The 543,619-nt window shown below is 43.0% G+C and overlaps 8 protein-coding genes and 1 long non-coding RNA gene across 22 annotated transcripts; 4 read left to right on the top strand and 5 right to left on the bottom strand.

Annotated features, from left to right (window-relative positions):
* The first annotated feature begins 5,330 nt into the window (after positions 1-5,330).
* KIAA1549 (KIAA1549 ortholog) lies at positions 5,331-157,472 on the top strand. Of its 5 annotated transcripts, XR_012586362.1 has the most exons (21): positions 5,331-5,597; positions 81,806-84,547; positions 86,050-86,138; positions 91,977-92,154; positions 93,668-93,795; positions 95,223-95,406; positions 102,714-102,773; positions 105,241-105,386; positions 113,290-113,467; positions 115,694-115,878; positions 129,363-129,565; positions 133,006-133,130; positions 138,406-138,611; positions 140,342-140,565; positions 141,719-141,863; positions 143,475-143,804; positions 144,724-144,776; positions 148,617-148,762; positions 150,611-150,765; positions 151,012-151,122; positions 155,905-155,934. XR_012586362.1 is itself a non-coding variant. In XM_074582036.1 (20 exons), the coding sequence occupies exons 1-20, from the start codon at positions 5,477-5,479 to the stop codon at positions 156,157-156,159; spliced, it is 5,853 nt and encodes a 1,950-aa protein (XP_074438137.1). In that variant the 5' UTR covers positions 5,331-5,476; the 3' UTR covers positions 156,160-157,472. The 5 variants fall into 5 exon arrangements, 4 of the variants coding, with proteins under 4 accessions (XP_074438137.1, XP_074438146.1, XP_074438159.1 ...); XM_074582036.1 differs by lacking the exon at positions 151,012-151,122 and having other exon boundaries at positions 155,905-157,472; XM_074582045.1 differs by lacking the exon at positions 151,012-151,122 and having other exon boundaries at positions 143,475-143,708; positions 155,905-157,472.
* A 12,446-nt stretch (positions 157,473-169,918) lies between these two features.
* Positions 169,919-174,603, bottom strand: TMEM213 (transmembrane protein 213). Its single transcript, XM_074572738.1, has 3 exons — positions 174,522-174,603; positions 171,739-171,807; positions 169,919-170,088 (listed from the first exon to the last, which is right to left on the bottom strand). The coding sequence occupies exons 1-3, from the start codon at positions 174,601-174,603 to the stop codon at positions 169,919-169,921; spliced, it is 321 nt and encodes a 106-aa protein (XP_074428839.1).
* A 6,655-nt stretch (positions 174,604-181,258) lies between these two features.
* ATP6V0A4 (ATPase H+ transporting V0 subunit a4) lies at positions 181,259-209,590 on the top strand. The gene is made up of 21 exons (XM_074572739.1): positions 181,259-181,370; positions 183,289-183,499; positions 183,935-184,013; positions 185,011-185,105; positions 186,133-186,258; positions 187,242-187,336; positions 188,364-188,490; positions 189,090-189,172; positions 193,499-193,592; positions 195,070-195,282; positions 195,700-195,850; positions 196,623-196,762; positions 197,072-197,229; positions 197,713-197,806; positions 199,570-199,688; positions 200,521-200,737; positions 202,299-202,406; positions 204,272-204,406; positions 205,315-205,432; positions 207,372-207,543; positions 208,649-209,590. Exons 2-21 carry the CDS (start codon positions 183,383-183,385, stop codon positions 208,740-208,742), a joined length of 2,535 nt encoding a protein of 844 aa, XP_074428840.1. The 5' UTR covers positions 181,259-181,370; positions 183,289-183,382; the 3' UTR covers positions 208,743-209,590.
* A 6,067-nt stretch (positions 209,591-215,657) lies between these two features.
* SVOPL (SVOP like) lies at positions 215,658-231,747 on the top strand. The gene is made up of 14 exons (XM_074572531.1): positions 215,658-215,736; positions 216,828-216,919; positions 217,865-217,963; positions 218,414-218,485; positions 218,586-218,710; positions 220,205-220,268; positions 221,741-221,866; positions 223,305-223,433; positions 225,096-225,169; positions 226,735-226,937; positions 228,096-228,207; positions 229,435-229,516; positions 231,061-231,150; positions 231,544-231,747. The coding sequence occupies exons 1-14, from the start codon at positions 215,658-215,660 to the stop codon at positions 231,745-231,747; spliced, it is 1,551 nt and encodes a 516-aa protein (XP_074428632.1).
* A 1,631-nt stretch (positions 231,748-233,378) lies between these two features.
* Positions 233,379-298,701, bottom strand: TRIM24 (tripartite motif containing 24). Of its 2 annotated transcripts, XM_074582080.1 has the most exons (19): positions 298,153-298,700; positions 272,515-272,633; positions 263,844-263,991; positions 261,635-261,767; positions 260,205-260,321; positions 258,905-259,019; positions 258,073-258,219; positions 255,367-255,484; positions 251,861-252,126; positions 251,075-251,239; positions 248,756-248,935; positions 246,799-246,934; positions 245,573-245,645; positions 244,035-244,203; positions 243,160-243,473; positions 240,311-240,443; positions 238,856-238,930; positions 237,366-237,512; positions 233,381-236,271 (listed from the first exon to the last, which is right to left on the bottom strand). In XM_074582080.1, the coding sequence occupies exons 1-19, from the start codon at positions 298,553-298,555 to the stop codon at positions 236,062-236,064; spliced, it is 3,168 nt and encodes a 1,055-aa protein (XP_074438181.1). In that variant the 5' UTR covers positions 298,556-298,700; the 3' UTR covers positions 233,381-236,061. The 2 variants fall into 2 exon arrangements, with proteins under 2 accessions (XP_074438190.1, XP_074438181.1); XM_074582089.1 differs by lacking the exon at positions 237,366-237,512 and having other exon boundaries at positions 233,379-236,271; positions 298,153-298,701.
* A 90,330-nt stretch (positions 298,702-389,031) lies between these two features.
* Positions 389,032-399,599, bottom strand: LOC141737774 (uncharacterized). 2 transcript variants are annotated; one of them, XR_012585242.1, is made up of 5 exons: positions 399,505-399,599; positions 392,715-392,854; positions 392,307-392,531; positions 391,804-391,907; positions 389,032-390,490 (listed from the first exon to the last, which is right to left on the bottom strand). It is a non-coding gene; the product is annotated as an uncharacterized LOC141737774 (long non-coding RNA). The 2 variants fall into 2 exon arrangements; XR_012585241.1 differs by lacking the exon at positions 391,804-391,907.
* Positions 399,600-419,193: 19,594 nt separating this feature from the next.
* Positions 419,194-454,691, top strand: AKR1D1 (aldo-keto reductase family 1 member D1). Its single transcript, XM_074582099.1, has 9 exons — positions 419,194-419,511; positions 435,995-436,162; positions 440,686-440,802; positions 445,262-445,339; positions 447,633-447,755; positions 449,517-449,626; positions 450,098-450,263; positions 451,050-451,132; positions 454,520-454,691. The coding sequence occupies exons 1-9, from the start codon at positions 419,419-419,421 to the stop codon at positions 454,560-454,562; spliced, it is 981 nt and encodes a 326-aa protein (XP_074438200.1). The 5' UTR covers positions 419,194-419,418; the 3' UTR covers positions 454,563-454,691.
* A 49,033-nt stretch (positions 454,692-503,724) lies between these two features.
* On the bottom strand, positions 503,725-517,566 carry LOC141741451 (protein mono-ADP-ribosyltransferase PARP12-like). 2 transcript variants are annotated; one of them, XM_074582173.1, is made up of 9 exons: positions 517,470-517,566; positions 515,806-515,848; positions 510,466-510,601; positions 509,871-509,991; positions 508,728-508,818; positions 507,401-507,476; positions 506,510-506,640; positions 504,559-504,710; positions 503,725-504,150 (listed from the first exon to the last, which is right to left on the bottom strand). In XM_074582173.1, exons 3-9 carry the CDS (start codon positions 510,523-510,525, stop codon positions 503,870-503,872), a joined length of 912 nt encoding a protein of 303 aa, XP_074438274.1. In that variant the 5' UTR covers positions 510,526-510,601; positions 515,806-515,848; positions 517,470-517,566; the 3' UTR covers positions 503,725-503,869. The 2 variants fall into 2 exon arrangements, with proteins under 2 accessions (XP_074438274.1, XP_074438285.1); XM_074582184.1 differs by having other exon boundaries at positions 517,305-517,480.
* A 2,191-nt stretch (positions 517,567-519,757) lies between these two features.
* On the bottom strand, positions 519,758-539,047 carry LOC141741433 (cystine/glutamate transporter-like). Of its 7 annotated transcripts, XM_074582129.1 has the most exons (14): positions 538,546-539,047; positions 537,763-537,871; positions 535,548-535,815; positions 532,655-532,781; positions 531,796-531,911; positions 531,000-531,125; positions 528,464-528,563; positions 528,330-528,374; positions 528,019-528,142; positions 527,611-527,714; positions 525,692-525,788; positions 524,737-524,886; positions 522,098-522,272; positions 519,758-521,175 (listed from the first exon to the last, which is right to left on the bottom strand). In XM_074582129.1, the coding sequence occupies exons 3-14, from the start codon at positions 535,741-535,743 to the stop codon at positions 521,111-521,113; spliced, it is 1,425 nt and encodes a 474-aa protein (XP_074438230.1). In that variant the 5' UTR covers positions 535,744-535,815; positions 537,763-537,871; positions 538,546-539,047; the 3' UTR covers positions 519,758-521,110. The 7 variants fall into 7 exon arrangements, 5 of the variants coding, with proteins under 5 accessions (XP_074438230.1, XP_074438212.1, XP_074438220.1 ...); XR_012586376.1 differs by lacking the exon at positions 538,546-539,047 and adding an exon at positions 524,369-524,496 and having other exon boundaries at positions 535,548-538,452; XM_074582111.1 differs by lacking the exon at positions 538,546-539,047 and adding an exon at positions 537,973-538,452 and having other exon boundaries at positions 535,548-537,871.
* Positions 539,048-543,619: the final 4,572 nt, after the last annotated feature.

Consider the following 543,619-nt stretch of genomic DNA (forward strand, 5'->3'; position numbering starts at 1 on the left):
ACAAAGCCAAGCTAGAACCTCTCCCTTTGAACATTTTTTTCAATGAGTAGTTCAGCAAATTGGAAACATTCGCAAAAAAATCTGTTTCTTCACAAATTTCAGCAACAGCAAAAGGGCAGGAGAAAAAAACCTCTGAATTTTTTTTTTTTTTTAATGCAAATATTGTTCACTAAAGCAAAAAAATATCTTCAGCAGCTCTGGTCACTGAGTCCCAAACCAGTAATAACTGAAAGTTAAATTACTGAGCAGTTGTCTGAGTTCATTGGAAATAAAGTTGATGGTCTCCGATTCACTTCAGCCTCTCCAAAACGATGTTCTGCTGTGCAGTTCTGAGAAACAGGTTCCCAGATTTGGGTATTATGTACTTTGAGAAAAGCAAGAAGATTGGAAAGTACTTTCAGTCTAATTACACACCTCCCCTTCCAGCAAAACCTGGGCGAGAAGAAGAAATGAGCACTTCCACGAAGGGCCTTCTGAGGACGCTCTTGTTTCTGTCGTTGCAGTGCGGGAGCTCACTTCCGCTGCTGAGGTTGCAGCTTCCAAATGTCCCCCTGTGGGTGTTCACTTGTGAGGTTTCTATCCAAAATGTTGCAGATTTTTTTTTCCTCTTACACCCTTCACAAAACAAGCTCTCAGTTTCCAGGTGGAGCCTGTCATCGTTAATCTAATCCTACTTTGTGCAGCCTTTGATTTTTTTTGCATCCTCAGTCTTGCCCCAGTAATAAATCAGGGTCGCCGTCACTGTAGTGGAAAGCTCAGTAATGTCAAAAACTTCCTGGTGTATAGGCAATGGGAAGTCATTCAGCAGTAAGTAAATAACGCTTGCGAGTCACACTGTTACACAAGGTTACTCCTACTGTCCCCTTAAGTAGGGGGAGCTAGTATCTTGATGCATACTGCCAAAGATCACAGCAGAGTACCATAGCAAAGAGAATTTCTCACCTTCCAAGTCAGTTACTTCTTGCAATGAATGCATTTACAAGCTTGAGAGTAAAATGTAGTTAAAATTATAACTAGTTTCACTTTGTGAGTTTGCAAGGAAAATATAGGGAAGCCTGTGATTTCCAGCCTGTAGTAATATGCTAGCAAAATTTGCCATATTTTTTTTTCAGATTTCTGTTTTAGTGGAATCTGAAGTGTTCTATAAATCTTTGGGGTTTGGGTTTGATTTTGTTTTGTGTTGTTTGTTTTTTTAAATATTGTTATTATAAGTAACTGTCATTTTTTACTTGAGATACTTGTTAGAAGCATGTAAGGTGGCGGGGTTTTTTTGCTGTTCCAAAGGGAAAGGAAAAACACAGCTTCCACCACAAATCCCAGCATGTCGTCCCTTCAAGGGATATCTGAGTGAGGTTCTTGCTTGTTATTCTGTAGCACCTTTTATCTATGCACCTGCAACAGGTGAAAAGGACCAGAGAGAGAGAAGGTGGTGAGAATGCACTGATAGAGCCTGAAGTCGTCGCAAGGAAAGCACAAAGGGAAGTACAGGCTGAGACATACTTCAAGCTGTAACCAAAAAATCCCTGTCCTTTGTCAGTATTCCTGCTGTACTCAGGACTTTCTGGTAGATGAGGAGAAATATACTGAAGAAATAGCTGAAGGCTCTATAAAGGAAAGCTGGGGAAAAAAACCCTGTACTTGGTTGTAAAATCTTTGTGAGTCTGCTCTGGTGAGACCCCACCTGGAGTACTGCATCCAGCTTTCGAGTCCTCAGCATAAGAAGCATGTGGACCTGTCGGAGCAGGTCCAGAGGAGGGCCATGAAGATGATGAGAGGGCTGAAGCACTTCTCCTGTGAGGACGGGCTGAGAAAGTTGGGGTTGTTCAGCCTGGAGAAGACAAGGCTCCGGGGAGACCTTATTGTGGCTTTTCAATACTTAAAGGATGCCTACAGGAAAGATGGAGACAAACTTTTTAGCAGGGCTTGTTGTGATAGGGCAAGGGGTAATGGCTTTAAACTAAAAGTGGGTAGATTTAGACTAGATATAAGGAAGAAATTCTTTTACAATGAGGGTGGTGAAACGTGGGAACAGGTTGCCCAGAGAGGTGGTAGATGCCCCATCCCTGAAACATTCAAGGTCAGGTTGGACAGGGCTCTGAGCAACCTCATCTAGTTGAAGATGTCCCTGCTCATGGCAGGGGAGTTGGATTAGATGGCCCTTAAAGGTCCCTTCCAACCCAAACTATTCTATGATTCTACAATCAAGACAAATGTGTGAACTAAAGGTCAGTCAGGTTGCCACATACAATGAGGTTTTCCAAGAAAAAGGGGGACTAAGAGGACTGCAAGAAGGATTAAAGGAACTAAACAACAGTACAAAGACACTAAAGTGTCTAATTGCTACAATTGCAAAAGCATTTCCCCAAAGTATGGCTCCAGTGAAAGAGGTGGCTAAGCAGGACAGAGGATCATATGTGAGTAGTGAAATTCCTTCACACCTTCTGGGAAACAGCAGACCAAAACAGAGGGCGAACTGTAGCACAACAGGTAGCTGCCTCACGGGTCCTCTTTCAATGCCGGTTGTTATTTAACAACGGGAGTTTAATTTGGAGATGTCTGGTGGAACATGTGAAACTGCAAGGGAATAGAGAATATGCGATCAAATGTGACAGTTCTTAAATTAGCCCAGGAAGCAGGGAAATAACACAAATACCAGTTCAGTCTCGACAGACACTGAAACTGGGGAACATGAACCCAAACGCAAGATAGGAAGATTATTTTGGTGAACTGAACTCCGGGAACTGGAGCAGGAAACCGTGTTTGTTAGATGAGACAGTGAATAAGTTAGCAGTAGCGGTGGATTTCATTATGGATAACATCTCAGAAATGTGAGAGAAGTTGTCTCACGCTTTAGTCTGGGGAAGTCACCTTTGGATCTTGGTGAAACAAATTATCTACAGGCAGTCTGAAATGTACTACAGGCAGCCTTGCGTGCTCTGTTGCTGGAGGCACCGTTAGGATGACGATGTAACATGTTATCTTTCAGTGAAGGAGATGATAGGCAGAAATATGTTTTGAAATTAAGTATTCCAAGGGTCTTAACTGCCAAAGATCCCACCGAACCTGAGGCAGGGATGGATTCCTATCCACTTCCTGAGTACTTCTGAGGGCTAGCTTATTAACAGAAAAGGAAAACCACATTTTGCGAACAGGAAGAGCGGGTAACTGCACACTCCAATGCCAAACAGGGGTGCGCAGAGCTGCTTACAATGAAGGCATGTTGGAATGAAGCGGGGTTTTTTTTAAGACTTTGATGGCTATTGTTTAGCCTGCGCTGCAGACCTGCAAAAGAGGCTGGGAAGGAGAAGAGAAACAGAGAGATGGCAGCAACGAAGTACCCGACATGGCACGTATCCACAAAACGTGGGTACATCGCTATAAAAACAAGACTAAAGAGTGCTCTTTTGAGCTGAGCTGTTTTAGGGGACTGGGTATTAGCAAAAAAACCCCCGAAACTCAGCTGTTTGATTCCTCATGGGTCCTGGGAAAGAGAAATCTCATTTTTTTTAGTAAATAAAAAGGAATATCAAAGACATACTTTTCTATCAGCAATTTAATATAACAGAAACAATCTCCAGACCCTGATTATTTTTTTTTTTTGTTATTTGCTCATGTTAAAAAAAAAAAGGTGGGTGTTATGCAAGTTTTTACGCACTCAGATTTTGTCAGATGTTTTAAAAAATATGGGTTTGTTTTTTTGTCCCACTGTGGTCTTCTTTTTGCAATGTTTAACATCTTTACATGGGATGTTATAACTTAGATTTTCAGTTTCATTTTAAGATATAGGTTGTAATCACCCATGAAACTTCCTGTGAAACATCCCTCCGCTGTCCAAAACGAAGGAAAATTATATCATATGGACCGAGACTTTTAGAATGAAAGTATAGGTCTTGTGCTAGAAAGCCTGAAGTACTACTCATCATAGTGATTGTCTTTGATACCTCGCCAAAGACAGGACGTGGACTTTTTGACCCTGAAAACGTCTAGCCTAAAACCAGCAGGTTTTTCAGATTTCATGCCCTCCCCTTACCCGCCGTGTCTCTATTGAGCCACATCTTCTGCTGATATAGTTTGGTTGATTTCAGCTTTGCTTATTTACATTGCCAAGGATCTGCCATGGATTATTTTCCTTTGCTGTCAGTGTGATATGACGTGCTGTGCATTGCATGACAAAAAGCTGAAGCTTATAGGTATTGCTTTATTTCTGTATGTCAGCAGAACGGATCCTTCGCTCCTTCCATCTTTCGGGAGCGAGGTGTATCTGTGGTGACCGGCAGGCACTGAGACTGGCGTTAGGAAGTCCCCTGATGTACCGTTAACCTTTTTTATTGTGAGTACAGCCGGAAACTGGGTGACCCCAGCCCTACGTTTTTGTGGGACCTTTCCCCAACTGTGGCTGGCGCTCCTGGGCAAGTGCCGGCCCTGTCTGTGCTCCTGAGGCAAGCCAGGTTCTGGAGGAGCCCTGTGGGGAAAGGGTGCCCCTGCTCTTTTTGCCTCTGATCCCCTTGAGCGACACTCAGGCTGCCTGGATGTCCAGACGTTGCTGCCCTTTCTCCATTTCTGCTGGGACATTCATTATCGTTTCAACCCCAAAAACTCTGTGGGAAGGGAGGGCCTGTTCCCGGTCACCGCCGGGCCTGGCCAGTGGGCCGAGAGGGACGGGGCCACCAGCCTGCCGGCCCCGCTCTGCCATGGCAGGAGGGGTGCAGTCAGGATACTGCCCCACGCAAACCGGGAGCGGGCCCGATCACGGGGCCAGGTGCCGGGAGCCACCCCGGAGCCACCCGAGCCCTCAGCACTTCCCGCCGCCGCGGAGGGGGGCGGCCGTAGGGCCTCACCCCACCCCGACCCGGGTGGGCGGCGCGGGCCCTTGGCTCCTCCCCTTCCCCACCGCCCCCGCCGGGCCGAGAGGGGCGTGGCGTGCCGGGCGCGCCCCCGCGCAGACGCGGACGCGCGGGGCGCGCGCAGGTGGCGGGCGGCCCCGGCTGCGCTCGCTGCCGCGGGCCGGCCTCTGCTGGGGTTAGCGCGTCGCCGGCGGGCGGGCAGGGAGGGAGGGAAGGAAGGAGCGAGCACCGGGCCGGGGCTGCCGCCTCAGCCTCCTCCTCCCACGTGAAGGGCCGTCGCCACCCCGGCGAGCGCCGCGGCCGGCCGAGGAGCCCAGCTGCCCCGCAGCGCGGGGGCTTCCCCTCCGCCTTCCACTCTCTGGGCCCGAACCGAGCCGCTTGCGGGGCGCCGCTTCTCCGCTCCCGCCGCTTCTGGGAGGCGGCTGGCGCCGCGGCGCTGCCCTCCCCCGTGAATCCTCCTCACGGGGTGGGCGTGAGGAGCGGGGGCTGCGGCGGCCCCCCGCTCCCGGGCGTCCCAGCCCCGCCGGCGGTGGATGCGCCCGGGAGGAGCCGCCGAGCCCGCCCAGCCCTTTTCAGGGACGCGGGGAGCCGGGATGACTTGACGCCGGGCCCGCGGCGTGCCGTGCCGTGCCATGGAAGGGATGACACGCTTCGTAGTGGCCTCGGCGGCCGCGGCGCGCTGGCGGCCGGCGCTGCCCGCTCTGCTGCCGCTGCTGCTCGCCGTGCCGGCGCTGCGGGGCTCGCCCGCCGCAGGTAAGGGAACAAAGGGGGCCGTCCGGGCCGCGGCAGGTGTGCCGGGACGGGCCGTGAGGGAGGGGGACGAACGGCTGTTGGCAAGCCGTTGCGGGCGTCCGTTGGCGGGCGCGTGCGGGGGGCGGCAGCGCCGGTAACAATGCGGCGGTGCTTGCGGGCGGGGGCCGCCGCCTCCACGCGCGGCGCGGCCGGGGGAGCCCCGCCAGAAAAGGCGCGCATTGTCTGCGGCCCTGCCGGCGTGTCCGCTGTCGGCCTGGGGCCGTGGGGCAGCCCCCAGGCGCGGTGCGGGGAGGAGGGGTGTGTGTTGGTGGCAGCCCTGTCCCGGAGCTCTCGGGGCGGGGGGGACCCGGTGTTTGGGGTGTGGGGGTTGGCCTCTGCCGGCCCGGAGTTGCGGTCCTAGCCTCCCCTCCGCTCTCACCCTCGCCTACGGCTGCCGGAGTGCCCAGGGAGTTTGGGGGTGCCGGCACCTGCGGGGTGCAGGGCAGCCCGCTTCTCCTTCGCCCTTCCAGTTAGGAAGCATCAGAGCCCCGCGGAACGTGTTACTTCCCAAGCACAGCCGTGGCGTGACTCGTGCGTGGAGAGAACTGTTCGGGCTTCGGAGGGTGGTGTGTGTTCAGTAGGTATTTTAAAAGAGCCAGGAATCGGCGACCCCCCCCCCCCCCCCCCTTCTTTTCTCTAGTGGTTCCAGGCATCAGAATTAGTCTGTAGTTAAGCAGACACTTTAATCACAAAGATGTCTCATTTGGTTCTGCTCCCATAGCACCTCTTGGGTCGTCTTTAGTACTTTTTTAATAAAAAAAAACCCCAAACCTAACATTTTACAGAAAGGAACAATTTGCTGTGACTGCAGGTTTTCTTTTTGGTAACAGGTATAAAGTAATACATTTTTATGAATGTCAATAAGTTGCTGATAAGTGATAAGAACCAGCATTAACATATTCAGTGCAGTGGACCAACTAGTGTTGACTCTTTTTATTTAAACATGAGAATTGCGGTGATTATTGTTGGGTGCTTAAGAAGCCTTGATGTTATAAAACATGCTTATCTTTTTAATAATACTTTATTTCTACTTCAGAAAGTAGTTTGTGTTTTGATGGTGGCTGGTTGGCTTTTCAGGGAAATTATGCTCTGCTCCAGCTGCCTTTGTAGCCAACAAGATATGTTGCACTTCCAATCTATGTGACAGTTAATAAAATCGAGTAAGTTTCAGAGATTCTTTTTTTCTTAAATATAAAGGGCTTTGCGTACAAATAGGAGAAGGCAAAGCAGTAGGTTCATAAGTTGGAGATTTGCTTGGGATTTTTTTCCCCTCTGAGGTTAACAGAATGGCTGGTGGTTTTTTTTCTAGATTTTCATAGTAAGTCAATGAAGGCTTTTGTTTAATTGTTTGTGTAATACTTAATAGTTCTTAATTAAATAATGCTGGGGATTTCGGTAAACTTTTGTGTGATGGTGTGCATCCTTGTGTAACTTAAAAACAGCAGTAGAAATATTATGTAACTTAGCCAATGCTTAGGCTGCTGGAAGAGAGCACTTGGAGACAGCAGATCTTGCCCAAAGCCATGCTTTCCTGCTCCGTCTAGGGCAGGAGCCTTCAAGCTGTTTTGATTTGCAAGTCCTCTATGTTTTCTCTTTCCACTGGGCATGTGAATCATGTACAATGAACTTCAGCATACTAGGAGCAAACTCGCTTTTCAGAGGATGCTTTTCGTAGACATCTTAGAAATGGTCCATTGATCACAGAGATTTAAAGACTGCAGGTTACAGAGAACAAGAATATTTTGTTCCTTTTTGGTTAAGGTGAAATGCTTTATTAGAAAGCATGTCAGGAGTCTGATTTCTCTATTTTAGGCCCATAATGTTTAAAAAGTTAGGACACAGCCTTTATCCTAATCTTTTGTTTAGCCTTGAAATGTTTTGATGGTATAATGGATGGTGTGAAACAGAAGAGATGTGTACTGGTCATTTGCAGTAGGCTTGGACAACATTCACATAATTGCTCAACAGATTTACAACTCCCTGAGTATCTCTCTTGGGTGCAGTTCATTTGCTTTTCAATGCCATTTGGTCTTGCCCAGTTTAGGGAAGAGCAAGAGCAAACTCCTACAGCTTTGAGTTATGCAGAAAAGGGGCATACAGTAAGAGCAGAATGGCTGTTAGAGCCACTTGCTTGCAGTTGAAATAGCAAAGTGAACATCAGTACTTAAGAAAATTAAGTAGTAAATCAACTTGGATTCTGGAATGCTTGATCCAGCTCCCACTGAAGTCACATGTCGCTGAGTCAGGGCTTCAGCTTCCACAATTAAGCAGATGCTAAACTCTTAGGATGTGCATAGGCTGCTAGTGTGCTAAAGGTACGTATGCGTTTGAGCACCTCTGTGAACTATGGTTTTGGTCAGGCTCCATGAGTGTCATACTGCTTAGCCCAGGCTGTGTTTTCGCTTTTGTTCCATTGCACAATCTGAGTTAACTCCCGCATTGACAATCAGGAGGATTTATCTTGTCTCGCTGTGCTGTTTTCATGGGAGAGAGGAGAGCTCTGTGCCGGACTTAGAAAAGTCTGTGGTGAGTCTCCTTGGAGACTCAAGGACCAAAGACAAGTTGTGGAGGTCAGGCAAGGAATCAGATGTAGCTGCCTTATGGGACAGATGCAGGATATTGTTTATTCAACTTAATTGCATGAGTGTGTTGCAGACACTTGAGTTGGCATCATGTCTCTTGTGGCCAGTTCAGCTTGTCAAGCTTGCTTCCAGTTCATTTTCATGGAAGACCCATATGGTTGGAGGATTCCCTTTAAGGCTGCTTTCTATGCTCTGCTTGCTTTATTTATGTCAGCCTCGTGTCTACAAGCTACACTTGTAGTCTTGCCAGAGGAAACGTGTTTTTTGTTTGCATGTTCTTTCAAGAAGTTAGAATGCTGAACAAGCTAGTGGACAGTGCAGCTTTTTGTTCAATTGTGTCTGTTTTGTGAATGACATTTGTTTTCTGTGAAGCAAGGTCTTAGACTTCTCAGGCAGGGCTGGGACTTGAAATATAGCATGTCTTAAATAAAGTAGGCTTTGACCTACCTTGGGTAATAGATTTCAGGAACTGGACATATTAAAGAGCAGTGATTCTTGCTGCAGCATAAATCTTTTCCAAGAGGTCTCGGGAAGCTGATGATTGTGGTAAGTGGCAGGTTCTGACAACCCAGCTCTTATTTCTCAATTCAGAATGTGGGTGTTGAAGGGGGAGTTGCTAGGGAGAGAAGTGAAGCAGATTAGGCTTCTTAATAATGCAGTTTCACTTCAGCTGTGGGAGACATGGCTTTCCTTCATGTGAAAGTAAATCTGTTTATGGATGGTATCCTAAACTACCAGTGAGTCTCCAGCCTGGCCCATTGTGGCGTACAGTATGAATAACACTAATTGCGTAAGAGTTATTATGGATGATGTCCTTAACTACTAGTGTGTCTCTAGCCTGGCCCATTGTGGCATACAGTATGAATAACACTAATTGCATAAGAGTTATTAAATAGAGTGTGTCGTGGGAACCTATGTATAAGTAGAAAGCCATAAGGAAATGGCACAAGTTGTCTTTTAAATTTTGTCTTGGAACCCCAAAGTTAAGTCGAATGGTAGTACTAAATGAACGATGCAGACTTAATTTATTTTTTGGCTCATATATAATAATCACATTTTCACGGAGGCCTTGTCAGTACAGCCAGTTTTGCACTCTGGAGTTGCAAGATACGATGTCTCTTTTTTTTTTTATCCCTTTAGAAGTCATATATTCCTGTGCTTTTCTTTAGTGGTTGCTAAACACATATGAGCTCAATAACAAATTTGATTGACACTCCCTATATGTGCTGTGTTTTCAGCTGTTGGTGTTATTGGAGATAGCTGTTTTGGAAGACTAAGGGAAAACCTTTCATAAGAGCAATGGATTAGTGGTGTCTTCTTCCTAATGCATGAGATGGGGAAAAAGATATGACTGACCATCAGTAGTCACGTAACTGATTACATCAGTGTAACTAATTGCATGTAAAATGCACAGAATAGATACTGGAAAATTGTAGGCTGGACTGATTGTGCTAGCTCTTATTAAAGCTGTAAAATGTTATAAGATGCTTGTTAAGAAATATTACTGCTTTGCAGTGGAGTTGAGAACAAACTTAATGCAATTGAAATTTTGTAAATTGTGCATTTTGCTATGGGCTGAAGCTTTTTTTTTCTTTATGAAATGTCAGTTGAAAGAGTTCAGCTACTTCTGATGTTGCGGCAAGAGGAAAACAATGGTTTCTGCTTTGAGTTCTGCCAGCTTCTTTTCTGAACAACTTTAATACCCTTATGCTTTGGAGCATGCAGTTAAACTTTGGCAGATTGTGTCTGCTCTGAAGGGGATGTTTTCTCTGCTTCTGCTTTGAAAGTGATTTTTTTCAAAAGCTTGTAACAACTGAATTTAGGCACACATGGCTGTGGTAGAGATGATGCATTTTTTGTCTGCTAAAACTTGGATATAGCCTGTTCTCCTAGAACCTCACTTACCTATTAATACTGACCAGGGAATATGTGTGCCACCTGGGCAAACATGCTAAGCGTGCTTCCCATAGCCCAAAAAAGATTGGACTTCCCTGTGAAAGTCATTCTAAGCTATTTCAGAAGGGGGACTGGATTGACCTTTAGGACTGAGAGCTGGCGCCTGCCTGCCTTGTGTTTTTAAGGATGTGTCTGTGCTACATAATGGGGTGCTTTACTTTCTTTTAGGGGCACTTGGGCATCTACCTTATGGTGCGGTGTTGGGTGGTGGTACTTGATTGCACTAGGTGCAAGACAGAAAACAGAAGGCTTTTAGAAGGAGCCAGCATGGAACGTGCATTTAGGTAAGCAGCAGGAGTAAGAGAAGGGTTTAGGGATCTTTTCCGGTCACTGTTCATTGATGAAATGTATGCAGAAATCTAGGAATTGTAAGAGTAGCAGGGGAAGACACACACAAATTGCAAGAGAGTTTGTGAGATGAAAGAAACTGGAACTGGCAGGGCACGAAGACTGGGAGGTAAGACATTAGGTCAGGAGTGGGAAATAGGTCTGTGGATTAGGGAAACTGCAATGCAGGAATTAATCCTAGAAGAAATAAGCAGTGCAGCCTGGTAGCAGGTTGAGCACACTGGGAAACACGGATGGCCTTGGTTTAAAAAAAGGAAAATAAACCTCCAAAAAATGATGTTGAAAGGAGGAATCAGAAGTAGGGGAGATATGGGACTGGGACAAGACTGGAAGATATGTGGCTGAAAGCATCAGGCTTGGAACTTAGCAATGGAGAAGCGTGTGCCCCACTGTTCTGGGACACTTACTCCAGAATTTGGCACAGAACCCAGGGCTTCAAAGTATTAGCCCTTTCCTCTTCTGTCAGGAGCATGATAATCTGCTGCTACTCCTTGAACATTTCATGAACACACATGTTTCAGCCTTGTGGCAGAAGTGTTTTTCAGAGTTTGTTTTAAGAACTGGAAAACTTCCTCCACAGAAATTTTAGTGGCATATGGAGACTGCAAAGGCAAAAATCAGCAAGTTGGAAGTACTGACATTCAATAACCTGTGCAGTTTTAAAATACTTCTGTGCCTGTAAGTTATGGTACAGCTATACTCACACGTGATCACAAAGTGTATATCCATATCGATAATATTTATAGCTATATAGGCACCTGCACATAAATATCTGTACACATACATACCCACGTGCAGACAGGACCCGCATTGCATTCAGCATACAAAACGGATCCTGCTCTGGGGACAAATAAGTGTTGGATAGCAAATGAAGAAGTTATCTACAGGACTCTTGCTTCTTTTGTAGCAGATGTTCGAAGGTGTGAAATGAATGAGGCGAGCGACAGGGAAGTTTGAATAAAGGTTTCACTGTTAATGTAATTAAGTGCTGTCCTAGACAAATGAATTGTGTTGCTGTTGCAGAGTTTCAGTGATTTGAGTAAGTTGCTTAAACCAAGCCTCCCACAGGTGGTCACTAGCTGTGTGTTCCTCATTTACTGGATGTGAGACCTCAGGGATCTGTGTTGCAGAAATGCTGAGTGCTTGCAGCTGCCAAAGAAGTCAAGAGGAGCTGTTCTTGAATAGATGTTGTGTCTGTCATTCTAAATACTCATTAATGTTTCAAATTGGGCACATGGAATTCGATCTTGTTTCTTAGATTCACCATTTGTAAGATGTAATTTCTTAGATGTAATTGATTTTCAAAATAGCGTGCAATGTTCACATGTAGTGGGAGCACAAAAGAAAAGTTAATCAGAAAGCCAAAGACTTTTGTCTTTAGAACAGTAAAGATCCAGTGGATGATATTGGATGTCTGCTGAACTTGAATGCACAGGAAAGAAGTGTAAGAAATAAACTATGTATAAGCAAATAGAAAGTAACAGGTGGTGGTGGTGTAACAGTATGCATTTACCTATTGAGACTTTTTTAGTGAGAGTTAACTACTCTTACAGATGGGAAGAAGTACTGTGCTGTATCTAAGGGTAGTAGGGTTTTGTTTGATTAATTTTTTAAAAAAATTATTCATAAAAAGAATTCATTTATGGTTCCTGACGTTTGTTGCTCACTTTCAGTTTTAGCAGTTTCAGCCTACGTCCTCTACCTGCTTGTTCTTCACGCACAAACTTTTAGTCCTCTTCCTTTCTCCCCTCTGATTTAGAGAAACTTCTCTTCCATAAATCAGTTCCATGTATAGACTTTTCAATTGGCTTTAGCCATCTGGTGAAGACAGTGTGTCTGGTCTTGTGGTTTGAAATAGAGGTAAGAGGCTAAAATTCACCAGCAAGTAAGGGGAGGAGGAGGGAGGAATGCTGGAAAACAGTAAAAGAAGGGCCTGAAAATCCAGATGCTTTTCAGTAAGGGAAGTGCATAATAATATCTTACTGAAGGGGCTGAAAACGTGCACAGCTGTAGGATGGGGAATAGGCAATGCAACAGTGCTATATGAAGGGATCTGGTGTTTATCGCGGGTCACAAACAGAACGTGATTCAACAAGATCACAGTGGTGCTGGAACCTATGAACACATGTGTTACGGTCTTTGGTATATCCTGTGTAATAACTTGTTCCTTCTCTTCAGTGGCAGAAGAGCTCCAGCTGGAATGCTGTGTCTAATATGGGACCTTGTCCTTTAAGGAGGAGACAGGCTACTGGAGAGAGTTCAGATCACAGGAGTATTTGGGTTGGGTAATCTAGAACAAAAAAACAGGTGAATGGGACTTTATTCAAACATATAAAAGATAAATACAGAGAGAAGTCTAATAAACAGTTGTTTATGTTGAGTAAGAAAAGAAACGAAAGACGAATTGCAGTGAACAAGACAGGTTTTCTAACTGCTGATCTTTCTAATAGTGGGGATAATGAAACCCTGAAATACATGGTTTGGGGCAATAATGTAATCTGTCACCAGAGTTGTAAGAACAGCTTGTATAATGATCTAACAGAAGTGGATTGCAACAGCGATTCCACAGTGGTGTAGAAGGATGGAGTAGATGACCTCCTGAAATATTTTGCAATTTTGTTTTTGTGAGATTTTATAAATAGTGTAATTTATGTGCAGACGTGCAACATTGGGGCCAATATCTGTTCATTACTGAAAGCTTTGTTGTGCTATTCAAGTGAAGAAACAATCTGTGGTTGTATAGTTTAATACTGTGTCATAAGCTGAATTAGGATTTCGTAGGTAGCCTTAGTAATGACACTTCCTAACTTTTGAATGATTGATTTTTAGGCTTAACGGTTTTGTAAGGTTTCAAAGAATATTTTGTAATCCTTGCTATAGTGACTGTATCTTTAGTAATAACAGGCAGGAGAAACACTATTTTTTTTAAGTTAGTCTCAGTAAAAGTTCAGTTTCTTAAACATTTAATAATACAGCATAGATTATCACTGACAGGACAGGTACAAGTAAACGGTGTGGATGTGATTCTGCATGTCTTCTCTTTATTCATCAACTGAATTATTAGTATTTATATATCTAACAGGTGGGATGGAAAGAGAGGCAGTATTAGTGCTCAAAACACTTTATTAATATTTCTGTGAAACGCGTAGTTGGGCAAGGTGGAAACTTGTTCACCTTGGCACAGAATTTAGGATTTACCCTTGCCCTTAGGGAAGGGAGAGAAGGTGGAAGGAAGAGGTCCTAAGATAATTGGGAGACTGAGCAAATAAATAGTGCCAGACCAAATCTTTCAATTGCCTGTGTTGTATGTACTGCGGGCCAGTGCAGCGCATGGCTGGGGTCTAGGTTGAAGGGAGGATGCAGAGCTTCTGTTCCTCAGTAGCTGAGAGGCAGCGGGTGCCCCACCTGGTGACTGGGAAGTGGCTGAGTTTTCAAACTGTGAGAGCAGTGTGGATGTCCTGGCCAGAGCTGTGGCCTTGCTGGCCTCCACTCAGGTGTGTGCAGTGTTTCTCAGCTCTGCAGCGAGTGTGTCCTGACAAAGCTTTTCTGGACAGTCAAGGCAATGGGGAGCTGTCTCTGCACTCTTTATCTGAAATGGGTAGGTATGGCAGGGTGAGAGAGGGAGCGGGGACAGGAACTTGTATCAGGAGGATACTGAAATAAGGAACAGTAAAGATAACACTAGGGGCTGGGGCTACTGTGGGAGTGGGTGTAGGTGAGAATATGGATTAGGGTATTGATGGTGGAAGGTTTAGCTGAGAAGTGCTGTGCTAAGAGGAGGCCTGTTTGATACTGGCAAGTTGGAGGTTTTCATGGCTCCCCCATATATATCACTTGAGTGTCCTCACTTTAGAGGTTGCCCTAGGACTACGCAAAAGAAATGGGGGCATTTTCTAAAGGGGCAGCTGGGCTCAGTTTTAATAGAAAACCATCAGGTGCTTGTTAAAATGTATTTGATAACTGTTAATGCACCTGAAAATAGATGGACCCATAGGACAGGAAGACGATACAGGTGAAGATATCTTTTCTTAAGTAGTATTGATACATTTTACAATTTTTGCTTTCCACTATTTTTTTTTTAATTTGCACCATTTTGGACTGAATTTCCTATTGAGTGTTTTTATACTGAATAAGAAAATCAAACTTGTATGATTTCTTATGTGAGAAGAAGGACCTTCTCTTGTTTGCTCCCCCAGCCAATAAGGTATGGAACTAGTTTGGGGTGCTCTTGAAGTAAAAGTTCTTTCCTTATTTAAAGGCAACTTTCTGATACTGCAAGGTAGCACAGGGACTGTTTATACTCCTTCTCCTTGGGTGTGAACTAGATTAGATGTTGAGCCTGTCTCACCTTTTCCTGTGTCCCATAATTCTATTGTAAATAAATTGCACCTCATGTATGTGGATTGCAGTGAGCACTGCTCAACCACAAAGCCACAATGATTTAGTTTAGCATTATTTGGAGGCAAAGCTCCAAGCATTTGTGTAGCAGACCCCTCTGGGCTAATAGCAGGTTACTTTTTGAATAGAAGGCAGAGGGTTGTTTATCGGCTACACCGGATTCTGATTAGGTAACTTCTTTAGTGGATGTCTGTATTTAAAACTGGAGCTACTGCTGAATTGGGACTAACTTGTGTGATATATTGGGATAGAAATTGCATGTCACAGAATAAAATCCTGATCTAGAGCAGAAGTCTGGTTTGAAGATGTTTTCAATTAGAAGCTGACAGTGACCTTGCTTCCTGTCCTTATGGTGAAAGATGAAACAAATTTGGGCTTCCAGCCATTGCTATTCAATTTTTAGAAGATGTAATTTGTTCCACTCTGAAAGAACAAAAAAAAACCCCAAACTTTTCCTTTGTCGTTCCAGAGTGCGTGTGCTTTTTATGGTAACTTGGTTAAAAAAATTACATAAATGATTACTCTGTTGATAAACAAGGTTTTGTCAAGAAATATTTTATTCAGTATTAGTACAAGCAAGCAAGTTTCAAGGAAATAAGTTGTGTTAGCCTGTTTACTTTGCTTCTGTGAGTAGTTACTTTGCTGCTTCTACAGCAGTCAGGTTCTTAAAACTGTAAAAATTGTCAGTAGGATTAGGATAGCTGAGGAATGTGAAATGAATGTAAATCCATTTTGCTTCTTTTTAAATTGTCTGGGTTCCAAGTAGACAGTGTCACTTGAAAATATAATCTTCTTAAAATCTTGTGAGCATTAGAAACTTACTTAGAGACAAAACCGAACATAGTTTCTATACTGGAGTATTAGTTCTTATGATTCTTTAGTATTTACTGCCGCTATTTTCTGTGTGTAAAGTTTGTTAAGCATTGAGGTCAGGCAAAGATAGTTCTAGAAATCTTAAAGAGGTTCTTTCAGATTCACTAAAATAACACTTAAATTAGTTGTTTTGTAATGTATTTCTTGAATGAGCCAAACCTGTCATTAAAACACGCTACTGATGTGTGAGGTTGCACTGACAGTTTAGAAAGGTTGTATTATTTTATGTTTGGAAATTAAATAGACCCTTGAAGAACAGAATGCAGCCTTATGTTTTGCTGTGTGTACAGTACAAACATCCATGTCATTTAGATAAGATACTTCTGCAGTACTTTCCCTCATTCCTAGATAGATTCAACCTCAGAGATCACATCTAAAACTTGTTTGCTGTAAAGACGGTGTTAAATAGCTTTATAGATATTTTTAAAAGCAGAAAAATGTATACATTTTGCATTTTCCAACTGCAGGTGCAAGTGTTAATAATGAAAAGTATTTTGATTTGAGTGAATATTTCAAGCTCCTATTTACGTTTTTCATTCATCAGAAGTTACATTTGTAATGAACTGGTGGACTTGGGTTTCATGAAGATGTATTTTGAGATTCGTTGCTTTTAGTTTTGAGAGTTGGAAAAAAAATCCAAGAATTTTACTAGTAGAATTAAAGTAATGAATTAATTAAAATGATAGCTATTGGAATTCTTCTGCGTGTTTAATATCAATCCTTCTGGATTGAATTATTTTGAGGAGGACAGGTGAAAAGCACAGGTGCATGTTAAATATAGTTTGTCACAGGCAGTCAAAGCAACCACCCAAAACAGCAGGTGTTTGTTGAACATGCATATAAGCTCAGGCATGTAGCAGTGGTTTCTGCTTATAATACATTAATAAGTGTGTGTTTTGGGATTTTTTTTGTTTTTTCTTTTTTTTTTTTTCCTCCCCGTGGGAAAATTTTAAATGAGATTTGTTTATTTTCATGGTTGAAGAATGCCTAAAGGGTTGAAGGCTGCGCAGGTTTGTCTATATAAGCTCACTCGATTTAATTGGGACCTCTGCCTTAAGTTCTATTTCTGTTGTGCTCACCTTAAGAGCTATATCATACAGAGTAATCTGTATACATATCAGAATAATCTGATACCAGTTTACTCTGGTAATTCTACAATGCCTTTGTTAATGTTTCTTTTATTGTAATGTAAAGGAGCATGAATGTACTCTATGAGCAGGAAAGAAATACGATAGGGAGCTATGGGAAGTTTAGGAGATGGAGAACTCAAATGATCAAAGCTCTCATTAGACTAGCTATTTTTATAACCTATGGTATTTTTATTGTGCTAACTTTCGTACAATTCATCTTGCCTGGAAACTTTGTAAGGTCATGAGCTTGTTGATACTTCCTGAATTGTTGCTGCAGTGTAAGAGAAGTAGCATTACTGCATCCTTTCTAACCTCCGGGGCTGGATTCCTTGATGCTTCAAATATGTTAAAGGTAAAACTGTTGAGGCAAGAATTTCATCCTGTGTCTGCAGGTCTGAAGAATTTAGAGCTTCTAAATTGTAGCTCTATTATCTCAAGGTAGGTGGAAAAGTATTGAAATAGGAGTTTTGTTTGAAACCTACATATTTAAATAGAATGTCTGGGATTTTTTTGATGATTTACTTTCATGAAAGAATATATATGGACAAGTAAATCAAAGCTGATGAGATATTTTATTAACAATAAATGTCTTGTATGTCTCATAATTAAACTCCTGTTCATAGTCTTTTGGGGGAACAGGTTTGTTTTTTCTCTCAGAGTGCAGGCTCTTTTTTTGTATTTGAGAAGTTGAAAAGAACACGGCAAGTATAAGATTTATTTTTTTTTATTAAACACTTGTGATCATGCAGAAATTGCTCAGTGGCTGTGTAATTGAGTTAGAGTAGCATGACTTGTGATGATGTAGTCTCTGACAGTCATATCAATAGCCTGTTTTCCATCCAAAAAATCTTGCAGACCTCCTCATAGCATTCTCTGTTGGTGTTTATGGAAAATGACATGTTTCTAAATAAAAATCATGCTTTGCTAAGTGGGCTGTTCATGAAGCAATCAATTTCTATTTTAAACAAGTAAACCCACCAGATTTTCCTCTGTTTTTTACACATTACAGCAGGTGTTATGTATATTGAATCAGAAGACACAACAATAATAGTCACAGCTAGTCTTCTGAGCTCAGCCTAGTTTCATACCAATGTTTTGTGTTGTTTATCTGGACTGTTGTGTTGTCATGATATATACCTATTCAAATAGAGGCACAAGAGCAAGAGATTGCGCTTCACAAACATGGTAACATGGTTTCTTTTATCTAATGTAGTAAACTTCAAATCCCTTTTCTTTCTTTCCCCTTGAACAAATGCATCAGCATCCCCTTCTGTGCTTTCACCAATGCTCCCCTTATTTTTCCCCATGTATTCTACCCTCTTTGCTATGTCTCTGTCTTGGAGTGAAAGTCGCAAGGAGTTCCATCTTACCTCCTACTGAAAACCAGAAAAAAATGACATGATTCCAGCTTTTCTTGGCTTTGCACTGCGTATACTTCTTCCAAGCTCTTAAGGAGGAGAGTAGAACTTGTTAGACATGGGTGGGGTTTTTTCCTTGTTGTGGAAGGGAAGACTTGGAAAAAGGGGAGGAGGAAGAAAGCAGGAGTGTAGTCTCTTGCCAGACGTGAATGATTTTTCCCTCTTACGAAGCTGTGGCTCTGTGTTATTCCACACAGGGGAAAATCCAATTTGTTTCTGTTACATCTCTCTTGTAGCTTGTTGCTTCAGCTTTTCAGATGCTTTTCATATAGGCTGTGTTTTTAAAACAATACTTTATTGGGATATCTTTCCTGTTTTGGTTTTGTTTTGTGTTTTCCCCTTTAAATGGGATAGTTCTTGAAACCCTAACTTGGAGCACAGTCATGCAGACAATTGAATTGGCACCTCTGGAGCACAGAAATTAGTGTCTGGGGACGTAAGGGAGTGGCAAGAACCTTTCAAAACACAGCTGCCACGGGCAGAATGGCACCACAGCTCTATTTTACTCTGAAATTAATTTGTTAAGGAGAAGTGGATTAGAACTGCCTTGGTTTTAAATAGCCTGCTATTGAGAAGCCTTCATTTTAGTAGCAACTTCTTTCTCATATGAACTTGATTACTTACTAGTAATTTTTATATGATCGTTGCTCTTTCTGGAATTTTTATCTTCTGAAAGGAAAGTGGATCTCTGTATTTTTAAGTAGTTCAACTCTGAGAGTACACAGTAAAATCTTTGTCTTTAAGGAAATATTCATATGAATGAATTAAAATGTCTCTTTGGTCCTCAGTCATATACTTTGTATATAAAGTTTAAGCTCCATAATTTGTCTAGATAAAGAATTTTCATTTTTATAACTGACAGGTTTAGAGAACTAATGTTCTTGCTAATGCATTTTAGTAGGGCCCTACCATCCTCATTTACAGTTGGTGCCTTCTGTTTTAGAGCTGGCTTAAACGCTTGCCTTAGTATCAGAATTATTTACTGTTCAGTCCCCACATGGCTACTCCAGTTCTTTTCTTCACACTGTTTCAGCATCTGCTGGCTTCCCTGTGCCACGGCCACTGCTCCTGCTTTGTGCTGTGCAGTGCCTCAGGGCTAGTTGTGGTACTGGCTAAACTGGTGTTGCTATTGCATTTTTGGCTCTCTTCTATTTCTCTGCGCTGTATCAAATAGAAAACCACCTTGTAGTTACACCTGTATTACTGCGTGTGCAAATCAAGTCCTTACTATAAATTCGTTCCAGTTTAACAAGCCACACTTGTCTGCAGGGCAGCAATTACATCCCTGGGCATTCTGAGGTGAATGCACAAATATATGTTTAGAGGCCTTAGAGGTCTTAACTCAGCAAGCTAGATTGTCCACGACTCTGTAAAAAGCAAGAAAATTTTGGGAGTTAAAATTTGGGTGGCCCAATGTGAAATGGTAAATGTCTAGCACTTGACTGAAATCAGGTTATGAAGTGTCTATGATATGCCATCTACCCACTGAAGAGTTGCTGCTTTAGATGTTTTCTACATCATCCAAGAGAGAGCAAGATTCCAATCAATGGGCTTCTTTAGGTAAGTAGTGGAAATATTTGTTTTCTTGCCTGATTCAACATTACCACGTGAGAGACAGGATTTGAAAACACTCTGTGTCAGTGCTGGACACAAAATATTTTGTAGCAAGCACACTCATCAATTCCAGCAGACTTTTGCAAAGTTTTAGGAGTGTGAACTTGCTGGTGGTTGCTGCTGACGGCAGCTTTCCTGTGAGCAGAAGAGTTAAGTTAATGGTGTGGAGCCTGTTGTGCTGCCTTCCAGAGCAGGAGGGGCAGCAGGGACGTTGACAAGCAGCATGGTGGCATGTCAGTTCTCAGCCCCTTCTGAGGGAATGCGAACTAATGCATTTTACAACAGAAAATGCAGGAGTCTTCCCAAATGCTGTGGTATTGTGGATGGTCGGGAGCAGAAAAAATACTGAAATATTTCGAAAATAAAATACAAGCCAGCATGTTTCTTGTTATGGAGTAAATGGGTGCATTTTATTTTTGTCTTGGTCTTTTTAAAGCCAGCTGATACTGAACTCAGTTGTGTTTGTTTTTTTTCTTTGGCTTAACGATGGAACAGTGTCTTGGGGAGAGGAAACCTCATCAGGGAGAAACTAATAAAAGTGAATCATTTGAGGCTATGCGTATTGTAGGTCACTATAGAGAGACTGTGTTTTTCCAATCTTGTGTGGAGCTGGGAGTGTCACCCTTGTGGTTTCCTTAATTATGATTTAAGTATCAGATGGATGTGAAGCATTAAAAATTCTAAAGCATCTCTGGGACTGAATTAAAAAAAAAAAATAAATCAGTGTTGCAGTTCTCAGTGGTACTTAAAATGGAGGATGACTTTTTTGCCAGAATAGGCTTTCATTGAAAAACAGACTTCCTGATATGTCCCTACATAATGGTGTAAAACCTTTAGACATTTTGCTGTTATACACTTGGCTTCAGTAATAAAATTTTGCAATGCCACTAAGAACTAAAGCAGGAAAATTTTCCAGAAGTATGTATTTCAGCTTGTCATCTTAGTAATGTTTCACTTCATTCACATTGATGATGTTAATCGGTTCTGTTCAGTAATTATTTGAAGATATGTAATAGGTGGATTTTTTTATCTATCCTGTCTAGCAGTGTAATGGTCTTTGAGATACTTGGAGAAATGTGAAAATCTCTCATGATGCTGACTGTTACAGACTTAGGCTCTTATTAGGCCTGGTTTACGTAAATGAGTTTGGGAACTGACAAGTTCTCAGTTTCCTAATCCCTTGTAGAAGAAGGAGGAAAAAACCCCAAACAAACAGGAGGCTCAAGAACACCATACAAATGTCAACTTGCCAATGTTCTAAAGAAAACTACAAGTGTTGGAAATGCCAGGTTTTATTAGATTTTCTTATTAAATAGCTGTTTTGGTTTTAGATGGACTTCACTGGGACCTCCTCTGCGGGAAACACCAACATGAGTCTTTGCTGTGAATTGGTACTGTATTGAGTATTCAGGTTTTCATAGCTTCATTTTTATTTTATTTTTTTCAGTCCCCTGCATGTACCCATATTTGTGTTGTAGGAATATATGACTTGCACCTGAGGAAGATGTGAGGACTCACATGCAGGTTTACTGCTCTTCTGTAAGGAAACTGTGGCATAAGCTTGATGTGTTTTCCATCAGTCACCGAGTTCTACAGAGCAGGCATGAAACTAAAGATGCGTTGGGATTTCCCAAATATTTGATAGAAAAATGGTATCAAAAGCATGCTTTTTAATATATAGGTTTTTCTTCTTCCTAGACCAAACTCGAGTCAAATATACAGGTGTGGATTTTTCAGGTAGAGAAACGTGAATTTTTTGTCAACAGCATCACCTTATGGCACCCATGAGACCAGATGTTGGCATGTTAATGGCATTTGATAACCAGTGACTACTTTTTAGAGGCTTAATGTCTTGAGGGTGTAACTTTTGCTCAACTAAATGCAGAAGTGTCTATTTCACTTTATGTATACTTCAGTTTGTGATGAAATTAACTCTCCAAGCAATGACATTTACCTCAGAAATGCTTAAAATGAAATAATCTTCACTATTTTAGCCAATTTAAAGCCTTTGTAAACTGTTTTCTGTGCAAAGGACTAGTGTCTTCCAGTGAACTTGGTGTCAGCTGTATGTTGTTTCTTAGAAATGAAATGCTTCTTGATGACAGGAGGGAGGGGAGTGGGGCTAAAATGCTTTGGTTTGGAACCTGGAACTGAAATGGATAAGAGGGGAAGGAGAATAGAGGAAATCATTAGACTTTTTGTTGGTTGGCTTAACATACTAGAAAGTAAGTGGACCATGCTTGAATCTTGGCATTGCAATAGGATAAAAAATGATAAGTGTATTTAGTCATGATTTAGGGTATTCTAGGTCCCTAACAACAAAGGAAGAAGTGCTTTTTTTTCCCTTAAATCCTTACTTAGATAATTTTTATTCCCCAATAACAAAAAATGATAGAACAAAAATGGTGGGAAGGAATCATGTGCAGGTCTCTGTTGGCATTATCCAGCTTCATATTTGCCATGAGAAACAAGTCTTAATGTGTTTAATGAAAGATACCACAAACACTTTCCATTTACTAAAACTGAGTTTTTGGTAGTGAAAAACGTTACTGAGTACTTACTCTTTTCCTTTTCCTTCTTCAGCTGTGGGGAAAGGAACATTCAGTTTTTAAATTAATAACAACTTTTACACTTCTATTAAAGTTGTTTTAGACCAACTTTATGAACCAGCTATTTAATATTCAGAGTATAACCTCTTGTTTTATGACTATGGAAAGACCTACTATTACAGCTTCACCAGATACTATGTGTGTATTTTTCTTCTAGATTAATCCTTGGGTAGCATCTTATGGGCAGTGTTCTGTGCAGTCATTTGTCATTTAAACAGCATTATTGCAGTTCTGTCATGAATTATTACAAACTATCACACCATATACCAAACTAATGCATGATAAACATAGGGTACTACTTGGCAAACATGAGGGGGATGTTGCTGATTTGGGATGCGTTAAATGTGTCAAAGATGTTGCTTTGTCTGGCAATGGAAAGAGACATGAAGCGACTTTCTGGATTGCAGGGATGCTGTTGAAGATTGGGAGTAATGAGCCCTGTGGGAGCTGAGTCCTTAAAAGTGTACTCCACAAAGGTATCTGTTGTGTTAGGTATTAGCTTTAGATTAAAAAGCTAATTAAACCCATTTGTTTAAAGATGACATAGAACAGACACAGCACAGTGTGCTGGGCTTTGTTCACTAATATGTTGAATAAAATCTTTGTAGGAATCTTCATTTTGTTTTTTGTACAAATAGCATGTAAAGGCTAAGATAATTTGTCTAGAGATAAACAGTGAAGGCCATATTGATACCATGGCAAAAACTTCTGAAAAACAGTGATTTGGAGCTGGAGGAGAATCTATCAGGAGGAGGAGTTTCGTAGGCTGTTGAAGAGTTTACTGTACGGTGGTGTGGTTGGGAATAATCTTTAAATGTATGAATGGAAGCTGGGAAGTTTTCTTACCTGTGTATGTGGCTCTTGATAGGAAGCTACTGCTGTCAACTGTTCAGGAAGGATATGGGCTAATTGGGGATGGTTCAGAGAATATCCCTCTGAGGCTTTGGCAAGATGTTTCCTGGTGAAAATATATTTAAAAAAAACCAACCAAACCAAACAAACAAAAAACCCAGCCTGGTTAATGTGTTATAGAAACAGTGGAGGTGTGACTTGATTTCTGTGTTGTGGAAAAAATATATTTTATATATTTATATATTTTATATCTGCAGTGAAAGCGCCCATGGACCAGATAGGAAAGATTTTCAGAAGGGGAAACTGAAGCTTAAAAACGTTAGACTAGGAGTTATGTATAAGGTTTGTAACAATAAGGAATAATTAACTGTAGAGCAATTTACTGTGTTGGAAGCTTTAAAAAGCAGGAGTTAATTTAGGCAAGACTTATGAACTGTCCAGAGATGGGGCTGGAAGATCACATTGTCCTTATAAACTTCTGGCTATGTGCTATAGAAGAATGACATTATGGAGTCTAATAATTCCTTTCCTTTGGCTCCAGTCACCTTCTGTTGGAGGAAATGACAAAACCTGCTCTGACCAAGAGGATATGGTACTGCTTGTGCTTACCTCTGTTGGCTGGGATTCTAGGGGAGACTGATACAAAGTTTTAGTGGTTTAAAACCAGTCACTTCGGTATTAAAAAATGTCAAGGTTTCAAGATGATAATGAATTGCAGTAAACTTACAGAATGTGATGCTGAAAGCATAACATGCAATCTGATAAATAAAACTTTGGCTGATATATCAGTTTTGCGGTGTAATTCTGGAACACTTGATGTTCTGGAGGGTGACGGGGCACAACATGGGATGCTGGTGGTGCTGTGGTGGTCACAGCAGTGGGGAGCTGGAGGTGAGCTGAGCTCAGTCACTACCACCCAGGCTGACTGCGCTCCTCCCTTTTTTCTAGTAAGTGCTGGAGTGGAGTATAGGTGTTGCACAGCCTGTTGTGCACCTGTACCAGGAAGGGTTCTGTGGGTGTAAAAGCAGGTGGTTGTGTTTGGATAATATTCTGAATTCCTATGGAGAGGCAAGAAGAAAGAAGGGAAGGGAAAGAAGTCTCAGAGTCAACTTTTTCCACCAAATGAGAATGCGTGCCACCACAAGTAGGAGGTAACTCTAGAAATACAATCAGAAGACAACCAGAAAACAAGCTGCAGACCCTATTCGCTCCATTACACCAAAAGTTTAATTTGCTCAGAATATTGTCTAGTATTTAAACAAAGTTACTTTTTTGGGCATGGGCATTATGTCAAGGTTCAAATGGTACTGGCCAGTATTACTTAAAGTAGGGTTCCCCAGAAGCATATTTTGTGCGCTGGCAGCTGTTAGCATGCACAGAGTGAAGAAGCTGGAGTGAGTTAAACTGACACTTCTGTAGCAATGGAAACTTTTTAATAAATAATTCAATGCAGTACTATAGTAGCTTCTATCTGTGGTGACCAATATAAATCATTTTAATGGTTCTCTCGCACTCCCTTGCTATTTTAGCCATTTACCTGGAGTATTTGTTATTTTAAACTGTCATGGGAAAGGGGGACAGCAGTATCTCAGCAGTTTTGTTAGAAATATCTTAGTAGTTTTGTTTGTGTGGTTTTCAGCTGTAACCTTTAAGGCCTCTGCTGGGTAAAATGCTGGCATGGGGTTTTGTCTGTGTCATTCTGAAGAGAGATCCTATTGATCTTGTACTTGTTCTGGTGAAGATGGCATCACCTGAACTGGACCCTTCAGGCCAAAACCATTTACTGTTTGCTAGCTGAACTAGTTTGTGTTTGTTCAGTTGTTTGCTGCTGAATTACTACAATGTTTAGAAATCCTTATTGAATTTCTTGCTCTATAAGCTACATGCAGAAGAGCTGTTACTCTTTTTTAACTTGTAGACTCCTAGTAGCTAGCAAAACTTGATGGTGATAGGTTTTTCCCTTCTGAGTTTCATTTTGTGGATGTTTTAGAAATAGTATAGTGTCTTCCCAGGAAATTGGGAAGTAAAGTTTGAAAAATGTTGCTGTAATGACATTTGAGGGTTCCTGAATCCAGGTTTCCACCAGGTTTCAAATTTAGTGCAGTGGTTGACCAAGAAAAGCAATGGGTGGGGAAAAGACCAGCAGAATGGGAATGAGGCAACTATTTCATCAAAGAGATGAATGTGGTTTTTATTGATGGTGCCCTTTATTTTACTCACAGTTGACAGAAGATGTGAAAATTGTGCAAGAATCTGAGAAATGGGAGGGGAAAGCTGTCTGATGGTGTGATTGAACAGGATTGTGTTCTGAGAGGTCAGAACAGCGAAAGTCAGACTTGAAAAGGGCATGGCAAATAAAGGTGCAACTAGAACAAAAAGAGCAACAAAAGAGAGAACAGAGAATAAAAATATGCTCTTCAAAAGCAGCATATCTAGGAAACTATCCTTCTTTGAAACGGAAGTAAATGAAAGTCTCCAGTTCTGTAGGCAGTGATGCATTTCGGTAAAACTATTCAAGAGCTCCAGTCCCACCATCCAAATATATTAATGTGCAAGAGTTGACTGACAGAAAGATAACCATTTAGAAAATTTTTTGTTTTGATGTGAAAAACTGCCAGTGTGGAAGAAAGCAAGACAAGTCTGTCCCCCTTATGTTTCTCTTGAATAATAACTTAATTGTCGGGTAAAAACTGGTGTTGGGCCTTTAAAGGCATGCAATGTGTTTGTGACTTAGTGAAACTTTTGGATTTTGTTTAAAGTGAGGGGTGTAACTCTTGTTGCAATATGTTGCATACAGAACAGCATATTCTGAAGTAATGCAAATTCATGGAATGTATGTCAGACCGTATGAAGATTCGCAGTATTGAAATGACTGATGGCACTGCCATGGAAGTTGTGGGATAAATTTTCAAGGAAGTGATTAGGTGAAACACTTGAGTAAGAGTTCTCAAACCTTGCATAGCCGCATGAGGAGAATGGTGACTTTCATGAATCAACTGCAAACTTCTTAAAGGAGGATAGTGATTTCAGTTTGTTCTGGGGTTTATTTTCCTGTTACGGTAAAGTTTCACATTAATTTCAGCAATTAGGTCTTGGAGGAGATAACATTCTGATAGCAAAACCTTCATTCCCATAGCATGTAGGCAATTAAAGGATATCGTTTTAATGGACAGTTTAAAAAACACTACCTGTTTTGATAACATACCTAGCAACTTTCATGTCTGGGGTTGTGTCTGGTGTGCCTTGTCCATGTTGCAGATACTGAAATTTGGTTTTGCTTTACTCCTCTGTCTCTGCTGTTTTGAAGCAAAGGCAAAGGCCAAATTAACTCTGTGGTTACCCAGAGCTAAGGAAACAGAGCAAACTTGTAGTATTTGTTTCTCTGAGGATTTCTTCTAGTTTTCTGCATCTGAATGCAGTGTGAATACAGTATTTTTCAGGTATTTGTTTAGTTGGGTTTTTTTTGATCTGCCTATGCTCATTGGACTCTTAACATCTAATGGCAGTGAGTTCCACATTTTAGTTATGTTTGGGGGGGAAAATACTTATGTATTGTTGCTACTAAACTTATGCTAGCTGATACCTTTACTGAATTTTTTTAACCATTTATTCTGAAATGTCAGTTGATTTTTATTTCATCACATCTCTCCCACTCATGACTCTAGAAACCTCATTCTCATAGTCTCGCGTCTGTTATCTCTCCTCCAATCTGAAGAATCTTATAATGGAGCCAGTCTGTACCTACACTTTTTCCTTAATCTTCTCTGTGACATCTCAATTTCTGTATTTTTTTGTGGGGTGACAATTATAACTGTGCAGCACTTAAGATGAGATCACCATATTTGCATATAGTGTGGCATAATAACATGTTTCTTATTGTGTTCTCTATTCCTTTTCCTAGTGGTCTTTAGTATTCTGATTTGTGTACTGAGTTTACGTTTTGAATCATGGTGGATGTTATTTTCCAGTCTTTTTTTTTCCTGCGTTAATAGTAGCTGACTTAGAGCTTATTGTTGCTTCTGTAGGTAGGGTTGGTTTTCCTCCTTTCTATGCTTCGCGTTCATCAGTCTTCAATTTCACATAACATGGTGGAAACCCATGGTATTGGAACAGCCTTCTACAGCTCTTCAGTGTCAGTTTTCAGTTGGGACTTTTCTGAAACACTGTTGGCAAATGTTGTCAATTTATTCACCTCTCTGTTCCTGACCGTGTTTTGAGGATATTAAGCATTGTAGCTGCACCACTACTGGAAATCTTTTTGCATTCTGAAGCTTTTAATTGGTTCCTGCTGACATCTTGATCTTACTCCGTAGTAGTTAAATTTAAGAGTTTTGATTTGGAGCCTTGTTAAAGGCTTTGAAAATCCAGTTAAAATTGTTTCAGGTGGATTAACATTGTGTACACACTGCTTTTCACAGAACTGTCACTGACATGTGAGATATGATTTACTTCTACAAAAATTATTTGTGAACCTCTGAGATTACAACCATTGAGTCTTTCACAGGTCATTGTGCTTAGTCCATCTGTGCAAGGCAATTAGGTAGGAGGTCTAAGATAGAAATGCTGATGGATTACAGGGAGCTCAGTGTTTTGGAAAGGTACATTTATCCTCTTGAAACTGTAAGCAACCTGAACAAGAGTAGTCTTTAAGTGGTGAAAGTTTTATTCAAAATGTAGGTCTTTTTTGAGGTACTCTCAGGATAAGCTTGGGAAGGAGGTTTATGCTTTTGTCTGCTACCAGTAAACCCCAACTCCAAGAATAGGCTATATGTTGTTGTTGTTTACCTAGCGCTTCAAGGCAAACGTAAAAGCAATACATGTCATGAGATTTAGCTTTAAAGTGTTTGGCTGCTATCAGTGGAGAGAAAAGTAGAGTTTTACTTGCTATTTTGGATTTCTTGGGGTTTAGCAACCCCAAGACAACAACAAATGTGTTATTTCTTGGTTTATGCTATACCTATTTGCATTCAGTTTGTAAGCAATCTGGAGTTACTTGTACCACTAGAAAAGGTCTATGTGAATGAAAATGTTTTCGGTTCTCTTTGGCCATGCATGTGTGTGTGTGTGTGTACATCCGTGAAACAAAAGAAGTGAAGAAGCATTATGCTTAATATATGAGTTCTCGGGAGGCTGGGTGGAATCTAGTTGAAATTACTTAAAAGTGAATAGTTGTGTCTCAGGATACTGTGTATGTCTGAGCTCAGTATAGACTGGAGTTAGTTTTCTCATGTTTCTCTGATATAAATGCTTATCATTGAACTTAAGAATTACATGGTAGCGCGCAACATTTCTCAAACTGATCTTAATGCAAATATATTCATGCACACAGATTTATATATGCATACAGTTATATGTATGTATGTGATATTTATATGTACATACATGATGCATGTAAGTGGTATATTTTGCCAGTATTACTGCCTGATGCGCAGCAGGAAAAACCTGGAAAGTAAGAAATCGATACTTAGAAACCTATTTTGGGACCCATGAATTTAAGATCCCACAAAAAAAAAAAGCTGTGTCTACCCAAAATCCATACATCTTCAGCAAATCCTGGGGTTACAGCTTAAAATCAAACAGTGCTTAACTGTTTATCAGTTTTCCAGTCCACCCTTAAGCTGCTGATTTGATGTGGTTCATCAGGTTACTCGTAAGTTGTGGATGTTTGTGAGATCATTCTCTTAAAAATGTTTTTCTTTTTAAATAATTTTCTGCAGCTTTTGAGTGTGCTCTTGATCTAGGAAACCAGTTAATCTCAGATAGGCAGCATATGTGCATACATAACATCAAAATATTGGCAAGTAATGCTGAGGAGGTATCTGGAAGGAGTGAAGCCATGATTTATTGTCTGTTCCAGAATGACATGCACAACTTTGCATCAGTATTATGTACATTGTTTTTGGATATAGGTGGTTTTCCCATGCTACAGTGGGCTTGCTTATTCACATATAGCTGGAAGTTAGCAAACAAAAGTTGTGGTGTCTGAGAAGACTAGGTGCAGGAGGGAAGGCAAGTAGGCGCAAGATATCGTCTCCAAGCAGCTAGAGATGTGCCAGAGATGAAGACAGTATGCAAACCATTTTTTAAACTGTGAAAGTCATTATAAGTAGTCGTTATAAGTGTCTTAATCGTGAAGGCACCTGAATCGTGAAGGTTGCTGAAAAGACTGAATAGTTTCATTGTCAAGGCCATTCATTAATAGGGTCATGTATAATAAACTTAATTGTTACCTTCACCAATTCTTGCTTATTACCAGAAGGATGGGTAGAGTAGCATAAATGGCGGCTATCTCTTATCTTAAAATCCACGGAGGGAGGCTATGTTCAGGGGCATATAATTTCTTTACAAACCATACACAACTTCCCAACTGATGTTTACAATACTTGCAGATGACAGCAGGCTGATAAGCCATGCAGCTGGCTAAGTAAGGCATTTATTTCAGTTGAGGCTTTTAAATTATATCTGAGGATATAGTTTGTGGGTTGATACTGAGTAGTGACCTAAAACTGGGAATTTGCTGTTTTCCTTGGGAGGACTTGATGAAATACAAAACTCTCTGGAGATTCCTGTTTTTCTTGCCACATTTGCTAATCGAGAAGATTGTTGTTTTCTTTTAAGATGCCAGACGGTTGCTTTTCCTGTGAAGTCTTTTTATTTGTAACAATTTGTAACCACAAAAAGTGGTTGTCTAAGGTACTTACAGTTCAGGTTCAGAATTCAGGACTGTAAGTACCTGTCTGGACTTAGAGAAATCATCATGGCTTATCTATATCTGTATGACAAAAAGAACTAAGTGATTATTTGCCTCTAGTGTGTGCCTCCCGAGATTTCCCAGTTAAAATCTATAGAAGATTTTTTGCATTGTGGTGTTCACTATTGTTTCTCTTGTAAATAGCAGTGAGTGTTATCTCATACAGGAACAGCTGAATGTTTGTATAGCGTCAATATCTGTGCAATTCTGATCCTTAATGGTATCAGTAAGGAGATAATGAGTACATCTGTGAGACTTTTAACTAAAGATTGACAGCTTTAGTAATACAACAGAAAAGGTACTTAAACTTCTGAAAAAGGACAATTTGATTTCAAAACCTTCAGTCCTTCAACAGTGACGAGATGATCTTTTCAACAATTCATTTAAAGCTTTGTGCTTAATGCTGATATCTATGTAGGGATACTACATGCATGATAAGGTATGAAAGATTTTTCCTATTCCAGCTCATACTTGGATAATGGAGAAGACATGGAGTGGAAAACACTTGACACAGTGAGTTCATTACAAATCTTGACTTGCAATACACTGACAATTGTTTTCTGAAAATAATTTGCATATTGAACATGCTTTTGATTGCAAATTTGGATGTTTTTCAGTATCTCACCATTCATGTACAGCTTTTCAGGTGACTTGTCTGCATAAAACTCAAGTTTTAGTCTCTGGCAACTTACATAATACACAGAAGAAAGCAGAATGATCCAGACAAAATGTCCTCAAACTATCAGAGGTACCCTGTTGTTCTGTCTTCAAGGCCTTGCTCATACAGAGTTGTGAATTGTGACAAAGAATATCATCCATTTACTAGAAGCAAGATTAATTTAGTAGTACCTTTTGTCATTGTTTTTTTTCCAGTTTCCACATAGCAGTCAAATGGAGCCTTCAGATTCTGGTGTGAGAAGTTAGTACCTGAAGATATTTTTCATGTGTGTTCTGGCTGCCTGAAGTAAGAGGGATGTTAGGGCACAGTACCTATTTAAACTACGTATCTGAAATTTTAAATTGTCCAGTGGTATCTTTAATGGAACAGAGGATTCTATGGGTGGTTTGTGGGAGCAGTTGATACTGGAAGAATGGTGTACCCATCTTCAACTCTTGCAGTCTGTCACTCTGGTTCATGGGTGCGTTCATTGTCAGTGGTAAAGTCAACATATACAGTATGTGGTTAAACTGCTCTGAATGGGATTTATTTCTGGAAGTGTTATGTGTTTTGGTGTTTTTGTTGTTTTTTTTTTTTTTTTTTGAAAATAACATGACTGTATTGACCATCTTCTCTTGAGGTGAAACCAAGTCCTGTGGTTGTCAAGGGTAATAGACAATGACTGGTTTTGTAGGAGATACAAAACTTATGTGAGCATTGCCCATCAGAAACTATAACATGTCTGTATACTTGTTAGCTGTATTTACTTCCCTAGTTTTTGAAAATCTTAAGAAACTAATGTTCCTTGCCCCTCCTCCTATCTCCTCCCACCACCCCCTTACCTTCAGCCCCCGGTCTTTCTGTGGAAGTATTACATTAGGTTTATAAAGAATAAACTTGTCAAATGTGTTCATCCTAGTTGTAAAGTCCTTTTTAAAGTAATATTTTTAATTGTCTATTTGTATCTAGGATACTGAGAATTCCATTTGGCTCAGGTGGGATGACTTTTTGTAAAATAACAGCTAAGCAGGGTGCTTGCACCATATAAACGTTCCTCTGTTTCATGATGAAAATACCTACCAGCAGAAAGGTATCATGCTGGGATCTCTTTGACTATCCCTGGGTGCGTAAAAATCCTACTACGTTAGGTTAATTTTCCATTGATATTAATGAACTTTTTTGTTATTTCAGCTGTGAATGAGTTCACTGGTTCTGTAAAAGTATTGTGAGACTTACTAGGGCTATGATTATTGCTGTTTTATTGGGCAGCAAAACGTAATTTCAATGTTACCTAAAGCATTGGATTTACAATTGAGCTTCTGTAGAGGTATCATTCCACTTATTTTCCAAATTGCACTGTTGATGACAGTGACCTCAGTGAGACGGATTAGCACCCTGGTAAAATCTTTGCCTGAGAGCGGTGTTGTGGGTGGCTTGACCTCAGTTTAGTGTATCTTCACTTGAACTCTTCAGTACCACTTCCTGAGGTTGTGAGAGGCTTTGCTGTCCTAAAAAAACCAAAACAAAACTGAGTTTTGTTTCTTCAGTATTAAAACTACAGTTAAATTTCTCTAGAGCGCCTCAGCGCTTGTAGGAAAATTACTGCTATTTTATTGGGGAGGAGGGGAGCAAACAAAATGGCACTAAGGAGAAGGTTTGTGGAAAGAGTGTTGGTTCTTATATTTTACCATGTAATAAATAATATATACTATACAATAATTATCATGTTTTGTTTTTCTTTTGTAACCCCTGAGCAAAGAGAAAGGAAAGATTTCCCAGCTGTATTAAGTAATGTAAGTTCCGTATCTATATCGGTGTGTATCGTTAATATAGGAGATACGTAACTGAGAACTGTATTTAAGTAGTGTGACACTTGCTTCTCTCTCATAGCAAGTAACTTCTGTTAGAGCTGATAGGATTATTTACATAAATAATGACTGCAGAATTGGGATCAAAAATAGTTACGCGTTGATGGAAATCTGTTTCATTAGGTTGCTTGCTTAGCTTATGGAATGTAACTGAAGAAATCCCCATACATTCCAGGTTATCCGGCTTTATTGTGCTCTGCTGTAAGTTCTCTGAAAACTTTATTGTACTAGCAGTCTGGTAATATACTTCACTCACTACCTACTCTTGGAAACAAGTCATTGTATCTATATATGTAATTAACTTGGATATAGTAACCTCCTTAGGGAAGACAAGATGAAGCATGCTGCAGAAGTCTGTTGCTTGTATTCACTGATACCTACCTAATACCTATGTGTAAATAGAGGAAAATCCAGAACAGCAGTGATGATGCCAAAAGGCTGTGAGTAAAGCAGTTTTACAAGCATTGTAATGATGCTGAGAACACGCAGACCTGCAGTAGCTGGTCAAGTCTTGCAAAGTGCATAAGCGTTTGCGCTTCTCTATGCGTGCTTGGCTTTCTAAATGGCCTTTTTCTTTTGTCCATGAGTAGTAGTCACCCAGACTTTTCCAAGGTCCCAGACATTAGGTGCCTCCTTGCACTATCTCTTGGTCTCACAGGGCACACACGCGGCGGGCTGCCATAGTTAGTAGCTGTGAAGGCCGTGCATAACTCCTGCTGGCTAGGCAAAGCTGCTCCTTCCAGAATGGCCTGGGATTATAAACCACCAAATTTTGGAAGAACTGAATTGTGCTCGTATAAGGCTGTGTCTTGACTTGTGAAGGCTTAAAAATCTATCTGGTGCACTGGTCACCCAACTGTTGCTTACTGTATGCAGAGGTTCATGTATCTTTTGGCAAAGTGTCCGGTGTTGGCTGCTGTTAGAGCCTGAAAAGCATGCTGCGTTGTGTCCTTGTACAGTCGAGAGCACCAGTATCTGCATCCCCTAGAAAGTTAAATAAAGAAGATACTAATTGTAAAAAGCCTTACTGCGAGTTTATTTGCTGATTAGTAGAGCAAATAGATTAAGCGTGTCACAGATTTGTAATATGTTAATTCTGAAAGATCATATATTTTCTTTAGCAAATGTTGAGGCTGGAGGTGATGTGGGGATTCCGAACTGTTGCCTGATAGTGTTCCTGATGGCTACCTTGCTGGTATCGAAAGCTCAGCTATGACAGTCTGTACTTACACATAAAATGTTGTTGATCGATTATTATTTTTTTATAATCAGATGTTTTCTACTGTGGCTCGGAGTCAACAGATAGTTCATGTGTTTTGTAGTACTGAACCTTTCAAAGTCTTGTGGCTTCATGAGTTATCGTGTGTCGATGAACCTGGGGCAGTGTGTGGGGGTGTGTGTTGGCAAGTGCAGACTAATTTGACTTGGCTTTAATTTAGTCCTTTTTATGTGCAGACTAAATTGTATATTACATAGCTGGTGTGAACTGTTTGCACTCAGTTATGCAAATCAATGGATACTTAGTAAGACCTGGTGACTGAGTCATCAATAAAACCAGTTAATGTTTCAATCAAAATATTTTGATGTTGATACAGGTGTATTTGAAAGAACATAACGCACTGGCTCTGACTTTTGGTATAAATCAGTGTATCTGAATGATGGGATAGCATAAGCAATTTCAAGGTATCATTTCTGTGAAATACCACAGCCTCTGGAAATGTACTTTCCAGCTTGTGGAGAGGAGGAGGAAGGGGACCGTGCCTGGCTAAAAGCAATGTAAAAGAAATGACAACTGTTGTGTGTAAAGGGGTGAGTGGAATAATTTTGCTTTCAACTCTATCCTAAAGCTTTTGAAAATAGGAAGCATATATCAATTTACATGAAGTATATGATTCTCTTTTTTAATTGAGATTTACTTGTAAATTACTTAGTGACCCATGTCATTTTAGTCCAATGTTCAGAATTCTCTTTGCATTTAAGATGGAACCTAAGAACTGTTAATGGCCTCCTCATCATACATGGTCTCTCAAGGTCTCACATAAGTTCCTCAATCAGTCACTATATTTAATCTAAAATTTCCTAACTTTTAGCAGAATTATTAAAGAAATAGGTTATTCTGAATTTTGGAGAATGGTAGTTCGTGTTGCTTTGTTCAGTACATTATGCTACTGTTAGGGAAACTTCAAAAGGGACACGTATGTGTGCTGCAGAGCTAGCAGATTGTGTGAAGTACGGGATACAGCCTGCTTACAGACCTGTGCAGGTCTTGACCAGTGATGTTATTTTGGTTATCTAACATAATAAGTACTATACAAGCTGTGCTGTAAGCAAAAACCTGTTTGCATAATAGGCTGAAATGCTGTGCTGGAAAGTCAACAATTACAAATCAGATTGAACAGGAAATGTTACCAGAATGTATCAGAGAAAGTAAGAAACCCTTCTGTATTAGTATTTTGTGAAATAGATATAAATATGATGTAAAAGTGAAGACAGAAAATGCAGGACTCTTTAAATGTGTAAAAAGCTAAAACCAGAAAGGGTTATTAAAAGCCGTTCCCTCTGCGTATCCAAGCTAGGGAGTTTAAGAGATGCAAGGGACAACTGGCGTATGGTAGGGCAGTATAAACCACCAAGTTATCCTCCTTGTGGTCTAGAAAGAGAGTAGGTTTTTAATGTCACAGTGCAAAATTGAAGTATAGTTAGATTATATGCAAAATTATATATTGTGTAAAAAAAAAAAAAAAATCATGTTTGTGTACAGGGGAAGCCTTTTGAAGCTTTGCTTCCATCTACTATTTGAAAATGGTTTCCTAGGGTCCTCACAATCCCTGAGCAGTAAAAATAAGCAATAATGGATGTGGCAGAATAGGACTATTGTAGAGATCCTGAAGATTTCAACACCTGCCCTTTTTTATATATAAAAATTGCTAATAGCAGTCTTTAAACTATGTTTTTCTTTACGAAGCAGACATGGTATTATGTCACTTTAACATGAGTCATCTGCGTAAATCTGACTGATTTTTAGTCTGTAGACTGCATGTTGATACAGTAGAGTTTTCATTTTAGCGTTTCATAGACTTTTTACAAAGGAGCAATTCAAGGCTGAGTAGTGGCTGTCTGCTTTAATGGAATGCGTCAGTTAAGGCAATTTCCTGTTGTACGAAGAGAAACCTTAAGTAGATTTACTGAAGTGACAGGAGATGTACGCAAAAAGCAAATTATTTAGTAGTTTGGAACAAAACATTATGTTGCTTTGGAAGATTTGACTGAGTGACATGTTACATAACAGGTAATTCTGTAGGGTATTAAATATGTCAGTTTTGGGCAAATTATAAACACAAAAGCAGTTTTCTTGTGCCTCTTACACATTCGATGATCAGGCATATCAGACAAGACTCTTGACACTGCATTGTCCCGTTCCTGTCCAATTTCCCCTTTTGATGGGAATGGAGAAGCAAGGCACTGTGATAAAAAGTGCAGCCTTCTAGGTGGTACTTTAATATCTCTGTCTCCATTCTTCATGAGTTGGCGGCAATAACAGGCCCTTTTAATGGCAGGCCTGTTTACAGCTTCAGCTGTCACAGCACTAGGTTGCTTTTGAACTAGGCTTTTGTTACTTTTTTTACTCCTGTGAAAGGGTGTTGCGTTAACTTAATTCCAGTGCGGTAATTTCAGGGATTTGGTTTTTAAATAAAATGACTAAATGCCATGTGTATGGCTTGGCTAAACAGCAACTAGTCATTTGCAAAACTTGATGGGTTTTAAACACCGAAGTTGTGGGGAGTTTCCTTCATGTACTACGAGTCATAAGCAAGAGCGGTCCATTGAAATAGAAAGATGGGGTGGAACAGGGAAAGTATCCGTGGCTTTTGGCTGGCTTCAGGGAGTTAGTTGCAGCACAACAGTCCATTTATAAAAGTAAAATGAACAAACAAGCAGTAAAAGATGTTGTGGGGATAAAAGCATCACAGTAACCTACAGTTGAAACAGGGTACGTGTACTGGTGGAATGCACAGGATGTGAGACATCTTTTGCCACTTCTGTTTGTTTAAATCTTAGCTAGAAAGTTAAAGCTCTCGTTTGTTCTTGCATGTCCAAAGATTTGCCAAATGTTAACATTTTGAAGTGAATGGAAAACTTGAGTTTGAGAGAATTTGTCAAAAGGTGTTTTCTGTTTTTTTGGTTTTTTTTGTTTTTTTTTTTTTTTTAATAGGAAAAGATTACTTCAGGGGTAAACACTGTGCTATTTATTCCTGTTTTTTCATAAAGATCCACTGCAGTGTGACTGCTCAGAGGTAATTTTGCGGTCATCTGTTATAAATCATTTTTGTTTGAGAATTACTTCACTGTGTATGGCATGAATTTCTTTAACTGAAAAAGTGACTAGCTTCATCTTCCCCTTCCTTTTGTGTAACTTTGAGCCACTAGCATTGTATTTAGTATAGGTGTATGAAAGATGCATGCTATAGCATTGTCCTCGCACAGCTTTCCTCTTTTCAAGGAAACCTAGTATTTAAAAAAAAAAAAATTAAACACAGATATTTGTTCACTGTGAACTATTTTTTTATCATTGTATCTTTTATTATGCAAACACAAAACAGAGGATGGTGCTAGCCTTTGAGATCAAAGGCACAGAAGGTTATCAGTCTCCCAGGCTGTGTTAAGAAGGAAAGTTGCCAGCAGGTCAAGAGACGTGCTCCTTCCCTTCTACTGAGTACTTGTGAGCACACACCTGGAGTACGAGGTCTAGTTCTGGGCTCCCTAATACAAAACAGGTATGGACATACTGGACAAAGGGCTGCTAAGATCATGAAAGGACTGGAGCATCTCTCTAGCCTGAGAGTGCTGGGGACTGTTCAGTTTGGAGGGCTTAAGAAGGTTTGGGGGATCTCATCAGTGTAGATAAAAAAAACCTGGAGTGAGGGTGCAAAGAAGATGGAGCCAACCTCTTTTCCGTGGTGCCCCGTGACAGGACTGGAGGCAATGGGCACAAACCGAAACACAGAAGGTTCCCTCTGAACATCAGGAAACACCTTTTTGCTGTGAGGGTGATAAAGCACTGGCACAGATTGCCTAGGGAAATTGTGGATGTATTCAAAATCCTTGGACGTATTCTAAAGCCTATGGACCTATGCAACCTGCTTGAGCAGGAGATTTGGACAGGATGGCACCAGAGGTCACTTCCAACCTGAGCCATTCTGTGATTACAGGAGTGCATTTTGTTGTCAGTTAAAGTGAACCATTAAAAGAGGAGAGATTTGTCATTCTGTTTGTGTTTGCTGCCATAAAGCAAATGCAGGCTTGGAGGAGTGGTACTTTTCCAAGAAGATACAGAAATCGTATCTTCTTTTTATCTACTCCTATTTTTAAAAGCTTGAAATTACTTTATTTGGCTTAATCTAAGATTATGCCTTGTGAAATGACGTTCCTTTTTAAAATGTGAATCTTATTTTTAGTGTGGGGTTCCAGTATGGAAAAGATTCACAACTCTTGATCTGAGAGCACCAAAGCAGGCCAAGTAAAACCAAGAGTGGGAGTTCAGAGTATGTAATGTACAATGCATGTAACCTGCCCTGTTCCTTTAGAGCGCTGGAGGGGTTGGGGTGATTGTACAGACAGTCCTACAGGGAGTTAAGAAGGCAAAGGAGTATTTTAGTTAAAAAATTCTGGAAATGTTGAGATGTATGGTACTCCTTGATTATTTTTTGTGTGTGTCATGTTTTTCTTGTGAGATGTGCATTGTAAGGTAAAGCTGCTGCTTCGGTTAAAACTGGGGAAGGGAGCATACGAGTGCTTGTTTTTCGGTCCGATCAGCATTATTTTGACTTCAGCTCTCTGGAAGATAAGTAGTGAACTATCTGCACTATTACTTGCTCGGTTTTATGACTATATGAAGAAAAAAGAGAATTGTCATGTTAGTGGGTTTTTTTTCCCCCTTTGCTGTGACATGGAAGCTCAAGAAAGGGAAAAGGAACACAGATATTTTTGACCTGATCTAGTGCATAAAAGTGTTTTGTCTGTGTCGTCCTGTCCCCCCCTGCCCTTCTTTGCCTGCTTTTCCTCTTAATAAATTTCTCTGACAGTCTAGAAACATATTGAAACCTGAGCTACAGTGAGTTCTAGTTATTTACTATGTGTAGTCTGAATAAATGCAAACTATATTTAGCATTAATAGAGCGCAGTGAACAGCATGCTGTTAAGATCGCTAGTAGGTCATGCCTCCGTGCCTGGAGCAATGTATTTCATCGTTCCTGGTGCGAGTTTAGAACAACTTTGGGTCTCTGAATATACCTGCTGAGTATCTGTTCTGCATCAGGGTGTCACCTGCCTCTAAAAAGTAATTACTAAAACATCTTCTTATTAACAACATGGGAAAAATAAAATGGTCATGAACCCAAACCCTGGTAAAAACTTCTGTAGAAAACAGACTGAGGATCCATTCTGTAAATGGTGACTAGTAAAATGGGCTAAAATACGTATGAAGCCTTTTCTACTGTTACTATATTATGGTTGCAGGAAGACTAATGCAGTTACCCTAACATGTAGGGAAAGCTAAGGGAAACTGTCTTTTGGCTTTATATAGCAGCCGGTACTGTGAAACTGTAACTTGCTGCTGGTCTGGCTATTGCTTGAGAGGTTAATTGAGATATTGCTTAATATAACATAAATATTTCAGAGGTAGGCAGGGGATTCTTAGGGCTCTCTATTCAGCTACAATTCCCAGTAGTGCCTCTTACATTCTTGTGGCTATCTAAATGTGTCATCTCAAACTCTGCCAGAAACTTCAACTAAACAAAAATCAGTTTTGTTTCTTTTGACATACGTGTTTATATTAACTATACTATTGCTTCTGTAAATTAGTCCAAGTTGTTTTTTTAACACTAAAATTTCTCAATTAAAAAAAAAGACGATGCATTTTCTTTTTCATAATTATATCATGATTTATGGTAACTTGAATGGTGAGGAGGAAGAACGCTGCTGTTGCATGACTAAGGCTTGAATGATGTATAGGGCTCAGCCGTTAATTTTATAAATGCTTCAAGACTGTTTTAAAAATGTTCATAAACTTGGTCTTTTTCAGCCAGTTTGCTCCTCTTTAAAGATGGAGGCTTTAAAGCCTCCTCCAAAAAAGAATCTGCAATAATGAATTTATTGAAACAATTTTCCAGCATCTGTCATGGCTTTTATAATTGAAGGCATTCTTACTGTTTGGATTTTTATGTGCACTTAGTTGTGTAACTTCAGTAATGGCTAGTTTCTTCTTTAGAGGTCTCCTTCCAATGTCCATATCCTAGATGTACCATGGCTTTGCCTGTAATCTCTATAGTGGACATACAATTCTCCTGTAAATATACAGATGCCGAAGGGTTGAAGGCCTGCATTTTTATGTACCTCCAAACGATTAAGTGTCACTTTTTCAATTGTGAGTTAAAGTTTATCACAGTAATATGAATAAATGCCTTGATCCAGAAAGGCAAGTATGCTGTCTCCCTTCTTCATTCTAAGAGAGCCCCCCTCTCAAGCACTTTTTTGAGTAGGAAGATATATCAACAGGTCTCTGCAGTACAAGTTTTCTGAATGAAGAACTGCACTTGTCTATTCGTGATTTTTCTTGGAGGTGCGTTATTTAAATAGAAGCTTGCACTTGCATCATGGAACAATGAAATAAACTTTAAAACAACTACCGTATTGTTAATTGTAAAATAACATGCATTTAACTTTGGCTTTTCCATTGTTCCATAAACATTGTTATTAATATACAATTTGCTTCCTAGTTATCTGCAGTATAGTAGGGACAGAAAATGCCCTCATGCATCATATTGCTGATGGGAACTTGGCCTCATGTGATGGAAGGGAGAGAGTAGTACTGTTCAAGGCCCCTTATTTTCCATAGCTTTGATATTTAGGTTTTCAACTGGAAATGCTAATTGAAAGGACACAAAAAGATTGTGGATAGCAGTCACCAGCCCTCTAGGAACTGAACTGAGATGGTATGATGGGACATCAATGTAGTATCATAGTGTCTTTCTGTCACTCTGTTCCCTGCCTGCCTTCTGTTGCCCATCCTGAGCAATACCTGGAGGTGTGAGCCTACAAAGTTGTTGCAGTAGGAGGCTTCTGTATATGTTACACGGGAGGGTGAAATGAGCTAAAAATGTGCTGCAGTACTGCCACAAGTATGGTCCCACTTGGTCCTAAATTGCAGTAGGCTCTTCATCATGGTGGTATTCTTGAGAGCTTTTGAATGTAAACACTACTGTGTTTGAAAATGATGGTTACAGCTTGAGGGAGCACTATATCTATACCCAGTACTACTAGTTCACCAGTAACTCTTCAGAGACCTTGGATCACACCTAACTCTAGGTGATCAGTAAGCAGCCTAGTCTTCTTCAGAATCAACCTAAAGCTGCATTCAAAATTAAGCAATGCATCTTGGTACCAAATCACAAAATGGTGGGGGTTGGAAGGGACCCCTGGAGATTATCTAGTCCAACCCACCTGTCAAAGCAGGTTCACCTAGAGCAGGTTGGAGAGGAACACATCCAGGCAGGTTTTTAATATCTCCAGAGAAGGAGACTCCACAGCATCTGGGCAGCCTGTTCCAATGCTCTGTCACCCTCAAGGTAAAGAAGTTCTTCCTTATGTTGAGATGGAATTTCCTGTGTTCCAGTTTCTGCTTGTTCCCTTTTGTCCTTTTGCTGGGCACCACTGAGAAGAGCCTGGCCCCATCCTCTTGACACCCACCCTTTTAGAATTTTATAAGCTTTGATAAGATCCCCTCTCAGTCTTCTCTTCTTGTCTAAACAGACACAGGTGTCTCAGCCTTTCCTAGTAAGAGATGTGCTCTGTTCCCTTGATCATCTTTGTAGCCCTCCATTGGAACCTCTGCAGTAGTTCCTTATAGTCCCATGAGGACTCTCAGGTCCCTCTCTGCAGTGTTGCTTTCTAGCAGGTCAAACCCTAACCTGTATTGGTGCATGGGGTTATTCCTCCCTAGGTTGCCCTTGTTGAACTTCATTACGTTCCTTTCCACCCGACTCTCTAGCCTGTCCACGTCTCGCTGTATGGTGGCACAGCCTTCTGGTGCATCAGCCATTCCTCCCAGTTTTGTGTCATCAGCAGGCTTGCTGAGGGTACGCTCTATCCCCTCATCGAGGTTCTTTATGAATATGTTGAATAAGGCTGGGCCCAGTACTGACCCCTGGGGAACACTGCTAGCTACAGCCTCCAACTGCCTCTCTGCTGCTGATCACAACCCTCTGAGCTCTGCCATTCAGCCAGTTCTCAGTTCACCTCACTGTCCACTCATCTAACCTGCACTTCTTAAGCTTACCTATGAGGATGTTATGGGACACAGTGTCTCCCTGAAGTTGATAGACAATGTCCACTGCTCTCCCCTCATCCATTGCCTCTGTCGTGCCTTCATAGAAGGCTATCAGATTGGTCAAGCATGGTTTCCCCTTGGTGAATCCATGTTGATAACTCCCAATAACCTTCTCTTTCTCTGTATGCTAAGGGATGACATCTAGGATAGGATGAGCTGTTCCATCACCTTTCCAGGGACAAAGGTGAGGCTGACTGGCCTGTAGTTTACTGGGTCCTTCTTGACCTTTTTGAAGACTGGAGTGACATTGGCTTTCCTCCAGTCCTCAGGTACCTCTCCTTTTCTCTATGACTCTTGAAAGATGATGGACAGTGGCTTCGTGATAACATCTGCCAGCTCCCTCAGCACTTGTGGGTGAATCCCATCACAGCCCATGGATTTGTGGGTGTTGAGTTTGCCTAAATGATCTCTAACACGATTGTCCTCGACCAAGGGAAAGTCTTCCTTTCTCCAGACTCTCACTCTCACCCCCACAGGCTGAGACTCCTGAGGGTGGCCTTAGCAGTAGAGACTGAAGCAAAGAAGACATTCAGTAACTCTGCCTTCTCTGCGTCCTCTGTCACCAGGGCACCCACCTCATTCATCAGTGGGCCCACATTTTCTCTTGTTTTCCTTTTGCTACTGATGTACTTGAAGTCCTTCTTATTGTCCTTGACATCCTTTGCCAGATTTAATTCTAAGTGGGCCTTAGCCTTCCTCGTTGCATCCTTGCATACTCTGACGACGCTCCTATATTCCTCCTGAGTGTCCAGTCCCTTTTTCCACATTCTGTAAACTTTCTCCTTCTGTTTGAGTTTTCAAGAAGCTCCTTGCTCATCCATGCAGCTCTCCTGCCTCCTTGGCCTGATTTCTTACTCAAATCAAGTTATTAAGCTTAGTTAGAAGAGCCTAGTGCCTAAACTACTAACTGTGCAGCACATAAATGGTTTATTATCAGGCTGAAGGGCAAGTCCAAGGAAAGCCTTTATCCATTCTTGAAGGAAACATTTTGTTTCTCTGAGCTGTGACTGCAGTGCTTCCAGGCGGATCAGGCGCCTGACACGCTTTTTCCCCACAGAAGTGCTTGTGCGGGATCCTTGAGAAGTGTTTTGGCAGAACCAGCCACCTGCAGATTCCAGGCTCAAGGATAGTTAAAAATTATAGCTAGCTATAATTTCTCCATTGGGGAAGTTGGCCTTGTCCAGCCTTTTATATTAAGGGTCAGTTATTTATTCTGAGACCAGAAATTTCCTTAATTTTAAACTTTTGTGTGGTTGGTGACATGTTGATGAAATTTGGCTCAGTTTTTTTTCATTCAGTTCGTTCATACTAACTAGATAGGGAATAGTTGAGTGGATTTGTTTCAGGAGTAGTTCCCTAGATACTTCCTCTGTGCAGCCTATACTAAAGAAACTTCCAGAAAATACCCATGCTTTTTGCTTCTTCCCAATTAGACACACAGACAGAAGCATGTTCAGTGGTATTGATGTTTCTGATGTGAGTCCCACATAGGACCTGATCTCCCATGCTAACTCTTGTCGTTCGCTGGTGTGTTTTTTTTTTTTAAGTTCTCTCCATGAACCCATTTTTTTATTCCAGCCAGTTCTTATCTCTACAGCTCCCAGCATGGTGGCTGTGGAGAGTTCCTGGGGGATTTTTGTTACAACTAGGTAAGCCTATTTGTTTCAGAAAATCTTTAGCCTTGTTTATTTCAAGAGCTGGAGGGAGCTCACACAGCTTCTGAAATGACTTCAACTGAAGTGTATTATGGTAATTTGTAACAAACATAGGTAGTTTTGGTAGGACTGGATAGGTAAGTATCAGGCAAGTAAATACCCTTTCTTTAATTACACTTCTGTTAGATAGATGTCTTAACCAACTTCATTTCTTAAACATAGTGATATTTCTAATGTCATATAAAAACACAAGGTGCTAAAATATTTATCTCAGTTTAAAAACCAAACCCAGTTACTGTCTGTTTTTATATTTTGACTGAACAGCAATGAGGTAAGACTTGCAGACTTTTCCATGACAGCTTTATTTGAGCACAAGAGTATTAGATGTAGCAGAAACCTGTTACAGATATGAGCACCCAGAGGTGAATCTCTCAAAGCTTATTTAGGTTGTGTATCTCCATAACTTGCTAAAAGCCTTTATGTGAATAAGAAATACTTTCATATGCAGGAAGTCTAAAGGCTGTATGGTGCTAAAAGCATCTGCTTTGCCTGGCTGTCACTTTCTTAATTTCCCAAATAGCCTTGGCACAGTCACTTTCCATATTTTAGAGTCCTTTGGCCTTTTACTTAAGCATTGATTTGTACTTATGGCTTTGCCATCTCCTCTTTCAGTATACACTTATTTCTGAGAGAACAGTAAGAAAACCTGAAGTGTACAAGCTCTTCCTTGAAATGGTGAGGGAGGAGAGAGGATAACTTCTATTTTGTAGTTTATTTAATGTGTTTATCAGCTTTCAGTGCATCACAATGACGAATTCTGTGTGTGATATAAATTTTTTCAGCTTTCTTGTCCCACAATTCAAAAATACATCGGTACTAAGTCAGTTCATAAGTGCTTAGGGAGTTTGTTCAAGTGTTTCTGCAGGTACAGTGTTGGTTTTATAAGTGTTGGAAGTTGGGGTCCATTTTCTCTTTTCACAGCACCTCTAGCTCTGTATACAGAAGATGTCACCTTTCAGAAAAGTCTCAAAACAGTTACGTGGACTACTCAATAACAAAGATTTTAACTACTAAGGAGTTATTTACAAATGTGGGGAACTTAGGGATAACTTTCTTTTACCATATTTCCTTGACTTGTTCCGTAACTGTCAGGCAAGACTATTTACTCACGGTACTACAAATACGGTCCGTGCCAACAATGTCTCAAAAAATGGCTGGCCTCGTGCCAGAACCATTATCCTGTCATTATTCTGACAATAAAGAAATGCAGATGTGCCCTGGTTCATACTGTCTGAAACACTGAAGAATTAAGAAGGATCAAAGTACATGTGATAGGATTTTGGCACGACCGTATCTCAGGGGAATCTGGAGGGGAGGGTGGGGTTGGTTCAGCTCCCTTTTGCATCAGCTTATTGTGTTCTCAACAGTGCTGGCTCATTCGTGTTGGTAATGGAGCTAGTGGCAAAAGCGGACTTGCAGGTACTAAATTCATAATTTTATGAAAATGATGTTTTATAAAATGTCATCTTTTGTCATCCCCCAAAATGTCATCTTTTGAAAAATCTGTTTGCTTGTAACTGTACTTCTCCGTAAATGCCCCAAGTATAAATGGTAAATGGTGAGATGTTATCATCAACGCTGGGGGCTTAGACATCTTTGCACCACTAACTTTTGTTAGCTCTTTAGAGTGTCTGGAAGACTTCAGTGCTAGGACTCTTGGGTTTTTCAGGCCCTGCTTTCTACCTTCTTTCAAGTTGCTGGAGATTGCTTGTACAACTGTTTAATCTAGATAAATGTTCTTGATTTAAACTTTGAATCCTGTGAGAGATTCAGCATTGGAGTAAAAGCTGTTCCTTTGCTTATTTTAATGTTTTGAATTTCTTGCGATGAAGGCTGTGTGAGTCTGTCTCTGCTGTTGGGGCAGTGCTGTTCTAAATCGTAAGTTAACTTCACTTGATGTGACTAGTTTGCCCTGTTTGCACATAAAATCCTTTTGGGCAGTGGTGTGTTCTAGAGATGTGGCCAGCAGGGAAATTCTGGAGGACCTGAGAGGGAATGAGAATTGATGTAGACTGATAGTACTTTCCTTTAGCAAAAGTAAGGTATGTAATGTGGGTCTGATGCTGTTGGCACAAAGTATGGGCTAAACCAGCGTGTTCACAGGCAGGTAGGACTGAGGCCTTTGTATAGTACTTGACACTGGTGAGTATCCTGGCTTAGGTAAAGGAAACATTCAGTGCTCCTCAAAAAGTGCCTGTCATCTTAGTATCTGTTAGCATGTTTTGCATCTGGGAAAACACGGGCCTCTGAGAGACAGAAATGAAATAAGAAACTTGGGAGAAGAAATTGTGTTTAAGTTTTCATAGCAACGTGTCTCAGTTAGTACGCCTTGCCAGGCCTTTTGATTCCTGGAAGTTGCTTTACAGAGATGCCTTTTACAGACCTCTCCATGTACCCCCTGATTTAAATCTATTGCTTTAATCAGTAGTCAGATCTTCCCAAGGTATCTACTTAGCTGAAAATATTGAATAAATAATAATAGTATTGAAAGAAGACACTTGATGTACTAGCAAGGGAAGAAAAACTGCCCCCACAAACATTTTACCCTTTTAATAAGGCAGAAAATGGATTTTGTAGATTGGTTATTCAAAAAGGCTTTTTATTACTGCGATTGTTATTCCATTAGTAATTCGATCGAGAGAAGTTCTCTTGAGTCAGCAAAGGAGGAAGAGGATACAGATTTTAAAACGTGTGCTTTTGTGTACAGACAATTTGAGTTTAGAGTTATTTACATAGTGTTTTCTCAGTTTTTAAATGCAGTGGAGAGAACCTCTCCATTATTTACCTCTTGCTCCAGGGTGAGGCCTGTTGTATTAATTATCTTACAAAGACTTTCTAGAGCTTTGAATTAGCACTGCAAGATCTCATTTAGTTTCTTGTTCCCTATAATTTATTGGTTTCTAGCTACAGGTGTTAATTATTGAGCTCTTTGTGGAGGTGGTGACATCCTTCCTTCATTTAAGGAGATTTTTTTTTTTTTAAAGCTCATCCACAGGTCACTTTAAGTTCCTTCTGAAGATTCACTTTTGTCAAGATTGACATTTTGGTGAGAAATCGGGTGACAGAGAGGCATGCCGAAGAAAATAGTATGTCTCCCCTGTCTAATCCTGATGGATACCAAATTATGCAAAACCTGGAGAGAGAGACCATTTCTTGCTGGTTGCTTTGACTGTGCTCTTCCTATTATGGCTATTTCCCTTTATTTTTTCCTTTCTGTGAGAGGAATTCAGCAATATAACTGTGTTTAAAAACTGTTTGAGATTTTGGTTATGTCCAAGATGGCTCTGCACAAAGCAGGCTTGGATGTTAAAGGGTTTGCTAGTCCATGCAAATGCTGCAATACTGCAGTTTCCAAATGCAGCAGTTCTGTTTTCATAGCCCTGCTGCTGAGCTCATGTGTCCTGCCAGGCCTGGGGTGCCCAGAAAGGGGTTCGTGCAGGCTGCGTTCCCTCTTTCCTCCTAACTCTTTCACCTACCATAGCAACTTAGGTAGTCTGTGCATGGACAAAGAAGAGTTGAGCCTACTGACAGAGAAGCATCTATTTATTCACAAGTGATGCAATTTGTCTGCCATAGCATTTACCATTAGAGAACATACTGATTCCTAAAGGTATTTTTATATTGGTGTTTTTAATACAGTATTTTTTTATAAGTGCAAATACAAAGAACAATAACTTTACAAGGCCAGAGGTGAATTGAGCCCCTCTTAAGCATCATTTGCTTTGTTCTCTAATGTTGTTACAGTTCAGTGAAGAGGTGATTCAAGTATTGTTTCCACTGTGCCTTCAAATTCAAGCTATCATAGTAGTGAGGAAGGAAGAGATAATAAGCACTCAATTCATAGAAGTTGTCTGACATGTCTGTGGCAAGAGCTGGGGCCGCAGGAGGCAGGATGGCTTTTGTAGCAACTGAGCAGCATTCTGGCTGTCTTTGTCAGTTCACTTGCATTGGGAGCTAAATGTTTGGAAGTACATTTTACATATGCAGCAAAAAACCTAAATGTAAAATAGCAATCTTAAAGTCTTGGAGGAAAAGAGGATTACCTCATATAGAGTTTCTCAGTGCTTGTGACCTATTTTTTTTATTATTATTTTTTACCATTTAATATGCTCAAATCTGGGTTTATGCCATAATGAGCAGTTTAAGAAGAAGAAGAAGGTTAAAGACTGCTTTAAGATCATTCAGAAAACTGGTAAGTCTCGAGGCACTTGAAGTCAGCAGTGCCCCTGTTTTGAAATAAGAGACACAATATGGAGAATGAGGCAAAGCTTCTACTGGTGGGAAATTGTCAGGATTTTTGTCTTTTCCACCAAATCATTCAGTGTCAAAGGGGCTAGCACGTTAGGGAGAATATTACTACATCATCTTTTATTGATTGTTCTGATTGTCATGGCTAACTTCATATGATTTTTAGCATTATTGAACCTTAAATTCTTCGAAACTCTGGTGGTTTTGACTAACTAGGGAAATCTTGCTACCCTTCAGTGATAAAATAAGTTTTTTGAAGTCATGGTAAATGAATCAAATCACTTCCCAGTTGTGACACAACCTGGTTTTTAAATGCTGATATAAAGAGTTAAAACCCCCACGCTTTTATGAACAAAATAATTCTAGCTTTCAGAGTTCTGATTTCAAGGCAGAAAGTCCAGTCTTGTCCATTTGAACTTTAAAAACTGTCCTATTTTTTTCTTTTTTCAGTGGGTGGTAGGCCCACATACAGTAGAAAATAAATCAGGTCACCTGTATCTCAGCAGCATGCTGCACATGTCCTGTTGTAGTTCCTAGTTAGTAAATAAAACCGAAATACTATTACCAAGTATCTAATGACTTTGCCCCCAATCAAGACATTTGTAAGATGGGATCCACAAAGTATAAAGGTCACTTTTTTAAAAAAAGTTATTCAAGCCTTCATTATCAAGGAGGAAGAAACTTCTGTTCATACGTTTTATCTCTACCGGTGGCTAAATTTTTATTTGTCCACATATTTCTCTCTATATATGTATACAGATGTCTAAATATATATTTAATAAGTGTGTGTATATAGTATGTTTTCATGAATTTAAATATTAATTTCGTATCCACTTGAGAACCTGCCTTTAAAACTTATATTTACCTTGACGATGTAAAATGTAACCTTAAAAATTGAAAAGAAGTTCTAGAAGTTATCACAGGCACCCTGCTTTTTTAGTTTCACTTTTTCTGCTATTGTTTAGTCAGAATTCACTTCCCAGAGCTGCTTTTGCTGTTCCTTCTCTTCCCATGATACTCTTACCTACATCATTGCAATCTCACTATAGCTTTCTGTATAGAAGACTTCAGACTATGAAATTTATTTTTAAATCTGCAAAAAAAGAATGCATTCTCAAACTGTAAGTGTACTAGAACTTTTTAAACTGTATCTGTCAGCAATTGAGTAAGATTGGAAACAGGTGATTTAGCACTTTTGCAGTGTGATCCATTCCCATCCTCCTGCCCCCCAGGTGCAGCCCCCTCCCCCCAGAAATTAGAAGCTGTGGTTCTGCTTCGTTAACTTCATTCCTCAGAAAATGCTTCGAAATCAACTTCACTAAATTTGGTTTGAATTGCTTGCATGTCAGTGTGGATTTCTCTTTCTACTTTCTGTTGAGAGGTAATGGCTGGAATATGAAATGAATCTTGGTTAGATGTTTGGCTACTCCATTACTTACCAGACTGTTTCATGAAATGATGTGTTTAACATTATTTTTCAGTGTGATTAATGTTTCTGTAAGCTGTTACTTTGGCAGAGATTTTGGCCTTTGCTAAAAAATGTTGATGAAGACAAATATTACAGAAACTTGGTCTAAGCAATCATTAGTTCACTTGCAGTTAATGATTTGGCTCTGTGCTGCTTTGCAGATATTTAAACTGTGTCCTCCAGAGTTTGCAATAAGTAGCCAGCAGGATGTGTACCATTTTTATTTTAATAATCAACAGAGGTGCAATCTGTTTTATAAGTACTTTCTAAAGCTAATTCCCATTCAGAAAATTATGTGCCAGGGACTTGAATTACCCGATTTACATGTTCATGTCTCTTGTTCAGCAATTTAAGCATGGTCTTGCTAGGTTAGATCAAAAATCACTTAGAAACCCTTCAAGTACAGGACTTGGTCCCCTTTCAGAGAATGGTGGGTGCTGTTGGGACTGCTCTGCTTGATTGTCCTTACAATTCCTTCTCTTTATGTTGACCCTCACTGTCTTTGACCTTTTTCAGTTGTGTTCATTTCATTTGCTTCCTCTCTTTTTTGTCTTTCTCTCCCTAGGAGAGGCTCTTAGGGTGGTTAGAGAGGAATATCTATCTGTGTGGCTCTAAGGGGAAGACTAGTAGGAATAGTGGTCATTAAAAAAAAAAAAAAGGCATTATGCTTCTATTGGAAGAGGGAGGGATGTCCTGCTTCATCAGCATCACTGCCCAGTCAGCTCTGCCCACCTCCAGACCCTGCCAAACTTCAAACTTGTCCGTGGTGCAGGTAGTCTGCATGATATGCACTGTGTGTGCCCTTTTCCTGTGGCTCTAATGAACGTGTTGTTCTTTCCAGTTGACATTAGATCTTTCTTGGTATCTCTAGACTTTTACCAGGTATTGGAGGCTCGTCAACACAACAGGTGCCCCACAGCAACCAGGCTGCCTCATTGAGCCACTGCTGTACAACCCCCAGAGCCCCTAGTGTCTGGTGGGTGGTCCTGCTGCTTGTTCCCAAGTCTGCAGACCTCCTGAATCCCTGTTGATGGAGTTGAGGTGTTTTCACAGGTCATTGAGTCGACTGCCTGGATTCTTCCCTCACTGCTCCAGGGTTGGAGGGAGGCACATATTGAGTCTGCTGGGCTGCAGCACTTCCCCTCGCTCTTTCAGTGGGACCTGCTTGCAGAGGTCCTTACTGTTCCTTTTCCTTTTGTTTCTTAATTTCCATCTGTCCTCCGCTCAACAATTTCCACTCCTCGCCCTGGACAATCCATGCATCTGCAGTGCTGGAAGGAGGAAGCTCGGCCAGAGAATACTTATAGGTGTGCAGCTGAAGCATGTCCTGTGTGAGCTGCTTCCTCTTGGAGTGTTGTTATGGGAATACATTCTTCTGGTGTAGTTGAAATGTTTCCATTTTGATGTTTCTTGGACACCTGTCACTTTTGGATTTTCCTGAAAATAGCATATAAGCAGGCTTCCTTGTAAAACAGGCTATGCACATCTGTGTGACAGAAAAATGAGGTCACAAAATGTTTTATCTTGCTTATGTGTAATCTTTAAGGAGCACAACGGCATACCATGTGTCATCAGTTGAGGTTTTTCACTACTAGCTGGTTGACCAACTTGACTGAAATCTTGAGAACCTCAAACCTGACAAAGTATTGAGCTTTTGAAGTTGGAAAAAGGCTTATTCTGAAGATGTTTGAGCACATAACAGGTCTCCTCTTGCTTCCCAGAAAAGTGGAAGTAAATTTTACGAAGCGCATGTAATGTCAAGACTCGCTAGTACTTGGCAGCAAGGCTGACATAAATTGTCAATAGATACTTTCAGCATAATATTTAGGAATCATTAAAAATGAAAAGAAGACAGTAATTTGCCTTTAATATTGGCTGGACTTAGAATTTTCCGTTTTTGGCATGTTTCTTGGATTAACGAACCTTAGGTGCTTTAGGTTAGACTGCTTCCAGCTTTACATGAACTAGCAGCTAAAACCTCTGTCTTGCTCTGCATATAGAAATGCTGATGTATTTCTCTTTTTAACATTGGTATCTCTACTTCCTCAGTGTGTTGGCTTTGTATGAGGGTTGCTCTGGAGAGTGATGCTCTGTCACCATCAATGAGGACTAAGTGCGAAGTAGCTTCTGAGTGCCTATGGCGTTCTTAAAACACAGCGTGTTCCTAAGAATAGTTTTGTGTAAATTGGTGCTGTAATTGTATCTTCCAGATACATGATCAAGCTGCATTTTTTTTGGAATAGCGAGCAAAATGATGAACAGAGGATGCATTTTCATCGAGGCCCAGATGCAGTTCTGACTCTATCATGGCCTGAGATCTCCATGTAAAGTCAGCCGATGTTGTTGGAAGGAGTGGGGTTATATCCCATTCTGTGTTGGAGAAATTCATCCTGCTTTCAGCCAGAATGGGTTGCATCACTGTCTAGCTTTAGCTGAATTGCAGATTTGCATCAATAAAAAATTAATGACTTGCAGCACAGTCTATATTAAATATTTAAACTTGTCCATTGTGCCCCAACCTTATTGTTGTAAGAAGAACTCCGGTGTTTAAAGTTTGTCATTCATACTGGGCAGGACCTCTCAGAAAATGCTCGGTTTCTATGTTAAGTAGCTTAATTGCCTTATAGGTTTCTGAATTAAAAGCCTTACTCTATTAGCTATTTGTTAATTCTATAATGTGCACCAGAGCCAAGTCAACTACAGTTTTGCTAAAAATAAATAATCCTTCACAATTTCAGCTGGACAGTATTTGACAGTCCTACTTTTGAAATCGTGAGCCACACCTGTTAGAGTACTTACCTGCAACTGAACCTGAAAGGCTTTATTTTGAAGGAGAGAATATTGAATTTAGGGGTAAAAGGGAGTTGGGGTTTAAATTTTCTTTCCTGGTCATGGAAGAAAGAATGGCTAAGAGCAAAATGTTTTTGTACTAAACCATTTCTCTTGATTTAATCTTTTGCCAGTAGTAAGAAAGGGAGTTTGTGTGTGTTTCTGGGAGCACAAATTAGATCCTTTGTTAGTTGAGGATAAATGGCAGATTTGGTGGGCTTAGTAGCTGAACGTGCTTTTGCAGGTGTGTTTTACTTTTTTTTCCTCACTAAAAGATTATGTAGTGAAATGTGCAAATATTCTATTTAATATTCCTTGTAACTTTCACGGTAAGAGAGCATATGTCTGTAGTGTCACTGAACTATTAGTACTAGTATCCACTTTTTGTTCTGTAACCAAAAGAAGGAGATGGTTTGAAAAAGAAAAAGCAGGTGATATTTATTCACAGTAGTCCTCACTGTTTGGGCAACAAAACATAGGATTATTTAAAGGAAGATGTAGCTCAGTAAGATCTGAGAATAGTATTGGAGATCTAGATTTTGAGGTGTATCACTGATAACCTATTGAATTCAGTGAGTATTTAATGTATTTTTTTTCTGGCAGAAAGCATTTGGGAGCTTGTAGGAAGAAGCTCAGTCTTAACCCAAATTACCCCATATTACTTTTCTCTAAGTAAAATGTAAGTATACTTCAGGGTTTAAGAATATAGAGAGAAGCATTTGGATGCAAAATATGTTTGACATATTTTGTAATCAGGTTCATTTGGGAAAGATGTAGGTTCAGTAACTTGAAAAACTGTGGTATCGGGTTTCTAAACTACTGACTTTTTTCCTGACTTTTGCTTTGGTTTCCATAGTTATGCATATTTATTGTTCCAGTTCCATATGGGGCGGCTGTAAACTGCAGTGTATAAGAACATCTGGTTATGCAAACCCTTGTTGATGGAGGGAAAGGGATGGAAGTAAATTTAATGTACTAAGACTGCTGCCTTAAACAAAAACCTTGCATGCCAAGTTCAAGTACAGCATGAGTTTTGTTTCATTTTTTCTAACTTAAACCATTTTCTGAAATAACATGTGCTTCTTATTGTATAGTTCTCTTAATGTTTCGTTCTTTCTTCAACATACATGACTACCTAAAAAATCAAGAAACAAAATACTTCTCATCTCCTTATCCCCATTTTTAAGATTTTGGTTCTTCTAGAGAATAGAAAGGGCTTTGGGGAATGCCAGGCTGGTGAGCCTCTAAACACGTAAGGAACTGTAAATTAAACCTGTCGATGGAAAGCAAAGCCCTTTGGACTATATGAATATCAAAGTATTATTGTGGAATCATGAAATAATCATGTAGATAGAGAAAAGCAGTCAGGTTTTACCTTGATTAGCTCCTAGGGAAACACGTTTGCACTCTAGGCAGTGATTAGTATGTCTTCTGGAAGCACAGTGGCACTTGCTTCATCTCTGAACCACTAATGATTGGATCTTTTTGAGTAAAAATTGTTGCAGATTTCACAAAGCGGTAACAAGCCGTGTAAGTTATGTTCAGATGTCTCTGTCTTTCCAACTGAATGACTATAAGGAACCTTTAATTTGAAACTGGTTACCTATTGCTTAAGGGAAAGGTGCATTTGATGTATTCATTAGAAGTATGTAAATGGTTTGCTATTAATGTAATACTCAGAATGTTCTTTACTGTGGTGAGCAAGGGAGTTGGTTTTTTATTTTGGTCTGTTGCAAGACTCCTCTGGAAGCTCTTTATCAGCTTAAGGGTAACAAAATACAAGTCCTCTTAATAGATAAAAAGAGTAGATAAAATTCGTACCCTCTTGTGTTATAAAGCTAACAAGGTGTTGTAAATGATGAAGTGCTGCATCATTGAATATTTAGACGAATGCAGGTGAGTACATCTAAGCTGGGACTATCTTGGATTTAAAATAATCTATGCTTGCCCATATGGAAGAGTAAGGAGAAGAAGGAGGGGGGTGGCAGGTGGATCTCAAGATCTAAGACTTCAGAAAGCGATTTTTTTCTCTCCCCTTTTTTGTTTGAATTATAGTGAGGTTGGAGGCCATAAAGGAAAAATACGTACTGGTTTTTGAGCAGTTTTAGGGATTACATCTTAATGTATCGCCAACACAGCTGTTACATTGCAATGCTATGTCATGATTACATTTTACAGAAGGAGGAAAAAAGAATTAGATGAAGCGATCCTTTAAGCTCCCAAGGGTTTAACATACTGTTCTAACATGCATTACAGCTTTTAAAAATAAAAAAGAATAGCTGATTAATATTTACTTTATGGTTTTAATGAGTTAGGGGAATGTGAGGACCCAGAATAAAACATTCACAATTTACAGAGCATTAAATGTAGAATGTACTAAAGTTTAATCTGGAGTTACAGCAGTCTGTATAGCACTTTTGAGAAAGATTTCTCAGCCCCTCTGGGATGCTTACAACAAACTGGACAAAAAAGTCCATGTTATATTTTTTTTTTTATTGTAAGGCTCTGTCTTGTTTTCATGATGCAGTGCCATGTAGTTGCATTAAAGGAGGCTCTAGTAGGGCTAGAAATAAGGAAATGATGGTGAGGATGAGTATTTGTAGGATCTTTGCTTTAGAGAAGATAAAATAGCGCTTGCTTGGTACTTTAATGATCTGGCATCACCCAAACTAGGATATTACTCTTTTTTGAAGTTAATCTCAAATGAGATTTCCGAGTTCATAGATGAGAAAAAGGAAAGTGTTTGAAGAGAGGATGGAGGTACACAGAGAAAGGGGAAAGTGCAGGGGTGGAAAGGGTGAGGTTTCTTGGTGCTGCCAGAGGTGTGGAGTTCAGGAAACCTAGGATTAATGGGAGTTACAAGTCACAAAATGCATAGAGTTTTTATTCATTATACGTTTTGATTCTGAGGTGCTGATAAATCTACTGGTTTTAAGTGGTTTGAGTTATTCCAATGGACTTCAAACCTGTGTTCCTGAAAACACAGTCATACGTAGTGTGTTCTGAATTGGACTTGCGGAATTAGCCAAGAGTAATACCCTGAGGACTGTAGCTCAAATCTTTGCTTAGAAACCCGCAAATTGTAAATGATGTGGAGTCTTCATGCCTGACACGTGAGAGCTGCAGGAAGATACCGTGGTATAGCTGTGTTGATAACCATATCAGTACTGAAGCATGTAGCACTTCAAGGTTATATTGATCCACCAGAGTTTAGTTATGGTACAGGTAAAGTATGTCAAGCATAGAGCTTAACATGAGGAAAAAGCAAAATCAAAAGACTGCACAGTGAATCAGAGCTACCTTCTAGATAAACTGTCATCAAAGTGGACCCACCCATATTAAAAAAACAAAACTATGCGTTCTCCTGTGCAAACTCAAGTTCTAGTGTTTTGAGGCTAACTCAACTTCCCTGGTGGTTTTCCTCATTCTGAAGGCCAGACAATGTTTTATTGTGGCAATGGTCCCACTAAATGTCAGGCTGATGTCAGTGATTTGTTTTTAAACAAAATCTCTCTAAAATAAACCACACCCAGTGACTAGGATGTTTATGTTGTTAGCATATGGAAGAAAGCAAAAGGCAGAACAAATTTAATACTTAATTTACTTTTAAAGCATTCAGCACCAGCAACTCAGCTTTAGTACAGTTAAGATCAGATATTCTTATTTACATTTTTCTAGAGGTAGAGCATAAGCTAGACAGATAGTATAAGCTAGACAGATTTTGTTTGCTCAACTACTTAACCTGAAACTTGCCTCATTTAATTTATGCTTTTAAGGGTTTTGGGGGGCGTAATTGTTTTGTTTTAGTGTTAGCATTCTGTTGTCGCTTAGGATGGCGAGCTGATTGAACCGTTTGCTGCTGCTGAAACAGGGGGACATCTCACTTGACTTCCTCCTTCCAGTTCTCTGGCTGTTGCCCAGCTCCTTCAGTGGTTCTGGTGCACTTTGGACTCTTCACTGAGCCAATGCATCCCACCAATCCAGCAAAAGCATTCTGCTTTTGCCAATTCCACACCGTTTGTAGGCTGCTCACCTGCGTAGCCTACCTCTGTCCTTGGTCATGCTTACTAACTTTTAAACAGTTTTGCTGAAGTAATTGCATCGTATTTTTCTTGCGTGTCATAGATACTCTTGGAGACAGGGCATTAAAGTCTGTTTGCGGAGCGTGAAAGTCTGCAGTAGTTAAACTGACTTTGAGGGGCACTGCAGATCACAGAGCACAAGTGGAACTTGCTGTTGAATTGTACTAATCAGTGCGCGATTTTTTGACTTAAAAACTGAGCACCAGAAGATAGAAAAAATCTGTAGAACAGGAGTTAACAGCTAAATGTATCCTCATATAGATCAAAGCCCCACATTATCTCTTCTCAGTTTCTGAAATCAAAAGCAAAATAAGTTGATTTGTTGATATGAAGATGCTTTTAATCAGTAGAGCACCATTTGTGCTTGTTTCACGTTCGTAGCTGAGCTTAGCCAGGCTGAGCCTGGTGTCCTCCTGGTTACTGTCATCTGGAATGCTGTGCAGTTTCAAACGTAACATTTATTGTATTTGCAGTGCTCCAGTACTTCCGTTCTTGGCACCTCAATAAATATTTTGTGACATTTCCTCTCCATCTCATCTAGTATGTCTTTTAGGCACCTCCTTGTACAGGGAAATAAGCAAGAGGTTACATCCGACTTGTCTTTGCTTGCTGTTGTGGTTTATTGGATAAATATCAAGCCAAAAATTATACTTCTGTTTAGCTAGCTAATGAGCTACATAATTAAATAACAGTAGAGCATCTCTTCAGTCTTTTTGTCTCCTGGGATTTCATCTTAACTTGCTGCTCCGTGACACTGTAAAAATGGCATCTTTTTCTTTGACTTTTCCCTTGTACTTCGGGTCTCACTCCTCTCTTCACTCTTTGTTCTCTCTTGGGAAAGTGTTAGCGGCTTCCTTTTTGGCCACACGTGTGATTTTAAGCTGCTGCAGGTGAGATGTGTAGTGTTTTAAGCACTGTGGTCTTTTTTCTGTCCTCTTTTAAATGTCAGCATAGTGCTAGTATTAATTGGTGGTAATAACCTGCTTTACAGTAGTTTCTATCACTGCTTAAATTAAGAGTGGATGCTTCCTTCATATGTTTAAAAGAAAAACTTAATTAAATCCTAAATGGCTACTAATGCAAAATATTTTGGTTTTATTTCAAAAATTCAAACAGTAGAAAGTTAGAGGTTGTAGAATCTTTTTTTGGTCTGCTTCTTGTTGCTATAATGTTCAACATAGTTTCTTTTACTGCTACACCTAGGTGCAACAAAGTTTGACTTTCCCCTTTGTTTCAGCTTCTTATAGCTTGTTACCTCCTCTTCCTCCAACAGAAATGTTCTTGCACAGATAGGAAGAAACATAAGAAACACGCATACACTGAGAATGCGGAAATAAACTCCATGCAGCTGTTCAGTTCATTAGCCTTTCTAATTCCTTATGGGAATTGTATTACCGGTGGGATGAAGGCGATGGAAGGTTCACCACAGTAGGATTCTTGGACGCAGTGCTAATCAAAGTTCGCTTAAAGCTGGCATGCAGCTGGTGGCTCCTGAATTCTTTTTTTTTTTTTTTTGAGAGACAGAAAAGATCATCACCCTGCTTAGTTATAGTACTGCACCAGCATTGTTTTCTGAGTAATTAGATAGTATAACAGGCTGTTTCATATCCGTTTTCCTGGTAGGACCTTATTTTATATTAAAACACTTGTATTTTTTTTTTCAGCAGATGCTTAACCAGATATTTGGTGTGTTGCTTTTTCCCCCTGTCTTAGCACATTCTCTTCAAGGGTTACTTTAGTTTTGCTGCTTAGTGTATTGACAGCCCGGCTTCTGACATAACATGGATAAAATGATGGTGGTTATTATGCTCTTATATAGCTCCTAACTAAATCCTTTGCATGTACGGTGACTTGATTTGGGAAAATAACCCATAGATTTTAGACTTCTGCCCCTCAAAACCATCTCTATCAATTCCATAGTCTAACCTGTGTATGTTGGAGTTTAAGTCATCGAGCCAGAGTGTATCGTATGCAGGAAAGCTGAACGCCCTGCCTTTAGGCTGGATCTGGGTTCCTTGATGTATTTATCTAGATCACATGACAGATTGTGCAGAATTTTAGCTGACGGCTTTGAAATTGAAGTAAAATTTCTGATCCTTAGAGGCTAAGAGGACTAACTTCCAATTGTGAAACAATACAGTGCTGCTTTAAGTATCCAGAAATGACAACATTCTGATGAAGACTGCTAAGCCTAATTAGAGATTTTCAAAATCAAATCATTAAATAACTTAAATGCATGAATATACGCCTAATTTTATTGTGCACATAAATCAGGTAAAGAGGGCAAAAGAATTTGAAGAGTAATGAAGATGCGTATCCTATATCCTTTCCTCTTATCCTGAGTGGTGCTGAATACAGTGATGCTCCAACTATTGCATAGTGATGCATTCTGTTCCCAGCTGTTATTTAAATCTGACTCATGGTGTCTGTAGGAGACCTGCAGAGAACTGAGAATAATGTGTACCTTGTGCTAAACAACTCCAGCCTTTGGCCCAAGTGATAACTGTAGTTCAGTCTGCTTTACCTCTTTGGTTTATAACCTTGTATGATAAAACATAAGCATAAACTCTACTTTTCTCTCATTGATTCCTTCTTATGTCATGTCAGATAAGATGCTCGTTTTACATTTTGTATTAGTCAAATTATTTGTTTTATGAAGTGAACAAAATGTTCAATAAGAGTGAAAGAGGAAATTGATCTTCAGAGGACTTCAAGCTGCAGGCTGAACTGTAGGCAGTGCTGTACATTACCATGCCATTATTAAAGCCGGAAGGAAACCATGCTTACTGGCAAGCTTTTCCAGTATTTAGAGCTGGGAACAGGATTTAGAAGAGGACAGATTTCCTTGAAATACAGGAATTAGTTTTAGTGGAAGAGGGGACTATCAAAGGAGATCATTTTAGGATGAAAATTTTTGTTGTGACTAATGTGGAATCTGCTGTAGGGCTGCCAGCCTTGCCAGTGAAGTGGAGTTTTTCAGTAATGGGAACAGAAGTTAGCATGGAATAATGTAGCAGTTTCATAGTGTTATCATCATCGTTGTCAAGCAATTGTTTTAATCTTTTTACTTGCCTAACAAGTGAATAATCATTTGGGGGAAACATGATTGCCTCTTTTGTTGTTCCTGGGGGTAAGCGCTGTCTTCTGTTTGTGTTGGCCATTCGGCTTGTTTGACAGGCTGAGCTTTGCGTCTGAAAGTATTTTGCTGCTTGATTCATGGGCAGAAGTAACTTGAAAGAAGGATCCATTTTCTAAAGTGATTAGGTTCAGCGTTTTGTGCAGACGTTTGAAAACTGCCGTCGTGACTAGGTGGATTTTGGGATTTCTGCACAGAACAGAAGTAGGTGGGTGGATGGAGGGGCAATTTAGCCTAAAATAAATCTGATTCACGATGGCCAGAATTTATGAATTGCAGTGCCTTCACAGTAGTGTCCTGTTTCCTTCTCCTCCCTCCATCTCTGCCTAACCAGGGCAGTGGTAGGAGATCAATGTCAAAAAGATATTTGTACTGGACAAGAAGCAGTAAGTGTGGTGCTATGTCTGGAGCTGTGGATGCAAGTTTATTAGCCAGCTGCTCCCAAGAGGCATGTTAAAAGCTGGGCTCTGCCTGAGCCTCAGTCAGTGGAGAGAAGGGCAGATGAATGACTAATTTATACTTCTTTCCTCATCTCAGATGCTTATGATCATGAAATACGAGTGAAACTCATTTCTGAGTTTCTGGACTTCTGTTGAGTGTTTTTTTTAATTGGCCATTGGATTCAGAAGTTACTGGAGAGGACAGAACATAGAATAACATGCTCAACACTCAGGAAATCAGACTTAGAAGAGTGATTTTTAGGTTACAGTCTGTGCAGAACTGTGCATCATTGGCAGCTGGTAGGAGCAGATGTGCAAAGGAGGCTGCTGCAATGTGTCCTGGAGATTGGGCTGGAAATCATGCTCCTTAGGTGCCTTTTTTCACTGCTGCCTTTTACTTGACAGGAGGAGCAGCACACTTTTTTTGCACGACTGCGATCATGATTTCTGGTGTGTTTTCTTGTGGCCTTCCTTAAGGTGATGTTTTCACCTGCTATGGCCAAAGGTCCTTAGAATTTTTAAAGATGGGTTAGGATGGTAACACCTGTCTTATGAAGAAAAGGCTGAGGGATTTGGGTCTCTTCAGTCTGGAAAAAAAGACGGCTGAGGGGGGATCTTATCAACACTTATAAATACTTAAAGGGTGGGTGTCAGGAGGATGGGGACAGGCTCTTTTCAGTGGTGCTGAGGGACAGGACAAGAGATAGCGGGCACAAACTTGAGCATAGGAAGTTCCACCTAAACATGAGGAGGAACTTCTTTACTTTGAGGGTGGCAGAGCACTGGCACAGGCTGCCCAGAGAGGTGGTGGAGTCTCTGTCTCTGGAGATATTCAAAACCTGCCTGGATGCATTCATAGAATCAGAATCATTTAGGTTGGAAAAGACCCTTGGGATCATCGAGTAGTTCCTGTGCAACTTGCTCTAGGTGACCCTGCTCTGGCAGAGGGGTTGGACTAGATGGTCTCCAGAGGTCCCTTCCAACCCCTACCATTCTGTGACTCTGTGAGATCTTCATCCTGACGTTAGTTGCTGACTGAGAATTGGGGAACTGGAGGGAAAAGAGGGACAGAGGTGAGAATTTAAGTCTGCATGAAATCACAGCAGAGTTTGCATATAAGCATTATGTGATTCCCTGTATTTTGATCTGCGGTGTGAAGACAGTCTGAAGAACATATTACTGAAATAAAAGCTGAGTCTCAGGCTATGAAATTGGGAAAATAGCACAACTTTAAGCTCAGCTGTGTGGGAGGGAGGAGCCTCAGAACTGATTTAGAACATACACATGTTGATGTATTATGTACTATGTGTGTGTATATATTATATCTAATATATACATATTATAAATATGTGTATATATATGTTTAATGCTGTCTTCACTTGTTTTTTTCAGACCTATAGCTGTTTATATTTTGATGGCATGAGACACCTTCCATTTGCTTTCATTTTAAGGTGGTTTGTAGAATGTGACATTTCAGTGACCTGGCAAACATGAAGGCACATCCCATGTCTCCGGGCATGGAAACTACTAAAACTAAATCTTGTTGACCACAGGTAGTGCATTGGATTTTAGTACTTTTCTGCTATACCGTAAAAGGATAACTGGTCCTTTACCACGAAGTGTGGTTATTGGTTTGAGAGTTAGTGCTGCAAGATGTGTGAAAGTGAATTTTTAAATATTTTTTGATGACTATGTTTAGCAGTGACTTTTGAGCACGTAAGAAGACTACAGGGATAATTACAGGGATGCCTGGACCTTGAGGGTCTCAAGGAAGCTTACAGTGGGTGCTTTGGTGACTTAGCTGCCTGTGAAGATGACTGTACTCTGCCTTTGTGAATACCTCTTTTTTGTATGTTTTTTGTTTCTTTATTGAGCAGGTTGTGGTTTGGCTGAAATGCATAGCAGACTTGGCTATGTGTTTTTAAAATGAAGTTTTCATGAATGGGAGCGCTACTGCTTGCATCTCTTATCAGTTTGGTACTGACTGTTTTGGCCTTTTTTTATGTCATTCATTTGGAGAGATAATAAGCAAAAACAGTTGTGGGTTAAATGATTCAGTGATCTGATGGACCCAAACGGAAAATGCTACTGGGAATAATCTCAGTGTTATTCTCGAACCTGTAGGAAGCTTATGAGGCTATATGCTTTTAGCTTTTTCCAAATCCTAACTAATAAAGAATGAATGTGTGTATGTGTGTGAATGAATAAAATCTAAGATTGCCTCAAGCAGAAGTGGTGCCTGGTAGTTAACTTTGCAGGGAAGGAGAATAAGGAGCTAGAGAAAGAAATCTTTTGGGTCTATTTTCAGTAATTTAAATTTAATTTAGAAACTTATGACTGAGGCAAAACTCCTACGAGCACTTACTGTAATTTTTATGAAGCAGAATGTTGTGGAGCAGGTGTTGCCAAGGCCTGGAGTTTGAATCTCTGCTAGTGCTTGTACATGGTGCCACAAAACAGCAAGTAACAGCGAAATATCTTTCACCTACTGTAACTAGAAGCATCATGAAGAGTTCCCATTTTAACTATTCTGTGTCAGATGGCAATGTATAAAGAGGAGTCAAACCACGCTTTTTTGATCCTAGGATGGCAATGTTAGAACAGTTCTATCTCTAACAGCAAGTCATATACAGATTTTCTTCTAGTTTTACTTTCATAAAAAGAACCCGCCTTTCTTGCCTTCCTAACTGCAGCTGAAATATCCAGTACTGCTACAGGCACCAGAGCCTTCACCCTGCAGCCCAGAAGCGTAACTGTCTGTACCCATTTCTCAGCTGAGCTTCTTCAGGTGGAAGTATCATATAGTATGCGTTTGGGGAAAAATTTTCAGTGCAGTGTGCAATGTATGGTCACAGGTTTTCCTCACGCAATTGTTGTCAGCAGTGATAGGAATTTAAAGCATTTAAAGCAGGAACTGTCCTACTTTGCTCTTGATCTCAGTTAGCAGGGCAGCACTAGTTGATAAAAATGTGTGTAGTTTTGGAAGCCCGAGTAGGTCTTGGAAGTGCAGCTGAGGACAACCACAGCCTAGGTTGCTGAAGAAACTTCTTTGCTAGCTGTAGGAGTCCGAAGCAGCTCAGAATATGTTTTTCATTACTTTGGCTTTATCCTTGATGTAGGTATTGTGTGAAGCAGCGGGGTAGGGAAAGAGAGGGTGAAATAGCCTCATGAAGGAAAAAGTGGTATAAGTCTGTGATAGGGATGACTTCCTTGACTGTGCAATTGTACTTGCAGTGCTTTAAAAATGTATGTCATTGTAACTAAGAAACTGGTTATAATTTCTTCCTCCTTTCTCATACTAGTAGGAAGATGTGGAAACAGTTTTTGGGGAGCTGAACATTGGCTGCATTTTGCTTACAGGTGCAAATACTGATCTGTACATTTGAGGCTGTTTCAGAACATTTGACTTTATTTTTACTCCAGTTGTAATGAAGTACTGAACAGTCTGGCCTTTGAAAGGGAATGGGCAATGCTGGAAGGCAAGAGAAAAGAATTTGGAGGCTTGCCTCACTTGAGAAAAGTCCCTGACAGCATAGCTAAACAAGTTGTGCTTCTATAATGAGTTCTGTGGCTGTTTAGAGATACTGTAAATAACACGTTCACCACAGAGGATGCTCAACTGATGACAAAGTCATACACATACTGCTTTCAAACACTGGTCCTTTTTACTGCTGGGTCCTCAGTGGTGTGAAGTTGTTTGTATATGCTTTTATCCAACTGAATACAGAACATGTTGTTCTGTTGCTCTTAAAGAGAGCAGTATGCACTTTGCATACTACCCACTGGCAACTAATTGCTAGTTAGGATTAAAGAATTCCGTATAATCACCAATTTAAATCCCTGTTCAGCATACCTTTAAGTATGTTAGTTGACATATTCCTTGGCAACCTCATGTTTACGGTGACAATTCACTATATATAAGCTAACATTTTTATTTTAACAGATCCTTTCTTAAGTAGCGGGAAAGTTTGTATATCCATAAACACAGCTTATTGGTTTATTTTCTTTAAAACAGCTTTGCTGTATATGAGAAACTGTGCACAGAAGGTTTAGCCCTGGAACTTTTTTTTTAAACACATGTGACATTGATTTCTCTCTAGAGTACATCTGAACAGCCTGGATCAGAGGAAATAGGTCTGAAAGAAGTCTCAAAGCCTCAAAGAAATAATCAGCTGTAACTATCATTCCTGATGTGGTTGTTTAAACTGTTCTTAAAGATCTCCAGTGATGGAGACCCCTGGGCCGTCTGGAGCAATCTTTTCCAGTATAGAGCAACATTGACCTTTGGAAAAATCCTGGTGGCTATCAGGACTGCTGAGCTGTCCGGTACAGATGTGGAAAAGAGATTATTTCTCTTTGCTAAAACTTTACATGTGCTTAAAAACAATTGGCACATCTTATTATGTACCTTCCCTTCCCCCTGTAATCACTTTTCCTTTAGGATGATTAATCCCAACTTTATCTCAGTTGCTTCCTCGTTAGAGAACGGCTGTCCATTGTGGTGCTCTTCTTTGGATTCTTTATAATTAAACCATACTTTAAGTGCAGCATCCAAAGCAAGACACAAAGTCACACTTAAAGCTCTTTTATTTCCTTTTTTTAATATCACAACATGAGACAACCGATTTGTATTCGTACGCCTTCCTGCAGAAGCCCGTGCAGTCAGCTGGGTGAGCAGCACTCCGTTTCCTGCAGCACTCAAGGTGCTTTGCACAGGACTGCACTGTGGGGGCGGGCTAAGCTCGGTTGTACCACTGTGTTGGGTGCCCCATAATGTTGACCCAGCAGGAAAAAATCTACACAGGAAAGAAAAATCTTACTCCAAAGGTTGAATAAAGCTCAGATCATTGCAAATGGGAGCGTTTAAATATAGTGCATTTGAGAGCAAAGCTCAAACTGTCATACTCCCAGCGCGTTTTCTCTTTTCATTTTAATTAACAGGTTGTCTCTGTACCACGCTCTTTCCTGGATGAGACCAGTATTAGTTAATGGACTGAATTCTCTGTGTAGGCAGTTATTTTCTGTGTGCTGTGTGCAGACTTTACCAGGTTAGGATAACAGCACTTTACAGATGTTTGAATACCTACGTAAGGTTAAAAGCAAAGGATAGTCAAGCTCATGTACTCCAAAATCATCACTTCCTTAGACCTTTTTAAGCCTCATCTGGTCTACTTAAAAAGAAAATATAAATTTCCCTGTGTTTCCAGAATGATTTCTTATATTTATCTGGGGGTAAAAAACCCTCCCTGAAGTGCGCTTTTTCTGTCCAGGACGTGGAGAAATGATGCCTTAGGTCTATGGTAACTATACTCCTGCCAGTCTCTGTATTAGGTCAGTTTACAGCAAGAGAGTATTAGTGGGATAGTAGGAATATTGCAGTTAGAGATAATTAGGCTAGAAGTCCATTCCCAGCTGTTTGTTGGGGGGGGGGGAGGGGGGGGTTGGAACCACAGGGAGTGAAATACAGTAAACTGTAGCTTGTAACTTGTGTAAGACTGACCTGCTTTTCCTTTAGCATAAATAAAAATTTCATACTAGTTTGGCTATACATGGCAAAGTGGTACAAAGTATCTGTGTTGTGACCTGATCCAGAAATGCCGGCCCTTTTCGATCATGGGCACTTAAGCAGTGTGACTTGTGAAAGGCCAAGCTGTTGTAAGGGAAGAAAATAGCCATATGCACAATGCAGCCTCTTAAATAATTGAAATCAGCTTGATATAGAAGACTTTATCTTCTTTTACTGGGGGCTGTTTTTTTTTCCATAGGAAAGTATTTCCTCTTGAGAGATTTTTAATTTTTTTTTGATTGAACAGTTCTTGAGATAGTTGCTTACAAAATTTTAATTTGGGGTATCTCATCTTGGTACTTCCGTTGTGGTTTCTAAGGTGTGGACATATAGTTACTATGAATGATGTTATTTCCTGGGATTAGAATATCAGGAGAAGAATGCATCAACAGTCAACCAGGATCTTTAATTCAGCTCTTCCACCCAAGAAAGGGGAAGAATCCCATTGTAGAGGAGCTGGAGTCGGCTCCTAATGGTATGTCTAGTTATACCTAATGTGCTGTCCACCAGCAGCCTCTTTCCTTTAAGGCAGGAGTGAATTTTTCATCTCTGTAAGGGGCAACATTCAGCATCAAACAACATAACATGTACATTGTAAATACTCCATCTGAAGTAACTGTTAACTTAATAGAGATGGTTAGTGTATTTCTTTTCGCTTTCTTTTGAACCTGTTTCACTGCAGATAGAATTCTTCTGAACAGTAAATTTCTAAAGACTGATATATTATGGAAATTGTCATATCGGTGTTATTTCTTTATCCAATTATACTGTTTATTTTAACATTATCTGTAATGAAAGTGATAGTAGTTATTAACATGTTCAGTCATTTTCACTTCATTTATATTATTTGGAGACATTGAGATTTGCATAAACTGATTTTTTTGAGAAATCAACACGCCTACATTTATTTTAAATTGCATTAAGCATGCAATAAAGGAGAACAGTTGTGTGTGTTTGATCAGAAAGGGGAAAGGGAAGGAGATGCTTCAAATATATGGTACCTTGTGGAGAACTCTGGCAGCCCCATTCACACTGGGGAGGCCCAGTTTCAGCGCAGTGATATTTTTCAAGTAGGAAGGTTAAAGCTATTCATGACGTCAACCCCCCCAACTTCTAAATTCAGTTTCCAATCCAATGGGTAGCTGTTTCAGCTTCCAAACATAGTGTGCTGCCCTGAGGAGTACCATGTATGAAAGGAACTCGATGCTTCACCAGGTTCAACGTGGTGGTAGGTTGAAGCTATGGACAACATCATGAACGAAAAACCCTACTTCTAAGTAAATTCAGAATCTTAGGGGTAGCTGTTTCAGCTTCCAAAAATAGTGTGTACTGTCCCCGAGGAGTCTCACATAAGGAACTCATCAACACTTCAATGGGTTAAACTTCTAGGTTGTCCTAAAAGATAGATCAGATCATCTCAAAACAAATACCAAGGTCTGAATTCAAGAGAAGCTTTTATTCTTCTCATGAGACCAATGTTTACTGTTCTTGGATATATTTTTTTATTAACTGTCTTGGAGAATATGCAGCCAGAATGCCTCTCAACCCTGTTTCCCAGTTGCTTTCTCCAGTGTGCATGGGCGTCAGCATGGTTTTAACCAGATGTCAGATTCACTGGAGGAGCTTCTAATCCTGACTCAGGTTTTTTCAGTGGAGAGTACCTTTAAGAGTGCCATCTGTGATACATGGAGCAGTGCGTATAGGTCTGTGTTTAATCAGTATGTTCTGTGATTTATAACCACTCACTGACTCCTGTGTCTGTAGCTTTACTGAACAGTAATGGAGACAGGTTGGAACCTTATGCAACTTTACATGGTAGAGCATGTAGGGAAGCAAATGGATGACCCAGGGAGCTTAAGGACCAGGAAAGGTCGTAGTAAGGACTTAGAAGGACATCTCTTCAGGCTAGTGTGGCTGTGCTGTGGCTTTTCAGCTTATTTTAATGGTCAGTTGTTCGGAAACCCGTTTCACTTGCTCTCTGCTAGTAGTCTTGCTTGGGGAAGGTGCATTAGCTGAGCTGTTTCCCAACAAGTTGTTTCTGTTTCTCATTTGTCTCCTGTATGTTAAGTTTTGATGAGAGGAGATTCCTTGCGTCTTCTCTTTATTGTTGGCTGTGTAGTATATTTCCCAGTATGTTAATTAGGAAGTTTTCCATTGTGATGTTCCTGAAGAGAAGTTGTTCTTGAAAAAAATGCTGTGAGCAGACTGACCCATAAAGTAGGACTATGTAATGCTTTCTACTCCCATATATTTCTCTGTTCCTTTACAGTTGTTTTGTTACCTTTCTGGTTCTATATGTATTTCTAGTAAAAATGTTCTCCTTGAATTCTTTTTCTGGATTGTCTATATATTCATTGTTTCCTACATCAGATAATTTATGATGTATTTCTGTGTTGTTAACTCATTCTTTTATTTCTGTTGTTAACTGAGGCTATGAAGTTTCTAGGATCATGCAGAAGCTACAGTTCTTACTACAGGATGGTCTTATTACCAGGACTTGAGGGCTTTCTGTATCCACAGCTTCTTTCTCTTGAGTTTGGAGTGCCACATGCATATTGAGCAACTAAGAGTACCGAGAAATAGAAGACTCACACCTTAATATCTTGGGTGTTATTGTATGGCTGATAGCTTGTGGTCTCACAGCACCAACTTCAGCACTGGGAAAAGATGATGCAACTTTGCTGGAGCTGATAGAGATGAACTCATTTGTGTTGGTCATGAACTTTGCCCCAGGTCTGAAAGCTTAGACGGCAGTTGCTCAGGATAACCTGTTTCCAGTGGAGTGCTCTGAGAGCCGTGATAAGGCCTGTTGTAGTGCATTAGGGACAGAGAAGAAAAGGCTTTTAGGCAAGTTTAATTTCACTTAAGATGCTAGCAACTGCAGTTTCTTTACTTGTCATGTTTTGAGGATATTGTTTAGGAAGAAAGGACAAAAAGTCCAGGATTAATTGCTAAATCTTGACGTGCTCACACAAGGAAACACACTACTTGATATCATAATTATTCTTAAAACTAGTGCAGTTCCAGAATCGCTGGTAGGGATATTTGCAGTGAATTTTCAAATGTTATGCAGTGGGTGCCTAAGCCTAACAGCCTATAGGGAAGGGACAGAAAAGTTTGGTGGGTTTTTTTGTGATTGGTTTGTTTGTTCTGGTTTGGTTATTTGATTGGGTTAGTTTTTTCTTTATTTGAAATAGTGCTTGTGTTGCCTTTTTTTCTTCTTCCCTAGTAGTTTTGCCCAGGAATTGTCTTCTGGAAGTTCTATGGGTATAAATTATGGCAGAAGTTTGATCTTTGCTACTACGCAGTGGCTTTTTTCTGTTTCTTACAGGGGGACTTTTAGGAGATTTCTCTTTTTCCAGGTGAGTTCAAGGCCAATAACACTTGCACATTGTAAAGAAAAATGTTAGGTAACTTATTTCAAACTTCTACTTACAGAGAGTACTTCTTAAACTTCGGTTCTGTCTCTTTGTACTTCCCTTTTCTTTTCATGGTTTCAGCTCTTAGTGAGGGCTTAGTTTCAGCCCTGAAGGCTGGGGTAGCTGGGACTGTTGTGCACTTTCTCAGCTTTTCTGTGAAATCTCCTTTTTCTGTGAAAATGCACTGACAGGCTCTCTCTCATATGACTTGATTTGCCGAGTGATACATGCTGCGACTACCACTAAATGCCTTCCTATCCGACTGTGCAAGAACTTTTCAGTATTATTTGCTTATTCATGTACAGCTGTTTGAAAAATTAAGCATGTACAGGCATATTGTTATGATCTGGCCTTGGAGCAATGAAGTTGTTGTTTTGTGAGTTCAATACAGAGTGGTGGTATTATGCGGATTGAAAATCTCTTTTTAGATATTCCATCATGCTTTGTGTAACAAAAGTCTTGTAAATTAACTTCTCAATGGAGCTGCTTTTAGGTGTTGCAGGTTGGGACTTCCATTTACTCCTTGAAGTAATACGATTTTGGAGCAATGAGCCTGCTGACCTGAACAAGTTAAAGCTCAGTCAAGGGTATTTTTCCTTTGTCAGCACGGCACACTTAAGGATATGTGTCAATGAAGGGAGTCCCTGTGGATAACTGGGTTACTAGGATACACTGTAGGCTCTGTTTTAATTAGGCAGTTACTCTTGACTTCAGGCTCTCTGTCCTTTCATTGCTTCTAGAGATTCTGTAGTGATAATGCAATTTAAGAAATAAAAATTACTTTGTTTCAAGGATGTATCTTTTTTTTCTGAAAGTATTTGTATGCATTGGGTGCAAGACATTACTCACTGATATGCCATCTGCGCAAAAGAGAGGCTAATACAAATTTAACTGGTCTCTTCAAAAGCTTCCACGATCTGCGTTTTGGAGGACGCTGCAGTGTTGAGCATAAACAGAAAGCTTCTCAGTAGTCATTTGGTTGGACGAAAACTGACACTGGCTCTTTAGGGACTAAAAATCAAGTTGCTGTGCAGAGAGCAAGTAAAAAAAAAAAACCCAAAAAAACATGGGGGGCGGGGAGGGGGCAGCAAGCTTTTTCTTTTTAAAAATGTGACCACGTTATCATGATGAGCAAATCTGATGAGAGTTTTTCTTAGAATTAACATTCGTAAAGCCAATTCAAGTTTGTGTGTACTTTCTCCCTAACATATGGCTTCCTGCATGATGATGTCACGTGCAACTAAATGCCAAAAAAGCATGAACGCTCCCAGCAAAAGCTACACTTTGAACTACAATTTTATTTGCCGTTTTCTGTGTGTGTGCGTGCATGGACAGCCAGCCGGTCATGTTGAAGCACTGAGCTCTGCATGAAGCCATTGCTTTCCTCAACTAGTGGCTGTAGAAGGCTTCTGTATGGGAAACATCTCTCTCTCTTCCCCCTGAGATATTTGAAATAGTGTGATTTGTCGTGGCTAATTTGCTTTCTCACCTAGGCATTTGGGTATCTCTGTTCAGAGAAGTTCTAGAGAGGGATTGTCAGCTCCAGGCATCTTGATGCTGTAAGAGCTTTATGCGGTTCCATGAGTGAGGATTTCTGTATCGTTTGGGTTTGCAGGTGTTGTGTAGGCATGACAAAGTGTTCTGTGCAAAGGTTTTGTTTCTTGCCCATTTGTTAGCAAACTTGTGTTTTTTCAAAGGTAATAATACTGTTTGGGAGATGGATCTCACTGTGTGCTTGTGTTTATGGAGTGGGTGGTGGGGTGGTTTGCTCTCTCCTCATCTGTATGCTGTCCTGCCCTTACTGCCTAATGTGGTGGTGTGCTGTTATCTCCTGTGTTACAAAGCGCTTCGCTTGGGTTGCAAGGTTTTTCCTCTTTCATGCAAAACAGAATCATGGAATCATAGGGTTGGAAGGGACCTCTGGAGATCATCTAGTCCAACCCCCTGCCAGAGCAGGGTCACCTACAGCAGGTTGCACAAGAACGTGTCCAGGCAGGTTTTGAATGTCTCCAGAGATGGAGGCTCCACCACCTCTCTGGGCAGCCTGTTCCAGTGCTCTGCCACCCTCAGGGTAAAGAAGTTCCTCCTCATGTTTAGGTGGGATTTCCTGTGTTCCAGTTTGTGCCTGTTGCCCCTTGTCCTGTCCCTAGACACCACTGAAAAGAGCCTGTCCCCATCCTCCTGACACCCACCCTTTAAGTATTTATAAGTGTTGATAAGATCCCCCCTCAGCTGTCTTTTTTTCCAGACTGAAGAGACCCAAATCCCTCAGCCTTTCTTCATAAGAGAGGTGCTCCAGTCCCCTAATCATCTTGGTAGCTCTCTGCTGTACCCTCTCCAGCAGTTCCCTGTCCTTCTTGAACCCAGGAGCCCAGAACTGGACACAGTACTCCAGGTGCGGCCTCACCAAGGCAGAGTAGAGGGAGAGGATGACCATTGGCCTTCTTGGCCACGAGGGCACATTGCTGGCTCATGGTCATCCTGTTGTCCACCAGGACTCCCAGGTCTCTTTCAGCTGAGCTGCTCTCCAGCAGGTCAGCCCCCAACCTGTACTGGTGCATGGGGTTATTCCTCTCCAGGTGCAGCACCCTACACTTGCCCTTGTTGAATTTCATAAGGTTCCTCTCTGCCCAAATCTCCAACCTGTCCAGGTCCCTCTGTCTGGCAGGACAGCCTTCCAGTGTGTCAGCCATCCCCCCCCAGCTTTGTCTCATCAGCAAACTTGCTGAGGGTGCACTCTATCCCCTCATCCAGGTCATTGATGAATATATTGAAGAGGACTGGACCCAGTACTGACCCCTGGGGAACACCACTCGTCACTAACCTCCAGCTAGACTCTGTGCCCCTGATCACTACCCTCTAAGCTCTGTCTTTCAAGCAGTTATCTATCCACCTTACTATCCATTCATCTAGCCCACTCTTCCTAAGCTTCCCTATGAGGATGCTGTGGGAGACGGTGTTGAACACCTTGCTTAAGTCAAGGTAGACCATGTCTACCGCCCTCCCCTCATCTATCCATCCAGTCATGCCATCATAGAAGGCAATCAGATTAGTCAGACATGATTTCCCCTTGGTGAATCCATGTTGAGTACTTCTGATAGCTTTCTTTTCCTCCATGTGCCTTGAGGTGATACCCGGAACGAGCTGTTCCATCATCTTTCCAGGGATGGAGGTGAGGCTGACCGGCCTGTAGTTCCCCTGCTCCTCCTTCTTGCCTTTTTTGAAGACTGGAGTGACATTGGCTTTCCTCCAGTCCTCAGGCACCTCGCCTGTTCTCCAGGACCTTTCAAAGATGATGGAGAGCGGCCCAGCAATGACTTCCGCCGGCTCCCTCAGCACTCTCGGGTGCATCCCATGGGGGCCCATGGACTTGTGAATATCTAATTGACCTAACTGATCCCCGACCTGATCTTCCTCAACCCAGGGGAAGTCTTCTTCTTTCCCTGTTAGTTTCTCCGAAGCCTGGGACTCCTGAGGTCTGGGCTGAGCAGTAAAGGCCGAAGCAAAGAAGGCATTCAGTAACTCCGCCTTCTCTGCATCCACTGTCACCATGGCTCCTGTCTCATTCAACAGTGGGCCCACAACTTCTCTGGTCTTCCTTTTTCTTCCAGGATACTTGTAGAAGCCCTTCCTGTTGAGCTTGACATCCCTTGCCAGGTTTAATTCCAAGGTAGCCTTGGCTTTCCTTGTTTCATCCCTGCATGCTCTGGCGTCATTCCTGTAATCCTCCCAAGGGGTCAGTCCATTCTTCCACTTACTGTAAACGTCCTTCTTCCACTTGAGCTTTTTCAGAAGCTCCCTGCTCAACCATGCAGGTCTCCTGTGTCCCTTGGCTGATTTCTTGCTCTTAGGGCTGCACTGATCCTGAGTTTGGAGAAAGTGGTCTTTGAATACCAACCAGCTCTTTTGAGCCCCTTTGCCTTCCAGAGCCCTAGCCCATGGGATCTCTCCAAGCAGTTTCTTGAAGAGGTCAAAGTTAGCCCTCCTGAAATCCAAGGTTGTAATTTTACATCTTGTTGTTTTGTGCTTAGTACCCATGGTCCTGAACTCTATCATTTCATGATCACTACAACCTAGGGTGCCCCCTACCTTAATGTCCTCCACCAGTCCCTCTGTGTTTGGCAGTATCAGGTCCAGGAGTGCTCCTCTCCTTGTTGGCTCCTGCACCACCTGTGCCAAAAAGTTATCATCAATACACTGGAGGAGCCTCCTGGACTGTGCATGCCTGGCTGTGTGGCCTTCCCAGCAGATATCAGGGTGATTGAAGTCCCCCATGAGAACCAAGGCCTGTGATTGCGAGGCTACCTTCAGCTGTCTGTAGAAAGCCTCATCAGCTTCCCCATCCTGATCAGGTGGCCTGTAATAAACACCCACAGCAGTGTCCCTCATATTTGCCTGACCCTTAATCCTTACCCATAAGCTCTCAAGCCTCTCTTCATCTGCCCCTAGTGGGAGCTTGATGCATTCCAGTTGCTCTCTCACATAGAGTGCAACTCCACCACCATGCCTCGCTGGCCTGTCTTTCCTGAAAAGGACATAGCCATCCATGACAGCATTCCAGTCATGTGAGCTGTCCCACCATGTCTCAGTAATTGCAACGAGATTGTGGCCCTGCAACTGCACACAGATCGCCAGCTCTTCCTGCTTATTCCCCATGCTGTGTGCATTGGTATATAAGCATTTCAGAGAGGGAGTTGTGTGTATAGTTTTGACCCTTGAGATGTGGTATGCCTTCTGGCTCTCAGAAATACTGGCACACTGGCCCACGAGCACTGAGCAACTACACCCTGGCACCTCACCAGCAAGCCCAGTACTGTTCCTACCCTCCTTCAAATCTAGTTTAAAGCCCTACAAATGAGCCCTGGTAACTCTTGTCCTAGAACCCTTTTCCCCCGGAAGTCAAGGTATTCCCGCCTGTTACCAGCAGGCCTGGTGTTTTGTAGATCAGGCCATGAACAAAGAACTCAAAGTCCTGCCAGCAGCACCAGGCTCGAAGGCAGGTGGCTCCTCCTATTTACCCCCTCATCATTCCCCACAACTGGGGGGATAGACGAGAACACAACTTGCGCTCCTGATCCCTTGGTGAGCCATCACAGGGTCTTGAAATCTTCTTCATTGCCCTTGGACTTCTTTTTGTTACCTTGTTGCTGCCTACCTGAAAAAGCGAAAGTGGGTAATAGTCTGAGGGCCATACTAGGGAAGGAAGCATCCTCTTCACGTCCTTGACCCGGGCCCCAGGGAGGCAGCAGACCTCCCTATGTACCGTGTCCGGCCTGCATATTGGGCCTTCCGCTCCCTTCAGTAGGGGGTCACCTATGACAAGGACATGTCTTTTCTTCTTTGCCGCAGAGGTTTTGACGCAGGGGGAGGTCTGACTAGACCTTGCTGACACCTCCAAGGTAGGAGAACTATCGTGCTTGTCATCATCCAGGTTCCTTTGCAGAGCACTGTACCTGTTCCATAATAGCACCTGGGAAGATGGGGTAGTCGGCGGGCAGTCTTGAGTGCGGCGCCTGTTGTGCTGTGCAGGAGCTTCCTGCCATTGTCCCCTGTCCTCCAGGTTACCACCTTCAGCTGAGGTGACAGAGGATAGGGAGTTCTCTGTTGCAGGGGTTCTGTCTGCCTGATGGGTTTCTGTCGTGGGATGCAGGATTCTACTCCAACTATCTATCTCCCTCTCACATTCCCTGATGCTCCTCAACCTACTTACCTCCTCCCTGAGCTCCATCACTAATTGGAGGAGATCCTCTACCTGGGCACATCTCCCACAGGCGTGCCCATCACTGCCATCCGACACCGGCACAAGAGCAGGGCACACCCTACAGCCTGATGTCTGTGTTGGTAACATGTTCCCACAGGAGCTCTGTCTGAGAGGCTGCATCAGACCTGGTGGTTGTAGAGCTCATGGTTGCCACGGTCTTCTTGCGAGTAGTTACCATTGCTACCTGGCTGGGTTGACAGTCTTTCAGCGCTATCCCACGCAAACCACCATGACTGGACTGGTGTGTCACTCCCTGTTTGGCCGCCCTCTTCTCCAGCCCAGGAAGGTACACCCTTGCCGTGGTGCTCCCGGGTGGTTCTGCGGGTGACACCCAGGCAACGCCCACTCGCTGCTTGTTTGCTCCGTGTGCAGCTTCAGTTGCTGCGCTGCCGAGGGGCTTCTTTTAGGAGGGGGGAGAGTGGTCCCGCCCCCTGCTCCTTCACACCTGCTGCCGGGGGTGGTGGCTTTGCCCCCCGGAAGTGCCGGGCACTGGCTCGGGCTGGTATGTGTTACAATGGTATAAATAAAGAGAAGCTGTGGGGTTTTTTTCTTTTAATCTGCCATTTACTGTGAATTACTACGGGGTCCTGTTACGTCTCAGCAGTGGATGTGTTAGTAAGAACAAGTTTTCTGATGTTCCATTGGCTGTGCAGTGGAAGTTGGGATCCCAGACTGCCTACAGCTCTTTAACATGATAGTTACAAGCAAAAGTGTCCCAAAGGAAGTTGTGAGAGGCTTGTTTTTTTTTTACTGTTGGATAAGGAATAAAATGTAAATGCTAGTACTTGGTATTATAGGTTCATTGGTATTGGTTTTCAAATGCAATACTTGATGAGAAGTGCCATAATGTGTTTTTTGACTCAGGTATGAAATACAGTTAGACTGCCTTCTCCTAAACATCTTTACAGTCTTCATCAGCTCTGCTGGCAAGCAGGCAAGGGTTTATCTTTGCCCCTTCCCTTGGTGCATCTTCTCTCCTCGTGCGGAGGTGGAAGCCTGTGCTCATTTGCTGTGCAGGAGGGGGAGTTTCTTGAATACTTGCACCTGGGCAGCAGCTGAGCCACATCTGTTTGCATGTACATGAAGAATGACTTCAAGATGTTCCTCTTCTTTCCTGGCTATGTATTGAAACCTGAAGTGTGCAAAAGTGAGTGTGCATGTACATAACTACTCGCTTTGCGTGCTTCCTATTAACACTGTTGTTTTTCTCTTAATACAACTTCTTCTATGTGCTACGAAATTTTGTCTTCAACTGCAGTGTGAAAGAGTGCCTAGACACAGCATAATTTTTTTTATTTCTTTACGCTCTCTTTTAGCCTTTCAAGTGGTACAAGCAGCTTAATTAGTTAAAATTCGTAAGTGCATGCGGTAAATGAGAGATATTTTTGATCTTTTACAATAAGAAAATTAACATCTTTGAGAAGCAGCTGTTAGGACTCCAGATGATTTGTGTCCCTTGCATAGCCTAGGTGTGCACTGCCGCGATGGAGCGTTGGGCAGGGGTGCAGCATATGCTCCGGGGAAACAGAACCTTCCAAAAGCTGCCCAGAGCCCCACAGAGGAGCTGCAGCTCAAGAAGAGAGGAACAGCTCAGGCTCCCATCCCCTCCTCTCCCTGGCTTTTGTGTGCCAGGGGTGATCACTGTCACTGTTCAATCCGTGCTTAATGCCTCTCAGAGAAGAAAGCAGACAGCTTTTCAGCTCCACACGCTTCTGTGACTCGTATTTTCCTACAAGCCAGACACCTAAGAAATTTAGTTAGAGGCTTACACCAGAGAACTGTGTAAATTTTTTGTAATGAGCTAACGCATGCAAGCTCTTTTTGACGAAGCTGAACTAAATGCTGTTAAAGAAATTAGAAAGTTATTAACTGTTAAGCCATATGAGGAAGAGTTATGATTTTTTTTTTTAGCTATGTTTGCATCTATCATTCTCTCTACTCTTGGGTGGTCTTTTCCTACGCTACATTTGGTTATTTTGATTTCTTTCTGTTTCTCAAAGAAAAAGTTAAATAGTGTTGAATTGCAAAAATGTTGTTAAATGATGAAATGTGATGTGCTACTCTACCTCATAGTCAGGGAGCCATTTCAGGTGGTGAATATTTCTAGTGAGTTCATAGCTTTAATTTTAATTATTTGGGAACTGTTATTATCCTAGATAGTTAATATGAAATTTCCCATAATACTTGGAACATATGTAGCATCAGTTGCTTCTCCACCTAAAATGCCTCTGTTTGAAACAATGGGCAGCAATAAAAGAACAATTTTTCTCCTTGCCTAAAAAATAAAGATACTAAAATCTAATGTTGTAGATCATTATGTTAGTACACAGAAGATCTTTTTTTTTTTTAAATTATGTATTTTTTGAACTGGTTTGCTGCTAGTCTGCTGGCATTTGTGATATTTACAAACTTCACTAGCCATTACTTAGTTTCTCAAAAATAATAGAACAAAAATTACTAGTTTTATTCTCAGGGTTTAATTTTATCACAAGTAAAGACTTCTGTGTTGTATTCATTGTTCTCATGCCTGTACTTATCATCTATAACATCTTCATGATATAGGAAATCACCTACATTTTAGTAGATGTTGATAGTCGTGATAGTGTACAGTTGTCACATTTTAATAGCAGAGTGCAGAAAACTTTTTTGAAGTCACATGAGAGATTAGTGTCAGAAGTGAGATTACATCTTGGATACTGCATTTAAAAATACATGAAAGTATATTTATTATAAATAAATAAAATATGTACATATGAAAGAGTATTAATGTATGCATATGTTACTGTAACTGTATATGTGAGAAATCATCCTTTTTTACTCTATTATAGAGTATAGAATAGACATTACTTTTCAGCATTGCAACTACAGGAATGCTGAAAGCTATGTTGCTTTAATTGCTTTCTGGAAAAATGACTAGTCTAGTTCCTGGTTTAAGAACACACAATTTTCTGGCAAGCTGACCCGATATAGTTTTGTTACCAAAGAAGCCTGTAGACTGCAACCATCCTTTGCTATAGTCATGGGAAAGTGCTGTGCTGCTGTTACAGCCCTTCCCAAACTCACAGAAGCCTGTGCCAGCGTTAACAGTGCACGGCTGTGCTTCTGTAAATACGGATTTGGCAGTTGAAGGGGTCGTTGTGTTCCATGACCAGTTTCTCTACTTGTGTGTTTTGTTCAGGCTCTTACCAGTTTTGGGGGGCAGCAGAAGCAGCAGCGAGTTCGTCACCCCAAGCCCATCAGTACATTTTGTATGCTGTCACTCCTCCTGTCGTTGTCTGAGCTGAGGCTTTGTACTGGTGCCATCTGTGCCTCCCGTGGCCCCTGCCACAAGTCCTCCCCTTTCCTCCCCTTTGCTGTAGCTTGGGATCACAGCTTCGCTCCCTAAGCTATCTATTCTTTTTCATAATGTTATCAGCTTGGCGGAGTTTGGCTTGTCTGATTGTCATCCTGTCACCGTTGCTTAGCTCAACGGCACTACAGTTGCTGGACGGGGAAACCGTCACCCAACAACAACAGCTGTGCAAACAAACAAGTCAGCATTGATATTCATCAATAGCTTTGTGTGGTCGTGGCATTGAGATACACCAGAACATGTGCAATCTGTCTGTTTTCTTTGTCCCAGGGTATAGCCAGATCGGCCGCTCCGCGCCGATGAGGGGGTGATTGTCATGCCATGGTGTGCCTTCACCTCCTTCCCTTTTTCCTTTGCTTTTCCTTCCTCTCTGTGGGCTGTCTGGCTGCTCCCGGGCACATCTGCCGTGTGTCCCATCTGCTCTCCGTGAGAGGCACGCGCAGTTCTGACAGGCAGTATTCAAGTAGGTAGTACACTGTTCTTCTGGAGATGACAGAAAACAGTAATTTGTATTATTAATGGCATGTCACTAATGCTTCCCGCTTCTAAAAGGATAAGCAAAAAAAAGTGTGGAATGTTGGCTTGCAAACTTGCCGGTGAGTTGTTGTTTCAAAATCCTGTATGCACAGGTGAGTTTTTCCAACTCGACTTACTTCAAGTAACAATGCTCTTACCTTGTCGTATAGTTTGTAACTTTTTCAAGACATGGTGTGTTTTCCTGAAAAAAATGAAGCATCTTTTTCAGAAGCTGTGTTCTTTCCTTCGTGGAATGAGTGGCAAGATTCTTTACACGGAGAGGCACAGGTGTATGATAGAATTGTTATTTACTGTTACTTCGTGTCTTTCAAGGAAAAAAATATTATCAAACTGACAAGAAAAAACTAATTCTAAAGTCAGAATGAACTTAAATCCAAGATTGCCCTTGACTGTCATGCATGTGTATTAGACAGCTTACGGTGGTGCAAGTAACTCTTCAGAACATCTTTCTGTGACGTGTCGTCACTTCCATCAGGATCGTGCCTTGTGACAGCTCCCCTATGGAATTGAACAAAGATAAAGGGAGCTCTGTGTGGGTGAGGGAAGATGATGATACACAGCATAGGCATGTATAGGCAGTGAAACTTGTTTGTGGAATCACCTCTAGCTTTGAGTTCAAGATTTGTGGAGATATGCAATCAAAAGTGCAGTTACTAATTAGTATGTATTCACCTTTGCCAGTTGTATTAATTGTCACATGTAGCAATTCCATGTTTACCACTCTTACTGTGTTGAAGCTAACACAGCTGTCTTGCGTTACTGCTGCAGGGATTTACAACATGAAGCCATGATGAATGAGAAGAACTTTATCTGTTAACACGTTTCCCTGCAATTTGGAATTCACTGTAAGTGAGTGCTAGGTGTCCAAAGTGTGACCAAGGTGGGCAGGATTTTACAGGGATGGCTAAAAGGAATTGTGCATGCCTATAGGGAGAGAAGTGATTCATTTTGGCAGTGTTTGCTTCATGGCCTTGTAAGTCTTTTGTTTTAATATCTTCCTGTTTGCGCAAAATGTCACAAAGAGAAAAATAAAGGCTGGAAGCCTAAATCAAAAGAAGGAGCGAGGCTATGGAGACTTTTAGTGGGGAGAAAATATTGAATGGCTTTTGGTCAGCAAACGGCTGGCTCAGGGTCTACGTTTTGGTTCCATGCTTACTAGAAACTGCTTTGTCTGTTACCTATGTTAACTGCTTGTGAAAGCATGGTGGCTGCATTGTGCTACACTGTGCTGGGTTCAAACAGCTGATTTCCATGGAAGAAGTCAAGGATGTACTTGTGTATTTGTCTTACATAGCTTTTAAAAGAATGTGACTTGTTTTTTCTTTTCTTCCACCCCTGCCCCCCAATGCCCCCCAAGAGCATTTAAGGCAGTATATTTTATCATCACACCACAACTAAGCATCATAAAGCTTGGCAATGCCTACAGTGAGTTTCAGGAGGAAAAAATTAATTGGGACTACTTGAGAGAATGGTATCTGCTATGCTGCAAATCATTGTGCATGAGATCTGTAAAATAAGGTATATAATCACAGTGCTTATATTTGATTAGGTGTGATTAGTGGTACGATGGTATTAGCTCCGTGCATTAATTCTTGCAATTGTGCTTTTCAGATCAGCAGCTTCAAAACTTATTAAGTTGGTATGTCAGCACTTTAAAAGTTGTGTCAAGGAATTTAGCAAACAGACCAGGGAAGAGGGGATGATTACAGCAGTTTATCACCTTTCGAAAGTGTCATTAGACTGATAACAGTACGTAACAGTTATGTGAGCTATTCCTGCAAGATCTACCACGGCTTACTGAGTTCAAGGCATCCTCGAAAGGGTTACAGATGTAGTTACAGTTGAGCAGTGTACGGTATCACCGTTTGGCACTTTACACTGTATACGCTTGTTTTTATTTTAAACTGATCCCTGGTGGTTTAACTGGATGGCATTCCCGTCCCTCCAGCCCTTTTAATGTGTGCTGTCAGTAGGTTCCAGCAGCACTGTGTGGACACTCCCATATGTAAACAGGATGATCAGGTGGGATACATAATTTAAGGTTGAAACCTTTGTGCGTATCCTTGAAAAATATCCTGCAGCAATTTTCTGTATAATTTCCTTTAATATTCAGTTCTGAAGGCTACTAATCTTGACATTTCAGAAAAGTACTCAAGCAATAATCAAGCTTTTCTCTGCAAAGTGCATACATGATTGGAAAAAGCTTATATACACATCTTTTCTGTAATCCAAGAACACTTCTGTGAGAGAGTAGGAATTATAGTCAAGTTATGCAAATGCTACTCATATGTGATTTTTGCAAGTATTTTGTTAAAATATTTGGTGAATTCTTAGCTTTTTCTCCTTCATGTTTGAACCCGACTAGTACTACTTGAATTCTACAAACTGGAACAGTGAAAGTTTTCTTACAGGTGGTCCACAAACAGTACTCCTGCAGGGGGTTGTGAATAAAGATAGCAATTGTGTAATGAAGCAATTTGTCACTGGCTACCAAAAGGCTAACCAAAAGGTTAAATGAATGGCTGACAATGTAAGCCTAACTACTGGGCATGTTACTTAGCAGATTCTTGTAGTTGATATCAGGTCCACATTTGCCTTACGTAAAGGGAACCCTTCTTCATCTCTCATAAGCATCACCCATTTCTGCTATGAGATGGAGGATCTGGTCCTTGAAACAGAACAGATCTGCTAGTGAGCCTAATACTGAGACGTAATAAAACTGGAGGAAATGAAGTGATACTAAAGGAAAGCAGAAGACCTGAAGTTACGCAAAATTTTGCCCTGTGTTGTTCCCTGTTACCCTTTTTGGTTTGTTTACGTTGTGAGACCGTTAGCCGCCGCGCATTGCAGCCATGCATAGGTAAGAGGGAGCTACTTTTTGCCCTTTTGTGGGGCTTGCTGGAGTGCTGCTGTAGGGAGATGAGTAGGTGCAGAGTGAGAGGAGCTCATGTTGTCCTGCTCATTTCCAGGGAAAGGGGTTTTGCAGGGAATCTTACTAATTGTTTTGACTGGCTTATGCAGATTTTCACATACTGCAAGGTTTTGTCTCGTCCCTTGAGTTCTGGACAGTTGTCTCCAGAAAGGCTGTCTGTGGGGTTTTCTCATTGTGGTCTCACTACTTGTGCTAATCTGGTGTCTTCTGGTTTTTGTTTTTCTCTCTGCCTCTTTATTTAGATGAGAGATCCTTGGAGCAGCAAAATTTTTCCTTTTTCTCAATGGACTCAAAGATGCACCAAAGCATATCAGGCAGCAGGACACAAATGGCCTTAGCAAAAAGTACTTCGGAGTCCCAAGAAGGTAATTTCCTTCAAACAGTTGTATCATCAGTTACTGCTCCCTTTGATGGGACTTTATTTAAACAAGAAGAAATGGTCAGGATTTCAGAAGGGAGAAGTACACCGTTGGTAGATGTCTCCGTAACAAGCAACGAGGCGTTCTTAAGTGACGATGAATTTATTAGCTCATTTCCAAAGGCACAGTGGACTCCTCCACTAAAGTCTTTTGCAGTTTTAACAGATCATCACTCAGTTAATACAGTAGAGCCATCAAGAGAAACGTTAGAAACTGTATTGCTAACACCTTCATTACCTGTCCTTTTTTCACCATATGATATCTCAAAAACAGCACAGCAAAAGACTCTGTTGAGTGCTGTCCCTGAAGACAGGAGCACTCTTACGGAATTGAAGCCTTTTGTACCAGATAGTGAAATGCTAACTGCTAGCAGAGACTTGCTGTTGCACCCTCCAAATACAGCTATTTATTTCACTTCCATTCCTTCAGAGGCGGGAGTTGCAGTGTGGGAAAACATAAATGCAAGTTTAACAGCTCTGCCTTTTGGGGCCGTTTCAGAAGAGTCACCTCTTCATCTCAAGCTACTGGATAAGAATAGCCGTGTGACCCCAGATACCACAGCACAGCGTGCAGACCCGTATAATGACATTTACGCCTATGCGAGTAGCAGGGCAGCAGAAACTCTCAGTCTAAGGACCTACCCCACTCCAAGCATTCCCTGGGCCACATCGGCTTCAGCAGCCAGCGCTGAGCCTGCTTTGTTTCCTATTAGTCTTCCACTTGCGTCTTTCCCACTTCACTCAGCTGCCATTTCCACGGACTCTAATACAGTTCTTAATGCCAGCCTGTTTACACGTGAACTCTCCAGTACAACACCAAATTTGCCTGCCGGGTCAGAAATATCAAGTCAATCAGAGCTTGTTAGTGAGCTCATGAGTCCAGTGCCTTTCGCCGGATCATACAGTTCTTGTCTGTATTGTGACTCAGTTTCACTTCTGCCAGAAGCAGGCTTTTCCCCGGAACATGACGTGGGCTCAGGCGATTATGTTGAAACTTTGTCCATCAAAGCCTCTGAAGTACTAGGCATAACTCCATTTACAACTATAATTACTGACGGGTATGAATTAGAGGAGCCTACACCTGAGATTTTTGATACTTCTTTTCCATCAAGACCAATTGTTTCATTTTCTTCAAGATTCACAGAAATGCCCGATTCAAGCATGTTTTTATTAAGCACTATGGATGCTGTTCTTAACAACGGAACACCTATAACAATTTCTCCTTCTGACTATCAGCTCCCTGGAGGAACATCACTGAACATCTCCGTTGCCCAGTTTTCCTACCCTGTTCTGGAAACAGTTTTGTTGACACCAAGCAGTCGTGTAGAACTTCCTGATGCCACCACCATTCTGTTTGACTCTACCTTCATGCCGAGTGAGCCGGTAGCATCGTTTGCAGTCAGTCGTACGACTTTCCTGGAGTTGCCAGAATTAACGCCATCAGAATCTGTGGTTTTGCTTGACAAAACATCTACAAAGGAAGAACCGTCTTTAAATGTTTCAGATTTTCCATCCAAGCTTTTATCAACGCCATTTCTTATTGAATCTAGCTACTTGTCTTCATCATCGGCCATGCTAAATTCTTACTCTGTCGTGCAAGGTGATATATCAACACTCTTACCTCTGACCTTATTGACTGGGACATCAGTACCTTCCGGGGATGTTTCCAGCTGGGAGTTAGCTACCACTGTCAGCTCTGCCATTGATGCCGAGGTTTCTCAGTTCCCTCTCGGCCAGACATCATACTTTTATTCAGATGCATTCTCTGTTCCAGGTGCACAAGTTCCTGAAATAACGCTGTCAACAGATTTTCATTCAGAGTCATCTGTGTTTCTGGAAGCACCCTCAGTATTGCCAGCGGGCTCTGAAGTTGTGTTTACCTCAGCTGTTACAGGAGCTACCTCTCAGTTGGAGCCGTCACTCTCCGCCTCTCACTCCGTGGTTCCTACCCTGGTGCTGCCCACTTCCGACGCCCAGTCTGTTACCAGCAGCGTCTTGCTCAATGAAACAAATCTGATCTCTTTGTTTACTACCTTTCCGGTGACTCCTGTCTTAAATATATCTTCATCTCTGCTCTCAACTGCTCTGGCTTCTGATGAGGATATTGGTGCTACAGTTAACCCCACGCTGCTTCTGACGTCTCGCAGCGAGGGCAGTGCCCACACAACCCTTCCTCCCGCAGACCCTGACAACCTGGTGTCACATGCTGACACCAGCAGCGTGATGCCCTCTCCTACAGCATCTCTGTCTGTGACCACATCGTTTGCTCCCACGCAGTTTCCTCCGACTTCCATCCCTCCCACTGGATATGAAGTTCCAGCAGGAAGCGGTGTAACTGCTGGTACTGATGCACCGGCTGCTCCCACCACTGTCCCCACGACCACTGCCGCAACTGCCATGGGCAGCCACGGCACGACTGCTGCAGGCAGCCTGGGGACATTCTCCTCCACCCTTCCAGCAACCATGACTCCATCTGAACCTGTGGTTGTAACCTCTGCCATCACCACTACTAGGCAACCCTACGTCTGCGACATCACGGTTCCCGATGCTTACTTAGTCACTGCGGGTAAGATATTCCAAACATTTTTATTTTGTTTTTCGGAAGCCACTGTAATGTGACCCCTAGCTAAATTGCAGGTGTTGAATTAGCTAAGCAAACCTTTCCAAAAAATACAGTGTCAATTTAGAAAAACAGCTGTAAAAGCATTGATTTATCATTTACTCTTGAAAATAATAGAATTCACTTGAGCGAAGTCTGTTGTGATAGTGAGTTACATACACATTACACTGCACAGAGAATGAAATTGTCTTCTAAAATTGCTGATGCGTATATTCAAGTATACTGAATCAGAGGCTGCTTTATCATTTCATGGGCTGTAAATGAATGTTACTGTCATGGTACTGTTCTGCCAAACTATTAAATGTTCTGACTGAGTAAGTTTCTCCTTTCAGTTGTTGCTGCTGTTTCTAAAAAAAACCTGCATGTGAGGTAATGTTATAGTATGAAAGAGGAGAGTTGGTTTAAAGAATGTTTGGGTTTTGTTACCATTTTTATAATTTTACCATACTAGCTCATGTTTATATTTTCCCTCCTCCCATACTTACTTCAATTGGATTTGGTGTGTTTGTAACCAGAAAAAGTGATGTTAGTGTGTTGCAAAATTAATTGTCTCAGCATCTGTGTTTGCTTTTTTGGTGTTTTCCTACCTCTTTCTAGCTTGTTAACAAAACAATGCCAGCGACCTAATCTAGGGCAGCTGCAGAAGTGCTGCATGTTCTGTGGTAAGCAACACGTTTTGCCCTTAAGATTTACTTGTAACATGTAAAGCAGAATGAGCATAACCTCATCCTCCAGATATGAAGGTGAGCTGGCTATGCTGGTGATGAGGAAGATGTTTATTTTTTTTTTAGCCTGTGATTTGAGTAGTTTTGTAGGCCAATTACTGATGGAAAGTGAATGCAGGATGACAACACGACACTTTTCAGTTGTTTCCTTGACCGTAGTCACAGTCTCAAGTGTGACTGTAACAGACATGATATCCATAGGGATGTGGTGTTTTTAAAGCAGTTTCTTACTCAATGGATATCCCTTTCAGTGATCAGTCACACTTGTTTACATTTTATTTAAGAGAAAAGTAGATGCATATTTTCTGTGGCTTTTTTCTGACCTCATCTGCATTCCATGCGTTGCCTACAAAACTTGAACTGCGTTATGACAGCAGGCTCATTGTGCACAGGTCAGACTGAATGTGCTGCGACTTTCAGATCCAATTTGAATGCCTCAGTGGCTCTTTAGAAGGTTCCTTTACTAGAATGCTAAAGACATTAGATATGGAAAAACAAAACAGGAGAGAGAAAGTAAACCTGGAGTTCCTTAAGCTGTATGTACAGTCACTTTTTAGGATACAGTCACACCGCTACCTGTTTCCTTGTCCATTGTCTTATCCGTTTGAGGCAGTTGATCTCATTGCTTGCTTTTTCATGCATTGCATAATTGAAAATGCAGCTTTGAACCAAAGCCCAGAAGATAAAGCTAAAATGTATTTAATGACTAACATTAATTTTCAGTGCTGGCCCGAAGAGCTGTTCTACAAAATGTCAGTGAATCCATCAAAGAAGTGCTCAGAGTTCAGTTCAGACGATCAGTAGAGCTAGAGGTAAGTGGTATGGAGTGTGTACAAGTACTCTTTGATCAATGTAATAAAATAGTGAGTTTAGTTCACAGGCTAAAATGGTGATTTAAAAACAACTCATGTGGCACTGTATCAGAGAGAGGTTTATTCTAACTTAAATGTTAGTCATGTTGTTAGGTTTTTTTAACATTTTTACTTTTAGAATGTCATTGTTTTCTAGGACAGACCTTTCTTGGTTTTGCCAGAGGTGAGCAAGCAGTGCCCAGCCTCTACTGCTCACCTCCTTTGGCTTCTGAATTGAAACTGAACTGAAAAGCTTTTACCCTTCGAAATACCTGTTAAAAAGTTTTGTTTCTTCTGCTAGCTGTTTATGTACTTAGCACCTTAAACAAAACAAAACCTTCTGCACAGCCTTGTGCTATTTTATGTTGGAAGTGAGGCCATCAACACTTGCAAGGAAAGTGGTGGAATCCCAAAGGCAGGATTTGGCAGACGAAAAAGAAAAAGGCAGGGGAATAAAGATCAGGTGTGCAGTGCTAAGATGTTATTTTTAAGCCTTTAAATAGGTGTGACTCCTGTTATTCCCTCCCTCATAGGGCTAGGAATTGCTGCACTCTTGGTTTTTTTTGAAAGTTTCCTCTGCTTTGATGTTCAAGGAATCATCTTTGAACAACATTTCCGTGTTGTTTCCTAACCTCAAAGTGAGTGTCTGGTTGAGATGAGGTTTAAAGGGTCTGTTCCCCTCTGTCTCAAACCCTCTGTCTGAGAGGAAAATACTGTAGAGGTAGTTTGGGGCTACCTTTGTTGTATAATCAGATACTTCAACACTGGGGACAAAATGAAATGTTTTAATGGAATTACTGGTGTAGGTGCAGGTTCAGATGCACTTTCAGTTTTTCATGTCTGCTTTCATCCAGTTGTGATAGTCAAGCACTATTTTATCTTACTTTTTTTGAGTCTATGATCTCATTTTCATTATGAAGTTTGCTCAAGCAGCATCTTGAATTTTGAAAATAACGTGAGTTTCTCCATGCATAGAATCCCGTAGTGCCTCTAACTTCTGCTTGCTGATCTGTGTGGGGAAATGGTGTTTTGACAGCTCCTGCCATAATCACTGCACTCAGTAATTAAACAACCCCTGTCCGCTGTTTGAGAATATACCTCTCTACTGCTCAGTCGAGACGGGAGTGTTAAGAATTTCTGCCAAACTTCAGCCACAGTGAGCTGCCACTATAAATTATATTTAGTTTAGGTCCTTTTAGCAATACTTGCCCGTAAGCTTTTTAGGTTGGTTTTTTTTTTCTGTAAATAAGAGATTTTTCTTCTGGTTTGTGAATTATAGCTTCAGATTGTGCAAACTGGTATAGTCAAGGAGAAGTCAAAAGTTCATGATGGTAGAACTACACTAATTTTCAATGACCTTATACGCCTCAATAATATGGAAGCGCATATCCTCTTATTAGTAACAGCAGTAAGACAAAATATATTGCTAAATATTTGAAGGTTGATTGGAGCCAACATTTGATATCTTGCTGCTTTCTGTTTTTGCCCTTTAAATTCCTTCCTTTCATGCCCTCTATTGCCTTGTAAAGCTCTCAATAGGATATTTTGGCCCTAAGGCTGCTCAGAAGCAACTGTCTTTATAAATAATGCAGTTAGTCCGGCTTCATTCTTTGCAAAGTCTTTTTTATCAAAAGGAGAAAACATCTCTGTGGAATCAGTTATGCTTATTTTATGCTAGAATGCTGCTATCGTGTGTTTTCTTTGTGTGATGCCTTGGGTATGGGTTTTGCACTAAAAACAATCACTAGCAAATGTCTTCACCTCTAATGGTGAAGTACTAGCAAAACTGTTATCTTAAATAAAGAGCTGTTTGTAGTATCGGCATGTTTAATGGTGATGCAATGCAAAATTTTAAACAGAATGCATCTATATTGCTAAATGTAATTAACCAAGCAGAGCTGACTTTTGTTAGTCTAGAGTACCCAGGAACCATGTGTAGAGTTGTAAGTTATGGTAAAGCAGTGCACTTCTCTAAGCTGTTTTTTACTGTCTCTCCTATTACAGCTCACAGATGTTGTTCCCTTGCTGTGATGTAATGCACAGTAAATCAGGAGACAGTCTTGTTAAATTTAACTCGGTAGTAATGTACGCTTTAAAAATAAAATCCATGGCAACAATGGATATAACTGCTGCTCACTTTAAGTACAAACCAAGTTTAACACTGAAAGGAGAATTAAAACTATTTTTTTTTTTCCCCCAACATTTTCAGTTAAAACTTTGGTCTCTGCTTCTTTATTATTTCAAGCATTCTGAGTTGTTCAAGTGGAAATAAAAAAAGGAGGGAAACATGAATCTTGCCTAATAAAAAAAACTTTTGTCAATTTTTTCCTAGCAAAAGTCCTTAAAGTAAAGTGAGAATAACCTAAAATTTTGAAGTTCATTGCAGTCGATCTCAGTGCATTGCATCTGCAAAAGAATAAGACCCTATTGTTTGAATAAGAGCAATTTTTGTCAGCTTTCTCTAATGTAAACCTTATGACACTTGAGTAAGATCTGTTATACAATGTTCCCTTGACTTCGCTTTGTTGCAGTGGGGTGTGAAATAAAACAGCATTGGCAGTGACTTGCTGCCAGGACCCCTGGTGCCGTTAAGTTCATGCCAACAGGAAAAAGCTTTTTGCCAGCCTCATTTGTGCTTGGAAATTTTATCATGCGGTATAACGTATACCTCAGCCACTTTGTTGCTGTATTTAGTGTGGGTTTTGGGGCCTGTCCATAGCCTGTTGGTTTCTATAATCCAAAATTAGCGAACCTCTGCCTTCAAAGTAAGATCAGTTCACTGTCAGGCAGTTAAATACTTCTTTCAAAGATGCCACCTTGTGGACTTGGGCTGGCTTCGTTGCTACTCACTGCTGCTGAAATTCTGGCTGGTACCATTTAGGTGCATAAATATGGAGAGAGAATTGTTGCTTTAGGATCCTAATGTGCATAGATGCAGAGGCTTTGTTTCATTTTTAAGACCTGTGGGCCTTTGTAGCCCATCTTCAGGAAGTTAAATGCTCTCTGCAGGCTCTGTACAGGATGCTTAATAAGGTGGTGGTGAGGAAATCAGTTGTTTGTGCTTTCTGCCAGATGTTTATGCAGCATAATACAGTGGAGTGTAGGCATGGATTAGACTGCAGCAAAGGGTGCATCTAATCAAATATTGTAGCAGACAATGATCAATAGCAAATGCTTAGGGAACATCATAAGGAACAGAGTAAGCATACAGTGATGTTTCGCCCAAATACTCTCCTAGCTTCTGGTAAATGGAGGCTTCAAAACTTCCTGTACTAGAAGTGCTCTCTCATGTGAGGGTAGCTCTGAATGAGACAGATTGTGTCCAGGAAACAGCAGATTTGGATTAGCCGTCACGTTTTGGAGAAGGGATAGTTTAACTTGAGGTGGTGTAAGGGTTTTCTACTCCTAGTGAAGGTTTCTGCTTTTGCTGTGGGAATGGCTCCAAAGTCCACATGGAGTTTTGCATGCTTCTCTGGCTTTATGGCCCAAAGAGTTAAGATAAGAAATTTGTACTTGTTTAATATAAGAAATTTGTGCTTGTGTACTTTAGTAGGTGGCATTGTAAAATGTGGTGGTTCATTTGTTTAGCATCTAACTGCCCTGGCAGTAGAGGTGAAACCTTCAAGAGAGGGTTGGGTGGATGGATGGGTTTGTGAACAATTAGAGCTGTGCCAAGAGGAGCTATTCTCATTCATGAACCAAGACTGTAATGGGCTGTGCTCATCAATCCTAGCCAACTTTGCAAACTTCTGTGTGAAATAGCTTGTAGACAGCATCATGTTGGCACGGCTATATTATTCCTGTCACCCGAGTTAAGTTGTAGAGAGCTAACTTTGGGCACCCCTGGCAGTATCTCAAGCAGAAATAGCTATTGTTTTGGCCCATGGTGGTTCTCATCTACCCACCTCAAAATTGCACTTAAAAGTTGTTTGTTTTTTTTTTTAATTTCCACTCCTCTGGAGTTGCTGTCTCTCTTCTGCGGTAGTGAAGCACAAAAGGGAAACAGTATTAGCTGTTAAGACGAAAAAGTTGATGCAAAATTCTAGGGGATGTTCAGGGTAGGCGGCTTTCACTGCATCTGTGGCACACTGCAACGGGTCAGAGATGAAGACAGCTGAGTTAGTTATCAGAGGCTTGTTTCTTGTCTGAAATACTTAACTCTAGTGCATAAGTGTGTGCTGGCTACACTAGGCCTCTCTTCCTCAGCATATATTGCTTTAGAAATCACCAGCAAACCGTCACTGAGATTTGTAATTCTAATTCCTCTTTTTCTTGCCTTTTAAGTAGTCTCCTTTGCAAGTAATGGGCAACTTTCTTTTGGCACGTTTTACCCATTATAACTGCTGTTTCCATTTGACAAACTGAAGCTGCAGAGATCATTTCATCCTGAGATAAAAGGACAAAATTTCAGATAAGAGGAACTGAAAAGAGCGGTTGCATATTATTCATATCAAACAAATTTGAGTTCTATGGATCTAAATCCATTTAAAATAAAAGCTGGATCCTGCATATATTTGTGGACTAAGAAGGAAGAAAGGAATAATGAGCAGCATAGATTTGTATTTTTTTTTAAATTTCTTTCTGCTGAGGAAGTTTCTTCAAGTGAAGATGATCTCTTTGAAATGCATGTTTTTTAGAGGACAGGAAGGAGCTGCTTGCTGTCTCATCTAAACAGCAATTGCCATCGCTTTACACTGTGGCAGAAATACCAGTAAGGAACATGTGGGTCACAATTTAAGTGGCACTGTGCTTTTCTATAAGGCTGCTCCTGAAGTTGAGGATGTCTAACATATCCCTTCACCAGCAAAAGCCTGCAAGGTGCTAGCATCTCAAGAGATTTATCAGAACTTTTTGGTTTCTGGTTTAGATTATTCATTCATTTATTTGTGAGGCTATCATGTCAGACATCTCAAAATATTTTAGTGTGACTGCCTTAGGCAAATAAAGCAAACTGGGGAGTAAACCAAAGAGGAACAAAATAAGGCTGGGGAAATAGGTGTCCTCGGCATTGAGAGTTTCTTTGAAGGAGAGAAGACACTGAAATATATTTAAATAAATAAAAGCCTCCGGTTTGTTTCTACTTAAGTGATGGAGAAATGGTGGATAAAAGTGTCTGCATGGAAACATTCACCTAGGTTTATATTTAACTTACAATCTCATTCCTTTTACATGATGACTAAGGCTCCTTAAGATTTTTAAGAAGACTCAAAGTCAGGAGATTAATTGGAAGAGGAAAATTGTAATTGGTAACTTTGCTGAAATAAGCAGATAGAAGTGTTCTCTGGAAGAAAGCATTCTTGAGTGTGAAAATTATATCCATAAAACACAGGTTATGTGTATTTTGCTTTGTGCATATCATGTGTGAATAGTATAGGATGCATTCACTAAACAGTATATGACTGAAATGCAGAAGCTGATGCAAGTGGTTCAGTAAGTAAACAGCAATTTTGGATGGGAACTCTTATGTACTCCAGGGGGATGCAGGTGAGGGGGAGTGCTACTATGCTGGGATGTGATAAATCAAGAAGTGTTGAGATTGGTGTGTTGTACTGAAAAGATTCTGGTAGATGCACCTGGCACAGGGGAGTTGCCCCTCTCATGCACTGGAGCAGAGGCCGCAAGGCTCAGCACTATCAGAGTGTTTGTGCTTCTACGCCCTCTTTGGAAAACAAAGATTGCATTTTCCTACCTCTTGATGATGTGGCTTTGAAATGCGTGGGACTATGTAGATCTAAAGTGTTGCCAAATTTCACATTGAAGATTTTTTTTTTAAATTTATGTCTTTTTCTGTTTTTGTAGGTTTATAAAATTTCCCCCAAATTTGCTTTCTTGGTGACATCAGGTCCTTTTGTTTACACGGCAGTAGCTGTCATAAACGTGCTTGTGAACAGCAGTCTTCTTCGTGGCGAGGCCCCCATGATCCTCTCACTGCATCCTTCTTTCACTGTGCCAGATAACAGATTCCAAGTTCAGACAGGTGGGTTCTTCCTGACACGAAGAGGAGGAGATGTAGCTTCGTATTGATTCATACTTCTTCACTTGTGATTAAGTATGCAAGGTCAAGTCAAAACCCTGCATTCTACTGCTGTGAGTCTTAATTCTTGCTTTTTAGTGAAATACTTGCCAGATCCGTGGTTGAGAGATGATAAATTGTATACGGTTAACCCCATAATTTAATGTTTTTTTCAGGAAAATATTTTGTCACGTTGCAAAATAGATGTGCTCTTTTTCTTGCTTCAAAAGGTGAGACAAGAAAAATATTTCTGTGAAACATTTCTCATAAAATCATGGTGCAGCTACTTTATAATGCTTGAGTCAAATTTCAAATTATGTTTACCTTAAATGCTACTTTTTAGAATTCCCCTAATGTAGGAGAATTGGCGAGCAGGAGAATTGATTGCTTATGTATAAAGTGAGCAGGAGGATTGCTCATGTAGTATTCAGCTTTCCATGGCTGCTGTATGGCAGCAGTTCATGTGAAGTCCATGACTACTAATAATCTAAAGCAAAATATTACTCATGTAATACACTTTGTCATTAGTATAATTTAAAATCATCTTCAGGCATTATTTGCATAACAAAACCACCTGCCTTGTTGGTTGACTGCATAATGAGGTAGTGGCAGGGATTGAGTATATAGGCAGAGAGTTAATGAATGTTAAACATAGTGCTCTTGTTCAGGTATGTTTCATGTGTTGTTTCTGCTCTGTTAATAACTGCATGGTAAGACATCACTTCTTTAATTGTGCAGGTGTGAAGTCTTTTTCCACTGCTTAATGTGGTTATATAGATAGATAATAGACGTATTTTCTGTTCTTGAACCTTCTATAACATTGCTGTTAGGGTCTGTAACCTAATCAGAGCATTTCTTTGGGTAAGACTATATCAGGAAATCCACAGATGTACATGTAGTTAAGGTCTGTGCGCCTGCTCACATTCCTCTGTGCTCACTCTCTCTCCTGTGCACTCTCTTTTTCTCCTGTGAAAGACTTTAAGGTGAATGTATCTAGAATTAAAAAGACTGTTTGCTAATTAAGTATTTGATGTGTATTAACGGACCCAATATGTGGTCTTTTAGGCAAGCTAAATACTATATTTCAGTCTACAAGAAAAAGGGATTTGTTGCGTTTTTCCTCAAGATTTTCATTGATCTGTGGGTACTAAGGATTTCAGTGTGGCTGATTCAGTGTTCAAGTCGTGTAAAATTAGCCACATGTATGTGGCGAAGGTCTTTCAGTATGCAAGAGGAAAGAGTGGGTATTTTGTCACTAATATCTTTCAGTAATCTAATTAATGCTGCTACATATTAATGAGTAGAGAATTTACTGCATCAACACAAAATGTATTTCTGCTGTGTTTTTACCCAGTGTTTCACTGAATATGTCCTGAATCCCCTGAAGAAGTGATGGCCCTGTGGATTCTCTTGCTCATTTTGTTCTCTCTCATGGAAGTATTTGTCTGTAGGAATAACGTGTAACCTTTGCCTTCAGTGCTTCAGTTTGTGCCTCGAAACGTGGACGTTGGGTTCTGCAACTTTAGCCAGCGCATTGAGAAAGGACTGACAATGGCATTCATGGAGGTGAGCAAACACCAGGAGTTCTACAACTTCACTGTGCAGGTAAGAAGATTAGCATATTTTGTCTGTCCCTTTTTCTCCTCACCTTTGGTTGTCCTGTGTTTCATGCAGCCGGTAAAATGAGTTAGGTATTCAATGGCTACAACTTGCCGTCTGGATCATGAAGAACTATGAAGCTTTGTTATGAAGTCAGGATTTTTTTTCCCCTACAAAATAATATGGCACCACATATCCCTCTGGTTTCAAGCTTTTTGAAAAAATGATCCAAGATGATAATTCATATCCAGAAGCATTATTGAATATAATAGGGTTTATAGTTTTTCATATAAAGGCTGCCCCAACCCTTACCAAATTCATTCCCATCAGATTTTACTATTACAGACTAGGGTGTGGTTAGAATGTTTTTGTTGTAAGACAACTTTCAGGTCTCACTGCCACTCAGGGGATCCTGTTAAGGGATATAGGAGTTATATGCCCTCTGTCGTTATGTGAGCAAACATGGTAGTTGCTTCTGAGGTCTAGAAATACTTACAGCACTATATGATGTCCGTGGCAGTTCTACTGGAACTTCACATATGTAACGTATTGCATATGTGCTGGGTACTGAGTCACACAGCAGAGCTTAAAACTTCCTGGAAAGTCAGTAATTCAACTTAATAAGACCAACTCCCTCTTCTCTCTGAATTCCTAAATTTAATCTAGCTTTGTTGTAATACCAAAATTAGTAAAAATTTTATTGTGTTATTTAACTGGCACCATAAACGCCCGTCTGTGGTACCCTAAAATAAAATCATAGCAGGAAAGTGATATAAACTTTTTAGTACCTGAAGTACTACATAGTAAAGTGCTCAGAACTGTGCAACTGCATGACACAGTGTGACTGGATAGACTGAAGACAGAACTAGCAAAGCAATTTCTAGGACTATCAGTTTAACAGACTTCTAGTTTAAATAATTCCCTACTGTCTGGAACAGGTGTGTCTACATGAACAGTTGATGTGTATATTGGTGCCAAAATAAGGCTTCTAACCAGTGGTAGTGTCTGGGCGTGCATGGTGCAGGAGGTTTTGACCAAGAGAACATCCATTTTCAGCATGTTTCTTTATTATGGTCTCTTCCTGTCTATTCTACCCAGTTTGGTATTTGGCTAAGATTTCTTTATTGGTACATTTATTTTGCTGACTATCTCTCTATGTGTTTTTTTCGTCATTTTCTAGACTGTAGCTTTCTGATCATTCTGCATTATTATTGACCTTAAAGGAGAACTCTTAGAAGAGGAATTCACATGTAACTTTATCTCTTCCGAGACTCAGCAGGCTGAAACAACCTGGAATAGATGTTCCTCTGTTTTGATGTGAACTGTTCTCCCCCCTCTTCATATTAAGGGGAAGAAAAAAAAGACTGTCATGGAAGGAATGGAAATGGCAGTGATTTGATTTTGCTGACTATCCTTCAATCTTGTCTTTTCAGATACTGAATATAACTCTGAGTAGGCATGGGGGAGCGTTTCGGCAAGGCCCCGTGAGCATTGTTTTTGCTGTCCGAGGTAGATACGGTTTTCTAAATGGGTCTGAAGTCAGTGAGCAGCTAAGAAACTTGTCTGTGGTGGAATTCAGCTTCTACCTGGGCTTTCCTGTGCAGCAAATTGCTGAACGTGAGTACTTGCTGTTTGCCAAGACTACAAAATACCTTCCTTAGTATTTTTTCCTTAAGGTAATTTTGTGCATAAGTGATAATGCAGTTTCAAGTACCTAACGTGTATCATGACTTCCATACCGCTCTCTGCTCACATATTGTGTATCAGTGTTACAGAAACTCGGTGCTTTTGTCATCATCCTTTCCTTCTGCACTGGGCCGGTTGTGCTTAACCTGGCTTCATTAGTCCATTGGTCTTAGTCAGGATTAAAAAAAAATTAAATCACTTCCATCAGTATTGCTGTGAAGTGTGCTCCAAGGTGTGCATCTGCGGATATGTCTACAGTGGCCTTGGCTGCTTCTCAGCTGGGTTTACTACCTTGGACTTCATGTTGCACTTAACTGCGGCTCTGACTTCTAGAAAGTCTGGGACATTGGCAACATAAGCTTATATTTGCCCATATAATCTGTCTGGGCTATCAGCAGCAGTATTTTTTTGAGTAGTCTATTACCTTTTAAGGTATTATCTTTTAAGCATATGTCTTGCTTCCTATGTACAACTTGCAGCGCAAGTCACTTTTTCCAGACCATGTCCACTTAAATTAATGGGAACTGCCTGCACAGCAGAGTTTGCTTGACACTTGGACTTGACAACTTATGTTTGGTTAGATTTTTCAGATGACCTCAGTCTCACAAATAAGCCACATTTCTAAACTCAACACTTATCCTTGTACACAAATGGATTGTTCATGACAAATGTCTCATGAACATAAGCAAGATCACGAGAGAACAGTACTTGCCTTTCCTGATGGCAGGTGTTACTGTTAACCCAGTCTGTTAATTCCCAGTTTCTCCTATGTCACTGTGCTTTCCCATGCAGTTTGTTTAATTATCAGAGTTATTTTTGTGAGGTATATAGGTGTGTAGCACCTGACATCGTGATTCTCTCTATACAGTTGAATGTTTAATGGAAAATCAGGCCTAATGGCAGCTGCTGTTCAGCATGCAGCTGTACAGTAGTATGTCAACAAAGATATTATAGGAGAGTGTTTGTCAACAGAAGAAGTTGTTCTCTGTAGCACCTTTAAATCTATATAAGATGACTGCACTTTCCCAATGACTAGAAGTAGTGTAAATGTACTAATTTTTTTGAAACTTTTTTTTTCATTTTTCATCATTTTGAATCCTCTGCTCCCATAATTGATTAAAAAATGTAGCAGATTGTTGTCTAATTTCCTTTAAACATTTCTGCTCTCATGGTCTCATACAGACTGTACCCGTGCAGTGGTAGCTGCATTTAATTGAGCCAGGACCAAAAGCCTTGAGAATCCTTGTCCGTAGATGAATGTCATTTCTTCTGTTCCTTGGGAGATCACAGAATTTCTCAGATTGCAGGCTGTGGTCTTTATCTCTCACTGAATTCAAATTAAATGTTGCTCTTGCCTTGATTGCTTGAAAGACATTTGTCTTTACCCTGCATTGGCTCTTTTTCACCTTCGCCTTAAGTTTTATTACTTTGGGTCTCTTGGGTATTATTTTCAGTGTCATGGGGGTTTTGTTTTTTTCCTGTGATGTACACACATTGGGTCCTGCAGTTTTTACTTTTGTCCACATATTCTGGAGTGATATTTCTAGTGAATTTGCAGGTTGCCCCTTGCTGAGAATCCATCTTCTGGATTGTCCAATGGAGCTACAGTGCAATTAAATGATAACAGAATTTCTGCCAAGGCTGATGTATCTTAAAAGACAGGCTGGGCATAGGGGAAAAACATTCCTATTAAACATGCATGTACACCGTTGTCCGTGTTTTCCTTTCCTGATGGTACTTAGGAAATTTGAAGGCAATTTCTTTAGTGCTCATAGCAGGAGCTCTCCCTGTGTTATCTGCATGCTTATAGTGCCAGTGGAGCTCTGTGGTAGCTCACATGTTAATGAGAAAGCCATGCAAAGTAGAATGAGTGAAGAGGTCAGGCAGTGCCTTTAGAAAAAGGTCCCATTCGTATTTCTCCTCCTTTCTTGACAACTCTGAGGATTTGCAATGAAGTGATGTAGATGTTGGCTGTTATGACCTGGCAAATCTTGCCTCTGTTAGTACAGTGGCATGTCCAAGCCTGTGGGTGAGTTATTTCTATAACTTTCTGAAGCTTCAGGAAGTGTTTGTTTATTCCTGCTGGCAATTTTAAACAAGTATGCCGTGAGCGTGGTAATTTCATTCCTGCAAATTCCGCCACAAGCCTCCAGACTCTTTAAACACAAAATTCTTCTTCCCTCAAATCCACCAAATCTCCCAAACAATACCGAACCTCAAATCCTCAAGCAGACCCTTAGTGTAGGAAGGCAGAGTTACTCATCAGTGGTGACTAAATCCATCATGATACACACTTTATTCCCACATTCGCCTGTGCGGAGCTCTTGAAATACGCTGTTTCTTTGGTGCACATCCCCAGTAGCAGGGACCATGACAGCTGAATAAGCTATGTAGTGTATACATACCTTATTGCTTGTAGCCTTGCCTTCAATGACCCCACCTAACTGATGCCATAGCCAATTGAATGAATGTTGCCAACAGAGGATAGCACTTGCCTTGGAGATCTTAGCCAGAGGGTGGTGGTGGTGGTGGTGTCTCTTTGTTTGTTTGATAGAGAAATGTTGAAGATGACCATCAGATTTGTCTAGAATGCAGTTTCAAAATATTTAATGTTGTATTAAAGTAAATAAAATAAAATACATGTAATAAATTGATATAAATATAAAATAAATATATTAAATTTCAACTTAGTAAATCAGAATTTTTAGGAACTATAAGATCTTCCCAAAGTTCACAGTGTAGAAAACATGAGGATGTGGTACGTATGGTGCCCTAACTCAAGGGGCATCTTGTCAGCATTTGAATTTCTTGTTGCTAGAGGAACCTGTATTTACTGTTTTGAGCCCGCTTCAGGACAACTCATTTTGATTTGAACTTGTCTAGTCTGGTCTCAATAGTGCGTCGGTAGTCACTGTTTTGGAACACCAGATATGGTGTGATTTGGTAAGTCAGCAAAGTGGGAACAGAGTTTCTCAGCTTCTTAGAGCTATGGGTCTGTCTGTCAGCAAGCGCAACAATGAATGTAGCTCATATGCTTTTATAAGCGAGGCAACCACATTCAGTTATTTTTAACCATTTCTGCATTTTTTTGTATTGTTGCTGTGACTGTATTTTAAGCCAAGGGATTTTAGGTCTTCAGAGCCAGAAATCATGTCCAAAGGCAAAGCAGCATTGGGCAGATCCTTCTTGAGACATCTTATTCAGCAGTCTGTTGGGGATGACCAACAGCCAGATCCTCAAAGCTACTTTGGCAGGAAGATGCGTAAATGGTTTTGTTCTCTAGACCCTGAACTCTCTGTTTTCATTCTGTCCCTTGGTCTGTAGAGGAGTCGTAGCAGGGAAGGTGTTGTACGGGTCTTCCTTAGATAGGTTGCTGCTTTGCTCTGCGCAAATTGATATGCAACCCTCTACTTTTCAATGAGAATTTTGGGGGGATTTTTGGATATTTATGTATTTACATATAAACAATTTACGTATGTTATTGTTTATATGTAAATGTGAAATGTTCCTTGCCATACTGTTCTATGCCATTTATACCTTAGTTGTCAGGCTTGGTAACAGTTAATACTCTCCGTGGTGACTCCCCCCACCCCGAGGGCTCTGTATATTATTTTGTAGGTTTTATAGTCTGCATCTGAAGAAAAAGAACTGATTTGTAGGTGAGCTGAGCTGTCAGGGGGTACACGTTGATTCATACTAAGGAAAAGCTACTTGTGTAATATCACTGTGTCTCAGCATTGTTACATGAAGTGAGACCTTGTCTTTGATACCCCGAATATAAGCCTTGTTTGAAGGAATGTGTTTGCTCCCTGATGCTTGTTCACTTCACATTGCCTTTCACACATAGTCCTTTCACTGGTTTTTGGGTGTTGTTTTTTTTTTTTTCACATAAGTAATATGTACTGTTTATACTTTTAACTGTGTGGGTTGTGCCTGTGCAGCACATCATTAACAACAGGACTTTTTTGTCAGCTTTTTTCCACTCATTTAGAGTCAGCCTCAGTAGTGAAAATTGTTATTTTGACAGAATGGCCTGTTCTGTGCAAGAATAGAGATGTTGGAGTGGCCAAGCCTGGAAACTTCCAGATTTTTTTCTTTCCCCCACAGACTTCTAGGTGACTTCAGCAACATGCTTATATTCAAATATTCAGTTTGTACCTTCCTGCATTGTTTGTACCTTGCATCTTACATTTTAGGTTGTAAACTGGTTAGGTGGTTATGAACTACATGTCAGCAGAAAGAAAAACCAAGTCTAGTCGTGGTTTTTGGGGGCTAGTTCATTAAAAACAATAGGAAAGAATCTCTTTATGGCTGTAAGATTTCTCTCAGGACAGGCAAAGGCTAGCTGTGGACTATTATGAGGAATATTGGCCTTCATTAATTTATTCCGAATAAAGCTTTTTGGTTTTATTATGACTTAAAATAGAGTTGCCTTGGGACTTGCCATTTTTTCAGTACTATAAGCAGCACTTTGATGGGTGGCATCTATTTCAGGTATCTTGGAGATATTGCAAGGGCAATAGGATAATATAAAATTGTATGACACAGTCTGAAGACTGCAGAAACATTTAGCAATTTTTTTCTGGGTGGACTTTGGATCAGGCTTTGCACAGATACACTGTGTTACTATTGTGTGCACCCCGATATTTGTATGGAATCTTATTTTTCAGCTGATACCTTCTCATTCCAAATGTTGCATTCTTTCCATGCTTTCTGTTACTGTTCCTCTATTTATCACAAGTAAGAAGGATCAATATAGTACCAGTTGTATCTCGCATGGTCCCACACATCTCTATATAAGAGGAGCAGAGAGGTCCTTGTTGGAGAATCTAGCGAATGCCACGCTGCCCAAGTGGTGTGCTTCCAGACAGCTCTCAAGAGGTTTCTGGGTGACTAGGTGACCCTTTGCCTTTTCAGTCAGCATTGAATTGATGCTGTTATGCTGTATGGCGCTTCAGGGATGCGTGTTAGAATCTTCTAATGATGCTAGCATCTACTTCATTAATGCATCTATAGTCATTAGCAGACCAGCCACAATCTAACTAATAATTGCATTTTGTCTATCCAGCTTCCTCCTCAGAATAACAATCAGTCCGTGCTGGTTTTAATCGTTAGTCCCAGGGCGCATTAGGAATCTTGCAAATATGATCTTGCTGCAGCGCTGAGACTCCAGCTGAGCTCAGGATCTGGTCACATGTGTGTTGGTGAGACACTTGAGTGACCTATGGAATAGGAATTGGAGCCTGGATTTTCTGACTTCTGAGCATGGTCTCAGTTGCAGAAGTGTCCATCATTTCATGCATTCTTCGTCAAGTTTTAGAACCCAGCCTTAGTTGCCAATGATCACGGCACATCTTCCTTTGCAATTTCAAGATTTTCTGCTCAAGTTGTTTTATTTTTAAATTTCATTAATTCTGTGAAAAGTTTAAGTGAATAGTCATCCAGCAATTTGCATGAATTAAATCATTTTCAAGCACTAATTAGAAAAAGTGTGAAGAGCACATTAAGTATTGAGGCAAAACACGATTTTGGTTTAAAAGAAGAAAAAACTCTGAACTGCTAGCAGTTCAGTTTTATGGTCATTGGAAGGTTTTTGATTTTCTTATCTTGGTCTTTCCATGCTTTGGAAAAACAACAGTTGTGGTTTAGTTTATGCTTTTTTGTTCAGGTTGTATTTCTAATTTGAAATAAACAATTGCATGACCAGAGTAAATAGAATTCCAATCTAAAAGCTACAATCAGAAGAATCATGTAGCAGGATGCCAAAATTAAATGTGTTTATTTAAATGGACTGTGAGGTGCTTTTTGTATGTTTGAAATTTTTGGAAATTAGATGCATTCTGGTCAGCGTATAGAGGGCTGTTCAGAATAAAGGACCATATTTTGATGTGCTTCTGAATAGTAAGTCACAAAGTACCTCCCACATGGTTCTCTTGAAGCTAGTAGTGCTATTATTGAAATAAAGGTGGATTAACAAAATTTTCATTTTTTTCCATGGGACTAGTTATAAACCTATGAAAGTAAAAGGTACAATGTAACTATAATTCTTTTGCTCTTGCTTTAACAAAAAATTCATAGGTTTTTTTAAGAGGCAGAAGAATCAGTTATTAGCTACATTGACAGAGGTCAGCTACTCTATAAATTATTGCATAATTAAATTATAAAAATGGTAATTTTCTGTTTCTCTGAAACATGTAATAGTGGCAAGCTGTTCTACAACTGAAGACAGGACATCTTTCCTCTTAATTCACCTAGCATGGACCAGGTCATTTAATTGTTATGTGCTGCAGTCTTTCTATTCATGAAATGGTTTAAAAAGTCACCTTTGTATAATGCTTAGCAAACTGCATCTGGATTAAATATTTTGAGAAAGTTAAGACCATTCCTTTTTCTTATTGCCATAGTGAAGCATAAGACTTCCTGTGAGGAAACTGTTGTCCCAGCCCCCATCTTCACTTCTTTCCCAACATCTCTTTACTGCACTCCAGTGGAAACCTTGGGAAAAATCTTATCCCTATTGAAGTCAGTGGAAATAGACTTTATTTACTTCACTGGGGCAAGGATTTCACTCTGGAGCAGAGCCTTTTTGTAAGATCTGAGAAATTAGGAAGGCTTGGAGCCACGGAGCCAAATGCAAAAGCCATAAGATTTGTCCACAGCAATACTTGCACATGAATTTATTTGTGATTTTTGTAAAAAAAAAAAAAAAAAAAACCCAAAAAACATTATCAATGTGGTGTTTTTTAAATGCTTTCCCCTGCACAAGTCTGGAACACAAATCAGATATATTTCGTTTTCGGCCTTACATTTACTGTTTTCATGTAGTTACTGCCTCAAAGAAGGTCTTATTTTCATTCTGAGACATTCATGAGTTGCCTCATTGCCCTTTGAGCAAAAGTATGATCTGGCAGCTAGCTCAGTAAGAGTCACAATTCAGACAGGGAGCTTTTACTTTCAAGTTTCTAGGAGCAATGACCTCAGTACAGCAGCTTGAAATCTTTCAGGTAATAAATCTGACTGCTTCAGTTAGCTTCGTTTTGTTCAGAGACGAACTGGGAAATGTATGTTTGGAGCACTTTCCTTGCTGTTGTGTCTGCATAGCCTCAGGAGTAGTAATACATCTGTGTAAATAAGATGCTTACTGACAGTATAAATTATGAAGTGGCTTCTTTTTTTGTGTATGTTGTTGAGAATACTGTTCTTATGGATGTTTTTCCTCCATTCTGTTTTTCCCTCAGCCTTTCATTATCCTAAGCTTAATGTGTCTCAGTTGATGAAATCTTCCTGGGTGAGAACAGGTACGTACAGTCTCTGTGAGTAAGTAAGAGTGCAACTATTTTTGTTATCAGGATAACTAGCCTATGTTAATACTGATAGCTTAAGGATGCTGCATTTTTATGAGGTAATAATGTGCCTGAGCTAAACAAATTCTAAAAGCAAAGGTCTAGTGACCTGGAATATCTGGGAGATGTAATTCCCGGGTCTAGAATGAACTACTGCAATTCCTTGATAATGCACACAAAGTAGTTTCTGGCTATAAAGCAGTTAATTCTTAGTGAGAATACTTACACTGTCAAGCATAAAGTGTCTACTCTGCATGCTGTCAATATACCACATTGATTTTTAGGTTTTTATTTTATTTTAAGTGAAAATTATTTTTTTTTTTGTGTGGCACTTTTCTAACAAAACATTTCAGGAATAAAGTAGAATGAAAATAGATACGAGCACATGATAGCGTTTCATCACATTTCATTGATCTCTTCTGATTCCTTCACAGCAGATCCCTCCCACCCAAATCTCCTGGTTGTTTTATTCTATAATTCACAATACGGTTGGGCTCTCACATTTACATGCTCAAAGGCAGTTCAGGTTGCCTGCGTGCTGTAGGTCCTACCTGCTTCTTTTAAGCAGAAAGCCTGAATGTGACCAGGCTATGTCTAGCAAACTCGCTGTTAGGGTGCAAATGCCCCACTGGATGCAATTCTGTCATCCCACAACTTTTCCACCTGTAGTTCACCAGTAGTATCGCCTTACTCTTTCTTCAGGTATCCTGTCTCCTCTCACCAGTGACCCGGTTTACTTTTAAGCAGGAAACCAAGTTGCAACTTAATATCTGAAGCCCACGCAGTTTGTTTTGGAAAAGAAAAAATTAATTTCAGGCCCATGTTCAGTAATGTGAGAGAAGCTACATGTGTATCCCACATCTGATGTCATCCTTCCTTAGACATTTGTGCTCGCTTTTTTGGTCAAACCCCCACCCTGTCTTGCTCAACCTTAGAATTGCTTTGTCCGTTGTTGCTGGAAGTTCCTTTAGATCCTGCAGTAAGAAGAGGGTTCTTCCAGCTCAGAAATCCTGTCCCTGTGGGTTTTTCCAAACTTCCTGACTGTAAGATTTTGAAAGCCAATTACAGCACCTTTTTTGCTGTAGAGGAATTTTTTGTAATCCCAGTTCTTGCAGGCAGCCTGGGAAGAGCTAGTAGACTTTGGCTGGGTCAGTCCTTTCAGTCTGTATATTGTATTGTAAAGGTAATGACTCATGATGTAGGAAAATGATAGAATTTATGCACGTAAAGATGAGGTTTTAAATATTAGATTGCCCAGATATATGTGCATGTATCCCAATAGTCATAATATGTTGGGATATGCAGTGTTCTCTGTCGCCGTCCCTCTCAGTTGTAGAATACAGTTCATGCTTTTAAGCCTAATTCATTGATACTGAAATTCAATACACAGGCAAGAACCATCTTCTACTTGCTGTATATGATAGCCTTAGGCCACTGTTTATTTATTTTGCTATTTAATTGAGATACTTAGTCTGTGATTGAATTTAGAAAGCAGATGCTGTCGATCTCTGTGAGAAATCATGAAAATGAACTTGTTCTGACATCTGCAGTGAAAATTTTTAAATTGAAAAAGTGAGTTTAATATTTTGTTTTAAAAATTAAGAAAATTAAAATTATACTTAATTGATTTAATCTAAGTGGATGGCTTTTTATTAAGGACCATTTTTTTTATTAGGTCATTTGAATGACTATTGCTCCCTCACTCCACTTTGCTTTTACTGGATGCCATCTTATTAGTAAAAGTCCACACTGTTTTCATGTTTCCTATGTGTTGTTCCTCAGGGATTCCTCTCAGCATTAGCTGCCCCAGTGACCTGGAGTACCTGGGGTAGGGAAGTGAAGAGGGCAGGACTACTAACCAGGTTTTTTTGTGCTATGATTGCCATACTTGTTAATTTTGTCTTATCTAGGGAAGATATGCTTGGAATACACAGCTTTATTTATTTGCTGCTGGTCTATTTTTTTCCCCTTGATTCTGAACCCTTGCCCTGTGCATCTTCACCTCTGTGTGACTTGTGAACACAACATTTAGACTGAAAGTAGTTGCAGCAGACAACTTAGAGTGAATTTTCTCTTTCATTTGTTTTTAAATAATTCATTGGATGTTCATAAGTTTGTTTTTTTAGAATTGAAAGAGTTTCTTCAGTATCCTGGATGTGTCTAGACTGGTTGAGATTTAAAAAATACCCTCTGTCCTAATTTTTTTTTATTTATTTCTTTTAACCTTTTCCCACCTTGTCCTCCTTTCCAACGTGTAACCTCTGTCTGCACTGTGCAGTATTCCCACATGAATACAGCTGCCCTTGAATTGTCCGTGAGATGTCACAGGGTGACTCAAAGCTTGTAATTGAAGTTGCAAAGAAGAAACTGAAAAGTTTTACTAATTCATTTGTGTTCTTGGGTTACTTTCTCTGCAATGTAGTTCTCTTGGGTGTCGTCGACCAGCGAATTCAGGAGGAAGTGTTTCAGGCTGAGATGGAGCGGAAACTAGCTCACCTGTTAAACGAGGCGTTGGTCAGAGGTCGGATATGGAGACGAGCCAGTTTTGCAGGCAGCAACGTTGTGCAGGTATTAAGAGCTCAAAGTCAGAGGAAGAAATAAAGGGTAATAGATTATTGAATAAGTTAATACTGTCTAGGTTTTGAGTTGAGAAAGGGAACTCAAAAGCATATATCACGTTTAGCTAGTTGATGATGCTTATGTTGTGCAGCTGCAATATGGTTCTTTTGGTTACCTTGTTGTCTGTTAAGCTAAACGTAACGAATGGAAACAACTGAGTATTTTATGTGGCTACTAAAAAATTCTGATGATTTCTTAAAAACTGTATTGAAAATTATTTTACCAACATCCTATTTTAAAAACTTGCTATCTTGTCTGACTTACATGAGATGCCTAGCAAAAGGAGCCAGGTTGCTCATCTGAGTCAAAAATGTGCTCTGCTGGAACAGCTACTTCACCGCTCTCTGTAGTGTTTTGGTGGTGGTGCAGAAATATGAAATAGAATCACATGCAGCTTGACGCAGCCATAGAGTAGTATATTCTGCCCCTTAACTGCCTATTTGTTACAGTACTCCTGGTTAAAGGAATGGCTTTCAAGTAAGAATGATTAATCGTGTCAAATCTTGCACACATGGCAGCTTCTGCTATCTGGATTTCAGTGCTGCTTTATAGTTTTGTCAGGTGGAACTATTCATGTAATGTCCAGGAAGACTTGGATATTTAATTTTAATTTTTAAATTCTCACGTGTTCTTTCTAGTCAATTCAACAAACTGAAAGCCAAAATACGCTTTAATGGCCCATCTTCTTAAAAATTACTTTTCCCAGCTAATTCATCGACAGTTGGTTTACTTCACAGATGCCCTTCTAGTAGTTCAGACCTATTATCTTTATTTAATTTAATCCTAGAGTGTTTGCAACCACTTACATTTCCAGATGTTGGGGTTTTCTTACTTTTGTTTTCCTGTCTCAGAAACATCTGTTCCAGTAATAGAGATTTTATTTTATTTTTGTTTTGTGTAGCTTTGAATTGCTGTAAATAGATGTATGCTTCAGATCTTCTATTCCCAACACTTCTTACTGCACTTTGTTCTTTATGCCTCAGTCCTCCTTTTGCATATAAATTAAATAAATATTCCTTATGTTGCTAGTAATGATACCACAGCCTATAGAATGTGTACATGTAGATTACATTTTTACTGTTTTATTGTAATAAAGCTCAGGTAGTTTATTTTTGCATGCAAAAAATTACAAGCAGGTCCTTTCTAGCTAAAGAATAGTATTTCGGGAAGTGTAAGTACAGTGTTTTTCTTGTGACTTCCTATTACGTATTGGGATATAAGATGGTCTGCAGCTTATGTTCCAAACAGCAGCGCTGCTCATTTATGCCACTTAATTAGTGCAAAGAGTCTGCAAACTGCTGTCTTTGGGCAGTGGAGGATTCTCTTAGTTACAGTCCAATACACCATACCATCCCGTGTAACACAGGGCTTCTCCAGGTGCTCACAGTCCACGCTATTAGGTAGGATTAGGCCTGTAATAAAGGAGATGTGGAAGAAAGAAGGCTGAAGGAGATACCTTGCTGCTAGGTGTCTGTGATAGGTGTCCTGCTATCCTGCACGAGAATGGTAGGTGCCATCAGGTACTATAACTTCATGGAAGCTTGCTGTGGCGGGACGTTCAGGTGTGTGGTAGGTGAGAGAGCCTTAGAGCCTATTGTGTGCAGCTGGAGTGATGCGCCTGGTAGTGGGCTTCTGAGTAGAGAACGATTTCTTTCAAGGATGCTCCCCATCAGTTGAGGATCTGGTCCATAGTCATTTGCAATAAACCTTTTAGTTTTACTGCTGCTAATTCTATTCCTCATAGCCAAGTTTATAAGCTGTGTTTGAAGTGTGTTGTATATATGCATCTATTTGTGTCTTCAGGGAGAGCTATTAATGTTCTTTGTGCTCTATATTCAAATTTTCCCCATATATATTTCTTGCACACAAACCAGTGACTGCTATGATACTAGGTCACAATGAAGTGAAAATAAGAACAGAAGCTGCCAGCAACACCAAAATGGTGGATACTTGTATTAGCAGGACATGCAAATATACACAAAAGACTAGACACATTTCATTTGTGTTGAGCCCCTATAGACCAGAGTTTTTCCTAAGGTGAAAGATATTTATAGTGTACTGAAATGTGACATTTCTAAGCTCTGTGGAAAATCAGGACTGTGGTCAGAAGGTGAAGCAATTATTTGTGAATGTTACTGCAGGCATATTAGTTTCCTTTCACATACTAAGAAAATAGAAGTGATACCTTGTGAGGTTTAGATTTTACTTCTAAAAGCACGTGTTTAGGATCTAAGAATTTTAAAAATTACTTTTTAAATCCTAGACACTTTAAAGAAGAGCTTTGAACTGCCTAGGGTGCCTACGTAACATGTTTTCCCCTCCCGTTTGCCTAGCTGTACTATTAACAGGTGGCACTCTATGATAAAAAAAGAAAAAAGCCTATAACCATTACATATAAAAACCTCTGAAGTCCCACACCTGGCTGTTATACATGAGATAGTTCCATTCGTTTTTGTGTAATGCTCACATTAATGTTTCACAGAGCAAGGCATATATATTTTTAATATCTATCTGCTGTTGCTGCAAATTGAAGGAACATGTTTAATGTGGTTTGCATTGCGTCCGCAGAGACTGGGCCCTGCGCTATATTCTGTCAATAGTTTACCATAATAACTCTTTCTCATGAATTTTTTTGAGGAATTAAATGGCTCAAAGGTAGTTTATACTGGAAGCTAATGGCACTGATGAGGCTGCACCTCGAATACTGTGTGCAGTTTTGGGTCCCTCACTACAAGAAAGACACTGAGGTGCTGGAGTGTGCCCAGAGAAGGGCAATGAAGCTGGTGAAGGGTCTGGAGAACAAGCCTTACGAGGAGCGGCTGAGGGAGCTGGGGTTGTTCAGCCTGGAGAAAAGGAGGCTGAGGAGAGACATTATCACCCTCTACAACTACCTGAAAGGAGGTTGTAGTGAGGCGGGAATTAGTCTCTTCTCCCAAGTAAAAGGTGATAGGACAAGAGGAAACGGCCTCAAGCTGTGCCATGGAAGGTTTAGCTTGAATATTAGGAAAAATTTCTTGACTGAAGGTGTTGTCAAGCGTTGGAACAGGCTGCCCGGGGAAGTGGTTGAGTCACCATCCCTGTAGGTATTTCAAAGACAGGTCGACGTGGTGCTGAGGGAGATGGTTTAGTGGTGGTTTTGTCAGTATTAGGTTAATGGTTGGACTTGATGTTCTTAAAGGTCTCTTCCAACCTAAATGATTCTATGATTCTAATGCAAAAATAATTAATTTTCCTTCATTTCAGCGTGCTTAGTCTTTTGAACCTAATAGGAAGCGAAAAGGTGATCCTACTATGGCAAAAAGAATGATGTTCTGATTTAAAGAGCATGTTAGGCGAGGCTGTAGTTGTAGTGTGTGTGAGGAAGTAGTAGCTATGAGGGGACGTAATGGCCAAATTGAGCTTTTCATTAAGGCAGAGATTCATTCTCTTGGCTTTCTGCCGACAACTTCTGTGTCTCTCCTGAATGCATAATCTGAGTAAAGGCCCAGTCTTGCTGTGATTATTTTTAGGTTTTTAAATAGAGACTTTGGGGACTGCTGCTGCTTCACCTCTTCCTTAGAGGCCCCTCCGACAGCCGCCCTGGGCAGAGACTATCCCTTCTGTCAGGTTGCCCACAGCCTGTTCCTACCTCTGTTCTGTCAAGCCAGTTTCTCGGCTGGGCAAGCCTCTGCAAGCCAGCAGAGGAAACTTCCTTAGCCTTGCCTGCGGCGCCCTGGCCCTCTCTGTTCCTTTACTGGTCTCCCCAGCTCAGCGTGAGGTGGGTCCGTCAAAGTGCTGCCCTGTCCAGCCCCAGCTGGAGCACTTGAGGAGGAAGCTGGCTGCCCGCAGGTGGCACCGCCATCTCTCATCTGGACAGGTTCCTGTGAGACCTCCCTCAGACCCAGGGCAGGTTACCTGCTGTGCCCGTTTCACATACGTTTTATGCTGCATTGTTCTGCTGAACTGTTCAGACCAGAGTACAGCTCAATTTAATTGCCTCAACACTGAAATCCTTTTAATAAGGCAGAAAGCAGAACCTTTTTTGATATTATTATTTTTTCCCCTAGGAGATGAACATAGTGAAAAAGGGAAAATAGTCCTCGTGCATGCATTGTGGAGATTCTGTGTGTGCATGTTTGCTTGTTTCTAAGTAACGCTCCTGCCTTCGAAACCCTGAACCAGTTCACACAGGGATTCCTTACTCCTTACCTGGGGTTGCTGGCTGGGACATCCCAGTGATGGACGGATACTCTGCAAAATCTTTGCAAGCTTCCATGACACCTGGAGCTCCCAGATTTAAATTAGGAACTAGATTTGGTTACCAAGGCAACTCTGTTCACTGACCTATGGTGTTCTCTTGAAAACACTTTTTAAATTAAATTTACTAACACCTGAACACAGTTAAGCCTTTACTCCATGGAGGTTAAATGCACATCTAGTATCAACAAAGATGGTATCATTAATGTACACAGAACTTGAATTAGTCTTTTCTTCCTTTTTCTTTTTTTTTTTCATTTTCTGCCTCCTGTGTATTGAAATTCTTGTATCGCTTCCCTCCCCATTCATCCCTCGCTGCCAAAGTATAAATATAAAATGCTTAAATGCATTCTTACACATGGGCTACATTGCTGGATGCCTGGAAAATATCATTTCTGCCTCTGCTTGCATTCTTAGCACTCTCAAGGATAGAGACACGTCTATAAAATATGAGACAAAACCAATCTGAAGCTGCACAGAGAGTATAATTTGGAGCAAAATGTCACAAAACTGTGTAAAAAATGGGCACAGTGGCTGTGTACCTCAATTTTATAAACAAATCCAGTGTGGCATTTTCTATGTTGCAGCAAACTCAGAGGTTAGTTTAAAGAAAAAAAAAAAGTATTTTAGTGAATCAGTGTACCGATATTGTCACAGTTGCTGTGTTTATGTACAAGCCTAGGTGTCCTGTAGTCACCTCAAGAACACCCTGCTCAGCCATCAGCTTTCACAGAATAGAAATCCATAGCCATCGCCCCTTGGATTTGAAATTTTGTCTGCAGCTTTCCTCAGTATGGTGTGAGCGCTCATAAAACACTATGTATTCAGAACGAATTATTTCATATAAAACTTACCTTGAAATAGTGAGCTTAGTTCATCAACACCAGCCTGTACCTCCCTCCACTGAATTTCTTCATGCTCATTCCCATGTTCTCTATACTGTGCTGAAATAGCTCCAGCTACTTCTTCCAATCTCTTCTGACTGTTCTCACCCGTCCCCATTCCTCAGCATAGGGAGCCATACACTGTTGGTATTAATTCTGTGTTTAAAATTATATTATTTCAGTTGGGGTAACTTGCACAGGAATCTGTCCTCCTTCCCCTCTGCCCTTTCTAAAGGTGGCTGTGGAGAAGTTCCTTTTTTAACCCATTCAGCCACCTTCTGACTGTTACCTTGTGTGTATAACGCACATATAATTACAGTACTTCTTGGATGTTCCACAATGCCATAAAATGTATGACGATTCAATTTAAGAATCCTCTAAATTTCTCTGATTCTGTAGCTTTGCTACACACAGAGAGGTTTCATAAAACTAAACAAAGAACCCAATGACTTTTGGTCCCGTGTGGCCTTTCAACTCCCTCACTCCCCATGCGAGTTAAGTGCTACTTAGGAAGGGTTCATCCATGCTGAAAACAGATACCAGTCCATACACCCTGCTGCTCTGTGCACTGAGGCCAGGCTGTAGTGAAGGCAGCCCAGCTGAAGCAGCAACAGGAACACTTGTTAACTAATGTTATATCTGGGTTCCATGAAAACAGATTCAGCCTTACAGCTGCTGAATATATGTGTTGAAAACTTATTTATTGGTATTCTTTTGTTACCTTCAGTCAGGGAGTGGTTGCCCCTTAGCTGGTAGAGGAGTGAATAGCATTCAGGATGAGAAGCGGCATTGGTTAATGGGTCCTGTTAGCACATCTTGCTGTGTTTCAGAAATTTCTGCTCTATTTATAGGTGTTGTGTTTCTCACATCACATGTGACTGATGTTGAACATTGTTCTTTGCTTTTGGTTGATTTGGCCTGGAAGATTTTAATGAAAATTGTGATTTCTCTTTTTTCCTTTCCTTCTTTTTTTTTTTTTTCTTTTTTTAATTATATGGCTTGCTGTTACCACTCCTGGGAAGAGCTTTTTTAGGACATATTGAGTTGATGTCCCCAAAGACCAGAACATCATCCCTGTTGAGCTACAACATTGCATTGCTTTCTTTCAACATGATTGCTTTGTTGGAAAGTAGGAAAAAAAATATAAAGCTTTTCTTTTGTAAGCCTCAGACATGCGAACTTTTGTGTGTTTGCTTTACTTTAGCCTATAGGCAGAGTTTGAGATTCTAATTTATTAAATACATACTTCCTTCAGTAAAGGATAATTCTGAAGGAAGCTAAACATATTGCTCTATCTGTGGCAATTCCTTCCAGAGCTCTTCAAGCTCTGTTTTACATGATAGAATACCTCCTACTATTTGTTTGGCCTAATTCTAGGTTGAGCTCACCGTTACATGTAAACGGTTAACAGCGGAGAGTTATATATATAAGATTTAATTTTACAGGAATTCAGAATTGTTATGTGATTCTCATATGCAATGTAGATGTTTGGTGGTTACAGAGTATCTACAGGGCTTCTTCATAGCATGCATTCTTTTGATTATTAATGTCTTTAGAAATAGGTAGGAACAATTGCTTCCCACAGCATCAAATACATTCCTTCTTGAAGAAAGGTGGATGCCAGGGGGAGCTGTTTGGAAGTTGAAGGTGACTGTGCGGGTGCTTTTGCTGATGAAGAGCAAATAGTTCTATTTGAAGCTAACTGAGTATTTGCCTGTGTAACTGCTTAACATTTGGAAAAAACTGGAACAAAGTAGTGTGTGTTGTGAACAGCAAAGCACAGTCAAAGTAGGTATTTAGAGAAGGAACAGTGCAATCACACTAATGTCTTCAGTAGCTCCTACTAACTGGCAAATGCTAAAGGCAATGGAGGCTTCCAGGGTGGCATGCTATTGGCTTCTTTAGAGTGAAAGCGGTTCTCTTACTTCGGTACTGGATCTGTACATTGTCATGAAAGAAATAGGGGGGAAAAAAATGGTAACTTCAGGTTTGCAAAAAAAATGTATAATACAAGGGATCACTTCCCTGGAAATGTTCCTTTCAGTTACAAAATAGATATTTCTGTAAATTTCCCAGGGTCCTGGAGCACTTGAGAAGTGCTTGTGTAATTAGACACCTATATATTTCTCCAGCAACATTGCCTTTCATTGGAAGACTTCCACTCAGAATCTTTTGCATAAGTATTAGGTGAAAACATCCTGAATTTTTGTTTGGAAGCAAATTATTATTACTGAATATTAGCTCTGTCTATGTACTCTTGTCCAACGTTGACTTAAGCTTTTCTCAGATGAGAGAACTAGCCTATTTCTATGTTGCCTTTGCTGCATACGGTATTTTGGAGCGCTACACACGGCACCTCTTCCCATTAGACTTCTCTGGATAGTGACAATTTCCAAACTGTACCAGTTCACAGCAGTTACATGGTTAGGATAATATCATATTCCTTGGTGTCACAGATAGAGGGATTTTCTTTAACAGCAATTTTATTTCTACGTCATAATACAAGGTGGAATCTTTGTTATGCACGAGACGTTGCACACAGTGACAATTAAGACAGATAACTGATACAATCTTGGCAAAGCTGTTCCAAATGTTTCTTTTTAGATAAGTGTCCTGAAGGTCTAGGCCCTGTGAAGGGAAGGGGGAGAGAGGGTAAGGACTGAAAGACCAAATGTGTGGGGGCCCCGAATAAATACAATTTAAAATGTAAAAGCTTTACAATTTCTTTTCAGATTGTGAACGTGTCACGGTTAGCTGGTGTTGATAACCCTGTGGAGCTGATCTATTTTGTGGAGGACCAAGATGGAGAGCGACTCAGTGCTCTGAAGTGTTCAGACCTGATGAACAGAGTTGACATCCAGCGGGCTGCAATCATCCTTGGATACCGCATTGAAGGCACTGTTGCACAGCGTAAGCGCTATCAAATCCACACTGATGCCAGCAAAGAGAAAGAGGAAGGGTGACATTAGCTCTGGAGATTATGGCACTGCACAGTGCCCACTGTAGCGGTGTTTTGTTTGTGGGGTGCTGCAATTTTGACACTCCTGAGGAAATAAATTTTAGCAGTCTTTCAGTGAGCTACATGGTGTTGCTTTGCTTCTTGAAGACTCTGCTGAGCTTGGAATTGCAACAGGGTCCTTAAATGCAAGCCTCACTGCATTCACTTCAGTGCTTGTGCTAGAAAAATACTGTGCTAACTAGATACTGTCTTGCCATTTTCATCTCTTTCTGCTAGTCCAATATTCTTTACAGCTTTTCTTGCCCAGGAACTTGCACAAAACACACGACTGTAGGATGGGAGGGTGTCAGCGTGGAATGGGTGTTCCCTTTGGCTGAGTAATGGCAGTGAAGTTTAACACAAGTCGCTATTTTTGTTTGTCTGAGTTATGGTTTCTGTGAGTGAAAGATGTAGGCTAATGCTAGTTGGGGCATTTTGGAGGGTATAAGCAAAAAGAAACAGTTTATTTCCTTCATTGAATATGATTGACTTTATTTTTATTTGTTTGTGCATCAGTAATATGTAAGTAGTGTGATCTTTTAATAAAGATAATATAAAAGTAATGTGATCTTTTACTAGATGCACGTCAGAATAAATATGACAGGTCATATAAAGTCATATAATTACTTTATTCAGGAAGCTTGGTATATAAATAATTTGCAGTAAGGAGTGAGACAGAAGACCTAGTCAAAATTCCATGTTATGATTAGGAAAGAAACTTCAAAGTATTTTAAAACAGTAACAGACGTGTACATGATCTACAGAATACCTCATTGATATGATTCTCTTCTCTGTGCAATATGGAGGCATGAGTTACATTTTACCACAGGGTATTTTGCCAATAGAAGCATGCATTTGGTTTTTAAAATCCTCTGCAGAAAGAAAAGAAAGAAAACAGTAATAATTAAGCCACCTGGATGGGTTTCTAAATTTTGTCCCTCATTAGAACAGTGGTTTAAAGATAGGTCAGTAGCTCATATACATCCGTGTAATATCTGTTAATGGACTGTAATATTGGTTAGGAACAAATGCAAAAAGTTGCAAGAATAAATTCCCTTTACAAAGATGGTAGGTGTTGAACAAACTTCATTAAGTGTTTGTAGCTTATTCTGCATGTTGAAACTTGTTATCTTTGGCATGTCATTAGAAGAGTTTTTTAATAGGCATAGAATCATATAAATTTTTAAAATGTTTCTTATTGGAAGAAACTAGACAAAAAAAGGTTATTTTTATAACAGAAAATGTTATGTCATAAATGAGCTGTCAGATCTATAAAATATAAGTATTATAATATGTTCCTTTTAATCTCGATCTTCATCATTAGAATGGCTATTAATAAAATGAAATATAAAAATAAGATTGCATAGAAATATTCTTTTTAACTTGAAAACATCATTTTAAGAAAGTGCATCAGTTTGACTAGAAATGTGTTACTGCTGTGGTTTTTAGTCCCACATGTAACCACTATGCAAAATAGAGCAAATGAAATTTTGTTGATTCTTCCAGTTCACTTTTTACAAGCATGACAGGCGTTTTGCAAGCATGTTTGATTACACTTTCCAGTAGTTTTGTCTGCTGTTTGGGGCCAAAGGATCTCACACACTTACAATGAAAAAGAGAAAGGAAAACCAGTAATAAAAAATGCAGAACTATACACCTTGGGGAAGAGGGTTTTACTGATTTCAAATTGACTGTAATTACTGATGGAGAAGGTAACAAAATACATAATGTATAACTAAAGAGAAGAGGCAGTTGATAATACCGCTTAAAGCAGGAAACAGGCAATAATATTGGAAAGTCCTTCTCACCTTTGTTAGTGAAGTAATTTTTCTGGACCCATTTCGCTATGTCAACTCAGTTTTGGGTTACAAAATGATGTGGCAGAAGTGTGTTTTCATTAGTTATTTAAGCACAGGTCTTCAGAAGGTAGGCCAGGACAATCGATCACCTGCCCCGTGCTTCCTGAGCATGACGTATGTTAACTTATAAGTGGTATGACATTTCCTGTGATGTGTGGCTGGTTTCTGATAAATCCCTTCACTAGCATTTACAAGAACATAAAAATACATAACCTTGAAGTGTCCTCAGTTAAAAATATATAACCACATAAAATTGCTGTCTTCCTTTTAACTTCACAGCTGTGGAGAAGCTGAAGGAGTCCACCTCAGAATCACAGAGTAGCAACCTATGGATTATTGTTGGTGTGGCAGTCCCAGTTGCTGTGGTGCTCCTGATCGTTATTATTTTATACTGGAAACTTTGTCGAACAGACAAACTGGAGTTTCAGCCAGACACGATGAGCAACATTCAGCAGCGACAGAAGGTAAAAGGGGAAGCTGGGCTGAGAGGAACTTAACTATTCTGAGCGTAAACAAATGTGAGAGTCTAGGGAACACCTAGAATCCTTAAATAGTGTGTGGAGCATTCCGGTTTAAAAAACAAAGAAAAAAAAAAAACGTCAAATGATAGTTGAACTCAAGAATCCCATAGTGTTTTATTTGTTCTCCGAGGTATATGATACCGCATTAGATAGATACATCCTTCTGAAATGTGGGCGCTGAGGCTGAAAGGAACCTTTCTTTATCACTTCATTTCAAGGCTTTCAGCTAGGACTGAATAAGAGGAAATGAACTGAGTGTTGAATCACTGACCTTGTTTTCTGCAGAGGGCTGAATTTTTCTTTGGCAAGCTTTTGCTAAACTAATTTAACAGCTAAACTGCACTATCTGTTATATTTTGTGCTGGTACTGGAATTTGCTAGAGCCTATCTTTGCTGCTCTGCGTTATGCCGGGGCTCTTGTGTTGCCATTGTGAGAGCCTGTTGCAAGACTAGAACTTTAATTAGTGGATCTGCCTGAGACTGCATGGGTGAGTATGTTGGACGGAGTGTTGGAGGACTGGGTTAGGATGGTGAGAAATTCAGTAGTCTTGTCTCTTTCCTACCCAAGATGACAAAAATTAAAAAATATGCGATCCAGGATTTTCACAAAGGATGTATTCAGTAAAAAGAGTGGAAAAGTGACTAAAGGGTTACAAATCCTACTGTTGCTTTTTACAACTGAAGGGAACCGATCTGTGTGTCGGAGATGCTTATTACTGACTATACCGTCAGAGGCATTATTAAAGGCAAAATAATCTGTCTCTGCTAATCCTGTGGTACTCTAGTCATGTTCTTGTGCTGTCACCTCATGTTCAGTCATACAGTTTTCTCTGTAACGAGTCTTGTCTATACACCATGCTCTCTTTCAAGATAATTAATGATGTGAAAGATGAGAGAAGCAGAAAGCGGTTGCACTTCCACAGCAGTCAGAACAAATCAATAGTAACTTCCACTTGTCTTGCCACTGCAGATTGAGTGTCAGAATCAAGGTCGGCAACAAGCATATGAACTTCACCCCCTGGTACCTTGTTTCACCTGTGCTGCAGTAATATGTAACGCAGATCTTGATCGAAGAAGTTCCCCACAGTAGTTTCAGCTAATTTGAGAAGGGTCATACAAAAAAGGCGAGAGGGGATCATTACCCTCAGTACACTATTTCATCGCATACTTTTTCGGTACCTCTTTGCTGTCGCAAGCTTTTTGTAAGAAAGCAGTTGGGTTGCGTTGACTGTAAGGACAGAAACATCTTTTATAGTTTTAATTTCTTTTGGAAAGTAATGGCTCAGTTGTTTTTCTCCACTACTTCCACAGTATTCTTCATCTTAATCATTCATGAGTCAGAAGCCTTGAACTTGTTTGTATGCAAGTCTCATTTCAGTTTGCCGAGGGAGCCTGTCACTTTGCCTTCTTTAGGGAAGTCACTGTAAGCAAACTAGAAAGAACCAGTAAGGACATCTAGTCCAATCTGTGTGCCAGAGGATGGCTCATACTTTAATACTAAATGCGGTAAGGCAATAAAAAGTGTCTTAAATTTTTATCACTTACCACATCAAACAACTGGCAGAATCTACTTTGAAAACCATTTTCCTCCCTTGCCCAAGACCCAGAACAAAAGTAGTACTCTGACTTCCTTAGTAGCAGGCTGTCTATGGGACTTCATGTCTTCAAACAGGGGGTTGGAATGGCAGGTCAGAATAGGGCATATTTAACAAGCACTGAAGGCCCCCAGACAGTCACAATAGCGTACAAATTAATAGGGACATCTAGTCTGGTCCAGCCCTTTAAAATTGTTTGTGTTTTTTATACTTTCCATTACAGTAAGTGCAAAGAAATGGTGAAGAGAGTGAAATCACGTGGTCGGGGATTTAGGTCTGTAAATAAACTCAATTTAAAAATGGACTCAGGCTCCCCCTTCCTCACCCCGCCCACAATTACTTCCATTCCCTCTTTACAGAGCTTGACATTGGTACCAAAGGAAAGTGAAAGCCTGCACTGCATCTGTAAACGGAAGGATATTTAGATTAAAGATCTGAGGTTTTCTCTTGAAATCAATATTTCATTGGTAAAAACCATAAAGATGCATTTGTAGTGCTAGCTCTTCTCACTTCCATTAATCTTTAAAATAAATTTCTTTTAATGTAAATATAGAAATGGAATGTATAAATATCAAAGTATTTCACTAACATATGCATGGCATATCCATACTGGAAATAGAAGACAATTCTTTTCAATCATGTAACAAGTCTACAATATGTTTTGCATTTGAAAGTGTGTGTTGGTTGAAAGATAAGAAACTGAGAAACAGTTTTCTTCAGATGAAATAGGATATCATACTGCACTGGTGGATCTCCAGAGGTATCACCAGTCTTTTTTTCTGTGTGTTTAATTAGCCATTTTAACATAACAGATCAGTGGGCAGCATAATAATCTGTTAGAATTCACAGTAGCAGCTAACAGCAAATTATGTCACCTGTGACTTAAAAGCCCAGAACAAGGTTAGGAGTGGGGTGAAGGGAAAGCCTGTTTGCTTCGTGCTGCTGGGGAAAGACTTTGCCATTAAAAGGCTGGTTCCTTGAAGCATCAACAGAGAGAACTTCTGTAAATATACATTAATGCAGATTACATAAGTAAGACCTAAGTTTTGCAGGAGCTTTTTATTCTCAGTTTAGAGTCGCTTTTACAAATTTGAGTTCTTCTCTTCAGAGAGATGCTTTAAAGATAGTACAAATTTTCCTGGATTCTGGAGCCCCATGTATCATTGTAGTACCATCTTTTCTTTCTTCCTTCCTTTCTTTCACTTAACCACTGAATTCCGTTTTTAAACTCATGCTTTTTTCTGAAATATTTTTATATGCACTCCGGCAATATAATTATTTGATTTTTAATTTTAATCTTCTATATGTAAAGGTTTACTTTTACAGAGTAGGTATGATTTCTGTGTTCTTATGACCACCTTTAAAAGTAAGTCATAAGCTGCATACCTTCACAATCTTGTCTTCTGATGAAGCAAACCAATACTGTTATCTGGTGGTAATAAGAGCTTACGTGCCTTTTGGGTGTGCCCCGAGGGCATGGCTGCCTGGATATACCTCAGTAAAGATTGCCAGGGAGTTGTGTTACATCACAATTCAGTCATATTGGCCAGCGTACCGTGCCAGCACAGCTAACCTGCTTTGGTCCCTTATCTGCTCTGTGGACACCCCTTAGGATATTTGGGTCACAGTCCCTCACTTGCGACTGTCAATAATAGCATATTTCCCGCTTCAGCAGGCATAGCTGTGTTGAAAAATATTCAGTTCCTGCGGTGACAAACCTGTAGAAGTACCCACGACTGCTTCTATATTTATGTGCCATAGCAGCCCTGAAGCTGGGCTGGAGTCCAGATTTGCTGCTTGTTCCCACCCTCAAAGCCAGGTCACTCTCAAAGATAATATGGATAATAGCAAAGATCACGTTTCTTCTGAGGTGATGACATGGGCAGGGTAGACTGTGTTCAGCGAAGGCCTGTTCTGCAAATTGGGTGGTTTTGTTCTCTCCAACTGGCCTTCTGGTTTCATCACAGGATGAGTGTCTTGCAGACAGGATGGCATAAGGAGCCTTCTTAAAAAGGCTCATGTTATCTTCTGCAAAGGATGTATAGAGAGCCTGAACTCAAACAATACTAAGGGATAGTCTCAGAAGCCTGTTAATTCAATGAATATAAACAAAAATACATAGGAAGTAAAACGTTTGTGGGAACTGCAAAAACAGATTTGAAGATAAAGTAATAAAAAATAAAAAATGGGCCTTGAAGAGACTCTGATTAGCAAATCTGTTCCTCTGCCTCAAAGCAGGATTAACAACACCTGAAAAATATTAGGTTACCTTTTTCATTCTGGAGATTAGATGGGAAAACATGCTTAGATCAAAGTTATTTGAACCCTTTTTAAACTGGGAGCTAAGGAAGCGGGTCAGAGCAGTGAATTTCTATGCAAGATTCATTGGTCTGTGCAAGGATAATTCTTTTCAGGAGATGGAACTAAGATATTTAAAGGGCACATCAAGTATTCATGAATTGTTCTGTAAGCCATAGCATCCTACTGGAAATTCACCTTGATGTGATCTGGTGGATAAAGATGTCTTTGCCTTTGGAAGTAAAAAGATGCATAAGTGGCATTTTTAAATTGCAGGATTCTCTCTCTTGCCATTGCCTATATCCATTACAACGTTGTCCCAACCTGAGCTTTTTTCTTGCAAAGAAGTTATGCCTCTTGTGGCAGTTGTTTTTTTGCCATGGGTTATTTTTCTTCTTCATGGAAAAAATGGATAAATATCTTTAATGTCCAAATCATCATTCTGCTCTCTACTGGACTACTGATGTTTTTGTGTGAAAAGTGTCAACCCCTTTCCTCTCCCCCATAGGGCAAAAAACCCATTCTGCATATTATCTGTAATGCAAGCAGAGTTGGCAATGTTATTTCTTTCTGCATGGACATCCAAAAATTGAAATGGAACCTGAATCACTAGGGTTTTCACTTTCCCTGCTGCATACAAGCATTTGGAGAAGAAAACTCAAATCCTTTGCTAGGACTTTTCAGAGATTGTTTCAGCTCCAGACAGTTATTCGTGGAAAGGCTCTGTGCCTTAGTGACAAGAATCTCACACCTGTGGACAAGCCCATTGATGGTTTATTTTAGAAGGTCTTGGATGTTCTGCTGTAAATGCTGGGCATGCTGAAGTCATTACCTTTGCAGTGCTAACTTGGACTGAGTTGCTTACTCAGCTCCTAACTTTTCCAAGGCCACATCCTAAAACCCTAGTGGGAAAAAGCCTACTTCTCCAGCCAGGAGTCTCTCCTCTCTGGGGCCCTCTGCATGCTACTATGGTTCTTAAAGGCTGAACACATCTCTCCAGCTCAGTGTCCCTCCTGTGTGTTCACATGTGGGAGAGGCCTGGTCTCCAAGAAGCCTAGGACAAAGCATACAGTACCCTACCTTCTCCTTGAGTGGTAGCACAGATAGTGTCAGAGCTGGAGGGCTGCCAATTTGCATCATGTGCCAGCAAACCTCAGCTAATGGGTAATCACCTGGGGACCGTTACCAGCCCTTGTGTGTCTGCTCTAATCTGCGCTGCTTCTGACAACCAGCCAGACCTCCTCGTGTCAATCACAGTTACAGGTAATGAGTCATGCATTCTGCAAGATGTCTGAGAGGGGCTTGGGTGGATTTTTATTTTCCCCCCCCAAGCAGGGACTCTGATATCTGAATCTCACGCGTCAGGTGTAACTTTACACCTCTGAATGGAGAGTTTTGCTTATTATTGTGTATTCAGTAGGCTACCTCTTGGATCTTTCCAGGATCAAAGAGGCCAGCCCTGCTGGAGGCTAAATACTAGGCTTCTGCTCCTGATACAGAGAATTCTTGTGATGTTTTGACATTCTGTAATGCTTTTGTTCATCTGTATAATGTCAAGGCAACAGCTCTGCATTGCAGAATAATTCCAGTCAAAAGAGACTCATGTTAAGAAAGGCAGCTGACACCAATCTTATAAAAAATACTTGAAAACTGACATGAGTTTCTGCAAGAGATTCACGTCTTTGCCTACTGTTTGCATAACAAATATATCATTCATTTCTAACAGCAATCTTAACTAACTATCCAAAATGTTGTCTTTGGAATTCGCATATAGGTTCTGCTGCTTCAGAATCAATAGCTAGATTCTAACAAGGAACACAGTATTCAACATCTTAATTACTTCTCAACAGTACATTTCTCTGATGGCAATTCCTCTGCAAGAGCTCTTTTGTGGGAACTCTTCTTCTGTAAAGAGGATTAACTATTCACAAATTGTAGAAATAAAATACCACGCTTAGCTATACTGCTTATACCTATAGATATACAAAGTAAAATGTCTCCATCTGCTCTTTTACAAACATTTGAGTACCTGTCTTAAGGTCAGACCGAAAGGTGAGCTAGCCCAGGTGCCAAAAGCAAAGGCCTATAGAAGAGGAGAAGAACAGGGCAAGTAAATGTGATGCTTTGCCTTGAGTAACTCTTCAGCCTCCAGTTATTTGTGGCTAAGGGACTTTCTCTAGAAGTGGTGATATTTAGCAACCCCTAATGCATTTCTCTTCCATGAACTTGTAAACCTTCTAAGCCCATCTGAGCTGCCGACAAGGATTTCCACAGCATGTTATATGATCTTGTTTCATCTTGCTTTTATCCTGCCATCTCCTTGTTTTCTGTGACGCCCCCTAGCCCTTGTATTGAAGGGGACAGTGAACAGCCGATTCCTAAGCACTTGCTCCTTGCCAGTCCTGATTTTGAAGATCTGTGTTATATTCCCATCTCCATCATCTCTTTTTAGACAGAGGAGTCACAGTTTTCTTATCCGTCCTTCTGAATTGGCCTTTGAACCAACTGCTAGCCTTTGAAAAGGCTAGAACATTTTCTAATTCTTTTCCATCCTTTTTGAGAGGGGGAGACTAGAACTGCATATGCCATTGAAAATCTGGGCGACCCGTGGATTTATAGAGTGACATTTATATAGCGGCTACTTTTGAAAAGGAGTTAAACAAAAAGAATCCATTTTCAAAACACGGATAAACTTTATAGCATCCTAAACGTAATACGCCACTGAGACTAGATTAATACTGGTGAAATAAATTCTGTCTTTCCTAACAAAAGATGAAAAAGAGTTTACTGTAGGATTTAGTTATTTTAGGAACAAGGCAATGGGCCACTATGAAATCACTGTTGCCTAAGGTTTTAGTGTTGCCTTTCACTTGTAGCTTCATTTCAGCAAGCAGATTATTTCTGCAATGCAGAATGCACTTTCTTTCTGTGTGCATTAAACCCTTTTTAGTTATATAAATGTGTTTGAGTCACTGAGCACAACAAAATACCAACAGAAAAATAAATGAAAATTGCTGATCTATGCTCTACTATAAAAGTCTGTTAGCACTTTTCTCATCATTTGTGGAGAGGAAGCGTTTCTGGACTGTGTGTGTGTGCTCTGTCCAGATAGTGAGAGCCATGTTATGAATGTAATCTTTTGCTTCACAAATTGAGAAAAGAGTTTCCTTGATTTACATATTTTTTTGATGTGTTGTGCTACCTCTCTTAGAGGTTGCAGTTGATGTCAGTGTTGTGTACGTGGCCTTAGAAGAGTAATTGTTTGACATAACTTTTGAACAAAAGACTGGTGGAACTGAGACACAGCAGTGACCTGTCTGTCCTATAGAGTTAGTGATCTTTCTCGAACTTACTCTTGACGCTATCATCCAACCAGCGTGCAAAGGAACCTTACCAAACCCTGATTAAGATAGTATTCCCCCTGCGGCATTTCTGTCTGAGCAGGAAGGCTGAAACTGTATGTGATTCAGATACAAAATCCTGCCTGTTACGGCAGTTATTCCAGCAGCCTGTGGGCATAGATGTACTTGGAGTTACGGGCTTTCAACAACATGATCCCTCTTGTATTTTGTGAAATTTACTGAGCTGTCATGGTAATATTAGTGTGGCAGGAAGAAATGCACAAAGGAGAAGAGGAGGGATGATGAAAATCCATGAGAAGAATCTGTCTTAAGAAAATATTTCAGAACAGGTGTCTTGAGAATTTTAGGCTTTATAAAGTTTTGTAAGTTTGGGGGTTTCTTTATTTGTTTTTAATCCTACTCCGGGAGCAAAATTCCTGAGGTGGTATTTTTTTGTGGGATTCCTGCTTTACTTACTATTTGTATGGTGGTGAGCAGTAAACCACGGTTTTGACTTTTGAGAGGAGGGAAGGAGAACCAGAGGCTGTACACTACCTTGTTCTGGTTTTCCATGCCAGCACTGGCTATAGCGTGCACTACTTTTCCCCAACTTGATGGTAGGAACCCATGCAACTATAAGCACTTTCCTTCTCTACGAGGATGCATTTTCTCAACTGTTTTATCCATTACCAGTAACGGTGATAGTTGACAGAAGTGCTGTTGTGATGACAAATATGAGACATAATTTTATGAAGCGGTACTTGGTCTGAGGTGAGAAAATGGGCATCACTTTTTTATATAACCCCTTTTTTTTAGCCCTCAGATTGCAAAATCTTGCTGCTTTTTGAGATGGCGCTTGTCGTAGAGGGTAGAGGCTGTAATACAACTGTAATGGGATCCCACCTAAGCCCAGCTTAGCTGGCATCCCACCTAAGGGGCAATATAGTGAACTGCCATTGCACATACACTTCTTCTTACATAAAAACACGGTTATCGAGTGAAGGTATTTAAATCGAACTAGAGACCTTTTTTGTTTTGGTGCTTAAGAACATTTCTGAAACGACCATCAGTGAAGGATCCCTCTGCCCATTTCTCAATGAAGCTTAGTAATTTTTTTTTTAAAGTAGGCCAGGAAAGAGTTTGTGCTTATGGCACGATTGATCTCATCACATCCAATTTCGTAGGGAACTTACGTTATTGGCACAAAAAGACCTTCAGAAATACAAATGGGTCTTTTTTCAGTATTTTACGGGAGGCTATGAAAATGGAACTCTGCTTCTATGTGATCTTCTAATACATTTTTTACATCAACAAACGTTTCTTGTGTCTTAAATCAGGTATGTATCATTGTTATCGAATTGCATGTATAATTTGTAAGCATACTTTACAAGCATCCCAGGCTATGATCCGAAACGGTTTTATGTTGAAGGAGACCAATGTAAATAAAAATACAGAGGGTACACTTACGTGCATAAGGGGTGGGAATGATATTAGAAGAATGAGCTGAATAGCAAAATGAGACTGAGAAAGGTGAACATGCTTCAGTACTTCTAAGTTCTTATTTATTGGTAGATTGGTAGGTGTTTTAAATATCTCATGGAACAGTCACTGCAAACAATATGGATGAATAATTCTTGTGGGAGGATGAAGTAGGTGACATCTTGGATGGGATAGTAGAAGCATGGTAAAAAAAATGAGTTAAAATTAAGAAGACTCTAGCAAGCATACTAGCAGCTGCAAGTAATTGTCCTTTCTGGTGCATCATGAGAGTGATGGAGTGAATTCACACTACCCTATGCTGTGGTGCCCTGGGAATACGCAGGAGGGCTTGGTGGGGTGAATCTCAGAATGTGGAAGGCAGTTTGCAGTGTTTAATAGCTTTAAGCCTTCCTAAATCAGACTGATTTAGATCTTCAACCCACGTTACTTTTAAGAACACTGATTCTTATTGCCTTGATGCGTTTAAACTAGTAGACTTGAAAACATATATTTTTTTTCTGTGAAGTTTCTTTATCCTGTAATTTTTGTAGCATTCCACATGCTAGCATGCCAGTAAAGTCATAAGTCAGCCGGACTTCTTTACAGGGATTCCTGTCCTGTTCATAGATTATGTACCAATATAAAGTATTATTTTTGAAATCATGCTTAGCTCCTTTTTTTCCTAGAAATGTATTTTAACAGCTTCTCCTCAGTGTGTCTAGCTCAACAGGGAACAAGGCAAGACTGGTATAAAATCAATAGAAAAGCACCTTAATACATTATTCCTCCTATTATGTCCAAATTCAAATGCTGCTTGTAGGAACTACAGGAAGAATACTGAGTAAGCGTATTTCTTCTGTTCTGCTTTCTGATGAAATTATTCACTGACCTATGTGTGCAGTGCTTGCATTCTTGAGAAAGCAGGTTGTTGACATTCCTGGTGTGTCTCTGCATCTAGCAAAACAATATATTGGCAACCGTGTTATATTTCTGTGACTTGAACAGTACTGAAGCTATTATCTGCTTTCATAGAGTACGTCTTGACTGAGGTGGATAGACTTTGTTTGTAGGCTTCTGCAGAAATGATTTGATTTTTCTATGAATTGAGCTTCAAATACTTGGTTTTCATTCAGTATGTAACAATAGAATTAAAGCACTGCCTTGACTCACCAATTTGAAATCATCTTCCCCTTCGATTTCATCAGGTTCTGCATTTGTATAATAATATAATGCCTTACAAATGCGTTAGTTTAGACATATTCCTTTTGGTGGTAAGCTTCAGAGTAGTTTATCTTTTCCCTTTCACAAATTTATAAAGATAAAACAAATGAAAACCTTCTCTAACAATTTTAAAACAAGAAATCTTTGCTAATGCTGTGTTTGTGCAGTTTTAGGTAAAGGCACTGGAGGCTGATAAAGAGAGGCTCAGTTTCAGCACCTGAACAGGTGGCAGTGTGAGCGCAAACGTGCTCTTAAAAAGAGATTGTATTCTTTCCTTGTGGTGATTAATTTATGAGTAGTAGATGACTGATCCACACGTGGCATTCTGACCACCTGTCCTAAGATAAGCAGAGGTCATTCAATCTGTCACACTATGTAACTTGATATAAAGAAAAGGAAGACTACAGCAGGTGGCATGCAGAAATTTACAAGAAAATGTAGGAAGCCTCTTCAGTCTGGAACAACACTATTTGTTCGTTCTATTGAGTCTCAGTGACTCAATGGTAGGGGCATCTACCACCTCTCTGGGCAGCCTTTTCCAGTGGAGGCAGAGGGAGAAACGGGCAAGAGGGCAGGATGGAAAGACTGGTTCTGCCTGGCAAGGAAGAGTAAGACCAGATAAGGAGTTTACCCAATTGCAACTTTAGGAAAATAGAGCACAGGTTCTGTGCTGCCTGGAGTGAGCGCTTCTTGAGGGCTGGGATGGTGATACCTGAGACTTGCCAGTCCTCTGTTGCCAGCAAGCGTCCATGAAATACATTGGCAAAATCTCAGCCACCCTAGCTGCAGATGTGCATAGAAGAATACATCCTTTCTCTTCTTAAATCCCCTCCTTTTACTACGTGTTTGCCAACTTCAGCATGAAATGAGATAAAATAACATTCTTACATTCTACCCAACTTTGACTAATAGCAGAATGCCCAACCTGTGCCAAGGATCCATCAGGGTGGGAGAGAGCAAGAGAGTTCCTATGGAAGAAATGAATTTATGATTTTGTAACTCAAGACTCTATTGCAATGCCTGTGCATGAGAGGATCCAGTTGTGATTGTTCAGACATTCTTAACTGTGCCATTTCTTATAGTGTGAGTGCTTGTCTTTGCAATACTAACAGTCTTTTAATTCAGCTTCTGTGTGGTCTGTCTGCAGATAAACATTTGTGCATACATATGCTGTGGTGTACGTACATGTACACATAAATATATCTGTTTCTTTAACTGTGCTTAGACTAAAGGTTATGTTAGACTGCAGCTAGGAATAAGACTACTCAAAGTTAAAAGATCAAAAATTTTTATTTTTGCATGTTGCTTTACTCCCCAGAGGGTTTACAAGCCCAGTATGCTAGAGTTAACTCTAAGGTATGTTGAAGTGCATGCTTCAGGCATGCAGCAATCTTAATAAAACCATACTAGTAATTCTAATATTACTAGAATGTTTGTTTCTTTAGTTGTCCTTGCCCACCCCACCCATCACACTACTGAAAAATTAGTAGTAACTTTGCGAGTCAAGTCAAAGGTGCTTAGGAAAGGGTAGAGCACCACCAAATTTTTCTGTGAAATAGTTGTACCCAGCACGTGGTGAATACTCTCAACATCTTTGGAGCGAAGGGGGCTGGAGGCAAGGGAGTGGAATGTAGTGAAACAGAGGAAGTGATCATCAAAGATCAGCAGCAGGGCTGTATAGGCATGAGGGTGGAGTATGAAAGGGAAGTAAGAAGGGAAACCACTGAAGAGATTCAAAGGAAGAGTGTCGCACCCAGGAATATCTTCAAAGAGAATAGACATAATGTCAAAAATGTCAGAGGTGGAGGTGGTATTTCAACTCTGAAGAGGGGGAAGTTTCAGGAAGGGTTCACTAGGTGGCTAGGACTTAAAAAATGTAGAAACAGTTACAGATGTAGAAAATGTAGAAAAAATGTAGAAACCAGCTTCACCTGGTCTGGCTGAATAGTGCCTCTTTGAACCAGTGGTTGCAGTCATTTACATAAATTCAATAACTGAATCGCCCACAATGCCGAATTGAAGGGAATGTTGTAAAGCCCAAGAAAAATGGGGTATAGTGGAAGACGTCCAGATCTGTTCAAATAATAAGCTTACTCATTTTGTGAGAAATGAACTCCAAAACCTCAACCATTCATAGCTGTTGAATTTTACAGGAGGGCTTTTATTGCCATCTACTGGTCTAAATAAGCAGTTTGCTCAGCTACAACATCCTTTCTAAGACCCATTTGGAAAATGTTTGCTTACTGAGAAAATATTTTGAAGAGATTGTTTCAGAATATTTCTTAGGCAAGCTTATCTTTGGCATGGTATCAGACGAGTCTGTTTGTAGTTAAGTATGCTGGCATGCCAAGCTTTATGAAAGGGGGTTCATTTAAACATCTGGAACCTGACGCACCCATAGACAGACTCCAACACATGCTTCACTTTGCAGGAAATCAGCTCTAGGAACACACAGAGGGTTTTGTACGTGTGCTGTGCAGTGGGTATGCATACATGCACTTTGAAAACGGGAGATGCCAACATTTCTTTCTACTTTCAACTTCCAAACCACATAAAATTGAACGAGACTTGAAAAAAAAACCTTTCTCTTAAGTAGTTCTTCAGAATTTCTCATTACTCCAGAGCCCAAAAAAATCAGCAGGAGAGCTTGAAACCTCGAAGCTTGATTAAATTAAGTTTGGATCAAATCATTGACAAGGTGAGATTAGCTTTTTTTATAAATACGGTTATGAAAATGAAAGGCCCAGTTCTGCGTCTTTCTCAAGCAAGACACCCATTGAATCCTTAATCCCTTAATAAGATCTCTAGGATAACTATCTAATTTCTCTAAACGCCAAAGCCTTTTATATATTTTTTTGTCTATTCAGTATGAAATTCCTAAAAGATAGATTTTCAGTTCTTTTCTGGAGGCATCCATGCTGGCTGAAAAGTCATTGCCAGGCTGCCGTATAACTCAGATTTGCAGAGCGTTTATCTTTTGTCAGATGAACTAGATGTTTGTACAAGCATTCCCAGACTCCTGCAGATTTGGGGAGCTCAAAACAAGGAAGATCAGCAGTGACATTATTCAAATTATTTAAACTCTCTTCACTCGTTTTGAGTGAAAGAAATGGAAAGATGACCTGGCAGTGGTAACCATTTCAGTCAGTGCACAGGTGTCTATGGCCTTGCACCCACAAGTAAACAAAAAGCTCCTCACATAATGATTAAATCTGAAGAAATAGCTGGAAAAAGATGTAGCAGCAAGAGAAGGCTATTTTTTTTTAAATAGATTTGCTGATTTAGAGTTTTGAACTGTGTGTCATATATTGAAGTAAGATGAGAGAGTCACGGGGGTTTTATTTTTCTTTCCCCTGCAGTGCTTGTGCTCATTCCTGAGACTACCATATCCTGACCGTACTCCTAGTGGCCATTGTTTGCAGATCTTAACCAAAGCTTTTGTACACATTGTCACTCATGGTTCCTGTTTTTTGTCTTTGTTCTTCTCTCACAGCTACAAGCCCCCAGTGTGAAAGGCTTTGATTTTGCTAAGCAGCATCTGGGCCAGCACAATAAAGATGATGTCCTCATTATCCATGAGCCAGCTCCTTTACCAGGACCTATTAAGGATACTACCCCATCTGAAAATGGAGATGTGCCCAGCCCCAAATCCAAGACTTCCTCAAAGCCTTCAAAGACTGTTCGACACAGAGGGAGGTCAGTTCACAGAAGAAAAACAAATTGTAGTAGGTGACAGTGTATTAATGGCTGTCGATTACTGTATTTTTAGGGCAATTTTAGTGGAAAGAACTGCTCCAGAGCCCTGGGACTTGCGTTTTCTAGTGGGCCATCAGTTACGCCTTGCTACTCATTATTACAAGATTGTGAGAACTTAGTGTCCATTTTTCTCTTAAAGGCAACATGCCCAGTTAAGAGGGGTATTTAAGACACTACTAGGGTGGCTTGGAGTCGAGTCATTGCTTGTTCAGTGGAAACACCAAGTGTATGTTTTCTGATGCATTCTCTTTGTAGTGCTCTCTAGCTACTAAGGCAACAGGTGCTTAAAACAAATGAAAACCATTGACAAAGAGCAATGTATCGCAATAATATTAATAGTGACGAATACATGTATGGTAAGTTGTAATTCTGAGAAATAAGCAGTATCTCCAAAGTTCAGGGACGATGTGTGAGTGTTTTTATTTGTGGTTATCTGTTTGCCCTCATAGCAAACCAGCTTTGGTCAGGAAAAGGAGTGATAACTTACAGCTGTGCCAGTGGAAAAGTGTCTGTCAACTTCCAGCAGTAATTTCCTAAACTTTTCCAATAATCAAATGATGTGAATGCATCTTGCTGGGAAGAATTATATTTGTAGGACAGGCACTGTAACAGAGCTATGCAGTAAAGAAGGATCTGTGCATTTAAAAAAAAAAAAGGGGGGGGTATAAGTGGGAAGGTAATAGGTGGGAATGAAAATGGAGCCCTGAGGAGGGGAGTGCTATGATGAGTCACAAACAGCTTCTCACTGCGGAGCTCCTCTGTGCTCCACTTGCCAGTAATTCTTCTTCTCCCTCCCTCTCATATTTTTGCACTCCTTTGTGTCCAGTTCTGCATCCTCTGTGCTTTTACCTATGTGCTATTGCATGGGGGGAGGAAAAAAACAACCAAGGGCAGAGTTGAATGAGCTTAGAAAGAAACTAGCGGTTGTTCTTCCCGAGCTGCAGGTCTCTGTGGCACTGCCTGCTCCTCTGCTCAACCTTCTGTGCTTCCTCTAAAGCCTCACTTGTCCTAAGATCCTTGCTTCATCTTCCCCACGTGGGCTTCATACAGCTCAGGTTCCACCTGCCCAGATGCTGAGCCTGTCTTCCTGGCTGCCTACAGGCCTTGCAAGTAGTAGACTACCAGTGGTACAGTGGAAGTTGGGCAAAATTGGAAAACAGTGGAAGAAAAAAATAGCTAACTCTTTTTGGTGTAGCTTAAATAAAGTAAAACAAATTAATATAAATCAGAAGGACAAGTGTTTCTGTGTTCCTTTTAAAAAGTTCAAAAGTGGTCTGAGAGAGAGATGGTACTTAGGGGGAGGGGAAGGTATCTATATTCACATTCACGTAAATATAAGAAAGAAATTTAAACTTGAGGCTGTTACTGTATTTCACGTAGAATAATTCAGAAAATGAAGCAGGAAAAATTTTCAGGAGCCGACATTTTAATGTTTCCCCTGAAGACAATAATGAATCATTGATCAAATTTGGAACAAAGATACTTTTTTTTTTTTTTAATAGCATGTAAATTCAAACACTTCAAAATGTTTTCAAAAGATAATTTCCCTCCTCTCCCTCATCCTCCCTTAAGAGCAAATCTCCCTTTAGGCTTAACTGTGGAGATACTACCATCATCTCCCTTACATGCTGACATGCCCATGTCAGCTTGAGATTTAAAACATTTATTCCCTGAGGCAGAAATTGAAATGTGAAATGATAGCATAGTGCGTTATGTTGGTTTTAGCTGTTTTCTGTTTTGTGAGGAAATACAGAACTCAGTTCATCACAATGCAATTCAGGACTGTATGTTGCGTGCCAGGAAGTACAGTGGTGATGTGAGTACATGTTCTGTATCTGTAAAAAAACAGCAAACAATAAAACCATCCAGGTTGAGCACAGCATCTCTAGGCTCCAGCTGAGAGTTGGCCCTGTTGTTTTGGCTTGAGAGGATGCAACTGCATATTCCTCAGCACTTATAAAGAATGACTGATGTTGATTCAGTACTATTTATGTTCCTATAATTTACTTAATGATAATTTAGATAGACTGAGGAAAGAGTATGAAGGGAAACAAAGCACAATGAGGTGAAACAGCAAGTCAGCAGCAGATCTGGAAATAGAACTTCGGCCTTGCACTCTGCTGAACCAAGACAGAGGTGATAGACACAATGGCTCTGCCCACCCTCTCCGCCTTAGAAAAGAGGAAAAGATGCAATGGTTCAGATCTGTAAGCTCATTGAGAACCATTTCTCCTTTTTTCCCTGCTATTTTTTTTTATTATTATTATTGGGATGTGACTTATTTGTATTACAGTCCCGCAGAAAGAATGAAAGATGAAGCGCAATTATCAGTGCATTGTTCAGGGAGGAGAAAAAAGGGGGGTGAATTTGGAGCATTGCCTGCTGCGAGCAGTAGGTTAACTTTCAATGAACTTGTCTGGCTGGGTGTAGTTATCTTTGTGTGTGCTCTAGGCAGGTTGATATTTAGCCAAGAGCCTCAGTAACTAGTTCAGATATCCATCTAGCCCGAGCGAATCTTGCACTCAACAAGGTTAATGCACAGGCAAGTGCACACTTTCAGCGATTAACTCCCTGCAGAAATAGAGTATGAATGTTCACAAGACAAAATGGTCACTAGAGACACTACCACAAAGGCTAATCCCATGTGAAAAGACAGGGTTTCATGTCAGCTGGGCAGTGATGTATGCCCTATATTTTTGCTATTTTTATACTATCTGAATCATTTTACATTTATTCTATACATATATTTATTTTATATATATTTATTTTCTGTTATTTACGTTTTATAATTTTACTCTTGGGGAAAATCACAGTATTTCCTTAAATTTTTCTGTAATCACCTGCTAAAATTATGGGCACTGAAATTGTAATTTGTAGGTAACAAATGTTTTTAAGAATCTCATGACTGCATAGGGTAAGTACGTAAACGTAGCATTTCTGAATTGCCCTATGTTTAACTAGTCAGGAAAATATTCACATGGACTTGTAGTGTTATCAAGAGAACACCAAGTTAGCAAGTCTGAGTATTAGACTAGTTACCTCAGTGGGTTTCTTGTTTCTAATAGAATTCTTTTGTGTCTGAAGAGTAAACTGCTACTTATAAATGCAGAGTTTTTTCTTGAAGTGTGTTTTAAAGGAAAGATTAGTTAATAATCTTGTCACATGTGAGTCCTGTTGCAGTCAGTTTTCACACACAACAACATCGTGGCAATGAATATATCTAACCATGAAAATTTATTATAAATTTATGTGTAAACAGAGGAAAATATTAGCAGTCTTCAGAAATACTTTAGCACAGGATTCTTTTGAGTGTGAGAACTGTGCCCCTTTGCAAGCTTACGTTACATTTTTATTTGTTTGTTTTTTAATGTTTGTGGCAGAGTTTCACCATCAGATGCTGAGTCCACAGCAAGTGAGCAATCCAGCGGGAGAGAGACAGGAGAAGAAACTGCAAGACCATCAACTGTTGCAAATGAGGGCAAACCACGCAGAGCAGTGAAGAAGGGTTTGTTAACTTTTCTTCTCTGCACTAGCAGTGCTTTACTCAGGTTGAAGAGTTACTCTAGTGCTGTAACTTGTCTAAACTCATCTTTGGCTGTTAATTTTTCTGGTTTGTGTCACAGAAAATTTTCTTCCTCTCTTTTTTGGTTTAGTTTCTTCTGTTGAAACTAAGATCTACACATTCCTTTCATTCCAGTAAGCTTTTAAAACTAATGGCTTAGCAGGAATGAATCTTCCCTCCTTTTCTCTCCCACACACCCCTGGCAAACCTCTTTCCATTTAGGCTTAATTGTTGTTCTCATGGTAGCAATCTTGCAGACAGTTACATGGGCAGTAGAGGTCACAGCAGGACTTGGTACGGCATGGGTATATGTCTCTAACTGTAACTTCAAACAAGTGAGATTAAGAAAAACAGGCCAGAGAGCCTTCATGATTGTGCTTTAGAAAGATGAAAATCCAGTGCTAATACGTTAATAACAGTGACTTTTTTGGTAAAGAACCATTTTCCAGTTAAAGTGCCACCATTTGTCTTGGGGGTAGCCTAAGATACACTTCTTTCCTCATTGAAAAGTTGATAAAACACTGCAAACCCACTTTCATTTTTTTAATTAAAACATTCTTTTAAATTCTTTTCCTGTTTAAAAGTGTGTGGGTAACTGTGCCTACACAAACACTAAGTGTTTTTTCTGAGAGTCTTTTGTGTTTAGATAGCTTGCTCCTTGCTCGAGGTTTTAGTTACCAGATCTTTGCTTTAAATCGCAATAGTCTTCCTAGAGAAAATGTGATACTGAATATCTGGTAAAGGAGCTTGTGATATCCCCATCTGTTCCTAATACACGTGGCTTGGTGGCAGCAGAAACTGAGAAGAAGAAAATATTGACCACATTGTGAGCAGTTTCTTCAATATATTGAATGTTTTTCCACGTACTCCATGAAATACCAGCTGAGATATAAAGATGACTATTGAGGAATGTAGTGCCGGTGAAATTCAGATCATAGCAGACAATCTTTAGGTTTTGCTTATGTTGAAGAAATGAGATTGAGGAGTATGTAAGATAGTTTATTATAAACTGCTAGCTCTTGGGTGGCTAAAGAGCAAGTTAAAATAGTGTATGATTCTTAAACTTTCATAACGTGGACTACTCCTGTAAGAGCAAGGCTGATGGAGCAGGCTTTCCTCTGTAATAAACATGTAGGGAAAGCAAGCACAGGATCTGCTAGTATGACTAGAAAGTTATACTTCCAAATAATTCAGCAGGCAATGTATGCTGTATGTACTTTACACAGTTTACGCAAAGAAGATAGTGCGTTGATGTTTATATATGTTTTCAGTTCCTTGAGTTAGCTTTAAGGACAAAAACTCGTGCCCAAATACATATAAAGGAAAGCAATTATGCTATGACAGAGCTCTTCTTGGGATAGTTTATGGGTTGCTCCAACCTATCTGACTTCAATTCTCTTGCCCTGATTTACTGCTGTCCCACTTCTTATTACACTTCTTAAAACCCTTGTGTAAAGTTTAACATGCCCTTTTGGTGTAGAAGTGTTAGGTATTGCTGCATCTGAATTATCTGGCAAAGGCAGCAAGGATATTGTGTAAGATGTGTCCTTTTTACCTATCATGCTCTTACTGGATCAAATATACTATTTTTTCAGCATTTGATGCCTCTAGTTTGGTAATCATAGGGACTGTTTTTAGCATTCAGAGTTGGAGGCAATGTCCGCAGACAGCTATGTCTTAAATGGCAGATTCAGCTCCCTTTTTGTGCAGCTGAGGGTTGGCAGTTTGATCCAAGTTCATGCATTTCAGTCAAAGTAAATGCAGTCATCTTACTGCTGTGTTTTTTCCAATTGCCATTCCAGCTGAATGATTTGTAATAATTACTGTGTTGTCTGTTCTTTTTCCTTTATGTTGTCAGGACCAAACAGAGTGGGTAAGTAACCAGAGCTGGTAGTTGAGTACAAATACGAATAGAGGTGCTGGGGTAGCTGCAATTATATCTTAAGGATGGAGGGATTTGTCTTTTGAGTCTAGAAAACCAAAATTGCTTTTGAGCTATTGAAGTATAAAAAATTGTCAGTAACACAAATTATAGTCATCCAATTTAGGCACATTTTTCTAATTTCCTCCCAATTTTTTTTTAAATTATTGAGGAAAACATCACTGTGAAACAAGAAAAACTGAGGCAGCTGTTGGTCCTGAAACAAGGGCAAGAAGCTTTTTATAAAGAAGTTATAGATTTTGTTAATGTCTTTACTGGAAGCCCAAGACTTTGCAGGCTACCTGCAAAGAAGCACAAATATTTTCTCATGAACTAGTGGTTTTAAGGTCAGGACATAGAAAAGATGGGACAGGAGCAAGCTGACACTGTCTTTGATAATGCATACCATATGTAGTGATAAATCAAGGACTGTGTCCTCTGATAGCAGTTTCCATCTTCTAATAGTAGAGAAGGATGGATATCAGGCTGTCTATGATGCTTCCCGTTGTTGTGTTTATACAAGTAACTAATGAGAGTCATCAGCTGCATCCCAGGGATATAATCAACTGGGATACAAAGAAACTGTGAAATTTATCTGAAACTGCATACTTTGGCGTGATTCAAATACCAGTGGATCAGTGGAAGACTTTACTTGATTTTGGGTTAGGCTTCACGCACATTGGTTGCTGTGTCTCTTCTTTTCAAGAGGGTGTGGGAAGCAATAGCCGCCTTCTATCTCCAGCTGTATTGGTTTTCATATGAAATCATAGCTTCCTGCCAAGCAATTCATTTTCCTGACATTTTAGTTCAGTTAGTAGTTTCAGCCCAGGGGACACTGATGAACATTGATCCTGACATGTGACCTATATGGACTGGTTGTTTAAACGTGTTCTGTCCAGTATTTCAGTATTAATTCCTCTCCATTATTTTTCAGTCTCAGCTGTCTAGTCTGAGATCAAAATTTCATTCATATAGTGCCATCTGATAGCTTTATAAGGAAGACTTTTCAACCACGGACAACCATGTAATATAAGAACTTTGAAATGAGAAACCATTCTTATTGGTTTCCACTCGGTCAAAACTTCTAAAGAAACTCGTTCATGTGTTGAGTTAGAAACCATTTCACCTTTTGCTGTTTGTGTACAGCTCTGTGCAGTTCCTGACTTTCTTATCTACTTTACTATACTTCTGTCTTGGATGGTATTTATAGACACATTCAGTGTGTGCATATAGGGAGGATTTAAAGGCAAGATGCAGCTTATAGGGGTTTTTTTGTGTGTGTGTGCATCGTTTCTGCAAAAGAGAGTAACATATGATGTTACTCTAGAGCCTTAGCAAAATTTGACAGTGGGATGTTTGGACAGTTTTACAGAATGAGTTTAAAAACCGTTTCAGCTAAGAGGCCTCTGCCAAGCACTTGTTTCTGTGTGCAAAAGGAAAGGTTATGGATGAAATTATAAAGGTTCAGAGTGAATGCTCTGAAGTAATTGCTAAGCAAGTAATATGAAAATAACCTTAAATTTCTATGTGGGAGATCAGTGAGCTTTGAGAAATTATGTTAGACTGGGAAGATTAGAAAAAATGACGATGTATGGGGAAAATGGGAAAGATCAATGCAGAAGTTCAAATTTCCATTGTGCTACAGGATTGCTCTGAGGGATTCACACTAACTACTTAGATATAGAGATCAAGAGAGGCAAAGTTTGCACGATCCTAAGAAATGCATGAAGATGACAAATGGTAAAGATCATGTAAATAGTTACAGAAGAGAGAGATGGGTTCTCTGTCTTGCAAAATATTTGGGAAGCAGAGATCTTCAGTGCAACTGTTTACCTCCTTTTTAATAGCACTTTATATAGGAAAGTCACATTTACAAATGATGCATACCATTTATAATTGTGTATATTTGACAATGCATTGATCAAGTTTGAGAAATATGAAAAACAAGAATTTTGCTTAGCTTATGGCCAGATGGCTTTCCAGCCCAAAAGTCACGTGCTGTAAAGTGCACCATTCCTTCCCTCTCCTGCTCCCGTTTTGTGCTAGAAGAGGGAAGCAAAGGAGCAAGTCACCTACTGTGGTCTTCTACAGAAAATAGCATTCACTCCTCTTCTGAACCCTATACTTCATTACCAGCACACGTTGCAAATGGATCAGAGCAGTGACTGTGTTCTTTTCCTTCTTCTCTGTTGGAGTTGGATCATATTGATCAACAGCTGATTCTGTATCAGAATTAAATCAGATTCTCCTCCTGATTTGAATCTGAGAACCACAGCCCGTTATTAGAGGTCTGTGCAAGAATGTGGAACTACATCCCTCTACTCTGTTGTGTTCCTCCATAAGAAGAGTCACAAATCTTAATCCCTTATTGCTTATATTTCATGGTGAAAAGCAGTTTGAGAATTTGTGGTGTTACCATGTGGACAAGACAAAAGATTATTTTGCAAGTCTTCAATAGTTTTTGCAAGCCACAATAACAGTTCCTGTTGTAGGCCTAGCTCTATCAAAAAAATCCTTAAATATGTGCTTAATTGCAAACCACTGGGGTGATCCTACAGATTTCAAGTCTTTTGAGGGAGATGACCTGTTTCTGTTGAAGTGATTAACTATTGGCAGGAACAGGGCCACAACTTTCATGTGTATTTGTTTCCATAGTGTCATTTGCTGATCATATTTGAGTTGATTTACCCTCTTCAGCAAATTACAACATGGCAATATTTGTGTAGCTTGTAGCTTGCTTATTACTATGTGAACTGTTTATCCTGTTACAGAGAAGAAAACAGTGCTTTTAAAAGCTTTAATCAGTAAAACGTCTGTAAAATTCTTTGTATTTTGTGTGGATTTCTAAGAGTTTTTTTCTCATATATCACTCTATCACTTAAGAACTGCACTTTGCATTGAGGCATCTTTTATTGCTCTTTGAACCTCCATTTGAGGAATTTGCATCTCCTTAAGTATTGACAAGAGGAACCATTAGCAGTACGTACTTGAACAGCTTTTTATGGCGTAAAGTAGATTGAGATTTTGGGTGTTTGCAACTGCCAAGAGCTTGATATATAGAAATAAAGAATGACAGCTCACCGTCTGGAAATATAGTGGAAAAATGTTTATAAACTGCAAACCACGGGGTAAACTTGGTGTATGCTAAATGTGAATCAGCTGGAAGGCCTATAGGGCAAATTAAACACAGATGGAAAACATGGCATAGTCTTGTAGCATAGCATCCATAGAGCTTAATATTTGACTGAGGTAACCTTAGCCCCACTACTTCACTCTGTATTTGTTCTGCTGATTTAGGACCTCCTCAGACCAGCAGTGGAAATGAGCAGCACTCTTCAGCCTCTATCTTCGAACATGTGGATAGGATGTCACGTTCCTCGGATGCCAGCAGACGTGTCCCAAGCAAGATCCAGCTGATTGCTATGCAACCAATGGCAGCACCTCCCGTTCAGAACTCGGTGCTTTCTGATCGAGTAGCAGAGACCAACAAAATTAATAAAGAGGTATTTTTAAAGTGCTTTGAATGTTTGTGGAGGACTGTATGCCCAGCCAAGAGGGAAGTGAATAGTATCCAGTTTCTTGTTATCGGGAGTTCCACGTTAGTTCCTGAGGAGTTGAATTTTGACAAGTTACAAGAATAATCTTGTTACTATCCAGAGAGATAATGTGACCTGTTTTTGAGAAATACCTAAACCAAAACTTAAACACTAAGAGGAGTGAATTTGATGGTCAGGATACCTTGTGACATACGAGAGTTGTGTTAATTAACATGTGAGAATTGGAATGTCTGGCCCACCTTGGTTTTCATTCTACACCATTCTTTTGACTTTTCAACAACTCAGGATGTGGCTTATACAAACAAGTTATCTCAAGACATTCCGGGGTGTGAATTTGCAGCACATTCATTGCTTCCAACTTCTGATGTGTTTATCTGACAGCAAACATACAGAAACTTCCTGCTTTCTCTGAGGCTCATGTTACTGTAAGCAGAATATGAGCACGCCTGGGGCATTGGGAGAGAACGTAATGCATTGTAAAACCACATTGTACGCTGCCTGACAGTACCATGTACCCGCATCCTAGTTTTGTACCGGGTGTAAGACAGCATCTTCTCATAATTAAAAGTGGAAGATTCCTGAAACCTTTAATTTAATTGTGTTAAGATACTGTGTTTCTCAGTACTTTACGGAAGAGAGGTAAATATATTAATCTAGTAAACATAGGCAAGAGGGGCCGCAAAACAGAAATCTGATTATAAGGGCAGAAGACACATAATTCTAACTATAAATGTAAAGCGTAAATCTGGCTTGTGTCCCTTTTATGCTTTTTGGGGCTTTTCGTGAGAGAATACACAAGAATCAATTTTTATTTGGTTTTTAATTCGCTGCTGCAGATGTGTTCCAGAACTAGTCCAGCACAGATGGAGCAGTTGTTGCTACCTGGTCTGGTGCCCAAGGCTTTTCCATTGATAAGAATGATTTCAGTGAGTGAGTGTTGGGCCAGAACTTAGAAGTGTGGTGCTATGATAGTTTTCCCCAGGTGAGAGGCACTCCAGGGAATTTGAAAAAAAGGCAGGAGAGAGGCATGAAAGCTCAGACTGCAAGAAGACGTACAGCTGATAACGGCATGTTCATCTAGGGACCAGAGCCCTTGTATTGCAGCTACATTTCTGCATAGGTTGTGATGTCCTCTCATGCTCGGTAGAGGCACTGAGTTATGAGCTCAATTAGCTCTTTAAGTTCTTGCTGCTTACATGATGAAGGTCATTAAAGGGAATGGGTGACAGACTTCACCACTATCGATCAAATGTATCTCTGATTGACAAGCAAAGGTAGATATAGCCTGTACTGTTTGGTCTTATTTTTTCAGAGCAGTGTCACTTCTGGCAGACAGCGGGAGTTTTTTGTGTTCCTCCTACCTTTTGCTAACAAAGTGACACCTCTCCTAATTGCACCTGCTGTGCTGGCAATCATATTGTGTATAATAGTACATCTACCTGAGGAGACAATGGTGATACTGCAAAATATCCAAGAAAGAAAGTGTGTTTACAAATTTTGTGACAGGACTTTAATCCTCCAGAGATTTGGGGGAGAGAGAGGGAGGATGGAGGTAGGGGCAGGCAGGGAGGTGAGGAGGAGAGTTTTATGGAAGAGCAGCAAAAAGTTCTATTTGCAAAAACTACAAATAAAAAATGCAGTTGACTTTTTTTTTTTCCGCCCCCTCCTTCTTTAAGATACAAACAGCCCTGAGGCATAAATCTGAGATTGAGCATCACCGCAATAAGATTCGTCTTCGTGCCAAGCGCAAAGGGCACTATGAATTTCCAGTGGTGGATGATGTGGTGGTGGTTGACTCCAAAGAACAGCACAGAATATATCGCAAGGCACAGATGCAGATTGACAAGATCTTGGACCCTGGAGGCAGTGTGCCTACTGTCTTCATAGAGCCCAGGAAGAGGTAGGGATTTCAAAGATGGGAAGAACAATTTTAATTTTTGAGTCGGCATCCAAAGTACATCAAACCTAAACTTGGGAACTTTCAGAGCTTGAAATCATTTTGATCCCAAGCTGAATTTGACTTATCGGTGTGAAAAGGTTTGGGTTATTCTAAACATTTTTATTTATTTCAGTATATGCCAGTATGTTTTGTTTTGAAATTATTCTTTTACAAGTTCTCAGGGGTGACTTCTCAATAAATAAACTGAAATATATGAAAACTGACTTAAAACAATTTAGTATTTGCTCTGCCATTTGTTTAAATAATTCTTGTGTAGTGTAGAGGGATCAAAATTGCAATATAAGCACTAAAAACGATACATGCATATATATAAACTGCAAGAAATAGTATTTTTATAAAGGGGGAAAGGTGCAAAATAAGGAAAACCTTGAACATCATAAAAAGCCTAAAGATTCTGAATTTTAAAGGCAAATTCACAAATCAACACGATAATCTTTTATACATTCCCTCTGGGTAATGAGGCACATTTGTCAGCCTCACAGATCGGCCTTCCTGGGCTTGTATTTTCAGAGGAAGTCTTCCCTGGGCTCTGTTTAGGACTTATGAATACTGGCACTTTGTTCCTGGAGCACTGGTACCCTGTGACTGGTTCCACACTGATAGAAAGTAGCTTTTCCCTAGCTACGTGGGTTCCTCACCTGGTTTGCCTGGTGGGGTTAAACCCAACATGCCAAGCGCAAAGCCTTGTTGGCAACCGTGGTCTGTTCTGCTACTGCAAACGTGTCAGGTATTGGTCTGGGAGGTCCAGAGATGCACTGGGCCGGGGCTGGAGCACGGACAACTTCGAAAGATGAATGTAGAAGGGAGGTGAAAGCTGGAGAGAGTTTGAGGGAGGGGACAGTTTGGAGAGCTGCTAATGAAAGCGTTACTAGGAGAAACTTGAGGAGAAAGATTCAAGGCTAACTAATGGCACTGGCATGAAAATCTGGGAAGGGGAAGAGAAACAGGGCTGAACAAGGTTGACTGGGAGGGAACGGGCAGAGTAGTTCAACCTTGAGTGGGATGAGAAGAAAAATTGCAAAAAGAAATGTGATTACCTTTGTCTTGTTTGGTTTTTTTCTCTCTCTCTGCTTTTTATTTTCTTCCTGTTAAGTTCTCGTGCAAAACGTTCTCCCAAGCAGCGCCGGCGACACCAGATAAATGGTAGTCCAATTGATGCAGAAAAGGACAGGTTAATCACAACTGACAGTGATGGAACATACAAGAGGCCTCCAGGAGTCAATAATTCTGCATATATTGTATGTATGTCTCTTGACAGGAGTGTTCTGATAATTGTAATGACAATTTTGACATGGGGAGGTTTTTGGCCTTCTGCCTGCCGTCTGTATGGCTAGTTTCAGTCACATGTAGTTAGCATGTAAATTAAAGTGAAACAAGGATTTCACTGTCAGTCTGTCAGTAATAAGCAGTAAAATTCTGCCAAGTATTCCTTGATATTACAGAGGCCAAGAACCAAAACCTTGTTTTCATTAATGTCACTGTATTATGCACATGAAAGTGTGCTTCTGCAATATCTTGAACATAGTTTCACTCTAGTCCAATTTGCTGGATCTTATGTATTCATATATTACAGAAGATTTCGTCCTTTGCTCTCACAGGAAGACTCGGTTCCTTTCATGAGAAATTTTCTCATCTTTAAAACGTGGGAATTAATTATTAATTAAAGAGAAGCATGTCTCTGTACTGCAGTAACTTGAAACAATCCTAGTACAATGTCTTGAAAATTAATTTTGTTTCATGTCTAAAAAAGGCAAAGACACTGGACAGTGCTTTTGTCCAAGACTATCCATGACACAAACTGTATTTAGGCATCTTTAACCACTTCTAAGCAGACTTTAGTAAGCCTAATGCTAATATTGGAAACCCCTGGATAGTTTGCATCTTGAAAGACGGTTTAATAATTTTAAGAATTGCAGCATTAGCTGCATATGCAGTCAAGTGACTACAATGTCAATTTCTGCGGTTTCCCTCTGCCTTCAAACAAGAATGTGATGATTTTAATGTCATGCTGCAGCAGAATGAATTATCATCTGGAGCTGTTTAATTAAGACGTGTCACACAGCAAGCTCAGCCCCTTTGGCATCTGTAGCGAGACGGTACTCAGAATGATAAGTTCCTGATGAAGTAGAGGCTTTTGCATCTTAACAACTGGCTTTGCAGTCTGCGTGCAGTGGTAAGAATGAGCTTTGATAATAAGTCTGCTGCTGCAAAGCTCATTTAAGTTCCTGTTACTGATGAACAATAAGCCCGTGTGGTAAGATCCCAGGTAGTAATTGCGATGCATGCCTCAGATGTTGCTGCTATGAAGTACTTATATGAATCCCGTTCAGGTGTTGCACCCAAGTTCAAGTTCCATGCAGCTAACCACTTCGTTGCTTAACAGCTCCCTTTGTGTGTTTTTCTAGGAGGTAATAATTGTTTAATGTTATTGCTGATGTGGTCAGTTGTATGCTAAAGACTTAATTAATTTCTTGGAACTGTAAATGCTGCAGAGAAGTCAAAAGATGTAGACAGAACTGATGATTTTCTTCTGGATGGAGTAAACACTCTGCACGAATTCTTTATATGCTTGCGAACCACGAGATTTCTATTATAGCTTGTGTAACTCCTGCACAAAGCTCCACTGCCTCAGAGTCTTTCAGATCACACTGAATGAAGTATTTGAATGTGCATGCGGAAGTGGGGAGGGTAAGGGCCAGGTTTTGTCTGGCACTGGCACTTGTGCCATTTATCTCATTGTGGTTCTGCCAAAGAAAGTGTTGCTTGGACTTAAGGCCCACAGGGGCTTGGAAGCTGGACGGTTAGATCGTGTCTCTGGCTGCCCTTCACCTTCTTTCCATTTCTTGCAGTCTGATCCAGACTTGCCTCCTGAACCTCAGACATCATCTTCAGCTGATGTGGGGAAGTTCTCTGGCTTGCCTTCCCACCCAGTCTCCCAGTACATCCCACCGCAGCCATCCATTGAAGAGGCTCGGCAAACCATGCACTCGCTGCTGGATGATGCTTTTGCACTGGTGGCTCCTAGCAGCCAAGCAGCCAATTCCACAGCTGTCACACCACCTGGGGTTTCTGCAGGACAGACGGTAAACAACACTCCTGCTCCAGCAGGGAGGGGATCCACATGTACCCAGTGGGGATCACCTTACGGTCCAACTCAGGCAGTAAACAACCCATTTAATGTGAGTGAAATTTAAAAGGCTTTTCTGGGCAGGTAGTTAGCACCAGTTGAGCCATGGTCACTGTTATTGTGCCTTTGCCATTAGGACTTACCACAAATATGGAACAGTGTCTAGAACCAGGAGGCTTCAGAAATGACTGTCACAAGATGGTGAACTTGCTTTTTTAGGCCATTTGGATTCTTTTCCTTTTTCCCATCCCAACCACAAAAGAAGATAGGAGGTTCTTCTCCTTTAGGATAACTTTTCTGTTTTTCTCAGTTATGATCTTTCACAGATCAGTCTTGTTATCTCCAAGAGTAAAACTTAATTTTTTAAAATCTGTGTGCTAGTTCATATTTTGACAATAAAAAAATAATATACTTGGCTTAGGTCATATTTTTCAGCAGGGTATCCAAATGCTTTCAGGAATTGAGGGATAAGGAAGCAGTATTTCTGTGTATGATTTCTTGCATTTTATGGAGCGCTGAGGCACATGGATAATCTTTTAGGACATCTTGATTTGCACAACTATTCAGCAGAAGTTTAATAAAGCCATTGGACTGGTAAGTCCAAGCCCCATGGTGTCTCCGCTGCAGTCTGATGCTGGTTGAGGTATAAGGAGATTTCCAAATACAAAGCTTAATTTGGTGAAAGTTTTAAGCTGAGTAGACATTGGAGCAGCCCTTGATGTTCTGCAAGTGAGAGAAAGTATTTCTGAAAGGTTTTTAAGTTAAGGCTCCGATCAGGCAGAAGATCACTGTAGCAGTGATTCCCAGATCTTCTTGTGCTTCTGGGTTTGTAAAACTAAGCTCTTATGGCTGCAATCAAGTCACACATACAGGCTTAGTGATCGCTGCCATTCATCACTTAAAACGCTGACAGTGGACTTCCCAGGGTATGCCTTTTGATTTTAATTTGGTTTTTTTCATTCTTCTGACAGAGATATGTGGAATTTGGAATGACTCCGCCAACAGCATCAGGTCTCCTACCAAGGTAGCTTTTCACTGATAGAATTATCATTTATTTTCCTTGCAGAGTTCTTACTGGCACTGGTATATTATTATGCAAAGTATTGTATAAATGAGAAGTAACAGGAGTCCAGATCCAGCCTGTGTAATTTATTTATGTGGCATAAATGACATATGCATATTGTATGGAATCCAATCCTCTATTTAAAAGAAATGTGTTTCTAGCCCCTTGGCTATAGAGATATCCTTCCAAATATTGCGTAAACCACTGAGTTTCGGCTTTTGGAGAGTCTGAAACAGTTAGTCAGATGCATGTAATTTTCCCAATACTCTCACTTTCATCTTGTTTCTGTAGCCTCAGGGCAACAGTCACTCACAAAAGATGACTAACAGATTCATTCTATTTTTAACCAAGTTGAGAACAAATTACAGACTGTGGTGACCCTCACAGAGAAAGACTGCCTTTAGGGCCTATTATTATAAAATCAGAGGGAAGAACAAGTTTTCCATCTTCTGGCCTTGCTGTGGGAGAATCATGTAAAGAGAAGAAAACAGTTATCCAAGTGACCATTAGTTCCACGTTTAGTGTCTGTGTTTTAACTACACATGAAGTTAGACTCTTGAGTCATGGTACCCGCTAGGTTCAAACTCGGCTCACCCTCTCCAAGCTGCTGCAGCCAAAGTGGTAAAAAGGTGGCCTTGTGCTGCTCTGTCATTACCTTCTTACAGCTCGCCGTATGAGATGAAATCCCACTGGTATCAGTGTCACTCATTAGATTTCAGCTGAAGTCTTCACTGCCTTGGAAACTTGATTGGTAAAACGGATATGAAGAACTTTCCGTTATCCATTCTTCTGCAACGTGATTTTCAAAGGACCAACTGGAAAAGGAGGAATTTCTAAGCATGTTTTCTTACTTAGGTCTTGACTGAAGGTGAAAATTTCAGTGTGAGTGGAGCATACATGAAATGGCACACAGTATGACAATGCAGTGTATTTTTTGTAATTTAGGTTACCTTGAAGATTATGAACTTTGAGACTGCCAATACAAAGCATAATCAATTGGGTTTTTTTGAGGATTTTCTCTTTGGCCTGTTATGCATGCAGGGAAAATGCGATAAATTAATCATTAAGGTGCTGTAGCATATGTTAATACACCTGAGCAAGATAGTATCTTTGCAACGTATTTTTTGTTGAAAAGTTTAACAGCCTTTGGCATAGGCACTTTGGAGTTCTGTAAGTTACAAATTAATGGCATCATTATTAATAGTTCAAGTGCTCGCTCTGGCAGTGCCAGCGGATTAAGTTAATGATCTGCAAGGTCATTGACCTTAACGGGAAGAATTCCTTTGAATTTTCATTAAAATAGAAGGTTTCCTAAAGCTTGGTCAATAGAAAACAAGAAAAGAGTTGTCATGGTTGTGAAGTGGGAGTTGTGCTCAAATTCAGAAGGTAATTCTAAATAAATTGATAGAAACAGTGCACCGATTAGAGGACGGAAAAATAACCTGAGGTCAGTATGATTAGGTGCTATGTATCAATGTGTTATAGTCCATTGGCTTAAATATCCGATGCATGGAAGAATAGTTGAGTGACCGTACTGTTCCCTTCTCTGTACAAATGCAGTCAGGATGTTTAATGGGGTGGAACCAACCTGGATAAAAAAAATTAAATGTAGAAGACCTAGGTCACATAACAGCTAGGCAAACATAAAGGCACAATGAACAGCTTTTACCAGGAAATGAATATCACATCGTGTAACAGAGATAGAGATACTTAGCCATAGTGGATTAGTGGTGTAAAATTGATTTTTAGGGTGGTATCTCCTCACTTAATTAAATTACTGGAGATTAATAATTTTTTTGAATGTTGAAAGATAAATTGAAGGCTGGGTCTCAGTCTGGAAATAGGAAGGAGCACTAGAAAGCTTGTATGATGTAGATTCAGAGCTGTATCCTGTTTTTATACACTTCTATTGATCTCTGACTTTAAAGAGTAGCTATATCTACCTATTATAAAGAAGATTGAGAAGAGAGGGGAATGGGTTATTAAATGTGCACCTTTCAAGTACAAACTCATCAGCAATAAAGGATATACTTCCTGTCCTCTGAAAAATTGGCACAAAAATAATACATTTGCGGTAACGTTGAGAAAATATTTTCTTTAGACAACATCAAAAAATTCTAGTAATTTATCGTCTACAAGATTCCAGCTCAGCATTGCATGCATAATGGGCCAGATGATCAGATCCTTTACTGGTTACAGTGTTTAACATAACAGAAGTGACAGTGTTAATCATTACCTACCCATTCAGGCATTTATTTTAACGAGCTTTTAAGCCTGGTTGGAAATGGTTTCCTCTGGATCTCCTGAGTGGACAGGTGGGATTGTATGCAAGGGAGCTGGGGAAATTCTGACACTTCCTCAATGGGGTTGTTGCAGCTTGAACCTCTTACACCTCCTACATTTAGTACTGTATGCCAAGTAGCTAGTACTTTAATTTACAATTACTCATTTGTGCTTTATTAGGCTCTTATTTGGCTTTGTTAGGCTCTTTATTATTATGTCATCTTTCTTTGCTATCTGGCTGTCATACAAAGGTGGTTAGTTTTCCAAATAAAGCACAACTCAAGAATAGTTTGAGTTAGATGCAGTCACGAAATTTTCTTGCAAAACAAAAGGGTGTAAAACTTCAGGTCTTGAGGAATGGGCTAGGTTGCAGTCCATAGTCGAGAAGGGCTTACAGGCCGTTGTGGTAAAAAGGCATACAAAACTCATCCCTAGTCCTCACTTTGTGTAATTTCACGTGCCTGACTTAGGATGTTTGTCTCACTTTGCTTCCTTTATGCTCACCTGTGAGAGGCTCCCGCAGAAAATGGTTTAGTGAACCCAATCTTTTCTTTGAATGCCTCTTGAGGAGCGTGACTCTCTTCTTCGATCATACCTGGAGTCTAAGAGAGACTAGCCAAGTAACCTAAGGACCTGAGATTTAGGCATCCACACCTCTACCATATGGATGGGAATCAATAATCCTTGCAAAGTTGGCTGCCATCAGTCTTTTAAAATATAATCTCTCCATGCCAGTGTTAAGATATGTTAATAGTAAGCGTAGGAAAAACAACATTTCCATCTCCTTCTCTACTCCCGTTCTGTGAATGAATTACAGGGTTTCTTTTACAAGTCCCATTGCCTTGGCACAATTAATAAAGTTAGATTGATGAGTTTCTGTTGTTAACTCTTTTCAGTAAATACATAACATCAATGACTACCAGCACCAGCCTGAATTATAGGAAACAGTAATATTAATATACGTTGCATCTCTTCATATGTGCTAATGACAGCTTTGAGTACTTTGATGAGTCTTAAAGAGTCCAGTGTTGAAAATTCCCTGAAAAATTGTAAGAGTGCTTGATGAAATAATAATTGTTCATGAAATATATGTGTAATGCAGTTTGTATGTGTAAAAGTGTGTGCCCAGAAACTCTTGAGTAAGAGTCAGATTTGTTGCTAAGGTAAGCAGCTATATCACTCCCAAAGTCTTACTTTTCTGTTTTTTTTTTTCCATTGAAGATGCATTTTTACCCAGGGGAAAACAAGATCTGTAGCCTTTTTTTCTCTGCATTGAGGAGACTGCAGCACGTGAAAAACACTTGTGTGAAATTCTTAGAGTTTCTAATCCCTATTCCTGTGCAATGCAGGTCATGAAGGAGGAATATATTCCTCAGATGTAATTATTTTCTTTAACATTTAAGGTTAAAATATACATGGAAAGGCATCATAAAGAGTTGTTCTATGGGGTACACCTGCATTACTGTTTCTAATTAGGCAATTCACTTATTGTAATCTCGAGTCCTTACTTTTCCACAGGCAGAACTTTGGGCCAGGTTTTCTTCAACCTGCAGAGTTAATACACCCAGACCAGCAGCCACCTGAGGTTCAGTATTCCTCCAGAGGGATATATTCAGAGGAAATGCCATCAGTTGCACGGCCACGACCAGTTGGGAGCACCGCAGGTACTCTTAACACTTAAGTTTGAATATGCACTAAAATAACTGATCCTTTTCCATATCTACTCTTACACTGGGGTCTCCATTAAGAGATCATTTTCCTTCAGCTACTACATTTGAAATGTGGTCCTTGTCTTCACTGCCAAAAAAAAAAAGTGATCACAAAGTGAGGTTAACTTCACCTCCGTAGGATCTTGCAGAAAAAGGCAGTGCTTTGCCACCTTTTTAGTATCTTACAAGCATTGGTATCACACACAGTGTATTTTCAAAAAAAGCCATTCTCTAAGAATGAAAAATTAATTGTTTTAGAGCATACAGTGTATGCTGACTTTCCACTGCCGACTGTTTCTTTTGTGCTAAATGAGCTAACTAATGCATCCCAAATCAGCCTCCTAAATATCAATTTTTTAATACTTTTCTGCATCTTTATTTCTCATTTCTCTTCCTAGAAATGTATGCGTAAAAGCAGGATCTTTTAGCTTCTGATGATATTATCTATTGCTGCTGTCCCATATGAAATCATCTTCCGTGATTTGACTGTGAGATAATTTCCATAGCACTCATCAATGCTTTCATGAATAAGGTTCTAACATCACATGGCAATTAAGCAGCAAACACTGATTCTAAGAATAAAGATTCTATTCTTATGCAAATGCCACAGTTAATTTTCTCCCAGATAAATGTTTTCTTCCTGAGGAGTTGAAAAAGACTGGAAATACGAGCACATACTCATGTCAGAGTCCTAGTTTTGATAGCTGCTATCCTCTCCCTGTAAATTTTAAATGAATGAGAATGACAGGGATGTAGTGACTGTTGCAGTTTAACGATGATTATTTTATTGTCTGATTCATACTATTCTCTAAAGCATGTGTACTCTGCTTTAAAGTTTGGAGGCAATTCAGATTATTAGTTCCTGACCTTCAGGATAGTTACATGCAAATATCAAATATTGTGGGGTTTTTGAGAGGAAAATTTCGTGACCTAATTGTTCATCACTTAAATCACACTGTTGTTTTTGTCTTTTCCTCCCTTTTTGTTACATACACAGAGACACAGTTTTCTCGTATGTATCTGTGGGTTTATTAAACGTGTTTCGTTCTAGCGAATAATAAAATATAATAATAAAATAAATTTCGTTTCTCTGTGGGAGGAAATTCAGGAAAAAGGAAAGCTGGCATGTTGTTACGTGTCTCTTGCAATCAATGGTTGTGGCTATCCTTGCATGTGTTTGAAAGCAGAGGGAGGGGAGGGGAAGCAGGAGGTTAGCTTTCAGGCTGAAAGGAGATACAGTGCGTTCTGACCTTCTTGTTAGTCAACAACAGCATCGTTTAATATTTAACTGCAAAGTAAAGCTGAAAGAACCATACTCTTATATAGTCAAGTATTTTATTCTTCTGAGAGATGGGATGGAAAGCAAAAGCAGTCTGGAGGGTTAGGGTCTTGCCAGTGTGATGCAAATAAGGTGTACCACAGGAGTAAATGTCTTCTCTTTGCTGCTAAGTAATTTACATGAAAGCATTGCCAGGGCTTTCAGTAAATGCTGTTTGGAAAGGGCTGGCATATTTTTGGAATGAAGTGTAGTCCATGTCTGTGACGCATGTATCTCAACCTCTTCTTTTAGTGCAGTGGCAATGAAAAGCATCACACTCAAATGAACCCCACAAAATTCACATAACTTTTCCTTCTTTATTCTGCGCTGACAGCCTTCTTTCTGCTGATTTTTTTATTAATTGCACAGAAACTGAGCTCCACGTCCTTCTTGTCTCCTGCTTCCAACAAAGTTTTATGTTGTCATTTGTCTGCCCTACAAACTTGACTGTGTATAAAGATGAAAAAACAATATTTGCTTTTAAGGTTCTCAGATACAGCACCTCACTCAGGTGGGAATTGCTAGCAGGATCGGAGGTCAACAAGTGGAGATCCCCTCAGGCAGAGCAGGGCATGGCCAGCCGGGGGGGCCAGGGTGGCCCCAGTACCGTGGAGAGGATGAATATGCTAGGCGAGATGCAGTGAGTACTGTGTTACACATTTGCATAGTTTCCGAAGTAGTGATATGTTCGGGTATTTTTTTTCCTGCATTACTGTTTGGAACTTTTTTCCCCTGGAATACTTTCAGTTGCTTCTCTGACATTCTTTGCTTTGCTCTTCGAACCCTCGTTAGCTCTTCTACCTTTTGCTTGCTGTTCTTTCATCTTTGCTTCTCTCTAACTGCTTTCTCTCACTTTACCCTAACCTTTTTTTTTTTCTCAATTGAGGCCTTCACCCATTAATTGCAGTTCACCCAGTTCTGCTTCTGAGCTCCAGCAGAGGTGGATACTGCTTTCCATTTTCTTCTTTGAAATATGCCTCTGTATTTTGAGATCATTGTAAGTAGAAAACGTTGAATTAAATTGTCCCAGACTACCGTCATACTTTGTATTGGTGTAGTTCTTTTGTCTTCTGTATCAGTGTGCAACAGCAGGAGTCAGGGCAACGGAATAAGGTACATACTTGCATATAACAGTAGAGGTGTTTATAAACAAGTTATTTTCCTAGCCTCAGCCAGCAGGATGTGATAAATTAATATGTATTCGTTTACCAGTGTTGCCTAGGCAGCCAGTTATTTCGTGTTCTTGGCAGTGGTGCTTCTAGAGGTTGATATTTCTGATTCAACCAGATGTATGAGGTTGAAGATAGTATATGGCCTTTCCAGGAAAGATCGGGTTGCCTGCTACTTGTCTGTGTTTGATGTACTTGCATCCTGAAGTAGACTGGCCTGTGACAGCTTTACTGTAGTACTCTTGAGAGCAACAACTTTGCGCTCCTTCTTTTGCTCCTTTGCTTAAGCTATCATTTTTCTGGTTTCTTCCTTGAGTGAGGAAGGAAAGATCTACTTCTTTTGCATACTTAGGGCAGTGTGTGTTCACACTATTTGAAGTTGCTTTGCCGTATTGCATGATCTCGAAATGGCTTTGCAGAAAGGAAATGCAACAGGATGGGCCTCATCTAGATTTTGGTGAAACTGAGCTGCCAGCACTCCAAATGAACTTCAGAGAAGCAGCGTAAAGCTTTTGAGAACTGGGCACACCAGAGACAAACTCTACTGATACTATTCAAAAACTTTAACTGTCAAAGCTGAAAGATGCATTTGCCTAATTTAACTTGCTACCTTTGCTTGGAAATATGGTGTTTGAGTGCAAGAACATCATAATTTCAATTTATGTCTAGAAGAGCACTTGCACGAGAGATCTTAGTGTCTCTCCTGTTCCGTTTTCAAAGGCATATCTAGGTGACCATTCATTGCCCCTTCTTATCATTTGTCTGTCTTTTCTAGATCTGTGGGCCTTTCCCTTCTGCCTCCCAAGTGCATGTTTGGCCATTACTTCCTTAATATTTTATTATTTGAATTGCTAACATGTTACTGAAAATTCAGGTACAGACGCATTATCTGAGATGCTGTGCAAACACTTGGTTTTGACATCAGTTACCTACACAACTTTCAAAGATTCATGGCCCAGTATGATAGGATTTGCTTGCAGTTCCCACTTTCAGTCACTGTTTCAGATGGGCACATGTCACCTCAATCCAGGTTGATTTTCTTTTAATTAATCAGAGTTTAAATACTTCCTCAGCCTTGACAGAACTTTTTGCTCACTGGTTGCTGCAGTTCATAAGTTACTGCAATGTAATTTTTTTTTCAGTTTTCTTTTTTAAAAAACAAAAAAGCAAAAGGAAGAGATCATGTACTAAAGCTATCTGAGTATGGTGTCATTTAGTGCACTAGTGCACCCACCTAGTGCCTGCACTTTCCTTTTCCTGTAAGGAATTCTTTCTTTTTTTTAAAGGATTATTCCCATTAAAAAAAAAAAAATCATTATTAGATGGGCCCTAGTCTTGTAGTTTTCTGTGGTTAAATAATTACCTTCAGAGTTAACCTTCACGAGGACATAGCTTTAAATTTGTCTTGCCTCCTTTTGGAGAGGAGGATTTACTTGATGGCAGTCACATTCTTTATGGTGCGGTATTCAATTGATCCTTTGCAAACAGTCTTACTGACTTACTGAGGGACTGCAAACAGTCTTACTGAGGGAAAAGAATTACCTCATTCTGAACAAGTTTCTCAAATTAAACTCTACATTTAGGAAGATTAGATCTAGAGCGTTCTTCTCAGCCACAAGCTTGAGAGGGACCCAGATTTGTGTTCATGCAATGGCCCTCTTCCTCTCAGTATCCTCACCTATTATTCTTGCGGTCAACACTTGATACTCTGCTGGAATATGACCTCTGACCCAAAGCCAATGTGCAGGTTACCATCAATTCACCTTAATTCTCTATCTAGAAGGCCTTGGCAACCAGGAGAATTACAGCATTTCCTTAGCTGACACAAAATACAATACTGAGGAAGTGATCATTTGAGCAGCAGAACAAATGAAGCCTGGTTTCTTACAGATATGTGTAGCGTCTTGCATATCCCTACCTCCCTACCACCACCTGGCATCACCTCCCATCCATCTACCATCCCCTATAGCTCTCCACTGTTCTCCCAAGTCTTCTCCAGGTTTACAGTGTTTCCACTAAGGCACCCTTATCCTTTTACTCTATTTTTATGCTCTGGCTGCCCTCCGTAGTGTCTCTAAAACATCTCACTGTACTTCAAGTAGTCTCTCATGTCCCCTAGCTATGCCCTGTGAGATACATGCTGGCTGACAGGTCCAGCTGAGCACAGCCTAACCTGGCCTTTCTGCCACTCAGAAGCAGATTCAATGACAGCACAAATCAGGTTATGTCTAATTAGCTACCTGTTTTTGTGAATTTTATAATATATATCTGTTCATACATATATACACGTGTGTGTGTATATTTATACACCTAATTCAGTTTAAATTGGTCACAGAGTTCAACAGTTGTTAAATGGAGATTAACAGATTCACAATGTGATCTCATGAATCTTCCTTCCTTAAGAAGGAAGATTCAGTAAAGGTGGTTTTGTCAATTATTTTGTGCTGCTGTTAATTATACAGAAGCTTCTGTACAAAATAGATAATTTATAAATACTATATAAAACTATATATTGTTACATAAATATTATATAATATGTCAATGTGTATTTCTGTTAGTAAAGATGTTAAAAAAAAAAAAACCACCAGCAAAAAATCTTCCAACTTTTTTTACTCTCCTTATGTTGCTGTTGTAGTTTAGTATAGGTTCAGTTTCTAAACCAATCTGGTTCTGACAGTTCCCAGACCTGTTTAATTCTAATGTTATATATGAGTTCACAGAAATACACACTTTCATTTTTCTGAGATATTTAAGAGAATTTTGATAGCCTTAATGTTAAAAAACAGCCACTGTGGTCATGAGATGTTCTTCCTAACTTCCCTTAAGAAACCATTCTTATGGTGCTGATTCAGTGCAGTATGAGATAGGAGCTGAATCACATAATGCATTTTAATGTGAAAGTAACCTGAACATAATTTAGGTTGCTGTTAAGACTCATGTGTCAAGGAATGTTTGCTTTTAATATTTTTTTATGTCATTTTTTTTCTATAAACCCACAGAGTACTTGTCAGGTTTGCCAACTCTAGACTGCACATATGAATTAGTTTCAGGTTTCACTGCCAAATGAATAATTCTCAACAATCAAGAGACCCATTCATTCCTTTCTGATACTAAAATCGCCTCCCTTTTATAAGAAGTAAGACAGGATGTTACTTGGAAAACCTTCTTTACCTATCATTCTTCTATTAAAGCTTCTTTTCCTCTTAATCTCTCTCCCCAGATTAACTGTGTAAATGATCAGTGCTGTACAGGAGCTGCGCAAGAGAGTTAGAACCTATGATTGGCTTAGATTTTATTCATTTATATTATGAGAGATATTAAGGAACTCTCATGCATTTTTGTGTTCCCTGCACTCTACTGCCACTGTCACTCTAGGTCCCCCACATCCTTCCCATATCCTTCCTTTGTAATCCCTTCATTCCCCTCCCCGTCGCCCCCGAATCCTCTTCTAGCCGACCTTGCTGTCCTTTCTTCCCTCATCAGATTGTTCTCTCTGCTACTACTTAAGGCTTATCCACAGAGAAGGATCGTGCTCACTAAATTGCGGCAACTGTGATCTGAACTTGCTGCAGCTAGCTGCTCCTCATCCCCAGCGCAGACCCTTGGAAAGGGGATTACGCTGCTTTGGCTCCCAGTTGTGCGTTCAATGGGGCGTGTTCAAGTCCTTTGTGTCCAGTGTTTTCTTCTGGCTGTGCCTCAGCCTTCAGCAATATGAGGCAAGAGGAAACGCTTGCTTTAGGGGATGTCAGCTGGAATTTACATTTTCGGAATGTACCTTGTTTGTGTCCATACTGGGAGTCAGTGCAGTCACCTAGTGTACTGTAAATTCATGCTTGGTTTTAGTGTAAGCAGATTTTTTTCCAGATAGACAAGCCCATAAACTCAGGCTGCTGTTTTGTCTCTCTTGTTTTGTTAGAAAATATATGTTACTGAACAAATGCAGAATTAACCCCTTTCTACCCTGAAACAACAATCATCCCTAAACTGGGAGGGTGTTTCTCAGATATATAAAACAGCTGTTGAGTATAGAAAAATCTAATCTTTCCAATTTGAATAATTTTCTCCTGCTGCTACTTCTGTTGACCGTGTCTTCATGGGCACTGGTCAGTCACAGGGTCCTCACAAAAGTGTACAGACAAGCCAGGCGGAGAAAGGACAGGTTAAAGTAGTAGTATCTCTATTCACAGATAGCATGGAGAAATGACATCTGGGAAGAGAATGGTTTGCCTGTTGTCTTTTAGGAAGTTGATGGAAAGGCAAGGACAGAGAAGCCAGTTCTGTTGACTTCCAGTTCTGTGTTTTTTCTTCCCACCTCCTTCCACTTCAGTTTCTAAACATACCGTAGATTAGAAAGGGGGTCAGACTTTTTAGTTGGATGCTCAAAGAGATTTTGAAAGTCCCTGAACTTGAGGCAGTCCAGCAATTTTGTGTACACTTGTTTTGTGCTTCATCAGAGGAATCATTCATTCATACAACAGAAGAACAGTGGCAGCAGATAGGAGCATCTCCATGCTGCTTTCTCTCTGTTCTTTGCCTTTTTGCTTTCTTGTCTTTTCTGGGATTATCATGTTTGTTCAGAAAGTACAATAATGCCTTCTACCTTTTTCCAGACGCATATGCATGGACACCAAGAATATTCCTCCTCACCAGTATTCCAGATGCCGAGGACTTCAGCCAGGCAGCCTTCGGCACCCCCTGCTCAGCTTCCACACAACAGCCTTCAGGGCCAGGGCCATTGCTACACCACCAGTTCCACTGAGGACCTCCAGCCAGGTCACTCTTCAGCCTCTCTTATCAAAGCAATTAGAGAAGAACTTCTACGACTTTCTCAGAAACAGGCAACAGTGCAGAACTTCCATAGTTGATTTAGCATTCCCTTGCAAATCTGCCAAGTATCTGCTTCCTATGGAAGCAAAGACTTAGAGGAAATCAGCAATGTTGTTCTCTCAAAAGAATGAACTTTCACAGCTCTTGTTGACAGCGCTCTGGAAAAAATGAAAAAGGCAGCAAAATGAGGATAGTAAGGAGAGATGGGGGACAAACAGGGAAAATCATCAGTGTCATCACAAGTAATATTAATTAATCTGCTAATATTACGGTGCTCCTCTTCTCTCCCTACCATCGTTCAGCCTGACAAATAAATAAAATCTTAGGTCAAGAAGTCAACGCTCCAGCAACAAAAAAATCACAGGAACAAACTCCAATATGATAGACTTCTTTATCTAAGGAAGTAGGCAAAGGTTTGAATAAACTGAGTTGACACTTTGCAAGCGATAACAAGTATTCTGATTTCTCCACTGCTTATGGAGAACTGGTTTATGTTGTTCTGCAAGATTACAAACTGTATCAGCTCAAGAGCGTTGAAGGTGTGGTCCCACGTAAGAGTCACTTTGGTTGTCAGGATCGATGGGACTACTTGGAATAAAAGTCTTTGTGAGCTACTTGTAACAAACTGGAACAATAATTGTTATAGCTCTGTGCTTCCGAATGGAGCTACCCTCTGCACTCTTCCTTGTTTTCCTTCTGGTGCTGAAGCTTCAAGTGTTCCTTCATCTTCAATGTTTGCAAAGTGAAACATTGGCCTTGTATAACTAAGAAAATATCTGTAGACTCATTCAGGCTGGAAAAACAAAGCAAAGCATCCAAACAGAAAGGGCTTGGTATTTATTTTGTTTAAAAATTATCGAAAACTAGGAGAGGAATACTCAGCCACAGTTGAATTTGGGGAAACGTGTATGTATATCTTTAAAAAATATATCTACATACTATATGCTCTTGCAAAACCAGCGGTAAAATATTGCCACTCTGTAGCTTGCTTTGTGGACAGAAACCAATCCAGCCTGACTAGTACAGGGTCACCAGCATTATGTTATAAATTGATGTTCTAAATCATTGCTTATGTTTGGATCTGAATAATTTTAGTGAAAGTCAGTGACAGTTTAGAGCATTAACATAGGCTTAGATTTGCGGTTTTGAGACAGTTTCTATATTTATACTTGTTTCCACTGTCCCTTTGGACAAAGGATAAGCGTTATCCCCATGGTAAGAATGGTACGTGCCATGGAACTGTTTGTCGCTGTTTTTTCCAGAGTTTTAATTTAATATTAGCTACGAATTTACTAATATTTGGCCATTGCATAACTGTAACTGACATAATACATGCGGAAATTTTACTTAAGTTGTGATTTGTTGGAGTGTTTTTATTTTCTGATCAGACTGAACTGAAGCTAACAGACTGGCACAGAGATACGGGGTAAGCACGTTTGTGAGGAAGCTTGGGAACCTTGCCCTAGAAAAATGAAAAGCAAAACTATTTGGTGCTACAGTGTGGGTATTTCAAACGCTAGCAGATGGTACTCATAAAAGGTCTAAGAAACAGTAGTCTGCCAAAGAGGTCTTTGGGGAATTGATCAAGGTAGGGCTCTGTTTGCCTCACTCACTGGGGTAGAAATGGCACTGGTGACATACAAGGGTGTAACACTGGCGTGGCATGGTGTGGTGGTCTTTGGCTACCACATGTGTTCCTGGCTCCAGTGCACAGGTCAGTAACTGTCACAGGACTAACTCAGACTGAAATGAGAACAGGTAGGAGGTTCATGGAAGAACATGGAAGTACCTTGTTCATGAAGTAAGTACATAATTTTCATTGCCAAAGCCAAAACTAGGAAGCAACTGGCTGCTCAGTGATGTGGAAAAGTATGTTTCCCCTCTTTATTGGGAAGCTCAGTTATTTTTCTTTTTATTGATGATCATCAAAAGGCTGTATGAAATTGTTTTGAGAGACTTACTGGAGCAAAGCAGTCTAAATTAGTTTCCAGTTCCTTGGCTGATACTTAAAGTTCTCACAGGCACTGGTTGAGGTTTGAATGGAGTCAGAACACCAGCATGCTTGTGAACAGCAGTACCAACAGGTTATTATGTTTTGAATTTTTTAAACTTTTTGTGTGATAATCACTTCTAGGATAAAAATAAAGAAACATTTATTTTCTGCCAACTTTGTAAACATGAATGTTGCCAATACCTCTGCAAAATGTCAAGTTTTGGAGAGTGAAGAGTGTACAGGGCAGTGTTCATTTGGTCTTTTTGGCGATGCTGAAGACTGACTGTTCCTAAGTGTTCCCATTAAATCTATCTCCTTCATAGCCCACAGCCTTCTCCAGCTTAATTCTGCAGTGAGGTCGGAGTCCAGTGCTTATAATATTAGCATGTTACTGTGACTTCATTTCAAGAAAATGTGGTCTTCTAAAACATAAGTTCATTGTCTGACTGCTGGTTCCAGATACTTAAGAAGGAATACAAAACTTGGTTATTATGATATTCTGTCTTTTTATGTTTGGAAGAATATCCTTTTTCTTTTCAGTCCCAAATCTTATGAAGAACATGTACAGGACAAATATGTAATGGTAAATAAAAGAGGCTTTCTGATGCAAAAATCCCTCTTTAAAACCTTACAAGTTCACGGGGAAAGAGAGTAAAATATAAGAAGTCACAAAACTGTGTTTGGAAGTTACGCTCTCAGACTGACTGGAGACCTGATCCACGCTTCACCAGAAAAAGGTATGGCATAGTCTGTATCTTCATACAGTAAGAAAAGTAACACGTAAGGCACCAGTTCCAAGGATCGTCTTAACAGGGGAGACCCACACTTTAGTTTCTGCAGCTACAGGGAAAGCCGAGTTTTCCATGTGCTACAGAAGGACTCTCTGGAATGCATGTGCCAAAATGTGTGTTTCCACTTGGGAATTCAGGGAAAAGAAATCTGTAAGTTTCTGCTTGCCAGTTTTCTTTATTGCCGTATTAAAAAGGGGATAAAAAATACCAAACCTTTTTTTTTTTTTGAAACTTAAAGTACTGAATTTAAGTATCTGTTAATAAATCTACCAGTTTCTGAAAACACTGATCAGATGAGAAGTTGGTACAGGCACAGAAAGCTGTTACCAACAGTTACATCGATTTCCATGACTAAACCATCTGGTTCATGGAATCCTCAGGCTTTTCTTTCTTCACAATTTTCCTTGACATTTGTGTTTAGTCTGTGTTTAGTTTGGCATATGGAAGAACTTGGCGCGATGAGAGCTTCGTAATTTAGCTTAGTTGGTTTGCTTTTCCTTTCCATGGCCAAAATGTTGACCTCTAGCCTGCTTTTTGATTATCTTTGGAGCTAAGTGAAATTTTACAATTATTTTTCATACACTCAATTTGAAAGGTGGGGCACACTCCAGTGCTATAAAATATTCTCTACCAGGATGTGACATGTTGGCTGTCAGTGACTGTGGGCATGTGGCTTGGGAACAAAAACCTTGCTTTTAGGAGGAGTGAGCGGCATAGGCACTGGACTCGTAATGTTAAATATGTGCACTTTGGGGCAGTGAATGGAATTTCACTGACCTTTTGCAGTGTCCTGTACTTGCAGTGGTTTGGAACAGGCTTCATATATAGTGGTTGGAGCCCAGCAGCATCAGACAAGGTCTGTATATCACCTCTGCACCCAAAGGAGTGGTTGGTGAGATGTTGGCTACCCCAACATCATCCACCTTTATACATACACATAAATATGTAAATAGATTGATCAGCCAAAAGGGCATGTTCCTACCAGGTGCTGAAGCCAATGCCTTTAAATTAGACCACTGACAACAGGGTGACGGTGTTGTCTTAGAAAGAGGTTGTTTATAGGGATCATAACTTCCCAAGAACCAAAACGGCTGACACTGTTGTGTGTTAACTCACAGCTTGAAAACACATTAGGTGGATTACACAAGGAAGCTAATATGTATTCAAGCCCAACTGAAGTCACCAGTTGTGTGATGTGGATGGCAGTAGGCAGTTGAACTAATTTTTTAACTCTTAGCCTCACTACATTCTCCCCTTTTCCAGCTTTTAACAATTTTTCAGCTCGAGGAAGAAATGGGCATTTCCCATTCCATGCCTTACCTAGTAGTTCTTTGTTAACAGGTGCCAGTCCTTGAAAAAAAACCCATATCTTGGCCAAGAGCTTTGAAGTGGCAGGTTGAAGAACATTTGTGACTTTGAGGTGGGAGCATGTGGGCCATATTTTTGCAGCAGCAAATAAATCAACAAAAAATATTAGTGTTTAAAAAAAAAACCCACCTGTTTGGTGTTTTCTGAATATGGACATAAAGCTGAAAAGGGATTAAAAGAAAAAGGATGACATCTGATTGTCAGAAGGCAAAGGACCAGCAACAAAGTCTCCGGGACCACCTGGGATGGTGCACTAAAAAGAGAGAGAGGTAAAATCTTGGGGACTCCCCCTGCCCCCACTCAAGTTGATTCCATAACACAACCCCACTTCTGTGCAGTCCTTCACCACTTGCAATGCTGGTCTGTGCGAGTGAGGAACATCTCTCATCAGTGAGACTCCCAAAAGCCAGGTCACCATGGCTGTAGAGTTTCTCCAGGACTGTTGAGATGTGCCTAGAGAAAAGTAGCAGCTTTGAAGTGCTTAAATGTGGAAATGAAAATCCAGTTCCTTTTTGTGGGGGGCGTCTTTTCTCTCTTCCTGTTATATTTTATTCAAAAATAGGGGAGGAACCCTGGGGATGTATTCTACTGTTGCCAGTCTGCCGTCACTCATGTATTCCAGTATCTCTAGGTCCTAAATACTGAGGGAGCAGAAATTGGGAATGAAAGTTTTTGGCAGTGCTGATGAAGATTCACTGTAGTTTTGCAGTATTTCGGTGTGAGTGCACTTGGCTGCTTGAAAAGTCTGGTGTCTGTCTTATGGCGAGTGTCCCTTGAAATGTAGCTTCTGTCAGAAGGAGGACAGTAAAAATTTTTCTTCTGCTGATGCTAATTCAATGAGGGCAGAACAAGCTGAGCGTGTGGCAGCTCCTACCAATAGAATTGGTAGTTCAGATCCAAGTGTTGGCCTGTGCATTGTCCCTGCTCGCATCTGCATGGCTTCCACTGAAAACCATTTAGTCGCATGTGTGCTTTGGAAGGAGAGTTGATCCTACAGATTCTTTACTACAGTTTGGGATGCACTTGGCAAGATGTGTCTGGCTTTGACGTACAAGTCCCTGGGTGAGCTTTTTCACCCTGAGAGTAAGAAACTTGGGAAGCAAAAATCCTGTGGAGTTGCACTGTCTTTTTAAAGAGACTTTTCCAGAGCAGAGCTGCAGTCCTGTGAATCCCACTGAAGACTGATAGATGAAAAAAAAAGTTACATTAGTACTAGAAAAATACACATTTTTTGCACTTGATAGTTTGTAGAGCTGGAATGTTTTGTCTTGATTTTGTGTTACTTTTTCTTGTTACTCTTTACATTTAAAGTATGTGTTTTCCTTTGTAATGGCCACTCCTGTTTACTTTTGACTAGTTTTTACTCCCTAAGTGGAAGTTTATGTTTAGGCTGTTACATCTTGCCTTAATCAGAATAAAATGTTGGCACATTTGAACAAATGCTTTGAAGGTTCTTTTGAAATGAACGCGAAGCCTCCGTGGATCCCTGACATGGTGGGATTCAGGTTCACTTACTGTAATCCTCTTACTGCCATATGTGGAGCAGACGGAGTGAAATGAGAGTTAAGAGAGTAGAAAAGAGACTGAAAGATGAAAATTATTGTTTTGCATTTCAAATTACATCCTAACGTACACAATTCTTAAGAGCTCTGTCATGTTCCCATGAAAACTTCTCTAAGATTTCCGTCCCAAGGCTTCTTGGAAGTTGGTTTTCTCATCCAGCCTGTTTGAACGTTTTAGTGCTGCGCATGATTTAGAAGCAGTAGCTGGATATTGTTTGCCTTTCAGGACAAAACTTCTTCGTGTTCAAGGAAAATTAATGCAGTGTTATATTTGGCAATGCACTGCGCTCTTTGGGTCCTGAAATGCAGATCTGACAGAAACTTGACTAAAGAAATAGGAATTAAAAAAATACTGCAATAATAAAAAAAAATCAGGAAGCTTTTATCCTTGGATTTAAAGAAACAGGAGAAAGAATTGCGGATTAGCCACTATCAGTAGTACTTCAACATAATTGCCAAATACGAAATTGTTCAAATTTGATGCGATACAGGTGATCTGGGCATCCACAAACTCATGAAGTGATTACCAGATTTGTTAGTCCATGCAATCCTGGATAACATGGTTTCAGGTAAGTCGCCTTGCAATTTGGTTGGAACACTTCTTGTCAAGAATTTCCATGGATGAGTTTGATCCTTATCATAGTTTCCGTCTTTGGGCTTCGTGAGGGCAGCTGTAAACAAGAACACTTCAAAAAATCAAGATTAAAGGTGAGGAATCTCCCAGTCGGAGGATTTGTAGACGTGCAGTCAAGTATTTACATTACAGCTACATGCGCCTATAATTCACTGCCATGTGGAAGAAAATTTGCTGGGATGCTGGAAACCACACTCTTGCTCTTGCAGAGCAGAACGGGAAAGAAGTTAAGAGAAGTTTGTCACTTCCAGTAGACAGCATCACTTACACAATATTGCCTACAATAATCTCATTCTGCCTGGGAGCAAAGAGCACTGTTTCCTGCAGCTTTGCACCTAAGAAGCACTGGACACTAGTGCCAGTGAGCTTTATTTAGTCCTCTTTGTTTAACGATGAGCTAACATCTCTTACCTAAGCTTATCATCACACAGTGAGATGTCGGTATAGCTCAGCTAAAGCATGGTGATTTCTTCATATATTTGAGCCCAGAGGGTTTCCACGGTAGAATTGAATGTTGTTGGGCTGAGCTGGTTTAAATGTACGGTATGTTGAAATGCCACGAAGGGGAAGCAGGCTAGCAGAGATTGCTTTGCAGGTATCTCCCGTCTCTTCCCCCATTTGGACAGAGCAGACAGAGCTGAAGAAGTACTGTCACTTGCTCCAGAAGGTCACACTGAAAAATGAATTTGTCTTCACGTTTAATCATGTGATCTGGAAACTACAGGCTAGGAAAGGTGGTTCTGGTCTCCCAGTGACTCACCAACAGCTGTGCTCTATGTTGGTGACACTTGTTCTGTCCTTCTGATTCAGATAAATCAAAAAGATTAGAAAAGCCACTGATAGAAAGGGTATTAATAAAAAGAAGTTAGTGAAGAGAAGTCATCAGAAAAGAGGCTGACCTTACAGAAATATCATCAGTTGGGGGTGGACTTGATTTCCAGTTCCCCACTAGAAAAGGAAGAGAAGGAAAGGAAAAGGCAGGTCTTTTGGGTTGTTGCAACCACCATTGGGCACAGCTGTGGGCATGGAATGAAGGGAGGAAACCTCATGTATCGAGTAAATAGTGGATAATAAAGGTAAAGCTGAAATGGGTAAATAGTTTGGAAGATAGGGACACCAAAGAGCACAGAGGCAGCAGAAACTTTAATAAGGACTCGGCGATCAGAGAAATGTCTTCTATATTCTTGTTTTGAAAAATAAAGCCACTCATATGAAATAGTCAAAGGGTGACACACTGAGTTTAAGTTGGTGCGCAAACTCAGAAGTGAAATTTATGGAAAAATGAGATCAATGGGAGAGAGAAGGGTGGGGGAAACCAGAGTGATTGTAATCGCAAGGGAGAAGTTGAAAAGTAACAGAACGGTATTATTGCATGAAACTGCATTCCTCAAAGGACTAATTTCAAACTGCTGGGGGGAAGAGCTGCTGCAAGAGAGCCCAGTTCTGTATCAGAAGGGTGCTGTATCTCACCTGTGAGCTGGGTGGAGGAGGGCAGGGGAAGGGAAGGGGCACGCTGTATGCCGTGTGCTTTTATCTTCTTCCTCACATACCAGACAACTGGACTAGATGGGCCTTTGATCCCACCTTGCTGTTTTAACAGCATGCGAAAGTCTCTGTGACCTGTGGCATCTTCATCTAAATTAGGTTATAAATTGCTGCAGGCTCTTTTGGTTCCCTCAAGTGGCAAACCAAATTGTGGTGGGGACCTTTGGAGACATAGAGGGATGGAGGGATTTGGGACTGACACAAGGTGAGTTCACGATGTCCCTAAAATATGCATCTGGCAGGTTTACAGATAGAAGACGTGACTTTACCACATGTAGTGGCAGATGGAGAAAATGACGACTTTTACAATGACTTTGGTTCTTCAGCTCTTGGAGCAAACGGCACCATGACAAGCAGTGTGTGGGGTTGGGAACAGAGCTTCATTTGCTGGTCACTGAGACTGGATGCTTTTCCCCTGTGAATGCGGAGAAGCTTCCTTTTTGGAAGGAGAAGTCAATCATGGGGGAGCTTTATGTCAGAAAGACATAGGGGCACGTAGATGTTATTTCTGAGAGGTGAGCAAAATGGTTAACTGAATGCGTCTCTAGACTTCATACTGTCAAAATGGACAGGAAAAGTCTCTGCGTCTCTTAGAGCTGTATTTTTTTCCCAAGCGGTTTGCGGACTTGGGAGACAATACTGCATTGTTTACCCTGTGTTTATTTCCGGAAGGTTATTATGAAATAGGAGTAGGAAATAAGCTCTTTGAAAAGTGCATGTTTGATTGTGGGAGAGAAACCTGCAGTGAGGTTTGAATTCCGCAACAGATGCTGGTACCGCTGATACCATAAAACAAGTGGGGTCTGGAGCGTGAGGATGAGAGAGGGTGGTTGCTTCCCAAGAATGCCTGTATTTCATTCTTTGGCTGTAATTAATTACAGTAATTTTCTGAAATCCTAGTTTTTACAATGGCTTTATCAAAATTCCTACAGAGTCCCAGTACAGAGCACCTTTTCGTATGAATTTAACCTCTGTCTTTTCTCTGTGTGTTTCATGCAAGTAGGAAGCTCTGATGGTTGCCAGCTTTCATCCCTCTAGTGATTTTGCAAAGTGTAATGATTGTAAAGTGCAATTGCTTAATATGTAGCTCATTCACTAAAACCCCAAGGATAAAGGCAGTGAGTAATGTGAGTCATTACCGGAGCAATGGTGTCGAAAAAGATGAAGAGTCATGCATCAAGTACTGATCCATTTAGTCTTGAATTAAGAATTTTTAAAAAAATCACTAGTCAGATGTGATTGATATTATCTCCAGGCAAATTAAAGTAGTTCCCGTGGAATGCTGTGCTGCTGCTAATGTTTTTCTCTTTTGGTATTCAAAGTGCTGATCAGTTACACGTCCCTGCTGCTCTGTTTGTCCATCTGAGACACTCGTATCCCAGCAGCTTTCCCAGGTGCCATCTGCATCTCTCTCTCCTTCCCAGGCACTGCATACCTTCATGCCTGAAATTCGGAAACTTTGTCCAGAAAATATGAAGAACGGTTCTGGCTTGATCAGCAATGTTAGGGTTCAAACTCCTGTTTTTCAGTCACACTTGTTTTATTCAGCCACCCAGATTTCAACCATTTTTTGCTTTTCTTTTTACTAAATCACAGGAGTTGGAATTGATTTCTTCTCCATCACGTTCCAGTGAGGAACTTTTTGGTCCAACAACATTGAATTTGACTGGACAGTGTACTATAAAGGACTGGAACGTTAACATTTCTATCATCGTTCTGAGAGGGTAGTTTGCAGCTTAATTGCAGCTGTCATCTTATTTTTTTACACGCTTTGAGAGGTACAAGAGCCTAAACCAGCTCAGGGCTACAGCATGACACTGTAGTAACAGTCTGAAGGGGCACCAGGGTTTAACACAGGTGAAATGATTTATCCACACTGATAAATCAGGAGTTAGTTTTTACTTCCAAGGTTTCCCCTGGGAACAAAAATGACAGGCTTTCTGAATTAGAATGAAAAATTAGAACAAAAAACCAACAAAACAAGGCATGTGCTGGATGTATGTGTCGCTCCCTTGAAGTCAACAGGACTTGGGCAGCACGACAGTAGTTGGGGATCTACTATTAGAGGTATTATAATGTCCGTGATATTATGGGGAATATGAGATAATACAAAAGAAATGAGTACACCGGTCCGTGACATTGCTCGTGCACCACATTTATGAGGCATTGTGCTAAGAGTCACCTTTAATTTGTGCACCAAAACTAGACCACAGCCTTCTACTGTGACTTGATTTGTCTTTAAATAGGGCTTATAACCCACAAGCTGTGCGACTGTGTGTTCCCTAGCTAAAAATATTCCAGGAAATGTAGCAGCAGACAACATTTAGATTATATTTACTGTAAATTAAGTATGTATAATCCATTTCTGCATACTCATAATTGTCTTTATATCAATTTCTCAAGTCTTTTGGATGCAACTTTTTTATTCTGCACTTTCTGTGGCTATTGACGAGCCCCTGAAACACTGACAGTAATGTTAGGGCTTTTCTCCTCCTTTTGCACCTTTTGCACAGTGCAGCACAGGAAGGACGTGGACCTGTCCGAGCGGGTCCAGAGGGGGGCCACAGAGATGTTGAGAGGGCTGGAGCCCATCTGCTGTGAGGACAGGCTGAGAGAGTTGGAGTTGTTCAGCCTGGAGAAGAGAAGGCTCCGGGGAGACCTTATAGCAGCCTTCCAGCACCTAAAGGGGGCCTACAGGAAAAATGGGGATGAACTTTTTAGCAGGGCTTGTTGTGATAGAGCAAGGGGTAGTGGCTTTAAACTAAAAGTGGGTAGATTTAGACTAGATATAAGGAAGATTTTTTTTTTTACAATGAAGGTGGTGAAACACGGGAACAGGTTGCCCAGGGAGGTGGTAGGTGCCCCATCCCTGGAAACATTCAAGAACAGGTTGGACGGGGTTCTGAGCAGCCTGATGTAGTTGAAGATGTCCCTGCTCATTGAAGGAGGGTTGGACCAGATGATCTTTAAAGGTCCCTTCCAACCCAAACCATTCTATGATTCTATGGTTGTACTTCTGATTGCCTGCCATGACTAGGATCAGTACAATCATAGTGTGTAACTCAGAGAGTCTCTTTAAAATAATATTTTATTGGTTTGTACTATATTGCATGGGAACAGGTAAGATGTTTAAGTTGGTAGCCTTTGAGCTTTCGGGATACTGTCACTTTGTTTAGGGATCCCAACAGGCACCGGGAGTAGGAGTATGTTCATGAAATTCGTTACAGGACTACGTTTTTCTAAGTGACCCAAACCGCTTCATAGGAAGTCAAATGACTTGAAGAGGCTACAGATCAAACCTGGCAATGTCAAATGTCAAAGCAGGTGATGCACTAAGGAAACAAAACTGTTATATTAGATCAGTGGTTTACAGGCCACTGGTCTAGAAAAAGTATACATTTAACAGCAGAAATTATCTGTAAGGTATTCCATTTATATACCTGATTTTGTTGAGACTTGGGTGTTAACCCTTGAACATCGGTATACAAAATTTTGGGGGCATTACATCATATGAAAAACTATGGTTGGTTTTTTCCTTTTTTTTCCGCAGTTCGGTTGAGCTGGGAATCCTCAACAGAATCTGCGAGAAGCAAAACTTGAGCTAAGTCTACTACATTCTTTGAAGGTAGCTACACACAAGCAGACTATTTTGGAGAGTGTGAAAAACAAACAAGCTGTGCTTTTAAAGGCAGGCTTTAGGAAGCCCCCAGAATTGCCCCGTTGTTATGAGGTTAGTTTGCAGGTGTAGCGCTGGGCTATAGGACATCTACAGCTCGTGTCACGTGCTTACGACTCTTCAGACTGGAACAGATTTAGTTCCGTGGCTGGCTGTATCCATGCACTCATAGCCTTAGCCAAGGAAATGCGAAAGCTATGAAACCTTTCCCCTCAAAGATGAAAACCAGCGCCACAGCCGCTTCTGTCTTCCCAACCAGGAGAACAATCTCCATAAGGCTGGAGAGCTGTAGGAAGAGGTCTGCGGAAGGTGGACGCTAAGGCAATACGTGGAGATTTTTTCACAGTATGTATCGCGTTGCTTTCAGGCCAATGCACATTTCCCACTATTAAAACTAATAAATCAGGGAAAAAATAATGTATGTAGCTACAAGATATGTTGTCTGTCAGTGATTGCAGTGGTTATTAACAGTATGTCAGTATATCACTGTTCTTTCAGTCAACACCAACAATAAGATGTAGGGTCCTTTCTTTCTATAAGTTCTGTACATATAAGAGTTTTTTGGGTTTTGGTTTTGTTTTCTTTTGTGGAAAGAAGTAGTTGAATGGTCCAACACGGAGATTTGTCTTGTGAGAATTTTGTTTTAATGGTTGTGTGTTGAAACGGTGAGATTTATTTCTTTCTTGAGCAATATTTTGCGATTGTTTACTACTAGTAGTGTGGCACATGTAAAAAGAAAAAAAAAAACACAAAATAAACAACCAAACAAAACACACACAGTAGAAAAAAAAAAAAAAAAGCCACAAAAGAATTAAGCCCTTCCCTTTCAAAACTTTCTAACCTGAAGCTAGCATCTCTGCTCAGCATTTAGCTCCGGAAGATTTTTTTGTGTTAAGTGATCCTAATAGTAGGGAAGGATGTCTTTTCCTCAGTGTCTAACTTGTGCCTGTTCCTGTTGATGGCGAAGAGTTGATGAGGGGCGACTGCCCATCGCTCTGAAATGGCACAGCATTGTCCTGATCCAAGTGTCTACTTGTGCCAGAATCCATTTGAAGAGTCTTAAACTGATTTGTATCTTTTCTAACCAGGAAAGTTACGCATTGATAAGCTGAAGGGAGGCTTTAATGAAGTTTAATAGAGACGAATCTCCGATAGAGCTTTTTGTGGTTGAAGAGTAACTTTTTATGTTTCATTTCAGTTGGTCTCTAGCAGGTTTGCTAATCCTGTGTATGTCTAAATGGGTTTAACACTGATTTATTGTTTTAATAATGGGTAGAAATCAAACTGGTGCAACTGCCCCAAACCAGACAGTTTGACTGCAGTGAGACACACCCTCCTGCCTAAATGTTTCTTGTCAGAATCATGTTTCTAACTATTTGGGTTGGGTAATCCCTTGCCAATATAAGCTTTATCAATATAAACCAGTCAGTGAGAACCTTTCCATCAGTAAGAGTGTTTATTATCATCTTGCATAAATAGGAGCAGTTTTGTGCATGAATTGGATGTGCTGGTTTAATCCCGCTTGCCGTGGTTCAGCTTGGCTTAGTTACGTGGGCAGGTACAAGCTGAATGAGTACAACCAACGTTCAGTTCCCACAAAACGGTTCACGTGTAGACTGCACTGAAAAAAAGTAGTTTTAATTTCAAACCGGCCCAAACAATCTTTAGGTTTCCGTAACAGAGTTTGCACTGGTGTCAGTTAATAGACTTTAAAATACCGCAGGTTAGCGAGTGGGAAGGATGGAGTGTAATCAATGAGTTACACCTGAGGTACTGATGTAACCTGGCCCGTGGCTTAGTGATGGATCTGGTAACACCGATCCTCCAGAAAATAGCTTTATTTGCCCACTCTCTGTTTCAAAGTCAAAGGTTTTGTACTGTGCTTCTTAAGGCAATATGCTCTAGACTGGTAACTGGTCCTTCAGCGTCTCATGGCTGCTGGTGCACTCACAGCGAGCATGAAATGGGGTCAGGGACAAGGATTTCTGTGCGCTGTGGGACATCATACGTGGTGGCTGGCAGGGACTTGCTTGCTCCACACCTTGCCTGGCAGCTCTTTACGTGCCATGGAGGATGAAGCCCCAGCAAGTGCCCCACTTAAACCTGGCCTTTTTTGGCTGAAGGTACATTCCCTTTCTTTTTTGTTTCTTAGGAAGTGATTGAAATGCTCTGTCAGGCTGCACCTCACTGCTCCTGGGTCCTGCTGCTGCTTGCTGACCTGCCCTGCTTCAGGCCACCAAATATTTGGGCTCGTCAGGCCGGAGTTTCATGATCTTGTCCACACAGAGTAGGATGAGGGTCAGAAACCAGAGGCTCCAGCCGACAGCCGCTGCAATCCATCCATAATCGTCCATAGCCGTCGGGCAGCACATGGCCGCTTGTGGGCAGAAGTTCACGTCTGGTGGTGAAGAAATGAAATGAGTTGATGGGAGGCCAAGTATGTAACAGATTTCCTTTGCCAGAGGGCAGATGAGACTTCACTGTCTGCCCTGTGGCCTGTCAGGCTGCCTTGGCATCTTTCTCCTAAGCCTGGCTCTTAACCTGGGGGATGACAATATCCATCTTCATCTCTATGTCTTCAAGACTCGGTGATGCCTGTCTGGCCAAACACCTGAGCTGCTCCTCTTAACCACTGTGCCCACCACTATGCAAATCTTTTAAAACACCTACTTAGCATCTGCTCAGTCAGTTTCAGGAATGGAGTTATGATAGAAGCAGCTAGTTAAAATTTAAAATAAACCGGGGTAAAGAAAGCTTCATGTAAGAGAGTGAGAGGGTGTCTAGCAGAGACACCTTCAGCAGGATGTCCAATAGTTTAGGTACCCAGTACCTCTGCTGGCAATAGCAGCAGTGGCTGCTCTTTGCTGGGCTGTTAACTGTGACTTGTGCGTAACAACTGCAAAACACACCACTATTGGAGGATCCCTGTTTTACATGTTTAAAAATTAAATAATTTTTAACAATTCCGTGTGGGGGGGTTTTTTCTTGCACCTTTTGCATCTTTTTTTTTTTGTTTAAATCAGTCCAATTTCCTAAAGTCAGTTAAGGAACATGTCATTAGTTGTTTAATTTATGTTGTTATTTAAATAATTTATGTTGTTATTTAAAGCATCTGCTGTACTTTTTCCATCACAAGGGCACAGTGAAGTGACCTAGCTCTGTGTCTGCACCCTGAGTGGTAACGTGGAAATATCAAAGGGAGCCTGAAGGACCGTAGTATCTCAACCCCTTGGGCTGGGATAGAAGCTGAGCGTGAAGCCCCAGCACCCAGGAGAGCTGAGGCAGCTAGAACCACCTTGCAGCTACATCCATTGCACGTTGACGTGCACGAAGCTTGTCAGCTGTGAAAAGTAGATGCCTCCTGAGCTTGGTGCAGGGCAGACAGCCTCTCGCACCATTCCAGGGAAAAGGCAAGTGCAGTTCCTGCTCAGCTACTCTCATTCACGTGTGTTGGGCAGGACCATGTTCCTGTGCATTGGCCTTCAGTGCACACAGTAGAATTGTCCCACGCTGTGGAGAGCAGCTCTTCCCACAACCAAAGAGAGATGTTGTGTATGTGCTTAGGGAACGGGGAGGGATGCTTGTCCCCTGTCATGCTTTGAAGTAGTGTACCGCTATTGGTACACGTACTATATCTTGGGAAGTGCAGAACTGTGGGGATGTTGGATGTTTGGGATGGAGGATGACTATGGGAGGGCTGGTGGGATCTCAGGTTGCCTGGGACTGGCTGTCTGGGGAAGTGGGTGGAGGGAAAGAGGTGTTCTTGGGAGTCCACATTGTGCCTGCAGGCAGTCAGTCTGGCAGGGAGCTTTAGGACACGCATATTGAATTAGCTATATGCTTAGTCTGTTAAAGATATGACTCCACCTGAAGGTACCTAAGATGCACAGGGCATGCCAGTGGAGGAATACTAGAAATGCATCCTAGAGTTTCGCCCACAATGGAAGCCTTGACAACAGATAAATCCTTTTCTAGGACAGCCTCTCAGTCACCTGTGCAGACTCATCACCTGGCTTTATCATGATAGTAATGATTTACGAAAACTTACTAAGACATGGTGGTTCGTACTCAGTTGTGAGCATGGAGCTTGTTGAAACATTGGAGACATCTTCAGCTGCTGCCAGAAGGAAAGCACAGGAGAAAAGGTAAGTTGAATTAGAAAAGCAATGCTGTGCATCAAGCATGAAAAACTGAAAGCCATTGGCCTCGCAGAGGTCTGTAGGATGGAAACAACTCAGAGAAAATAAGTTTCTGCCCCTAAACTTTTCTGCATCAGGGTATGCTTCCTGACCCCACCACTGTCAACACAGGCTCTAGAGAGACCTGCTGTAACGCCAGCCGTAAGGAGCAGTTGGATCACTCTGCCTCTACCTGAGTATGACTCCAGTGTGAGCCATTCGCTCAGAGCTCAAATTAACCACTGTCCTTTCCCAAGCTACCTGGGCAGAACGAGGAAGGACTGAAATGAGAGAGAGCATTCAGTGGCACGGCACGATCCATGGCCAGTGAGTTGTACATCTACCTCCTTTTGCCCTTAGAAAATTCCCGGTGGCTCTGTGGGGTGTGAAGGCAGCCTGGCCGAGCCGAGGGCTGAGCCCATCAGTGCAGAGCCTCAGCAGATCCACCGCAGCCTCAGGGGGAAACTTTGGCTTTGCTGCAGTTCAGGTGCAGCTGTGTCTGAAACCCATTAACCAGCTTGGATTGGTAAATCCAACACACAGTGATACGTGTGGCAGGGGGACAGGGGCTTCGATGAAGGTTTTGGCTCTTTGTCCTGCTTCCTACCCGTAATCAGAGCACACGTGCACTCTGGCACAGCGCTGTGACTGGCCTTCAGGCCTCCAAACCTGTGCATGGTATCACAGGCCAAACCCTCCATAGACCTCCTAATACCCTCCTTGCCCCTCAGCTTCAGCATGCACCTTGCAGCACCGCAGGATCAGATGCGAGGACAGCTGCAGGGCACCTGCCTGGGAAAAGCACAAGGCTGCCGTGGTCCCTGTGCATTAACACCAGCCTGTCGCCTGCTGCAGAATGGAAGGGAGTCAAAGAAATATCTCCTCCTGTGCTGCTATGAGCAGTACAGTTCAAGTTCAGCCAGATGAAGTATCCCATGCTGAAATGGTCCCCTGCAGAGATACATAAAAACCAGCTTGGAGAGGCTATGGGAGTAAGGGCTCCGGCTGCATGCAGATGGAGGGTCTCCAACATGCTGTGGTCTGCAGACCAGGCAGAGGCTGTGAGAAAAGTGTTTCCTGTCAAACCATCACTCAGAGCTGATAGTTTGGAGTGTGAGAGAAAGAGAAGGTCGGTTCCAGCTTGATTTTGCTGAACACTTATAGAATCATAGAATCATAGCATGGTTTGGGTTGTAAGGGACCTTAAAGTTCCAACGCCCCTGCCATGGGCAGGGACACCTCCCACTAAACCAGGTTACTCAAAGCCCCATCCAGCCTGGCCTTGAACGATTCCAGGGATGGGGCATCCACAGCTTCCCGGGACAACCTGCTCCAGTGTCTCACCACCCTCACAGTAAAGAATTTCTTTCTGATATCCAATCTAAGTCTACCCTCTTTCAGTTTGAAGCCATTACCCCTTGTCCTATCACTACACTCCCTGATAAAGAGTCCCTCCCCATCTTTCCTGTAGGCCCCCTTTAGGTACTGGAAGGCCGCTATAAGGTCTCCCTGGAACCTTCTCTTCTCCGGGCTGAACAACCCCAACTCTCTCAGCCTGTCCTCACAGGAGAGGTGCTCCAGCCCTCTCATCATCTTCGTGGCGCACTTCAAAATAATGGCTCAGGTTTAGTTTCAGCTCAGGAAAACAAAACAGAACAAGACCTTTGAGCAAACCTTTGCTTTGAGTTTTGGTATTTTCTAAGCAATTTGCCAGCAAATAAATTGAGGTTTTTGTGCAGGAGGTGTCCCCTCGGGGTCACCTGCTGTTGCCCAGCTTTGGGGCTTGAGCTGACCGACCGTCAGCAAGACCAGATCTTTCCTTATGGCTGATGCCACGCTGGGTGCGGGTTCCCTGGGCAGCCTGCTCCAGGGGAGGCTCTGACTACTCCCCATTCCTCTTTCTTACTCTGCTAGGATTTGCTGAATGACCTTGGCCAAGCCCATAATTTATTTTCTCAGTTAATAAGTACCTCACAGGAGCATTAGGAAAAATCATTAAAAACTGCGTATGATCTCTGGAAGAAAGTGCTGCAGAATACAGAGTGCTGGTTTGTGTTTATAGACTTTGCAGCCCAAAGGACAGGCTGTCAAAGCTAACCCATCTTTAAACATCTGGCAGGTCTCAACTAGCGCTGATATACAAATGCAGGCAGCAGCCTGATGGGAAAGGAGCAGCCCACAGGTCTCGTTTACATTTTGGTTTTAGGCAACTTTTACAATTAAGGGGGCACCAAAGCCAGATTTCCTGCAAAAAGCACCTAATAAGAGCTAAACCGGACTACAGTGAGCCTCTTGGGTGGCATTTCAAATGGTCCCTTGCCTCAGCAAACATGGGAAGACCAGGTAACTGTGGTACCCTATCTCCTTGCCATTCAGCGGAGCAACCTGCAGCTCAGTCACATTTACAGTGGATCTGTAAATAGCCGGCAAAAGCACATCTCTTTGGAAAGATGCTGTGATCAATCACGCCAAGTAATTCTCATTAGCATTAATCAATTCCAGCTCTTTGTGCCTTTTAGATTAGATGAGACAAGGGAGCCCACCTTGTTTTTGAAGAACAAATTACTGTCAGTGGGCGATATATTTAGGTATTGAGAGGAGTGGGGGGAAAAGGGCAGAGTATAGAAACTGGAGCATAAGAGAAGAGAAATACCTTCAGAGCAGGAATACCGGAGCGCGGTGGCGAAGAAGACCAGAGTGAAAGCTGCCCAGGGCTTGCCAGAGAAGTGCTTCATGTTGGGGGTCCAGCTCCCACCCGAGCTGCCGCACGGCGGCTCAGGTTGCCGGCACAGTTCTGTTCCAGCAAGTCCTCGATAAGCTCAGAGAGCCGGTGCGCAGGGCAGAGGGTGGAGCAAAGGAGCTTCCTGCTGCCAGGACACCTTGAACTTTCCTGCCACAACAGCGTGAGGTAACAGAAGGGCTCTCACCGAAACAGCTCCAGCAGGAGGTGGATACCAGCGCTGAGGCGGGTGAAGAGCCCCTGAAGGTCAAGCCTGAAGGTTTCTCCCCAGGATCTGATGCAGCCAGAGGGAGGAAAGGCCTCCGGAGCCAGCCCTTACCCACAGGGTCCCAGGCAGCTTCTGTGTTCTGAGCGTCCTTCTGGTCCTGCGAAGATGGTCAAATAGACTTGGAAAGAAGCAGAGGGTCAGGGTAGAGAATTTGTCTCCCTGTTTGGCTTTGATTTTGCATGTTGTTTGAACCTTCCCCCCCAGAAAAGCTGACCAGCAGTCGTAAATTTTTGGAAAGGCTCTGTGGAAGCCTAAAAAAACCCCAGTCTTTGGTCACCCTGATACAGTGTCTATTGGGTTAACATGGGCTATGGACATGTTTCCATCGAGAAATGGGATGAAACCAGTTGCTTTGTGCAGGCTACCAACAGCTATTGCACAGTAACACTGGCCTTTCCTTAAGGACCTGTGTTGGATTATGGGTTGGGGTCAGTTCAAGCTTGGGGTCTCTCCACAGGAGAAGCTGCTGCCGTTCTCGCCCCGTGAGCACAGTTGTGTCACTGCCTCCATCACCCATGTGCAATATGGTGCTGAAAGAACTTTTTTTTTTTTTTTCTCCTCTTGTAGTTAAGCCACCTCCTCCATGGCACAGGCAAAGCCAAGAGCTGCTCTCTCCCACCAGCACAGCTCTATCTGCAGACCAGGAGGGTTGCTGGCAAAACAATATTATCTGGATGGCAAGGCTTTTTTTCTACAATCCTGGCTGGAAAAGCCACACTGTTGAAGTGCTGGTGGTAGTGTCCTGGTCTGATGAGCGCTGCACGTTGCTGCTGTTCCCCAGGCTTTTGGCTCTTCTTCCTCCTATCTTTGACCCACCACGATGTCCTCGTTAGAGAAAACTTCGGGCATTGAATTGGGCAGAAAGGCAGTGGGAGAGGTAGACTCAGCAGGGAGCAGGTTGCTGGTGCTCTTCAGTGGCAGTCACTCATGGCTTTGGGTGTTCGTGTGAGAACGAAGCTGTCTGGGGCCTGTTCGGGATGTGCAGCCATCCCATGGGAGACCAGGAGGAAGGTGCCTGGAGCAGCAATCCTAGTGGGATGGCTACTATCTCTAAAAATTTTCTCTTTTTTTCCCCTTCACGCTGATGAAACCCACAGAGCGTAATAGACTTCCCACGGGAACTGCGGGGAGCAGGGTGCTGCTGTGCAAAGATGTGAGGTTGGTTCGGTCTCCCTTTGTTTAAGAGAAAGCTTGAGAGCAAAACCCACACAGGCTTAGCCCTGCCTAGTGATTCTGTGGGGTGAAGCCGCTTGTTGTCCCCGCTGTCCACGCCCCGCCACCGAAAACACTCCGCTCCCCTCCAGCTGCGAGTATTTCCACCATGCAGGAGGACACGGGCAGCCGGAGGTTTCCCCTGGAGAAAGGTCACACTGAGCTGTAGATGAAGGCAGACCAGGTGAAACAGAAGGATTTACCCGCCTCGTCTCCCTGTTTTCATGTCAACACGTTGCCAGAGCTGGCGGAGTTCGGGCTGTGCCGGCCGGTCTGCGACAGCCACCTCCTGCTGCTGAGGCCCCACTGTTTGGCAGCCACCCGAGGGGTGGCACAAGGTGAGTCGTGCTCGGTGGCAGCCGGGCTGGGGGTGTGACCCCAGCGGCCGTCACTCTTGCCCTTGGTAAACATGAGTCACAACAGGAGACATACTGTAAAAAAAGTCCTAACTGCTCAGAGTTGCTTGAAATCAACCTATAGGATAATCTTCATCTCTCCCTCATTTCAGTATCTAACTCCTTTTGTGCTAGTTGTCTTTAATTTGTGTTTTTATCTGAGCGCTCTCTTACATAAAAACTAAAACTCAACTTTTTTTCTGGGGAAAGGCCCTCCACTTTATTCCGGCCTCACCTGTCCCTCCTGAATTTCTCACCCCTGATTCCTGCTGAAAGTTGACCTGGCCATTAATTTTGCAAAAATAATGAGTACAAAAGTGTTCTGTGCAGCACAAAAAATGTTTGAGGGGAAATGAAAAGACAAAACTGCTCTGCTACTGCATGAATGATTCAATTTGTAATGAGACGTCTTTTGAATTTTAACTGGTTCCTAAACGCTCTTTGTCAGCTTGCAGGTAAATGTGCCCATTTCTAAGGGCTGCTGAAAATGTTTTGCACAATTAACGTAATGTATGTCTTTTCCTTTCCAAAATGTGTTCCCTCCGTGGTTCAGAAAGGGCCCGCTCCAAAGTCTCCTGAAGGCTGCGTTTGGCTTCAGTGATTTTTGGATCGGATTGGAAATGAAGGCTTTGCTTGATAAGTTCAGACACAATGGGAGCCCTATAAAATCATCTCCTGACGTAGATTTGGATTTGTTTCGTTTCTTCGTATTTCAGTGCTGCGACTGCCCGAAGAGCGATAAGACTCTCCAAAGCTTTCCCCCATCTTGGTTTCTGCACGTCGCGTGAGCGCCTGTCTCCAGGGGCTGCCCCACCACCTGAGCCATGACCGCAGCACCCACCAAGACGGGGGCTTCCTTTCCTCCAGCTCCCGTTTCCATGCAGCTCCCAAGGCAGGACTCCGTTTACTCTAAAATTAGGTATTTCCCCACCCTGCTCCGTGGAGACTCTTCCACAGTGTGTAGGGCGGCTGGTCAGCTTTTCCTGATGATGATGAAGGAGGCAGTACCTGCCGTTCGGTACGTTGTGTGCCACAGAGAGAGCTTCACAGCTAAAGTTCTCTGATGACCAAGGTATTACCCTTGACGCATCACCACCAGGTGTGGCTCTCAGAAAGTTATTGCCTTTATCACACACATACACACTCACTCAGTCTATATATACACACACGTTTTCTGTTTACAAAGGCAACACGTTTATATTTTTAATTCCAAATGAAAGCCAATTGCTGCTGCAATCCTGTTCTGCGCCGGCAGCGACCGGCAGGATGGTAATTGAGCCGTAGGACAGTATTTAACTCAGGGCAAAACACACAACCCATGAGAGCACAGCAGAGCAGGTACGTCATCTCCGGGCATATGAGTGATAAGAGGGCAAATCCCTTTTTTCCGTATGGCACTTGAGGTCAGTTGACCTACGCCCCTACTCTGGTTCCAGCATACCTGAGGCGCTCCTCTGCTTAGCTGCCGCAACAGGAGGGAGCTTTGGTGAAAGAGAGCTCAGGCGTTAACATCACGTGCAGCCCCGCAAAACCTCCTGCACGCTGGAGCTAAGGGTGGAGTGATTATGGCTGAGACGTTGGTCCCAGAGCCACCTACAGCTGCACGAAACTTCCCCATGCTGCTGAAAGCGATGACAGCCCAGCTGGAGGGGTTGCGTGTTTGAGATCTCCCTGCGCTCTAAGTTGGCGATTGGTTGACGATTCCCAGTTGCTATTCCCAAGGGCCCTGTGCAGCCTTTGAGGTTGTGGTCCTAAACACAAGGAGGATGCTGGGTGGTCTGTGCTATCGGTGAGACCACAGGAGCAGACCTATCATCTCCTACACTTGCTTGGTAGGTAGCAAAGTCTCCAACTGCAGCTCTAGAAGAAGTGCCTCTTGGGAGGGCAGGTCTGTCTTTGTATTGCAAGGTGAGCTCCCTCCCAGGTGGCCTTTGTAAAGCTCAAAAAAAAAAAAGCTTAAGGGCCTTTATAAATCCCTCAAAATGGCTTTAGAAAGCTCAAAACCTTAAGCCTCATGCCAATAATATGCCCACAGGGGAGGGGCCCATTTTGTTTGGTATCTTCATTGATGTGAAAACCATCCATCTAAGATAAAGCTACCTGTGATCAGGGGATTCGATTTTTAAAACTAGGCAAATGGAGGGAAAAAATCAAAACCACAAAGGCTTTACTCTTTAAATGAAAGAAGGGGAGAGGGGATCTGCTTTCTGTTGCGCAGAGGAAAGCAGCTCGAGCATTTCCGATATCTCCACAGCCATGCCCTTTGTGCTTTCCAGTCCAGGGTGGGGTTGCTATTAGACCAATGTTGAGCCTGTGGCCCTGCTGTGACCCCACGCTGTCCCTCCAGAGACCCTGGCGAGGGACTCTGAGACCAGCCGGCCGGGGGGTGCGGGGCTGCCTGCCAAGGGCTGCCTTCAGGTCACCCGGGCAGAGCTGCCAGGGCCGACAATGAGCCCACTGACGGGGCTCTTCCCAACGGCGCCTCATCATCAGCCGTCATCATCTGGTCTTTAGTAATAAGATTATTACAAAATAACGTTCTTACTTCCACATGCCAGAGGCATGAAATAGGATATGCTGTCTGCTTCTCTCCTCTGCCTGAAAAGGCTGGGGGGGAAGGGCAAGAGAGATGGCTTTATCCCTGTGTTTGCTCGCTCCTCAGCTAATGGAATGGGGTGGCCAGCACAGCACGGCTTGCTTTGGTGATGAAGTGTGCGTTGGGGACCCATTCTGCTCCCTCTCCCCCCGACAGCTCGTAGAGGAGTTGCTGAGTGTAGCCGTGGGGCTGAGTAAGAGCAGCATAGGTGCAAACCAGAAGCAAATCCTGGTATCATCGAATGAACCCAGCAGCTTTGCTGGGGGGGAAGAGGCAGATTCAGAGATGGGGGGAGTAGCCTGAGAAGCCGTTTTGTTTTGTTGTGTCAATATACCTTGGTGGAGAACTGAATGATGACTCCTGTTGTTTAGCATTCTGGCATGGTCTGGGAGGCGATGCCTTTCCTTTCCCACACCAGCTTCTTCTCAGCCCTGCGTGGGGGATGTGCTGCTTTTGCGCGTGACGGGCGGCCGAGGGCAAAGACTTCACTTCTGCCTTACCGAGAGGAGTTCCCGTTTCCCAACAGAAAGGGCTGAATTTCATCTGCCTTTGCTCTCTTTCCTTGGTAGCGCCAATGGAGAAAGCAGAGCCGGCCCATGGCTGGTGCTGGTGCGCGAGGAGCACGGAGCAGCCTGAGCGGGTGGGAGGCCGGGGAGCCCCACGGCCAGAAATGCCTTATAATTTTTAATACCTCCCTTTTGGGTTGCAACGCTTGAGGCAGCTGGATTTTGGAAAGCGGTGGGAGCCCTCTTGCACTAGCTGACATGGCAAATCACAGAATGGGAGGGACCTCTGGAGATCATCTGGCCCAACCTCCCTACCAAAGCAGGTTCACCTACAGCAGGTTGCACAGGAACACATCCAAATGGGTTTTGAATATCAACAGAGAAGGGGACTCTACAACCCCTCTGGGCAGCCTGTTTCAGTGCTCTGTCACCCTCAAAGTAAAGAAGTTTCTCCTCACATTGAGATGGAATTTCCTGTGTTCCAGTTTGTGCCCGTTGCCCCTTGTCCTGTCGCTGGCACCACTGAAAAGATACCAGGCATCATCCTCTCGACACCTGCCCTTTAGGTATTTATAAGCATTGGTGAGATCCCCTCTCAGTCTTTTCTTCTCTCGGCTGAACAGACCCAGGTCTCTCAGCCTTTCCTTATAAGCGAAGTGCTTCATTCCCTGGAAAGTGAGGCCGGTCTTGGTTGCTTTTGAATGGAAAAACTCTGCACTGGGAAACTCTCTGCTGTTACTCCCCTTCCAGCGTTGTTCCCTTGGACAGGTTATACCCTACTGGGTACCTCAGGTCCGAGAAAGCATTTCTTTAGGGGGAACTTTAAAATTTACATATAGCCATGCATTTTTATTATCTCTTCTTTTGGGATAAAACTTCCTATGGATGCTAGATTTAATAGTAACCCAGCCAGCATTATTTTCCAGGCTGAAACCCTGCCTCCTCTGACCTCAGTGGGAGCTAAGCCATTGGTTTTAGGAGGGGGCAAATTTCTCTCTGGAGCCCTTGCTTTAGCAGCCGAAGAGGGAGAAAGTCTATAAAGCCACTTTTTTGCCCCCAGCATTTGTTATTTCAGGGGGTGAGAATCAAGCGGCTCTGCATTGCCCCAGGCTCGCGCAGTGCTGCTGAGTGAGCCCTTGCCCTCCCAGCCCTCTCTTTGCTGTAGAGCTCTGCCTGTCCCCTCCCCGGCTGCAGGAAAATCATTAATCTCCCATTGTTTCCCCTGTCCTTTCCCCGGTTGCCTTCGGTGAGGAAAAACCAGTGAGAAGCAGCACAGAAGTTTTCCACCTCCCTGGCAAGTGGTCCTCCATCCAGGGCTTGCAAATGAGTTTTTATGGGTTTATAGCTCTCCGGGTACAGGAGGTTTCAAAGGTTCCTGCACGTTTTTGGGTGACCGGGGCGGTGTGAGCCGGTGTGCCCCATCTGTTATTAGTCTCAACAAGTGTGCTTCTTGTCACAGACCTGACGCCGAGGTGGTGACCGAGCCAGAAAGCGCTGGGTCCAAACCATCGGGGGGTTGTTTCGGGACAGAAAGGGTTTCCCTTCTCTGGTCCGGACCAGTTCTGACCTTAAAAGAAAAGGTTTTGCTGTGCCCGGTGTGAGACAGGACAAGCTGGCTGGGACGCTTCGGTGGCCTCCCTCCTCGCCCGGCGCTGTGCCCGCAGCCATGCCAAGGCACAGCCCCGCTGCCATCGCCTGACGGGATTCCCGGCCGGACAGCCGAGGGGAGAGCTCGGCCTGATCCCGGGGAGAGGGTCTGCTGGAAAAGAGAGCGCTGGCTGAGAGGTAAACCCCAGTAACACTTTCTCCAGAGCAACTTAACGGCACCGGGATTTATCCCACCCGAAACCTGGTGAAATTTTAACGCAGTGCGATGCTGCTGGGAAGCAGCGAGCGGGGATGGCGCGGGCGGTTTTGCAGTTAACTACTCTTTTGCCAAAGCAAAAAACTGGGGGGGGGGAAGGGGTGTTCATAGAGGCACGTCTGGCAGCAGGTGCCTTTGGGCAAAGCCTCCTGTAACTGCAGGAATGGATGAAGGGAGAACGCTCTGCTTTCCTCCCAGCGGGGCTGGGGAGGGTTTCCTGGCTGGAAAGAGGTTTCTCTTTTTGTTTTTCTTTTTTCTTTTTTTTTTTTTTCTTGTTCCAAATCACAATGAAAGCGAGCCTTGGGTGTTTTTCACTGACTGATTACCGAGGAAAAGTAGAACCCTGGGTTTGGATGGTTTGAAGCAGTTTAACTAAGATATTTCCAAATATTTCATTTGAGTTTTGTTCTTTTAATTCTAAGGTTTTAACATTTTTAATGGAAGTTAACTGCAGGTTTAGAAATAAAAAAATGCTTTAAATTACACTCTCTTCACACTTTTCAGGCTAAAGAATTTAAGACGGGACGTTCTGATGATCTTTTAAACTTCTAGAAAATCTTGTGAACTTTTAGAAAATCAGAGCTAGGGATTTTTATTTTTTTTTTACTTTCTTGCATGGGTAGTGGGGGATTCTTGCAGTTTTTGTGTCTTCTTCCTGGGAAAAATATAGTTTGCTGAAAAATGTCCAACCAACCTGGAAGATTATGTCCTTACTCAGCCCACTGGAGCTGGCACACGGTGTGTTTTATTTTAACAAGCTACTAGTTATGATATATTGTATTTTCAACATCTTAAATCATTTAGTGAATCGGTACTAAATGGGTAGAGAGTAAGACAAGGAAAACTCACAAGACAATTGAGCAAATACAAACAAGTGACTACAGTGCTCATGTTAAACATTTAATATCTTGTAAAGTATTTCTCTCACATTTAAGATAAATCTTTCATATGTTACAAGGGAAATTATTGGAAACCACATTTTAAAAAAAGTGTTGCAAGACAAGTTTCATGGACAGAGAGAGGATTAAGGACAAGTGACTTCCCATCCCGCTCAGCAAGTAGAAGTGAGGATATAAAGGGATTTTGTTATGCTACTTATAGGCTTGCTACAAAATTAAATGCATTCAAGAAGTGTATCTACTTGCATGTTTTTCTCTGGGAAATACTAATTACTGTGTTTGTGCATGCAGATCAGTTAAGTTTCTGCAAGAACAACTAAAGGCAATTTGTATGTTCAGGTTACTCACCATAAATAATAAGCAGCATATAGACAGAAGGAACTTCTATGAAATGCATGATATTTCATATATCTGGTTTCAAAAACATTCCTTTATGGGGAGAAAATGCCTTTAAATCTGAAAGTTTGCTTTGATTTAAATAAAATAGTCCTCCCCATCCCCATATAACACACTCCAGATGTGTTTGCAATGTTGTGTTCACACTGCCAATGACAGTGATAGAAACCAGTCATGCCTCTTTAACCCACTTAATTGCAAGGTGAAATTAATGATTTTTCTTCTCTGTGTTGTGTAAGACAAAGAGAAATGGAGTCCTTCACAGGCTCAGCATCCAAAACCCAAATAAGGGGTTTGAAGCATCTTTGTCCCAGCAGAGGACAGGGCAGTGTATTTGCTCATCATCCATCCTAGGGGCCCAGTGGCTCCCCTTTTTCTCTGTGTCACATACATACCTTAGCATCCATCACTGTGCTGGTGGGATACAACCTCACATGGGTCTGAGGAGGCTTTTAGGAGGTGAAGAAACCCTTTTGAAGGACATGATGGGCAGCGCTGGGTTAGCTTCTAGCACATTGACTCAGTGATCCCAATGTTCCCACAGTGCTCGGAACCTTCTGACACCTCCTTGGGCAAGGAAGACTGTGCTGCTGCCGCCAGGGCCCACACGGACACCCAGGTCAGAGAAGGGCAGGAAAATGGCCTCAGTCTTCCGGAGCGAGGAGATGAACCTGATGCAGCTCTTCCTGCAGGTGGAGGCTGCCTACTGCTGCGTGGCCGAGCTCGGGGAGCTGGGTCTGGTCCAGTTCAGAGATGTGAGTAGTGCCCAGCTGGCATGCTGAGCTGCGGGAGACGTGACCTGGGGTGTTCTTGTCCTTTCCCCAAAGCACTTGGGGAAGGTCCACCTGCAGGGTGGTCAAAAAGCCCATGGAGAGAGCAGGACTTCCCCAAAGCTGATCTGAAAGCCAGCCACCATGCTGAGGCCCAACCTGTTCCCGAGTCCCCATCTAGTGCTGGGCAGAGGGTCTCTCCATGTTGTCACAGCAAGGCTGGGTGGAAATGAACCTGGTAAAGGCCACGATGTCATTGTCCCTAAGGAAACCCACAGTCTTACCCTGCCTCTAGGAGTCTGTAAGATGCATAGGTGTTAGTCGTTTGCACCGAAGGTGTTCGTTCTCTGCTGATGCTAAAAATGAGCACGGCAGCATGCAGCCTCCAGCCCCAGGCTTGTTTTCCCTCCTGTTTTTTAGCTGAATGTGAATGTGAACAGCTTCCAGAGAAAGTTTGTGAATGAAGTGAGAAGGTGTGAATCCTTGGAGAGGATCCTGCGTAAGTAAACGCTTGTCAAATGCAATTGGCTTCCCGCCAACTGGTGGTGTGGGATTTATTTCTTTGTTAAGTGCTCTCACACTGTGGAGCAGAATTAGTGGCAAAATGGTGATGTTTTCATCTGAGCCCCTGGAAGTGTTTTGCATGCGTCAGCTAATTACTGCTTTGCGCCATACGGGCAATAAATTGTTGCTCCTGTTTTGAAAATGGTTAACTGAACTGAAAGGAGGTTAATTAGCTTATATAAAATCACAAGATAAATCTGGAGGCTAATCCAGATAGCCTGACTCTTACCCCCATGTGCCAGCCATTGGCCTATGCTTACTGTGGCCAAGAGCTTAAATCCTTAAAACCCGATCTGCAGAGTTCGTGGCGCCTCGTGTCCCATGGACATGTGTTCTGTGAGCTCTGCACTTGCCCCACCGTGACGCCAGTGCCCACCATAGCACTGTGAAAGCACTTGACATTGCTAGAGTGGAGGAGTGAAACCTGAGCTTGCTGCGTGCCTTGTTCACTGCCCCAAGCAAGGAGGTGCCATGCCACCAGTGTGAGGGCTGAGGGCTGTCCAGGGAATGGTGGTGGGAGCGGCGACCACGACTTGAAGAGAAACAGCATCCTCACTGAGAAAGGAGACTGCTAGATGTTCATTTCTTGATGGTTGTGTATGTGCACTGGCTGAGGCGCTGGAACAGGTCGCACAGAGAAGTTGTGGATGCCCCATCCCTAGAGGTACTGAAGACCAGGTTGGATGGGGCTTTGAGTAACCTGGTTGAGTAGGAGGTATCCCTGCCCATGGCAGGGGGGTTGGAACTCAATGATCTTTAAGGTCCTTTTCAACCCAAACCATTCTATGATTCTATGACAGCTCTTGTATATCATTGCCCCTTGTCACGCCTTGGTGTCAAATGTCCTGGCAGGGGTTTTACCAGCAGCTGGTGACCAGGATGATGCAACAGGGATGACCCTGTATCAAGACGTCTGTGTGCTTTCCTTGCAGGTTTTCTGGAAAATGAGATGGAAGACAATGTTGAGATAGTCAAATTAGAAAAGTACCCAGAGACCCCCCTGCCTCGGGAAATGATTGATATGGAGGTACAGAATTTGGAGAGGACCAAGGAGAGAGGGAAGGGGATGTGCACTGGGGTGTCTGGGTAACATGCTCAATAGAGCCCTCCCCTGCAAAGAAGGACCCAGTAACTGAGGCTGGCACAGCTCTCCCTGCCTGCGGAGGTGCTCCCCCAGTTGCTGTCTCAGCAGTTAGGTTAAGGCTGGTCTTGTTGAATGTTCCTAAAGGAGCCCAGTCTTTTTACCATCCCCTGTGAAAGCTCTGATCCAACATATCACTCCCACAGAACCCCCTCCTTGTCATCCTGTAGGTGAGAATAAGAAGTTTTTTGGTCATAAATCGGGAGAACTGATGTTACAACCAGCTTCACTGCATAGAAAACCCAGGTCTGTCTGTCCTGGTGGGAGTATGGTTGTGATATAGTAATATTGTGGCCTGACACCAGTATTTGTGCCTTGCTTTGTGATGTGTGGGGATTGCTTTATTTTAGCCCGGCTGGAAGCCAAGTTTACCAACTGGGTCATTTTTAAATGTTGCACATGTAGGTGACCAGGAAGGCAAATCGTGTTTCCCAAGGCCTTCAACTTCAAGACAAGGTGGTTCTGTGGTGTGTTCCTGGGCCTACATCCTCACCTAATTTTTGGCCTATGGCTAATGAACCTAAGCTGATGGCCTTGCTGTAGGCTCTTTTTGTAGTTAGTAGACTGACGGCCAGTCCACCTGGGCTCTGAGATGTCCTTTGGGGAAACACAGAAACTGAGGCACATACAGTAGGCACCCGCTTACCTGCCTGTGCTTCAGTCAGCTAAATTCTGTTTCTAATGCCAAAAGAGGACAAAGCACCCAGTAGGGATTGTGGCAATGGGAAAATGAAGTGTTAGCATTGATTAATATCTTCCTACAAACTCAGTGTTAATTGACACATTCATTGAATATTTCTATATACCCCCTTGAAAAAAACCAACCATCTATTGTTTGAGATTTGGTATCAGCTTGGTAAAGGGCCATTGGTCTGCTTCAGAGTTTTTCTGGATGTGCTTGGACCCTAAACAGACGGTGCTGGAGAAACTTGAAGCTGAGCTGCTGGAAGCCAACCAGAACCAGCAAACACTGAAGCAGAACTTCCTCGAGCTGACAGAGCTCAAACATCTGCTGAAGAAAACCCAGGACTTCTTTGAGGTGAGAGGCCTCCTTGCTCTTCCAACAGAGATGTGGAACCTTCCTAAAAATACTGATGTTTTCATTTGGTGTGTGTTGCTGTTATTGATTTTTAATCAAAACCCAGCAGTCTATATTGCAAGCCAGTAAGATATTGTCATGGTTTCAGCTGGGATAGAGTTGACTTTCTTACTAGCAGCTGGTATAGTGCTGTGTTTTGGATTTGGGATGGGGAATAGTGTCAATAGCGCACTGGTGGGTTTGGTTGTCGCTGAGCCATCAAGGCCTTTTCTGCACCTCACACTGCCCCACCAGCGAGTGGGCTGGGGGTGCACAAGAAGTTGGGAGGGGACACAGTTGGGACAGCTAACCCCAACTGACCAAAGGGATATCCCATACCATGTGACATCATGGTGTATATAAAGCTGGGGGAAGAAGAAGGAAGGGGGAGACGTTCGGAGTGATGGCGTTGGTCTTCCCAAGTAACCATTACGCGTGATGGAGCCCGGCTTTCCTGGAGATGGCTGAACACTTGCCTGACGATGGGAAGCAGTGAATGAATTCCTTGTTTTGCTTTGCTTGCGTGCACAGCTTTTGCTTTACTTATTAAACTGCCTTTATCTCAACCCATAAGTTTTTTCTCACTTTTACTGTTCGATGCTCTCCCCATCCCAACTGAGGGAAGTGGGTGAGTGGCAGCGTGGTCCTAGTTGCTGGCTGGGATTAAACCATGACAGATATGTTTGCGAAAGCACCTCAATCACTTTGGAGCCTGCATCACTCCATGAGTCAGCGGGTCTCAAGAACTAGGTTCCCAGACTTCTTTGAAAATGGCATTTAAGCTTTTCAGTTGCTAAGATATAGTTTACCTTTATTTTGTTCCTGAACTTTCAGTCTCAATGTCTTTGGAAAGCTACCTTGGGGGAAAAAATGTCAGGAGAAAAATGTGAAAATATTTTTCAAACTGGCAATGCTGAATAGTTTTTAAAACTAATGTTTTCCAGGCAGAGACCAATCTGCCAGATGATTTCTTCAGTGAAGACACATCTGGACTGCTGGAGCTGAGAAGCACTCCTGCCGCTGCAGCTGCCAAGCTGGGGTGTGTATTGGTGATGGCCTCCAACTTAGCCAGGCTTCCCGCCTGCACTGCATTGCTGTGACGCTGGCACACTTCCTTCAGCTTCTTAGCAGAGGTTTCTCACCAGCCTACTCAGCACAGCTGCATAATGAAGGCGAAAGAGTGACCATCCTCTGAAGTTATCATCAAAACCATGGTCAGGTTATGGGTCAGTGGGACAAATGGACTTTTACTTCCAGTCCACCAATATCAGTAAGCCTTTAGTAGGTATTGATTGAAAAATGTTATCTTACGACATCTTACCTGTGGCTTCTGGACTCAGGCAGCTGGCTACCAACTGGTCCTCTGGGATGGATGTCTAACCACAGCAAAAAGCCATGGGATTGCTTGCACTGGGCTTTGTCTCCAACAGAAAGGGGCACTAAAGTTGAGAGTTAGGGGGATGGAAACACCACTGAGCATAATGCTGATGGTAATTCAGCAGCCAGCATAGACTCAAACAACTTTTGTGTTTACATCAGCTAGGTGTGGTTAAACTAGCTGTTGGTGTTCTTCTAGACTGGTGGTTTTAGCTGCTCGCGCTTGTATTTCTGAAGTCCTGTTCAACTTTTGTATGAGGAAAGCACATGCCTGCAGAGGGCTTGTCTTGGTGGGTGTATACCAGCATGTCGCAGTCTGATGCTTTCTGGGAAAAGGAAAACAGGAGGGAGTAAAGATAAACTGCCACTGCAAAACCACTACCTCTGTCATTCAGGCGCAATCTGTTCGTGTGACTTTAAGCATATCTCCGTTCCACCGTTTCTAGTCAGAATTGTCTCTTATCCTTTTTCTATTGATCTTGGGAGGACTTACAATGTTTTAAAGAAAGAACAACAGGATGAAGTCAATAGATTGAGGCTTGAGCAAAAAGGTCTTTCCTAGAAGTGCCTACAGTGGCAGCAGAGCCCTTGCTATCATGGAATACAAGAGATTGTGAAATCATGTGTGTTACAGGTCCTAAAAGACTTAAAATGGGCTTGTAATTTATTTATCTTTTAACTCTGCTCAGATTCACAGCAGGGGTAATAAAAAGGGAAAGGATGATACCCTTTGAGCGTTTACTGTGGCGAGCCTGCAGGGGAAACATCTACCTGAGGTACACTGAAATGGACACCCCCATGGAGGACCCTGTGACGGTAGGTAGCGACCTGTTTTTGCTTCATTCTGCTCCTCGTGCATGTCTGTGACCTGTGGAAACCGAACTGGTGCCCTGGCTGTGCTGCAGCACCGGCTGCCTCACCAGAGCTGGGTGTCTGCAGGCAGCCTGTAGAAGAAAGATGTGAAATTCTGAGGATGGGAGAAGTTCCTTTGACATTGCTTTCCCTTTTTGCCATTATCGAGGTGGCTTCTTTGTCCTTGCTGGTTAAGGTGCCTGTGAGTCCTAGCAGGGTGACCGTGTTTCGGGGACCAGCGGGGAGGTGGACTGTGCCTGTCCTCGCCTGGGGCTGGCCATGGAGTGTTGATTCCCCTTGGTGTCTCTGGGATGAGCCCTGTGTCCCAGTGGACCTCCTGTCCCCTACTTCTCCAGTCCGTATTGCTCCTTCTGCCATAACTCAGAGCTGCCACCTGTGCCTGGTCCCTGAAGCAGCATCTAGGGAAAACATTACTGCTGGAAAACTGGGGCTGGGGGAAAAGAACAACCCAGTGAAGAGGCTGCTGAAAGAAAAACACCACCTTTTCCACACTGAACTCTTTTCCTCTGGGTGCTTTAAATTCTGCTTGAATTGTGTTGCAGAGAGAAGAGGTGAAAAAGAACGTGTTCATTATCTTCTATCAAGGGGAGCAGCTTAAACAAAAAATCAAGAAGATTTGTGACGGGTAAGGCAGGCTGGTGGGCAAGCCACAGTGACTCAGTGACTCCTGTGGAGGTGTTTACCTGTCAGCCTGGGCTGGCTGAATTTGGAGCTGGAGATTAGATCTCCATGCCTTTGCTGTCATCTCTGCCACCGAGCTCCCTTCTGCTCCTCAGCTCTGCTGCTCTTAATCATGAAAGATAATCCGTCACCTTGGCACCTGGAAATCGAGCTCCTAAATTTTCCAAAGCGACTTAAAGATCTTGGGAGCTTCAGTTGCTAGGATTTTAACTTGGGACATCTGAAAGGGGACTCATTTTTAAGAAACACTCTGCATTTCCCCTGAAAACCAGGGGCCCAAACTTGGGCACTCAGAGCAGGGTAATCCCCAAACTGCTCTCAAGCCTTCCTGCATTTCAGTGTAAAAATATGATGCTGTAGTTTATTCAGCCCTTTCCCAAGGCCTTTGGGCAATATCTGTGTAATCAGAGACAGAGCCCAGAAGAGAAATGAAAGCTTCATACAGCCTGACTTGTTTCCACCCTCTTAGGCATCTTGAAAAGATAATTCAGGTCGAATATTTTGTTACTCTTTCATAACACTGATGACCGATGGGCTTTGTTGCAGTGTAAAATCAGATTTGACGAGGGGATCTGCCTGCTGTCACCAAATCCATTTCAGGTACAGCCCCTCAGCCAAGCAGGGCCAGCCAAGCGCCTGCAGGCTACAGAAGGTCGCGGGGAGGGGGTGAGCCGTCGCTCTTACCCGACACGTGCACTCAGGGCAGGTCTTTCCTTACATCCTGCCTTTAATCAGAATAAAAGCAGGAAGGCCAGTTCATCCAGACGGGAGAACTGACTTGAGTTCCATGATGCGACAGACCCCTGGGGACAATTAGCAATTCCTGCACTCAAAATGGGGCCCTCCAAGATGCCTTCTATAGGCAGTGGAAGGCAATGCTCATCCTGAGAGCAATTCAGCCCTCCTGAGGTGGGCATCTCTCTCTATAAAGCAGCCACGGGAGGATGGACAGCTTGGGGAATACTCCCTAGCGTCAGTCACTGATTTCTGATCCTGAACCTCAGACATGGAGGGAGTTTTGCCATCGCCACTGTGCAGCATCAGTCTCCTGCTGCCAGTGGTCTTTGAGCTTTTGGCGAGTCTCCTTCTCTTTCTGGATTACAATTTCATGTTTATGTCCCATTTCTTTGCCTGCTTTTTAGATGCTGTTCCTTACCCTTCTCCTCTTCTGCACTCATGGGCAGATGCTGGTGGTGAACGCTTCCCATCATTGCATTCGCCCCTGCACCAGTGCCCTTGCAAGCTGCCAGGCCATACATTTAGAGTTGGCTGGAGCTGCCCACAGAGTGCTGCAGGCGCTTCATTTTGGAGGATTTTAAATTTTTTTTTCCTCCTGCAGCATTTTAAATTCCCTGCAATCAAAAGCCCAATAAATTTTTTTACCGGAGTGGGTGGGAGTAAAATAACAGGCAATACGATGCCTGTCAGCATTTTTGTTATTGATTGAACCCAGAATCTTCCAAACCGGAGACACAATCTTCTGCAGCAGAGTGCGGCCAGGAGTGTGCCGGGAGCCGACGCCGTCCGTGGGGCCGGCCGGGCAGCTCTGGAAGTATGAGCAGATCCTTGCAGGGTGGGCCATGAAGTGCAAAGTTGTCATGAGCTGGTGGCATGTATGTGGTGGTAGGTTCGTAGAAAGAAACTTAGACTGGTCTCGCTCAGCCTCTTGTAACTGAAGGAAAACATACCCACCTAAGACAAATCCACAGTTTATTGCCAGCTAATCAGGCTGCACTTGAAATTGTCCTTTATGCCTTTTCTTCTTCCCTTTCGAATTTTTTGCTTGTTAATATGCACATATATACGGATGTTTTGCTGAGTGGCAGTTTTTTAATGTATTAATCCCATGACTCTCCTTTAGTGCTCTGTGGACCATCAGCTATCTCTGATACGCAGGTCAAAACATTGTGGTCTGGTCCATCTTTAAGGCAGGGTTAACTATGCCTGAAGCAGATGGTGGTGTCATTCCAGCCCCAGCAGGACATTTCTGCTTAGCGCTAAGTCATCACTCATGACAAGTAAATATCCTGCAAAAATCATGGGACTGGTATAAGGCAGTCTCCTGCAAGGCAGGCTAAGATTTGTTTGCAGAGCAGTGTGCCTCAGGTTACGCTTGTAGTCCCTGCTTGACTCTAATTGGTAACATTAGTCTGCCAATTTCATGAGCATTAAGTCCATGCACAAATTTATTAGTGTAGAGGTGTAGAGGGAGCAGGGAGGAGGAAAATGTAAGAATTTTTCTTTTTCTCCTTTTCTTGCGGCTGCCTCGGTGCTAATGTGAATACTAAACTGGGTTTATCAATGTAAGGATTCCCTGCTGAATTCTCCTGGAGCTTTCAGAGATGTCTGTGCCATTAGGGCAAAGCTGATACTCAGTATGCAAAATGGCTGTTAAAAGATCAAAGCAACACTGCTGCAATAACGTTATTGGAAACGGGGGAACTGTACAGCACGGAGGAATAAGCTTTCAAGTTTGATTAAAAATCCTTATTAAAGATGAACTAAGAGCTGTGAAGAATAAGGAGATGGAAATAATTAGGCAGGGTGAATAACCTTTGGAAACGAATACCAGGTGTTGAGTGAGGAGAGATTGAATTCTGGAAAGGGAAGTTTAGCTGAGGAGCGCGTGCTGTCATTACACACAGCTCTGGGCTGATCTCTAGGAAACTGCTGCGTGTTTGGTTCAATTTGCGATTGTCCTCACTTGTGTGTGTGCTGGAACTGATTTTGGAGAGCAGGTGGTGATGTATTCTGTGCTCAGACAAAGCCAGAACATGACGCTTATCTGTACACAGAGCATGCACGGTTTTGTCTCTTAAACAGGGACAGACCCCTATGACCCTGTTACATCTTCTTTTAATTCATCTCACGTGCAGAAAGGCAGCCCTTCAGCAACCCTAACTCAACGTAATGCCACTGCAGGACGGTGGAAGTGTGCTGCCTTAGGTGGTGGTTCTGGTTGTGGAAGGTGGTGGAAGATCTCCACTCTCTGAAGACGAGTGATCTCTTCCTGCAGACCCGTTGGGGCAATACTGAAGGACAACATTTATAATGCCCTTGGAGTGGCAGGGCTGGCACAAGCACTAGACGCCACTGAACAAAACAAGTAGGGAAAAATGGAGGGATCTCTGCTATTTTAGTTGCTGCAGCACCTCAGCTCAGTTAAAGCTTGCAGGCGCTGAGCCTTGCAGAAGCGCACCTTGTGATCTGCAAGGTCCCAGTGGGAACTCCTCGTGCCTGCTCTTCGTGCATGAAGTGTACTCAGGGACTTGTTTTGCTGGCAGGACAGGCAGCTGTACACTTTTCAGAGAGGTATGCAACACATTTCTTTCTAGTTGGCTGTACTGGGTTCATATCGTGGCTTTACAACACCACAGTGGAGAAGGTCATGTCACATACTATAGATGGAGAAGTATACAACACCTACATGGAGACAAGACCTTCACTCACATATTAGAAGCCCACATTAAACAAAGCACGTGAATCTCCCAAATACAGCCTTGGGGGTAAGCTTATAAAAGCATGTATACTGGCCTGGCCACATGTAAACTGACACAACAGATGCCATTTTCAGGTATTTAAAATACTTCACCCATCCTTCCCTTGCTCCCAAGCTGTCTAGCCAAACAGGTGTACCAGGAGCTGGCTGTACGGCCATCCTCCTTTTGTTTTATCCTGGAAACACAGTCGGTTGACGTGGTTTTTGGTTTGTTTTTTTTTTTTTTTTTTACAGGGTTATTTTCTTACACAGCCTGCCCGCACGAAGGGTGTTTGCTTGCTGTGCAGCAGTAGCTCAGCTGATGCCTTCCCCCAGTGCCTGCGAGAGGGTAGTGCAGAGACAGGGACACGGTATTTTTCCAGCCTCAGTGCAAGAGGGACATCTGTCGGCTGCTGCTTTAAAGGGGCTGCCTTTGCCAGGGTGGTTTGGTTTTTTTGTGGTGCTTTGCAGTTCAAGCAGCTTGTGGGCATAAGGGAAGTGCCTACATATTAGTGCTGACCACTGTATAGTGTCATGTACCTTGTAGTACCTAAGACAGGGAGTGTTTTTTCAGCTAGAACAGGAAAAGGGATCCTTTTTCTCATTAAGAGATAAATGTACCTTTTTGGACCTTTCTGGGAGAGCAGGAGCAACTTTGTAGTGTGCAAGAAGAGTATACTACTGGGTGAGGAATAAAGTCCAGTTTCCCTGACTTTGAGCTGAGAAGAGTCCAGAGGAGGAAAAAGTCAGTCGAATAAATGGTGTTTCTCACTTTTCTCTTACTGAGGCTAGATTTCGTGCCACGGTCTATCCCTGTCCAGAGTCTGCCACCGAGCGCCGAGAAATGCTCGATGGAGTCAACACAAGGATTGAGGATTTAAACACAGTAAGTGGCAGTGTCTTTACTGGGGTCTGAACCCTGCAAGTGCGACTTGCCCAGACATTTGTCCTGTCTGAAACCCTGTGGCTATGGCCAGATCCCAGCCTTGTTTTGGGAGCTGACTGTGCAGCGCTGGCCAAGGGCTGGGGATGAAGCCACCAGCCCAGGAGCCATCCCCCTGCCGGCTGCAGAAGCCAGTGCTCATGCTCTGCCCAGTTACACCCCGCAGGAGCTGCTGGGGGACAGCCTCCCACATGAGGGGCTCAAAAACTACTTGTTGCTGTTGGCCATGCAGAGGTCAGATGTTCAGACCACCTGGGCTACTAGATCCCACCCTGTAGCCCCATACCTAGATGGGTATGGGGCTACAGGGTAGGATCTAAGGTCATGAGCAGGCTACAGCTATTGTAACCAAATGGCACATTGTCCCAAATGGTTTCATCTGGCTCTTACAGCATGGTTTTTCCCTCAGCAGCTCACAAAGTTGTTCAGTCACAACTGTAGTACAACTATACTAGGGTCGGAGAGGACTCTAAAGATTTCTTTTATATTTAAATTAGGTTTTATTTATCAAAGAAATCTTGGGGTGCTTTTCACACTAGCAATGGAAAGCCAAGACTGCTGTTGTAGAGGTACAAGTGTCCAACCTCTACTCCAACAGTTAAGTCATGACTGAAAATTACAAGTTCAGCTGCTATACATGCTCAGTGGCTTGTATATCCATATACTGTATAAGGACTTCACACCTGTTGGAGGGACTCCTGCCAGTGACCTTTGTATTGTCACACATGACAGTGTGTCCCGAGGCAGGAGGGAATGGATCCCCTGTTTGCCTGAGGTGGCCCATCTGGTGAAGGACATCCTACTGTCACCCTCTCTGTGGATGTCTGTGACTGCGAAGGCTGCACGCAAGTCCGCTTCCAAACTGACTTTCACCCCTGGGCATTGTGGGCAGCTAGACTTCTTCAGCGCCTGTAGGCCACACAGGTTCTCTTCCTAACATGTTACCTCCATCGCTCATTTATGCAGCAGCACTGTGGTGGCTACATGATGCATGGATGTCCCACCAGGGCCATGAGCTGAAGCTCTAGCAGTGCAGGCGTGCTCATGGATGTGATGTGCCCCAAGTTTGTGGCACAGAGCTGCCTACAGGAGATGGAAGGGTGGGAGTGCATAGTGAGATGTGACCAGTCTGTAAAAAACTGGGTAAGGAGCCGATTCCACAGCTCAGTAACTCCCAATGGTCTCCTCTACACTTACAGAGAGTTGTGGCCATGCAGGGAGAGTCCTTAGTGAACAGCAGCTGATGTCAAGGGCTCCTGTGTCCAGACCTGCACACGCTGCCCTCCAGGGTGTCCCACTCATTCATATGAATTGCTGCCTTTCCACAGCCCTCTTTGACCTGCCTTCCCCAAGTAACTGCTGAGTAGATCATGCCACCTACGCCTTCCTGTCTCGAGCGTTGCCTGTGCTGTGCTTACAGGTGATAACCCAAACTGAGTCCCACCGCCAGCGACTGCTGCGTGAGGCAGCAGCCAACCTGTGGTCCTGGGGGATCAAAGTGAAGAAAATCAAGGCCATCTACCACATCCTGAATTGCTGTAACATCGACGTCACTCAGCAGTGCGTCATTGCAGAGATCTGGTTCCCAGTGGCTGATGCTGGCCGGATAAAAAAAGCCCTCCATCAGGGAATGGTAAGAGACCAACATTTTGGGTCCCTGAAGCTCCCACCCAGACTGCATTGTTTATATGTTGAGCATATGTTCAGAATTCTGTCTGTTACCGTAATGCTGGGCTGCCTTTTCTGTTTTAATTAAAGTTGAGGTTGTCGCATGATCACTTGGCCTCAGGGAGTTTAAGGTCAGCATTAAATCTTAGCAGATTTGTGATCGACCCACGAGTCAGCAGTACTGGCAGCTTTCCCTGAACAAATCAATAGTACAGAAAATGGAAAAATCTGGATATTAGAAAAAGAGTTGAGATATAACACTCTTGAGCTGAGCTTTCACGTTGCTGCCTGTGCATGTTTGGATGCAAACCGTGGTGCTGTGGGACAGATTCTTCTCTGCTAGCCACCCTGACTGTGTCCATCCTTGTCGCTGGGTTTGCAGGAGCGCAGTGGCTCTACTATCTCCCCAATCCTCACTGCCATACACACCAGGATGGCACCACCCACCTTCAACAGGACCAACAAGTTCACAGCTGGATTTCAGAACATCGTGGATGCATACGGTGTGGGCAACTACAGGGAGATGAACCCAGGTGAGAAACACTCAGCTACCTGCACCTGGATTGCTAGCGCCAAAGTAAAGCCTTCGAGCTCTGTCACTATCCTAAAATATGCCCTCATTGCTGATTGAGAATCTGAACCATATTTTCTGCTGGTAAAAATTGATACTGTTTGGGGCATAAGCATGGATTTTCTCAGGCAAAGAATTTGGCCATTGGTCTTCGGTGGTTGACTGTGGCAGGAATAGTGAAGTACACAAATACAGGATGAGGAACAAATGGTGAGGTAGCAGCTCTGTGGAACAGACCTAAGCTCACAAGACACATATAAGTTGAGTTCATCTTGCTGAGGCAAAAAAAGGCCAAAAGGACCCATGAAAAGTGTGAAACGATGGTAGAGAATCTCAAAGAGACCAATGAGAATAAACCTAGAATTGGGGGCCCACGGGAAAGGATCAGATGAACTTAGATTGTTGAGGCTGAGAAGACTGAGAAACATGATAGTAAACTTCAAGCACATTATTCTGTTGTAAAACAGAATGCAATTGTCTACCCATGGTGTTTATTATGGTGACACAGGAAATTAAGGCTAAAAATGCAAGGAAGATGAAGATCATACAATTGGCCAATCTTTCTGATCATAAATCTAGTTCTGCGCTAGATCTGACTGCCTGGTGAGGCAGTCAGATTGTGGAGGCTTTTATGGGCAGCAGCTGTGAGGAATGGTCCATTGAGGTGGACTGCTTTTCTGCTGAGGCCTTTTTGTTCAGGGGCAGCTGAGCTTGTTGTCCTTTCCTTCCTGCAGCTCCGTACACCATCATTACCTTCCCTTTCTTGTTTGCGGTGATGTTTGGGGATTGTGGCCATGGCGCTGTCATGCTGGGCTTTGCACTCTGGATGGTCGTTAATGAGAAGAGCCTTCTGGCCCAGAAAAGCACGAATGAGGTAAGTACCAGAGAGCTGGTACACCCTGTCAGTATAGGAAAAGGTTCATCATCCCCATTTTATAAAGGGGGCATCCAGCCTCCCAAAGGCTGTGTGTATCCTTCAAAGATGCTCGTGAGGCAGAGATTTGGCAAGTAATTCTGCCTACTTCTACACAGAGACGTGGATGGGCCCAAGGGACCCAGAATTATTCCTTTGAATAATTGTATATACATAGATTAGTACAATCATGTCTCCTGTTGGCTGAGGCCCACCACTTGATGGGACTGCAGGTACTTTGGTCACTGGCACCGCCTTCTACCCCTGCAGATCTGGAACACCTTTTTCAGCGGGCGCTACCTGATCCTGCTCATGGGCATATTCTCCATGTACACTGGCTTCATCTACAACGACTGCTTCTCCAAATCATTCAACATCTTTGGCTCTTCCTGGCATATCATCCCCATGTTTAAAAATCACACTTGGAAGTAAGTGGCTAAATGTGGGAAACAAGTGGAAACACACTGAATGGAGCACCTAGGCTTTGAAAGAAAGACACGGTGACTGTCTGTGTGGGGAAGGGAAGAACTCCCCGCTGTGGATGCAGTCATGAATGAATCAGAGGTTTTGTCTGACACACGCAGATGAACTCACTATTGAAATGGAAATGCAGAGTCCCCGGCAACACGCCTGTTTCTTCAGGCACTGATGTGCATAAAAATCTGCAGGTGTCTGGGACTAATGTATGGAGAATTACCATTGTGATGGAGACTATCATTGTGCAAGAGCCATTTACACACACATGCACACACACGCATGCGTGTGCACACAAGCGCAGGATAACAGTTCACAGAAGGGCTGGAGTTGGTGACAGATACCATGAGGTGATCCTCAGCACCTCTCACATAAATATACTGTAGGCTTATATGGTGAGATAAAGCTGCAAAGGTAATTTCCCTTTTCTCTTGTAGTAAGGATGTGCTTCTGGACAATACGGTGCTGCAGTTGGATCCGGCAGTCCCAGGAGTCTACTCTGGAAATCCATATCCATTTGGAATAGATCCGGTAATTAAATTAAATTGCTCTAAGATAATTTGTATTTCAATCCTGTTTCTACGTACCAGGCACATCAGTAGCTCCCTGCTCTCTCTCCCGAAGCCGTGCTTTCCACTTCTTGCTCTTTGCCTGTTCTTTACATAGTCGTTGTGATGCTTTTCTTTGGCAATCAAGGATATATACTGCTGACAGTTTTGCACAGGCAGCAGCAAAATGGTAATCGCGAAGGAACTTCGATTTTGCTGGAGAGTGGCCTTGTGCTGCAGTCTCCGCTCTGTCACCAGTCTCCTGGACTCAGTTTCCTTACTTGAGCACTTAACCCATTCTAGAGCTAACTCACAAGTTTGAAGGCAAAGTCCTGATGTCCACGCAGTCTATTTATCACATGGAGTGTGAAGTAAAAGCCAGTATTAGTTAACTTACCCACATTTTCTTCTCTGTGTCCTATTTCCCTTTTCTTGCCGTTCTCTCTTTATCACATATTGAAATGTAGTTGTTAACATCAAGCTTTCCTGTTTCAATCTTCCTGTCAGCCAATTAACCTGTCCTGCTGGATGCGCTCTCATTTCAGCTCATCACACAAAGAAACGCTGGCTTCCCCTGGTTTGCAGAGAGATTGACCTTGTAGTAAGTTTTTCACAAACCCGTCTCTAAAGCTCTGCCCAGGACATAGGCAGTCCCGTTCAGCTGAATTTTCTGTACGTTGCCCCGACACGTCCCTAATTGAAGTTAACCCAAGTTAGTTCCTCTTCCACCCTGGCTGCTGCCTGCTCGAGAGGCTGGGAGCCCTGGCTGGGTGGGAGGAACGGCTGGACAAGTGCTGGCAGGGGAGGGGTGGACTGGAAAGCACCAGCCCCCACATGGCACTCTCTGTGGAAATTATCCCCGTCATCTGCCCAGAACGACGGATGGGTCTTTGCATGTTGCAAGTCCTGGCAGGATGGCTGAGGTACATCTTGGAAAAGAAAGAGTCACCCTGAGCTGAAGAGGCTAGGCAGCCTCTTCCATAGCCATAGAAGAGGCAATGCATGCCAAAGGCACAAAAGCTAATGTTTTGCTTTCCCTTCTTTCTGTTCAGGTAGTATACCTAGTGTCTGCAAAGAGGTATCTACTGACCATCTTTGGGGTCAGAAGAATTTGAGGTCTAGGAAGTTTTAGAAGAAGGGAGAAGGAACCCTGGAGCTCTGTAATGGGATAAAGGCAGGACTGAGAAAAAGCATGTGGTTACTGTCCTAACACAGATGAAAAATTACTGCAGAGAGGCAGGCAATAATCTGATCTCCATGGCCAAAGAGCTGGAATGAGCTGGGTATTTTGTTCAAACAAAATGTTTGAACATGCTCTGCCCTCAGTACTTCTCTGGTGAAGGTGGAACAAATTTCCATAGCAGCAGGAGGGATTTTCTCCTGCCTTTCCACCTCTGCTAAATGAGACAACTCAGCCTAAGGGCAAGGAATGACACTGAAAAGATCTAGGTTCTGCTACCAGCCTTTGCATCAGTTTCTGGAGGACTGAGGCAAAGTCACTACATCATTTTAGATTCTTCTTATTTCCTCTGTCAAACAAGGATAATACTTCATACCTTTTATATGAGAAGCTTGGCAGAGTGAGAAGTATGTAAAGGAACATTTAGATTTCTGTGCTTGTTTTCTTCTTACTAGAACTGGGAGGAGTAAATTGATGGCATCAAAGCAACAACTTCCACAAATCTGTTGTTGAGCAAACACCTGAAAACCTTGTTCTTCTGTCTCTCTCTGCTCCTTTCCCCAAAGATCTGGAATGTTGCATCGAACAAGCTGACTTTCCTGAACTCCTACAAAATGAAGATGTCAGTTGTCATAGGGATTGTGCACATGATTTTTGGGGTGATACTCAGTCTCTTCAACCACATGTAAGTTTGTTTCACCAAACCCGTTGCTGCAGCACACAGGTCCTCATCCCGAAACTAGTGTCCTTCATTCAGAGAAAGCCTCATATCTTGGACTGATGACTTGAATTTTGCCTTTTCCCCAGGGCGAGTAGAAATGCCTCATACACTGACTGACTCACACCACTGTTGGTAGAGAGTGCTGAGCCCAAAGGCCTGAAGGATGGCCATCGCATTGCAGATATTCTCTTGGATAAACTCTTTTTTTTTTTCTTTCTCTCTTATATTCTTGATTCTGCAGAAATACTAAAGTACGATAACTATATAGCACCTCCCACTATTGATAACTTTTGTCTTGAAAGACAAACTCTTTTGGTCTAATCCAAAGCACACTGAAATCTTGCACGGTGCCTGTGTGTGTGCATGTCTATATACCTCTGGCCCTGTATTTCGTAGCAAAAAATAAGAGATGGTGAGGGAGTGAAGGGGCTGACACTACTGTATTGAGAGACCCTCCAAAAAGGTGTGTAGTGACCTTCAAGGACAGAAAGTGTTTGCAGATGAGAAGAGCTGCCCCGACAGAACTGATTCTACGCCTGGTTCTGGCTTTCCTCAGCACATACTGATTAACTTTGTAAATTAACCCTTTTTTTTGTTTGTTTTTTGGGGTTTTTTTGGCTTTTATTTCAATGTATTAATCTTTTGAGGTGCAATTACAGACTTTCTTGGCCAGTGATAGTTGTTTCTCATGTTATTTTCCAAAAACTAAATAGTGAACAGTACTGCCATATTTGGGCACAGCATTGTATTAATACGTACTGTATTAATTGCAGTTATCTTTTCTGATTCCTTCCAGCTACTTCAAGAAATACATAAACATTATCCTTCAGTTCATTCCAGAGATGATTTTTATTCTCTCTCTTTTTGGCTACCTGGTCTTCATGATTATTTTCAAATGGTGTCATTTTGACGTCCACTCATCCCAGAGTGCACCAAGCATCCTCATCCACTTCATCAATATGTTTCTGTTCAATTACAGTGACACTTCAAATGCGCCATTATATGTGCATCAGGTATGGATCAAGCATCTTGCATCCATTCTAGCTGGTTTTGGATTTGCAGTGGGTGTTGTGAAACAGGCTCAGAAGCGCTATCACAAGTGCCAGTCACATAAGAGAAGTTCGTTCTTCTGGTAGTCATGTTGGCCTTGTAGACAGGTAGGACAGAGAAGATATCAATCAGCGATGCAGAGAAAACCTCATTCTTAGTGTCCTTACAAGAATGATGATGCAATTTAAGATACTTTGGGGGAAAAAAGGAAAGAAAGGCGATGAGAAATGCAGAACTGGGTATTGCAGATGTGCTGTCCTGAAGTCTTGGCAGAGTCTGATGCTAGAGACAAAGGAAGCCTCTCCTTTCCTTGATAATTATTGATTTCTTCTTTGGAAAACTTTATATTTTCAGCTAAAAAATAGAAGGAGCTAGGGGATTTTCTGGCAGCTTTTTGTCAGAAATATCTCCTTTGGGGAGTTCACTTTAAAAAAAAAAAAAATCTCCCCTAGAGAAAACTTCTTTCAAAGTAATCTCTATTTATTTGTTCAGAACAAGATTATTTTTTTCTTGCTTGATTTTTACATCAGCAGCATCAATGAAGAACCTGCAAGCAAATGCTGCCTCCAGCCACATGTATGCATCTACATCTATACAGTTACACACTCTGGCACTACAACATGAGCTCAGTTTTAGCAGCTTCTGGTGAGACAGAGTTAGTAGAGAGCCCTGATCAGTTCCAAGTAACTGTGTTAAGGCTGCAGGGGAGTTTGGGAAAACAGTTTTCCAAGCCTTCAAAAAGTTATTAGATAATGTTTGGCTTTGTAACAACGCAAAGCCTTTCCAAGATGACCATTTTTTCCCTCATATTGCTATCTCGCTACTTCACCAGTAATTGTCTGTGCCATCCACCTGGGTAGTCTGAATGCAAAGATTGTATGGATCAACCATAAGGTGATCAGAGATCTGAGTCAGCTTTAAAAAAATACAGAAGTTGTAGTTTGGAGTTTTCTTTGTTTGTTTGTTTGTTTTTCTAGGAGTCCAAAAGGTTATGTAAGGACAGCAATATGGGTGGCAGACTGCAACAAGAACACCTTATATTGTGGGGGCCATGTGTTATCAAACCTGAGCTATGGGGATTCAATTCCCTTCTGTAATTGCAAATGTAGACCAAATCCTGTATTCCCTGCTTTTTCAGGGGAAGACTTGGATTACTTGGCTCTTACTACAGCATTTCTACTTTGTTCAAAGCAAGGCAGACTGACTGGCTCACTCAGCAGCTAGGACATTCACTTGGGACACTGGAGATCCAGGATGAAGTCAGTAACATTGGGTTTTGCCCTTTCCAACATGAAAGTTTTTCATCTCCAGTTCTCCAACCATCTCTAGTCGGCAGTGGTTTCTGGAGCGTTAAGCAGTATACGTTTATTTTCATGTCCTTATAAGCAGAGGGGACTCAACCAATACAGGGAATATATCTGTTATATAAAAAACTACCATTTTGTAGAATCAGGTTTCTAACCATAAATGTAGTTGACTAAAGGAAGTAAAGTAACTTTTTTCTTTTCATGTTTTGTCTTTTAGAAAGAAGTGCAGAGTTTCTTGGTCATATTTGCCCTGATTGCTGTTCCCTGGATGCTCCTAATCAAACCTTTCATCCTCCGAGCCAACCACCAGAAAGCACGGCGCATGGTAAGGGATGTGGATCAGGCGAGGGAGATTCAGTACAGAAAAGGCAAAGCTGAGGCGACAGACCCACAAAACTGTTTGCAGTGATCTAATTCTGCTTTTCTCTGATCTCAGAGTTTCTCCAGTAATTTCAAGCTGTGCTTTACAGCACATGCGCCGAGAGCGTGTGTATGGACATTTGGCTGAGCCATCTGGACGGGAAGCAGGAGCTTTGCTCACAAGACCATACCCTATTTGTTGGGAGAGGAGTTAGGCTCACACTGAGTTCTTTCAAGTGTCCTATCCAAAATGAGAGAAGGTTTAGAAAGACTTAAATGCTGGTAAAATCAACAGAGGGCAAAGACCTCAGTTCGGGGTCCACAACTACCACTAACCACTGGTTGGCTGCTCTGTAGGAACGGGGCATCTGTGATACTCCCGGCCTTGGAGAGATCAACACTGCTTGGAGGAGAAGCTTGATTTAAAAGCTGTCGCCTGCTTTCAAGCGGTGCTTTCTTCCCTAAGTGATTGCCTTCACAGTAACAGAGCCCTGCTTCCCATGGGCTCTGTGGTTTGCCCAGCTCTTCAGCATGTAACAGCAGCAGCTGCAATTTCCCAGTTGTTCATTAATTCTGTCCTTTATTGCACTAACAGGACTTTACTTGTCTGTCAGGATTTACTTCTCTTTATAGTCGGAGTTAGTGCCTGGAGTACCTTTTATAGGGCACAGATGTTTCCATTTGAAGAAAGAGATGCTGGTTGCGCTGCGTGACCTTTTCCAACCCAGTCACTTCTGACCTATAACTGAAAGCCACATCCCCAGGAGACCTTTGCAGCCCTGCCTCTGTGCTGTAATTTCTTATTTTGTTATTCTTCTGGGATTTGGATGAATTCTTGACATGGCTGTCTCCATCTCCTGCTTTTATGCTAGCAACATCTGACAGCTTTTATCCACCTCCTATTATGCCCCTGTATTTCCATTCCTGATTTTCATATGTTAGCTGTCTGATGACATCTTACATTTACCCAGATTTATGTGTTTGCAACGAAGTCTGTTCTCTATGCTGACATTCAGGTAAAGCAAAGATAAAGCGGGCGTGACAATGATTACTGTTGCAATAGGAAACAATATGTTATCATGAGACCTTGCCCATGAAACCTGCTGGAAGCTATAAAGAGTGACGGGACAGAACCTGACAGAAGCTGTGAGGTCCGTATTTGGATATGCTGCATAATAGGGCTGCTGTAGGCATATAACATAGGGCTATTCTTACGCTGTGCTGTTGTTTCTGGAGTGAGGTTCAGATCACGTTGTTCAGGCCTCTAGAAAATCTCTGTAAAGAATGATTAGGGAGAGAAGATGGGTTGTCATGAGATTTTTGTCAATTTAAAATGAATCAAGAGATCAGAATTGTATTTCTGTCTGTATCTCAGGAATGGTGTGACCTTCATCAAGTCACCTGATCCTTTCAGGCTCCATTTCCCGTTCACTTGGTGCTAATTCCTTTGATTTGCACCCACCTAATTGAGATCATCAGCTTTAATGTGCCTCAGTTTTCTCATTTTCCAAAAGTGATTAATCTTCTTGTGGTGGTGGGCGTAAAGGGTGCATTGTGGGACTAGCAACTAGCTCCAAATTAGTTGGAATCACTGGGAAATGCTCTAGGATGGAAAATATTTAAGTATTATTAGCCATTTGGCAGGAGTACTTGGTTTCTGTGGTCCATGGTGACTGACCATTGTTGAAATTGTCCTCATGTTTATGATATAGTCCTTCATATGTTACCCATCAGGAGGCCGTTGATGGAGTTCTGTGCCGTGGTCTGCTTCATTTTCATATCAACCTGTAGCATGACACAAAAGATGTATTACATTTTTCTTTCTGAAAGATTCGGTCTCAAGCCATCTCAGGAAACCCTGGTGGTGAAAATGAGGTAGATGTCCCAGAGACCAATCACTCTAAGAAAGCTGCCCAGGGAGACCACAGTGGTGGCCATGGAGGACATGAGGATGATGATGAAGAGGTAAGCAAATGTGGGCAGAAAATTATTCAGACAGACACAATAGTAGAAGACACAAAGTCAAGCAGAAGGCTTTTGCAGAGTTGCCATCCCTTCTTTTTAACAAGATACCAAGACACGCTGTTACAACAGTTCGTGTTTCCAAACAGAGTAAGCTTTGAATTTTAATAGAATAAATTCCTCTAAATTTTTCCTTTACTTTTGCCTAATGAGGGTAGGCATTCTTGCGAACCTCAAGTTTTTACAAACCTCAAGCTTTCCTTTCCCCAGGGTGTGGGTTTCACTTCCACATTGCACCCAGAGAAGGTCAAGCCTTCCCCAAGAGTCAGTGAGTTTTCATTCCTTTAAATTGCAATGGAGCATTGAAAAGTTGGCAGCCTGCAGTGCTGGTTAGGAAGAAAAGTCTTCCTTTGGCAGATATTTTCAAGGCCTTCTGCACTATGCAGAAACACAGCTAAAAAAGTGACAAAGGTGTTTGTAGCAGTTGGGAATACCAACGATATTGACTGTGGATATGGCTGACTGTTCTCTGTCACAGGGAATCTTCCCAGTCTTAGAAGATACGCTTATTCAGTGATGTCTCCCAAAACGTGTATGCCAATAGGCAGATAGTCTGAAAAATATCAGAATTTCTGTCTCTACAAGAAATCACAGATTGATAGCAATTGGATTGCCATCTTATTCCAGATTGAAAATTGTAAGACTGGAATATGAGCTGGTTCCTGAACATTTGCTTTTCGCTGGAAGTGTATTTCTCTGGGGAGAATGTATGGGAAGACCATAGAGAATTGACACTTTTCAAAGCAGTCTCTTTGTGAGAAGTATGAAGAACCTGACAGAGCATTGCTCTGTTAACCATGAAGCCCTGAACCAAGAACTAATAAAGCGTGTTTGGTTTTATGTTGTTTCAGTTCAATTTTGGAGACACATTTGTCCACCAAGCTATCCATACCATTGAATACTGCCTTGGCTGCATCTCCAATACAGCATCCTACTTGCGACTCTGGGCGCTGAGCTTAGCCCACGCACGTGAGTGATTGACTACCTGTTAGTTACCAGCAATGCTCTGATGATCACTACTTCTGCCAGTGTTTGGTTATTGCTGCAAATTTCCCCATAAAATCAAAGTTCTCCTTGTGGATGTTTGTGTCTCAGAATGTTTTGCTTCAGGTCAGATCAATCTAAATGTTTCATGGTGGCCATCTCAGTTTTCAGTGGTGATTCCTGGTGGCTCCTGACTGCATTTGCTGGCTGGGGCCCCTTTCCCATGCTGCTCTGTAGCCACTCCTCTGGAATAGTCCTCATGGTGTGTGGCGTGGTGGGAGGTGCAGTCCAAAAGGGTAGTCCAGTCCACAGAGGTAAAGGCAGTATGGGAACCATAGCTTCATTTCCCAAGAGGCACTCGCTATAGCCTCAGGCTATGCAGATGAATGTCAAAATGACTTGAAACAGTTATTTTGATTTGATTCAGCAAACTGGAAAGAAAAGTTTTGGTTTGAGAACTCCTGGTATTTGTCATTTTCACTGGGATTTTTCCCCAGCAACATTTAGTGGAACCTCTCATTCCATGAGAAATGTACAGCATTTCAATGTCTTTTGTCTTGATTTAAGATAAAAACAAATGCTCAGATACTAGAAATTGCCTCAGGCTGGAACTTCAGATTTTCAAGCACTCTAATTTTCCTGAAATGTTTTTTATTAATATTGCTGTACTGCCTCTGGCTAGGAGTTGCGCCTGCCCTAAAGAATTGTGCACACAAAAAAGGAAAACAAAAGGGGGGGTGTGCCATGGATTGACAGGGGTGAGCTGTACTTCTTGGCACAGAAATTAGCTTAGCAGGAGTCGAGTAGAAGCTAATACACATTAGCTTTAGATGGAAGACAAGTATCTAAATAAAATAAAATAAACCAGCTAAAAATCTTAGCTAAGGTCAGTCCTGTGTGTTATGTCAGAATTGTGCCTTGAAAACCACCATATTCCTTTGCAGCTTTACAAACTGGTGGTAATGGGAATATTTTTCCCTAGGGCAGCAGTTTCAAAATATCCCTTGCATCTGTTGTCACCTAAAGTAACAGGTCATTGAATCTCAGTACGGCTCAAGGACCAGTGACTGGCAAAATGGAAAGCTGAACTAGTGGCTTGGAGCATCTGGAGCTGGGCTAAATCCTTGCTTTGCCTGTATCACAAGAGGAAAATTGCTGACTCCTGAATCTATCCTGTGTGACTGGGGTAGTTGAGTTAGGAATATATTGTTGAGCTGAGAGGACATGTCAGATATACCAGTGCTGTGAATGTTGATATAAAACTATGCAGGAAAAGAAATCTTTACGAGCATGCAAGCAATATGAACACTACTATGGCCTGCCTTGGGTGGGACCAAGCAGTTGTCTTTCTTTTCCCCACCACAATTTCTCCATGACACCCTAAGAGAAGTGGTTTGGAAGAACAATTGGGAATTAACATGTCTCCTGTGGGTCTTAGCTAGCATCAATCAGTACAGCTTGTAACCTAACCTACACACGTTGGCTATGTCAATCGATCGTGTTCACTGGGATTTAGCAGCAAGCAGTCCTAAAAGGCTCCACTTATCTGCCATGTTAAAGAAGTGCAAATTAAACTGATGACTGTATCATGCCAGGGTAACAGCAGTCTTGGTAGTGTGCTTGCACAGACTTGTGATGCAAAGCCAAGCCAAAACAGCACCATCCACTTCTAACAAAGTGAAAGGGAACAATGGAAAACAATGGGCATCCACTTTCCTTCCCCAGTCAGTCATCATGGAGGGGCAGGGTGGTCATACGCGGCTACTGTCACATACATTTTACCGTCATGTACGTGATTACTGTCATGTACATTTATCCTAGGCCAACTCATCTAACTGGGAAAAATGGGCGAGCTGCCAGACTGCGCGCTGTGTCTGTCCACAGCTGTTGCTCAGCACTGTTTTCCCTTTGTTTCCCTTTGCAGAGCTGTCAGAGGTCCTTTGGACCATGGTCATGCACAACGGGTTCAACAACAGCGGCTGGGCAGGCCTCATCGTCATCTTCATCATCTTCGCAGCGTTTGCAGTGCTGACAGTAGCCATCCTGCTTGTCATGGAGGGGCTGTCAGCCTTTCTGCACGCCTTGCGTCTGCACTGGTAGGTACTGTGGTCTTTGGAGCTTTTCCCAGAGCAGTCTTTGGGAGGGATCAGGGTGTGGAAACAGGTGGCCACACAAGGTGGCGTTAGACATGCTGTGCTAGTACCTATGCACTAGGATATTAGGTTATCAGTCCCCCTTGCCAAAGGAAGCAAGGGAGACTCCTCCAAAAGGGAGGTTAGAGCTCCCTGCTCTGTCTCTGAGCTGCTCGCTGGAGCAACGTGCCTGTCCTCTTGAGCCTGCGGTGGCTGTAGGCATGTGTGGCAAACGGCAACCTGCGGTTCTGCCCTGTTAAACACACAGAGACATCGAAGCCACCTTGACCTGCATGATAAGGCCTGAAGGCACCACAGCCACAACACGGGTTGTGCATCCCGCTCAGGGTTACCATCAAACAAGACAGCTGGGGACTACCTACAGCAGCACAAGTTCAGTTGGGACTGCAAAACCTGCTGAAAACCTGGTTCAGCGCTTGTGCCATCAGGCCAGCTTGAGCTCCAGGCTGTTTGTGGCAAACCAGCTTCAAATTAGTTCGTGTCTGCCTTAGCTAGATATCAGTCCAGGCAAGGACAGCAGTGTAGATGCACCAACAGGCTAGTATGTAAAGAAAGACCAAGGTAACAAACTGCCCCTCACCACCACCATAACTCGGTATCCTGCCTGAGCACCCAAGCTGTGGCCCCTTTCAGCACATAATGTCCCACCACAAACCGCAAATGCTGCCAAGGCAAACTGTGGTGCAGTTGCTTGTAATTGTGCAGGGAGGGGGGGATGTCTGTCTGCCACCAGAGTGTGCAGCCAGCAGGCGGTTAGCCCAGCTCTCAGAGCTGCTAGAAGCAGTTTAGCGGTCAGGCAAGGTGCTGCCGACTGACCTCATGAGGAGCATTTCCAGGCTGACTGATGGAAAGTCAAAGCTGACGGCTGCCAGCTCGCTCCCTGGGCCGCCTGTGTCTTGCTGCGGGTTCCAGACGGATCCTACATTCCCAGCTCAGAGGCCCACCCTCTCATGGCCTCCCTTTCCCATGGGTGCCACGTTTCAGCCTCTCAGCTGGCTGCAGGTCCTGCCCGCGGGCAGCACTGATGTCCCTCTTTGCTCCTCCCCAGGGTGGAGTTCCAGAACAAGTTCTACGTGGGAGCTGGGTACAAATTTTCTCCGTTCTCCTTCAAGCACATCATTGATGGCACCGCAGAAGAGTGAAACCAATGCATCGCTGCTTCGCTTCTCGGGACCAGGCTCTATTTTCTTGTGGTCCCTCACCAACAGGGTAGGGTATATGAGATGAAACAGAACGGGATGTGGCCTTTGAAAGAAGAGCAGCTGCAGATGAAAATGTTCTAGCTGCATTCACATATACTGCTGTATCAGCCAAGAGCTGAACTGCATCGGCCGGGGTGGCTGGACATTTGTCTGAGTAGCTCCACTGATGTCTTTGCCAAGTACCTGGTCCTCAGCGTTTGACTGGGTCAGCGCTGCCTACTGCTTGGTTGAAAAGAGGACATGCAGCTTTTGAATTAAATTAGTTATGAATAATCAACTGGCATGTGTTTTGCTCCATTTACTGCCTTGTCTTTGTGGCATATTCCTTTCCGAGGAAAATATGTTTTGGCTGTTGTTTCAAGCTGTGGTTGATCATATGACAACAATTAAGTCCCTTATAAGATTGCAGCCCTTCATTTAGCACACAATGCAAACCAGCTCAAAAGACAGATCATATTGCAGGCTTGCAATTTTCTACATGCTTTACTACAACAACCCTCTTTTTATCTGATTTGCTCCAGGGTTTGACAGCACTGGATTATAGACGTTTGCACACGTCATCACTTAACAAAAGTGTTAGTTTTGAGCTGTGTAAACAAAGGAGTGCGCCAGTTTCCACATTGGCAGCCAATTTATTTCTCTCTATTGACTTGTTTCTTACAGGGGACTTAAGATGACTCCCCCTGTGCTGTATTTTTCAAGATGGGTTGTTAAAGCAGACTGTGTAGAAATGCTAATACCTAATGAACTGAAAGAAGAGAGGAATCAAAACCGTCGAGATGAATTTGAAGTATCGATGTACTGTGATCTTTTCTAAATATTCATGAATTACAAATCTTTCAAATTGAATAGTGTTAATCATAACAGACTGTTGGTTTTTTTTAACCACGGAGGATGTAAAATGACAACACAGCACACCAATGGATTTGGAGGCAACAATGCTCCCTTCCATGGGGTGTGACCAAACAAGCCCCAGTTCCAAACCTTGCACCCTTGCTATCCAGCTCAAAGAAACCCACCTGGGGGTGTTCCCAGCAGGACACACGGTGGAACAGTCATCATGAGCCATGAGCCTGCAGTAGTCAGGCTTGAGAGCCATCTTCCTCCTGCAGTGAGCAGGAAGAAAATACAGCCCCAGGCAAAGCAGTTGTTCTGCTTTTTCCCTTGTGGTGCCAAGAAGCCATACTGGTGCTGGACACCAGTTACCAACACAGTTCGGAGACTTTTTCCCTTCTAACAACAGCTTGAGTTTGAAGCAGCAGCTGGAGCTGAGAAGACGTTGGCACAGGAGTGTGTCCATGACCCAGGAGTAGCTTCATGCCACCAGTCCTTCGGGCATGGGTAACCTACAGTACAGACAAAAAACACGTGGACATGAATGCTCAGCATACGCACATCACTTTTGTTTCTTTTATTTCATTTATTCCCACTCAGGAGAAAAGCTGTCTTGAAGCAAGAAAGCCCAAACTAGTTTGATGCATTACCAAATGCAGAGAAAACAATTTGCTTTATGAAACAGCGGGCTGATTTTCTGCACAAACACATATTTTATCTTTATTGTGCCTTTCGACGTGATTGCAATGTAACTGAGAAGGGGATTACCTGAAACGGAATATCTGTTCTTTTTAGAGCTTCTTGGGGTTTTGCTTTTATGTGTGAGGTTTACATTTTAAGCGAGAAAAACAAGTTATCCTGTGACTACTGCAGGTGACAAGGTGGTTTGTTGTTTACTGTACCAAAGAGCGGTTCAAACATTCGGCTTAATTCTGTATTCAGCTCTGCCTTGCTGTGCGCAACTGAATAACGCAGCAGGGCCTGTGGCTCACTTGTGCATTTGTGGTATGGGGACGGCACTTCCCCACTCCACACGAGGACCAGGCCCACTTACAATCAAGGAGCATTCAGATAAAATACTGCTGAGAGGCAGGGTTGTTCTTATATACTTTGAGAAGAGCCCTGGCTTTCGTCTAGGTTATTTTTAAGACTTATTTAAAAGCCCAGAAATGTTCCGGAGTGCATTGTTGTTTTTTAAAAGGTTTTCCTGCAGAAGATGAGAGCGATTTTGGAGCAGAGCAGTGACTGCCCGTTCCCCAGCACAGCTGCTGAGCTGAATGGGACCATGTTTTCTAGCTGGTGCTGTGAATGTGGTCACCAGATGTGGTCAGATCCAGCAGAGACCACTGTTACAGACTAGTAGACCTTGGTACAACACCCTGGTGTCTTTATCTAGACTTTAACCATTGCTGGAAGAGGTGTGACCTGACTGGGAACTCTTCCCAAGTCAGAGCCTCAGCGTGTACCTCCAGGGCAGACTCAGGATTGATGCCTAGGGAGAAGTGGCTGCTTCTGGATCTAAAGCTCATGCCATTGCTAGGAAGGTGTTTGTTTCTGAGAGCTGGTGACATGAGGTATATAATTTTGTGGGAAATTATTATGAAAAGGCCTCAGTGAATGAGCATGTAGGGAGGGAAAGGGATAACAAAATCAATCAAACTGGTTTCAGTCACTCACACTCATTCTCTCCTGGATTTTTTATTCTTTCCCATGATAGCCATTGCTGTGTGTTGCTAGGCCTTTCCGCCAGGATGACTTTGGTGCTGTGGAGGATGAGGAAAGCCAGGTATTGAGTTCTTCTCCAGTTTCTTAGGTCCTCCAGACTGGTGATGATGAACTGGTTTCTGGATTGAGCTTTCATAAACTTCAGGAGCCAACAGTTTCTTGGAGCCCAGCCTCTGGCTCCTGCAGCAAACAGCACTGTCCTCAGTGTTTACCCATATGATGGCTCTTCATCATGTCTTTGGCCAGCATGGAGACCTTTCTTCTCACCCTCATTCTTTTGTTTCTCCTGGAGCTTTCACACATGTAGACATTTCCATTCATGCTTCATTCTGATCAGTCTTTGCATTTATGTGTCAAATAACTAAAACATCACAAGGTGGTTAAAAAAATGTAACAGACATAGTATCCCTTTGTTCAATCCCAAACACCTGGGCCTGAACGTACGTCTCCGTGGCTGAGAATTTCACTGGTATTTTGGTTATTTTTTCCCTCCTGTGCTGGGAAGATGGAATGCTGGAACATCTGCACCCTCCTGAGATTGCACACACGCTGTCTGAATTTTTAAAGTGGAAACATAATGGTATGGATCTGGCAGCCTGGATCATGCATCTTGTTCAGCAGATGCCAATAACGGCTGTAGCTGAATATTAGATATTATTAAGAAGAAGATGTAAAATAAGACTGTGAAATAGCATATGTTGGCTGGTAGCAAATGTCTTCCTGATGCTTGGAAGCACGAGATTCATCATGGGAGTTACACGCTATTGCAGCATTGCTGCCAGCTCAGTGTACGCATTTCAGAACAGAAGGATTTTGGGAACCTTCATGAGAGAGACAAAAAACATCCCAGCATCTTTGCTGGCTTTCACCACCACCAACACACTTGAGTAGTAAAGGTTGACATATATACTTCTAGTCAAGAGCACATACCTATCGTAGCTCAGATTCACTGGCCAGAGATTTGCTGCACGGTAAGGTCAGGATCACTGCAGTGGTTGAAGCCACGAATGCTCCCTGCAGTTTGGTACTTGGTCAGGAAATTTTGAAGGATGAAGCAAATGAACAGGCCGCATTTTTTTCATGGTGCTGGCACCTGAGTTGGCTTCACCTGGCCTATGAGGGGCCTGGTGGCTGTAGTGCCCAAGCCCGGCTCATGACTTTCCATGATGGCAAAAAGCCTTCCATGGGCGCTGGTGCTGCAGGACCTGTCCCCCAAACCTGTCTGCTAAAATCTTGCTGGTGTTGCAATGGGGATGCCTCCCCAGTGCCCTCGCTCCATCTCCCTGGGGTCGTCCCCACAAGAAGGGACGGGCAAGCAGCATCACTCGTGGCGGGCAGCCCCTGTGGAGGACCTGTAGGTGCCACAGGACCAGCACAGGTCAGCGCTGTGGCACCCCACCTGCAGTACTTCCTTCTGGGGGTGGAGGCAGGTGGAGAGGGATCTGCCTGTGCCCGGAGAGGAGGAAACCTGGCTCCTGGGAGGTGGATCCCAAACCCACAGCACAACATAACAGAAGGGAATGACACAGTCAGAAGAGAGGAAAAGTCTGCTCCTCCGTGCCTGAGACACTGCAGAGGTAAGAAAGCTTCACTCAAAAAAAAAAATCTAATCGAGCCTTGGCTTAGAAGTGAGGGAGTATCTGCTCATTCCTATGTCGTGTGTGTAAGCTCTCTGACTTTACTGACAAAATTCCCAGCTGATCTCTTGGGCATCATTTCATACTGTGTGCCCATCGCTGCTTCGCAGCCCTCCAGTGTGGGGTCACAGCATCCTTCTGCCGGGTCCCAGCAGCAGTTTCACTGCGCTCTCGGTAGCTTCCTGCTCTCTCGCTATTTTCCCCGCCAGCAGCAGCTTTGTCACTGAGGTTCTTTTGTCTCATGTAATTGGTATTTAGTATTTTCAGTGGGATTTACAAGTGGCGAGAAACCCGTGACTCCCAGAAGAGACGTGATAGACACTAGCTGCTCCATCAGGGCAAACGGGGCTGCAAATATTTGGGATGAGCAAACCATGGGTTCAATAGGAACCGTTAGGAGATTTACTGAAGCGTTGCATCTAAATCTCTGTCTTTTGGACATAAATGCTAGACCAGAGCATTCAGTGCCAGAGACTTACCTGAACAGTGACTTCTTGTCTGCTTATGGATGAATGAATTTTGCTCCTGCTGCCCCCATACTCTGGAGATAGGGAGACGCAGATGCTGGCACAGATTTCTGGTGTTACTTGAGATGCTATAGCAGGTATCCCACCTGCTCACCCGCTGCTATTTGAGAGCAGTGTGGATGCTGTATAGGTGTTTTCCTCTATCCTGAGGCTTCTGGGGGTGTCTTGGCTACTGTGGGGTGTCGGAGATCGCATTTCACCCTTCTGCTTGAGCACCTGAGCCTCACCAGCGGTCCTGCACAGCAATGCCAGAAATTGGGGTTTCCTCCCCTTTTCTGGAAAAGATGCAGCGCTTCCCAGAATGGTGGCACGTGGCCCAGAGCAGCTGAAAGCCAGTGAAATGCTCCAGCACCTCTCAGCAAAACTTAGCAGAGTATCCCAGCATCAGGATGTGGGGGGCAAGAGCCCAGGGCTTGATCCTTGTCCCGGGCATGCTCCAGCCTGGCCTGCCAGCCCCTTGGACTGTGCCCATCACAGGCTTCGGAGGACAGTGGCTGTTTAACCAGACACAGGTGTGATGTGGTAGCTTAGGGCAGAATGTGTTTGCAGGTCCCTAATCGTAAAGGAACAGAAAAGGAGAAACACAGATCCCCAGATTTTGTTATTGCAAAGCCCTTCGTGATTCAGCCACACAGTAAAGCTTTACCTCTTCTCGTGGGCTCTTCCAGGCACCTTGTTTGGTTGCTCTTGAGCCAGTTCCACTTGGAAATGGTCCCTAGCTGGTGGCCAGCATGGTCAGCTGGTGGCACCGTGTGCTGCTGGCAGCTCTTGCTGCCTCCGAGGACACTGCTGAGAGAGGGTTGTAAGCAAGACCCTGCACATCCTCTTGGATGCTGGACTGTAATGATCTGTAACAACAAGGTCAGTGCTCGTGACCTGACCGACTAATCTGCCATTAGCCATTAATGACGTCCTTATAGCTGTACCTCGGTATAATGCTTTTAAGGTATCCAGCCTGGGAGTATTGTAACTCTGCACTTTCCATGTTCATGCTGCCCTCTATCTCAGCTGGGGTTTTGTATCTTTCGTTAGGTGCTCTTGGTCATTAATTCCCTCAAGCTTTCACTGTACTGCAGCCTCCCCCATCACTGCTGGGTGGCCGTGAATGCTGCCTGGGCCAAGTCCAGCACTCCCGCAGGGAGATAATCAGAGGAGAGGATGTCCCTCAGAGGAGAGGCCCCCACCCCAGTGCCTGAGCTTGCACTCAGCAGGAAATCTTGTGGGTTAAAGCAAGCAGCACGCTTAATCCCTGCCCTGGGATTAAGATGAGTTTTTCTGACCAGGAAAAGTGGCTGCTATCAGGTCAAGGGATCTGGCACCAGAAACCAGAAACACCGGTGGGGGAAGCCAGCCCTCCCCTGTTGCAATCCAGAACTCACGGCTGTGTTTCCTGCTGACCTGAGAGGATGGGGATTAGCGCGGCGGGGTGTGAGGCAGAGGATCAGGTTTGCAGTGGGAAGCACTACGCTGTCAAGGTGCAGGCCGGGTGAGGAGGAGGTTGGTGCTTGCCTCTCACTAGCCATGCCTTCCCAGGGCAGCCGGGGCTAGGGGAGCAGGCTGGGCCACCCTGCTCCTCGGCACGGCTCTTGCTACCCACTGGCTCTGCCTCAGTGGGCGCTCCCATAAGGCTGAGCAATTACAGGGTGAGACATCTCTACCACCCACTCAGCCCCAGCTTCCACGGGGTAGCAATTTCTGCCTCCAACAGGGGCAACACGCTGCTGGTCATGTCATGTCTTGGCTCTTGGAGATGCCTCTGCATTTCACTCATCTCCGGGCTGGGGAAATGGTCACACATACTCTTGTGTTAGGGGTCTCCAGTCTTCCCTAAGGCAGTCCCTGGACTTTCCATGAAAACAGCCAGTGCAATGCAATGTTTGATATCTGTCAGTTCAACTAACTTGCCTTCTGATGTTTCTATGTATTTTTCACCAAAAAACACTATGGGAAGGGACGTGTCCTAATAGCTGCCTGAAACTAACACACGTGTGAGCACATCTGAATGTTTCCACTCCAGCGCGGGAGGATGCTTTGCTGGCTTATTGCTCAGATGGCTTTGTGGCTGTCCAGAGGTTTCACAGCTAAATCCCAGCCTTGCCCAGCAGTGACGGCGGACCCCAGTAGGATCTGAGATGGCCACTGCACCAAAAGAGGCAGAAAATGCTATCAGCTTGGAGGAAATCCACATGGAGAAACAAGAACCCCCAAAAGGTGAGTTTGTATTGGCAGGACTAGAAATTTGGGTCCTCATTTAGTCAAGGTAGAGGGAGGCTCCCCAGTCCTGGCACTCCAGCTACCTAAAACCTCTGTACATGGAGCCAGAAGCATCAGCTTCACACTGCTCCTTTCCCATCACAGCTACCAGACTGGTGGCTGCTACCTACAGCGGTGGGAAGAGCTGGCTGTCTTGGTTTTTCTCAGGCCTCTGCTTTGTGTAAACGTTTTATTATACCTGTAATTCAAGGATTCTTTCATTTGGGATAGTTTATTTTTAAAAAGAAAAATGTATTTTATTTCAAAAGCATTGTAAAGTGAAAGAAAATGTAGAAAAGCATAAAAAGAAAAGTTCTGCATCTGAAAAAACAAAATAATAAAATTTTATCCTGAAATTCTGCAGTAAGTTCTGTTCCATTTTAGAGGTAATGTCTTAGTTGGGAGATAAATGGCCTGACAGAAAAATTTATGTAGCTATGACTTTACCTAAATAAGAGCTTAAAAGTGCACATATACTGAAAGCTTTCTGCAGGTCTGTTTATAAAGTCATCCCAGCCCTGGTCTGGAGATGCTTCATTTCCTCCTCAAATGGGGCAGAAAAGTCAGGAATAAAGGTTTAGGAGATAAAACTGAGCCCAGAGTCCCTGGTTGCGCTCGTCTTGCAGGGCTTGGACCTGGGGCAGCCCCCAGCTCATACCGCCCGTGCTGGGAGTGGGCCTGTACCCCAGGGGCGCAGAGGGGCTGACGCTCACAGGAGTTTGGGCAGGGGAAGGAAGTATACCATTGCCCAGATGCAGCACCAGCCATGGGTTTCTGAACCATGTGGGGCAACTCAGTACAAGGCTGTCCTTCCTCCATGCCCAGCTTGTCCTCTCCTCACCTGGCTACTCTTTCAGCAACCCCGACATGCCCGGCCACCAGCATGCCCAGGGGTTGGTCAGTGGACACACAACTGGTAGAGGTGTCCAGCTTTTTTCCTGGTGAGGTCCCACAATAGCATGAAAAATGTTCACATTTCATAGAGAGGAGGTACAATTTGACTGCTGGTGTGGTTTTTGTCTCTGTCTTTCCTTCCCTTTGGTGTTCAGGGAAGAAGACGTTTACAGTGGAAGAGGCTGTGGAAACCATTGGGTTTGGGAGGTTCCACATCATGCTTTTCCTGATCATGGGCAGCACTGGGGTAGGTGTCTGCAGCCATCTGCACTGTCCTGGAAAAACACTCTTCTCATTTTTCACACGTACCTTCTCAAGCAGGATTTCTGCTGTTGTCATCTTTGTCCAAAATCAATATTGGCTAAAATTGATATCAGACCTATTTCAGGGCAAAGCTGAGCAGGTTGGCCCAGAGCATCCTGGCCTGGCCCCTGCCTTGGTGCACTGATGGGACGTGTCTTCAATAGTGCCTGAGATTTAAGTTCAGCCTCCCAACTGCATTTTTCACACCATCCACAGGACACCCAAACCCTGTGCAATCTAGCATGGGAGGCCTGTCCTCCTCTCACCCTTGGCTATCTGAAAAATTTCCTAACTGCCAGGGTCTTGGCCTACCTTGTGTGGGAACTGAGGCAAAAGCCTGGGGCCAGGCTGCAGTAAAGATGCGATGGCAACATATCCACGAGGATCATTGCAGCTGAGGTGTAAGAGCCTGGAGCTATGTGTAAATGATAGGCTTATTTCTTAACTGAAGCCAGCTGCTGGGGCAAACAGCCAAAGGAGCAATGAAGTTTTTAATCAAAAACAGTTTTAAGAGGTCATCTTTGTGTTAGATTCAAATTCACAGCTGGGTACCTAACCAAGCAGCTTGGTTTCCAGAGGCAGTGGAAGACCTTCCACTGGCAAGCTGGTTAAGAGTCTCCTCTGCAAAGGATGAGTATTTCCAGCCTTCCTAGATACACAGTGTACCCAGATGCCCACTTTCTAGCTGCACCTTTCTCCCCTCCTCTTCTTGTTTCCAAGTGCTCACACCTTCCAGATCAGGCACAAGGTCTCAGACCACCATGGCTTCATAGGGCTGTTTTGACACGGTGGAACTGCCATGGCTCCAGGCTTGGTAGGACTGAGGGACTTTCCCCTGTGGGTTGCTTGTGGCTTCCCATCTTGCTAATGTGTACACTCATTCCTGAAGGTGGCTGAAGCCATGGAGATCATGCTAATAGCTGTTGTGTCCCCTCTCATCCGATGCGAGTGGCAGCTTCAAGACTGGCAGGTGGCTTTAGTGACAACGGTGAGTGACTTGCATTCCCTGCATACGGGTCATCCACTACATGAGCATTGTGCAGGGAACCACCACAGGTTTTGTAAAGTACATTTCCCAGTGGATCAAATAAATTCCTAGGGCCTCCTCTCAGGGACAAGAACAGTACAACTGTAGAAAACTAGAAAGCAAATTGACGAGAGCAAACGTCTGTGTCCAGAGCTATAATGCCCAAACAAGCCCCCACTTCCATATTCTTATTTTGAAGTCCTTGCCATCCAGCCCTCAGCTTTGAGGGTTGAAGCAGTGAGTGCCTACATGGAGGAAGTCAACCCCTGAAAGCCATCTCGCTCATGGTTCTGGGCACTGCAGTTCATCCTGCTGCTTGGAAACCATTCAACTCACCCACGGTTCAAAGAGCAGAGCTGCCCGGTGCTGCCCAAAGTGGGCCCTCCACAGCTGTGTTTCAATTCCCCGTAGATGGTGTTTTTTGGCTACATGGTCTTCAGCATAGTTCTTGGGCTCCTAGCCGACAGGTATGGCCGCTGGAAGGTGAGTGAATGAGTGAACATGTCCTTTTCCCAAGCCCCACGGAAGCCATGCACCCATCTGGGCCTGCAGTTTGATGACCCTAATTTTGACCCTTTTGCAGATTCTGCTGCTCTCGTTTCTCTGGGCAGCCTATTTCTCCCTGCTGACCTCGTTTGCCCCATCCTACATCTGGTTTGTGTTCCTGCGGGCCATGGTAGGAGGTGGCGTGTCGGGCCACGCACAAGGGTAAGGCTGTGCTTCGCTCCTCGTGGCACAGGCAGCCACAAGCCAACCTTCACGGTGGGGTTAGCGGAGGCGCCCACGGACCCAAGGGGGCTGAGTTCCTGGGGCTTGCAGCAAGAAAGGCCATTCAGCTCATTTTGTCTTTACCGTGGCAGAGCACCCGGTTTCCCTTGTGTTGAGCCTGATAAGCCATGGCTGTGCTGTGACCGGGAGAAGACATCAGGGAAGGGGCCTCCACGGGGGCTGGAAGTAGAAAGGGGAGCGAATTCCCACACCGCCTTAAAACAACACACCGTTCTGCAATTTCACAGAATCCTGGTTGATTGACCTAAATTGCAGTTCCCAAGGACTCCCCAAGCCCAGGAATAGAGGGGGCAGCTGGTTTACATTAAGCCAGTGACAGAGGGATTATTAAGCACATATATTATAAAAACAATTAGACAGGTAATAGATGAGCAAAGGCTGCTTCCTCATAAAAAAGTCACAACAATTCTGCTTAGGTAGCAAATTCTTCTTGAACTGATGTAAAACGTTCCCACTTAAATGAAACTTTTTGCCCTGTTGGGGAGGAAAGGGGGACGTGGAGCCAGAGAGGAGAAATTTACAATATTAACAACCACTTCACTAGGAGTGCGGCAAAATAAATTATTTCTTTCGACTCTCTCGGGGAGTCAAATGCAACATTTCAGCATCTTCCATGGTTCCTCGGAGCCTGGTTTCCTCCTGCCCACACAGGAAAGCCCCAAACTGGATGCGTTGACCCAAGAGCCCTTTGCTGAAGAGAAGGACAGGAGGGAGAGTGGTGCTGTTGGGAGGAGGAGGCACCATGTGCCTGGGTCACACAGACACCAAGCTCCAGGGGATGCCTCCCTCGCAGGAAGGCCCCTGTTCCCTGGCCATGGAAGCTACAAATCAGCCTAATGAGGATGGAGGGAAATTGAGTATTTTATAAAACACTTCAATAGCCGAGACAGAAGGAGCCAATGTGGGTCTCTCCTCACTCCCCTCTCTTTCCAGCCAAGGAAGCACAATTCACACCTGTGAGCCTGAGAGACGCCAGTGCCAGGCCCTCCCCCAAGGGCTATCCAACCATCGGATAAAAAGTGAAATGGGCCATTTTCTTTATTTAGTGAAAAAAGATTCACTAAAAATTTCCACTTCTGTGGCCTGTGCTGACACCTCAGTCACCCCACAGGACCTTCCCGTAGGTTTCCTGATGCACAGACTGCAGTGTTTACCTGCCTGTATCCTACAGCCGTGGCCTGGAAGGGTTTCACGCTGTCCATCTCCCTTACATGTAATTTGGTGCCTGCCCAAGTGAAAGGTACATTGAGCAGGGATCCCTCAGTGTCTGGGAGCTCAGTGGTGGAAGAGGGATGGTACTCTGTCTACAGGCAGCAACGTCCGGCACAGAGTGAGCTGAGCTGAACTGCTATTGATTAGTATAGAAATTCTCTTGGTTGCTGTATTTCTGCATTTTTTCCCCTTTTTCTGCAGGCTTATCATAAAAACGGAATTTTTGCCTACCAAATACCGAGGATACATGTTGCCCTTATCTCAGGTAAGACTGAGCACGTTACCGTTTTTCCTAGCCCCAAGTCCCGGGAGATTTGTCCCACTGCCATTTGGAAGCCAGGCCTCCAGCACATCAGCCTTTTTCCCAGAGCATTCACATTTGTCTTAGCCCGAGCGAATGCCTGCTGCCTCCTGTGCCCTGGAGTGTGGCGACTGCATTAGTAAACGCGTACACAGGCAGCTGCCTGCAGAAGAGAGGCAATTTCTTCTCAAAGAATTGTATGCTCCATACGTTGCGTGGGGACTTTGAGTGATGGCTGCCACCCAGCCTCTTGGTTGCCCTATCGATAACCGTGCTGCCTGCTCTAATGGGGCCAGTGCCAATGGGCTTTCTGGCAAGCCCTGAGGCTAGTGGCACCACCAGCCCCCTCCAGGACTGCACTCATCCCTCCTCTCTTTGGGCTTGTTTAATAACAATTTATTAATAGGGCGATTCCCAGATGAGGTCCTAATCTGTGCCTTTCACTGTCCCTGCTCAGGGCTTTGCGTGGGATAGGGCTACCAGAGATAGTCCCAAATTTGTCCTGAGATGTGCTGGGAGGGTTGTGACCGCTTGCTGGGCAAAGACCAGAGCAAGCGTGACTGGGGTTGTTGCTTACTTCAGATTTCTATGGTGGGCACTTGCTGCATGTGCAAATGATCTGTGGAAGCCTCATTGAGCGCACAAATTCATCTGATTGTTGAACCAAGAGTGTTTGTATACGGTCTTGGTGGCAGGGATAATTTGCTTTTCATTACTGCCAGTTTGATCCCAGGCCTTCATTACCAAAGTGTCATCAGAAACACAAAGGTTTATAAAAAAGAACACTCTTGTATTTCTCCCCAGAAATTTGTTATTTCTGCCCGCAGATTACTCATGAACTTGCTGTGGCTTTTATGTATTTGTTTGTGCTTTGTGTTGGCTGAGCTCCCTTGGGTGGACCCCTGGAAAGGGACGCATCTTCTCATGGCAACAAGTGAACTTTGGGGAGGAATGTACTTGCAGATCAGGGGCCAGATTCTCCATTGGTATAACTTGGCATTGAGTCCTCTGGAGACCCACCAACTCCCAGCAGTGGAAATCTGGCTTGCTTTTGCTGTCGATGCTTGTAAATCTGCTGCTTCCCAGCAGATATTTAGACAAGAGGAAAATTCAGGGGGATGAGTATTAGCGGAGAAGTGACTGGAAGGACAAAAAAAGGGGCTTTAAGCACAATGGTAGCCACAGCTAGTTACATGTTTTCATCTGGAGCTAATGAAGACTATCTTCATCTGTCCCTCCCCAGATTCTTGTCTGTCTTTCCCTCTTTCCTTCAATCCAAGCTCCGCTTCTCAGACAGACGCAGGATGGCTAAGGGTGAACCGCAGTGCTCCCCATAACAGATCCCCACCTATCTGTGGAATCAGACCAGAAGGGAAGAAAACAGACAAATCGTTGCCATGTGTTCATATTTTAACCCCTTCCTTTCCCTTGGAAAGGTGTTTTGGTTGGCAGGATCCTTGTTAATCATTGGGCTGGCATCGGTGGTGAACCCAACCATTGGCTGGCGGTGGCTGATCAGAATTGCCTCCATCCCTGGCATCCTTCTCATCCTGGTGTTCAAGGTAGGAAGAGCTCCACTCCCTGCCGCACCGCCACCAACCTGCCCTGTCCCCAGGCACCAACAGGCATCACCCTCTGACCCCTCACAAGCCTGGGGTTGTCCTCGTGGCCTCCTTTTGCCGCTACAGCCCTCTCACCTGAGCAGCTTGGGAAGGTCCTTATGGCCTGCGGGGGCGGAAACTGCAGACCAGCTGCTGGGGAGGTGTCACCCTGTGGGAGATGGCTTGCCTTTGCCTTGCTTTGCGAAGTCTCTGGCTTTGCTGCCCTGCTGCGGCCCTCCAGCATCCCGGGCTCCACTGTCCAGGCTGCCAGTGGTACCCAGAGACCACGGTGATGGGTCAGGCATCTAGAGGAAAACAGGCTAGCCAGGATGTGCAAAAAATCACAAGTAATATCTTCAGTCTAGTGCTGGCCACAGCACACTTTCTTAAGTCTTTACATTGGCTAGGGCTGAGGAAAGAAGCCTCAGTAAATGGTTCACAGAGCAAATGGGTGTCAGGGTCAACCGCGGCTTCCCCAGGTTTAGTCACGCTTCAGAAATATCAGCCTTGGACATGAGGACCGTCTTATTTCTGAGGAGTGATGTGGAAAATCCCTATTTATGGTGCTCGTGGGCACTGCAGCGCTAAGCTGTGGATGGTGCAAATTGTGGGGATGTGAAATCCCGTCCTGCAGCTGAACAAATGCACAAGTCCATCTGGGGTGCTACCTGGGCAGTTAAATGCAAGGTCGCTGTGAATGTCCACTCGTATAACTTTGATGTTTGGAATCCCTGATTATTTTGCAGGAAAAAAATGGTAGCACAAGTTTTTAGTCCAGAAGGAAAAAAAGACACAGTCAGCATATGTACCTTTAAAAAAGGAGTTTTTAATTCATATGTCAGTGATACACATGCAGTTGTTTATAATTTAATAGAGCCATCATTTAATGAAAAGGTATTTTATTTTGGAAAGAGGACCAGGGGCGGGTGAACATTGCAAATGCTAGCGATGAGTGAGTTTGTCCCTAAATTTCATCCATGTCATCTTTTTTTTTTAATAGTCTTGTTGAGTCTTCCAAGACTTTTGCTTAAGTGACACATGCCTCATCCCGTTTTAGAATTTCAATTAATTAAGGGTTGGTTTTTGTTAAACCTGTGTCTTTGCCTGCCACCTCTCATGAGTGCTTGCCACAGACAGCTCGGTAGCAGGCCCCTGGCAGCTGGACCAAGAAACGGGTTTGTTGGGCAGAGTGAGCCCACTAACACGGGGCATGGAGACCTGTGACATGCAGGGGTGGCCCAGGGCATGGCTGGGGAGGAGGACAGACAAAAGGCTGCTCCAGCTCAGGCAGTGCCCTGTGCTAACCTGGCCAGGCTCCTGGACACGATGGGAAGCTGTGAGTAGGGTTGCGTTAGACAGAGGGGTACAGAAAGGCTTTATGACACCGCTCTGCTTTCAGTTTATCCCGGAGTCGGCGCGGTACAACATCTCCACGGGAAATGTGGCGGCTGCCACGGCCACGCTGCGGAGGATAGCCAAGATGAACGGGGCGGTGATGCCCGAGGGGGTGCTGAGGGAGCCCACCAAGGTAAGCCAAGCCCGCGGCGTTGCCCAGCCCCTCCGTCCCGGACAGGGCTGCCGGCCTCTGGGCTTCGGGAAGGGAGCGGGACTGCCAAGCACGTCTTGCTCTGCCTCTCTCCCCCTCCTCCCCTGGTTTCTTTCCAAACAACTATTGAATGTGATGATGAAGATGTCATTTTTCTTTTGGCGACACAGTAATCTTGGACGTCAAAGAGGAATTGAGTTTTCTGCCTTTTTCTTTTTTTGGCTTTCTTTGTGTTCACTGAGAAAAAAATATCATGCTGAGAAAAGATTTGCTTCCTTTACCACAAAAACAGTTCCTGGAAAAGTGCGTTCTTCCTTATTGCCCATCCATCCCCCTGGGGTGTCCCCTGTTCCGTGAGACCCAGGAACTGCCCCTCGGGGTCCCTCTCAGGGTCTGGGCTGGTCAGGCTGCAAGGGTCCCTGCCATGAGGTCACCCACCACTCCCAGAGGCTTCTCCCAGCCCTTGGCTGGGCTTGTCCACTGGGTCTCAGCACACCAGGTCCCTGAGTGTGGAGCCACAGACCGGCAGAAGAGTGTCAAAGAAGAAGAGGTCGTTTCAGAGCTACCACCGTTTGCACCTGTGAGCAGCTGAGGAGTTGAACACTACTGGGCCAAAAAGCACGTGTGGGTGTTGCAGGCAGGGCAGGAGAGGAGCTGGGGGCCAGGTCCCCCCCCCACAGGCTGCTTCCCTTTATCCCCAGTTTGGGCCCTGCCAACTGCAGGGTGGGAGGACTTACTCAGGTGGCTCCTTTGATCCCCAAGATATAAAGATTGGACAAATTATTGTCTAGGGCCTCAAAATTATTTTCCAGCTCTTTTAAGTCCCTTTCCTGGACCTCTTTGCTGCTTATTCAATCCCACAGGCACCAAGCATTGTCCTTAGCAATTCATGCAAGATGGTGCTATTGTATTGGAATTAATTAGGATTAAAGCTTCCCTGTAGTTTAATTGAATTTATGTAATGGACCCACATTGGCTGTGGGAAGGATTTTTTTGTTAGTTGTGCACCCTCTCAGGCTTAACCAATGATGAGGAAAACGACAATAAATCCAACCCAAACCATCCCTGTGAACTGGTCTACCCTCGGTGGTGGGATGCTGGGGCAGCTGCCGGCTCGTGGGGAGCAGCGGGGCTGGCAGGGCCCCCCAGTGCTTGCTTGTCTCTCTGCTCACTGGCATTTCAGGCCTCCCAGCGAGATGTATGTGTCCGCAAACTTGCTCCACAGGCAGACACGCGGACACTGGGTCCCTTGTCCCCAGCACGTGGGGCAATGGGATCTGCCAGCAGACCTGGCAGTGCTGGCCCCCAGCAGCAATCAGGTCCCCCTCCGGCAACGTGATGCTCATGCTGGGGCCGGACTGCTGGGGGCTGGGGGATCCTGTGGGGGCCAAGAGCGCTCAGGGTGTTCTCTTCTCCTCCCCTCCATCCTTTGCAGCTTGTATTCCTGTGGGCATCCTTTGGGAAGAGGGGCTTTCTTCTGTGGAGGGCTGATGGGGTGCTGTGTTGCACCATCTGTCAGTCTGTCCATGCCATCGGCAGCCTGGGGTGAGGGCAGGGGGTCCTGGGGTGCCAGCTGCTGCCGCAGAACACTCGCCCCTCTATAAGACGCCTTTCTAAAAACTATTTCTCTCAAACAATTTGCAGGAAAGGAGAGGAAGATTCAAGGACCTCATACACCCCAAATACCTCAGAACCACTTTGCAGATATGGATCATATGGTAAAAAAAAAAATAAAAAATTAATTTATTGTCTTCTCTTGCTTATCAGCTCATTCTCTCATTTGAACATGTGCAGGGAACAGAAGCTTCCCATTGACTCTGCCATTACAAGGCACCACTTCTGCCTCAGGCAGTGGTTGCAGATCCTTTGGCAGCTGGAGGAGGGAATATGTGGGTGTGGGTCACCATAGGCTTGTCCTGATCTCAGCCCATGCCTCACAAACCCTGTGTCGGTTGGTGTTAACACAGGCAGAAAAAGGCTGGACATCCAGGATGGGGCAGGCCACCATGAGTCCTTCCTCAGGACAAGGAGGCTGAGGGAAGGTGGGGTGGGAGGCAGGCGAGAGCGGCAGGAGTGAGCCCACGCCTGCCAGCAGTGTGTCCTGACCATGTGCCTTCCCTTCTTGGTGTAAACTTGTTCTTCCCAAGAGGAGGACAAAGGCACCACCTTTGTGGGCCAGCCAGTGTATCAGTGAAATAGGGCTCCAACAGAAAGTCATTAACTGTTACCAGTGCCGCTGGCTGGGGAAAATTAAGATTGAAGAGAGATGGGTTTCATATGCAATGGTCCTGGTAGCTATATGCAAGGGTAATACATGTTTCATTGACTTTGCTGTCTGGAATGGAAACGTATAAATAATGGGTCCGTGGGAACTCATTGACCCACAATGTTGCTAAGTCAGGCCTTGAATTTTTTATGTTTTTTTTCCCCTCAACTTATATGAGTGTTATGAAACATCTTTCTTTTTGTTTTTTAATCCTCCTTTCTCTCCTAGTCCCCCCCAGGAGTCGCTGGCGTGTTCTCGGGTTTGCATTCCCACACCCCCCGTGCCCTGAGCATCCCCCGCCTCCCCAGGCAGCTCGGTTCCTAGCCCAGATTGCTGCTCGTTTCTGAAACTGCCCGGGGCGGGGGGATAAAAAAGTGAAAATTACTCCTCGGCCTGCTTATGATTAGGCGTATGCTGAATTACTTGATAATGACACAGCCAGGACGCCATCACCAACGCTGTGTTCCTGACAGCCAGCCAGGGCGCAATGTGAGCCTCTCCAGTCAGTTAATGTAAACTCCTTCCGAAAATCCCTGGGTAGAAAGGATAAGGATTAAAAAAAAAACCTGGACAGTTGCTTCATGTGAGCTGATGCTGAGACTCCCTGCTCAGCGCCTCCCCCCCACCCCAGGCAGGGAATGGTTTGGAATTCGCTTACAGCCCTGCGTGAGGAAAGGGACCAAAGGGGCATGTTCTCCCCAGCCTGATGGCAGCAGGTCACCTGCTGCAGAGCAAGAACCAGCACTAAGGGACAAGCAGAAAGATGAGCTATGAGCTGGAGTGAGGTCCTCCGAGGAAGAGAGGTGCATGGATATAGGTGGTAGCGGTGTGTGCCGTGCATGGGGTCACCAGTGACCTGGTGGGTGCCTGAGTCACTGCCAGGCTCAGGCTAGGGGGGTCCATCATGTGGAGCTGGTGTGTGCAGCGGGGGTCCCAGGGCACCCAAAACCTGCTGCATTTCAGTTTCCTCACCTTCCCCATCGTGTTCACTGCTCATTGCAGTGTTTCCCCCTCCAGGTTTGGCATAGCTTTCGCTTATTACAGCGTCATCTTGGCCAGCGCCGAGTTACTGGAGCGGGACGTTGTCTGTGGCTCCGTGGCACCACCGGTGCAGGACCCTGGCGATGACTCCGAGGAGAGCCGCAGCCCCTGCCACTGCCACTTGTTCGGACCCGCTGCCTACCAGACCATGATCATCAGCACAGTCGGAGAGATCGCACGTAACCTCTTCTCCCCCGCCTTGCCCTGCTGGTCCCTTTTCACAGCCAGACGATACTCCCCGCAAAGCTTTTAGCTGTGCATGCACCTGGGGACGTGCCAGTGGTCAAAATGTCCTCAGCATTGCCGGCAAAGTGCCAGGCACAGGCTCTTCAAATGGAAGGTCTGGGGCACAGGCCATGGGCTGGTGGCATAGGGCAAGGGAGGGCATCGCTCCCCAGGTGAATAATTCAGCTTCCGATGGCAGCACGGGTCCTTCCAACAGCAGAGCCAAAGGCCTCCTTTGCAGTTAGTACATACTGACAGCCTTGGTTGGATTCCAGGGGAAAATTGCTCCTATTTTACCAGAACCAAGCCTGGCTTCCCAAATTCCCAGACCTGTAGTTTTGTAAAGTCATAAATAAGCAAGGATTGCAAATAGTCGCATTGATGTAACCGAATGCACCATGCAAGCGCCCTGCTTTCCAAGAGCTGGTGGCCTCAGGAGCAGGTCCTGTTCTGAGCACTACAGTAAAGGACAACTACGCGCTCAGGGAACCCGCAGCAAACCAAAATGCTCCCTGGTGCAGCCTGTTGGGGAGCACTGTGGGGGTGGCTGGATGGCCCAAAGGCACCCACATGGCACCCTTGAGAGAACTTGGTGCTGTGTGCAGGTCTAGTATTGCAACACTCCTGGGAGGTGAATATTTTCCCTTGTTCATGTCTCAGCAACTGAGCTACAAAGTGACCGCGTGTTGGGTCCTGGGCTGGCACCAGTCCAGGGATGCATCCAGGTGCCAGCTTGGCTCCCAGCTCATGGAGAGGACTAAGCCGGATACACTCTGGATCCCACTGTATGGCTGGGCCATGGACAGAGGGAACGAAACCACCCAGGCCTGTGGTGCTCAGTGGTGTCCTGCCGTAGTACAGCAGGGCAATTTCAGAGGACAAGCTCCATCTGTCCTCTGTGGGGAAGGACAAATTAAAAAGGGACATGGTGGCAAGCTACAGGGTTTGGGTACAGGAAGGGAATTATAGGGTTTGTGCATTTTGTAGAGCATTTATTAAGCTCTGGGGATGCAGAGAGGTGTTTTTGAAGCACACTGCATAAGGTCTATCAAGCCAGACAATCATTGCAGTTAGGTCATCTAACATTTTACAGTTTTCTTTTTTGTCTCCAGTAAATCCTTTGAACATTCTCGGCATCAATTTCCTCGGAAGGCGCCTGAGCCTGTGTATCACCATGGGATGTACGGCGCTATTCTTTCTTCTCCTCAATATCTGCACCTCAAGGTAGTCTCTCTCAGCATGGGAGGGCTGTTGGGAGGGCGTGCAGTGCTGTGGGCAGAGGTGGTGGTCTGTGGTATCACAGAATCACAGAATGGTTCGGGTTTCAAGGGACCTTAAAGATCATCTAGTTCCAACCCCCCTCCCATGGGCAGGGACACCTCCCACTAGCCCAGGCTGCTCAAAGCATCATCCAGCCTGGCCTTGAAAGGTCACCAATTGGTCAGGCCAGTAATTCTTATATACCTGAAACCCCCTCCCGACTGGTTCCCTGCACTTCTCGGGAAAACTGTGGCAGCAGATGCTGGGGTGCACAGGGCAACTCACTCACCCACCCACGTGGCTTCCCCTAAGCGTACAACAAGCTGCTTTCTAGTGCAGTTTGGAAAATTAAAAATGATGTGAAGAACATCCACCAGAAAGAAGTAATATTTTTCTTGCATTCTCTTTCCGCCCCCCCTTTCTTTAGTTTTTGGCAATGTTACATGTGTCTCTTCTGATTTGTAGAGTCAGGCTCCTCTAACTCGTAGAGCTTCAAGGGAAGGGCTGCCATGAGTGCTGTAATTATCAGCTTGATTTGTGAGGATGTGCAAGAAAGACACCCCCCCCTCAAGCTTGCAGAGCTTAACAGTTACTGAAAATCAGGATGGCTTCAAGCTGAAGTTTCCTCTAAACTGGCTGGTAGCCTGATGGCTGCTCGCCAGCGGTGTACAGCCCTGTGGGCCACTAGCCTTGGAGGCTGGCTGAAATACTTGGGAGCTGGAGTGGGAGGCTACAAATAGTCGTTAAACTAAATGAGCCCCTGTCAGGAAGCTTACAGTCATTCACTAAGGCATTGGCCTCTGTGCTGCTATTATTGTTCTTTTCAGTTTTTCCCTGAAGCTGAGCCTGCCCATCATATCTGCTTGCAACAGTTTTACAGAGGAACCAAAAACAAGGGCTGGGCTGGAAGACTTGGCCATAAAATGCTGAAATCACCAGCCAAACTTCTACGGTCCTGTTCAGATCATTCCCTCCAGCCTTCAACACTGGCCTAAAGGAAACCTAACATGCAATAGGCCTTTGTCAAACATGCCTAAAGAAAGATTATACTTATCAGCAATCAACTTTTCCTTCTGCTTGCCCTTATATTAAGCTGGTAAAAGCCTTAGCACAGTGCCTGTATTGGGTTGCATCTCTGCTGATCACCGTCCAGTGACGCTAACTCTCCGCACCACACGGCTTTCTCTCCAGCACAGGCATGATTGGGTTCCTCTTCATGCTGCGGGCCTTGGTTTCAGCAAACTTCAACACCATCTACATTTATACAGCAGAGGTGGGTCCTCCTGAGAGTACGTTAAGCTGCTCTGGGGCATGAAAGGCCATTTGCCTGTACTGAGGAAGGCTGCCATATTTATTGAGTAGTTAAGAGTCATCTTCCTTGAACTAACTATCATCTCTTGCTTCCTGGCCACACTGTTTTCATATGCAAGATCAGGGAAGGTATCAAAACTAGCTGGAGATGACAAGAGCGGGTGGAAGAGGAATGCTCTACTGAGCCACCTGTTGGTCAGCTACTACAAAATGTTATTTTCGAGGATGTTGTGTACCATCTTCCAAAAGCCACAATCTTTCCCCTCCCCAATTCCTGCAAAGTTAGAAAATAGGCTACCACTGAATTGAACCTGTGCCGGCACTTAAGGGACTGATGTAATAGTATGAGGTAGCATTTGAGGTTATATATAAGATTTTTTTCACTTAATGGAAATTGCTGTCTTCTGTCCACAAATAGTTTTATACCTTCAGAGAGCTTGTCCTTCAGACAATTTTGGATCCATGAGTTCTGTGGGTTAAGTATGCATTGTTGAGGGTTTTTGTTGTTCTCTTTTAAACAATTGTGTGGAGTTAGATGTATTGCCTCATAGATTGAGTAAAGTGATAAAAAGCAAACAGAAGTAGCTCCCTGTGCTGGCCTGATACTTCTTTTAATAGTACACTACAGTATTTAAGCATGCGCCAGGTTTGAATAAATACCAGCATTTTAATAGTCCTGAATTGGATGCTGTTGTTGTAAAGACCGTTCCTGCAACAGCCATATCGTAAACCAATACTACTCACAATTTAATCAACGATCAAAATTAACTTGGAAATCCTCCTTCCAACCACGTGCCTGGACTCCTCCCTAATTACCTTACCTTACCTTACCTCCATTGGCTTGGCGCAGCAAAGCATTTAACCAAAGGCTTACACGAGTATCCTTGCTAAAGCTAAAGTCTATTGATATCAACAGGACTTAACTAAAGTTAAACAAAACACATGCTTAATGTTTTATTAGCGCAGGTGTTTGGGAGATGTGAAAAAGAAAATACACAAAGCACATTCTTCTAAGCCTGGAGGTTTCTTACCGGGATCTGTTTTTCTTTTTCCTCCTTCTAAACAAAAGTGCTGTTGATACAAATAAATAGGCAGTCATGAAGGCTGCAGACAGTATTCTTTCTTCCTGCTTTCCAGATACAGGGCCTGGCAATATAAATTGAATTCTTCCTTTAGCACCCAGCCTGTCCTCTGTGACTTTGATGTGAGCTGCCCAGAACAGCTGGGAGAAGGCAGTGGGAGGGAGAGGAGGGCAAGGAGCAAACAGCAGGATGATCGCATCCAGCATTGATTGATTGTCCCTAAAACTTTAGTTGGGGCAAAAAATGGCAGATTTCTAATGGCACAAACGGGAACCAAAGGAGCCTTTATTTCTTTTCACATCTTAAACCACTAGCTGCCCTTGATAATGTAAGGGGTCTCTCTGAAGAAAAACTTTAAGAAAAATAAGGACACGTATCACAGATTATCATTGCGCTAATCCGATTTCTTTCTGTCCTGCTTTAGGTTTATCCAACCACAATGCGAGCCCTGGGGATGGGAACAAGTGGGTCATTGTGCCGCGTTGGAGCTATGGTGGCCCCATTTATATCACAAGTAAGAGCCTGCTTGATAGTGGTTGGTAAACATTGTGCCAATCATTGCTATCAAATATACAGAGAGACGCCCCCCAAGTTCACAACAACATCAACAAAAAACCACTGGAGAGATGTATTCAATTCCTTTCCCCCCCAGTTCATTAGTTCTTTAGCTGATATTTATACAGAGTACTTAATGCAGCCTTTGCCAGATCCAGACCTGCAAAAATCTCTTCCCAGAGCTTAGCTTGCTGCTATTTGTTACTTTCTGAAAGGTCTTACATTCACAAGACATTGTTTTTCTATTGTTGAGTCTCTCAGGTGTTTGTGACCCTTTGTCTGCTCTTTAATTCCTAATTAACTGCCAGCCCCCCATACCACTGAGCTGATGGTTGAACCCTTCTGCCTGCAGGTTCTTATGAAGGCTTCTTTCCTTGGGGCCCTGTGTGTCTCCGCATCTGTGTGTGTTGTGTGTGCAATCTCTGCCTTCACGCTGCCCATCGAGACCAAGGGCAGGGCACTGCAGGTTTGTATGACCACCCCAGGACCTCCTGTGTGTATCTACGTGCTATTTAGAAACCAGCATTCAGCCAGCATCCAAAACAAACTCTCCTGAGAGGGTTCGTAATCCAAAATAAAGGCCTGAGAGGCAAGCACAGGAGCGTGCTTTTGCAGCAGCTTAAAGCACTGTCACCCCAGTTGCCTAAAGCTCATTTCTCATCAAAGCACAAACCAGAAGGCCTGTCCTAGCCCCAGCTCCCTCATGCCAGCATGTTAGCTTCAGCTAACCCAAACCCCTCTTTGCTTCTATCTCCAGACCTGACGAAGTTGCTGCTTCACAGGCACATATTCTGTTCCGCCTGTGCTGTAGGGAGAGAGGACGGCGGATATAAGTAATACCTTAAAACTACTAAAGCCCTTTCTTCATCAAATTCAAGTTGAAAGCCCCAGCTGCATCAGTCTGTTACCTAAGCCCTTGTGGCTAGCGCTTCCTAAAAAGCAATCAGCCAAAACACTAAGCACAAAGACTAAGGGGCGGAGGGGGAGGGAAGTTTAAATTCAGACAGCTTCCCATGCAGAAGTCTCGTTAGTTTAATTACAGGAGGTGGTGAGCAATTCTGCAATTCCTCGATTCAGTCATACCAGCACGGAAATTTCTCACGTCACGCATGCAGCATGCCCACAGCACACTGCCTGTTATTTTGCAGTCTTACCTGTGTCAACCAGAAGACCACGGGCTAAATAATCCACATTCTTCAGCAGCCTAGAGCAAGACCGATGTCTGACCAAAATGCTTTATGTGGCCTTCAGAACCAGACTTTAAAAAAAACATACATACAAACACACACATATATACACACACTTAACTTCATTGGGTCACATCTTTTAAGGTTTCCCCAAGGTGCATGGGACAATTAATCTCGGGGCTTTCAGAAAAGCAACATGTTAATCATTGCCTGCTTCGTCAAATGCTTGTCTTTAAAAAATGTTTGTCTTTCATTTCTTTTATGCCATTTAAAATACCTATATGATATTCTATAAAAGACTGGGGAAAAAATAATCAAAATTTAAGTAAGGAAGCGGTCAAAGCAACTTATTCTTCCCTTGTGGGTGAAATTCAACCCCACGCACAGAGGCCAGAGAGCCCTTTAGGCCTTCAAATGGTTGGATTTACAATAATTACTAAGCAAAACACTTCATTAAAACTGCTTTAGACATAAAAGGAAAGCTTTGATTCTGCTACAGTTGGATTAACTTTAGCTAGCAGTGGTCGAGATAAATGGGAGTGTAATGATTCCTTAATAGTATCCCCCCTTTTCCTGGGGACTTAACTCAATAGCATTATTATCTTCATTGCTACAAATAAGAGTTATAAGCTCCAGCTGCTGGCCTTTACACAAACAAGTCAAAAGGATGGAAAATTAAAAATCTGCAGAACTGGTTGTGTACTCAGAGAAGCCACCATTAGATCTTAAATTCAACTTGCTAACTCTTATCTCGTGCTCATTTCAGAGATTACGTTTGTGTAGGCCGTCATTCAGGGATTGCTGAACGTCTTGTCCAAAGGCCTCACACAGTACAGGCATCCAAGCCATGCAAAAATTTAGACACATAATGTAAAACCTCTTTTAACATAGCAATATTTAGTTCTGTGGTTCCAGGCAATAGATGTGCTCCTTAAAGATAGGTCTAAATGAACCAGCTAAATAAGAAGTATATAAGTAAATTTTTGTGAAATCTAGATAACGACATTTAAAAAGCGTATCTGCTCTTGTTTCAGTTTATTATGACAGCATCAGTCCTCTCAAAGCAGTCATGGCGATTGCCAATCAGAGGAGAGACCTTTTGGACATATCCAAATGCATATTATTTTCCCCTGTATCCGTTTCTGTTGGTTTTTCATGTGCATTTTATTAATTTTATGTCTTTTTTTTCTTTTCCCTTTTTAGCAAGTAAAATGAAAGTGAGCGTTTGATGTTGGATTGGGGAGGAAAGAAAAATAAACCTTTGGAATCTGTCATTTCCTGTGAGCTGCATTTGATGTTGATTGCTTCTCCATACCATTTCCATTATTAAAAATTGTTATTGAACAGCATAAGAGCTATGATTTGTATAGGCAAATGGCAAATTTCTCAAGGACGTTCCCTTTCTTATGATTCAAGAAATAGATGCCTTCTACCTGTCCTGTGAAGTGAGATGAAGGCTCTTTACTACTAGTGCTATTACTAGTGACATTACACACACAGAGGAAAAAAAAAAAAAAGAAAAAAATAAACCAAAAAACTAAAAAGGGAAACAGCCACCAAAAGGGGGGAAAATACATAAAGTAGATACAGTTTTTGCCACAGCAGCTTGAAAAAATATAGTACTTCCCTTTAAAGACAATTTCTGAAGATTCTTAGACATTCAAGACGACAAAATGAAAGCTGAGTCAGATTTTTCCAGTGGATTATTTAGACAGAGACATTTTCAAACAGTTTACAGCAGACAGATAAGTAACTGGACTGCAGGAGTACATCTACACTCCTCTCCCCAGAATTTTCCACTGGGAGAACACCTTGAACGTGAAGCTGTGTAGGTGTCTTAACTTCAGCTCGAAATGCACTAAGCCTCCTAATAAATCTGTGCTCACAACTTACGGTTCAGTGAAACACGCAGCATCTTCCTCTGGAAGCACCGTTAAACTTGGTGGCAGTGTCTCTAGGTGACAGGGTACTTAAGACTCCTAGGCACTGTTAGATCTTTAAGACTTCAAATGTTGCAATGGCAGTGCCTCTTATTTCTTAAGCCTGTGCTACTGTAGTGCGCACTGATCACGCCTGTTTTGTTAGAATGATTTCCCCTCACCATCCTGCTGGGCTCCTTCACCTCTCTTCCTTTTTTTTCCTGGGTGTCTGGGATGGTAAAACTCCTGCTACAGGCAACTCTCTTCAGGCAGTAAGAGCTTTACACAAAAAAACAACAAACCCAAAATAAAGCAAACACACTCCCAAAAAATAAGGAAGGGAAAAGGGAAAAATAAATGGTTACTCTGGGCAGCTTAAAAATTAACCACGTGATCATGGCAGTATCTCATCTGGTGAGAAGCAAAAAAAAGGGCCTTTTTCTGTGTGCATATGTACACAGCAAGGAGGCACAAGCAGCACTTGTGTCTCGTCTCTTCAATGATCTCTCCACAGCACCACATCAGTGCTACACAGCAAGTCAAAAGCAGGCTTGTGTACGCTCAGATGTCTTCACAATTCCACCTGCAAAATTCTGGCACAATCGGAGCTCAATTAATCCAAAAGACTGCCTGCTCTCCTGAAAACTCAGTTTTCATTTAAGACGTCATAAATGAAGAGTATAAACCAATCATTGGAGCAACCATAAACAAGTACTTCTCTACCTCTTCAAGCTCTGAGGGCAGAAAACAACCATCTATATTGTTGTCAGTGCTTCTGGAAAGTAGCAGAACAAGAAGAGGTAATTCTTCCTCACCTTCTGGTGATTTTAACAGGGAAGGTTTGAAGTTCTTTTTTCTTTGCCTCTTCAAACTTGCGTACTTCCAAGTGAATAATGATGCTGGTTGCATTCTGACAACATATTTAGAAATTTCGAAAAATAACAAGGGCCTGCGGACAGAAAGGATGCTTTTTTCCCCCCTCTCTAAACATACACAAAGACTGACTGACAGTTGCAAGCAAACATCTTTCCCTTTGAGACTTTGACATCGACTCCATTAAACAGAGGCACATCAAACTTGAGACTCCTTTAAACAAAATAGTACAGAAACACCATTGTTTCTTGCCAGTGGTGAGCAAAATAGCACAATACAAAGTACTCTGTCCTTTCCTTCCTCCATTAAAAACTCTCAAACAAATTATTTTCTTTTTTTTAAAGTTCTTTTTAATACACTCTCCCTTACATTTTAAAATTACCAGTAACTTCTTTGGGGGCAACTACACTTTTGTTGTACCAGTCAATATTGCAGGACAATAATATTACACCATCTGTTTTCATGGCTTGTGTTAAATACAGTACAAAGAAATCAAATTATGGCCAGCCACATGCCTTTGGTAAAATTAAAAGTCTGGTGAGATCACATTTTTTTCAAACTCAGAAAGCCACATGTTGAACCCATGTAATGTTTTAAAGTTCAATTCTGTACAAACTTCTTTTCATTCTCAAAGTAAAGTTAAACAGCTGTCACCCCACGAAAGTGGCAATTTCTGTGCTGCTCCAGAAGTATGATGGAAGTTTGGAACTCCAGAAAAGCTCTCCATATGCCTTGATCTCCATTAGATTTGTGTTTCAAACAAGGGGTAGAAAGTCCAGTAAATATCCACAAACCTACAAGTCAAAGCAGTTGTGGTTTTTCCCCTTTTTACAATTAACAGTGATAAATATTCTTAGTTTTTAAAAAACGTTCCGCAGTAACACATACAGCTCATTTAAGCAACTGACGGTCTTCTCCTTTGAGGCGTTTTTTCCGGGGCTGCACAAAGTCATCATCCGAGTCATCAGTAAGTTCTGGATTATCTTTTTCACTCTGGCAGCTGGGTTGTACAGGGAACTTTCTCTCAGGATAAAGGTTGCTTAGAAGTTCTTCAAAGTACGCTTCAAGTTTCATGCCGGCATCGGCCACTTCTGAATCAGGCTGTGGGGTGAATTAACAACATCAATGCATCACAAAATAGCTTTATCCACAGATCACACTAGGTATCTTAGGTGCTTTTGCAAACTACAAAAAAATAAATCGGCAGTAAGAATGGCACCTGTGGAACACATGGTCCCAAAGAGCACAAGCCTGCAAAACAGAGGGCAAGGGTAGATATTTTGGCCAACACCCTCAACAACTTTCTTCTCTGATGGATTATCACAGAAGCCTATTGCAAAAGCCATACTGCCTGGGTTCTGAAAGCTGCATAGATTCTAAAAACTCTTAAATCCTGACTTTAAAAAAAAAAAAAAAAAAAAGTTGGGTTATACTGTGAAATACATAGGTATGCCTTCGGGGTGTTAAAGTATTTAGGAACGACTGCTTGAAATGCTAGAATTTCTGTAGCCTACAGACTTTTTTTCATTGCGGTGAAAAATATTACTAGGATAGATGATCATCATGACCTGGAAGACCAGGCAGTCCTGAACTCATTCATAGCCACCATGGCTGATCAGTTTCCTGAAGCGGAGGTCACCATGGCAGGAAGTATCAAAAGTGACGGGATGAGAACCTCACTGGGGCCACTCAGAGAAGCCTTTAATTCCCACTGTAATTCTCTCTCTTTTTGTGGTCCACTCGGTACCTGCATCCCTTTTTCACCATGTGTTCCCTTATGTGCAGTGAGGGATTAATAACAATCACTCAACAATACAACTAGAAATCACAAGGGTGAGTACAGACCTCCCAGAATGAAAATCCCACTCAATTTCAGATTTGAGGCAAGGAGGATTAAAACAATTTTTAAACCAAATGCCCACCATTAACTTCTACAATAAATAATTGTCCTATTCTTAACTTGCTGTCCTGCCATTCAGCTAGCTTGTTTGTTACAATCCTCCTTCCTCCTATGGAAGGATCTCCACTGCATAGTCTTCTAACACCACAGTAGTTTCAAATGTGATCTATGGTTTCACTGCAGCCTCACAATCAAAATAAGTTTCATACAATAAGTTCTTGTGTCGTAAGTTCTACCCCCACTGCAGTTTTCCTGAAAGCAACTAAGCCTACAAAACCAGATAAAAGCATCTAACCTCATTAAATTCAGCACAGTTTTGGAAAATCAGTCTGAAATCGGCCACAAAATCTTCCAGCTTTGTGTATGAATTGGTCACTTCAAGTCTTTTCTTGATGGTTGACAAGTCCATAGGCTTTTTGATTATTTTGTAGTAATCAGGAACCTAAATGGAGAATAGATTTTTTTTTTTTTTTTTTTTTTTACCAAATGCAGTCATGTTCATTATTTATTGTTTTATAAACCTTTAGCTCTGAGGGAGAGGGCAAGATTTAGTCACATCTTCAAAGTATAATTCTAAGATGTAAGAATTGTACTTTTTATATATATGCAGACAGTTTCTGGAGTAACAGTGACATATGCTAGTTTTGCTGGCTAAAATATACTCCTTCCAAAGCCTATTTTAAAATAAAAGAAAAACAAATAAAAACCCTACCTACATTGACTATATATGATAGAGCAACCGATTTGGGCATTATTTTTGGATGTAGTCAAATGAACCATCTATTAAGTTTCACTCTAAGGACCACCATATGACAACTTTGGCAACACACTCAAATGGAGATGGTATGTGGGTTGCTTAAAATTAATTTTGGTCATGAAATACGTCCTTGGAAATGGTGGAGTATTTCAGAGATATCAATGATTTTGGCACTCAAACTGTGGTTGTAGGATTAAGATTTATTCTTTCTTTAGAAAGAATTAGAAATCAGAAAATAAGATATGAAACCCAATGATGATATTTTTATACTTTTTTCCTAGATTCACATTTTAATGTGAATAATACTAAATGTGAATATAATACAAAATTCATATGAATTTAGTAATACATGACCATCATATGAGTATTAAATTAATCCCTTGTGCCATTTCTTATTAGACTTTGTGGAATGTTCTTCAGAATAAAAATTCTTATTCAAATTAAATAATCGGGGTGCATAGGAGCATATTACTTATTGATGAATTCTTTTCCCATTGGCTTGTATTGAAGAACATAAAAGAGGTACTTTTCATCTGATCATGCTAGTAAGTCTTTGTGTATCCTTGGACTTATAACGCACCCAGCTATTGTTTACCTTTTTAAACTAACACATTTCAAGCTAATAATAAGAAATTCAATTTCATATTACTAATATGGAGTACCTTAATTTTCAAAATCAGGTAATTTAAAAAAAAAAAACAAAAACAAACAACCCAATTCACTTTTTTACTGATATCACTCAACATTGTGAAATCAGCAGACCGTGTTAGAGCTTACATTTTGTGTCTATTTTTGAAGTATTCAGTAACATCAGTTCTTGTGGAATTTTACTAGGAAAACCCTTTCCAACCCAATGTTTCAAATTTTAACTCCCCTTCAGTTAGTTCTAATAAAATTAAACATGTTTAATACACTCAATGTCTGGGAAACTTAACTTCCCAATCTGGACCGTGATAGGACATAAAAATGCCACCAGAAACTTGCCAATTATGCTACTAACATAAAATGGAAAGAAGTGAAGTACATACTGTGGGAGGAACCGGATCTTGAAAAGCAAGACTCATTTCATGACAGTAGAGGTATAGCAGCAGTCTTTCACACTTCTGTGTCAAGAAAAATAGATACCCAAGTAATTAGAGGATCCTACGTGATTTGTTCTAAAATAACAAACTACAGAGAATACAAAACAGATGCTCAGTACTCCCCAGCCCCTAAGCAGAAAAGTGAGCACAGGAACTGTGTTTGGAAGCAACATTAACTGTCATAACTAGTGGCCTACAGTATTCCTTCTCTGCAACAGATATATCATTATCAACTTTCAAATGCGTGCTATGAAACCTCATACAATTACTAACAGCGTTATTCATAATTTGCTGAGCCCAGCATACATTCCAGGGAATAAAAAAGCATGTGTGGCTCCTAGTGCTTTACAAATATTCAGAAACAGCAGTAGTATTTTTCCCGATCTGGGTATAACCGCTCTGTAACTGCAAAGCCTACAGTGCTTTCTGTTAGCAGCAGGAAGGAATATCTTTTCTTTGTGTATCCAAATATATTAAACTGGATCTTGAACCTTGAAAGAGATTCTAAAAACAGTTTCGTGTGATTTTATGCTTGCTGATCCCTTATCAGAATATTTACAGGACTTATCTTACATTTTTATAACTTACATTTAAAGCAAAATGCAAACAGGGCTAGATTTTTTCCTTTTAGACAGCAGCACATATAAATAATGGTTCTACAGGTAGACTAAGACCCCAAATAAAATGCTAATTTCAGTGTATTTAGACAAGTTGCCAACTGAAACCAAGTAAAACACTGCTGAAAGTTCCCGGTGCAGCTCAAAACTCAAAAAAGGCAAGAAACCCCCCAAAACCTCAAGAATCCAAAAGATTCTGTCAAGCAGTTCAACCGTCTGCTCAAAGGCTTTTTTTTTTTTTTTAACTCTGAAGTTTAAGGGAAAAACAAAAGTTGGAGACCCACTGCTTGCTTTGTAACTTTTCCATCAGAACATTTCAAGCTGCAAAAGGACAGCAGTTATACCCAGTGACTTGTGTTAATCTCTGCAGGATCAATATTGCATCTCTCTATATATTCATTGTGAATGAGCTACCTTAATTTTTTCAAAGGATGTTGACAAAGTGCTTTAAAGACTAAAACCATTAGTTGATAATGTCAATCTATGCCAAATTTGGAAAGCACAAACGGAGAAAAAAAAAAAATCTCAATGCAAGGGCTCTGTGTACGAGAGCTCTGTTAGAAACAGCACTCGGTAATTCCTACAACACCGTCTCAGTTTGGAGCACCAGATCACAACCGCTTCTCAGACATCCAGCGTGTGTTTTCAGCATGTTCACACGAAGGCAGCCTTGATCTCAGATATTATTTAAAAACTTAATTCTCATTTTTTACCACCACTTTTTAAAATACGCATACATTTCAGAATACAAGAAGCAGCAAGACAGTACTCATTTTATCCTTACCCTACGGTCTATTGGCGCCAAACCCACAGTGTCGTCCAATTTTCTTTTTTCAGAGCTGTGAGCGGGTTTATCACAGTCATATTCAACTTCTGGCTTGGACAAATCCCGACAGAATGTACAAATCCACTCTCCACTAAAGAGGACAAACAGACACATTGACCTCAGTGATGTAACACACTCTTGACAAAAGGCTTTCCACATATTTCTGGATAAGCTCCTCATTTGCGGGATGTTTTTTTCTGCATCGCGTGTTGTGTTGGTGGTGTCTTTTTTAAACGCTACAAAAGGCAGAGACTGCTGGTAAAGATGCTTTCTTAGAACTTTGTTTCCTTTTTAATGGCACTGGCGTCATTTAAGGTATCATAACAGAAAAATGGTTTGTCATAAAAGAAAAATGGTGTCTGCCTTTTTAAGTACTGAACTTTTTCACTTGAGCTCACAGGATTCAACCAAAGGACTATTAAGAGTTCCATTTCCTAACTACAGAGAGACTGAAGGAATCGTATAGGCCAAAGGGAAGGAAAAGCGTTATGCTACATGGTGAGAACTATATATTCTCTCCACAAGCTTGATCTACAACATATTATTAACTCCATATAGATTACCCTCGACAAGGTTTTTTTGAAAACTGGAAATTCTTCACTCCCTAAAATTTTGAACTGTTCACAATTGTATCAGTTAATTTAGGAAAACCCTATGGATTTACGTAAAAGCATAAGATTATGAGAAAATTAGTTCTGCTTACTGATTCTCTAATACGATTTGTGAACCTCAAAGTTTTGAAAAACCTATAAAGAGATTATGTTTTTAATATAGTTCTCCACAACCATAGAAACATGCATGCTTGCAGTCAACCACAAGAGGGCTGAATTGTACTTCTTACATAGCAGACAGAATTCAGCAATACCCAGTTATGAGATCTAACTGCGTGTATTTATTTACTCAGAGGTCTGTTGTAATAATAATATCTTTGCAAATGGGAAATAGTTTCCAAAGTACCTTTTAATTCATTTTGGTAGTAAGGCAGAAGACTTTCCAAGTTAACAAAAAAATCTTACTGGTTTTTATTCAGAGTAATCCAAAGATTTCCACCATCTGTTAGTCGTAGCATAGAGTACTGAATAATGGGCATCTTTCTTCAAAGAGACTTTTATCTTTTACTGTCTTAAGTTGATGGAGTTCTTTATATGACACTGTCACCTCTGTGCCTGGACTAGCATCACAGAAATGACGTGGCAGATATACAAAAACAGATACAGGCCATGATCTAAATATCATATGATACAAGAAAACAGGAAACATGAAAGACGGCGGAATGATGCATTTAAATATCCAAGAATCAGAAAGTGTGGTGCATTGGAGTGAAGGAAAAAAGATGCAGTGACGTTGTAAATATATAGGGGAAATTGATCTATCCACCTGAAGCAAGAACAAAAAGCAATCATGAAAGAAGTAGACTGACAATGCTGATACAATAATAAAGGAATTATTTTGTGCGTTTGAACAAACTAATGCTAAGAGACCAAAGTTTGTTAAGCAGAGTGTTTGTTACAGCTGAAAAAAAACCCAAAAAAACACAAAATGAGAACAAAAACCTGACACATACATCAGAAGCCAGGAGAAAAATTAAGCTAACCATGGCTCTGAAGTCCAGGAACACTTGTATTAATACGCACTTTTACAGCTCTGAGCACTTGTCAGAAAAGTTGGTTTTGGCTCCCTTGCCCCTCCCCTGGACATCATCATCTCAGTTTCCACAGAATGATCCAGTAAAAAAGAAAAATTTTAAATACTTATTCTTGGAGCTTTGCTTTTAATAGAAACAAAGGCTTGTAAATATAGTTTATACCTGCTTAAAGATTTTTTTTTTATTGTCAGAAAGGCACAAATTTTTATTAGTTTAAGTGCCTGCTGTAACTTTACTGGGTTTTGCTTATGGCACAAAGCTGTAACATAAAATCGTATTTTATTTAAAAAAAAACCCCAAATGTAATTTGAAGTTTCAAAAGGGAAAAGAGTAGATATGCTTGCAGAAGTACGCTTGTTCAGAGTACCACAGAGACGATGAATGTACTAAACTAAGTTGCTATCCAAATGTTTTACACCAGCAAACTATGCTGATATTTAATAAGAAAAACCTAATATTTACAAAAGCATTAAACAATGAACATGTTATGACAGATGTTTCTATCCTTTAATACTAATAAGCTTAATGCGTGGCATTTCCGAGTTGGAACACTGCAAAATGCCATTTATTTTAACCAAAGACACTAATTCCAGAAGCGAATGACAATTAAGACTGTATTTTGAAAATCAAGAAACTGAGTAGCTGTTTTGTAACAGCCAATCAAGAAAACCTACTGCTTATTTCAACGTTGAACAAGATGCTACCACAAGACGTCAGTCACTATATCCCATGCTTGGACTGTAGTCATGTTTAGCACTACAGAAAGTAATATATTTAATACTATATTAGCTTAGATTTTTCTTTAAAGTTGTTGTTTGTTACAATTATTATTGTTATCACTATTAAAGAAATGTAAATTTTTTCTGTCACTCTTAAAACATTTTATAACAGATTGGTAATTCTGTGGCCCAATTTCAGTAATAGATGCCCTTGATATAAGTGATCTTGCTTAACTGCCAAATAAGTGAAGAGTTTTATTGTTGTGGCTGCAAACCTCTAAATTTAAACTGGAGTTTCAATGCAAATTCCAATTTTCTGGATTCAAGACTTCAAAGAAGACACTGCTTCCTTGGAGGCTGAAACTTCTTGTACTACGTTTCACGAAACAAAGCTTATGTCTTTTAATCCAAGTTTAGATGGAATTGAAGGGGTCATTAATTACCTTGGAAAGCTCTTCAATGTAGGGACATGACAAGAAAGATGGAATACTTTGGGACACTTCTCACAGCAAAGGAGCTCCCCTCCATTTTGACATACGGCACACCAATCCTCATTGGGATCATCCTCTTTTCTGCCCTCCCCGATGTGGGGGGGGCCTATCCATCCTGTCTTCCCACTGGATGTGTTCTCCTGCAGTATCCCTGGTTGATCATCTGTGCTGTCCGGCGCATCTGTTCTTAAGACAGCTTCATCAGAAGTGGAATTATGATTGCTATCTAACAGCAATGAAGTAAGGATGCTTCTTGAAAAGGTGGCCTGTAAGAAGAAACAAAGGAAGACAGATTTTAATATTTATGTGAATTTACATGACCCTAATGACAAGTAAACTGACCAGAGTAACAAATTTATATGCAAGCAGCCATACAACTTGCAACATGCAAAAATTACTATCGTACTATAGCACCAGGCAACTAAACACTAGAAATTAGCTATGAAAGACTATTTATTGCTTATTGCTCCAGTAATAAAAAATAATGCCCCCAAAGTCTAGCAACCTTATATATGCATATTAATGCACTATGATTTGTAACACTTCCTAGCATCACATGAAAATTTGATGTTTGCAAGCTATTTCCTGCCTTCCCAGGTTTTCAATGGATAAAAGCAGTCTGATCATGCTAGTTAACTAATTGAATTGGCAGCAGAACTAGTCTGATTCTGAATTTCACCTCTTCCTTTTATGCCAGTATCTTCAGCTTTTCAGTATTCCCCTGAAAAAGTCCCCAACAGAATATCAGTAAATTACTTTATTCCCCATAAATACAAAATACCCTCCCCACCAAAGAGAAAGGAGATCTTTATAACTGTTAATATTACATTCCGAGGCCGGGATTCCTCATCTGTTTCTTGCTTCACTATAACAATTGGGAAATCAAAGTTCTCATTTGATGCACTTGACTCCTGTTTAATTCTGATCGGCTCCAACATAACAACTGGGACTTTATGCGTAGAATCAGCTCCTGGTGGCCTGCTGGAGGAGCCAGAACTGTAAATGACAGAAAAAAAGTAGGAAAAAATGAAAATTAAGAGTCAGAACGGGATGCCTTTTTACACTGATGCTTTCCGAGACCTCAGGAAGCTGATCTATTTTGCTTCTTTTGAGTCCTGAGCACTACGGTATTAATTCTATAGAACACAACATCCAAGCTTATTTCCTTTGATGTACATTGCAAAGACATTACAAAATCGGAAAATTTTAATGCTGCAGTTCCAGAACCAGAGAATTACTCATGGTTTGACTTCCCATTAGTGCAAGATTTGCAAATAATCTCCATTTCTTTTAGGTCATACACAAACAAGCACTTCCACTGAAGATCATTCCACTTTGGAAGAGATGCAGCTGGATTTTGGGGAAGGCCAATGTTTCTCCAGAGCTGAACTGATCATTGTAAACCACTCAAGCGAATAGGCCAGATAAAACACATATTTACATTATCTTGAAAGAGTTTCTTACAGTCTTGCAGCTCTATCAAAACTAGGGCCCCACTTTTAGAACTAGATCTGTCTTTTTTCATGTGTTCAGTCATAACAGGATGGACAACTAAACTCAAAAATATCAGCTTTTTTTTTAATAATAAAGAATTTTAACAAAATTAATTCAAGCAGCAGTGGATCGAATCACATTTTTATAAATGCAAGTAAAAAACTCTTCAGACAAACTTTTAAACAGTTCATAAGGGTCCTTCACAGAATTTACTGTGTAAATGGAATAGAGCAAAAGGTATTCTATATTAAAAAGCACCTGCATTTCCAATTCAAGTAGGATGAATGTCATCTGATTTTTCTCTGCATGAAAAATTAATCTCATGTCAGATGTATGCCCTAATTTATTGGAACACATTAATGGATCTGCACTCTTCAAACAACATTGTGTAAATCTATTTGTTCATTAATATTCCATCACTAAGGGATAAAAACATTTGTGTAGACTCTCAGTAGATATCTAATGCTTACTTAACTAACTGTATTATGGCAGAAGTCTTAATAACTCTCTCTGTAACATCATTTCCTTGAATCTGAAGTCATTTATAGTTCCACGAGGACTTTCAATATGCAACTTTCTCCTTTAGCCGATTTTTCTGAATTTAAAACCTAATTTAGAATTTGCATTCTTTTAATAATGCCAACCTAGCCATCATTTACAGAGTTAATATATTTTTAGATGTGCTATTAATACATTACGAATGAAATTACTACTTTTAGAACGCAAAGAGTGCTGTAATAACCATCAGGCCTGGACTGTTAGCAGAGAAGGTGAGGCAAATTGACTTCTACATGCATTAATGAGAGAAGAGACTGAGACATGTTCTATGGAGGTGGAAGTTACATTTTCTTCTCTCCCACTCTTTCCTTACCTCTCTCTGCTGCCAACACTGGAGGCACTGGGTGAACGGATTGGAGGGTGTATGTTTGTCACACTGACTCCTCCTAGGATAGAAGAATCAGATTAGAACAAAACACGGGTCTGTGCCAAGTCTGAGATGAGACTCAGAGAAGTCCATAAGTTTTGGGAAAAAATTCTGCCACAGTGGCATTTATTTAACCCATATTTCATCTAATATAAATTAATGAGGATGAAAAACATGGGATAATACTGCAAGGAGAGGACTAAAAAAGGGCCCACTGCATGTAAGCAGGCTGATGGGTCAGTACCTTCGCCTGGCTGCCCCCTCCATCTGATCACTGCAGTTTGTTTTTGTCTTACGTTGTTAAATTCTAGCAGATCTCTCAGGAAATCTGCTAGGAAACTTCAAGCCAGATGAGCTGGCGAGTAGAAAGAAGTCTGGGGGCCAGATATGAGAGAGACCAAAGGTCTGGGGACCAGAGAGTCGAAAGACTTGTGAAGGACATTTTTGCTGAGCATTAGTCCTGCGAAAGCAGAGTGGGCTGTTTGTGCTGTCTGTGAATGCATTATCTGCCTATTTCAGCTCATCTGCCCAACCATGTGAACGCCATGTGAGTGCACGAACGTTGCATGAGCGCTTATTGGGAATTCACGCTCACGTAGCCTCACCACAGGCCGGACTGGGAAAAGGGAGTAAGGAGCAGCTGCTGATTGCCACCAGGCATGGTGACAGGAATCCCCTGGGTCCTTCAAGTCCACCACATTTAGCTACCCATAATAATAACTTCTCTGGTAAATGTGTGTCAGTGCTGCAGAACCTTTCCAGTGAAAAAGATTTTCTAATAGCCAAGTTGAACTCCCCAAGGCACCACTTGTAGCCACTGTCTCCTGTTACATCCTATTTTGCTTTTTCAAATACTTGTCTCTTATCATAGCTTCTAGGTTTTAATTTGGTGTGAGTGCCATTTTTCCATGGATTTCTATACCATTTGCTAAAATCTGTTATGTTTTTCCCTCCATATTTTTAAGATCTGTCCATTTATTTTTGTTCACAGTGCTACAATATTGTCCCATCTTTACCTCCTACTAGGGTTTCCACAACTTTGCCTTCACTTTCATATTTCTCATCTTTGATATGAAATAGAAGTAATTAATTCTGATACCAGTGTTAACATTGCCACTTTGGATTTTACCATTACACCACTTAAACAGAAAATTGCACCACATTCCAATTACCTGAGAGGCCTGGCGACGGTACCGATGAATTTGGTGACTGCACAGTTCTGTTTGAAGGGGGTTTTGGCTGATTCTGCTCTGCAGTGCCATCCTTCCTTACAACATTATCCAGTGTGATGTTTCCTGAACAATCAATCTAAAAGGTGGGGAAAAGAGGGGAAACAGTTAGTATGGGGAAGGAAAAAAAAAACCCACAACAACGCCCCCCCCCAAACAACAACAAAACCCCACACTTCTGCCATACTGTTACTTTGAAGTTGAAGACCAAAATGCTATCCAAAAAGTGCAGTGATTACTTTAAAACAGGTCATCTTGTTTTTCTCTAAAAAGAAAAGAAATGGCCAAATCCAGACAGTACTTTAAGATCAGATGATTCTGTAAGTGCCAGTTTTTCTCCATCAGCTACAGAAGGCTTACATCAGACAGGTAGTTTTCACACACTGAAGCATGAGATGAATTTTTATCTCCACTCCTTCTTTTGACATGCTCACATTATATACTCTAAAAAAAGGTAATAGGAGATACACAAACTACCCCTTAATCCACTACTGTTTAACGGGACTGGAAGAACCTAAAGGACATTCAATTTCATCTGTCCCACATACCTTCTGGGCAGGGGCCATGCATATTGACTGAAAATGCAAACAGCAAACCAACACTTGTTCTTTCCACCCACAGTCCAGGCCAGACAACTGAACTCTGTTTTAGGGACTCCCAATTTACCATTCTAACTATCTGCAAAAATTACACAATCTGGTTTGATCAAGAGAAATGACCTTTTGAAATGTTAGGGTTTTTGCAATACATAAGATCATGTTTGATAAGAAAATAGGTCACTTTGGTATCAGTTTCCTTAGTTATCCAGACACCTCACAAGTCCACTGTTATCAACTGCATTGACCACTGACATTTCCATTTATAAGCTAGACTTATCCGAAGTGGATGCACAAGCCTCTGCTAGGTCAGCATATTTGCAGTGATTTGGGCCATGTATCTTAATAGCATAAACGTAACCATATACAAGCAGAAGAGTTCATAATACTCTGCTCAAAAATCAGTATGCTAAAATGTCTCACAGACTCAATAGTTCATGATCGTGTTGTGTAGTTCACCTTTTAACTCTGACAGATACTGTGATTCTGTACTCTATGTAAAAAATATAACACTTTTATCTGAGAGTTTATTGGTGAGAACGAAATGCAAGTGAGAGAAACAGGGAGTAACAGCAAATTATGACTAGAAAACCATGACATCTCAGCTACCGACAAACATTAGACCACAAAAATAGGCTCAGCAGTTAATTGAAAGAATAAAGTCAACCGACTAAAACTCAACATGGACCTCTGACAAACATGTATCAGAAGAAACTACGAAAGAGAAGTTTAGAAGCTTAAGAAAAGATGATCTTACGATGCTCCTTACGTAAATATCCCATTACGATGGGATATCACCATCCCAAAGGCATGTTCTAAATAAACGAAGAAAAGAAGTACCAAAAGGAAAAGATATATGGAATATATCCAGTATACCAACAATTAATATCTACCTAAGATAGCCCCTTCAATGAGTTAAAAATGTATTTAAAAAATGTTAAAAATTTACCATAAATACCATCAGCAAACAGTGCTATCTATGGACACTGGTAAACGAAAGCTAACTCATTTTTATTAGTATCATTATGGGAGGTGACGGAAAAATATGCAACATCCAAATAAACAAGTCAATTACAATTACAACCTGCAATGTTATTTTTCTTAGTTGTCCTAACAGCTGTCTCCCAGAACAGTTCTGAATACTAACAGCAAAATGTAGGCAATCCTCCATTGCTGTTTTCTGGAACTGTCTCCTTTTGACAAACAGAGCGAGAATTTCAGTCTAGAAGGTTTCTACTTCTCACAAACATTAAGACTTACTTCAAAATAGAACCCACAAAACATCGCTCTTATGTCACACTTACATCAGGAAGAGATGGTAGATTGTAGGAGCTACCCACTGGAGAACTCAGATCTATCACTGGGGGACCGTACGTCTTCCCATCACATCCTACAGCACTCGTGACTGTGGGGCTGGATGGAGTAGATGTTGTGCTGCTTGCAGTTGAAAGGGGAGTTGAAGTTTGTCCACTGCCGATCTGCCACTGAAAAGAAAAGAGGATAATCCACAATTCAGCACTATTTTTTTCAACAGATCACATCGACTGCACATACTGGTTCTAAATCAGCAGTTAAACAAGAAGCTTAGTTCAGGAAGCTGAATTCAAACATAAAATCCTGATTTACTCTGAAGTTACCCAATTTCAAGAACCAATCTTACAAGACAAGGGAAGATGACACCTAGTTGAAAACTATGAATAGAAGAAATGAATGTCAATTCTTAAATTCAAAGCTGTATCTCAATGTTAAGTATCTATTAATATTTCATGGTGCATTGACAGTGTTGTGGGAGAAATGTAACAGTTTCAGTGAAATAAAAGCATTACAGATAATAGGCTGAATGCACAACTGCTCCAGTGCTTTATTAAGTAAATAGCTATAGTGTCACTTGGACGCCACCAAGTATTTGATGTTGTGCTTCCCCTTAACAACTTAAAGTGATTAAGAATTTGAAATGCTGACTGGATCTCCACCCACATATACATTTAACACCATAATATGAAGTGCACAGTCAAGTTAGACTAAATTTCTTTCTCATTTAGGCATACGCAGTTTTCAATTACTTTAATGGAATTTCATGGCCACCATAAGCAAAATTTTACTCTGCTCAATTCCTTTTTAGTCAGTCATTCTGTTTACTGGTTTCTACTGTCAGAAAGACAGCAGGTCGAGGGAGGTAATTCTACCTCTACGCCGCTCTGGTGAGACCCCACCTGGAATACTGAGTCCAGCTCTGGAGCACTCAGCACAAAAAGGACATGGACCTGTTGGAGCAGGTCGAGAGGAGGGCCACAAAGATGATGAGAGGGCTGGAGCACCTCTCCTACGAGGGCAGGCTGAGAGAATTGGGGTTGTTCAGCCTGGAGAAGAGAAGGCTCCGTGGAGACCTTATAGCAGCCTTCCAGTACCTAAAGGGGGCCTACAGGAATGATGGGGAGGGACTCTTTATCAGGGAGTGTAAGGATAAGACAAGGGATAACAATTTTAAACTGAAAGATGGTAGATTTATATTAGATATTTGGAAGAAGTTCTTTGCTGTGAGGGTGGTGAGACACTGGAACAGGTTGCCCAGAGAAGTTGTGGATGCCCCATCCCTGGAAGTTATCAAGACCAGGCTCGATGGGGCTTTGAGCAGCCTGGTCTAGTGGGAAGCGTCTCTGACCACAGCAGGGGGGTTGGAACTCGATGGTCTTTAAGGTCCCTTCCAACCTGAAACATTCTGTGATTCTGTGATTACTAGATAATGAAAATACTTGAAAGAAAGGCTTGCAGACAGGCCAATCTTCTTTTCAAAGGCACAGAAATGACTTGGGTTTTGTTACTACAGGTTCTCTTAGATACGGTACAGCTTTCTTCAATTTAGTTAGAATTAGTTCTCTGACATCATAAGCATTGCAAACATGAATGGTATTACTCCACTTCTCGGGTCACAGATCAGATTCATTTGGTTCTTCCCTGCTTACCTCTAGTGACATGTTTTTCTCTTTTCTTCCACATACCTAACAACTCGTGTTAATATGCTTTTTGATAAAGATTTGCCTTCCTGAACACACAGAAAACATATGACGTGTTTGCTTCTGCCCCAGTTGCTTCTGCTGAGTATCTGTGTATTTATCAGTCTTACTCAGCAGAGGTCCCACAGTTGTGGACTTTCTTTTCTCTCCTCATGTGTAAAAGTTCAGATTTGGCATACTTTGGAGAATGGTGGCAGCTATAGCTTTTCAGTCAAGCTTTTACCTGGTTCCTAGTGAAGTCACTAATATCAAGCTAAATAGCAGGATTTTCTGTTTTGTCTCTTCACTGATTGTAGTGTGCAGACCATGGCCATGTTAAGTTTCACATAAGTGACCAGAAATCATATTAATAGCAAACAAGAAAATGAAACACCTACATACACCACGGTGGCTCACTTCTGTAATGCTTCAGTTGCTTAGAACTGTCAGAATGAAAGAAACTTGACAGTTACCTCATTAAGAAAACTGTGGGTATCTTGTCATAGAGAAAAAGGCAGTCTCTGTTCTAATTGAAAAGCACTCTAGAATCATAATATAAAAGTAAGATTATATAAAGTACATTTGATGTTTTATTTCTACACGGCAAGTGAAAAGGGAAAGAAACTCTACCTGTTTTATAGCTTGCTGTGCCAAGAATGCCATTTGCAATGGGTTGGGCTTTACTGCTTGCCTTGGTAGGTTCTGATGTTGGGGAAATCTCATCTGTTGTGCAGGGAGAGCTGAACCATTGGACTTGGGGCTATGGTTCTGAAAATGAATCAAGCGCGGAGGTGCCTGCATGAAAACAAACAAACAAATATGCAAGTGAATTGATATCTGTTGAATCTGTCATCCAGAAATGTTTACCAAGTGGCCCTTTCAAACTTCTGGAACTCGGAACAAATTAGATGAAAGAAATAGTACCACACCATTTATCTGAATGATCCCACCACAAATTGATTTTCAACGTTAAAAATAAAACCTAGTAGATACTTTTCAATTATTCTGATATAATAAATGCAGACACATCACAAGAGCCAGTGAGAGTATTTCCAACTTTGAAAGTTATATGGGAGAATCACCGAGTTTTATGCAAAACAGCTTTGGAAAAAAAATAATGACAGATTCACTTCTTAATCATTTGACAAAAAATCAAAATATGTAGCTCAGCACTATATATGGTTGGATACCACATGATTTATTTTTTTAATGAACAAAAGTAGGCCGAGAGCTACCATGCATTTTGCCAGACAAGTTTAAAATGTCCATTCAATTCTCAGTAAAGAAAACGTTCCTTAACCCTTTTACATAGCCATGTGCTAAAGATGAAGCTATCTGAAGTTTTATGTACCTAGACTTAATTTCTTTCTTTTTTCTTATCTTTCTTTACTTTCTCTGGAAATAGCCACAACTTACCTGATGAGAAGCAGGAGGTTGTTGCATGGCTCCTGGCATTCTTGGATTTGGTAAACCTACTGGACCTGCTCTGCGTTGAGCTTGCTGTCGCTGAGCCATGACCTGTTGCTGCATGTGCTGGAGTCGGAGCTGAGCTAAGCTTATCTGCGTTGGGAACTTAGATAGCTGGTTTGAAGGTAAGCTGCCTGGCGGCTGTAAGTTTGTTTCCATCACAGGGCTCTTGGGCATATGTGGTGGGGTCTCCTTATCTTCAATTACCAAAGAACCTAGTTTAAACAAAATAAATAAAATTAATACCAAAATTTTGCAGTTAGAAGAAATGCTATTTTTCACAATTAGTTCCTTTTATACCATGTGGTCATTGTTCATTATTGTACTGTAAAGAATGGATAAACACGAGATAGAGGACTCCATTTATTTTGCTTGTTTCCTTGAAAAAAAAAAAATGGTTGCATTTCATAGCAAACTGTCTTGTGCTGCAGCCTCCTCTATGTGATGGATTCTCCTAGGAAGGTGTCCTGGCCTCTCCAGAGGAGCAAGGGAGGAAAGTTTCAATGGGAAAGAGTATCCTGATCCAATCATCTGATAAAATGTTTTAACTCTATCACAAAGCTTAAAGGTATCGCAATCCTTTCTGGCCTCTGAGTCAACATCATGGAATACTCAAGTTATAGTCTCAGTTGCCACACACCACCAATTCTAGGATGTGATGGGCACCTCCAGGAGATGTTTTATCTCTCTCCACTGACTTAGAAGGAAATTTGACTAGACAGGTAACTTTCAGGGATTAATGCTGGGTGAGAGGTTTTATCTGAGGAGATATATAGTGTGATTACATGGAACTGTCATGTAAAATTCTGGCTACCTCATCCAAGAAACATGAACTGCAATTAGAACAGAGTTTGATTTGATTCAAGGGAATAGCACACTGTTTGCACCAGAAAAGACAAAGACACTTTCTTTGTTTAAAACAGAGTTAAGTAGGGAAAGTTATGGTCCAAGACCAAGAGTTAAATAATTCCAATGATCTGTGGAAGGTTGCACAACAACTTTTCAATACAACTGGGAGATGGGACACCTCATATTCCCTTCTCTCCCCAAGATTTTGGGCTGCTTTGCAGGAGCCTCTGCCACTTCTCATATCCATCGGTCTCTATGGATCTTGTGCAGTCTAGCCTGGCTCGTATTTGGGTAGATTATCTGAAGGAGGAGGAAATGTCTTGCATTTTATATTCCTCTCTTTCATCCCAAGACCTGCGAAACTATGCAAGTAGCATCATTCTAGTTCCCTATCTAGACACAGGCACAGAGGCAAGCCAACATATTGTAGTGCAGAGCAGGGCAGAAAGCCAACATCAACAATACTATTTTCATATTGAAACTTGGTAATTTTGGCGTTGCGCACATTTTAATTATGATTCTACCACATCAGACGTTAACGAAAATATTAAATATGCTAAACAAAATGGAAAAAACCTACCAACCTATTGCCTAATACCCCTTATTAAGCCTGTAACACACCTAGTCAATGTTTCCCATACAGTGGGCAGAGAAAAATGCAAATGAATAATACTGTTTCACATATACGGCTGTATGAAATATTTCACTACAGTCAAAATAGATGTTTTATTTCCTTTCTCTAAAAAAGGAATTACCTTGACAAAGAATGGTATTGACTGTACTACAATCAACTGTCAAACCTATACTGCACTTTTATTCTGTTCTCTCCACGTCTAATTACATCTTCAGAAGTCTTTCCAGACTTAACATCTGTGGTATTGCTACTGACACAAAGGTACTACAGAGAATGATTCCTTTCCATTACTCTAGAAAACCACGGGTTATCATACAATTTGTGAAATTAAACACTGTAAATGTTATATTTTTTTCTTAAATACATTCTGAAATCCGTAAACAGCTATCCTATTAGTGTACAGATGCTATCACACTGTCAGCAACATGCAGCCTGACTAGAATTCAAGCTATTCCCAAAGTAACTTGTTCCTTTACTCAGACTTTATTTTATTTTTCCTCCAGTGGTTCTTAAATTTGGCTTATCTACAGAAATTTAACATATCTGATCATAAACCTAACAGTCTAAAGGTTGTGATTTCTGAAACAGATAGATAAATGTGTCTACCACTTAAATAGATACAAGAACTCCTATGCTGATCTATCCAGCTGCCATTTCTGTTGCAGAGCTTTTCAGAATTTAAGGGAACAAACTTCAGCAGCTCATCAAATAAACAAATAAGAAGAAAAAGCCCCCTCTTGACAAGCATCATATCAGTTTAGCAGCAGTTCACAGTCATCATCACCCAGCTTGACAGTTCATTTCTGGAAACAAGAGATTCACTTTCGATTCCTTTCCCAAAGAAAATTATTTACAAAGAAAGAACTTGGAGAATTTCCCTGCTACCATCCAGCATCCTGGTGTGTGGGGAAAGAGCTTGTTCGTCTTAAAGCATTGCCATAACTCACTCCTTCTCCGCCTTTGTAGAGACACATACATTTGCACCTCTCTGTACATTTGTAGAGCTGACTGCGCTTTCTGATGAAAGGCAGAAAATGTCCCACAGGCGTTCTGCAAAGCATTCTGGCACATGACAGAAAAACAAAAATGGTCATCAAACTAACAGTGGACAGAGAAAGGAAGTATGACAGCAGTTCAAAATCCTAAAAATACCTCTAAGCTTTAATTCCTGCTCCAAAGCTAATGAGTTCCTAGGATGCGTATCTCCAACAAACTCAGGCTTTCAGGCAATCACACAAGCAGGCTACCTGCAAAGCTTCCAGGTTCTGGGATTCACTGGTATCATAAAACCCTAGTGACTTATAGCTGTAAGAAGAAACGTAAAGACCAGTTTGGAGACTAAATCAAAATCTATTAGGATAATGAAGGAGTACATTTCCAACTCTGCTAAAAACATGCTTTCTCCTTAATTCCACTCCACAACTTCAGGAAAGACAATCTAAAAGCCAGACAACTGTCAAAAAGTAGTGTTCTCTTCCCTGTTATTCTGTTCTTCTTTGGCATTCTCCTCTTCATCTCAGTTCTTCAAGGCTCATTGTTCAGCATGACAAGGAGCAAATGGGGGTTCTTGAACATATTAAGCTGCTGCTGTGGGTTTCAGCCTTGGAAGATGGAATTGAAGTAGAGGAAAGGGCTGGAAGATGCAGAATGAGACAGACTTCTGGAATCATTTCTTAGGATGTGAAGTAGGGTTATAGATTGTGTTCCTTGTTTCAGAAGCCAGAGGGCACGTTTATTGCCCAGGAAACCAAAAGCTGCCATTTTCACCATCACACGTACCATTCAAGCAAGGTAAGTTTGTTAATATTTTCTCCCATACAACACACCTTAAATGTCTTCCACGGGTAAGGAAATACATCTAACAAAGTAAACCGAGAAATGAATAGTGTGCAGGCTATTTATTTTCACAAAAAGAAAGCTGCTTTCAAAATAGGATCAGGATGCCAAAGGGCTAAAAAAAACTTCATCATACCTAGATTGAAAATATTTTGAGCCCAGAAGCTAGGATCACAGTGAAACTGGATGGTATTGTTTGTCACTGGTGAAGCATCACACCTTGCTCGGAGAAGATACCGTAGTCGATATGTAATCTAGAACAAGAACAAAACAATATTTTTTTCTCTGGGGCCAGAGCCACGTATCCAAACAGCATAAAAAGTCTTCAAAAAACCCACAAAAAAAACCTCAAACAAAAAAACCCAAACAACAACAACAAAAAAACCCCTGAACAGGCCCCTAGAGAACTGATGTCAAAAGAGAGAGAAATTTGTCCAAGCTACAGATAAGAGGTATTCTCAACATCTTTCCCTTACTGCTAAAGTAGTTTTAAAAAGCAATCAACTACAGCCTAAAGAAAATTAATTCTTCTCCCCTGTAGAAAGACATACCCTTCCACAAACTTGGTCATTACATTCAACAACTTGAACCATTTGCAAGTGAAGTACAGATTCACATAACCATTGTTGTGCGTGTGTCCCCCAACCTATGTTAGCCCATTCATTTTTCTTTCAAAGAAAAAATATCCTTTTGGCAACAAGTATCCCAGAGAGTTCTCCTTTATAATAAATTTAAGTTTTCTTCGGAGACCCAAAGAACAGCTTTTGTAAACTTTGTCTTTGAAAACTCTCAGATTCACATACGTTTTCAGACTTTTCCAGTTCCTTGGTTCCACAGGACTGGACTATGATTACGTTACACAATCAGAATACTCTAGCAAATGCTCAGTATTTATCTAGTTCCTAGAAAGAAAATATTTGTTTGCAGTTGTTTCACTAGAAAAAACTAACACAGGCACCAATTTTAGAATAACACACAGCAGATACAGAAAAACTTAAAGAGTTCAACACTTATTTTTCTTGAATAATAGATTATTTCCTAGAAACGTTCAAGAGGCTTACTTGGCAAAATCCTCTTACCTGTTTAAAATTATACTAGTTATTTTTTACATAGAAATTTTATAAGAGCTTCCAGTTTACAAGTTTTTTCTCTCAATTTTAGGCAGGTCAGTTTTAGACCACGTACAAAAAAAAACATTTCACAGGACTTAAGTTTTTTTAATGACAATGGAAAATTTTAAATGCACTATTTTGAATATTGATTTCCTAGGATTTCTTCGTGCACTACCAGAATCAAGTATACTACACTACAGAAATTCTAGTCTTTTGTCCTGTCACCAATGTTGGTTGCACACAGTTCTTATCACAGTTTGCTCCATATATTCCCCCTATTGTGCACACATGTCTATTGAAGATAAACTCACGACGAGAGTAGTTACCTCCTGTCAGTAATAGTTGTAGCTACCAGTGTTTTGTTTGTGCTAGAGGACCAGGCTGGGAAACTGATGTCTTTCTGCAAACTGTTTAGTGCGCTGTTTCCCTGATGTACAGATGTTGCCTCCTAGCCGTAACTCCGCATTTAAGTTCGGATGGGCTTTCCTCCTTCCCAGTTTCAAGTGGTTGGATATGCCAATGCAGAAGTCTCACGTGCTCCTCTATGCACCACTGTTCACAAAGCGATTTTTCAGATGTCCACAGACAGGTTATCTACTCAACTCCCAAAGAACACCAACTTTCAGCAAAAAATCAGGAGCCTAAAGCTCATCTGTTCTTTGTTCTTTTGAAAAATATTTCTCATTTGCTGAGGCTTTATGGCCTAGATGGTCTTTTTCTTCAACTGCATATTGTTTATAAGATTAAGATGCCTGCAACATAACTTGTTTTCTTACATAGCAGAAGTCTTTGTGGCAACACTAAGCAATTATAAACAACATGACTCAGTTTGATGCCTCTTTTTCTCTATTCCATTAAAAAATATGACTTGCTGAGGCAGTATAAGGCAGGACAAATGAATTTAACTACTTGAAGCAAGTTGATAAAACCAAACCAATTCTTCTATCTGGTATAGCCTGCAGCATTTTCATGAGTATCAAAAAAACCCAAGAAAACACCACCGCCAAAAAACAATAAAAAACCCAAAACCAACCAACCAACCAAAACCCACACACCCCAGTAGGTTCTATACTAAACAGTGCGAAAATCAAGAAAAAGCTTTGTGATCCAGCTATAGGAATTGGGAAAAAGGGATCTAGCATCCTTCCTCAACATTATCACCGATTTCCATTATCAGGCTATTACAATCTAGTAACCTCTGGACAAATCATGGTCAGCTTTTTGTTTGTTTCAGTCTCAATTTTTACCAATTTTTGAAGACTTTTAGTGGAAGATGAGTCTGATAGAACAAAACAATACATTAATTTTTGCATTAAAATGCTAGATATCAGGCTCTATGATATATAAACACCATATTTCTCTGAATTCAGAAGCTGTAACAAGTACTGAAAAGAACCTCAATTATTATGTAGGACATGTAACATTTTTCCCAGTGTTTCATGGCTTCACGGTTTTCTCTCCAGAGAAAAGGAGTTGTTTCTACTTCTGCAGATCTACAACAATTCTATCGTAGTGTAACAGGAGAGAAGCACGAACAGAGAGCTAAATTATTAGAAACATTCTGTATTTATGTTTAAGAGAAAACCACGAAAAATTATACACAAATATTCCAATTAGTAGAAAGTCATTAAAAAGTCTAATTCCCTAGTGTTACTGACAAGCGTGTGCGTGCGTATCTGCCTTAACTACAGTTGCTATGTAAATGGAGAGAGCTATCTTCCTACCCTTACCAAGCGTTTGCTGTACAGTAGTGCTGTGCTGCTCCCACTGGAAACTGCCCATTTGGAAAAATTCATGACGTGTTCCAGCTGTTTAGAGAGACCTGCCACTTCCTGTTGTTGCTGCAGAAGTTTCATCCGATGCTCTTTAGCCAGAGTCTGCAAGTAGAAAAGCAGTTCCAGTCAAAGGGTTCAATTTACAGTTAACAGGCATTAGCTTTCATATTTGCAATTCACAATGATCAAGTGGTTTCACTTGGCCCTTTTAAGAAGTACCCCAGCCCCCTGACCACAGCTATCAAACAGAAAAGTGAGTATACATTCATTCAAGATACCAGGACTTTCTGTGCAGATTCCCATTTTCTCTTATGACACATTTTCATATATGTATGTGCCTCTCTAGACACACACTTTTTAAAACACAGCTGGAGGTAATATTTTTCTAGGTATCCATTCTAGACAGTTCTCTCGTTTGATTTGTTATTAGATTGGTGAATTTATGAAAAATTCTGATGGAAAGACTTTTCATGCATGATGTGTAGGATTATGACTTGCAAAAGCACGGAGAAAGAAACTGGGCTCAGAGACAGCCCTGATTCCCAAAGCAGGGAACACAGATAATAATTACAAGAAAACCAACAACAATGCCCCAAAAAACAAACCCCTCTCCTCTCCCCCACCAAACCCCCGCTTGCTCAGATAGTTTGTGTGGGACATCTCTCTACCCTGGAATTTAGGACGTGCACAGGTGGCTAATGATAGAAATTTATTTTATTTTAATGTGAATCCATACAAAAAATATTAAGACTGACATTTTTGTTTCTTATGATAGAAACGAAATTACCTCCAACTGATGCAGCAGAGCTTTCCCCTTTTTGTTTATTTCTACCATCAGTGTAAATATGGCAACTTTAATATCCTGTTCCACCTGCTTTTGATTCTGATTCACTTCAAGAATTCTGTAAGTAGACAATATAGAAAATAACGTTATTTGAGTCACAAACCCACCCCCCCAAACAGTACAAAAAAAACCCTCTACACCTAAGACTACAATATTTCTTTGTCATACGCACTAATTAATAGATATACCATCAGATACTTACAGTCAGGAAAATTACTGGGAGAAATAGAAAGCGCAAGTACCAGTGACCTATGATAAAATTAATTAACTGGTGGCAAATGCTAATGCTATACTTAAATCTGCAAAATTACTGACATCTGCCAATGATAAAAATTAAATGCTCGTTGCAATTGAAATTCTTGATTTTTAATTGTCTGGCACATTCCTGGAATGGTCTGTGGCAATCAAAACTGTTTAAGTCTAATTTCCATCTAAGGTAGAACAGCACTCCAGAAACAAAAACAATAAACAGATTTTCTAATTTAGCTATTTCAACAATAGTGCTCAAACTCGTACCAGCAAAGCATAGTCTTATATTGTGAAAACCACTACTGCTAAGATGCAAGGGAGAATAACCACTTAGATGCAGCAAAAGAAGAGAAGGGTGTCTGCTGGTTTTTTTTTTCCATCTCCACCATCCTCAAAGACTGGCAAAGAGAGAGGATGAGCTCAAGTTGCACTCAGCATCCTGTACTGTGTTGACTCTTCCTGGGTACTGCCTTTGATAACTCTGCTGAAGGAGCAGTTACAAAGGCCTACTGCAGCATGCATTTTACGGATTTATTTTTCTCCCAGGTTTGTAGTACCGAGTGAATAAAGCCCCAAGCATAAAAGTGTTACATAAATCTTCAAATATGTGTCACAAGCATTACGAAAACATGAGTCATAACCTTTCACTTTCTAAGAGGGATTTCCACTAAGAAAATAAGTGTGCTGATGGTGGGGGAGAATATAAGACTGCCTTCTACAGTCTTTATTGCATAAGTTTTTTTGTTGCATAAGTTGTTTTGTTACACCAAAGCTATTGCTGCCCATTAAGTCCACAGGCTGAGCAGAGTTACCTAAGACAACCAAACACATTAAACAGGCAGCAGTCACTACGGCAAACTGAAGATTTTAGAACTTCTCTTTCTGGAAGGATAAAAGGAGAGAAGTACAAAATGCACTGATCTAAACATTTAAAGAAATTACCGTGTATACAGAATTGCCCGAGTATATAAAAACCCCAAAAACTAATACATACCTGTTTTGGATCTGCTTCCCTGTATATTTTATGTACTTAGTCTTCTCCATCAATTTGGTGATTAGAGTCTCAATGATCACTTTCTGGTTCTGAAAAGCTTCTTCTATAAACTGGTACCTGTAGTAAATAACAGTGAGTATTTACACATGCAAAAGGTGTGATATACTTGCTAAAAGGCCGAACATCTTACAAAAGACTTCTTTAATTTAAGAAAGATGCTGCTCAAGTCCAGAATTTAACTGTCATTATAATAGCATATGTCAGCAAGTACCGATATATTTTATTTATAGTATATTTGAATTTATAGTATAGTTCCTGTAATTTTTTGTTTTGGTTTGAGAATTTATGGTTTTTATAAATATGAGTGGATATTGCGTGACCATGGCCCAATTTTAGCAAAAGAAAAATTAATGTTGTGCTGTAGTCATCACTTTGTAAGTGACAGTGCATGTAAGCTATTACTCGATGCAAGATAAGGACACAGAAGCAGAAGAAAGAAGAGAGATTGCTGAGTCAGTAGAAGTCAGCAACATTTTAAATCAAGGAACTGAAATCATCAACAATTTGAGGAAAAAAAAGAGGGAGCACATTCTGAAAGGGATATAAATCCTAATAAAAGGAGAATTGAAGAGGAAGAGTACAACTCAGCAAGAGCAAGGTTTAGCCTGTTCCAAGGAGCAACAGTGGCAAACAGTTCTCCACCTATTGACCTGGTCAAACAAGCGAGTTCCTCGGGTGGTTGCATCAGGCATAGTGAGCGTATTAATATTAACCTAAGAGTACATCTGCCCCACACCACTACTGTATGCATTAGCCAGCCAGATTATTGTCCTGCACTCAGAAGTTGTACATAAACCTGATTTTCAGCTTCTGTGGCCACTAAGAGATGACCAAAGAACAGCAACCCAAAGATATGAGTGTCATAAATAGTGTTCTCAAAGCACAGTATAGCAAAACTTTAGGTTTAGTCTTTCTTTTAAAAGGCTCTTCACAGAAAAAAATGCCCATTTGCTCCGTTCTGGAAATGTTTGGTAATGTTCCGTTATATAATCATCTTGTTGAAGGACAAATGGAGAAATTACACGTAAGTGCACAGTTGCATAACACAGCCCCTGTGCTTTCTAAGGACTCTCTGAAGTGCTGCATAGCAACAAATTCTGTCCAAGTAACCTGACGGTAAAGAAAGGTCTTGTGCTTAAATCACCAGATTGAAAACTGGAAGAATTAGGTTTTATTCTGAACTATCACACACTCACCAGCCACACTCTTTTGGATGCAATCTCTCTTTATTTGTGGGCTTCATTTCTGAGCAGAAAATTGTATTTTGCACTTTTTTCACCTGACTGTATTCCATACAGCTAGAGCTACAACCCACTTCAAGCTACCTTCCTATACGGGAGCAGCATAAAATCTATACTTTTTTCTGATACCTGTGCTCTTTGTGTTCTAGTAACTGACAGTCTCGGCAGGTCAACTTGTCACAGGTTTCACAATACAACTTCAACTGCTCCTTTTTGTGGTAAGGGCAAAACACAGGTCGCTGACTGGTCACACCAACTGCCTCTGTTGAATAAAGGAAGATGTCAGTCCAGTCTCTTGAAATGATGAAAGATTTGCATTCTTCTGTTTTTCCTTACCGTATTTCTCTTCTAGATGCTAGAGGTGTGTATCAGGCCACCAAATCAAGAATTTAACAGCTGTAAACTTAAAACAGCAATGTCTCACTCTTCATCAAGCATGGAGCTAACACCCTCTCTCATGCAAAATGTCCAGAACATATTTTACCATAACATATTAAGGCCCCACAAAACTATATGCAAAAGGAGTAAGCAGCCAGTACTGTTGCAGCTGCAAAAGACATTGCACAACCTTTCTTAAATCAAGACACAGCCATTCAAAAACCTAAAACATACGGAAGAGAATAACTGAAGTTACTAACATCCCTTCAGGACACCATTCTAAATGGGTGAGAGGTCTCACTTCAGTTCGTAGTGAGCAAATACCAAAGAGCACAGGAAACACCACCAGATGATAGAAATGAAATCTGTTCTTTAAACAATTTAACCTACAAAGCCTAATTTCTTATAAGTTAGGATGGGCACTGAGTTCATGAGGATTACATAGCCTGTAATGAAAACTGGCTTCACACTGCAGCATCCTTCACTGCAGACCAGTAAGATCCCTTTTCCATACCCATTCATTTACTTATTTTCATGAAACCTGGAAAAAGTTATTTTCAGATCGGTATCCTTCAGTCAAAATTCTTTGAAACTGAAGTGAAAGCCGCATTATGTATAAAAGTGTATACCAGAAATGAAAGGCGGTATTATATATAAAGTACGCAGGAACAGATATGGTGAAATGAAAATAAATACATAACACATTTATAATAAATCCTAATAATTCATAAAAATAATTTTTATATTTACAAGATAAATCACGCAAGTCCAATGGGCTTATTAGAATCAGCAGAATGTTTGTCAGCGTCCTATTATGTTTGTAATTGTCCTACAATGTCACTAAAAGACAAGACACAATGGGCATAAACTGAAATCAAAGAGGTTCTCAATGAATAAAAGTACAACCTTTTTTTACCATGAGAATAGTCAAGATTTCTCAGAGAGGCTGTACTGTACACCACGTCCGTTGTTGTTAGTTGTCAAGGCCCAAATGGATAAAGCCCTGAGCAACTTCATCTGATTTCATAGCTCACTGCTTTAAGCAGGAGGCTGGGCTAGATGATCTCCCGAGGTCCCTTCCAACCTGAATTATCACAGATCCTACTGAGGAAAAACACCCCAATTCATAACATACTTCCCTTTATTTCTAAGTCAAAACCTTTCAAACTTAAAAAAAACTCAGCTAAATCGTGAATGCTGTCACACTTTATTGCTAACAGAGGATGCTTTATTACCAGAGTGCTGAAAAAATATAATCTATTAGTGCTCCTTTTGCTGCATTATACAACAATGAAGTTCATATAAACCATTTGCTAGACCCCTGTAAAAACTAGAGGAGCCAAATGCATAACTAAGTATTTTCTGCAGCTGATCTCTGAAGTCTAGACAATAATTTGCAATCATACCAGGTGAAAGATAAGATCTATGTGTGTTTACTGGTTTAAAACACTTTGCATAAAAATCATACGAAATACCAGTCTGTAGGGTTTCTTATGACTATGCAGCATCTGACAGAAAAACCTGACAGAAAAATGGCTATCATATTTCAAGCCATGACAAAGTCTCCCTTTCAAGTACCTACGTTCTAATGCATCTAATGCTTAAAATAAACTTTGCTGTTAGCCCGAACACTTAAGAGATCCACTTAGATGGAGAGCAGCCAAAGAAACACCAGAATTGGTTCAAATGGTTGCAGCCTTCAGCAGTGAAATTGAACTAAGTGACTGGGAGGCAGGAAACTATTAAAACATATTCATTACCAACCAGAAAAAAAACAACAGTTCCGCTAATTCATATGCGCCAAAGGGTTATATAATAACGAATCTGTCCTTTTACATGTACTAGGATTGTGGAATACATTTTTTTGAAATTTATCACTTTAAAAAGAAATGTGGTGGTCTAATACAGTTTTCCAATGCAGACCCGCATTCTTTGTGAAATTATAAATCAAGTGCCTTACCTGGAGATACTTCCTCTTTCTGTCTTACTGTATGATCCTTTGTGAATTTAACCCTCTGGTGAGCTCTGATGCAGGTCTTGCACAACCATTCTACACACTCCACACAAAACCCATTAGCTTCTGCATTGTCTTCACAGCTTGTGCAGACCTGACATGAGGAAGAAAAGGTAGCTGTTAAAATAAATACAGAATATGCACACAAGATTTTGTTCATATTCAATCAGTGCACTTTTACAGTTTTCCAAAAACTGTGAAATGAGAATGGAAAACTGCCTGAGGTACAGGAACGCTATAAATGACTGCATAAAAGTAATTGAACGTGACTATTCAAAGAAAGTAGCCATTTTATCAGTGTTACTCTAAAACCTTCACCTGACATAATAAAAGTCAAACCATTACTCTCTGCCTGATACTGCACGCTTAGAAACCATATAATGTTTACTATATTAAACACGCTCTTGTGAAATATTTACTAAATATAGAACACGATCAGCACTGCTCTGATTTTAGAAGCCTCCCTCAGTTCACACAGAAACTTTAATTTTAGTTTCTGTTCACCAGCTTAGAGTTTCAGGAAGCACACGCAGTATTGAACAGCAGGGTTTTCTCCAGAATCTCTGCATCACCACGTAAGACAGCATTCCAGTTCAGCTTATCAGTAAAGCTAACCTAGAACAGGTTTGCAAACAAAGCATAGTAATTTTCCAACTCTGGCCTGTTAATTCCTGGGGCTTTTTGTACTGTACCCAAGAGATCTAGAAAAAAAATTTAATTACAGAAAATAAATCTGGTAGCAGACCAAAACCCCTCTGCACAGAGTCAATAGACACACACATGAAAAAATTCCTACACATGCATAATTTGAACAACAGGTTGAAAAATATGAATGATGGGACCTGGACAGGCTTGAAAGGTGGGCCTGTGCGAACCTCCTGAAGTTCCCAAAAGGCCAAGTGCAAGGTCCTGCATGTGGGTTGAGGCAATCCCAAGCACAAATACAGGCTGGGTGGAGAAATGATTGAGAGCAGCCCTGAGGAGAAGGACTTGGGGACGTTGGTTGCTGAGAAGAACAACATGAGCCGGCAATGTGCACTCACAGCCCAGAAAGCCAACCACATCCTGGCCTGCACCAAAAGAAGCCTGGCCAGCAGGTCGAGGGAGGTGATTTGGCCCCTCTACTGTGCTCTGGTGAGACCCCATCTTGAGTTCTGTATCCAGCTCTGGGGCCCCCAATGTAAGAAGGACATGGACCTGTTGGAGCAGGTCCAGAGGAGAGCCACAAAGATGATCAGAGGGCTGAAGCCCCTCACCTATGAGGTCAGGCTGAGAAAGTTGGGGTTGTTCAGCCTGAGACCAGGGAGACCCTATAGCAGCCTTCCAGTACCTAAAGGGGGCCTACAGGAAAGATGGTGAGGCGTAACAGTTTTAAACTGAAAGAGGGTAGATTTAAATTGGATATTAGGAAGAAATTCTTTACTGTGAGGGTGGTGAGACACTGGAACAGGTTGCCCAGAGAAGTTGTGGATGCCACATCCCTGGAAGTGTTCAAGGCCAGGCTGGAAGGGGCTCTGAGCAACCTGGTCTAGTGGAAGGTGTCCCTGCCCATGGCAGGGGGGTTGGAACTCGACGGTCTTTAAGGTCCCTTCCAACCTGAACCATTCTGTGATTCTCTGAACATCACCACTTCACACGTTCAAGACATTACTTCATTTTTAACTCCTCCTTTACAATACCTCTGTAGTCATACCTTCTAGGGGGTTTTGGTGGTAAAAACAGCCAACATACTTATGCTGATGATACTTGTTTAGGTAACTACCATCCATTTCTATCAATGTTTAGTGCTGCTGCAAACCAGAGCCTCAAGATGTCTGAAGATTACTATATCCTACAGATCACAGTGGCAGAATTCTGCTAGCAGGAGCAACAAGGAGAAAAATTTAGATTTTATTTCAGTTTTCACAGTTTGATTTAAAAAAAAAATAAAATCCAACTTCTGCACCCACACAAGATAAATATAGATTAAGTTAAAAAGGAAGCAAATACTTATATTCTATGCAGATAGATAATACATATGTAGAACTATGTCCCAGTTTCCCCTTCAAGAAAAAGAGGAAAATTAGCACAAAACTTGCCTTAGGCCACAAAGCAAGTTACTGACAGAACTCGAATTTGAACATAGGAGTTCCAGATTCCCAATGCTGTGCTTATTCTTCTGGATCATGTTGCCTCTCAAAGCAAATATCTTCTGAGAAATGAAGTTACAACGCAAGGGTCATTGACCCCTCTTGTTGTCACTTGGAGTTTGAAGCAGTTCCTTTTCATTAAAGGTGACCTGCAAAGGAGAAAAAATTGGGCTTGTGCCCCTTTTTCTGTTTCTTTACAAAATGGAGGCCTGAAAGTTTTATTTTTAAATATCTTCTTAATTTTTCTTTTTATCTTCTGCTTGGTTTTTCTTTTTCTTCCCTCTCTTCTCTTAAAAATAAAAATTCTAGTCCTATCCAGACTAGTTGACTAGGCAGAAATACTGAAGTCAGGACATCATAAAAAAATGAAGAAAATGGAAGTAAAACAATTAAAGGAAGTGAACTGGAATCACGAAATTAAAAATTTTTACTTGTTCTTAACCCTTAATTTCAATGACATTAAAAAAAAAGTATTCTTAAGGAGTCAGCACAACTTCTTGAAAAAGAAATTTAGAACAAGCAAGTATCACAGAGGCACTACTTCAATGTTACATTTTCTGTGGCAGAAACTCCCATGAAAGAAATTCCCTCCCCTCTCCTTTGCCAGTCGTCTCCTCATCAGATGTACCAACACAACCCTCTGCAAGATTGTGGTGTAAAACCGGATTGATTACATCATTGTAGCCCAAGGGTCAGTTACATCAGCACTGCTGACTGGGCAGTGAACTACTGCGGGATGAGAAAAAAGTTTTAAAACCAGTCTTCTTGCCAGAGATGTACCCTTGTGCTATGCCCCCGGATACCCGGAGGTGTTTTTCCAAGTTAGAGTGGAGAATGAAAGATTGGATATTTGTTTTTCTAGTGTAAAAAACCCAACAGTGAACAAAATAAGCAAAGGAAAAAACAGCAAAAGTCTTTCAGGCATTCGGGGGGGGGGGGGGAGGGAGGGGAGGGAAGAAAAAAAAGGCAGGAACCCAATTTGAAAAATAAAAAGAATAAAAATAAAAAAAAATCAGCACCCCAGAACCACCACCCCAGCCTTTCCAGGTCACCTTCAGCAAACTTAGGCAGATAAACTTGCTATGTGCCAGGGCATTTCAGTAAGTTCAAAGGATTTATGAAGTTATTAATTCCCCCTAGATTCCAAGATCTTTGTCTATTTTCTTTTTTCAATACGGTTTAGGTTTGAGGGTTTTTTCCAACTGGTTTGACCTGCTATAGTTGGAATGAGATGAAGATTATGATTCAATAACCAATAATCAGGTGCTGACAAGTAAACTGAAACTCTTCTTTTGTAGTCCCAAAAATATATATTCCAACTTTATACTCTTCAAGTCACCAAGTGGAATAGAAACAGATTTCTAAAATTTTTCATAGACATCATAACTCATGCTGTCAAAATAGCTATGCCTTCTAGGTAGAAACTAGATTTGCTTCTACCCACCTTCTCACTTGAAATACGCATTTTCAGATACAGTTTGGATTCTGATAGAACTCCCAGTTATTAGAATAAGTCATATAGCTAAAGTACACAAAAGTACAATTACTGCAAATATTTGCTATACTCTTACAAAACTGAAAACTTATTTCACTCTTATTTTTGTGACTCATACAAGTGGTGCTTCAGTGATTTCAAAGAAAGTTCTCCCTAGTTAACCTGTAAGTCTTTATTCTGGTTTAGACAGATATTTATTTTTAATTGAGTTTCCCTTGTAATTATATTTAATTCAGTCACTGGTTTTAGATTTATAACCCCGGGAAGTGTTCATTCAGCCTTCATTCAGATTTAATGAAAGCTGAAATTACTCAGCATGTTTCAGGTAAGTCTTATTTTTCTGTTGTAAAGCTTGTATATTTACTTAAAAACAGATTTACATGCAAGAGTCGAGGTAACAGAGCTGTCTTCCCAGCTACTGTAGTAACTAACTACTCTTCCAATTAAATATACTTTGAGTATTAAAGAGATTAAGTAAGTGATCAAAGGTTTACGAGTTTCAAAGGAAGATAGCAAAGCAGTCCAGAGGAATATTCAGTTAACTGATGTTCCAAACTTCATCAGTGTAAATTAGATGCAATGGTTTCTGCTATTGCATCCAAAAAACATCGATCTCTTGGCACATACAAAAATCACCAAAGACAGCACCTGTCTTTTGTGACATTCTTGCCTATATGTAACTCTAAATATGAATCATATGCTGATACCTCAAAATGCATAAACCCTCATCAAGCACACCCTCCTTTCCCCAACATCCCATCAACAGCTACCTCTCTTCATATTGTGACTCTTCTTGAGTCTGTTACCCACTGCCCTAAACTAGTGGCTTTCAAAGATGTTTTTAGCCAGGGCCACAGCTTTGATAAGCTATTTAGCATACTAGTTCTTCTTTGGAAGAATACATAGTGGCTACTCTGGCACCATACAAAACTAGATAAACTTTTTGTTCTAAATTGTCCTTCTTAATCGCCCTATTATGCCAGTTGAACTTGATATCTTTGTATGCAGATCTAGTATCAGATCTAAACTTGTACCTTGTTTTGTTTCTACATTCCCAATATCTCATGTAAAGTCCAACTGTTCTTCATTCCTATCACAACATTTAAAACTCTCAGGTCAGTAACTGGTAAAGATACAGGAAGTGTTCTTCGTATCAAAAATATTTTTACATATGTCTTCTTTTGGACACTGAAGTATTAGAATTAGGACCTAGACTAAAATGCACTACAGGCTCAATATGTTGCAGCAACATCAATGTTATCACTATGATCTTCTGCATCAATATCACACTTCTCATTTTTGTTTTCATGGCTTTGCACGTGCATTTTCTTCTGAAATTTTCTGTGCTTGTCTACCCTTCAGTCTTATTCAAATTTAGCATTTGCTTTAGTAACATCTCTTGAGTTTGATGCTTGTTTCCGCTTACTCTTATAAATAGAGTATAATTAATTTTTATTTTCAAACTTCTCTTCAGTATCCAATAATTTTGCCAAGTCTTTCAATAAATCATAATGTGAAAAAAAAATTATAAAGGATTGCTCTTTCAAAGTATTTATGTCCTACATGCCCACAACCTACAATGATTACTTTCAGGAAGATCACAACTGCATTTCCCGTTAGTCTCTTTTCTTCTGGAAACCTTCCTATGCTAATAGCCAGCACAAAATCCTTAATGTTCTCTTCAGTGCTAGCCAGGAAAGCCCTTGTGGAACATATACTAGGGAGTTTTACACTTTCTTTATGCTTACTTCTTTTGCTTCTCAAGTTTTCAGTAGTAATTGCTAGTAACAGCTATGTAAGTAGAGTACTCAACTGCCAAAATCAGGCTCAGATAAGGTAAACATGACTTTAGGTAAATGGCTGGCACTTTAATGAGTTCCAGTTATTTTTCTCATCATGACATGCCATTCACTCCTACAGTTTTGATTCAACATGCTGAAAACTATTTTAGTATTATTACCATTTTAAATCTGAAACAACCAAGCACTGCATTTGAAAAGGTTTTTTTGCAGTCTCTCGTGAACTGAAATAAACCAGTCCTTCCTGACAACAGACATATACAGGCTAGTCATAGATATGGGCCAGCGGTTCTAAGCCACAACATCATTTGCACAGAACCCATGGCTTGCCTCTAATTCTAATTTCTTAAACATCCTGCTGAAGCTGCCAAACTATGAAAGCCAAACTAACCATCTCAGTAGAAAAATTCTATAAAATAGCCAAAGTTTTTGACAGAGTTTGATGACCTCTGAGCCAGTATTTCCTGCAAGTCTCAGCATCTTTTCTACTTTAATTCCTCTGATCTGTTGCCTATGTTGCTACTGGCAATTTTTCCTTCTTTTCTCTTTGCTCCTTCAAAGGCAAAACAAGACAGGCCGATTAGAAGGATGTATCATCCTTAAACCTCGTAATATTCCCCAACAGGACACTGATCTGTTTAACTATTATTGAGTTAACTTTGCTGTTCCACAACACACAGCTTTATAGAATGGTGTAGCTTCTTTTATGGTTCCAATGTCAGAGTACAAAGGAATGTCCAAAAAGCTTCATTATCATACCAAAATGAATCTATTCAAACAAAAGAGAACGGCACATCATTCAACAGGTAAGGTACACACACTCACTTAGTCATCTAACAAAACATCTAGCTCCATTTAAAAAAAAAAAAGTCAGCAGAAAAGCACATGAATGCACTACTCTGCTGGTTTAGCAGAGTCTGATGGTTTGCCTTCAACTGCTGCAGAAAGTATGCTGAGTTCAGGCAGGGAACTTAGCTGAAGAACAGCCATGCTGACTGAACTGCAAGCCTCCTGGTTTTTGTTAGGAAGACGAAGAAACAAGTACAGAATGGAAGAGTAGGACAGATATCTGAGAAGGGAACTTAAGGAAACACAAACGCTGTGAAGAACCTCCCTGAAATCTGCTCGCACCACTCAACAATGGATGATTCCAAACCAGCTGCTGAATTATGTGGAATTTCTCTATATCTCTCTCCAGCAGATCAAGAACAGAAAGTAAACAAAAAAGACATCTCCCTCAGTTCCAAGGAAGTGCCTGACTTATCCTGACATCACTGAGTTTGGTGGATACGCCAACTTTTTATACCCTGTGACCCATCGAAGTGCACTCAATTTCACATGATTATGACCAACCTCAAGAATATAAAAAACCCTTCTTGAATTTTCAATTCCTTATCCAAGTCTTAAAGGCCTCGATTCCTCACTTAACTTTCACAGACAGCAGAAAAAAAAATCCGGGGGTGCGTGTGTAAAGACTTTGTCACTAAACCCAGGAAAAATAATTCTACTTCTATCACCACTCCCCAAAGAAATATTTAGAGGACTTGTTATATAACTAAGCTGAGGTTATGGCACAGGTCCAAAAAAAAAAATCCAGGAGTGCTTCTACGTAACAAAGTTATTTGTTATCTTGCTTCTCTTCCTAATTTTAAAGTCACTAAAAAAATTATGATCAAATTTTCAGTGCAACGGGGACTATTCATTTTCTCTATCTTACTGGTACAGTACTGAAAGACTCAATCTAACAACCATCCCTAAAACTCAGATGTTTCCCTGCAACACCCGGGGATGGGGGGGGAACTAAACAAACCCAAAAAAAACCCCACACAAATACAAAAAACCCCAGACTTCAAGCTGTCCTAGTTTAAGAGAACACTGCTCATACTTCCAGAGACTCCCAACTAAATTTCAGTTTCTGGTAAGGTCTCTCATTTCTCAGAAATCCAGTTGCAAAATTCCTTATAAGCTGAACACAGTTTAATGGTTTTTGAGACATAAGTTATATCCTCTTTCTCAGAGATGATGATAACATTTATGCCTTTATAGTCAGTGAGCTGATACCACAAACCTGACTGGGTACTTTCATCTGCTCCTGAGAGAGGTACCCATTCATGTATGTAAGCACAAATTTCAGCTAAGCTTTGAAACAAGCAGACCACACAATAAAGGACCTCCAAGAAGCTGCCCCCAAAACAAATGGATTGAGAGTCAATACAGGTCCCTAAAACAGTAAAGCAAAAAAGAGGCATTTTCAAAATAAAAGGAGACCACCATCCAAATGTTAGGGGATGAGGTAAAACACAAGCTACGTTGACATAGTAACCTTTTTGTACTGTTATTATGAAGAGTGCAGCAATGTATAAAGAGGCTGAATTATTTACAATAAGTTCCTGGAGTTTAATAAAAGACTTAATGAATAAAGAGATTCTTGAGATACTCTCTTACTAGCTAAAAATGAAGATGCGCAATATTTTGATACCAGGGATTGCTAAACTGTGGTCCTACACAGATGTCATTATTCATTTGGTATTACTTCCACACTGGTACTTTCATCCTGAAAAAACATCATGAGGATTAAAAAAACCAGTATTGCTATTTTTCCAGATAAGCAGGTTTTGGTTTTATGAGATGTCTATTATTTGATTGCAAAAGGAAGAATGGGCAGCCTACATATGAAAAAAAAACCAAACCAAACAAGAAACCCCTACAAGATATCATTTTCCCCAATTAAAAGTTTGAGCCTCTTGCTTGGTAACTGCACTGCAGCTATTTAGTGCCATGTTCTGTCGGTGCTGAGATAAGAGAAGTCAATTTAGCCAGAGGATTCCATTTTACATTAAGATCTCTTGACGTAGTGCTGTTTGGGTCTGTGCTTCAGAGAGTGCTTCGAGTGCCCTGTCCAAAGCACAGAAATTCCCATTCTCACACCTATTCCTTAATTTTATCTTTTGCTATCCCAATGAAATTTTAAATCAACAATTAAAAATAATTCAGAATAAGACAACCACCTTCTTCATGTGCATTTTCATCGATTTTAACTGATTTTCTAGAGTAGATACCCTATAACTAAGTGATGACTAAGTACTTGAAGTCTTTTTCTGCATGCGAACAGCAAAAAGGCCACACACCAAGAAGCCAAGGATATGCATACACATCCAAAAGGTGTTAACTTGATTACATGTTAATGCACTTACCTGATTTGATTTCTCTACTGTGCTACTGGGAACCTCTGTGGTATCCTTCACAAAAAAGTTATCTATGATGTGTCTCTCTGCACATTCCTGACCACAAATTGGACAGCGGATAACACCGACTGGGGGAAAAAAAAAAATTTTGATTATGCTTGCACAGCTTAAGGTATATCAGACAACTTCAAAGACAGCTTGTAAGGATAAATACTTTGAAAGGATGTTTTGATACTTTCCTGTCAATAAGGTGCGAGTAAAAGGAAGCTAATCCTTATTTATCGCTGAAGTAACCTTTACCTGTTATTCCCTGATGGCGCATTCTTCCAATCAAGGTCAAGCACCTTTTTATCTCAACCCTATAAAGAATTTGCCTTAATCTTATAGAAAATGAATTCCTTTTCTCTAAAAGGAATGTATTCCCATTGACAATTTGTTGTTATAGAATGGATTCAAATAAACATTTATTAGTGTGGAGTGTTAATTAGTGACATTGAGTGCTATTACGTACTCCCACATACACATCAGCAGTGTGACATGACTGACTTCCAACTGTGTAATACAAGAAACTGAAATGTAATAAATACAAAATTAATGAAGCAAGTTGTATAGAGGAAGAAGAGATCTGTTTTAATATTGTGACTACCTTCACCCTAAGCAAGGGAAAGCAAGCAAGCAAGCAAGACATAGGAAAAAATAAGCAAGGTCCTCTCCCTCGTCTCCTCTGCAAGACACGCTGTGGAAACATTCTAAGACAATAACATACTTGGACTCCAGGTTGAAAAAAGAGCTGAGAACCAATAACTCAAAGGATTAAACAATTAATAGTTTTCTCAAGAGAATAAAAAGGACAAAGTCAAGTTCAAAACTTGGGGTTCAACAGTGAGTAGACCAGACTGAAATGGAAAAGATGTATATAAACATTTTACAGTAGACAACTTTCCTAGCTGCAGAAAACGGAATGTCTTCTTAGCACTGAGGCTTGTTTATCATCCAAGAAAAATCTCTAAAATGCTAGGCATTAACATCTTACTTTAAGAAAATTATCAGTTATTACCACCAAAAAAAGAAAATTATTGTAACTAAGTTAAGTTGAAATAACCACTTAGGATGTGGAAATCATCATGCAAAGCCTACAGTAGAATAGTCCTGTGAGTCCACACTGGGAGAGATTCTAGACCTACAGCTGCCATTTGAGAGGAGGCAGGATTTTAGGGCCTTAAAGAAGATCAGAGGCGCCATTTGACCCAACAAATTTAACACCAGTATATTTCAGCACTTGCATATTTAACTAAACCTGCATAGGCTCATTTCTGTTCCTGTTTCACTTTTACAATAAAATGTAGAAGTGCGGAAACTATTAAATATTTCACTTTCTGCAGAAGAACTTAATTCCTTACTCTAAGTGCTTCATACAAGATTTAGGTAACTTTTTCTTATTGTTCTTGCAATACACACTAGAGATTTAACTGGCCAACCTACTATAAAGCAGTTCTCTAATAAAAGTCCACCCGTTTTACTAAATTAGCTCTTCATTCTGGAAATTCAGCCAGCAGTTTTCCACTTGTGTGCAAGCCATTTAACACTCATCTGAAGGCTACGATGTTAAGCCTGGTTTTATTATAATTGCCATTTTGCCAGTCTGCATTTCAGTACATATTTGCACAGGTTCTTTTTATATACAAATTCTATATTTTGGCTAAAACTTTTGTATCATTTGTTTATATCATCATCATGAGGGATAATTAAGAAATCCGATTCTGGTATGTCAGGTAGTTAATGGAACTCCAAGTACCAAATTTCTCCTTTTATTAAGCAATACCTAAAGGAGGCTTACAGGGGTAACTGTTTCAAACTGAAGGAGGGTCGATTTAAATTGGACATCAGGAAGAAATTCTTTACTGTGAGGGTGGTGAGACACTGGAATAGGTTGCCCAGGGAGACTGTGGATGCCCCATTGCTGGAAGTGTTCAAGGCCAGGCTGGATGGGGCTTTGAGCAACCTGGTCTAGTGGGAGGTGTCCCTGCCCGGGGCAGGGGATTGGAACTAGATGATCTTTAAGGTCCTTTCCAACCTGAACCATTCTATGATACTATGATTCTATGAAATAAATTTACCACAGTCAAGAATGAACAAATCTCCTAATACTCAAGCTGCATGCTTGCTAAAAAAAAAAAGACTATTTTTTACATTTTTCAACAGTGCCGCCCTCTGTTCCCTCACTGCTCATTCCTGACCCCGACAAAACGCATTGCTTTGGGCCAGCACAAGTGGCTGAGTCAGTCTTTGCATGTGATTTGGAGCAGGGTATAAACAAAGAATGAGACTGGCAAACTGCTTCAGCCGTGGACATGCTTCTCCTGCCCTCCCAAGCTTCACCTCCAGCCCCAAACTGCTTCACTGACCCAACGCACTACTGCTTGCACTGAAGCAGCATGAGAAACGGGACGAGGATTGGAAGGGCCAACGTCGCTGCTGAAGATTAAACATGGAACCACTGTCTTTGAAACAGATCAGTTACATTAAGCTGAGTTTATAAATCAGCTTGAACTGAAAACACAAGGGGCAGGGCGTGAGTCAGGAAACGTACTAACATAAACCAAACATTTCATTTGCATTTTCACCAACAGAATACTGCCAACTACCTGTTCAAGAGATCACTTAGAAATTCCAGACTGAGATGGGAGAGAGAGAAAAGGAAAAGTGCCCAATCCTCTCAAAACTTTGAGAATTCCTTATGCTGTCCAGCTCAAAGTCAAGGTTTTCTTCTGCAACTGTGTGTGGCTGAGTTTGCTTTTGTTATAATCCTGAATTGATGACTGCTACACAAAAGAGATTTAAACCAGGTTTAGTCAACCTCAGGACCACAGATTTAAGTGAGAACACCTAGTACCGTATAACTGTTGCAGCCAGGTTACACTGTTACGCACACAGCTGGCAACACAGGCCTTTTTGGCACAAAACGTCAAACATAAATTAGCCAAACAGCATTCCTTTTAGGTCCTTATCTACTATTCTTAATATACCCAAGGCTCTTTCAGTAACGTACTGAATAATGTAAACCACGTGTCAGTCTTTTTGTCCCCACTCTCCAGATGAGAAATGGAAGGTGCAAGCAGAGTGCTCAGCACATGTTCTTTTCACGCATGTTGCGTTTGAAACAAGAGAGTCATGGCAAATTACGGTACCTAATTCATGCAGATTCGTTGCAGAACTTCAATCTAGCCACCTCAAAGAGACACGCTCACGCAGATATGCTGTACATCAGCAATGGAATTTCTAGCCATGCTCCTTATCAGTAAAGAAATAGCACAGTGGAGTGCATCGTATAATCACCACATGGTCCTACAGAACCCGGCGAGGACCTGGTAGTTCACCAGAGCCCACATAACTAAGAGAGACAGACACCAAGTTACTGGGCAAGGAAAAATATGGTTTAAAATGAACCTAAAATTCAGAGCTTCCCATGGGAAAACAGAGGCAGAAGAGGAAAGACTACGGCTATTTTCGAATTAAATAAAAAACATGGGTAAATACAAAAACAATGTATTCAAAGTTAAAAAAAGGACACTGATTATATTCATGTAAAGACACACTTTAATTTAGCAAAGCTCATGGACAAACATATCTCTGTTCCAATATTAGCATTTTTACTGATGTTATCAGGATTACCTGTCGTAATTAAGTACTAAAGTTATATTTGGAAATAGTAATTTTCAAATAAATTCTTACTTCACAATACTAGTTACAGAATGCAGCTTTTTGTATAAAATGATAAAATTACACATATACCAAGCAAAGTTTTCAGCAATTCATCCAATACAAATTGTACAGTTGTCAGCTATTGATGGGATTTAAGTCAGTTCGTGTTATTTATGCTGCTTACAGCCCAAAATACATCAGCACAAGCCTAAGAGCACATACCCGTAAAGGCCAGGCTGGAGAAAGTTATAAACATGAAATATCGGGAACAGGAAAATTCCTTTACTTGTTCAGTATCTGTTTCTGAAGATGACACCTAACATTTGATTTGTTTCATGTGCAGAGTCCTCTTTCAGAATAAGATTTGGTCCAATAACACAGCACATTGTGATTACATGTCCAGGTTTTGGTAATGGGAGGCAAGGGGAAGCTGCAGGCGTCTCCACTATGAGAAGACACCAGGAGCTGTCCCCATGTCAAACAGAGCCAATTCTAGCCATCTCCAAGATGGACCCACCACTGACCAAATCTGAACCCATCAGCAACGCTGGTGGCATCTCTGTGTAAGTGTTTAAGAAAGGGTAAAAAATGCTGTGCAACAGCAGCTCGGAGAGAGTCAGAAAAATGTGAGAGAAACAGCTCTGCAGATGGCCAGGTCAGTGAAGAAGGAGGGGGAAGAGGTGCTCCAGGTACCAGAGCAGATATTCCCCTGCAGCCCATGGAGAAGACCACGATGAAACAGATTGTACCCCTGCAGCCTGTGGAAGGCCACATTAGAGCAGATACCCACACTGCAACAGGTGGGTATGTCCTGAAGGAAGCTGCAGTCTGTGGAAAGCCCACACAGGAGCAGGTTCCTGGCAGAAGCCATGTTCCATGGAGAAGTGCTCATGCAGGAGCATGGTTTCTGGCAGGAACTGTGGCCTATGGGGGACCCACACCAGAGCAGCCTGTTCCTGAAGGACTGTACCCCATGGGGAGGACCCAGATTGCAGCAGGTCTTAAAGAAAGACCGCACACTGGAACAGGTCTTGAAGGCCTGTATCCCACGGGAGGGATCCTACAGTGGAGCAGGGAACAAGCGGGTGGAAGATGGAGCACCAGAAAGGAACTGTTACGAACTGACTACAACCTCCATTCCCCATCCCCACTCCACTGCTTGAGGATGTAAAGTCAGGAATAAAGGAGTGAAGAGTAGTGTGAGAGGGAAAGGTTTTTCTGTTTGGTTTTTTTTTTTGGTTGGTTTGGCTTTTTTTTGGTGTTTTTTGTTTTGGGGTTTTTTTTGTGTGTGGTTTTTTTTGTTGTTTTGTTGGTTTTTTTGTTGTTGGGTTTTTTTGGTGTGGTTTTTTTTTTTTTTCAGAATCACAGAATTGTAGGGGTTGGAAAGAACATCTGGAGATCATCCAGTCCAACCCCCCTGCCAAAGCAGGGTCACCTACAGCAGGTTGCACAGGAACGCGTCCAGGCAGGTTTTGAATATCTCCAGAGATGGAGACTCTACCACCCCTCTGAGCAGCCTGTTCCAGTGCTCTGCCACCCTCAAAGTAAAGGAGTTCCTCCTCATTTTATTATTATTATTATTTTTGTGTTTGTTTCTCACCATCCCATTCTATTTAATTGGTAATCAGTTAATTTTACTATGTTGAACCTGTTCTGCCCATGACGGTAATGGGTAAGTGATCTTAGATAAGTGTCTTTATCTATCCTGTTGAGGGTGAAGAGAGACTGAGTAGCTTGGTGGGCATCTAACAGCCAGCCAACATTAGCCACCACACACAGGTGTGTAACCCACTTTATTTTTTTTGACTGGGTATTTAGTTTGGTTGGGTTTGGGGGTTTGTTTTGTTTGTTGTTTGTTTTTCTTTAAGCTAAATGCTTTAAACTAGAATTCTATCTTAGTTGAAGTGGATCTGAAAGAGATGCCGGTTTGTAGGTAAGTTTGCAGGTTTTATATGAAGAATACAGTGCTCTGTCATATTGAAACCTTAGAAAGATGTGGACAATACATAACCTCATGCCAGTTACAGTACCTGTGCCGCTCTGGAGGTCTAATTCAGTTTAGAATATTGCTGACCATAGAGGTCTTATGCTTCTTTCTTTTCTCAAGTAAAAAGGACTCGGAAGAGTACTGAAACAGTTTCCTTGTCCTCAAACTAATCTAGTAGATGATACTATATACTACAGTAGCTTAAGAGAAATTTATTTAAAAGATAGGAGGAAAACTCTGACAGATGCGTGCTGGAGTACAGTCTTTTGGTATCAACAATAAAAATGGAAACAGTGTACAATAAATATCTGCATATTAATGACTTGACAGTTTTAACAGATTATTCCTATCTATCTCAGATTGTATTGTTTACGATACATTTTGCATGTACAATGATGATTTGATAAAGGAATCGCAGACATGGTTTGAAACCCTTTTTTCCTCATCTAGTTTTCCAGTAAAACAGCTTAACTCAGACCGTGGACAAGCATCCCCTTCTAGATCCTGTGGCGATAACAAAACACAACACTGCACACTAAGGATTACTGCTCTGCCCAGCCTACTAAGAGACCTGATAGAGGAGTTCGACTTCTTTTGGTGCGTAGAGAGTCGGATTGGGTAAAGTCATAACTGACAAACAGTGTTAAGACAGATGGCTGAAGCAAACATAGGAGCACACGTACAAGCTTTTTGTTAGCAAGCCAACAGGTGCTGTAGCAAGCAATTAACTAACTTTTTTGGAACAAGCAAAAGGACAATGATATTTTCCCAAAGACATTTCTGATTGTGTTTTATCAAAGAGTTGCAATAATATGCAAGAAGAAGGAATGCAATAGAAAGACAAGTTAATATAGCCCCAGCATTTTCTTACTACATTCCATGTATGTATTTGCTTGTAATGTTCATTGCTACACCTTTTTTCCTCATAAACATTTAATTACATTTTAAACCATTCCTTAAGCATGCATAGAATGCAATTCCTAAATTAACCTCTGAATTAATTAACATTTCCTCCATCGAATCCCTCTACAAGACGCTTTCCTAGTGCCACAATGAATCAAACTTTTTTTTCTTTTCTTTTTTTCTTTTTTTAACCGTTAAAGTTTGGAAGCAATCATGAAATAGCTTTCTACCCATGCTTAATCTTATTGCCAACACTTCCTTCCTCTTGTTTCAAGACACCTGCTTCCTGAATTGTGCTGCAATTTACTCCAGTGCTTTCATGGCTGGCAACCCTAGCTATCATACTATGGTCTGTCCAAGAAGATTCAAATTCTGAGTAGCAAGATATTAAAAGCCATTTAGTTGATCTCCTTATATAAATTGGCAAGGAAAATAATTCATCTTCTAATGAAACTACAGGAGAAGGATACTATGTCATCAAAACAAGAAATATATTATTGCTTTAAAAGGGGAGGTGAGGGGAAATCCCTAAACTATTTTGCTATTCATTCCCCTTCGCCGCCTAGATACCCACAGTTTTGATAAAAGGAACGAGGGCAAAAGAGAAGAAAAATCTGGAAAGCTGCCGCACGGAACATTATTAACCCACACACTGGGAGATAATACAATGAAATTTCACTCATTCCAAAAATTATTTCTGCAATTGACATTTGCTATACCAACTATATGTTCAAGAACATTACCAAGACAGCTCAAACCTAGTATTTTTCACAGAAGACAAAACACCCAGTATCTTTGAATAAACAGTGTCAGAGCAATTACAATGCAGCAGCATCAGAAACAGCATCAGATTCAGGTTAGCATTTTGGCTGTTCAGGTTAAGCACGTTCCTGGATGGTGAGGCTCTACTGGTTTATCCTAATTAAACTGGGGGTAAGGAGGACCTCTAATTCCACATGAATGTTCTGACACTCACCTAATTCTTGACCAAATCAACTTGACCCAAGAGCTTTGAGATATTTGTGTATTTGTGTGTGAATTAAACAATATAGTTAGGAGGCTTCCAAGACCAAGTTATTTTTTAGTGAACAAAGTAATTTTCCTTCCTGAAGATCCTCTGAAAAGAAGACTTGCTACAATAGCAAATTGCCAGAAATAAAGAGTTGACACTTGGTATATTTAATGCCATTTCCTTTCAGAATGCCTGATGTTGCACTACACTCTAGAGACACAGGGAATAGCTAAGAAAACCAGATCTAGTATTACTTGTAAGAGGAAACAAGCTGCAGTCAAGCTACTTTTCCTATTCCTCCTTAGAGTGTGGGGGGTGGGGAACTGGTCAAAGGATGACCTCACATTTTCCTAAAATTGCCTGAAGTAGCATCACCTACCATCACCTATATCCTGCAGTTTAAAGGAAACAAACGCCAAAGAGGATCCAGCAGTGACTCCAGCACACCAGAGCAGCTACAGGAGTAGTCAAACAGGGACCTTCAGCCAGTTGTTCCATTTTTGACTGGACTACTCCTTCTCTGATTGCCTGTTTGCGTCAAACCCTATGTTTCCCTCTCAACCTTTTGTCAAGCTTCAGTCAGCTGTCAGCTGATTTGCCATCCTCCCTTCAAATTTAGAATATTCACTCCTACTGAACCTTGTTTTCCTCTAGTGGTAACAAGAAACCTGTTTTCCGGTTCTAACCGTCACCCATATTATTCGCACCAAATGCGACCTACTGCTTCCAGCCCTGTGGTGCCCATTACAATGGGGCAAATGCAGGGGGGCGAAGAGAACCGAGAAAAACCCACAGGATTCATCTGTAAAATAACTGAAAATTTCCGTGTGTTTGGGCCTGAAGCACTGCAAGGTTTAGTGGATACAAACGAAAAAAAGAAAAAAACCTCTGAGAAGTAGTGAGCACAAAAAAACCCCCATGTATTGTTAGAAAGAGGGGAGGCTCCTCCGTAGCCTTAGCAGTTACTGAATCTTCAAAAGGGGAACACTGCAAGGGATAAGATAACATGCATTAGTATGCCTTTCACCAAGAACGGTCCCATTTTACATGGGTTTAAAGTTTCAAATTTAAGAATCCTAACAAGAATTGCATAGCTTGTTCTCTTTTAACAACCGATTATTACATAAGTATCTTCATTCAAAGGTATAAAACAAAGAAATCCATTGTCTGTCAAGACGGCTAGTTCCAAGGGGCTCGGAACTGTTTCTCCTCCTGCCTCTGCACAGCGACGCAAGCTGAGGGAGAGCCTAAATTTAGGTAAGCAGTCCACTTTTTAGAGGAGGCAGGTATTTACAGCGTGTAGATTTGTAACTGTTAGTGTCTAACATCAAAGCACAGCAGGAAGTGAGGTTTTAAAAGCATACTTACCTGTTTGTTCTTGCTCAGAAGAATGAAGTTTTCAAGTGTCAGGGTTTATTTTTGTCAAATAATCCTGTAAGATTTTTAATTATTTTTTTTATTTTATTTTTTTTTTAAAATGGAGCAAGCATTTCCAGAGTGCTCCAGTGGGCAGGTGAAAACATATTACTTAACTTGGGAGGAGTTCCATAATCACCATCGTGATTATCATGAGGATGGTAAGTGATAAGATCCCACATTTTATGTACGCCTTTATGCCAGGATAGTTGTTCATGCAGCTCTATAGTGAGCTGGACCAAGAGCATGAGGCTTTGAGTAGGAGGAGTAGAGGGGAAGATCTCCACCCTTTTTAACAGCAGCAGCATCCATTCACATGAAAATCAAGCAGCTGTAGGACCTTAACATTCAGACTTTGCTTGAACCAGGCCTGGACACCTCATTCCTAACAAAAGTAATAATGCTGGCTCCCCTGCTCATTCATTTCTATCCCACGCCAACACAAAAATTTATGCACCATGAAACAAGCTGGATTAGGGAATACGATGTGAATTAAATGGGCTTGTGCCAGGAGAGAAGAATTAGTTTCCACCGTAACAGTTCTCACTGGCTACAGGCTAACAATTTATTTGCCTCTCTTCAAGGAACGCTGTCTTGCATTTTAGACATGTAGGGGAAAATACAGCACATTTTTACTCTTCTTCACAAATTACATGCTGCATCCACAGCAATCTCAAGCCATTCAGCAGAATGGATTTACGGCATATACTGTATTATTTCCAACTCAGTTCTCAATTTCCTGGGAGTACATTCCAGGCTACTGAAGCATCCTGAAACAATAGGAGGAGACTGCTCTGGTCTGCCCCAGTTTCGGCTCATTTGCGTCTTCACTGTAGCGAACAGGTTGCAGAGCCAATTTAATAAAGCCACTGGATAATCATTTGTGAATCCAAAAGTGTCTTTTTGTTTGTGGATGCAAAGTGTTTTACCAAAAAAAGGAGGGCATAAGGTTTCCCTTTCTTCAAAGAAATACTAGTTTTGTGAACGGGAGCTCTCCCTATTAAATAGAGTGCTCAGAAGCAACTGACAACTAATTTTCCCTAAAATGACATGGTCAATACAGAATAAATTAATTAGGCTTATGTAAGGCAATTTTCCTCAGTTTTACAGGAGTCTTGTTTGAAATCTTAACCGTACCAATTTCAGAACAGAACATACTAACAGCAAGTCACACATACAGTTAAATATTTTCAAAAATAGACAGGCTAGTTAACATTAATAGAAGGTATGTTAGAGACTGAAGACAGTGCCAGTTATAAGATCTTTAGCATAACTGCACAGACAATTAGGGCATTTCAATTGTGACCTACAGAATCTTTTCTCCTCTCACTGTGTATATAGAGACCATTAATATTTGCAAGGTTTTTCATTAAAATGCATGGGGTTGAGGGTAAACTGGTTATATTTACACAGGTCATGTTTTTCTGTTAAAAACAAACACTTAGAAAACTTAATTCGAGAGATGATATCATGTGCGCTAACGGCTGAATCAATTTTAAAAATAATTACTGCTTTCCTCTTGTTTCTCATTAAGCCAATAGTGGTGCTGCAGAATTGGCAACTTCTTCAAACCAGTTTGTTCCAGAAAAAGCTGCTCCTATCTAGTTCTGACAGCCTGCTGCTGCTCGTGGAGGGGCGATAGGTTAAACCAACACGCAAGCACATCTCAAGGGGAAACTGGCATCTACTGCCAAAATACAAACATTCAAAGCAACCACGAATCTAGCTGATAAATTTATTAAAATCTGAACACTTTCTTTACCACCCTTTAAAATGGAAATAGATGAAAACCAAACAAAGACTCCTAGCTGTAATCCCCCCCTCTGGAAGAGTGTTTCAGGCCAGTTTTTATGCTGCAGTGCATTGACTTTCTTGGAAAGCACTGCAGAGCTGAATTAAAATATTTCAGCTGCTCTGTGAAATGGTTCATTGTTTTTGCTATACGTGTCCAATCTTCAAACATTTCAAATATCGCATATTAGACTTCATAAATTGTAAATTTTGCAAGGGCTCCAGCCACTTCTGAATACCTTAAGAAATTCTGAAGGGAGAGTTTATGTTCCCATCCAAGGCTGTCCAATGTATTTTCTTCGACAGCACAATTGTAAGAAGTGTCATAATGGTAACAAAGGGGAATAGTGCTATTGTGGGATAGACAATATTTAAGTACAAGATGATGAATAAAAAAACCTCACGGCCTTGCAATGAACATGCCTAAATGACGATGCAGAAGCTGCCAACAATTATGCCAATTGTCACTCCTGACTGTGATGAGCATTTCTTTCATCAAAATTAAAATATATTCTTTCACGTCCTGAAATTGTCAAGTATTTCCAACTTATATGTAATGAATTCAAGCATACAAGACGCAAGGATTTTTAAGATTCAGTGACATTCTTGCATCGTTTTCTCTGAGCAGCCTAGTATTTAATTTTTCAAGTTGCTAACATTTTGAAAGTGGGTTTAATGCTGTCTAGATTCATACATTGTACTAGAATACCATTTTGCAGACACTCTAGGTTTCTGTCAACAGTGCTCAAGTCCATCGTATCCATATGCTTCGGGAACAAGGAAATTAATACCTTTCTCCCTGAATAGCAACATGTTAGCATGTTATTACTATTTAAAAAAGATCGCACTGGGGTAAAAAATTTCTGTTGCCAGAACCTCTGGTACGGAGATGGAATCCCACCTTAGAATTGTGAGCACGACACAGCGATTAGTCATTTCTTTGTAGCAAGAAATTTTGTAATCTGGTTTTCATCTTTTAGAGTTCTCATCTATCAGCTAACAGTTCAGCAGTTGCGGTACAATGCATCTATTACCAGAAATTATATTTATAAAAGTAGGTAAGCTGATTACCGTTTGGGTAGTTGGAGCCAGTCACAAGCCAAAGAAACAAGCCCTTCTGGAAGACATTGAAGGAATTGGTTCTTTTTAACCCTTTGCTGAAGAGATGAAAACTATACTCCAACATGTGACACTCTTCACTGTTTCACCCACTTCCTCCGTTTAGCCCCAGATACCATCATGTTCCCATCAATGCTGAGCAGATATGAAGGTAAAAAAAAACCAAACAAACCACACCTCAAAAAATAACTTCTAAGAATATGAACCACATTGAGGGAATCAAGTTGGAAGCAGTAGTGGGAACAATGGTAGGTAACAGGCTTTAGTCGGAGTATTTCAGGAGAAACGTCATCCAAAACATTGCTAATGCAATTCAAGGCCTTTGGCTAGCTCATGTTACACCCCCTTTCCTTCAAGTGCTCAGATTGCACCCTTACAATCTGTTCTTCCACAAGTCTTCTCCCATTCCCAGTATGATCACTGCTCAATAACTGGAAACTACCTATCAGGACCAGGGAAACTAGTCTCTTGGCCCTCATTTTTCAAGCCACTAGCCTCAGGGGAGCAATTCAGGTGCCTAAACAGACATACCTAATTTGAGAAGGATATCCTGCCTGACTTCCAACTACTATTCCAGAACAAAATAGGTCTCCTGCGGATTGTGCAGTACATCTGCCAGCCCTTTTTTGAATATCTCAGGTATCCCAGAAATTCAGAAGTGGCAGAAGATATTCCAGTTCAGACAGCTGAATCTCAACTTGCTTGTCTACTCTTTTCCACTTATCTTTGCTACTGTGATTTCAAATTCCTGGTGCAAAATACAACCGAGAGGCACACAGAAGATCTCTTACATAGAACCCAAACTGCAGCCCGTAGCTCCAAAGGAAGACTTGGTTAAAATCACTTCAGTGTCAATACTGAGAGCCATCAACTTATTAACTGCAGCATTTGCTGCATCCATCTGTATTCTGCTATATAAATATCTGTTTTGAAATTCTCCTCAAGGACAGACAGAATTCAAAAGTCATCAATACCTCTGTTATGTTTCCTTCAAACTACCTCAAAATATAGATTACAGTGAGGTAACAAATATAAGGGAAGACTCCATCAACTTTATCCATAAATTGTATACGCAGAGAATGGATGTTCAACAGTACATAGGAATAATATGCTAAATAAGAATAATAAGTTCTGCCTTTGTTTAGGTTATTTTGTTTGGTGAGAGGGTAGAGAGAAGAAAAAGAAAGGGCGGGCTGGTATTAAAAAAATTGATTTTTTTGTTAATTAGTATCTCTTCAATATATTCTTCAATTACAATATGATAATAGCACATTTACTGCAGAAATACAATGCCCAGGACTTATATCCCCAATAATGAAAAAGAGGAATTTAATATGTATTTCTGAATGATTTCTGATTATTTATAATTGTACACTTTTCATCTGTGCTGCAATTAAGTCTGTTATATAACAAACACTTTCATTATTAACCTGGCAATATTTTAAGGATTCCTAGATATATATTTTTTTAAAGCTTGGCTGTTGACAGGTGCAGAAACAATGAAAGGCACAAACAGTATTTGATGAAAATTCACACTCTGATAAATGTAGTCAATAAGACAAAAAAAAAATAAAGATACTTCTTATTTCCTGCAGTTTCCATCAGGTAGGTCCGAGTGCTCTGCAAGACATTATTATTGCAATAAAAAAAAGTAAAGATTCAAACCAGTTAATTTATTTGAGCAAAACAACCCAAGATTCCCAAATCCAGTCTATTCTGACTACTGAATATAACTACTGTTATATTCAAAGGCTGTTTAATACTAAAGCTTGCCACATGCAGAATTTTTGCATTTATGAAAAAAGCAACTCTTAATGTCAGCACAGAAATAACACTGATTTACTATGCCAAAGTGACTCCATAAAGTTAAATGTTGCACTTGAAAGATGGATAAAGTTTCTTTACAGCGTTGCCAAATTTTAATAACTGGGATTCATCTAAGTGTTGATTCACATGAAGCTCCCTTCACAGTCAATGCAGACCTAGGTAATACAGTTAAGTCTTGAGTCCTCTCATCCTAAAAGCAGATGTTTACACTTGGTCAGATGAATCAAACCTTTAAAACATCCATTTCTTTCCAGTAACTATACCAGTATTCCTATCCACTGTTGGGTATCCAGTTCAATAGCAAAAGTCCCCCCAATATCCTAAAACCAGTAACTAGAGAGTAGACTATCCCTCAAGCTATCTGCAAGTTACAAGCACTGCACTTCTGCGCATAAATGTACATGAATAAACAGCCAACTCACTTTATATTCCTCTATGGTAAATGCCCAGCATCCCACAGCACCGCTGTAAGGGTTCAAAAAGCAAGGTGACCAGCTTGTTCCAGCTCTCACATAACTCTAAGACTACAAAGCTGGAGAAATATATATGCATTGTGAGATCCACACAGACCATACAGCCTCCAAGAACCAGCATTAATTAAGTAGCAGCATTGTTCCTTCTATTCTGACAATGCATTAATATGAAAATTACTGAATGTAACTAATAAACCGTATTCCTGTGCTGATTGATAACAGAACAACGATTTCAGAGAGCTGCCCTACAGCTCTCAGAAAACAGCACGTTACAGAGGCAGCAGTGATAGTACTTGTGTTCCCACTGCATATTTCCTGATATTCTCTCATGTTGTATCTGCAGTAAATAACTGAACCACAAACCAACTTTGTTGGCTGATGTAAACATCCACACCCGCTGAAGAAATCTAGTCTTCCTGTGGTTTCCCCCATTCTCCCAAAACCAGAGAAGAGCTCCTTCAAAGGCACCTTTCCCAGCATGACACTGTCTGTACTAAAATTGAAGCTTAGGGAAATCAATCTTCTACCAAAACCGGTCTTCATAAATGCCATTTACCTGTCCTTTAGATTCATTTGATCTATTTCCACCTTCTCGTGCCATGCTGCCTGAAAGGACTGATTATACATTAGTTTAGATAATAAAGTCCAGGAAACATTACACTTGGCCTCCAATACCAGTTTGGGAACGAACTAGAATTATACTTCTATTCCTACTATATTTTTTAAGGAATATTCACAAGGGTTCAAACATGGCATTGTGGTTCTTAACCTACTTGGCTGGCATAATGGCAAATGAAAGAGAAAAAAGAAGCTACCACAACTTTAAGGCAGAAAAACAGCTATTCTGGCAAAGGTTTGAAGTCAGACATCCCGCAGCTCATAGCACCTATACTATATTCTCAATAATTTAAATCAGTCAAAAGGCAGCCAAAGAAAACCTTATTAAATCTGATCTCATGCCAATGGAACTGGAAGCCGGGAAAAAGAAAAAAACCCACACAATAAATACAATCAGATTGGAACACAATACAATAATACTGTTACTAAATGGACTTTGAAAGCATGCAAGATTAGCATTTAGGTTCTCAAAGAGTCCAGACTACATTCAGCTCTTGCACAAAGAGTAGAAAGGAGGGAAGAGGACTTTCAGTTCAATCCATTTGGGATGCCTACATATAAAGTGTTCTTCATTTTGCCAAAAGAGCTTCTAGAATGATTATTTTGAGAAAAGATCTTTGGCCTTGTTCAATTTAAACAGCAATGGTAATAATCTAGAAGACATATGAGCTACCATAAGCTGTGGCTTTGCTTCTAAGTTGTATCTGGTCCCAATTATAAGGCCATTTCTAAGAAGAAAAAGGCAACAAAGGACTGTCTCCCGATCTGCAGTTGAACCTGCTCAATCCATCACGATACACACAATTTTACTGATGGTGCCAGTCACAACAGCTAATATAACAAATACTTATTTATCGAGTGGTAAGAGCAATTCTGGCAGGTCGTTCTTATGATACAAAATAAGACCCTATTGCTAGGAGTTTTTTTTTGTTTCATCTCCACTGCTAGAAGATGTGGGAAGACCACAGGCCCTCCCATACATTCCATCCCATCCCAGGCTCTTTTGAACGCTCTTTCACAACACTGGACTTCATAGTCTTTGCTATGAAGCAGGGAATAACCATTCTATTTTACAGCTTTGAGTGTAATATTTGAAGAAAGGGCTGCTAGCATCTCTGGACTCACATTCAGGTACACAGTGGGAGGCAAACTACAACTATGCATCTATATTTTGAGATAATACTCAGGCAAAGCTTGAGGCATGAGCTCTGAATCCACATTTGAGTTTCTTGCATAGAGAAGGGACTGAGGAAAAGTTAAGTAGAGCTTCTCAAAGGAGATCAAGTTCCTTTAGCATTTGATTAAACTAAATGATCACAGCATTCTAAATTATTTTCAGGGTTTCAAAAAAAGATTTGCTAGTCAGCAGGTTATAGCCTCATAGTCCCCACTCAGCTATCAGCAATGGGAAGAGAAAACAGAACTACTGAAGGCCAAGTAGTCCCTAGTTGTAAGCACAACAATTCATAGGTTGAAACAACTGAGAACAATAGCTGCTAATGCGCGATGAAAGACCCCCAAACAAGACGAAAGCAAGTAAGGAAAAGAACTATTAAAGGCTGAAAACCAACTGCTAAGGCAAGCAAAGGTACTATGGGAACTGGGAAGCTGTAAATGCTCAAAAGAGCTAAATCTAATTCTGACATACGCTACCTCCAAGATTTCAACATTCCCAGGAAGTTTTAGCCATTACTGAAGTCCTAGTGGACACTACATATCATTACACCGCTCTATATTCATTCAACAAAGCTTGTCTGCTAATTAGACTGTCTCAGCTTCTAACTGATCAGTTGCCCACCACCCTAATCACTTTGGGGCTAGGGAATGCTATGAATTTCAATTTTTACTTGAAAACTATTGAAACAATAGTTTCAAGCCACGGAACTTTTCCAAAAGGCAAAGATGATTCTAAGCTGCTCCCACTTCTTTTTAAACCAACTGACTAGGAGGGCAGGCAATTTACACTCCTACCTTACTTTAGCAAGTAGTTTACTCATTTTAAAGCGTAGTCCAGGTTGAAGAAAGAAGTATGTTTGTACACATTCAACTCACACTTTTGCTGTTCAAGCCGATCTTGCATACTGCTCGTTTCTATTAAGAGGTCTGCTGTTGCCAGGCTGTTTTATCAAGGCACTGTACATTTAAAATTAGAACCTTGCTCCCAGTTCAAAATGTCTTCTCCAGCCCCAGCAGAGCCCTGCAGCTCTCTACCTCTCTCTTTTCCCACCTACTCATGCCCTGCACAGCTGCCAGCGTTCCTTCCCTCCCCTAACCAGCATCATCCCTGTTACAAGTATCCTGACCCAGCAAGTTCAGCGGCGGCCTAAGCATAACATGAACTTCTGTTAAGCTGGTTTACAGCATTACTTCAACAAACTTCAACTCCACACATCCTTAACCGTATTGTGACTCTACAGCAGATGCCTAGAAACGAATGAAGAGGATTAAGTGAACTTTTAAATTTATTACATGCTTTCTGAACTCAGAAGATACAAGGGGTTTTTCCAAGTCAACATTTACGTAAAAATAGCACTGTTTCTTTTTTACTATGTAAAGTACAGACAGATACGTCAGCTCACTGGGAAAACATAGTCACTTTTCAAATTCGGTAATCATTTTAGTTCAAAGGGTATTTCAGCTCCAGTCTTGTTTTATTCAAATTGCACTATATTCACTTGAGGGACTACAGTTGAAAGGGGAACTCACCACTTTAAAAAAAGCTGCCTGTGGCAACTAACTTATTAATCAGAAGCAGGAATCTTTCTACAGTCAAAAAGCAAACGGCTCAGTTCTCCTGTCCATGTACTCCCACTTATGGAGGGTTCAGCACTGGATTTGCAGATTTCTTTTTTTGAAATGAGGATGTGCCTGTGAACCAAATCCACTTTAGAAACAAGGGCCCTCAAAACCCATGACTGCAGTTCAAATGGCTGAGCCTTGCCTACTGTCTCCCTTTTTTCCATAGTCCACTGATAAACTTCAAAAATAACTAGAAAGCTTGTTTAACATTAGTCCTCTATCACAAGTTAGTAATGCATGCAAGGTAAGACACAATTGTCTCCCACATAAAAGCTTCAAATAAGCATTTACTTGAAGCACTGGAAAGACAGTATCAAGTAATTAGGAACATTCTTTTGCTCAAGCTTTGGTTTCATACTTGACTTTACAAGACTGTTTCTTGTTAAGAATGGTGTAATTTTCTTAGTTAACTTCACATAACTGTTTCATGCTTTCTTTGATGGTAAACATTTATGTTTTTCTACATTCTCTCTGGCCACTAGAAAAAAAAAAGTAGATATTCAGTCAGTTCAACTATGACACTGACTTCTTCAAGGCATGTTTGAGCTGCAAGTATACAGTTTAAAGAGTAAATAAATGACTCCATGGCTACCTAGTTGTTGAGGTAAATTTTTCACTGGAATTTTTCTATAAAAACAATTTTTCTGTAACCTTTAAATTAGCCAAACAAAAAGGAACGCATCATTAAACTATTACAGCAGATAGAAGTTAAATAGGAGCTAGTAAGTCCAGTAGGAGATTTTGCTACTATCCACAGTTGCTGAGGTTTAAGCTGGGCTGGCCACTAAACAAATGACAGATGCTCTCTATTAGCCCCTCTTCCTTCCCAGAAGGAAGAAAGAGAGAATAAGGGAGAGAGACTTACAGGGTGCGGGGAAAGAAAAAAATAATAAGCCAGCTTTAATGAAATATTAAAAATAGAAGGAAAAGATAATAATTTTAATAAAAAAAATAATGAAATCTATACAAATACATACAAAACCAATATCGAGCTCCCAGGATGACTATCGCGTCACCAGCCAGCACCGGGACTGGACTCAGCACCAGATTGGAATGGGATTCAAGAACTAGATTCAGGAACACACAGATCGGGATCAAAGGCAGAGGAACAGACAGAGTCCTCCTTGGACACTGGCAATCAAAGAAGAGAGGGTGACCCCTTTGACCCCTCAGCTTTTATACTGAGCATGATGCATATGGGATGGAATACCCTGTTGGCCAGTTTTGGGTCACCTGTCCTGTCTGCTTCTCCCCACAGGCGCAACCCCTCTACACTCTTCCGCTTCCGACCCTTCAACTTGGTACATAAGAAAGTTGGTTGTTACAGCAGTACATGTAAGCAAGAGCCTCTCTGCATACCATTCCTTGTCATTAACTATAAACATCAGACCTCATCAGCTAGAAGCAGACACTGAAAAATATGCCATTAGTTTCAGAGAGTGCAGTTAGTTAGAAGAGACATAACTGACAAGTAAAATTACTGAAAAGGAAAACCGGTCTTGTTCTATTTCAAACCAGGACAACAGTTCAGCCAGGTCATCTGCACAGGTCCGCAATGCAAGCTACAGGGCCATATTCACCTGAAGAACCCTGCCTGACCAGCACGTTGTTGTTAGGAAATGTGTGGTAACTACTGTATTTCATCTTATTGTAAAAATCTTGTAAACGTCTAAATTTTCAATTTCAGAAATAAAAGATTTTTCATAAACAGTTATTCATACTGAAATACAGTCACATTAAAATCCTCTTTAAATTCTCTTTGGTTTTCCCCTGTCTTGTTTTCAGATTAGATATAATGGGCAAAATACCAGTTTCACAAGTTCACTGTTACTGGGAAATTCCACTAAATAATATGGAAATTCCACCTACAGCATCTTAACACAAACTCACACAACCCTGGCATAAAGCTTTTCCTATACAAAAAGACCAGCTTCCTTAGCAACAGTGCATTCCGAATCAAGAGTTTCAACAAAATTCCTTTCTTAAAGTTAACAAACTGACTCAAGTTGAGTGAACATGGCCACTTTGTAGTACTCATGTAAGTCAGCAAGCCAAGCTAAAAGCCTGCTGCGTGGCTACTAGCTCTTCAGTACATTTCTCCCATGACCTAGCTAGCCCACAAAGAGCACATTCCTTCCTTGAATTGTCCCTTAATGAACATGTGCACCTTTATTTTCCCTTGCTCTTCAGACAAGTCATTTTCTTAAGAGCGCTCTCTCATATGCATTCAAACAACCCAATATACTTTCAACTAGATACACATCTGAGATTTTTTTAATATATTACTATATATATTTCCTCTCCTGTTCCCTTACGATCTAGGATTTCTTTCCATTATTAAAAGTACTAATTGCTTACCAGAGTTGTATTGGAACAGAGCTAGGTTGGCCGCTAAGGATTTAAATCTTCACTTAAAAAAGTTTCACACAACAGTTCAGCTATAACTTCTACAGCCTAACTTTTAAAAGCCTGTAATAAGTCAAATACATAATTCAAATGAACCTGGCTACATCACTGCAGTTGTTTTAACACTCATCTGATGTTTCTGACAGCTTCAGCTTTTCAATTTCCCACTTTCTATTGTTGAAAGACGCAAGAATGCAAATGCTTCTAACCTACCCTCAAAACTACTATTGTGTAGACATACATAAGATAATAAGCATACATTATATGCTTACATTAATCATATATCAGAGCAAGCATGATTAAAGCTTCTTTCAGCATCATGTAGCTGTCCACTTTAATAAAGGCTGCAAAGGTATTGTCTACGGATTTTTGTGGAATTCCTGGTAGAAAAGAAGGTGGGAATTTTTGGCAAATATATCCTCTACTTCAAGTTACACTTGAACAATGAGTATCACATCCCATCATCTATATCTTGAGAGCATACCTTTTTCTAAAAGGCCATTGTTATTAGAAAAATAAGAACTTTCTCTGGATAGTTTACTGATTATTATTTTAAGTTTTTACTAGTTACACTGAATATTATTTTAAGCTTTTACTAGTTACATGACTTTTTAGGCAAGAGGTTTACCCGTTACAGGCTATCAAAACAATAATACTATATTTCACTTGTAACAATGCTAAATGGTTTTCATGTATGTAATCTCTGGAGCTCCAGGAGTTTTCAATTCAAAGTAAGCACAAACCAATAATAGTATGAAAACTAGGCATATCCTTCCTATACGTGTTCCTATAACATATATTCTTTTCAAATATCAGCAGTCCAAAACCTCCTTAAATTTGTTACAGATTAAACAATTCAGTTCTTGATGGCACCACAGCAGAAATAAGACTTGTGAAAGGATGCACAGATACAACCATATATTTTCAAGTGTGAGTGTATACCCACACAAATAAAATATGGACTCTTTGTAATGGCAAAGGTGGAGAGAGTTCACTTTAAACAAGTGGCAATATAAAAGCTGAAATGGAAATAACCATATGTAGCTGGCAGATGACGTCTTCTTAGACTACCAAGACCTGGAAGAAAAATCGATATTCTCCATAAGAAAGCTCAAATGAAGCGATTATATCAATCAAACTAACTATAAGGATCCTAATCATTATCAAACTGAAAGAGAGGAGGAACATGTTACACACAGAGAAATAATAAAATGTAAGTTCATTTCAAAAGCTGTATTTTCAAGGTCAAATGAAGTGATGACATCAGAAAGTCCGGATATCAAGATCAGATGAGAGTCTGAAAGTTTAAAGCTATCTGGATAAGGACTGACGGTGGGATAGAACGAAACAGCAGATGCCATTCACATATGTGAGGTGGTATCAAGGGTTAGGTACTCATTCCATGCCTTATAGATCTCCAAGTTGTATGGGTAAACGAGTATTTCTGGGCATTAATAAGCTGAAATATGAAACATGAACATCACTGAAATCCTTGTTTAGTGACTCTGATGTATTTATTCCTTAATTAACAGCAAGTATCGAACATATTTGAGTTGTTAGTCTGGACACTCCCCAAGAATTTATATCCTGGGAGTGTCCAAACATTACATGCTTTTAACAGCTTCATACATATTTGTTTGCTAGTAGGTTTGTCTATGGATAAAACATAGAAAAAAACTCCCTCTACTATTTTTGTTATTGACGCTACTAGGATTTAATCATGATACCTCCTTAAAACTTTGCTACGCATTTCCATTCACAAGTTTTTCTCCACACCAGTTCCCAATCTATTTCGCGTACAGATTGACGACAAAGAACAAACGAGGATGTTTGCTACTTAAATAGTTTTGAAAAGGAACAGAATCTCAATCTTTAACTTTGCAGTTTTCATGTACCTCTTTCACATTCAAAAATTCCACAGGAGTACTACAATGTTCAGATGCTCCCCACATTATGAATGCTGTCGTTTTAATTAAGCATAGGCTACTACTCAACTAGTCACTGAAGCACCACCCAGCACAAAATTTGGGCAAATGGCAAATTTCTAATAACAGCCTTCTTGTACGCACCAGTTATAACTCGCACAATCAAACAGTAAAGAATGTTCATTTGAGAAACAAAAAGAAAAAAACCAAAAAAGTTAGCCAAGACAGTTAGCAGCAGAGTCTGTAGATACTTGCTCACAAGCTAGTATCACATTTACAGACCCACTGTTGCAGCGTTCAGCACAGTTTGTAATGTTCTGTGCCTGGCAACCCATTTTTTACCAATGCAACAACAAAAATATCATCTACATTAAATAAGTTACCATTGGACATTCAGAAAACAAGCAGAGAGTTCTCCAGCGCTAAGACCATTGAAGTCTGACACAGAGCTGACTGTACAGAGCTGAAGTTTAGGGTGTTGCACAGAGATCAGAAACTCTCAAGTTTTCTTTTCTATAGAATTTTTATTTCAAAAGAGAATGCATGTGGCAGTACAGAGTATATCTATGCCAAATGGCCTCGCCACTAGTCCACCTTTGCAGGAGGAATGATTAACATGCACCACAGGAAACTCCTTCACATGTCTAGACACTTGTCTTTGCCATTACCCATGCTGAACATCATATTCAAGTGAGCAACACTATAACTCTTAATTCACTCTAGATCTTTATGTTTGAAATTAATTCTTTTTTCACAGCACTCCTTTATTAGTTGTTAGTATCTTTACAGAAAGAGAGCCAACATTCTCCCAAGTCAACTTGCCTATATGTTGGAAGTTGAAGACACGTGTTACTCTAGTAAAACGATGGACTGTTTCTGCTTGGAAACAGTTTACTGAAGACAAAAAGCATATCCAGATTATACTTGAAACTTGGTTCCTCTTTAGCTACCTGTTTCTCAACTAATTTCGATATTGGCACAACACTCAATCTCAAGGCTGGCTTAGTGAAGCACTTTTCATATCACATCCTCTGCTTTGCTCAAGACAGACTCCCTTCTACCAGTCTTTCTTCAGCCTTCTTTTTGTGCCACATCTAACTGCTCAGCACACGTGCATAAGCAGTCTGTCTGCTTATCTTTTCAGGAGCTTTTCATAATTTGTAATTCCATTGTGTTCCTTACCTAGGACATTCCTTCCAGTACAAATAGCTTCCTTGCTGTTCATTTCTGCAGTTTAGTCACAGTAATCTCGTAATTTACATCATGAGAGGCATTTACTCTGCAACTTTCTAAAGCTTATACTCTTCGGTTTATTTCTTGAGGTCACTCCTCATAAACATTTTGCACAACGCATTACCAGAAGAGGTGACGGATTTGCGCTGTTTTGTCTTTCCTTTCATCTTCTGAGAATTTAAGCACTCCTTCAAACATAACATTTTTCCTCAATACAATCAGCTTTGGACACTGACTTCTTTTTTTTTTCTCTTCAATCTTAACTTAAGTTTATAAGTTATTTATATGAGGTGGAAGACAGAAAGCAGCCAATGCACACCATCAAGTTAGGTCTTAGCTAGCTAGTATGCAGCCATTGTCATTTTAACTGGGCCAAAATCATGACAAGAAAAGACATGAAGAATGCATCAAGGAGAGTATAAGATCTATGCAAGTTTCTCCTTCATATTGGAATATGAATGGTAGCGTGGAAGCATGAAAATAACTTGAAAGAAAAGTCGACAGGGTAAAAATAATGTCACCAAAAAATAGTATGTCTGTAAATTTGTAGAACGAGGAGGAATATATAGTGTATAATCAATTCATACTATTTGTCCTCTCAAGCAGGTGTTTGAATAGCACTAGTCTTTTCACTCTTATGATGCATTTCATTTCTTACTCAACTACAGACACCAATTTCTGCTACATTTGAACATCTGAGAATTGAGCTGTGCCATTCATGACCTCAAAACTCTCATGACGACGATTATATTGTCTCTCAGCCTATGTTGCAACCTCTGAGCTAGCTGCATCTCTGCCCTCTTTCTCATTTCCAAGTATCTCATCTTGAAATACCTCCTTATACACCAAAGTTTGTGCTCTTTCTGTTCCTCTCATGCAGAACTTCACATGTAGATGTATGAGCAGTAAGATCTCCTGGATCAACCAAGCTTAAATATACTGGCTTTGGGTCTCACAGATTTTCCCATTCTGAAACTTCTGACTAGGCAGTCTGACTACTACATAAATTACATGCTAAAATTAAAGACTGGATGAATACACCAAAATAGACATCCAGACAGATGAAGAGGCTCCACGTATCCTGTTAATAACACAGTCAGGACTTTCTCAGATATTCTCGAGCAAGGCTGTCTCTCCAATTGTCCCAAATATTCCTTTCTCTCAAGAGGGTGTTCCTTTACAATGTGCTGAAAACATTTTGCATATTCAACTTGTAATCTTTCTGGTCAGAACTGCTGGCAGGATGGTAAACATTTCCTAAATGCCGATTTAGGACAATGGCCAATACTTGCTCAAGAATGGCCAATCTGGAGTTACTACTTCTCTCTTTATGTAGCAGTTTTTACTTGAGCCCCCACTACACATCCCAGTAAGCACGAGCTCCACCCTCTTTTTTATTCAAGTTTCTCCAGGATATTCACCCATTTCCACTACAGGATGCTTGTTTGCACCTTTTTCCTAAAATGAAGTTGCCTTTAACAAAATAAAGTGACCCACTAGACGGAAGAGGGCCAAGAAAAAAAAAATTAGGAACGTACTTTCAGATTATAGGAGTTTTGCGCATCTTCTTACAGCACCGACACATGCTACTGTGTCAGTACATGAGTTTACCAAAACTTCCTCGCGGCATTCTCCCTTCAGCGCGACAATTAAACAAGTTTTAAGTTGTACATCCATGCATTACCGGGTCCATCCGGGCTGCCTATCACGCCGACTACTGTTCCCGCCTCCCCGCAACTCGTTACCGACCGGGCGCTCGGACCCTCCCCGGGCCAGCACCGGGTCGGAGGGACGGGTGACACCCGCAGGGCTCCCTCCAGGTGAGCTCCAAACCGGAAACATTACTCAAAAAAAAGTCTTGTTTTCTCGCTACGTTTTCCTGCCACCCTATCACCCCGTACTAAGGTGGGGTTTTTTTCCCCACCACCACTCCCCGGCAAGAGTCCCCCGCCCAGCGCCCACCGACGGAGGGTCCCCCGGCCCGGCGGGGGGAGGAGGGGGACGGCTCCCGCCGCTCCTCTAGCCACACAGAGAGGTCCTGGGAAAGTAAATGAGTGCCTTCTTCCGAGGTGGGAAATTTAAAAAAAAAAAAAAAAAAAAACAAAAAACAAAAAACAAACCATAATAATAATAATAAAAAAAAAAAAAAAAAAAACAAAAAAAACCACAACGAAAAACCCACGCCCCCCTGCCAGCCTTGGCGCTGGCGACCAGCGACCTCAGCCCGCCCCGACGGGTCCGTGCCCCCCGGCAGCCCCGCGCCCGGGCACCTGCACCCCGCCCACGCCGTTTCCCAAGCTCCCGTCGCGACAGCTCCCCGCCCCCTCCCGCGTCTATCGCGACACACAGGCCTCCGAGGAGTGAGGCGGGGGGGGAGCAGGGGCAGCACGCCCAACCTGGAGGAAAGAAAGGGACGGGGACATAAGGGCCACTTACCGGGCGTGCAGTGCATGGGTGAGGCCGGCGAAGAGACGGGGGAAGAAGGGGGCGCCGGCGGCTGCGGCTCCTTGGGGGTGCCGGTGGCGGCGGCGGAGGGGGGTATGGCGGGGGGCAGCATCAGGTAGCGGTCGGGCTGCGGCAGGCAGCGGAGGCAGACCGAGTGGAGGCAGGGCAGCAGCTTGGGCCGCCGGCTCTGGATGGGCTGCCCGCACACGCCGCAAGTGTCCAACAGGTTGAGGGGGGCCGCCTCCCCGCCGCGCTCCGCCGGGCCCTGACGGCTCTCGGCCTCGTTCTCCCCGCTCAGCGCCGTCGCCGCCCCCGTTCGATCCGCCGGGCAGGGCCCCCCCGCCGCCGCCGCCGCCGCCGCCACTGCTGCTGCCGCCGCCGCCGCCTCTTCCATTGTCCTGCGCCGGCCGCCGCCGCCGGAGAGCTGAAGGGAGGCGGGGCGGCCCCGCTGAGCCCCGCCGCTTCCCGCCCGGCCGCACCGCCACCGCCGCCGCCCCCCCGCTCCGCGCTGTTTGTGTGCCTGCCCCGGGACGAGGCTGCCCCGCCGCGCGACACGGCCAACGGCCGCCCGCGCCCCGCCCCTCGCCACGCCGCGCCACCCGCCCCGCCCGCACGGCCACGCCCCCCCCCCCGCCGCCGCCGCCACCGCCTACGTGCGGCGAGCGCTGCTCCCGCCCCCACAGGAACCATCCCGCCCGACGGCGGAAGCCACGCCCCGAAAGGCCACGCCCCCTTCGGTAAGCCCCGCCCACATCCCCGCCTCCTCCTCAGGCGGTGGGCGGGGCGCTCCCCTTCAGCGGTACCAGGGCGGCTCACGTCACCCACCGGGGCCCGGCGCCCCTTCAGTCCACGCATACCGCCTGAAGGCCTTCCTGCTGGGGCCCGCGGTCCTCTAAGCCCCGGCCTAAATGGCCGCCACCTCGTCTGGGCAGAATGTGTGGCAGCCTGGCCGCTGGCTGGGTGAGAGGCCTTCGTCCCATGGACAGGTCGTTAGAGCGGTTGTCCTCCTCCCCCCTGCGTCAAGTAGAGGTGTCTCTGGAAACGGTGGCCCACGTTCGGTTTGGCGGAGCACATCCACGCCGCCACGCTCAGGCACGTTACCCGACTGAACCTAATTGGGGATGGGTAAAATTAAAGAAGGCAGAAAAGGACCTGGTGGTGCTGGTCGATAGCTGGCTGAATATGAGCCGGCAGTGTGCCAAGGTGGCCAAGGCGGCCAACAGCATCCTGGCCTGTATCAGGAACAGTGTGGCCAGCAGGACTAGGGAAGTGATTGTCCCCCTGTACTCAGCACTGGTGAGGCCCCGCCTTGAGTACTGTGTCCAGTTTTGGGTCCCTCACTACAGGAAAGACATTGAGGTGCTGGAGTGGGTCCAGAGAAGGGCAAGGAAGCTCGTGAGGGGTCTGGAGAATAAATCCTATGAAGAGCATCTAAGGGAGCTGGGGTTGTTTGGCCTGGAGAAAAGGAGGCTGAGGAGAGACCTTATGGCTCTCTACAACTACCTGAAAGGAGATTGTAGAGAGGTGGGAGTTGGTCTCTTCTCCCAAGTAACAGGAGATAGGACAAGAGGAAACAGCCCCAAGTTGCTCCAGGGGAGGTTTAGAATGGATATTAGGAAAACTTTCTGCACCGAAGGGGTAGTCAAACACTGGAACAGACGCTGCCCTGGGAAGTGGTGGAATCACCATCCCTGAAGGTATTTAGAAGATGGGTAGAAGTGGTGCTGAGGGACATGGTTTAGTGGTGGTTTTGTCAGTGTTAGGTTGATGGTTGGACTCAATGATCTTAAAGGTCCTTTCCAACCTAGACGATTCTATGATGGAAAAGTACAATTCTGGTTTTATTGAATCAAATGCTTTAACTTAAGTACGCGTGCACACATGAGGCGCTGCTCACACATTGGTCACAGGTCAATCGCTAACCGATCCACATTCCTCAGAATATTCCAGAAGTCTGCGCTAAAAATCCCAGAGTGGCCAGCGCGCTTCTCACTTACTTGCCATCCCATCAAGACCCCGACATCCCACCCATGATAAATAGGACCATAAAAAAGCTGTACATGACAAAAGACAAATTTCTCCAGCACTGAGAACAACTGCATACAGGTGCATTGTCATGATTCAGCGTGTCTCACATCCGTAATTTACCATGATAACAGGAGAACAATGCTACAAGTTGTTTTGGGGAGTGGGGGAGGGGGAGAAAGTAGATTAGGCTTTACAATGAGGAACTGTTGAGAGATAAATGTCATTCCCTGCTTAAGAATATCAGCAGAGGGGACAAGCTGTACCTTCTCAACTCTTGACCTGCTGTGGAAGACTGGAATGTCAACTGTCTCAAAGCTTCCTTGTGTCTATTTAGAACTTTCTGCAAACCACTCTTTTGCTTATCAGACACCAACCAATGTTGCCACCAACTGAGAAGGGTGTAGGCCTTTGGTTATTAGAATGGCCAGACCCTGTCTACCCTGGGGCTTGTCCGGCTACCCCAAACTTGCTGTATGACGATGACTGTGCTGAACCAAGTGCTGCCCAAGCAACAAGGGCAGGAAGAAATCCTACAGCGACTGTGGCAAACGATGACTGGCCAAGCCAAAATGACCTGCGTGCTGACTGATCGAACTACAAGTTGACAGAGACTGTAAACTAGTGCCGTGCCATGCCATGTCACAATGGGGACCCTCACCACCGTCACAACTTGAGAACCACGGATCAACGGGATGCTGCTGAATTCCAGAGGACCATCGGGACACCATCAGGCCTGTGGTGGTGACTACACTCTTGCTGTGCTCCGTAATACTGCTTCTCCCTTCTGCCTTTTCTCTACTTCCATCTTTATCGCTTGTCTCAGGGACTATTGCTGGGGAATAAAAATGAAGCTACAGTGTGCAGCATCTGACCTTGTTTGTGTCTTAATCTCACACTTGGAATCATTACGAACCTCTCTCGGGCCCAACGTAGTCGGACTGGGACGTAACACCTGCCATCGAACAGGGGAAGAATGTCGCCAGCAGCAGTTTCTTGAAGCACACCTTCTGCCTCCCAGTCGGTCCAGCTGCCTTTCTCCCCTTGCTGGGACTCACCAAGCGGTAGGGTACAGCCCCTTCATCGTTTTCTCCAATCCCACACACGTTGGCCTGGCTATCCAACACCCCACGATGATGTTCTAACAATTCCTTGTGACAGGAGCTAACACGCGGAGAGTGTGTAAATGTTAATGATGAAACAGGTTTGGGAATTAAAGCTAAGGAGGATGGTACAGGTTCCGTGAGGTAAGAAAGTATCAAAAATGCCGTTAGAGTCGGTCTGTTGGGAAGCAGGGCATAACTGAAGTATGTTTAATTAGTTTTAATAGCAAACATGATCAGAAAGTCAATGAATAATATATTTGTGAGGGATGATAGCAAGTCATAAGATCATCAGACCAGATGGTTCCTGTAACTAGTATAACCTGTTTCTCCAATAGGTGTCAACTCAGGAAAATAGGGATATTATCAAACGGTACAAAGATCACTCTGCAAAGGACCTGAGCAGACACGTTGTTGGAAATAATGATCCCCATGAGCCAGTATCCCAGAGATTAGTAAAATGATACGATTATGTTTCCTGCAAAGTTTGTTTGCTTGGGATGTTTGCAAAGCTCACATGAACTGTGCTGTAAATTCTGTAGTCGCATGGCATCTGAATACCACCTGATTTAAAATAAATGTTTGAATTGGTATGATTTGAATTTGAATGCAGAGCCCTGCTCTCCCTCCTGTTAGTGGTGGCATCATGTTAGGAGTACTCAGGACAGGAGCAAAAAACATTAGGGAGGAACAGAAATAACCATCCCAAGATAACCAGCCGTGCAGTAGAGGAAGGGCCACAAAAATGATCAAAGGGCTGGAGCACCTCTCCTATGAAGACAGGTTGAGATAGCTGGGGTTGTTCAGCCTGGAGAAGAGAAGGCTCTGGGGAGACCTTATAGCGGCCTTCCAGTACCTGAAGGGGGCCTACAGGAAAGATGGGGAGGGGCTGTTTGCAAGGGAATGTAGTGATAGGACAAGCAGCAATGGCTTTAAACTAGAGCAGGGTAGATTTAGATTAGACATTAGGAAGAAGCTCTTTATGGTGAGGGTGATGAGACACCGGAACAGGTTGCCCAGAGAGGTGGTGGAGGCCCTTTCCCTGGAGACATTCAAGGCCAGGCTTGATGAGGCTCTGAGCAACCTGGTCTAGTTGAAGATGTCCCTGCTTACTGCAGGGGGATTGGGCTAGATGACCTTTAAAGGTCCCTTCTAACCCAACACATTCTATGATCCTATGATTCTAAGACAGGGGAGCAAAGGAAAAAGCTTTCAAGTGTAACTGCATTGCTCATACAAAATGTGGAAACGATTAATGAAGGACGCTGCACCTCATTGTACTCACCTGGGTGCACTGCTTTTGGACCACAGCTATGCTGCATGTGGCCAATGGGGACCCCAGGCAGAGCTGGCTTGGGGCTGCTTGTAACAGGCGACATAGACAAACCCGCCATGGGAAAATACGTGCTGTACTGCCTTCAGTCTGAAAACAGCTGCCGGTTTTGTCCAGCTTCTGTCAGAAGCAGGCTATGACTTGTTGAGTTTTTCAGTGTTGCACTGGGATGAGACAAACCAACGGGAAAAAAAATGAAAATGGGAACAAGCTGATAGAGCCAGCTTAAAAAGCATGGGAATCATGTTGACTAGCTGCAGGGAACAACCAGAAGTTGAAATTACTTCATCTCTCCTCCCTCTTCCGTGCTCACCCAAGAGCTTAAGAGCTTGCCATGCTACTTGTTACTTCTGTTCACAATATGTGAGTTTTATTAAATCTTCTGCTTTTTCTGGACATGCCAATTAAAGCAAATTCCAGAAGCAGTATTATTCCTCCAGCATTTTGCCTTCTGTTTAGATATGCACTTTGTGACCACAATCTAGATCTTTGCCGTTTGTAGTCTAGATTCCTGCAATACGTTCCACAAAAAGTTACCATTCAGAAACTTCAACTGCGGAAGGAAATGGCTGCCGACTGCCTAGCAGAACTTCCTGTTGGAGGGCTGGTAACTAGGAGTTCCTTGCACTCAGAATTTACTTGCTGGCTCTGATTTCTTCCTTTTGTCTCTGGCTCAGTTTGTCTCCTCCCTGTCTTTCTAGATTTTCTAGTACTCAGTCACTTGGTCTTACAAAACGCAACCCTTCCCAGATTACCCCTAAACATCGGCATGTATGTTTCCTCCTCCTCAGACAGCCGTGTGACACTAAATGCTCTCTTTCCAAAGTTTTTTCATAGACCAAAATAAAGCCATGGGGCTTGCAGCGTGATCTGGATGGCTCAGTTTTATCCTTTATGTGGCAACAGTGAAGGAAGTGGCAGAGGAGACTCAGCACTCCCCCTGTATCATTAAAAAATGCTTTTGCCACTGTGGTCATCCAAGAGGTGGCCAGACTCCACTACCAGCAACACAGAGCAGCCACTGGGAGGATCTGTCCCAGAATACAGCATCTTCTAGTCTGGCTTCTCTTGACAAAGGGATGCTTTATTATAGTGGTTGGTTTTGTTGTTGAGTGAAATCCATAAATATAAAAGATGTTCAATGGGGGAAAGATGAATGCATTAGAGATTCACGGTTATGGAAATGTAATATATTAACCTTTCCAGCAACAGTGAAGAAGGAGAACTTTATGTACCAAAACAGCTGGAATAAGCAGTGAATGAACATAGTGCCTCCCTAGCTACAATGGCTGAATTAGGAATTAATCTAGAATACAGTTTAGGCCTGTAGGCTGCCTTTTTGAACTCCACAATCAAGAACCCATAAAGCTGTAGTAAACTACCTACTTGTCCTGTCAGCCAGCAGAGAGTGAGCAAAACGTGGTTTGGATCATTTTCTTAGGATTTTCAACGTTCTGTTTTCTGTACTTCACTCACCCAACATATACACCCCCACACAAACAACCTTTCATTCCAAAATGAAGGATGGCTTCTTAGAAACCTTCTTTGTGTCCTATTATTTATGCTGTTTACCCAAGTCAGATATTTCTTCAGCACCTGGCAAATAACCACTGGCACTCTTCTTTCACAATCAAGAAGAGATTCACTTGTGGTCTCAGCTGGAAGCTCACCACAGATGAGGCTGGGTCCAACACCCTGGAGTGGGCCAGCCGCCCTGTAATGTTTCCAGTGCTCCACCCAACATGCCTTCACTGTAAACTGTGGAATAACACCACCGCTGCACAGCTACCCATTAGTTACATGTTCAGAGAAGTCGCTGTGCTTTTGTAAATTAACCCTGGGGTCATCATCCCCTTGGGTCCCATTTCATGGAAAAGGGGCTTGCCTAAGAGGAGAGGCAACGTGCCAATTCTGAACGCCCAGTATTAGATGAAAACTGCTGAAAATGACTGTGGTATTCACAATCCCTTTGTATTTTTTAGGGTTAACTTTCACTTCCATAGAAAATTTCATGAATGCATGGAATTAGCATGGCTAAATGTGAACACATCCCAGGTAACGTCCCCTAACAATGCTCTATCCAGTTGTTTTATCAAACAGTTATAGGTCCCATCTCTAATCCCCTGTGGACCTTTGGAGATCTACATCTCTTCTGGGAATGAGCAGGATGCAAGGACTGCCTGTGGTTCAAAACTGAATCTCTTCCCCCTCCCAAGTCCCTGTGCGGCCTCAGTGGAAGTGGGGCATCCCAGGGTTGCAAGTATAGACTGGCACAGCAGTTATTTGAAACTACAGTTGTGAGCAAACCCCTGACGAGTTAAACTCAGACATTCAACCAAATAATCAGGCCAACGGACCATATTCCTAAATTGTCACAGGGCAGCTCCAAATCCGTCACATCCAGTTTCTTTTCTGACACATAAAAAGCCAGAAATAGCTTTCTGCAGCAGCACAAGTAACCCTGTTGGGTATTAGACTCATTTCAAGGAACTCGGGAATTATCCAGTGGGGGCCACAGCTTCTGTTGATAAATCTCAGTAATCTCAGGAATTATAAGGTAGGGGGTATAGCTGTAGTGCCTGTGGATTTGAAATTCAGTAATAATTGAGTGCTTAGCTCCCTACCTGCCTAAGCACTTCACTTCTTTCTCAGATGAGGGTTTCCTACTTGGGTTCTTGTTAGCGTTAGCACTGTTGTTAGAAAAAATGAAGCATTGCAAAGTCCTGTTAATGTATGTTTCTGGGAAGGTCCAAAGAGAATTTGGACCTACAGAACAGCATTTCTCAAGTCACCTGGCTCCATTGGGAGACTGTAACCCATCAGGATGAGACTCTGCCCTGGCTTCATTCCTGAAAAGGGACTGACTTCCTAAACGTCTTTTTCTTTTTTAGGGAGGGTGAGGGAGGAAAAAAAATGTTGCTTTAACAGTCACTTTTTGGCATCAGTAGCAATGGTAGTAGGTGAATGCCCATGGAAAAGAAGCCCAGTATGACATCTCTTTTCACTTCCCTAGTGTGAGTCTTTTGCTGTAAGGAGAATCAAAATTTCATTTAACAAAAGATTCCCAGGTTTCATAATGTGCTTCCATTCAGATGAGGAAAAAAGTTTCCCCAGTTTTAAAATACTTCGTAAAGAAAAGCTTTTTGAGACAGTCTGGATTTGATTAAAAACTATGTTTTCAATAAAAATATTTTGTTTGGATGTTGGTCTTTCATTTATTACCATGTTAAATAAACGTTATACTGCAACATAAATTATTTGGAATCTTTTTTTTTCCCTAAACATTTTTTTTTTCCCTAACATTTACCAAATGACCAGAACTTTTACTCCAACTTCACAATTTCCCAAAGCATTTTTATTAAAAGCCCAAAAACTTAAAAATAATAATAAATTTAAAAAAATAATAATCCCCAAACCTTTGCAGACTGCAAAGAAAAATGGTCTTTATCTCAATTAGTGGTACTCCCTACTGTCACCTCACTTGCTGACCCCACCTGGTTTTCAGTAACGCCATGTTTTGCCCGTAGATCTTTGGCTGAATACTCACAGGAAGGTACATTTTGTTCTCTTCTTATTCTTATTGAGTGTCAGAGGTTTGTTTCCCTTCTTGTTGACAACAGATCACATTAAATTACTAAGAACAGCCCAGAACCAAAAATACATTCATTTTCACTTCTGTCCTGAAAAGTAGCGGTAAAAGGGAGTTATGCAATCACATATTTATTTTCCCTGTGGTTTTAAGGTCAAATATGCTCAGTTTAAATGTAAAGAATGTTTTTTAAAAGTATTAATCTATCTGTTAAACTACCGCAACTTGGAATCTAAAGGTCATGATATTCCTTCACAATCAAGAGTACTCCTAATGAACCCTTATTCTTGACCAGAAAGTCCCTTTCTTTCAACTTAGGCTTTCAGGGGCGCCTATATGAATCACATTAAGGAATCAGCTGGGAAGAATAGAATCTGTCTCTTGCACTTCATTTTAAATATTGTATACATTCAGAAATGCCCTACTTTGCACACAGGCATTACATCTGCATAAGCGATTCGCATCAGTGTGACTAAATTGATTTTGCCGCATCATCGCACATTTGCTTAATGTAAACAAGGCCTTTACCGTTGGCTATGCTGAACTAACAAGAAAAAAAAAAAAGCAACGAAAACTTTCTCTAGGACTGTTTGGAGATAGGATTCTGAATACACATACAGGGAAAAGAAGAAGGGTTGGCTTGCTTTGACATGTCGCTACTTTTACAGAGTTGGTTTTCAATGAAGCAAAGCTTATTAGAAAATTCAGAATCCATCATTTAAAGCCAAACGACCATGCTATAAATCTCCTAGCAGAAAGATATAACTAAACTTATCTTGGTTACTGAAAATGTTATTTGCAGTAGCAATCAGCTAGTAAATAAAATGTTCACCTCTTAAAAAGCCTCTGAGCTATTTAGAGTTTTCCTCTCATTGTGTCCCAAGTCTCATCCACACAACTAAACCAAACCCACAGTGGACAACAGGCACCAGGACCAGCTGGAGCCAAACCAACTCCTCTATTTTATTATGCAACTTCTCTGGGCAGCCCTGAATAGAGGGTGGGACAACGAAATAGAGGATAAACAAGTCACAATGCTGGCTAAAAGCCACAGTGGACACAGGACTGCGTTACCTGGAATAACACCTTCAGAACCCTCCGGCCATCTGTGTCTGAACAAACGTCTAAACTGTTGCACACAAAGTTCAAGGCTCTCACCTGGTCTCTCATCTCTGAACGCCTTCTTTGCAGTGGAAGACAGAGCACTTCTGACTCTTCTTTCATCTTACTTTAAAATAAAGGTGTGATTCTTAATTACATTTATTATAGAATCATAGAATGTTTAGAGTTGGAAGGAATCTTAAAGATCATCTAGTTCAACCCCCTTGCCATGGGCAGGGACACCTTCCCCTAGACCAGGTTGCTCAAAGTCCCATTCAGCCTGGCCTTGTACACCTCCAGGGTATCCAGAACTTCTCTGGGCAGCCTGTTCCAGTGTCTCACCACCCTCACAGTTAAGAATTTCTTCCTGATATCTAATCTAAATCTCCCCTCTTTCAGTTTAAAACCGTTACCCCTTGTCCTATCACAACACTCACTCCCTGATAAAGAGTCCCTCCCCATCTTTCCTGTAGGTCCCCTTCAGGTACTGGAAGGCCGCTATAAGGTCTCCCCAGAGCCTTCTCTTCTCCAGGCTGAACAACCCCAACTCTCTCAGCCTGTCTTCACAGGAGAGGTGCTCCAACGAAGACCAGCATTTATGATCAGAAACGATATTTTACAAACTAAAAAAGAATACAGGAGGTGACAGAAATATTCCTCTAATTATTACGAGCTGAGATGCCCACCTGTGGTTGTTGGTTCCATCCAGTCTCTCATTAAATACCCCAACAGGGTGGCTATTGCTGGAGGGACCCTGCAGTATCCTAACCAACTCCAAACCAACCAGTACCAACAGGCTAAAGAAGGATTAGCCGTAAGATCAGAGGCCTGTGGTTCGCATGGGTCAATGGATGACTATTGATTTAAGGTGTTACATGACTTTGGGCCAGGCCATTCTCTATGTCCCTCTGGCAGATTTGAGATGGAAGTTTACATGCTAAAATTTTTACTTTCTGCTCCTTTACACGGGTGTAGCAAACAGCAGGACTTGAGGTTTGCATAATCCAAAATACTACATGCTGGCATACAGGCAAAATTGAAGAAGTTAAGACTGATACCAGCTTTTGTATCTGTTGATTTACTTTATTTAAAATTTGTAATATTAATAGAGGAGTCAAAATGAGGTTTCAACTGCATTGGTATGAACCTTCAGTACTGGTAAGGAGAGAAAAACAGCTGTATATCAGGATTCGGTTATATTTCCTATGAAACCATGCAAGCGCTGTTGCACCTCTTAGAAATGTTCCTGCCAAACGCTGTCATATTCTGCCCCTCTTAGATTAGTACCTCAGTACATATTTTTGTTATCTTTGGAGCAGTGTCAGCACCATGTAGCCATGTAATACTGTGACAAAACCTGCTCCTTCACTCACATGAGTAAAGCAAGCAGAGTTTGACCCTAAATTGGAGAGCTTTGTAAACAGAAGCTATGTATTACAGTCACAGAAATCTGACCTCCAGATCTGTGGAGCTGCATATTTATGATTTTCCAATGCTTGACTAGATTTTAAAATAAACCAGTCTGTAAATACAAGGGAAAATCTAACTGCAGCATTGTGAAGTTGTGCAATGCAGCACTCCAGATTTGTTTTCTTCACAACTCTCTAGAACTGTGGGCAATATATAAGTAACTAAGTGCCTTATTTATTTCTTTTACTTATTTTCAAACAACCCATACCCTAAGGGAATATCTTAGTGATCTACAGTATTGTGAATTTTAATGTATTTTTTGATGGTATCGTTTGACTTTCCAGCTAGGATCAAGGGTGATGGTTCATCCATTAGAGACGTACTCTTGGATTAAAGACAACTGGGTTGACTTTTTTTGTAATATCACATACTTCCCTGGGCAAATTAGTGAGTCTATAGCTCTGTTTGCATTTGCACAAAAATAGCATTTTTCAGTCCCACGGGCATGTTGTGAGGGACCTCAAAGACTGAGATGTCTCACATATTGTTGTAATTGGAAGTCATATAAAATGTGCAGCAGGCAGATATCTTAAATGTTAAAATGAAGTTACAACTCAGAAGTAATTTCTAATTTGTCATTATGTCATCCAGTAAAAGATTGAAATAAGGAGAATATTGCAAATTTTTTCTTGGTCTCAAGTAATAACTGTGCATTTTTGTCTTGGGAGACAACTCACAGCTAATGACGTAATTTTCATTTCAGATATCAACCAAAACAAAGTTATTCCAAGTTGTTACTCTTACAGAGATTGTACTGTATTAAAAAGAACATAACAAGCATATGCAAAATTCAGATTGTCAGCAAATATGGCTCAGCATAACTCCACTGAAGTAGCTAGAACTAGACCAAGTTGGACTTTCTGACAGTCTGTCCTAGTATCCCTACTCAGAGTTTCACAGTGACTGAAATTTTAGTTCACCTTTACAAAATACATTCTTTTATTTCTTAGCTTCTGCTTGCTTAATCACAGGTGAGTGACAAACTGAGGAGGATTAATGTGAAACCAGACCTGGACAGTATCAGTATCAAGCGATGAACATGACAACTCTTTTTCCTTTGAGAAAATTAACCAAAATAAGAGGGGTTTGAAATGTACATTAGCTTAAAAAAAGCAACCACTTTCTGGTAAAAGGACATAGCCATGATAAAACTAGATAACAGCCCAGTCAGTTGTCCACTGAATTGTAGAAGACAAGATAGAAGTTGCTTTAAATTATTTATGGTTATCCAATAGGCTAGTGCAGAATTTTTCTGTGCAGTAATTTCCTACAGATTTGTCCAGATATGAATGCTAAATAGCTCAAGCTAACGATTCCCAATCTTGCCACTGGAATATGATGCCACAGTCCAACACCTTTCACAGTTTTGGGTGCATTTGTTAATGTTTTACTTTCATTTTCCTACCTCATTTTTCCTACATACATTCTTCTCTATTGAAAAAGAAAAAAAAAATCATCTCTTCTCATTGCCAGTATCTGCATTTCCTGTATCCTGCAAACAGAAGAAGTCTTCACCTTCCAATATTTTTTCCTGAATGTATTTACTGTTAATATTCCATTTCAGTCTTTCCATTCCTTTGCTCGCATTTTGCCACACACCTGACTGCCTTCTTCCCAATTTTGCGGCATTTATGTTGCAGCCTTTACGCTTTCCAAGCAGCGCTGTGCCAGCTCTGTGCTGACTGCAATATAGCAATCACGTCCCACCAGAGTTACAACAAGATCGTGTCAGATCAGAGTTGTGCAATAGTCATATCAGATATACCACACTCTTCTTATATGATTACCTATGATGGGCTGTAGTCAAGGCTCGGGGTTATATTAAGAAAAACGCCTAAGGACTTTTAGAGCAAATATAGGGAGCTGAAGAAAACCAATGTTTCAAATAAAAGGGAAGGGCCTCTTCCACTTCAACAAGGTAGAGGAAAAAAGAAACTCTGTTAGTGATATTGCAAGGCACTAAAAATTGAGTGGTTCAGATTTACAAGCAGCCAACAGATTACCTCTCGTATGTCAGTCTTGATGAAAGCAGTATTTCAGTCTTTCCCTCTTCAGGCTGTACTCTTGTGGCCATCAGCACATTGTCAGAGCCTGGAAATGCTGTCATGAGGCGGTGTGAGGGAAACGAGGCAGTTGTGCAACCATGCTTTGGGTACCGTAAGAGCTGGTGTGGTGGAACCGAAGAATACTGAGAGCTTTTGGACTCTCTCTGTAACCTACTTACCCAAGGACATTGTATGTTGGGTTACAAGCCCCTTCCTCTCAGGTTGCATGGGGAACATGGTTTAGATCAATGGGGAGAAGAGGAGAAGAAAACAGCCCAGGTAGAAACATCTCTGGCTGGCTGGCTGGACCAGGATCATGGAGATCAAAAGGGCTGGACACATGTCAAGCAGATTGTGCTGAAACAGGGAAAGAACTGGTTTATGGCTTAACATAATGGGCTGTCTTGCCCAGATTCTAATGTTTAACACAAAATGAGGAAGAAGGAAAAACAAACGAAAAGCCTTATTTGACCAACCTTTAATTCTTTTCCAGTGGACTTACAATGTTTGGGTGAATAGAGGTATCCCCCCGCTAGCCTTCCATAGCCTGAACATGTAAAAAAATTCATTTTCCTATAGCGGTTCATTCCAGCACGTCCTTAAACAGCTGATTTCTCTGTTTTGCTTGTTAATAAATATACATAAATATAAAAAATAAAACAAAGACACACCAAAATCTGCACACAAGGGTATACAGCAAGAGGGAAGAGTAAACCGTGTTGACTGTAGAATATGGATTGATTAGAGAGTAAGATGCTTCCATAATTTTCCTTATTTGCAATCATATAGAGAAACCTTTTAAACATGGAAAATACCCTGTCTTTTAGATTTTGTTCCAGACCTTGTCATTACAGGACAGTTTCTCAAATGCCAAGTAAAAATAACAACAAAAAAAAGGTTGCTTCATGGTATCCATTCAAGAATTTTGCATTATACAAAATGTATGTGCTGACATCCCCTTACATAAAAATATTACCTAGGCCAAGGAAAAAGAATGTCAGTAGACATAGTAGTTAATACACTGTCTATTGTTCTGATACTCACTGAGCATCCCATAGAAATTAAGTGCATTTCTATAAAACCATCAGAATTTCTTTTTCCATTCAGCTGCGCTAGTGCTAACTGGCGTGTTAGGGCGGGAGTTGATTATGCGGCTTAGGAGGTGAATTGGTTTGTATCCAGACATAAAATGAGTTGTCTTCCAGAATGATATAAGGGGATTTAACTTTGCTCAGTCAAATTTCAGTAAAATAAATAGACCCAGAGGGTCAAATGTATTAAAGGTACTGTGTCACTGTAACAAAACTACATTGCTAAACATGTTTTGGGATAGGGTTTGAGGTTTCAAATGCATAAATCTTAGCTTGTTTATTCGTGTGGCAATATGAGCCACACCAAATCTTTTAAACCCTTTATTAAAGATAGAAAAAAAGGGGGAGGGGGGATAAAATATTTGGAATGCAGAAAAATCTCCAATTTCCATTCACTATTAAGAATCTGTCTGAGGAAAACACCATTGCGTAACAGGCTTAAAGAGATAGTCAGAAAGACAATTTATTGCTGTTTTTATTTTAGAAAAGAGAGTTATTCAGTTCACTGAGACGGGCTGGAGCTGCTAGGGGAGCTATTGTCAGAGCCCAGTCCTTCCCTGGAGAGGCAGGCAAGACGAATAAGGGACAAAGAAGGCACAAGAGCTGCAGGGGAAGGGAACTCGGCCTCTCACTCTGGCGTTGGCTCTGAACAGCAAGTTCATTGCTAGAAAAACATATTGTCTGCTGGTCCCAGGGAAACATGGAAACTGCAGCAGTGCCCTCCTGTCTCCAGCACAGCTTTTTGGAAGCTGTCAATTAACAGCATGGCGGCAGCTGCCCAAAGGACTTAGCGTTAACATCTCAAGCAGACTCTACTTAAGCAGAAAACAAAGGGATACACATATGAAAAAGGAAGGAACAAGGGAGGGAAGGAAAAGCACAAACCAGGGGACTGTGGTGGTCTCATTCCAGATGTTGTTCAGGATTTAGCCAATGCAAGTGGAGGTGTGAGGCCACCTGGATTCCTCCTATTGGTCCAACCCTGTCTGTACACCTTTCATGTTGATAATAAATGCCCAGGGCAAAGGAGCCACAGGGGACTGTCTACAGGGGATGGGGCAAATGTCTGGTGCGATGCTGGGCTATGCTCCCGTTGTCTACCTGTCTTCCTGCGGTTTGGGTCAAATTTTACTTCCTTGCAGCTGACTCAGCAGGTTCGGAGCACCAGAGAGGCGGAATAGCCCATCCTCTCATGATTTTGCTCATCAGCAAGTCTTACTCTCCCGTATATCAATTTTGTCCCACTAATTCTAGTCCCGCATATTCTTCTTTACTGGACATGATTTCAGCATAGTCCTTGGGGCTTATCGCTGTGTCTTTTTTGCTTGAAAAAACTGTCATTTTGTCTTTAATTTTTACTGACCTTTGCAAATTATTTTATGTAACAGGCTGAGCTGTACACTGGTCACCTTGAACTATTTAGAGCGTAGGCCTTGGCACAGCAGGATCTAATTTTTCTTATTTGCAAGGACATTCCTTATCTCCTCTAAGGAATGGAAGTCTGTATAGTGGTCATTAAAGATATTAGAATGCTTTTTATGAGATTAAATCTTTCAACCCCGTTGTCCTATCTAAACAATATGAAATTGTATAATTCAGGACTTTTTACTTGACACACATTCTCAAGGGGAACTAGTGTAAAACAATTCAGACATGTCTGATGTGTCTGACAGGCTGTAGGGGAAAATGTGCTGCGCTTAAAAATTCTGATGTCTTCTGCGACAAAGCCTACATCTCGTAAGTTTGGTGCAAGGACTTAAAATCTGATAGAAGATAGCATTTGTGCCAGGGACGTGTTGTTTTTATCCTCATGAAATAAGTGTATGAAAAGCCATGGTGCACGTTTAATAAAGATGACTTTGATTTTACCAACAAACTTTCCCAAAGGTCCCATTTGCTATGGATAGGCATCTACTACTGTGAGCCATAAGAGGTCTAGGCACCCAAATGGAAAGCAGGAGTCTGTCCTTCCCCTGGTTCCAGCAGCCCCGTTGTTTAAATCAAGAGTACAGAGGATGGAATTGTTCAAATGCACTGTCGAGAAAATCTCAGGCAGATATACCAGATCCCAGAGCTGTGCTAGATGAGGAATGGGGTCGGGAGAAAGGAATGGAGAGTTAGGGCGGTCCAGCCAAGTAGACTGGGAGCAAAGAGTGTCATACTGGGAGTGAGCAAAGAACTAATCAGATTGGGAGATCGGAAGCTGGGTTCCACTGTGACTTGCTGTAGGAGAAGAGCGGGTCTGGGATGAAGCAGAGAAGGCAAAGGACAAGGGTGGTGAGAGGCAGGAAGAGACGCAGCAGGTTAGCTTACATCTGGAGTACACGTCTGCCCAATTACTTGTCACTCCAGCCGAGAAACAAGTCCTCAGTTCATGTTTCTCACCAGTGCCATCAGCAATCCTCTTCTGGGAGTGCTTTACTCAGAGGATGACAACCCGTGACTGGTAGTGGCACTTCATTAGCTCAAGTAGCAGAAAGCTGTGCTAATTCTGCAGTTCTTATTCTGCTGAGGAAAATGAGGTATCGTCAAGGAATTCATCTCTTTCCAGCTTGTTTTCATTTTTCTCTCTTTTTATCTGTAAGAAAATAAATGAATAATTTGTTAAAGACCATTACTGAGATTGCTAAGTCAAGCAATTGAAATAGGAAATAGCAGAATCAAATAAATTATATTTATTCTGTTTAATTAATTTTACCTAATGTGATATTAGGAGCTTATCTCCCCCTCCTATCCCTGTGTGGCCTGATAAGTAATTAGCCCAAACTCATTTAGAGCAGAGAATATGCTAATAAAACATAAACATTTCTTTCAGTATGTCTTTTTTTTTCACATGTCTTCGCTACACGGGCTTATTTTGTGTGCTCTTTGAGTTAGTACAGTGGAAAAACAAGAATGCAACTATGTAGACATCCTGATATATCTGCTTTGTCCGTTGTGCCTGCTGCCCTCGCGTTTAATCTTGGTTGTGTCTAGGCTGTCCGCCCTGGTCACAGACTGTCTGTCCATCTCTGTGTGGTATCTATCTAGAATATTTTGAAAGTGACTCATGGAACAACAATGCCAAGGTAATTTCCCCAAATATCTACAAAATATAAAGGACCCTTTGCTCACTCAGGGGAGTAGCGTAATGCTGCCTAAGAGGAAAACAAAAAGCTAATCATATTTTTCGAAGGAAAATAGGGGCCCATGTTTGCGTCTTGGCTCACGTTCCCTCTCTCTTCGAAACAAGCCTTAATGTTCCAGCTTATGTGAGCTATGGCTGAAACTGCCAGATCCACCTAGAGAGACAAGGTCTCGTATCAGAAGTCATTATTTTCACAGAGATGAAATTAATCCAGTATTAACCCAAGAAAATGACTGAAATTGTTGAAGAGTCTTAGCTGTTCCTAAGGCTTGCGGCTGCTCCACCCAAGCAATAGCCTGTACAAGAGCAGAGCTGCAGTGAGAATCCAAAGGAAGAAATCATTTATTAGTAGATAATAACAAAAAGCGTATGTTGCTCCATTGTTCTCTGCTGGGGGGGCTCTCGGTGAGGATCCAGCTGTCGCGGATGTGGGAGCAGGATACAGGAGCTGGTACGGCAGGACGGCGCTGGGCTGGGCAGGCAAGCATGCCACTTGTTTAATTTTGTCCCCAGTCAATGCTGGGAGCTTATCTCCACCTCTTATCACTGCCCGGCCTGTTAGGGAATTAACCCAACCTCATTTACAGCAGAGAATATTCTAATGCGGTGTAAGTATGTCTTCCAGTCTATAATTGAATGCTCTTAATTATATAACAAAATTGAATGTCACAACGTCGACGTTGCTTCGTCACGGCCATGTTCTGGAAGCCATGGCCTTCACCTTGATGCTTCCACTGCAAAAAGGCAGGATACTTTACAGCATGATCTCACCCAAGGAACTGTGGAATGATTACACACAATGTGTGCAATGCGCGCTTATATCACAAGTGCGAGCTACGGTTTATATCCCCTCGCTGCTGTGAGCCTTGCAAGCAGCAAGTGACCCTGGCAGTGACATTTCGGTCAAGGTCTTGATTCCAGAAAACAAGCCTGTTCTTCAATGCACCCCCATTCAGAAAAGTGTGCAAACGCACACCAAACTTACCTTCAGTAGGTGCTTAAAAAGAAAGCACACATTTAAGAGCCTCTCCCGAATAAGGCTCTTTACTTCAACTGCTCTATACATATAAATACATATGGGCTTTGGTGGGCAGAGTCACAAATTAAAAAAAAAAAAAAAATATATATATTTAGTTGTTCAACTTGGAGAACAAGAACAATCTAATTTTGGAAATGAGGTTAAACCTCTGTGAAAATAGTAAATAAATTGTCATTATGAATACATGTAAGAAACACTGATGCTCCTTTATGGAGGCCGATATCTAAAATAACAGCAGTCTGTACTCAAAACACAGAAACATATTGCTGCTCAGGACACAGGAATATATATAGCACAAGAAGGTGGAAAAATTTCACCAGATACCATTAAGGAATCTGGGCTATGTGTGGGTCTGATTTTATGGGAAAAGTAGAAGAAAGCTGAGAACAGACTGCAGAGTTTTACTTTTAAAAAAAGCATAGAAGTAGTGGTTTTGTATTAAAACTTGGATAAGGAAAAGGCTAGGAATTGTAGCAGAGGTAATATATCCTGAACATATTCAATGTAACAGGAGTCTGTGTGCCCTCTTACATCAACAGCATCACCTCAAAAAGCACACTCAGATCTAAGCTCAAACTTAACAAGCTGAAGCTTAAAGAACTTGGTACATCAGTCAAATAAAAAAGGACTACTTATTTTATAGATATTAGTAACCTTGCAGATCAACACCAGATTGCACACCCAAATATTTATGGTTAAACAACAGAACCGTCTCTAGTGCAACGCAGTTTGATTAAAGATCTCTCGTTCAGTCTAGGTAATAAAAAATAAACCGTTGTTGCTTATGACGCCAGTAGGCTCCAGATACCTTTGACGATACATGAAAGGCAAAACCCCTTTAATCAGGGATCATGTAATTTCCACTGTGGCATGACTACCTGAGTCCCACACCTGCCAGCCCTTCTTGGCATGGACTTTCTCCCCAGTCTGTCATGACTGCAGCAATCACACGGCAGTGCCTTGGCAACAGGCCCCCGGCTCCTTGAGGCATTCGGCAGACTGCTTTCAGTCTGGACATCAGCTACTCTCTGCATCTCTGGAGCAAGAGCTTTATTCTCCTCCCCTTCAGTAAGGTTCACAACTATTACCTCCAGTGGCAGCTAATAAAACAAGATAGCTAATGCAGGTTTTGCTTCACAGGGAAAACAAAGCAATTACCGGGAATATATTTGATTCTGTAGTAGCCCTTATGTTATTCTTACTGTCTTCTTCCTATAGCAAGGCTAAGGCACGCAGCAGAAGCAAGGGTCTTCCATTCATATCTGTCATTTCTTGGTGTTTCTAGCGGACACAGTTGAGGTTGATCACCATCATTCCTGTGAGGTGGGTCTTCTTAAAATCTCTAATAAGCGTCCTCTTCTTCACACACACTGGTCTCCACAGGATCATTTTGTGGGAGATTCTTGAGGGCTGTCATTCAGAGAACGCGCACCAAATACATCCTGTGCTCCCTGCTGACTCTGGGGAAAGTTGAGCTGGTGGGCTCGTTCAGCTCCACGCTGAGGGCAGAGCCCAATGTTCAGACTTTTTCATAGGCACATTTTCATTCAAGGCATCTATTTTTCTAGCGCCTTTGATGTCTCTACTTTCCAGGGTCTATTTTGACATTGTAATTACATGTAAATAATATTTTTTTAAAAATCTTGGTTTCGTTCTGGGACTGAGTGTCTTGGATTTCCATATGCTGAAATGAGTATGAATGGTGGAAGACTCTCCTATCCTTGCTGTCAGTTCCTTCCTAATTACTCAGAAGTGGGACATGGACAGGACAGGCAAGCTGTTCTACTTTCCCAGAATTTGTGTTTTCTAACATGACTTTGATGCTTGGTATTAAGCTTTCGGGGATGTTTGTTTTGATAGCTGATTTTGAATCCTGTTTGGCTTACTTTTTTTTGCTAGGTTATGTATCTTCACAGCTTTTTTCAGGTCTACAGCTCAGTAGCACAATGCTACTAGCACAATTTATGCTTCCAAGATATATGTAATCCACCCCATGGTATGCTGCTACTTGTGCTGCCTACAGAGTAGCTATGTATGATAATGCAAAACAGCAACAGAAAGCAAGCGTACCCTTGTTTTACACCAGTGTTCAAAGTGAACTGGTCTACCACTTAGACGCATTCCCAGATGCAGCCATCCATCCCCTTCTGCAAGGGCATGATGATGGAGGCTGAGCTGAGTGCTGTAGTTCCACGAGGCGTTCCAGAGTAAGTAACCTTAAAAAAATTAAAGAAAGTGGTGATGAGCAAAGCCTGTCATTGCGTGCGTTCTCTCAGTGTGCTCTTTGGTGTGAATGTCCAGTTTTCTGGGCCTGAGTGCAGAGGTTGTTCACTTCCAATTCTGCATCCATCATCTGTGTTGTCTCGTGCGGCATTCCACTGCAAATGACCTCCCCTACAGCATTGGGTAGAGAGACACTTTCCCAGTCTCCTTTTTAAATATTTTAACAACTCCATGCTCCCCCTCATCAAAAGTTGTTTTTTCCCATATTGTATTCAACAACTTTTTAAGTTGCACTTCTGCAGTGACATTGTGGGCCCTTAGCATTTCTACTACGTTCAAATCGTCTTTCATTGCATTGTTGCTACTACCTACTGGACTTCAACTTGCTTTTCTGATATCACTACTGAGCCAGTGACAATCTCCAGTTGTTTGAAGTCACATCATCTCATGTTGCAGTATCTCATGTCAAGGGAGGGCTGAGTTTTTGCTGCTGGCTTCTTTAAAATGCTTTGCCCAAGTATTTTATCTCAGTTGTATGCATTTCCCTATCTTTGCTTCTGATCACCCCATTTCCTGTTTAAACTAGCCACACAGGATTTTTGTAACTTGGTAAACAAGATCTGTGGTTTCCTACCATGGCAGGAGCTTCAGTTTCAAGTGTTAGGTCTTTAATGTATCTCTGTTCATCTTTCCTTGAACATTATTTTTCACTGATTTGTCTGCTTTCGTGTTCCATTTTGTAATTCCACACTTTTCATTGGTCTTGGCATTAATGAATTTTTACTTCTGAGTTTTTATTTTCTATATGATTGGGCTTACTCAATTTGTTGTTATGCCCCTATTGAAACTGCTGCAGATATATCACATAGTTTCATGAGGCAGCAAGGCAAATTTAATGGCTCACTCCCACTGAGAGGGCTCTGCCCAACCTTAACTCCTTCCAATCTTAACCACATGTTCCCACCTCCTCCTTATGCTGTGGTGCTCATCTGTCTCTTAGTGAAATAGTTCAGCTAACTAAATCAGCAGAAATCCAACCAGTTTAAAAAAACTAATTAGCTTCTGCCAGGTCAGTGAGCTGAAACAGCTCACAGAGATGTTGGACAAGGGCCAGTATTATCTCAAGAGAGAGACTAGGAACACCAGGACAGGACCTGGAGAGAGACGGGGTCACCTTTCACGGATAGCAGCAGCTAAGTTTTACAGAGACTCACTCCTACTGGGAAATGTCATGCTGAGCATTCTCCCTTTGTAACACTGTTTCTCCACCTCACCTACCCTTGCCTTCAACAGTAACTTAAATCACAGAATCACTGAGTGATCCAAGCTGGAAGGGGACTCAGGAGGCCCCCAGTCCATCCACCTCACTCAATGCAGGGTCAACACTGAGCTCAGACCAAGCTGCTCAGGGTTTTATCCAGTCATGTCTGGAAAACCTCCAATGATGGAAACTGCCAAACCTCTCTGAGCAACCTGTGCCAGTGATTAATTATCCTCACAGTGAATTCTATTTTTTTTCTTATAAATCTGCGCATGGTCAAAGTCAGAATATCATGCAGCACTGTGTCATTTTCAGCTTCACTGATTTCTGAAGTCATTTTCCCTTTGAAGTCCATCCTTCCCAGACTTTTCTGCTTGGCATTACAAAGACCATCATTGATACCACAATTTATATAGCACATACCCCAGGAGGTGTTCATGTCAGTATCTATTTCTCAGAGTCTTTTTGCCACCTGGAAGGTCCACATTCTTAAGCCAGCAAAGTGCTTAAGACACCAAGGTGTCAGACAAGCACAGGCCAGTCTCTCTCCCACCATTTTGGTAGATCTTTCACACACTCTTACTATTTTAACACAAGGGCCTAAATTGGCCATATGACCCCAGCTCTGCTTTATTGGGAAAAAAAGGTTGTTAACCTATAAGTGACAGCACATAAACTTAAGCCAAGCAAGATAAATAAAAAAAGCAGAAACGAGGAGAGAAGTGAAATTGTTGAGTCGGTAGCAGTCACTCAAGGAGGGCAGGAAAAATATTAACTGAAAAAGCTCTAAAACCCTGAGGAAAAAAAAAATCAAAATAGAAGATAGCAACTCAGCAAAACTGAGGATCAGCCCATTGCAAAGAGCAATGGAGACTGGCGCTTCCCCATGTGATTACCATCTGCCTGACCAGCAGAAACCCCTGGGTACCTGCATCAGAGGCAGTGAGGATATTAGTGCTTAGGCTAATAGCACGTTAGCCCCAACCATTTATTGCGTGTACAATCCAACAAATAGCATAATTGTTGCATACTCATAAATTGTGCTTGTGGTCCTGCTTTTGAGCCTCTGTGCACAGGAAAAGACATCCAAATAAAAGTAACCAAAAATGCTGAGATGCTTCTACTATACCACTGCTCTATCCATTTCTTGATTGTTATATTCACCTTTGGTATTAAAGTGGTCCATGAAAAGAAGTAGGCTGAGGTTTGGTATTTTTTTAACTCCTACTTTGAAGACCATTTTGGAAATGCATGCTTGTGCTCTTCTCCACGTTTCTCTGTCATAGCACAGCATTGTGCAATATCCATTCTGGCATGTGGGGTGCGATGCATTGCTCAGATCACCTGTTTTGCTGGCACACTTCCTTCTTCGCCATCCTAATTGCCAGATGACACTCAGCCTTCGTGGGGTGACTCAGCCTGCAGGCTGGCTGGCTCACCCATCATTCCCCCCCTGTCATCCGCACACGGATGTGTGTCAAGGCAGGATATGGGTGGAGATGGAAGCGCAGCCCAATTACAGAATCAAGAATGCAAGAGGGAATGCGTGAAATTAATATCGATAGAGTGCAAACGCTGGCTTTCTTCCTAAAATCTTAAACTCTACCCACCTCTTAGGATAACTTCCAGCAGAGCCAAAGAATTGGGCTGGTGTTGCAACCTAGGGAAATTATATTCACAGACATGGAATAAATTCAGGCAATTCACTGTATCGTCCATTAGCCAAAGAAGTTAGCCACTGAAGCTCAAAAAAATTATATAAAAAAAAAACCAACTAGGAACAAATGTAAAGAAAAGTTGCTTTTTGAAGTTGAAATGAACTATGAGTTTATTTCAGATAAACAAGATTATTTTAAAAACTTAAACAGTGGGGGGAATGTCAAGGTTTGGGAGAAGATGCTGAAGATGATAGCGTGATGAGAAAAAGTGGCAATTTGGCTTATGAAGCCCCATGCTGTCCTGTAGCGAGGTCAGCTGTAATCCTACAGACTCATCAAGGAGACAGTAGTCTTGAGTTTGGGGAAGGAAGGAAGGGTGAGTCTGCTGTCCCATACATTTTTGCTGTATGAGCAGCTGGTAATCGGAGCAGTAGCCCTCTATGACGGGCCAACACCTGGTGATCTGCCCAGCAACAGGACCCCGGCAGCTTGCCAGCACTTGACTATTTAGTCCAACAGCAGCTCTGAAAAACTTCTTTTTCCATTGGTGGGTCAGTACAATTTGTGGCCTCTCTATGCTCAACACGGTCAACAGAATTTTTTTGGCACGTGCGCAGTTGTTTATCAAGGCAAGGCAAGGCAAACGTGCAGTGCCACTACCGCCTCAAATGAGCAAAGTTAATTTTAATATACACTGAAGTTTCCTGGAAGCCAAAGGAAATCGTGTTCCAGTTGAAAATTAGGCGTACGCGTAAATTTCTGCCAAATTGCAGCCTGTACACACAACCTGATGTTATATGTTTTCTGGTTTACCAATATTAAAAAATTCCTTCAGATCTAAAACTACCCAAACTTTCTCATAAAATGAAGGGGACCTTTTTCTTCTTGGATGTAAAGAAAATGCATGAGTTATGAATAGGTGACTACATATGGCTTTTCAGAATTCAAAAAAGATGGCTTTTCCATGCTCATCATTAACCTTGATTAACCTCATTAATTCCCATCATTAATCATTCATGCAAATGAGCAGCTGCCTCGAGGAGAGCGAGACCCAAATCACTGTCAGAGCTGAGGGAATGGCAGGTGCAGCTCACCACCTTCTCCAGCCTGGGAGCTGCCTTGACACCAAGCAGCTAACACCATCATCCCACTGGCCGGGAAGCCCACGGGCAGCCCAGGCAACCTGCTCTTTCTCCTGCCAAACTGGCTGGAGCTTGAGAAGGAGCTGTGGCTACCAGAAGGATGTTGTGGACACAGGGCATGAACCCAAGGAAACCATGCTCCAATGGTTCCAATACTCCACTAAGAATGAATCTATTAACTGCCGGTGGTGACACCTGATGGGAGCATATCAAATCTATGTTTAAGAAGCAGAAATAATTTAATCACTTACAAGCCAGTGAATCCTACTGGCATCATATATAGAGTTTTATAACACATTTTGAAGGAAGTAATAATTGATAGCTGGATAAATGGGAAAGGGATTAAAATGCATCGATTACTTGAAAAGAATAGATCATGCTATAAATCATTTTCTTCCATAAAAATGGAGACAAACATACTTTTAGGCTGCTGGAAAAAAATAGCGTTTGGTATAAATCAAGCCTCAATGAAAGCGTTAAGTGATGCTTGTATAAATATGCCACATTGGACATGCTGTGCATGCAATACACACTATGCGATATGCAACGTCATTTAGGAATGTGTAACAGATAATCAGCAAAAAATAGAGCAGTGAGTAAGGCTGACCATGATCCCTCTTCCTGCTTACACCCTCAAGTCTTTAGAACACATTGTTTGAGTATGATAAGTTTTACAGCTACATTTCACGGCCAAATTGTGATATATACAAAGTCACATGTGATGGGACTTCATAAGCCCGTGAAAAATATGGGGCCAGTTAAATTGAGGACTCTGGAGAGAGACCACCTGAGAAGTTAGGGTATGAACCCAGGAAGTGAGTGAGAGATATGAAAGAGAAGAGCAGAATGTTCCTGCTAAAGCAGTTGGAAAGGGAATTCCAACACGAGAAGAGCAAGATGATGCAGGCCTGAGCAGATCCTCAGCAGCAGGGACATCACATCCAGCACAGGTGCTCTACTACGTCACCACAGCACTAGTTATTAACGTGGCAGTTCAAAGTGACTTGTCACTAAACGGTGGCAATTGTCACTAAGTTGAGCAGCCACGCAGCTGCACATGGCTGACTCGTGTGTAAGGGGGAGGGGGTGTTACATCCTTTGGTAAGAATAGAACAACTTGTGGTTTGTGCAGCAAACCCCACATTCAGAGAAGTGGAGGGAAAACTGAAAAAAAATTCTTTTCAGCCCTAAGAGATTACCAATGTAGGAAGACATATTTAACCATTTTCCTGGACAACCGTCCCCAAACTTTCTCCTCCTACATCATTTGTGTAACCTGCAAAGTGCTAGGAAATGCGATGCATATTTGGTGCATTGCATTCCTTCTTCTGAACAATGGCAGCCCGTCTGGTTACTTGCTTCTGTAGGTGATACTCCAATGGCTGCCACCGGTACTTTCTGGGATTATGTAGCTGGGTGTTTCCACATTGCTTCTGCCATTTCATGCCCTCCTTCTTGGGAAAAAAAGGTCTAGATTTAGGTTAAACCATAGTGACACAAATGAACGGTTGCCCCTAGCACGGTTCTGTGGACTGAATAGGCTGAATTGAGACATGTTTTCTTCATGAGGGTATATCACTAAAGTAAGAGCATCTCTTTAGGAAGAATTAATTAGAGAGGAAATAGATACTGAAAGAGCCTGTGCGAAATGGGTGAAAATAGAAAAAGAGAAGGAGCTGGCTGGGGAAGGGAAGTAGCTACAAAAGAGGAAGAAACATGAGCTAATGAAGGGGAGAGAGTATACTTTTCATTATTTTATACAACACCATTGCCAAAATATGTCAGTATCAGTTGTTTGCATTTGCGCAGGCTCCGTGGCTGGATCTGTGGCAACCCTGTAGCTCCTTCCTTCCAGCCGATGGCGAGGAAGCCACAGCGCGCTGCCAGCTTCTTTTCACTTGCTTGGCGAGCAGCAGCATTGTGGGGCCCTTGTTAAAGTCCTAGAGCAGTTTAAGCAGCTTAAACTGCTTTATAAGCTTAAAGTGTCTAAGTCTTCAAAGCTGCTTAAAGCTATTTAAGCTGATTAAGACCCTTTAGGCTGTTGGTGTGTGCCAGGGGCTGTACGCAACATCCTGGCCTACCAACCAAACAGTCCACCTTCGGGTTTACGGGTCCCAGCAACAAAACTGCTTCACCAGGGCTGCCCTAAGCAAGCTCGGATGATCTGAGATTTGTTCACTTCGGTCTAATTATCCCTCTGCACTTTGGGATTAAGGCTGTCCTTGAGACCTGACAAGTTTGTCCCAGGATCTTTGAACTTCTGCAGTTTATTACTGTTGTTCAACAAGGGTAGGGTGTCTAATGGTAGACCTGAAGCTAGCCAGATTCATTTGTTCAGTATTCATCCATTTGCACAGCAAAATTCACAAGCTCTGGTGTTTGTTAATAAGAGAGAAGGTTCTCATGCAGTATGAAATCATTACTCTGGTGTCTACAAGTCATAAATATTTTTAAAAGAACAAAAAGACCAGCAGACATTCAGTATGGCATAACAATAAACACCGAACCTAAATATTTGTGAACTTCCGGAAAAGTCATATTTGGTCCAGACCCTGATCTTATCTTTGAGGCTTATGACCATTTTTTACTACACTAAAATAACAATGGTGACTGCAAACACTACCAGTGTTTACAGTCTTACTAAGGTCAACACCACAGTGCACTGTGATGAGCAACGATTTTGCTAGAAAAGATTTCTGAGACAGGTTTTTTTTATATTAAGTGGTGATTAGAGTTTGTCAGAAGTTTTACACAGGTTTAAGTTTCTAACAAAGAGCACATTTTCTGAAAAACTTAGTTTTGCTCAGTTTTCCTTTGGGAGTATGATTTTAAAAAGATTTATTTTGACCTAACACAAAAAATATCATATTGCAGAATGCTACTTTATTTGCACTGTAATTCTAGTTGGCATTTTCTTGTGTATGCTAGGGTCCCTGGAGGACTGTGGTTCCTATAATGTTCACTGTGCTCCCCTACCTAAGATATATATGTGGTACGCCATGACTGCAGCAATTTGGGTTTTGAATGTTGAAATGTTCAGTTGTAATTCAAGCCCTCGAAACTTTCCAACCTTTCCAAAACACTTACATCTTTTTCTCATTCTCATCTCCCATTCCCATTTTTCTAATTTTCCAGATTAGAAAAAAATCTAAAATTTTGAATAAAAACAATTACTAAAATTCAGAATTTCTCACTGATCGAGAAGTCCTGACATGTTAGTTTTACTAAGGTTGGTATCTGTGCTGTTGTTTTGCAGACCCACTGGCATGAAAACAAGATTTTGTCCTTTTCCATTGGCAAAGATGATTTGATCTGTGTTTATTTTGGATATGTTTGTTTAATTCCTCATTTGAGCACTATCATAAATGATTAGGTCATTACTGCCCTGGGAAAAGAACTAGTTTAATAATTAACTTGGTCTTGCAAAGCTCTTCAACAACTCAGAAAAAATACTGTAGATTTCACATGAATCATAGAGATGTAGACTTGGATGGGGTCTGAAGGGATTATGTAGTCTTGTTATTCCTCAGTATTTTTAATCAAAGCTGTACCTAACCTTCCTGAGGTAACATAAAAACAAACCAAAAAAAACCCATCACATAAAATCAAAGGAAAACAAGTTGGTTTTTTTTAAAAAAAAAAAAGTCCAGAGAACAACCTGTATAATCTTCCATAATGGCTAATGAATATGCCCAGGACCACATGTGGAATTTTCAAATGCTTTCTTCGCAAAAACCTGTTCTGGATTACCTTGTAATAACTTGCACGCTCTGTCATGGTTCCAGGGATCTCAGCCACCCACTAAAAAACATCCGCATAGTCCATCTTCTAACTTCGAAGAAAGACCAAAGTCGTCTGATAATTGTGGATGGCAGTCACTCTGATTTGTACCTAAAAACATTAATGACAAGGATTATAGAGCCTTCTTGGGTAATATATTCTGGTGATAATATTTTCTTTTAGTTACAACATGTTACTGTAATACCTCTTAGAGTATAGCTAAAAAAGTTTCCTTCACATTCTGCCCGTATCTTTAGTAGGCATGAAAAAAACGTATCACTGCCCTCTTTATAATAACCTTTTATGTACTTGAAGGCTGTTGAACCCCACATAGCCTTATATTTTCTACATTAAAACAAAAGCAAAATTTGCAACCTTGCTTTATGGATCCGGTTTTCAAAACTTCTTGTCCTCGTTGATCTTCTCTGGATTGTTTCCAGCTTATCTACATCTTTCTTAAATTATGGTGCTTGAGAGTAAAATACAGTATTTTAGCTGAGGCCTCACCAGTGCCAAGAGGAGGGCTAATTATCTCTTGTCTTACATATAATGTTACGAGCAGACAATTCAAGAGAATCTAGAATTACATTTATCTCTTTTCCTCAACAGCATTACACTGTTGACTCATTCCTGGCCCTCATTAATCACCAGATCTTTATCTGCAGTGGCATTCTGTGGTTATGCTTTTGATTTCGTCCTCCCGAATGTAGTCCTCTGCGACTGTTTTTGTTCAAATTTTTAATGTCTAATTCCACAACCTTTCGGAACCTATCAAGATACTTTTGAATTCTAATTCCGTCCTTGAGCACATTTTGCAAATCTTTACATGGTGTTATCTACCAGGCTTATAAGTGTATAACTATTTCTAATTCTGTCATACAAGTCTTTGTTGAAACGTTGAACAGAAGCCTACCCATTAAGAGTTGGGCAAGACTCCTCTTCATCATTCTCCTAGTGCTACTACCAACAGTCATGCGTTAGGTTTACATTTAACAGTGGATTGAATTAGGAGTGATTTCAAGTGGGGACAACTTTCCTCAGTTCATTTATGAGCATACAGGATAGCGTCAAAAGCCCTACTTAGGTCAAGATACATATTGGGTCAATACATGGTCATTTCTAATGCTTTTCCTTATCTGTTGGACTACTTGCCTTGTTCAAGAAGGAAATTAGATGAGTTTGACAAACACACATCAGCTGTTTCTTATCACCTTATTATTCTTATAGTGTGTATGCACTTACTTCTCAATAATTTGTCACATTATCTTTCTTGGTATTGAAATTAGGCAGAGTAGTCTGTAATTCCCTAGGTTCTTCATTTCCCATTTTTAAAAGCATGGTTTTTTTGGTTATAACCCTGCAAACCAGGTCTGCAGCCAAGAACTTCTTAATAGTGCCCAAATCTGAGCCTGCTCTCAATGCCATGTTTAAGAAACCTTACTAAATTTCCCTTCTCTTCCCTTCCCTCCCCTCCCCTTTTCTTCTTTTTTTTGAACTGTGTGCCATGATAGCAAGATTTAAGGAAGAACAAGTCTTTAATCTGAGTGTTTGGTTTGCTTAAAATAATTTGCAAAATGTGTATTGTAGTATCAGATTCTGATCGTTACCAAAAACTGGAAGCGTGATCCTGACAGTATTTCCATCGTAGGCTACATAGTTGCTGCAGGTCCCAGTGACTAATCCACTCTTCCAGGAACTCCAAGAGATAAATTGAGAACCCAGTATGTATTAAGTATTCAGCAAGCTCTAGAGACTTGTATATGTCTAATTTATTCAAACATTCTTTCACTTGTTTTTTCCCTATTCTGGCGTATGTCCTTCCCCTTGTTAAAAAAATAGCGTTGTTAAGTACCTATCATTAATGTTTATGCGCACATGAAGAATGTAGCAAAATAAATAATAAAACATTTCACTCTATTCTGGATATCTGTTATTTGTGCCTCTGCCCTTCTCTTCCCCTAACTTCTTGGTATTTATAGAACCTCTTTTTCTTCCATTTTATGCTCCAGGAAAACTGTAACTCATTTTGTGACTTAGTCTTCCCAGTTTTATCCCTAGATATTTATGCTACTGCTTTATTACTCATCTCACCTATATGCCCTTGCTTTCACTCTTCGTAGGATTTCCCTTTTGATATTCAGGTCACTGGAGAATTCCTGATGCAGTTATACTGGTCTCTTACTACTTATCTGTCTTCCACATCAGGATGGCTTGCTAGTGCACATACAGCACTTTTTCATTTATTCCCAGGTTTATTTTCACAGAATCACAGAATGGTATTTTCCTTATAATTTCTTCACATGGGACAATTCCTAGCAGCACCCTGAATTGCTGCGGTATATAGGGGTCGTTTTTTTTAACAAGCTTCATTTAAAAACAAAACAGAACTGGTATGTTTAATCTGACATTTTTCACATGAGAAAAATAACAGGTTTAAAATTGATAATATGTGGCTCTAAGCAACTTAATTATATCCCATTTTAAAGGACTACTTTGCCAGTGAAAAAAAGGCACGTCAGGATTTCAGCGGGATGATTTATGATTCTGTCATAGTGACAGATGTTCTTCATGTATCTCTGACATCGTAATCTGGAATCAATGTGCTTTTTTTCATGTTTGCTGGTAAAAAGAAATGCACTATATAAATCCACTGTTATTTGTCTTCAATGCCTTGCCCTGCATTAGCTTGGAAAACTGGTCTGGTTTTGAGACGAGTTCTGTATTAAAACCACTTCAGTAGTGATACTGTACCACAAAAGCAGACCCAGTTGGGCCTCCTTACTGGACGCTTACCAGGCTGATACGCTGGAATCCAGTGAGGATCTGGCACGCTGCTGCATTCTTCTGAATCTTGGCAGACTTCAGCCATCGTCTCCATCTTCAGCTTCTCGGTTCATCCTGCAGGCTGAGATTTCCGATCTTAAGCCCCCTTTGTCTGAATTCAGGATTTATTACCCGTACCTCTTGGCTGCTGAGATGCAGAATTTAAGCCTACTGGGAGAGAGAATCACTGAAGCATGAACAGATAAAGGCACTGACTCGTGGAGGAAGAGAGGTGTCAAACTGTACCTTTAAGGACCTTCTTTCTGCCAGGTACCGCCTCGCTCACCGCGGTTCATTAGCCCTCCATCTCTAGCCCTTTCTTCGAACAAGAATTGTTCTTGGCACCTGTGTTTCTGCTTAAAGGACTGCTGAGAGAAGCTGAGGGGCCAAGACGTTAGTCTGATATAGTGGTGGAGTGACACAGACACATGAATATCTATATACATCCTTCTTGAAGTTTTGCTGATGCAGTGGTATTACACAAAAGGTTTCGACCAGCACAGCTCTGTCAAACAGGTATTGCACTTCTGCACAGCACAGTCACGTTGTTGACAGCTGTGGGATAAACATAGCTAAAGTTCAAAGGTTCCCTAGAACACAGCTCATCTTGTCGGTACAGGGAGCTTTCTAACAAAACTTCTGCTCCTATCGATTTTTTATTATGAGGGCATTGCTCTGCTGTCCAGATCTCTGCTACAGTTATGTTTACCAGTTAGTCTTGTTCAGCTCTGAGTTCTCAGAAAAAAGTGCAGAGAACCATCATACCATAAAAGGAATTAATAAGCTATAGGGAAACCACTTCTGCCAGATATGACTTTATAACCTATCTTCACTAGGAAAAAGAAGCATGACCAGATATTGGTTTACATTGGACTCTTTGAGAAGACCTAGCAGACTGTAGACCTTACAGCTCAAAGTAACCCCAGAGAAACATGTTACATGGGTATAATTTCCTTCCCAAACCAGTTATTTAATAGCTTTTATTCAACACTGTTCTAGACGTTGGTGACTGTGCCTTGAATATCTTACAAACGCCACTGTTTTCTGTCACTCTATATTCTGTGTTTCATATGCAGAGATCCAAACCCACAGTCTTCAATCACACGGCTGTTTTTTTTCTTTTGTCATCTATGTTACAGCCATTTTTCCAGGGCATAGTTCTCCCTCTTTTTCCAGCTGTCACAATCAGCAGAGGAATGGCTATCTAGGATCCTGTCAAGCTACCTTCTTGTAGTCTATTGACCCATTACAAAGTAATAAGTGAAATAAATGTGGTGGTCTAATCTCTTTCCCTGATGGATAAGATTCCGCATCACAAACACTATGCTATAATTGAGAAGCCTCAGAAGCCTTTGAAAAGGGTTCAGCTGTGGAACAGTACACGGCAACAGAGTTAAAGCTGAAGCGTGCAGGCATGCATGTTCACTTTTTTCCCCTGTGCTTAGCCCTGTTATTAGCCCAAAGATTTTACAAGCTATAGATTCACTTATAAAAATGTTGTGAAATATTGCAGCAAAGAATATTTGTTAACAGTGAGCCCTCCAGACTGGTGCTATTTTCTTATGAAAAGCACTGAAAACTAGGCTAGGCTAAGATTTACACAGAGAGAATGGTTCTGCACTGAGGGACGCATTTATGTCTTTTACTGCTTCTCATGTCTCATTTCTATCAATGAGCTAGCAGAGAGGTGCAATCATCAATAGGCAATCTGAATGCTGAATTTAAAGACTTACTACCTGATTATTATCAGCAGAGGATGACTGCTACGTACATTTCCTGAAAACTGCATCACAGACTGAATGAAATGAAGTCTGCCCTGCTTATTTCTACTGCGTGACTAATAGTGAAGATGCCTGATAAGTAAGAGGACATCTTCTACTGTAGATGTCTGAAGCCTTCATGAAGATGGAATTTCATTAACAAAGGCACAGCTACGTGGATAGGGGCCCAACGGAAACAAACTCAAGTGCATGTGCTCAGAGATGCTGGGATTCAGGCCAGTATGGATGCTAAAGAGGCACAAGAGTGGCTCTCCACCGCTGCTGATAACCCCTGACCCACATCCAAAACAGTCACACGACTTCCAGACCACAGCTGGTGCACAGGACGCAGGTGCAGAGCAAGGGCGGGGAAGTGTGGTTCTAGCCATAACGGCACGTGTGGCCACCGTTTGAGATACTCCACCACAAGTTAAACTTAGCAAAACTGGAACAAGAAAGAAAATTACTTTTATGAAAGCTACAAAAGGGCTTATTTTCAAGATGGTAGAGCTTATCCGTGTCAGTTCTGCAGAGCTTCATACATCTGCAAAGTTGAAGTCTCAGACTCTATTCTTTAGGGTTTAGGAAATCAGCAGAAGTTAACCTTCAGGCAATAGACATGCAAGTAATTCACTATTGTGGTACAAATACAGAAATCAAGTTTCACAGATGGTTACTATTTCCTCCTTTCCTCAGGGCTGCAGATCTTTCAATTTATTTGGTCTTTTTAAAAAAAATATAAGTGACATTGTTCAAAGATTTATACTGGCAAAATCAATATATCTGTCAGCTACTACACAAACTTATTTGGGTCTGAAATATTTACAGCATAGCAGAAAAGCAAAGTATGAGTGGAGTTCTTTGTGTTATCACAAAGCTGTCCTGTTCAGAAAATGTTCTTTTTAGTTTTCTCCATTTTGCATAGAAGCCAGAAACAATAAGCAGTAATCATATAACTTCTTTTTAAACATATACCTTTAAATAGACTCCTTAAGGAAAAAATAATAATAATACAGCATCTGATAAAAATTTTGGATCATGGTCGTGAACATATTCATATACTTTTAAGTCACAACTATTCTGTCTAGCTTAGTAATTTGGTTCATAGCAATAGGGTAGCTTTGAAGCAAATCCCCAGGCTGTCCTCACCTGTAACATGTTAGTTGGTTTCTCAAAGTGGTGCTGGTGTGGACAAAATAGATTCCTGTTGGATGAAAACAAACTAGGAGCTCTGCTCTGCAGCACTCCAGCACTCAATGGAGTAGTGAGTCCTAAATCCTTGTGTGGACTTTCCACTGCAAGGACCTCCAGCATGTAGCTTAAGGTACATGCATTCCCAGAAGGCTTTCAGACTCCAAAGAGTGGCCTTAAAGCCTGAAGGAGATTACAGCATCAAGTACTGCATATATCTTCCTATTTGCTGTCAACTGCCAGCTCTCAACTGCTTTAGGGGTGTCTGCCTATCTGCTGCTTTATCCTCATTCATCCAGACTTCAGATCTGAAACGTTTCCCTTCTCATCTTTCCTGCCTTCTGTTTTGAACCCCCTCGCTGAAACCATCTTTCATTATCCTCCTTTTTGTATTATCTCTTCTCCACACTTCTACTCTCGACTACCTCTGGAAGCTCCCTCTTCCACTGGCCAAAAAATTCAGATAACTGCAGCCTGCAGCCCTGAAGATATAACATTTCCCTTGAACTTGTGCCATGAGAGAAAGAGGAGTTTCTCAAGGGGCAAGATAAGCCAGTGACTGTCTCAGAAGCTTGAGAAACTCCCACCAGCTGCCACCTGCAAGTGGTGAACAAGGCTGCCTTAAAAAATCAAAGACGAAGACAGTCGTGGTGCAGACCAGTGGCTATAATCAGCAGTCAGGGTTGTGCTCAGTACAGGGAGTTTGAGAAAATCTTTGGGAGGGAGCACGCCACTGAGCCAGCATCTGCCTTGGATTTCCACACTATGAATCTCAGTGTCCCTATGTAGGAGACTCTGGAGGAATGTAAGCCCTTGGACATCACTCTTGGCACCCTGGACCCAAGTCCCACAGCAGACTTTTGGGAAGGCACATCCAGGGACACCTTGTCAGCTCCCTCCCCTACAGATGAAATGCCAGCCACCTCATTTGCCATCAGTCCCAGTTCTGATCCCAGCAGTCGTGTACTCCTTTTCTACAACATCTCTGAAGTAGAAAGTGGGGACAGGGGAGCTGTGAGATTTCTGGTGGGATTACAGCACTGGTCTCAAAGCTGTGGAGAAGGGATGGATTTTGCCAGGCTGCTCCAGGGGACTATTGTGTTTTCAAAAGCGCTGGAACCATAAGCTGTAGGAAAAGTCTCCTGCAGAGGAACTGCATGCATCATGACCCAGCCCCATCCCATACAAGTGCCTGGCTCAAGGCCAGGGCCCAGGTGAGCTGCACATGGGGACTTGTCATGATAACGCAGTTGTCTGAGGCCAGACAGTGAGGCCCTGCCTGGCTTCTCGTCCTCACTGAGCAGAGCCAGCTGTAAGCTTGTGACAATCACAAGTTTTGTCATTTGAATGGTTTTGCCAGCCTGTTTTCTGTTACCTGCACCTCTTCTTCTTATATCTGTCCTGGGCCTTTCCTTCAAGCTTTGCCTAGTGTCTGCTTTGCACGTGTTCTGCTTGGGCAGGGGCAGGGCAAGAGCGAGTCAATGACCCATTGCAGGTGGGAGCAGGGGAAAAGCTATTGACCCCCACTAGGGAAAGGGTGGGAAGGAAGGTTACCTTGCTTAAGGACTCCTTTCCCTTCCTCCAGGACCTAATCAGCCCAGCTCTCTGTTTTCTTATCAAGCGTAGCTGCTGCCTTCACAGCCTTTATTGAGCTTCCCCCCCCCGCCCCCGCCACTTTTTCTCCCCAACACTTCTTGCAGATCTTTTAGTAGGCAAACTACTGCTGTTTAATCACCCCCACTTGGTTCTTCCCTGTGTAGCCCCATGTACAGTGCAGAGCGTGTCCAGGGCAGTACTGCCTTCCCGGTCCTCCTGTGCCCACAGAGAGGAGGAGGGGGCTATGCATGCAGCCACTATGGGAACCAGTCCTCACTGGTCAACCCAGATGGAAGGGCTCATCTGCATCCCCATGGAGCTTGTGCAGCGTCAGAAAAAAACCATGAGTGGAGGTCATTGGGAGTGCAGGCATCTGATAGCAAGATGACTGGAAGCTTATCCTACTTCTGGCCTATGTGCAGAAAAGAAACAGTTAAACCTTGCAGAAACACTTTTGCTGCCAGGGTGTGGCCTTATGATCAAACAACATAGGGTATATGATGAAAACTAAACACCACGAACCTTTCCCTTTTGGAAAGGAGGTAGCCATATCCCCACTGAGCCTGAGGCTGGAGTTGTAGAAAACAACACATCATGAGTCCCTGCACCAAAATCTGCTGAGAAATCCTTATATCTCCTTTAGAGGTTGATCAAAGCCTCACAATGCAGGTAGTTGTATCTGCAGTAGGCTGGGAACAGGAGGGGAATATAAATCTTGTAAAAGGGCCCCCCTCAATTTAAGAAGTCATGGAAACCAAAGCTTGGAGAGTTTCACAGATGTCACCCGCAGCACTGCTGAAATAAAGAAGATTTGGAGGATGAAATCTCCATCACCTCTTTGCCCATGGTGGACCTGCCCACCACACAGGGATTAGTGACTAAGGAGTAAGGGTCAGAGGCTGCAAGACACTTCAGGACAGCAACCACTCACTTGTGCATGGCGATGAGAGCTGAGATCTCATGTGAGGATGATGAAAATATAGCACTGACTCACAGAAAAGAACCTTGATGCTGACCTTCAGGATCCAGAAGTCTTGCATCCATCACTGGTTATCCTATCTATCTGCCACGGTCATCATAGTCCCGTTCACTAAATTTAGTTTAATATCTGTATCCTATATTCAGAAAACACTGCAATATCTGAGCCTCAACAATGCGTTATGGAAGGACAGTGGCATTTGTATACTCTTCCAGACCAAGGTTATTCAACTGCTCAAAAAGATCTTCTCAGTGCATTGCAAACTTTCCTAGGAAACAGAACTTAAAACATTACCATTACAATACTGGATTGGCCCCCTGACTGATCAAGTCCAATAGTTAATCTCAGATAAGAGTAATACCGAATATCCATTGAGTAAGCCTTGTGACTCAGCTGCTACTTGGACAATTGGAGGTGTCTGAATGTACGTTATTGGAAATTTGTCAGGCAGTGATGATCTTTTAGCACATCTCCATAAAGTTGTTTGCTCTGACACAATTAAAAATGTTAACAATGTTGTGCCAAATCATTCTTTCAGCTACAACAGCTCAAATCTGTTACTTCACTGAAGTCCTGCTGTCTTCCTTTTTAATTACATGTTTAACCTATCACCAGCTTACTGGTAACAAAAACTGAGAAAATGGCTAAAAATATTTTAATTTTTTTTGTCTTCTGAGCTCAAAAATTGCTAGCTTAAAAAGATAGCAGCCAGCAGCTTACCTACCATTTTCTTTGATCTCTTCTGTGTTTGCTGGTTGTCTGGAGAAGTGGATGTGAACACTCACTGGAAATGCTACGGCCAACTCCGGTCCTGCTCTAAGAGAACCTTCAGTGAGACTTCACTGCTGCCCAAATGCAAACAACCCAGACAGAAGACGTAACCGTGAGGCAATATTAGGGTTTTTGTTGCCCTCTGGATTGATGAGAAATCAGGTGCCTTTTGTTTTCAATTAGATCTAAATCTGAGATATGGGGAAAGGGAAAAGAGTTATTATCATTTCTGTCATTTTAAGAATATTAATATGGGCCTCAGCTCTCTTTTTCTCACCTTCACCATTTTGTGATTGTGAAGAATAGCTCATCACAGTGGAGATATAAACACTTCATTTTGAGATAATTGGTGTCATTTTCCAGACTGGCTTCCTTTTCAGATCTCTTTGCTCCCCCATTAGCCACAGCCGGCCTCTGCACATCCCGTGCCCCCCATCAAAATGCGTTTGTTTTTTTTTTCTGCCTACAGCCCCGCACCTTCAGCGCATTCGCCCTTCGATCGGGGTATTATGCATTGCCTCAGCAACCTCTTCTGTATGCGCTGCCCATATCTACAAGAAGTCCGTCGCTCCCTCTGTACCCTTTTCTTTCTCATCTTTTGTTGAAGCCTGCATTTATTTTCAAAGCCTCCTCTACTCAGCCTTTTCATGTGCCTGCTTTAAACCCTTTTATTCCCCTGAGCATTCCCAGCTATCCGTTCTTTGCCTGAGAGGGAGGTGGATCTTCCTTGAAGTCATTATTCAGGGAAAGGAGACTAGGCCCCATTATTTGAGAGTACTGTTTGATTTCACAAGTCATTTAAATGAATGGTACGTATGCACAACTAGCAAATGCTTGTTAAAATGGTTAATTTGATCATTTCTTTTCAGTGATAGTGGGAGAACATAAAAATCACAAAATGAGTAACAGAGCAAAATGGCAAGAATTATGTTTTGTCCTGCTTTCTTTGAAGTAATATTAAATGACAACATAAATCCTATAGAAATACTTATGCGGTATTACTATATCTACCAAGAGTTCATTATGTCTTACATTATTAGAATGAAAGGCAGAGAAATGAGTGATTAGATTATGATGTTAAAGCTGCACCATTTTTATTTAAGCAATTGCATTACTCGCAGTGCAGCGTGCCAGAAAAATGACAGGTTCAGTGACAGATCTCCTTTTCTATTACAAAGCCCCTTTTAAAATAATTAGCAACAGGACAGAGAGTAAGATACAAAATATCTTTAAATGTAGTAAAAATGAGAAATTATTCTGATGATCTAAATTAGCCTAAAGCCCTTGGCTTGTACGACAAAATCACTGGAATAATTTGTCTAGCTTAGTGGTCTTCATGCAGGGGAGGTTGAACACTTAAAGAGGGTCGTGGTTAGGACAGGAAGGACAGTGACAACGCTCTTCACACAAGACCTCACCATGCTCTGCCGCACTTATGCATTGCTTCAGTAAATATCAGAAGTTTTGTACTTTACTGAGGAAAAAGAAGAGTTTTTTCTTAAAAATAAAACTGTCTACCATCAACTTATTAAAAACATAAGCAGCAACTTTCTGATTAGAGTTCTATTAAAAGACTTTGAAAAATGCTGCATTGGCATCAAGTGAACAACAGGCTAAGTTTCTGTTGCCAAACATTTGGGTGTGATTTCCACTGGCTTTATGAGGAATTGCACCTGTAATCATTTAATGGAGAGAAAAATATGGTCACGAAAATAAAGAATCCAAAGTCACGTCTGATGGTGTCTCCAAATAAGCCTGTGACAACTGCTGGAGGTATGGTTGGAAACCGCACCACTAAATTTTGCCAAGCACATGTACTGATGACAGGCATCCTACGCTTGGAGACCTCATTTAGGCTTAAACATATTCCTTAATAGCAGAGCCTTAGTCTTAATGCTCTAATTTCCTGTAGGCTCAGCATTTGTTAGCCTCCAGCCCTGATCCCAAGCTTGTCTCCCCTTGCCCAAATAGAGGAAAGGGGCATCAGTAACTCACCCCTTCTCCCCGGCCAAGGACTTCTCTCCAGCCCATCCCCAGAAGTGCATTACAGCCAGCACAGCGCCAAACCCTTTGCCATCACCTTCTGCAGCTCCCGTCCTAGGGGTGTCTCAGGGACACCTTCTGTGCAGAAATCCCCAGCTGCCAAAAGCCCCCTAGAAGCAGGGACAGAAGGTACAATGTTAATTTAGGGACTCAATCAAAACATTTCTGATTGCATTTGGCCATCAGACTAAATTGCCATAAGGCACTCCCTTTACTTGCGTAAGCTTGATTCCAAACAGGGACTGTTTCTCCTTGGTGGTTAATTCTTCAATAGCATATTCTCTATGTCAATAACTTTTTTATACTCTTAACAAGCAGAGAGACATATTTCAAGCCTGTCTTTCTACCAGTGATTGGGAAGCACCTTGAAACTGGCTATTATTAAGCCTGCCTGTGCTTATGTGCAGTATTGCCCATTTGCTAACACTTTCCAGACCAGAAAGCACTGACCCGTTGTTCCATGTTAAACTTTGAGCTTGTCAAAGTTGTGGCAGTGGGTCCATCTTTATCAGAGATGTGCTTGCTTCTGGGTTGCAGTTCCTTAGCTCTTCCTAAAGTGAGCTGGACATAGTGTCTGAAATGAAAGGTCGCTCTTACTGAAGTCTATGCAAAGCAGCGATTCCGGCAAAGTAAGCATTCTTCAGGGTGCGTAGCACCTTCCGTACACTGAAAAACACCAGTCTCTAATATGCCTGCAGAGATATGCTTGCGTAACTTGTATTATTTATGCTCTAGACTTCATCAGTTTTCCATATTAAAATGTGATGATTTCATATTCACTTTGTGGCAGCATATGCTGATCATCCTGGAAAATATTAATCATTTTTCTACAGTTCCAATTCTACAGAGTCATTATTCTGCCATTTCTATCTTCACACTGGATGAAGGCTTACCCACTGGTGTCATTGTAAGATGACAGACTGTTACCAGGTCCTTACTAGAGGCATAAAGCATGTGTTTAAAGAATTAAGTTAATAAAAAAATAGGAACTTAGTGGCAGGAAATAGCATTATAGACTTTAGAACACCAGGAGCATAATTAGTACTGTGGCATAATGATGAAAGAAGGCAATAAAATAATTTTGCTTCATTCTGTAATTCTTAGAGCAATGCAAATTAGTTTGTCAGCAGGGAAGGGTTGGGTTTTTTTCTTTAAATTTCATCTGTCTGCTGTCTTAATGTTATTTTGTTTTAAAAAGATTTTGCAGAACACAGTGCATGCAGTACAACTGAATTTTGAATTCACATGAATGAGTGTCCTTTTTCAGGTTGAGAATCTCATCTACAACACAAATAGGAGAGTTTGTAGTGGCTGGAGAATCAGTGGTTCTCTGGTCCCAGGCAAAAAATGTAGGATATGAGCATTGGTCTGTGATCTCTGCAAAGCTGTGGAGGCTCAGAAGGGCAGAGATAACAGCATTGCTATACCAGCCTTCTTCAAAGCAAAGGGAAATCATGTTGGTGGCAATATGAAAAATCCAGTGACGGGAACCACCAACGTGCTTGTTTGTCTTGTTTGTTTAAATTTTGTGGAAAACAAAGCCAAAGACTGTCTCATGAAATAGTGAGGGAGAGAAGTTGTAAAGCGATAAACCACTAAAACAGTTGGAGTAGATGCATTTTAGAAGCAGCAGCACAAGGCAAATGACACCGAGTGCCATCTCCGCTTCCTACTGATGCCCATGCCAAAACTTCCCCTGCGCTATTTGTTGTTTCTACCATATATTAAAAACTGATTATTGAGAGTACTGATCAGAGACATCAGTGCCACTGTTTTATTCCAATTCCTTACCTTTTTTGTTTCACAGAACATGTTGGGCCAAATTCAGCTGGCGCATGCTAAACAACTGCAAAGCCATTGAAATCAATGCTCTTCCAGTATCAGGACTGCATTTGCTCCGTTACCATTTTACTGTTGGATATTTATTTCCTGTTGACTGTATTTAAAATACATTGACAATACAAAACTGAAACATATTTATTTGCTTTTTATTTCCAGATGATAATTGAATGCGATCCAATTCTCTGCTTTTTATTTACCTTTACTATTTTCAGCAGGGTACTGGAACAGATTTCTTTAAAAAGAGAACAGTCAGTCTGAGTTTCCATATATAGTAAGTTGGTTTGCTGCTATTTCATTAAAACCTAATTTAGACTGAACTAAACACTTCTCTCAACTAATTAATCTGACATGGAAAACTGCAGAATACTAAATCACTAATGGCCCCATTTAATATTAATAAATGTAGGCAGATCTACTGGCACCTTATAGATTCATGTCTATATGGTATAAAAACACAGAAGAAAAGAGAAGGAAAGGCAAGGCCCAATAGGGACATAAGTTTAATAGAGCCAAGTTTGGTCAAGAAATGGGACTGGGTTCTTTTATGAGAAAGGTGGACAGGAACTATAGGACCAGAAGATGGGATTTGGCAGTGGAATTTAAGGCAACTTGGGAAGCCATTTAGTCCGTTCCAGATGGCGAAGGCAGCATGGGAGAAGGAGCTCACTGCCAGCTGTGGTGAGACAAGCAGGGGGAACACAATATTTAAATGATTTCTATTGAATTACATAAAAAGCCAACATTCAGAGAGCATTAGGGTTGCAAAGTTGAGTACTCAGAGGGTAGGAAATTCCTGATTTAAAGTTTCCCAGACAAACTAAACTTGTAACTCTTATATGCACTGTAGAATCTTTAATTACAGGGATAGCATATACCTTTTTACACAGGACCTTTAGCCTTTCCATGCACATGGAGGGCATACATTTAATGAGCAACTATTCATTAGCTTGTTTTATCCTCATTGTTAAGTGCATGGCCTCATGCCTTATTTACTATATCCTATTCAAACTCTGCCCTGAATACACAATTAGTAATGTCCTCATAGGATCTCCCATGTAATTTATTGCTGTAGTACTTAGTGCTTCAGAAACATTAATTAATGTCTCCAACCTCCTTGGTAAGGACAGGTCATTTTTTCTTATTTTTATGGTTGGGAACAGTGTGAGATGACAAAGGCCTGATTTTTTTCAGGAAACCTGCATTCCTATGTCTCTGCTTGAAGAAACAACCAATCACCATTTTCTTTTTCAATCCTGGTGTGAAGCCGGGGCCCCTTCCTCTCCTCCTGCAGTAATACTGGGCAAGTCTATCCCTCTGGGCCATCTGCAGCATGAGCTCTGACTGGACGTTTCCTTGGGCAGAAGGGGAAAAAAGCAAACAACCGCTTGTCCAAACCTACTGCTTGAAGGAGAGTAGACCACTGTGTAACCAGAATCAGGGAAGTGGTCCTTCAAAACAAACCAGCAGCCCCACGGGAGATGCTGCTCCCATAGCTCCTCATGTTAGTGCTGGAGGTGTACGATGAGGGTTTGAGTGGCCGCTCCACTTCGTTGCAGCACACAACAGGGGAGCAATGCCACTGGCTAGAGCCAGCAGGCTGCCACCAGAAGATGCCCAACTTCCTACCTTGCCTCATGCAATGACAGCAGTACAGCCATCATATAAAGGTCAAGCACTTCCAACCTGTCATGCTATGGTCTTGCCTGCATGGAGCATATGGCCATCCCATGCAGCCAACCCAGTATTCCTGCTCCTCCAATAGCCTAGCTATGGCATTCCCTTGTGTCTTGCCTCCTTGCTAGTAGGGAGAGAACCTCTCCTCTGTGCCAGACAAAACATGCCCCTTGAGTAAAGACTGTTCACTGTAGCTTTCCTGGGTTCATAGCCCACCACCGATCTCCTGACAAAGTGAGTTCCCACACCGATACACTCACTGGGACATTGTTCCTGGCCTGGAGGAGATTAGATGGTCCAGCTGGTTATCCCACACTTCTAGAAAGATGGGGAGCTGCATAACAGGCAAAAGTTGACCTCCTTCATGGCTCCGTCCTTAATGCTCATGGCTACCTCAGTGCCTCTAGGCACTAGCTCATGAGAGTTATAAAACTGCCCTGGATCTTACAGAAGTGTGCACCTCTTAAGTTGCTCAGGTGGACTCCACAGTACAAATCTCAGGGAGACCACCCTAAAAGAGACAGGTGTACTGAGCTTCTCTTGTCATGGTCCTGCACATTCACATGAGCTCCCTTTAATTTTAGAAGTTTATATTTGCATTGCTCCCTGCACAGCTGAAACAAGCCTGAGTTACTGCCATAGCCAGTAGGAAATCTTTCCAGTAGGAAATGGCATCAAGCTCATTCCTCAGTCCTCTGCCTTCTCAGCCCCAGCCTAGCAGAAGCGGAAGCACTACACATGCTTCTGTGAAGCGCTGTAGTAAAAATGTCAGCCTTGGTATGGATGAAGCATGAGTGGGAATGTCTGGGGACGGGAGAACAGGAAGAAGTTCCTGTTGGAAGTTCTGAAACTCCTGTTGGAACATGAAGGGATGAAAGAAGAGCTGTGTTAATGGCACCTAAATTAGCAGGTCATCGGGTCCCCAAGCACAACTATCTGCAGTTCCTCTAAACACCTAGATTGAAAAAAAAAAAAGGGCAATCTAAATACAACAGCCTACACCCAGAGAGAGAGACAAAAGAACAGTGAGTTAATCAGCAATTTTGCCTAATGACTCACAGAGGAGGGACAGTTGGAGAGACAAACAATTCACAGTCACTGTCAACTTTTAAAAGGTGCAAGAGACATGTTCAAAAACCAACCACGTGGTTGTCAATAATAACAACCCAGAAGACATGATGAGCACTAAATAACTGGTTTCCCTCATGCTTTGTCACTGCATATAATCTTGGACAGACCACGTGTGGACACATCTTTAAGCTTCTGAGAACAAAAGAATGAGCGAGTAAAATCTATGAGAGAACGGAGCAAGCATGAATGAATCCTGGTTTGTACGAAATAAAATCACCTCTCCTTTTTATGCTGTCTCGTGTTGAGGTTTGCTCCATTAGTTGAGCTTTGCTCCATTAGTTGAGCTTTGCAGAACAATTCTAGATGCCAGATACTGCTCCATGGCTCCCTTCCCACCAGGCGGGTGAAGCCACTCCTGCCAGGACTCTGCATCGGCTTGGCCTCGATGTGCCCATCGTCTGTGCTGGCTAAACAGCAGCACATGCTCCCAGGAGTGATTTCCTGGTGGAAATTGGATTTGAGCCTCGGATCAGGAGATGGGGGAGAAGACAGCGTATGGCTTCGGGTGGGCACAGGCACATGGCTATGGCTCTCGTGCAGGGACAGAGCGTGCCCTGCTCCACGCAAGCCAGCATCTGAGTGTTGCACCGCGAATGCTACACAGATTGTAAAAGAGGTATCTCACCCATCCACCGTCACTCCCTGGCCCTTCATTAGGTCCTCCCTAACTGCTGACAAGCTGTGTCAGGGTCACCTCTGCCGTGTGCAGAAAGGTGACACATCCATCTCCACTCCCAGACGCTTGCCTATTGCAACAGTTTTAAGGTCACCAGACACTACTACTGAAGCACCCACTAAACTTCACAGGTCGGGGAGGGGATCTCAAATACCAAAGCCTACATAGCCTGTACAAGCAAGTCACTCCTCCCTTGCCTATTAATGGCTTTGCAAACTCTTGTAACATGTAGCTAGAGTACACGTCTTTAAATATTTTATGAGCAAGTGATAGTCACCCATTCATCATTTATAGTAGGGCACTAAAATATTTTGCAGGCAACTGTATCTAATACTAGAAAGTGTTAATAGGTATCACTTACATAGTGAGAATTACAACTTTCTTATATATAGGAAAATTGAAATTCTTGTGACATCAGCATAATTAGCATTTTAATTTTCAAAGCACTTTAAACAAGAATGAATCCATATAGAATCTTCTTGGCAGAGGTAGTCGCTGAAGAGAAATTCAAGCTATTCTATTCCCATGCAGCACCGGGAATGTGAGGTTGGGTTACAGTCTTATGCCACCGGGGCTGGAAGCTCTGCTTGCATGCGAATAAGTAGCACATACGGTACCTGTATTTTGTTGTATACAGTACTCTGCTTTCCTTACAGGTGAGCTTTCAGTTTGGGCTCCATGAAGTTACTGTTAACAGGCAGCATTCAGACATGGCAGCATTTTGCTTGTTGCCAGGCAAAATAAACTGCTCCAGTGTGTGGCTACAAATAACATGCTTGGTCATAACCAACAGTCCCATAGAATTAAGTTACTTTCTATATCTAAGAGCTAATTCTTTATTGTGAAACAGATCTGTGCCATCGTAAGCAAACAGAAAATAATGGTAAAGTAAATAACGAAGGACTAGTTTGTTTTCTCTGCATTACTTCAGCAGTAGCGCAAAGGAACTCCAGCGAGAATGATAATCATGGCCAAAGCCATTACACGATACAGCTGAGGCAACAGCTACGCATTGGGTTCAGCACTCCTTAAATAGTTATTTTCCAGCCAGATCAACTCCTTGAGCTGGGTCGTTGCACAAACAACTGTGCTGGCACAGAGGCCAGAAAAGAGCAGGCTGCAAGAGGGTGGGAAAAGAGCTGAAGGGTAAAGCGCTTCTTAAGCCCTCACCGCCGGCGGGTGAAGACGCCCAGAGCAGCAGCCTTACGCAAGCAGCCCCGTGGAGTTCATCCTTCCGTAGCAGTTTCCACAGCCCTTCTGATGGCTAAGGAACAAAGTTAAAAGTTTATCAAGAAGTTTCGACCGGGACATGGTTGAGACGCCAAGGAACCTACCCTTGAATAGGACGTGAAACGAAACAAAGTGTCTTATGTGTTCTTTTGCGGGTGCTGACTTAGACATAAGATAACAAAACATATAACTTCCGGACCAAATTCGAGCCAAGAGTGCATCCCAAACTAACCTTGGGCAATTATAATGCTAAAACACGCACCCCTTTGTGAATAATGAGCATGCTAATCAGGTAACCTCCCTAAATGTTTTAAACATGAGCTTAGATGCATATGTATAGTTAGGAGTGATGAATGAATCATTATTATCCAATCAGCTATATTTTATCATTAGAAATATCTGGCAGTTGGAAACGTGAGGTGTGCTGGCTGTTGTTAAATGCCCGGCAGCCGATTCTGCAGAACTGAAATAAAACCAAATACCTTGACTCAGTGTGTTGATTGGCTCTTGCAAACCAGGTGAAGAATCCTCATTTAGGGACAACACTTCCTCGGGGTCATTAGGATGCAATATTTTTGGAACTAAGCAGTCAGAGGACTGAGGTGGTACGTTCAGGAGAAAGTCCAATCTTATGAAATCGTTGACAAAATGTAAACATTAGGTGACAGCTGATCAAATAATAAGTCTACACAATCTAGCAGCAATTGAGCTGTGATGTGATAAAATAATACAGAAACAGCTTTATAGCAGTATATAGCCACAGTGTCCTGGCTTGACGTAAAACAGAACCAAGTTTCTGTTCGGTAACTTTACTTTTCAGTTAAGCCTTTTCTAACTAACTGCACTCTCTGAAATAAACGGCATATTTTTCAGACACTGTCCACTACCCGAGACTGAGAAGACCTGATTGTTCCTAATTTATGCCAAGCAATAGTAGGCAGAGCGGCTCTTGCTTATACTTATTCCTATAACAACCAAAGTCAGCTAACTTTGGTATATACCTCATTGGAGGGTTGGAAGCAGAAAAGAGTAGAGGGGTCGGACCTGTGGGAAGGAGCAGACAGGACAGGTGACCCAAAACTGACCAACAGGGCGTTCCATCCCATCTGCCCCACGTTCAGTATAAAAGCTGAGGGATCAAAGGGTCAGCCCCCTCTTTCTTCAATGGCTGGCGTCTGAGGAGGACTCTGTCTGTTCATCTGCCTTTGATCCCAATCCGAGCATTCCTGAATCCAGATCCAGAATTGAGACTTCAAAAAGTCTGATCAGATATCGCAAAATGGTGGCTATCATTTTCCCACGCAGAATTTTAGTCTGGCTGCAAGAGAGGGAATTATCCTCTTTGTTTCCAAAACTAGCTGAAACCCAGTCGAGGTTTTCTCAGAGTTTGGGACTCACCAACCTGCTGATTCCTGGCAAAGTTTAATATTAACAGTTTTGACTGTTAACGCCTGCTCTGATTTTGGCTAACACAGCTCATGCTAAGGCCTGACGTGCATTGGGAGCAGCACCACTAGCTCAAAGCCAAATATCAAGCAGGCAGGACAGGAGGGACAGGAAGAGGTGATATATTGTCACCTGGTCTCCTGCAGCCATCATCTTTGCATGTTGATTGTCTGGCAATTTCAGAATCCACTAACTCATGGAAATGGCACAGACCAAAATTCCAAACTAGAAGGTATAAAAACATCAGCTTAACCAAAGAGCTTTGGAAGCAGATCCAACAGCAGCTGGACTGCTGAGACTTCTGTGCTTCCCAAGGCGATACAGGGAATGCCCACACCACTACAGAGGAGGAAGGACGAGCACCCTCACCGCCAGCTAGGTAACTATTTTGCTCACAGGGGCATGAGTTGAGTTACAAGTTATGAGTTGTGAGCTGCAAGTTACAAATTAGAAAACTTGCAAGTGAGAAACCTCATGACTTTCTTGATGAATTCGTGAATTCACATGATGGACTAGTCTGTGCAAAGGGGACTGAACCCTTGTTTGTTGTGTTTGTTTCTTTCTTAATGAGCTCCTAAAATTAAGTTTATTTTACAGAGTACGTTGTCCTGTAAATTTGAGAGGTCCAAACGGACTGTGACAACAGTCTTCAGAAGTTCAGGTTATTTCAACGTGGCTTGGTCTATTTCTATTTTCAGATCTTCACTATTCACAGAAGAGTGAATGAAAAGTTGAATTAATTTACTTCAACTTATTTTGAAAAAGTAAATAATTAACAAAATTGCACAGCCAAGGCCTGAAACATATGAAAGTTTGCCCACAGCTAGCCAGGCGTGTGAGCCCAGGAAGCCATTTTCACTATTTCATTTTCATAAGATGCCTGTGAAGCCAGAGAGACACAGACCCCAAATAAACTTATTTAAAAGCAGATCGGACTAGCTATTATGTTTTCTCCCAACCCACTACACATCTGCCTCTGAAGTCTGGAATTTAATCATTTGTGCTCTAAGTTTCGCTATAAGGTTTCCTACGTGACATTGGCAAACTTCTATCACGTATTTCTAGAGACGTCAAAACTTCATACAACATAGCTCTGATGCTTGCAGAGACTTTGAATTTAATTATACCTCTTTGCACTTTATATGATTTGGCCAGAGTGAACCATCTCAATTAACCTCTTCACCAGCCTTTCTAGACTGCTTCGTTTTGTCTGTCAACAGCTTCCCTTATGATCGCAATAATTATCATTGCAACACCCTAGGAGTGCTTTTTTTAAGGAGCCTCAGTTCCTTATCTGTGATTTATGTACAAGCATGGTCTCACGCCAAGAATTGAGACATAATTGTATGGTGTCTGTTTAGGCATATAGCCTGTGAGTATTACTAATTCCCTGTAAAATACTGAGTTTGAGCCAGTCCAGTGAGTTTTTACTGAAATGGTAAAGAAAGGAGAGGAAGCAGAACCAGGATCTGCCTCACTGGAACTCTGTCATGGAACAGACAACTTTTACACCAAATGGTCCCTGAGAGCTACCAGAGAGCGTGCGGATGCTGTCTTAAGGTGCTTTTTTTTTTAAACGCTGGGTCAATATCCCTGATCATTGGTGACACGCCTTGTGATACTTCTCGGCAGTGGACCAAGACAGTAGGTGCTGTGTTGTCAGAGGAGAAAAAGGCCCTCAAAGCTTCCTGTATCCCTACACAGGGCAGACTGAGATGGAAATTGTGGCCAGGCACACCGGTGCCAATAGCCACAGCCACACACGTGGATCTGTGGTTTGAACACTGGCGGTCTACCTCAGGGTGGAAGAAGAGTGCTGTCAGGCCTGGTGAAGTAAGTACTAGCCAAGGAAGTGGCAGCTAATGCGCTGCACAGGGGATGGCCCTTCTCCCCTGGCCAAGGGACGGAGCCGTGGAACAGAGGCAATGGCTCGCACGGGTGATGCCAGGGATGGGAACCGCACTGTTTGCAGACACACTGCCTGGTCGCACATAAACGGAGCTGAAATGTGGCAAGAGAAAAATAAACAGAAGGCCTGTCACATGAATTGTAATAATAAATATGTTGTATAACACCATCCCAGGTGGGCAACAGAAGCAAATTCTTACTGGCAAGGTAAGGCAGACACAAACCGAGACACCAAAGAGGGAGTAGAAGCAGTCTCTAGCTGGCAATGGCCTTTTTTCCCTGGATGGACAAGAAACAGATCTATGCATATTCACACACACATTACCATGTCCATACTCTTTCAGTGCTCCACCTCTGAAAATAACGTTGTTGCTGCACAGACTTTTGTTTAAAATAAGCAGAAGAGGCAACACAAACACAGCCCACTGACCAAGCACGCAGGCTCTTGTTTAGATAGGATGTGCCATGCCGCTCACCCAGCACAGCACTCAGAGTCCCATGGGTTTCCCAGCACCACCACGGCAGAGGCTGGCCAACACTTGTCTTCTCATGCAGTATTTCCTGCTCCGCAAGATAACATAAAGTCTCCCCTAATTTAGCATCATTTTTGTAGAGGTTCTGCTACTAAATTTTCTGTATGGAAGGATTTAGCTCTTTCTGTACTTCCAAGACAGCAAGTCAACAGCCAGTGTTGCCTCCTCAGCCAAAAATCACTCACCAGGCGCCTCTAGCTTTCAGTTGCTGTTGTGGTTTTGCTTCCCTCTGTTGCTGCATTTATTATTACTTTCTCCACTATAAATGCCTTACATACCCCTAGCAGCCAAAAATCAAAGGAGGCATTTCCCAAATAGGTGGCATGTCTTGTGCGGCTGTTGAGACTGCCTCCATTCCTCACCAGAGAAAATCAGTCCCAATTTATGTTCTTTGAGGAGAGTCTCGCATCACCGTAAAATCCCAAAGCAATTTGTCTAACAACTATCTGCTACATTCAGCTTTTATTACTGGCAGGCTTGCAACCCTCAAAGGAAGAGGTTTCTGAAACGTGCAGTAGGAGGACTCTTTCCACATCCCCCAGGCAACACAAAACCTCTGCCACAGCTCGGCTGGGGCCCCTTTCTCTGCAGTGGGTCTCTGGCACCTCAAGGGTCAGAATTTACTGACCAGCAAAAGCTCGTGTCATGGTTCCGCCTAATTTCGGCTCTTATCTGCATACAGTCCTGGTCAAAACGTCCCAGCTTCCAAAATTTCCCACCACCCAAAGTATTTTCAAATTTCATGTAATCCTCAATAATCCCTGTCAAACCTTGGTCAGAGCATCACTCTGAACCTTCTAACCAAAACAGCTGCACAATTCATCCCAGCGCCCCTGGTTGGGGAGGAGCACCCGTTGCAATTCCCGTGAAAGCCCCCTGCACCCAGCTGGCACTTTCCCTGCCTCCTGCAGCCTTTTAATTGCATTCATCCCTCTCTCCTTCCATGTCCGCTCCTGAGCTCCCCAGCTCAGGGTCTGCCACTTTCCGACGGTGGATTTGTTCTGGTTGACATCCAGCCAACACTCTGCACTGCTGATATGCAGGCAGCCCTACGTAGCCAGGGGGCTCAGCCAGCCCATCCCATATGGCTGCTTATATCCCTGGACAGGCTTTTGCTGCTAATCAGGCTGACCCGATTCCCGTAGTCTCTGCTTCTCCAGTGGCGTTTCTGCCTAAGGCCGATTGCCAAGGCTGCAAGAGCTCGCACTGCAGCTCCACTGCTCCTATTAGGGCACTCAAATCCATCGCTAGCAGACAGGCACACGCAAGCCCAAAATCCCCCCCTTCGAAGGGCAATAGCCCAAAATCTGCCTTCTCTCCTGCAATCAAGGTTCCTCCTTGCAGATTAATAATGGTGCATTATCTAGGAACTTTTACTCCCTCAACTACTAACAGCATTTCAGGTATAGAAAGAGAGTAGAGAGGTCTGCAGCTTCCCCATCCGTGGACCTTGTAGCAGATTGGCACACACAGACATTGGCTCCTGCTCAGCCCAGGATGTAGACGGTGCTCCTGGAAATGCAAGCAAAGGCGGCCAAGGCAGATGACTCCAGAGACACCAGCTTTCTATGGGTGTGAAGAGTTTTCCTGGGCCTGGGTGAAGACTGAGGTAAGATAGCTGGCCCTGAGCTCTCTCTGGCTGTGGGAACCCTCATCTGTGAAATCTGAAATCTACAGAGTAGCCAAGTGGAAAGAATCATTTTCAAATAAAACAAGAAAGTAAGAGGGTTTTGATGACCTAAGATCCCAGGAGGCAACTTGTTGCGTGGCTCACTCTTTCTTGCCCTCTTGCAACATCATCCCAACTACTTTGAATCAAAAGTTCAAAGATTCTTTGGGAGTTTGGGTTTTAAAGGTGCCTGAGAAACCTGCAAGGTTTCTCAGTTCAGTAAGAGGATCTGCAAGAGGTGTCTCTGCCAGTCCATCCTGAGGGATCAGGCTGAGCTCTGCAGGAGGTCTGCTGAGGGATGCTAACATGTTTATCCCGGACATAAACACAGTCGGAAGGAAAATGCCATTAAAAAAACCCCAAATGTGAAAAGCCATAAAGGATATCGCTACACCCAAAATGCGTCAGAGATGTAGCAACTTTTAGGTTTGTTAAGCTACAGAGGCAGATTTCACCCAACCAAATCCTGCCATACTTGGCCAAGTGACCAAGTTCAGAGAGGTCCAGCGGGCTGCCCCAGGCCAGCCATGTGGGACAACCCATCCTCTCCCCTCCCTCTTCCGCTGAGCCGCCAAGGAGGGGCTCAGCCACCAGCCACAAGTAGAGACCCTCAGTCCAGTGGGAGGTTTCATCCCTGGCAGCAGCAAATGTTCAGAGGTGGGCTCTAGTCTCAGCGTCACATCAATACCCAGTGGTGGCCGCCAGAATGACATGCCAGCCATGATTGTATTCCAGCTGCCTCTGAGAACAGCAGTGCAACCAGAAATAGAATTGGTGGGGACAATGTCCCCATTAGGAGGAAAGCATTAGCCATAGTAACGAGGAATGAGCCTATAAAAGAATCTTGCTATCGAGGGACCCATCTGGCTCTCACCAGCGAGCATTTTCATGGCTCCCAAGTATTTAAAAGTAGAATTAATAAGAATCTTTTTCTTTCATAGTAGGAGGAACAGTTGATTAGTTTGCTTGTTAAAGTATTACTGACGTACCATACTGCAGTTTTCAAACAATCAGACCTTGATTAATTTTGGTCATGTAAATAAAATTCTTACAAGAATTCTTTTCAAGCCTATTTAACTCTGTATATAAATGCACCATTATTTTCAAACCTCAACTTCCCTTGCCCCAGCAAACTGAGGACTATGTTTTCATGCACATGGCACAGGAAATGAAGAGCTTTTATGGGACTATTTAAAACTCACTTTTGCAGACAAAGCAGACTTAGAAAACCTCATTCAAATGGGTCACTTTTTCAAGATCGGAAGGGGCAAATTATGAGCCTTGGAAACAGCATTCATCCTCCCAAAATAATTTCATTTTAATCACACTGTTTACTGGATACTTATAATGCACACGCAGAAGATTAAAGGTGGATGGATGGAAGGATATCAATTGTGCAGAGCTTGGGACGTAACCCCAGATTCCGGCTTTGGAGAGAAGTTCATTGGAAATTCTTGGTGAGAATTCTTATTTCCATAATAAACCAGAAAACAGACATCTTCCAAATGCACTGGATGCACTACAGAGGCCTATGCCCACAAGTACATGTACTTTGGGAAAAGCCCAGATTACCAAGCTTCTGGGCCAAGGAACAAACAAACAGCAACAGAAACGTTTCTGGGCAGAGATGGACTCTTGCCTGGAGGACCGCGGGCTTCCCTGGCGGAGACAAGCATCCTCAAGGCAAGACGTGTTTCAAGAGCATGCGACATGCCAATCTAAATACAAATCTTTGATTCATCTCTCCTCGCACAGTTTCACACTTGTGCTTTAACTGAATGTTCCTGAATGAAAAGGGAAGGGGGGCGGGGGTAAGGAGAAAAATAGCAGCGTATTTTCCAAAGTTAAATCAAAGCAAGTGTACGAGGAAAGTGTATTGACAGCAACATCCACTCTGCAAAGGCACAGAAGTTGCCTCAGACCCCATTAGCCTGTAACTCTATCATAGAATAAGCAGGGGAGGGCCAAGGCACAGCTAAGGAAGGATCTGAACAGTGACGCAGAGCAAAAGGCAGAAACTTTTAGATCCTTAAGGAACAAAACTGAAATATTCTTCATCATAGAAAAAAAAACAAAATCAAAAGAAAACCTGTAGAAGCAGGGTGATATCTCACCACTAGGGCAGGAAGAAAATTCAAGAATCTGCTCAATAGCAAGAGGGAAAGATGTGGGGGGTGCTTTTCCACAAGCAGTGATTTTGACAAACAAAATGGAAACAATGAATAAATTCAGGTTGAATTCAGCTGAAGTCTTGGCTGAAAGCAAAGTACAGGAACAGATTTTTGAAGATGGCAAATCCTTCCATTCCAATGGTTTGAAAATAAAATTTGGCAACTCATTTGATCAAAGTGTCATTCAATTAAAAAAAAAAAAGACAAGAATAATCAAAACACAAAACATTCAATTTTGGTGGAATGAAGCATTTTGGTTCATTCAAGGTTTTGGCATAATGCGTTATTTGGTTTCATTTTGCCAAAGAAAACTTTAGAGAATTCTGATTTAAGACTTTTTTTTCCTGCATTTTTGGTTTGGCCTCTGAACAAAAAAACCCCACAGCAGTATTTGCCTGGATCTGTTAGAGTCATTGAATGAAATGATGCCAAAGTAACATCATTTTATCATGGCAAAATGAAGATGTTAAGCATCAGATCAATCCAAAGCAGCTGTGTGCTGTTTTATGCTTGCTGACTGATGAAGGAAATACAAAAGGAACGATGCAACGCTACATGTGATAAATTCTGGAATATGATCTATGTGTCTAGAACCCAAAGATGGTGGAGGCTTTCTCTCCCTCTGTCCTTTGCCTTTTTTCCCTAGGCTTCTGGCCACACATACGAATGATATACCACCGGTGAGGTGGACAGGTGCTCCCCAAAACTGTTTTGCAAACGGACTTCACTGACTTAGAGTGGCTGCCTTCTGCTAGCACAAGTATTGTCTTGGCCTTCCCGGGTTATTTATTGGTGCAGCGCTGCAACATACTTCATTTCAAGAGACATAAGTCATTTTAGCTGTAAAGTTATCTGAAGTCCTTTCCATTTTCCTGTGCCCTCGCTTTTAAAGCTGAGTGTTCTCCAGGAGGCGAGATGTGATGGTTCATGAGACAGGCTCCCACTGCTCTCTCTGCTCCCATTCGTGCAGCTCCTATGGCCATTCCTGCCACCACCGAGGCCACCACTGGGATCAGTGAACTGCTGCCAGGATCAGGAAGAGCAGCATGACTGGAAGCACGTTTCAGTCCCTTTCATGTGTATTTGGCAAACCTAAGTTTTTAGCGCTCATTTCTCAGAGAAAAAAAAATACATCCCGTATTGTCTGCACTAGAAAATATATGTACGCAGAGCGCAGATGAAAAAATAATGAATGGGAGCTAACAGAGCAGTTAATAATGCAGGAAGAGTCCTCACAGCACTCTGCTTCCAGCAGTAATGGTCTGTCCCTGTTTTGATGATGGTCCGTGTCTGGGGCTTGGGGTACTGAAAGCAGCGTTCGCTGCTGGGTGAAGAGCTGTTTCATGTCCTGTTCATGCTCCCTGCTATGGCTCCATCAGAGAATGGCTCTATCTTACGTAGAAATAAATTAATTGATAAAGTAAGCACCAATAAGAGATCTCTGAAAAACACCCAGTCAAAGCTGCCAGTTAAGTCTTTCATAAGAACATCAGTAAAATGCAGCATGTGCTATGGCCAAAACAGAAATAGCTTTCGTAACACAACAGTAAACAAGAGAAGCAATGGAGCAATAACAGAAATCATGAATTAAAGACAGGGAGCGTAGCCTTTTGATGCTCATCGAAGAATTAAAGACAGGGAGCGTAGCCTTTTGATGCTCATCGAAGAGCTTAAGAACATTATTTTTGTACTGGCATGAAAACTGCAAGTAGAATAATACAATAAGGTGCGATATTTTCAGTGGTTATTAACCCATTGGACGGCACACGTGACAGCCAAGCACTTTGACAGTGGCATTAAGACTTGCTTAAGACCACTTGGGAGGGGATAAAGTGGTTTAGAACAACATTTTATGGTCTGGTGAAGCTCAAATTAATATGCTACAGTTTACGAGAAAGGTCCAAAGATGAAGCAAGGAGAAAGAGGACCTAAAAGGAAAACGCCTGCTTTTTCATGTTTAGAATGATGGCAGAATAACTGCCAGATGTGTAACGGTACATATTGTAAAACTATGCTTAGTCATATTTCATAAAAACATTCAGTGTAATACATACTAGGGCAGTATTAAAGCAGAAATGCTCCTGTCAAAAGGCATTGTAGCCATAGGCTAAAACATGGATAGAGGACAACAAGTTACTGGAAAGGAGATTTTCAGGAAGCCAGGGAACATGCACACACTGGCAGCCTTACTTCCATTCCCACACCGCTGTAGGCAGTTGTTCCCCGAAAGAACAAGTTTAGGTTTAGAAACATGATGTTAGATCAATGTATTATTATTCAGCACATGGCGCACACAACAGGTGGGGGTTTCACTTCATGTATTTCGGGTTTATAAGGAAAGCATAAGTCAAAACTGTATACCCAGGCTGTGTCGCGGATTCACCCGATGTGGGTCCGGTACCATGGGAAGCTGCTTTGCAACAAATCCTAAATAAAGGAGAGAAGACTATTTTTATATTTATTGAACTTTTCTCTTTTGAAACAGAGGAGTCACAGATAACATCCTTGATGTGGTGCTGAAAAATGAAGACAATTTAACTTGTTCAGAGAACATAAAATCTGAATATCTGTTTTTGAAGACATTTATATTCTTTGGTAATGAGCACAGATTAAAGTCTTAAGGACCCTCTCACCAGCACTAGCCTCTATTCCCACTGCTGCCACGACTGAAAGAGCAGGAGAGCTGAGTTTGGAGACCTTCCCTTTAGACAGTGGGCTCGCCAAGACTAAATTACCTCTGCACCCTTCAATCTGGAATCAAAGTTTTTTGTCTCACGGATGGACCGTGTCCATGGTGTTTGTTCCTCCTAATTTACACGATGCCATTGCAATGGGAGTGTCGCTGTCTGGTGCACAGAGGATGCACCTTCACCCCAGGGACTTGCCTCCTTATCTGACTATGCTTGCTATGAGGAGCCCATTTCGAAGTGCTACGGCAATGGGCTGCATTTAAACTGCTGCTTACGGAAGTCCTGACAATAGGCCAGAAGGCAATTTATTTTCCCATTCACGTTACTGGTTACTTGTATCAGGCAGACCGGACTGCTGAGGGATCTCCTCACTGCGCCCCGTAAGGGCAGGTGAGATCTGCAGGCTTGAACTTAATTTAGGCAGGCACGAAGTCACGCGTGCATTGCTGGGGCTACAGAGTGACATGGCCTTCAAGGCACCTCATGACCAGCCCACCAGGTACCAAGCAGATGTTGCCCAAGTTAAAGTGAGTTGATATCTAAGACTAGATTTCAGGCTCTTTGTTCCAGGAAAAGCATCTTCCCCTTTGTGGAGCTGAGGTAAAACAGCTACAACTTTCAAACGTGACAAAAATCTCTACTATAAATTATGCATTAGCTTTCTGTGCAGTCTTTCAGGTGACAGAGAGGCAGATGGTTTTTGAGTCATGTGTACATATGTTTCTCAGCACAAGAGGTTCCTGTGGAAGCTTCTAGGCACAAAGAACACGGAAAAGATCAGATAAAATTCTTTCAAAGAGGAAGAGGAAAAGATGTCATTCCAGTGACAACTTGAAAAAAAAATAATCAAATACTGAAAAAGATACTTCAGCATATACTTAAAGCTGAGTAGAAGTTTCCTGGATTGAGACACAAATGAATATATGAAGCTTTGTGTCTTTTTTTCTTTTTAGGGTTTTTTGAGCAGGTTGTCACAGGGCCCCCTGAGAGGACACCCACAGGATGACAGCAGAGGCCTCGAAAGTACAGGCACAGGACGACTCCAGAGGTAAAAGCACAAATACAAACGGTTGAGGATGGTCAGTAAAGGAATGCAACCCTGAGAGCTGGGCAGGGCTTGCTTTAGGGTATAACAAAGAAGCCATAAAAAAGGGAACAAAGAAATTATGTTGAATAGACATAAAACATCTTATATACGGTGAAAATGCAAAGGAGGAAAAAAAGAGGAATAAAAGAAAAAAAAAAACAAAACCAAACCTCTGCAAGATTTGGAACGCAGGAAGAGCAGAGCAAGAAGCGGTGCCCCTACGCTGTGCCATCCCCTCGCCTGGGCAGTGACAGCATCGTGCCTGGCCAACGCTTGTCCACAGTGAGTGCCCTTGCGCGGAGAAGGAGTGCTGTCCTACTGAAACTCAGCAGCTACCCCTCAAGTGTTAACTTTTTGTCTACGGGTTAAATAAACTAGAATTATAAAGGGTTGTGTGCACACGCGTGCGTGGGCATGTGTTAATACGCGTGTGCGTTTTCTGCTCCAGCCTTCCCACACAACAAGGTGATTGAGACCACGGCACCAAGTCAGACACAACCCAGGGGTATTTTAAAAATGAATTATAAATGTGGAATAGTAAAAAAACAACAACAAAAAAAAAACCAACAAAACAAAAAACAACCCACAAATCCTCTAAGTACTTAAAGATTTATAAAATGGTCTAAAACTTCAGATAATGAGTAAATAATTCATTACACAAATAATTCCTAAAGATGCATTTCCTCGCTCGAGGAGTTCCTGACATGAAGCTTGGCAAATGCAGTGAACCTATGAAAAGAACAGCGTTCATTCCAGAAAGTTCTGAATTTAACAGGTTTCTACCTTAACATGGGATGGGAATTATTATCCTGTCACTCTTTTCTGGAGTGATATTAAGATTCAGAAGCCGAGCGCGGCGATGGCGTGCGAAGGCTCAGCGTACGCCGAGCAGCTCCTCGCTGCACCTGTTTACGATCGATTGCCTCATTATCATTTCGCACAGCGGGAGAGAGCGCACAGCTAAATTCGCCTTCGGAGAAAACCGAACATTCACCGGGTTTATTAATGCCCCTTTCATCCGCAGCCCCGCATGCCGCTTCGTGGGGACCGGGCAAGGCCACGTGGCCGTAACAGGGAGCTTTATTGCCCGGTGCTGGATGGCAAAGAATTCCGTCAGAGAAGTCTCCAAGCTGCTGGGGTGGCAAACGTGCATGACAGAGCAGAGAAATAAGAAGCCGTGCCCATATGATTTTATTTTTTCCCCCAAAATGGATAAATCTAACTGAGAGCAAGGATGGAATAGTACGTGGAGAGGAAGGAAGCAGGAAAATCATTGCATTTTTCATGTTTTTGTAAAACATAATAAAACACCGTCCCTAACTGTTTTCATCCCTGTGGGCCAGGTGGGCTCCGTGCTGCGGTGCACAGAACCAGAGTTCGGGCTTCACAGCGCGGCTTTTGGCTTCCTGGGCTAGCGAGGGCTAGAGACCCAGTGCTGCTGGGCTGCTCGCTGCCCTCAGAGCTGCCAGGAGGGCTTCAGACACCCCTCCGGGCACTCCCCAAAGTTGACTCAGGGAGTAACTTTGAGGGGTAACTTCCTGTCCTCCTAGAAATACCGTTATTGCAACCAGAGCACCGTGACAAAAAAAAATAAATGCTGTAGAGATGCATTTCATTGGTACCGATGTTCCTGCTGACAACATTTGCAAACCCCTTATTTCTTGTTCGGTTTTTGTATGCACACCGCTGAAAGCAAAATTTATTTGCGCATAGGGAAAGCTTTGCAAATAGTCAAATATATTCACCCAAGAGAGACACACGTAAGAATCGCGCGTGCAGAGACTGGTAACCATCACACAGAGATAGGGGACCAACCACAACAAGCCCCAAAATAGCAAATACCCAGTGAAATGGTTGCGGCGCTGGAATATGTTTGCATAAATTATTCAGAGAATAATTCTGAATATTGAATATGTACAATGTTAAGGCAGTGTGGGAAACTGCACACATGCATTTTTCCTTTTTGTAGAGGTTTTTATCATTTGTCCTGTTGTTCCCTTTAATTCCCTCTCTCCTCACAGCCTTTGCAGATAAAGGTATAACTAAGTGTCCCTCTCCAACACCAAGTCAGAGACTGACCAACTCTAAACACTAAGAGCAAAATGGTTAATATTAGCAAAATGATTAAATCAGGATTCCTTCATTACAACAACTGGTCGTCTGTTATTAACAGATCCTATTTGCTTGATGCTGAAAACGCTTATGGAAAATGAATGCTGAGAGTTGACTTTTTTTATTTGCCACCAGTGCATTGCACTGGCTTTTGGTTGCCCAGATCCTATGCTGACCAGTCTGTAGGAATCTGTCAGTTGCCCAAAAACTGTTCACATCTGTAAGGTGAGATAAAGTAGCAAAGGTCCAAAAAGAGGCAGCTTGACACCACTATTTATTTCCTGTGGTTGATTCAGCACAATGCAAGTGGTACCATGCAACAATTTCAGTTCTTTTCTAGACTGAAAGTACACAAGAAAAATAAATATTCCTTTCTTAAAATTCACGGAAGGCGAGGTTGAGGATTCTGTTGATTCATCACAACCAGAGCATTTAATTCTATTCTGACAACTGCACTAATTTAATTCAATGCATCTTTGGTGGAAAAGGTATGATTCAACCACTTTAATTTTATTTATATTCAGTAGTAAAAAAAAAAAAAAAAAAAAAAAGAAAGTAGGCAAAAAAATTTCTTACACCACTTTTCCTCTACTGATTCTCCAGCAGCAAGTAAAGAATAAGAAGTGCTTTGTGCAGGGTTGTAAATTCTCCTACTAATTGTGTTCCCTGTGGTACTTGTGCACAATGAAAGGAAGAGGAAGCAATGCTAGTTTGCTCCTGAGAGGACAAGAGGCAGAAAATTAACGTCTGACAGGTAGAAGAGGACAACCACAGAAGAGGAAGGTGTCAAACAGCAGAGGTCAAATGAAAGGAATAAAACAACCAACAACAACTGAGAGGTTTCAGAGGCAGAAGCCCTCTGTTTTTCAGTCAGTAAAACCCTAAGCAGAAAGTGATTATCTTCCGGCCACCTGCAATCCTTATTTTCATCACTGAATTCTGTCCAGTGTCTCAGGTTACATCTTCATGGCACAATATCAGGCCACACAGAGACCCTGAATGAACTTGCTCAAAGAGCTAAAGCAACTAAAGCCCTTCTGAGAAGTGTATTAGGAGAGTCACTTTATCCTGGCTAGACTGCTTCTAGTCCTGAGAGGATGATTGAATATAAATCTCTCAAGCTCTAGAGAAAAATGTAGCCATTGGGTGCTTGTGTGCTGTCTGCACGATACAGTATTTTTCCATCTAGACAAACTCAGCATTGCCTTGACTGATGCTGACTGTTTCTTTTGTATGGCTAACTTACAGACCTAGTGATGTAGATATTATTTCAATTATTATGGGAAAAAGAAATATAAATGAGAATAAAATCCCTTAAAGAATAAGTGGATCCACAGAAGTCAATAATAAAATTTACCACTGATCTCAATATTACAAGAAGTTCATCTTTACAGCCAAAAATGTCCTTTCAAACAAGACAGAAAGGTCAAATTAGCATCAGGAACCATGTAGTCCTATTTGCTGTAAATTTATGAGTTCTATAACTATTAGGTATGACAACTTCACAATTGTTAGTACATTTATCAAGTACATGAATCATCCCATCTCCATTTTTCAGGTACAGACTCAAATGCCCCTTGGAGAATGTCAAGATATTTAGCATCTAACCTTAACCAATCTCTATGGAAAACAAATAGGCGTTATGCCTTAAAGAATCTGACACTAAATTATTTCCTTCAGGTCTTATAAGTAATCAACTGCAGAACAGAAAACTGAATCCAATTTCCCAAGTTCAAGGCTGGCAACCTAATCTCTGGACAGGTTCCCTCTCCTGCCTGTTAAGGCAGCAGCCTGGAAAAAGAGCTACATGGTGTGTATCAGTTGTGGCATGTTGTGGCATGAAGGATTGGTGGGATTTCTCAGGGCGGGCGATGGGAAGAGGGCTTTCTATACAGAGTAAATGCTTACTGTAGGATCTTACTGCCCAAAGTCAGCTGGGTGGGTATTTATTGCTAGAAGAAATATTACGAATCTACATGATTTTTTAATTTTTTTAAATCTCTTCCATTGTACAAGTGTTAGGGAACTCAATGCTAGCCGAGCCCTGCCAGGAGCCATGGTGGTGACCCCACAATCTGAGGCAGAGGACGTTTTTCACATTGTGAGTACGTGCTGGTGCATTACCAGCAGTCTCACATGATTTGCAGTATTGCTGCTAAGAACAACTGCTGAGGACCTCAGCAGAAGGGGACTGCACAAGAAGAGCAGCTTGCTTTCTTGAGCAGACAAGACCTGAGTTCAGGGGCAGATCTATCGTAGCCTCTCTGGCATGTCTGTGTTCTCAAGAATCTTATGTTTTTCTCTCCGTGGGCCCCAACAGATTTTCATTCCCCATCTCCAACCCACAAGCAAATCGTAAGTAGAAAAACATTTCAAGGTGAATGTAGAGGTGTTTTCTAGGCCTCCTGCCCCACTTCCACAGGATTTACTCAGGAGAGTACCATGCAAAGCACCAAGTCTGGAAGGGCTCCTATAATCCCTGGGATTTACATGTAAAAATCCAATCAGGATTAGCTCTGCCTTCCTCATCTCTAAAGCAAATGCATAAGACTTTGGATTTGTGGATTCTAGGAATAAATTCTTTGAATTATCAAAGCCTGTTTATTCAATGGAGAAAAGAAATCTGTTCCTCAGTGAGTTTATAGGACTATTGAATAAATTCCACAGTTAAACACGATCCTTTATCTTCAATTTCCTGTTCCTCATCACAACAGCAGATTTAAATCTAATGAGCTTGTTTATTTATGATTGAATTCTTCTTTTGGGAAAGACTGTAAAATCTGAATGATTGCTTGACAGTGGGTTCAGAAATTACTTAAACAAGGGCTTGATCCCAAGACTACTGAACTCCGTGTTTTCAATGAGTTTTGGATCAGGCACTGAATAAAATAATTTTTGTACAAAAAGGTAAACACATTCTGTTTTGTAGGAAGAGTCTAGAAAAGCTCCCATCTTCCTATAAATCATCACCACAAGATCACCTGTTGCTTCCTCAAAAAGATTTGACAGGCATTTTATTTGGAAACAATTTTATCAACATGTCTCATACACAGTACACTTTCCCCATTGCTCTGTTTCAATTACTACTAGTATTATTATTAATAAATCACAATTAGTTGCTATGGAGATAATTAAATCTGCAAATAAAAGATTATGACTAAGCTTCCAAGGCAAACAAGCAGTAAGTATCTGGAATAGATTAACCCTAAACTAGCAATGAGTTTATTTCCATGTAAACTGTGTAATCAGAAAAAGGAGAAAAGAAAGAATAAAAACCCAAAACAAAAACAGAACAAAAAAAAACACCCCCCAAAAAACTCAAAACATATCCAGCGTTTTCTGATGTCATCTGGGAGACACCGTGTCTGCTAGAATGTTTCACTTCAAAATCTGAGTATTTATTAAATTACACTAGAGCTATCCCAAGGACCGGGCACTAACACGGCATCACACCAACATGTTTCCCACTGGCAGCAATGCCAGTCAAAAACAAGCACTAAATGCACTGTGCGTACACACAACTTCAAGGATGTGCTTATTTGAAATAGGATTGCAGAGTTAAAGGCAAACATACCCTTTAACATTGGTACAAATGTAAGATTCAACAAGTGAAAAAAGCTTTTAGGCCTTGAGCTATGAATGTGCCCATACCAGGCCACCAAGGGTATTTTCCTTACAGTAACTTGGGGGTTTCTTTATAGTTAGGGAGGGCTGCTAACAGAGCCTCTTTAACACCTAGGCAGAAGAGAGTTTCACCTAGGCATGCCCAGGAAACATAAGTATTTCTGAAAGTGAGGTGGCAGATGGGAGGCAAACCCTTGGGAAAAGATTGAAATCAACATTTTGATTAAATTACATTCTAAGTGGAACCACAGAGAATAAATTAGGTATAAACGCTATACCCAGGAAGGATCCCAAGCAACAAATTTGGTTAAATGTTTTTCACTGCACAGAGAAAAGCCTCTTTGAGTTCATTTAAGTATGGGTGGATAAAAGAACAGTTTTCTTCTTAGTTCTGTCTCTAAATTCATTGTAATTGCATTCCGACATTTGTGCTATGCAAACAAATTCTCATTTACATTTACTTTCATCTTCACTGCTGTTAAGCATGATTTCAGGAGAGCTAGAAAGCAACGAGGCTTGGGTGTAGTAAGCCTTAAAACCCTCCCTGCTGGCTACTGCAGTGCCATCCCCAGGGCATCCAGAAGGAAAAAACTGTGCTCTTCTGGAAACCAGAAGAGTCAGGGATAGTGCTGGCCACTCACCAGGTTTGCACAATAGAAATATCCTTCTGCCCCTCAGGATTAGGAGAGGTTTTCCCCATGGCAGGTCACTGGTGAAGACTGCCAGCGCCTCACAGCTTTAGAGTGAGTTTGTAACAGTGTCCCTCCTTCCTCGCAAAGTTTAAGGAAAACACTCATCCCCATTAACTCTCTTTTGGAAGATGTTAACCATCTGTCATCCCCATTCCCCTCCTTCCCAGCTTTCATAATAAGTGTTAATGGAATAAAGTACAGTCTCTCTCTCCTTCACAAGGTTGACTGCAGGTGGTCACGGTCAGAATCTCATGTAATAGCACTTCAAGAGCAATTCCTCTTCTGCTAATTAGATGATGTTCTCAGCACTTCATGAAGACAGAGAAGGAATTTTAAAGTAATAAAGTCAACAGCTGAGTTATGGTGGAGAAAACTGCTAAGCAAATCTGAGATTTTGAAGTTTAAAGTAACAGCAAAGACCTTAACAGGCAAAGGTTTGAAGACATATCTGTGGACAGAGAGCCCTTTTCTTTCTCCATAGTCTGGCTGATGCATCACTTCAAGCTAAAGATTGTTTTGACTTCCCAGTTCATGTGCATGATGTATGACTATCATAGCCCTGATTCTTCGAAAGTGTTCGCTACCCACAACTTCAGCTAAACTCAATGGCACCTGGATTCGCCTAGCTCCTCTGAAAAGCCAACCTTGTATTTCTTCTCTTCTCTGAGCAACCTTTGCAGCACAAACCAGATTGAACAAATATATATTTACAGAAAACCTACTTTCAGAAATTCTGAACAAGGCATCAAAATATGATGTTCTGACTGACAGCAAAAATATATCTTTTCTTTAAACAAATAAACAAACAAAAAAAGTCTACGTCTGACCTTTTACTTCAAAATGCACACATTTTTTGAATCATGGAACGTCCTGGAGAAAACGAAGCCTCTGGTTCCTGCCCAGCTCTGCTCTCTCCAGCCTTGTTCCAGCTCGAGCATGAAACCCAGTCATTGACACACTCTCCCTTCGCATCTCATGGTCTTGCCAGGTGGCTCCAGCTGTGTTTTGTGCTACAGAAAAAGAGGCTCAGCTGCTGCTATTGCTGAGCACAAAGACTGATAGTTTAGCACTCTCAGCTGCATTAGATATTTACAATTGCCTTGGTATAGGATCTCTATTCATGGGCCATTAAGCTTTTTCCTCTTCTTTTATATCTAGATAAGGAATTTTGTATGACAAAAGAATTGCCACGTGAAAAAGTCGATTTGAAAGCTTCCCAAATAATGTACTGTCTTGGGGAGCCGGCAGGGATCCAACACCTTAACATATTGGCTTGTCAAAAGATACGCAAAGGTTTTTGTCTTATTCTTAACATCAGCCTATGGTTACCTGAATTTCCATGGTTCCTTGTGAGAGCTGTTGTTCAGACAGCTAAAGTGTGTTTCCTGCCACAAGCTGAGCTCTTTGGCCAAACTAAATCCTGTGATGAACCATTACTTAGGACAAAACCAACGTCAAAATATTGGAAGTCCTCAAAAGACTAAATTTCTTCTACATGCACCACCCCCTCACCCCCTCGAGTCTGCCATCTAGCTCTGCTTAGAAAGTTTTGCTCTTTACTGAGCTTTGCTTTCAGCAGTTGATTTCAAACCTTACACACAAACGGATTTAATGGGTGTTGAATAACATCTGTTTAGAGCCTCCAGCACCATAAACACACTCTATTATCAGAACTAAATGGCTGCAAAATCTCATTCAAGACTGAGCTTTCTTTAGTACACTAGCAAGCCATTTTTTCCATAGATTTAGCTGGAAAACCCCTGAAGAGTAACTTCTGAGACTTCCACAAAACTACCCAGAGCACTGCCAACCACATCAGTGAACATGAAAAACTCTACCATGCCCTAACATGAGCAAGTAGCAACCATTATTTGCACCCAGGCAGTGTGAAGATAAGACCTTGAGGTTCAAAGCTGAGGAAGAAATTTTACATCGAAGTGAAACCCAATGTAAACGTTTGTTTTCTACTCTAAGGGTGCAAGAGTACCATCTGATGGTATAATCCCATCTGAATTGTCATTTCATCTGAATTTAGCTGCCTAAAAGATAGATAATGAATCTCAACTTGGCATCTAGTCTCTCCCCTGATGTCTGCGGAGAGACATAAGCATTTCTGGGGGTGATTCAGTCCACCTATTTGGGATACCTAGAAACAATACCTTAATTTGTGGTAGCTAAAGTTAGTTGAGGTAAGTCTGTACCTGACGAACCTCCATCAGGCTTACCCAGGGCAAGTTTTAAGTTTATGTAGGGCCGTAGTCTGTTTCTTTCTACTCCATCATGAGTATACAAATGTCAGGGCCCTGAAGGCACCGACAGTCTTTAATCACTCTGATCGGTTGGTAACCATCTTTCTCTGTAATCCTCCTCCCTCTGCAACCTTTTCCTTCTGGGGTCTGGCTGTCTGTGTTCAAGGTCAGCTCTGATACATATGGCAGTGGTGGTTTAACTGCTTGAGGTGAAAATGACTAACCAGGTATGGAGCTGTGTTAGCAAGAGCGTAGCCAGAAGCCGAAACAAATTGATTCTCTTCCCTTCTATTTGGCAGTCATGAGACCATCTGTGGAGTATCATGTCCAGTTGTGGGATCTCCAGTAGAAGAAAGACATTGTCAAACTGGAACAAGTTCAACAAAGGGCCACCAGCAGAGGAGGACTGGAAGGCTGCTTCACAAAAGTACAAGGGAGAGGCTGAGGAACTGGGCTTGTTCAGCCATAAGAGGAGGAAAATGCTCAGGGGAGATCTTATGTCTGTCTTCAACAACCTAATGGTAGGTTGCAGAGTAGACTGGGAAACTTACTTGTATGTTCACAGCAAGAGCACAAGAGGCAAAATCGTGCAACAGGCAACAGAGACAAGTTGCAACAAGGGAAATTCCTGCTGGATATTAACAAAAACTTTTCCCCATCAAATGTTGTCAATTATTGGAAAAGGTGCTCAGAGAAACTGCAAAGTCTACATCTTTGAGTTCAAAACTCAACTGGACAAGACCACGACAACCTGACCCAGCTCACCATGCCATTAGCAGGAGGTGGGGCTGGATGACACCCCAAGATCCCCTCCACAACTCTCTATGCACCTCAGGATTCATGCAGCTCCCACTAAGTCCATTTCAGACCTCTGCCAACTTCAGTATGGGCTTTCTATCCATTCAATTCCATTACCCTTGGAAAATAAGAATAAAATTTATGCTGAAAATGAGACAAAAGATTGAGATATTAAAAAAAATATTCTGAAATGAAGAAACATTTTATTTCAAAATGTCCAACCAAAACATTTTATTTCAGTTTGTTAGTTCAATTCTAGATGTGGTGAAACCCCCAATATTTCTAACCTCCAGTAACACATGCGTGTGTGGGGGTAAAATTATTCATATTTAAGATTGAGAGGTCTGGCTAAGAAGTTATCTTTACTAAAAGAATGTTCCTTTTGACTAAAAGATGACAGTCTGTGATTGTTTCCAACTCCCTATTTCTGAGCTAAGATAATACTGGGTTTGCCACTCCCATAGGCTCCACCAAGAACTACCTCACCATATTGTCATGTTGTTTACTATTTGATTCCTTAGAACTGTGTCAGTTAGCAATGTACTTAGGGAGTCCATCCCTCCTAGAGATAGATACCTGGCTTTCTTAACATGGAACTGATTTCATCACATTTTTCTTTTGTTTCTGAAACAGTATATAGGTTGGGCCTCTGCAATCACTTGTAGGGAACAGGGGAGCAGAGGGGTAGATGCTGTCCAAATGTTCTCTCTACACGATCATAGTTAATGAAGCTTCTGTCTGACCTGTCCTAAATTGTACTTGTGTAATTACGCACTTGGAGTCCCCAGATTCCCCGACACATGCAAATAAAAATGAAAATTGAAGTGCTCAAACCTGTACAACTTTTGTACTATATAAGGGCTTTCACAGCTCACCAATATACAAAATTAACAAATCTCAAAGGTACAAAAAACAACTGGTTGCCCATAATCACAGGACTGAAACAAGATGGAAAACTTAAAGGCAGTTTTCCTGTCTACAGCAGCTCCCAACAAAGGCAGTAAGGGGAGGGGAGGTAATCTGATAGAATCTATTTTGCATTCAAAGAGGCATAAAGCAGAATTACTGAACGAGTGGGGAGAGAGAGAGGGAAATGAATAGGCTGGACAGTGTTCAAGGCAGCAATGGTTGTGAATGCTAATGTTCTTGCTGCAATTCCCAACTAAGCCAATTTAATGTGATGACAAACAGCAATAAACCACAATGCTGCATCATGCTCCTACCATAACATCATGACACTGCACATTACAATTTAAAGATAATTAACTTACTTCATCATAAAATTTTGCCATGGCATCTGGCCTTAAAGTATACCAAGAAGATAAAGAAATTCTGCGCCAAAGTAGAATGGTAGATTCACAGCAGTTTCCCTCTCAGGGTGTGACAAAATTGTACTTCTACCCAAGTACGTGTTTCCCAGTTTAGCATTGTTGAATAAATGCCTTTCTTTGTGGCCGTTATTGCAGCGCCCCTTTCGTTAATTGAAGAAGAGTATTTATATAATCTCTCTGGCAGTTGCTAAGGTTATTAAATCTACTCCCTATAGAATCTGAATCCCACCACCACAAAGGGTGCAAATTTATATTACAAAGGTTTTTGTCCCAATTTTTCTTGCTTTGTAGAAAAACAGCACATCCCACTCACTAATGGAATAAATAGTCCTTTCTTCAGAGCATGGGGCTGCCCTGTGGTATCTGGGCAACTCTCAGTCCTTATTCAAATTCCCCACCTTAAGTAGGACAGTATGATCAGTTCCTGAAATTTGCAGAACTTAGATAAGGCTCAAAGCTCTGAGTTTCTTCAGAAATGTTCTTTCCTAAGAAAGTTTGATTAGAATTTGGCTGTTTCATGAAAAATTCTATGAAGAGCTCAGTTAAAGAAACTCCTTTGTAAACCCACGGATAAGACGCTTGCTCTCTAGGACTACATGAATGGGAGAAAGCATATAGTTTCTGAATCAGGATCAAGAGCCAGGTAGGGTTGGTTGACTTCCAGTTTGCTTATATCTATCAGCTTGTTATCTTTCTTTTATGCATGATTTTCCAGCTCAGCTGGATTGACGGTTTTGATACATTTTCTTTGGAGTAAAAATACTACTATATCAAAACAAGCTGCTGATTTTAATTCTTTTACCACTGTCCAAAACATTTTTGGAGATTAACCTCTCAATTATCAATTTATCACCTGCAAGGCTGTTGAAGATAAATAATGTATCTCAGGTGACTAACACAGGCTGAACTCTCTGCTGTCATCCCTTTGCTTTTGTGGCTTAGCCATGCCAGAATAAAAACTAATTGCAGATCTTTCTAAATCTGATGTGCCTATGCTTTCAGACTGTGCTGGTTTTGACAAGAGTAGAGTGAATTTTCTTTGTAGTAGTTTGTATGGGACTATGTTTTGGATTTGTGCTAAAAACAGTGTTGATAACACGCTTTTCTGCTCCTCATACAGCCCTGCCAGCGAGTAGGCTGGGGGTGTGCAAGAAGTTGGGAGGAGACACAGCCGGGACAGCTGACCCCAACTGACCAAAGGGATATTCTATACCATATGACAACATGGTCAGTAATAAAAGCTGAGGGAAGAAGGAAGGGAGCAATGTTTGGAGTGATGGCATTTTGTCTTCCCAAGTAACTATTATGTGTGAGGGAGCCCTGCTTTCCCAATGGGAAGTAGTGAATGAATTCCTTGTTTTGCTTTCCCTGCATGCATGGCTTTTGCTTTACCTATTAAACTGTCTTATACATGGGTTAGGGCAATTCCTAACAAACACAAATACAGGCCGGGCGGAGAATGGCTTGAGAGCAGCCCTGAGGAGAAGGACTTGGGGGTGTTGGTTGATGAGAAGCTCAACATGACCCGGCAGTGTCTGCTTGCAGCCCAGAAGGCCAACTGTATCCTGGGCTGCATCAAAAGCAGTGTGGACAGATCATCTAGTTGAACCCCCCTGCCAGAGCAGGTTCACCTAGAGCAGGTGTCTCATCCTGTCTCACCTCTGTGAGTCATTTGGATTTACACAATGCTCCTTTTTCTCCTTATAGAGGTGTCTTAACTCCAGTCCTGTTATGTTCCCAATTTATCTCTTAATGGCTGCAGGCTGGCCTTTGCTGCAGGCTGACCTTTGTTTTCTTCACAGGGGTGTCCTCAAAAACTGCATGTAGGTGGGTTGGGATTTAGTTGACCTGCTAGTCTAGGTGCTATCAGCACACCTCTTCTACATCCCCCATTTGCTTGTTTCTGTGGATGATCCCATCCCCAGACATCCCCATTTAGATTAAAGTAGTCTTGGACCACCAACAGCCCCTGCCACTTCTTTCTCTAGGTGAGTCCTGTTACAGGACAGCTGTAATCTTGAATCAGACTAGGTGGAAACAGCTAAATTGTGAGTAGGTGTGAGAAGACTCAGTATGGGCTTTCATCCCTGGGTTTGGAGCTGCACTTATGTGTCGGTCCTTGCCTAGGATGATCCCTATGTTGTGGAGAGTCCCCTGCCCTGCCCAGCGCTTGGCTTGTCCAGGCATCTCTTGCCTCACCCATGGGATGCCTCAGCATTGCCACCCACCCTGCCACCCAACTAAGACTAGTCACCATTGCTGAGAGCTGCTGGCCCTCGCCCTCCCCAGGCCATACCAACATTAACATTTTCTACATGTCTCCACACCCTAGTCACGTTAATTAAAAATATATTGTTAACAAAATGAATGCAGATTTTCTAGCACCAGTTTTTATTCTCAACTCTGCTTATAACATCCAGCAGTTGCTGTTACAGCTTCTTGTCTGACTTTGCTTTCCACGTACAAAACTCTTGAAGTTAATTTGATTATGAGTTTTTAAATTCACTTTTCATATATACTAATAACTGATTTATTTTTTTTTTCAAGTAAACTCGATCTAGCCTAACCTCAAGCGCCGGAAAGCGTACCCCAGATTTTGTTCTACACTGAATTACTACATTATTTCAATTAATGTAAGGGATTACACTTAAAAATATTTCCAGTACTAAAATATAATCTTTCAATTGTTGAAGCATGTTCCCACTTCTGTAAGAACTTCAGCATTACCTCAGTAACATTGCTTAAAGCACTGTAGGAGGGTTGCTCGAAGTAGATGAATTCAGTTGGATTCACTTCTTAACATAATGAATAAAGCTTTACATACCGCTTTTCACTGAACATTTTAAACCTCATAAAATATCTGTTGTGATCCTGAATCTCACTAAATCCCTCGTACTCACTTTTGGATTGTTAGGGTTTTATAAATCAGTGGAAATTTTAGGCAGTTATTCTTTATCACAAAGCCTGAGGAAAACCCGTCAGTGATTCATTTCTTACTATGGATTGTTTTTGTTGTTGTTGCTATTAATTTTACAAGGATATCCTTCATATCTTGAATTTAATGCCATGGATTTAGTCTGTTTGAAGATAACAGAAAAAAGGTTTATTTTCAACTAGCTAGTTTCTCCATGGACTGGGACTAGTATTAGTTTTGTGGTTGACAGACTTCTCCTTGCACTGATTTACCATTACAATTTAAGACCCTGTGCAGCTCCTTTGAATTTTCTAGTTTGGGATCCATAAAATTTGACAAAAAAAACCCCAACAAATAAACAAACAGCACCCAAAAAAACACAGACAAAACATCACAAAAGGGTGAAAGACATACTGTTCTTTACAAGTTGTAAACTTCTTTAGGTTTGAGTGATCAGACAGAGCTCATTTCCTCCTCTCTTTTTATATAATTTACTCTTTTCTCAAAATAACAGCTAAGGTTTCCAAGGTGGTAAATAAAACTGTAAGCTAATTATTAGAAAAGAGAGAACATACTAATTTAAACCTTAACAGTTATCCTGACAGTATGTAACATGGACCTTGAGCGTAATTCTCATATCAAACTTGCTATTGACTTCTCCTCAAGCAGAGATTCATGCAGCCATCTCTAAATATAAATAAATACAATTGTGTATTCTGCAGCCACAATTAGCCACCTCAGTCTATCACTCTACAAATCCAGGTGCACAAACCTAAACTTTGTCCCCTAAGCTTAATTTCACTGTCATCGTTTTCTATTCAAAAACTGATAAAAAGATTTTAAATCGTTACAAATACACCTCTAAATACTGAGGAACTGAAGAAAGAATGAACACTTGGGTTAAATAACTCATAGATGTTTGATTAAAATTAACATACACAAGTATTTGCAAACGCAAATCCTTATTCATCCAACTTGGCTCTACGATCATATTTCATAGTACACAATAGTCACATCTCATGTGAATCTCATCAATTGTATTAATGCTTGGCTTAAAACAATCATAGAAATAAACAAAAATGCTCAAAGGTACTTTATGTGGTCCCCAAAAGAAAATATGTTGATGAGTACACATGAATTTTCATTTGAATATGCACATATAGTCATCTACCAATGGTGTCTAAACAGGATTTGCACAGTAATTTTTCCTTTCTACGAAATATATCCTCCGATGTTTCTGAAAGCAGATTTACCTAGTGCTAATTTCTCTTGAACTGTGTGAATTTATATTAAATATTTGTTCTGTGTCCAGATTGTTCAGATATGTCCTGTTACTGTGTTAAGCTTTTTAGGCTTTTTTTTTTCCTAAGCTATTTTTCTGCTTTATCCATTAGCTCGTTAATTATAACCTAATTTTCTCCCTGCTCAAATTGACAAGCATGCATGCTTTCTTCTCCTGTTCATTTACTCTCTTTTTATGAACTTATGATGCTTTTCTTTCCATTTTAGGTACTCCTCAGTGTTTTTTTTTAAGGTGCTGACCTCAAAGGTATTATATACATTATAATGCTAAGCAAATACAAGGCTGAGCCCTTTGTTCCTAAGTTATTCATAGTTTGCACATTTCATTACCTGTGAACAATTTTCCTTAATCTGAACTTGAATGATTTTGGTTATTAAATAAACAACTTCTGAATGTTGCTGAAGTATTGTCTCCTTTCTGGGGACAAATCACAAAGAACCAGTTTTCAATTATTCATTGGAACATGTCTCCTCCAGGAAAATAGTATCAAAAACCTGAGTACGTGTATTTACTTTCTGTTCTTTTCTCATGGATTGATTCATATCGTTATGTTCCATGCAAAATGTCCTTTATACTGTATGTCATCCAACTATCTCCACCCCTGCTCCAATTTTTCACTTAGACTAAAAATACTTTCTTCATTTTCGTTGTCTTTTTCTTAGATTGTCTTTTACCAAGGAAAATTACACTTATGGGGTTTTTTAAGCTTTCCTACAACAGGCTGCCATTTCTCATCTATTTATGCAAACAGATACATAACCCAAACAGCCATAAATTCATGTTAAATGAGCTGCAAGTAAACCCACCGAAAATCGCTTTTGTTCTATTTGAGCTCCTCTTGTCATAGTCAACGATGAAGACCAGCAGCAGACATGGGAAATGACTATATGCACAAGACAACCCCAATCTTATTTGCCTCTCAATTGAGCATCTTTTAGAAAGAAAGCAGTTTAATCAAAGAAGATCTGTTCAAAATGTTTTGCTGGTTTTACCTTATCTCTGTTAATACATTTTCCCCAAAATCACAATCTCAATTCCACAAGATACAAATCTAGACAAAACACCACCAAAATAAAACTAAGCACAAGGGAGGTGAGAAAGACTGTGACCCGAATAGTGCATTTCAACAAAATTTTCACTTCTCTTCATTTCCCCTCATTCCTCCAATTGTGCTAATTAACTGAGGACTACCAAGAGTTTGCTTCTACCTCTCCCTGTATCTGCTCCAGGAAAGGAGGAGAGAAGAAAAAACATAACACCAGTTACGTTGATGTTGACACCAGTCATCTCTTAACAAAATGCTTCAGTACATGCTTAAGGTTAAGCCCACATGTGACTCATCTTGTCTGCACGAAAGAATTACTGGACAAAATGCTGTGGTCTGTTGCACACTTGTTCCTCATGCCTTAGTATCTGCAAAGCTTTCCCCATCATCCTTATCAGCAGTATCCATCATTTTTGTATGTTAGCGTCATGACCTACTTTCCAAGATCTTCACATACAATCATTGCCTAATTTTAGCACTCTACTGGCTCATTTTGATGTCTTTGCACGTAGAGGGCTACCCACTGGGGAGATTCACCTATCTCCATGATTTTACTAGCACATTTTCACCAGCTTGGGACCACAGATGCTGAAGTATCCTGCAAACCTGGACTAAGACAGCAATTTCTCACGTGAGCTACTACAAACAGCAATGATGACCCTGAGGAAACGTTGGGGTCAAGTTGCCAGCAGTCATGGCTAACCTCCGCATGCTCAAAGAGCAGCTCGTGGCCTTGTGGAAATAAATGATTTCTTTCAGGTTTTCTTTTCTTTCTTGGTTGGCAGCTTCCCTGATGACCTTTATTAAAAAAAAAAAAAAAATTTTTGAGCAGAAATTAAGACATCAGATTCTTGACTCTGCCGAGACATGTCTCTGCATGACAGGAGGCCCTCTACTGACTGCCTCCAAAGGCATATGCTTTGAGCATGATTCACAGCGGAAAACAAGAGCAGCAGTGCAGTTACTCCACAGTGTAGACAGATGTTAGTAATTAATGCAGTGCAACAAACATTAGAAATGGCCATTTAGGAGCTAAAGAGCAAGAACTGCATTAGTCTTCATAGTCACATATGAAAGGCAAGGCGTTAACTGCAATATGAGTTGCTTAGAAGAACGAATGCTACCTGAGACTATGAACTTAAAACCTCAGAGTCGACAAGACCTGAAGACCCAACCTAAACAGGCTCTCACCAGCTGAGAACACCCCATACCAACAATAAAACAATAGGAAATTTGCCTAAGGAGTCCAAGCGTATAACCGTGGCCTTGACACCTGATCACATGCCCTTGATTGGTCACGCACCTCACCCCCTTATCAGGGTCCTTCATGCATTGGGCTAGGGCACCACTTTGCACATAGCTAATACAAGAAAATAAAGTCCCTTGCTAATTCCATACTGAGCGTCATTGTCTCTCTCCTCAGTTGACAAAGAACGGATTTTGACACAGGATATAACGCAGGAAAGCAAAGTGTCAGTGAAAGGGAAAACAGGTCAACCACCATCTCCACTAGCAGCTCCGCCTTCGCAGTATCAGTTATATCTGGTCACTACCAGAGATGTCTGCCCTACCAGAACTACAGGATGAGTGTCAGTGTAACAGCATGGGGGAGGAGGGCCGTTTTACTGACTTTGCACTCTCTGGCATGTAGATATGCTGCACTACTCATTATTTTCTCATAAATTAAAAAAGGAAATATATCTTCATCAAAAGACTTCACTCTTCTGGTTTATTTTTCTAGTGGAAGTAATTGCAGAAGCTACGCTTTTCAGTAGCTAGAAGTTGCAAAGTCCAGGATCATGGTAATCAATATAACGAGTGTTTCTGCTTTATTACCTAAGGGAAGTCTGTGTTTCCACTGCAGGATTGCTACAGATTGTAGACAACTAATCTTTCAAACGTAGAAGTGTTAAAGGTGTCTGTGGCATGTGGTATGGCAACCCATCCTACACCATCAAATGCCTTTTCTGTAACAAATTCAGTGCTCTTGTGGCTCTTTTTATGATTTATTTCCTGTATATTCTGTACCATTTGTCTTGGATTATGAGAAACTGAACAGCGTGGGGAAATAGCTTAAATGAAACTAGAGATTTTCAGGTGTACTGAGCTTACTAAGAAGGCCAACTGAAGCCTTATTTAGTCTGTTAAGAAAGCGTTTTTGTAGGCTTTTTAAACCTGAGCCTAGACAACTGAAATTATTAATACATATAACACAAAGAAGAGTCTTCCCTGGGCTTTTAAAAAAAGACTGCAAAACACAGCTAATAATTATTAGATTTAATTGAAGCAATTAATTATGGGAAGTTACAGATCCTGTAGAAATCTTTTGCGAGATATTACCCACTCCAGTCATTTTGCATTTTAATTTTAAACATTAGTTATTTCCGAAGAAGAAAAAATCCTCAATCATGCTTCTCATGCTACTGCTAAAAGTTTTGGAAGGTAGAAAATAGAAAACACCAGAAAGAATTTCATCCTTCATACAGCACCTATTTTTGCATTTAGTCCATGCTAGCATCCTCAAAAGTGAAAAAAAAAAAGGCAGAGATATTTATTAGTATGAGATGGTAGAGCTGCTTTTCTCAGGTAGTGACTGAAATAAAAAACAAATGCCATGATATAAGTTTGGCTTGCATACCTGATAGCACTTCTCTGATCTGAGCAAAGCCAACTATTTCAGAATAACGTACAAACTCATTGCAAACTTGAAGCATAAATGATAGCTATGAAGCTATGGAGGAAGGAACAAGCAGGTCCGTGTCTTTCCAAACAATAGTGGAAGAAGCACGATTCCCATCTGTTCGAAAAATCATAGTCCCGGTCGAGTGTCACCCAAGGACATTAATTGAAGGAATATTCTCCATCTACAAGCTCAGATCTGTAATCTCGGTTGAGTACTAGTTGTTGCCAAAATCTGAATAAGGAGAAAATGTCACAGATCAATAGCATCAGAAAACCTGCAGCATATGCAAAAAAAAAAAAAAATCTCACTTTTGATGCCACTGTTTTGAAAGGACAGGACAGCAATGACCTTGACAGAGGACAAGAAAGAAATTTGTAAGAAGTCACCAGGCTCCAAGTGTGCTAAAGATCTTACATTATGAGGCAGAATATATCTTTTGCTGAAAGAAAAACAAGTACCTAAAAAACATGCAAAGGACTGATGAAATGCTGGGTAAGTGAAAGATGCTACATGCAGAGGGGTGGTACAAAGTGTTGCAGTGAAGAAGATGGACAGCAAAACCTCTGGTTTTGCCAGTAAAGGGACTGTGGCTCTACCAGATGGCTGACCCAGTCTCAGATGATGGGAAAGTTTTCCTGCAGGCTGCTTCTCCAGGCGGGGAGTGAAATCAAGCAAAGTATCTAGTCTGGCTTTATTGCGACCTTTACTGAACAACTGCTTCTTTACTTGCCTAATTACTACTGAACTTTTCTGTTATGTTTGCTAATGATGAGTGTAAGATGCAGCACTTAACCACAAACCCCAAGCATCAGAAAGGGAAAATTCATTATTCAACATTTAAAATTTTTAACAGACAATGCTAGCATTTACCTGTACGTGTATGCTATTTTTCAGCAAGTTTTTTTTCACGATCCACAGACATGCATTTATAACAGCAAACCAGGACTGAGACTACATTACAAATTTTGCAGTACCACAGGCAAATCCCTCTGCTTTGAGTTTGCCAAACACCCAGTCAAGGAAACTGAGCTTTTCAACGAATCTAAAATTGGTTTACAACAGAAAAATACAGTTAGGGCGAATTCAAAGACTGTTGTCATCAGGAACAGACTAATCATTATCACTATGAAGTTACTGCACAACTCAGTGCCTCCCACGATGCCTCCCAACCAGTCACAACCATTAACGAAGCCTTTGAGCTGTGCTAGGTGTCAGGCTATACGATAAAAGGCTCATTTCCATGAAGACAAAGGAGCACAGAGGAAGCCTCAATAACCTGGTACCAGAGAGAGAAGCCCCAGCCCCGGGACCTCCCAGGGCTGCTCCAAGGGAGCCTCAGCCCCAGGGGCCAGAAGGACATCTATGGGAGTATGAGACTCATTATGGGACACAGGGGAAGAGCATTTGGGGGTTGCATAGGACTTACAATGGGGTGTTTAACAGGAACTGTAGGTGGGAGAAGGGAGGGAGCAAGATGGTTTGATGAAAAAACACGCTTGGTATAACAGAGGGATAAGAGGTAAAAAGGAGACTGGTCACGTGTAAGCAGGGCTGGTCAGTACACTTGTCCAGCATCAGATCACCACAGTCTTCACCATGGATGCAGCAAGCAAGAGTGCACACATCAATGTGCAATCACCAGCGAGTATCAAGCTCCAGACAGCCAGTGGGGAAGGTAAGTGGCATGGGAGCCAGGGTGAACGTCTGTGTGCTTCTGAGACACTGAGGAGCCAGCTACCAGGGGGATCAGGAGGTCTGCGCCAAATGCTGGAGAGACCATTGGGTCAACTGAGTGACGCATTTGCATGTATGTGCATGTGTGATAATGTATATGTTTCCATGCATGAGGCAGCTGGAGATTATATGACCCAAGGGCCTTTTACAGGGCAGAATGAGTGTCTAAGGCCATCACCTAGATGGCTTCACATTGCATATTTGTATGTATTTCCCACTAACAGACCTTCATCCTGATCAGCCGGGAACAGGATGATGCTGCTCATGCTGTTTGCGTTTGCATGAGCAAGGAGTGTTTCTGTCTGTGTTCATCTGTGGGACTTGCTGTGTGTATACATATGAGTGCATTGTGTGCGCGTGTTTGTGTACACACCTCATGGGAATACATGCTCAGCCCCACAGCTAGTTGGACCCGCGGGCATGGAGTTGTGGCAGCCTCTCCCCTATGAGACAACCGGATTTAGGAACACCTAGCAATAGCTTCAGCAATAATGTATCTTGCAGTATACCCAAAAAGTTGGAAGGTAAACCCAGACAATATTTACTGATGTTGACAAAGTAACTGGTTGCCTTGGAATTCATTTGTGCAAAACAGCAATTGGCTTGGTTAAGGTTTTGGTCTGCAATGCTACTAAAACTTCTACAGGTAAAGAATAGCTGAAAGCTGTGAAGCTTCAGCAAAGGGAATGAAATCCCCAGCAAATCTTTCCTAAGCTGGACAAACAAGGGAGTTTATATCAGATCTTTCAGAAATCTCAGGAATTCAGATTCCATTTTGGATTCTCCTAAAAGGCCAATGAATGCCATTATCAGCTCTTCAAAAGAGCTCAGCTATCAGCTGCCATGGAAACTTTTTAATTCGGTCTGAGGTTCTGCAAAATACCAAGCAAAAGTTTAAAGCTGAACCCGAAAGGTGAATCCAATGTACTCGGACACAGCTGGAAAAGCAATGCCAAAGGAAACTTGAATAATTGGCAGATGACTTGACCATCCCCAACCACAGCAGCCCTGACAATTATGAAATATAACCATGTCCATTCCTGCCACATCAGTGAATACATATAAATTAATAACTGACTTCTATCTACAGAACTGTGTAAAAGTAGAAACCTCTCCTACCGATCAGTGTTAAAAAATGGACGGTAAGCAATAAAGACTTGGAGGAAGAGAAAAAAAGAGAACTGTGATACAGTTTCAAATACACATCCTGCATGTGCCTTATAGCACAACATGCTATAAAAGCAAGAAAAAAAATTATTACCGATTGTAACAACAGTGGCTCTCATGCTTTTTGGTTAGTGGGTATCCCCCTTCATAAACAAACACAGCTTGCTATTGCATAGTCGCAAAGTAGTTCCATTTCTGGTGTAAAGCCAGGCTTGCTGCTAGTGCACGCAGCATTCACATTTAGTGCAAAAAGAAGAAAAGATTCAGACAGATTTTACCCAGAATTCTGCAGCTCTGGTGAGCATTGATCCCACTACCCATGTGGTAAGAGCTGCCCTTGTGCAATTCTAACAGTGAGCATAATTTTGTTAACACCTTTCTAATTTTAAAGAACTGGTCTCCTTATGATCAATAAATAGCAATATTTAAGGTGTAATGCAAAAAACCCCAAAACAAACCACCCCAAAAAACCAAACCAAAACAAACAAAAACCCCTCAAACCAAAACAACAAGAACAAAAAAAAATATGCCAAAACAAAAAACCACCACCAAAAAAAGTATATCAAAAATCCCACATTTATCAGCTAGGAGGCATCATCATTGAGACTGCAATTATCGCATACAAGGCAGCGCTCGGCAAGGGTTCTCATACCTAAACTGAGTTATAGAATCATGGAATGTGTTGGGTTGGAAGGGACCTTTAAAGGTCACCTAGTCCAACCCCCCTGCAGTAAGCAGGGACATCTTCAACTCGATCAGATGGCCCAGAGCCTCATCAAGCCTGGCCTTGAATGTCTCCAGGGATGGGGCCTCCACCACTTCTCTGGGCAACCTGCTCCAGGGCCTCACCACACTCTAAGTCCACAAACTTAGATGTCTCTAGAAAGCTTAATCAGAATTTGCCACTTCAGGTTGCATCATCTGCTAAGGCTTCTGGCTCTTGGTTCATTGACAAGAATATATTGCCTGTTTGGAAGATGTTCTGGTAGACATACTGACCCTGACAAATGGGCTGAGCTGTGAGCAAGCACTGGGTGGATAGAGCCCAAGGGGCTTTAATCCTTCCATTATCTATGATATATATTTGCTGAAAGGTTTTGTTATTCGTTTTGTGGTTTGTTTTTTTTTTTTTTAAAACAGTCATTTGGAAGGAGCAGTAACCATTGCAGAGAGGAGTACCACATAGATGCCAATGGCAGCTAGGCCCGTCACCCCAGCACGGCTGGTAGAAAGGAGGTAGGACAGCTCTTCAGTGCATGGGCTGGATCCCTCCCAGAGAGGTGAAGAAAGAGGGGACACACCCAGACACAGCAGGAAAACTCAGCAGCACTGCTGCTCCTGTAGCTGGGCAGATATAAGCCGTGATCATCGCAACCTCAGAGTCTGGTCTGAAGTAGGGTGGCATTGTAAATTTGGGGGTAAGAGCTGGGAGAACACCCCTGAGTGACCCCAGGGAAGCCGGCTGCTCCTGGGCTGTCGCTGGAGATGCCATTTATGAATGGTGCTTCCCAGACTCACGATCCTCTGCGTGGCTTTTGGGGGAAACACACCCAGGATAACTCAATCCCCCACAGCATTTTATTGGGTGAGGGTGGTAAATGAAGGCTGAATTATTTTAACTGTAGGCAGAGGAAAACTGACATAATTTACTGAGCCTTTGTCAAACAGCGCATGACAATTTTATTTATTTTTTTTTTTTTAAAAAGTTTAACTTCCCACCAAAGGTGCCTAACCCAGGTCAGCTGAAATGAAGTTTAGGTTGTCATGAGAATAAAACCCGAACATATCAGAGAAGGAGTGAGGAGCTGTAGTGCAGACAACTGCAGAGACAGATGGGATCTGGAGAGGACAGTACACTGGAGGCGGTGAGTGCTGAGGAGACAGGACAGAAACGTGCAGATGTTCTTTCCTGCGCAACACCTTCATGAAAAAGCAAAATATATAAAAAAAAAAATAAGTGAAAATACTAGAGAGAGGCCTCTCATATTCATATTTAGAAAGTAATGCTCACTGAATAACAGACCCACCAGCACATGATGTGGAAAACTGCAAGCGGAGAAGGGCTTGCTGCCTGGAAACGGCAACTAGAGATATTCTTGCCCCTTTGCCAAAGTACGGAAGACTCTGGCCCCACACAAAGCAGCCTCCAAGCAGGGGGCTACACAGCTGCACCCCTTCACACCTACCACGCCATCCACTGAGAACTAGAGGACTGGGAAACAAGTCTTGTAAACCCACCCTTGCCAAGAAGATTCCTACACAGAGCAGGAAAAAAGTAGCAAGTAGTAAATTACCTAGTGTTTTGCTATCTATTAAATGCATATATAACTTGATTTCTGAATTGTGGGTTACCAAATGATGGCCAGTTCTGGTAGGAACTTGAGGTTCAGATACCCTGTTGTGAGGAACTTGTGCCTTCTTCACCTTTCTCTTCACCCTTATACCCTGACTGAGCAGACTTACAGACAATGTGGCTGGTAGCAGGTCAACATGCAATGTCTTTTGCATCAATCATCTGAAGCAGTTGTACTCTGGAGCACACATCTAACCCACAAACAAGCACGTTTAAAGCAAATTTCATAAATGAGTTGTGGAAAACAATTTTTACTGTGTGACATGAGAAACTAGATCTCAGTGGCCCTGTCTGCACTTCACTGTGACTGTCCCAAGTTGCTTTTACCCAGTAAGCTCAGGCACTGAAAGCCATTTAACTGGGGACACTATCACTAGCATCCCAGACATTTGGTAAATTTTCCAGATTGTGCTGAACTCCCTACTACAAATACCTGAGCAAGTTTCAAGTTGAATTAGCATTAGATATGTCTACAAAACTACCTCTTCTCTCTGTCCTGTTCTCACTTGTGAAGCTGCTGACTACCCAGACTATAACCCATGCTGGGCATGGAGACCAGCCCTGCATTGCTACAAGTGCTCAATAAGGAACGCAGAAGTGCCACCAAGCACCTTCCCCAGCAGTGCACTAGCCCTCTGCTTAATATGGAGGGGGAAAGGGAAAGAGGGAAAGGGAAAGAGGGAAAGGGAAAGAGGGAAAGGGAAAGAGGGAAAGGGAAAGAGGGAAAGGGAAAGAGGGAAAGGGAAAGAGGGAAAGGGAAAGAGGGAAAGGGAAAGAGGGAAAGGGAAAGAGGGAAAGGGAAAGGGAAATTTCCAGTTGATGCCCTCTAAAGTTATGCAAGAGTAGAGGACGCTGATCACATCCACACATTGCTGGATAGTAGTAGATTTCAAGCAGCCCTATTTTTGCCTGTAGACAAGCTCGAATGTAAAAGCAGATAACTGTGACGTTTTTTAGAGGGTCAGCTCTGCGGTGCCAGTGCAGATCTGGGAGTGCAGAATTTGGGAGGCGCAGGGAGATGATAAAATTAACAGGAGAGTTGTTTTCAAGTCGCAGAACCTTTGTTTTGGGAGACGCGCACACAACACTGACAAATACCCAACTTCCCTGCCTTTAGCCTCATGTCCAGTAACATTATCAAGAACAAACTGGTGTTGAGAACCCTGCTTTAGGCTGAAGGAAGAAGAGATGCTGAACTGGTTATCTGAGGGCTGCTGGAAGCTATTTTGTGCTGGGGAGAATGATAAGCCACATTAATATACTCCAACATTTTAAAAGCAAAATTTAATTGAAAATGCATTCCTCCAGGGGAAAAAAGCTCAAAATGGGATTTACTTGACCAGACATCGTGGTGGCTGTAATGGTGATTAAGAAGTCTGAGATAAACTGTAACTAGAACATATATTGACATTAAACCATTTAATCAAAGAAACAAACACATCATTAACAAGCAATAACTTACAGTGATGGATAATAATTATAGTTAGAATGAACTGAGATCTAAATCACAGGACAAAGTGGGAATTTTGCATGCCATAACAAATATTTTGCATTTTGGATGACTGTGGTTTCACACTATTGGCAAGATGTGGGAAGTGAATTACACAGATTTTATCTTATGAATGTTTTATGTAGAAGACAGTCATAAGGCATGTGAGTCACCGAAAGCCTCAAACCAGTGTATTATACCTTCATAAATCTATTACTTGTGTCGTTGTATAGAACACAAATATTCTTAAGTGTCCCCAAAAGTGATTCAGTCCAAGTGTGGTGAAAATAAATAGGTCTAGGATGAAAATAAACTCATTTTCCCAGTGACTTACCACTGGAATTTGAGTACAAACCCCTTCATCAGACAGCATAATAATTCACCCAGCCCTCAGCAGTGGGAGCGCTTCTGTGTCTCTTTGTGTTAACAGGAGAAAGAGCATTAGCCCCGTTTCAATGCTGTAACATAAGTGGTTCTGACCATGCAGAACATGGCATAGCAATACCAGCTCCGTCAGTTCCCAACGCGCTCATTCCCCCTGCACACACCGTTCCTCAGCAGCACTGGTGCTTTTCTTCCACCCCATGCCCTATGCCGGCCAGGGACAAGGGGCAGAACACAAGTGGAGCAACAGGGCTGCTAGCGCTGGTGCTGCTGCCACCAAGCTCAATGCCAGCAAGGCCATACCCAGGCTCTGGTCACACATGTTTTAATAGCTCAGTGATGTTCTCTTAATGCTAGTAAGAGTATACAGCCAATATGAGAAATGCAAGGAACTTTTTTTACTTGGAAAAAAAAGAACAACCCCACAGCATTTTCAGCTCCTATGGAAACTGCTTCATGAACAAAGGGCTCCCTTTGTGCAGGAAGGGAAACCACTTCTTGTCACATATAAGGAAGGATGGTAGATACTGGATGTAAGGATCAGAGATTTGGAGAGATTTTGCCACATTTTTTCTTCCTATTTCAGTTATAATTTCATCAGTTCCAGAGAGCAGGACCATAAAGATAAATTCATATTGAACAAAAGTGTAGTGACCTTTAATGTGAATAGCCCTAGGGCTCCTACGCCTTGGAGAAGATACCAAAAGCTCGATTGGAAAATAGCCTTCAGCTGCAATCTGTCTCTTGCCAAATCTGTGATAAGCCGCAAAGGCGGGGGGAAAATTATATGCCCTTGATCAGATACAGTCATACTTTTTTTTCAATGTTATCAGCTGAAGTTTCTGCACGTTCCTTGAGTACAACCCAGTCTCTCCCAAGACCTAACTGTAAGCAGACCGCAGTGAGTTCATCCTACACCAGCTTTTGGGTGTGCTCTTCTCTCACCACCCACGGGAGACCCCCATCAGCCCTCAGCACACCCCTTTCCCTCACAAACCCAACACATCATCTCCAGGGTCACTAAGTACATTACAGGTGAAGGCTAAGGCACACACAGGAGATGATCTGCAAGTCAGCTCTAGTTCATAGGACAGCTGTGAAACACACACACTACGTGGCCTGGAAGTGCTCAGACACAACAGCCCCGCAAGATGTGGGGGGACAACCATGAAGTGGACTTGCAACTTTTGTCAGGAAGGCCTCCTTTGGCAGATCTCTGTAGAGTCAATGGATTTTCTCCCACAGAAAGCTTTTCGTTATCTTACATACCCACTGAAACGAAACACCGTGCAAAAAGAATGTTTGGTTTCACTGGTCAAGCCCTGCGAAGGCCACCAGCAGCTGCCATGCTGCAGCTTCCCTGGGGCTGCTCTGAGCCTGCTCCAAACCAGCACCATGCCAGCATGCAGCCCCCAGGCCGCATGCAAACTCAGCCAAGAGACAGAGCTGAGCATCTCCAGCATGTACCACATCCAACAGGCTACGGCAATTTCACACCAGAGCTGGCTGGCAGGGAGCGCTGAACAAGCCCGGGTTTGCAGAATACTGAGCGAACATACCTTGAGCCTGCAAAACCATCATCCTAAGCATTACGCGTCTAGTCGAGGAAGATATGTAGGCCATGTAGCTTTGCTTGGTCCCGCCAAGAGCCTCCAGCAATCCCTTCTTTATTTGTGGCTGCTTTCTATAAAAAAAATAAAAAATAAAAAAAGTGATTGTTTTGAGGGGCTTTTTAAAGTGTAAACAGGAATGTTTGGCACGAAAGGCTATTAACTTTCATGTGGCTTATGACCATCTTGGGATCAAAGACACACATTATAGGCACCCAATAACATTTTCCAGCCGAATAAGAAGCAAAATAAAACCTGGAACTTGAGTTAAACTTCTGATCACAGATGATTTTTGAAACTAAAAGTAAACATAGAAATTTGGTTTGGAAGTCTTAGCGCTGCAAAGGATTAAATATGCTTTACTTAAAATGAATTAAGACCCTCTAAGGTATTTCAGATGGTACAGAGCTAACCTGCTTAACATCCAAGGAAATTTACTTAGGCACAACTGGATGAAAATTTTCTTGTCAACAAAGGAAGTAGCAAATGCCATTGAAACACAAAATATAGTAAAAAACATAAGTTACAAAAACCAAAAATGAGCATGAGAACTATATGGGTTGGAGCAGTCAATATTGCCTTAAAATTTTTTCAGGTGCAGGGTATAAAAATAGCTACTGACCTACATGCTAAGTAATAGCAGGTAGCAACAGCCACATCACAATCCCAGAGGAAATTGGCTTGGAAATCAGCTTCTTACCACTAGGGAGACACCTGTATGGCTGTCCCACAAAGGAGATTAAGCAGTCAAAGGTCACCACCCACCATCCAGGCCTTCACCGAGGGACACAGGTCTACAATGCTGAACATGGATGGCTGGTAACGGTGTCCATTGACTGTCTACAGCTCAGCAAGAGAAAAGCCAAGGCAAGAACCACCTAGGAGAGGGGACTGGAGACCACTACCCCACAGCAGAGCTCAGGAAAGGACTAGCAGCCCCAGGCTGAGCTGAAGTAACCCCCAGGTGTGGTTGGAGGCCCTGGGTGGGGCTGGCTGATCAGGGTCATCAAGACCCATTAGCACCCCATTAAGCATTTCTACAGGTTGTTCTTGAGGCGTCCAGCCATGTTCTTGAGCACACAGCTGTGGCTCACAGCACATGAGATACTATGCAGAAGTAACTGAGTGCAAAATGGCTAAGGGTCATGCAATAAGGATCTGGAGCTATGAACTTCTGTAACCTTCCCAGGTGTCTGAACTTATGTATAAACCCACTTGGCAAAACAAGGTCAAAAAGTCTGAATATTGAATAGGACAACTCCTAAGAAAGCTTGTAATGAAGCAGATCAAGCGCTACTTGTATTTTGTGTTTAGAATTTTTTTTTTATGTTGTAATTTCTCTTTTCTTCGTACACACTCTGATTTCAAGCACCACCACCAAGATGACTCTAAGCTATTTCCTTTCCCCTGGCATGGCAAGAGCTTTTGAAGAATGATGACTCCAGACGTCACTTCTGGCCTCAGTTATTCTGATTCTAAGCCATTTGGGTATGCAGCTTACAGCACTTCTAAGCAACCAATTTTCAAAGGATGGATGCTTAGAAAAATTAATGACTCCTTAGGGTTCTTGAGTTGGAGGCATGCAAAAGCAGTACCTGCTTTTGAAGGTGCCAGGATAGAATATTTCAACTGTGTGGAAAAAAAAAAGTCATGAAGCTTGTTTCCTTCAGTCAGAACCCGCAAATCTCATGATGGGCCCTAAAATAGCTGTGCTTTAAAGTTCAGCAAATACGGTTCTGAGTAATTTCATGACCCATAGGTCAAATTATTGACCAAGCTATTTTTTCCTGAACAGAACATTATATACAAAGGCCATATGGCTAACGTGTACATTCATACAACAGTAATTTCCCTGAGGAGTTTGCAGCACAGAAGCTAGAAATTATGTTATGCAACATTTTCAGAACACGCTCCACACGTTCACGATTAACCACACAACTATGTGCACGTGCCTATAATTTTGCTCTCTGAACTGTGGCTCTTCATGGGAACCGCTGTTCTTGCATCAGTGCTCTTCGCCCACGGCGAGGTGAGAAGAATCTGAGTCATGAGCGGAATCTTGCTCAGGAGCTTGTTTCAGTGCCCTAGTTTTCACCTTGGATTTCCACGATCTGTGAGTTTACCAGCTGGAAGATGACAATCCCAAATAAGAAGCCAATTAAGATGAAAGCAGACGCTGCAGAGTCCTCCAAAATTGTGGCCCCAAACCCTATGCTTAACTTCATCCAGGGCACCTTCCCACTGACAATCTTCCAGTGCACAGCTGCTGTAACGTCATGACGGCCAATTATTCCTATTCATCAACGCCAGCAAGAAACCTCTTGAGTTTAACCTTTAAGCATGACCCTTAGACAGCCATGGTAAGACACACAACCCTCGACAATCAGTGGGAGCTGGATGCCTAAACTGATTACAGAATTGGAAATCTCTTGGGTTGCTCACAGCACCGTTAGATCCTCAGATTCATTAGCAATTTCACTACGTATCTGCATCCTAAGGATTCTCAGTGAGACACACAGGGTTAGACATCTTTAGATATATCTGTTTTGAAAATAGGACTTAGTCGCTTCTCTCCCACGCCTTATTCTGCAGCCAAACCACAAAATTGTTCGGTTTTTCTTTCAAATACTCCAGAAGAATAAATTGGATAAATTGGCAGGATGAGTTCCTCTGGCATTTACCTGATGTTCCCCACAAGACAAATGCACACGTTTTTTGAGAAGCTAATAAACAGCAAAACTGTCAGGGTTAAGTAAACACTAGAGTTACTGGAAAAAAACTCTCATATTAGATGCACAATTTGCTGTTATGCACAAATACATGAACCTGAGCTAGAAAATGCAAATTAATGAAGATGGCAGGTGGGGAACACTAAAGCTCTCAAATACCTTCCAGCCTAGGTCACTCCAGGGCCCTGAGCATGCAGGTAGTGGGTGTGTCCGTCTGATCCCGGGCTTTTCGGGCAGGGAACAGCCTGTTTCCCCTACGGGAAATAACAGTTGACATTTAACAGTTGAAATAACATGGTGACATTTTGGAGACACCACCGGGCATGCCAGCAGAGCAACGCACACGCAGAAAGGATGGAGCCCTCAGACACGCTGGGAGCAATGCCTGGTCTGAGGAGCGATTTCCACCAGGATTTGCAGGGAGGAGGGAAGAGGAGGAGGGACGCAGGCCAGGCAACATGGGCGGCCATGCTGGGATGGCCACAGGGCTGCAGCTGCATCCAGGGCTGCGGTAAGCACCTCCGAGCCAGCGCCTGGAGCTGCCATGCTGAGAAGGGCTTAGCACCTGCGATGGAGCAAGCGTGTTCAAGAACCGCTGGATTTTTCAGGCTTTGCCTTGTTTAGTGCAGAGCGGTTTGAAAGATGAGGCCATAATGGAGCCCTAACTGCTTTTAATAGTCTGGCTTCTATTTACTGGTGTAAATGGAGCCACTTTCGTTCAAAAATTTTAGGAAGTCCACCCCAGGTCCCTGCTAATGCAAGTCCTGGCTTGCCCTTGTCTACATCCATGTTCTGCAGCAGCATTACTGCTGGGTCCATGGCTTGGCAGGAATTACTCCATTGCATGCGCAGACACGGACTCCCAGGAGCTTCTCGAATCTTTAAAGACCCCGAGAACAGAACTGCAGGGAAAGTATTGGTAATAGCCTGCGTCATGGTAGGAAAATAAATAACCAAACTGTGTGGAAAGGCAGCCTTGTCAAGGGAATACATATTCTGTTCTCATATTTGCCTTAAAGCTTTAAGAGGTGACAGTAAACATTGCAACGTGTGAGTCCTGCAAGCAGGCATCCATCTGGAGGGTGCTCACATAAGAACCTCACGATTAGGAAACTGCATTCCCAGGGGACAGTACGTACATTTGTTAATGAGGAAGGCAAATATTTTAGGTCTTGCCTGGTCTTCCAGCAGCATTAAGACTGAGTTTTGCTGACCAGTGTTCTCGCACGTGATGTGTTACTGGTCGGAATGGCTGCATTTCCAGAGGCTTCTGGAGACTGCTGTGTGGCATAGCAATTTTGCGAAAATTCATCAAGCGAGTTGGAAGCTATCTCTTCAGAGCACGGAAACGAGGGCACTGGCGGTACTACTTAGTCAACACATATGGTGCTTTGCTACGATTTCCATTTCAGAGTGTACTATCACTTATTCTCTGTTTTTCTCACAGCTGCTCACTCCCAGCGCTAGCGCACCCAGAATAGTCTGCTGGCGTACAAATAGGGTTCTCCCTCTGCCGCACGCGGCAGCGCTGCAGAGTGTACCACTCCCTGCTTAATGTTAAGATGGTGTTAATGCCATTAATATCGTTCTGTGTCTTCCTGTCCCCAAGGCACCACAGGTTCCTGGGCTCACTCATTCTAGTCGGTAGGGCAAATGACAAAAAAAATAGTTACATCCCAATTCAATCAGCAGGGAAAGCATCATCAAGGAAAAAAAGCTCTTACTAGCTAGAAGATCTTACTAACTCCAAGTATCTACCGCGTGATTCTTATGAGGTTCAAAACTAGCACTCATCAAAGCAGCCCCACTTATAAAGGAGAAATATTGTCTTCAAAGAAACCCTGGGCTTTGGGGAGCACAGTTCTCCAAAGTCAAGCTTGTGGTACATCACCACCAGATCCTGACAATGTGACCACTTTGGGCATCGTCACGCTTCCCAGCCAAGAGGGATGTTCAGCCCTGAACCCTCATCGAATTTTACTCAAGTAGTTTCAGGCCCTGGCATCCCCGGTTATTTCACTTTTCTGTCCTGATCCAAAGTGTTGCGCAGCCTGCCGTGTCGTTCAGTCAGGTACCCAACTCCCACCTGCTGAGACACTGCAAGAGCAGCAGTCCCTTCACTCCTCATGCTGACAATAGAGAAGTCTTATAGAGTGCAGTTAAATTAGCTAAAAGTAACTGTGCCCCAAAAGCTTAAGAGGAAAGATTAGGGTAGAGCGCAGGGTGCAATAAAGTATTATTATTATTATTAAACAGATTCAAATAGCAAACACATAAAAGAGGTACCAAGAAATACCGAGGCTTCTGCTTTTTTTTCTGTAGCTTAATATATAATTTCTGTTCTCATTATGTCCTTGGAAGAAGTTTGAAAACTGTGTTTTGCTCTCAAAGCGATTTTCTTTTTTGCCTTTGGCAGATTCCCTGCCATGATGAACAAAAATGAAACAAAAAAAATGATGAACAAATCAATAGATATTTTTTTTTCCTCTCTGTCCTGACTTATACAACCACTTGTGTCAGGGCATTATTATAATAAAAATATTTACATTCTGTATTTTTATGGACACTTGTATGATGGGATCTTGAAGTCTGGGTGGCACTCCTAAATGTCACTGTAATAAAAGGCAAATATAAATTAGAGGTGTTTGAACTGTTTTCCTCAATGTATTTTTAACCAATAATTACTTTTTAAACAGAATAATAAATACTCAGTGGTCTAAAGCTTCTAGTTTTCCAAACAATAAACCTGACAATCAATTTAAAATAACTACTTGCACTGTCAGCAAAAGGTAAGATTGGATTTTTTGAAAACTAAAACACCCCAAACCAAAGCATTTTCTATTTTTATGAACGGTCAAGAATTCTAATAATTTTACACAACAAATATGCTGTCCAAAAATATTGGGAGAAACGACGCTTATGTTTCCAACCACTTGGCTAAATTAATAATACCACACAAATGCTCCCTCTGTTGGTTGATTTTCAAAGCCTATTCCAAATATCACAGTAGCATGCATTGAGTATTTTTTTTTTTCTTCGGGGGGAAAAAAAAACAACAAAACCAACCCCCCAAAAACCCAAACTCCCTAACTCAAATTGTGGCACACAAGAATAATTTGTTCAAATTATTGTCAATCTGCAATACAAGATTAATTAAATTTCAACAGCCATTAAGACAAATTGTTTAGATCCAGAACTAAACAATATTCAGACATCAGAACTCTTAAAATTTAATTTTGAGAGGTTTGCAGGCTAATTTTTGCTAGACCAGGAAAAGTGCTCTCTTGCAGTGGAAAGAATACTCCTGTTATTCTATTTTCTTGTGGAGAGAAAAGGCACCACTGTGTATCATTAAGAAAACAGTTCTCTATTAGCATTGACAACAATAATACTAAGGAGGAATTCGGGAGTTTTGTTTACGCACATTAAATTTCCAACAAGTAGTTCTTTAGGAGCTGGAGTGGTTTTGTGCAGCGAGGAACCTTCCCGAGCCTAACAGTTGCCATCAAGGAAAAAAATTCTGTTTCCATGGAAACATCCGAGGTGGACCAAGCATGGATTAATCAAAATACAATGAAGCCTTTTTGCAAGGTACCAGAAAAAAAATCCAGTTTAAAGTGAGCATTGCTGCTCTTTCCTTCCATTCACACTGGAAAGCATGGGAAATTCTCCCCAAATGTCTATGTGACATACAGTTTAATTAGCACAGTAAAAAGTTAGGTTTTCTTACATTTATAATTAGTGTGTCGTTGTGAACTGGGAACCAAGGATATATTAACATGAAAAAAGAGAGGGAGTGGAATAAATAATTTAAAATTACATTTACATTCCTCTTTTATATTCCTCTTTTATTTGCTACTGATTTTATCAGGTGGCTCTTTTTATATTTAAAAAATTTTAATAGCTTTTTCTGTATTCTTAGTGCTGCAGGCTCATTTCTTAGTGCTGAAGGCTCGTTCTGGTATTCAAAATCCAAGCTACGGGTTAGGGATTTTTTGTTGTTGTTATGATTATACACTATATGATATCATTCTTAGCTACCACCAGAGGAGAAGTTTCTGCTACCAGAATTTAGCTGTGAGTTCTGCCGTTGCCCAGGGTTGAACAAAAGAGACCACGTAAGAGCCAGCCTCCCTTCGCCAATGTTCTCAACAAAGAAAAACGACAACGCCGCTCCATTTTCATAAGAGCGCTTCCACTGAAGCGGTTCTTTTGTCAGTTTTTTGCGTTAGCAAAATAGACACCTTTTTTTTTGGTGATAGCTGAAGTTATTTTCTAATTATTCTATTATTGGAAGACGGTCAAAAATACTCCGAAGTTGTAAAAGCAGCACACAGTAATTACAATAGAAACCAACAAATGTCAAATGACTGTAAACCCTCCGTTTGTACAGAACATGATACTAATGTCAGAGACACAAAATGCACTTCCACTTCTAATCCTACCTCGGACCGAGGCTCCGCTCTGAAAAATTGCCAGCAATAGCATTGGCAGGGTTCCACTTTTGTGTTTTTCAAAGGTTTGGTAGCAAATACACTCACAGATTTTGTTCCTCTTTATTTTATTACTTTCCAGCGGGGATCTGAGAATCAAGCTGGGTTTTCCATCTCCAGCATCACCATTAGTAATACAGGTTATGTCGGCCAAATTATGATCACAATAATCTGTGTGTAGCCCCTCCGTTATTAAGAGATTTGCTCAGACATTACTTGATGAAGAAGCCCCCGATTGGCAAGCGGCACACGTGGGTACCCTGGTGCATGAGGAGCATGAACGCTACAGTCTCCCACAAGTTTAAATGAAGTAGAAAGCAGCAAACGCTTCACTTCTGTCACTCAGGCAGGCAGATATGTCTCTGAATGCACAGCAGCTTGCTTCAGGCAACCACCACTGCAGCAGCACATCCTAAGAAACAGATTACAGTCAGTCAGTTATTACTTATACTCGAGAAATGTTCATAACATGCTAGATATCGTCTGGGCAGATAAGCTGGCATAGCTGCTTTCGGGGCAGTGTAGGGGCACACACACCCCACTATGTGTGCAGCAGTGGCATGCCCATGAGATGCATGGGGCACCACAGGGGACCAGGAACAGGAGGAGTTGCCCAACACAAGTTCAGGTAAGTCTTTGCAAGGGCACGGGCATGCCGAGCGGTGCAGATGTCCACACCAAGGTGCCAGCCATGGCAGCTAGGGACATATGGAAACACAGCTTCCAGTCCAGTGAGAACATGGCCACACATCTAGGGCACAGGGAGGAATTAACTCTTAAAGGACTGCAGGAGAAGCAGGTGCACTCCCATTGCTGGAGGCTGCCTTCCTAGCCCAGCTGCCAAACTGGTCTGGAGGGGCAAGAGCACCCCCAGCATGGCAGGACCAGCACAACTGGCTGGAGGGATGGTCAAGCAACATGGCAAACACAAACGGTGTGGCCAAGCAGCAGGGGCTTCACGTGGAGCTGTGCGTGCTGCGAGACACAGGGGCTGGGAAGAACAAGGAGAGGTTTTGGGAGGCCAGGTGGAAGCAGGTTTGAGAGGTGTCTCTGTGCCCCATTAGGCACTGCCTCCAAGAGCTTGCAGACCCTTAGCTCTGCCTGCTCCATGCCACATGCCTACACCAGCCCACCTCCCGCAAGGGCTGCTCCCTTCTCCCACCAGCCCTTTCCCCTCTCTGCAGGGACACACTGAGCCTTTGGGGCTACGACTGCACCAGTGAAGTGGAGGAGCTGAGCCTGGGGTGATCCACAGGGAAGGGGAGAGGTGGCTCTGGAGATGACCCCAAGGAGCCTGTCATGCAGCTTCTGCTGTACCCACCGGGCTAGGTGTTCATATGAAGGAGGCGATCTCCTGCCCACCCACCCCCTGCCCCAGCAGCCTGCAAAGAGGAGGAAAGGTTTTATTTATTATTTCTTTGGCTTCTGTCTGAACCAGATTGAGGCAATTTCTTTCCCCCAACATACATTCTTCCCCCCGCAGCTAGGAGAAAGCGCTTTGAGTCCAGTAGCTCTTCACAGAGGTGCTTTCTTTTTTTGGTCTTTTTCAATATAAACATGGCTAAAACGACAAAAATCACTAAGAAGGTGCAAGGAAAGCCCACAGGTACGTGCCCCCCTTCCCCACCAGCTCTGCTGGTGCAGGCTGCCAGGACCCCACCTCGCACAGTGCAAACCCACGTCAGTGTTAGCAAAAATGAGCCAAAGCCACGGTTTTAGGCTCACCAAACCAGCGTTTCCTAGTGCAACTTCTTTTCACCAGGAAGTATTGATTTGCCCTGGTGGAAATGTCCGTCAGAACAAACACCTCTATGGCAGAGCATCTTTCCCTGCGAAATTAAGTGAAAAGAGGCCGAAGAAGCAACTTTCTCCTTGCTACCCACAACATCACCTCGCAAGCCAATACAAGACTTTTTTCTTAAGGCAGCCACAGCTTCTCTCCATATTTAACGCTGTAAACGCTGGCTTCTTTATAACACTGCATTGTGTATACCCGCAGCACAGGGATGGGGACAGCCGCCTACCTCCCTCGGGTGACAAGGGACATCTAGCGGCATCGCGGCTCCCGGCACCGCCGCCGCGCACAGGCTGCAGGGGCGGCCAGCCCCGGTGCCACAGCAGACACGGCCACCTCACCTGTCCCCACGGCATCCCACCCCGCCCCAGCGAAACCCCACGGCTGACACGGGGAGTAACAGCTCGCTGCCGTCCCCAGCCTCGCATCTCACCTCCCGGTGCAGAACCACCATCCTTTGCCTCCCTCCTCTCTCGGTCGAGTCTGCTCAGCTCTTTCCATCCTGCTCCACCGTTTTCTTAATAATATATTTTATATATAATAATGTATTCACAGTAAGAAGCTGATTATCTCAGTGGCAAGGGCTCGTAGTGTACAAGCAAACATGTAGCCTGCTCCCTTTATTCAGAGAAATATACGGCTTAGGAGGAACTCACATCTGCGTGAAAGTAAAATAAATCAGAACACAACTAGGGCAGGACTCTTGAAATTTGCAACCACATGTCCCAGAAAGGTTTTCATTTCGTTCAATTAAAAAAGAAACATTTTAAAAAATTACAAGACATGCAGCTCAATTATTTACATCAGTAATAGAGTCAAGACTCTGTCATCAGAAACAGACCTGCACACACTGAAGAAATCCATTTGACAGAATTTCAGTTTCCTTAACAAGCAACACCTCGTTGCATGGCTTTTCTCACATTGGTGTGTCCTCCTGGTGAGGGAGTCAGGTCCAGGCCCCTGGCAGGGAGAAACCAAGCCCTGGAGACTCGGAGAAGAAAGGAAGGGTGGCTCAGGTCAAGGAGGGGAAACGCAAGGGCATCTGAGTCCAAATCATACCTGTCAGGTAGTTGTTTCATTAAGAAGGAAAATGCTACAGGTGGTAAAACACAAAGCCCAGGGAGTGGTCTTTTAACAACTCACTGATCAGAGCCTGTTGCAGAGCTTCACAGGGTTTCTGCAAGTCTCCAGCTGGAAGGTGAGCAGCAGTACTGAGTCCTGCCAGTAAGCTAGTAGGAAAGAACCAGTCCTAACCTTTCTTTCCTTTGGACCATGTGCATTATTTTTATCTTCGCTAACCTTAGAAAGTTTGCCACAGGGGTCCTTCAAGTGGAGCAGCCTCCCCAAAAGGGACGTCCCATTCTTGTACATCTCCCTGTGCTTTGTTTGGTGGCTCTCCAGCCACTCCTGGCTCCCCACCCTCAGGCTTCCAGACATGCCTTTAGTGACTCAAATAAGTTCCTGCTGTTGACCAAATCTGTGATTTTCTCTTTATTTTTAATGAACATATTTTAACTATTATAGGTTCAGCCATAATTGATACAAATTAAATGTTAAAATGGCAGACCCTGAAAGACTCATAACGAGCACTGTGACAAAACTCTTATAAAAAACCCAAACCCTTTGAAAAATTAGGTTATAACACTAAATAAAAAATTCTCTGTACTCACGAATTTAAAGTAAAACATGGCAATTAGGCGATTTAAGCAATGAACATGCAAAGAAGGAATCCAGCTGAATGCCAGGTAACAGCCAAACTGTAAACACAAGTATTACAGTAACATTTCTTATTATAGAACTTCATTCTTGTTAAACTTATAATGTCGTTAGATTAAAACTATCTTCATATATGTACGTGCTCTTATTGTCAGCAAGTGGAAAAACAGAATGGGTCCTGTGTTGGAGGAGGTGGGGGAGAGAAGGCTGGATTATCCATCTCCCAAACACTGAGGTGACATTACACGCTGTGGCTTAGGTCCACCTAACAGCTTGCTGTCACTGAAAAGGGATGGCTGTACTTCGCTTTTCCCTGCACGCTTCCTGGTGTCAGGACTGGCACTCACTTCTCTTGATAGAAAGCCAACTTAACCAGCAAAACTAATGTCCCCATTCTGCCACTCCCGCAAAAGCTGGTTAAAAATGGGTTGTGAGAAAAGTAGACTGATTGGCATTTGCAGGTGTTCGCAGCACGCATCTGCTATAAGCTAGTTACCATTTTGATCTGCTTCAAGCGCTTCTTTCTCCGCCTACAGCTATTACAGCAATTACAACAATTTTCTGGAAGATTCAAAAGCATTTGCTAAGAAACAAGAATCCCAAACTCCTTAAACTTTTTGAGCTCAGGGCAGTAGCCGTTTTGTGCTTAGTTAGGGAGGTCTGGGGCCACATACGGCTCGTTCCTACTGGGTACAGCTTTTACCCCATGTAAGTGCTTGTATGCAGGAGCCAAATTAGGAGTTAGAATAGCCTCTGCTCGCCTCACTCTTCTTTCACTGAGTTTATCTAGGAGGGACATGGCTAGTATACAGGTAAATAAGTGAAAACTATAGCAGCAGCAGAGCGTTGGGATATTGTCATGTTTGCACCATGCCCAAACACAGGGAAGAGTCCCAAAATATGCGTAAGGACCTCAGAAAGTATTGAGTTTTGTTTAGAAAAAATTAAATTTCCTAAATTAAAAACCCCTTTTCTGGTTATTTGCCTTCTGCTTTCTCAGATGTCAGGCAATACCTGAATTTCACTTTCAAACCATTCCCAGCACCCTCAAGAATCAGGATATCGCAGACTTGAAAAATTGACTGAGATTGTTCTGTAATTGCTCAAATTTCCGACTCCTGACAGTTAGCAAAGCACTCAACTGCCTCAGGACTCACGATGTAAGCAGTGCCACACTTGCACACAATTTCTCCTCTGCTGTGCAGAGTGTGGTGGCCCTCCTGTCCCCAGTGGTGCCCAGGGCCACCTTGGTCTCCCAGATGGGGCTACGGTGCTAAGCCAGCGACAGGCTGCCTGGGAGCTACTTTTGTCATAGGATTTACAAGCTTCACCTGAATAAACCCTCCCAAAAACCTGAGGTTTCAGTTTCACAGGAGGAGTTTTGATGTTTCTGCCTTTCAAGGTAGCATCAAAATGCCTTTTTTTATTATTATTATTTTTCTGCCTAGTTTAGGTTTCCTTATGAAGGCATTGGAGGCGGGGGGAAATCACAGGAGTGAAAGAGTAACAGAGGGCTGGAAGCGGTGCTAAACCTGCTGGGTGGCCAAAGTTCTCCAACCTCAACTTAGAGCCCTCGCGTGGCTGCAGTCCACCTGTGCCTCAGCCTGGGCTTGTCACATATGTTTAAGAATAGCTGATTTATTTGTTTTCCTCTTGCGTTCTGTTCCAAAAAAAATTATGAAGAACATTTGTGGCTGGGAGGAAGTAAAAAATGGCCCTTTGGGAGGTGCAAGAAACCCACAGAAACCCTGACTCATCAAACTCACTTCCAGTTTGTTTGGCTGCCTGTCTCCTCACGTCCCTCCCTTTTCCTCTGCAAGCTTCCCCTGATCATCTCTCCCAGGTTTCTTGGTTTACTCATTCGCCTTCTTTCCCCCTTCTCCGCAAGGCTCTCAATCTTTTTTTCTTTTCTTTTTTTTCTTTTAAATATTTTTATTTTTTATTTTTTCTTCCTTCCCCAGTTTCCTACTCCCCATACATGTATCCATGTCCCCCCTCCTGCCACCTCCCACAAACACTGTAACCCCTTCGGAAAAGGCCACAGGCCAAAAAGGGAAGGAGAAAGGGCAAAGCCAAAGCCTTATGGAGCAAAACAAAAATGACATCATCCTCTCATGAGAAACTTTTGAGGAAACAAATCTGTCTTTTCCATTTGTTATTTATCCTGGAAAAAAAAATAAAATCAATTTTTGCTATTAAAGCATTTCACTGAAATTCTAATAAAATGAATCTTACATGTGCACCTGTACATTCTCTTCTTTTTCTTACCCTCCCCGTTTTCCTTCTCTTTTTTCTGACCAAAACCAGTGTGGTGCCCTGCGCAGAAATACGTAACCCATAATCTCATTTTCCCTGCAGCTCATCATGGCCATAACACATATGAGCAACTCAAATACATAGTTGGCAAATTGCTGCCACAAGTGAATGATAAAAAAAACATCCCAGGGAACACATGACACCTTTCGTGGCCCTTCCACTGCTCAGAGCAGACAGAATCACAGAATTGTAGGGTCGGAAGGGACCTCTGGAGATCATCTAGTCCAACCCCCCTGCCAGAGCAGGGTCACCTACAGCAGGTTGCACAGGAACGCGTCCAGGCGGGTTTTGAATGTCTCCAGAGATGAAGACTCCACCACCTCTCTGGGCAGCCTTTTCCAGTGCTCTGCCACCCTCAGGGTAAAGTTGTTCCTCCTCATGTTTAGGTGGAACTTCCTATGCTCAAGTTTGTGCCCGTTACCTCTTGTCCTGTCCCTGGGCACCACTGAAAAGAGCCTGGCCCTATCCTCCTGACACCCACCCTTTAAGTATTTATAAGTGTTGATAAGGTCCCCCCTCAGGCATCTTTTTTCCAGACTAAAAAGACCCAAATCCCTCAGCCTTTCTTCATAAGTTGAGAGGTGTTTCAGTCCCCTAATCATCACCTTCTCCTGCCTTTGAGCAGCCAGCCCTGGGAGATGGGGAGAGACGCAGAACTTTAAAATGAGGTTAACAATTAGTTTTGAAATGAATGTGAGAAATGTCGCAAAGAAAGTTAACCGGTGTGGGCTTACCTGCACACAACGGAATATTATTTTGGTATGGAAACAAGAAATACCAAACCGAGATATTACTCTTTTAAGTACCCAAATCATCAAGCAAGGGGATGCTGTGTTTTAGGTACCGCTGCCCTCAGAATTAACCCCCAGGAGCAAGCCCCCACGCACAGCCCGTACCCCTGGCAGGCCGGGCTCAGCAGCCAGCAGTTGGCACTGTTGCTCCACGGGAGAAGCCACGGGCAGCAGCAGCCAGGGATGCAGCAGCCAAAGCTCAAGCCCACAGACAGGTCTCCTGAGCATCCCTTGCAAACACAGTCATGATGATACACACTACCTGCACATCAGCACGCCCATGCCAAATACACGCTCCATGCAGACGTGTCACGAGAAAGAAGAAAATATTTCCATCATGAATACACATACCAACCCTCGCTTAGACCCAACAAGCACAAATCTCTGGTGAGACGGGTGGAAAATAGAGTGGTGTGCTGCAAAGGAGTTGGGGAACTGATTTACAGTGTGTCACAAAGTAGCACATGGCAAAATCCTTCACTAAAGCAACAAGTTACTTCAAAACTCACTCCAAGAGCATCTAGAAAATTAAAGCTTCCTTCCAAATGAGAGGGACCCTCCTCTCCTTCAGGGGTTTGCTGCTTGCAGCGTAAGCCCAAAGTAGTGATAGTTGGTATGGATGAGCGAGGCAAGGCCAGAAGAGGAGATATCACCATAGAAAGGTGGCCTTGCAGAACTTGCTGATAGAAAGAAAAAGGTATTTGCTTTCTTTTCCCATCACAGAGCCCTTCAGTACCTCACAAGCCTGGGAAAAGCCACAGCACAGAGAAAGGTAAAGTGAAACCCTGAGACTTTACGACTACTCACTGGGGAAAAAAAAAATAAAATACTACCCCCACCCACAGATCTGCTCTTTGTGGATTTTAGTACATGTCTTGATGAAAATATAAGTAAGGAAGAATGGGTAAGAATGAAATACGAACAAGCTAAATTTTCAAAAATCAAAAGATAAGCAATCAGAAATTCTGGGAGGTGAGAAGGAAGGAATTTCTACACAAAACCCCATTTCATTGTGAATCCACGGAAAAGAAAACCACTTCAGCACATCACATGGGGTATTTTATCCGTCTCCAAACACAGGACCATGAAAGCTTGTCTGAAGGAAGGGTACGTGTCTGAGCTCTGCCTGTGCTTCCCACGCGGCACCAGAGTTATTTCATCACTGAGGGCTGTTCTGTAACCAAGGTAATGACTGGCCATGAGCATATGCAAGCCAGAAAGGGAGAGAAAAGTCCGGGCTAAATAAATTAGATGGTTAAAAGTGAAAGATTCTTACTCAAAGTCTTTCTGCTTGGTCACTGGTGTGAGAAGGGAAAAAGGCCAAGTGTTACGAGAAAGTGAAAAAGAAAGGGAGAAAGAATTATTGAGAAATAGCAAAAAGACATTCAAAGAAATGAATTCTGGGGTTCAGAAAACTGGCCAAGCATCTAGAGCAGAAGTTTCCCTGTTCATTAAAAAAACCCCAAGAACAAGATACAGCTTTGTCTAATAATGTGCCACAAGAAAAATATGGCAACAGCAGCAGCAAAATCCTTCCCTGCTGTGACAGCAGCAGCAGCAATTCCAGAACACATCAGGAGGGCACATATACATTGCATTTGGTTTAATAGCCTGAAAAATAAGTAATTAGTTCCTTTACATTGAGGAAACGATGCATTTCTTAGACGCTGGAGAAAGAGGAGGCAGTTTAGCAGTACATTACCACATCTGCCTGTTGCAATGATCCTCATCAGGGAGGACCATCCCTTTAGGAGATGCACCTGAGTTTCTCTACTGGTTATTGGCACAGCCACAAAGACCATTTTGCCAGGGAGTTGTCTTTCTGCAAGTACATTCCCTCAGAGCAAACCTACCACCAACTGCATAATATTTACCAAGGAAAATCTTTGTAAATCCTAAAAGGAAATAGGATGATATTAGTGATTCTCTTTTAATCTCCCTTTGGTATTTATTCACTGTACTGTCTTGCATTGCTACCTGTAGTTACTTAAATTCTCTTAGGTCCTAGCAGTGTATAAGCATGTGGATAAGGGGGACATAGCGTTTTACCTCATGCTAAGGCCCCAACCATCGTCCAAGGGGAGGTGATATACGACTGAGAAAAACAATGCACAGTATTGAGAAACCAGCAACCAATTTCTGCACGTCAGTCTCATACAGCGGGGTCTCACTGCACCGTTTAAGTCATTAATGTCTTACATATTTTGTGTATTTACATACAAAATTCAAAATTACAAAGTTTAAATTACTTTCAGTTATGGTCTAGGGTCTCTCATGTACAAAGGCCATATAAAACCCATCAAGCCAAGTCAGGAAGACAGCATCAGTTTTGCACCAGTTATACCCATTTTGTATTCCGAAGTCCCGCGACTGTCACAGGGATTCCCGCACAGAGAGTAAGAGCTGAACTTCCAGTAGTTAAAGTTGGGAGTTCCTTTCACATGGGAAACATGACATGAAACACCTTTAACCTCACTGCTGCCTCCGCCCTTCATGAAATCGTTTTCGAGGAAGCTGCAGCAACAGTGGAAAAACTAGATGCCTTTAGTTACACGGAAATCTGGGTCTTCAAACGCCACCACTAGACGTCCCCTTAGCTCCAGCCAGCCAAGCAGAGGTGCTTCTGTAGCCCTGACGGCTTCTTCCAGCCACCCTATGCAACACCAGCACGGGAGTACGAGCACAAGCAGCAGGAGCAAAGACTCTCCAGGGACTTTACCTACAGCCTTGTGGTTTCCAGACCGTGTTAGCTGCACGCACGATTTATGTGCTACAGTCACACCCCGTGCTTGCCGAGCTGAGACATACCTTAAGCGTTAGCAGTTGGCTGAGAAGAATGAGTCCATTCAGGCCTGGTCACCGCCTGCCTTCACCTTCTCAGCTGCTCAGGGAAAGCCACCGAGGTGAATCTGCACCAATCCTGACCCCAGCAGGTCTGGAAATTTCCTCTGCTAACCTAATTAAGGAGCTGAGGTTCAGCTGCCGTAAGGCAAAGCAGCTGTCAAGGGAGTGAAACCAGTCTCTGCGCTCTGTGAATGACCCTTACCTTTCAGGAGAGAAAATCTTACGTTCCCCACATCCTGCCTGCGACATGAGGTTAGATAAAATATGTTTAGGAGGCATGACCTGGCCTGTGGCCCGGCTGTCTGACCACAGTAACCACACTCTTTCCTTATACACAGGACACTGTTCCTTCTGGGTATCCATGGTTTGCCAACTCAGCTTTATTCAGCTCGCTAGAATTATATTTATTTTTTTAAAATGAATTTTCCAAAATCAAAGCAATGGCTGTGGAATGCTGTCTGAAAGCACTGCTTTTCCCGCAGCTCTGGTGAAACATGGAAAAATCTGCTGTTGTGTGTCCACTTGAAGTGGGTTGTTTAGGTATTTGAAAAGGTGTTAACCTGGTTTTTAAGGAGACTTGCCTGTTTGAGAGATGTGTTCATCTTCTGAGACTGACACTCTCTTGCACCTTATGTCATAGTTCACAAGAATGACATCATTACCATCACTTCAGGAATTTCAAGCTGGAATAGAAGGAGCAGTTGAGTGCTGAGGTAAGTTCTGCTCCGGCAGAGTGTCAGGAGAATACAGCAAATGACCCCGGAGAGGATTTTTCTTTCTGGTCTCCAGTTAAAACAACCACCATCAACTTCCTCTCTCTTAATTTTCCCCCCTCATTAACGTAAGTGCAATATTCTCTCTACCAACAGGGAATATTGTGAATAACTCATCGTGGAAATTACCTGGACACAATTATAAATATCCCATTAATAATCACCACAAGATCGCCTGCTGTCTTGCTGTGCCACTGTTGACTCTGGTATGCACCCGTGGTTGCTCACTGTAACCTGGAAGAGGTAGCAGAATTGCTGCTGTTCCCTCTCCTGCCAGATGGCAGATCGCAAGCCCATACTAAGAAAACATGACTTCTTTGTAATAAATCTTCTTATATTCCTTTCACAGTATTCAAGCATTGCCACTCATTAAATACTAGCAGTCAGGACACCCTTAGGTTCTTTAAAACTATACCGGTATGGTATAAGTGGAGTTTTTTGTCCTCCAGTCAAGTTCCTGGCTCAGCCAGAAAGGCTTGTAAGTCAGTCACCTTCCAAAGTGTGAGTTAATGTTCTTGTCTTCCGTGCTCTCTCAAAATACAGACGCTCCACATGAAAGCAGGCAGAGCATACACAAAGTACACACCCTGGGGGTCTTGGTGAGTTAGGGATAGAAGTAGTAGTCTTTAGAACACAAGAAGAGAAACACAGATGAAGCATGAGGGCCTGCTTTCCAGCAGTACAGATGATGAAACAGTGGAGTGGAGTACCCGGGGATGATGTGGGACCTCGAACCTTGGACGTCCTTGACAGCAGCTCCCAGAGACATCTGCCTGCAGTTGATTCTCCTTCTGAACAGTCCCCCCAGCCCCATCACCTGTGGTACTATAGCTCCACAGCAGGAGCAGTCTTCTCCCTCTAATTTGAAACAAGATAAATTCCTTCTGGGGACCGTGACGATAGAAGTTGCAGGAGATGCAGGAACCCTTTCTCTTCCAGACCTCGGCTGGGGCTATTTTACAAGGACAACTTTCCAATCAAAAAGGGGGCAGGGCTAACCCATTTCTCTGCCAACTCCACCCTCCATAAGTACATGCCAGTCTTTCTTTGGACTTTGTCCCTGAATTAGAAAGGTAACCAGAAGGCATCAGATAAGAAACTGGACACATCAAAATAGTCAAACAAAACCTGAAGGACTTTGATAATAAACACACATGGAGTAAAGACGCTTTCACATGGATTCCTTACTTCAGCATGAAGGAAGACCTACAGCAGGAATTTCATTTAGGAGAACAAAATACAACATTGAGATCTTTATAGCAATCTCTAGCCACTCTCACTGGGGGTTTTTGTGCCACACGCAGACCACAAGTTCACAGAGCTATCATCTTCTGGGCACCATAAAAACACAGAACAAGCGCAGGAACACCCTGGATGGTAACGTAATACAAACAGAGATAAGGGAAGAAGAACACCAGTGAACCAGAACACCAGTGCAAAGGCACTCTGATGACCAGAAAAACCCTGGCTTTCTTCCTAGAAAAAAGCTGTGGTAGCACCTGAACCAAAGAGGCCTCCTGGAGCAGAGGGCAACGTAGTGTTAGCCAAAATACATTGGCTAAGTAAATCAAATATGAACTTCAGCAACATGACAAAGCAAAATACATGCGGAGAAGTACAATTAAAAGATTCAGATTAAGAGCAATGGATACTCACACCACTGCAAAAGCCCATTTAAACAAACTAAATTTAAAACAGTTTAGCTGGTTTAGCTTATTAGTTAATTTATACAGCAGTGTTGTGCCAGCACAGCAAGGCCTGCTCGGAGCACAGGAATCCTTCCACCAAAATACCTCCCCTGGCAGAAGTTGGATGGGAGACATAGCAGTGCTGGTGGAAATGGGCTCTGCTGCCCCAGCCCGCGCCGCTTGGAGGTGCCGCAGCTTTGCTGGCCAAACAGGTCCCCAGCACGGCAGCAGAGGCGGCAGGGCTGCTGCCCCATGTGAAAAACGCGCACCCACAGCCATCTACACTGGGTTCCTTCACCAGAGTTAAACTCACTCCTAAATCAGTCTGTAACTACGGCTTCCTCCGCATTCACTCTTAAACTGAATACGGCTGGTATCAGATCCCTCCTTCCTCTCCCTCTCTCAATCACATCCAGGCACACACAGACATACTAAAAAGACATGCGACTCAGTGCTCATTCAGTGTAATTTTTTGGGTTCCACTTTCCAGCAGACATTCTCCATGGCTGCTAGCCCCTCTTCAAGTTAAAACATGGCCTTTCACTCCCGTCAATTCAGAAAGGGTAAAGTTTTTGCTTTTCCTCCAGCTAAGCAAATGAACTGAATTTTCACACCGCAAACCCTGGCTATATTTGTAACTGTAGCGTGAACACACAGGGGAAACTGGAAGCGCACACTGAAGCTCAACTGGAAAGTCTTTCAGCTCTCGGTGTCAGAGAGTAACTCTGCTTGGACCCATGAAAGGAATTATTTGAACAGCTCTCCCTCCTACCACCTTGATGCCAGGCTTCCATTCATATTCAAGTACGCAAATCTGAGCGAGCCACCAAAACGAGTGTTAAAAACCTTCCCAGGGAATAAAAGTGCTGCTTGTATAAACTCTCGCATCCTTCTCCCACCCTTCCTACCGAAGGCTGCTCTAGCAGCTGGTAGGATGAGGCTCTCCTGGTGAGGTGGGAGCGGAAACACGACAGCTTATCATTACGCACCGTCTTCAGCATTTTGCTGAGTGAGGGAGGGACAGGACACCAAGCACATTCCCAGGCACTCTGCCAAACTGGGGCCCAAAGGGTAAGCAGAAAGTAACGTGCAGGACGCAAAAAAAAAAAAAAAAAGAAAAGGCACCAGATGGTCAATTAAATGATCCAGAACAGGGGAATGCGAATGAACATTTCAAATTCTGCTTTAACACCTTATTAAACATATAAGGATCTGTGTCTCAGGAGTGGGCTGCGTTCCGGGAGAGCCGTATCAGGCTGAGATTTTGCAAATAATCCATTTCCTCCGGAGTCACCGGTAAAGCCACCACCTCAGCGCCCGAGCGTCCCGCTCCTTGCAGCACTACAATTAGACATAATTGCCCCAATCATTTTTTTTCCTGCTTAAACTTACTTCCAATACCACTAAGCAGTAAATTAGCACAAGCAGGTTTTCTTTGTTTGCTCTTTAACTGCAGCCTCATATAACTCAGTGTGCAAACCCTAACGAAAGGCGTTTGTACGCCAGTGCGGGTCGATACCGCAGTTTAACAGAGAGCAGCTTTGTGATGGGGGAACAAGGCTACTGCAGTGTGCTTTCGGGCTTTTCCTTCCTATGGCCAGCCCCAGATCTCTGCTCTGCATTAACTAACGCCTGCTGCTCATTCACCTGCCGGGGTGGTTGGGCGGGATGGGCCACCGTGGGACAATTCAGAGGGGAAGTGTCGCATGCAAAGTCCCTCCACTTATCTGCCCGCTCAGCGCCAACAAAGCTGGCGAGATCGTCCGTGCGTATCACGGAACCCGAGAAGCCATACGGCGTCATTTAGGTTTCGTGCTGTTCGGTTCAAACACACAGTGGGCAAGAAAAGGGCCCTGCTTCTCAGAGAAATAAGCTCTTTTGTAGCCGAGGCGGCTGTTAGAAAAGCTGCGTCCCTTCAGCAGGGGATCGCAGAACAGCTTCTGGGCTGTCATGAGGTCTTCTCGTCTGGTGGGACACGCAAGAAGCAACCCACCCATACAAGCTAATGTTCCAGTGATTTTCATTCAGCCTTGGCAGTCGCGTAGCTACTTAATAAAAATACATTTCTAACATTTGAACGCTGAAATGAAATTTCAAATGGCAGAAATTTCCATGCCCCCATCCTTGTTTTTCTTTCTGTGGAGAAGCATGCATTTGTTCCTTAAGAGGTCACAAGCTAAAATCTTGCTATAAGGGACCACACACTGATCTAATAGGAAGGAGCCTGGGTACAGCGAGGCACAGCAGAGGCTGCCTGGGGATCACTCTGCAAAACCAGGTCCAGAAGACTTGTTTCAAGGGAAATCTGTTCCTCTTCAGCTTTCTGGAAAGGAGCTACAGTTTATCAAGCTTTGTCCAGGCACGATTTTCTGTGAGTTTAAACACAGTATCGTACACTTTTTTGAGGAGGTGTGCAAATGGTGTATTAATTTCAGTCTGCTCTTAATTGATTTACCTAAGATAAAATAACTTAAAAGCCAATTATTTAAAAAAAATACATTAATCCACCCTCATGCTGAAACAAGAGTACAGGCACTTGCACTAGTTTACAGGAAAACTGCTCAAACACACGGCTTTAATTAAAAGCAAAGCCTTTGACACTGTCCCACATGACATCCTGGTGTCCAAGCTGATAAAATATGGGTTTGATGGGCTGACAATTCAGTGGATAAAGAACTGGCTTGATGGCCGCACCCAAAGAGTGGCTGTCAATGGGTCCATGTCCAAGTGGAGGCCAGTGACAAGTGGAGTCCCTCAAGGATCAGTACTGGGACCGGTCTTGTTTAACACCTTTGTCAGCGACAGGGACAGTGGCACAGAGTGCACCCTCAGCAAGTTTGCCGACGACACCAAGCTGTGCGGGGCGGCTGACGCGCTGGAGGGAAGGGATGCCATCCAGAGGGACCTCGACAGGCTGGAGAGGTGGACGCGTGCCAACCTCATGAAGCTCAACAAGACCAAGTGCAAGGTCCTCCATCTGGGTCGGGGCAATCCCAAGCACCGATATAGGCTGGGCAGCGACTGGCTTGAGAGGAGCCCTGAAGAAAAGGACTTGGGGGTGCTGGTGGACGAGAGGCTCAACAGGAGCCGTCAGTGTGCCCAGAAAGCCAATCGTATCCTGGGCTGCATCAGGAGAAGCGTGTCCAGCAGGTCGAGGGAGGTGATTCTCCCCCTCTGTTCCACTCTCGTGAGACCCCACCTGGAGTACTGCGTCCAGTTCTGGAGTCCCTACTACAAGAATAATATGGACGTGCTGGAACATGTCCAGAGAAGGGCCATGAGGATGATCAGAGGGCTGGAGCACCTCTCCTGTGAGGACAGACTGAGAGAGTTGGGGTTGTTCAGTCTGGAGAAAAGAAGGCTCCGAGGAGACCTTATAGTGGCCTACCAGTATCTTAAGGGGGCCTACAAGAAAACTGGTGAGGGACGTTTTAGGATGCCGGATAATGGTAGGACTAGACGGAATGGATTAAAACTAGAGATGGGTCGATTCAGATTGGACGTTAGGAAGAAGTTCTTCACCATGAGGGTGGTGAGACACTGGCACAGGTTGCCCAGAGAGGTGGTGGAAGCCCCATCCCTGGAATTTTTTCAGGCCAGGCTGGATGGGCTCTGAGCAACCTGATCTAGTGGGAGGTGTCCCTGCCCATGGCAGGGGGGTTGGAACTAGATGATCTTTAAGGTCCCTTCCAACCCTAACAATTCTATGATTCTAAAAGGGTGTAGCTCTTTTTTTACACAAGCCCGGAGAGACAGCCTTGCCTAAGGAAAACCTGGCTGCCGTGTGACTGCAGAGGATTTTTCCTGCTTGCCTTTTCTTCCCTGCTCGCTGTCCATCCTGCCTGGGAACCTCACTGCCTGCCCAAGCGCAGGTGAAGAGCAAGCCGTTCTTCCAGCTGGTCCTCCCTGTGCTGCAGCTTCGCCGGCCTCATGACAGCTTCAGTCAAACTCCTCTTATCTTTCCTCTCTCTCCCTTGAAAAAAAAGCAAATAAAACCCCCAAGCCTCTTCAAAGCCAGTTACCGAGCAGAAATGAAGCTGAAAGCCCAAATGGAAACATTACCACGAACCCAATTATTTACAGGCTCAGGAAAAAGAAATGCAAATACATACCCGGTGATTGCTCTGTCCTTTTAGTTTCTATTTTCTTACCTTTTTGTTTTGGCATGAGAAATAGCCAGCAGGTCAGGGTATCTCTAGTTACAGCAGCATCTAAGAAGCGTTGTTCTAGTAAAATGATATCATGTTCAAGCCACGCTATATAAAAAGCAAAGGAGGCACAGGGTGCGGGATACGAAACACTCCAGACACAGTAATAGCCACGCTAGCCTTAAGACATGATACCCCGGCTATAGGTCCTGTCCAAAAAGCAGGATGTTAGCCCACACTAAATTCAGCACTGCCATGGCAAAACTCTTACAATTAGCCAAAAGAGTTAACACAGCCCGGGTCCGTAGGCAGAGCCAGTACCTTGCGCTGTGTTGCAGGGGGGTCCTGTGCCTGATAGATTTCTACTGCAGGCAGATAACATGAATAGCACTGTGCTGCCCTGCCGACATCAGCCATAACGTAGAGGGAGAGAGAGTGTGTTGTCATCAGCCAAAAGTTTGGGAGAAGACCCCTCTCCTGCTCCCTGCCCAGCGTTCCTGCTAATGCCACACAAAAAGCAGCTGTTTTGGTTTTTGCAGGTGTCTGTGCAAGATTTCCCATCCTAGGAGTGTTCCTTTCTCTTCTTTTCTGTTTGCTTTGAATCATCAAACTATTGAGTTTCACCTGGTTTCAAAGAAGTAGCAAAAAATCAGCGTAGGTTCATTAAACATAGCGGAGGCTCCCCAGAAGGTTCATAAACCTTTCACTAAGCTGGCCAGAGCTTCGGCTTTCTGCCGAAGTGCCTGAAAACAACTTGTCTGCTTTCCTGTTTCATTAGGAGACTCTTGCACAGCTCTAGCACTGATATTGCAGCAAGGACCTTTTGAAGCTGCTGCTTGGCATGTGGTTTCTGTTTATTTTCTAATAAAAAAAGAATCATATGCACTAAGTTTTCTAAAAAGCAACTGTACCGGCGCACAGCCACAGGGAAAAAAACTGTAAAAGTCCCTGATGCTTTCCGTTCACATTAAGTTCAGACAGCTTTGTTTACAAATGGGACTGACCTCTTATTTAATTAACTTTTTAAAGGAATAAAATCTGGGAAAGTTTATTAGTCCACTGTGGCAAATACATTCTCCGAGCAACACACAGGCCTCTGATCCCTTTTACTTACATCCAGACGTTTCAGAAGTGGTTGAGTAGATGTTTTCCAGTTTTCTGTTAGTGGAGGGCTGATTGGGGTTTATACACTGGATCCTGTTCCCATTAAAATTAACGGCTAAATCCCCACCAACATCACTAAGAGGCAGAGTGAAAAAGAGTGCTCAAACCCATGTGCTCCTATCAAAAATCTCGGCTTTTTTCACAAACGTGGCCAGCTTTGAGTCTCCCTGACCCCACTAATCACATTTCCATGGCATCACTGCAGTAACAAAGTGCAAAAGTTTACCAAAACCACTCAGAAAATCCCCAATTTACCTTTCTTTTTTTTTAATTAAAATTTTAAATCATATTTGCACAAAAGACTGTAAGATGTTGTACAGGGGTATAACCACATGACAGCTGTCTTCATCAAATCCCATTTGCATTCCCAGAAGTGACGGGAAGCACTTTATGGCAACTTTTTCCCAGGAGAAACACTTGAATTGCCGCAAGTTCCCATCCCCAGGGAAGGTCTGGCTGGTGAGAAGCAGGATGAGCCCCAGCAGCCACAGGGATCACAGGGGAGAACACGAAGGAGAAAGCTTAATTCCTTGTTGCAACAGATTTCAGCAAAAGCTTGAATTTCTGCCTCCTACATCGCACCCAGGTGCTCTCCTCTCATGATTAAATTAATCGCCATTTGTTTTCTCATGTTTCCTCTCACTTTCTGAATCTTTAAATATTGGTCAAGATGGGAGCAGCCCCAGCCAGCGAGCTCACAGAGGCAGCAATGGCTTCAGGTCTACATTCGGGTCTACCCAAGCTGTGACTTGAAGCCAGTTGCCTCTTCACTTCCCTCCCCACCAGACAGGGCTTTATCTCTTGAAATCTCCCCTCCTCGGGTTTCTTCCCGCCATCGTCTATAAAACTCTCCTTCTGCTTTGATGAAGAATGAAAACCAGACGTGCCAATCCTGAGTTTTTCATGAGAAAATCCCCCCACCGCCATTTCCTGCCAACCCCAGTTGTTGCCTTATTAACATGTACGTATTTCAGGGGCACAGACTGCCTCGACAGTAGAGGAAATTTAGAAAGGAATTTTGGAGCAAGGGCACAACATGCAACACAACAAGGATCTAGATAAGGAAAAAACTGGGACTATCAATATTGGTACAAACGTGTTGCTATAGTATACGTGACGATTTCTGCAGAACAGGAGGTATTTCAAAAAATGAAACCTTCCTGAAGGGAACAGCAAATGAAGAAAGTGAATAAAGGAGGAGACAAAATGAAGAGATTGCTAAAAGAAACGGACCTTTAAAAATACAATGATGGGGCAGGGTACAGCGAATTTAAATACCAGCCTGCAATAAACTCCGTGTAACAGGATCCCTGAACACAGCCCAGCTCTGAGGGAGGTTTCAGCTCCGCTTTCCAGACCTGTCTCTTCAACCTTGTCTCTGTCACATAAGTGAACTGAAATGAACATATGTTTTTAAGTTTGTTTCTAAAATAACCAGACCATAGCAGAAATACTGCGCTGCCCACACCAGTCTCCCCCCGCCTTCCTCAGGGGAAAGAGCGGAGAAAAACCATGCGTGTTAGTCACATCAGATGAAGTGCTACGGCAACGAGGATTTATACAAAACAGAGCCAAAAAAAAAAAAAAAAGGGCTGCTGGGTCCCAGCTGTGGGTGAACAACGAGCTGTGAGTCCGGGCGGTGATGGCGAGCCAAGGCTCGCTCAGCCCCAGCCTGGCTGGGCTCCCCAGGGCACGCATCAGCCCTGCAAGCGTGCGAGACATCACCGGGCGCGTTGCAGGCACGTGTCCACCTTCTGCAACATGCAGAGCTGATGACGGGCACGAGAGCATCCCGTAAATGGGTTGGGCAGGAGGAGCAAGATATTGCTGCCCCAGCCTTTGCTGTCCTTTCAGAGACAGAGGCAGACCGCGTCCAAGGGACAGACTCTAAGTATCAAGGAGATGCTTTTGTCCTTCAGAGGATGCTACAGCAGGATGTTACCCAAGAGCTGCCCCGACCGGCTCCTTTCTAAATCCCTTTTTAGTTTTTAAGAGACATGTGTGTATCTGGCAAGGAACAAACATAAGCAGGGAATAAAGAGAAGATGAAATCAGCTGCTTCCTGGTGAGAGAGGGGACAGTTAAAAGAGCATGAGCACTTTTCGTTTTGATTGATCCCAACAAAAGTAATTTCTGTTTCAAAATCAAAATGTGAAGAAAACTGTCACAACAAAGTTACCTAGCCTAAAAGGCTGTTCTTTACCTTATCTTATTCCACACTCAGCAGACACCGAAACTCCAGGGGTGCTTATTTTATTTCCAAGCATACATCCCAAGGGATAGGTTTGCACCTTATGAAGAAGACAAGGAGAGCACAGGGCTCTGGAAGCCCCCAGCCTTTTATTCCCCCTCTGCCTACTGGCTCGTGCTGTAAGAAACTCAAGGCAAATCCTATGCCCAGCATCAATGATTTCCTGTAGTTCCTCTGTGTATTTCTCAATATTGCTGCAAGTACGTTACCTACAAAAGCCAGCTGTGACTGCATCTACATCCACTTGTCTCCCTTCTGCCCTAAACGCTGAGCCCTGCAGAGCTATTTCCTTTCACAGAGTTGTTTGTTCTTTGAAAATCCAGGCTAAATGCTCTCCATGGGGAAAAAAGGACATTTTACACCCATGTCTATGATAAGCAGAACAATATAGCTGAAATGGCAGCTTGGCTTTTGATGAAAGCCAATTTTCATGAAATCCAGACATATGGACTATCTAATAATTATTATTACACTCACAAAATTATTTTCTCATTCGCAGTTTGGAGACTTGATAGTATTCAGGAAGGAATATCTGAAAGAGGCATCATCAAATTGGTACGAGAACTCAAACCCTCCTGTCTAAACTGTCACTGAGGCTACAAGGAAGATTTAAGATGCTTCTGTAAATGAAGGAAGCTAGGAAAAATTATTTTCCACTTTGGAGCATTTTATTTGTTGCTTGCCCACAACAGTACCGTGCATAACTAGTTGAACTGCTGTCACAGTATAGAGTCAGCATCAGCAGAGCACACGTAGCTATTTTTGTTGAAATTATTACAAATGTCAGGATCTACCACTTCAAAAGTGCTTTGACAACAATGGAAAAAATTCACCTTGCAAAATTTTAAAAAGTTCAAATTGGGAATGTCTCTTTAATTAGTTTCAAAACATTTAATATAAATTTTATGGTACAATCCTACCCTAGGGCCACCATTAATCCCTTATGGCTACGAGAGATACCAAGTAACCTAATGGAAGAAGAAAGAGAACATTTTGTCCTTTGTTTCCCACCTATTACTGTTTACTAAACGAATTACAGAAGATTTAATAAATCATCTCAGAAAAATAAGTTGCTGCAAGTTCTCCCTTCTTGTTATGACAGGCAGCCCCATCTCTGCCCCGACTGTTTTTCCAGTCTTACGTAAAGGAAGGAATTGTTCGTCTGCCTCCATTTCCTAATTCCAAAGCGGATCGCTACCATTTGATTTGCAGAGACGCTACACAACGCCTCGGAGAGAGGAGGTTTAACATTGTGCTGCCTCGTTGCACAAGATGACAAGAGGCACGGAAAAGTGGTAGGGTAGAAGGACAGGCCTTTCATAAAATGCAGCTATTTGGGCATAAGCTTGAATAAACCTGACAATGACGTCCAAATGGGCAAGGTGGTATGGAAGACAAGCGATAGGCTGGTAGAGCTTGGCAGAATACGATAAATGGATTTCACAATACATCGGGAGATTTCCCAATCTGCCAGTGTTCATGAGAACATCAAAAATTCAGCAAAGCCGAGCTTATCTGGCCTTTTAAAGCACTCTGGCGCACTTTAAAAAGCATGCAGGTAGACTAAAGTGCATCCACGGGATGCTTTAAAGCCTACTCTTATAAATTCCCTGTTCCTGCTTACAGAGAGCATTGCCCACTGGCAGGTGGCACCAGCAAAAGCCCGCAATAACATCTCTTTTTAAAGCATCCACGGGAAATACCTGCAAGCAAAGCAACCAGCAGGCTGTCAGACTTGACCTGCGGGGTCCTCTTTACAAGCTAATAGTTTCCTCCTCCTGACGCTGGCTCTGGCCCAAGTGAGATGTACTTCAAAGGAAGAGCCTCCCCGGCAGGGACTTGGCGCTGGAAGCGCTGCGATCAATGGGGACTGGCCGCTTTGGGACCCTCATCTCCCAGCCTGTGCTGCTTGCACCCTTTTGAACAGTAAGAGACGAGGGAAAGAAACTGCAAGCGCCCGTTCCCTGCTATTTTAGTTCAAGACCCTTCGCCAGGTGGTGCGCTGCGGAAAACTGTTGTGCATTTTGCAGGTTGTCCCGACGGGCAAAAAGGTGCCAGCGCGGCTCCGTGGCAATTAGTCAGAGGTGTCTGCTTGTTGCTGGAGGCAAGGAAAGAAACATGTCAGCGAGGCTCTTAAAGCAGGTAATGCTGGAAACAGCTGTTTATCCAGCACAAAGAAGTAAAACGATTGTTCATCAGAGCTGAAGTGAGAAGACCTCCTGTGCAGCCCTGCGGTGGACCCAAGGGAACCGTGTGAGGTTACCTGTCAGGTAAACATGAGTGACAGCTGGAAGAGCAGTAGTGAACTGAGGCAAGGTAAGCTTGGCCAAGATCTGTATTAAAAGGAAATGAGAAATCTCATGTTTTTGGAACGTGCTGAGATCTGGTGATGCTTCTTACTCTGTCCCAAGAGCCTGACTAGAAGCAGGGGACTCACACAGGGGCACGGCCCTCTCAGTGAGGCACTCGCACCAAATCAGGAGGGAAAAACACCTCCAACCCTCAAACTCCCCAAAACACCTTAGTCACATGACATGGGCAGTATCAACATAGAATCGTAGAATGGTTCAGGTTAGAAGGGACTTTAAAGATCATCTACTTCCAACCCCCCTGCCATGGGCAGGGACACCCCCCACTGGACCAGGCTGCTCAAAGCCCCATCCAGCCTGGCCTTGAACACTTCCAGGGATGGGGCATCCACAACTTCCCTGGGCAACCTGCTCCAGTGTCTCACCACCCTCACAGTAAAGAATTTCTTCCTAATATCTAATCTATGTCTCCCCTCTTTCAGTTTAAAACCGTTACCCCCCATTCTATCACAACACTCCCTGATAAAGAGTCCCTCCCCATCCTTCCTGTAGGCCCCCTTTAGGTACTGGGAGGCCGCTATAAGGTCTCCCCAGAGCCTTCTCTTCTCCACGCTGAACAACCCCAACTCTCTCAGCCTGTCCTCATAGGAGAGGGGCTCCAGCCCTCTCATCATCTTTGTGGCCCTCTGCTGGACCCATTCCAACATCTTCTGGTGGTGGCTGTCCCTCTTTTGTATGAGGAAGAGAGCTGACACAGAGGGAGCCACCACAACTCCTCTGTCCCCCTGGCCTCTGTAAGCGAGAGTGGCTGTGAACTCATGGCCACCCCTTCTTGGGCTGCCCCTTCTGCCACCGCTTACCCAGAGCCAGGCACAATGCTCAGGGTATTTTCCACCAGCATCAGGTGGATGGCATACTGGAAATCATCAAGACGGGGCTTAGATTTGCAGGATGCCAAAGGAAAGGGCTTTATATCGGACAGGATCAGATAGCAGGCTAGATGAAACGAGGTGAGATATGAGGACACTTACTCAGGGCCAAAGGTTAATGCCTCCCCACATGACAAGGGTCGGTATCTGAGGAATCCAGAGGCCACCATGCAGCTACTGACCTTTGCCCGGGGATCTGAGAGACAGTGCTCACCAGCTCCAGGGTTGTCCCTGTGCCATAGCAAAGACAGTCTGGAGCAGAAACTGAGATACAGTTGCTAGAAGAAAGTGATAACATCAGTAAACAGACCTCGGGGGAAAAAATAAGCCGGCTTGTGGCTTGATTTGCTGCAAGCCCTGCTAACGCTGAACTCGAACATGAGGACGGTGCCCAAAAGACAGCAGGCTCATGAGACAGTGCCTATGTAAATGACACTGGTAAAGGACTAGAGTATTACCTTTCCAAAGGATTAGGAGGATTACCTTTTCAAACACAGCATCTCTTTCCCCTCTCCCGCCAGCTCCTGATCCTCCACAGGGCTTTTCAGCCCACCAGCAGCACTCCCTGGAGGCTTACAGAGTGACTCGGCACCTGAAATGGGTGGACCCCAAAGGGAAAAAAGGCGCATTTTAGGGGCCGTACTGCTAGTGCCGGCCACCTTCCCCTTGTGCCATCGGAGACACAGTGTATAAAGAGCCCAGCTAATTTTGGCTCTCGTGTTGCGAGGTTTTGCTTCCTCTCCTCTCTGTGGAAAGGACAAGCTCTCCTGCGTGGCCGCCGCCTCTGGCAGGGCATCCACCACAGAGGCATTTGGCTACTACAATCCAAACAAGCGTGGGGGGAGTGTGTGTGGGGGTGTTGAACTGCTGAGCAGGCTCTCGCTATTTGTACAACCCTCCCGCCCTGGCAGAGCCGCCCCTGGCACCCGCCAGCTGCTGGCGCGAGGGCTGCGGCAGCCTGACTTGGAGGTGACACCGCAGCCCCGGGCGCTGCGCCTGCTCCGAGGTGGCACGGGGACAGGGATGGAGCGGGATGGCCATCGCTGGGAGATGGCCGGCAGGGAAGTCCCCGCGCCTCGGCTCCGCAGCTGCTGGAAGCGGCGGGAGGATAATCCGGAGCAGCTGCTGGCATTCCTCCTGTACCCTAGGAGCGATCAAAGCCCAGCGGTGGCCTGGCTTTCCCGGTGTTACTAGGCGCAATGGAGCAACATCAAGGATACCTAGGAATTTCCCTTTTATCGCAGCCGTAGCCACAGTGCGTTTATACGAAGCAGAAGGGATAAGTGACCCAGCCAGCAAGTGTTTTCCTAAATTCTCTCTGCAGGCACAAGTGGTAGGTACATTTTCTCCATGTCCTCATGCTCTCCCTAGGGATCCAGCAGAAGTCCTGTACCAGTGCTGGAAAAGTGGGGCAAAATGAGGTCTTTGGAGATAAGGTACTGCTTTGTGGGTCTTGCAGTGAAGGTCTTACTTTTCATTAAAACTGCATATATATTATACTCCCGTTACTACCAAGCTGTAAGTCAGACACAGTTTGCAAGAAAACTTTGGGCCCTCAAAGGAGGACTTACCAAGAACAAGTCCTTAGCAGACATAAAAATTATTTAAATAAAGAAGAACATGTCACTTAAGTGTTTCATTGTTCGCAAAGTAGTTTACATGCATCAGTGGGAGCTAGGGAAAAAAGTGTTTGCACAGAAACTGCTAAGAAGGCCTATTATATCGCACTTCCCAACAAAGCCCAGGCTGTTATCCTGGCTGTGAGCAGCCTCATTGTGCAACAGACACGATCAAAGGGAAAAGATCACAAACGCTTCCATACGAGAAACCCCTTGGCCACTATGGAAGGGAATCATGCAGGCGGTATAAGGTATCACTCATCTCACTGGGTGTCCTTGAGAACTATACCATGACATAAGTGATGATAACTGAAATCTGAAAATAAAGAGTAAAAAGTTGTTGCAACTTTTTTTTCCCACAGAAGTGTTCGCCAGTTCAGTTTATACCATTTGTTTCTATACTGAAAAAAGTATCAAGAAGAAAAGAAAAAAAACTCACTTCACTTATAGACCCCCTACAAAACACTACACAGACCTTATTTCTTAGAGTTAAAAAGTGAAACTAGAAGTTTTTCTTGATATGTATTAGTTTATGGTATTTAATGGTAAAAAACCGAAAAGAAATGTTAGTCATGACACATGCTACCAAAATCTCTAAGCTAAATCGTTGAAAATATATGTTATAAATAGATATTCCACATGTACAACGGACACATGCTAGTTTATGTGAGTTATTAAAGGGCTAGGCCGAAAATATGCAGACTTTAAGACCGTGTTTTAAGAAATTTTAACTAAAAACACATGCAGAGTATGCATTCTAGCAGATAATTACACATAGAGTAGAGCAGGGCTCATACAGAAAGTAGAAACAGTGTAGCAACATGCACTTTTTGTCTTATAGAGAAATACATGTATTATAAAAGTACTTCCTATTTTCCTTTTTAAAAAGGCTAATTTTTAGGCACTACAGGTCACCCACCTCTAGAATCTCACTAATCTAATCTACAATGTGTAAACACACCCAGATTTACAAGATCCAAGAGAATACTATTTTTATCATCTTCCCTTGTCCAAAACAACAGCTTGCAGGGGAAAAAAAAGAAGGGGGCAACCCACAAATCTCAGAGAAAACACGAAACCTGGAAGATGACGAGGCCAGCCCTTCCCAATTGACGACTCCTTCTCATTCCTATCTTTTATCCTCCAAGAACTGGGGAGGCTATATTTAAAGGCCTCACACATTTTCTCCTGTCACCAGGATACTCAGCAATTTGAGATAAAATGAGTAAAAGGGTGACCTCTTTAAAAGATTGCTGACAAGTTTTGTTCAGGTAAAGAGGCCGTTAAGTACTTTCTTTACCTGAGATTTCTGCAATTTTTTAACAGTAAGAAGCCTCAGATGTCTGATCTGCTTCTCCTGTAAAAAACTTATATCTAACTTTTCTTTATATTTTTTAATCTGTTTTGTTTGTGTGTGTCTATGGGCGGGGGGGTAAGGATACATGACACTCCACACTTAAGTAGAAGATGCTGCTTTTCAAATCCCTACTCTTTACTTGTCTAAGAGGACTAATGTAGCGATAAAACTCTGTGCCATCGATCCAAGAATCGTGAACCTACCTTAGCTGCTTTCGAAGGTGTTTTTGTGTGCATTGCAGGCTTCGCTAGAGACGGCGAACTTGTGTCGATAGGATGGTAATTCTCATTACTTGCTAGTAAGGCCAGGCTGAAACCTCATTGTTTTTGTTTCCTAGAGAAAGAACCGAGATCACATCTGCATTTTATAAAAGCTCCGGAGTAGTTGCTGATCAACAACAACCAGCAGCCAAAGCTCTGCCTCTAGAAACTTGCATTGTTTTGCCGTTGGAGTTGCTACATACTGTGTCCTCATTAAAAGTCTGGTTAAGTCATTTAAGCTCTAAAAACGAGATCTGTACTCCCCTGAACAGCTAGCAGAAATTGTTACTAACAAGAATTATATGCAACAGCCTCTGGGCTGGCTTCCTTTGTTCTTTAAAGGGTACTCATCGTCAGCTCGAAACCTGCTAGTGTTTCTAGGTTCTACGAAATAAGGCTATTTTGAGTTAGTAACTCAGATGTAAATGGAAAAAGTCCGTTTTCCTGTCTGTTTTCTGGGGTTTAATATAAAATCTGCAAAGGCATTAAAACAGTAGGGTAGGGAGCTAGAGCTCCTACGGAAATAAAAAGTCGCATGTGTAAAAAGCGTTCACAGCATTTGCTGTCGGTTAAGGCATGGGGTTGCGGGGGGGAAGGACTTGTAAAACTCTCCAATTTCTCTGACAAGCGCATTGACTGAATTTTATAAGGACCAGTCTAGCAGTGAATGTAGAAAAGAGGTGATTTTTGCCTGTTACCCCACGGGTGTCTGTCACCCCCGACCCTGCCGAGTGCCAGCGGCTCCCTGTCTTCCTTCGCCAGGTGATGGACCACTTTGCCCGACTGTTCCTAGAAGCAGGAGTTGTTCTCCTGCCCAGGCTCCCTCTTCTGTGAATTACGGCAAGTCTGTCAATCCTGCTTTCCCAGTTGTCGCTGAGGGCTATCGTGTATCAGGCTAGCGTACTGCTGCCAGGGAGGCTCCTTGAACTTGCTCGCTTGCCTAGGACAGGCATCGCAGACACAGGCGTGCTTTGCTTAGCTTGGGATCACGCGCAGCTCCGGGCACGCATTGCTCTGGTGCCAGAGCACATGAGCAAGCTGGATGTGCTCTGAGCCTGAAGAAGATGAGTGAGCTGTGCCATAAAACCCCCCGCAAGCTGCTGGATCGGGAGGAATTATGGAAAAGTGGGTTCTGGGGTGGACTTAGAGCGTGGGAGCTCAGGGGTAGGAATCAGCCATTGGGCAGCAGGGCCTCTTCATGGGATACTAGTACTGGGCTGGAAATGGGGAGGTCTCTGAATGCCCTCTGCCACATCAGGCTCTTCTCTACTCACCCCATTTCCATCTCTCTCTGTGCTTTTGCTCCTCTGTTGGAAATAGTGACGAACAAAGGCTACAGATCAGAGATGCGGCAGTCTGTTCCACATGCTGGCATCGACCTGTCCTACAAATACACAGAGTGTGTTTAGGCATGGTAGGCGTGGAGGGTCGTGATAATAGCTTCTCCTGTAGCAAGAAAATGGTAGCCAGTTATATGGGAAGAAGAGGGAGGCATGCCGGAGGTCAGTGGGTTTGCTTCCTCCATGTCACATGTAAATACTTGCACCCACAGGTACCCACAGCTTACAATAACACGCAGACGGCATCTAGCAGGAACAGGGTGCCCACAGTAACTACAGCCAGGCTGTAGTTTGCCCCAGGTTCCACCCCCCCCGCTGAGATGAGAACCCAGTCACCTTACAGCTAGTCCTTTGCATTGTGTTGTCCAGGTAAAGCAGAGGCTGTCGGGAAAGCTTTGGCCACACTCAGCCCACCTCCCAAGGACCATTTTAGACCACAGCATGCTACCTTTGTCCTGCAGGGTGTCCTAGGTATCGAGTAATTTTTGGCCAGGGATCAAGTGGGCTTGCACTTAGCCATGAGCTACTTGGCACATTCCTATCAGTAAAAGTGGCAATTTTCCCATCTCCGCTGGAGATCCTTGCAGGTATCTAACCTGTAATGCTAAAAGGGTCTCTTGGTAGGGTGTTCTCCAGGTAGGTCCCCAGCCTTAACAGCCACTAACCCTTTCCCCAAATGCAAATTAGTGCACACCTATCGATTTCAAGAACCCTGCAAAGATAACTTATCATGATGGATCCATTAACCCCTCTTGGAATTGCATAACCTGCTGAACTATTACCATGCACAGAAAGCTAAGTGGGTTATTGGAGAAGATAAAATAATCTGCTAGGCAGAGGGCATTGTTATGGCTGAGCAATAATGTTTGCTGAGGGCTTAATTTCAGGTTGATCTAGGAAGACATAGAAGACCATGTAGTTCAAAATTAAATGGTGAGAACTCAGTACAGCCACAGTTGCAGGACACAAAATAGCTGGCTCAGGACAGGGAACATCTTTGCAGTGTAGTATAAAGGCATAGCCCTGAATGTTTTATTAGGGTCAGAAAGGACAGTAAGAGCCATGGCTTGAATTTCATAAAGGGCATTTTCCCCTTCTGGCATACCAGAGATAGGAAATACATACGTTTTTTCCACAGCAGAGCAGAACCAGACTGGGAGGAACTTGAGCCCATTCGCTGTAATTTGGGCAGAAGAACTATTCATCAGCCTCCTGCCTGGGATTTTCTTCATCGCTTCCTTGCCCCTACAGCAGTGGTTTTCAACATGTGGCCTGAAGCCTTTGGAAAGGAGAGGTGGAAACTATCCTTGGAGGACACAAAGTGTCCTTGATAACCCCGAATTTGGGGTTTTTAAAAAAGGGCTTTACACCTCTGCGAGAAAAGTTCCAAGCCTTGCCAACCCAAAACCTGGGAATCCCGTGCCCTGCTGCTGGGGGGAGCAGACACCCCGGCAGGCAGGGGCTGGACCCCTGGCCGGCAGCTGCGGGCAGGGCAGTCCCGAGGGGGCTCCCTGGCAGCGGGCAGGACCCACCCCCCCGCCATCCCCGCCGGGGTGGGGGACGCCCACCAGCCTGCCTCGACTTTCCCATGAAGCTGCCTTTGCCCTTGCGCGCAGCTTCTCCCGAAGCAACCCCGCGGGGGTCGCGGCGGGGCCGGCTCCGGGCTTGCTCGGGGGTCCGCAGGGTCTTGCCCGGGCGGTGTGTGTGGGTCCGCAGGGACCTGCGGGGGCCGTCCCGGGGGTCCGCGGGGGCCTTCCCGGGGCGGTGCGCGGGGGCTGCCGGTGTCCGCGGCGGGGCGGGGCGCGGGGCGGGGCGCGGAGGGGCGCGGTGCCGGGCGGCCGCGGGCACACGTGGCTCAGCCCCCCAAAAAGGCACTCCCCGCTGGCGGGAGCGGGCAGTTCGTACCTCGACACCTGCAGAGGCATCGTCGGTCCGGTCGATCGGTGTCGGTGCGCAAGGGGCCGCGGTTGGCTGCGGAGCAGCGGCTCCCGCCCCTGCGGAGGCAGCCCCGGGCTTGGGGCGGCCCTACCTGCCGGCAGTATGAACCTGACGGCCGAGAGCCACCGCGTCCCGCTGAGCGACGGGAACAGCATCCCGCTCTTGGGGCTGGGCACCTACGCCGACCCCCAGAAAGTAAGTCCGGGGGCGCCGGGACGCCCCGCTCCGCTGGCGGGGGGCAGGTGGCGGCCGCCCTCGCTGCAGACCCCCCGAACCGGGGCTACCCGCCTATTTCCCCCTTTCTTTCTTCCCCTCCCGACTATTTCTCTTTTTGCTGCTTTGCCCGTGCAAAGTTAAAGTCCGAGCTCTCCCGTACGGGCAGTGCGCGGCGCGCAGATGAGGAAAAGGTAGGGGGGGAAAAAAAAAAAAAAAAAAACGAACCCAAAATCCCGCCCAGCTTTCGGTGTGCTGCTCACCGCTCCGCACCGCCAGCTCCGCGCCGGTGGGGGCACGGAGGGCCGGGGAGAGGCTCTGCCGCTGCCCCGGCGGCTGGGGGATCCGGGCGGTGCGACCCCCGTCACCGGGACGGGATGTGACACCCAGCGAGAGTCGGCTCCCTGGCAAGGGGGCTCGGAGCCCTCGGTACCGAGGAGCCCGGAGGGAGACGATGCCGTCGGGTCCCCCCGGGCCCGTCCCGCTGCTCCCTCCACCCCTGCGCCGAGCGCAGATAAGATGAGGGATTTCGGACCGTCTTGCAGCTGGCCCCGACGCTTTCCAAGGAATGTTCCTGAAACAAAGACCCAAATTCCTGCATCCTGATTCCTGCGGCTCCCACAAGCTGACTGCCGGCGGCCAAACCACGCTCAAATATTCCGCATCCTTCGGTTTTGCGTGTCGCGGGCAGGCATCCCGTCTAACTGTCGCCGGCTCGGCTGCACGGGGGCTGTGGAAGCACACCTGATGCTTCTTCCCTCTGCGCACAAGGGAGCGCACAGGCAACTCCCTGGCTGCTGCTTCTCGCTCTCCAAAACTGCCTGATCTTTCAGTTCTTTTTTGTTTGTTTGTTTGAAGAGTAGGAAAAGAGATAGTGTGGCCAGAGCCCTTCTTATGTAATAGTATCAGAGTCGAGATGCAATATTGTCCGTATGACTCCACATGCCATGAGGTATTTAAAAATACCGTTTTAAAGAAAACTCTTGATTAAAGCTATTTAACAACCACTAATTGTACTATGATATATTAATAACAGCGTCGAAAAAGATCTTCAATAAACACTGCTGCGGGCAGTACATGAATGACGCAGAAAAGGTGTAAGAAACCTCCAGGGCTGCAAATCGCCCTGGTTAACGATGCTAGTTCACATGGGAAGAATTAGTGAGAATCTGCAATTTCAGAGGCTGGCCACCATCCCCCGCATCACCAGAGTTTCTGGAGATATTTTCAGCTAGTGTGTTCTTTGAATAAGGGTTAGGGAAACAAAATTAAACTCTCTAACGGGAGTTTTAATGTAGCAAAGCAGAACGTTGCATAATTCAGTGACAAAATAGCTCTGAGCAAACTTGAAGCATCTCTTTCCAGACTTGTATATCATGCCCCTAAGCCTTAAATTGCAATTTTACAGTAGTTTTAAGTTGAGAAGAGCGAAGCTGCCAGCAGAAGGGGTGCTCCTGCCTCGCTGCACTCCCCTCCTGCAGCCCGGGGGAGTCGTGGCCCGATGCTGTGGCATTAGCCAGGCTCGGGCAGGGAGCTCGGAGCCGCAAGTAACCTGCTGAGAGGGGAGGTGGATGGGATTCCCCTTTTAGGCGCAGCTTCTTGGCAATGCTATAACCCTGATAAGAGTTCGTTCTGCAGAAATTCAGATGTCCCCAAACCAGCACAACAACAGTCCTGCTCCTTCTCCCCCAGCCCTGCAAAATCCTGATGCCTCCTTTGCCCTCCTGTGGGTCGAGGTGGATGGTGAGCCTTTGCATGGAGCTCATCAAGCAAAAATGAATCATTTTTAGGTTGGGATGATTTTCAGGTGAATCAGCCCTGGGTAGTGGCTTTTTGTGTATACCTCCCTTGTTTTCTGGTGACAGAAGCAGGGGGACGAGAGGGCGATGCAGGCAGGGCATTGCTATGGCAACTCCAATTTAGAGCAATTGAAGCTGCCGTGTAACTGCACCCTCAGTGGGGATGGGTGCGTTTACCCAACCACCCATTCTTCCTCCCCCCGCCTTTGTAGGAGTTTGATTTTTCTGAGCTGTCTTTCTCTTTCTATGTGATAAACATGTTAGAAAGTTATGGGTGGGAGGAGGAGCTGAGACAAGGTAGAGAAAGCAGCACTCATAAGGTACTTGCAAAAGTCTCATTTTCGCAGAAGACCAGGTGAAAAACTGTATGTTTATCTGGAGGAACTGGGCTGAAGATTTACGCTAGGATTAGGACTGCGTATTTGAGTCGGGGAACTTGTCAGAGGGGGCAGCTGGGGAAAGGTGGCAGCAGGGTGCTACGGGATTTGTTGCAGAATTGTTTGTAGCTACTGGTCAGTGATGGGGCAGGACGTTTAAATAGGTCACAGCTTAAGGCTTTCCCGTGTCAAAAAGGCTGCTTTGCTGATAAGAGGTCGGGGGCGGGGCGGGGGGCGCCTTCTGTCAACACTTTGCTGTGGCAGCGAAGTGCCGCTTAGCTGGGACAAGCTCCTCTGCCGAGTGCTGACTTGTGCCTGGCCCAACTTCCACCAGGATGCCTGGCGAGCTTTCTGTCCAGTTCCTCCCGCCCAGAGAGCTGAAAGGCTTTGTGGCAACTCTGGACCATTTCAAGGTTTATCTTATCAAGGCAGGCTATATACTAGCACTGACACATTTCCCTTAAAATGCTTAGCTCTAGCCTTTTGTGGCTGAATTGCTTAAGCAGCAGCATCTGAGCCACCCATTCTCCAGCAGTGGGGGCAGGCAGCTGGTGGTAGCAACGGTGCCAGCCGTCCCCAGCACGCTATTTCTGCTCATGAGTCAGATCTCCACGACTTCTAGTCATTTTGTGCTTTGATATAAAATACAGAGCCGTTCAGTTGTCAGATTATTCATCGTGCTCTTGGAGGCAGATTTTTCTTTTTTATATTTTTTTTCCGAAGGTTATTCACCCTGGCACCTCCCTGTCAGAGCAGCTTGTCCAAAACAAATCTGTTTTCTCAATCTTGTGCTGTAGCCCAGTAGCTTGTAATGAGCCTGGAGTGCTCTTCCTGAAGTGCAGGAATTCGCTTGCTGGTTAAGCAAACCAGGAAGATCTAGTTAGCCACGGAGCAGGGAAATCTGCTTCTCCGATGGCCGGTTACAAGAAAACAGAGGCAGGAGGCCAGCTTTCGTGTTTCAGGCTTTGTCTGGATAAACTGCAAAGCAGTGCCTTCAGAATTGAAATGTGTCAGCAGCTTGCCTTGCTCATTTTAAATAACTTAATTGTTCTCCAAAAGACCACTTTGGGAGATAAGTCATGCTTCTCCAGTTGTGAAACACAAGAAAAAAAAATAACTCTATTGACAGAAATTTGGTCCGCTGTGGAAGTTTACTGACTCAACGAAGTACATCACTTAACTGGAGCAGAGCTGGACCACGGTGGAAAAGGTCTATTTGATTCAGGTTAATTTTAATTGAACGCTCCTTCCCCTTAGATGTAAGAAAACTTTTCTTCTGAATGGATTCAGGTCAGGATAACAAGAACTCAGCTAATTCTTCGAGACTGAAAACACTGGTAGCGCAGTGTTGGGGGTTTCTTTTTGCTTTACTGTCCTAGCGCAGCAAGAAAAGTGCAATGAATCCATTTGCTACCAGCTCACCTGCTAGCAGAAAGAAAGGTGTCTTCACTGGGTCATAGAATTGGTGATAAATTTGGGTTGTCTATCAAGAAAAGCACTTAGGAATATTTTTTGCTGCTTTAATTGGTGTTTTCTAGCCTTACTTTTAAGGGAAGGTAATAAACATACAACTATAAAAAGGTTAGTTTGCTTTTTGGTGCAGATTTCAGTGCGTTGAAGTAGGTTTTGCATTCTCCTTCACACAGGGAAGGAAATGTTTAAATTGTGTCAGATTCTTGCCTACGTAACCAGCAAGGATGGACTCAGGCAAAACACTGAAAATCTCGGGCACTGACTCCTTCCCCTGTTCTCTCATCCCGTCCCCAAATATTCCTTCTCCTTATGGGTCTGGGAGGGAACGACAGCGGGAGCAGTGAATTTGGACTATCAAGGCCCTCCAGACGGCTTTAAAATTTGAGGCCAATTCTGCCTCTGTCTGGCTCTGCGGATCCTTCTGGCAAAGCCCCGCGCGTGCAGGAGCGGCTCTGCCAAGGCTCCAGCAGATGCGCCGTGTCCAGTTTTCCCTCCCTGAGGGCCCCCGAGCCGTTGACCCAATTCTCCGGGGTATTAAATGGATTGGGGAGTGGGGGGGAGGAGGAAGAGAGCAGCCCCACGGGGGAGGGTGGAGGAGGACAGCCACTTTGATGAGCCTGTGACATCACCCCATGCCACCACCCCGTGCCACGGCAGAGCCTTATCAGCTCCCCGGGATGCCGGCACCTCCCAACAGTGATGCTTGGTTCCCAGCACAGCCCGGCGAGCAGTACTGGTACCCATCTGGAAGCGGATGGGGTGCGGGCATGAGCGGGCTCAGGGGGGAAAGGTGCTAAAAACAATCCTAAATCCTGGAAATCCTACGCCTCGTTAAAACGGCACTTATGCCCGCTTCACTTTATAACTCATCCCTGTCAACACAGCTAACATCGTCAGCCCAGTGCCTCCACATAAATACTCGCTGCCTCCCTGGAAGGTCAAGGGGCCTTGGCCGTGGCTCCTCTCCTGCCTTCCTGTTTTGACTGAGGGAGGAGAAGGCTTGGAGAGAAGGTCGTAGCAACCGCACTGTACACAGGCACTGCTTCTGAAACATAAGATTGGGCAAAGCGCTCAAGAATAGCACTGGGTGAGGGTTTTTGGCAAGTTGCGACTTTGCTAAAAATGAGGTTCTGAGGTAGCCAAATCCATTCATAAATTGGAAGCAGTTTTGTGGAATATTTTCAGGCAAAACAAATGGCAAAGCATTTCATTTTGGGCACTGGCAGTACAAGCTGAGGAATCAAAGGATTATTAAAGCAGTTGGAGGTAGCAGTTGCCTTTCCTTGAATAGCCCGCTGGTGAGGGAATCCACACGGGCGGTGGGAAACCAGATTCAGTCCTCCTCTCTGCCTCTGGGGATTAAATTCATATCACACAGCCCAGGGAAATAACGTGATCATGGGGGTATGCAATAGCTGGAGAGAGACAGGAAGGAACATGTACAGGCTGGAGCGGGAGAAGCACCCTCCCCACAGGAAAGCGCGCTGCCCACCAGCCCCACAGCTTTGGATGCTGAAGAACTCGGTATGGCATCCAGCCAGGAGGGAGAGACCCGTTTCCCCAGATCCTTAACTGCCACAAAGTAACCCTTGTGAGTGCCCAGACAGTCTGGGTTTTGTTTAAGAAGAAATTGCTGGTTTGAATCAGGGAGAGGAAAAGTTCATCCAGGGCTCCCCCGTATCCAATCTGAGTGACCAAGTGAAAAAAAAAAAAAATCTGTTTTGGATAAGTAAAAACAGTTTTGGCACCCTGAATTACTTTTTACACCCAAGCTAGAAGCTGAACAGAGTAACTTTTCGTTGTCTGGGTCTGAGAACAGCCCCTAGTGCTCTTGTAGTACCTTTTATGCCAAAAAAGTTCCTCACAGAAGGATGTGCGCGCACAAACTACTTCAATCACTCTTAACAGCACAGGCTGCGTCTCTGCTGCAGCTGCCTGCTTTTGGAGCTGCTGTAGGCTGCTTTTAAGTCAAAAGCGGTAATAAGGGACTTGTCCCCATGATGCGATCTGGATCTCTGAGCTGTAGTAAGGGCCAGGGGGGAATTACACACAATTTAATTCCCTCTGTTTTCCTCCTGGCCATCACTGGCCTCTGAAACACGATCGGCTGGAGACAGCAATGATCTCAGGTGACTTGTAGAGAAAGTTACCTGGCCTGACCCAAAGCTATGAAATGGGTGGCGTATTGAAAGTCCCAGGAAGGAGTGACACCTGAGATGGCTAGAGACTGGGTTGAAGCTTAAAGGCTTCCAATTCCTGATCCCTTTCCTACAAATTTCTCCTTCTCTGACTCAGACAACTGTCTTCCTCTTTCCTCCTGAGGTAAACCTCCCACTCGGCTTCCAGATTTTTTTTCTTGAAAGAGATGAGAGGCAGTGGCAAGAGCAGGAACTGCCCTAACTTGCAAGTGTCCTTACAGCCTTAGCTTACTTCCCATGACACGCTATTAAAATAAATATATAAAGAAAATATCACAGTCCTTTTAACGTGAACAATTGCTCATTAATATATCTTTGAACTCGGCAAGTGCTGCGTCTGAAGTGATCTCTGTAATGAAGTGATCTTTATGAACCTACGTGAAATCACCATAGATGTAGACCAGGGAGAGACACCTTGCCTTTTTCTTCCCTAAAAAGGCTATTGGGAACCTGATTTGAATGGAGCTGGGAGGAGTCAGCTGGGATATTTGGCTACAGAGCCTCATATGTATGCCCTGAACTTAAGAAGTGAAGAAAGCTCCCAAAATAAAGGTTGTTTTTTAAGGTTGTTGGGCCATATGCCCTGACCAGGATTTCCAAAGTGCATTGTGCCCCGTCACAGTCCCTTTCAGTAACCACCACTGACTTTTTCAAGCCATTTGCTTTTTGAGCAGCAGTATCACCTCATGCGGTACTAATTCTTCTTGTCTTCAGGGAGCGCTTTGGAGCAGCAGAGCCATGGCTGGCTGACACACAGCAACATGCGGTCTTTCAGGGTTGGGATTTCTGAGATGTTTCAGAGGGTGGCCTTATGTTCCCTTGGTCTCTGAGGATATCCTAAAACCATACTCCCAAACCGAGATCTGTACACTTGAGGCAAGGGCAGAAGGGAAGGCCATAGGTTACTTCAGCCCAGGAAAAGAACTGTGCCTGGGCTGCTGTGTTTCTTGGAGGGCTCCGGGCCTGCCTGTTAGTAAACTCTTGGCCTAGCCTTCATGCTGAGTGATATTTATCCCAAAACCATATATCTGTAGCCAGATCACTCACTGACAAAGTCATGACTCAGTTTCACACTTGGAGGACTAAACCCTACTCCGGCGATACAGCTTGCACAGACCGCAGATGGGACGGACGCCTTTCCTTTAGTAGCTGGTATCCTGGTGTTGAGTGATGCCCTCATTGCTTAATCTCTCAGATTTTACTCCTTATTCCTCAACTAAGCCACGATTATTGGCAAGACCCAGTTGCCAAGAGCAGAGAAAGGCAGGGTTCTTGCTATTTGGTCCCCAGATGCCTCAAGAAAGCGCAGTAGCAGGCGTCAGCTTTTAGCAGGCAGCAGAACAACGTGGCTCTTGGGCAGGAGCGCGGCCACTCGCTGGAAACACGATCAAAAGCAGCGTGAGTAAGAAGATACAGGAGAAGGAGTCTGCGTGAGGATTCAAGAAACTGCAGCGGCTCTGGGCTGTATTATTTTCTTAATCCATCCCTGCTGTGTGCTGCAGAGATGGCAAATACACCAGAGGATGAAGGACGAGCAGATGAACACTTAAGATACCGCTTTCACAGAGCGGACTTCTCATAGCAAATAGGTGAGGTTACAGAGTAGAAGGCGGCACTAAATCAAAAGGGTCTCAGACAAGTTCTGCTTTCATCAATGACTTTTGCTAAAACCTTAACGTTGCATGACACATTTTAAAGTTCCCTTTCATATATGCTTTAATGGCATATTTACCACCTATGAAAAGCAGAGTTCGTTTATCTTACATTCACCTTTTCTGTTCTGCCACTGGAAACGTCATTCTACATTTCTGTGCCTTCAACGCTTTGTCTTCTTGGTGTTCAGCCATGACCTCTCCCCTGCCTGCAACCACCTCTTGACGCCTCAATTCCTGCTAGCTCCCTGTAATCACATGTTATACAATGGAACATTTTTGGCTTGCATAAATGCAAGATTGCATCTTTATCTCATTAAGAAAGGAAAATTAAGTCATCTAATTAAAAAAACCAGGTAATCAGAAAAGGCAGCTGCTTTTTTCTGAAATGTGGCAGGCTCAAAAACTCCTAGCTTTTGTGTAAGAACTGTACTGTAACCATTAAAGTCAGATTTTAAGGTTGGATTTGACAAAATGATTTATCGCTCTCTGTCAAGCTGGAGGAAAAATTCTTGCGTGCAGCTTTCTTGAGGACACAACCTTTGTTCTTATGACTTTGATTTGCACAAAACACACGGCTCTAAGACACTGCAGAATTTGCAGGAAAGCTCGTTCACCTCCGTGTATCTTCTCTGCTGAAATCTCTATGGTTCTTCATTTCTATGAATCCTGAAGCTTAATAGAAAACAAACTGATAGTATGACTAATCTCTACTTTGTGCCAATGGCTTCTGCGGTGTTTCCAGCTATGAATACAATTAGTGTCTAATCATGTGTGGCAGATTAAAAGCTGCATTTACTGAAACGATCAACATGTAAAATTCCTGATGAGAATGGGCCCAGCCTTGTACATGAGGGTGAATGAAAGACTAGCTTTCTAGCTACAGAGTTCATCAACTTATGGAGGACTTCTGAGGCAAATAGCTACAAAACTGCTAGTCCTGGAAAACGGTGGATTTTTTCAGTTTGCTCTGAGAAGCAGATTGTGCTCAGAATGACTCCCCACCACTCCGAACTTGTGCATGCCCTAAACTATGAGCCTTCAAAAAAACTCTTCTTAAAAAGATAGTACCTCTAACCTATGCTAACATCTCAGCTGCTATGTGAAAACATTTTCAGACTGGTCCAGGATCAGGAGACTTATTGCCCCGCAGAGCGGCGGACTTCTACTAATGAAACTGTTGACAGCCAGATAATCGCCTGGCCCCAGTGCAGCGATGCCTGCCTAATCCAAGCAGAGGGTCTGGCTCTTACAGCCAACCTGGCATCGCGTCACTTGGCTCCCAAACGCGGCACCGACACCGCAAGCGCGCTCCAGAGGAAAACGTTCCCAGAGGAAGGTGACATTTAGGAGATGACAACTTTGTCTGGGAGCTGGTACGGCTTTCGGGTGGTCGATATCAGATGCCAACATCACCCACGGAGCTACACGTCTGGCTATGACGTAGGGTACAATTGCATTTAATCAGCCCGGATCCAAAGTTAATAGAAGGGTAATCCAGATAAGCTTGTAGGAAAGTAGCGCTACCCAAAACCAGTCCTAGGGATTCTTGTTTGAAAAGTAACCAAACAGAAAGCAGACCTTTTCCATTCCATAGCTGTGTACCGCAGTGACAAGTGCTAGCTGTTTCAATATACCCCTCTTCCAAAACCGACAAAGCTAGCTGTTACCAACACAATAATATCAAGGCCAAATATTGACACAAAAAGAAAAATATAATTTTTTCACTTTTTCTCTGGCTTTCTAAACATGCTGGATTTTTAACCCTGCTCAAGAGCCACAGAGGAAGCCCTCCTATGTAAATAAAAGGTATGAAGATTGTTTTACAGAAGATGAGACAGGAAATCACTGGCATTGTTGAAGAGGGGAAAAACTGCACCCCTATGATTGAGTAACCTGAATTAACACAACTCAAATATATGCTTTTTGGCAAGAACATTTAGACCCCAATTTTCCAGACAAACCTCCATTTCCTAAAACATCCCTGACTGACTCCATACGTTAAATACAGCTGTGCACTCCCATGCGTCCCTGATTCCCCGCAGTTCTCTGAAGAACAGCATGAGCATGTTCTTACAGCTCATGCGGGAAGCTAACATCTGGGTTGTGTCTTCGGTTGACCTAGGAGGCCACATTTGTCAAAACTTGAAAATGCTGTGCAGAAAATGCCTCTCTAGGCTTCATCAAAGCCAACTTTTGTCAGTTCAGCTAACTAGGTGGTGGAATTCCCCAAGTTTTACATCTGCCTTTGCAAACACTTCTTCGAACCAGTGCCAGGAACCTCTCCCCTTTAACTCTAGGGAAAGAAGTAGAAGAACTACTGGCAACCTTTTTCTTCTCCTCTGTTATTGCACAAGCTGGTGCTTTATCTTCCCCTTGTACCTCACACATCCCTGGCATCACGTTTCTAGTCTGAAGGGTATTTTGATAGCATCTACCCTTCCAGTTAGGTCCGTGCTTTCCAGGGCTGGCTATTGTGTCCTCCAGCTCTTCAGGAAACTGTCCCAGTCCACCCTGCCAGCACCGTGAGCGTGGGACGTGGCTGTGCACATCATTTGCTTGGTTTGCTCTAATCCTCTAGCTGCTGACGGAGAGGCACGGCAGCCCTTTAGTTTAGGCTTGCACTGAGTGAATTTGCATCAAGTGAAAAGTTGTGGCGATCCTAAAACTGAGGATTCTGCAATCAAGTGGTAAAAATAACTCCAACAGCCTCTGCCAGCTACAATAATAAGGCTTTCCTGAACACAGCTTTGGCTAAATCCTAGAATAACAATGTCACAGGAATTCTAGAAATGCTAAATCTGCAGTTATGCAATCTAATTTCTGTTGTATGGGCAATCAAACATCACGCTTCAGGCCACTGACAGGACATCAGGCTAGAGGAGAAAGGCACCCCTTGTCCACGCTCGTTCACAGCATGACACGAGGCAGCAAGCACCTCCATTCCCCCCGTCTTCTCTGGGCGCATTTGCTGTCCTGCTCTTTCTATAAAGCAACGCACTGTGTGACACAGAGCAAAGCTCTGGGCCGGCACAGCAACTCGTGGCTCTCAGCTGTGCTCTCTGCCTCCCTTCTCAGCTCTACCTGCTTTTGCAGAGATCCCTTCGCTGGGTTTTGCTTCCTGGATGGTGGCAGCCAATGCTTCCGGGGGATGAAAGCCAGATTTTCTTGTGTATGAGAGAAGGGGATGTGCTGGCGGTTGCATTTTCCAAGAAAGAGGTGTACAGTACAGCTTCTCCTTTACAAGATTAAACAATTCTAAGAATGTACCCTTGTGTGGCTCATATCCCCTGGCTTTGTAAACTCAACCTGTGCTTTCCTGTAATGCCTTCAGTACACATGTTTTCTATGCTCTGTTCCTAACATCTTAAGCCAGTCCCCTTTGCCAGTTTGCCCGGAAAACAAGCAAATGGAAATAAGCAATTGGGCTTCTAGAAACTTGCATGAGAATCTGTGTGTGAGTGACGAGGTCTGGCAAAGGAGGCTCTGAGCCCAGGAATGTACCTACTTTCTCCTTCCTGTATTTAGCTGACTAAGATTCCTAAACAGCGGCTCCACATCTTAAATTATAGGTTAGGACTTGAGCGCTTAGCCCACAGCTTGGATCCCTTGTGTAATTCAGCTGCAGCTACATTCAGATTTTTCCAGGAGATGGCCCTGTCTCTCCCAACACCTCAAGCTCTTCCTCCCAGGATCACTATTCCCAGCTGAGGGACTGGATACCGTTGCCTTAACGGGGTGAGGTTCTCAGGACTAAGGTGAACGGCTCCCTCCCTCCAGTGCTGCTTCCTCAGCTCTCGCACACATGAAACGAGGCAGAGCAGAATCTGGAAGCCTAAGTCAGACCGTTTTCCTTTACTGTATGCACTCATAAAGAATAAATGACTAATAAATAGTGATGTTGATACATTTATAAAAGCGGTGCTGATGGTAGTTGTCGACGTGATTTTGTAAGATTACGATCTGCCGCTAAAGTATCCTGTTAGATTTGTCTTTGGAGGTAAGAGGAATCCTTCTTTATCAGCTGGAAAGCTGATGGAAATCACTGACCAGAAAAGGATGCTATAAAAAAAGCAAAAGGATTGGTGAGCAGCTGAAATGCAACACTAAATAGCAGTAATGAGTAAGACAACCACTAACACTGCTAAGCAAATACTCTTCTACTTAAGTATGCCTGCACAAAAAATATTCTCCCGTGGTGTGGTCACATGCAATCATGAGCAAAACTGAAGGTGTACATTTTCTATGGTAGGGAGAATAGTTTTTGACAAAATGGGATGTGATGGAAGGTGTCTGGAATAAACATTAAAAAAATTAAAAAGTTCATGGTTTCAGAGGAAGAAAGAGAGCAGATCCTTTCAGACAGGCAGAACTGATGAAGCACATTGCTTTTTCAGACTCGTAAAATGTGGTAACTGGCCAGTTGGCTACCTCATCTATGGAGAAAGGGCAAAATTGCTTCTTCCTTTCTTTCAGTGAAGGTGCAAATCTGAACCTGCTCCCCCTGCCCTTCTGCCAAATTTATTTACCGTGGAGGCTGAAGGAAACCGATACTGGTTTCATCACACGTGGTGGTAAACCAGGAGGTTTACAAGCTATTGATTGATAGAGGGAATAATTGTGTGTGTTTCCTTAAACTCTACAATCTTAAAACCAGCCTAGATGCTATTGAAGAAGTTAGTGATTGAGCGAGTGGTTCCAGTCAACCAAGCAATTTTTCTTTCATCGTAAAACATGTAATAAATTTAATACCTTTCCTGGCACAAATTAGTGACTGACTGTAGGAGCACTGAAGATAAAAATCTGACTTAGAGTGTACAAGTGGTTATAAATTTCCAGTTCTAAAAGAGCAGTCCTTGATCAAAGTAGCATAGTTGCAGGGCACACTGATTAGAAGCTCAAACATTAATTATAGTTAAGGATCAAGCATAGCTCTTATCTACACTTAAATAAAAAGTAATAAAGAAGCAAAGACTTGTCTTAAGGCGAAAGCGTCCTGAATTACTCCTGACAAAGCACAAAGGGTTATAACGCTGAGACATTTCTGTACCTTATCTGGCATTTGTGCTGCTCTAAACATGAGCCCTGCTTATATGGGAATGGTGCAAGAATAAAGGCCTACCTGAAATGAGCAGACAGCGTGGGCAACCACGTTTTAGATAACGTACGCTAGTGAGTATAACCCACAGTAAGTAGGAGGAGGAGGTCTGGTTTTCCTGGTAGAGTAAAGGTGGCCGCTCAGTGGTCAGACAGCCTGGAGGCACTGCTCCATCAGCTGCTGTGATTGAAATGCCGACCCTTGTACAACACCACAAGGCATAAATAAGAGCAGTCATATCACAAACTTCTATCCGCACTTAAATGAAACTTGGTTTTCAGTTGGTAATCTCTGATCCGGCCACCACTGGTTAAAGACTTTATTTCCATGAAAGGCAGAAGAGATTAAAACACTTCAGGCTGAGCAGCAGGGTAGGGGGGAAGATCCAGGTTCGTGCCTTCTCTGATGGAAAGATGGATGAGCAGTGGTGATCTGAGTCATCCAGCTTTAATATGGTCTGTCAGGAAACAATGGAATAAGATACGACACTTAAGGCAACACTTCTAAAAAGTGGCAAAACCACAACATGACTAGCCTGTGCAACTCATCAGCACAGTTTACCACAGCCCATTACTGAGGATTTGGAAGGATTAGATATGTGAAATGCTAGAAATGATAGTTTCTCCATTAGAATGAAAATAAACATATGGTATAAAGTTTCCAGACTCGCAGATGTCCCAGGCCTTCATCTGGGACGGTTCAATAGAGGCAGGATTTTCCAAAAATTGTTCCCTAGGTTGCCTTGCATTTTTATATGAAGCACCTTAGACCAGAGTCTGTCAGAACTAATATACCACATCAGATGAAATGAACTAGTGCAATGAAAATATTTATATTTAATGTAAACCCATCTCCGGACATTGGTAATCAAGGCTTGATCCAAAAAAAGCCTCCTCGAGCCCCTAAAGAATAAGATTAATCCTTGAGATGGAGGAGCCTTTCACAAGATTATTTGTACAGATGTGTGTAAATCCCATGCAAAAGATTAAGAACTACATAGAAGTTCAGCTCTAACAAAAGTTAACCGATGGAGCCAAAGGCAATTGCAGTAACTGCAAGCTTTCTCATTTTCCTCTATTCCACCCTCCTCCCAAGCCTGCAATTATGCCGTTGCCCTGTACGTGAGACTCTGCCCTTCCTCACTTATTCCTTCCGCTTTTGTAACTGACCAAACGGGCCCTGGCATTTGAGAAAAGATGCAACTCAATAATCAATATTTCCATGCTTTGTGGCATTTCGTTTGCAGCTTCAGGAAACGACTGGGAGCCGTGTGCATGCAATCTCTCAAGACTGCAAAGAGAAGAGAGAGGAAATTTTAGGATCAGGCCCACACCCCATTTTCAGGTTCTTCAACAAAAGGAAAAAGGTTAATAAAAAAAACCAAACCGACCCTTTTGTTTTTTTTTTAATCTGTATTAAGGTAATGCGTCACTGTACTCTAAATGTTCTGCTTTCATACACTTGAATGGTAGAAGTCAAACAGGCTGAAGCGATCTAAAAGTCACACTGGTTGAAAAATCACGTTTCACAGAGAAAACCCCGATTACGCTTTTTAAAACATATTTCTCTCTTGGATAACTAGTCATCACCTGGGTTTGGGCTCCCAAGACCTTTAGGCTGAGCCCTGTCGCTCTGTACTAGTCAGCCTGAGCTTTGCAGCTGCGGCTGCAGCCTCGTGCAGCTCCTTGCTGAGACTGAGGTCTGGGGTTACTGTCATCAGTAACTGCAGGCTTGTAGTGCTCGTGTCAGAGCTTTTTGCCTGCTGCCTTCCTCAAATCCTTCCTTGCAGGTTCAGGCAGGGACAAAGCAGCAAACATGTTGGAGGTTGTCACTGCTCCGTGCCTCGTGCTTCTGTAACGCCGCCCGACATGCCCCGAGTGAAAGCTAGCCATTGGCTGCTCCTGAAAGGCTTTTAGTTGCCGTGGTCTTCATTACATCCTACTAACGACTAGGAAAGGGCCCATGGCAGGGGCCGAGCATGCCTTTGGGAGGCTCCCACAGCAAAAGCAGCAAAGCATTGAAACAAGTGTTTCGTTGTGTTTCTCAATTAAGCAGACAAGATTGCGTCGTCACTGCCGTAAATACCTTAGCGTGCCAAATTGTACCATTTTGCCTCTAGGCCCTCGCTCACGTCTGTAACAAAAAAGGGCAAGCATAATCAGCTTTGCATTTTAAGTAACCTTTAGGAACTGCATCCTGGAGCAGAAGGTTCCCCCCTGAATCTGAACAGAAGTCGGCCCAGTCATGTCCGACAGCAGCCAGCCTGGGTGGGATGCTGAAGAGCAGAGTGAGCAGGCTGGGACATGGTCCCATTACCCCAGGACAACTTGCCACCAACCTACAACTCTGGAACTGGAAGACAGAGAGGTTGACCCCCATGTGTCTTCAGCAGTCCTTCACAGATCTCCCTTCCATGACCGTGGAGGGGCAGACCGGTGTCCTTAGTCCTGTGGTAGCTATGGGTTTCACACCATCTAGTTCATCAGGTGATGGAAGTGCAGCTTCTTATTTTATGGCAAACTCCCAGACAGCCAAGCCAGTGGCTGCTGTCAAAGGGCAGCTTGGAGGGAGAGGAGGGAGACTGATTGCTGTGGTGAAAAGTGATCCTTCCCAACAGCACCTATTGCCAGTCCTGCTTCTTGCCTTCCTTTGGCATCAGCAAAACCAACAAATTTGAAATCTGCTCTTCACATCCTGTCTCATTTCCAGATGTCTCTGGCATCCGTTTTCTTCATAGGAGAAGCAGCGCAATCTTGGCCCTTCACTTGGAGGTAGCAATGTTCACCTCTTGGCATTTGCTGCTGGTAGACAGCAGCCCAGCTTGACTCACCCTATTTCAGTTTTCCTTTGAATGAAACAGATGTCCCTGTCGCAGCAGAGCAATGCCTATGAAAAGGGTGGGAGAACAGTGTTGCCACGTGCCACTGAGAGCCCTTGATCACCACCGCTTAGACCTGCCCTCTCATTATACAAAGTGTGGTGACAATAAGATGTTTTCAGTACCATTTGAGTGACCAGTCTTATGCTTTTTCACTTGGCTTGGCCTACGGGTATTTTGCTTGACGCATTGGCTAATGGAAAATATGACCATTCTGAAAAAACAAGCTTACTCTGAATTTCAGCAAAGACAAGTAAACAGAAGAGTGGCACACAGTACAAAAGTGCCACTTGGACTTATTAAGAGGTTTCTTGGTCTCATCTTAAACTGAAGCAGTAATATAAATATATATATCTATATATATATATGTATTAAAAAAATGTACACTAAAGCACCTACTAGTTCTCAGCCACATGGAGAAGCAACTGTCCAGAACTGGGAATACCAGTAGACAGTCCTGAGCTATCACCCTTCAGATTGTGATACCACCAATGGTAAGCTGATTTGAGGAGAAAGAACTGAAATCCAAATTCCTGCTCTGCTGGGCCATAAAATATTCAAACAGCTTCTGATCTGTCAGGTGGTTGCTGAACCAAAAAGCCCTCTTCCCTTTGAGTAAGGGATTTTACCAAATGGCTGTTGTAAGAAAGCCCTTGTTCTCTAGGTAAGAAATTCTGAAATAATTTTCATATCAAATACATTCAGTTCTACTTTCTGAGGACTCTAGCACTCTCTCTTTCCTGGACACATAGAGAATGTTTTGCTTTGCTCCTTTTTCCAGTCTAATTCCACATTTGAGACATTTTTGAAGAAAAGTGCACAGCACATTTTTATTCAGAAGTTGAAATACAGGTGCCTGTGGAGGTACAGGATGGCTAGACTGGATAAACTCCAGCATGAACCTTGTACATATCGCAGGGACTATGTAGCATTGCAGGAGAGGTGAGCAGAAGGCTGAAACCATGTTTATTCTTTTTCTTTTCCCGTTAGACTCCCAAAGGTTCCTGTTTGGAGTCGGTGAAGATTGCCATTGATACTGGTTACCGCCATATTGATGGTGCCTTTGTCTACTACAATGAGCATGAAGTGGGGCAAGCCATCAGAGAGAAGATTGCTGAAGGAAAGATCAAGCGAGAAGACATTTTTTACTGTGGCAAGGTGAGAAGCTGCACTCATTTTGGGGTTTGTTTGGTTTTTTGTTTTTTGTTTGTTTGTGTTGTTGTTGTTTTTTCTTACACTAAATACAGGATTTCTGTGAATGGGCTTTCTTAAGAATGCCGGCGGTCAACATCTGGCATGCTTCCAGAACCAACATCCTCTGCTTTTCTTTCCTAGCATTACCATAATGCCGCATAGCTTTATGAGCACTAGATTTGCTGTTAAGCACAGGAATCACTGTTGTTCTCAGTTTAAAGCTCAATGGGAACCATGCAACATCCATTCTGCCTATTGTTGTAAGCACCTGCAAGTTTAGACCGTTGCTACGATCAGCGGTGCTGCCTAAGCTGTTACTGCTGTCCCATGTGTCGTGCTGGCATGCACGTTCGTATAGTCACACACTGAGCCCAACCTGGACAATGATCCTGCAAATGAGTTATTTTCTGTTAGAACAATTCCCCGTACAGGTTTGCCGTGAGATTGCACAACAAAAGGGGTGGAAGCAAGCACGTGCATGCAAGTGTCTGCATACAGGAGAACAGCAAGTGCCTACATCGGTACTACTGCCAGAAAATTACTCATCAAGCTACACCCTTAGTTACTGTATCACCTGTCATTAAAACGTTCTAGGATGATGAATCAACTCACTTGGAGAGAAGATGTGATCATGCTTCTGCTCTAAAGCAATGAGGCTGGAGTAATGCATGAGCAAGTGAATACTTTAAAATCTTAGCTGTAAGAGCTGATTCTCTTCTAGGAGAATGAAATCCCTGGTCGAAAGAAGTGTCTGACAAAAGTTGTTAACAACTACAGTAAAGAGATCCTATGTATAAGAGAGAGAACACATTGCAGAATAAAGATCAGGTGGCCCCATAAAGTTCATGGTGCCTGTCCAGTTTCTAATGGAGTTTATGGCCTCAAGTTCCCCTTCCTGCAGTGCTTCTTTGGATGTATCAGCCTCATATTTTCCCTTTCTCCTTTCCCAAATAAGACGTAATCCTCAAAAGTTACTCAATGGCCTTGGAAATAAATATCATGGTTCCTAGACTGAAAGATCCCATGGGATAAAAAGCCTGTTCTACTGTGAGCAATTTAGTTAAGCTCTATGATCTGGGAAACTAAGCTTTGGATTGGGTAGTTTGCAGACCAAGTGGACTTTCAGCAGCTAAAGACCAATTTCCAAGTACAGCAATTTCCAATCTGTAAAGTATGCAACTCTTTTCCAAGTTCCCTGCTCGGTTCTACTGGTAACAACCTTGCCATCCTGAGAAAAGATTCACGTCCTCAAATTTTCCACCTTTATCAGGGTAGTCTCTCAGTCTCTCATATGTCCAATATGTTGATTTGGATCAGTCAAAATATTTTGTTTCAGCTGCTTTAAAGTTTCATTACTGCAAATTACCAGTAATATTTCAAATCAAAAACACAAAGTTGTGCCAAAAGGTTAGAACCAGATGGCCTAACAATTTTGAGTCTTCAACTTTTCCAACTGCTTCCCCTGCACTTTATTTTCCCATATAAACCTTTAGAGTCTGTGAAAGTGCATCTCTTGATAAAATTTTACCAGGATTCCAAACTTACTTTATTTATTAAGCTTTTCTATATTCAGGTGTCTGATCTAATCAGTAGATGATTTTCCTAGTTGATGATCAGTACTTAAACGTCGAGCCACCTGTGAAACTTCATTCAGTTCCTTGATTGTAAGTGCAGTTGTTCCCTACACTGCAAATCCTGCAAGTCTTAGGGCTGCACCTCGCGGTACCATGGTAGTCAATACCTGAGGTTCCAGCCCGCCTCGTGACAGTGAGATGGGGACACAAGTAGATTTATCTTTCTGTTGTGTCCTGTTTGTGCTCGACAAAACTTCAGATGTTTAAGGGTTCATTAGAGCATCTCTGTGGTCTTTAAGGAGTTCAAAAGCAGAAGTGGAAAATAATCTGCAACCAATTCAATCCATCATGATCCAGGATTTTCATAGGTTTCACTGAACTTTTTTCACAGCAGCTCTGAACTTCCCAGGAGGAGTGGGACTGGATGTCCCCTGTCTTATGAGCTTATGTATCTTCGGCTTTGTGTACCTTTTGAACTTTTGTATCTTATGAACTACAGACAAATATCACGCCACTGGTAGATACATCAGCCACTGATTGGTAACTGACTGTTATAAACTGTTGCATCTTCTGGGAAACACGGTAGATACCATAGACCGTTCTTGAAAGTAGTCTGCACAACAAAAGTCAGTTTTATTTTCAGCCTTACTGACATCAGAAGTGCCAGAAATTCCCAAGACCCTTCAGACACAGGCCCCTCACGCAGACCTTTCCTTAAGCAAAGATGATGCAAATTGAAGGCTGGTCCGTCAGGACGGACTAACAAGAAGAGCCCTGCTGAGTGGCAGTGTTACTGGAATAGTGACTTGGTGCAATCGGGCTGCATCTGCCAGCTGAAATCATCAGCACTTGCACTTGGCTCTTGCTGCTGGCTGGCTGATCAGGCAGAGCAGCTCAGCATCCAGAAATTTTAGAGGTTTTATATCAACTGCCAACATCTCACTTGGCTTATATAGCAAGACCTTTTTGGTCTCCTCTTTCATCCCAGGATATTTCTTTCATTAAACTAGAAGTAACATTTCCAGGAAATGTGGTGTCCTGAAATGCCAAAGCCAGCTGGCAGCTTTGACTGCTCAAACATCTACATGGGTTCTACTTAGGTAGATAATACAATAACTTGTACAAGTCATGAAAACAGTTATGAAACGCTTAAGTTTCCATGGCATCTATGTATTAACATAGTACAAATGTTTGCTATTTCTGAAGGCTGTTTCTTTAGAACCTCCGCAGTATTTTAAAGGGAAGTATATTCACTGGCAAGTACTGAGCTCAACAGAGCTGGGCTAGAAAGGGCGCTTGGAAAAACTGCTTCTAAGCTATCAACATACCTCAGGTTACTAAATTTCTAAAACACAGTAACAAAACAAATTAAACGTGAACAGTATACAGACTCATTTCCGTACCTATATTCAAGTCCAAAACAGCATCTCATTTTACATGTGAAGTGCTTAAAAAAACACCCATACCAAAGGCTTTCAGGAAATCCAGTGGAACAGTTTGAAACTCTGAGAGCAGGACCTTAGTCCCTTTACTGCAGTACACCTCAGCCTGTGTGACCGCTGTCTAGCGATCTTGAACTCTTCACGCCTCACAACATACAACCAGGGAAGGTGTAGTATGAATTCCCAGGTGCCAACCCCCGCTTTGGTTAGCCAGCTTAGGGCAGGGTCAGACGCACTGCCCTCAGTACAACTGAACTTCAAGATAACGCATCATTGCCTCTGCTGGCAGAATTGAGCAGATGGTTTTTCCAGGAAATAACTATAATCTGAGTTAAAAAACCCAAACATCTAAAATACTTTAAAACTTACCCAGGCTATGTCCTTTGACACCTATAATCATTATCTTCTCCTGAAAATGGCAATTCAAGTGTTTTGTGTCTCAAGAACAAATTCATTCTACACCTTGGCATACAGTGACTGCCAGCTTTGGTGGCAGAACTAGCTAGATAATACCAACAATCAGCAGGTTTTTCCAGCCAATAAAGGTGCCAAAAAGCTCCACATGACTCCATATGTCGGTTCTGTGAGTTGAAAAAAGAAGACAAAATAGCCCAGCTTATTGTGTGCAAACAGATGGCACTTAAAACCTTCTATTGTGTGTTAATTCTGTTGGGTTTTTTTAACTGCAGCAATCAGTTTACTAAGAGCTCTTGGTTACTAATTACCATGCTATGGTTTTATTCTTGCAAGAGACTTGCATCAGCAGAGTTCAGTTAGAGATAGTACTGAAAGTTAATCAACTAAGCACACTCCATGGCAACCTCAGGGCATAACCTCGCAGGGAAGCAGTGGGAAAGGCTGTGCTTTAACTAGTCACACCTGTGTTACAGCAACTAAATAATAATACATCTTTCAGTGAGGACCGGGTGTAAATTAAAACTTCCCTAGATCAGGCAAGCAGTCAGGCTCCATGACCACAGGAGAAAACCAAGAGGCTCTCTTAGTGCCGGGTGCTTGGCTGTTCTATAGCTAACTCACATGATCTGAGCTTCTGCCTTCAAGCATAAAACTGACCACAGACTTCTTGTGGGAACAGTTTTCCAGTGAAAGCATATGCTTGGAAAGCTCGGAAAACAAAAAGAATTTGCCTAAGTACATTGAGCAAGGGTTTGCAATATACTCAACTCAGAAGAACCTGTCTTGTAATAAACAAATATGTAATGGCTTTATTGGGTTAGCACTGGGACAGTCCCGGGCGAGGATTCCTGCATTAACCTCTATATTTGCCTCTGGCAGAGGACAGGATAAGGCCCCTCACCTTTGTCTTGCAGTGATGTAGACCACAATGTCTTTGCGCTGTGCATAACAGGCTCTATCAAAAGGGCAAGAGAGTGCGTGTGTGTGGTGCCAGTTGGAGGATGGTCACTTTTCCTCCTGGCACGCAAAAAAGATCCTGTGCTTGTCTCCCCAGCTGTGGAATACCTGCCACCCCCCCGAGTTGGTACGTCCCACACTGGAGAAAACCCTGAAGATCCTGCAGCTGGACTACGTTGACCTTTACATTATTGAGCTGCCAATGGCTTTCAAGGTAAAAGCAAAAATTGCCCCAAAAAAGTGCATGGTTGGCTCGAACCAAAGTCTTCATCTAGCATCTTCCTTACAGCTTCCAGTCCATGCTGAAAATAGCATTTTGGCAAGATAATCTTTGATATATACTGTATGCCTATATTTCTGTGCACTACCCCCACAAAGAGAGCCTTATCAGTGATGTGAGAACAGTCCCCGACAGCTGTAATATGGGGTTTCTCCATTGGAAGAAGTCTCCTAACTGGGGTTTGAACGCTTCCTAAGACGAAGAATTACTGCAGCTGAAGCAGTACACGTGTCTTAATCCTCTGTGCGCCATGAGCAGGGGAGTCACTGGAGGAAAGTAGTTACACAAAGCAATGAAGGGCTAGGGCTAGAGTTTGGAGGGGGAGAGGAAAAGTGGAAAAGTGACCAAGTTCATTGATTTCCTTACTCTCTTCCAAAAACCAAATAGACTCAGGACTATTGAAGCCACTGGGCAAATTGTGGTTATGATCTTAATCTCCTTAACTCCAGTGCTCCTCTCTGACAGCTTTGCTAGATCACAGTTGGTCCCAAACACGGGTTGTACACCTCTCACTCTCAAAAGTTAAAGCCTGATATTCCTTCATACTGTTGTCTCTGGGCAACTCGTAGCCAAAACCTTTGAATGCAAAAGCTTGCATTGCATGCCTCCCTTGCAATGAGTTCTTGCAGCTCCCAAAACGTTCTGGTTTCACAGCCATTTGTACCTTGCTTTCCAGTTTTCCTCCGCAAATACATGATATAAAGGCAAATTAAGTAATAGAGAAATTGGAAGAATGAGATTCAAAATGTATTTAAGTGGTTTTGAACCAGTTAAATGCTTTTTCTTAGAGAGAATAGGGTCAGGCAGGTAGCTGGGTAATTGTTTCTGTGGGATACTTAAGCTCTAAACTGGCCCTTTTTTGCAAGGAAAGTAGTTCTCTGATTATTAAAATTATATTTTACTATGGACGCCCAACTGCCAGAAGCATCAGGTAAGAAGCAATTTACCAATGAAGCAATCACCTTACACTTACAGTTCCTTTTTTTCCCAGGGAAGCCATATGCCATTAAGACCTGTATAGGATGAACTGGACTCAGATATTAAAACTTTATTTATACAGTCCCACGTATGGAATCCTTTTGGGTACATTTTTAAAAATTTCCCACCACTTGCAATTTCCTGTTTCCCTTTGCTTGTGTTTGTATTCTCTAGTAGTTCATTCTCCCACATAGTGAAGGTCATTGTCTCATAATATAAAGATATAGACAGCTGGCTTTAAAGTAATGTACATCTGACTCCCTGAGGCCTGTATCAACAATCTGAGTTGTGAAAGGAGTAGCAGTCCTGCAGATTCATTCATGTCCCCCTTGAGAGGGAAAAAAAAAGAAGTAGCTTTCTGCCTGAAAAATATACATTTTTCTGTGCCAAATACAAAGAGAAACTCCCCCTTCCCTTTTTGTGATGGTGACAGGTTTCCTTTCTCTGCTCCCTCTCACAAATGCACCCATCCCACATGCGATGCTTGCCTTTGGTGAGGAGTGTGCAGATGTGATGCTAACAAACTCCTACTCTGCCCTAGTCTGCAAACATTGGTGCTTTCCTGTTCTGCCCAAAAGCCTTCTAGAAAAACTAGTCTCTGCTTGGAAATCAGTGAAGAACTTGAGACAAAGGTTATGGTCCCACTCTGAAACCAGTAAGAAACATGCCCCAGCGGAGCCCAGCAGTGCAAGCTCTCATAGGGGCTGTTAGGTAGAGCAAGAGGAATCTGTTTTCAGGCGCCACCACTCAGAGGAGGAAAGCCCTACCATGTTTGGGTGGATCAAGAATGGCTGACATTTTGGGGTGACATTTTCCACTGACCTACCAACATTAGCCTGCACCTCCCTGTATTTTTCCTTCGCACAGATTCCCCTTTCAGGACTTTTGTCCTTCCTCCCTTTAGCCCAGCAGTGGTGCTCAGCCCCTCTACCCTAGCAAGGCAGATAACCAGCAGGAACAGGTCTCCTCCAGGCCACCACATGCTCACTGCCTGGGAGCTGGTACCTGCTGGCAGGTTTGCTAGGGGACTCTGCTCAGACAACTGATCCATCAGTAAACAAGTACCTGTGCACTAAATGATTTCCAAATCCATCCCAACTAAATTATTCTGTGATCCAGCAGGAAAGCAGGTGTTTTAGCTTTACGCTGAACAAATCTCATCCAAGTATCTTCTTGTCAGTTTAAGAGAATAAATCAAAACAGACCAATGGCCTCACTATCTGACTTCCTATTGCCTTCTGTTTATACAATAGGCATTCACAAGTTGTTAAAATTGCTCTCTTGTGAAAGCCCGCTTGTCAAAGATCATTTTGTGAAAGCGATGGGGTGAGCAGACCTGTGTTCCTGCATCTGTGTTGGTGAGGAAATTATTATAACGGGAGCAGGGCTTTTCCTTTCAGTGGTTACCGACTGCTGTGTTTTAAATACGCAAGTAAGTTGTCTGGTAGCTTTTGGAACGCCTCCAGACTTTGAACATGACATGATATGATGCAATCCCTGCATAGCGTCAGTGACTGTACGGTATTGTCCCACTTATTTCAGTGCTTGTACGGCAGCGTGGTAGGAAGCCACCTTACTTTCAGTGTAAGGTACGTGGCTATCTCCAAGAGAACTGCAAGAGAAGACAACTGACAACAGCATTTGTGGGAATGACTGGTGCGGTGTAGCCCACAAGAACCCAAAGCTGAGGAATGTGATCAACATCTGAAAGGCCTTCTCAAAGACCCAATAATCACCATCAAAACATTGTTTTTCTCTCAGCACTTTATCCCTCTTTACCCATCTGCAGACAGTTTTTCCATTCAGGAACTCCCTTGCTTAAGAAGGTAGCTTGGCAGAGAAAGCATTGCCTGGAGACTATTGAGCAGAGACAACTGTACTTCAACATCTTGTGCAGTTCCCTGGAGGCAGTTCCCTGGAGTGTGAAAATCCACAATAGCTGGCACCACTTATCTCAGTCAAGTTAAATTCATCTTCAAGCACCATTCATCCTGACTTTGTTTGCTTTTTAGAACACAAGTGATAGAAGTAGAGGAAAATGACAAATTAGCTCATGTAATTGCTGCCTGTTGACTATTATAAAAAAAAAAAGTAATGTTGAACGGAAGTTAATGAATTAGAAGTGGAATAGAATAAAAAGGTCTGGAATTCAGACTCATCCCCTAAACTCAAAGTCATCCAACTGCTATGCGTTGAGCTTGCAGTCCTTGGAGAGTCTGCTGGGATACCATGGGGATAAATGTTTTGTTCCAAAGTACCATGGGGTGGTTTTGTAAATAGGGCTTCTCTTCCTCAAGTTATGATGGCAAACAGTTTGCCTTCTGATAGAAAAGTGTACCCAACGGCCACCTACCTCCTTGTAGTCAAGACTATTTTTTCAGTAAGACACAGCAACAAAGGCAACAAGTTGTCTTTGTGGAATTCATTGAGGAAAACCAGCACATTTTGAGGAGACATGCTTATGCCTGTAATTTAGACTTTGGCCTCTGAAATCTGAGGCTGTGTTTTCCTTAGGTTCACTTTTCCCATGAAATGCCTTGAATTTGAACTTCTTGACTGAATTGGGAGGCGCCAGTTACTGATCATATTAGTCACAGCTACATGTTCCCAAGAAGTTACCATGTCAACATCTTGTACCCAGGCCTTTGAAATGTAGCAGTTTGCAGTCAGATCAAATGTCAAACATCACTGAAGGTTTTTTTATGAAAAAAAAAAAGTGAAATTGCAATCAGACAAAAGGGAGAGAGGTGTTAATTCATTGCCTGCAACAACAGTGAAATGACCAGCAAATAAGAGAAAGCTGTGCTCGTGAGATATCAGCTCATAACTGATCTCTGAAGTCTTGTTTATGGGGTAGAGAGACAGGAAGAAAGAGTTCCTAGTACCCAAAGAAAGGTGGATAACACACTTAGGATGCTCATGGCCTGTGCTATAGTTACACATCTAGCTTTTTACTACTAAGTAGTTCTTGGAAATGGTGCCTACAACTGTTGGGAGCTGGATTGAGCTGGTACTCTTCCCAGGTGCCTAGGACACAAGCAGGATCAGGGGAAGGGCTGGGAAGAAAGGAGGGAAGAAGTGGAAGAGAATACAGGTTGGTACTCTAACCCAGCCCTTTGGAAGTAGACTAGTCCTAAGGATGCATAACATAAAGGTCAAAAGTTTATTGAAAAACAAGGCTATCCAGGAACTCCTGAGTGTGCACTCATGTGACAGCTGAGAAGTGTATCCAAGGATGATCTAGCAGTGGAGGATGTGGTAAGCCCAGCATGAATGACCTGTTGAACTTAGGGTGTTTTAGAAAGCCTTTGAATTTTCTTTTTTTGTTTGTTAGTAGAAGAGTCTGTGGAAAAATTTTTGCTCTGAGGAGTGAAATTTTTTCTTCAAAGCACAAAAGTGTGGTTTTACTTTTCAGCCTGGAGATGCAATCTACCCAAAAGATGAAAATGGAAAATTTATCTACCATGAGACAGACTTATGTGCCACTTGGGAGGTAAGCAAACACAACATCCATCCACATATGCTTTAAAAACACAGATCCTCATTCTCAGTTTTACTTGTGACCCTCATAAGCAAAGCTGAGGCATATTGACAGGGCAAATGGATCAAAATTCTACTAGCTCCATGGATAAATTTTACTTCTGTCCCTAAGGATGTTGCTTCTTGCCATCACTTCATTATTTTTATAACAAAATAAAACATTGTTGAAATATCTGACATCCACATTCCTTCCTTCAGAGAGTATACTCCACATTTTCTAGTTGAGATGTCTGCAGGTTTTTACCAGTCTCACCTCTTTATCGGGTCTTTACAGCAGGAGAATGTTGCAGCCCTAACAAGTGACTGAATCCTCCTCAAAAAAAAAAAAAAAAGCAGCTTTCAATCTTCAAGAATAAAAAAAGCAAAAACAAAACACCGCAAAACACACACACAAACAGAATTTGCCCTAAAGCTCATCATAAAAAATAAAAGGCATCACAAAAAACACCACCACAAAAACCCCAAAACAAGTTCACTCACTTCTAAATTTAATTATCAGCTGAGAATGCAAGGTTTTTCTGCTAAGAAAACTTAGAGGGAAGTAGTATTTGCTTGAAAGATTACATCCTAAATTTGTTTGTGGTGCACCCTAGTCCTACAGCCAAATGTCTCCTTAAGCCTACTGCCACTTAGCTGTTGGATGTCAGGTGAAGCAGAAAGTGAGATCAGCAATCTCCTCACATTCCTGCCTTTCAAAGCCTTGGCCACACTTTAATTGACAGCCAAAGCTGGTCAGCTCTCCTTCTGCACCAGGTCTGCTGCAAAAGCATTGCTAATTCAGCCCAGTTCATACCAAGAGAGATAATGTGGGCTACTACATGCTCCACTTCAACTTACACCATCCAGAGCTGGATAGTTGTGTCCCAATTTAGCCCTACTTGAAGCGCAGCAGATAAAGATGGAGAATAGGTGAAATTCTGAGTGAAAGTTCAGAGTGCAGAGAGCCTGGGGCAGGCTTGGGCTTTCCCCGGCAGCTGAGACATCCAGGCTGGGTCACGGCAGGGAACGGGGACTTCCATGTTCGCTGTTTATGTTACCTTTGTCTTTGGCCGATGCAGTTCATTCCTCTCTTTCGCAGGCTAGTTGCTCCAATGTTGAAAGCAACAGCTGTCCGAACACCGTTATCTTTTTTGACTTCAAGCTGGTGCTTGTTGTAAAGGATATGTTGTAGCAGGTCACCCTCTTCAGCTAAGAAGCCATGAGAAAAAATAGGTGGTGGTGAGTGCCTGCAAATAATAGCATCAATCTAAATAAAACTGGCTAAACTCAATCCAGAGCATTTCACTCTCAGCATGGGGCTATCAGGCAAAAATGGCTCCGGATGACTGTATTTGCTGACTTGTCACTGAGCGATACAAAGCATATGAGGCCAACTAGAGGTCATCAAATACACGGTGCCTCTTACCTCCCTGCTTTCAGCTCCTGTGAGACAGAAAGGAATAACAAAACCAGCAGGAGGGGCATCCAGCTCCACGGTGGGGTCTGCTCTGCCTCAAACAGTCACTGAATCATTTGTGTGGAGAGTTTCTGGGAGAAACGGGGAAGACCGTAGGAAAGGACCCTCTTTCCCCTTAACTACCCAGCAGATGAAGCTAATGAAGACCAGGGTGTGTATTCATATCCAGTACGCATAAGACTTTCTCAGCTATTAGGATTTGTCTGAAGTGGAGAATATCTAGAATTCCTGTCTTCTCCCCACCCCACCACCCCCCCCCCTTTTTTTTTTTCAACTTTATACTCTACTGAAGTTTTCTGTGCTGGTTTTGTGATGTGCCTTGCCAGATATTTAGGGAATTTCACTGGATAGAGACTTCATAAGAAAAACTGTCGTACAATCAAAAGGAATAAATTGACTTATCAGGAATGCAATCTGCTTTGTTGACTCTGCCTTCTCCAGCTTTGAGGCAGTGCTAATGCAGCATAAAGTAAGGAAAACTCTTTGAAAGCAGATGTCTGGCATTTAAGTATCTATATCTCAGATTAATCTTTCTGCTCTCCAGACAAACGCTACCCTCACAGGAGGTATAAAACATTAGGATTTGGTCTGGAAAGTGGGTCTACGTGGGAACGGAGTTTAGAATAGCAGGGTGGCACCAGCCCTCATGCTAATAGAGCTGTTAGTTCTGCTGCAGCAAAGGATTATCTGCAGTCTCGAGAACGGACTATCTTCCACCTATCTGTAAAATGCATGCTCCGAGGAATCAAGCCAGCATGTGGGACTCCACTGGTCTTTGTTTTCTTTGCAGGCTATGGAAGCATGTAAAGATGCAGGCTTGGCAAAGTCTATTGGAGTATCCAATTTCAACCGCAGGCAGCTGGAGATGATCCTGAACAAGCCAGGACTGAAGTACAAACCTGTCAGCAACCAGGTAGGACTGCAAGCCAAGGGCAGTGCCTGCCATGGGGCCACTACCCTGTAGGGAACGCAGAGGCAACACGTGGCCTAAGCCACCATGTGCAAAAAGGTGACATAGGCTTTGCCACAGATGCTGCCCTCCATACTGTCACGCTTCCATTTCTAGCTTGAAAATATTACTTATCCTATCTAGGCCAAAGATAAATATTTGAAGGTGCTGGAATGATCACTCTCCTCAGTTCCTGCTCCAGGACTATAAAACCGGTGCCTTTGTGCCAAAGCTCTGTAAAAAGGTTGAACACTGAGTCAATGCAGATCTTAAGTCTCTGCCATGTACCTTACTTCAAGTCCAAAAAATTCCCAAGGCAAACCATTCGACGCTAACCAGTCCTCAGGGAAGCCAAGTCCATCTCAGCTGACACCAAACCACACCAACCCTAAGCATCAGGGATCCTGAGTCACCCTAAGCTTCCCAAGTTTAAAAGCCATTAGAAGTAACTCCTAAATTTTCTGTACCTGCTCTCTTGTGCCTTTCCTATAAGACATCAGTAAGAGTTAGAGGAAAACCTAAATCAAAGAGAAGGCCCCATTAAGTGACTGACTTGAGCTGAACAAGCCCATGAAGTTGATAGGCATGTCCAAGGTAAATTACAGTAGTGGGGCTCACAGAAGGTGATAAGCAGCAGTGACCCATCTGAATGCTCAATACCTTTAACTCTGGCATTTGGCAGCCCACTGCATTTCCTAGAAATCACTGTGAAGATCTTCTGACTCATCTGGCACAAAATAAATATCCACATTAGCAGAATCGGATGAGAGGCCAGAGACGGAGTGGGACCAACTTCCCACCCTCAGCACATGTCCTGGGGGGCTGGCATTGACATGGGGCAGGGCAGGGAGGCTGGCCATAGCCTTCATTACTGTCTTTGGCTGCAGGGAAAGGCAGCCTGTGAAGAGGAAGTTCCAGCACCTTTCACTGGTATTAACATGCCCAACGGGTGCAAAAGGCAATTGCTGTTTCTGACATGCACCTAAGACTGCACGGAGCACTGCTGCTGCTCCCTGGAGTCAAGAAAAACCAAGCAAAAGATTAAGCCCAGCTTAGGGCAGCTCGCCAGCAAGCATAGATGTGCCAGCTAACTACGAACTACCTGCAAACAGTGGTTGCTCTGTCACCTTGTAGGCATCCCTTTCCTAGAGACTGAGAACGCAGCCAGAAAATCCCTGCCTGTAAGGGAATCATGCACAGTATTGGCAATGTGGGAGGGCAGAGCTTGTAACAAGGTCATAACCGTCATGGACATGTCTCACCTTTTGCATATCTCCCCCCTACCTTTCCATCTGGGACAGCTTATGCCAACACTTCCCCTAAAAACAACAAATTAGTCACCCTGAATGTAAGAGGTAGAGAAACAAAGATCTGACGCACATGAGATGGGTTGTCTTCTCAGCCTACTTCTCTAGTGAGCTTCCCTCACCTCCATCCCCCCTGCCCCCGCAACTTATTGCCACCTTTCTGCTAGGGGCCAATAAAAATTCCCTGCAGCAAAATTAGATGTTGATTGATCTACTGTCTCCCCCCAAAAAATAAACCCGTCATCCAGCAATGTACAATTAGAACAGTAAGCACAGATTGAGTCTCCCTATTCCTTAACTTACAGGTATCCTTTCCTGAAAGCATCACCCGGTCTGTAGCTCTCACAAATATTGGGACACCATCTGCTTTTGTATCTGGTCCTGTTGACTAATCATTCTTTCTACATTACTCTTGTAGGTCGAATGCCATCCCTATTTCACTCAACCCAAACTCTTAGAATTTTGCAGACAGCACGACATTGTTATTGTGGGATACAGCCCCTTGGGAACCTCAAGGGATGAAACATGGTAAGTCCCCATGTTATTTTCTAATAGAAGGACAACATCCAGGAAAAGAATAATAGTTCTCCACTGGTGGGTCTCTGTGCAAAATACCTTTGTCCTCATTTCTCAAAGCAGTTTTGAGCTTCAGTGTCTAAATATTACTGTTGTAAATGTAAACTTGCAACACTCCAGCTGCATGCTGTCATCAAAAAATGCCAGGTGTCTGCATAGGAGGTTGCCTTAGGTCTCCTCTAACAGAAAGCAAGTGTCTGTAATTGGGAACGGTGAGGCAGTAGAAACTAAGTCAACATTAGGACATCACTAGGAAGTTGCCTTTGAGAGCCCGCCAACCTAAATGCCAAAGCTTTTCTCCCACCTTTCACAGTACATGTCAAAAAGATGCAGTACTCTGTCCACAAACAAGTCAATGCCTCTGTGTTTTGACATGAAAGATAAGGAGGGTTTTTTTGGTTTTTTGTCCCCAATTTTCTTCAGGGTAAATGTGTCCTCCCCTCCTTTGCTGAAGGATCCTGTGCTGAATGCCATTGGCAAAAAGTACAACAAGACAGCTGCACAGGTTGCTTTGCGTTTCAGCATCCAGCGAGGGGTAGTGGTGATCCCCAAAAGCTTCAATCCACAACGCATCAGAGAGAATTTCCAGGTAAATTTGTACTCCAGTGGTGCATGGATGAATCCACTTACATTGGCTTAGCCCCCATAGAAGGCAATTTTCCCATTTCTTTCTGTTGACATTAGGCTTGGCCGTTGTCAAGCTTTTCCACATTTGATGCTTTTTGTCACCATCACTTAAAGGTACCATGATATGACAATAAAAGAGCAAAGTAGAGGAAATTGTGGTGTCTTTTAACCCTCTGGAGTACCTAAAATTCCAGCTGGTAGCGTATTGCAGAGCAGCAGTTGCTGCAGTGAGCAGCACAAGCGAGATGAAGTAATTCAGGAGGTCAGCAGCCCAAGGGTGCTGGCTGTAGGTGTTCGGGAATGACTGATTTGTTCTGCCCAGTCTTCAGGTATGGGGTATCTTTGTTAGGGAAGGGTTGCTGCATACAGTTGTGCCAGAAATGCTCATAACCACACCAACCAGAAAGCACCTGGCTTGACCACCACACCCAAAAAAGATGAAGCATTTGTTCCTGTGTCCCTTGCAGCACTTGGTTCCCACACTGCTCCCTTCTTCCCCTGCCAATGTATTGCTTTCAAAGCTGGTGTCCCAGTACTTGCCAGACTGCCTTTCTCTTCTTGCCAAAGAGTGTAGGCAAAAGTGACTGACTTATTCATGCCCTTAAGACTTTCCCATAAATTCAAGTGAGTATGAATTTGTGGGGAAGGCAGGGGGGAGGAGAGGGGATTGTACTTCTGAGATCTGGAACATATGAATGTTAATTATGACAAGAAATGCTAACTTACTCTTAACATCTCCTTCCATTAGATCTTTGACTTCTCCCTCACTGAGAAAGAGATGAAAGAAATTGAAGCCCTGAACAAAAACGTTCGTTATGTGGAACTGTTAATGTAAGTGCAGGAAGAATCTTAGATCTTCACAGAATTTTCCCGTCTTTTCAGAGGATTTAAAAAAAAAACCAAACAACAAACAACAACTTCCTTTTAATATTTATTTTTGTATTAACAACCTTATGCCATATGTTGTAATGACAGTCTCAGCCACTTAAAACGTGCAGCATTGCCCCTGTCTAGCAGTGTGGATATCAAAGCTGAAATTCAAATAGGAGCACTTTCTTGTCTTTCCCCTCCTTCCCACCTTCACTTCCAGTACTCAGCAAGCCATTTTGCTGCTTGAGTACAATGGCTTATGGATTGTAAACCTGGTGTTTCCAGAGGCAACCTGTCCTCAATCACCACATAGAAGGCTAAGCATTAAGAACACTCCTACATGAAACTACAGGGCTAATTTAGGGAGAGCTCGCTCCTTCTCACTTAATACTTGGGTCAGAACATCAAAATTTGCCTGCACAACTTCCTCATAAAAGATGATACATCTTAGTGACCACAAGTGGTCAGAAGCTTTGTTTTGGCCTTTCCTCTGATACTGTCTTCTTCAGCAATCTCCCTCTCCTGCCATCAGTTGAGTTGTTCCTTCTTATATGGAAAGCAGAAAACCATGCTGGCTTTTTTGACTGTTAGACCACTTCCTAATTATCTCTTCTGAGAACTAACAAGGTTTGGTCTCTTGCTGCTTGTGATCTAAATCTTAACACTCAATTTTGTTTTGCTTCACCTGAAGGGTGCACTACCCCATAAGTCTCAGACTGACCCAACATTTCCTCTTCCAGAGAATGAGGCTGTTTGTTTTTTCTTCAGGCCAAAAGCATCTATAGCTTATGGCCAAACTTTATGTTTTCCCATTTTCAGGGCACTCAATGTGTAGCCAAACACTAGAGATTAATTTCCATGCATTTCTCTTGTTACCTTGGATTAACTGTGTCTTGCGAAACTGTAGCGTGCTCAAGCACTAAAAATAACGAAAAGAAGGATAGCAGCATCAGAAGCACTCTAAAATGTTGACCATTGCTCAAAAGATGGGGAGGAATGTTGCAAAGGAACAAATAAACCACTTACTGTGCTGCATAAATATGCTAGGAAATATGAACTGAGCTAAAAGCATCATAATGGAGTTCTGAAGCTCTGAAGTTCTGGAGAAACTAAAGCTCTGAAGCTTTAGTTTCTTAAAACTTAAAATAGACTTCCATCCACCACTTAGCTCCAGAACGCTTCTCACAAGTGGCCTAGCAAATTCTTATGTGTGTTTTGGTATTTGAATTTGTTTTTTCACAGCGAGGTTGAACTGTAACATCATTTAAACTTGTAGTAAGTATATACACAAAACATAACCTTGGTGCAAATGCAAGAGACTTTTCCAAAAGCAAAGTTAAAGGATGCAAATGACCACAGGAGAAGAACTTTCTAAGCTACCAATCCAAAAGCTAAATAAACTTAATGCTTTGCTTTATTAGACTAAATTTGGTCACAAGAGGCCACTAAGGACAAGGAAAACAGGATGCATAGGATGGGCATTGCCAGCTCTATTTTTCACAGTAGTGCCAAGTTTGGGGAAAATACTTAAATGCAGTCTGACCTCAACTGTGAAAAATGCCTTCTCGGAAAAGTGGTGTTGCCATGTAAGGAGTAGCTAAACATCTATCTGCCTACTATGTGCTCTCACACTGAAGTGTCTGGAATTGACACTGCAACAGATGAGTTACCAGCCTAAAGAGATTTCTTATTTCATCCAACAATACATATCCAAAAAGGTCAAACAATCATACAGAGAGACTTTGTTTAGTCAACTTCATGCAAAACCTTTGACTGCTGCGATGCAAATGCCAGCAGGAATGGAAAAATACAGCTTTCCTCTGGCTCTTCCAGTTATCGGCTACCGTGGGTACTGTGTGCAAGGCTGTTGTTCTGATGGTGTGAGTGAGCCCATACAAACAGGATATTGCAATCGGTGGAATAAGTTAACAAGTTAAGCATCTGAGCAGAAAATGGAGATTTTTGTAAAAATATGAGTGCCAAGCTGCACTGACTCCTATGAGTAAGTCATTTTCACTCAAAGGACTCAGGCCTTTGAATGTGTGAGATCTGGTTAGCAGGCATGCTCCATAGATGGAAAATAGAGATTATGACACTGGCAACTCTGACATTGTCAAATTACACTGAAACCAAACAAGCCAAAGTGTTGTGGCTTGTTTTTTTGAACCAGCTCAATCTGTTAATGTGTAAACACTTCAGCTTGGCTGAATATTGGAATGAAGTGTTTTGACACAACCAATTCAAAATGTTTGATGCCTTCCAGTTAGTTAACTTCAATATTGTGAAATGCATCCTTCCCAAACGGGAACGATTCACAGCTGGGATAAATGCCAGTATTTGTTGTGCTCTGCTGTAAGGCAAGGCAGCCAGCTGCCATGGTGCACCTGAGAATGCTCTTCAGAAATTTTGGATTTTGTTAATGGAAAGTGTTTGTCAGGCCAGGGCTTGTGGTTTAGCATCATCTTCTCAAATAAACAAACAAGAAAGCCCACAACAAAAGCCAACCACCTCCCTCTCAAGTCTGCCAATAATGGGCAAACACAACATTATTTTTTCACCTGCAGTTATCCCTGGGAATTTTCTTCTTGCCTTTTATAATGATTCTGGATCATGCATTTTCCCTGACCACACAGATTTTTTAAATGAAGCCTGAAGCATCTCTACTGTTCATAGAATGCAGCTATGAACATGCCTTTCTCCCCTGAACTGTATCGCTCCAAAGTTTCTTTGTAAATTTTCTGCCACTGGTGCTATTAACCTGGCAGAGCACCTTCATCTAGGCTGAGCTAGAGGACAGCCAGAACTAGTCTAGATATGGCAGCCATTTGGAGAAAGCACCATACCAGTCCCAGACCTGTTCATGCCAGATCTAAGTGCATCAGCCAAAGTAGTCCAGTCTGGTGTCTCCACCTCTTTTTCAAATATAGGCCTTATTTCTGAGGGTCTTTCTGGATATCTGAACGAAGTCTTCCCCTTCCACAATGCACATAGTGAAGCCATCCCTCTCCCCTGCAACATTTCTACTAACCCGAGTTAAATCCACTGAGTTAAATAGTGAGAGTAGCTGACATCAAACCCTTGTTGGCTTTTCCCATCTCTCCTTAAGGTATGCAGTCTGTAGGCCTGAGAAATGGTCTTTCATTGTCCTCTCCTTAAATGCATAGGTTTTACAACTCTGCAGGGAAGAGTATTCAGAGCAGACAGCTTCTGTATAAGCAGAAGAGCCTTCCATGAAGGCCACCTATATATTGCAAGGAAAAGGTTTGCTAGGCACAGGACAACTGCATCAGTGATGTGAGATCCTGTTTCACCCGAGAAGCTCACTTGTTCAATCTGACCTATCCACAGGTGGCGTGACCATCCAGAGTATCCCTTCAACGATGAATACTGAAAACAAGGTGTATTCAAGCGGGTTCCTAACTCAGTGCCATTAGACTTTGCTGGAGGAGACGCAACGTTTGGTGCTTTGACTTTACGGGAGACTGTTCAAATCAGCATTAAAAACGTGACATTTACTTTCTCTTGTCTTGTCAGTCTCTTATTGCTACTGAAGAGCAAATCTATTCAACCTAACGAATCTCTGGTTTTGGTTTAGGAGACTAACTCAGCATTGAAGCTTCAAAACAGCTGATAAAACTGAAGATTTCCTCTTGAAAACAGTCTCACTAGTTTGTGCCAAATCATTTTCAGTCAATGACACATTCTTCACTGAATTTGAAACAAGAAGTTCTGCTTCAGTAGATGTGAAGCAGTACCGTTTTTGTTTTATAGCTCAAGTGAGAGAAAGTTAGGTGTGGAGAACTAATTGGATTTGAGATACGTATATATATGCACATATGTATATTGGTATATAGATAGAGATATATTCACTGCTTCATGCAGTGAAGCCTGTTTCACTCTGACCAGAATATTCTTCAGCTGCATACATGAGCTGCATTCCATAGGTACACCCCAGCTGCCTCCACACGAAACTAGTTCAAGCCCTAGAGCATTATAAACATGTTCATATCCCCCCCACCACCACCTCAGCAGAGGACCTCGGTGAAACACAGGAGAGAGTATGACTATTGCATCTATATTTGAGCTGCTCTATGGGGAGGGTATCGCATAGTGTTGCATTTGCATCCTGGAGCCATCCTGGAGCTAGCACTAGTGAGAGCCTCATTTCGTGAGATTACAGAGAAGAAACTAAGCTATACACAAAACACTTCATGTACTAGAACGTGTGTACTGCCATTGGAAAATGGGTCATACATAATCTTCAGTCTACAGCATAAGCTTTTATTTATTACCATTGCTATTTATTATCCATGGAGTGACTGGAACAGGAAAATGCCAGAGCATATGGTTCATGGAGACACTTCTATTGGGCCAGGGTATGCTCCTCAGAGCTGGGGCAAAGAGGTACAGGGGTGACCATTTCACAAGAGAAGCAGGCAAGGCTCCCGAATGGGTCTAGTGCCAGTGCATCCCTGGATGACCTCACTGGGCACCACTAGAGAAGTCAGACCCCTTCACTGGGGCGGGATTCACATAGCTTTATAAATCCATTTATAAATGCTATGTCAATAGAGGAGCATTCTACTTGCTGAAGGTTACCCAAGGGTAATTCCCATTCCATTCTATTACCCATTTAGGCCAGAGAGGGAAATAAAGGTGCGGGAGGTATATCTGAGGAGGAAGAAAACACATTAGAAATCTACTGGTGTAGATCTAAGGACAATCACAAGGTCAGGTGGAGCTCTGCTCCCAACAGTTGTCAGAACTGCTATCACAGTCCTACTTTGCCCCTTTGCCAACAGCTGAGGTCCTGGCCAAAAACCTGAACAAAATCCAAGTTTAAATTCAAATGCCAGAGAGGAGCACAGTCACCACCATACCCAACATGTTATTCCACCTACTTAATAAGTACGAGCCCTAAATAGAGCCATCGGGGCTCAACTGCTTAACAGTAGCACTGTACAAATTTTTGCACTGTAACTTGACCAGGTGCAAGTCTCTGGCCACGGCCAACATTCAGGCTGGGTTTGGCAAAGCTCTTGTTTTCTACACTGCAAATGTCAACTAATGCTCAGCTTAAATGCTCACACCAGCCCTGTCACAGCTGTCTGCTCTTTCCAGACATGCCCCCCCAAAGCTTAGGCAGCGCCTGAGGTTCTAATAAATCAGGTGACCTTGTGCATACGAGTAAGGAAGACGATACGCTGAAGCCTTTCTAATAGGAAATACCCTATAATCAAGTCTTAAATCTGTACTGAGTTAATAGGCAGGACAGATTGTGAGAGTTCCTCCATCCAAAGTCATGCCAGCAAATCCCTTTTTCTCCCCGCCTCTAATTTTAATAGATTCCTCCTCCTCCTCCTTTGCATTGCCTCATTTGAATCTGATGAAAAAAAGATTCAGCCTCTTCCCAGGGGCAAATGCTCCCATACTCGTTTCCATCAGTTATGAAACTGCTACTGACGTCTAGCCTAGTTTTTCCCCCGCTTTGCTCAGTTTCAGACCATTGCTCCCCATTGTTCTCCATCTTGCCCTACAAAGAAAAGGTTTAGAGGAAGGAAAATAAACAGGCCTGCAGATGGAGGCTTGGGAAACGCATTCTACCAGCAAGGGCACAAAGAGACAGAAAAAACCCAAACCCCGGCCCCCCGTATGATCCGTTCGCATCTAGCAAATTTCAGAGGCTTATTGAACTCGCTGCCTGGTGCGAAACACGTCGCTTGGAAGCGCCACGTACAGCCCTGCTCCAAGTGGAAGGGTCAGGTGCGGACAGAGGGGGCTCTGGCACCTCCTGCTCTGCTTGCAGTCGCACATGACAAGAATAGTCCCAAACATGTACCAGGAAAACTTACTCACTTTTACCGTATGTAACATGAGTAGTTTGTGACTCTTCCTGTAGCTACAAAATGAAATGAAACCCAGACCAAAGATGTTTGCTTCAACTGTGCACAAGTCACTTTATGGCAAAAAGAAAAACAAGCGATGCGGTGTTTTAGATTCTTTTTGCAGCCCAAGAGCTTCTCTGGTCTGGCCGGTAGAGAACCAAGGTGGTATGCTAACATCCACAGCAGCAGAGCAGTTGCCACAGCTGTACATGAAAGCACAGGCTCACCTGGCTGGTCGGGGGAAGAGGCGTTCCCTGGTGTTACACAAGCTCAGGGCAGAGCACAAGGCTTTGGAGCTGCAGCAGCTGGACCCTTCCTTTGGGCACGTTTAATAGGTGATGGGACAAGGAGGCACCACCAAGCAGTGGTCATTCAACACGCCGGCATTACCCCCACCCTGCACTGCATGGCTGCCTGAATTTGTTTCCCCACAGCGAGGCAGAGTTTCATCTTCCCCAAGACTAAATATTTGGAATGGGACTGTTTCGGGAGGGACATGTATCCGATTTTCCCTGATGCTGTGCAGGTGCCCATGAAAGGAATACGGAAAATAGTAAGAGGCAAAGTGGGATGGGCCCCGCCTGCATTTTACAGCCTTACATTAAAGATTGCCCTTTGGATTTATATCACACATTTTTGTGCCACAGGGCTATCAAGACATTTTAGAAGGGTGTATAACATGTCCTGTGTAAGAAAGGGTGAATTAGGACACAGTTTTGGGTAGACAGAACTGGACACAGGGGAAAGGAAGGCAGGACCTCCCACAGTTTTCGTCCCTTGCCTGCCATTTATGCCTAGGTGCCACAGACCTGGGTGCTCTGCAGTAGAAGTGAGATGTCTCTTCTCCTGGCCAAAGTATAATGATAACCAAGGACAGAAAGCGAGTTTTGCAAATAGTTGGAGAGGATCAGAGGCCACAAAAGACAGAGCCTTTGGTTACACACAGCAGCATCCTCAGCTGATGAGGCTCATCAGCTGATAAGGCGTCTTCACTTGGTTTGTTTCTCGAATCCAACAAACCCTGAAAGCTGCTTACCTCCAATCTGGCAGGATAATTAACCATTACCATATCCTTGGGACGTGCAAAGGAATTCAACAGCAGAGAGGCTGCTATTTTCCTTAACTAATTAAGATCACCTCATAACCAGAATCAGAGTGGATTCTTCAATTTAGCGGGTGAAACATTTAAATGTGGAAACAAAGCCAGTGTTGTAGAGACTCTTAGAGAAAAGCAAGCGTATGCCTGGGAAGTGTCAGACATCTCTCAGATCTCTACAGTGAGCAGAGAGGACAGACTCTGGTCCTTCACGCACAATAAGTCAAATTTGTAGATTTGAGATACCACCTTCCTCATTGGAGTGGCACATAAGTCATAGAATCATAGAATCTTCATGGTTGGAAAGGACCTTTGAGATCATCGAGTCCAACCACACACACGAAAAAAAACCCCTACAAGTCTCTGCTATTAGAGTTTCCTTGTTGCCATCTGACAAATTGAAACACTTTGAAATAAATCGGTTTGGTATTTGCAAGCCAATTCCCTTATTTTCTAGGGGAGAGAAAGGGAGCAAGCTACTGTTTCCAGACATGTTTTGCCCAGCTCTCATCAGGACACAATTCATACATCTAGAGGAAAGCACCGAGGTGGACAAGAAAGTCTATAAGAGTGACATGTTAGAATGAGATTCGACGTGCTTGTTTCACTTATGACCTAAACTGCAAAACACATTTGCCTCTGGGGGTGGGATAATCAGCACGCAGTTGGGTATAGTGCAGTTTTTATACTAATTGATTCCCAGCAGTGCCATATTTCAGCTCTTCCCAACATCCTACTACCCTGGAGCAAAAACCCTAGCTTATAATAAAGGGCTTTGAGAGTGTGAAAAACAAAAAAGTTAATTTTAATTTTTCAATGCCAGACAGACTCCTTGGGGAACCTTAACTCAACAAGCATGACCAATACTCACAACAGGACAACACATTGCAAATAAAATGCAAAGCAGAACCAAATGGAAAAAGAGGAGGGAGAGAAGGAACTGGAAAGAAAGATGACACATGCGTGTAAACACATGCATGTAGAGGGGCACCACTCGAGGAAGCTACTCAGTTTTTGCTCTGTAGACTGCAAAGCTACCTGGATGGAATCCTCAGATCAGTCCAAGGTCATCGAACATAGCAAAGGCAATATCCTGCACCAGGACAAATGTGTGCTCAATTACAAGTCAAATGAGAGCTCACAATGACCTAGAACACGTCTCAGAGCAAACTCATGCCTAATGAAGAAAAGACTGTGCAAGCGCAGGGTGCTGAGGGCACCGGACAGGATCCTGATAACACTTCAGCACGTACAAATCAGGAGTGACTCTGCTGACTCAAGGTTTACACCAGTACAGGTACACAAAACAGAGGCCCCACCCCCTCAGTGCAAGGAAACTCATCCTAAATTTCTGTTCTCCCATAGTTAGGCTGACCAGTGTTGTCTCCCAGGTCGGTGCAGATGCTGGTGAAAGCTTGCAAGGAGTACTTTGTGATCTCTTAGGAAGACTGCTTTGCTCCTCATGCCACCATGTCTCAGCTTCCACCCTACAGGGCAACACCCAGAGCTCCTCACATGTGAAATAGGGAGGTTTCACACCAAGGTGATCCCACCAACCCACATGTTCAGTACTGATGTCGCCAGGCAGTCCAGAATAGCCCAAACCAGCTGTTTGGTAGCATACTTTTCACAGTTCCTCCCTGCTTTTCCACAGTGGTGGGACTTCAGTCCTGCATTGCTTTTCTATAGGATGAGGACATTGCCTTTACATTTCATTGACTACATTGATCTGTACTTCAGGAACTTCAGAGAGGAATCTCCAACATTTGGAAAGGTTCTTCTAAGTTATGGATCAGAAATCCACGCCCTCATTCAACGAGCCAGCGCTACCTCTCTGGTACCCTGTGAGGTACGGTCCTTCCAATATACAGTAGAAGAAACAACAAAGCAGGAAAGTAAAAGGTAACACATTAGAAATACCCACATGATTTATGATTTCTGCTCATTTTTTTTTCTAGGCATGGCACTTACAGCACACCATCAGTCATGAATTCCCTTGGCAATCTACACCAATCTACTTGGCTCATGCCCCTGTGTTCACAGAACTGGTCTGTTGGGTGTGCAAGAGTTTCAGGCAATAAAAGTGGGAGGGGGGCATTCTACCTCCCTTCTCACAGCAGTTAGAGCACTGAGAAAGTGATGCAGCAAGTCAGGTTCAAATCTTTATGGGGGTTTAAACCTACATGTCTCACCTTATCCAGTTACCAAGCTGTATAGCTTTCTGGAAGGGATCTGGCTCCATCCACCCACTGAACTTTTCAACTTCACATGAGAAATTCATCAGGGTGAAAGGGGGAAGGACTTGGTAGCTGAGGAACATGATGCACTTTCTTGTGAAGGAGGGCGCTTGCAGTCCAGCCCTCACTCAGGTCAACGCTGGCTGGAAAACACTCCCACAGAACTTCCCCCCCCTTCTACTATGGCTCATTCTTATGCTATGCAATTTGTTCTTTCTCTGCTGTTTCTTTTGGACACAACACAAGTTATATTATCAGAGAGGATTCTCTGTGTTGGAAAGGATGCAAATACCCCTTCCATCACAATATGCGTAAACATGAATTTCACTGCATTTCTAGGGTTGAGCAAACCCTGTGAGAGCAAACCCTGTAGCATCACTTCAACAAACACTTACCCCAGCAGGCTGCACAGAGATACTACAGATCCAACTGAATTAAGACATCGATTTGCACCTCCCTTTCACCCAAGTGCTCCAGCACTCCACAGACATTATTAATTGACCTTGTGTGATTATCTTTGCCTCCCCAAACTTTATTCCTTTTACCCTCTTTACAGCTAAACTCATCCATCCAGGTTCTCTGCTCTCTACCAAGTTTCACCTCGCCACATACCTGAACAATTAATTCAATCAAACTTGACTGCTAAGCAAGAGCCCCTCTCACACATTGTCACTCCCTGCAAAGTTTGTTTGGGCACTTGTCCCCATTCTTCTGGTTTCCTCCTGTCCACTGAGGAGAGGCCTTGATACGGCCCACCTCCAGGGAAAGGTCACTCACCTTAAGTTATTCCCAGCTCTGGTAAAACTCAACATTTAGAAAGAGCATTGGGTACGTATTATGTCTTTCCTGTGGCATTTATGATGGAAATGTGGATACGCTGTGCTACACCAGGAGAATTACAAATTAAAACTAATTAGGGGAGAGAAAGCATGAGGAAACAACTTTGTACACCTTTCAGTAACTTTGACCCTGTGAAGGATTACGAACTTTGTGTGGAATAAAGCCCTGATGTGCCCCACAGAACACAGCCTCTGGCAGAGTCAAGAAAATGGTAAAAATGGTGGCGGGGAAGCCAAAGAAACCAGCTGCTGGGTTATGGAGATTGTTTAGAGCGGTACAGAGAAAAGCAATATTCTCCTACTGCAAACCATATGAAAAGGGAGATGCATTAACCTCTACATTTACAGCCTATATCGTGGGTAAAAGAATGAGGAAGTAGTCACAGAAATCAAAGAGCATAAGATTGGTCAAGATACGAGTTTTTAACCATGCACGGCCACTCTCCATAATTCATAGCTACAGCCATTAAAGGGCCAAACAAGCTTGATGGGGTTTGAACCTAACTTGTGTCATGGCCAGTGCATAATACCTCCGTGTCAGATTCTACCTAGCTAGCTGGATAGGAATGTGATGGGAAGAGGAGAACTTTCCCACCGCGCCCTGCATGCCGCGCACGGGATTATATGACTGAGAACTCAAAAGGGATTTGTCTGGTGCCAAGGTCACATGCTGTTTGGGGCTTAATACTTTCAAGTCACATTCAATAAAAGCATCTTTTCTCAAAAAAGTAACTCCAGTGCTCCAAGAGGAAGGCCAGAAAACAGAGATATTTGGAGCTTTTCAGCCAGGAGGCTGTGTGTATTTATGATTGCAGGCTTACACGGGTATGCATACACACGGGCTGGGTAATCCTGCCCTCTGCAGAATCCTGCCACATGTTTCCATGGGGAGGTGCTAGGATGAAGTACATCAGCTTCTATAGGCAGCCAGAGCACCCCATCTGCTACAGCTGTACATACGGCACTTCCCCGGCTCTAGGGAATCACAGGCTGAGAGCAGCACAACAGCCTGCACCCAACACTTGCACCGCAGACACAGCCTCCCAGGGAATATCACTGGGGTATAACAAATACAACCAATACTTAAGCCCTTTAGATTAGTTTAGCACCAGGCTGATATTAGCCACAATTTAACTGGTTAGCCTGCAGCAGGTTGTCTCACGCCACTTTGCTTTGTGGCTTGACACTTCCTGTTTGCAGAAAGCTTTCTCATAAACAGGCCCAAAGCAAAACCAAGAAGCACTTTTCCCCCCTACAGTCACCCGGTCTTCTTTCAGTTCCTCAGAAATCCCTGCAGCATCCCACTTTGTAGACCCATCCTCTGATCAGGGAGGAGGCAGGTTCCTTCCTCCCTTAGTAGGAGCTCAGCAGCCCAAGCTACCAGAGCAGACTTATTTCAACTGACACGTTCTTCCTTTTTCTTTCCACTCCCCTGCAAGTGCAAATGTCTTACCTGAGGGAAGTAAAAGGTGCAGTAAAACCAGCAGCCCCCACCTCAGCAGCTTGAACTGGAACCAGGGAAAGAAACAGGGCACCCAAACCCTCATGTTTAAGAGATCTCGAAGCTATGAGGAGCTCATGTGCTGTTAATTTGAGAAGTCACAGGTGCAGCTAATGGCAGTTAGCCCGCCCTGAGAGAGGGAAGAGGTAGAAAAAAAATCCCCGGAGTGAGTCTCTCCGCTATATTCTTGGTGTTGGCTAGGGGTCAGGTTGTGAGGTAAACCACTGAACTTGGGAAAATAACAGTCTGTCTATGGCTTTCAACTTATTTTTTCTTTCCTCTACATATGAAATTTATCTCTACTCCTTGTGGGTTATCAGTCTGCAGATCTGCCTTAGTCATCCAGCTAGGGTGTTCACAGAAGAATAAATAAATGAATCATGCTCTTTGCAGGCATTGCTGTGAAATAACTCCCCCCTCCTTGACTTTCCTGTGTTTCTCGAGCCAAGGAAGCCAAAGTCTACAGCAGCAGTGGTGAGCATGCTTTGACCATCGACTGTCTCTCCAGGTCAAGGAAAGTCAAGTCTACAGCAGCCACAGTGAGCGTGCTTTGACCATCAACTGTCTCACCAGGCAGCTTTGCAGGAAAGCAACCTATGCACAGCTCTGCTGCTGCCGGCATATAGGGGCAGCTGGTGCTCGTGGGCTGCGTCGGCCCCCCTGCCTGGCCGGGGGCCTGAACGTGCCCCTGCAGCACCGGGAGCAGTGGGTGAATCCATGCCTGTAAGGGTAGCAGAGTATAGGCATACCTCACGCACATCCCCCGCCTCTGGGGCTGGGATGCCTTTGTATTTGCAATTTCCTTAGATCTTGAAAATCAAAGCAGACAGGTAAAAAAAGACAAAAAGAGAAGCTTGAGATAAATAACATTTAACACTCCAAATTCCTCCTACGTGTGGGTCCAGGGGACTTGAGTCCATGCTCTGCGCTGGGCCTTTCAGGTACGATTTTGGGAGTCATCTTACCCAATGTGGGAGAGCAGTAGGTGGAAGGAGATCTGTTACAATCTGACTGGATTTGCAGAGTGAGGGCCTTGGATGGTGCAGTGCCAACCACTGCAGCACCAACTTTTGGTCCCACAACATTTGTTAACTCTAAGGTTGCATCTGGGGCTTTGATAGGCAGCAGGACCTCAGAGAGCCTGCAAGGAGCATGGGTGTCAGAAGACAGTTTAGAGAGGAGATGTATGCTTCAGTCTGCTTCCAGAGTGAATTAAACACTAATGTTCTGCTTGTAGGAAGGCTCCTATTTCCAATTTACCTCTCTCCTGGAGAAAACCATGAAGGTTTTCCTTCTGAAAATCCAGAGGATAAATATTTGGCCTTTTAGAAACTCAATGAGAAGGACAAAACGAATTTCCACCACCCTTTAAGAACTCAGTTCTCCAGTCAATAAGCAGAGTGTTAAGGAAAGCCATGGAAGACTTTGGTTTTCATTACTTTTTGACCCTAAAGTATTTGCTCCCCTTGACATTTTTGAGGGAAGTCTCCTAGCACAAGGTTTCAGGAGATCTGCTGAACCTGTGTTTCCACCGCTCTTTCAGATTATGTGGTGAGTTTAGACAAATCACGACAATCTCTGCTGGACAATTCTTGCAGCCTTCTGAGCAATCGAGTTCAGTGCTTCAGTTCATCAGGAGGGTTAAAGTTTGCTTGTCTTTAACTGCCTACTGTTTATGGCAGGAAACCCAAAGAGTACTCCCAGGATCCTACGAGCAACTGCTCTTGCCTGTTTGTAGCTACTATGATGCATTAAGATGGGACTTTCCACCCATCTGGGGAACAATATACTTTGGTCTAATTTCCCGAAGAGTGCGTTCCTGCTGGGATCAGCCCCCCTCCCAGCTGCCCCTTGTTGAAAGCTCTTGACAGAGCGCTATGCAAAAGAGACTTAGGAGAAAAGTGACCTCACTTTTTTTCTCTCCTGTCACTGACCTTTTTTTTTATTTTTCTATACCTTAAGTGATCATCATTAAAAATTGTATTTTGCCGGTTACTGAGTGTGGTGTTCAGTGTGAAGCTTCGGTGAATAAACTAGTTCGGATCATTTCTCTAAACAAGCTCTGATACAAGCCAGTTCTCAGGACTTGCCCGTAGTTAGTTGTTTTCTGCATTTCTAGTAATTCATGGAATAAAATTACTTGGCCTTCAGTATTTTAATAAAACCTTCCTCTTCCAAACAAGGTGTAGAGGTTGTTGTTATGTTGTTACAGCTCCACAGAAGAATTCTTTCCTCCAACAGACAACTGCTCCTCTGGAAATTTTTCGGCTTTGGTAGTACATGCATAATAAAGTTACAAAATTTTATTTCTTTATGTATCTGCTTATCCTTAGATTTACCATTCTGTTTAACACTTTATTCACATTTCTCTTCTCTGAGTTTGTGTTGTCTTTTAATATAAGGAAGCATTATATTAGCACAGAATAGACAGCAGTGCATTTACCCGGCACCTTGATACTTAGTACTATCATCATTCCGCATCAACCAGAGTCCCAGAATTTTAATTAATACTCAGTACAATTTTAGCAAGTTAAAAAAAACCCAACAGCATAACTGAAAGTCTATGAATCCTTATGTATAAAAAACATTCCTAATATCCTAAAGTAAGCAGTTCTTTGTCTGTTCAAGTGATCAAATAGTATGAAAGACAGCTAGCCATGACACATCCAGTCTTATTTACTAGCTCCTCTTCCTGTTCCCAGCTATAGGCACAAATGGATCTCTGACTTTACCAGAGTGATTCATTTTACCAATGTCAAAAGAGCAAAACACGTTAATGCTGCTGCAAGGCTCTCAGGGCTGCAGGCGATGTCAGTGCCCTGCCTGCATCGACCTCCACCACTCTGTGTGTGTTTGCATCCTCTTGAAGCCACTTCTGTGTCGTTGGCACTCATGGGGCCCTGTGCATCGACCTTATGCCCGTTAGCAAGCAGAGAATCCTGGATCAGACATCACAGAGAGTTTCCACCTTTATAAGAATCGCTAATCAATGCAAGCTTTTGGAGAATCTATGTGTGGATAGTGCGACAGGTTTGAGCATGGGTGGGATGGATGCGCTCCTAGAAATGGGTAAGGTGGCCCCCAGACTAGTTTGAGGTGGTGAAAGACGAGGTGTGAAGCCATGATCTAGCTGAAGTCTTTGAAAGTCATAGTTTCAGGACATGACCAGGGTCCCTGTAATTTCTGAGGGTTTCTTGTGCCTGTGGATGAGATCTTAGATAGGTGATGTTCCAGCTGCTATTTTTTCCCTCCAGTTAGAGGCTCAGAGTGCTTGTACAACAGTCAGGGAATAGCATTTCAGAAGAAATGGTTGAAAATTTTTTCAGAAGTGATTTCTGTAGATAAACCACAGTAAGAGAAGAAGAAACAGCTAACACATGTTTTATGATCTACAGAAAAAATATGGAAAAGAATCTGGACAGGACCACAGAAGGCCTTCCAACCCCAGGATAAAGAAACTGTACCATTTTGACAGATAGTCTTAAAGACTTTCCTGAGTGGGATTCTCACTTTCTCCAGCAATCTGTAGCAGGGCTGAATTTTCCTCATTGGTACAAAGCGTTTTACCCAAGCCTAAACCAAATCTTCCCTTGCTGCTTTTCACAGTCTCTGCCCCTTGTTCTTCCCAAGGGGGACTCAGCCCTCCTGGTGGGGCTGCCCTCACTCTCCTGTTTCCATCAAATAACACATGATAGTGGCAGGGATGGGTCTTTTATCACAGACCTCCAAGTTGTCTTGAGGGTCTTTGGAAGCTTTTTGTTCTACCAAGACTTTTGAACTAAACATCTATAGCTTGCTAGCAAAGGGGGATGAGTCTCAATGACTTGCCCATCTCCTTCCAGCACTGTGCTTTGGCACTAAGCGGCTCAAGTTAGACACCATTTCCATTTCGTGCCATCTGAGCACTTGAGAAAGCTATGTTCCCAAAGCACACAAACTGTCACATCAGATCAGATCAGGTCATCCAGCAAAAATAAAAAGAGGACAACTACGGGAAATTCTGTCCATTGGAGAAATTTTATTCTAAACACCCATCAGGTACCAGGCTGTGTCATGCCTTGAAAAGGTGAGGGAGTTATGCTGAAAGGTGGTTGATGAATATGAGAGGAGAAAATATTGTTTTGGCTTAGCCAAAAAAAAAAAAATTCTTTACAGCAAAAGGGAAAAAAATTAATTTAATGAGTTGTCCGCCTTCTGCAAATTAAAATGAAAGGGTATTCCTTAAGGGAAAATTGTTTCAAAATAAAACAAAAAAATGTTGCATTTACAAAATCTAAACTATTGTAACTTTCCCCAGCTTGCTCCGTTTGCTTTGCTTCAGGCAGTCTGGATTTGTAGAGCGTGTGCTCCATCACCTGCCTAGGGTCTCCGTGTTTTCTCTCCCCTTTTTCCTCATTGGTTCAGTCATCTGCATATGGTTTCCAAGCATCCTGCTTCTTCTTCGTGCAGTTGCCACTCTGGACATGGTTTGTGGAGGATGTTCTAGAGAGATAGAGCCTTTTCCCCAGCTTCACAATTCATCCTACATTTGCTGACAGCAGCCACGCGCACCCTAGGTAAACCTCACACAGACCAAAGGTAAAAAGTTGCATTAGATTATTTGACTTGTTTTTCACAAACTGATCATCATGTTATTTAAATTCAGCATGTGGGGGAGTGTCCCTCTTTTCTGGTTAAGTCCTTTAGTCCTGCAACAAGGTCAGCATTCATCTACATGCCACAGTTACTTTTACAGAGGCAAGGAGGCTTTGACAATCCAGGTGACTCTCACTGGTTTTGGTGGTTCTTCATTACTGCAAGATGGATGTATGTTCCACGCTTGAATGCATTTACAACCACAGCATTCATCTGGGTCAAAGCAGTGACCCCGCTTTATCGCCTGGGAACTGAATGCCAGAGAGAATAAAGACCAAAGCAACCTGGGCAAACGCGTAGGTTCCCGCATTTCTGCCAGGCTTCTCCAGCTCCCACTGTCATGACCACAGCTAAACACTCATATGAGCTTGATATTGTGCTGAGGTCCTGCTCACACAGTTCAGCACCCTGAGACTGGCGTGGGACCAGAGCAGCAACGCTCATTCTGTGTTACGAAGGAGGAGACGATGGGGAGGGTAAGAAAAAAGAAAGACCTTTTTTCAGTAACAATCTCTGACTACTTTTTCAGCGAAGTATTAACCAAGAAATTCTTGCTCGGATGTACCTTTCCATTTGTTTTTTTAATTGCCATTATTGACTTGAAGCATATAGTTGTAGATGGGCAGCGAGTTTTCAGTGCTGACTTGTAGCTGGCATAGCAACAAAACACACACACTTGTATGCCCACATGACGGGTGGAGGACATAACGCTGACTACTGCTGGGTTGCCTCGTCCCTCCTATTCTAACACCTTGATTTTCACTGCAGCTAGCTTTGCTCTGTGTAAATATTGAAATTTTCCATGTTAGAGAGCTGCTTCCGTGTGGCTATTGTTGCTATTTAACAACATTAATATCCAAGGAACATTATAACATTTATTCCATGAGGAAAACTACGTTTCATAGCAGAACATCTAGTTTGGCAGAGCAGGAGTTTTCAGGGCAAGGCCATGTCTTTTGCTAATCCCAGGAAAACCTGCCCAATTTGGTCAGTTTATAAGTCTTTGCAAAATTACACTTCACAAATGTGCTGTTGAAATGCCTTTAGACTTCTTGGCAGCTGAGCTCCCCTATGGTTTCTCCGTCTTGCTCAGGCATTTGAACAGCCAGTCCCTGGGACTGCAGCTCGTGCAGTCTCCACTACCTTCACTTCCGGCCTTCCCTTACTAACTTTTTCAAGAAATCACTTTTGTGCTCGCGACAGTCTCTTTAGTCTTCCGATTTTTGTGCGTATGTAATCGAGTACAGGCAGGCTATCTCACAGCAACAGTCTGAACTGATTTAAAACAATTAGAGGATCTTGGCAGTAGATGCTAGAGGAGCATGAAGCGGTTATACTGCCTCTATTTGCTTGTAATGCACCTTTGCCAGGGCCATAATTAAAATCATGCAAAACAATAAACTTTTTAATACCTTCCAGGAACAATTTTTGTCATCATTTTATGTTTCAGCGTGTGTATTCAAATAAAGCATGTTGCAATTGGATTGAAAAAGTTGAATCCTGTTTTGAAAAGTCTCATTTAAAGTTAAGGGTTTTGGCACTTTCAGAATAAAAGTCATTTTAAAAGTAGTGATGTAGCAGTCTCACAAATACATTTTTTGCAAAATATGAAGACATATAGCCCTCTGTGTTCTTACAAAATTTAGCCTAATGAAGTCTGATTTCATTTAGTGACTTTCAATGATACATACATATATATATATATATGTGCATATGTTTATATAAGAAAACATGAAGTCTACAGCTCTGTGTGTTCCAAATTATGTTTTGTGATCCTACCTAGGACTATTTGAAATTTGTAATTATTGCTTCTTTACTTCATTTAGAAGCACATCCTGATGCAGCTGCAAGAAACTGCTGGATCTGTATGCTGAGATGCGTGCATTATCAACTGCGTAGGCAGGCACAGGCAATACCCTGCAATCCCATACCGTTCCTCCAGTTGCAAGAAGTGCAGTCCTATTACGCTTTTCTCAGTATTTTAACTGCTGAATGTCAAAATATTAAATAACCACTTCGTAATAAATCAACGCTAAAAATTTCTGTAATAACTGCTTTCTCGATGGTCAAGGAGTGCTGCCAAAATCAATGAACTCGTTGTCTGTGGTAAAATTTGTCAGCACTGCTGTGAACCATAGAAACATATTATCAGTTGTTTTCTATCAATGCATTTTCTTTTTTATACGTAATTGTCGGCTGAAATTTGACCTTTTGGTTGGCCATGAAATGAATGTTCATTTTCACAGGCAGCCACCTGCCTGAGACCACAGACACCCCCCAGACCTCGCAAGTCTAGGTATGCTGAGAGGAAGGAGTCCTCTTTGCACAGCTGTCATCCACCAAGCCAGTGTAACCCCTGTAGCATCTCTTTGTGTCCCAACGCCCGACTACTCCAAGGTGAGTGCACATCTGGAGTGAGCATTAGTGCAAATCAAGAAGCCTTGATCGTGTCCGCTATCAGGTTCACAGAAGATACTGCTGGAAACTCCTATGGCTGCTGTGTCACACCTTCTATCTCATTCACCTACCACCTTTGCAGCCTGTGGAGGCTCACCTTCCTAGACTTTGAGGCTTGGGGTTCTGCAGTGTCCGAACCCCACTGAGTGCTGACATCGGGCCAATGCTCCCCATCCTTTCTACCCTCCAGCATGGTCCCTGGTGCCTCAGCTCATGCACGTTGGCAAAGAAAGTGCCAATGCCCAACTTCGCATTCATACCACCCACAAAAGCAGGAATGCAGAGAGACTGCATGATTTGGCCAAATACCATCCAAGATGCTGCAGTGCAGCAGTGACACAATTCTGCTGTAAATTTGTACGGGGATGCTCCTGCACACACCTATTGGACCAAGCACAGCAGAAACTTCACTTTCCCAAGGGATTGTGGAGGTGCTACCACAGCTTATGGGTAATGCCGATAATTTATCAGAGCTATGTAATACACACATCTATTTTTCCACCTCTGTGGATGACTGCCTAAAACTTCAGACGACAGTGGATCTGTTGCTGCACATAGGCAAAGTCTTCTAAGGGTTACCCATAGTTTAATTCACACAGTGACTACAGGTACAATATCTCACTGTGCTTCTTGTCCAGTCACACCAGTTTATAATGTTCCTCATGTCAGCCTTAACTTGACTGTTTCACTTACTCTCATTCGTGAAGGAGAGACCTTTGGAATAGAAGTTGCCAATAGCATCTCTGAGTGCAATAAATAAGAACAATTGAATTAATTTGATTTTTCACTACTCAGTAATAGACCGTGTTATTCTGACTCCAGCTGAGCAATCAATGAAGAAGTTTTATTCCAAAGGTTTTTAAGTTCTTCTAGGTCAGCTGGACTGATTTTCAAACTGCTCTTCAAGAGCATTAATTTGCAACTGGGGATTTTTTTTTTCCAGAAGAAAAGGGAATCAGAATAACTTTCCCAACTACTGAAGAACAGCTACTATTAAAGATTTTGCTTTGGAGTGGGAAATATCTTGCGGTTTTTTACAGCAGACATTTCTTGTGGCACACGGTCAGCACCACGTCCTCTTCTAAGAAGCCGTCCGATTTTAGTCCTTGGCGTTCACGAGGCTGTGACAGCCCCCAGAGGAACAGCAGCTGCGGCCACCCTCCAGTTCCCCTGCTGCTTCAGCGCGCCTCTGAAAATGAATCCTCACATACTTGTTTTTCGGAGAACAGCAACGGGCTTGTTTCACAACAGCTTTTGCTATATTTTACTTATGTTTCTTTCTCTTGCTGCCTTCAAGGAAGAAAACACACGAACACACGAGCCTTTGTTCAGAGTGGCAGTCTACACGGCTTAACCCTTGCTGCCCCAGAGAGACGCAGCCTTCCTGACGCAACACCTGTTGGGGACAGGGCACACTTTGTCACCTGCGTAGTCATGAAAAACATGGGATCCCACCTGAAAGGTCCCTTCCAACCTAGGCAATTCTGTGATTCTCTATGTGACAACATCTGCCTTTGTTGTTTTCCAGTCTCAAAATCATACTTTACCAAATGCAAATCTTAAAATTGAGGTGCCTGTGTCCTGCTTGGTACTGAAAATTACTAAATAAGGTATACGTTGCTAGTGGTTTGCTTACGCCTCACTGCTTAGAGTATTGTAACGGTGCTGGCTGCTAACGAACAGCAGCTGCTATTGTCAGCAGTAACACTGTCACACGTAGCAATGTGAGAGAACTGCAGTGTTTCGGATATACAAACTTCAACTTTTCCACCTGAGATATTTAGATCTATGAGTTTTGTCCAAACTGATCCTGCCCATGCATTTTTTCAGGAAGACTGAACCAAGAAAATATCGATGTATATCTAATCACTTAATTACTGTCTTGAATGCTGTTAAACACCAACAGAAGAATGACGGAGCATACAAGCATCCTCACCCACTTAACACCTGAGTTGCTGCATGTCCCTGTTGGTAGATGCCAGAGAGCCCAGGTTTGTGGCAATGCACAACACGGTGTAGTGCCATCTTAAATTATTATTGGTACAACTTAAAAAAAAAACCAAACAACAAAACAAAAAAAAAACCAACAAAAACCCAAACACACTAGAAATAACAAATTCACACTCGAGAAAATGAGCCAATAAACCACAGAGAGAAAGAAAACAGGAAACTATCTAAGAACATTAACATCAGAAACTTTGAAATAAACCGTTTTCAATAGATCTTGCCACAGACATATATTAGACAACACTTTGTCTATTGGACACTGACACTGTTATTTTAAGAAATGATGGAAACATTTCTTAGAAAATGCACCCAATTTGGAATTATAAAAATAAACATACAAGGATACTGTTTTTTAAAGCACCGTAATTTTATTCAATGATTTCTTCAGTCTTTCATTATTTTACTCCAAATGGGATGGAATCTACAATAAGCTGGTTGTTTGGGATTTCACACTGTGCCAAGAACCAGAAGTGCTCTAACACCGAGCCCTGCGTTTTAGTCACTAGCTCATGAGTTTTAACCCTGATCCACCTCGTTGTTTATGTTCCCTACTTGGAGCTACTGATAATACTAAGCCTAACACTGGCTGAGGTTAGATGTTAACAAGGTTATCTGAAACACCCGCTGGAGCTGGAATAAATGATGGAGTGGGTGATAACCAGCTAACTCCGAGGAGTCAAGCGTCTCACCCACGTGTACCAGCCTGCTTCTGGCTGAGGCTGAAGAGCTCTTGGGCATGCTGAGAAAACCTTGTGGAAGATCCGCTAACAGTTGCCATGCTTTTGTGAGGGCTTAAATTGCATTATTTATTATTCAAGAACAAATTCTATGAGTCTGGGGAAAGAAACCCGAAATTGCAGCTGACCTGCAAGCCTAATCGACAGCCTGTTGAAGGATTTCTGTGGCTTCAAGTTTGAAGCTGAGCTGCAGTATCGGGACACACTGCAGAAAATGAGTATAAAATGCATAAAATGAAGAGTACAGCTGTTGACTGCCAGACACTGAAACAATTTGTTTAAAAATAAAACAACTCAAGAAAACATACTAGCAACTTCAGTGCCTTAACAGAAGCAGATGCCAAAACGTTATGAAGTGATAATTAGAGTGAACTGCCTGAATGCATAGTGATGTTGTGCAAGACAGATCAGTTTAGAAACGTACAGCTTGTGATGAATTATTTGCTTGTTCCAAGCCATAAGAATACAGAACATTGAGTTTTCTATTCTGAGGGTGTGGGGATGTTTGGTGGAGACGAAGTCCTGCTGGCCAGAGGGCACCCTGTGCTCTAGCAGGCACCACCTTCTGATAACATTTCCTTTCCTCCTGCATGGGAGGGCAGAACCTGGGAAGGTGAATTAATGACCCAAACCAAACAGATCTCCTATGGTGCCAAATTCCAAGATTGCACTGTTTGGTGGTGCTGCCAGAGACCGTGACAACGATGCTAACACCAAAAGGGTGGCAGACATTTGATTTCTAAAGCCTCCTGAAGAAGAGCAGCTTGTATATGCACGTGTGCCTGTATGCACTGGACTCTGACTTTGAAATGAAGCTGTTTATGTGGGAGAGCTGAACCTCCAGCCTTTTTTTTTTTTTTTTTTTTTTTTGCATAAGAGCTCTCTGGCAGTTTGCCCGATTTCAGAGCAGGGCTATTTTGCAATTATTGTTGTCTGGTTTGTCTTATTCTTCTTTTTCTGTGAGAGACACTGCAGCGGGACGACCCCTTAGTTGCATTCTCTTCTCCTGCTTCCAGAATGCAAACCCATGGCTGCAGAGAGGCCAGGGAAGCAGCAGGGGACTTCCACAGAAGGAGGACCGTGGGGGTGATTTCTGCCTGCTGGTACGTGTACCAGGGGTATGGACCATACAATGGTGCATGGGAACAAGCAGCCCTCCTCAGCTATTTCATTAAAATAGCTCCCGAACCCGAGGGGCTGCTTCCCTGCAGGCAGTGAGAACAGCCCTGTGGTCCAGCAGAAAGCACTTGGGGCACGTTTCCTAGGAGGGAGATCTGGGTAGGAGCTATTGTCCAACTGAGCCTTGCAGCTGGGGGGTTTCCTTTTAAATGTGCCTAAAGCAAGGCAGAGGGTTGGTTGATAGTGGCTCAGTCTTTTGTATTTATTTTCCAGAATTAAGTCCAGCCCAGAGACCTCCCTTCATGTGGCCATTGCATTCGCTGTACCTGGCAAGCAGAAAAGTCAAGGTCTATCTGTCACGTGGCTTCGCATCCTCACGGTGGGCAGCCTTGGTTTCACCTGAACAGCCTTGATAGCACCACTGAGTTTTCTCCAGAAACCTGTTGCTCCCACCAGACTGCTACAGATGGGGATGGCAGCAAACAGAGCTCCTGCTTCGCTGTGAAAGAGAGAACGGATCGGCTCAGCTGGAGGAATGTGGCTGTGTTGTCAGAGATCCTCCATGGTTAAAAATGCAAATTTCTTCTCCCACCATTCTCTGGGAAAGATTAAGGATCAAAGGGAGGACCTTGGGTGGAAAATACCCCTTTGACGATCCCAACTGTAAGCAGAAACTTTCTGTTTCCAAAAATAGGCTTAGTAAATGTCACAATCCCCTTACTCATATTAGGATTTTCATTCATCCCTTCTAGAATTTAAATGAAATAAGTTACCCCCTGTGTTTTGTCTTACCCCTTATCTCAAGATCTATCCTAAGTTCTCATGAACTCTCAGGTTCTTTCACACAGAAATGTAAAATCCTAACACTATATCAGTAAATGCATTTTTCACTAATGAAACTGCAAATCAAAAATGCTCAGGCTTCATTTGGATAAAATAAAAGTTTTTGTTAACATGTACTCACATTCACACTGTATGTGTGCATATCTATATACAAGTTTGCTCAAAGCTGTTCAGGAAAAAGAGTACTTACCACTGGATACAAAATTTTAGAATCAATCTAGTAAAATTAATATTTTTAATGGTCAGGAAATAGAGAAATTAAAACCATGGTGAGTGGGAGGGAAGGAGAGAGGTAAGAAAGTCTCTGATTTTAGAGATAAGATAGGAGCTAAAAGAAAAGCAACAGCACCGTGCTGAGATGCTAGAATCCAAAATGCCTCTGGAAGATACACTAAGTGCACTACAAGTTAGAATTTTTGAAACACAAAGATAATCTCTAGTTTATTTTTAAAGGACATTCCAACTAAAAAGGCACCAGCAGGTGCTAAATTGTGTCTGGGATGGCCATCAAGTATGAACTACTGTTTTCAACACCCTTCGGAGATACCAACTACCTGATGGACCATTGTCGTCATTGCTAAGCAGCTGAAACAAATGTTAAGTGAAGTGGCCAGAGCACCATTTCCATAGCACACGGCAGAATTCCAATCAGCAGTATCACTTTTGGGAGCCTTGCCCACATTAGGGAACCCAAAGCAAACACAGCCATTAGCTCAACAAACGTATAGTGAACTGGGAATCCTCATTAATTCATTCAGTAGCGGGGCACTCTCTAATTTGCTTGCCAGAAGCATTAGTAAATAAGATCCAGCTGAGTGCGACCTAAGCCGTAGGACTTGTTCTCACTCAACTTCGCAATACAAGAGCAATTAATAAGGCAAAGAACATACATCTTCCTAAAAGGATTTGAGTTTTCGAAAACACCATTTAAAAAAAGTTGTGAAGACCTGCTCAGCTGGAGAAAGGACATTGTGCTGTTCCTGCATTTCGAGCACACGCACCCCTTCTTAGGGCTCAGTTTGTAGCAGGAGCAGACAATCAGATGGTAATCCCCAGTCTCAATAAAAGGGAGTCTTTCTGTGTGCTGTCATCTGCTCGCCCAGCCTGCGCGTTGTGAGCTCAAGGCCCAACGTGGGGGAACGGAAACAATTTTATTGACAGATGGAATTGCTGCTATTTAAGGCCAGATGTTCGTGTATGTCATTTATTAAGGTCTGCATGTTGTCAAAGACTTGATTACATGAATGGGGAAAAAAAAACCAAAAACCCGAATGATCGACTTCTTCAGATAGAAGGTGTCTTGTTCTGTCAGGGTTAAAGAACTTCACATGCCTATGAATGCTATTATGAAACGAAAGTCATTTCAGAATGTATTCAAATAATTTTTTTTTAGAAATAATTCATAATTAATTTAATAAATTGCAGTATGTTTGCAACACATTCAAATACAGTTTGAAAAAAAACCAGTTGGGTTCTTTTTAGCGTGTGTTTAAATATCCTTCGCTTTCCTTCTGATAACAAAGGTGATGTAGTAAAATTCTTGTAAAGATTCCACATTTGTAACCTATATAAGAATATAGTCTGATGCGTTTGAAGGAGTTTCATTTTCCAGAGTCTAACTATTGACATTTAGATTATCTTGCTTAACTTATCTTAGGTGCTTATCTTTATAGCCCCTGCACCGCCTGAGAAATAAGTGGTGTTTTCTTTTCGTGTTAGAATATGTCCCCTTGAGAAAGAGTCATCTGACATCAAAGCAACTTTGCATAAAAGAGACAGAATGACATACTAATGAATGCGGTTGCTGTACCTTTGTCCACAGAGCCCAGCTCACATTAAGGTAGCTGCTGTCTCCAAGAACCTTTGAAGGGGACCAGATGTAAATACTAAGCTTCAAGGCACAGTGCAAATAAATGCTTCTGGCTGACTCAAGAAAACGTGTTCTTTTTTTTTTTTTTTTTTTTTGTTCAATTTAGGCTTTAAAAAACTTCATTTCTAGTTCCCTGAAAACTAGAGAAGGTTGTTGAAAATCTAAAATTTGCTGCTTCCGATTTCAATTTTGCAGATCCAGCCATTATCTTCAAAGAACGTTCCACGCAGGCGGCATCAGTGATGTCCATCTCAACACCTGCATTTTAATACCGGCAAATGAGAAGCTGAGTAATGCACACAAGACAGCACGTCTAATTGGTGCTGTTCATGCAGATGGCATCCTGACAAAGGATTTGACCTTTAGCAATTTCACCTGAGTCGGCTTTCTGTGACAAATCCAACATTTGAGTCAGCTTTCTAAGCAGCTGGCAATTTTGAGAGGGCAGAAGGTTGAGGGGCTTTAGCGTTGCTCCTTCCTGTATAACATCCATGGATTTGAGTTGTGCTTTAATGTAAAGTACAAAACTCAATTGGTGCAGCTTAATTTCACCCTGAGCAGTTAACTCCCTCTGAGAGAAAAAGATGGACTGGAGCCGTAATTCTGTTTTAAGCAACGAAGTATTGGATAATGAATTGTAACAAAATTAGAAAGGGATGATACTAAACTACCTTAGCCTTGCTCTGGCTGCCACCTGGCTATAGTAGATGACTGGAGAATTGGTGATTATGTGGCTTTGGGGCTGTGTTGTACAAAAAGAAATTAAGACAATTTGAAGAGTGAAAAGTGAATCCTGAAATCCATGGAAAGACCAGTGATTTTCTTCCTCTTTCTGCTTTGTTTTCTGGTTCCTTAAGTACCTTTTCCTTTTTTTTCCCAGAAGGATTTCAAAGGGAATTTTAGTAGTTTTAAGGTGTTTTTTAAACTCCCAAGCTATACTTGTTGCCAGAGGAGTGACACTACAATATAAGACCCATGGTACAGTCCCAGGTCTGGCTCTGCAGGTGGCCTATGATTAGGACATGCCATTGGCTGCTTTCCCAGAGGTTTTTCTCTAAAAGAAACATTTGTTTAATGCTCAAAATCAGGTCTTCTGCCATTTTATGCCTAATTTATAAGACTGTGAGTCAGTTTTGGTTGGGTTGTCTGTACATTTCACAACATCCTTTATTTACCTAGCTGGCAGCTGGACTGCTGCAGGACATCTGCCCTGCTAGCTCACCAGCCTCTGTTCCTGAGGGCAGCGTCTGAGCTCTCCTTGGCCATTTTAGCAGCATGAATTCACCTCTCATCCTGAAAGGAGCTTACAGCCAGCTCCAAGCACTACTGCTTGTCTCAGAGAGAGCCCAGAGAGCGGCGGTGTAGGATATTATTAATGCCTCTCCCTACATGTGTGTGCCCAGCTCCATCCTTGCAGCTGCCCAGCCCCTCCTTGTGGTGCTGCAGCTGCAGAGTGGACTGTGGAAATGTCATCAATGAACAATCAGCTGCCCACAAAGTTCTCACTTCTGGGTGACCAGTGGCCCCTTCTTTCTTGCTCTCTGGCACCCTGGCCCAGGTCCTGCTGCCACCAGCCAGAGGAAGGTGGTGGCATTTACTGTTGCCTCCCTGACTGGGGAAGTTCATGCATGGCCACAGTTTGGGGATCCAGCCTGGCTTCCCTCCATGAAGAACTTTCTCTTCACTGGGGTTTGGCCATAGCACGTAGGCAGCCTTTACTTTTGGCTGCCAACTGGCTGTTCCCGAGTCATGTTTTTCTCGCCTAAGGATTTGAATGTGCCACACTTCTGTCACTGGGACTGAGTAGACTTGGGAGCTGGTGTTTACATACTGACAGAGGTCTTTCCTGGTCATCACATCAATAGATTTTCTAGCTATGATGTTGTGAGTGGACATTGGATTTGAAGGTCCTAAATGATCTGGCAATTGCCTACATTAGAGGCTAATGCTTTATGTACCGGCTTGCAAAAGACAGAGCTCTTTTGATTTGCAGGGGCCTGTGATGGTCCGTGGACCTGGGAAGATTCTTCCCAGGGCCATAAATAGGCTGAAAACATTGGGGTTTGTTGCTTAAGCCATCACCAGCAGCATTTGAGGAGACAGGGGTAACCTGAGCTGCTGGGTGTGTGACCTGACTGGAAGGCAGAGGGTACCTACAGCTCTGGGTGGGCACTGACTTCTGCTGCTTTGAGGCCAAAGACAGGACATAAGTGGCAATGAGTGAAGAGATACAACTGTAATCAAGCTTTCTACTGTCACAGAAACAGTTTTAAAACCAGAAACAGTGCTTAATACTCAGCTGTGTAGCAATCTTTCCTTCATTTTCATCAAATGCCTGCAGATTGGCATTCCACCTACAGGAGCTACACTGCTCTGTAGGAAGTAATGCAATCCTGTAAGGCTGGTGAAAGAGCACGGTCAAGAAGATCATTCTGTGAGTCACTGATCAGGGGAAAAACCTTGGCTGCATTTCCTGCCGTGAGCCCTCCGTGATCCCAAGGGATATTGCCTGCCTTAGTACAGTTTGGCTTTCTGGATGAGTACCTGACCAGAGCTGCAGTCCTAGCCTTGCCCTCAGGCTCATATCCTCCTCAGGTTTTTAAGTTGAAACCCAAATGAACTCTTGGTTTCATCCTTCCTTAAATACTCCTCTTCCCTCCTTTTCGTATGACATCTGTGAGTTTCCAGGGAAAAGCTATCATCCTCCACAGTGACGTAGTAGCCAGCTCTTAATGTGCCTCTCAACAGTATTTCCTTCAAACACTTTTCACTTACAGAGAAAATTCTCCTATCCTACTGGAATAAGCTTTCCTAAGGAAAAATATATTACAGCTACTATTTGTTCTGTGATTATGTTAGAAGCCTCACTGGGCAAAGTTTTGTGCAAGAAAAAAAAACCCTTGGACAGCCTCATCCCAAGAGTTAAGACAGAAATGGGAAAGCTTGTTCCAGGCAGAGAGAGCAGACACCGATGTACGAGAGAATGACATGACTGCCAGCAGCCCTTCTGCAACCATCTTCTGATTCAGTACTAATTGGCCCTTGCCTCCTACTGCCAGAACACCCTGCCATTACCAACACTAAACTGGACCATTTTCTATGAACCTTATCTAGACCTGCAGGAACCAAAAGCCACTATTTCCCATGGGAGTTGTAAATCCCATTCAGTGAAAATAGCTACATTTATCACACTCATCTCACTATGCATAGGGACAGAGTGAGTTTATTTGTGGGGTGGGTAAATAAGTAATCAGTTTAAGCCACATGGGGCTTTCCAGGTGGTTAGACAATAGCATAACTACTTGGCAGACAACAAATCCTTTTCCAGTAAATACACTGGAGCCAGCTGTGCCACCTATGGCCAGTAGGTATTCCCCAGTACCAGTCAAAGTCCACCTCCTTCATTTCTTCCTGCACCTCAATGGACAGAAGTCACTGTTACCCTTTTTCATGCAATAATTGAATCAAAATATAAGACCAAATTTGTAATAGTCCTCTGGGGTGCTTTGCCTTTGGGGCTTGGCCATGTGAAGGGACAGTGTGTTCTAATGGTGTGGTATTCTCCATGTAAAAGCTTGCCAGTGAGTGAGGAGGATGCACAGCAAACAGCAAGATATTGCACTCAGTTTTCCAGTACTTCATTAGCAAAGAAGTCTTTGACCACTCAAAAATAGAGTATGTTCTAAACAATAACATTCTGTGAAATTAATGTATAGTCATCTCCCTCCTCTCCTTCAAAAAAAAAACAAAATGTGATGTCTGGATTTTGAGTTACAAGGTTTAACAACTGAGCGGGAAGGAAATGAGCTGTTTGCCTGTGTGTGATTTGGCTAACAGCATTTGCTGTTACAAGGCTGCCGATGCAGGGTGTTTTTGTTAAACTGGGAATCTGGAATGCGGCTTCCATAAAAAGCATAGCAGCAGACTCCCATGTATGTGTGCAGACAGTCACAGGAAGTAGTTCATTTGAAGCCCTTAGCAGTATTCTGCATCGCAGAGGAAATATTTGTACCCGGCAATGGCAAGAGTCCATCTCAGACACCCCCAGGCATGCACCTCCAGCCCTGAATCGGCAACTGGTGATTCAGTAAAATGGGGTCCTCATCTCGTTATGCAGAGGTGAAATGTGCACCACCCAAACAGAGAGGAGCACTTCAGGGGTAGGAATATGAGATTTGATAAACCTGCAATGAAGAGCACCTACATCCCAGCAAACCCCAACAACACCTAGCAAGACAGGTGGTTTAAGGGAGCAAGAATAGACTGGGATTTGGTATGCTGATTATTAGAGAGAGGGAGTTAAAAGTACAGTCTTATCACCAACTGGACTATTGTATAGTAAATATCACCCCTTCCAATGCATCCTTTACTTTCTGCTTTCATCAAAAGCCCTGTGCTTAGCCATGGTTAATGAAATCCACATCCACTAGATCCACAAAGCTAGCTCCTGATGCACTAGTTTGCTAAAGAAAAACCTTCGGTTTCTGGTCAAATCCCCCAACTCCCCACAGAAGGATAAGAAGGTGGAAATAAACCAAATGCAGCAGTTGATTCCAGCGACTAATTTATTTATGGGATTTACTCATGTCCTGCAGACATGAGCTGCAAGTTGAGATGGCAGAACAATCCCCCATCCATCCCCGTTGGAGCACACACCGCTGAGGCACTTCTCCATCACTTGTAGAAGTGCCAGACAGCAGCACGGCAATTCAAAATAGCCACCACCAGTTTCAGTCTGCAGGGTGTGAAGCGGGGTGTCTGTGCCAGTGGCCACCTCTCACAAAGCCCCTTTGCCTCACTGCTGCAAGCACTGGTTCTGCAGACCCAGTGGGACACTGCCATGGACCACTATTCAGCTCACCATGGACTTCCTTGCTGCTAATATCACGGTGTGGTGGGGCTCTAACTTCAGCAGCTGTGATATCCCTGTTTCTCTTGACCTAAACGCAGGGAAGCTTTGCTCTGGACCAGGGAGTCAATCAATGGGGACAGCACAAGGACAGGATGTCATCAGTGGGAGGGGCAGACTTGACATAGAAGAATAGGGTGAGAAATGATGCTGACAGTGATGTGATCAGGAAACAAAACAAACCACATCCCCAGCGTTAGTTATGGGTCTCACAGGATGTTTTATAACATCAGTTTCCTACACCCCTGGGGGTTTCCCACTGGCAGAGGCAGCAGGACTCCTCCTCACAGTGTTTCCTGGTGGCCATCTGGGATGGGGCCACTAGCACCCAAGTGTTTCCAACATTATGACACTAAACTCAGCCCTGGGCAAAAGTAGGAGACAGCATCCCCAGGGGAGAGGAGATCATTCAAAGCAGCCATGGTGCCGGGCACCTTCATCCCCTTTTTATGGGCCTGCTGAAGCACCCTAGTCCTGCAGGGGCTGAGGCTCCTCACAGAGGATGGCTGAGTGTAAGGGCTTGCACCAGAGCAGAGAGCAAGGGAGCTGCTTCCAGCTGGCCCATGGACAAGACCAATCCTCAAGCAAGCACAGGAGGGCTTGCTCTTCTCTCACAAAGAGCAAAATCTGAGCAACAGCTGCCCACCATGGCACCACCACTCTGCTTCCCCTCCAGCTCCAGTTTAACATCTGAATGTGCTGGAGCTGCCCTCAGCATGGGAGGGCCAGACGCACAGCAGGCTGCTGCACACCTGTGTGGCAACACTCGGTAGAAACCCCCTACAATATCCTGGTGTGAATCCAAAGAATGTCTCACACCCATTCTTCAAATTTTGGGAGGGAGGTTGCATGATCCCTTTAAGGCAAGATCCTAGCCCAGCCTGCAGTCCAGGAAGGAGCAGACAGCCCAAAATAACAACTTAGCTCTTCCTAGAGGAGCAAGAAATTACTGTTGTTTTGATTTGTGGTATTACTGGGCAGCAGTATAGCCTGTGGCACCTACCCATTCTCTCAGAGGGGTTATGTGAAGATGGGTCCCTTCACCAGCTGTCCACTGTGTTGTCTCCTCCGGCTTCAGCATACCATCAATGGTCAAGGCAGATTGAGGAAGACCAATGAGTCATTTGCTGCTTTGTTATCCAGGAATATTTTTTTCCCCCATCTGAATTGGGGCCCTTCTGACTCTTATTGCAAGATAACCAAACGGGACCAGCAGAGAAATTAGGGAACATGGTGTAACAGTCCTTTAAGATATGATCTAAAAGCCTTTTCTTGCCACAAAACTCAAAGCAGCCAAACCACAGGACAAAAACAGCTCAGAGCCCATTGTCTACTTTTCTTACACTGACAAGATGCTGATGATCTTCACTGCATGGAAAAACAACTCCAAAGAGTCACCCCTCAAACATGCTTTTTATACTCCGTTTTCCCCATTTTCTGCATTCATTTCCCCAACTATGTCCTAAACAACATCTACTTATGTATCATATTTTACAGGGAAGCAATTAGTTTTATAAATTAATCATAATGCACATTTAAATCTACATTGCATTTGCATCCAAATCATCATCACATTGTCACAGTTATATTATTTACTATGATTTAACTGCCATGAGTCTCTTTAGGAGGAAAACAACTCTCATAGAGGACCCAGCCATTCCATAAGTTACCACACTTGTAGTTTCACTCCTGTAACTGAAACAGAGCTGAAGTAGAGCTGAACATCAGCTATGAGGTTCTTACATGCAACATAGAGTTCAAAAATGTCAAACCTTAAAGTGTTATTTTCAGACAAGATATTGTTACCTCTAACATCAACTTTATCGGGGTGAACATCTATACTCCAAGATATGGGCCAGGTAAATCTTGTGCTTCTCAGAGCTGACAAACATGGAAGGATTTTTTTCTACTATCTACACAGCTGTCCAAAAGTCTGTTTGAAATCCCAGGTCTGGTTGGAGGGTGAAGGTAGACTTGATTTCCCCAAACAAAGTCTCCAACAAGAACTTGAGCTACAAACACACCATGGTGGTCTGTGCTGGATGGACAGCATTGATGAAAATAACTGGCACCTTTGGCAAAGTAGCTTCCCAGGGACCAGAAAAAGCCATGAGTAAGAAAACGCATAAACCAAAGTAACAAAGATCTGCTACCTGCACTTTAGCAGTCAACTCCTCAACAAGCATCTCCTTCTCTTACCTGCTCCAAGTAGCTCCAAGCACATCCTCACCAGGTGTTTCCACATGAATTTATTTTAAGGCATCAGCAGATGGGGGTGATAACTACTGTGTGTCAGCTGGTCTTCCCCAGTCATGCTTTTTTCTTCCCTGGCCTCCATCCTAAGGAAAGGTCTTAGAACTTCTTCCTTGCAAAACCTGCAGAATAAACAAGGGAACTTTGAGCTGGAGCTAAGAGGAATCCCTGTGTCACCACAAATGCAAAAAATCCCACCAAGCTTCAGATACTTTTAAAAGAAACTTTGCTAGTATAACAGGAGCTATTTCAGAAATGCCAAATTGTCTTGAGGGATAAGAAAACCAAAACAAGAAATCTGAGTTCCTGATATATAGCAAACAGCTGCTACTCGCACCTCACACAGAGATAAAGACAATAAATCACAGGCCAAACAGTGCTCTTTCAGACTCCCTCTGCAGCTTTGAACTCTATTCTCAATAGAATTAATACTTTAAGCTTTGCTCTCAGACCTCAATTTTTCTGATAAAACACTGGCCAGTAAGCAGAGCACATTTTCTACAAATTCAGTATATCTGTTACCAGAGAAGAACTGAAGTCGTCACTTGTTTAGATGTATTCAAACATTTTCAGTTCCTCTCTATCAGAGGGGTAAAATCCATTTAACCAGTTAGATCTGTCCCCTCCCTGTTCTTTAAGTCAAACTTGTCTACTAATTTCTCATGCTCTGTTCAGTCGCAGCCAAGTTTGACACCAGGAAATGTGTAAAACCACACATTACACCTACAAAACAAAGAGCCCACTCCACCAGAGTTTTGACTTAATGTTTTTGCGGAATTTTTGGAAAATGCCCATGCCAACTGGAACCACATTTTTTTTTTTTCCAGGAACATTCAATCTTGGTGCTGTTTTTTCCTTGGAAAACTTCAGACACAGACTGGTATCTCTGGTTACTGCACTCGAGCACAAGTGACCCTATCCCATGCTCCAGTTGTGAAATGATAGAGGCAGGCACCCAAAACCAGGGAGCCTTAGGTTCAGTTCAAGTGTAGGATTAAATGTAGGTCTCCCATATCCTGGGGAAACAGTCCACCCACTCCTCTGGCTGTGGTTAATCAAACTCTCAGATTTCATGAAAAAACCCAAAACACTAGCCTTCTCCATTTTGCATGAGAACATTGTAGTTGTGAGAAGCCAAACAGCAAAGAAAACATTTCTCCAAATCCTGTTGTTCTACCAACAGGGAGGGTATGTACAACTCAAACTTATAATGCCTGGGTTTGTTGTTTTTTTCCTAAAAAAGGTCATAGAATCTGATAGATTTAAAAATGGCTTATGTAAAGCCAGGCTTACAAAATAAGATTTGTATGCACCCCAAATCTAAACCCCAGGTTTATAAAAGGCACCTTTATAATAAAAATCTTTTAAGTTGCTGGGTTTTCCTAATCAAAATTTCTGACAAAAACCAGGTCTAATTCCACAGGGCCCCAATCCTTTTCGTCAGCCCCCCTCCGATTTTTGGATTTGGTTATTTTTCCACCATAAATCAGAGAATCGGAGCGGTTCGCTCCCAAGGAATGCGCCTGAGCCCACGAGGGCCGGGCTACAGAGGCGTGCGGAGAGGGAGGCGGTTTGCCCTTTGCCAAGGGGGAACCACCCACACGCCGGGAGGACAGGATGGGGGCCCAGCCATTATCTGAATGGCTCCACTGCCACCAGGGGAATGAAGTAAAGCGGATACAAACCACTGGAAATCCTGCCAAAGCATTGGGCTCTGAGTCCTCCAGAGCTTGCGGATGCTGTAATCCTTCATTGTCTGCTGAAATAGGTTCTCAGTTTCCCTGTATTTGCTGTCAGCGCAGCTGACTTCTACTAGCTGGAAAGAAGTTAACGCAACACAGACCAATGTGTTACAGCGCTTTCGGTTACACCTCCCCGTTCCATCCCAAAGGACCTAGCACCACCACCGCCGGTGCGATTGTGGCCTGGGATTTTTCAGAGCCCTTTCTCACTTATTCATGGTGCTTTCCACACTCTTGTTCCTGTCACAGTGTGCTCTCAACTCCTACTCTGAGAGCTTGTCTATATACAAGGGAGATATTGCTCTCTGTGGAGCACATTTCTTCTGCCCGAAGAGCATTTGCAGTCCTAAGTGAGCTAAAGCGAAGCTGTGCAAAGACACCGGGGGTTCAGAATAGGTGTCCAGCTATAGGTGTCCGGAAAAGAGAAGGTGAAATCATTGTTCTATATCAAGAGCACCCTTATCTTTCTTGTGCACCAACTCATCTTCATAGACAAACCCTGATGTTACTTTAGTGGGTCAACAAAGCAGCTTTATTGATAATCAAGCTGCCTGATGTTTCAAAAACACACAAGACCTAAATCTCATTATAGCAATACTGAATGAGCTGACGGTGCCTGTAATGTGCATGCTTTGATTTGAAATTCTAAAGTGTGACTGAGTTTTAAAGGAGAAACAGTCCTGTGAATAAGGAGCACTGATCATCTACTTCCAGATCATCAGCTGTCACCTAGGTCAACCCAGCGCAATGGATAAACCAACATTTCTATGCATTTTGGCCATTTAGATGTACAATGCCATGGTGTGAATGGACAGCCCTCTGTCCCCTGCAAAGCTCTTCTGCAAAGCCGTCTTTGTCCTTCTTGCAGCTGTACATTTTTGAGTAACACGCTGGCAAGCTGAAAACTAACAAAACCAGTCCCTGAACTCAGGCATGTATTTTAGATTTGCTTGATGCGAGCCATGACAGACTATAACTTTTCCCAAAGTAATGAGCAGATGTGAACAGATATATATACCTAGTATCCTATTTCAGGCAGCGCTGAACAGTCCCAGTCTGAAGGAAACATTACATAAGTGAACGGCATCCGATTGCCTGTTTAAAACAAGTTTGACCAAGATTAACAAACTCAAGGGGTTTCCACAAGACAGTCTCCTGGTCATTTTTAGGGACTGCCTCAGAAAACCTTCTGTCTTATATTCTGTATACACTATTCTCTCTCAGTAATGCAAGCTACAAGTAGAGAATGTCCGTGTATGTTACAGCATACATATAGCAAGATGCATCACGCAATGCTTTCAGCTTTTCCTTCCTTGCTTGGCTACATGCTTATAAACACGGTTAATAATATTGCGACCTAGTCCTGTCTAAAGAAAGTACAAACAGCTCTTCAAGCACGATCCCTGCATCACCTCTCCTTACCAACACCAGGCCATATTGGCCTCTTCTGGCAGTAAGCTACCAAAAAAAAAAAAAAAAGAAAAAGAAAAAGAAGAAGCAGTGGCACAAACAGTTCACACAATGCCTGTTGAAATGCTAAGAAATGATTAAAACTATCCTTTCCTGAACTGGAGAGCAAGACCATGCAATTCAATCCACTGGGAGAGGAATCAGAGAAGGAAAAGCCCACCAAAACCATGCCAGATTATCAACATCTGCCTTTTGTTCCAAACGGAGCAGTCATTTTCTTCCCATTTCTCTTATTTCCCCTGACTGCTACAAGGCTCTACCCACGCCTGTTTCAACGACACTGCACAAATTTCCCCTAATTGATGTCTGCACTCTTCCAGTCCCACTCTTTCTCGTCCTCCAGATTACAGCATCCACAAATCAGGATGTCAGCCTGATTCCCCGAGCTTCCCAGCTCACTAGCAGGCTGTTTGACAAACCAAAAGTATGTCTTCTCCAGGGTATGTGGCTATTCATGTCTGAGCTGGACCTGTTGTTTCACTTTGTCACCAGTATCACCATAGAAGAATATAAAACATTAGCCTAGAAACTGCATTACAGTAGAGTTTTTCTGTCCCCGTCAGAATTATCTGAACACCCCCAGCCATGTAACTTTCCACCAGCAGAAAGTGGGAAGCTGCCCTGGCAGCCTCCAGGCCGATGGGATTTCTCCTGGGTGCACTCCCCTTGCAGCACCCCTGCCACAGTGACTGCCTGCCAACCCTGTCAAACCCACCGCCCAGCCTAACTGCACAAAGCCTGCACCATCAGCAGATGAATGAGTCATCTTGAAGCAGGAGAGGACTTAATAAACGGATATTATTTTCCACAGGCAGGAAAATAATGGGCATAACATCCCATGCCTTTCCTTGTCCCGTTTCCTACTGCCACTCATTGTGGCGCTAGGACTTCTGCAGATTTTTATCACAGTCTGAGCATTCAGATTTCTCTGGACTGTTTCTTGAAAGAGAAGACAAACGCACCACGAATGAGAAAGGACGTTTTTGCCAGCTGGGAATGCTGCCCAGGAGAGCAGATGTCATTGTGCAACACAGTGGGATTAACCTCGCTCATGCTGCTCCTGCACCCAGCCCCTCCTCTGCCCCCTGCCATGTCTGCTTCAGGCATTTTGCTGTCAGTAGGAAGGGATCTGTGCAGACGTTGTGAGCTGTAGCAGCTGACTGAGAAGCTGGTTATCACCATCACCCAATTTCACGTTTTCTTCCCTTCACATAGATTCTCTCTCTGAGGCTTAGGGGGCTGTTGACCTGGCTTCCAACCAGCACCAGCTCCTCTGGTGGCGTTGAGAGAAGAGACCCTCTCCTCTCTGACCTCTGGTGATAGCACAGGGCAAACACTCAGAGTCACTTGAAGCACTGCCTGTGAAAGTTTTGGGGAGGTTTGTGGACATCTTTTTGACTGTGCCTCACTCCAGGTGGTCAAAGCGTGGTGATACCCAGTAAACTTTTCATTCCATTTATAGTAGTGTGATCTCTCTCATAAAAACAGGCCTCTCTGAACTACCTAGTCCTTCTCTGGGGATCTAGACTCTGCTTTACTCATACTACGTCTTTTCTGTTTTCCACCAGTGTGACACAGTGCCTCACACGGAGCTCCCCATCCCAGGCGCCTTCACTATTTTGCTGGAGATGTTTGGGGTGATTCCTGCCACTCCCCACCACCTGGCAGCTGGTGCTGCCCACACCAGGTGAGGCCCTGGTAGCTCAGCGAAGGACTATGCCTCCCTCGGAGCCTGAGGAAGCCCCGACCCTGCTATGTGCAGATGGATTCACCAGCCCCCACGCAGTGACGTGCCCGGATTGTGTCAGATGACCCAGGCTCGGCTTTATCCCTGGGGAGGTTGTAAGGATAACGACTCCACACACTCACTTACAAGAGCACAGTAATGGAGCGGAGCTATGAGAAGATAAAACCCAAAATGAGTTACCGAGATGGTGCTCGGCCACTGTCTGAGCGCTAATTCACTGGCCTGCTTGCAGCTCACTTGCCCTGCAGAGATCTTGAACAAACTTCTCTCTTTTTCTAGCTGTGCAACAAGGCCACCAGAGAAGCCATGCTCTTTTTCTAGCCCCAGACAGGAGAAAGGGACATCCTACCTACCTCTTGTTCCCTCAGACTAGTTTGGAAGATACTATATGGTGATGCACACCACCTCCTCTAGGCATAAGACATAACACACTTTCTAATATTTTAACCAAGGCTGCCTTCCACAGCTTACAGCCTCCTTCAAATACGATATATCATGAGCAACCATCACGGCACATGATTTCTTTTTAAACTCTGCACAGAATGTATATATACCATAGAAACTCAAATACAGTTCACAATTAGCTTAAGCTGTGGTGCTCCTGACCTTCCTTTTTCCCTCTTCCTCTTCCACAAGAGAACGGCCACAGCAGTTTGTGGGGGTTTTGTTGTGCTTTGGAAAGCCCTAGCTCTATGGCACATTCACACCCAAGGAAAAGCACAGTCACCAGAATGTCACGCTCACAGTGCACCGTGGTAAACTGGATTCATACAGAAAGTCAAATTACAATGCATGCAACAACCACCTACGCTGTGTATGCACAAGAGGGACAACATATCCGTGATGAATTAGTCACTGTCATTCCCTTCAACATACTTGCATCCTTATTTCAGCCCTTGATTTCCCAATTGTAAATACATAAGAAAGGTTCCCGTATTTACAACCTTAGCTCAGCATGGTGTAACATCAAGGAGACAGGGACACTACCCTAAAATGTCTCTCTGTTCACACCAGAGCCAACCCCAGTTTTGATTAGTCTGCAAAAACTGCTTCCATTTTCTCTATTTCACGTTTCACTTCCCTCCTCTTCCCCTTCTTACTGTGCTAAGAGATGCTGCTTGTTCTCCAGGAAAAGTTCCCCCATTGCTCTCACATCCAAGCAGAAAAGGATTTTCAATGACATTTTGGAAAAGAAGCTGCATGACTGTTAGCTGCCCCGTTAGCATGTCAAGAGGTAAGCACACAGATCTTTTACCTTTGAAATCTGTCTCATATTTCTGCAAACCAGCTTGAAGTTCAAAAGTGTACTGATGAGTTTGAAACCACGTCTGCTGAAGTTATAGGGGCAGCACCTTATTCTGGATGCTACAGAGGAGAAGGATATTTGTTAGCGATGGGCTTTGGGCCACGGGGGTGTCACACACTTGGCAGAGTTGGATTTGGCACCTGTACAAGCCATGGGGAAAAGCCAGTGATTTAAACTAGTCGGGTCACAGACTCATCTCTGAGCCACGGCAGGGTCTCTCTGCTGTCTTTGCCAGTCCCTGCACCACTGCGGATCGGAGGGGCTCTCTCCTGTCCACCTCTTCTCCCTGTGTACCCCACAGGGGACCTCTGCAGGTGGCTGCAGTGCAGTCTGATTACCAGTTCGTGTCACCTCCCTTCACGGCCTTGGCGCAGTGCCACCCACCTCGCTCCTCGCAGCGCTTCACCCTCCTCCGGCTGCCCTGTGGGGAAGAAATAGAGGCTCCCCGGAAGGAGGAGCTGCAATTCCAGGCTCCGGAGTTATTTCCGAAAGAGCTTAAAGGTGGGGATGGTTCCCAAGGGCCTTGATGGGAAAAACTGGTGGTTTTCAGGGACTTGTTTTCCAGCAGAAGTACACAGAAAGGGAACCCTTCTCGCATACGCAGAATTTTCAAATTAAAATGAGTTTTCAACAAATTCCTCAGACATCTGTAAAGGTAGCCTGTTTTCAGAGCTGGATTAACTGGGAACATTGAAGGAAATCAGCAAAAATGACAGAAATGTCCGAGGTGATCAAGAAAGCACTGGGAGAATATCTGTGTCACATCTATTAAATGAAGCCAGCAGGTGCTAAGTTCAAAGCACAGAAAAGGAGAGCCTCCTTCAGGCAACATTCAGTTTGGCTGTGGGAATACTTGCCCTAAAACGTTGTGGATGCTAATAGTTTATGCAGATATAAAAAGTGATGGAATAATTACTGAAAGAATAAAGCACTCAGGGTTATTACATATATAGATACCAACTCTGATGCAGGAAATCCCCAAGCCAAAAATTGCTGGAAGCAGGGAGAGCATTTTGGGAAAGTATCACTACATGTGCACCTTGATCTTATAATTTCCTTTGGGCACCTGTGTCATCCAGCTATGGGGATGGGCTCTGGAGCTCGGTGGACCTCCTGTCCTGACGTGCTCCAGCCTTTCCTACACTTTAAGGGAAGGAGACAGCAAAAAGGGAGTGACTGGCATAGGGTGCTCGGCATGAGAGAGAGATGCTCACCTGTTTCCCATATTCAACCCAATGGTGGTGCCCATCCAGCCAATACCAGCCGCTTTCCATCCTGCCCATGGAGCAGGCATCTGTGATCGACAGAGAGTGCAGAAAGATGACCATGGGCAATAAAAAAGGCAGATCTGTTTCTGCCAGTCCCGGAAGCATTTGCAATAAGTCTGCAGCCCTTCAGTGCGCTCTGCAGCACTCCCTGTCTCTTACGTCCTCCTCCAGCTCTTCCTGCTGCCGGTCAAAATCAGCCCTAATCTGCACTTCGTGTTCAGCAGCTGTGATTGAACTGTGATTTTTTGGGGAGAGGTGGAACTGACCTGGTCGTGGTCCAGATGGTCACGAAGACCGGGACCCAGCAGATCCTACGGGCTGCTGACTGTTAACTTGTGCGATACCACCCAGATCTACCTCAGCCCCACACTTCACCACGACCACCCTCGGCTCTCCCACCGCCCTCCCATCATACCCCAAATCCCACACGCTCCTACATCGTCCTCCTCCTCCTCCTCCTCCCCTCATAGCCCCCTACAGCTCCGCGCACACGGACAGCCCTTCCCGCGGAGGGGTTCCCGGAGCTGGGAACTTCCCGGGCCGCCCGGCCAGCGGGGGCTCCCGGCAGGTCCCCAGAGCTGGACGGGCACCGCCACCTAGGGACCCGGCAGCAGAAGGCTGCGGCACCCCTGCGCACCCCCGCATCCCTGCCCCTGCCCGCCCCCGCGCCACGGGCGGATGTGCCTCGTCGCCGACCTGTGCGCCGGTTCCTCCGGAGCGCGGCTGGAAGGGAAAGGTGAAGGCAGGCAGAATGAGCAGCACCGGTTTTGGCGTGGGGGGACGTTGGCTGTGAGAAAAGGAGTGGCCCCTGCAGCGTGCCTTGAACACCCCCTCAGCCCGGCACAGGCAGCAGAGCATGAAAGTTCGGGTAACCTTCTTTTCGAGGTACTCCTGATTTGTTTTTTTCCCTTTTGTTCTGTGCCATTTTCATTTTCAGTGTCCATCACAATGACTCTGCACACACAGCCTGGAGAAGAGAAGGCTCCAGGAAGACCTTGTAGTGGCCTTTCAGTTCCCAAAGAGGGCCTACAGGAAAGATGGGGAGGGACTCTTTATCAGGGAGTGTAAAGATAGGAAGAGGGGTAACGGTTTTAAATTGAAAGAGGGGAAATTTAGGTTAGGTATTAGGATGAAATTCTTTACTTTGAGGGTGGTGAGACACTGGAACAGGCTGCCTGGAGAAGCCGTGGATGCCCCATCACTGGAAGTGTTCAAGGCCAGGCTGGATATGGCTTTGAGCAACTTGGTCTAGTGGGAGGTGTCCCGGCCCATGGCAGGGGGTTGTAACTACATGATCTTTAAGGGCCCTTCCAACCTAAATCACTCTATGATTCTGTGTCTGAAGACCTGTCCGACAGCTGAAGAACAGATTGTCACCTGTTTTTGCCCTGTTTTGAGGAGCACTTTTTTCCTTGGAGTTATCCTGACTAAAAGATCAAGAGACCTGGCATAGTATGGGTCCTGCACCCCATCACACGGTGCAGTCATGCTCAGGGGGCTCCAAAATCCACCCTCAGCTCCCACACCTTCCTGCTCCCTCTGCTTAGGCTGGGGCTGTATCCTTCTTGCATCAACAACTGCACATGTCCTTGTGCCAGCTCAGTGGAGGATTCCCTTCTTCCCCTCCTCCCCTTCGTGCTGCTGTAGCACTTACAATTCACAAAGCGCATTTCACCCCTCTTGTTCCCTCACCTGCCTTCTCCCAGGATGCTCTGCATTGCAGAGCCAGTCGCATCCCACCTGCAAACAGATATTTCACCTTTAAAGTTGATCTCATGCTGCTGAGAACCTGCCTGAAACTGGAGAGTGCTTTTCTGGTCAGTCTGAAATGCCTTCTCCACCTGTGTCGAGGTTACAGTGGCAGCACAGTGATTTGGGCACTAGAAAAAGGAGGGGAATTATCCATCAGAAAAAAGTTTTGGCTTAAAGGGCCCGCAGAGCAGCATTTTATTTGTCAACCAAGGGTAATTGCCTATGACTTGGAGTTTCCCAGTGCACCCCAGCCCCACCCCACCTCCCACCAGAAGCTGTTTGCTGGGCACTGCTCCCTCCTCATTACTCATTACAGCATGCACAGATGAGGTCTGGTAGGGTGGTGTATCCCCAGAGTCCTGTCCGTCTCTGCAGTCTGTAGTACCTGCCGCCTTCTCCTCAGGCATTCCACGTAGGATTGGAGAACATCACAACAGCTCTTGAAACAGTCATGTTTTGCTGTTGTTCCTTATCAGTGCCTGGGATAGCTTTCTGGCGCTCTTCTGCAGTGAGTTATTAGGATTTCCAAAAGGAAAAAGCACTCTCCTCACAAGTTCACACACACAACATAAAAATTGTTTAGCTGAAAGCAATTTTGAAAGGCTCTGGTTTGGCCAAGAAAATAAACACTCTTCAGACTTCGATCTCACTCTGGGTCCCGAGTGATGGAAGTAAAATTATGAAAGGCTGCCAAATACATCAAAATGCATATATGCCATGGGGAGGCACTGAGGCCAGACCTGAGACTTATGTGAAAGGCACTGATTGGAAAGGGCGAAAGAAATGGCAGCCCCTGAGGGGTGGCCAGCACACGGGCAGGGAGGGGAGAGGTGCTTACTGCCTCTCCGTATCCCTGCTGCTGGGTACTGTCATCCACCCAGTACCAGAGGTTTTAGGTACCGACCATGGGTGAGCACCGGGGTGTGACACACCAAGAGGAAAGCTGTGGAGGTGGAATTAAAAAGCAAATCAGTGCCTGGTAGCTATGGAAATCAGTAACCTCCATTTTCACCCCTTCCATCCTCTGTGTTCACCTCCTTCTCCCAGTGTAGCTATTGCAGCACCTTCCCTCCCCTGGTCCAGGCAGGTCGTGTGTGAGAAGACACCTCCAGTTCTGCCACCCCTCACCTCAAGAGGCCCAGAAATCAGAGTTGTTCTTTATGGTACTGATAGTGAAGGAGGAGAGAGATGGCAAACAGCATGACATGTTGTCATGGTTTAGGCAACATTGGCCAATGATGAGACGACAGATGCTCTCCCCCACCTCTCACTCCAAGGAAAGGAGGAGGAGGGGTAAAGAGATTTACAAGTTTAGAAGGAACTAAACTACTTTAATGAAATATTAATAAGAAAATAAAAAGGAAAAAATGAAATAGATACAATATATACAAAACCACATCAAGCTCCCAGGGTGATGTCACTGGCAGGCACTGGGGAAGTCCCAGACTGGACTCAGCGACTGATAGGAACTATATTCCAGATCTGGAGTCAGGAACATATGGATCGGGATCAAAGGCAGATGAACAGACAGGGTCCTCCTTGGACGTCAGACACTGAAGAAAGAGGACTGACCCTTTGATCCCCCAGCTTTTATACTGAGCATGGGGCAGATGGGATGGAATACCCCTGTTGATCAGTTTTGGGTCACCTCTCCTGTTCACTCCTTCTCACAGGTGTGACCCCTCTACGCTTTTCTGTTTCTGACCCACCAACAGGGCAAATAACTAAGTTAGCTGACCTTGGTTGTTATAGCAATAAATATAAGTAAGAGCCTCTCTGTGTACCATTCCTTGGCATTAACTATAAACATAGGTCTTACCACTCTGAGAATGTTTTTCTGCACAATATGCTGTTAATTTCAGAGAGTTAGAAGAGGCTTAGCTAAGAAGCAAAATTACTGAACAGAAAGTTGGTTCTGTTCTACCTGAAACCAGGACACATATGTGGCTGGACGTCTCAGTCACACCACCTTGTAACAGGTGGAATGGCCAAGATACGATGCAACACACGACCCAACAATCCACGACCCCCGCTGCCAGTACACAGCACACCAGGGGTGATCCCAGTGCTGTATCCAGGACCTGCAGTGGCCAACAATCTCCCCCAGGGGGACAAAAGCCAGGCCAGATCCATACCAATGCTGGGATGGCAAGGACGGACCTGGGGGCCTCACTTCTCCAGCCACCACAGCCCTCTCTGCAGCAGACCCCCAAAGCTCGTACTGTCAGCTAGGGACATGGCATGTGTGAACTAAGCACCCCACACCTCTCCTTCAGCTGGCTCCTGCCTCCACCAGACTCATCATTTGGCCACTGGCAGATTTTTCTTGTCAACTGCATGCTCAGATTTCTCTGGACAACATCTTGAAAGAGAACTTGAAGGCAGGCAGCAGAGCAACTATTCGAGAAACGCATAGCCCTACCGTAGATCCCACTGCTGCAACATGATACAGGCAGAAGTCTGTAGGAGTTCAAGAAAGACTGAACAAACCCTCAGGAGAAGAGAAATCTATTGAGGGACATTAAATACAAATATGTTATCTCAGGCTTAGGAAGTCCCTGAGCTGAACATCACTACCTGCTGCTCCTCCTCTTCCTCTTCTCCAGGAAACCAGCACCTGCCACCGCTGGAGACAAGAGACAGGCTAGCACACTTCGGCATGTCCCTGTTCAGCCTCTCTTACATAGAAGGGCATATGAAGAGTTGCTAACACAGCCATGCAACGCCTTACCTGTGGCTGCCTTCTCGGTGTTATTCCCACAGCATGAGGGGCTGCTTCTGCTTGAACTGGCAGCATGAGCAGTGCAGACACATGTCCTCTTGTCCACCTGGAAGGCTCCTCTTTTGATACCATCGCACAGCCAGTTTTGAGCTATTGCAATCCCACTCCTCAAAAATAGATGTGAGCACTCAAAATAGTACCTATACATGATTTAGGTCTTCTGTTTTTCTTCCTTGAATATTACCCCATCTCCTGCTACAGATCCTCAGACAATAGAGTTCTCCTCCTTAGTGCTTCCTCTTTCACAGTTCCTCCCTTGCTTATGGTGCCACATGTGCCATGACCTACATGTTAGTCTCAAACTATCCTCCTAATATTTTTCCTATCTCTTTTTTTGGTGTTGATTACCATGACTTTATTTTTCTAATCTTTTAACTGTAACAGGTCTCCAATAGCTCCAGCAATTAAATCACAAAGTTAGACAAAAGAATGGAAAATTCTAGGTATTTCCCACAGTTCATGATCTTTCAGACACAAACAGCATCGCCTCTTCTTCTCCAATTTACACAGCTAATTTTATAGCAAGCTTTTAAAGATGTATCATCCCTCTTGTGAGGACAGCCACTTCTGCTGGTCATGGGCCTACCTAAGGCATACTCAAAAGAGAAGCTGCACTAGAGTGTCAGCAGCACATCACATGTATTAAATAAATTATAAACAAGTAAGTAGTCTACCTTTAAAGTTTATCTCATATTTCTGTGAATTTCAGAGAGCCTTCCTAATCTGCCTGGAACAATCACTGAGGCTGCAGAGTAGGTTGAATGCTACAGAAATGAAGGTTGTGACAGTAGAGGTGGCATCAGAAGCTCCCCTGAGAATACCAGTGACACTCCAAGGATTGGTCAGCACTACAGGACTATGTAGAAAGTCTGTGTGCCATCTGACACACAGTCCTCACAAAAAACCCCCGAACATTCAAAGCAGGACTTCAAGAGTGGCTGGGACTTGGAGATGGGTTTCAGGGGTGCAGTGAATTTTATCTGCTTCCCGTATTCAACCCACTGCAGGGAATCTTCCAGACAGTCCCAGACAGTTTGCACGCTGCCAAACGAGTGAGCATCAGGAATGACCAAAAATGCAGAGCTGTCTCAAAAAAGACAAAAGTGGGGAGGGGGGGGGGAAGAGAAAGAAAAAGAGAAAGGAGAAGAGAAGAGAAGAGAAGAGAAGAGAAGAGAAGAGAAGAGAAGAGAAGAGAAGAGAAGAGAAGAGAAGAGAAGAGAAGAGAAGAGAAGAGAAGAGAAGAGAAGAGAAGAGAAGAGAAGAGAAGAGAAGAGAAGAGAAGAGAAGAGAAGAGAAGAGAAGAGAAAGAGAAGAGAAGAGAAGAGATCAGCTTCTGGCAGGTTGCTAAACAGTAGTCTTGAGAAGGAAACCCAAACTCAGCAGGAATTCCTGGACTGTTGTCATTTCACAGCCCAGAAAACTGTCTAGTTTCTAAATGCTCAGGAGAGCAAGTCCTGAAAGGTTTTTGTTTTCCTTTTTTGCCTGCACTTGAACCCAGACAGGCCATTTTCTGCCCTCTGAGTGTGCCAGCACATGGTACGTGCACTGAGCAGATGCCTGACCCTGGTTAGGTAGCAATAGGATTATTTGGTTGTTATTGATATTTCACCTGTAAAAGTCAATACTTCTGAGTTTCCCTGGGTTCCACAACAAAACCTCAGCAGATGTGGGAATAGATGACCTGGCTACCAAGTCCGTGTCCCTCAACCTGCCCACTGCAATGAGCTGCTTCCCATGATGAGAAACAGCTTTCAGAATCCTCATGAGGTCAGAGCTGTTAGAGGATTCTGTTCATTTTTATCTCAGTTGATAGCATTTAGACAGAGAGGAGTCCTGCAAATGGCCTTCCCAGCTGCTACATAATGAAGCTTTTGCTTTGCTTACAAGTCCTGTGAGTTACGTTTCAGATTCAGGAAAATGCCTAGACACCACGTGTTAACAGGAGCAAGTAGAACTAGAAGATGAGGAGCAAAAAAAAGAAAACAAGTCCAAAGCTAGATCTGGGAAGGAAAAGAAAAGTGGGTGAGCAGGACATATCATGGACTCAGCCTATGCAGAAATCGCAGCAGCTGGAGGAGGTCCTGATGGGAAAAATGTATTTTTGATAGCACTGGCACAAAGTTTAGGTTTGGTTAGTAGCCTAGAGTTTCATGCAGTGAAACTAATCACATCTCAGACTACACTAGAGAAATGTAAAGAGGCCATTCTGTTACTAAGGAATTTGAATTGCTGAGTCAACAAAAATCAAAAAAAGGGAGGCATTTTTAAAGACATTATGATGGATACGAGGGCTTTCGGTCAAATAAGTTCTGTGAAGGGTGAGGTTGTTTAATCATTAATATGAGGTCAGATTGTATGAGGATCCAAGAGGAAAAAGGATGTGGAGAAGACTCTTAGAGGAACCTGCTTGAGCTGAGAGGCAAAATGAAGGTCAGCTGGTCTTCAGGTCAGAAGAACAGATCACAGCTTCAGACAGATCATAGAATTGTTTTGGTTGGAAAAGACCTTTAAGATCAAGTCCATCCATTAACCTAGCACTGCCAAGTTACCACTGAACCATGTCGCTCAGCAACACATCTACACGTCTTTTAAGTACCTCCAGGGATGGCAACTCAACCACTTCCCTGGGCAACGTGTTCCAATGTTTCACAACCCTTTTGGTGAAGAAATTTTTCTTAATATCCAGTCTAAACCTCACTGACACAACTTCAGGCCATTTCCTCTTGTCCTATCACCTGTTACTTGGGAGAAGAGATCAATCCCCATCTCTCTACAACCTCCTGTCAGGTAGTTGTAGAGAGCGATAAGGCCCTGAACCTCCTTTTCTCCAGGCCAAACAATGCCAGTTCCCTCAGCTGCTCCTCCATAACACTTGTGCTCTAGACCCCTCACCAGCTCCATTGCCCTTCTCTGAACATGCTCCAGCACCTCAAAGTCACTCTTCTAGTGAGGCACCCAAAACTGGATACAGTACTCAAGGTGCAGCCTATCCAGTGCTGAGTACAGGGGAACAATCACTTCCCTAGTCCTGCTGGCCACACTATTCCTGATACAGGCCAGGATGCTGTTGGTCTTCTTGGCCACCTAGGCACACTGCTGGCTCGTAATCATCCAGCAGTCGACCAACACCCCCAGGTCCTTTTCCACCAAGCAGCTTTCCAGCCACTCTTCCCCAAGCCTGTAGCATTGCATGAGGTTGTTGTGACCCAAGTGCAGGACCCAATATTTGGCCTTGTTGAATCTCATACCACTGGCCTCAGCCCATTGATCCAGCCTCTCCCAATCCCTCTGTAGAGCCTTCCTACCCTCAAGCAGGTCAACGCTCTCACCCAACTTGGTGTCATCTGCAAACTTACTGAGGGTGCACTTGATCCCCTTGTCCGAATCACTGATAAAGATATTAAAGGTAACGGTCCCAATACTGAGCCCTGGGGAACGCCCGCAGATTATAGGTAATAAAAAATCATAAACGTACAGGAACTTTCAAAAGGAAAATAAACTGGAAGATGCAAGGGGCTATCTGCAAAATGCAGTGAGAAAAAGGCTGCAAAAATCAAGAGTGAAACAGTGTACACGGTGTTAAAGAAAGCAGAGACCAATGCAACTTCTAACAGCTCCTTTGGACTTAGTAAAGGGAAAACCATTCTGAAAATAAAAAATAAATTAAGGAGACCAAAGCTGAAGATAGAGCCCAAGAAAAATGATTCCGAGAACACACAGTGAAATAAAGCTTCTCTTTGGGAATGGGTAAAGGCACAGCTTCCTTCAGTGGTGGGGATATCATGTGTAGCCACTTCCCAAGTATTTACAGGTTGAGCAATGGAGCACCGATTAATGGGTCCTCTGACATTGCAGTAAAGCATCTGGAAGGAAAATCTAAGCTTATTAAGAACAGATGGATAAGAACCAGCTCAGCCTTTCCTATTGCTCCTATTTGTAAGCTAAATGTATAAGTAATCTTCGGAAGATGGTTTGAGTTGTTTTGGGAAATAGTGTCTAGGACTCAACATGCCAGACAATAGGCTTCATCAAAAGAAACAGGACTGGAAAAGAACAGGAACAATTAGAAAAAGTTGTTCCCTGAGCAGTAGAAGTCTGATTCCTACAGATGTGTCTCCTGCAGCCCCTAGCTGAGGACCCCTGCCCTCCCCCAAACCCTCAGCCCCTCATCATGACCACAGCTACACATTGATTTGTGATTGTTATTCCCTCGATCCCAAAACAGTCTTGTTAAATAGCGCAATTGTCGAGCATGTCATGCCAAGAACAATATCTGTGTTTTCTTCACCTGGCACCCATACAGTGTTAGTGCCAGGTTATGGGGCTCAGGTTGATTTTTAGGAGTTTAAATGTTTTGGAAAATAACATGCCATTCAGTGTGTTCAGTCAAGCATTAACTTTCTACAGTTTAATCGTCCTGTAATAAATTCTGTCAAAATTGTTAAAAAGGATTCTTAAAAACGCTGAAAAGTCAAATTTGGCACCAGTAAATTAAAAGAAAGCCTGAAAACTTGCTGAGGTGGTTTTTAATAGCACTTCTAGGACAGGTGCATGAATATGTAACCAACAGCGTTAAAATCAGGAACACAGTGAAGTCCTAAGAGCACCACAAGAAAATCAATTAGAAATGCATCACATGGAAAAGATGACTTGAGCTAACAGCTTTGCTTCTGGGGACTCTTGTGGAGGCAGCTGGCCTCTCAGCAGGGCCCTCTCCCTCTGGTCTCCTGCAGCTGCCATGCTCCTGAAAAAACTCCCCATGGGGGCGCAGATCAAGTGCTCCCACAGCACCCACCTAACAGCAACCATATTTGAAAGGTGGAGAAGTAATTATCCAAGATACCAACTGATGATTTCATCTCATGTTGAGGGTAGCCCTACTCCCTACCCTTGGGCAGAAGGAGCTTGGTGAACCATGGAGGCTACAGGACAAGCCCACCCTGACACCTGCCTGGCCAGAACCAGCCTGGCTCTCAGGGAAGGCAGCAAATGCCACAGAAATCAGCTTGGCTACTCACAGCTTTCCTCAGGTCAGACCTTTTCCACCACCATCTCGGGAACTCTGAAACTGTCAGTCCCACGTATCTGAGACAGAAGTCATTCAACCCTTTCTCAACAGGGTAGGGAGCTCTTCAAACACTTTTTTTTTTTTTTTCAAGGGAAAAAAAATAAATGAAAAGTCCACAGATCAGATCCACACTTAGTGCTTGCCAACAATCATGTGTTGCTGATGGTTTGCAAGCATTTCTCCTCTAAGAAGGTGCTGAGGAATGCTTTCTGCTCAGTACTTTGGAAGCAGACAGGTACTCCAGAGGTAGCAGGAGGTTCAGGTCTGGAAGAAGTTTTGGCACATTTATAATACCAAACAAAACTCCCATGAAGATGTATTCACAGATTAAGTTGCTTTTCACTTTTACTAGTGTTTTCTGCTCTCAGTGCCTCACTGACCAAAATATTCTCAAATCTTTTACCATTCAAAGCCCTGCTTGGGCTACAGGCTCGGTATCACCTTACGTCAGTCAAAATCTATCCTGAAGCCCCCCTCTTCTTTATCGGTGTTGACACAAGGAGAACTGGGAACTGTTCTTGCTGAACTCCATATTTTGGGTTTGGGTTTTGTGGGGGTTTTGTCTTAGTCAGTTTTTCAAGTAGATGAATGCTCTGCACCTGATCCTCCCCACCCCAGTACAGTCACTGGTACTGGCATAGGGAACACAGCAGCAACACACACCTGGAGGTGGAACTGCTGCTTTTGGCAGCGACACAAACTGAGAGTTCAGAGGGTGACCCTGAAATAGTGCGGGCTCCTCAAGGAGTGCTTCCGCTTCAGATCTGGTGCTCCAACACCTACAAAGCCAACAGCAGCTACACTTCAGCAGTCCCCCATCATGGCACACGGCTGCAGCTGCGCACACCAACCCCCTGCCTGACCTTCTCAATATAATACCCGGCACCTGATTGTTGGAGGCTCTCTCTGCAGCCAGAAATAATGTTTACTTATTGGAAAAATCTCCTTTTCTTCCAGACTCTGCATGTTTGAACCTCTCCTCTCTGCCTGGTTTCCTCTTTTTCAGACCAACAAAACCCCTTTTTCAGTGACTGGCCTGCCCCTTAGTGTGTTCTCCCTTATCTTCTCCTGCCCTCGAGGAGGTTGGCAATCATGCCCTGAAGCCCACCTTGCTGGAAACAGCTTTCTCCCACACAATGAATGCTTTCTTCTGTCATGGCGGAGAAGAACAGGGGAAGATGGTTTGTACACGGGCATCATTTCACAGAGCATTTTCTCTAATAGCAAAACTCTTCCCAAACCCTCCAGCTCCCAACCTCTGTCCTGCCCAAAGGCCATGCATGCAACCCCCAATGAAGCCATGAAGAAAATTTATGCAATGTTGCAAGGACCAAGGCAGGGTGACGGCTGGAAATGTCTGTTATTCAGTCCTTTCAATCCTCCTGAGGCCACAGCTTGGAGGCAGGAAGGGGAGGGTGACTGCAGGGTGAAGACTGCCCACGCAGAGCACCCACTGGGTGCCACAGCCAGGCAGCAAGCCTGTATAGCGAGAAAGATCTCTGTATAATCCCACCTATTTATAAAATTAACAGCTTAAAACAGACTTTCTGTTATGGTTTGTACAAATAATGCTCAGATTCATGTTTATGCAAAGCACAGGATGCAGATCTGCAACAACTGACAAATCCTAGGCAAACACCTCTCCAAAATCCCCGCACAATGCAGTCATATTGATCGGACAGGAAAGTAATCAACTGTGGTACACCACTTTCTTTAGGTGTGGCAGATAACTTGCTGCCGTTTACTTTTTTTTTTTAATTAAAAAATGTCATATATTCAGGAAAAAGTCGATTTAAGTGACTTCCACTTTTCCTTCCTGACTATGCAGAAAGCTCCCCTGTGGCTTACATGATTAGGTCACTAATTTGCAAAAGAACAACTCTTGGGCTCCTGCAAAAGAGGAGGGACACGGAAGTGCTCTAAATATGGCTGCTCAGGGACTCATTGCAGTCAGCTGCCTTTCTGACATTTTTTAAGGGCACTGATTGTGCCTGAAGATAGCAGGTTAGGGAAGCTGATGAGATCCTACACACATCCCTACTCTTGGTTCCTCCCACTCATGGTAGGCACAGCTGAACCACTTGTGACTCTTTTGCTGAATTACAACAGCATATACAGCAAGACTGTTTTAAAATAAACCATTATTTCTGTTTCCATGCTACTAATCATCCTGAATGTTATCCCACCATCCACAAAGATTCGAGTACTATAGCCATCATCCAAGCTTTCCCCCATCCACCCTAGTCGGAGCACACACCCCTGGCGCACTTCTCCATCGCCTGGAGAAGTGCCAGACAGCAGCACGGCAATTCAAAATAGCCACCACCAGCTTCAGTCTGCAGGGTGGGAAGGGGGGTGGCTGTGTGAGCAGACACCCCTCACAAAGCCCCTTTGCCTCACTGCTGCAAGCACTGGTTCTGCAGCCCCAGTGGGACACTGCCATGCACCATTATTCAGCTCACCATGGACTTCCTCGCTGTTAGCGTCATGGTGTGGTGGAGACCTAACTTCAGCAGCTGTGATATCCCTGCTTCTCTTGACCTAAACCCAGTGGGGACAGAGCAAGGACAGGGTGTCATGGGGACGGGCAGACTTGACATAGAAGAACAGGGTGAGAAGAGCTGTCAGCAATGCAACCAGAAAACAAAACAAAGTTCATTGCCAGCATTAATTACAAAGCCTCTGGGATGCAGGAGCTTCCTGCTGTTTCCTGGAAGGACAGGCCATGATACCTGTCCTGTGCACCATGAGGTAGGTACTTCCACTTTTTCTCCTTCTGCATTCCCCACCCAGTCTCCCTTTGGCACATCAGCACCACCACAGCCAGGAATCATCCCTAAGTGACTATATCAGTGGATCAAGTTAACTGGACACTCAGCGGACACCCAGCGGTGCCACTTTCAGCAGCAGCAGGTGTCACTGAATCAGTGTACACAAGGCAAGAACATCCCCATCCCAGGCTAGAGAAAAAGTGGGTGTTAAAGTTTAGCACTTTCTGCTGGCAAAAGAATAGCCCCTAGCAAAAAACTATGCCCCAAAATCCTTCAGGGGATTGATATTCGTTTGCTGCATTACAAAATGTTCTAAAGTTACTACTAAAATTGAAAAAACATTAAAAAAAATGTACTAAAGTGTAATTTATTCAGTGTAAATTCAAAGGAGATTCCACCATTCGTTACAGGATCATACATTGGGCCCCGCTGCTGTACTCCAAGATATAGGCAGGGTAAATCTGGTGCTTCTCAAAGATGACAAATATAGAAGGGTCTGTCAGGTCATCCACACAGCTGTCGTAAAGTCTGTTTGAATTGCTGCATCTGGGTGGAGGGCGAACGTATTCAGGGTTTCCCTGAACAAAGTCTCCAACAAGAACGTGAGCTACAAACATGCTGTAGCGACCACTGCGAGAGGAACAGTATGCGTGAGAATAACTGGCGTCTCTGGCAAAGTAGCTTCCTAGGGACCAGAAAAAAACACAGGTAAGACAATACATCAACCAAGGAACAAACATCTGCTGTCAGCGCTTTAGCAGCCAGTGACTGTGATTCAACAGGCCCGGGTAGCTCTGCACGCATCCTCACAAGTGTTTCCACATCAGCTTATTTTAAATCAACGGACTCTAGCCACATTCCACCATCAACGTCCCAGTCCCAACTATCCAAGAGCTTTGCTGAACAGTAGGTACCTCAGGCAAAGAGGGGTGGTTTTAGTCCCTCCTGAAAGGGGATTTCTGCTGATGCTGCCTGCAGCGATGCAGATGCACAGAGGTGAGAGCAGCCTACCTGGGGTCAGGGACAGTCAGTCACCTTACACCTACCCACCAGCCTGGCCAAGGTCTGCAGACCCACACGTCTGCACTTGTACCTTTTCCATACTTTGTCCCATGAGTCCCACAGATCCTCCAGTCAAAGTTCTGCTCACAGATGGCAGGCACGTGGGACGGACTTGTCCCATGGAACAGGAGCCGCTCATCCACTGGTTTTGATTTATTGAGCTTCCTCATCTGCTCCTTTTGCCTAAGGACAAAAAAAAAATAAAAATAAAAAAAAAGAATTACATGTTACCCTGGTTCAAACGAGGACAATTTCCCAACTCAACTCCTCCTACTTTTGGGTCATGGAGAAACACTGACACAAACCACTCTCAGTGGGGCTACTGCCTGCTTTGCACTTCTGTTGGTACCCTGCTGCACAGGCTAGCTCCTTCCAGCAAAACAAAAAGTTCTCAGCATCGCTATGGACTGCGTCACCCACAACTTCATACCACATGAGAGAGTAAAGAGACAAACATCTCTTGACTGGGAATTGGTCAGTTCCCAGGTTATATAAATCCTGGATGCATAAATATGGTTATAAAACTGAGCTGTATAAAGCCACAGTGAAGACTGTATAATCTCTATCCCTATCTTTATCACGTAAGAATTACCAATTTTTTAAAAATCCCATGTGGAAGAGACTAAGAAACAAAAAGAATGAATTTGAGGTACTATAGCTCAGTCATGGTAAAGGAAAAGAACTTTCTTTTTGAATAACACTGGAAAGAACCCTGCGTTCAACCCGGTAGGTTATGTGACAAAAAGAGCATGGAGACAACCCCAATAACCTGACCACAGAGAGAGGAGCCACAGACCCGGCCCCTCCCATGGCTGCCCCAGGGGAGCCTCATCCCCAGGCACCAGGGGACACCCAGCACCATAAGCAATGGAAAGGCTCTGGAGAAGCTCATGGACAGAAGTGAGGTACCGCCTACGAGAGTATGGGACTCGTTATGGGACAGCAGGGAAGAGCATTTGGGGATTGCACAGGACTTATAATGGAATGCTTAACAGAGGAACTATAGGTGGGAGAAGTGAGGGATCAAGATGGTCTGGGGAGGAACAAACATGGGAAAATAGATGAATAAGGTGGTAAAACAGGCTGGTTGTGTATAAACAGGCAACTGGCTGGTCAGTAGGCTTGTCTGGCCATGCCCTGTGCCTGATCAGAGCAGGCTGTCCTATCTTCTCATGAAACTCTATTTCTAACACTTACCTGGGTGATGGACTCTCCAAGTCTGTGTGCGTGAACATGTATGGGGGTTTGGGTGCAGCAACTGGAGCGGGACCTTGGGTCACAGGAGCTGCATGTTCACAGCACCACCAACTGCAGCAAGCGAGGGTGTGTGTGTCAGTGTGTGATCACTAGCCAATATCAAGCTGGACAGCCAATGAGGAAGTAGCTGGCCGGGGAGTCAGGTATCAGAGAAGTCATAAGTCTGGGCCAGACGCTGGAGAGACCAGAAGGTCTGAGTTTGCTTATCAGAGGGACCAGGAGGTCCAGGTCAACCACTGAAGACACCATGAAGTCTATAGAGATCCATTTGCGTGTGTGTGTGTTGATGCAGAATGTAACTGGAGACAGGAGGACCCACGGGCCAGCACATGGGTAGTAGGCTGATTGTCCGAGATCGGCTCCTAGAGGGACTCATACACGTACACATGCTCCAGTAACGGGCTTTCATCCCAATCAACCAGAGGAAGGGAAGAGGATGAGACTGTTGGTGCTGTTTACGGTTGCATGAGTCCTGTGCTGTCTGTGTTGGGTTTTGTGTCCAGCTGTGTGTGTATTCATACGTTTTGTGTGTATGAGGGGGTTTGTGCGTGCGTGTCTACTGGGAACATGTGCTGAACCCTGCTACCAGCTGGACCCGGCCACACCTCTGCGGGAGGTCTCACCTCTGGATTTGGCAACTCCTAATGCAGGCTGTGGAGGACAATAGATCAGGAAATACCAGTCTTCTGCTACCATAAGGATAATGAAATAAAATAGATACAAACCACTGAAAAACTTGCCAAAGTGCAGGGTTCTGGATCCTCTGTAGCTGATGGATGTAGTAATCTTTCATCGTCTTCTCAAACAGCCTCTTAATGTTTCCATATTCACTGGAAGTGTAGCTGAGCTCTACCAACTGAAAATTTTAAAAACACCAAAAATATGGTGTTACTGACAGTAACAACTCCCAGTCCTTTCAAAGGACTCATCGACCTCCTCACATCAGAGGAAAAGCCCTGCCATTAAAATCACAAGCTTCTCCTGTCTTTCCAGTTAACCATCCTCTCACTACCTTCACCCTCGCTCCCCACATGGAAGCACAGGTACCGACTGAGGGAAGTGGATGCAATCCCACATGAGCTTCCTTCGGTAAACACAACTCCGCATCTAGATTATCTTTACTTCAGAGTAACCTAAAGATGAAATGCACAGCGGTATTCAAGCTGGACAAAAGTGAGTATCAGTTTCACCTTAATTTGACACCCTAGCTCCTTCTAGCTCTTTCCCTACAGGGCTAAGCCCTAGTTTTACCATGGCGAATGACATTTTGCCTCAAATCCATGGAGGAAGTGCTACAATACCCCCTTAAGATGCAATTCATACAGTTCATCAGAGGATCAGGTGCCCTGGGAGACTGCAAAGGACAGGTCAGCCAGTAACGGCCAAAAGGGCCTTTCTTATTGTGTGTGGTATATGCAGGGGCTCTCAGAAAGCCTCCCAGGAGACAAAGGTCTATTCCAAATGTGAAGCTGTCAGTCTTGTTTCACCTCATAGTTGTTTATTTTATAAGACACATTTAAAAGCTGGGAACGTCTCGAGTGCCTTGGGTCATGTTCTCAGAAAAATCAGTACAGGACACAGTTCGCCCTACCCATCAGAGAGCTGGAAAGCCGTACCTTGTACCCGATATCAGGCAGTGCGGACCGGTCCCATTGTGGAGGACAGACAGAATGTGATAGAGTAATGTTTTGGCTGCAGGAAAGAAAAAGGAGCAAGTCAGTCCATGATACTCTTAACCAAATCCCCTTTCTGGAGGATCCAGCCACTGGCTCTATGACAGCCTTCGGCTATCCCTGGGTTTTTATTTTTGTTTTACTTTCCACATAGCCATTATCCCTTTTCTCCAGTTTAGATTTCCGCACACATCCTAGTGGCACTAATGCCACTAAAGTGGCAGGTCAAGGCACTGGCAGGAGAGCTTCAAATGAGAAGTAACACGCCCCTAGCCGGGTGGTTGATACAACTGCTTTCAGCCAGCCCTCCAAGCATGTTGCTTGAATCTCTAGGAAACCAGAATGTGAGCCTTCTCCCTCCATGTGGCTACTCATCTCTAAATCGCTGGTCAGACAGGTGGCCTGCCCTTACCTATCCCCAGGACCAAGCCTGTCAGGAGGCTGTGGGTGGACAGTTGTGCCCTGCAGAGGCACTACTGCATCAGTCAGCGCTTAACAACTTCCAGCACTGATGCCCTCCTGGCACGCATGTTTTAACCCAGGCAATAGGAGCATTAGCATCCATTCAGGAGCTACAGTTTGTTTTTCTTTTTGAACCAACCCACCCTTTGTTGAATCAACCCTTAAATTGAACCCTTGGCTTCAAATGCAGTGTCCGTTTGGTGAGTTTCTGAACCAGAAAAGGCTCTTTTTAAAATAAAGCAGTAGCACAACTAACTTTTACAGCAGACGTGGTCAAATTCTGTCAAGCTGAACTTCCTTTAAAAAAGCCATAAGATAGGGGATCCCAAATAAGTGCATCCAGTTCACTTGATTTAGAGGGATTTTCTTCTGTGCTTTATTTTATCCTCAACTTTCCAGGGGATGGCATCTATCTGCTCCACAGTTCTTGGGACTGGCAGTCCCTTGCACCTACCCTGTGCACAGTTTATTTAGTATTGTTGGGGCATAAATCAAGAAATATAAATTCCTGGCACAGTTGTGTCAGCCCTATGTGGCTTTCCTTTCACAGAGAGAGCAAATCTACTCTAGGGGGTCTCTCACAGCTGCCAGAGACTGCCACCAAACATCCCTCCAGCACACTTCACAGAAGTGTTTCATAATCTACAAATACTGTTCACCACAAAATTTGCCATTAAACCAGTCAGCAAAAGGTATCTGAAAATGAATTTAAGAAGTCTAAAGAATGAATTCTAGACAGGTAGAAGGAACTTCTTAGCAGAAAGGTGCTGTCATCTAGAGACATTAATAAATAGTGAATGTATATTACCTTCTGTCTTGTCCACCTTGAGAAAACAGAAATTTTGGCAGTCGGGCAACTTTCCTTTGAGTTTTATAGACCAAATTTGTTTGGACCATGTCTTGAAAGAAAAACACAATGGCTCCTTAATTAGACAATTTATTGTCCAGGGACACACTCGTAAGTGTTTAGAAAAAAGAAAAAAGGAGGTAGCCCTGAGTACCACATCATGGTGCTCTCTCTACCACACCCACCCCACTCCATATTTCAAAACCATTCCCACTCCTGCTGCTTCTGCTTGGAGATTGGCATGGTCAATCACCTGCTAGCATAGGTCGCGAAGCCCAAAGGCAAGCAACCACCAACTGCACCTGCACATGCATTCATATCCAGGCTGTCGGCCAGAGAAAACCACATCTGATATCAGGCCTACAGCAGGGAAGAGTTTTCAATACAACGGAGGCTGTAAATCCAGCTTTCCCGGCAGTGCGGGATTGTTACATGGTGCTAAGAGGAAAGTCTGTCTTCTCTTCTTGGTCCTGTAACAATATCACAGAGTGCATGCTGTGTGACATGGCTAATTATCTATTGTTTCCTCCTTTAAACACCACTCTCTCTATTCATGCCAGGAAACAGATTTAAAGTTTGGAAAGCTAACAGGAATTTTAAGATGGGTAAATAAATTAGAAACAGAAAAGCATTTCTCATTTTGCCATTCTTTCTCTGTGCAACCAGCCTAAATTTTCCTTTGTGCACTGTGTGCTTTCTCTCCCCATAACTAGCTTGCAAGATGTCTACCATGGTCTCACTTCTTCACCGTTTGACTTTTCAGTGCTTATTTTTTTTCCTTTTTAATTTCTCCTCTTTAACTATATAAACCTGAATGCATAAGCCGGATGCCATGAAACATTTACTCTCCGCTCTTATTCTGAATACACAATAATGTCAGAGATGCTTTTTTGACTACAGATGCACAAATCTAGAAGCTCGAGTAGGGCATCTCAAAGCTGTGGAGAAATGCACATACTGATCAAGTTCTGCTTGGAGAAAACTTACAGGAGAAAAAAGACCTATTCAAAGAAACCCAGACATATGGTGACAACTCCGCATGAAGGAGGCTACCTCAGAGCCAGCTACGCTGTGCAATGAACTTAAAACAGGAAAAGGCTTCACCTCCAAAGTGTAATTCATACATCTGAGAACCAGCCCTGAATAACACAACGCCTGTCTGGTCAGCTAGAAATTCATTCTCCAGATCTGCAGATTTTACCGTGGCAGAGCAGTGATCCGGGTGCTGTAGAAAGAACAAGGAAGCCTGTTAGAAACCAGTCTTCGGTTTAGATGACACTGTGGGCAAACACCAATGTCCTCCCCCCAAGCCCCTATCATGGGATGCCATTTTGAAATAAGTCTCTAAGGCTTCAAGCATTTTGTTCTTCGGTGTAGGAGGGGTATGCCACAGAGAACAGCTGCTTGTAACAACAGCAACAAAGCAGCCTTCAGCCTGCGTGGTCAGCTTCAGCAAGATGTCCATCATCCCTGGAAAATGCACCCCCTTTCAAAGCCAGTCCTTTGAAAGCTTTCACAGAGTAAAGTACTGCTTTGAAGAACAATTAATTAAGACAAATCCACCAGGACTTCAGAGCAGCACTGCAAGGGCACCCAGCAGCACGTGTGAAACACACCAGCTGCAGACCAACTTGTCCTAAATAACTCTCCAAAGGTGGCTTAACAAGAGTTTTTGGCATCAACAGCAGATGGATCTCACCTCTTCCCCATACTCAATCCACCGCCCAGAATCATCACGCCAATACCAGGCATACTCCATTTCAGGAGCAGACGGATGAGTTAGAAGACACCACAGGCGCAGAAGAGCTGACCGTCACCTGGCTGCTTGCTCGGCCCTAAAATCAGAAGAGAAATCCGCATTAAAGTATGGGTCTTTTCCAAAGCTGTCAAACTGTGTGATATTCCTGGTCTGGTCAGAAGTTTAATCACTTCTCAGAAAAGGAGACCCCTCCAGCTGGGAAGCGCAGGTTGGCCCAGAACTGAGAAACTGATGTTTATACATTTACGGAGCACAGTAAGCATCACAGAAATGACCCCTGATCTCTCTGGCTTGCTCCTGGATCACTGTTTTTCTCTATAATATATCTTTCTAAAATACACGTTGTAAGAAAATACAACTTGATGCAATAAACTCAGCTCGTTGCGTGAAGGCCAGTGGTGCCACCTGTCTAATGGGAGTAAGAAATGGCTTCTAGGCCGTGTGCGATCAGCCGCAGAGTGCCTTCAAGTCATCCTTTGTCACTATGTTTCTGTCAGAGATGGAAATATTTGACAGGGTTATGATCCGGTGGCAATTCACAATTTATTAACGATTTGAGGTAGATCGAGAAGTTGAATTTTAGCAGCGCTTAATCACTAGCAGATTTAAGGATTTACAAGATGATTTAACAAAATAATTGAACAGCAACTTGATTACAGATTCAAAAGTGACAAGATTTGCACTAACTTACTATTAGGTATCCTAAACCAATACATATGCATATGAGCACAAACATACAAACACACACCACTCGAGGGGTCGCACGCACACACACACACGAGTCTTTGGGAGGACCAAAGGTCCCTTCTCGGCAGTTGACTCCAGTGCGATGGGTGCCCCTTTTGACTGCTTAGGTGTGCACAGGCAAATGGACAGAAAGTATTTGGATCCAAGAAAGTATAAGAACACCAACACTCATAAGGGCTAATGTGTATATTAGACACACATGTATGGAGAGGTGGATGAAAGAGAGGCTAGCCTATAGTTAAAATTCCCCTCTTCTTGAGTTTGGAGTAAATACTCACGATGCATCGGCATTCCTCAGCAGGCAATAACTGAGACTTCAGAGGGTTGACTCGCCCTGGCCTTTTAATCCTCAAGGTGTTTGCCTGAGCAGTGTCCCAACTCAGGGGAGGTGCTGGTCACAGCCCACTGCGATCCAGAAAATCCCAAAGGGTCTTGCTAGAATTGCTACTTACAGGGTCTGAGATAATTGACTTTCGTCAGGTACTTTTCTACTCCAGCCCAACTCAGACAATGGGATATTCTGGTACTTTCCACCAGCTGCACAAGCACGGAACTTTCTAGACCATGAAGTTCTGGTATCACCCCCCTATTTGGGCCACAATCCATACATTGTCAGGAGTGATGGATTACTGTTATTGTTCCCAAGCGATAGGATTCACAGGAGCCAGGTGTGCTAAGGGGTTGCCATAGCGTTCTGGTCCGTTACCCTTCACCTTTTTCTCTTTATTTTTATGTTGGACCATTATGTATCTCAGGTAACGTTCTGTCCCATGGTATTATCACATGGCCGAGCTGTGTGTGGGGGGTGGAAACCTTGCCAAGCACTGAGTGGCCTAAAGGAGGCGGGGGAGGTGGAGCTTGCACCACCACCCTCACCTACAATAGAGGATGGAGATTCTCCTTAGCCCTCCTCTTGTTCTAAATGTATTTATAGAAACATTTTTTATTGTCTGTTACGGCAGTAGTCAGATTAAGTTGTAGTTGGGCTTGAGCCCTTCTAATTTTTTTGCTGCATAACCTCATAACATCCTTGTAGTCCTCTTCAGTTGGCTGACCCTTCTTCCAAAGACCATAAATTGTCTTTTTTCCCCTGAGTTCTAGCCAAAGCTCTCTGTTTAGCCAGGCTGGTCTTCTTCCCCCACTGTCTCTTTTTTTTTGGCATGTGGGGACAGCCCACTCCTGCGCCTTTAGGATTTCTTTCTTGAAGAATGTCCAGCCTTCCTGGACTCCTTTGCCCTTCAGGACTGCCTCCCAAGGGACTGTGTAAACCAGTCTCCTAAACACCCCAAAGTCTCTGGAAGTTCAAGGTAGCAGTTCTGCTGATCCCCAGTCTTTACTTCTCCAAGAATCAAAAATTCTATCATTTTGTGATCACTATGCCCAAGACAGCCTTCAACCACCACATCACCCACAAGCCCTTCTCTGTTCACAAACAACAGGTCCAGCAAGGTACCTTCCCTAGTTGGCTCACTCACCAGCTGTGTCAGGAAGTTATCTTCCACACGCTTCAGGAACCTCCTAGACTGTTTCCTCTCTGCTGTGTTGTATTTTCAGCAGACATCCGGTAAGTTGAAGTCCCCCATGGGACCAAGGGCTAGCGATTGTGAGACTTCTCCCAGCTGATTATAGAATATTTCATCTGCCTCTTCAGCCTGGTTGGGTGGGCTATAACAGACTCCCACCATATCTGCCTTGTTGGCCTCCCCCCAATTCTTACCCATAAACACTTAACCCTATCATCACCGTCATTAAGCTCTAGACAATCAAAACACGCCCTAACATACAGGGCTACACCACCGCCTCTCCTTCCTTACCTATCCTTTCTGAACAGCCTGTAGCTGAAGAGCCACACTCCAGTCATGGGATTTGTCCCACCAACTTTCAGCAATGGTAACTATATCATTGTTTTTCTGCTGCACAATTGCTTCCAACCCTTCCTGCTTGTTTCCCATGCTGTGTGCATTGGTGTAGAGGCACTTCAGCTGGGCTGTTGGCCATATCACCTTCTTAGAGGAACTCCCCTTAATTCCATTGAGGTATTTCACTGGTGTTTCCCTGTTGGCTCCTATTACTTCAGGAGGCCATGGCTCATCTCTGTAAGACTTTAAATCTGCTGCAGTGTAGCCAGCATGCCTCAGCGCAATAGGCTGAGGGCCCTCGCTATCACCCTGTCCCTCTAACCTTGGCATGTCATCCCACAGCTTGTCCCACAGCAAGCCTGTTCCCCTCCCCCTTCAAGACTAGATTAAACCTCTGTCAATGAGCCCCACTAGCTTGTAAGCAAAGACCCTCTTCCTCCTTTGAGAAAGGTGAATCCCATCTGACACCAGCAAGCCTGGTGCCATGCAGGCCATCCCACTATTGAAAAAAACAGAATTGTGTCGGTGACACCAGCCACTAATCCATGTATTAATAGACCGGGCCAGTCTGTGTCTTCCAGTGTCTCTCCTGGAAGGAGAGAAGAAGAAATAACCTGTGCTCCAGATTCCCTCACCAACAGTCCCAAGGCCCTGAAGTCTCTCTTGATTGCCCTTGGACTATGTGTTGTGACTTCATCGCCATCCACGTGGAAGAGCAGTAATGGGTAATAGTCCAAGGGGCATACCAGGCTATGAAGTTTCCTAATGATGTCCTTAACCCAGGCCCCAGGGAGGCAGCAGACTTCCCTAAGAGGCTCTGTCCAGCATATCGGACCCTCTGTTCCCCTCAGAAGCGAGTCGCCTACTGTACAGGGGGTAGACCTTTCTGATCTTGACAGCACCTCTGGTGTAGATGGACCATCATCCACGTCATTTATTGACTGGCCTTCCACATCGAGAGCCTCATACCTCTTGTACAGAGGCACCTCGGAAGGCAGGGTGGTCAAGGAGGGGGTTTGCCTGCCACTCCAAGCGTGGAGTTGCCTCCATTTGCTCCTCTCCTTTAAGCTACTGCCTTCAGCCTGGTGGTGGGAGGATACAGGATCCCCTTGATCTTGTTTTTTTTTTTATGGTGGCTGTTCCTGGTTCTGTCTCAGGGAGGGCAGAGCATGGTTCCACCAGCCTATCTCTTTCTCAGCCTCCCTGACGCTCCTTAACCTTTCTCCTCCCTCTCGTAGCTCTGCCACCAGGGTGAGCAGATCACCCACCTGGTGACACCTCACATGGCTGTTCTTACTACTGCCACCCTTTACCATCGAAAGGCTCTGGCCCTCCCCTGCAGCCCGCCTGTTTTTGTGAGAGCTCTGTCTGGGTTGCCACATCTGTTCTGCTGAATGCGGAAGCCATGGCTTTCTGCCAGGTGGATACCGTAGCTGCGCGTCTTCTGAGAGGGTGACAACCACCAGCTGAACTCCCCCTTCGAGGGTGACTGCGCCCTTCCTGTGCACACTGCCATGCCAGGCTCTGGTCGCTCACGCTCCCCAGGCTGGTCTTCATGGGCCTGGGGGTGGTCATGGTTGCTCTAGCAAGGCCCAGGCCTTCTCAGCATCTCCTGCCAGAGCTGCCAGCTCCTGGCAGGTCTCTCCACTGCCCTGGTGTTTCCCTGCCTCCAGAAAACACCCTGTGCACCAAGCTCTGCTGCAGGCTGGGCCAGCTCCAGAGCAGCTCCCGTCAGCAACAGGAAAAAAGGAAAATCAGGAGAACAAAGCTACTGCTCATAGCTTCTGTACTGGGCACAGGTGCCTGGGTGCTGGCAGCTGGGGGCTGCAGGGGTGGCCTCTGTGAAAGAAGACCAGGGGGTGTCCCACGCTGGACACGGCCACCTCAACAGATCCACTGCAGGACACGGCTGAGCCCATCAGCCAAGCTGGTGGCACCTCAGAAAGCTGCACAGCAGTGAGAAGTGAGAAAAAACACGAGAGAAAGAGCTCTGCAGACACCCAGGTCAGTGAAGAAGCCAGGGGTGGAGGTGCTCCAGGCACCCCAGCAGAGATTCCCCAGTGGATCATAGAGAAGACCATGGTGAAGCAGATTGTCCTCCTGCAACCTGTGTGGGACCATGGTGAAGCATACATCCATGCTGCCCTGTGATGCAGGACATGGACATGCCCTGAAGGAAACCTCAATCCATGGAGAGCCTATGCCAGAGCAAGCTTATCCTGAAGGACTGCAGCAGGAAGGAGCCATGCTGGACCATGGGAAATTTTTCAGGATGATGGAGTGGCAGAGGGAAACTCCTATGGACTGAGGTTAACGCCGATTCCCCTTCCCCTCTGCATCACTTGGGGGTTGGGGGGAGGCAGAAGAGTCGGTAATAAAGGAGTGAAGCTGAGCCTGGGAAGAAGCGGGAAGGTGTTCTAATTTTTGTGTTTGTTTCTCACCATCCAAACCTATTTTAATTGGCAATAAATTAACTTTTCCCAAGTCAAGTCTGTTTTGCCCATGACAGTAACTGGTAAGTGATCTACCTGTCTTTACCTCAACCCGTGAACTTTTCCATTGTACTTTCTGCCCCTTTGCTGTTGAAGAGAGGGAGTGAGAGAGCAGCTGGGTGGGTGTCTGGCAGCCAGACGAGGTAAAATTCCTTGGAGGGGAAAAAACACAAACCACTTACCAGCAAAGTCTCTGCTCTGTGCTCTACCCCGGAGACACAGCACCTACAAAGAGAACAAGCTGAAACAGGTAGCCACCAGTAATTCAAATTCAGAGGATTTTCCTTTGCCTGCTGCTGTGCTTCATCCTCCTTTGCTTGTCACAGTTTTGGACCCAGACAATATTTTTCTATGTATCTCATCACTTCGCTGCTCCTGCAACATTACCCTGTTGTGCAGCAGATACACACAGCCAGGAGCTGCCCACCTGCCTGCCGTGGAGTTTGCAAGGCTCTGTGGCCGAGCTACTCAGAGCTGCTCAATGGATTTGAACGCACGATTCAAGGAGAAACCGGAAATGATCATTTATCCAGTTCTGACGCCCTTCATGCTTTGGCAGGGATCACGGGCATTCAGAGCAAGCTAATCAGAGGAAATCAGTATAGGAGGGGCTCCCTTATAGAGCTGGTTACAGTACAAAGGTCCACAAACAAAGGCTTGGCAGCCCCTGGACTGCCAGAATAAAGAGCAAGGAAGGACCCAAGTCTCCTTCACAGCCTTTGCTTGTTCCAGTGCTGTCTTCAGACCAGGGTTGCTCTTTGTACGCAGTAACACCAGCCAGGCCTGTTCTCAGAAAAACGCTCCCAATTCATTTTCTCTCAAATCCCGTTGACGGAGATTCACGAGATCCAGCCCTCCCAGAAGATTGGTGTTTGGATGCAGCTGTCCCTTTTCCCCCCTCTGCACAGCAACATGCTGCTACTGCTGCCACAGCAGAAGGATTTGAAGTTTGTGGATTTGAAGTGTGGGATTTGAGGGGGAGGGAGGGAAATGGGGAGGAAAGCTGGGGTGTGGGGTGGGATGATGTTTCCAGGCAGCTTTTCTGCATTGCTCTCCTCATCCCTGTTCCCTCTCTCCCCACACACAAATGGATCTAACCCCTGCCGGCTCCCCTGCGGAGACCCAGGGCTCCCAGTCTGCCCTAACCCCATCAGCTTTCTAAAATGTCCGGCTGCGCCTTGCTTTCACTTTGACTTGCCAGTGTTTCTGCTCCTCGCAGGGAGTTTCCGCTCACCAACTAACCTCAACTAGAAAGAAACAGAAGTGAAACAATTCATTAAGTAGGCAGAAATATTTCACTGGCAAAACAGGTAGTGTCCTTCACCTTTTGCTGAAGATTTCGCTATCTGGTCTTGTGCAACTGAGAGATTTGCTTTTTGTAAATTTAGTTTTTATACCTCCACAGAAATAGCTTTATACAGAAGAAATTTTACCCATAAAAAGCAACCTCGCGCCACCTTTTCTCTTACACGCTTCCCCCTCATGCGGAAGAAAGGGCGAATTAATGAACACATAAACACGGCTTACGGCAGGACTGACTGCAAACAGTTATCCTTCCAGCAGACCTTAAAGCCAAGCCCACAAACTGTGAAATCCCCAACTTCCTCCCTCCCAGCTCAACGGCACCCCGGGAAAGCTGTCAGAGCCCGGCACACGCCGCCTCCCCAGCTCCCCTACTCACAGTCCTGCCGTCGGGCTGCCCAGCCACCCCCCACCGGAGCTGAGGCCATCAGCTACATGCTCGCCGGTCGGATGAGCCCTCTGAAGCCTTGCTCCGCCTGGGAAAGGTCCCCCGGCTGCAGTAAATCCTTCAGAAATAAAATACGAGTGTCCTGTACGTTTGTACCTTGCTGTCTCTCTCGGCGGGACGTCACGGATGCCTCCCCGCTTGCCGCTGGCCCTTCAGAAATGGGGCTGCGTAACGTTTCCTTTTGGTTATTGCGCCATACGCATGCGCGTCTGCCAGGCACCAGCAGAACGGCCAGGCACAGCTGATGTTTTTGGCAGATACATCACTAAAATCAACATCCCTACGAACCGGCACTGCTTGGTTCCTGTTGTCGTGCACCAGCACTTACCTTGAGCCAATTCCTCCCATCCTTCCAGTGGCTGGGGATATTCAGGACCTTCTCCTTTTGAGATTCCCGCTGGGAGAAGCTTCTTTGAAAGCCAAAAGCTGGCGTTGCCTTGCAAAGCAAACCCCAAATCACCATGCAGAATGCAGGTACATCTCTCAATACGCTCTCCGCGTTGGTCATCGCACTGTTTGCGGGGGGGGTTGCAGTACAACCAGCGCAAACCACGCACAGAGCCCTGCGGGGCATGCTCCGTCAGCCCACGCAGAGCTCTGCGCTGTCCCGAGGATTTGTATTCCTTTACCTCGAAGTCTGAGCCTCCGCTCTGTTCTTCCCCACGGAAATCAAAGTGTTAGGAGCTTTCCAGTCTGACCTCCAGTCTTTCAGCCTAAAAGGCTGAGGGCATTTCCCAGCAGAGCTCTGACACATAAAGCTTAACGACAGGTCAAGTAGTACTAACTACGTAAACTTGTTCAGATGTTCAGATGCAAACTTTTTTTTTTTTTTGGGTTACACAAATTACATTCGATTGAATTGCACAGAACATTTTTATTTCCTGATGATCTCATCAGACCAGACCTATAGTGGCAGAAACGCATAAATCTCTGTTTTAGTTTCTGGAAAGGGTGCACTTTGAGTGCATTTTATAGACATGGTATTAAAAAAAAAGACCAAAACAACAAAACACCACAAATGTGATTATGAAGTTGAACTTTGTTTCTTCCCTGTCTCCCTTTCTTGCCTGGCTTTTGACCTTCCGTATAGTATCTTGCTTTCATCTTCACGGTTGCACAACTTTTACGCTTCCCTTTGACTGATGAGATTTATAGGATCAGGTCCTGCAGGTTCATTTTTGCATACGTGAATTCTCTAGTAAAATACTCTTCTGAACTGAAGCCAAGAGCTTAAGTAGGCATGAGATATCAGCTCTAGGAAAAACATCCTGGCTTCATAGAATATGTTTACATAGCTTTGTTGTCTTAAAAACATCCTTTCTAAACCATCCTAAACCATCCTTAAAAACCATACGATTTGCCGCAAACTGGAAACTTGAGCTCGCTGTAAGATGACGGCTTCTGAACATCATATTTTTTATTTTTACCACTTTTAATTGCAATGTCATCCATGGAGCTGTTGAACCTCTGATTTACAACTGTCAGTGTAACCGTGGTACTATATCTGTCCGCATTTCCAGTAACTGACAGGTCTTGGGCCAGACATCCTATATATAGCCCTGCAAGATCATATTCCTGCACAGTCAGCAGAGGCATCCAAGTGTGGTTTCCCTGCATATGTCTAATGATTTATCACGTATAAAGAAAACACAGCCAGGCAGGTAAGATTACTTATTTTTCCCCCAGGAATTTCAGTTCTTGTTCCCCTTTTCTCTTCAGAGGAAATGGACACACACACGGAAAAAAAAAAAAAAAAAAAAAGCGATGTTTCCCCATTTCTGTGTGTCTATCTGCAGACACACAGCAGCTCCGTTGCAATTTCAGACCACTCCAAGGTTTGATGCGTGAGTACTGATGCTGCAGCGTGGGCACACTGTCCTGCAGCACAGAACCAGGCTGGCAGCACCTCAAACTTCTATTTCAAGGTGTGAAAAATCCCCCAGACCAGTATCTAAGGGGGTTGACCCAGGCTATGTTGGGGTGATGGGACTCACCTCGTTCTGCAAGGTCTTCTGCAGGTTTATTCCTCAGCCACCCACACTAGAGCCTGGCTGCAGGGTGCTGCGGGAAGGTGTACCGGGGAGGTTCAGCTTCAGCAAAGTCCGGTACGAGGTGGGACCGACCCATGTCTGGGAGGCTGGAAACATTTCCAGATCTCACCTGAAACCACACTATCATTTAAAGCCAGTACCTTCTCCCAGTAGGACTGGATTTCCTGTTGGACTATGTCCAGCAGCTCGTAAACGAAACGGTGGGAGGGGAGGGGGGAAACGAGCCCTACAACCACTCTGCTGCTATCCCGGCTTAATTTAGCACAGGAACAGGAAGTAGTCATAATAAGAATAATAATTCTCAATTGCTTTGGAAAAATAAACAAAAACAAAAAACCAACAACTTATTTATTTCCAAATCTTTACGGTGAATTTTACAAGTTTTGGTAGATTACATTGGGTTTGTAAATGGTACTTTGGTTTTACTCCAGTACATAAATGCTTGATAGAAAATATTAAAAATGCACCACGTTCTGCTATTCCTCTCTCTGGCCATCATTAGAGGAGTCTCAGCAAACTACTTCCCATCTTTTAGGGAAAGATTAACAGTTAAGTGATTGGAAATAGCTAATTGCTGTTTTATCCGGACATAACATTGCCGGCCACATTAATAATGTAAACCAAAGTAATCCAATAATGGAAACCTTTCTTATGTCAATAGTTCAAATGAGCATTTACATATTGATTCAGCAAGTCATATGAACACAGATTTAAAGTTAAAGCTCTGACATGAAGTCTTTCACGTCTTCTTACAGCACCAAAAGATGCACTTATTCAGGAATCTGCCCAAGTCTCATCGGTGATCTTGTCTAACTAAAGAAGAAACTGTATTTCACTGGAGTTGGGCTGAAATCTGAATTTTCAATTTCACTGGTAGTACCAGGTGAGGAGCGGGGCTGGGGAATTGGGGAGGGATCAGGATCTATTTCATCATGTTCTTGTTGATGTTTAGCTGTTTTTTTTAATGTGTTTGTACATTTTGAAATGTCATTTCAGAAAAATAAAAGTCGAAATATTATTTCAAAGCAAAAGAAACTTATTCTGCTTATACAATAATTAAAGTAAAACCTTACTTTGTTAATATTTTCCAATATCTTCTCATTAACCCGAATTTGCACTTTCTGGTGAATGAAGTTTTATCCCCCTGCCTCCTCCTTTCCAGTTCATCTACCGTATTTCTAATTTGCTCTTCCCACCCGCTTCTCTTCATAATGCTGGTCCACAGCACGGCTACTACAACACTTCAGTTTGAAACTTGCATTTGGCTTCCATGTATTGGACCCTACGTTCTGCAACATACTCCCTTCCTCTGTTTGCCAAGTTAGGAAATTAAAAAATTGCATGTATATACATACACACACACATACGCACACACTATTTTACTGAGGACTGGGCTAGGCTGCAAAATTAGGATCTTGGTTTCGAAGACACTCTGCAGGCAAAGCAAGCTCATTTCAGAGAACTAACTTGTTCTGCTAAAAAAGAAAAGGTCAGAAACAGATGTGACACACTCTTGCCGATCCTGATTGCCAGGCTCAGGAACACTCGCAGCAAGGTTTCGGCTCAGGCTCATCCTCATTTGCAGTGATTAAAAGAACGAGAGCGTGGCCTGTCTTTGGTAGGATCAAAGGTATCGGAAACGGAGTAAGTAGATTTTATCTTCTCCTGTGAGTCCTGATGGTTTTCTCAGTAAGTCTTGATTTCTTGTTGGACGACTTCCAGCAGTAACTGTAGTTTGTGTGTAAGATAATCTGAAAGGGGACGGGGCGGGGAGGGAAGGAAGAAAGTTTAGTCCAGAGGAAATCTCAAGATAGGGCTTAAAATCAGAGCATCAGCGTTGATGGCTGGATTACTATATTAGCAGATTGCTGTAACTCTTTCCTTTCTTGCTGTATGTTTTCTTCTGTTCAGTGGTTACCGATTCACCTCAGCCCAACATCAAGTCAAAAGAAAACAAGATTGATAACTGAAATTATAAATTAAACTCAGAACTGGGCTCTTTGTGTGACACCAGGGCTACACCCAAAGGAAATCTGTGCTAGACATTGCATGGAGCGGAGATGTATTTCATTTACGCACCCGCATCAGTGCCCAAAACCATCCTGTCCTCGTCACCAAACAGATAGCCTTCAGGTAGCCCCATCTTCTCCTACCAGTCCTCTCCCCAGCCTTCAAGCAAGTATGTTTGTGCACGGGGTTACAGTGTCTGCCTGTCAAGCTGTCCACCCTAACTTTTGATCTCGTTGCTCATTGTCAGCCAAATCTGACAGAGAGGTGAGGTGGTGATCCCGAAGATATGATGAAGTTTAGCAGGAAGCAGGGTTGGGGTGCTCAAGTGACCCTCTCTGTTCCCTGCCGTTGGTAGACCTCAGCCCTGTCTTTTTTTAAAACAAAGCATCAGGCTGGCTTATCAGTCTATTCACAAGCCAGGCAGCCAGGGCCCGTGCCCGGCTGCCAACCACCCACAGCACAGCCTACCCCTCGTCTCTTTGGCTGCAGAGGCTGTGTCTTGGGAAAGCCATTGCAGGGGTGGCAGGGTTTGTGATTTAGGTTTCACGAGGTCTGTTGGTCATGGAGCAATTTGTGTTAGAGATGAGCCCTGGGAACAAACCAACATCCCCAGCCCTGACCCTGCTTAGGGTCCGCTATACTGAAACTCAAAAACATACTTACAAAACAGGCTACGGCAACGACTTGACATTTGCCTATGGATTATGAGGTAGTAGACTGGAAAACCACTTAAAACCATGGTGCATCCGATGCTAATGTTCACAGGGTCTGAGTAGAAAGACATTGCCACTGTGAAGAGGCAGATGATGGTAAAAGAGACAGGAACGAACAAGGGAACCTGGGGAAAAGAGCACAGAAGACTCTCAGGCAAAACTGATGGCTGTGGCAAATCGGCCTCCACACTTGCCAGTACACACTGTATTCACTTCTCCATCTTAAAGAAGATGAGAAAAATCAAATAGCTGTCCTCCACACTGCTTCTGTACCATCAGTTGCAAATGAGTAGGATGCATAGAACAAAAATTGACTCATACCATCTTCGTAGCCCAGGTGCATGCCTCCTTGTATTCATGTGCATGAAAATGTAAACCTCACTTGCAACGGGAAGCCAAGCAGGGGGAGAAGTCACCGATACCCCACTGGTTGCTGAATGTACTGCTCCTGTGCATGCACGTGTACCTACTTGCCACCTGAGGCAACTGCTGGTGGAAAATCTGAAGCCAAGAGTAGGAGCAGCACTTTGAATTAAACCGTTCTTTGGTTATAACACTCATGACTCATTTTGACCTGCCTCCAGCTTGCCTGAGACTTAGAGCAGCCAAAATAGGATAAACCAGACACCCTATCTTCATAGCACTTGCATCAAGAACATGAGCTTCAATAACACCCTGACGAAAGACCAAAGAAGCAGTCAGCACTTCAGCCTTACCCTGTTGGGTGAGCCAATGCATCTGGGTTATTTGGAGAGTAAGTCAGAAGACTGCAATAAACAATAAAACTGTGAAACATTCCCTCAGTCTTTGGATCCAACCTCAGCCAAGTTCCTCCTCGCCGTGGCTGATAGAACGAGGGAGCTGCTGGTCTCACCTAGGGTGACAATCTCTTTTCCGGTAACAGAGATCCTATTTTGGATGCTGACCATGCCAAGCTGGAAGAGTTTGGTTGCTCTAGCGGTGGCAGCCAGCCAGCCACCAAACTTATGTGCTCTTGCTGTCTTTCCAGCTGGAGCATCCCCTGCCAGCCTCTCCTACGTGCAGGCACTCACGCTGCCCATCTCCCTGAGAGGTGTGCGAGAGGACAGCTTCCTCCTCTTACTGGTGTTTTCTCACACCATTTCTAACTCAAAGTGCTACTGGGGAGAAGAAGTACCACCACAATCACATGTATTTTATGATTTGTTCTGTGTAAACTGGTGGCAGAAGACGACCTCTCTCTGGCCACTAGAGCGCAGCACATGCCCACACCACCTGCGCTCCTGCTGATAATTGGGCTTCGGGTTTGAAGTGGTTATAAACACGGGAGGGGGGGGGGGGGGGGGATAAAAAAATCAGCCAAACAGACCAAAAGCCCAGCATTTCCCTCCCTCACTTTATCCGCCTTTAGGAGCCGTTAAAAGCCTTAAATCTCTGTCTAAACCAAAATGGGGCAAAGTCTCAGCAGCTGAAAACGTCACCAGTGCTATCCACTAATTAACTTCCCCTGAGAAGCTTGGTTTAAAAGAAAAAGAGAAAACATATTTACAATCTGGGTCTGGGTGAGTACGCGAGTGCAGCCAGCCAACAAACTGGGAAGCTTCAAGGTCCCTGCTAAACACACAGTCTCCAGCAAAGACAGAGAAGAAAAATTACCCCAATCTTCCCACCGGGCCTCGGGAGGCACAGGGAGGAGCCCTGGGAGCAGCGGGAAGCATTTCTGTCCCCTGAGCTTCTTGCTGATCGGCTGCCCGGTGCCTGTGGCCTCAGAGGTCCCCTCCCCAGGAGCTGGCTGGATGCACCAGGCAGGCACAACTGGAGACAGGATCAAAATGTACCACTCAAGCACCACCTTGGCCAAACACCTTCTGCACATTATCCAGCAGCGGGAAAGGTGCTCCAAGCGCAAGAAAGCTGCTCCAGCACCAACTCCAACTTCCCCCACCAGGACGAGGAGCATCCCAGCACCCATCAGCGTAAGAAGGGCCACCAGAAGGGCCCAGCTGGAGGCTAGGGAAAGGCACAGGAGGATAAGGCGTCCTACACTTTGTGGTACACATCCAAGCTCTTTGCACATCCTCAGGGCCTGCAGCCACAATAGTTGCACACGTGCTGCTTTACAATTTTTTTGTGCCAGCAGATGATACCCCATAAGCCAGGTTTGCTCCCAGGATCCCTCCGGCCATGCTCTTTTCCCCCAAGCCTGACACCCTCCTGCTTCTCAGCTAGAGCCGAGACTTACCTACCACTGAAAGAACATCCAGGCAAGGGCCTCTCCTTGCAGCCCACGAGAGACGGGCGTGGGAACTGCCTTCTGCACATCTCCCAGTTCCCAGCCTGAAACTTTGTCCCCTGGAGCAGGCTGCCATCCTAGAGACGTGACTGGTGACACCATGTAGAACCGGCTTTATAGGATTTACCATATCTGGCTGTTTGGGCACATTAACCGGTTTCAGGAGCTCCCCCTCATCCCTTATTGAGCAATAGGGATTGAGACCCCTTGCAGCCTAAAGGCAGCTGTGGCCATGTAATGCTCTAATTATTAGCAAATAAGGAAGAGAAATGACAAGCCTGGGCATTCCTGGCTGTTAGATATGTGCCATGTGTTACCTTGAACGGGCTGCGCAGCTCCGGGTGACGGTGGCGATGGACAATGAGCCCAAGGGTGGCTAATCCTATGAAGAGCCATCGGGAAAAGCTGAAGAAGTTCATTAGATGGTAGATATCTCCGATACACACCATGGCAGTTACCAAAGGGAACTGAGCATTGTGAAGATGAAATACAGTCATTAAACCCTTACTACGGTCCTCGGACTAGAAAGGGTAATATGGATCACCTCCTCCGGCCCCCCTGCAATCACAGGCAGCTATTTCACAGCCCCAGCATTTCAGAGGTCAGCGAGCTTTACAAAACAGCGACACAGACTGAAGGCAAAAGCTCTGAACTCATTTTTATGATGTGCTACGCAAAGGAGCAATCCTTTCAAGATCAACAGCATCTTTGATGCTTTATGTCCTAGGCAGGCCAATTAAAACATGCACGATCCAAAAGCCTGTGCTGTCGGCACAAAGGTTACCTACAAAGATACCTGCTAAGTTTTTAGCAACTTGGTTGACCTGCAAGAGGAACTGCAGCACAGTTAGGATGGAGCTGGACCATTGCCAGAAAAAAAAACCACCACCAAAACCGAGACCATCTCTGCAAATGGTCGTTCCCTGCATTTCCACCATACCTGTGAATTTCAGTTTTCCAAATAGCCAAAGCCTGGCAGAGGTGTTTTCATAGGACCAAATCAAGCAGCAACCGTGGCAGATGGTAGGGACAGTACTTTTAAAAAAGGTGTCCAAGGCTATAAGGCAGGGACTTCGAGGTAGTGGGTTTGGATACCACTGCTGGCACAAGGGCACTTAATACTTTGCAGCCGTTTCCAATATTCCACCTTCTTTATTTTTCAGAGTCTGACTTAGTGTCTCAACACCCTTTAAAACTCCTCAGCTTCTCCAGGCTTTGCAAGAAAGCCAAGACAGCAAGAACAGGGCATGTCACACAGCCAGGTCTCCTTACCATCAACATGACAGCAGGAAGGGGTGTATGCCTTCGAATGTGGATCATGGAGAAGAGAGGAGGCCACTGTCCTTCCCTGGAAGCCACAAACAGAGTCCTAGGAAAAGACAGGGAGCCCTATGCATTAGCATCCCACATGCAGACTAGAAATGAGAAGATCAGCCGCTGGACTGACCTGAGGCCACAAGGCGCATCCCCAGCACAGGTCTGCTATTCAAGGCCACAGTTCTGCCTTTAGGTGCACTTTTGGGGCATTTGGAAGAAAACCCCAATGTTGAATTCCCATAGCTTTTCCAGGACCAGTTAGCTCAACGCAGTGCAGAGCCCACCAGCAGGACCACCAGCAGCATCCCCCTTGGGCGGCCCATTATCAGAGACCTTTGGGCAAGTCCAAAGTGACCATGAATGAGTTCAGGCTGGAAACAGAAGCAAGAAAGTTTCTTGCCATCAGAGAAAGGGTTAATCTTTCCAGTAGGAAGTGGAGGGGTCACAAATGTCAATTCTTTACAAGAGAGGCTGGTGAGTCTGTGAAAGCGAATTGTCAGTCTTGATGCCTATATTTTTTAATATATATATATTAAAAGATATAAAAATATATATAGATAAAAAAATAAAGTGCAATTTCCTCAAATAATAGAGAATTTGCAATCCTCTGGCCAGCTATTGGAAAATATATTTTGGCATACTGCCGAGAGGCCAGCTACACACAAGACCAGCTACAAAAAGACAGCAGAGAGCTCCTTGCCTCCATCCCTCCTTCGACTCATGAAAGGGCGATTAGGGAGAAGGCATTGCATCCAATTTTATAAATTTAATATCCACAAACAAACCATGCCAGAGCATCAGCTGGGCTGGAGCAGGGCCAAAAGCAGCTGGGGCAAGAGTGTAAAACTGTTTTTATTGCCGTCTCCGTGGTTTTGCAGGGGTGTGGCTGGCCAGCAGCCAGGGAGGCCCCATAGCTGTTTATGTGGCCTTTCTGCAGTGATTATGTTAATGGTGCCAAGATGGGGGAGAGAAAGGCAATAGGGACGCGCAGAACTGCTGTGCCATCCAGGGACTTCTCATCCTCAAAGAAAACCACTATCTAAAGGAGCTAATGGGGAGGATTCTCCGCACCTGTATTTAATACAGGACTTCAGTGGATCAAGTAACTCATAAGCTTTCGCGGTATGAAACATCCCTTTCATATCAACTGATTTTTCCTTTTGCAATCCAAGCTGTGAAACAGAACCAGCTCCAGAGAGTTCACTCAGGTCCTTGGGACCAGCACGACGTGCTTCTCCATAAGCTCTGCCCTCCTCTCCAATTTCAAGGCTCCCATAAGGACGTGCAGTGTAGAGGCCAGTGAAGCTGGCAAGGTGACTTTGCCATGGAACAAAGCTTTACTTATTGCTACAACAAGACTTGTTGATCCTCAACTATTGCTTTAGGAATAGCCTGTCCCTGATAATATTTCACTGAGCTCAAAGCAAAGTCCTCAAGGGAGAGTTTGCCTTTGGCCAGAGATCCTCACAACAGAGGGACCCCGTGCCCTCTAGCAGAGCAGCTGGGTGAACCCAGCGAAAGAAGAGCAGGTCTCACTGAGCAGCTGCCAACATCAACAAATCCTCTAGTTCACCAGAAACATTGACATTTCACTTTAAACTGGGAATTTAAACCGAAGAGTGGGGTGGAAGATGATAAAAATCTTTGTTTCTGAGCAGCCCTAGGTACCAAAGCCTGGACCTGGCCAGAAATAGAAAGGGTCAACTCTTAGCCAACAGGAACCATCCTGTAGTTGATATTCTGTGAGTCAAAGGCCTTATTTTTCCCACAGGAGTGGCTAAAATGCCATCATATGTGTGGGCAGTTGCACAGGTCGCTGGTGCTTCCCTCCAATTCAGTAAGCCTAAAGAGCAATAAATTCTTAGGGACGTGACCTTGAAAACGTGAAGATTCCTCCATTCATGGTTCCAAAGCAGGACAGTGCGACAAGAACAGGGACCACGGAGATCAGGCTTTTGAAGGCTCGCTGCACAAAGCTCTGGAGGAAGGGAAAGCGCGACTTTAGGAACATGTGGTGATCTCTAAACAACATCAGATTCAAGAGAAAGACAACTTCCTCCATCAAAGGAGTAAAATATGACTCACAAATCTTGCTTTTTCTACTGTCATCTGAATGTTATTTTTCATTATCTTTTAGGCAAGACTAGAAGAAGTTACTGTCGTCCAATAATCCAGAGAAATGAGAAAGCGATAAGGCGCTTTATTCGAAAACCATCTCCAAAACACTTGCCATGACCACACCTTCCTTTAGCATAAGGATGACGGCAGGGGAGACGACTCACCACAGCCACAGCAGGAGAAGCCAGAACATCTTGCGTTCCCAGGACTGTGTAATAGGAGACATTGGTGAGCATGTACCCCACAATTACCGTGATGACGGACACGATGACAGCCAGGGGGATATTTCTACAAGAAAGGGGAAGAGAGGCACACAAAGAACAAGCTGTTATCCCTTGTTATGCGCGCTACTACTGCAGATTGCGGCTGGAGTTGGTTCGGTGAACCCACAAACTTATTTCCTCTCATTCTGCATTTGGGAAAGCCACGCTACCCCAGATGCTGGTAACCCAAGACGACTTCTTCCCAGCCTTACCGTTCAGGTCTGACCAACTCTTCACGCACAAAGCTGGTCTGAAACCTGCAGGGTGGGAAGAGACAGGGAGAGAGTTTGAGCCATGCCACGGGGACCAGTCTGCTGCCCGGGAGGCGCCCTCCTGTCACACCTACCAGCCTGAATACGCGAACATGCCTGCGTAAAAAGCCAGGGGCAGCTTATCCAAAACCAGCGACTGCCTGTCGAAAGCGTCCTGGAAGTTTTCGGTGTGGCCTGCAGAAGAGATAAACAAATGGACACGGAGCAGGAAAATGTCAGAGACGGGCTTCCTTCCCGCGGGATAACACCCCTTGTACCTCTTGCCCAGACCTGGGAAGAATGTTTGTGACTTCCTTGGAGACAGATATTCGGATTTGTTTCATTGCTTTAATTTGCAGCGCTGTGCTGACGCGTTTACTTCACAAACAGGGACAGAACAAATCCATCCCCCATCCAGCTACGGGACACATTTCAGGAAGGGCAACGGCGGCGGCTGGTTCTGTTTCAGACAGAGCCTGCTGTGGGAACGGGAGATCGTGGAGACGAGAGGACCCAAGTTGTCCTGTCCTTTCTTTAGGCCCAAAATTAATTCGCTGGGTTGGCCTCCCTCCTCCCTTCTTCCAGCCCCCCAAGCAGCTGGATGCACGCTTCTCTTTGATGTGGTGCAGCCAACGAGGCAGCTAATTTGGCTCTGTCTGTGCTCCCTCCTGATCCCGCTGCCGGAGCACTGACCCCAGCCCCATGCTGGCCGGAGCATGGGAACCAGGACGGAGGAAGAAGCAGGGAGCGGGGACAGCCATCCTGGCCCCCCACTCCGGGCACAATCCCTGCCCGCCACCCCTGCCAGCCACCCCAGCTCGCCTGCAGGAGGAGGGAATGAGGACATGGAGGGAAAAGCAAATAAAATTTAAAAAGTAGAGGTGGCTCAGATAGAGATCCCATTTTACCAATCCCCCAATTTTCCTAAAAATTCTAAGCTTGAAATAACAACAACAAAAAAATCAAACAAACAAACAAAAAAATACCAAGTCAGGATTTTGGATATGAACCATATTTTATCAAACTCAAAAAAAAAAAGTAAGGAAGGGAGAAACACCTAACGGCCTCTAATTCAAAGGAAGACTAATAAAAAATTCAGTCAAAAGCAGATGTATTTCCAGCATTTTCAAGTATGGGTAGCCCAAGGTTTGGTTCCACATCTATATTCAGTTCTCCCTGTCAAAATCTCTTTAAAAGTAAAAGGTACAGAGCTCACTTAGTTGGGCTTTGCCGGGAAAGGGATGAAATGGCAGAAGGCACGTGGAGAAAGTCAAGCCACTTTGATGGAGGTGCCTCTGCAAGGAGCTCTGTGACGAGATTTGGGCATTTGGGTTTGAAACACTGGCCCAGCAAGTCTCTAAAACAAACCTGACCCAAAGGGAACGTAATGGCAGAGGAAAGGACAAGAGTGTAACCATAGAAAGTAGAACAAGGCAAGGGAATCAGGCAAACTGATTTAAAGGCACAAAACTTATTTTTAAGCACAAAAAACCCAAGTCAATAAGAAAACAGATTTGAAGAAAACTAAACCAAAATACCGGAGTGGGCATATCAGGGTAGTCTTTTTATGTTCTAAAATGACTGCTGGTAAGTGATGGTGCATAAAAAGGATTTATTGTCTGCAATGCATTAATGAGTGATTTACCGTCCCCCATGAGTCACATTAAATACAACCTGTCATATTGGGGTCTCTTGGTGAATTCTCCCTCCAGATGTCACAGGCACTTCTCCTCCTCACTGGAGGACTGGTGCCAGGGCTCCAGATTGTCATTTAAAGGCATTCCTAACAATAATGGCTCAGGATTTCTAGCTGCAGGGCAGTCCTTCAGTTCAGAAGTGCTGCCAGCCCAACCGGATCTTTGCATGTTCAAAGGAGCCAGCTCCAGACATCAAAAAGAAACAGGAAGGTGGTGGAGCCTACTGCCTGTGTTGTTTTCTCTGCAGAGGAAGGTAAGAGCACGAAGAGGGAGCAGGCTTCATCCCTTGAGTGGGAATGCCTTGGGCTCTTCTATAAACTGAGGCTTGGATTAAAGCCAACACTCTTGTATCACTCCCAAAAGATACTACTGGTAGTGGGGGGGTTTCCCCACTCTGGATGTGAGTATGCAACCCATGCGAGTCCAACGTAAGTTTACTAAGTTACTGCCCGTCTCTATTAGGAGGTAAAAAACACATTAGCTTAAGCCACAGAAGGGTTAGAGATGCAGTTACCAGTGCTCAGCTGAGGGCCGATAACTCATTGCACAGCTGTGACTGTCACCACGGGATGCTGTCACACATCCCTGATGTCCATCAAATTTGTGCTGCTTTCGAAAGATTTCGAGCCACGCTGAAAACAGGCAGGTCTGACACCAAAGAAAGACCATCGACAGGGGAAGGTGCCTGTATGACCCTCAAACGGCCTCAGACACTGAGACTCGCTCAGTTTTGGGGCGCATCAGCCCAATGCAATGATGCAGCTTAGTGCCAGCTACCGTGGTGTCAGCTCCCAGCAAATTCACATCCAGCAGACAAGCAGAGAAAGCTCCTGCCAGCGAAAGGAGGACCACACTCGTCACTAGGGACCAATAAAAGCCGCGATGGGTGAGTTATGTTGAGCACCCTCCCCCAGCCACGCAGCAGCGCACCTACCCTGGGCCAGCAGCATCATCCCTGGCACAATGATGAGCGCAAGGGCCAGCAGTTTGATGACGGAGAGAGCTGTCTGCAGCCGGGCACTCCAGGTGACGCTCCAGGAGTTGAGGGTGAGGACCGTGTCTGGAGAGGAGACCACACTGCTACAGCTGCAGCCCATGCTCAACACATGCAAGAAAAAAATACGGCAGCGCTGCCTGCTCTAGGGATGCCAGGGAGAAGGCTGTGTCTTTACAAAGAGGATGCCCGGGGTGAGAGATATCAGAAAATATTACAGTGTGGCCCAGTGTATAGTGCTTGAAGGGGGAGCTGAGTTATGCCCCTAAGAGGGACCAGGAGCCCGGTTCCTGTCGGGTGATCCACGCCTGCCTGGGGGGAAAGGTGTGAGTTTGCAGGGAGGTCTCAGCAGCCCCCTTCACAGCGGTCCCTGTGCCGGCACACACCAGCCTGGAGCAGGCAGGACAGCTTCACAGGCAGCAGGCGAGGAGTACAAAACCTTGAGCCTTACGCCCTCAACCCAGGTGGCATTTGCACAATTATAAGTGAAGAGTTTCTACTCCCGTACTTGGCACAATCCCCAGGGCTCCAGCTGCTCGACGGGGAAGCCCATTCTCCTTCTTAGAGAATATAGTGGCCCTGAACCAGCGCCTTGGATCAGGAATTTTTGTGTGGTCAAGGAGGTAAGATAGGGCCCCGATCCCACAGTTATCCTAGAAGATAACACCCCATAAGTGACCCTGGTCTGGGGCAGAGAGGCTCGGAGATTGGCATTCCAGTAGAAGCTAGTACTTACAGTACCCCAGGAGAGACACGAGCTTCACGGCGGGGACAGGGGCTGCACAGGGGGCAAAAAACGGCTCCAGCATGTAGCGTCCGAATGCCAAAGAAACCACAGCGCTGTTGGCAGGCCTGCAGGGGGGGGAAATCGAGTACAAACTGTGGTCTGTGGGCAGCCAAAAAACGGCATCATATAAAACCGCACAAAACTTGGGAGGGGGGAAAGTTTCCCCACCCAGCTTAATCCTGCCCTCCCATGCAGATGGTGAATTCCCATAGAGCCTTTTTCATGGGTTTTTTTCAGTAACCAGGTAAAAAATCACATGCTGCAAAAAAGATTCATTCCAACTTGAAAGCAAAAGTTGAGATTAATTGTACTGAGCAACGGTTCATATGCCCTGCTTCATCTCAGCTTACGTGAAGGACGCAGGTTATTGAGAGGTGAGGACTTTCCTTTTAAAGTGAAAAAATAAATCATTTACAAATTTCTACAGTATTATCTAACTCGGGGTTAAATCAGCAAGTTGTCTGCACAAGAGAATCCAAAAAAGTTTCACAATGAAAACAGAAGATCTGAAATAAATCTGGCATCTATTGTCAGTCTCTGAACAACACTACGGCTCTTGGAGGATAGCAGCTGCCAGGGAAGAAGAGAGATATTCTTCAAGTACAGATCACACTGATCATGTGTAACTATTTACTCATTATGCCTTCTTCCTTTTATCACTGAAAATCTTTAAAAGTTGTTCAGATTTTTTTTTCTCTTTCCTTTACAAACTGCCAGGACCGTTCCCTGGTACCATAACTTGTTTTTGTTTTTTTTTCTTTAAATGATCATGGCAGCCATCAAAAGGCAAACAAACAAAAACTCTTACCTGATAGCAAAAAACTCTGCCCACAGGAATAAGAAACTTGGCAGAGGCCCTAATGTCTCTAAAATGTAGATATAATGTCCTCCAGACTTGGTGATTCTTGTTCCAAGCTCTGCATAACACAAGGCACCTGGAAAAGTTCAGGTAGAAAGGCACTGAGTAAATCATCCCATGGTTTTTCTCTTTTCTGTGAGACTTTCCAGGGATTTAATTAATCTGTTTAAAAAGTAGCGAATTAGAGGAAGAAAAAGGGCTTTAGCAGAACCACTCTTCCTTATTTTTGTGTACTACAGTGTTCTGAAGTAAGTTTTGAAGTAATTGATTTCTCTGTCAGAAGGAAGGAAATTCTCCATTTTTCTGGTTAATGGTACAACTTTTCCATGGAAGTTATGTGGAAAGCTGTGTGATAGAAACGTTGCACTAAGCTACAAGAGGTTTCCTTCGAAAAACATCCTGGAGGTCTGGGTTCTCACTTCTCCTCAGAGTTAGACTGGTGAAATGGTGTTTACAAGGCAGTTACATCAGTTCAGCCAACAGGCCATCACTGAACTGGTCATTTCAATCACTTTTTTTGATCACAGACCACGTTCCTGTGTCCTTATCTTGCATCTTCACATAAATCCCTTCCTTCATGCAAAGACACTGGACAGAGGACCTAGCAGGGCATCTCCTCTGAGAGGAAAGACCTGCCACTGGAGGAAGCACGGCCCCGATGGTGCAGAGCAAGAGAAGCGTCCGCGTGAGGGGCTCAGTCGGTCCCTTCTCACATGTTCACGTACAAGTGCCCAGACAGACCCAGGAACTGCCTGCTCCTGCCTTGACAAGCGCCTCTGCACCTCCCTGCCCCTGCGCCGGGGCACAGGGAGAAACCCTGGGAGTGGTGTGCCGGAGAAGACAGCTTAAAACTTTCAAGAAAACGGATAGAAACCTTTATGCGTCCGCCTGTGCCAAAAAAATCCCATCTGTGTTTTCTCTATAGGGTAATTCATCGCGCTGCCTGAACGGGCCTATGTACAAATCTTAAGCCCTGACTACACTGGATTCACTTGCTAGGTTAAACATCCTTTGTTAACCAAAAGAAGTCATAAAACACTTGACTTTTTTTGAGCACAACTCTCCTTGCAATGAGGCTGGGCGCTGTTGGGATGTGACCCTGTGGGGTAAGACCATCTCTAGCTGCGCCGTCTACTCCTTTGCCCAGCTCAAGTGGCTATGGAGGGAAAGTGCAGAGGAACCCTGTGGTGACATGGCCATGCCTCCAAGTCCCGTGGCGATCGTGCCATATTCAGGTAATGTTGATGGTGAAGACCTCAATTTTTCCCACCTCTCTGTTGGCAAATTTGTGCAGAATCCCTGTTCAAATTGGTGAATACAGGCAGACGCCTCATCTCATTTATTCCGGTGCATCTCTTTACATACTTCAAGTGTGAGTTCAAGTGTTTGCTGAACTTATGCTAGGGGACTCGTATAAATGCTGTACTTGAAAGAAAAAAAGCATGTAAGAAAGCAGGCCTTTTTAATGTACCGCAAAAAAAGTGTCAGAGAAATGATCAAGGGAGGTCATCAAGCTGATAAACGGGAAGAGAAAACCAACAAATTTGGCTACAAAATACAATAACTTGATAAAGAGGTTCCCAAGGCCCTTCCAGCAGAGTCTATCAAAGGATGTAAGAGAGAGAAACCTTTCCAAGTGCAGAGCTACATGATCAGCACACACACCTTACCATTTATCGTTCTGCTCAGTTAAAAGAAACACCATGCTCACGTTATATTTTAAGATTTTTCTTTAAGCAAAAGTATATCATTCACCAAACAACCACACATAGGCTGCAACGTGAAATATCGGTATGCGCATGCTAAGAGCAAGAACCACATTTGTTGCCATATTAACAATTTAATATCTCAATTTCTAAACTTGTGTGTACATGCCACAGTGCCGAAGTGTTCTTTTCTCACATGGAGTATTTATCCTCTCTCGTCTTTTTGTTCCCAAGTTGTGACAGAATAACTTTAAAGTCACGCGCTGAAATAAACATCAGATTTCTCCCTAGTGCTGAGAGATCTTGCAGTTCTCCTAACAGCACCTTTACAGTGTTTCCAAGATGATGGTTTTATACAGCTAATGAAGGAAACTAAAAGCCATACATCTTATCCATCATAACTTTAAGAGCTACATTATTTCAGAAGAACTAGAATGAAACTGTCATCAAAAAGTCCACCCTTTGTGAGAACAGACTGGTATTAAATGTCAGACACCGAGTCATGGGTAACGCACAGAAGGCAGGGCTGAACTGCCCCGCTCCATCTCCTGCTCCAAGGCAGCATCAGACACATCCAAACCATTTCTGACAGACACCCAGACACCCACCCCCGGGCTGATGGATACTCTGCAGCTCCCCAGGCAACCTCTGCTCTAGTGCTTCTCTGTCCTCCCCAACAGAAAGGGGATCCCTTATGGTGTATTAAGACTGTCACTTCTTGGCCTTTTCATAGTGTCTATGAAAAGCACTGCACAGACTCACAAGTGCCTTTTAGATGCCTACATCTCCCTTCCACCTTATAGAATGAGTCCCCTCATCATCTTCTCCCAGCTTTCCTGGCAGAGACCACGCTGTCTCCACCTGCAGTCATTGTCACTCCTCTGCCCTGGACTCGCACGTGGTTTCATGTTCACAGACCGTAAGTCCTGGGATTTGCTCGGTCACCGTGAGAGAATCACTTGAACTAAAGACCCCTGGTGTCCCCGCTCAGGCTTGTTAAACCTTTGTTTCTGTAGCGGTATGAACAGGCAAATTTTGATCTAGTCTGCTCCCAACTTTTTATGCATAAAAACGTGCTGGCTCCCCTCACCGCCCAGGTGCTTAAGCAAAGGCTGACAAAGCTCACCACCACTCACCGAACATTGAGAGGACCCCACAGGCAAACCAGACCACCAGGGAGAAACCCACGCTGCCGGAGTTTTTCAGTACTCCTTTTGGGGAGATAAAGATGCCACTGCCAACCATGCTGCCGATGAGGAGCGAGAAAGCCCTCACCAAAGTTATCTTTTTCCTCAGAAAGACGGCCTCCTCTTTTTTCTTGTCTTTCCCCATGGCTTGCTTCTAATCCCAGGGGAAGGTGGTGCATTCAGGAGCTACAGTCTCCAAAGTGTCCTCAAGGCTCACCTGTAAGACGAGGAAAGAGTTAGGGATTCGGGGGTCTTTATTTCAGGACAAGATTTTTCACAGAAACCTGTCAAGATCTGTTGAATCCATTCTCCTCAGCTGCACCAACCAAACCACAGGTGCATATAACACTCTCAGTATCATCTCTCACATCAGTACAGCTCCAGAGAGGGACTCTAAGTGTTTTCTCTCTCTTCTACCAAGGAGCACAGAGCATTACAAGTCACGTGCCACACTTCAGGACACGATTTTCAAATTCAGCTTTGATGCCCAGTCTGGAACTGGCCAGGTTAGGGTTAATTTAATGGGACCTAATTTAGGGGAACATTGATATCGGCACACTGTCAGAAAGCAGATTTCAAATTGCAAACCTAATAATCAAGACCTTGAGGATCTCTGATATGAAAAAAGTTGGTTTGTTTTTCTCATTTGAGGAGCAAAGAGCTCTGTTGAGGTAGACAGATGATTTACACTTTTTCCCATCCTCGCTGAATAAACGAACCCTGATTTTCTCACTAGGGCTTCATTTTATCAGTGTTTCTTAATATACTGTCAAGCCTTTTTGCTATCAGAGTGCCGAAGAGGCAGGAGTAAGTACTGTTTACAAGTTGTAAGGCAGAGCATAGTCGTTGGTGTCGGACAAGTCGTTTCTTCTATTAATATAAAAACTTTCCTGGTAATAACAGCAGGAGTGGAGCTTTTCCTAGAAAAGAGGGAACTTCAGACACCCCAGGGATCACACGAGCTCATCTAGATCCAGCTCTCTCACCCCGCAGTAACCTCCTACTGCACCGTCTTGTCCCTCCAGGCTCTCTCAGTCCTCGGCTGGCACCTTCACCACGAAACTCACCTTCTGCTTAGGTAGGTAAGATGAATTCACCTCAGTTACTACACTCTAATTGGCTGCAGCAAACCTGTTTGTAGTTTTCCTAGCAGCAAGGCAGACATTTTACTCTGCTAATCAACCCGGGCAGAGCAGACAAGACAGTTCTGGAGTTGATAGCTTGGCTCCTGTCCCTCCTCCTGCCACACATCCCCCTCCAATGCTCACACGCATTGATTTTCCTGTTATTCTGGCGCAGTAAATTGCAGGTATAGTGAATATTTGCCCCAGCCCCATGGCTGTATACGATTGCAAAGTTACACTGTACATGAAACCATATTTTATGGATTTTAAAAAATTATTTAATAATTGCAGTGTCCAAGAGCAGGCAGCGGTCACCTACAGAAGAAGAACTAAGCAGCCAGAAATTATTTTCTTGATAGTCTTTATTTTCCATCCATAGATATAAATGTCCCCATAACTTTGAGGGGACAATCCTTGTTAGCACTCACTTATTGCACCCCTTTGTATGCCTTACGTAAACTCAGTATAACTAAGGGCTTCTCTCCCCCATCCCCGGCTATTTTCCCCCCTGGAAAGCGGCTGGAAAAAGCGGGGGTTATCACTTTCTCCACACACATATGAACAGCACATGCAGAAAGCCCTCACTCCTGCCAGCAGCATTAGCTGGTTTCTCTGAGATCGCGCCAAGCCTGCACAAGCATCTTCGCAATCAAACCAGCCAAGTTTAGTTATTAAACCTCTAATGAGTCACGGAGGACTCCTTAAGGCTGAGATGGGTCACATCAGCCTCCTCTGGTCCCGCAGAGCTGCCTCTCAGAGTTCTTAAACCTCCCAGGGCTGCTGGAGACGGCGGCTCCAGAGGGGCAGGGAAAGACCCCCGGGATCTTCCTGAGCCACCAGCTGCAGTTCCCTCAGCCGCTAATTAATTAGCTCACGTGAAGTACCGGTATTGTCTGGGATTTCTCAGCCGAAAAGAGAACCCCAGAGCATTTGTTTGCAATGGTGAAACACAGAGGGCTCACCGAATTGAAACCGAACTGAAGAGAGATGTTGTGCACAGCTATGTCTAAAATGCTGCTGCGAGATAATTAAAAGGGCACTTATCTGTTTGGCTGGGTTTTAAACAAAGCAGGTGCATTTACAATCCATCACACTCCCATTTCTTGCTGGGATCCCGAAGCAGCAAACGGCAGCGTCTCTTCGCAGGGTCTGAAATTACACAAAGCAGGGGGAGGAACAAAAAAAAAGGAGATATCAAGTCAAATTTACAGACCAGGTTAATGATCCAAAGTAAATACCAAACTCCATACTTCTGTCCACATGCTTCTTTTTTTTTTTATATATACTACTGCCGTGCAAAAGGACTGGGAGATAAAAGAGTCCAGTCCAGTAAATCTCAGAAACGCGAAAGCTATCAGGATTTGTTCCAGAAGCTGTTGAAGGGGGGAGAAAAAAAAAGAAAGAAAAAAAAAAAAGAAAGAGCAACAGAAAGCTATTGAATAGCACTTCAAAGAGACACCTAGCAGAGCTCACCGCCTGGAGAGACCATTCCTGCCTGCTCCGCTTTCCAGCTACATTCCAGCACCAGGCACATTAAAATGCAGAGATGCTAATCCTTGTGGCAATGCTTAAGAATATTCACAATGTGCTTAGCACAAAGGAAACACACAAAGCTGCTTTTTGTTCACCCTTTTGACTTGAAGGGCAGGCTCAAATCCTTCCCTTTCCAAAATGCGGCACCTTTGCAAGAGATCATTGGCCAGCAGGACTGGAGAAAATCCATTTCACAACTTTTCACACCTGCTGGATCTTTGCTGCCTTGTTCTTCATCTTTACTGATTTATTATTTTTTATTATTATTATTTTTTAGCTGTTAATCTTACCTCACAGGCACTGCAGCATGGATGGAGATGGAGACAAGTGTAAAGGGAAAACTATATTTGTTATTCGTAGTGATGCCTAGAGACCCCAGCTGAGAGCAGGACCCATCGAGATCAGCGCAGAGGCAGAGTAGATGTTACTCTGCTGAAAGAGCTAGCGATATAAACAAGCAAGTTGGAAAAAGCAGAGGAGGGAGAAAGGATCATTCTCAGCCGGGGAGCTGAGACCTAGAGCAACTAGTGACCACCCTCCTCCTCCTATCATGCAGGAAGCGGGTGGCATCCCTGGGAAACAGGTCATACCTCCAGAGTCCCAGTTCAATGACTTAAAAAAAAAAAAAAAAAAAACAACACCCCAGCTACTAGGGAATACTCCTAACTATTTACAGCTGTATTTTCTTTGCATGGGCCCCAGTCGATACCATACAGCCAAGAACAGGTTAACCCCTTCCTTTTCGTACTGCAAACGATGCAGGCATCAAACCGTTCTCCCCAGTCCCACTATTTTATTTTTTTTTTGGTGCCAAAAATGTCACTCCGATTCAATGTCCACCACAAGGCACAGGATCTGACTAAATAAAAATCAGCAGTGAATGGGAGCTTTTTTTATTCATGCATGAAAGTAGCATAAATAAGCTTTAATGAGACTGGTGGTGGTCTGTTCTGGGAACCCGATCAGAAAATCTATTTAGGAGACCTGAGACATGTTTGTTTATAGACGAAAATGAACACAAGAAACAGGCTGAAAAGACAAGACATGCAGCTCAACTTCTTTTCAGCTTTCTACAGCTGGTTTACCACCCTGGATAAGAAACTGAAAGGGACAGTAGTTAATAAATCAGACTCAGGCTTGCAGCCCGAGATGTAGGAATAAATCCAGGGTGATTGCCTTAGATGTAAATGTAAGAATAATTTCCACCAGTGCCTCTTTCTACAGTTTCACAAATTTAGTCTCATGAGTTGTCTATCAAAAGACTGCCATTTCCTAACATTTCTTTCTTAATGACAATATATTTTTAAGCCTTGACAGCAAAATGGCTCTTGGCTCAGGTCACCCTTACCACTTTTATCATCTCATTTAGGCATTTCCAGTTGTTCTTTGGGCAAGAGTGACATTTTCTGGAAAACAGACTGATGATGTGGTGAGTCTGGACCTCTTGATGATGTGACGATGACCTTTTAATTGAGAACCTAAAAGTGTTGAATCCACACTTTGGCTCTTTGGCTAGAAATTGGACTAAACCGAGTCTGGTTTTCAAGCAGCAAAATTCCTGTTGCTGTTAGAGTTCCTTCCTACCGGGCTTTATCTCCTACACCAAGTTTAAAATTCTTCATTGCAACCAGTCTGCCAAAGTAGCTGTTACAAGTGGAGATGTTTTAATAATAGTAGCACTGATTCATTTTCACAAGATGTACAGGTGATCTGACGTCATCGCACTTTTCTAAGCACCCGAGTGTAACTCTCCATCCAACTGCCACAAGAAACTCACGCTTCTGTCCACCCATGCCATGAAAGTTGTGCAGGAACACTGGCTCCTTCATGAGCATTTCTTCCTTTCATGTTGCCAGTGACACGCAAAACACGAGTATGGGAGAGGCACACATCTGATCAAAATAGACTCAACTCTTCTTCTACAGCACCACCTATTAAAGACTATCAGAAAGGTGCGCCGGCATCCCTGTGAAATGAACTGACTCGATTCCCCTTTCTTACAAGCAGGAGATGGGAATACCCCAGGCACTTGTCTCCCTGCACATTGTACCCAAAGGTGCAGCACCCAGAGGACCAGGCACTGGAGCACACAAATCCTAGGAAAAAAAAGCCACTTAACAAGGAGATTGTCTCACATAGTAGTGCTTCCAGAGGCCAACATCTTGGCTCTATAATACCTCTTGTGGGGCACAGTGTAGGGAACTGTCCTTAGAGCTTTGTTCTTTTGTGGACGGCTCTCCAAGTAACAAGCTGTTTTCACTCTCTAGATCAGACCTCCTCCCTGGAACAAGACAATTTGTCCTATTTGAAACTGTTTTCTTAGCTGCGTAAGACAGAACACAAACAAAAATAAATCTAAACATTTCTAGCAGAAGAGACCCAACAGAGAAGTCTAATGCTGTAGCAAAGTATGGCCAAAAATTCCACAAATGAGAATTCTTCTTAACCAATTTCAAATTAAAAAAATAACAATCCCGTAATAGAGCAACATCCCCCCACTCCTCCCAGCAATTTGTGGCGCTGCATCAGTGCTGCGGTCTGGGGTTAGCCTGCCTTTGACATGGATCGGGGCAGTGCCAATGCCCGACGGCCCTCACTCTTGCAGGAGAAATTCCTCCATGAACCAGGCCTTTGTTTTACTTCTTACCCTGGCTGAAAGCTGTACATGATATTGCTTCTTAGCCACAGCTTGGAGATTTATCAGGAACAAGTTTAACAGCTTCAAGCTGCTCCCTGGGGAACATGGGTCCCCACCGCGGTGTAGTGGGTGCTAAACTGCCACCCATCCCTGGTCTGTGAAGCTGCTACGGCAGGGGGGGGCTTTATCAAGGCCAATATATGGCCACCAATGTTAGGCCAATGGCACCATGATCCAGAACCACCTGGTGCATTTGTTTTTGAGCAGCAAACTAATCCCAAAGCCTTCACAGCAAATGTTCTGCAAGAACAGGACATGTTGCCTGAATGGAGGGCAATGCCAAAACGGCCATGCTTATCACCAGCTTTCCTCACAAAGAAGAAACTCTCCACTAACACAAGGTATTTTATCCTGCTGTGGAGATAGCTCTCTCCAGCTGAAACCCTTTCTGGGTGCAGAGGAAACCCTCCTCTGCTTCTGCTATTGTCAGACATTGTCAGATGGTGGGCCCCGTGTGATGGAGGCTCCAATCTACCCCCACCTTAACCATCTGGAACTGAAGCCTTTCAGAGCTGACTGTAGTAATAAAACTCCTCTTTCCAAATTGCCTCATATATTACACTGGTTTCCCTCTCAATCTCACTGCAACGCTACTCATTTATCACCCCAGGCCTCCAGCTCCCCTAAGGCTTGACCACAGTGCCTGGCTTTGCTCCTCCTCTTCCTGCCTTTAGGGAATACAAAAGAAAATTTAAACATTAAAAAAAAAAAAAACCCGACCCTTCACACCTGCATTAGCCACTCGCTCCGATTGCTACTCACTGTCTACATAGCTGTCTAATTCACAGTTAATCCTCAGTGTTTTGTGGTAAATGCCCACTCCAGTACCTGCCCCACACACAGCCCAAACTCTGTCTTGAACGTACCTCAGGGTAGCGGGGGGGAGGGGGGAGACACGACTCTCTCCTTTTGGCCTCTCTGCTCAGCTGTTACTCATTTATTAAAATATAAGCCAAATATACAATTATGCTGGAGGGAACATGTTTCCTTGTTAACTCTTTCTGGCTCTTATCCAGAATTCCTCAGGCTGGGGGGATTTATATTTCAGATTAATGGCTCACCATTCCCCACGCTTCTGATGGAGGGAAGGGGAACAAGGAGGGTTTTCTCCGACCAGAACTGCTACCTCATCCCCCCTGTGAGAGGATACAGAGTTTCTGGTGACCCGTCCCAGGTAACAGGGAGCAGTGCCTTGTAAAAAGACAGCAAACCCTCCCGCCAGAAGGAAAATGGGATTTATGCTCATCCCTGCCAGCACTTACAGGGCTTCTCTAGCCCAGCCGTGGACATGGGTTGTGCCGACAGCCACCAGACGAGGGTCTTGGTGGGGCACGGGAGCAGGAGAAGGTTTGGTTAAGGGTGGCAGTTATCGGAGGGGAGGGGAAGTTCTCCACACTGGGTGCAGCTTGGGCAGAGCTTTAACCCCCTGGTCTGAAAGGAGGATTTCCAGCTGTGCACGCAAATTCCTCAAAGGTCCTGTTTTGCGCCTGCAGTGAAGCAGAAATACAGGATTGAGCCTCATGGTTTAGAAGAGGTGAGGGAGCAAACACCTGGCACTGGACTTCCCAGGCTCTCACTAGCTGCAGCATGTTTTTACCTTCAGCAGAAGCTGAAGTGCAAGGACTTAGCAGAAATACATGCTGAGGGGCCATCAGGCTTCTGATCACAAAGAGTCTTATCCCAATAACTGCACCTATTGAGCTTGCTACGAGGTGACATTTGGAACCATGTCGTCACAGGGATGAGCGTGCAGCCGCTGCCAGCTTTCCCAGAGCCTGAAGGATAGCACCAGAGACTAACCAAAAACCCAACTTGCATGTTTTTTCAGGTAACATACAGGCCACCTCCCCTTTTCCCTCATATTTAGTGAGAATCAGATTCTAGGAACGCGTGTGTCAACAAAACCAGATCAACACACTCACTGGGAAGGTTAAGTCAACAGAAGGGCTTGTTTATTCAACTTTAATGTAAGTACAGTCATAGAAGTATCTGCTGGGAAGGACTTCTGGGTGCCTCTGGTCCTGCCTCCCATAAGAAGCAGGAATGTTGCCGACACTAGCTCAGACCAGCCATGGCTTTGTCTAGCCAAGTCTTAGAACCCCTCAAGGTCAGAGAGTCCCTGACCTCTCCAGGTAACCTGTTCCAGTGCTGCACCATGCTCCTGGGGAGAAGCTTCTCCCAACATCCACCCTGAATGCATCAAGCCACCACTTACAGCTGTCATCCACAGCCATATTATCTACCCCTCCTGAGACCTGCAGGAGCTCAACCTCATCTTTCCCTGCACAGATAAGCTCGTACTTGCCTTTGGTGATGGTCCTTGACAGCCCTCCTTCTCCAGCAACCAGGGCTCCACTAGCCCCCAGAGACTCACTTCAGGTTTCCCTAAAGTCAGTGGACTCTACACAGCTGCGGGCTGTGATAGCTTAAGCACAGATAGCTACAGGCAAGTGAAAGGCACCAAGTGGATATTCCCCTTAAACCTGGAGGCTCCAGCACGTCTTTGATGTCTGCAGAGCCCCACACCCAAAAGACCTCCAGCCTTGGAAACTCTGGTTTTGGCTCTTTTTTTTTTTTCTTCTTCTTTCTCTCTCTCCTTTTTCCATCCTGGACTTTAAGCCTCCCTACGATCTCTTCTTGTCCGCATGATTGCATCATTCACGGCA

Source organism: Larus michahellis, chromosome 1 (assembly GCF_964199755.1).
Source record: "Larus michahellis chromosome 1, bLarMic1.1, whole genome shotgun sequence".
Lineage (NCBI taxonomy): Eukaryota > Metazoa > Chordata > Aves > Charadriiformes > Laridae > Larus > Larus michahellis.

Excerpts from the sequence above, each read along its gene's own strand:
- LOC141741451 (XM_074582173.1), bottom strand. The coding sequence starts at position 510,525 with ATGGAGTATGCCTGGTATTGGCGTGATGATTCTGGGCGGTGGATTGAG. Across the intron at positions 508,819-509,870 it reads GTATGAATTACACTTTGGAG|ACATGGTCCAAACAAATTTG; the intron begins GTGAAGCCTTTT and ends TTTTCTTTCAAG. Across the intron at positions 504,711-506,509 it reads CTTTGGCAAGTTTTTCAGTG|GCAAAAGGAGCAGATGAGGA; the intron begins GTTTGTATCTAT and ends TTTTGTCCTTAG.
- KIAA1549 (XM_074582036.1), top strand. The coding sequence starts at position 5,477 with ATGGAAGGGATGACACGCTTCGTAGTGGCCTCGGCGGCCGCGGCGCGC. Across the intron at positions 86,139-91,976 it reads GACGATCAGTAGAGCTAGAG|GTTTATAAAATTTCCCCCAA; the intron begins GTAAGTGGTATG and ends CTGTTTTTGTAG. Across the intron at positions 95,407-102,713 it reads TGTGCAGCAAATTGCTGAAC|CCTTTCATTATCCTAAGCTT; the intron begins GTGAGTACTTGC and ends TTTTTCCCTCAG.
- LOC141741433 (XM_074582129.1), bottom strand. The coding sequence starts at position 535,743 with ATGGGGAAAGACAAGAAAAAAGAGGAGGCCGTCTTTCTGAGGAAAAAG. Across the intron at positions 528,143-528,329 it reads GAGTTGGTCAGACCTGAACG|AAATATCCCCCTGGCTGTCA; the intron begins GTAAGGCTGGGA and ends CCTTTCTTGTAG. Across the intron at positions 522,273-524,736 it reads AGCTGCGCAGCCCGTTCAAG|GTTCCCTTGTTCGTTCCTGT; the intron begins GTAACACATGGC and ends TCTTTTCCCCAG.
- ATP6V0A4 (XM_074572739.1), top strand. The coding sequence starts at position 183,383 with ATGGCCTCAGTCTTCCGGAGCGAGGAGATGAACCTGATGCAGCTCTTC. Across the intron at positions 184,014-185,010 it reads ATCCTTGGAGAGGATCCTGC|GTTTTCTGGAAAATGAGATG; the intron begins GTAAGTAAACGC and ends CTTTCCTTGCAG. Across the intron at positions 196,763-197,071 it reads CCCAGAAAAGCACGAATGAG|ATCTGGAACACCTTTTTCAG; the intron begins GTAAGTACCAGA and ends CTACCCCTGCAG.
- SVOPL (XM_074572531.1), top strand. The coding sequence starts at position 215,658 with ATGGCCACTGCACCAAAAGAGGCAGAAAATGCTATCAGCTTGGAGGAA. Across the intron at positions 215,737-216,827 it reads GAAACAAGAACCCCCAAAAG|GGAAGAAGACGTTTACAGTG; the intron begins GTGAGTTTGTAT and ends TTTGGTGTTCAG. Across the intron at positions 221,867-223,304 it reads TTCTCATCCTGGTGTTCAAG|TTTATCCCGGAGTCGGCGCG; the intron begins GTAGGAAGAGCT and ends CTCTGCTTTCAG.
- TMEM213 (XM_074572738.1), bottom strand. The coding sequence starts at position 174,603 with ATGAAGCACTTCTCTGGCAAGCCCTGGGCAGCTTTCACTCTGGTCTTC. Across the intron at positions 171,808-174,521 it reads CCGGTATTCCTGCTCTGAAG|CAGCTGAAGATGTCTCCAAT; the intron begins GTATTTCTCTTC and ends TCCTTCTGGCAG. Across the intron at positions 170,089-171,738 it reads GTACGAACCACCATGTCTTA|ACGTGAACTTCTGCCCACAA; the intron begins GTAAGTTTTCGT and ends CTTCACCACCAG.
- AKR1D1 (XM_074582099.1), top strand. The coding sequence starts at position 419,419 with ATGAACCTGACGGCCGAGAGCCACCGCGTCCCGCTGAGCGACGGGAAC. Across the intron at positions 419,512-435,994 it reads CCTACGCCGACCCCCAGAAA|ACTCCCAAAGGTTCCTGTTT; the intron begins GTAAGTCCGGGG and ends TTTTCCCGTTAG. Across the intron at positions 440,803-445,261 it reads AGCTGCCAATGGCTTTCAAG|CCTGGAGATGCAATCTACCC; the intron begins GTAAAAGCAAAA and ends TTTACTTTTCAG.
- TRIM24 (XM_074582080.1), bottom strand. The coding sequence starts at position 298,555 with ATGGAAGAGGCGGCGGCGGCGGCAGCAGCAGTGGCGGCGGCGGCGGCG. Across the intron at positions 261,768-263,843 it reads GAAAGAGGAAGTATCTCCAG|AGGCAGTTGGTGTGACCAGT; the intron begins GTAAGGCACTTG and ends TTTATTCAACAG. Across the intron at positions 252,127-255,366 it reads TCAAAATATTTTCAATCTAG|GTTCTTTGGTAATTGAAGAT; the intron begins GTATGATGAAGT and ends TGTTTAAACTAG.